This window comes from Carettochelys insculpta, chromosome 2 (assembly GCF_033958435.1).
Source record: "Carettochelys insculpta isolate YL-2023 chromosome 2, ASM3395843v1, whole genome shotgun sequence".
NCBI lineage: Eukaryota > Metazoa > Chordata > Testudines > Carettochelyidae > Carettochelys > Carettochelys insculpta.
This window is the reverse complement of record NC_134138.1, coordinates 97734500-98311215: the sequence shown is the minus strand read 5'-3', so window position 1 is coordinate 98311215 and position 576716 is coordinate 97734500. Positions and strand designations below refer to the sequence as shown.

The window sequence follows — 576716 nt, the reverse complement described above, 5'->3', positions numbered from 1 at the left end:
CCTTGGTCTCACTTCAGATGACCATATTCTGCATGTGGTCTGCTAAAATTGCTCCCTCTCACTGCCCACACAGATTCCATGTCAGTGCCTTTAAGTCTTCTGAAATGCCTTACTTTGTTGCCTATACCTATGATCCCTGCAGAAGAGCTGGTCTGGGGATGCTGGCTGCCTAGGAGCCCTGCAGGCCTAGGTTCAAGTTCTGCTCATCCCTACATCATGGACTTAGTGTAGTACATGAGTGAAACTGGATTGTGGAGTTTTAGAGGCTTCTCTTTTCCCGAAGGAAGTAGCAGTCCAAAGGTGACCCTGCTTGAAATACAGAATCAGGGATTTGCAAATGTCTATTTTTGTTGTTTGTACAACAAGTGAATTAGGCAGTAATATTTTGAACGTACTTTTATGGGACATCTAGTCTGAAAAAGAAGCACAGACATACGTAGCTTGAGGACTTACACTAAGCTTGAATGGCCTGGAGACTTTTGCACACAAGGAAAAGAATAGTATTTATATAGTTAGTCCCTGAGGACCTTTATATAGTTCCACACTCATTACCACACATTACCAATGACCTTTATCACAGCTAGATAATGAAGATTTCTAAAGGCTGAATAAGTTGTTTCAGCCATCTCAAAAAAAAAAAAAAGTACTCTTATAAGTCTCAAAATGTAACAAGTTTTCTGGGTTTTAGAAATGTGACCAGGGCAATCACCTTCTAGTCATTGTTTAGAAATGTGGTACATCTTGGAACAATGAAACAGCTACATACAAGACTTTCTTTCATCTAGCTAGTATGAGCTACATGTTATCAGACAATTATGAACACATTTACATCTTGGAATGCTGCTACTGAAATTGTAGCCGATGCAGTAGCAACAAAGTGAAGACAAGTAAAGAAAAGGAAACTTATTCTTTAGTGGAACAATGGAAAGCTTTATGAATCTGCTGTTTCTTTATAGCAGGTAGACCTTTTGTGGGATAGACGCCAGGAGCTATATGTGTGCCACATACCTGAACATTATCATTTTACTGCATATTCATCACAATTAACTCCACCCATGTTCTTGGTACCTTACTGTTGTTGTGCATGTATTTGGATCACCTAGGCTCATAGGCAGTGCCTGGAGGAACAGCTTCTCAGATGGAACATGTCTTCTGATCATTGCAAAGCACAGACTTGCAAAGGAGACTTGTTGATCTAAACCATATTGTTTTATACAAACTTCTCACAAGAAGTTGTATTTGCATTTGGGTTACATTTCTAATGTGTTTTAACTAAAACAAATTAATAGTATTTCTATTTCAATATGCATGTGTTTAATATCAGTTATTCATTAATATTAATGTGAAAGTGAATTAGCAAAATTGCAAGAATATTAGTTTAATTGGAATAGGAGAATCATAGATATGTAGGGCAGGGACAAGGTCATCAAGTCCAAAGTCCGGGGCGTACACAAGGCCAAGTGTACCTAGGCCATCTCTGACAGGTGTTTGTCTAAACTGTTCTTAAAACCTGCAGTGACAGGGATTCCACAATCTCCTTTGGAAGCCTGTGGAAGAGCTTAACTACTATTAATTTTTTCCTTAAATATCTAACCTAAATCTCCCTTTGCTGCATATTAAGGTATTTTTCTTGACCTACCTTCGATGGACAAAGAGCATATGATCACTGCCCTTTTTAACAGCCTGTACATATGTAGCAAACAATGTTCTTCTTTGAGTGGTCCCCAGGGGTGTTCCACATTTGGTGTTGGACTCTCTCTGGTGCTGCAATTTGGAGATTTTTACAGTCATGGTTGGCTGGACCATGCATGTGCAGCCAGTGTGAGGCTCCTTTCACGCTCTTTTAGTCCTGTGCATGGTCCAGCTGAAACCAATTCCTTATAACTGCCTGCAGCTGCAGTTGGAACTATGTTCTCTCTCCTCAGGCCTGTTGAATAACAGTTAAATACCTGTTAATTGTTCTTATTGTTCCTCATAGTTGTCAGACTTCCTAGTTAGTTGTTTACTTAGTAGTTTAGTAGTTCTTTACAGAAGAAGAAGAAGAAGAAAATTATTGTTGGAGTTAACTGTTTCTAATCATGCTGGGGTCAGCCAGTTATAAAAAATGTGATTTGTGCTGCAAGGCTATGCCTGCCTTGGATGGACACTCAAGGATGTTTGGGTGAGGGACATGTACCACAAAAGTGCTCCCACTGTTCCAAGCTCATGGTTAGAGCTTAAAGGGGTAGGGAGATGCACCTCAGAATGATTCTTTTTGATAAGGCGCTTCAGCCTCATGACCAAACAACACCTGTGCAGTCAGAGCCTACTTTAAAGTGCAGGCCTCCTCTCCTGGCATGGGGTCTTATAAAAGAGGCAAGATCTTCACCCACTTGATCCTTGCCTGTGTTACCTAGAGGCAGGATGAGTGGTGCAGAGAACTGCAGCACCTCTGCGGCCAGCTCCCTGCACAAGTGGCCAAAATCCAAAAAGCCTTTACCTGCAGTTCCATCTACAAAATCCAGGATGGAACCAAGACCTAGCCAGGCACTGCCAGCGCCAACTGTGCAGTCTATGACACCTCCCAAAACATCAGCGCTAATGAGACTGGTGGAACCAATAAAACCATCAGTACTGGTAGATCTGGCACCGACAACCCAACCACCTGCACCAGTACTCCTGGCACCAGCAGGAGACCTGTGAGCACTGCAACCCTTTGTACCACTGCAAGACCCTTCTCCCCAGCACCATGCAGGGCCGCTTCAAAATGATAGCACCATGGTCCTGTCTCTGAGCTGACCTTTTCTCCTGAGTGCTCTCCTTCTCCACCTCTAATATGTTCTCCTGCATTTCCTCAATGGCCTCCGTCCATGCCTTCTCCTTCCCACAGGCTACTCTCCGTGTTTCTGGATCAGCCTGGTCAAGTTTTTTGTCACTCACAGGCTACGTCTACACTAGCACACTACATCGAAGTAGCCTATTTTGAAGTAAGGACGTTGAAATAGGCTATTTTGATGTGTATCGTCTACACGTCCTCCAGGGCTGGTGCCGTCAACGTTCCACGTTGAAGTAGCGATGGGGAACATTGAAAGGAGCCGCCCCGGAAGGAAACGTAGAGCGTCCACACACACAAGCGCTCCCCATCGAAATAAGGGGCCAGCAAAGCTCCAAGCCACTCCCTTAAAGGGCCCCTCCCAGACACACTTGCCTTGCACAGCATGAGATCCACAGAGCCGACAACCAGTTGCAGACCCTGTGCATGCAGCATGGACCCCCAGCTGCAGCAGCAGCAGCAGCAGCAGCAGCCAGAAGCCCTGGGTTAAGGGCTGCTGCACACGGTGACCATAGAGCCCTGCAGGGGCTGACAGAGCGTCTCTCAACCCCTCAGCTGATGGCCGCCATGGAGGACCCCACTATTTTGAAGTAGCGCGACGTGGATCGTCTACACACGCCCTACTTTGACGTTGACCATTGAAGTAGGGTGCTATTTCCATCTTCAGATGGGAATAGCGATTTCAACATCTCACCACCTAACGAAGTAGCTGGTTAGTGTAGACGCACCCACAATGTATATCATTATCTCCGCCACCTTCCTTCAGATCATCGTGTGCTCTTTGGTCACCTCACAATCATGGTCAGTTTACCAATATACTGCTAGGTACTCATCACCTAGCAGGTATTATTACCACCACTTGCATTGTCACCGTTGTGACTGTCACTACTTTTGTGACTACCGGTGTTGTTCCGCTAGATCCCTTGAGTGGTCCTCTGTTGGGTGGTTCCCCCAGGCATTCCACCCATTCTATTCAGACAACCGCGGCTCAGCCACCATTCCCTCCATTTGAGCCAGAGAAGGGCCAGATTCCAGAACCCGAGGACAAGCCACCACGGGCCTCGCCCACTGATGTGTCATCCTCCTCGCCAGATGAGGTAGTGGTCCCGGGTGAACTTTCACCACCTGATGATTTAAAGCATTTCCAAGAGCTGTTTAAAAGGGTAGCAGCCAGCCAGCCAGGATATTCAGGTTGCAGAGGTGCAAAAAAGTCTTCACTGCCTTTTGAAAAATCTAAGGCCTGCCCTTCTTCAAAGATTGCAGTACCCTTGGATGATGCCATAACATAGGCTGCTGATGACATATGGCAGACCCCAGCTTCAGACCCACCCACCAATAAGAGGGTACTTCATCCCATCCAGGGGCATGGACTTTCTTTTCAACCACCCTCAACCAAACTCCTCAGAGGTAGAGACAGTTCAACAGAAGTCAAAAACACCTCAGTACAGAGCTTCCGGATTGGATAAAGGCACAAAGAGACTAGATTTGTTTAGCAGGAAAATGTATTCATCCTCCCCTCTTCTACTCAGAATGGCTAACTACACGGCCCATTTGTCAAACTACAATTTCAACAATTACAGTCATACCCCAAGATACGCCCATTTGGGCTACGAGAATTCAAGTTTACGAGCAGCTTGCTTAAGGACCACTACTTTGCCTTACGAGGCATTTACTCGAGTTTGAGTGCCTCAGCGGGATGCAGACACCCTGCAGCTGGAGAAAGTCAGCCCATCCTGGCCCCACCCCTGCTGCTCGCTCCTTGGGCGGCTTGGGGGCTGCCTCCACCTGCCCTACACAGCTGTGCCTTGGGCACCGCTCACTGCCTGGTGATGGTTTCCCAGAACCCCCAGCCCAGCCTTTACCTGGGGCTGGGCTGGTCTCTGCCTCAGCACTGCAGCAGTGGTGTGCCCCGGCCCAGCTGGCAGCCGCGGGCTCCCAAGCACTCCTGGGAGACGTGGCTGCTGGGTGCACAGTTCATCCTGGCCCTGCCCCTTCCACTTCCTCCCTGGGTGGCTAGGGGGCCATCGCTGCCCGCCATGCACAGCCGTGCCGTGGGTGCCGCTCACCATCTGGCGATGGTTTCCTGGAGCCCCCAGCCCAGCCTTTACCTGGGGCTGGTCTGGTGTCCGCCTCAGCGCTGCAGCAGCCGGTGGCCACTTCCAGGCTCTCCTGGGAGACGTGGCTGCTGGGCACACAGTCCATCCTGGCCCCGCCCCTGCTGCTCACTTCCCGGGTGACTAGGGGGCCATCTCCACCTGCTCTGCACAGCTGTGCCTTCTACCAGGTAAGCCTAAGTGGGTGTTAATGTTGGGGCCCAGGAACACATAAAATTTTTTCCCATTGAAATTAATGTTAATTACATTTTCGACTTACAAGAATTTGCCCTAAGAGGAGTTCTTCAGGAATGAATTACCCTCGTAAGGTGGGGGAAGACTGTACACAAAACTGATTGTGTTAATGGACTACCTCCCAGAGTCAAAGAAGCCAATATTAAAGTCCATTGTACAGGAGGGTTATGTTGCATCCAGAACTGGGGTCCACATCATGCTGGACATTGCTGGTACTGCAGTGCATTCCACGGCAACAGCAATTGTTATGGTTACAGCATTTGGGAGTGCCCAAAGAACTACAAAATAAAGTTGAAAATTTTCCCTTTGAAAATTCAAGCTCTTTGCCGTGACCACAGATGACATCCTCCTCCCAAGTAAGAACTCTCAACTGACTTTGCATACGTTGTGTATGTACACATCACTGTACTGCTGAAGGTGATATCATCCCTTCCAGAGGAGATATGATTACTCCTCCCATTGCCCACGATACCAACAGAAGGACTTTGATCACAGTTGCAATAGTCAGATACAACAATCATGTAACCAAATGACCCATAACGAGCCAGCCCAACCCACGAGACAGCAAGTTTGATGGCTTGGTTGAGGTCTGCCCAACCATTGCCATTGTCTCACCGCCTCCACACTCCAGTTCCATCGCCGTCTCTGCCTGGTTTACAACTGTTGGGCTGAGATCACATTGGATTGTTGGGTTCTGGATATAATTGCATCAGGATATATCACCCCCCTCGTCGCTGTTCCACCTACCACCCTTCCCACCCCATCCCTCTTTAGGGACCCCTCTCATGAGAGTGTTTTAAGAGAGGAGCTGGACTGTCTCCTTTCCATAGGAGCTGTGGAACAGATAGAGAAGTTCAGAGGGAGAGGATTTTATTCTTGTCATTTCCTGACTAAGAAGAAGAGCAGCATGTAGATACCAGTACTAGACTGATACCTTCACAAGCAATGGTTCAAGATGGCCACTACATCTCTATCATTCCTGCATTAGACAGGTGATTGGTTTGCAGCCTTCAACCTGCAAAATGCCTATTTTCACATCACCATTCATACTGCTCACAGGTGTTTTCTCCACTTTATAGTGGGCAGTGACCATTTTCAATATCAAGTCTTACCTTTCTGTCTTTTGACTGTCTCCAGAGTATTCTCTAAGACGCTTGCTGTGGTGGCAGGGTTCCTTCATCACTAGGGCATCATAATATTTCCCTGTTTGGATGATTGCCTCCTAAAAGGTCATTCATACATGGACACACTCAATATGATTCATGTCGCAAAGCGCACCCTTTTATCGCTCAGCAGCATCATAAATTAATAGAAGTCAGTTACCGAGCCGATGCAAACTATTGAATTCATAGGGCTCAGTTAGACTTGATCACAGCCAGGGCCTAACTACTGCTCCAGCATTTTCATTCCACACAGACTCTTATCGATGTCATGAGCCACAGCCCGCTGGTTCAAATCCATACTTGTCTATAATTGATGGGCCACATGTCTGACACCACATATGTGGTTCAACATGCCAGATTTCACTTTCACTGTTTACAGCATTGGATGGTAACTGTCTATACACCCAACAGAGACCATGTCCACAAGGTGGTATCACTACCAGATCATATCCTAAAATCATTACAATGGTGGAAGAACCGGGACAATCTCCTTTCACATGTGCCTTTCTATCTACTGCTGCTGACATTCCTAATAACAATGGATGCTTCCCTACTGGGGTGGTGAGCTCACATGGACAGAACCTCAATACAATTACCAAGGAGAGGCACAGAAGCAATTTGCCTCTGGAATTGGTGCATACGCAACAATCTAATATTAGTGGCCTCATACTTACCAGGGGTCAACAACAAACAATTTGCACCAGACCATGAGTGGAGACTCTGCACAGACATCTGCCAGCTAGTCTTCTGTCAGTGGGGCCATCCCCGCATCAACCTCTTTGCCATCTTCAAAACCAGAAAATGCCTTCATTATTGTTCCAGACTGGGACTGGGATTGGGCCAGGGCTCCCTGGGAGATGCTTCCTTACCAGTTGGAGGGGTCCTCTACTCTACACATTTCCCCCCCATGCCTCTCATACCTTGGGTCCTAGAGAAGGCTGATACGGGTGGAGCCATGCAGATCCTAACAGCCGCAGCATGGGCCCAGCAGCACTAGTTCCTGTTTGTAAGGTGCAAGTCTCCGTATTCTCCTTGCCTACTTCCTGACTTACCAGATCTCCTCAGTCAGAACCAGCAGTCATTGCTGCCCTGCTCCCCAACTCCCCACCAAGCCACACACTCTCTACCTCACAGCTTGGATCATAGTTGGATCAATACCTCCAAGCACTGCTGTTCTGAACAGGTCAAATGCATTAACAGGTAAGTTGTGAACAAGACATGAGAAGTCATTCTTCTGCTCTACTCTGCACTGGTTAGGCCTCAGTTGGAGTATTGTGTCCAGTTCTGGGCACCGCAGTTCAAGAAAGATGTGGAGAAATCGGAAAGGGTCCAGAAAAGAGCAACAAGAATGATCAAAGGGCTAGAGAACATGACCTATGAAGAAAGGCTGAAAGAATTGGGCTTGTTTAGTTTGGAGAAAAGAAGATTGAGGGGGGACGATAGTGGTTCTCAAGTATCTAAAAAGGTGTCATAAGGAGGAGGGAGAAAACTTGTTCTTCTTGGCCTCTGAGGATAGAACAAGAAGCAATGGGCTTAAACTGCAGCAAGGGAGGTTTAGGTTGGACGTTAGGAAAAAGTTCCTGTCAGGGTGGTCAAACACTGCAATAAATTGCCTAGGGAGGTTGTGGAATCTCCACCTGTAGAGATAGTTAAGAACAGGTTAGATAAATGTCTATCAGGGATGGTCTAGACAGTATTTGGTCCTGCCATTGGGGCAGGGGGCTGGACTCGATGACCTCTCAAGGTCCCTTCCAGTCCTAGTATTCTATGATTCTATGATTCTATGAAATAGGTACTAATGCATAGCAGAAGGCCTACAGCTCGCAATACGTACCTGTCCAAATGGAAGAGGTTCACATCTTGGTACTCCTCAAAGGGTCTGGCTCCCTCAGAGGTTCCCATACACGTCATCCTTGACTACCTCCTACACCTGAAACAAATGGGATTTGCATTAGCATCTTTAAAGGTGCACCTGGCAGCAATATCGGCATTCAAGCATGCCATCAATGGCATGTCGGTGTTCGCCCACAGGATCACCAAATGCTTTCTTAAAGGTTTGGACAACCTGTATCTTCCTTGTCAACCAATTCTTCTGCCTTGGAGCTTGGATTTGATCGTTCAGACTCTCACCATAACCCCATTTGAACTTGTAGCCACTGCCTCCCCTAAGTACCTGATTACGAAAACTGTGTTTCTCTTAGGTGTTACATCCGCTCACAGAGTCAGTGAGATGGCAGCTTTGATGGCTGTACCACCTTTCACCCTCTTCAGTCAGGAGGGTGTGGTACTCAGACTTCACCCAGCATTCATCCCCAAGGTCTTGTCTGACTTTCACGTCAATGAGCCTATAATCCTGCCCTCACTTTACCCAAAGCCTCATGCGTCAGCTCACAAGGCAAAGTTACACTCAGTGGATGTTTGAAGGGCTTTGGCATTTCACATTGACAGAAAGAAACCTTTCTGTGAGGTGGACAGGTTGATAGTATCAATCACTGATGGCTCCCAAGGGGAAGCCATGTCGTCTCAGAGGCTCTCCAACCCCATCACTTCTTGTATCACCACTTGCTACTCTATCAGTCATATGCCGTTACCTATCGAACTTAAAGCCCAGTCCATGAAAGCAATGGTAGCTTCCACGGCCTTCTTCAAAAGCAACCCATTAAAGGACATCTGTCATGAAGCGACATGCTCATTGCATGACACTTTCGTCAGACATTAAGCTATTTAGCGCCACCTGGCGGGGGATGCTTCACTCTCAACAGTTGTGCTTTTGGTGGCTGACAAGCACTAACTCCAGCACCCTCCTCTATGTTTTCTCTTTTTGGGGGGTACTGCTACTCATTCACCAGATGTGAACCACTCAAAGAAGAAAGAGAAGTTACTCACCTTTGTGCAGTAAGGATTGTACTTCGAGATGTGTCCCCAGAGGTGCTCCACAACTCACCCTTCCTCCCCACTCTGGAGTTTTTCACCTTTTGTATCTCTCAGATTCTGGGGCAGCTTCCAGGAACTGGTTTCATCCAGACCATGCACGTGACTAAAAGAGCACAAAAAGAGCTCATGTGCGGTCTGGCTGACCATGGCTGTCAAAATCTCCGAACTGCAGCACCGGAGCGAGTCCGACACCAGATGTGGAGCACCCAAGGGAACACATCTCGAACAATCATTACTGCACAAAGATGAGTAACTTCTTTTTCCCCCTCAGTCTTCTTTTGTCAAGACTAAACACTCCTATTTTTAAGCCAATCTTTATAGGTTATGTTTCCTAAAGCTTTTGTAATTTTCATAGCTCTCATTTGGATTCTTTCCAACTTGTCGATATCTTGAGCGCTAATCAACTGAAATCACTCTATGAATCAGGACATTTTGTATGAATCAAGCGGATGAGTTCTTATCTTTCTTTCTGCAACTTGATCATTTTAAACTTGTTCTATGGTAGATATCAGATCACTGAACAACACCTTGAAAACTGCCCTGTTATTCCAAAACCATAGTTGAAGACTGCTGCCAATAATCCTTAAGAACATCTAAGTAAAAACTCAGCTTCATTTAGAACAAAAATGTTATTTACTCATGCATCCGATAAGACTCCTTGGATGGGGGACAGTTTGGGCCATGACGTCCAGCCCCCGCACCTATCCCAGGTGGGGGGAAAGGAATCCAGGTCAGGCCCCAGCCCCAGCCTGAGATCCGGGGGAGGGTCTGGGCTGCTTTCCCTGGCCCCAGTATGAGCTCCAAGGGTGTGTGGGAGAACCATAGGGGTGGGGCTGAGCCATGCCAATGGGCCCAGCCTGAGTTCTAGGGCAGAGGGAGGGAAACAGAGGAGCTACGGGGGGCTCGGGCTGTGCTGCAGTGCTGGGCCTGGCCCTGGCCTGAGCTGTGGGGTGATTTGGAGGGAGCTGGGCCAGGCTGTGGCCTGAACTCCGGGGTGAGGTGTGTAGGGGAGGGCTAGACCAGACAGCACTGGGCCTAGCCCTGGGATGAGCTACAGGGGATAAGCTGGACTGTGGTTCTGGGCCCAGCCCTGGAGGAGCTGGCCCCAGCCCCAAATCTGGGGGGCTGTGGGGACTGGAGATGGGCATGGCCAGAGCTCTTGGGGTGGGGATGGGCAGGGGGCCATGGGGACTGAGGCCACACTAAAGCACGTGGCCCAGCCCTGCCCCTGGGCTGAACTGTGGGGTGAGCAGAGGGGTGGGGGGATGAGACCTGGCTCCAGCTCTGGACTGTCCGGGAGAGTCTGGCGCCATGGCTGCACTGCAGGTTTTGTGCCTGGCCCCAGCCAGAGCAGCAAGTGCGGCGGGAGGCTGGGGCTGTCGGTCTTCCACCCAGCCTTGGCCAGAGTGCCAGCAGGGGCCAGGGAGGGGAGGCCAGAGCAGTAGGTGGGTGATGGAGATGGAGCTGTTGTGTCCTGCCCTGGCAAGACCAGCAGGCGTGGGGCTGGGTTTGGCAACTTTCCACAGCCCCAGTGTAAGCTTGTGGAGGGGGACGGGGGGCAGAGCTGGGTTTCCTGGCCCTAGCATGTTGGGGGACTAACTGTGGTGGGGAGAATGCAGGGGGAGCAGCAGGGTTCTCCCTTTGGGACTCAGGGTGGGAACCTACCCATCTGAAGATAGGAAGGGTTGAGACCCCATCTCCACATGGCCACTCTTTTCCTGCTGTGGCTGCCTCCAGTGGTCTCCCTGCAGTATGTCTGTTCCCTGTGCTTGCTCCCCCTTGTGGTGAATCTGATGTATGTCATCCCTCTTATCAGAGCCCCTCCCTTTCCATGTTCTGGGAAATCCTGGGATTTCAGGCATTTCCCACTGTCCAGGCATGACCAAACTCCGACCTTGGTTTAAGTGAAGGTAAAGAGGAGGTTGCATACCACATTTCTTGGTCATAACTCTTATGATTTACGAAAAAGTTTTGAACAAACGTAGTACCTCAGACAGACACACTCTATCATATATAGTAGATACTTTCTTTTTAATAAATGGAAATAGTGTAAAAAGTCTATAGACTCCCAAGTAGGCTATCCAAAAATATTTAACCATCATAATGCAATAACATAGCATATGATACATTAAAGTGGTGTTTAATGGTACTGTAATTTAAAGCCACACTTCAATATACACAAGAAATGAAATATTGTAAGAAATATTTCTGCAAAGAACAGGAATAATGTATGGTGCAGGAAAATCAATACCAACCTGTCCAAGTAGGGCTTGAATCTGCAAGATAATGAGCAATTCATCTTGGACCAAGCCAAGTGCATCAATCTGTACCTGACTTAAAACACGTGAGTAGTGCCATTGAAGTCAATACAAGACATGGAAAGTGATAAGGAGTTTGCTGATTTCAGTGACCTTTGAAACAGGCCCTGTTTATTTTTTCTTACTTCCATGAGCTCCAGTGACTGGAAGTTTCGTGTGGTGAGTTATTGCCTCGCAGTGTAGTTAGGCTTATTGGAAAGCCAGGGAAGTAGACAGGTGCACGCCCCCCTGCCCACTGCTAAATACTCCTCCCCTGCCGACTGGGAGGGACCACTGGACCCAGGCACCAAATGATCCTGGTGGACAGCTAATGGAAAATAGGGCCGGGGTGCATATCAAAGTTTCAAAATGAGGAAGCCAGAGGGGGCCACCTTGCAGAGAACCCGGTCAGCACGTGCTGCTCCTTGAAGCTGTCTTGAGAGCCAGTGAATGCCACCCAGAAGAAGTCTGCCTGGAGGTATGAGATCAGAGAGGAGTGGAAATACGCCCCACACAGTGGAGTGAGGTGGAGTGGCTGTCCACTGACCCAGAGGGGGAGAAGCACCTCCCAGAGCTCTTGGGAGCTGCATACATGCTGTGAGATAATTTAGTGTCTGCCAGATTTTTTTTTTTGTAATAAAGCCTCCCTGGCAAAGGAGCTGATATGGTAACTCAGACCTAAAATGTGCTAGGTTGAAGATTGGCACAAAGATTCTCAGTCCTTGAGTCCTAGCATGCTGATGATTTTAAAATTGAGTAAGGTGAGTTAAGATGCTTTTCTGCCTTTGGGCCACCTTTATGCTCCTCATCTGACTCCTGTTCACCATTTGTATTTGGAAAGTGATTAAATTGTTCCAATCAAATTCAATGCACCATTTGTTCAAAAGGTTACTCGTCTATTGGAATATTTCGTATGTTGGAACTACATGACATAAGGATTTTGGATTACACTTCCTGTTCTGCAGACTGCATAGCACCTCCAGGAGGCATCAGAGGTATTTTATGTGGTGCAGTAAGAGGAACTTGTTTTAAAAATGAACTATCATAAAAGGCTGGAACAGTGGTGCTAAGCTGAAGTATGGAAGTCTGTCATGCTGTTGCTAAGTGCTGCGCTGCAAGGGCTCAGGTAAGGATGAGTGAGGGGAATGGGTTTATAAAACCAGTTCAATATACAGCTAAAACCTACCAATCCTGGGAGCTAGTAGAAGTGGTTGCTTGTAAGAGGTGGTCTCTCTCCAAAGTACTACCACCCTTGCTTTTGTGCTGTTGCCGGCCACAGCGCTGCCTTCAGAGAAAGTCCCCCAGGCAGCCCCGGCTCTCCAGGGAGAGTGGCAGCAGCTGAGTGGGTGCCTAGATCTAAAGGGAGTCAGGCAAGGTCACAAACACTTGGCTTCATATCTCATAAAAGCTGGAAGGGACCTCAAGAGACCATTGACTCCAGTCACCTGCATTTGCAGCAGGATCTATCACCATCCTTGGCAGGTTCTTTTAAGATCTATTTGCCCCAGTCCCCCTCAAGGGTTGAGCTCACAACCCTGAGTTTACAAGGCCCATGCTCGACCCACAGAGCTATCGCTGCTGAATGTGCTTTAGTTTCTTCACTGTTACATTATAGGGAAGCGTTCCATGGCCCCTGCAAGTAGTCTCTCGTGACAGGTGATCCCTCTTCAGGGACAGTTGCTAAGAGAGGCTTTACTATACCCAAAGGGAAATCCATTGTTCAATTTACTAATCAAAACCTGCCCTACTGTGACATTCCATCTCATACGACTGTGCCTCATTTCTTTTAATTTATTTCAGGGAGCTTATTATTTTTGAAAGCTGTCAGGCTGACAATCTCATGAAAACAATATAGACAGGCCAACGGAAGTCCAGGAAACCTAACATCCCCCTCATCAAAGTGGCTTAACCCTGATCTGGAAGTAGCACTTCTACAGGTCATTCAGTCTCTGTACGACTTCACCCCGGTCTACACCGTCAATTTGTTGGTATAACCCTACCCTAAGTGATGCAGTTATAGTGAGCTAACTCCTACTGTGCCCAGTGCTATGCCAAGGGAAGGCTCCTTTCATCAACATGGGCACAGCCTCTTGAGGAGGTTAAGTCACTGCAGTCCTGTCAATATAGGCATGTCCTCAGCCCCTGCCCTTATGTGTCCGAGTGTGAATACCCTCCTTCACTTTGATTTTCTGGGTTTTGTTATTTTGTCAAAACATCATTTCTTTACACAGAGAGGCTGAAATCCTGGGAAAACTCCTGCTGATTTCAGTATTTCAGCTAAAGATGAGGAAACCAGAATGTGGTACATTTAAAATACTCATAACTGACTAGCACTCTTTCATTTTCATTGGTTCACCTCAAGTGGCAATGGAGTCATAAGTTGGGTCTACACATGGCCCTTCCTTTCGAAAGGGGCATGTTAATGAGCGGGTTCGAAAGATGCTAATGAAGCGCTGCAATGAATATGCAGCACCTCATTAGCATAATGGCAGTTGCGGCAATTCGAAAGTGCAGCTTTTCAACTTGCGTGCCACCCATGGAGACGGGACCTTCCGAAAGGACCCCTCCAGGTTTCGAAAGCCCCTCTTCCTACCTGGTGATCGGAAGAAGGGCTTTTGAAAACTGGGGGTGGGTCCTTTTGGAAGGTCCCATCTCCACGGGCGGTGCGCGATTCGACAAGCTGCACTTTCGAATCACTGTGGCTGTTATTATGCTAATGAGGTGCTGCATATTCATTGCAGCGCCTCATTAGCATCTTTCGAACCCGCTCATTAACATGCTCCTTTCAAAAGGAAGGGGCATGTGTAGACCCAGGGATAGAGTTTAAGGTCAGAAGGACTCGTCAGATCACCTAATCTGGCCACCTGCATTTTACAGAACACCATCTTCACCCAGCACTTGCCTCCTAAACAAAACAACTGAAGTGAGCCCAAAGGATTACAGCTCACAGGATATCAGATGATGGGCTATAGGCATAGAATGGGAGAGTGGCAGGAAAATGATTAAATAAAGTATACCCAGATAATCCTATACCCACATGCTACAGAGGAGGGAGGAAAATCCCCAGGGTCACTGCCAGTTTGATCTGGGGGGATATCCCTTCCCAACCCCATATGTGGTGTTCAGAGCATGTGAGCAAGAACCAGCCAGCTGGGGAAGAGACTGGTCAGTGCCAACTCAGAAGCCCAGGCCCATGGGGCTCATCTTCAGTTATGGTTATCTGTGATGCTCCAGAGGAAGAAGATCAACCTTACCACCTCCTAGAATACTCAGGGCAGGCTTTCTGACCCATGAAGATGGTTGGCTGAAACCCTGAAGCATAAACTTTTAGGAGCGTAAGAAATAAATGGAAAGTGAGCCACAGGGAGCCTAAGCCCTGTCATCAAAAGGAACCGTGACATGCAATCTTACTAATAAATGTATCCAGCTCTCTCTGAAAACCAGTCAAGCTGTTTGGCCTCCTTGCTCCAATGGGAGGCTGTTGCAGAAGCTCACCATTCAGATGGTTAGAAACTTTCTGACTTCCACTCTGAATTTGTTCATGGCCAATTTACATCCATTTGTTGTTGTGCTGTGTAAAGAGTTAAAGAAGTCAAAGGTGTGGGGAGAGGGTGTGGCAGAGGTGGTGGGGATAGAGAGACCGCAAGGATTCTTTTAAAAAAACACAGAGTGGATGTTTGTTTATGTTTACGCTACTTCCTTTTCTTTTGCTGGCCAAGGTATCGCCACGCAGAAGCCAGCACTGACATAATTTCCTCTATTCTCATGAGGTACAATATTTGCTAAGTTTTTAATGGAAAAGAAAAGAAAAGAAAAAAACCACAATAAAGATATCTGAGTTCCTGACCCTTTGCTTCTTTCTCATTCATCCAGTTGTAGCAAGGGTAAAAACAATCAAAAACATAAGTAATCATCTCTCAGCTTCATTGGCAAGAGCCTGGCTTCCTGAACTTCGATTCTCTGGGAAGATCAGCGGGCTCTATATCTGCTGATGAACTAGAGTACCCCCACTGATTATCATGATGACCAGTATAGTCTTATTGTTTCCTTGTGCTCCCAGTTTGGTCTGCTTGTAGCCTTCTGATGTCTCTTGTTTTAAACTTAGATTATAAGCTCATTTAAGGAATGGGCCATTTTTCTGTTCAGTGTTTTAAACATGAAGCACAATAGGGCCCTAATCTATGGCTTAATCTACACTACTGAGGAAGATTGACCCACTCAATATTCTGGGGTTTGATTTCACACACGTGCAAAATCAAGCTCTCAGGGGTCAAAGATGACCCCTGTGCTCCTTGTGAAAGGCAAGGAATAAGGAAGGTCTAAGAGAGACTCTCGCATCGACCTTTCCCTGTTAAGAAAGAAAAATTAGCCAAGAGTAGATACATCAAGCTAAAATCGCATATCTGTGATTGACTTCCATGTCTAGTATAGACATAGCCTATGACAAGATCTCCAGTGTACTATGAAAATGTAAGTAAATAAGAAGAAGGGCAAGCAAACCCAGTTCCTTAACCCGAATTGGTCCAGTATACAAGTGAGTCAAACTTCAATGTTTCCATCAGCGATAACAAGGTCAGCAAAATGATAGCATGAAAATGGGCATTGTTTTCTAACATGAAATGTTTTGATTATGCATATGATTCTCTTTATTAAGCGGGCCGTCTCTGAGCCATGAAAGCCACTATGCATATAAAAAGTATTCAGACTAATTAACAAATCACAAATTAACCTCTTGCTTCTGATTAGACAGGCTTGGGTGAAAAACAAGGTTAACACTGCAAAAGGCAAGCTTTACATAGCAGTAAGACAAAAGATTATATAACTATAGTTATAGACATACAAGGTCATTTGAACAATGGTAATGAAAACAGCTTATGTAATATGCTCAGACTGAGTGGCTGTTGATAAAAATTATGGTAGCAATGGACATGAACTTTGAAGGAAAAATTGTAAGACAAATATAATATAAACATTTAACTGCCAACCATAAACTATTCTCCTAAGTCATTTTAAGAAAAACTATCATACCACATTTCTGAACTGGAGCACGCACCCTAGTTTTCATATTACAGTAAATGCTGTCATATCCAGCAGCCCCGGGAGGTTGCCAGATATCAAAATGTTCTGGATAATAGAGAGGTATACCTAGCAATGCATAAAACTAAAGAAAAACAAGATTAGATATTAAGAAACAAACAAAAATGTGTGCAGAGTACCTTATTTCCCAACAACAGTAGACTTATACACTGTAAACGTACAGGCTGGGTCTACACTATGGAGTTTTGTCAACAGAAGTTACTGTTGGGACATATTTCCCAGCAGAACCTCTGTTGACAGAATGCATCCACACCTAATAGAGGTGCTCAGTCCTCTATTGACAGAACAGCCAACTGGAAGGTCTGCAAACAGGGCTACCAGGTGAACTGGAAGCCCTCTCTGTGGACACAGGGCCCCCTGGAGCAGCTATACTATTTTTTTGTTGACTGAGTCTGTCAACAAAGGTGTTGTGCTTCATATGGGAGCGACTTAACTCTCCTGGGAGAACTGCTGCATTCTTTCAACAGTTTCTTGACAGAACACATTTGAAGTATGGATGCTCCACGAGTTTTGTCAAAACCCTGTAGTGTAGACACTGGCATACTGTATTTGCTGTGTTTATCTGTATTTACTTTCACTGTACTATATTTATGGAAAATGTAACTGAACTTTACCCATGGTTAAAATGCCAGTTATTTGATAGTTCTGGATAATAGAATGCTGGATATGAAAGAGTTTACTGTACTAAACATTTCTTTTAAAACTGTACTGTAAGTGTCATCACAAGCTATGATTGCCGTTGGTTTCCTTGATTTAAAGGTGCACAGAGGGATCAACAAATCATTACCATCTGCTTGCAAATGTGGGTTTCTAGGGATGAATCCACATAGCGGGCTGTGCCCTAGCTTCTTTCCTCCCCATAAAACCTGCACTACCCCAAAAATTTGCTCCTTGGTAAAGGGGAAGAATTCTCCCTGTTCCTGGGAATCTTCTGCACCATTTTGCACCCACCTGCCTGCTCTTCTCTCTTTCAGTGTGTGGGAGAGGGAGCACTTAAAACACTGTCCAATGAGCTCTTCACACAGTGGCTTCCTATACTTTACTGATCAAATACGGACGGTCCCTGTCTCATTTGGCAACATCTATGATTCAGCATGGTTTTAGATAGCCAGATGACCACTTATCATGGGTGTTGCCAAGCTTCTCACCATCCCATAAAGTTTGTTTCCAGCCACCAGTCCTGGCTGTCAGTGTTCTGTGCTGTTATTTAGCTGTAATTTACCCCTAAATGTCTTCTGAGAGCCCGGGAAGCAGTGGAAGTGGTGATAATGCTGCTAGACAAACTTGCTGTCCCGTGGTTTGGCAAATTTTCTTGTCTGGCACCTGTCAGGTCCCAAGGGTGCTGGACTGGAGAGGTTCAACCTGTATTTGGTATTTACAGTGATATCCAGTCATTTTCAAATAATTATTTCCAATGCATTATACACGCATTTCACTGCTCAGGCAGGTTGAGCACTATTATAAACTAAGGACAAAAGTGATTGGTGCACTTTTTATCTGTACACCTCTATATAAAATTGCTGAAGAAATGTTTACAATGCACAAATCAATTAAGTATTCATGAAAGTTCTTCCTGCAAACTTACTTTGTTGCTGAGAATCTCTACTTTCCAGTAAACATCCATATGAGTTGGCCACAAACAGGTCAGCCAACTGTGAGACCTGTATGACTGGGGCAAGAATAATTCAACTTATCTCTACACAAGTGAAATCTGAGCCAACAGAAACATTTTCCATTGCCAATTAATTTTCATATGGCTTATTGTACCATATTCATGACAGGCAAAATCACAGTGTGTTTGAGTGGATTTAATGATTATTGAAACAGGAAGAAAATTATTGATATTGGAACTGCTCTTGCTGTTTTTAGGACATGAGTTGAACTAGCTCTGAATCTGTCTGGCAGTGTTTGAAATCGGATCTGTTCATTCATATTCAAGGTTTATATACATTCATAGGAAATTTTCTTTTGACAAGAACAATGGAAAATGTTAGTGCTATTTCTAATCTCTGTTGACTCCCCACATGCCTTGAGATAGTAACTTGGCATTGCTGCTCTATATTTCTTTATGAAATATGTAATCCTTCTGCTCACTGGCTTCACTGTTATATAATAGCAGTACAATAGCCAGGTACAACTAGTGATATGGGAAGAAAGTGATTATTTTATGTTGCTTTTTAAGCCCAGACTAATGAGGTCACATCTATACTACCACTTATACTGGCCAAACTTACATCACTCAGGGATGTAAAAAGCCACACGTTTTGAGTTTTGCCTGCATAGGTACACAATGCTATAACTATTGCAGCTCATTTCTCATTGTTTAATTGTATTGACAGAGAGCAACTACATGAAACTCTTACAGCAATGTAGCTCCCCATCAGTACAGCTGTAAGTTCTCTAGTGTAGACCTAGTGCTTTTTAGTGTAGTGGCATCTTAAACTTCTGCCCACTGTCTCACCTGAGCACTTCCAACCCTGAGCTGGAAGGGTATTTCACTCTACATTTCACTTGCCTGTCACAGTACGAGCCACTGTCTGTCTGTCTTAGTTATTTAGGAGCTGGTCTGAGACAATTAGCTGATTTGTACAAGCCAATGACCAGCCATCAAGACGGCAATTACTTTGGTCCTGATCTTACAAATATTTGCATATGTGTAACTTTACTTGCACGAGTGGGCCAGTAGTGCTCCCTACATCAGCTGTAGGAAAGACCACTGTGCACGTTTGAAGAGTTTAATGCTAAATGTTGGGAGGTGTGATGTGGAACTGGCCATTTCTCCATAGCAGCTGGCTGTGCTGCTCTGGGAACAAGCTGCACTTTTGGGCGTGCTAGCTAGTCTGGGAGCTAACATGTCAGGGAATGCTTAAGTCAGTAGTGTATTTATTTGCCTCTCTTGCCTGCTCAAGGATAGACACAGACAGCCTTTTTCTTCAAATTTTTGGCAAATGAGTATTATTTGGTGTGGTTTTTTAAATTGCAGTAAGGTATTTTTGTGACAAATAAAAGGGAAAATAGTCTCTCTTTCAATTTGTTCCTTAATGCTTTTCTTCCTGTGTCCTAACTTGAAGCATCTAATATGCTGCTCATGCCAAGTGCAAGTCCCAGGTCAACAAATGTGGGTTTGGAAGTATTTACTTTCAGAAATTAGTATAACACCATACTCAAAATAGTGAATTAGTCATACTTTCAAAAAGCTAACAGTAACTTTTCAGCTGAACATCTCAAAAGTCTACTTATGTGCGCAGTGTTTAAACAAACACGTTTTTGTCGAGGGGAGGAATTTTTTAAAATACCAAAGAAAGTGAGGAACACAAATCCCATTGACTCCTGGTGGGGACTTGTACTCCTCTTTGGTGCTTTTGAAAAATGTACCCTAAAATAATATATAGACTATACAAGACTAGAATAAGCAAGGTGGAACAGCAGTTACATCAGCCATTTCTCTGCACTTTGTGCTTCTAGTGTCAGGTGCAGTTCAATTTGTAGTTTTGAGGCATTTTTTGTGGATAAATGGAAATATAAACCATTTACTCTAGCTGGAAATTATTACATGGTCCTTCCTTGTTTGATATTGTTGGGAGATCATCTGTGGGATCTGCACTGTCTTATAACGTTGTTATCCAAGTGTATTATTATTGCAGCAGAGATGGGCCTTTATTTAACTGCATAGAAAGGTTGAATAGATGTGGTCAGTGGAATTCTATAAACTGGCTCCTGATTGCCCTTAAGTTTATTTCAGATTTGCAGTTCAGAGACTAAAACACACAGTCCGTCCTCCTTTGTCAGCTGGCCAACGACTTTCTTTTGAAAAAATACTTGAACCTCCGTAGTCTGGGGTCCCTAATCTGGGAACACTCAGGGGATGGATCCTGACAGGGGGAGGAGGAAGGAGCTGATGTGCTGCTTCTCCTCATCCCCCACTTACCCTCTGCAGCTGAGGAAACAACAGGGCAGTTACACACTGCTCCTGAGGCTTTTTGCCACTGCTCCTGTAGCAGCAGAGGGTGGTGCCTGGGAGCAGCAGGGCACGCAAAGCCATGTGTGATCGCAGGAGTGGGATGCCAAGCATGTGCCCTATCCTCCTCATGCCTAGATCTGACTGTGCTCTCCATGGCCCAGAAAATTCTTTAGTCTGGCACACCCTGTTTCCCAGAGTTGCCATGTTGAAGAGATTCAAGTGTATTGTCTACTGAGTTTTATACATTTTTTTCTGTCAAAAATGTACAGGTTAATCCACTGGAACCAGTACTACCAGAAAGTATGACTTTATCACAGTAAATCCATGACATTTAGGAATTCAGTTTATTCACAGTAATATATGTAAAACTTGATAGAGTTTGAAGATCAAGGTTCTGATCTGAGTCTGCGAGTAAATCTAGAGCAAGTTTACCGATCTCAGCTGTGTTATTCAATATTTACATCAGTGCAGTTGAACACAAAGAGTGTTTTATTCAAATTACAGGTAATGTAAAGGTTCAGAATGTGAAATTTGCAAGAAAAGCAATAGAGGGCTGGTTCATTTAAAGAAAACCAAATCTGATTCAAATCTAGACGAAAGAGCAGAATGTTCTGGACAGAAGAACAAGACGGCAAAATCTGTTTTCTGTTAATCCAAGGTGCTGTCAATAGCTCACAAAACATTAAGAAAGCAAACACGGAACAGAGATTAATGCATATTGTCTAAATGCTTTATGAGTGCTTTTGGTCAGTGCATACAAATATAATGCTTTATCAGCCCCAAGGTCTGGACGAGATAGGGTTGGTGGCCAGCAAACCACTCTAACCCACACTTCTGTGGTTTGCCCATTAGGAAATTTAGCCAACAGCTTTTACAACCGAACTAAACAGGATGTCCAGGAACAGAGGTGATATAAAACAGTTCAAGCAAATCACAGGACTGATTGTTATCTAAAGCACAATGCAAGCCAGCAAGTCTCTGGCAGAGATATCAGATTGTTGGCTGTAAACTACTTGTAAACTAGGGTATCAGAATTTGGATTTTGAGAACTGATCCTGAATCCTTCCCAGCATGCCTCTCTTTCCTTCAGTCCTCCCTGGATGATATGGTGCTGTGAGGTGAAACAGTAATATACTTTTAAGGAAGCAGACCTGCCTAGGGTCAGTTTATTTTTCACTTTGATGGAAAAAATGCACAGCAAATCTACTCTCACACTTCAACCAAGGTCATTGGTTTTTTTACATATCAGATAATTGCTTGCTTTTATACTCTTCTTCCTTAGGCACTACTCAGTGGAATCAGTTTATATTTTTAAAGGTTTTCTACTATCTGCAATGTAGATATAGAACAGCATACAGATACGGTATTCTTAAATAAAAATAATAATAATGTTGTAAATGTTGCTAAGAAAAGTAGGGACATTCATAGGCAATCATTTTGTGTGTCAGTCTCCCAATTATGTCTAATTATTGCAGGGAGAAAATAACTTCTGATATATCATAGTCATGCCGTTTAAAGAGAAAGTTATAGTGAAATACTAACCTGCCCATTTATGATAGCCTTGAAAAAGTTCCTGTCTTGAATAGGACTACTAATGATTATGAGAGAGAGATGGCTGTGCACTGAGCAAATGCATTTTATACTGTCTTCTTTGTCCTTTTTTTTCTTGTGGAAATAAAGTTAAAAAAAGACAAAGAGCTTCAGTTTTTCAAATAGAGAAGAACTGCCATTCATTTTGCACAGTATGCCCTTATAAAAGTATAATGAGTACATATATTTCAGTGAAAAGCTCAGTCCTGTTCTCATGGGAGTCAATAAGAATTTACTTCTAGCTTCAAAAGGAGAAGAAGATAGGATGCTGAGCTAGACGGACATTTGGTCTGACCATTACAGCTGTTCTTATGTAAGCCTGATATCATTTTGTGTCACCAGAGGCAAAAGCGGCTTACATGGTAGTGCAGACTGTTCAGTAAGCTTTGTGATGAGACACAAGATATTTTGATTTATGATGAATCCGTAAATAGGCTTTCATATATTTTTGGAGGAGGAGTGATTTTTTTCATGCTGCTCTGCTACCAAAATAGCAAGAAGAGTCATTTTTTTTCAAATTCGGTAAAAAACTCAATAATTCAAGAGCCGCAGTGCATATGAATACGACTTTATTAGCAACACGATCAAAACACAGGCACAGTATCATGTCCCACAATGTAGTGCACATATTAAACGGGGAGTTGTCCAATGTTTTGAGATTACATATCATTTTCGATTTAGATATGATTTGTAAATTGTTGGGCTTTTAGATGTGCACTGTTTGTAGAAAACAATCAGGAGGGTTTTTTTTACTTTGCAGTTATAACATCGGGATCCACAAAGGAGTTCTTAAAGAGCTGCGTGCAGCTCTGGACCTACAGGTTGCAGACCCCTGTACTTGTGCATTGTTTGCACAGTAGTGACTACCACCCAGACAAACAGAAAACAAGTAAGTTAAAAGACTTCCCAAGTAAGGAAGCTGAGATCAACCTATTTCTTTATTTTTTAAAAATATAACCACCAGCCCCAAACATTCTTTCCCATTGAATTGGGCAGAAAAGTATACAATGATTAAACAAGCTCAGCAAATTCAACAATTGTGTCTCCAGGAGATGTGCTCTCTGGAACATATCTAGTCCTGAGGAATTCAGACAGCAGCTCCTCAGAGACAGAACATGAAATGGAGAAAACACTTTGCTAAGTGGCTTCTTTTCACACCTTGTCTCCCTGGTACAATAAAGGGTCAGTCTTCAAAAACTCTCAAGGCTGGTCTGACTGACCTCCAACCAACTAAATAGTCAAAGTCACGAATTATGTTTCACTTATATAATATGAGAGGTACAAGCATACTTCAGTATTCATGCTTGCAGGTCACAGCTGGATTTGTTGAATTTTATTTGTACAAGCTGCATATTGCCAATAGCTTTCCATAGTTCTTTGAAAGCAGTGTTGTCATCAGATAGGCCAGATCCTAAAGAGATTTTTACAAATCCAGTAGGATTAAATGTTGTGGGTTTTCTAGAGCCAGTATGAAAAAGCCCAAAGCTAATGGCTATCTTCTCTTCAAACATAGAAATGAGAAGAAACCATAAACCCATCACTTGGTCATAACACAACATATAAACTTTCGTCTTTATCACTGTGCTTCCTGTCTGTTTTCATTCTTTCTTCTCATACCTTCCCAAACTTGAACCCAAATCACTACTTTAAGTGCAAATTAACCTAATTGTACTCTTGTTGTTGTCATATACCTTGGTCACTATCTGCAGTTCTTTCAAATTTAGTGTCTATCTTTCTTTTAATTTTTTTAGGAAACAAAAATTTGAACTTAATGCCTATGAACTATGCCATTCTGATAGTGCTAGAAAGTAACATACTAGAAATTAAGATCTTTCTCTTTTAAGGTATACCTGTTCTTTCACAAACAGTGACAGTGCATATTTCCATGACATCACCATGCTAATGTGCCTCTGCCCTGTGCTGGAGAGATCATCTCTAAAATGACAGGGTAGTTCACATTCTGTGCATACTTAAGGTCTGATCCAAAGCCCTGTTACGTCTATTACTTTAATGGGCTTTTGATCAGGCCCTTCATCACTGGCCTCTCCACTGACATGGCCACCATTATAAGTGAAATTAAGCTCTTCGAACAAAAGATTTATCCCCCTTTCAACTCCCCAGAGCAGGTTTTCTGTAGATCAATGGGATATGGGATTATATATATGTTATATTGATTAATAAAGACTCCTATATTTAAAATAATGAGTAAGGTTTCAGAATCAGAAGTTAAGAAATGCCAGAATAAAGACTGCATATGTAACTTTAATATGTCCCCATTTGGCATATGTATTTTGGTGGCATTTGATTAATTGAGTACATAATACCTGCCTAATTCAGTACACAAGATGGGTGGTGCTCAGTGAAAGAACATACATTTGAATTTTTATTTCTCCTTGTTTAGAGTGTGGCCCCATGTCTTATTTTTAGACCCTGCCCTGAAGACAGAATTTTGAATTTCCTGTTGGTCTTTCTGTGACATTCATATCTATAGTATGTGAGGGTTTCACAGACATTTGTAAGTTGATCATCTCTACATGCTTATTAGGTAGGGGCGTTGTATTATCTTGATTTTAAAAATGTGGAATTGAGGTATGGAGAGAGTGAAGTCAAAAACAGCACCCAAGTTTAACGGGCACCACTAGGACCTGATCTTTTGGAACGCTTAGAATTACAGAGTGTTTTATACATTCAGAGACCAACTTCTGATTTCTGTGGCAGTAATGAGTGCTCAGCACTTCAGCAAATCCAGCCCCAGATGTCTCATACTGAGAAGCTAGCAAAGCAGGACCACACAATTAGTGATCCCTTGTGAAATGCCTGGTGCGTAGGATTTGCTTGATATCACACTGGCAATCTGTCACAAAGTGTACAGTTCTCCAGGAGGCTTTCAACTTTCTTATCAATGAGACACTCCTTTCTCTTATGCACTAACTTGTGCAACAAGTGACAGTTTTATTTTTTATTCCCAAATCCAGTGCTTTTAGTTAGGTACCTTTGGCCTGCTCAGTCTTTACAATCTAGCATGTCATTTCCTATATCTGGGTTCAGGTATTTGGCTGGAGGGGGTGAGCACACAGGGTAAAGAAAGAGAAGAGGCAGACAGTGGGAAGGGAGTGGAGCCGGGGTGCAGCAGGCGTGGAGTATGGGTCAATCCAGAGGCTGGGGAGTTTGTCTCCCCAAGCATCAGCTTCACCTGCTACCCTTTATCTAACTCTATCTAATATTAAGGTTTTCTACTATTGTTCATCACTGTAGTATTAGAGGGGCTTCGCATAACAAAGACTGGCAATAACAAGTATGTAGCAGATTTCATGGAGGCTCTGGTTCTTCATCCTTACTGCTTATAGAAAGCTCTGCTTGGGACGTGGGGGATTTTTGTTGGGGTGATGGCACAGAAAGAGGCTATTGATGTGAATATTCTTTTTAGGATGAAGCTTTATCAAATGCAATAGTGTCACCCCCACACATCCAAAAATCACAAGTCAAACCTCAAAAACCCATAGGATTTGATTAAAATGTTTCCTTTTTAAATGGTGGTCCTGCTATTAACCTTTTGGCTTTGATTCTTCAGAGTAACATTTTAAAACTTTTCTCTTTAGCAGTGTAGAGGGCTGGAACATATTTATTTTAAAATACAAGCAGATATTCTCATGCAATTGTATTATTCCAGGAGCTGGGAGTTGCACAAAAATACCAAATATCATAAACTGTTGCAAAATCGCGTTCACTCCAAGAACATTAAGCAGTGGCTCCTAAAGAGGATCAGATTTTGGATTTGTCTAATATCCTTTACTTAGATCCCCTAGCTGTGAATACTTCACTTCCAGCTTTCTGGTGCTTTTTTAATAGCCGTTACCAAGAAGAAGTGAAAAAGTCTAGTTTATAGAAGGAGATGCAGTTTCTGATGCTGCGGCCAGAGCCATTAATCGTTTTGAAGATTCAGAGCAAGACCTTAGCTTAGACTGGAAGTGGAAACAGACCCAAAGCCAGTGGAAAGCCTGGAGCATGGGCTTGATGTGCTCGTGATAACCTAAATCACAGATGACAAGGTTAAGTCCATTTTGGACTTACTGGAGTCTTTGTGTTTTCACATTCAGCTTTACATACAGATTTTTAAATTGCTGATGCTATTTGGTCAGCCAGGCTCAATGCTGAATCAAACGAGACCCAAAGGCTTCATATAATTTTAATATATAGGTTTACGTGGGTAGAAGAATATTATCTTTTTAATTCTTCAAAGTATTTTCTCCACTGTTGACCATCACTTAGGTCTGTCCCAGGTTAAGTTTGAGCCAAGTGCTAATCTCTTGTGGATAATGTGACACCTCAGCAATGCTCATGGGTGTGTCAGTGCATAATGAGATACATTTATGTACCATCAAATTATTGTTGGTAGCAGGGCCCTTGACATCTCACTATCTCTGTAAAAGGATATGTAGATAATAACATCAAACAGTTCACTAAGCAGATCATTATTCTGGAAAAATACGGCAATTGTCTGATGTGAGCCCAGACAAAATACAAAAAATATTCATGCATTTATTTTCCAGCAAGTCTACACCTTAGAAAGTTGTGTGTCTACTTCCAATACCAGTATAAATACTAGCAGTCCTGTAGCATCTTAAAGACTAACAATTTTATCTATTAGCTAATGAGTTTTCATGGGTAAGACCCACTTCTATTCACTGCTCTATTATTGCCTACAAAATAAAATGGTTAGTTCTTTTTATTTATTTTTTTTGGTGAAGCTGTAGACTAACATGGCTACCCCTCTGAATCTATAAATACTAGTAAATCTGTCATATAAGATATGTTTTTTTTCTGTTTGCATCAAGTCAAATGAATCATAAGGATGGTGTCTGACATATGTAGTGTATTTTTAAAAGACTCACCAGATGTCATTGGGTTGCTACAGAACTTTTGTACTAACCCATCTGTTTACAGACTTAAAGAAAACTGGATACTTAGTATTCCCTCTGTATGAGAAAAGGGAAATTAATCGCAGCTGGTGCTGCTTGCAACTGTCTGACTAATTGCTAGACTTTGGTCTCTGATCAAAAAACCTGATCATCCTGAAATAAATCCCTAGTAACAACACACTCTCTGTGACTCCTGCTCTAAAAAGTGCAGGAAGTCTCACACAACATGGTGCCTTTTAAAAAGTGTCTTGGGATACACACACACTGCTGTAATTTAGCACTCTGTGAAGCATTGTACAGTATTTCCTCTAAAGACACCGTGGGGAAAAAGTTTTCTGTGAATGATCATCAGTGAGCATTAATGGCTCTGTGACTGATTTGAGAACAAAGTGTGAGAACCCCTCCTCTGAAAAAAATCAGTGTAACATAATAAAATATCCAACATACACAAAGAGGGGAGAGCATGCCTGAAAAGGAACAAACTTGAATGTTGGCAGAAGTAGAGCAATTTTAGTTAAAATATCAAACTACCAAAAGAAATATCCTGTTGCAATTGAACAGATTGCAATGTGAACTTTTACAATGTGAATGTGGTCATCATATGGCACCTGAAAGTAGTTTGCTCTTCAAACTGGTATCAAACTAACAAAATATAACTTGAATGCTGTTCACTGAAATTCAACTGTGGAGCAAGTGAGCTTAACTTACACAAGCAGAGTCCCAAAACGTAGCAGCAGCATGGTAACAAGACCTACTGTCACTGTTACCCTGACTGGTAGGTGAATTGGCTGGTCTCTTTACACATCTGTTGCCTCTCTGTAAAGTCTCTGATGCCAGCTCATGCATGAGCTTTGCTTAAAAATGAATTGCAGAAAACTATCATTGATAACAATGAATCTAAAGGCCAAAAGACTGAGAGAAATAATGATAAGAAAAAGAAGAGGAAATTTATATTAGAGAGAGTTGGCGTGGGAAGAATCATGAGAAGGAGGTTATCATCACCTATGTCATAGGTGACACACATGGCAATGGGCTGTCATACCTTTGGGAGTCCCTATTGAATTAACCTTACATATCTTCAGGATATGTTGAATGAAATGAATAATTCATGTATTCTTGTAGCCTGAGAAGGAGATGGGATAATTATGAGAAATAGGTCAAAGGAAGGTAGTGAACAATATGCTGGATAAGAATGGAATTTCGAGACAACATGTGAAATGAATTCCCAGGGAATCTTGGAGAGAAGTCGATGCAAATTCCGTACGTTCAGTTCTATAAAAAGGGTCTTTTGAAACTAGGCCTTGAAGAGTGGGTCATTATGGGCTGATTAACTTTTCCTGGCAATTAGTGATCAAAGGCACAAATTGCGTAAAGAAACGACTTATCTGCCCCCATGGAATTCTCGTTCTGAATGTTATACCATTCTGCTCTTGTAACGAGGGGTATGTGGTTGTGCGTTTTGAAGTACTCATGCCCACCAAAGTGAAAGCTAGAGTTGGGGTGATCGCTAGTAAGGTTTGGGTTTTTTTAATACATTCTCTGATTGCTTTTAAGAATGCTTTCATCTTCAAAATAAATGTTCCCCAGGGCCTGGGGGGTTGGGTCTGATGGGTCTGGGAGGTAAAGCAGGGGCAGGGGCTGAGGGATTGGGGCCATGGTGATCCTAGGCATACGCAGTACAGGACACTACTAAATTTGGACCACTGCTGGTGCCCCAAATTTAGTGGTGTCTTAGGCAGCTGCATATGCTACGTATGCCTAAAACAGCACCACAGCCTGGATGAGAGTCACTGCCACTGCCTCAACAGGTTTGGAAACACATCTAGGGGTGTTAAAAATCTTGGGTTCTGGTTGGCACAGAAAGCTTCCGTTGTTATCATTGTCCTGGAGTGCTGAGCAATGGTTAGTGCAATGCCTTTTGGGACCACATTAGCATTCTAAGGTTCATATACACAGCAACAAAGTCACTGTGATGTCTTCTGTGAACAAGGACCATGTTTTTCAGCAGCCAATAAAGTCCTGGCATTTCTATATCCAGGAAAATATCATTCCCACAGCTACTCACTTCCCTGGGTTCCAGAATCATTTGTCAGGAATTTCTGTTAGAATCACCAATGGTTTCTGAAATCCCATGTACAGATGTTCATTTTTGCAGACTGGGTATTCTAATTATCAACCTGTTTGCAATGAAAGACAACAGGAAGTGCCATCAATTTAGCTTTCCAGTGGGTTGCAGTCCAGGCTTCTTATCTAATATCTTCTACCTGAATTGGGACTCTGTTCTGCTGTATGCCTTTCTCCAGTCACATCATCCCATGGGTCATTCTCAAGCTGAAGTTGGATCCTGCTAAACTGATTGTCATCACACTAGGTTGAATGGGACAATGTTGGTTCTTTGATCTACTTGGTCCATCAGTCTGACTCCCCATCTGTCTAGGTCTTTATCTGCAACTATTGATTCAGCACCATTGTCGAGTTTTGGGTGAAGCACTTGCCACTCTGCTACTCTTGGCATGGATGCTGCATGGTGAGGTGAGAGGGAGGAATGATGTTTGGAAGCTGCTTGACAGATGTTACTTAATAGTAGGAAGCCCTCTACTAGGTTGACTTATTTGCACACGTGGAAGCAATTTTCAGTTGGGTTGCAAGCTTGGGGAACTAAGCCAATGCTGGCTGGCTTTCAAGGCATTTTGGAAAACTTGTTACACCTTCGGTCTTCTGGTCTCTCTCTCTCAGCTCATTGGGAGTTCACCTAGCAGTGCTCTTGGCATTTCATCTGCCCATCTAAGGGAAGTTAGTTTTCTCTAGCTCCATGGCAGTGAGATTCCTAAGAGGAGTCATTCAAGTATGCCCACCTGTGAAAGAGCCCCTTCCTTTGTGGAATCCTAATGCTATTGAGCTGCCTTTATGGGACCACTGCTCTAGCCTCTGGCAACCTGTTGTACATCTCTCCTGTGCCAGAAGACTGCCTTCTTTGCAGCTATGACATCTGTAAGGACAGTATGTGAGCTGCAGGCGTTAATGGCAGAGGCCCTATACCTACAGTTGATCAAAGAAAAGGGGCCCTACTGCCACATCCAAGCCTTTTTTATTTAAAGTGGTTTCAACTTAACCAATTTATTTGCTCACCAGTGTTCTTTACTAAGTTGCACTCCAGTGCAGCGGGTAAGTGGTTTTATGTGTTGGATGTGAGATGACGCTTGGTCTCTCATCAAGACAGGTCCAAGTCTGTTTCCTTGTGTATTGAATGAAGAGTCAGCCATCTTCGGTGCAAAACATTAATGGGAAGTTACCTTTCTGTGTCACCTCAGCATACGGAGTAGCTCAGATCATGCCTCCAATGAGGGCCCAAGCAATGTTAATAACATTCTTCAGTGATGTATCAATATTGCACAGGGCTACTCGGTCTTCTCTACATACATTTACCAAGCACTACATCTAGGTCAGATGCAAACTTTGGCAAGGTAGACCTGCAGGCATTCCTTAAGCAGGCTCCAAGCACTACCTCCTATGAATACTGATTGTGACTCACCTGAGTGCAATATATATCTTCAACTAGTTGAGGGATAAGATGATTACTTACCTGTATTGTATCTATTATTCTCTAAGATGCAGATACCAGACATATATTCCATAACGCACCCTCCATCCTGCCTACATCAGAGTCTCTATTCTTTCCTTTCACTGCAAAGGATCTGAAGAAGGTTGGGGTGGCATTGCCCTTAAATAGCCAGGGGAGGGGCAAGGACCACAGGGTGTGAACATGACCCAATAGTTCTTCAGCTTTGGTGCATTGGGACTGTGCACACACCTGAGCAGAATACACTGCTGCACCAACATCTCAAATAATAGTAGCTGCAGGACGGGGAAGTAACATCTTTTCTATTTTAGGCTCTTGAGAGGAGTGTACTATAGTGGCCGTAAACACTTCAGATTCACCTCCTTCAACATATCTCTGTTCCAGTGTCCCAGTTCCATTCTCTTTGCCTACGCTGTCCTTGCCTCCTTTATTCCTTCCGTTTCCAAGTTATCCCCTGCCTAACTCCCAGTCACAGCTTCTTCTCCTTTTCTCAGTCGATTCCTCATCTACTCCTCCGTGTTCAATCATGCAGCTTCTTCCTCTAGGTCGCCTGGGTACCAGCAGCAGAATTGCTGAGAGCAAAGAAGAGAAGGGGTCCCTGCTGTCACTTCCAGCACCCTGTTCTGATCTGACCCAGAGCAGCAATTACAGGAAGGGGTCTTCTGAGCCCCTCCAGACTTGAAGTGCAACATCTTCCATTGTCTGTTAGGATGTTGTGAGACTCTTGAGCATTATTAGTATATACAGTATCTTTGGAGGTTTTAGCTGCTGAATTCTAAGAAGTCTTTACTAATTATATTCACAAACTATTTTTTCCCCCAGTGGTAAGTAACTTGGACAAATGTTAACTTGGGAGGATTATCATGGGAACAGCAAAAGACCTTCCCTAACACAAAGGTCACTCCCTATCAAATTTCAAATTCCTGCTCCAAAGCATGAACGGAATAGGTCTTCTAGATAGTTGCTAGAATTTTTGAACATTGCAAAACAATGCATTTTTCCCTAGACTCACTCTCAGGCACAGCTGAAACATTTTTATTTGAAGTTTTCCAAAAACATCAGTGTGAACCAGACACTAGCCCAAGCCTAAAATAAAAGAAAAATATACAGATGATAGTCCAGTGTTAAGTGATTTAGAGAATCTGAGAAAGGTGGACAACTTATTTAGAATTGAATTTGTTCATTAATCCAGCTTCGTTTTGCTGTTTTTTTCTCTACTAGCTCAAATGGGCTAACAAATTTAAGACTTAATACTGTTGTTCTTGTTTATGACTTCTGGAGGCTAAAGAGAAAAATAGCAGTGGGCAGCGAATGCAAAGGTGCAGATAAACAAATCTATACCTTAGGATTTTTAAGTTAAAAGAACTATGCTATAGTTAACTGCACATTTTTACTAGATAGCTAAATGTCCCAAGGTAGTTGTAAGCAAACTCCACTTCTTAGGGAAAATCCTGCACCAAAGGAGCAGTGGTCAATGTTTTGGTCCTTTTTATTTTTTATAAAGCTTCTTTAAATGCATTTTCTCCACTTGGTGTTTGAATGCCTATTTATAAACAGCTACAGAAGGGTACAAAAAGAAATGAGTGAGCTGGCATCCCTGAAGTGGCAGGGAGTGGTGGAATGAAGTGCTCTACATATCTGGGGTTGCAGCAATGAAGCTTCAAACGGTCCCCTTCTTGGGCAGGTTTACAAGAGAGTTGGGGAAAAAGAGACAGAAAACATTTGCTTGAAAGAGAGGCGGTACTGGATGAGACAAAGGAAAGATCATGAGAATAGGAGGGAAACCAGAAAGAGAAGCAGGAATCGTGGAGGCTTGAATGTGGAAGACAGGCAGAGAAGCATGAAGGTGAGAAAAAGAGATGTTGGGAGGCATCAGTGAAGGAAAAACTGGAGAATAGAGAAACTTGGGAGGCAAGGAGATATTCAGAGGGTTAGGTCATTTTTTTTTCTAAAACAAAACTCCCACCCCACATTTCCTATTTTTAACTTTACCTCCTGTCCCTGACCCTATTCTCTTATTCTCTCCCACCCCCACTGTTCCCAGGCTGTCTCCTTTTCCTGCCCTACTCTGTGCCCTGTCCCCTTACCCCTATTATTACTATTATTATTTTTTTCCAAAGAGTCTGGAGTGAATGTTTGTGCTCTAAGAAAGCACATTCACTCTGAATACTTTTTGTTCATGTACTTTTACATAGCACTTGGCATATGGCTCATAATATATGGGACCAGAGTATGTAAGAGTTGGGACCAGAATATATAAGAGTTTAGGCTGAAATTAATTCTACCATATGCCAGAATAGGGTCAGAACTTCAGACACCCAAAACACATGGGGAGTATGTACTATGCTTCTTGGAAACCAGCCAGTGCCAAAATATCTTTAAAAAACTCAGCCTTCCATGTGCATCTTTCTGTCATCATTTCTCTGTTGTGAAATTAGGACCATAATGAATCAGTTTCACACAGAAGGATCTGAAGAAGTGGGTCTGTGCCATGAAAGCTCGTCACCAAATAAATCATTTTGTTAGTCTTTAAAGTGCTACATTTCTGCTGCTTTGTTTTGTTGGAGTACAGACTAACACGACTACCTCTCTGCTACAGAAGGATTAAGTTAGTTAGTGTTGCCAGGGTCTGATATATATACTAAAATTCACCAGAATGCACATGAATCATCCAAGTGGCTGTGCTTTAGCAGTCAGGAATCCTATTATATGGCGCCATCTGTCCTTTTTAAACTTATCCTAAATATAGTCAATTGTGCATAGATCCATCTTGAACAGCTATGCTCTGTTCTTCAGCAGTAGGAAATGTGGGCCTAGGTTTTCCTACCAGCTCATCAAGAAAGGTGGAGTGGACACCCAATGAAATTGGGGAAAAACTACTGAAACACCCCTGATATCAGGGATGAAGGTTAGTGAGTTTGTACTTGGTTCTAGGGTCCAATGTGAGCTCTGTAGACCATTATTTTTTGGATTATTTGTTTATCCCAGAAGGGGTGGGATGATGTGTGAGTGGGCGGGATGACTAAGTCACAAGGAGCAGGTCACTTTAGGTCCAGAGATGCTGCCCAAAGGAACCACAAAAGAAAATGATCTTACTAGGCTATAATTCACCCCAGCAGAGCATGCCAGCCAGTGGGTCACACATATGCAAGGACTCATATATTATTATTCTCAGATTATATTTTACTCTATTTTGAAAATGAATTGACATACATGTTGAACCTCTGTAATCCAGCATCCTCAGGACTGACCAATGCCAAATGAGAGAATTTGCCAAACTATGGGAGGTCTATATTGTCTAGCAGCATTACCAACACTTCCACTGCTTACTGGGCTCTTAGAAGACGTTTAGTGGTAAATTACAGCTTAATTCTAGCACAGAACACTGAGATCCAGGACAGGTGGCTGTAAATAAACTTCAGGGGACTGTGGGAAACTTGGCCACACCCATGATAAATTAACTAAAATCATGCTGGATTATGGATGTTGCCAGACCAGTGTTCCAGATTAGAGAGGTTCAACTTGTATTTAAATTTAGAGTATGAACATTTTATAAACAGGTGCTAATAAATGATTCAAATGCTTTAAGGAATCCCTTTTTATTCTCACACCAAAACCTTTAAAACTCATCATTGCAAAACATCTCTTATTGTAAAATTAGGAGCACTTAAAAAGAGTAGGCAGTCTAAATCATTGAGGTTTGATCTTATTAACATCGAGAAACAAGTCAACAAATATCTCCTGATCTTAATCCAAAAATGTATAGCAAGCCAGCAAGTCATCTGATTTCCTTCTCCTCCAAAAATGCCTCCAGCTTCCTCTTTAATTGATTTATGCAGGGTGCTTCTATATGGCTGCCATCAGCACTTTATGCCATTAAAACATAAATAGATTTTGCTTAAATTACAGATATGCTGCTCTCCTTTAACCCACCATGACTTTCAATGATCGTGCTTACTATCTTGAGCAGCCTGCTGGCCTTCTGCTGAAGTTTCAGATCCGATGCAACCCTGTGATCTCCCTTTTGGCTTCATTTTCCCACTAAATGTTACATCCCAAGCCAAATATCTTTAGGCTTCTTATTACTCATAAGCTCATAAACCCAAAATCAGGGGGTTACAGCTGTGAGTTGTGCATCTATGCAGTGTCTTAATAAAAGGATTAAAACTGAGTAAAATGGCACAGGGACTATGTCCGGAGTTAGGGGTCTCCCAAGCATGGGGAGCAGGACCGGTGGCAACCCCTGCCACCTCTTCCCTGCTCCGCCTCATCCTACCCTCTTACCCATTCCCCCGCCCCACTCACCATGTGGGCAGCAGGAGCAACAGCCTGTTCAGCTCCGCCATGCCTCCTGCTGCTATCACTAAGCCAAGCACAGCAGGCCAGGAGGGCAGCAGAGTAGAGCAAGCTGCTGCTCCTGCTGCCCTCGTGGTGAGTGGGTGAGGGAGGCAGCCCCTGCTACTGTCGCTGACACACACAACCCCTGGCTTCAGGTAATCCCCCAGCCCTACACTGGCCCAGGGAATCCTGCCCCTCCTATCCACAGGGCGAGGTGGGGCAGCTGCCACAGGGCCCCCAAAAGTGCTGGGCATGGGGCAGCCACCCCACCTCACCCTATGGATGGGACAGCTCAGCCTGGAGTTAATGAAGAATGCCTTTGATGGTGGATACACTCGACTCTCACCAATCAATTGTAATGAATACGTTGGATGGTAGCAATACCTGTGTTTAACAGGCGGGAATCCAAATGGTGTACCAGTATTCTGTCATCCATAAACGAAGTGGCTCCTTGTGGCCAAATCCCATCTGTAACTGTGCTTTCAGGTTTTATTTTTCGAAAAGAGCCCAGTTTTGACCCAAAACATGCTTTCCTGGTAGGGTGACCAGGTGCCCTGTTTTCCATTGGAATACTTGGTTGCCGGGGGATTCTGGTGGCTCCAGTCAGCACTGCTGACTAGGCCGGTGACTGTCTGGTAGGCAGTGCCGTGCAGCAGCACTGTCAGGCTCTGTGCTCGCCACTATGCTGCACGGATCCTGGGAAGCAGCTGGTGTGTCTTCCCTCTGGTTCCTACACGTAGGGACAGACAGGGGGCTCTGCTGCTCCCAGTGGATGAGAAACAGGACCAGTGGGATCAGTGGACAGAGCCTCACCTTCATGAAGGAGCTGGAGGGGGAACACGCTGGCTGCTTGAGGTCAGCACCACCTGGAACCTGCACCCCTGACACTTTTCCCATCCCTTAACTCTGCTGTGATCCCCTTCCCTTCCTCCCTCCAGACACCTGTATTATCCCAAAGGTATCTCTACATCCCAAACTCCTCATCCCCAGTCCCACCCCAGAGCCTGCACCCCCAGACAGACCCTCACACCCAAACCCCTGCTCCGATACTCTCTGCACTCCAAACCCCTCATTCCCAGCCCCACCATTAGTCACTGCTCTCACCTCATCTGCACCCTTGGTCCCCGCCCCAGACTGGTGAAAATGAGCAAGGAAGGTTGAGGATAACAAGCAATGGAGGTGCAGGATGGAGTGGTGTTGGGGCCTGGGAGAAAGGAGGGGCATGGACAGGGCCTGGGAGAAGGACAGGGCATGGGCTGGGCAAGGGTGTTCAGTTTGGTGTGAGTAGAAAGCTGGGAGCCCTAGTTCCTAGTCCAAACTTTTCATGACACACCTCTCTCATTGGCCTCTCGGAATGTAAGTTACACCAAAGTCGTATCCATTTGGACTCAGGAGCTCAGGACTCAGAGGTGGTGTGTAAGGTGAGTGTGAGTCTAAGGCAGTGGTTCTTAAACTGTGTTCGGCAGAACACGGGTGCTCCATGAAGAACTTGCAGATGTGCCATAAGCGTTTGGAAAAATACACTGATGGTATCTATTTTCTGTTATCAAAACCAGATACAATGCATCATGTCCAATGTTACTTCTTCATTGCTATGATACCTAATTCAATGATGTCATTTGGTTTTTGCTGTAGATGTTGCTGTGTTGCTGTGTTTTTTTTTGTCTGTTTGTCTGTTTTTTTTTTTTGGTCTGACAACAATTTTTTAAAGAAAATTTTTGTAGGTGTTAGGCATAAGAACATTACACTCGTCCCTCACTACACAAGCACAATTGGTTCCCAACTTTCTGCTCATGGGTGAAAACTTGTAAGAGGGACACTAAATTGCCATTAAATACACATTAAAGTCTCTGATTGGTTCCTAGTGCTCCTAATTGGGCGAAGGAGTGGCAGCATGTGGAGCTGCTTTTGAAAATTAAGTGAACCTTGGGTGGTGAGGGTTGGACGGTTAAAGGCTGGGGGCAGTTTGGAGCCATGAGTGGGAGAGAGGTTTAAAACGTGGTGGCAGCTCCAGTGGAGGAGGTGGTGGCTGTTTCCTGGGGCTGTAGCAGCAGTACCTGTGCAGGAGGTGTGCGGTGGGCCAGGGGGTTGGGGACCAGGCCTGGGTGGGTGTTGAGAGTGGGCGGGGTTGAGGGTGCGTGGGGAGTTGCAGGTCAGGGGTGTGGGTTTCTAGTTGTGGGGCTGTGGGTCTCCCTGCCCTGCCCCCAGCCAGGGAGCCCGTGTCTGGCCCATATAAACCGAGTAAGTTCACTCTTTTAGTGAACAAAGATAGGTATGTATGTCCCTCATTTTAGCGAGTACTCATAAGTGAAGTACTTGTTAAATGAGGGATGAGTGTATTGTTTGGTGTTCTGTGATCTCAAAAAGTTTTAGAAACACTGGTTTAAGGCAAGATAACATTCAGCGGAGGCCGAAGGAGAGACACAATAGATCAGTTGAGACTTACCTCTGAGTTTGGTCCATAAAATTATTTTATAGAAAATTTGCAAGTATTGAACCAGCTCCATTTTGAAGTCAAAGGCAAAATTTCTTCTGTCTTCAATGGAAGTAAGATAAGGCCTTTATGTGATTTATCGATGAAGCAGTTTCTCTATAGAGATCAATGTATCACAGCTTTATCCAGAGTACCTCCAAGAATCAATAGAATTAATTCAAAATATCATTTTGGATTGATTATTTCTCTGAGTTGCTGGCAATACCCATTTATAAACCTGGGTCATTGACTTTGAAAGTCAGTGTAATAACAGTCTGAGGTACTAGTTCTAGTCTATCGTAACAGACCTTTTCCACATGCTTCCTTTGCTGACTATGCTCCTATTTGTTTCTTTTCCCTTTAAAAATAAAAAAACCCTGCTTTTAAGCATACTTGTTCAGCTGCCTATTTCATTGGGCTTTATCACTGTTCTATGACGTGTGAACTTACTCAGGCAGACAGCCACACCATCACATGCTCATCTCAGTGGCTACGTCTACACGTGAAGCCAACATCGAAATAGCTTATTTCGATGTAGCAACATCGAAATAGGCTATTTCGATGAATAACGTCTACACGTCCTCCAGGGCTGGCAACGTCGATGTTCAACTTCGACGTTGCGCGGCACCACATCGAAATAGGCGCTGCGAGGGAACGTCTACACGCCACAGTAGCACACATCGAAATAAGGGTGCCAGGCACAGCTGCAGACAGGGTCACAGGGCGGACTCAACAGCCAGCCGCTCCCTTAAAGGGCCCCTCCCAGACACAGTTGCACTAAACAACACAAGATACACAGAGCTGACAACTGGTTGCAGACCCTGTGCCTGCAGCATGGATCCCCAGCTGCCGCAGAAGCAGCCAGAAGCCCTGGGCTAAGGGCTGCTGCCCACAGTGACCATAGAACCCCGCAGGGGCTGGAGAGAGAGCATCTCTCAACCCCCCAGCTGATGGCCGCCATGGAGGACCCGGCAATTTCGACGTTGCGGGACACGGATCGTCTACACGGTCCCTACTTCGACGTTGAACGTCGAAGTAGGGCGCTATTCCGATCCCCTCATGAGGTTAGCGACTTCAACGTCTCGCCGCCTAACGTCGAAGTTAACTTCGAAATAGCGCCCGACGCGTGTAGCCGCAACGGGCGCTATTTCGAAGTTAGTGCCGCTACTTCAAAGTAGCGTGCACATGTAGACACAGCTAGTGTGTTTTAATTGATATAAGTATGTCATGAGCATAGCTCACACAGAACAAGGTGGCCTGCTCCGGTAATGATTTGAGCAGGGATGGGGAACACTTTTTCTATTAGAGGCCATTGGCCCACAGAAAAATCAGTTGGGGCCACACACAAGCTGAAAATAACACACCTCAGTCAACTCACTTGTAGCCAAGGCCAGATTAACTCGTCTCAGCACTGAGAGGGTTGTTAGGGATTTAGGATGCAGGAGGGGCAGAGGGGTGGGGCAGGGGATTGCAGTGCCAAGTCTGGGAAGGAGCTGGGATTCAGGAGGGGAATCAGGGCTGGGGTATGGGGCAGTTACCTGAAAGCTCCCCTTTGATGTGGAGGGGAAGCGGGTAGCTCAGCTTGGCCCATGCTGTCCTATGTTTGCCTGCAGGCACCAGCCCCCAGGGCTCCCATTGGCCTCAATTCCTGGCCGATGGGTGCTGTATTGGAGGAGTCTACATGTGAGGACAACATGGGCAACATGAAGCATCCCCTGGTGCTCATGGCACCAAGGTTGCCGACTAGTGGCAGGGATGGCAGCTCATGAAGCCACACGTCCTCTCCAGGCAGGACTGGATAACACTCAGGGGCTTTAGTGGCTGCAGACCAGGGTCCTAGGCTAAGGAATCCCCATAAAAAGATCTGCATTTTTGGCAGCTTGGAAATGTTTTTGTGGCTCTCTCACAGTCCCTGTTAGCCTGTGGCCCTGGGCTACAACCCCTATAGCCCCTTTCTTAATTTGAATATGCCTGTATGGGGAACGAGCTCAAGGCTCCAACCCTCATACTCCAGCTCCAAGCTGGGGAACCAAAACTTTGTGGCTTCTGGCGTGCAGCACAGACCCTTGCTGTGGGCCAGATCTAATTAAGCCCCTGAGCTGGAGGTTTCCCACCCTCTGGTTTGGGGCTTGGGAGCCAATCTGCACAGTTCATTAATTACATGCAACTTGGCGGGGGTGGGAGAGAGGAATGGGTGTTTCCCATAAAGGGAGAGGGAAAGGCTGGGGGAGGATTACTGGGAGCAGGCACAGGAAGATTGTCTCTTGCAGGAGCAAGAAGGGACACTTGTGACACTGCGCACCTCTGTATTCACACCCTGCTCACTGTTGTAGTAATCTGTGCAAAATATGTCTTGTGAGGTATCATTTAAAAACGAGTAATTCATGGATTTGTAACATTTTTTGCACAATGTACGCACAAGATGTGCACAAGAAGTTATGAATAGATGCGAGAATTATGACCAAGGTGTGGTTAAACCAAGCACGTATGGGGAGCTGCTAAACAGGTCTGACTTAGACAAAAAAATGCATACATGATTGTCCGACCTGCCCAGTTTTCAGGCAAAAATAACGTATGTCCTTTGTTGATGAAGTATAACGTATGTCCTATAATAGATCAAGAAACCTATTAAACTAACGAGGGACAAAAGAGCATGGAGCTTCCCTTATCACCTGTCTTGATGTTGCCTTCCTCTCAGCTTCAGTAAACTTTTATTTTGGGGGTAACCCTCAAAAGAATGCACTTCAGTCTTCAGGTCTACAAAGACAGGGGACCTGAACCTCAAGAGTTAAGCAATTTAATTAATTGATTGTATGTCATATTGTACAGTATAAGTAAATGGAGCCGCATCTTTTATGAAAGCTGCTGACCTAGTGGTGATTAATATTGTGAATGGTATTAACACTATATAAGGAATTATGGATACTCATTGTTATTAAATTTTCCAGTCTGTGACCAAACAAAGGGAGGGACAACTGTCTCCCAGACAGGAGGGAAGGTACCTGTTTCCAGTGAAATCAAGCTAGGTGTGGCCAGAAACAAAGAAAGATCCATTTACATAGAAATCAACAGGAGGCTGGGAAGTGGAAGAGAAAGGAAAGCAAAACAAGGTCATCCTGCCTCTTGAAACAAAGTCATTGATGTTTGAAAAGTATAAGCCAGGAGAGAAGCCATCTTTGGCACCCATCACTAGGCAGACATCAGGGACAGTGTTTTGACAAGCTGAGAAAGCTGGTTACTTCAAAGAAGTGTGGGCGCGGGGGAGGGGGTGCGGGGAGGCAGAGGTTTGAAGTCTCTGGGAACTGAATGTAGATGAGATACGGTCTTGAACAAAGCGTGGATCTTGTGATATTAAGTTTCAAATTGTAGATGCATGTTTTCATTTGTATTTGCTTCTTTTTGACTTTATTCCTTGTATTTAGCATCACTTAACCTATATCCCCTTGTGAATAACTTTGTTTTATTTTTATCATATACCAACTCAGCACTGTGTTGAAATGAAAGGCTGTGTTTGCACCTGTTAAGTCAATAAGTTAATAATAACAATGTGCTTTTGTGTCATCATAGAAATACGTTTTTTCCTTTAAACAGTCCAGGAGAGTGCTGGGCATAGCAGAGCACATAGTTCTGGGGAAACTTGGGCCTCGGCGTGTTTGGAGTCACCTTGGTTGTAAGCCAGACTGGGGGGAGCCAGAGTGGGGCTGCAGACAGGCTGCTCGGATCAGAATTGCTGAAGCATGGCTGACTAGCACTCTGACATGCAGGGTGTGACCTGCTTACTTGCAGGCTCCTTGTGAGCATCCCAGCAGCGATGCATTGTAAAGCACCCAGGATTGCAGGGCATGTTGGTAACCCCAAACTGCGGCCACAGAGACTGCGGTTGGGAAGCCCTGGGAAATGTGGCCAGATAGAAAGCTGGAAGTTTTGTTTTCCTTTTGTAAATCTGTGGTAGCTCGGACAAGAAATGGAGCTGGGAGACAAGGGCTAAAAGCTGCTCTGTGTATGGCTGATGGTCCCCCAGACTGCTGAGGAAGGTTGTAAGCATCATGCTCTCTTAAAATGTGTCAGCTGAAGTTTGGAATTGGCTTCTTCTGCCCAATGTGCAGGGGGGAGGAGAGAGGTATGATGAAATCGGAACCAGGACTTCATTTTTTCCACTGGGGACCCAAGGTTACACTACATTATAGTTGGACATCGCAGCTGGCCTGTGCCAGCTGACTTGGGCTCTTGGAGCTTGGGCTACAAGGCTCTTGAACTGTGGTGTAGAAATCAGGATGGAGCTGCAGATTAAGTTTGGGATCCTCCTACCTTGCAGGGTCTAAATCCCAGGCTTTAGCCTAAGCTGGAATGTCTACACAGCTCCGTAGCCTGAGTCAGCTAGCACGGGTCAGCTGCAGGTATCTAATTTCAGTGTAGACATACCCTAATGGGGACAATGCTGGGCTGGCTGCAGTGGGGTAATCATGCTGGCACACCTTCAGTACTTTGGGGAATGTTCACTGCATATTCAAAAAGGTGTGATTGCCGAGCTGCCTTTTTGCCTCAACACAGCATACAGTTTGCCTTTGGTGACTGATGCTTATTTGGAGCATTGTCTTGTTCCACCACTTCCATGGCTATCTTTTACTGACAAATAGCTTCAGATCAGCAGTTGGCAAAGTTTTCTTTAACATAGACCCCCTTTGAGATACAGTTTTGGTTACAACTGCCCAAAAGACAAATGCAAGACTGGGGTGAATCCATGGGTGGAGGTGGTGCTCCCTCCCAAAGCTCCACTGTTGCCATCTACCTTCCATTGAACAAAGACAATGAGACTGGTTGGTTGTTTTAGCCAAATTTTATATTATATATATATATATATATATAAAATATTATATATACAATATATAATATATATATATTATTTCAGTGCAAACTTCTGATCAACCTTTGCATTGATTTTGTACAGATGCATCACTATTGAATTAATTTGGGTTGCATCTGACGAAGATGGTCTTTGCCCATGAAAGCTTCTGCTCCAAATTATCTGTTAGTCTACAAGGTGCCACAGGACTTGTTGTTTTTGCAGATATGGACTAGTACAAACTAATACCCCTCTGATATTTGATTGCAGTGAAGCAGATTCACTGAAGAATCATGAGACTGATGAAAGGAATGCAAACAATGATTTTTAACGAAGGACTCAAGGTTGGGGTGATTTGATCACAGTCTACAAGTACTTACATGCAGAACAAATATTTGGTAGTGTGCTCTTCAGTCTAGAAGACAAAGTTCTAATTAGAGCAAATGGCTGGAAATTGAAATGAAACAAATTCAGACTGGAAATAAAATGCATATTTTAATAATGCTGATAATTATTCATTGGAACACCTTACCAATGTGTGTCATTGATTCTTCATTGCTAGTAATTTTAAAATCAAAGTTTTGATTTTTTTTAAAAAAGAGATGCTCTAATTCTAACAGGAATTAATTCAAGGCCACCCTTTGGCCTGTGTTATGCAGGAGTCAGGCCCATTGTGGTCATCTACCCTTTTATAATCTATTCTAATCTAGAAATACAGGAATGTTGAGAAGTTTGTGAAGTACATACTTAATCTACTGTATCACTGTCATTTGCAGTGCTTCCTATTTATTGTCTTTTTTACAATTGCCAACTACATTTTAATTCAATACCTCACAAACACTAATCGGCTTAGAATTACAACAATCTTATGAGAGGGAAAGTTACTCTTTATACCACAGGGTAAGTGAGACAGATGATTTCACCAGCATCATACAGCAAATATTTGCAAAAAGTCTAGATCTTCTGATTTCCAGTCTAGTCCTTTAACTTCAAAGCTGCTTTTTCCAGTCCATTTAAAGACCAGCCTGCCTGTCCTCTTCAGATGCACTAAATTCACAACTATTCCCCACACAGGTTGGCTTCCTAAAGTTCAACTGTTTTTTTCCCCCCCATCATGGCCTCTATTTCTGCTTTGATCTGGTCAACCTTTCTAGATGGATGTCCTTGCTTATCAGCAATCTTCAATCACAACCTCATATCCACGTTACCAAGTCTAGTGTGCTTTTGCTCCCTGTTGGTGGTTGCACATATTGAATTATAAAGCTATCACATACCATATACAAATGCATACCATCAGCTGTATTTCCTCTGTCTAATGGAACATTTTATGTCTCGATAATTGAAACTTCCAATTACCTGCACTTTAGCCTCCATACAGCTTTTTCCTTGTCAGTGCAGTATAATTCTTTCTGGTCAGCTGGCCCAAGACCTGCTGTTTCAATTTTAACTCTGGTAATGTCCCTAGCAATAATGCATGGTGACTTCACGTAGCTCATTGTTTCCTCATATCCTTCCTTCATTAATGTAATTAGGTTGTCCCCTTTAAATGTCTGCTGATATCTTATTAATCAACACTGAAATTACTTTATTCTTGTTCTATTTTATTTCTAGCTGTTCAGTCATCCTCATACCATTCATAGGCAAAAGGATGATACGTATTCTAGGTACAATTTGGATAGTAGTCTGGTATGTAAGAAGTACCAGCATTGATATTGGGCTATCAGATTCCACACTGAATTATCTGCAGAACGCAATCTTTTTCAGCCTTTCATCATGGGCAGGGGTCTGCAACCTGTGGCTCCAGGGCTGCATGTGGCTCTTTAAGGACTTCTTTGTGGCTCCCAACACTATAATTGCAAATAGGAAAAACCAAAAAAAAACCAAAAAAATCCCTTCTGATTACTTTTCATAAATTGTGAACATCCAAAAGCGAGACAGGATGTAAACAGTTATAGTGCTTGCCATGTTCCTCCACATATAGTTACAGGTGAGCAGAGGTGAGCAGAGGTGGAAAAAGTACCCAAAAAGTTACTTAAGTGAAAGCACAGCTACTTGGGAGGGCAGGTTGTACAAGTCACCAGTGTCCCTCTTGAAAACTACTTGTGTAGAACTACACACACCCACACACATCACATCTTTATTGTATTTAAGCATCCAGAAGTGAAAGCAGTTTTACTCAAGTAACTTTTAGGGGTACTTTTTCCACCTCTGCAGGTCGTTAGTCAGTAAAAGGTTCTAAAAGGGTGGACAGCAGCATTTAATTCTATAAAACGTGAGATTTACAAGATATGTTTTCTATAAATAGCTCCTTTCGAAAGAAGAAAACCAGTGTAGACACTGCTCTTTCAAAAGTAAACCCCATCTTCAAACGAATCCTTCTTCCCTTTTTCTATGGGAAGAAGGATTCTTTCAAACATGGGTTTACTTTTGAAACAGCAGTGTCTATTTCTTTCGAAAGAAGCTATTTTGAAAGAAGAGTATGCAAATGAAGTGCCAGATATGCAAATATGTGCCTCATTTGCATTTTGATTCACCTCATTTGCATACCTCTTTTGGAAGAGGAATACAAGTGTGGACACAGCCAAGGTGAGAAACTACTTTATAGGTAAATATTCTGCCCATATGTTGGTTTCTACATTTCTAAAGTGGTGGTGGGGCCGGGGGGGTTCGTTGTATTTTTCTTGTTTTGTTTTTTCATTTTCAGATGCTTTACCTACACTCTTAAGGTGATGAGCCACCGGATAAAATCTACTGTACACACACTCAGCCTCATCCAAAACAGAAAGAGGGAAAAATACTGTGAAGAATGTCAGCTTTGAACTCTCCTTTCAGGTATTTCAGACATCAACTAATTGCTCAGTCATCTGAACTAAATTCAGGTCTGCTTCTGTTCAGTTCAGGGTTTATTTTCTGTAAAAATATTTTCCCTACCGTCTAGCCACTGACTGGCTGTGTAACACAAGCATATTTCTTTATGGCTACTAATTTTCAGGGCAAACACAAAGATGGGGGACTGGATAGATCATTAGGATTTCATTTCTCCAGTTACCAGAGTGGTATTGACTACAACAATCATGGCCACTATATTAGATGGGTGTTTAGTGACGAATTGATGGTCGCACACCGGTTGTGTCCACAGCACCAAAAGAGCTGGTATAATTAACACCAGGGCTGCCAACAAAGGGGACAAAAGGAGCAGCTCTGGGCCCTTTAAATCACCATGGGAGCCCCACAGGGGCTTGCACCTTGAAGCCCTGGCAGTGCTGAAGGGTTGGCTGCAGAACACTAGCTCTCAGCCATTCTCCTTCCACGGGGTCTGGAGCTGGCTCCCCCCTAGGTCCTGGTGAAATCAATCATCAGACTTGGTTAACACTAATTGACACGTCTCTTCGGAGTCTCAGCAGAAAGGCTAAGAACTGCTGGAGCCTAAAAAGTGAGCTAATCTCTCATTGTTATAGCTGATCCCTTGATGACAGGTTGGAGTCACTTTGGCAGGGTAGCATCAGAAAGCTTTCACTGCCTTTTCTCAATCTAGAGCTGTTCTGTCCTGTCGCTTGATCGTGCACGTTAGCTGCTTGTGCTGTTCATCTGGAATCTTGCAGGGAATATTTCCACGGAGAAAGCCAAAGCAATAACACTCTGCCTGTGATTGCCTCTGAACTTTTGGGAAAGTTCAGGTCCAAATCTCGGCTTTTTGGCTTTGGACAGTCTCTAATAATTTCATTGTATTAAGCATTCTCAAAACCTCTCCAAAATGCTATTATTCTTCAGAGACTTTTCAGGCACTGTATTCAAAATATGGTATTATGTGTACAATTTGTATGGGTTTACACAGAAATAAACCTATAGCTACTTATTTGGTGTCTAAATACACATTTGAAGGTTTCCACAATTTTCTTAACTTCTGGTGTCTGTTTATTTAGTTATTTAACCTTAGATCACCTTGCTGCAAGCAACAGCCATGCACTCCATTAATGGAAGTTTTCATTATAGACGTCATTATACGTCCATTTCAGAATTCTTCAGGTTCATTTTGCTGAGGTAAATTACAGGATATGGATTCCTACTGAATCCAGTTAAACTAAACTTTTATCTTTTCAGTCTTGAAACTTCAGAGTTTAGCCTTTTAGTGTAACTTCTAGTCAATGTCAGAGACAACTTAAAATCCATTTGGTTCTTCTGGAATTCAAAAATATTATCAAATGAAAATTAAAAATTTGAAAATATTATCAGAACAAAATATTGTCCAAAATATTATCAAATCAAAACTGCCTATGTGCTAACTTACATCTGCCAATCTACATACACTGACTCAATCCTGAGGTCCTAATTCAGATGGCTAAAACCAAAATTATTGAAAGGAACAGAAGAAGTGAGGACATGGACAGTTACTTTATGTTTACAGTGAAAGCTGAGTGTGGTTTGTTTAACAAAACAGGAGCTTGACACAGAATCTGTACAGCTACACTGAATCTTTAGATTTAAGGGAATGAAATGTACCAGCTCTCCAGAGCTCAAGCTGAAGTGAAGCAAGGAGATACATTTGTTAACTTAAGGTTCCACTCTGACACTATGTGTATTTCATAGAATCATAAAAGATTAAAGTTGCAAGAGACCCTCAGAGATGATCTAATCCAACACCCTGCTCAAAGCAAGACTGCAAAATTTTACGTTTTGTCACCCTGACATTGAGAAGTAACTATTCTTTGAGACTAATCATAGAAGATTAAGGTTGGAAGAGTCATCAGGAGGTGATCCAGGTCAACCTCCTACTTATAGCAGGATCAACCCCAACTAAGTCAGTCCACCCAGGGCTTTGTCAAGCCAGGATTTAAAAGCCTCTAAGGATGGAGATTCCATTGCCTCCTTAGATAACCTATTTCAGTGCTTCACTGCTCTCCTCGAATGATGCAGTATCTTTCACAAGGTCTCACAGCAAATCTTTGAAAGAAACAGGAATTGAATCCAGCCTTCCTCTCACATCACATACTCTAACAGAATGCCACTCTAAGTCATCCAGTAAAGCCACTGAAAATTGAAATATAACTGACAAAACACACAGCTGTGTATGTGTTGACCATCCCCAACCCCAAGATATGACAATAACCTGCAAAAGCCACAGTACAGTAAACCCTCAAGTTATGTGGGGATTGTGTTCCCGCAACCCCCACATAACTCCAATTTTTGTGCAAGTCTTTGGGGAGATGGGAACTAGGCTGCTGCTTGGTTCCCAGCTCCACTCTGTTTGCAGAACCAGGAAACTGACCAGCCCACCAGGGCTGGTCAGTTTCCTGGCAGCTTCCCCCAGCCTTCCCCCAGTGGTGCAGCTGTCAGGCTGAAATCCGTGTGGCTGGGAGAAGTCAGGGAGAAGGGGCTGCAAAGCAGCATCAAGTTGTGCTTAACTTATGTTAAGGCAAGTTACATGCAACTGGAAGCTGCGTGTGTCAAGGGTTTATTGTGCACAAACTGTGTTCCATGCGTTATAGTTGATTCATCAGTAATGCCCCATTTCTGGCTTTGGTAAATAATCTGCTATATGAGGAATATTATTCTGCCATTTCTAGAGATAGGCCGGAGCATCCAAACCAAGAATCGTGACTTTCAAGAATCGTGAAATACTGTGTCACATCTCAAACTAGCATGTGAGCCATGTCTTCTTACTAGTGTTCTGAAGATTTTAGCTTACTTTGGGGCACTGTAAAACTGAAAAAGCAATATTGATGGTTGACTTTTATTGCTAATGCGTTTGCTAAAAATACTTTAATATAGGTTCTGTTTTCTCCCTATGATTACCCTAAATCATCAAGCCAGAAAAAAGAAAAAGTTATTTAGATTCAGCATGCAACTCTTTACTGCCTATGTGCTCTCCCTCTGCCTCCCCCTCCCCCAGCCTCCGGAGGGATTGCTAACTGAATGCAATGGTTCACTTTGTTGCCTTCTGCTGTCAATCAGGCCACAACAGTGACATAAGCTGTTTAATTATGGATTCTACTGAGCTAAAGAACAGGAAATGTCAGCAGTTGACAGTGGTTCAGTATGAAACATTTTGATAGCCTGCACCATTGGTTTTGAAATGTTCACTGTCAAACTTGACAAATTCACAAAATTTGGCTGGGAGTACAGGACACCACAGCTTACATGTTCTTTGGTGCTCTATGGTATGGTGCAGTAATTCTACATGATTGTAATTGTTGATGTCATTTTGCTGTTTTAAATGATAAATTAGCCCTATTTTGAAATCAGTGCAACATAATTTTACTTTCCTACATGTTGGACTGTTTTGTTGTCTTAATTTCTTCAGGCTCTTTGTAAGGGCAGTTAGTTACTATGTGTTCTATATTTTTTCCTGTTCAGGGCTGGTGTTAGAAAGGGCTAAATGGCTACTGAAACTGTCGGGGTAGAACCAGGACAATTTTATTAATATTTTAAACATACAGAGTTTTATTTATGAAGTGTATGAAATCTTTTAAAAAAAGACAGTCTCAACACTTTAATTTTTATTGCCACTTGTCTCCGGTCTGTGCCAATTTTTTTCAACACTGTACAAAAGTGCCTTTGTGGCCTAATGTGGTCTTAATCTAAACTTTAAAATTCTAGCAGTTAAAGCCAGTTTATACAAGACCTGCATGCATTTTCATTATATCCATTATTCCTGATTTCACACAAATGAGCACATTCTCCGTCTTTCAGATGAGATGTAAAATTGAGGTCCTGAACAATTTGTTATTAAAAGAAAATCCCAAGGCACTCTTCACAAGAGTAAGCACTTTCTTCTGCTTTGTTGGCTGTATTCCAGTTTGAGTAATTAGATTTTGCCTACTGAAAATACCACCTGTAGTTCCAACATGGTAATTTACCCTTTATGTCCTGTAGTGATGTGCACTGTTAAAGAGTTCTTGAGTTTCACCCCAGACATGGCTGTAGTTCAGTGATGCATGTCACAGTTCTGAAATAAGAGATGTAAATACGCTCACAAGGCTTGTGGCAAGCTCTTGGAGCCCTTCTGTATGAAACATCTCCAATTTAAGTCAACTGCAAAAATACCTTTGGCTGCAACTACACTAGAGTTCTTTCAGAAAATCTGTGCCTTTTTTGAAAGAACACGTGGAGCATCTACACGAAAAATGTGCTCTTTGATCTGAAGTTGAAAGAATGCACCTCTTCTTCTAGAAGCCCTCCTCCTCTCCTAGATTAGGAAGAGCGCCTTCTTTCAAAAGCTTCTTTTGAAAAATGCATGTGGATGCTCCATGGGCCCTTTTTTTGAAAGAGCCATCCTAATGGTGCTAGACTTTTCGATCCCTGACCTGTTCTTTTGAAAGAGCAGGGAATGTGTGGAGGCTTTATATCAAAAGAGTAGATTAATTTTTTTGATCTGCCTGTTTGTGTGTGGACATGCTTTTCCTAAAGGAGCTGTTTTATGAAGAGATCTTCCAGAAGAACTTCTTTCTAAGGATTGCAGTAGTGTAGATGTAGCCTTTGAGTCCAGTGGGGTGGCCCACCTCCTATGTTATTGCAGCCTGAAACATCAAATGAGTATGTAAAGCTGACCTATGACCTAATTCATTCCTTTCAAATTGATTGTAGTGTTATCTAAAAGAACACAGGAATTGCCTTGCTGTGTCAGAGCAGGAGTCCTAGTTAGCAGCCTGAATCTGTCAATGGCCTGTAGTACCACAAACACCATAATGGACAATTATGAATAACCTGCCTATAGGGGAAATTTTCTTCCTAACCTCATCAGTTATTAGTTGGCTTATACCCTGAAGCTTCACTGTTTGTACTGGCAATTGATTTCTGTTTAAAATCTCTTAATGATTAACTCACTTGATGGCATTGTGGCTGTTGTAAGTGAAGACCATTTCTCCGGTATTCCAGCTCTACTCCAGAGTGAGTTGTAATAGGGCCAATTTTAAATATTTCTGTTGAGCAACACATGAGTTACATGGTGCTCAACATTACAACTTAGGTAAAATCCAGGAATGCAACTGAAGTCTACAGTGCAATCTGTTCAAATGCATTTTCAGCAGATGTGAATTTGTCTGTTTTTCTTTTTCTGGGACCCCATTCTTTAAATACCCCACTGAAACCACCCCCCCACCATGCATCTGATGAAGCGGGTCTTTGCCCATGAAGCTTATGCTCCAAAATCTCTGTTAGTCTATAAGGCGCCACAGGACTTCTTGTTGTTCTTGAAGCTACAGACTAACGCGGCTACCTCTCAGATACTGTTTTTAATGGTTCACTCACCATTGCATTTCCAAATGATGACATTTGGGGCCAGGTGCTGTTGTAATCTCTTCTGATGTCTCTTCAGGGTTGTGGGCCTACCATGTTTTTGCATGATTTCCTTTCACAGTATGAACAAGGGTTCCAACCCCTGACTTAAACCGTCTTCTAGGGATTTACTAAGGTATAGCATAGAGAAGTGTGTGCATCCATAGTGGCTGCAGAAACTGCTAGCTACCATGTTTAAACACTGCTCTTGTTAGCATAGTTTCATCCTCAGGGTGATGATGTGGTCCTCAGCTCCACTCCACTGGCTGGAGCCTGGAAACTGACCAGGACTGGTGCCATAGTCAGTTTCCCAGCTCCCCGGCATTAAGTGGGAAATTTGGCTTACATTGGGGTTGCGAGAACACAACCCCCACGTCAGTTGGGGTCTACCGTAAAGATGTCATGCGGGAAGGAAACCAGTGTTTTTCAAACTGAGGGTCTTTACTCAAAACGCAGTTGCAGGGGAATCACATGGTTATTTTAGGAGGGTCATGGTTTTGCCACACTTACGCTGACCTGCTTCAGAGCTGGGGATCTGGAGAACAGCAGTTGCAATCAGTGTTCCCTGTAAGCTGTGTGCTTGTGCAGCCATTCAGGAGAAATTTAGACACCACCTAGCTGATTAGTAGAGCACCCACAGCTAGGTTTTGTGTTTGTTAGTGGCACACATTTACACATGCCTCGGGGCACATAAAGATTTATTCTGTACATGGATAGAAAAGATGAGAGGGAATATTGGTTGTAAGGTTGGCCAGCTGCCCAGGTCTGATGGTAGCACCCCACAGTAGCAGTGTAGAAGTAAAGATGGCAATGCAATACCCAACTTGTCCATAACTCTGTACTGGTACTTTTAGTACGGGGGACCCAGAGAGTGGCAGCTGCTGACTAAGGTCCCAGGTCTGCAGGCAGAAGTGCAGAAATAAGGCAGGCAATACCATTTCATATCACTCTTTCCTTACTTGCTTGCTGCTGGTGATGGTAGCTCCGCCTTCAGGGCTGTACTCCCACCAGCTGCCACCACACTTCAGCTGCTCAGCTCTGAAGGCAGTGCTGCTGCCAACAGCAGTGCAGAAAGGCAGCAGTGCTGCAACCCCCCAGTAAGCTCACATGACTCCTTTTTGGGTCACAACTCTACAATTGCAACACGGACATTTCAGATTTGAATATCTGAAATCATGACATTTACCATTGTCAAAATCCTATGACCGGGAAATAGCCCAAAATGGTGCGATGGGATTTACAAAGCCCACACTAAACCAGAGCCAGGCAAAGGGCAATACTGGGGCTAGAGAGGCCTTGTCCCTCAGCAGCTGAGGGGCATTCAACAAATGGAGAGACAGTTTAAAAGGGCATTGGCGGCCCAGAGGAAGGGTGGAAGGCGCTACAGGTTGCACCAGAAACCAGAAAGTGGGGGTGATGCCCATATTTAAGGGAAGTGTGACTGTGGCACTGGTAAGACCACTTCAGAAAGGGTGACCCAGAGTCCCTTCCCTACTTTTGGCCCCAAAGAGTGAGGTGTTAGCATCTGAACAGACTCAACTGCTACCACGGAAACTGTGGCGGTGTCCCAAAGGAGGGCGCTCCAGTCTTGTAGCAAGAGATGCATGGGGGCATGTAAGTTGAGGTGGACAGATGGATGTTCTGGATGCTGCAACACCTTTCTAGGCCCCAGCTCTCAGCATGGTGAAGTGGGAGGGCCCAGGTCCTCACTTACCTGATCCCATTCCCCTCTCTGACAACAGAGACTTGAGAGCAGAAGAAGAAACACATGGGCTGCGTCTACACTTGGCATTCCTCTTTTGAAAGAGGTATGCAAATGAGGTAAATAAAAATGTAAATGAAGTACAATTTTGCATATCTGACACTTCATTTGCATATCTTATTTCAAAAGAGCTTCTTTCGAAAGGAAAAAAACAGTGTAGACACTGCTCTTTCGAAAGTAAACCCCATCTTCGAAAGAATCTTTTTTCACATAAAAAAGGGAAGAAGGATTCTTTCAAAGATGGGGTTTACTTTCAAAAGAGCAGTGTCTACATTTATTTTCTTCTTTTCAAAGAAGCTCTTTCAAAATAAGAACATGCAAATGAGGTGTCAGATATGCAAATTAGTGCCTCATTTGCGTTTTTGTTTACCTCATTTGCATGCCTCTTTCAAAAGTGAAATGCAAGTGTAGACACAGCCGTGGTGTGTGCTGGAGAGGGGGAACGACTGAAGCCTGCAATAGAAGAAAGTGAACAGAGAAACTGAAAAGGGCTAGAGCCTTGGCCTGACCATGAGGTTGTCTTGCTTTTGGACTGTTCTACTAATACAGAACGTAAGACAGGAGACTAAAGGTCCATCTAGCACAGTATCCTGTCTTCCAACTATGGCCAATGCCAGGTGTCCCAGAGGGAATGAACAGAACAGGTAATCATCTAGTGATCCCTCCCTTATTAACCATTTCCAGCTTCTGACCTGAAGAGGTAACACATCTGCTGCTAGGTCCTTTCATATGGGTATAATTTATTCATTTGAAGGCTGGTCTTTAGAAAGAGACATAATCATGTCTCTGCATTCTTCCCCTTTAGGGTGTTGCATGACTCTGGCCAAAGGCACGAGTAATTCTGTGTAAAGGGAATGTGTGTACATATAAAACTAGTTTAAAGATATTATGTAGGTAGCTGGTGCTTAAGAAAGTGCTTCAGTGTTCCTGGAATGTGTTGGACAAATGGTATTTGTTGCTGTGCACTGTATATGGCTTTTCGTGTGCAGTTCTTTACCTAGATGTCTTAAAAATGGGGTCCTCACAGTGCAAGGAATATAACTTAAAGTTTGTCCTTACACAGGTCACACAATTGAGAAAGTTCCCTCCCTAATACCCCTCTGAAACCACTCCCCCCCTTTGCATCTGATGAAGCAGGTCTTTGCCCACGAAAGCTTATGCTCCAAAATATCTGTTAGTCTATAAGGTGTCACAAGACTTCTTGTTGTTCTCGAAACTACAGACTAACACAGCTACCTCTCTGATACTTCCCCCCCTAATGTTCACCTAAGGGCTAGTAGGCATCTAATCTTCATTTGTACAAAGTCCCTATTCATATCTACCTCCTATTGACTCCAATGCGCTGTCTGCCTCCATTGACATTAAGAAGGATTTTCCTTGAGCCGAGGATTTCAGGGTTCTGACTCTGGTAAAGAAATATTTTCTTTTGAAAAACAAGAGAGAATTTGTCAGAATGCGACCTGTGTTTCTAGATTTATATCAGTAATGCGATGCTTAATTTGTAAAATATGTATACAGAAGAACCTCTCTAATGAAGCATCAGTAAGATCCATTTTGCATTACTGACTTTTCTGAATTAGGGAACAAATAAATAAATGCAGTATAAAGGCAAAGATTATTTATCAGTACATGTCTTAATTTATTTTGACCATTATATTTCAGTTTTCATTATTTGATACTTTACGTACAAATAAATATTTGGAGGTATATTTTGTAAATAAGATGAAATATGAGCAATATTTCAACTTGCTTGATGCTCTTGCCTATTAAATCTTTACTGAAGGTTGAGGCAAGGCATCCGGTGTGTATACATATTAAAAAGTATGCACATTATCAAGTTTCAATGGTGTTCATTTTCTAGCTTTGAACTGAATTGTTACACAGTGTGGAAGAAGTAGCAGGAATTCTGCTGCACATACATTTGCAACTTCATTTCCTCTTAAAATAGCTGAAAACAGGACCAACTGTAGCCAGCAATTCATGGTTTTTGTTTCCATGTGACCTTTCACACAGATTCTTTACAGCATGCCTCCAGTTTCATGAAAATGTGAACTCTGAGAATAAACACTGCTCCGGAGAGAGCCGCAAAGTGATATTCATAGGTATCACTTACTGGACCACCTTCCATTCGCTTCAATGGGGGCAGAATTACACCCCAATTGCACAGGCCTGCTGATTCAGAGAATTAAGACTTCAGGGAAATTCGACTTGGATGCTTTTGTATCTCATGTGCTTTACTAAGATGAATTACCTAACTGAGCATTAATATCTGAGACTGACGGGCCTACAACTACCTGAATATGCCAAATGAACATGACCTAATCAATGCACACTCATATGTATGCAGTAAGATGTTTGTGTGGGACTTGACCCAAAGCCCACTAAAGGCAATAGAAAGATTCCTGTTGGTTTCAATAGGCTTTCGATTAAGCTCACACTACGCTCTGCCAGTAGGGTTGATGATGACTTCCTTTTAGTTTCAGCCCAACTTGTACTTTAGTACAATAACAGAGGTAATGTAATAGTATAGTGCAGTAGGAACCAAATTTTTACACCAATTTTACACCAGTGTAGTTCCATGAACTTAGGCAAATTTAGTCATGATTTATAGTGCTGTGAGTGATAGGAGAATCAGGCCTTATATATTGTATTTTTTTTTTATTTTGCACATCTTATATCCACACAAATTAGTCAAAAGTAAGATCCATGACAATTTAGGAGAATGAGGTGTGGCGAATGAAACTCCCATCTATTCCTTTTTTGTTCATCAGAAACCTTACTTTTTTTTCCCACTAAAGTTCTTTCCTTCTGTTCTGCTGTTTAAAAGAATTCTCCCCTTTTCACTGGTGCAGTAGATTATCTCCATTTGTTTGAGACAACAGTTCTCAGAAATATCCATTTCTCACCCTTCTTTGATAATTGCATAGCCGTTATTAATATTAGAAAATATACTGTCAATCAATTTTAGAGGGAACTATAATACACCAGACCTTGAATACCAAATTTATCTTTAGATGCACTCCTTTTTTTATTTGGTTTCTTAGCAGTGCATTAGCATTAATACTGCTGGCCATATACTGTAACCAATCTCTGCACGATGACAATGATATTGTATATACCAATATTCTCTAGCAATATTGGAGGAAAAAAGATATTGTAAAACAAAACAGAGGAGCCAGTACACAGCTGGCTCCCTGACCCCGCTTCCAGCCAATCCCATGGCTGGGCTGCCAAGGTGCTTAAGGCGTCTCATAGTCAAAGACCTTTGCCAAAAGGGAATTAAAAATGTGACTCAGTGACAGCATAAGGTCCTTAATGTGTGTCTATATGTATGCAGGCTTCTCAGTATGGGGTGACAGTGGGGAGGAAAAAGGGTAGACACGCTCACTCTGCTTCAAAGTACCAATGTGTGCATAGTTAGCAGCTTGCGTAAGCCAGCTGACTTCTGATCTAAAGAGTTGTGGGTGGGTGACTAGACCGAACAGCTGTCTTCTCTTCCCTCCTCCCATCCCCTGACCCTGATCAAGTGCTAGCAGCAAAGCAGCATGCTCCGTTAGGGGTAAGTCGAAACAGATTTGACAGAACAATTACCTCCCAAAATGTGAGTCCAAACAATGTGGACATATTGCACTTGAGCATGTACCCAACTGCAATGTAGTGATACCCTGAATGCCAATCTTTTTATTTTTACTTTTCTAGATTATTTCTTTTTCTTGGCTATGCTAATGTATTTCTCTACCCCACAAAGTAGTTTCAGTGGTGCCGTGCTCCATATAGTCTGCCTACTCCTTCTTCCATTATGTAGGTCACTCATCCTAATATACATCTGGTCTGATTTAATCTATTTTATTGTCAGCTTTGAATCTTCTTGCATTAACAGTGTTAAACCATAGCCAACTTTTTTTTTCACTCTGGCCGTGTCTACACGTGCAGGCTACTTCGAAGTAGCGGCGCCAACTTCGAAATAGCGCCCGTCACGGCTACACGTGTTGGGCGCTATTTCGAAGTTGAAATCGACGTTAGGTGGCGAGACGTCAAAGCCGCTAACCCCATGAGGGGATGGGAATAGCGCCCTACTTCGAAGTTGAACGTCGAAGTAGGGCACGTGTAGACGATCTGCGTCCCGCACCATCGAAATAGCGGGGTCTGCCATGGCGGCCATCAGCTGAGGGGTTGAGAGACGCTCTCTTTCCAGCCCCTGCGGGGCTCTATGGTCATCGTGTGCAGCAGCCCTTAGCCCAGGGCTTCTGGCTGCTGCTGCCGCAGCTGGGGATACATGCTGCATGCACAGGGTCTGCAACCAGTTGTCGGCTCTGTGGATCTTGTGTTGTTTAGTGCAACTGTGTCTGGGAGGGGCCCTTTAAGGGAGTGGCTTGCTGTTGAGTCTGCCCTGTGACCCTGTCTGCAGCTGTTCCTGGCACCCTTATTTCGATGTGTGCTACTTTGGCGTGTAGACGTTCCCTTGCAGCGCCTATTTCGATGTGGTGCTGCCCAACGTCGAAGTTGAACGTCGACGTTGCCAGCCCTGGAGGACGTGTAGACGTTATTCATCGAAAGACTATTTCGATGTAGTGTGCACGTGTAGATGTAGCCTCTGAAATGTTTTGGGGCTCTGTCATTTCATTTGACTTTTTTCCTCTGTGGAACGAATAGAGAATCTTCTGTATCCAAGCAGTTGATGTCGGACCACACATTTTTTTTTTTGGTGGAACATAATTGCTTTGTGCACTACATTTACTTATATTTAAAAATATATATATAAAAAATGTTAGGCCAGCTAAAGCCATTCTGAAGGGCTGTAGTGCTGTGTATGTTGCTGTGTTTAGTATTTACTACAAATTTTGGTATTCAACAAAGTAAAAGCTGCATTTTCCAGAAAGCCCAAACTGACAATATTGTAATGAGGTAAAGTTTTCTTTTTTTTCTCCCCTGTTAACCCCTCCCCCACTTAGAATTCAGAAGAAAGTCGATTTCTTTTATAGGCAAAATTTTTCCTAGAGTTTGGGAGATGAAGCTATGAGCAGCAACAAGAGAAGCTTTCAAAACAAATTAAATTGGTAAAGAGTGCAAGGATTTTCTCTCTCTTCATATTTTTTCAGAGATGTAGAAGAAGGGAACAGTGTGCCATATGCGCTGTGAAAAGATCCCAAATATGACAGGTGGGAAAATATGTGCAGCCAAGCAGTTACCTTTGATACCTTAGGAATCCATTTTAAATCTAGTCCAGTCTGACTGTGACTCAAGGATTTTAGCCTTAAACATTCCTAGTTAGTGAGCTCTTGGGGCAAGTAACTTCTCTTTCTGTTGTTTTTTTTTTAAATAGTGCCTGAAGAATGGGGTTCTGGCCCGGAGTAGGGCCTGCAGATGCTACTGCAGTACACTATTACCATACTACTGCTAATTATGTGATAGTTCAGTGTATATACTGCCAAAAGCAGAGAGAGCTGCTAACAATGCAGTAACTAACAGGATATCTTCTCACCATCAGAAGCATCATTGTCTTTTCCTGGCTTTTCCTTAGCCTGATTGTGCAAACCTTTCTGGGAGTACTCCTCTTGTTTGCAAGTTGTTCCACTGCAATCAATTAGCCTTCAAATAATTCTGTTGCCAAGTCTCAGATAAAATTATTTGAGGCTGCTTTTCCAGCTCCAGTAGGGTTTTCTTTATCAAAAGGTCACATGTAAAGAAATTAATTCTTTAAAACATAAAAAGCAGACGCAGAACCACATCTTGATTTCAGAACTACAAGAAGTTTTGAGAGAGAGATGATGATGATGGCAAAAATCAAGATAATTTGACATTATTTGAGAGTGTAGAGTTTAGTTATAGACATAAGGAGTTTCTAGGTCGGGAGAGATATGTTTGGAACGAATGGCCTCCAGAAAGATTTACTCTCTACCTCCCTTTCCCTGTCTACCTCACTCTTACCTCCTGAGAATGAGAAGGGAAAAAGTCTGCCTCAATATCACTTAAGCACATTTTGGCCAACCTCTTGTACAAGAAAGTATTTGGTACTGTTAATCTCCAACCTGAGTACAGAATGACAAGAGAACTAATGAAAACAAGGTGTTGGAGGTAATATTTCATGTTGATTCTGAATGAAATTTGTTCCAAACATGTATTTACAGAAGACCTAGTTGCAAAATGTTTTTTTGAAAATGCAATTTCCACAACATTATGATTTTCCAAGAAAAAATTTCCATTGGGGAAAAAAATGGCCATTTTTCCTTCAGGAAAATCTAAACAAAGTATTTCATTCTACAAAAAATATATATATTGACTTCTTCTGTTCCCAGTTACGGTGAATACCCATTTTGAAATGTAATAATTTTCAGTACAATGGAAATTCTGATTTTTGATCGGTTCGAATTTGCAGTGAACACTATAGTGATATTTTTTGGATGGCATGAAATTCATGATCTGTGTATTAATTACATAAGGGCTTGTATAAAATAAAATATCCCTACCCCTTTTATTGCTAATTTCCCAAACCAAATCCACTGTATATATAGAGATGTTCCATTCCATTGACCTGTCATCAGATTCCCTTCTTCCTTCCTTTTGATGTCTGTTTAGCTTCTTAGGGTTTGTCTACAGCTAACCAGAAATAATGCTCCAGAAATGGATTTCCTCCGGGGGCGGGGGGTGGCGATTTAGTGGGTTTAGTAGAGATGCATTAAATCAATGGCTCATCACTCTTCCATTGACCCTCGTACTCCATGTGGTCATGAGGCATAAGGGATCTTCTGCTGTGAGGACGACCCAGAAATTCAGCTTAAGGTACGTCAGCTCCAGCTACTATATTTGTATAGCTGGAGTTGTGTATCTTGTCAACTTTCTCCTAAAGTGTATACATGCCTTTATACTGTGTTCTTATCCTTGCAACTGCCCTTCCCACTGAACAATGGTTCAAGTCCATCTGTTTCAGTGGCAGTGGAGGGTGAGCAGCACCATTTTTCATAGGTACATATGGGACCCAGCATCTCTGGCAGCATTTTTGTTTGATGCCAGGCATCTCTTTAAGTTTTGCATGCTCTCCACACCAAGCCATCTTGGGAGCCTCTGAGCAAGGAAATGCCAGGGTGTGGGAAATTATACTAGTGTTTAAGATGGGGCCCACCTGCTGAACGCCTTTCCTCAAGAAGGAGGGAGACAGAGTTTGAGATACTGAGCAGGGAGATGATAGCTTTGGATATACCGAAGGACTCTGATAGAGTAGTTTGGATAAACTTTATCTGAACTTCTGAGTTCTTCTTCAAACTGAATCTTTTGAGATTAATCCATCATCATATAATGAAGAGGGTTTAAAAGAGCCAGAATGGAACAGCAAGCCCCAAAGACAGAAGAAAATAAAAACTCTACTTGTGTATAAAATACATTCTCCATGTCTTCCTTTTGGACAGCTGTAGTTTTACTTCAAACACTCTGATCACAGTTTGGAGATGAAACAAAAATCTGTTTTCCATTAAAATTATTGTTTGTATTTTAATATGAAGAAACTGGATGTCCTTCTGCATGGGGATGTAGGCACACGTCTCTCACATTTGCCATCTTCAACTCCAAGTGCAGATATTTGTCTTCAAACTTGCCTTCTCTAGCAAGCACATGGCAGCATGTATATGATAAAATAAATAAAGCAAAATTCTATACTACAGAAACAGCACTTCCTTGGTCAGAGGATGACAGACAAAATAACATATAACCATTGTTAGTCAAATCATTACTTGACAGTGCTGCGTTCTGTCAATTTATTGTCAACAGAACACCTTGGGAATCTGGATGCTCCCCAGGTTTTGATAACAAAATGCTAGTTGCGATGAGAAAACCTTCCAGTGTAGACATAGCCTAAAAGAAGAGTCTGCTAAAGGTACGCTATGATGGCATTTGCAAACCCTACAGTAATGCTGAGGCAGTGGAATGAGTAGGAGCAGCACTGGACAAGTGTAGATGTTAACATTTTGACTGCTGGATCAGGAATGGTAACATACAGAAACCAGTAGGAGAACACTTCAGTCTCCCTTGGTCCTCAGTAACAGATTTATACGTAGCCATCCTACAACAAAACAACTTCAAAAACAGACTCCAAGGAGAAACTGCAGAGCTGAAATTTATTTGCAAATTTGACACCATCAACCAAGGATTGAACAGAGACTGGGAGTGGTTGGCCAATTACAAAAGCAGTTTCTCCACTCTTGATGTTCACAACTCCACATTAACTGCTGATAATGGGCCACATCCTTTGTTACTGAACCAGTGTTGTCAACTCTGGCCCTCCCCTTGACTGAGACGCCCTCCTTTTTATAAGCCCATATATTTAAACTCTCCCCTGGGGCCCCCCACTCACACGTCTGATGAAGTGGGTCTTTGCCCACAAAAGTTTATGCTCCAAAATATCTATTTGTCCATAAGGTACCATAGGGCTTCTTGTTGTTCTTGAAGATACAGACTAACACGGCTACCCCTCTGATACTTGACCCCTTCTTCGTCATTATACTATTTTGCATCTTGCATTCTGATTCTTGTAGAAAAAGGGTCTGTCATATACTTCACCCAGGTGGATGTTGATTTCTGTACATGTAATGTTGTTAAAAGCATCCTGTAGCTTTATGAATCTATTCATTTCTTACCACTTAATGATTTCGTTTGAATTATCCATTCACCGTCCACTACTAAATGACTGGTTTAAGTACATGTGTTCAAAAGGCCTTGAATCTGCTTAGGATTTAATGTACTTGCACCATTGTGTATCAGTTTATTGACTAAAAAAGATAAGTCTGTATAAACATAGAGTCTTTAATAACTTGTGCTATTATGTCCAAAAGCCACATTACAAGTTGTCTAATTTGCAGTCCTGCAATGAGAGTCAAACTTACTCACCTCACTTATCTATGAGGAAAAGGACTGTAAAGTTGCTAAAGCCCTATGGCTTGACTATTCCCCAGGGTTAGTCACAGAAATGTGAACTAGGACCCTGGTGCATTCTAGAACTCTTCGTTCTGACAGCTGTTTGTTCCATGATATCCAGTTCTGTGTGTGTTTTGAGTTAGAGTGTCTCACTGTAAAACATTGTAGCTTCATTGACGTCAGTGAAGTTAGACCAATTTATACCAACTGCAAATTTTGCTCTAAAAGTTATTTTGTAACTTAATTTTTTTCTGCATTTTTAAGCAGCTGTAGACAAAAGGCTTAACACCATGTGTAGTCACTAAGAATCAACCTATGATACCCTAAGCATGGATCTGAAAGTTGCAGTATTAGTTAAGGGTAAGTTTATACTGGGGTAATAAGTCCATTTCAGATGAGCAATTCTAGCTACGGCATTTGCATTGCTCGAATTGATGTATCAGAACTGACTTACTTCCATAGTGAAGACTGAGCCTCTCTAGTCTCATGTTGATGTCCCTCACTCAATGTGATAACGTGGAGTACAGGGATCAACGGCCGAACCCAGAGAGGTCAATTTTGCTGTATTTTCACCAGATTCTGGAAGATCAACCACCAGTGCATCAATCTTCTGGTAAGTATAGATAAGCCCTAAGAAATATCCATCTCACCCATAAATTGTAATAGACTGTATCAGATATCCACTGAGATTAACAGCAAAATCTGAAATCCTTCATACACTGCCTCTTAAATTGTATTGTTAATATGTGGTCTCTGAGGTTGTTTTAGACAAAAGTACTCATCTTCAAGCAACATAATGAAATTTAAAATAGCTGGGTTATGAAAATACTAAGGGGCATCCATTGCAATAATGAATTGTTTTAATACATTTATCTACCAAAAATAAACACAACTCAAAAAAGTGAGAACCTTTGGTAACTCTGTTTCCTGCTGTTTGTGTGTGTATGTATGCATGTGTGTATCTATATATGTGTGAGTGTGCATACTCTAACAACTATAAACAAAAACAAAGAAACAACAACAATAAGTTAACAGGAAAGTAATCTACAGTAATTTATAACAAATTCCCATATAGCATGACAAATATACTTGTATGCAAATAGTCTAAGTATGCATGCAAGAAACACTTCAATATCACATTCAGTCTATGGCAAATAAATAAATAAGATCTAGTATTCCACGAGTGGCTCCAGCTAAATATGAATTGCTTATTTATAATTCTATCAGATTTCTCATTTATAATGTATATGAGGTCCAGCAGCTGGTCTAGCTCATAAAACATATGAATTTCAATTATGAAACAGCCTTGCATCAGAAGCAGTAGAAAGATTTGAGATCTCCATGCATACATTTGAGATCAAGAAATAGAGAAACTATTTTCTGTTATTAGAATTAAGTAAATGACACTCTTAAGAATGGCCATACTGGCTGGGCCCATGGTCCATCTAGCCCAGTATCCTGTTTTCCAACAATGGCCAACACCATGTGCCCCAGATGGGAGCAATAGAAAAAATTGTCATCAACTGATGCATCTTGTTGCCCATTCCAACTTCTGGCAGAGAGGCTAGGCACACTGTCCCTGCCTTTCCTTGATAATAGTTATTGATTTTTTAAGATCAAGCTGATGGAAATGTGTGGATGGTTTGTTTGTTTGTTTTTTTACTACAAAGTAGAGCTAATCCAAATATTAGAAATGAAGGGGTGTTCTGTGGAAAATTTCAACTAAATTAAAAATATTTTCATTTAATTTTCAGTGTAAATTTTTGACTTTTCATCATAAAGTGGAAATCACAGAGAACAAAAATGTTTATTTATAAGCAATCAAACATTTGAGGCTTTCATATGAATATACTTGTGGTGTTTGGATGGATTTTTGTTCAGATGGTAAAAAACAATCAGCAAATTTTACACAGGGAAGGCACTTTGTGAAAAGTTCACTTAGTCAATTTTCCATTGCAGGTTAATATTTTGAAAGAGTATTTTTGACCAGTCCAACTGTCCTCATGAAAATTTTTTTAATTCAACATCATGTTGACATTCACAGATCTCACTAATACTGCACAGGATTAACAGGAATTAGCAGAGCCAATACTGACCACAACCATTCTGTTTTATATGAATTTAGAGTCAGACATTTTGCTTTAGTAAGCATCTGATATTCTGAAAACTAAATCTTTTTTGTAGAAGACTGCAATAGTAGGTATATTTTGATAGCATTCAAACCACCTGGCATATGCTCTAAAATGCAGTAATATTTGGAAAAAGCGTGTAAAAAGGGCATCTTCTTCTTCACCATATCTGTTCTTATGGTATACTGAGAATCAGATCTGTTTATGCTATTGGAAAATATGTTTATTTTATAAGCTGCTTTTTATTCCTGTTAACCTTAGAGAGCCAAAAAAACTAAGAAGAAATTAATTGGATTCTATCTTTCTTGTCTATCATCCATAAAATTGCTGGGCCAAATAGGTACACATAAGGAAACCGGTTGAAGGCAATCTTTATTTCTGGTAAATATCTATGAGAAGATAAGAACCTGTTTGGTGCTTGGACATCTGAAAGACTGTTCCGAGCTCTTGGGGCAACATCAAACCCCATCATTTAAGTCATAAACTGAACACTTTTCATCAGAGTCAGTAATAAACATGGATTATCTCAATGGCGCTTTTCAGAGCAGAAGTCCATTTTTAAATTCACCTCTAATTTCGATCAAAGTCTTTTTCTGCTTTGTGGAAATACTTCATAGGTTATTAGTTTTTATTGCAGTTCTACTCCAGTATGTCCAATCTTTATACTGACACCACTGCACAAATGTAGACAAGCACATGGCAGAAGAACCATCTCCAAAAGTGTAGTTACGCTGAAACCTTTCATGTATATCAGATGCAATTTTTTAGGAGACTGAAGTGATAATTTGAAGTACTAAGTTCTTGGAGACAGACCTATTGGATGTGGTTCTTTGTTCTCACAGTAAATGGCTATTGGATAAGACTTCTTCAGTGTGTGTGTGCATGTGTGTGTGTGTGCGCGCGCGCGCGCATAAGAACCGGCATACGTGGTGTGACCAAAGGTCCCTCTGGCCCAGTATGCTGTCTTCCAACAGTCGCCAATGCCAGATGCCCCAGAGGGAGTGAACAGAACAGATAATCCTCAAGTGATCCCTCTCCTCTCATTCATTTACAGCTTCTGACAAGGGGTAGGGATGCCATTCCTACCCATCCTGGCTAATAGAAACCGATGGACCTATCGTCCATGAATTTATCTAGTACTTTTTTGAACCCCATTAAAGTACTGGTCTTCACAAGATCTTCTGGCAAGGAGTTCCACAGGCCTACTATGTGTTTTGTGAAGAAAAACTTCCTGTTAGTTTTAAACCTGCTACCTAATAATTTCATTTGGTGACCCCTAGTTCTTATGTTAAGGGAACAAATAAATAACTTTTCCTTATTCACTTTTTCCACACCAGTCATGATTTTACAGACCTCTGTCATGTCCCCCATACTCTCCGCTTTTCTAAGATGAAGAGTCCTAGTCTTTTTAATCTCTCTTCATATGGCACATGTTCCATATTACCCTCTTCTGAACCTTTTACAATGCCAAAATATCTTTTTTGAGATGAGGTGATCACATCTGTATGCAGTATTCAAGATGTGGGCATACCATGGATTTTTACAGAGGCAACAAGATATTCTTTGTCTTATTTGCTATCCCTTTTTAAATGGTTCCTAACATTCTGTTTGCTTTTTTTTTTACTCCTGTTTCACATGGAGCGGATGTTTTCAGAGAAATTTCCACAATGACTCCAAGATTGCTCTACTGAGTATTTATGGCTAAATTAGTCCCCATCATTTTGTATGTATAGTTGGGATTATTTTTTTCCAATGTGCAATAGTTTACATTTTTCAACATTAAATTTCATTTACCATTTTATGGTCCAAGGACTTAGTTTTGTGAAATCTTTTTGAAGCTCTTCACAGACTGTTATTTGCTTAACTATCTTGAGCAGTTTACTATCATCAGCAAATTTTGCCACTTCACTGTTTATGTCTTTCTCCAGATCATTTATAAATAGGTTGAATGGGATTGGTCTCCATAGGGACTCTTGGGAGATATCACTACTTACCTCTCTCCATTCTGAAAACTTACCATTTACTCCTTACCTTTGTTTCCTGTCTTTAAATCACATACCAGTCCACGAGAGGACAGTTCCTTCTTATCCCATGACAATGTACTTTATTTAAAAGCCTGTGGTGGGAGACTTTGTCAAAGGCTTTCTGGAAATCTAAGCATATTATATCCACTGGATCCACCTTGTCCATATGCTTATTGACCCCTTCAAAGAACTCTAATAGATTAGCAAGGCATGATTTCCTTTTACAGAAACCATGTTAACTTTTCCTCTATGGATTATGTTCATTTATGTGTCCAATAATTTTATTCACAACTATAGTTTCAAATAATTTGCCTGGTACGGACATTAGACTTACTGGTCTGTAATTGCCAGGAACACCTCTAGAGCTCGTTTTAAATGTTGACATCACATTAGCTACCTTCCAGTCATTGGGTACAGAAGTTGACTTAAAGGACAAGTTCCAAACCACAATTAATAGTTCCCCAATTTCACATTTGAATTCTTTCAGAACTCTTGGGCGAATGCCCTCTGGTCTAAGTGACTTGTTACATTAAATTTATCAATTTGTTCCAAAACCCCTTCTAATGACACCTCAATCTTGGACAATTCCTCAGATTTATCACTTAAAATGAATGGGTCAGGTCTGGGAATCTCCTTAACATCCTCAGCCGTGAAGACTGAAGCAAAGAATTCCTTTAGTTTCTTCTCAATGGCCTTATCGTCTTTGAGTGCTCCTTTGGAATCTCAATCATCCTATGGCTCCACTGGTTGTTCAGCAGGGGTATATATTTAAGTTGGGCCTCTATTGTGGTGTCTTTGAAAAGTTCCCATGCAGCTTGCAGGGATTTTTTTCACTGTACCTTTTAATTTCTGTTTCTCTAACCTCCTCATTTTTGTGTAGTTCCCCTTTCTGAAATTAAATGCCCTAGTATTGGGAAGCTGAGGTGTTTTCCCCACCACAAAGGATATTATATTTTATTACATTATGGTGACTATTTCCAAGCACTCCACTTATATTTACCTCTTGGACCAGATCCTGCTCTCCACTCAGGGCTAAATCAAAAATTGCCTCTCCCATTGTGGCTTCCAGAACCAACTGCTCCAAGAAGCAGGTATCAAGAAATTTTATCTCTGCATCTCATTCTGAGGTGAAGTGTATCTAGTCAATATGGGGATAATTGAAATTCCCCCCATTATTACTGAGTTTTTAATTTTGATAGCTTCTCTAATCTCTCTTAGTATTTCACAGTCACTATCACTGTCTTGGTCAGGTGGTGGATAATATACCCCTACATCTATATTCTTATTATTAGAACATGGAATTACTATCCATAGAGATTCAAGTGAACATTTTTACTTCATTTAATTCCACATTTTCTTTCATGTATAGTACCACACCGCCACCATCATGACCTGTTCTGTCTTTCTGATATACTTAGTATCTAGTATGTCTGTGTCCCATTGATTGTCTTCATTCCACCAAGTTTCTGGGATGCCTGTTATATCAATATCCTCCCTTAATAAGAGGCACCCTAAGTCACCCATTTTATATAGATTCCTAACATTTGTGTATAAGCACTTTAAACATGTAAAAAAATAAAAAATACTTTATAATAATTTCAAAATTAGTAATACGTTATATTGGAAAGCTTGCTTTACAGACTTTCAGTATGTCTTTGAATGTAAAATAATTCACTCATTTCCAGAATTCCAGAATAATTTCTAGTCCCCAAACTTGACGAAAACCAGAACTTTGATGGAGTTCAGATACAGATCTGAATTTTATGGCTCAGGCCAACTAGAGACTTTCCTGTCCTTTCCAGGCTGATGATACTTGTACTTTGCCTTTAAAACAAACAGGAAAACAGCCAACGTACTACATGAATATTACTAATAGACAGTGTTATTCTGACCCACAATAAAAGTTCACAGTGCCTAATGAATGAATATGTTGTTGTCAAAAAGATAATCTAGGATATAAATTGTTGTGTAAAATAAAAGTATAAGAGTTTGGAGTATTTGTGGGATTATCTGATTACATGCCTTTTTAGTTTAAACCACAGATTTTATGTACCGTTATGTGAAGAAGAAACAGTAGCTTTTGTGCCTCATAACTTTTTGCCACAGGAATTTTATTTTGTCATACTGCTGTTCAATATATTTAACGTACTCTGAGGTTTTTTTAACGAGGAAAATTAGAATGTAAAGAAAAGCTATGAAATTCTGTTGAAGTGCTTTACACCATATACTTTATGAGATAGCCTTCCCAACATTTCGTAATAAAGGACTGGATGTAGGAGGAGCTCAGCATTTTGCAGTAGTAAGAACTGAGGCAATGGCTACACTATAGTTGCTATTTTGGCATACAAATGTATCACGAAAGAGCAGCTCCACGGCTAAACACAGCCCTTGACATAGCGCTGCTATGTCAAGTGCGGTATTCCATTTCGTCATGTGAGGGGCAACAGAAACTTTGCAATAGACACTTATTTCGAACTTTGGTGCCATGTGTATGACACTAAGTTTGAAATAAATTAATTCAAATAATTTACACAATTTGCATTGTGCAAATTGCATAAGTTATTTAAAGTTATGGCTACAGTGTAGCTGTAACCTGACAGTTGAAAAGTGAACAGATGAGTTGTACAGCTAAGAGGCATGGCTTAAGAGTTATAATAGAGCTGCAGATTTCAGGCTATGAAGCCAGGAATTTTGTTACAGTTTCACAAACATGTTAGGATAGTTATTAGATTATAATAGGAAAGAATATTGGTTTTTTTGTATATGTTTTTGAAGGATTAGTTCTTTTTAGAGAAATACAAAAATGTATAACTGATGGAGAAAATAAACTATTCTCTTTTTTAAATAGATTTCAAAAAAGTAAAAAGTGTGAACTTTAGATTTTTGCATATTATCACTAGACTGAAAGGTAATTTTAATGGGCAAAAATTCACAGTTGTGCTTTGAGTCTGAAAGGCGTGACATTTTCTGTCCCTCCGAAGGCAGGAATACAGACACTGGAAACAAGTAGTCTTGAAGAGTTTTCATCCTGAATAATTTTTCCAAATCCATCCCAAAAAGAAATGTGTGCATGGCCTTCGTGACCTGCAAAGAGGTAAATACTTGAGATTAGTATTAGATTACCCTGAAGTAAGTGGGGCAGGAGTAGGGAACAACAAAGTAGGATTCCTGGGTGAAGAGGAGAAAGTGGGCCAACTAGCCGCTTCTCTAAGGTGATTGTACACAAATGCAAGAAGCCTGGGAAACAAAGAGGAAGAATTAGAGGCTTTGGCACAGTCAAAGAAGTGTGAGGTGATTGGAATAACGGAGACTTGATGGGATGATTCGTGTAACTGGAGCACAGTCATGGAAGGGTATAAACTGTTTAGGAAAGACAGGCAGGGAAGAAAAGGAGGGGGAGTGGCACTCTATGTGAGGGAGCAGTACGATTGCTCAGAGCTCCAGTGTAAGGAGGGAGAAAAGCCAGTTTGGGTTAGGCTCAGAGACGGAAGCAACAGAGGTGATGTTGTAGTTGGTGTCTGCTATAGAACGCCAGATCAGGGAGATGAGGTAGATGAAGATTTCTTCAGACAGCTAAGAGAAGCTTCCAAATCACAAGCTCTGGTTCTCATGGGAGACTTTAACCACCCAGACCAATACAGCTGCACACAGACAATCCAGGAAGTTTTTGGAGAATGTTGGGGATAACTTCTTGATACAAGTGCTGATGGAACCAACCAGGGGCCATGCACAACTTGACCTGCTGCTCACAAAGTCTGTGTCTACACGTGCCCCAAACTTCGAAATGGCCATGCAAATGGCCATTTCGAAGTTTACTAATGAAGCGCTGAAATGCATATTCAGCGCTTCATTAGCATGTGGGCGGCAGCCGTGCTTCGAAATTGACGCTCCTTGCCGCCGCGCGGCGCGTCCAGACAGGGCTCCTTTTCGAAAGGACCCCGCCTACTTCGAAGTCCCCTTATTCCAATGAGCTCATGGGAATCAGGGGACTTCGAAGTAGGCAGCATCCTTTCGAAAAGGAGCCCCGTCTGGACACGCCGCGCAGTGGCAAGGAGCGTCAATTTCGAAGCACGGCTGCCGCCCGCATGCTAATGAAGCGCTGAATATGCATTTCAGCGCTTCATTAGTAAACTTCGAAATGGCCATTTGCATGGCCATTTCGAAGTTTGGGGCACATGTAGACACAGCCAAACAGGGAAGGACTTGTAGGAGAAATAGAAGTGGGTGGAAACTTGGGCTGCAGCTATCATGATATGGTAAATTTCAGGATCCTGACAAAAGGAAGAAAGGTGAGCAGTAAAATACAGGCACTTGATTTCAAAAGAGCAGACTTCGACTCCCTGAGAGAACCGATAAGCAGGATCCCTTGGGAAACAAAGATGAAGGGGAAAAGAGTTCACAAGAACTGGCAGTGTTTTAAATGTCTTACCGAAGACACAGGAACAAACCAGTCCACTGCAAAGTAAGAAATGCAAATATGGTAGGCAATCAGCTTGGCTTAACAGAGAAATTGTTAGTCAGCTTAAACTCAAAAAGGATGCGTATAAGGAGTGGAAACCTGGACAGATGATTAAGGGGTGGGAATAAATATAAGGCTGGAAAATGCTGGGCAGTATTCAGGAAAGCTTAAGCACAACTGAAACTGCAGCTGGCAAGGGATATGAAGGGTAATGAAGGGTTTTTACAAGCATGTTAACAAGAAGAGGGTTATCAGGGAACATATGGGGGTGTTACTGGATGAGAGAAGTAAACTAGTGACAGATGAGGTAAAGAAAGCTGAAGTACTCAATGCTTTTTTTGCTTCAGTCTTCCTGGATAAGGACACCTCCCATACTATGGTGTTAGACAATGCAGTATGGGAAGGTGGAGGGCAGCCCTTGGTGGGGAAGGAATGGGTTAAGAGCTACTTAGAAAAATTAGATGTATGTAAATGCATGAGTCTGGATTTAATGCACCTAAGGGTACTGAGGGAATTGGCAGACGTCATTGCCAAGCATTTGGCCATTGTCTTTGAAGACTCTTGGAGATCGGGAGAGATCCCAGGTGACTGGAAAAAGGCAAATGTAGTGCCCATCTTTATAAAAGGAAAGAAGGACAATCCAGGGAACTATAGACTGGTCAGCCTTACCTCATCTCCTGGGAAAATAATGGAGGGGAGCCTCAAAGATGCCATTTTGTAGCAGTTGGAAGAGGGGAATGTAATCAAGAGTAGTCAATATGGATTCACCAAGGGCAAGTCCTGCCTGACCAGTCTGATTAGCTTCTATGATGAGGTAACAGGCTCTGTGTACATGGGAGAGACAGTGGATGTGATATACCTTGACTTTAGCAAAGCTTTGGATACAGTCTCCCACTGCATTTTTGCCCATAGGTTAAGGAAGTACGGATTGGATACATGGACTATGAGATGGATAGAAAGTGGGTTTGGTGGTTGGGCCCAATGGGTAGTGGTCAATGGCTCAATATCTGGATGGTGGTCAGTTTAAAGTGGAGTGCCCCAAATCTCAGTTCTGGGGCTGGTGTTGTTCAAAATATTTATTAATGACCTGGATGAGGGACTGGATTGCACCCTCAACAAGTTAGTGGATGACACCAACCTAGGGAGAGAGACAATCCAGAGTGACCTGGATAAATTGGAGGATTGGGCCAAAAGAAATGTGATGTGGTTCAGCAAGGAGAAGTGTAGAGTACTGCACTTGGAACAGAAGAATCCCAAGCACTGTTATAGGCTGGGGACTGACTGGCTAAGCAGCAGTACAGCAGAAAGGTACCTAGGGATTATGGTGGATGAAAGGCTGGATCTCGGTTAACAATGTGCCCTTTTAGTCAAGAAGGCTAACAGCATATTGGGGTGCATTAGGAGCATTTTGAGCAAATATAGAGAAGTTGTTGTTCCCCTCTATTTGGCACTGGTGAGGCCACATCTGGAGTATTGCTTCAAGTTTGGGGTCCCCCAGTACAAAAAGGATGTGGATGTGCTGGAGCAGGTTCAGTGGAGGGAAACAAAGATAATTAAGGGGCTGGAGCACATGATCTATGAAGAAAGGCTGAGAGATTTGGGTTTGTTTAGTTTGCAGAAGAGAAGACTGAGTGGTGATTTAATAGGACCCTTCAACTTCCTGAATGGGTGCTCTAAAGAGGATGGAGAGAAATTGTTCTCAGTGGTGACAGATGGCAGAACAAGGAGCAATTGTCTGAAATTACAGAAGGAAAGGAGCGGGTTGGACATTAGGAAAACTACTTCACTAGGAGGATGGTGAAGCACTGGAATGCATTGCCAAGAAAGGTGGTGGAATTGCCATCTCTAGAGGCTTTTTAAATCGTGGCTTGACAAAGTCCTGGCTGGGATGAATTATTTGAAGTTGATCCTGCTTGAAGCAGGGAGCTGGACTCAATGACCTCCTGAGGTCACTTCCAGCCCTAGCATTCTATGATTCTATGATTAGTGTCCAGAATCTTCCATCTATTAGGCACTTCTGTCTATACTTGCATTACTCTTTCGAAAGAGGAATGCAAATGAGGGAAATTGAAAATGCAAATTGGGAATAAGGGAATTTTGAGGTCTGGGGTTTATTTTGAAGCATCTATGTCCGCACCGCTAATTTGCGTTTTGAAAGCATCACTTCTGAAGTGCAACTGGCTGCTGTTATGCTAATGAGGTGCTGAATATTCATATCAGTGCCTCATTAACCAGTTCTGATCCATGTCATTTAAATACCCCTTCCAAAAGGGAAGGGTATGTAGACACAACCAGAGAGGAACTTTAGAAACACATCAGTACAACCAGAAAACAGATTTGGCTTCACATCTGAGAGGGATCAAAAATGTGAATAACTCCATCAAAAGTCTGCATTAATGTAGTGCCTGAATTTAAGCCCAGATTTGCTTGGAAGAGCGAGAGGAAAACAAAGAAAATAAAAGTTTTGCTAATTATGCCCACTTAAAAACACAGCTGTTTTTAGGAAATTGCTGATCAAAATTCAGAATGCGTGCCTTGTCAAATCCGATAGAAAGGGAGCACATGTACGTGGTCTAAACTCTTCACTCAAGTAAATTACTAACAGACTCGCCCAAAATGCAAACAAACAAAATTTAGGGCAGCCTTGAGGGCAAGTTTAACCCTTAGAAATGACATTATGAGTTCTTTTATTAGCATCCCTGTGGCTACTGTGCTATTTGGCATCTCTAGCTGCTCTCAATGGCTACGTCTACATGAGCCCCAAACTTCGAAATGGCCATGCAAATGGCCATTTTGAAGTTTACTAATGAAGTGCTGAAATGCATATTCAGCACTTCATTAGCATGCAGGCGGCCGTGGCACTTCGAAATTGACGTGGCTCGCCGCTGCGCGTCTCATCCCGATGGGGCTCCTTTTCGAAAGGACCCTGCCTACTTCGAAGTCCCCTTATTCCCATGAGCTGATGGGAATAAGGGGACTTCGAAGCAGGCAGCGTCCTTTCGAAAAAGAGCCCTGTCGGGATGAGATGTGCGGCGGCGAGCCGCGTCAATTTTGAAGCGCGGCTGCCGCCCGCATGCTAATGAAGCGCTGAATATGCATTTCAGCGCTTCTTTAGTAAACTTCGAAATGGCCATTTGCATGGCCATTTCGAAGTTTGGGGCTTGTGTAGACATGGCCAATGTGTCTAACATGCAGGAATTATTCTCTGCTTAGTCCCTGCTGTCCCAGAGTGGGCAAGAGAATGCTGTGTTGCCACATGTAGTTGAAGAGGTTTGGCAGTGATCTACTCAAACCATAGTACTTTAATATTGCCAGGTCTCTGGGTTATTTTTTTCCCTTAACTTTTAAATGCAATCGTGGGTTTTTCACATTACTTGTGGAAGTATTTTAAAGACCATAACCTCCCCTCCATTGGCAAACTTAATAGAGAAGCCAGTCAGGTGTTGATAGGGTGGAAGTGAATATTGCTGACCCAGTGACATGCTCCCACCATCCTTCAGCCCTTCAGAAGTCTCTTCAGGCTCTTTGTGCCAATCCTTTGCCTTCCCCTTCCTCACAGTCTCTGCAATGCTGCCCTTCCTTCTCACGGTATTTCCTTTGCTTTCCATTTAACTATATTCCACACTACACAAATCTTCACTACTTTACCACCTCCACCCCCTGAAAAAAAATAAAAGACTCTAAAGAAGACCTTTGCTGCCATCACATTAGTCATTCTCTGTTACAGTCCTTTCCCCACACTGTCTGTCTTCTCTCTTTAGATTGTAAGGTCTTTGAGGCATACTCTGTGTTTGATAGACTACAGACTAACACGGCTATCTCTCTGTCTCTGTGTTTGCAGTGTGCCTAGTGGCCTTGGTTAGCCTTTAGGCACTACCATAATAAACATGACTGATAATAATAATATAGGCTACATTTACACTGCAGCTGTGAATGAACCTCCCAGCCTAGGGAGATGGACTCACGCTAGTAGGCTTGAGCTACAACTCTAAAAAATGCCCACTCGCACTGGGAGAGGCTCAGGCTATCCACCCAGGCTCAGACCCACGTGACCTCCTAATAAGCACTTCACAAGTATTTCTGGGGAAGGCAAGGACCTCTTCATGGAATAAGTTCCATAGATGGATAAGGGGTAAGTTAATGCTGGTCTCAGCACCATTAATTGATGGTGGATCTCATCCTCACCTACAACAGTACAGCAACGAGGGGAGGTCCTTGGTAGCATTTTGGCTCTAGTACACTTTGTGCATTCTCAAGGGCTAGCCTTGGCAGCATAGGAAAGCACTGCTTCTCGTGTGCTATGCAATCTCATTGGATCTCATGACAGCTAATGGTTTAGGGCTTGGAGAAGCATGCACAGGGTGGAAGGCAAGCGGGAGCACATGTCTCTGGGAATTGGGATGGGGAAGCAAATGCCTCTGGCTCTGGGGCTGTGAGGATTCACCAGTTCCACTTGCCACAGTGGGGAAAACTAGGTCCTCTGACATTGGAGTGGAGAGATCCAGGTCCTCCAACTGCAGGGGTAAAAAGCACCCCTACTAAAGCATCCAGTTTTTATTCCTGTTAATCTCCCTCAAGTGGACCCTGGCTTGTTCTGAAGCCTATGGGTATGGATGAGTAGAATTATTCTCTTCTCTGCATGAGTGTATAAGCTGCTACTCCTTGAATTTCTTGCCTCTTTCTTGGTTTTCTCTCCAAATCAAGGTTAACTTAGTCCTGGCTGAGTAGGCCATTGCTCTTGATTGTTGTGACTCAGACAGTACACTTTTTGTGTTATGTGGTAGAGAGTGGGGGTGAAAGATAGTAAACCTACCATTATCTTTGAAATTTGACCTCTGGCATAATCTAAGGAGTCTGGGAATTTCCTATTGCCCATTTGATCACATCAGAGAACTGTCAGAAAGTCTGGTCTATATGTAGTTATTTATGCTAGGAGACATTCAGGACTATCTGTATTAATGGTAATTTCTTGGAGTAACTGGGCAAGGGGACCTAAGGATTTTATCTGCAAAATGTCCAGCCATTGTGTTATTCCTTCTCTTGCCCACCTATATAAAAATTCCCAAATTTCCCCTCCATTAAATTAATTGCCTTATATATTAATGAAATGTAACAGAATACAGTAGATGCAGACCTCATTAAACTTACTACTGTTACATTGTTTTTTAAAAAGATGGAACTGATTTTATGCAAAGAATTATTTCATGTTATCATGCTCACACTGGAAACAGATACAATACATAATCAAAAGATCATTATTTATTCTTGCATTGTAAATTTTGTGATCTGGGAGCCAGTGTCCAATCAGAAAGGAAAAAAAATTACTCAGCAACAGGCATGAGAATATTGGAAACTGCTGTACAATCCTTTTGTTGACTGTTCTCCTTTTCTCTCAAAATGTAGTTTAGTTTGCCTGAGCCTGAGCTCTTTGAAATGAATAATGTGTAAATATGTGTTTTAACATGATTGTCAGAAAAAGAAACAAAGTAAAATGAAATCAATACATTTAGGGACAGACTTATTGATGTAACAGTTTAATCTAAAAACAATCAGGAAATGACACAACTGCTCATGTCCTAAAGAGTTTTTATTATAGTAACTAGGGAATCAATTATTGCCTGTCCTCATTATTAAACATATGTCTCCCTGGTTTTCCCTTCATGGTCTTCCAGCTTTTACTTTTGCAACATACAAGAGACTAGACTAGAAAGGAGATCCACTGAAAGACATTAAACAAGCAGTACTGCACCAGCTCACTTTGTCTGTGTCTATTTCCCTTTTCTTTCTCTGTGTAGACTCTTGCAACCTGAAAACACTCAAGAAAATTCTCCATTTGTCAAGAAACAAAATTCCCTTCACCTAACTAGCTACTAGTGGTATTTCTGTTTGCATATTGTAACATCAAGCACTCTGTAGATTTAAGAATCTCCGATGCAGATTGTGTACGTGGAAGCAGCTTGGCAACACGAGGAGGTGATATGTGACTAGCTAGCTGAGTTTATAAGCACTGACAATTAGGTTTGTCAGGAAAACAAGAATGCCTTTTTTGTGGAAAATTGTGACATTTATTTCTTTTCTGATGCATAGCCACTAGCCCAACAATCAGGGCCTTCACCTTGGATATGAGCCCCATAGACCAGTGAGTGCTAAAGAGCTGGACCATTGCAGATGGGTGCTAAGCTATTGGTTAGTCATACTTGCACAACGTATGGCACAATCAACAATAGTTAATTTAATAATATTAGGGGTTTTATAAATACAAGAAAGCTGCACCTCATTATACAGCATTTTATTGATTCCCAAGAGAATAAAGGAATGTTTTCATGGCTGTGTCCACAAGGTCCTAAGTATGAACATGACTGCTCTCCAGTCTAAGACATGGCAGTGAGTTATCAGTTAAACACAACATTTTTAGTCATTGCATTGGGACTGTTTGGTTTATGCCTTTACTAGTGCCAATGGACAGAAGATAAGCACATACTTAAAGTCAGCATGTTTTGGTAGACTGGGCTGGGATATCAACTTTTAAGGTCTTTAAGGCTCAAAAGATGGCAAGTATAAAATATGGCAGTCCTTTACTGTGGCTAGTGTGATCAAAAGTTGTGCTAATGAAAATGAAGATAATACTTGTACTGTATGGAATAAACCTATATCTATTGTTCTAGAAGCCATCAGTTTCTTGGGCTTTGGGATCTAGAAATTGATAATAATTGCTACAGGCTTTTACTGCTACACTATGGCCATGTCTACACTAGCCCAAAATTTCGAAATGGCCATGCATATGGCCATTTCGAAGTTTACTAATGAAGCGCTGAAATACGTATTCAGCGCTTCATTAGCATGCGGGCGGCCGGGGCACTTCGAAATTGACGCGGCTCGCCGCCACGCAGCTCATCCCAATGGGGCTCCTTTTTGAAAAGATCCTGGCTACTTCAAAGTCCCCTTATTCCTATGAGCAGATGGGAATAAGGGGACTTCAAAGTAGGTGGGGTCCTTTCGAAAAGGAGCCCCATCTGGACGAGCCGCATGGCGGCGAGCCGCATCAATTTTGAAGTGCCCCGGCCGCCCGCATGCTAATGAAGCGCTGAATAGGTATTTCAGCGCTTCATTGGTAAACTTCGAAATGGCCATTTGCATGGCCATTTCAAAGTTTTGGGCTAGTGTAGATATGGCCTATGAGTGAGATTTACCATAAAGAAATAGAAGCATTAACAAATAATAAAGGAATGTTTTAACTGCACATCCTATTTGAAAATCTTACTTATATATGGGGTCCAATCATGTTCTTATGAAGCCAATGGAAGATTTTCTACTGTCCTCAAAGGAAGCAGAAGCAGGTCCATAATGTTCATGTCCAGATATAGAACAGGCAGTAAATGAAAGAAACCATGTCTTGTTGCCACATTTTCAAATTTGGCTGCATTGCAGACACATAAAAGCAAGAGATAAAGCTGTCAAACCACAGTTTAATGTGAAATTATTTCAACCGTCTGGTTTTCTTGACATTAGTGTATAATTACATTTCAGTTAAAGGCTACTTTAAGATTCATTTTCTTAAACCACAAGAATAATGCTTTTAACCTTCTCCATTAACCACAAGTGCTGTTCTAAAGGGCTGTGACACAGTGTGGTTCCCAGGCTGCCTAGAGCTTTTTATTTATGTTGAAAACTTCACCATACCAAATCAGACAAGCTTAAAACTACCACTTTCTTTCAGCCCATAGTTTGGTTTGAATTGTGTTTCTGTCCTTTGTATCCAGTGGCTCTTCAGGAAGGATCAGGCCTAAATGACCCTGTGGGACATTTCTGGAAGCAATTAGGTGCACCAAGCAGTGCCCTTTAGTACATGGAGCAGCTGAGCTAGAAAACTGCTGGAAAGGTGACAAGAGGAAGTTGCCTTGGGAGGAGGAAGCCCTCTGGTGGTGGAAGACTGTAGGCACCCACAGGAGATAGATGCCTCTGTATGACAAGATCTGAATGAGGGCTGAGCATTCACAGTAGAATCCCCACAATAGGTTTCAATCTGGGGAAGGGAGACAATGGGCAGTGCATGTCAGTAAACTCCTCGAAGAGAGTTGGTGTCTTGCCTGTAGACTAGAAAGACCTACAATTCGAACCAGGCTCCTGGGAAGAGGAAGATGCAGGGTGTGCTGTTGAAGACAGAGATACACACACTTACACATGCCCTGGAGAGGGTGCAAATAACCAAGAGATTAGATCGAACACTGAAGCTATGTGAAGAACAGAATTTTCCAGTTCTCTCAGCTTTGAAAAATCAGGAGAAGGGAAGAAACCTTAGTTTGGGCTGGACTTAAATCGAACTTTTCCAGAATTCTTGGCAAACCAAAAAAGTCAAATTTTGTTTGGGGGCCACACGAAATGCTTTGTTTAACCTGAAATTAAACACTTTATTTCTTTGCAGTTTAAATATATTTTTAATGCAAAAGAAATCAAGAGTTACTCAAGTCATGAAAGAGCAGCCCCTCCCTGTTATGCACAATAGTCCAGTAATTGGGATTGGTGGTAGTGGTAAGAGAACAGAATATCTGATTCCAGTCCTTGTTTCAGAGAGTATTTGTTTGAGTTAAATAGAACAGCTTCAGCAGAACCCAGCCCAGAGTATCTGGGGGTTAGGGTACTGCTCCAGATCAGGGATTTGAATATGAATCTTGCAGATAAGTGTCCCTAACCACTGGCATGTTGAGTAAAAGTAAGCACAGGTCCTCTTCTTCCTCTGCTTCTGGCTTTTTGAATCTATTCTGAAAAATCAAAGTATAGGTTGAACTTCTCTAATCCAGAACCCTCTGTAATCTGGCATGATTTTAGTTAGCAGGATGGCAACTTTCCTGTGGCTCCACAAAATTTGTTTACAGCTACCAGTCCTGGCCCTCAGTGTTTTGTGTTGTTATTTAGCAGTAATTTATCCCTAAATGTCTTCTAAGCGCCCAGTAAGCGGTGGAAGCGTCGGTAATGTGCTAGAAAGTGTTGACCTCCAATCCTCTAGCAAATTCTCTCATCCGGCACTGGTCAGGTCCCGAGGGTTCCAGACAAGAGACATTCAACCTGTATTTCATTTCGATAATCTCGAGCCAAACAGTTTCAACCTTGCCAATTTGTTAGTTTCAAGCAAAACAATTTCCTAAAATTAATACAGATTTTCAAATGTTTGAACAGTATCTCCATTTTTTTGAGCTGAATAAAAGTTTTGGACAACAAAATTTACTCAGATGTATACAGCATATGCTTTAGTAATTCAAACTTCCCCATGAAATGGACTATATTTCTTTCTGTTGCGTCTGTAGAATCCTGATGCACTGATACAACTGAAGAGAACTTTGAGTTATTGCAAGAAGGCAACTGGGTTTTGCTGAACCAATTATCATATATTTTAAATCTGGTAAGAACAAAATAGTTCAGTTGACTGACAAGATGAATTTTGTCAATTTATGTGGGAGGGAAGATGCTGCAGTGAAACTGGGGAGCAGTGGTCTACTGGGCCATTTTTCTGATTTTCAGTTTATTTCTTGCTTTTTTGTTAAGGCACCAAGTGCCTTTCAGGGGCAATAACCACACTCTTTGCACTATTTAAATCAAGACTTTGGCCCAGCTTTTTGAAAGGCATGCTGGATGCCTCAATTTTAGGTGAGTGTTAGAAAGCAGAGGGCTGATTTTTAGAAGGTTATGAGCACCTACTTCATAGAATCGTAGAATGCTAGGACTGGAAGGGACCTTGAGAGGTCATGGAGTCCAGCCCCCTGCCCTCATGGCAGGACCAAGTACTGTCTAGACCATCCCTGATAGACATTTATCTAACCTGTTCTTAAATATCTCCAGAGATGTACATTCCAGAACCTCCCTAGACAATTTATTCCACTGTCTGACCACCCTGACAGTTACGAACTTTTTCCTAATGTCTAATCTAAACCTCCCTTGCTGCAGTTTAAGCCCATTGCTCCTTGTTCTATCCTCAGAGGCCAAGAAGAACAAGTTTTCTCCCTCCTTATGACACCCTTTTAGATGCCTGAAATCTGCTATCGTATCCTGCTTAGTTCCTGAAAATCAAATGATTGTAATCTGTCTCAGATCTCATACTCAAAATTCAGGCATCTGAAATCACTAACTCCATTAAAATCTTTCCTGTATGGATTTTTTTAATTATATTTTTCACTCACCAGTTAAAGGGGATTAAAAGTCTATCCTCCCTGCCTCTTCCATCTCCACTCTACGCACTAACTAGGCCTGAAGGAGATAACACATTGGGTTCTTTGCATGGTAAATATCTGTCTGGATTAGATTTTCCTCCTTCAAGGGAACTGCACAACTCCCACAATAACATAAGATAGTACTGTCTCAGATCAAGAAAGACCTGGCCTTTGCTTTGGATGAATCAATTGGTACCTGATGCCAAATCCTGGGGCACCAAAAAGTTAGGAGAAAAATTTTAAAAGTGCTTAATTGACTTAGACTTTAAATTATTTAGACACTTTTGAAAATGTTGCCTTTTGGCTCATGCTCTCTTCTCTTGCATTTATTGACATTGATAATTCAGGATATGTGAACATTTGTAGTTGTGAAAGATAGCAAATTGGAATCTAATACAAAATAAACTGGAATTAGGTTAGACAAGGTGGGTGAGGTGATATCTTCTATTGGACCAACTTTGGTTGATGACAGACACAAACTTTCAGATGGCACAGAGCTATTCTTCAGTTGTCTCACTCCCACCAACAGACATTGGTTCAATAAATAATATTACCTCACCTACTTTGTCTCTCAAATACCCTAGGACTGTAACTACAACTACACTTGAACTAGGTTATGAAGTTTAACCCCTTCACCTAAAACCCCAATTATTCAAATGGCTTTTGCATAAAAAGTCACATACATGGTTTCTTGTCTGCAATGCATTAGAGGAAAAACAGCTAGGGTTAGGCCCACATCTAGTAGGGAAATGAAAAAACTTACACATTTGAAATATACCAAACTCAAACACAGTCCTTTTGGATTTTATTTCTGTTTCCTGCATAGAGCCCAATATGCTTTTCCTTCTAATTGCCTTTGTCTAGACAGAAATTGATTATAAGGCAATATCAATACTGCATATTGCCCTGGCATCAAAGAAGAACTTACAACATTTTAATGATGCTTTTTTGTAGCACAGTAATAGCTTATTTTAACATAGAAATGAACTGGTTGTGAAGATATTTTTATGATACATTTCCATATGATTTCTGCCAAATAAACAAAATATTCCTTAGCTAATAGGGCTGTGAAGCTGTCACATTCTGGGTATTTTTGCCTATCCTGAATTAAAGTCCTTATAAATTCTGAATTCTTTTACTTTGCTGACTTTGCAGATTTCTATAGTAAACGCACTGGTGCAGCATAAAAGTTCCTTATTGAATGAAGACAACATATTTATGTATTGACTCTTCCATAATTCAATTTACACTAAGTATCACAATGACCTCTCTAACTGCACCGTGAACTTTAAAAGCAAGTTTGCATTTTGTGGTAAACTCTTCCTTTTCCCTGCGGTTTTTAAAATGATGACCCAGCCTTTCAAAGATTGACCAATGTGCAGTATACATTCCTGTTGAGTAAAGAAAATGAAAGCATTCAAAATGTTGTGGGCAATAATTACCAATTCAACAGGGTGGAAAATTTTGTCAGTTAATTATTAAAATGATTTTTAAACTTTCTTTACACATTATATTGGGTGAAGTATAGAATAGCTGTTCTAATATTTACATAAAGATGTTTTGAACCCTTCACCAGAGTTTTCAAGACCTGTAGTTATAATTAAATCAGAGATAATTTGTCCATTTCTGTCACCCTAACTATTGATTTAAATTCTTTTACTGCACCCATATCTGTGGTTTCTGAGTGCTTTGCTACTTATGTGTACAAATAGTTCTGATTCATGGGAATTGTATACTATTGACCTGATTTAGAGTATTCCCGTAAATGTTACAGTGTCAGGTCCAGTGTTTGAATGAAAGGGCTAGTCTCTGTTGACAAACTCCCATTACTTACCTGGTCCATGTGGGGGTTAGGGAAGGCTGATCATGAGAAAAGGAGAATATATTTCTTACTGATTAACAGCAATGCTGTTAAAGTCAGATGTACGTATGCAGAATTCTCACATTGTATTTGAAAGGCTCAAATGATCCCCCATTAAGTGAATGATACAGGAGATATATGCCACACTGCCATAGAGATTGCTTCTTGAGGAAGAATCACCAGATTAATAATACTTTTTTGTATAGGACAGGCTGCTGGAACAATTTGTACAGTGACGGTCTGAGAGTCACTGAGCCACACTGTAAACCCTGTATACAATGGGAACCATTTCAAGCCAGGGAGTGTTGCAGCATGTCCCCCACACACAGAGGGACCAACATAATTGCTGGCCCCCTGGGCACAGAGTGGGGGCTGTCTCTGGGCTCTGGTAAAGGGCGGGACCATGGGTGGAGGGGGTGGGGCATGGGGCTGTGTTCCCCCCACCAGCCTTCAGCAGCACTCAGAATGATGGTGGCAATTTTAAAGGGCTTGGAACTTTGGCCACTGCCGCTACTACAGTAATAGCATGGTGCTTGGGAGCCACAGTCCCTTTTGAATTGCCAGGCCCCAGGGCAGCTGCCCCCTGCATCCCCTCCCCCATCGTCAGACCTGCTCTCCCTGCCACTTCTACTTCCAGCAGCTATAACCTGGGAAAGTCTTCAATCTATCCTATTGTAGCCTATAAATTGCATCCTGTAGTTATAGTTGTAGTTATAGTACAATAACTACTTACAAACATTTCCTGGCCTCTTTCTTTCAAATTCTTCTTTTTCATCCATCTCTCCTCTTCATTCTTTTCTCTCTCCTTTCTTCAAGTTGCTTTATTATGCTTACTTACCCTACGTGGCATTCATTAGACTACCTGAAAAATTAAAAGTGAATCCATTTGCATTCAATCTTTGTTACTATGCATGTATTCATTTGTCCCTAAAAAGCGTAACCCTCCTTCCTCAAATGTAAATCTTCTAAAGGGGAACTTTGTTGTATATAATTCCTGAAATGGGCCTATGGCTACAATCAGCTCTCTGTGCAATAACAAAGTTTTCTACAGTAGCACACTGTATGATTTACAGAAGGCAATTAAAGTCAGTTCCTGAAGAATGTATGGTACTAAAAACTGTAATGGCTTGACAAATGTGAGTACTGTGTGGCTGTTTTAATCTTGCCATAAGTACTTCATTAAACTGTAAAAAGGAGAACATAACTGCAATGTACAGCCAATATACTGCATTATAACCTAAAAATGTTTGAAGGGGGTTTTGTTAGTTTCAATTAAAAATGGCATGTTCAGAAGAAAAGTCAGTGCCAGGGCTTTTCTGCTTAGAGTCCTTTCCAGATGATGATTTAAAACTATTTATGGTTTTAGGGTCCAGGCCTTCACACACATATCACCAGGCATAGCACATACTACAGGCTGAACCTCTCTAGTCCAGCACCCTTGGGACATGACTGGTGCTGAATGCGAGTATTTGACAGACCATGGGAGGTCAGTATTGTCTAGTAGCATTACCAACACTTCCACTGCTTGCTGGGCTCTTAGAAGACATTTAGGGGTATAGTACAGCTAAATAACAGCACAGAGAAGTGAGATGCAGGATGGGTGGCTGTAAGGAATCTTGACCACATCCATAAGTGGTCACCTAGCTAACTAAAGCCATGAGGAATTATGGATGTTGCCAATGAGAGAGTGCCAGACTAGAGAGGTTCAACCTGTGTTATAAGTAATCTCATTTACTTCATACATGAAATGCATAATAATAAAAATCAGACCCTGTAGTCTTGGTAAGATCAAGCCCTTCCATGTAAATCAGAATGATGTAGGTTTGGATGAATGATCCTATCATGGTATAAGGCCCTGAGAAAGCACAGAGGCTGCTGCCACACTACTATTCTCCTGGAGGAGGTGCCATGGTAATGAGGCAATTCGCAGCAGGCTAATGAGGCGTTAACATGTATATTCAGCACCTCATTAGCATAATGGCAAACAGACTTTGAATTGCAGTTTGACAGTGAAGATGGGGGCAGCTTTGAAATAAGCACCCCACTTCAACATTCCCTTACTCTGATCTAGTTCTGTGGGAGTAAGGGAATGTCAAAGTTGGGGGATTATTTCAAAGCTGCCCCCATCTTCACTGTCAATGTGCAATTTGAAGTCTGATCGCATGGCCGCCAATATGCTAATGAGGTGCTGAATGCCCATTAGCACCTCATTAGGCTACTTCAAATTGCCTCATTATCATGGCACCTCTGATGGGAGAATGGTAATGTAGCAGCAGCCAGAAGCTGTACAAATATACTTTGTATGGGACGTGACATAAGGAAGGTTTTACTAGCAACACAAGATACGAGTTGGAGTTATTGTGGCTGGTTCCTTGAAAACATCCACTCAGTGTGCAGAGGCTGTCAAAAAGGCAAACAGGATGTTAGGTATTATTAAAAAAGGGATAGAAGATAATACAAGGAGTATCTTACTGCCCCTATATAAATCAATGGTACACCCACATCTTGAATACTGTGTACAGGTGTGGTCTCCTCACCTAAAAAAAAGATATCCAGGAACTGAAAAAGGTTCAGAAAAGGTCAACCAAAACGATTAGGGGCTTGGAACGGGTTCCGTATGAGGAGAGGCTAAAAAGATTGGGACTTTTCAGTTTAGAAAAGAGGAGACTGAAGGAGGACATGATAGAGATATATAAAATTATGACAGGTATAGAGAGGGTGAATAAGGAGAAGTTATTTACTTGTGCCCATAATACAAGAACTAGGGGACACCAAATGAAATTAATGGGTAGCAGGTTTAAAACTAATAAAAGAATGTTCTTCTTCACTCAGCGCATAGTTAACCTGTGGAACTCCTTGCCAGAGGAGACTGTGAATGCTAGAACTATAACAGAATTCAAGAAAGAGCTAGGTAAGTTCATGGAGGTTAGGTCCATAAAAGGCTATTAGCCAAGGGTAGGAATGGTGTCCCTGGCCTCTGATTGTCAGAGGCTGGAGATGGATGACAGGAGACAAATCGCTTGATCATTGTCTTTGGTCCACCCCCTGTGAGGCACCTGGCACTGGCCACTGTCGGTAGACAGGCTACTGGGCTGTATGGACCTTGGTCTGATCCAGTATGGTTGTTTGTATGTTCTTAAGAACAGGATCACAAGGATTCCATTTTTAATGGCCACAAATGACAGTATGATAAGTATGACTGGTGTAATGATATGGATAAAATACCTCAGGTGATAAAGTTCTAATTTTTTTTTTGGTGCATTTTTAATACCTGAAAGACACTGGGTTCACTTTTCATTTGCACACAGTCAAAATTTTGGAGAACACAAAAATCAGGGTACAGAATGATTCCTTGGGTGTTTTCACAATAGTAAATTACAGAGATGGTTTGTTTGAAGTAAGAGTGGTTACCTATAATATTAACTTCCTTTGCGATTAGGAGGATTCAGACTTTTTACATTAAATTAGATGTGAAATAGCTATGATTTTTCAGTGAGGGAAATAGCTCTAAGCACTCCAGGATTAAATAATTACATGTAGTATACACAAGAGCTTGATTCATCTATTTTCCCACCTCCTCCAAGAATTCAAATTACTCCAATTCAAGCTGATGGGAATTATTCTTATCCCGTGGGAGGAGTGGAAAATCACATTTTATGTTTTTTAAAGTGAATTCAAGAAAGTGAGTATTAAATTACTGAGCCTGATTATATTTAAAATAAACATCTAACGTGAAAATATGTTTATGATCAAATAATGAGTTCTATTGAGCTGATTTGTAAAGAAGAAAAGGTGAGCATGCATACTGCGACATAGACAGAGCTGTCTTTATGTCTCCTGGCTTCAAGGGTCTTTACATCCACTTCCACTCTCCTCCTCCTCCTATATCAAGAAGTATTAAAACCAAAACCTACAGACATTTTTGGGTTGCAAGAGCAGCAAGCTAGTTCAGTATTTCTCAACCTGTAGTTCACGGGCTCCTGGGGTATCCCCGGGCTATGTCTAAGATTTCCAAAGGGGTCTGTATCTCCCTTTGAATTTTTAGGGGTCTGCAAATAATTTAGCTGACACTCACCACAACAAGCAAGAAGCAATTGTTTGTTATGTTTCTCTCTTTAGTCCTGCAAAGAGCTAAAGAGCAGAAATTTTCCTTGAGACTCCCCTTGCAGAATTTTTCCCCATGTCATTCCATCAGTGGCCTGGAGTTTCTTTCCCACCCATTGGACTGGTCACCAAAGCCTAGAGAATGCCAGCATTCTGGCAGGATCATGTGACATCAGCGGAAAGCTTATGGACATAACCATGAAAGCTATTTGCCTCTGCAACATCTTAAGCCCCACGGTACATCAATGGCATTACAGTGACTGTTCCCAGTGACTCCCCCAGAAGACCCACTATAGAGCAGACTTATCATTCTTGGGGAAATCTTCATGAGGTTTTGATGAGATCATGTGACTATCCCTGGCATCCTCCACTTCTGTCCTGAATCACCCCCATATACAGACATACTTTCTGTGGGTCTGCAGGAATGGGATTTTTTGCCACAGAAGCAGTTGAGGCATTCTGTGTGGGTGGGGGACTGCAACATGCAGCTGGGGTCAACCACAGCTGAGTGCCCTGGTATTACCTCTCTGCCTCAGCAAGCATGAGCAATACTGGAGATTAGATAGTGCGTGTATGACAGCCAGTCTGTCTTCCTTTCTAGCAAAATCCTCATGATTCTCCCAGCCCAAACTTATATAGCAGGTAACAATCAGTGAATTTTAGCTCCTCAGCTCTTCAGAGATGTTTCTCTGCAATGTGCAGCCCCTACCACTGCACACTCACAGAAAACATTAACTTTTCTGCTCTTTAAAACAGCCAGTGCACTATGGCTTAATTTAAACAGGTGTTAACATACTCTTCCTCTCAAATACAGCATTGAGTTGCTTGATAGTAAAAATAAAACAAATGTAGTCACAAAAGGACATAGGTTATGTGATACCATGTAAAAGGAATAAAAGTAGAAAAGAACACAAGCAAATAAAAGTGAAAACACATTTCAAATACTAAAATTTATCTAGCAAGATAGTCTTTGTTTCTGATGGTTTCTTTCACCCATCCACACTGGCTTTTAGTGGCTAGTATCCATACCACAAATAAATCACTTGGTTCCTTTGTCTTCTAAGGTGAAGGATAAGCCAGGGCTTCTTTGCCTGACTTTCATAGTCCAGAAAACATTTGAAAAGCATTCTTCTGAAAGGTTCCCCTACATAAAGTCTTAGTTCCTGCTGGAAGAAGAAGCCATGAAGTCTAGCTGATGAGGATCCATGCTGGTTCCTCCCATATTGGTGATCGCTGCAATGCAAATTGAACTACAATTTCTGATACCCAAATGAATAACAAACTGTGATTGCACCTGGATGAGACACTGGACTTTCCCTTCTCTGGGGAAAACCTGTTTACCAAATTCTTGTTTGAACTCATTTTAGTCCCACTTTGTGAGTTTATTGTGTATAATCACTGTTACCACTTTTCTAGCTGTACCTTACACAACATCTTTTTGACATAAATTATGACAGTAGTGAGTTGGGCTGCACAGAACTGGTGTGATTAGCTGAAACTCCCTGCTAGATACCACGCAGCCTCTTGTACTATGGCATTAGGGTCACAGGAACATCTGCATGCAGCTCATTGGGGCACAATCAGGGTCTGTGTTTGCACTTGTCTGATATTTTCCAGCAGCCAACAGGGTGGTGGGATTAAAGTCATAGCAAGGAGAATGGGAGGAGAGGAAAGTTGAGTAGGTCTATTTTGTAAGTGCTTTTAATATCTGGCAATACAAGAGACAGATCTAAAGTTATGGAAGTAGTTGAACCCTTAGTTCCCTTTTCATTGTCCATGTGCAGGTCTATGAGTACTGAGAAGAGATGCTGAGTTAGCCCTGATGGTCTCTTAAGGATGGAACCAATATGGCTCCTCTTGATTATGCTGAAAGCCTCACATCTGTTACAACAGGTACTTCAGACTGCTTGCAGTTTGTGGGGCAGAAACAGACAAGTCACTGGCAGCAGGGAAGCACCCCACCTCCTGAAGTACCATCCAATTGTAGCTGTCTGTTCACCAGCTGATAGCTCAGTCAGGCTTCCTGGTTGCAGAGCTCTTTTTCAGGTTGATTTCAGTCTTTTGTTTCAATTTCTGACAAACAATTTGTCAGTGCAGAGCAGTTGTATCTGTGCTAGTCACTGGATATTAGAAAGACAAGGTGGGTGAAATATTATGCCAATAAAAGATATTACTTCATCCATCTTGTGTTTTTAACTTCTAATTCCCAGACACCTTGTAGAGCTGAATTTGGCTTTTGGGAAATTTTTCCTTCATCAATTCATGTCCTCCTGCTTTTGAGGCATTGCAGCCCCTTGAGAGATAAGGGGGGAAAAAAACAGAGGCAAAAGGAATAATCTTCACGGAGAGTACCAGTGGGAAGCTTATCAGGTTCTGTGGGCAGAGTGCAGTTTCCCTCATAGCCTATTCTGGATAGGTTCATCTCATGTCCCTCCTCTTAGCCTACCTCGGCAGAAAAAGAGGAAGGCAAGATTGGGGAAATGTGGCAGTTCCCCATTTCCCTGAGAAGATCCATTCTTCTGACCATGGAACTCAACCACTCCCTCCCTTTCTGCTTTTCTTGGTGCACTGCATATTGAGGGCCCCAAGCACAGCACAGATAATGTTAATGCTAGGAATGTGTGGAATGTAAACATGGCAGATCAAAGTAGAAGAGACTGGGCCATACCCATTACAATGATCTGTGACCCTTATTACTCGCAGGAAGGAAATTCTCAGGCAGCATATTTTCTGGCCCTAGAAACTTAAGAAAGTTTTGTAGAAATTACGTTGAAGTAAGATAATATGTAATAGACAATTTATTCCTTTCTAAAGGTTAATTGATTTTAGCTATTGATTAGAACTATAGCAATTTTTATTAAATAGATATTAATGAATAATTCTCTGGGATGATTTTAAAATGCCATAGAACGATTGTCACTTTCTATGAGATGCTGGAAGACTCTTACACATGGAATGTCTTTTTCCCCCACCACTGATATTAGGAACTCTTGTGCAATATGACTTTTTCACTTAGGTGGAAAACATATTTCTGATTTTGCAAGGTGTCTTATGGGACCAGCAAGACAGTGTCCTTCCCGGGTGGTCAGATTCACCTTTGTGGGTATGCAATAGTAAAGAGAAGACACCCTCCAGGTATTTCGGTTTGATGATTTCCTCTCTCTCCCTTGAATTTGACAGAGTAGAGGAAGAAGGAATGTATGTGGGGGAAGTGTTTTGATAGATTCCTTTCTTGTGTTTGGCGTTCAGATTACATCATACATAAAATAGATCTCAAAAGCTTGACCTTAGTTGTCAGCATTCCTGAAAATAGTTTGAAATGATTCTGATGCAAACCCAGTAGGAGTTCACATGCCAGTAAAAGGCATGGAGCGCAGATCTGCCCTTAGTCAGAGCTTCAGAAGGAAAAGTGAGCAAAGAACAACTTCAGTGAATAATAACTTTGAGAGAAACACCAAAAAGTTGAAAGCCAGCTGCCATAAACATTCATTTACAGGAAATGACAGGTTCTTAAAAATATTGAGTTTTCTTGATTGGAGGGTGTGCATTTTGGGGGTGGAAGAGAAGCTGCAGTTCCATGTCTCAATGAGACTGAGGTTTAGGATTCTTTCATGAACATGGGTAGATAGCAGGTATGTGGGTGGGATAGGAAAGGGTGGCTCCAGGAGTTAGTGGTTCTGAGTTAGAAAAGATAGATATGAACATGCGTCTCTGATTATGCATGTGTATATATACACATTATTCTAATCATCCACACATAAAATACATTAAACTAACAAGGCGGCTGTGAAGGCCAGGACTCTATTAGGGTTTAAAAAAGAGCTTGATAAATTTTTGCAGGTCAGGTCCATAAATGGCTATTAGCCAGGGATAAAGTATGGTGCCCTAGCCTTCATAACAAGGGCAGGAGATGGATGGCAGGAGATAAATCACTTGTCTTCTGTTCTCCTTCTCTGGGGCGCCTGGCATTGGCCACCGTCAGCAGATGGGATGCTGGGCTTGATGGACCTTTGGTCTGACCCAGTATGGCCATTCTTATGTTCTTATGTTCTTATGTTCTTATGTTTATGTTCTTATGTTCTTATGTTCTTATGTTCTTATGTTAACAAATATTTGACAAATTTCTTATTTAGCACACACATTATTTCTGTACTTATTTATTTTAGATGACTTCATGCACTACATTTAGAATGCCTTTAGGCGAGAATAATTATTTTAACAAAGTCATAATAGAGCAAGTGTCGCAATGTGCATTCTAATTCTTTTTCAATTTAATTGAAAAAATTAAAGAAAAATTATTGGTGGCAAATATAACCAGATATATTTTTCTCTGCATTCAAAGTTTGATGACGTATGGATTGCTGACTGTTTAAACTCTATGATAGTTCTGGGGAATGTATAAAAATGTAAAAGTCCTCTAAAAATGAGCCGAGTACTGACGCATACACAGCAAAAAGCTAGTCTGTTGTAGAGTCTAAAGAAAATGCTAAATGCTTTTTCTGTTCCCTACACTTAATAATGCTTCCAGAACTCATAGAAATGTCTGCTGTGATACACAAAGTGAAGTTAGCTATAAAATGTAACTTCTTTGCATGGACTTGTTTCTTGATTTCTATAAGGGAAGGACCATGCTAACTCACTTTCTTTGCATTGAGATAAAAAGTAAAATAAATAGAAGAATGAAAAACTTTCTCTTTGTTTTACTTAAAAACCTAGTAAATAGGTTGAGTCTGGCAAAGTTCTGTCAAATCATGTCATTAAAATGTTTTATTTACCTTCTTCTTGGTGATGAGAATTATAGAAAGCCCAAAGGGAGGGGAACTGGAATGTAAAGCAATATTGTGTTAATAACCCTGCTTGTACAGACAAAGGAAGTGTCTGTGAGCAAGGGCAGGGGGAATGCTGGAGAGCACTGCTTGCCGTCTTTGTATTTGCTAATAGTAACTTATGCAATATTGTACCTGCGTTCTGCAGAAACCCACAATCTGGCAAGACACAGTTTGCATCATTAATCAGCCTTGCGTGTGGTAGGTCAGCCCCAGCAGGTCACTGGCTGGTGCAGTGTACATTTGGTGCACTTTTAATGTTTCAGAAGTGCAGAATCTGAGTTTTGCAGTCGCTGGTTTGTCCATTTTGTGTCAGCTCCTTTTCCCCAGGGATATTATCTGCCATGGGATTGCCAAATGAATGACTTCAGGCTGTATTATCAAGTTACATGTGTTTTGACACTGAAAGCAGCTTAACCTCTTTTCCAGGTGGTGCATAAGTAATACCCAGCTTTCTTGCATTTGTAGTTATCTGAATATGTAAAGTGTTTAACTAATGAGGAATAGACATCCTAGGTCAGGAAAAAAATAATCACCTCTCAAAGCTGTGTTTATTTTTTAGAACCAGGTGTTTGGGAAGGCTCTCAAAGGTGGAGTTGAAAATGAATGAGAAGATAAATAGTTATTTTCCTCAATTTGTGCCCTCTCAAGCTTCAGGCCAGGCCAGGACTGGAACTAGAACAGCTGTACTATCACAGAAGTCCCAGTAATTCTGGCCCAAGTTAGAGCATTTTGTACTGGAAATGTCATGAGAGTCTGTTCTTTTGACATGTTTAGCTTAAGTTTGCATGGTTAAGGTAGATTGGAGCTTCAGGCATATATCCGAACTGAACACAAATCTGTAACCTTTTGAGGTTTGCCTTCTTTCACAGTGGGTCAAAAAGGGTAATAGTGCTGCGCTCAGGCAAAAGAAGCTCTAAACAGCACTATGTTGCAAAACTAAAAGGCAGCTAACATAATTGCACAGACAGGGCTCATTTTAAAATAAAAAACAAACTTCTAAGCTGTTTCAGTGCACAGTGGGACAGAGTAGATGAAGAAGGAGTGTGTGTGGGGGAAGTGTTTTGATAGATTCCTTTCTTGTGTTTGGCGTTCAGATTACATCATACATAAAATAGATCTCAAAAGCTTGACCTTAGTTGTCAGCATTCCTGAAAATAGTTTGAAATGATTCTGACGCAAACCCAGTAGGAGTTCACATGCCAGTAAAAGGCATGGAGTGCGGATCTGCCCTAAGTCAGAGCTTCAGAAGGCAAAGTGAGCAAAGAACAACTTCAGTGAATAATAGCTTTGAGAGAAACACCAAAAAGTTGAAAGCCAGCTGCCATAAACATTCATTTACAGGAAATGACAGGTTCTTAAAAATATTGAGAACAACACTGTAAGGGAGGAAAACCATTTTCCATGCCACAGTTACTAGTGATGTGCAGGAGAAATTGTTCTTATCCTGCCTGTGATCTTTACTAGCTGTTCTCAGAGTAGGAAATTGTTGCATGCATGTAAATGCAACTCTTCTACTGTAACATGGAATGTTTCAGCTATGAGTGTAGCTGACATTATAAGGCTGCAGAACATGTTAGCAGCTTGTGTCCCACATTAAAAGAATTAATCTCTAGTTGGCACAGCTATACCAAGCTGTTTCCCTGAAGTTTGAAATCTGGTTACAGCATTCCCTTAAGCCTCCTATTCAGATCTCCATGTTGGCTACAGTTACACTAGGGAGTTTTGTAGACAAAACTGGGGTTTTGTAGACAAAACTCATGGAGCACCTACACACGTGTTCTGTCAACACAAACTGACAACAAAAAAGCTCTGTAGACACTCCAAGGGGCCCTTTTGTCAACAGAGTGGATCAAAAGGTCAATCTGCTTTTATTTGTAGATGTGATCCGTTGACAGGAGTTTGGTCGGAACATCTCTTCCAACAGTAACTTCTGTAGACAGATGCTTCCAGTGTAGACATAGCCATAGAGTCATAGACTCATGCATTGAGAGAGACCAATGAGTCCAACCCCTGATGGAAGTGGGACCAATCCCAATTCTTGTTTGGTGGCTGTCAAATTATTAAAAATGTTTTGGGACAACTGAAAATATTTAAAAAAAATCTTTCAGTGAAATGAAAAAGACAATTTTTTCTTTGTTGTTCTGAGTGAAATCACGTTGCATTTCATTTGAGGGTTTTTAACCTTTTTAATATAAAAATATATATAACTGAAATAAAAATTGAAACTCTTTTTAAAAAATTGAATTTTAGCTAAATCATTTGAATTCTAAATAAATTTACCAAATGTTTCAGTAAACCTGAAGATGCATTTTTGGCATAAAAAGAAATTAAAAGTTTTTGCCCAGCTCTACTCAGAAAACAGTCCTTCCTGCTGTTTTTGTGTGTGCTTGGGAGAGCATGCACAATACCATCCCAAAGGATGAAATGATGTGCCCAGACCAGCAGGCTAATGCAGGGCCTCCATACCACACAGACACAAAGGGACTTCTGCTATGTATAGTGCCTTTGATATCTTCCAGAACACCTGAGTGACAGCTGTAGCTTTTCCCTTAAAAATAGTTTCTTCTGTTGAATTGCTGAAAATGTTCTAGGAATGCTTCATAAGACAGTGGATCATTCATATTCAGTACATGTTCTGCTATTTATTATGTGAATTTGGCAGGCTATGTTTCACTAACTATACTCTCCTGTTAACAAAAGTGCATAAAAGGCTGATCTGGCTTAGGCCTTTCAGTTCCCTTGGGGTAAGCCTGGCCATTGTCTAAGTTGGTGTTACTTACACTGTACTCTGGAATTACAGCCACTTACAGTAGGAGTGAACTTGAATCACTGACATTAGGCATTGAAAGTGTTCAGTACCTAACAACTGACCCTAAGTGACCCTAAGTGACATGCCCTTAGTATCAGAGAAGTAGCCGTGTTAGTCTGTATCTCCAAGGTGGCACAGGACTTCTTGATGTCCTTAATAATGAATGCAGTGTAGGATGTGCTGGAACACCATGCAGCCATTAATCCTTCCTCTCCACCAGCATACTAATTGAAATCTAGTTTTGTTTTGACCTTATAATTACCTGGCTATCCTATGTTCTTGCCTGTTTTTGTTCATATGAAATAGCTTGCCCCAGAATTAGCCTATTTTGTATCTTTCACAGTAGTTTGTTGTCCCCCTTGTACATTAAAGCCAATTTGACCTGGATATGTCACTTTGTCATCCTTCCAGTTCAACTAGTACTTCTTTTTGGAACAATACTCCCATGTCTATCAAATGGAATCTTACAAGCTGTTGAACATGCATTTCCATTTATACTTCGTAGAAGCAACATTGAGTTAAATTACTATGAGAACTGAATTTTTTTAGCGTGTTAAGGATACTTGTCTCTAGAAATGTGTGTTTTTTTTAATTTAGATGTTTGAGTAATAAGATGTTACTGAATTTCTTTGTTTCCCAGCCATCCAAGTGGAAGATTTGTAAAGCTTTATACAGAATTTTGTGGCTAGAAGCTGATTTATTAAGCTTAAAAAATTAAAATGGTGTCAGGGAAAATAAGATAATCAAAAACTTCTCAAAAGGAGCTCCTCTAGCAACATCTGGAGGCTTAGGGAGTTTCCCTTCACAGACCAGAAAGCACTGTGCAGAGAGAGAAAAAAATGCTAAATTAATGGAAGAGAAAAGTGAAGTTACAATGTTGATAGTTAGTTTATAATCTTCTCATTATTCAATGAACTTGTGAATCAAACACAAAATTGCAGCTTCAAGCATATCCTTTTATTCTAACTGGCAGATGTACCTGGCTTTGCTCAGGTCCTTAACTGAAGGTATTTTTTTCTGCTCCTGGGCCCACCTTACCTGTCCCCAGAGGAGGCTGGGGTGTGGGGTGCAGTGGAGGAAGGCAGGTCAGGCTGTGGATCCTGGCCCCCCCAAGCTTATCCTCAGAGGGTTGAGGGGGGCAGTCTGGGACATGGCTCCTGCCCCCCTGTCTGTCCTGGAGGAGGGACTGGTTTGGGCTGGGACTCCCAGCCCCCCTCACCTGTTCCTGGCTTGGGGGCACAGTCAGGCTACAGCTCCAGGTCCCCCTTGCCTGTCTCTGCATTGAGAAACTGGTTTGAACCATAGCTCCTGGCCCCCACTCCTCCCCTGGGGCGGACCGGTTTGGGTCACAGCTCCTGGTTCTCCCACCTGCCCCTGGGTTGGGGGACTGCTTAGGGTGTAGCTCCTACACCCCCACCTGTCCTCAAATGCGGGAGCTGGTCTGGGCAGCAGCTTCCAGACTTCCCGAGCCCACCCTTGTGCCTGTCCCAGGTGGGGGTTGGGCAGGTGAGGCTTCAGCTCCTGGCCTAGGTCTAAGATTGTGGGGGGAGGTAGGGATTTGTGCCGTGGTAGCCGCAGCATGAGCAGAGGGAGCTGACACTAAGCTACTTTCCCTGGCCCCAGTGTGAGCTCCATGGGGGTGAGGGGGCTGAGGCCCATGGGGGCTGTAGCTGGGCCATGGTGCTGGGTCAAGCCTCCATGGGGCAGGGTGGGAGGTGGACCTGGGTGTTATGGAGGCTGGGGCCATGCCACAGCACTGGGTCCAGCCCTGGCCCCAGCTCTGGAATGGCAGAGGGAGGCCAGGGCTGTGGCCCCTGCCACAGGTGTTGTCCCTGGCCCCAGCCAGAGTGGCATGGGGGGAAGCGGAGGCCACAGCTCTTTTCCCCAAGCCTTGGCCAGAGTGGCAGGGGGTCAGCGATGGATCCCTATGTTCTTGATGTCCCTAAACCTCTAACTGCCAAAACCTGGAACTGGGCAAAGGGGACCAGGGGAAACATTCAATAAATTCTCCTCTTCTGTTCATATACTGGGAAGCATCTGGCAGTGGCCATTATCAGAAGACAGAGTACAAGCCTAACTGGACCACTACTCTGACTCATTATGGACGTTCTTATGTTCTTATAATTACAGGGTGCCACACCATCCTATGAATTTAAGATGAACATCCTCTTTTTCTTTCTAATAGGGAATTTTGCTTTAAACTCATAGCATGATTTGGCTCCATACTTATATAGATATTTGCTATGTGAGAGGCATGTTACATTTCTTACTTTGCAATTATAGTGATCCAACACACAGACAGGACAGTATTTCAAATATTGTCTAGTTTATATGATTTTGAAATAAATATGACAAACTAACGTGTAACTGCTGAGATTGTAGTTTCAGTGAACAGGGATACCAATGAAATGAAATGTCACCAGTCTATGAAAAAAGTCTTTTCCTCATTGATGTCTTCTTCTATTGCATCTTTCACAAACGAGCCTCAAACCCCTTTACAATGTTTATTAATTATGCTTCACAATTATTGTCACTCATGTCAGTAAACTGAGGTGCAGAATGATAGTGGACTTGCTTAATTTCATTCAGCAACTGAGAGGTAAACTAGAACTACAGCCTGGCAGCGCTCACTGCTGTCCTCAGCACTCATCATAAGATCCCTCTATTTACCTGATTATTTTTTATTACAGTCCAATTCCTAACATTTGTGGGAGACAGTCCATGATTAATGACAGGGGGCAGGCCTGTCAGTTCCTAGTGACAGACAAAATGATGTGACATAAGATTACCTTTGGATTGTATACTTGGTTTATACTATACAAAATGTGCTTGAACTCTACTAGAATTGTTATCTGTATGACTGTGCACCATATCCTCCCCATCATATTTGAGACAGAGACATTTTTACATTGTTAGGTAAATATGTGGTAACTAACACAATTGTAAATTCTAGCATGGACAAGACATGTACATCTGTTGCTAGTTTAGAGTCTTAGTAATCCTAGCATGAATAGCAGCAGACAATTGTATCCTGGAACAAATGTTTGTATAACAGTGGTCAGCAACCTGCAGCCCACTGGCTGCATGTGGCCCTGAGGGTTCTATGTGTGGCCCGTAAGACATGTTGTTTACTGTTACCCATGCAGAGGGTTGTCGGGTTCCTTTGGTTTCCATCCGCGTAGGTCTTTTCTCAACCAGTATTAATAATAATAATAACAATAATAACAATAATAAAGTGGCATGCCTGTGAAGCCAGGGCTTGTGACTTGAGGTGTCTGTTGATTACACACAACATTGACTTTGAGAGCTGTGTGCTCCCTCTCATCCAATCAAAGTGCTGCTATGGTTCATTTGACACATCCTGCAAATTCTAGGCATGCAAATGAAGTTATCAAAACTACCCTATCCCAAGAGACTGTCTTAGTTACTACAATCTTGCAGCCCACTGAGATGGAGGACCACTCATGTGGCCTACTCAGTAGTCGAGGTTGCCTGTAATGTTGACACTGGAATTTATAATCATATTAGCTAACACATTAAAACACAACTAAAAAAAACAAGTTGGACCTGTGAAACAACCAACTTTCATTACTTTAACAGAGTAAGAAAACAAAAAAAAAGAAACCCAGCAACAAGTGACTAATGTACCTTCTTTTGAAAAGCCTCACACAAGCCATTTGTCAGCCACTGTCAGTTAAAATGTGCAGGCAATTATAATTGAACTAGTGTCATTAGGAAGTATGCAAGAAGGGTGGAGGGAACTTGGGGACTGACACTAACCATGCTACTCATCTAATCCCAAGAATTCTTGTCTAGTATAGCATGATTTTTCCACACGAGCAAGACAGATTTGTTATCTAGGGCAGTAAGATAGTCACAAACTGCATTTGCAGGTAAATGCAGATCACATGTGGTAGCCTTAGTAGTTGGTATTTCTGACCAGTGGGAGTCTCCCCTCCTTGTCCCAATCCCCTGCCCTAATTAGGTCTCAATGACTCATGTAAATCCTTGTGGCTTTCAGACAGCATACGTTGGATGAATTTAGGCCAATATGAGTATATTGGCAGTGGTGTTATTACCAAAAGGCAGAAGATGTTCGACTGTACACTGGATTTTTTAACAGTGTGGAGTATACAAAATCATCGTTTTTAATTTAACTTTTTTTTCCTTTAGAATCTACAATCACCTCTTAGCTTAAGTATTAGTATTGGTTTTAATTATAATACGGATATTGGAGGTCTGAGATCCTGGAAGATTAACAAGAAAGGAAATAAATTTTAATGGTAGGTCAGATCACTATGTACTGACCCACTGTGAGCACATTTACTAGACATAATATGATTCTTGCAGTCTTCCACTTTCCCCTAATCATTAGTTTGATATGCTGCTCCTAAACAGAGAGAGCGAGGAGAAATTCAGCGGTCCGTAAAGAACATGTAACTTCCATAAATCTTTTGAGAGAGTAGTGGTCCCCATTATTTTATATTAGATTTGCTTTTGATTTACTCACAGTACTGACATTACTTAAAAATAAATAAGCCTCCCAGCTATTTTCTGTTAAAAAGCTTTTGTGTCACCAGCAGCAGAAAAAAGGGAACAAAAATTCCTTTACTGATATAAAGTGTTATGTGTATTTCTTGCTTAAGATAAGTATTAATAAACATCATCCTAAAATGTCCCATTGTTCTATGGAGATTCTATGTAAATAAAACAAAAAAGCAGTCCTGTACCACTTTAAAGACTAACAAAATAATTTATTAAATGATGAGCTTTTGTGGGATAAATCCACTTCTGCAGTCTGTGGGTCTGTTCCACGAAAGCTCATCACTTAATAAATTATTTTGTTAGTCTTTAAAGTGCTACAGGGCTGCTTTTTTCGTTTTGTGAAGATATGGACTAACATGGCTACCTCTCTGTGCACAGGTAAATAGCTCATTTCTGGCAGCTAGCAAAAGAAATGTTGAATTTCTCTGCAAGACATTTCAACCGAAAGGTGGCGCTGCAGCTGCATGCATTCCACTTTAGTCTAGCTGTCTTGCATGAGCTATTAAGGCATTCACTGCATCTATTATAACTTCTGGTTTCCAACCCTGTGAATTATGAGTAAGCACTATAATTGAAGTAACAATGAGTTCATTATTTCCAAAACATAGGAGAATAACTGTCCATGAAACAAACAATATAAAAATGCACCATATTTTAGAAATAATATAGGTATTGTACTAATTTAAGTGATTCCAATCAACTGAATAAGCAAATAAACAAACTGAAATCTAATGCTGCCGGTATGCGAGGAATATATAAACAAAACTTTATTAGTTCATGAACAGCTAATTTTGTTTAGCAGCATCCAAAGCATAAACATGTTTTTGAGCCTGATTCCTCAGTGCTGAAAGTCAATAGGAGTTTGTTGGTGGCTGGATTGGGTATTTAAGTTAGATGTTTAACGTTATTAGTAAGTGTTGTTTAACTAGCCCACTAATGAAAAATGGCACTATTTGTATTTTGTAACTATATGCTTGCTTTGAACTGATAAAAGCCAGGAAATTAAGAACCAGACATCCAGGGTACGTTCACTACCAATGGAGAAATTTGGCTCTCTGTGGGGAAAAACAGCTAGTAGGGGAGGTCACAAAAGATCAGCGAGTGGTGCCAGAGGTTTGGCAATTGTATGCCGAGCCTAGAATGTTAGTGGCACTGACCTGAGAAGGAAAGTGTGACCAGGCCCAGAATGAGAACTGATTAGATGCATCCCCTAGGTGTCTTTTATTTGAAGGACTTCTCTTGGGCCATGCTTACACATGAAAGTCACTGTTCCTTGATGGAATCCCTAGAAGCATGCCACAGCCATCCTCTAGGGTCTGATGCCCGTTTCATGGGCACAGGTGATACAATTTACATCATTGTGTGCCAGTGGAGAGGAAAAACTCCCTGTTTGTAATCTGCATTGTCATGGTTAGTTACTGTTGGAACCCCTATATAAAGAATGAACTACAGGCATATTCTGAAATTTCTAGGCATAACATGACAGACTGAGAGAGTTTAATCAAATATGGATCATTGAAGAGTTGCATATTTAGAAATATGTGGGGAATATTTTCACAGTTACAAATAACTTCACTTTATTTCTTATTTACACCAAAAGAAAGACAAGGTTAAATATTAAAAAAGATACATTTTCTTCCATGTATTATTTGAGACATTTAAACAGTATCATTATGAATGTCTGACATGTTTCCATGGAGAGGAACATTACATTTAAAAGGTCAGCATCTGAACTTTTTTTCTACAGGAGATTAATCAAACAAGATAAACATGGTGATCATTTCCGGGGCTGGAGTTCAGAAGTCAGGAGCAAGTGATGTTGAATAACGGGCAAATTTAAGGCCCAGTTCTAACATAGGCAAAACTCTGTCGATTGTATTTGGAGTTTCTTTACATAAAGATCACAGTATCATGTACTATAGTGGCAAAACAGTCAACAAGATTAAAAACATATAAATATACAATGACAATGAAGAAGATTCTTCAGAACTGACTTTCCTTTATGTGCAGATTCTGAATGAATTTACCATATAGTTCTTTTCTTTTGAAATACATCATTTGTGGGCCAGCCTTTTTTGTGTGTGTGTGTGTGTGTGTGTGTGTGTACGCACATATCTGTTGTCCAGAAATCACAAGTGAATCCTCAAAAATTATGAGATTGGCTTAAAATAATGATGATTTTTATAGCAGTTCTTTGTATTTTCCTTAGGGTTTTGAATCTTATTGGGCTACATTTAGATTACTTTTGCAAGCTGTATTCTGCAGCCATGAAAGCTAGACATGTTTTTAAGTGAAACATTATATTCCAATTAGATTATAGGATTCCAGGAGCTAGGGCTTCGAGAACAGCACCAAAAACTGCAAAAGTTGACAACTCTGTGTGTGTGTTTGTGTTAGCTACTTTGTCTGGTGTTGCACGTGGACCAGATGTTTTCAGAGATTTATCTCTGAGAACTCTAACAACTCTCTCTTGAATAGTAACAGCTAATTTAAAATGCTTGTTTGTATGTATAGTTGTGGTTATGTTTTCCAGAATGCAATACTTTTCTTAACATTGAATTTCATCTGCCGTTTTGTTGTCCAGTCATCCAGTTCTGTGAGATCCCTTTGTAATTAGTTTCAGTCAGCTTCAACCTTAGTTATTCTGAGTAATTCTGTATCCTCTAAAACTTTGCCACTTCATTATTTACCTCTTTTACCAGATTATTTATTAACATGTATAACAGACCTAGTACCACCAGTACAGATCCTTAGGGGACCCCCACAATTTACCTCTCTTCACTTTGACCATTTATCCCTAACTTCTTTTTCCTTATCTTGTAATCCAGGAAAGGACCTTTCTTCTTGTCCCATAACAACTCACTTTACTTAAGAGCCTGTGGTGAGACCTTGTCAAAGGTTTCTGAAAGTCCAAGTACACTAGATCCACTGGATCACCTTTGTCTACCTGTTTGCTGACATCCTCCAAGAATTTTGTGAGGTGTGAGGCTTGATTTCTCTTCACAAAGGCCAGGTTGCCTGTTTTCCTAACATACTGTGTTTAGCTAATCTATCTGTCTGATAATTTGGTATGTTTATAGTCTCAGCCACTTTGCCTAGTAATGACATTAGGCTTACTAGCCAGAAATTGCAAGGATGGCCTCTGACTCTTCCTCCCACATCCCACTTTTTTTTTTAAATTCAGTGTTGCCTTGTATCTCTTCCAGACTTCTGGTACAGAGACTGATTTAAGTGATATGTTACATACCACACCTGGTAATTCTGCAATTTTATATATGAATTCCTTCCCTCCTTTAATTAATTTTAATATTATATGTAATTACTACATTTTAAAAAAAATGAAGATATTGTGATTTACACAAAACAGAGACAGTGCGATCAATTTCCCCCCCAAATAAGGTTAATAAAAGTAATTGTTTACAGATTTATGACAATTCAAAATGTCTCCACAAATAAGTTTTTGATTGTTTGTTTGTTTGTTTGAATGGTCGCCGCCTGCAAGCGTTGTCCTAGCGCCTGCGAGATTAACTAGAAACTGACTAGGAAGGCTTGAGTGCCCCGTTGAAGAGAAATAAAAAAGCTAATCACGCAGCCCCGTGAAAGGAACATTGATTTTTTTTTTAATATTTGTTTTTCAACCGAAGGTGCTGGGAAGGTGTTGAATGTAGAGGCAGAGAAATCTCTTACATTTGAGTGCATCCGGGTCTCCCTTTACATTAGTAAAACATACATTTATTGAGAACACCACCTCGCCTTCCTAACTCAAGGTTAACAGCTGCAGAAGTCGATATAGTTTTTTGCTTGAATAAAGAATGCTCTCTAGCCCCCGCATGGATGAACCAAACTATTGATGCCCGTGGCACTCGCGTACTTGGTTTTTGAAATGCCTCTTGCAGCTAATATGTCTTCCAGCGGCTCCCTCAAGGAATCTTGAATACACGTGAGTACGTGGCTGGGTCGGACGTGTATTATTAACGGGAATCGACACATCTATCGCGCCTGCCTCATCCCACTGGCGAGCAGGTGAGAGGAAGGGGGGGACGGCGGAGAGGAGCCCCGGCTTGCCGCTGGGACGCTCGCAGCAAGCTGCCTTCGCAGTTCCTCTAGCCCAGCCCCACGCGCCTCTTCCTATTGGAGGAGGTCTCCCCTGCAGCGCCGCCTGTTCGCCGGGCCGGCCTGGCCCCCACAGGGGCGGGGCCTCGCCAAGTTTTCATTGAGGTGGAGAAGTGTGGGCAAAGAGCACAGCTGCAGCCGTACGGGAGCGTCGCGGAGGGGCAGCAAGGCAGACAGCAGCCGCAGCCGGAACGGGAGAGGCGGTCTGTTCCCCCCCTCGCCTGGCTACCTCCCGCCGCCCCCGGGCAGGGGAGCATGCACGTCGTGGGAGAAGGATGCAAAATGCCAGCGACCTAGCGGCTCGGGATGGTTCTGCCCGGTTTGCCACAGGCTGGGTCCTCCGGGCCAGAAGCGGGAAGAAAGGGGCTGGAGTCTGCAGCGTGCCTCGGAAGCTGTGACTCGTGACTCTGGCGGCTCCTCGGATGCAGCCCTAGGGCACGCGGGAGCCCAGCTTTTGGTCACTACGGAACCGAGCGGGGGCGATTGAGGTTTAAAATGCGGCTCGGCCTTCCTTGAGGCGGGGCACGCCAAAATGGTTCTCCAGTAAGAGGAAGGGGGAAAGTTCCTCTAAGAAACCGGGCGTCTCGTCCTGGAGTCGCCCGGAATCCGGCTGCTGCGGGATTTATTGGGCTCTGCCAAAGGTGTTACGGGATCTGCAGCAGGTCGAGAAAATCCGGCGAAGGACCATGCCAAACGGCACTCGCTTTCTGGGCCAGGGGGGGCCTCCAGTTGCGGAGGGGCGCCTGCCGTAACCGCAGCCCACCGGTGTCCTCATTTATCTGAGCAAGACTCGAACTAGTCAGACCTTCCAGCAATGGCAACAGAAGTGGTGTGTGGCTTGATCTTCAGATTGCTACTGCCATTATGTCTAGTAGCTGGTACGTGCATTTTCCTGGGGGGGGGGGCGTTGACCTTAAAACGTTGTTTTTTATCCGTAGCTGCTCCAGAGACACATCGTTATAAAACTGCTTCGCTTTTGTGAACGGTTGGCCTTTAACCTGCAGCCCTGTTTCTCTGGCAGTCGTTGTTCGAGAGATGCAGCCATCCGTCTATCCCTTCCTCTTTTCTTTCTTAAGATGCTCCGTGCATGGGCGCCAGGAATCGTCTGTACCGTTTTCTGAGCGTTGTTGGTTATGGAATAACTTCATTCCCCCCCCCCCCCAAAGTTTCACGTTTGCACCTCATTGACACCTAATTCTACATTTTCCTACTGGGTGATCTAGAGCCAGTTTACAACGAAGTCAAGATACCGCACGTGTACTTGATTTCATGCAGTAGGCGAGGGTAATAATCGTGGCTGAATCGCTGGCACTGAACTGGTTAAGTGAATGCTGTGCAGTACTTTTTGATTTGTACAGCTCCTTACATAACCACGTGTCATTTAACTTGGGGAAAAAATCTATAGCGTATAAATATTCTGTTACCCCAACAGTCGTCGCAAGAAATAGCGCTCAGAACAAGTGAATATTATCCTGCTAGGATTTCCTTTTTGTTGAGTTCGATATCCTTGGACGAGAACAGGAATTGCTGTTTGGGATAGAGGCAGATGAAGTTGGTTCTGATAGGCTTCTACCTCAATGAATGATTTTTGGGATTTAGAACTGTAACGAACGGTCGTTGGTGGAAATGTTAATTAGTGTTAACCCGCGTCCTTCTCTTAACAATCGTGAGTTTATTGGACGAGGTCCGTGTTGTTACAGTGAGGATGGGTGTTCGGTTCTCTCTGGCAAGGAAGCAGAGCTTTCCGAAGACGAAAGGAAGCGCGAGTTAAAGAACGAGACGCATCTCGTGTTATTGATTTAACCTTGACCAATTCATTGGCCACCACTTGCCTAAAATGCCGCGATCAGTTGTATTACCCCGGCAAGGAGCGGGACTGAACTTAGTCCCCGAGGTCTGCGGCATTGCTACCACAGGGCGGTGAAGTAGGCGCAGGGCTCTCTTGCGTGCTTTCCCCCTGTTTGGCCGCTCGCAGAGGGGGGGATCCGCCGCTCTGGGCGGGGTAAGGGCGGGCGAGCTGGGAGCCGCAGGCTGGCCCAGGTGCTGTGCATGCTGTGGCAGGCGGCGGGAGCCGGCGCGCTGCAGTTGCACGCGGTGGCAAAGAGCGGCGGCTCCCTGCAGGGCGGGGACAGGTTTGCTAGAGTTCAGGGTGAGGCTGACCGGCCGGCGCCTGGTTGACCTTTCTGCTCGCGGGGCGCCCTGCCCTGCGGGCACGGGCGGAGCAGAGCCGGGCTGCCCTGCGGGGGGACGCGGGGTCCGGCTGCTGCTGCCCGCCGGGGACGCCCTGGACGCGCGTAGGCGCCTCTTCCCGAGCGAGGCGGGGGGAATCGCTGCTCCGCGGGCCACGCCCCCTCTGTGTGGCCAAGGGGCGCAGGGACCCGGCGCGGAGACTACACGCGCCTGTGAGACGCGCCCGCCCGCGGGAGAGACCCGGGTGCAGCGTCCCTGCCGGCCGCGCGCCGCTCCTGGGGGCGGGGCCGCCCCTCCTGCCGCCGAGTGCCTCGGGGCCGGTCCCGTGCGGGCAGGTTCGCCGCTTCACCCCCCGCCCCCCCCACTCTCTCGTCCGTCGGGAAGCACCTGCTAGTAACTAGTCCCCGGTCGCTCACACCCCCTCAGCAGCTTCGAGCCGGCCCCTGGCGCTGCTGGCGGGTGTGTGTGTTTGTGGGGGGCAGCACCTTTACTCAGTCAGCACTTCTCTGGCTGCCACCCCCCTCCAGTGGGCGCAGCCTCTGCTCCTGCAGGCGGTAGTGAGGGGTGCCAGGGGCTGACAGACTCCCTGCTCTGTGGGTGGAGGTGCTGTCTTCCCTGAGGTACTGTGTCAGTCCCAGGGTCCCAGCCACTGCCCCAGGGCCTAGCGAGTGAGCCCCAATAATCTCTCATGCCTCAGCCTGCTTCCTCAAGTGTTCAGGCCACTCCCCAGCTGGGCCCAGCAACCTCACGCCAGAGGAGATGGGCAAGATCAGTGGTGGCTTCCAGTGCCTTATTCTGTTCAACCAAATGTTCAGCCAGCGGTTCTGCTTCTCCTTGACATGGGTGTGCAGAGCTGCCTGCCAGCAGCGCCCCTTTCTTTTGTAACTCGCAAATGTGGTTTTACTAGCCATGAAGCAAAGCAAAAGAACAAGGGATGATTCCCCCCTTCCTTCCCCTCGCTAGTAGTGAAGTTTTCAACTTCTCCCACAAACTGCGCAACATTCACTTCTCACCCCAGTGCTGGGTAACCACATTTGTTTCATCTAATCTGTGAGCTATGGGAGCTTTAGGTCTCTAATTCCCTTGGAGAGATTAAAACGAATGGAAAACCTTACAGGTCTACTGTCCATTGAATTGGTGTTGGTCTTCAGACCTGTGAAAAGTTGGTGTAAACTGTAACCAAACTGGCTTTGGCATTCATTTCCTTTTGCATGTCTACATATGGCACAAGGCACTGGAGGAGCAGCTGCTTAATCTTCTGTTTCAGTGCTCATCGAGAGCCCATCCTGTTTTTTAGGTCTTGTTTAGTGGCAGTGGCCTCAGAGAGCTTTTTCTATGTATTGACTGTAGATAGTTAGAAATGCATATGTATGCATACCACAGAGTAATAAGACAGTCTTTAGAGATTGACTTTGAGATAGAGAGTGGGCGGAGGGGCTTGCTTAAGTAGTCTATATGTGATCCTTGGAGTATAAAAAATAACTTACAGAAAAAATTATAGTGAAAGTGTAGGCACAGATGGAAGAGAAATTAAATAAATTGATGTAATGGAGATTTGGTATATGCACAGAGCAGCCACTCTGACATTGGAACATGAACTGTAGCATTGAAATTATGACATTTGTCTTTCTGTCAGGTGCTTTTCTCATGTTTGTTTGTGTTAGTCTTTCTTCTGTCTCTCTGCATTGTGTGTTCTGAATAGATTTCTCTAGAATTATTTTGCCATCATGAATTTTGTTACCTATTGTGCAGAGGTCTCTTAGTATTGTATAAGCATCTCAGTGGATGTGAATTGACATTGCCTTAAGAAGTTCAGATAGTTACATATCTCTTCCAACTGCAAAGGGGAAAGCCCAAATAGAAAACATGACTTTTGGATTTCAGATTATTGGAAAGCTTTAGATCCCAGCTTTTTGGATCTGCTCGATCCTGATCTGTTGCAGATGAGGAAGTACATTAAACAGAATATCAGATTGGTGTGCTAACTAGAGCTATTATCTTATGTGCATGTTTTCAGGTTTATGAAGTATGACTGCAGTTCTTGTGAAGGTGAGAATCTGCAAGTTCAGCTCAACTTCATTTCATCCTCCTCCTGCTGTTCTAGTCCAGTGGTGTTCAGGAGCAAAGGCCCCAACCATGAGGAGGCTTATGGTGACTTCTAGACAACTGTCACTAGAATTCTAATGCCAATATGATATTTGCTTGTGTGACTTAAAACAGACATTTAAACCTGTGCTCCTGCAGTTGAAGGGCTATTGTGCTTTGACTTGCTGTGCCTGCTAGTCCCAGCAGAGCAGTACTTGCATCACAGTTAGGTGAAAAGAAGCAAAACAGTTTTTCCACTTAACCAATATTTAACTGTTGTATGGTTTAGTTAACAGTCTGGATTTATTGTATTTTACGATAGCAGAATAATATGTAACTTGTTTGATTACAAGCACTATCAAGAACACATTTCCTAATCTATTTAGAGTGTGCTAACAGAAGTGTATCAAATTGTTAGTGGTTATATTTTAAAGTAAACATTTGTATATTAAGTAGAACAATGTATGCTAAAATCATTGTATTGCAGTGTGCACCTAAGTCCAAATGTGTACTGAGGCAAAGCAGAACCTGTTTTTTTCTTTTAAAGTGTTATTTATATGTAGTAGTATTTAATTTCTATTTTTCTTTGATTTTTGTATCTAATAAATATTAAAAAAAACTCAAATATGAAAATGAAAGATGTTTCATCAGTGGAACCTCAGATGCAGTGGTCTGTGTCTCTGCTAATTTGCCATCCCATTCTTCAGGCCTATGAAATATTGCAACATTTCTGTGTAGCGATTTGAGATTTTTTTTTCCTCACAGTTATGTGCAGTATTCTTTAGACTGTATGCATATCCTACTTTATCGTATGTTACCAGTGTGTAATAATTGGAAAAAAGAAAACAAGAACCTGTTCCATTGGCTTAGAAGAGGCATAATTGTTAATTGCTGCCAACTCTTTTGGAATCAGCATAAAACTGTTCTATATTACACATGAACTTGTAACATACAGAATGTTTGTTTCTTTCTCCCTCTCTCTCTGCAGTAAGAGCTCAGAATTTTTGAGGGTAATTGCAAAATTAACCTTGTGATAATTAATTTCTCTCAAACATCCAAAAGTCTTAAACCCACAAAATGGATGCAGAGAGATAAAATTGTGGTTTACATCAGTTTCTGCTTCAATTATTTTTGCTTTGCACATAAATTTTATTTTCTACAAAATTAATTAGTCTGTTTTCCAGTGGGATCATGAAACAATCTTCCAGAAGAGATCAGCTTTCTTTGGGTTTAACTAATTCTGTGGCAAATAGTCACAGAAGGGTAGCCATGTTAATCTGGATCTTCACAAAACAAAAAAAGCAGTCAAGTAGCACTTCAAAGACTAATAAAATAAGTTATTAGGTGATAAGCTTTCATCAGGCAGACCAGATCTTCCAAATCTGAAGAACTGGGTTTGCTCCATGAAAGCTCATCACCTAATTATTTTGTTAGTCTTTAAAGTGCTACATGAATGCTTTTTTTTGTTCTGTGGTGGTAGGGATATTTTCTTGCTCACTGTTGCTCTCTCAGTGTTAGCTGTGTCTGAATAACTTTCAGTAAATTACAGTTCTAGACTTTAGGTTCTTTCCAGGATGACAAGTGTAAGTTTCCGAAAAGGTGCTAAAACGCCTTTTTTCTTTTTAACATTATTGGCATGACCAGAAGCAAGAATGGCTGGCTGTAAATCTTTGTAATTTCTCATAGACCCAAGAAGTTCACTCTTTTTTTTAAAATTAAAGTTAGGCATTTATTTTGGTTGCTTATCCAAACCTAAGCTCTGCATTTTTGAATTTCCTCTCTCTAATATTATTTTCCAAAATTTTGTTACATTTTTCAGTCTCCATAGCAACTCATCACATTGAACTTTTGAAGATGATCTCTTGATCAAGTAAAGATAACATCTAGGATAACCTTTTTTTCAAAAGTACTTAAATTCTGTATTCAGAAGTGGCTTAGAAATATTGAAATTGGCACTTAAGTCCTAAACCACCTGGTCAGACTTGAGGATTTCATCCCATGACATGAAAGCAAACTGAAGCTAAGGAAACCCCACAGAACAAGTCACTAATGGGCTATTGATATGGTTCTTGTAGTTGCTAAAATGGTTTAATAATCTGTATGTAAAAGTGCATCAGGATACAACAATCCCTTGTGAGACCATCTATTTATTACTTCTTTGGGTATCTAAATGAAGTAAGGAAAATAACAATCACTAGAAAACTGTGACACAATTGAGGCAAGTCATGCCATTGATTTATAAATTGTACTTCACGCTATTTTCTAGCTGTTCACTAGAGTACCATCCAATTTTCAACAGTGTTATGCTTTGAAGATAAAATTATTTAAATGCAAACCTTTGAAGATAATATTAAAAAGTCAAGATTAATGTAAAGCAGTTCTTATGCATTACTATTCATAGCATAATAGTTTTAATGTTAAGATATCAGTGATGATATAATCCGTGAAGATCAGGCTAGATATTGCAAAGCTACAGTGAACTTTAATTTGTGAAAAGGATAGCACTGCTGGTTATTCCAGAGCCACTGTTGTAAAGAAAAATTCAGTTGCTAAGAAAAGTATTTATTGTATTGCCATTACAGTGATACACAATGGTGGTAATATTATCTTTGATGTACCAAGGAATATCAGGGAGGAGAGAGACCTAAGTGTCATTCTTTTAATGTTGAAAATTGCTCACATAGTCTAATGGATACCAATACAAACACTCAGCTTGACCATGTACACACACCTTCCATGGAACCCCATCTTTAACATATCTTTCTTGTAACACTTTCATACATTTTTATGGGTGTGCTGGGGAAAACCCAAGAGTTAGTTTTAATTAGATAGCAAAATACATTTAGGAATACAGTAGACCCCTGACTTATGCTGAAGTTGTGTTACTTTCCAACACCGCGTAAGTCAAATTTCAGGTTACTCAGGGGAGCCAGGAAACTGACCAGTGCAGCAGATCTGGTCAGTTTCCTATGAGTGGTGGGCAGCTGATAGCCAGGCACCAGCTCCCCACCACCCTGAGTCACGTTAAACCATGATACATGCAACTTGAGTTTGCATATTTTGGGGTTCTGCTGTACAGTGATGATACTGAGAAGCTACTTCAGCCAAACTGTAAGCAAGATGCTAATTTTTTTTTTTTTTGGGTTTAAGCTTCAACACAATGAAGCTGTGGGAGTTTTGTCGTTGATTTCAGTCGGAGAAGGTTCAATCCTTGAATTAGGCTAGCAATGGGAAGAAAGGTATAAGTCCAAAGACTTGTTGGGGCACTATTTCTCAAACACTGCACAAAGAGGAAAATTTGCTTTAAATCTGCATTTAATTTTATTTTAGATTAATGAAAATCCAAATTTAAGAGAAAACTGACGAAATATTCATGCGAGGGAATATCGTATACCCTAGTGATGCATTCTTATTCTCTGTGTCTCAGGACAAGTATTTACGTATTTTGGTAATGGCTTTTCACTACTTTCTTGTGGTGAGTGATTTAATAGTGCCATTAATACAGTTGTAGTTAGACCCCTTGTGCTAGGGTCTATTTCTGTATATCATTTAAAGTGTCTGCTATAATTCCAAATGTCTGAGTCACTTTTTTATTTTATTTTTTATTGGGTGGGGTGGGGTACATTAACAGCTGGTGGATAGAGTTCAACTATCTGAACTTCAATAGCCCTAAAATCATCATAGGGCAGCCAGGCTGGATCATTTGTTGGAGCAGATGAATAGCAAATGCTGACAAAAGCAGACAAATATGGAACAAAATTTTGTAGTGCTAAAGACTATTAGTAGAGAGTATCAGTTAATTTGATCTTATCTGAGGGGGGATTTCAAAAAATATCCTCCTTCTTTGTGGCAAAAGTTGGATATTAAAATGTTTTTAGGCATAAAGTTGTGTATATTTGAGCTTCAGTTTCTCCTTTTGCCTTCGTTGATGGTAACAATATGTCTTTGTAAAACTGAAATGCCTGGCTTTCAACCTTTCATTGAGAAGGAACTAACCTCTGGCAAACTGTGTGCAGTAGTCTAGACTAGTAGTCTGCAGACTGGATTCAGAAGGACAGAGCTCCCAACATTTCAAGCGGGTAAAGGAGGGTTCAGTGCCACCCAGATTTGGTCTGTCTGCCCCTCAATAGTAGGAGGGTGGACAGGTCAAACCTGAGGGGTTGCAACCTAGTGTAAGAGTTTAGTTTGGGTTCTCACTGAAATGTGAGGTCCCAAAAGTTGTGGAAATAATTCACTTCAAGGATGGAGGACTCTGGGTCAAAGCATATCAGTCCCATGCAACCTAGGACTATTGGCAGGCTTGTAAGGGGTACTGACTTTTAAGTGCCCTGCTATCTAGGGGAGTTGGACAATTCTGAGTTATGTACCTACGCTCCCAATACAATATGGGATGAGTGGTGCCTTAGAAGGATGTATGGAAGCCAGCCTGCTAAGTGTGAAGCTGCCTGTGCTAGCTATTCAGGAATGCTGAGGTATGGGCTAAGCCTTATCACTTACAGGGAGCCAGGTGCCTAACTTTGGGCCAGACAGGGCCACTTCTTCCTGCCTAGCTCATACACACAAATCCTTTCTTGTGGAGTTAAGTGTCTGTTTCTTGACAGTCTCTTCTCAAGGAAAAAAAGTAGGGAAAAGTTGATGGTGGTGCCTCCTCCTATGCATTCCTTAAATCACTCATGGATGTAGAAGACTGAGATAAAAAGAAACCCTCTTCTGCCTGTGCCAGGGGAGAGAGATGAACTGAGGAATTCTACTTCCCAGATAGACGTGATAGGCTATTCACCAGCGGCTATCATGTTCTTTTGCTCAGTGATGTTTTTTAAGGATTTGATAAAGAGTGGAGCAGGTTCAACAGGACATATTGGCCATGTATAGATTCAAAGGTTTTGTCTTTTGATTGCCCTGTGGTCTCGACGCGATCTGTTGACAGAAGTTTTGTCTCAAGATATCTTCCAAAACAAACTTCTGCTGACAAATCCCTGTAGTCTAGACATAGCCCTGGAACACCCAGTTAATAGCCATGTGGTTAGGTGGGAGACTTGCATTCAAATGTCCGCTCTGAATTGGATAGTGGAGGGATTTGAACTCTGGACTTCCATGTCCTGAAATGCGCCTGAAACGCTAGGCCACCACCACTGTGTCTGTTAGGCAAGGTAGGTGTACTCTGAGAACTCCAATGGAGCTGGTGTCTGCTGGATAGTAAGGCAAGGGAGTGCCTACTTTGTGAATCCTGCCATGATTTAACCACCAAGCAGCTCAGGACTTAGGCAGCTTTTCATGTGCCCACCAACATAAATTTAGGTGACTAGGGCAGTTTACCAGTGGAAATGTAGGCACCTTCAGGGTCAGGTGGCAGCTCGAGTGATGGTTCTGTGAATGTCAATCCCAGGGTTGTCCTTCGCTTTAGATTAGGGGACTTAGGCACCTACGTACTACTTTAGATATTTAAGTATTTCATTGTTTGTGCTTGTTTTGTGGATAACTGTATTTCTACAACCCATATTTGTACAACTAAGGATGACATTAACCTTCTCCTTAACTAAAGGAAAAGGTTATCTAGGATATACATGTGGTTTATGTGATAAACCACTGACTTTAGGCATTTCTGTAAATTATGATTTCCTCAACCACTAAAATGTGCCTCTTCCCTGGTGCTACAGCAGGTGACTCAATATTTTATAATCTAACTTATCATCTGCTGCCAACTTACCCAGTTTTCTATAGCATTGACTCTTCTAGATTCTGCTTGGCAGATTTCAATTTTTATTTATTTTTTTTTTGTTATTTCAATGGCTAATGTTAAGCTTTTTTAAAATTTATCTATTTAAATTTTCATAGTTGTGAGTATTCCCCTCGGTATGGGGGCTCAGAAATTGGAGGTCAGATGATAACTTAATTACAGTAGATGGGGAGATTCAAAAAGTTAAAGCTATAACTTTTTAAAATATAAACTATCAAATTATGTCAAAACATCCAAGTAACTCAATATCAAAATCCAAGATCTGAAGCAGCATTTTTCTTTCCTGTAAATTTTATTACTGATTGGAACAATTTTGTGTTTAAGTGAAAAATCCCTCCTCTGCCTGAATCAGAGCAGAGATTTGAACTCAGAAGTTCTATCTCTTAGATGAATATCCTAGCTACTGGTCAATAGTCCTTGATCAATTGGTGAAATTGACACTTACTGATTTTAAAAAAGCCAACCTTCAAAGCCTAGCTATAACCATTTTGAATTGCAAAAGCTAAGCAGTGTCAAATCTGGACAGTACTTTGATAGAGGAAGCCTTTAAAGAGAACCAGGGTGCTGCTGACAATAGGGCTGGTGACATGGGAAGTTTTTTAATTTCTGCGTCAATGTTGAACTTGTTTCATTCTTGTGATAGGCATACACATGGTGCTTAGGATTGTTTTTTTTCATGTGAATCAGGTTATAACTTTGAGCATTCAAAAATTAGAAAAGAAGCTAAATGATAAGTGGTCACTTTGCATGGATGTAATTTCTATTTTTCATTTTGTTAAAGGTGTCTCAATGCATTACTGTTAAACACCTATCATAAAACATTCAAGATGTGTAGTGTGGCTGAATTAATGGGCTTTTTTTGAGGATCTTTCCTGTACATGTCCTTTCTTGAGCATTAAAAATCATAACCTTAAGGTTACAGTATAATTACTATTTTAGTATTAAATCAACATGTCTCAACAATATGTAGCATTGAATTCCATAGGCTAATTCTCTATCTTGTGTTAAAAATGGTGTACTTTCTAATCATTTAAAATTTGTTGATTCAGTCGGTACTTTCTTGGATGACAAGTATGTACAATCACTTTAAATCAACAGAGGAGTAATGTTTTCTTTAACTTGAGAGATTTGGAATAACTTTTGCAGGAGCCAAGTCAATCATTTAAAGTTTGAACGTAGAAACTAACAGCCATAAATTTTTGATCTGCTTATCTGACCAGTTCTGAGCAGCACAGTATGAGGTAGTATGCTTTTAATTTGTTTTTAAATAGACCCTTGTAGTATACGTGCAGTGTTCATTTGAAGAAATTAGAAAGCACAGCCTGTCTTGGAATTCATTCAGATATCATTAGTTTCTGTTGCAAATAAAATGAAAGTAAAAAATGCCTGAGAGAGGTACTGTAAACATTTCTTGGCAAATCATAAAACACAAGATTGTAGACGTTACCAATTGTTTCTCCTCTTTGTAAGTTGTTTGTTTTATGTAGTCTGACAGCGCAATGACTTTTCTTCTAAATTATGGATCAAATCCTGTCCTTTGCTTCAAAAGTGTTTCATGAGTGTATTTCACTGTGTAATCTGTTTTTTAAAGGGGGGAATTACTATGGATCTGGTGTAAATATACGCCTAAGTTTGTGCATCTCCTTCTGGCTGCCATTAAAAAGATGGTAAGCTGTTTTCTCTACGGTGCTATCTCTTGCTTCTCCAAGCCTATATTAACGCCAAAATTGCTGTTGCCCAGCTCTGTCAGTACCTCACTGACATCGTAAGAAGGCATTGTTGAGGAAGTGTATGCACAGTCTGGAAGCTGAACTCCTTTCAATAGCTCTTGTGTATAAAAGAACTTCAGGCTGTGCATTTGGATATCTTTTAAATACTTCTTTAGCTTTTGTTAAATGTAGAAGAGATTGCAAAAAGTGAGATGGGCAGCAATGAAAACTGTTAAAGAACTAATATACTTTCCTAGTAGTTCAGAATCAGTTTTATTTCCAGATTGATAAAATGTAAGTGCAGACTACAACAGTGATTACACCAACCTATAGTCCAGGGGGTCAGCAATGCCCAGCATGTGTGCCATGAGCGGCGTGTGAGCCAATTTTCATTGGTGTGCAAGATTGGAGTTCAGACCTGCCACTCCTCCCCCCAGGTAGCCAGGAGCTTGCTTAAAGCCATAGTGCCTGTGGATTAACAAAAGACCAACTAATGCTACCAGCCACCATCTACACGGTAAAGCTCTGCATCTTAATTTATTATGGAAGCTGTTGTAAGTAGGACTGTTAATGACTTAAAAAGTAGCATTGGCACTCAGACTGGACGTAGAGGTCAAAAGGTCAAATTTCAGCACTCTTCCTTAGAAAGGTTGTTGACCTCTGCTGTTAGTCTGTTCTTGTGTATCTGTAGCAAACAGGTATTCAGCAGCTTACTTCATTTTAACTCATATTTGGGAGCTCAGTAACCCTTTTGATATGAATTAATATACTCTGCAGAGCTAGCACTTGGCAAAAGCAGACCAAGCATTTGTCGGGGAGAGGGGGCACATTTGCTTTTTATTTTGGGGTGTGTGGGGAGGGGGCATGCTACTGCTTGGGGGCCCGCAGTGGGATGGCAGTGACCATTCAAAACACATTTTTAAATTATGGCTCCTACCTTTAGTAAGTTCTTTCCCCTTTCCACACTTATAAACTTTATGCACTCTTAGTGGTAAAGCTTACTATACACTGAAAATAGGGTGGCTTGTCACCCCAGGGCAAATGAGGGGATTATCTTGTATCATGGGATTGTTGTCACAGAAATTGGATGCAGCTTCTTGTCTTAATGAATGGCAGATAACTGTGGTGGGTTTTAGGTTCACGTTAGTCCAACTCAAGAGCTCCTTTAGTTAGCAATTAAATGACTGCTTCTTTGAGCAGCTGGTTCTGGAATCCATGAGGGGAGAGGAAATTCTTGATATGGTCCTAAGTGGAATACAGGATCTGGTCCAAGAAGTGACTGTAGCTGGACCTTTGGAAACAGTGACCATAATATAATTAAATGTAACATTCCTGGTCGGGGGGGGGGGAACCACAGCAGGCCACCACTGTGGCATTTAATTTCAGAAAGGGGAACACCACACAAATTAGGAGGGTAGTCAAATAAATTAAAAAGTACACTGACAAAAGCAAAATCCCTGCAAGCTACTTGGAAACTTTTCAAAGACACCATGATAAAGGCCCAATTTAAATGTATATCTGTGTTTAAAAAAAAGTGCCACCATGGCTTAGTAACCAAATAAAAAGTGAAAAATAGTCATTGTTTAAAAAATGGAAATTAAAGCATAGTCAGGAAAATAGAAAGGAGCACAAACTCTGTGAAATGAACTGTACAAATATAATTAAGAAGGCCAAAATGAATATGAAGACCAGATAACCAAAAAACTCAAAGTAAAAACAACTTTTTTAAAGTACATCATAAGCAGGAAGTCTGCTAAACAGCCAGCGAGGCCATTGGACAATCAAGATGCTAAAGGAGCACGCAAGGATGGTAACGTCATTGCAGAGAAACTAAATGAACTCTTTTAATTGGTCTTCACAGTTAAGAGTGTGAGGGAGATTCCCACTCTCTTTAGGTTGCAAATCTGAGGAATTATCCCAGACTGAGGTGTCATAAGAGATTTTAGAATAAACTGATAAACTAAGCAGTAATAAATTGTCAGGACAAGATGACATTCATCCAAGAGATGTGAAATTGAGGAGCTACTAGCTATGGTTTACAATCTATGCTTTAAATCATCTTCTGCACCAAATGACTGTAAAATAGCTAACGTGATGCTAATTTTTAAAAAGGGCTCTGAAGGTAATCCTGGTAATTAGACTGCTAAATCTAATGTCCGTAGCAGGCAAACTAGTTTAAACCATGGTAAAGAGAATTGTCAGACACATGGAAGCACGTAATTTTTGGGGGCAGGTCAAGATGGTTTCTGTAAAGGGAAATCATGCCACGCTAATCTACTAGAATTCTTTGTTGGGAGCTGAAAAGTAGTGGACACAGAGGATCCAGTGCATATAACATATTTCCAGAAAGCTTTTGACAAGGTCACTCACAAAAAGCTCTTAAGTGAACTAAGCTGTCATGGGATAAGTGGTAAGGTTCTCTTGTGGATTGATAGCTGGTTACAAGAAATTAACCAGAGTAGGAATAAATGCTCAGTTTTCAGACTGGAGAAGGGTAACTGATTGGTGTCCTGCAGGGGTCTTTACGGGGACCAATCCTATTCAACATAATTATAAATGGTCTGAAGAAAGGGGTAAAGAGTGAGGTGGCAAGATTTGAAGATAATGCTAAACTGCTCAGGAATGCTAAGTGCAAAGCAGGGCATGAAGACCTTCAAAAGGATCTCACAAAATTAGGTAACTGGGCAACAGAACGGCAGATGAATTTTAAGGTTGATAAATGGAAAGTAATTCATATAGGAAAATCTAATCCCAAATACACTTTCAGAATGATGGAGACTAAACTATCTATTACTGCTCAAGAGAATAATCCTGGAGTCTTTGTGGATAATTGTCTGAAAACATCCATTCAAAAAAACCACCCCCAATAGAATGTTAGGAATTATTTAAAAAGGGGGTAGAGAATGAGAGAATATCTTATTGTCTTTGTATAAATCCATAATATGCAACATACTTAATACTGCATATAGATATGGTCACCTCATCTCAAAACAGGTTTCTTGGAATTGGGGGGGAAGTTCAGAGTAGGGCAACAAAAGTGATTAGGGGTTTAGAACAGTTGCCATATAAGGAGAGAGATAAAGACTTTGAACTTCTCATCTTAGAAAAGGGGAGACTAAAGGGGCTATAGAACACATAGAGGACTCTAAAATCATGACTGGTGTGGAGAAAAGGAAAAGTCATTTGTTTATTTCCATAACACCAGGCGAAGAGTCACCAGGACTATGTCCACACTTATGGAAAAACTTTGAAATGGCCATGCTAATAGCCAAATTGAAGAATCTTAATGAGGTGCTGAAATGAATATTCAGTGCCTCATTAGCATGCTGCCAGCCATGGCACTTCAAAAGTGCCGTGTTTTGCTCGTGTGCAGCTCGCCTACAAGGGGATCCTTTTCGAAAGGACTCTGCAAATATCAAAATCCCCTTATTCCTATCAGCTGAAGTGCTGCAGCCTTTACAGCACCTCATTCGTATGCTTTGCTTTGGCCATTAACATGGCCATTTTGAAATTTTTCATAAGTGTAGACGTGGCTCAGATGAAATTGATAGATAGCAGGTTTAAAACAAGCAAAAGGAAGTATTTCATCATGCATCACACAGTCAGCCTTTGGAACTTCTGCCAGAAGATGTTGTGAGGACCAGGGCTTTAACAGGTTTCAAGAAAGACCTAGATAAATTTATGGAGGATAGGTCTGTCAATGTCTATTAGTCAAGATGGGTAGGAATGATGTCCCTAGCTTCTGTTTGTCAGAAGCTGGAAATGAGTGATAGCGGAGGTGTTGCTTGGTGATTACCTGTTCTGTTCATTCCCTCAGGGACACTTGCTGCTGTTGGAAGACAAGATAGAGGGCTAGGTGGACCTTTGGTCTGACCCATTATGGCTATTTTTATGCAATTTAATTTAGACCGCTCTTGGGAGGTGTTTCTGATCAATGTATGTGGATGTCAGTATATTTGACATGCAATTTGGCATATTTCAGTAACTTAAGGTATTGCCTACCATTCATTCAGCCCCTGTACTTGAACATAATTACATATTCTATACTGATTTCTGGGTAGCAACATATGACACATTCATGCTCTAAATTTTCCTAGGTGCCTCAACTCCTTTTCTGAGATGTGTGGATTGCAGTGCATCTTTTGGAAAGTGTGTGGTTTCCCTCCCCCCACCTACTCAGCTGGAGGATAGAATTTTAGTAGCTCAGATCTAAGCGTCTGCATGAGACATGCAGAATATTTAACTTTAAAGAAGTTCTGTAGTTTTGATCTGACTACTGTTTCTGGATTTGGATTTATAAAAATATATTTGTACCCACAATATTTGCCAGTTATTTGCATATGACATTTTTACTTAAAGTAGTGTACATATGAACACCTGAAAATGTAATTTACAGGTAATGGAGTATGCAAAACTAACCAAAGCACTTATAGGATATTAATAATAATCTTCTCCTTTCTCTTGTCTCAAACTTTAACACTTATCAAATTACTTAATTAAGAGACCAAAGTCTGAGGCAAGGCCTATTTTTCTTATTTGTTAGTTAAAAGTTAGCCATGCATATTTACTGTAAAGTGCAGTGTAAATAATAAATAACATTTCCATGGTTTTCCTCTAAACTGAAGAGAAATCAATGAAATAGCTTTCTTTAAAAAGTTTGGATGAAATGGCATTGCTTGGCTTTTAAATAGAAAATTGCAGGGTTTTTAAAGTTACTGTCTTGAAAAAAGTTAAAATCGATGTTAATGTTAAATCATATCTGCTCTTGACTTTGGGTAGACCTCTGATTTAACTGCAAAACGTTAATCTCTGAAATTCAGTCTTTCCACCCCATTCACACTACCAAAATCCATGTCTAGTCTTTGATCGCAGGCTTTTTCTGACCATCTTGATCTTCATCTCTTCTTTCTCCAAACTGAATCTCACCTATGAAAATTATCACATTTTTTCCAACCATGTTCAGTTCCTCTTAAAATTTCTTCATTGCCTCCTATAACAAATTCAAGCTCCTGTCTTTTGTCTTCAAAGTCCTCCAGAACTTCCTTGTGGTCTTCCTTCACTCACCCAAGCCCAGCTTGCTTAACTCACTTGCTCATCTGACTATTCCCTGCATCTCCTCCCAGCCCTACTTTTTTGTGGCCTGTGCTTTTTTTGAGATCCTTAAATGCAGTTCCTTCAAATTCTTTCCCCAAACACATTTCTTCAAGGAATCTTTTTAAATCCTAGTCATCTGTTCTTCTGTGGGAGGTTCAGTGTGTTAAATATAGGACATGCACATTCCTCACCTAGTCTATCATGCAACCTTATTGTCTTAACTCTTCTTGTGTCCAACATGCCTTTATTTTATTCTTTCCTTAATTTAGATTGGCCAGAGTCTGTCTTATTTGCCAAGTGATGTGCATGTTTATAGCACAGTATGAAGAGTGAGTGACTTGGGTCACAGGCTCTATGCAGTGATTTTGTATTGCATGGTAAGATGTTCCTTCCCTCTCACTAGATGCTAGGGTTGCACTTAAATGGCAAACACATTTTTATTGCAATTCCTGCTGTTTACTTCATATTGCCATCATTATAGAACCCTACAGGCTGGAGAGAAGAAGGAATTATTGGGCCATCTAAACCAGTCTCTGGGAGGATTCACTTGTAAATGTCCCTAAAAATGAAGTCTCCACCATTTATTGTGAGAAAACTACTTAATGACTTAATTGCTGTTCTTATCAGGTCTGCTTCGTCCTAACTGCCCATCCTGTGCTTGCAGGAGGATTGCAGTTCTTCCATTGCTTGTTCTTCATTGTTCTTCCACACCACACACTGAGAAAGCAGAGCCTGGGCTATATGATCCAAAGCCAGCTTGTCTGCTGGGTTCTGGCAGTAGTTTAGGTGTTCTAGATCCTTGCAGAACATCCTCCTTAACAGGAAGCTATTTGGCAGGCATAACAGAGGAAATGTTGATGAGCAAGGCACTGTATATGATCTTAGGCAGTGCGGTTGGCCACATTCTCCATAATCACCCTACCATGCTCACCTTAAACTTGCTATGCCTGTGCCTGACAAGGTGCTTCTTATGATCACCCCTTCCCTGCTGATTCTTCTATGCCCACGCTTTGGAGATTCTTCCTTAGCTCTGCTTCCAATCACTTTCTTGCTGGGGCTTCTCTTCTTATAATGATCCATTATTCTTGGTTGGTTTATCCCTTATTTTGACCAATATAATTTCTTTGATTTCACAGAGTCAAAGCACATTCAGGTCAGTATTCCTGCATTTAATACAATCAGTTGTTTGTTTTTAATTTATGGAGGAGCAGTAGACACTTTTTGTAAATAAGATCATAGCAGGAGTTCTGTTTGAAAGCCAGCAGGGAGCAGAGTAGGGGACCCCAATAGAACTGGGGGCAGGCATGGGGCTGGGAGCGGAACACTGGCTGGGAGCAGCTGGGATGCCTTCCTCCCCCCACCGCCCCTAAGCTCATGGATCATGAGGATCCATATTGGACAAGAATCTTTAGAAGTTTCAGGCATGGACAGCCAAATATGTCTTGCCTTTACTCCTGCCATGACTTGTGGCATAAGGTTGCTGACAGTCCCATATTATAATGGATGTTCCTTATTCAAATAAGCAATTGCCTGGCCGTAAGTTAGTATGGATAGCCAGTTGTTCTATATTTCAAACAGGTGCGTAGGGCTTCTGGAGTGTTGCTTCTGAGACCTACAGTCCAGGATGTAGAGGAGCTCCCACGCTTCATTTTGCAAAGTGTCACTGGTTGGAAGCTGGCCTTGGTACACGAGGTCTCTGTCACTCAAATTTGGCCTAGCCATCCCCAGCCATGGCAGATACAAGGCAGCCAGGCCAAATTTGAGTAGCACTGCTGATGGAGGGACGGTGACGTTGTGATTCTGTTCCAGTTATAATGCCCTTGAGATTTGTCTCAGCTGCCCTTCCAATGGAAGCCTGAAAAGGTGCCTTCCCTGGTTAGAGCAAGTTCTCCTCTTCCAGTTTCTGCTTTTCTCCAGGTCACACCTCTTACTTCAGCTCTCATCCCAACAGTGCATGGTGCTATAGCAGGCTCAGAGCATCAACAGCAGACTCCATCTCAGTCCCTGGTACCTGCACAGAACGTGAACAAGAGCTGACCCAGTTTCTGAGGCCCTGGGTTCTCTGCAGGACCCGAGGGTTGGGGGAGAAGATCTCCTAGGAAGGATGGGGGTGAAGGGACTCACTGACAGTAACTCAGTCAAGACTTGGTAACATCTGAAGTCTACCCTGTATTTCTGGAGTGGGGGTTGGGGGGGGAGGCGTTAGTAACTCTATCCTGGCCATACAGCCCCGAAGAAGCCATGTTGCCATTGGCAAGGTCCCTTAGAAATAAAGCAACAGCATAGAAACAGAATAAATTCAAAAACTGTACTTTCCATCTCTATTTAATATATAAATGGGAAATTAAGAAAGTATACAAAATAATCCAACTTATTTTCAAAAGACCATGTCTGAATAGTGAGCTTGTGGAACTTACTGCAGCCAGATGGCATTGAGACTACAAGCACAAGAGGGTTCTCAAAGAATTAGATGCTGATAGACTATGTAGTGTTACAGTAGGAAGGGTTATAAAAGATGTTTGGAATATATTTAAACCCACATTCTTCAGGACATAAACTCCAAACTGAAGGGGTTCAGGAAGTATTTGCAATGGGCAAGTTATTCAATAATTGGTCACTTTGGGGTTATTGCACCTTCTTTTAAAGTAGCTGATATTAGCCACTACCTTTAACTAGGAGTCTAGAATAGAGGGACCAGAAATGTGACTGAATCCTGTCAGTTCTTGTGTTCTTGGAAGCATATGTACCCATTGTTGAATTTCACATAGTAGACTTTGACATAAATCTTGTGTAAAATACTTCAAGTGTGAAAACAAAAAGCAGTCAAGTAGCACTTTAAAGACTAGCAAAATAGTTTATTAGGTGAGCTTTCGTGGGACAGACCCACTTCTTCAGACCATAGCCAGACCAGAACAGACTCAATATTTAAGGCACAGAGAACCAAAAACAGTAAGCAAGGAGGACAAATCAGAAAAAGATAATCAAGGTGAGCAAATCAGAGAGTGGAGGGGTGGGGAGGAAGATCAAGAATTAGATTGAGCCAAGTATGCAGACGAGCCCCTGTAGTGACTCAGAAAGTTCCCATCACGATTTAAACCATGTGTTAATGTGCCGAATTTGAATATAAAAGTCAGCTCGTCCACTTCTCTTTCTAAAACGGTGCAATAATTTCTCTTCAGTAACACACATACCTTGAGGTCATTGACAGAATGCCCCATTCCATTAAAATGTTGACTAACTGGTTTGTGGATCTGGAGTGTTTTGATGTCTGTTTTGTGCCCGTTGACCCTTTTGTCTAAGGGAGTTAGAAGTCTGTCCAATATACAAAGCATCTGGGCATTGTTGGCACATGATGGCATATATGATGTTAGCAGAGGAGCATGAGAAAGTGCCCGTGATTCTGAGAGTAACCTGGTTAGGTCCAGTGATGGTATTTCCAGAGAAGATATGTGGACAAAGCTGGCAGCGGGCTTTGTTGCAGGGAAAGGTTCCAGGACTGGTGTTCCTGGGGTATAGGCTGTGGCTGTTAGCAAGGATCCTCGTGAGGTTGGGAGACTGTCTGTAGGAGAGAACAGGCATGTCACCCAGGGCCTTCTGGAGTGTAGTATCCTGATTAAGAATAGGTTGTAGGTCTTTAATAATTTGTTGCAGTGGTCTGAGTTGGGGGCTGTAGGTGATGACCAGTGGTGTTCTGTTCTTGGCTTTTTTGAGCCAATCTTGGAGGAACTTTCTGAGTCATTATAGGGGCTCGTCTGCATACTTGGCTCAATCTAATTCTTGACCTTCCCCCCCCCCCCACCCCTCCACTCTCTGATTTGCTCACCTTGATTATCTTTTTCTGATTTGTCCTCCTTGCTTACTGTTTTTGGTTCTCTGTGCCTTAAATATTGAGTCTGTTCTGGTCTGGCTATGGTCTGAAGAAGTGGGTCTGTCCCACGAAAGCTCACCTAATAAACTATTTTGCTAGTCTTTTAAAGTGCTACTTGACTGCTTTTTGTTTTGATAGTGTATAGACTAGCACAGCTTCCTCTCTGTTACTATTCAACATTAAAGTGTGAGAACATGAACTTTTTAGGGTTGCTTAAAATTATCTTGGTCATTGTTTTAAAAACATATGATTCCAGATCAGAAGTGTTCAAAAAAAAAAAAAAAGATAATGATGTCTGAAGTCTGGTGAGTTTGGCCCTGCTTAGAGCAGGGTGCTGGACTCGATGGCTTTTTTAGGTCTCTTCCAGCTCTCTTGTTTTATGATTTAGTAACAGGGTCATACTTGAGTAGTGAAGTTTTGATCCAGATTTAGATCAAAATGTGTCCCAATTTCAGTGGTATTTGGGCCTAGGGGTTTTGTTCAGAGCGCTCCATAATAAATACATTATAATGGGAAATCTAAATCATTCAGCAAATGTTTGTTATTTTTAAGTTGTCCCATGGTGTGGAACAAGTTGGTTTAAATATGCATTTTAAAACATCCTAGTTATGGTTCCTATATTTGTGCCAGGTTGTATAGCAGTAGTTCTTGGGAACTTTACTGAGAAATGATTTCTAATCTTTTCCTAACCTTACTGATACCACAAATTTCATATGTTCTAATTCTCGATCCCCATTTTTTTTAAATTTTACAGCACTACTGTACCTTCTTTTTAGCACTCAGTGGTATATAGCCAAAGGCTCTGAAAAGGTTGAAATAATGTTTCTGAGCAGGATGTGTTGATTACTAATGGATGATGTTCTGGTACATTGGCACAGGCATCTGTCACTGACTTGTAACAGAATAATTAATTTATGGAGGAGGTTGAAGTCTAAGCCGTTACTTTTCAGTTTCAGGAAATATCAGAAGGCAGTGCTCTGAAAGGGCTAACTAGCTAGTAAATTGTAGGCATTATTTCATAGTAATCATGATCGCAGAATAGAATTATCTTAGATAGGCGTACTGTATTGAAAATCATTGTGAATGGCAGCTTTCTAAATAGTTAAAAGTAATCTTTTCAGGTCTGTTTTTTTTAAAGTGCCACCTTGTTGCATGCTTTCCCCCAAAATAGCGTGACCATTTTACTGTTAATTATTCTGATGGGGTGCTTGCAAAACAGTTAGTCAAAAAGGTTATTTTAATCTAAGGCTGCAGCTACAAATATCCAGGCCTTTGAAAAATCTGTATTTCAGTAACAACTGACATCAGTATTTTAGAGTATTATCTTCTGTGAGTCCAGTGAGAATTAACAATCCCAAAAATTTGCTATGAAAGACCAAACAGGTATACTTTAACCAAGTGCAGTGTGTCAAGCTTTATATCTGTCAGTCAGAAGGTCACTTTTTGAACCTCAGAAGATGTTTTTTCAAAAGTACATTTCTGAAAGAGTGATAGTTATAACTGATCAGCCACATAGTGTAGATTTGGTACGAGTAGCCATTTTCCGTTCATTTATATTCGCCTGCCCTGAGGTAATTAGTAATTTACGTATAGAAAACAGTAATGTACTTTGAGCAGCCCAGGTGATTCTCCTGACTTACATTTAAAAAAAAAAAAATACATTGGACGTCTGTCACACAAATCAGACTGAGCAGCTCCTTATTTGTGAGATCATTTTCATACTAATGGGAGTGTGGTTAGCAATAATATTTAAACCGACCGATGTAGGTCAGATAGGGTAGATCACACAAGGTTGCCTCAGAACTTGGTTATCTATATTGATAGCTCTGTTTTATAATGAGGTATAAAATGATATGAAAGGGACATTTTGCACTATTTCTGATACTCTGGTGCCAATTGATGCATTTGTCTTTATCCCGGATTTGAACAATAGAAAAATGCTGAACAATGTGGGTTTGATTCTTCCCTTCCCCCTCCCCCCAGAGGTGCTGAGCAAATGGCTGTCTCTGACTTCTGATGGAATTTTAGGAGCTCAGCCATTCTGCATATTAGACTTTTTGAATTGTGCTGGATGATAACTGACTTTTTTTTTTTTGTTTTTTTTTTTTGTGCCAAAAATATAGCTTCAGGTCAGGAGAAACATTTAGTAGATCCTCATCTCCTCAGTTTAGTGAATCTAAATCTTCATTTCCTTTTATTTTAATTGCCCTTGAAACATCTCTAAAATATGTTGTTCAATCCTAGCTTTTTTGATTTGCTGGAAATTATTAAAGAATTCAGTTCTGAGTTGATTCAATCTGGATTTGTCTTTTCAGAGTAGCCACCAAGCTTAAATCAGTTATTCACACAGCTCTGAGTCGTCTTTTGGGATATCGGTATCCTTGCGTACTGTCCAAATATGTAATCCAGAGAAGTGAAATCTTAGTGGGAAAGAGAAAATAACACAGGCAACACGACTTACGTGCTAAAAATATAGTAATCTGCTATGTAAAATAACCAGTTGTAACTTAAAATTGGTCAAAGCAATTAAAGTGAATCAAAGTCAACATTATGATCTTATGAACATCTTTTGAGTATATCTGTCCCTTGAAAGAGACTTATATTTAGAAATTTCCTTAAGGAATTCAACATAGTGGTGCAAAGTGTGTTGACTTGAGTTTATCAGGATTCAGTGGCCAACATGTTCATAATGGTGACTCAGATTAACGTACAAAGGAACGTTTTATTGTTTTTAAAGTGGCAGACTTCTTAATGTGGATGTGGTGTGTTGTAGATGGCATTCTTTAAGGAATGGCCCCATACACAGTGGTCCAAGCTTTGCCAGTTCCAAATGGGAATATGCTCCAGACCACTGGGTTTTCATTGTGTGAAATACATGGCATATAAGGCTTTTAATTTGTCACCTTAACCAAATTAAATTATTTCAATTAGGAGAAGGAAAGAAAATGGAAAAAGGAACTGCTCTAATACTCAGGGTTGCTCTGAAGGTGATGTTTTAATATTTTTTCATGATGGTTTTTTTAATACCTGTGTCCCTTCAGAAGGTTTTCAGTAAACTGTCTGATGCTGTCAATATGTGAAGAGCCCATTTTAAATGTAAATCCATGTAAGTAGATGGATGGAATGTGAATTTGGTATGTTATATGGTAAGCTATGTTCTCTGTAAGATGAGCGCTTTGGTAGCTGCTCCAGAGAGATTCAGATGCTGGCCAGCTAACTAGCAGAGTGCCCACAGCTGGCAGCATGTATTTCTATTGGTGGTGCACATCTGCACATGCCTTGGTGCCCATAACAAAATTTATTCCGCCCATGGAAAAAATGGCGGGAACTCTGGTGGCAAGCCCATGTTTTTGTGGGTAAATCCAATATCTACGACTGTGGGTGAGTGTTTTGTGTTTAAGCTAATAGTCTGACTAACAGCTTCTACTGATTTAGATACTCAGAGAATTCCATCCCTACTGTCATTCAAGAGGCAGCTTGCACTGGGTTATGTGAGGTTACATTTCATCATATGGCGCCAGATTTCTCCACTTCCATGCAAATGGGCTTGTTTCTCCCTTCCCCGGAGGATATGAGTAATTCCCATCAATTTCAGTGGGACTTACTCATGACCTATGAATTAAAAATCATGATCTCAAGGAAGAAAATGTACTCTAAAAATGATTCTAAAATTGAAAAGCTCATGAACATTCCTGTGCATTCCTAAGTAGTTTTTTTAAAAGCCAGCATCCAAGTTGATTTCAACAGATAGGTGCAGAGGCAGTAGAAGATGAGCAGATCCTGACAATGTAGTCATGTACAATCATATTATGGTAGTATAATTCCAGTAACTTCATTGTCATTACTTTGGTTTTAGATCAATATATCTGACATTAGAATTGGGCCCAGAAGTCAACTTTGGTTCAAACATTGCATGTAAACAGTGTACTAATAAGTGGTTTGTGTTTTTTTCCAGACTTAATTGGCTAACAAACACAATTTAATACAGAAGATCAATGGCATAATGTCTAGGGGTCAGTAATTGTCTGAAGAAGTTAGGATGATGTGCTGATAAGAACACTGGTTTCAACCAGTGTCTTAACCCCATTTTATAGGTGAGTTTAAAAGAGGGATAAGAAGGAATTGAGGCAGATAAAGACAGAGCTACTATCCTGAATATAGGAAGTAATGTGTGGAAAACTGAGAAAGGGTAGAGGAGGCAAATAGCGAGTGAAATAGCGAAAATAAGAGAGCAGGGGAGTAGGAATAATGGCAATAGGACAGAGGTGTAAAGAGAGACAAGAAGGTCCTTGAGGAGGAGGAACTTAAATTTGTTATAGAAAGAGACAGGAACACTGGAGGGATTTATAGAGAAGTGATGTGGTTTTGGAGATGTTGGGATAGTAAGGTAAGTGTATCAGTATTTGCAGCAAAACTGGAAGGTGGACAGGAGGTTGGCAGCCAAAGCAGGTATGAGAACAGTAGTACAGGCAAGAGATGATGACAGCTTCAGTGGCTTTAGGACTGCAGATTCTGCAGAATGTGTGGATTCTGGAGAAGTTAGAAGAAGAAATTATCATTCTTCAGTGAGAGATTGGATATGGTGAAAGGTAGAAGATGAGAGAAGCATTGTAAACTGCACTAAGATTAAAAGCCTAAGTGGCAGGAAAAGTAACCATTGTCAGCTCGGGAGAGAAGAGAGATCATGAGAAAAGATGTGTTTTTTGAGAGATTTAGCTTGAGATGGTGACTGGGCAACCAAGAAGTGGTTCCAGGGAGTCAGAGATGTTTGGTGGGGTGAATGGAGGGAATTGGGACAGTAAAATTGGGAATTATTGGGTTCAGCAATTTCTGGCTGTGAAAATACAGAAGCAAACCTTAAAATATTTATTTTCAAAGCCAGGCAGACTGCTCTTGTGGTGGTGATATTTCTGTGAGTTTACTTCTGTTGCAGCAAATGGCTGATGTGGATTTACTTATTTAATCTGGTGGTTGCTGAGGCGGTAAAATATTCTACTCCTTGTGACTATCCTTACATGGACTGATCTTAGACAAGGCCTGTTGTGAGCATTGACAAATCAGAGGTGAGCATATTTAATCAAAGGCCTTTCAGTTCCATTGAAAAGGAAGAGTGTTTTATGCTACAGTATTGAGACTGGTCTGTATGGACCTCAAAGTGGAAGAATTTACCTGCTTCCCGAGATGGCTGCTGCTTCCACCTCTGCTCTTCTTCTCTCAATCGCATGGTTCCTATCTCCTTACGGACTGACACCTTCTGTCCCATGCAGAAATCGAAGATGCTTAGAGTTCCAGTTTTCTGTTCCCTACTTACCTTTGTTAGGAGCAGACTCCATTTTCACTGCCTGTCGTGAATTGCCGAATATGCAGCTGCAAGTGGTAGGAGTTTGATCTTCTCCTTCAAAAGAGAACCATTACGTTGTAGGGGAAGGAGAGCAATGCTGAGAAAGGAACAATAAAGGGAGAAGGAACTTGCTCTTGTTGCCACATGTTCACGGATATTGGCAGGAACCTTGCTTCCTTGAGACTGACTGATATTGCAAACCCAAAGTAATGGGGCTATTGGCAGGTTTGATTGGCCTCTCCTCTCCATCTCAGTGGGCTGATATCTGTGTGAAAAGAGGCATCCAGGAATGCATACTGGCCCCACTATTAGAGCGTGAGGAGATTCTATAGGTGATGGTACTCAAGAGGGTGGGACACTGAATGTTGTGCTGAAGAGTAATTTTTACTGATTCTAGGGCCTTGGATTGCCTCAGTCCAGCTGCATGGTGTTCAGTCTGTTAAAGCACAGAGACGTTACCACCCCTTAGTACTCTGAGGATTGCTTTGAATTTTACAAACCTACATAACCTCCATCACTAGACGATTTCCCTTTTTCCTCCACCCCCAGCATACACATTTTTTGTTTTTTCCCTAGGCAGTGAGCAAAAAGCGAATCTAGTGGTTTTGGCTTCAAGTTATGTGCCCCACCAGTAGAGCTTAGAGGAGTACTACTGTTACTTGGTAACAGCACCAAGCTCTACTTCTGCATATGATTTAGCTACATCTCACATGGTTTACATCCCATTGAATACAATGTGGGAGTAGACTAGGCATTTATCGTGTGTTAAAATATAGTCTATTATAAATTTAGTTTCCAATTGGCTACCTCGATGAATGTTTAATAGCTTTTATCAACTAACGAGTAAGCCATTCAGCAATCAGCTTGTTTGGCAGACATTCTGTTTGATATCCCTGTTTTTGTGAATCTGGTAATATTTTATGTTTGCCGTGAGATACCTATTCTCTCATGGCTTATAACTACTTTTAAAAAGCATAAAATGCCATGTGCTGCTTAGAGACATCTTCATAAATTGCCTTTCTGCACTATTCAGGAAATTTTATTGTTCTGACTAATATATTATCTGTTAGTCATCTAACTTTTCATAAGGGTATGACCTGTTAGTATTAGTATGTCAGTGAGCTCTTTCATTTTCCCCTTCCAGAACATATTTTAAACTAATTAAGTGCTCCTGTATGTAACTGTATAGTGACTGAAGGAATACATGGAACTGTTATACTGCATTTTATATTGTGTCAGTGCATAAATGATAGGTCAGTAACAATTTCCTGTATATGTGATTAGGTCTATAAACCCCACATTGACAGGGTTTGGAAGACTCTCTGTGCTCAAGTAGCCTTGTCTGTCAGTCAAGTATAGCAAGGAAAAGAGCTTTAAAAAGAGAAAGTAGCAGTGCACACAGAAGAAATCATAAGGAGTGAGTGAGTAGGAGGGAGACGCTGCACACTGGAAACTTCCCAGCTCTGCAAGTATAGGAAATCTCAGTGTGGGTCTCACAAGGAGAGGCTGCTTGGCTGTCTAGCCATAAGGACTCCAACAAAACTGCTACCTAAGCACCCCTCTCCCCCATGATGTAAGGTGGTGCCTCATACTCTTCTCCACCCACCCCCCCCCAACCTGTTGATCACAGGAAGCTAAATCTGGCTTATGTTGACATGAAATTTGATTTTCTTCCCCATCCAGAAGTGACCATGGTGCTTGGAGAGACTGATCTGAGGGGCACAGAGGAACCCATGAGTAGCCATTACATGGCACCTGGGAAGATATGCTGCCTGCCAGGGACTCATGTCTGAGAAGTTGTTATGGGGGGGGGGCTTGTTAAGGATTATCCTACCCCCTGACTATTACTCTAAGCTACTTATTCAGTTGGGCAATAATGATAGTATGATGTTTGACCCTCAGCAGATCAGAAGTGGCTATAAGGCTTTGGGAGTACAGGTCAAGGGTTGGGTCCCAGGCAGAGACCAATGCATCTGGATGTGAATGTTTGGCTTTGAAGATGGGCTTTCTTTTCCTTCACCATGGGATGCTGTTCTGGGAAGAAGGACTGCTAAGTTGAGATGGGAACCGCCTGTTGAGGAGTAGGGAAGAGCTTATTTGGACTCAGACTGGTTAGCTTAGTGAGGAGGGCTTTAAACTAGATTTGACAGGGGCAGTGACCAAAGCCCACAGGTAAGTCAAAATATGGAGACATGGGGGAAGGGTCAGGAATTGCAGGGAGCATGGGCTGTAACATCAGAGATAAAAAAGAGACTAGAGAGACTTAATAGGGCACGTAGAAGCTAATTGGTAACTTAGTTGCTGTATACTAATGTGAGAAGTATGGGGAATAAGCAGAAATAACTGATAATGCTAGTAAGTAAGCACAGTTATGTCACAGCTGGCATCACAGAAACCTGGTGTGATAATATGCACGATTGGACTGTTGGGATACAAGGGTACAGCTTGTTCAGAAAGGATAGATGGGGCAAAAAGGGATGAGGTGTTGCTTTATACATTAAAAATGTGTAACTTGGCCCAAATTTGAGATGGAAATAGGATGCAGATATGTTGAGAATCTCTGGGTAAGGGTAAAAGGGCAAAACCCCCCCAGAATTATGTAATGGTAGGGAGTCTGCTATAGACAACCAAATGGGGAAGAAGAGGTGGATGAAGCTTTTTTGATGGGGGATTTCAACTGTTCAGACATCTGTTGAGAAGATAATTCATATTTCAAAAAGTTCTTGGAACGTATTACAGAATTTTTTTTATTTCAGATGGTGGGAAAAAAAGATACTGAGGGGATGGTTTCCTAGGTTTGACTTTTAACAAGTGGAAGGACTGTCTGAGAATTTGTAAGTGGAGGATAGTTTGGGTGAAAGTGATCATGAAATGATAGTTCATGATTCTAAGGAATGGTAGGAGTGAGAACCCCAAAATAAAGACCATGGATTTCAGGCAGGCCGACATTAGCAAACTCAGGGATTTGGAGGCTAAGATCCCATTAGGAAAAAATATTGAAGGCATTTGTGTGTGTGGTTTTTTTTTTTTCTTCCAAGAGAGGAAAATATTAAGAGCACAAAAACAAACAATTCTGCTCTATAGGAAGGACTGGAAGCATGGCACGAGATGTCCCTGGCTTAACCAGGATATCTTGAATGATGTAAAAAGCAAAAAGGAATCAGTTTTCCCATGGTTCCCTGCTCATCGCCACTCTGGGAGCCTGGAAACTGACCAGCCCAGTAGGGCTGAAACTCTGGTCAGTTTTCTGGCTCCTGCAAGCCCCGGGGAGCTGGGAACCAGGCGAGCCTGGTTCCTGGCTCCCCTCGACTTGCATGCAAATTTGTTAGGCAGGGGTTGCAAGAGTGCAACGCTTGTGTAACTCCAGGTTTTACTGTAATAGCATAGAGAGCGCGCTTATGAAGTTTTGCAGATGTCAAGGTGGGAAGGTTTGCAAACGCTTTGGATGATGGGATTACAATTCAAAATGATCAGGAGATATGGAAGAAATGGTCTGAGGCAAATAGGATGGAATTCAATAAAGACCAATACAAAACACTCTTTTGCACTCAAAAATGGGAAGTGACGATCAAGAAAGGAGTTCTTCAGAAAGAGATCGGGGGGTAATAGTGGACCACAGGCTAAATATCCATTCTGGAATGTTTTAATAGGAGTGTTGTAAGCAAGACCTGAGAAGTAATTCTTCTGCTCTCCTCTGCACTGATCAGGCTTCAACTGGACTACTGTGTCCAGTTCTGGGCACCACATTTCACTAAAGATGTAAAGAAATTGGAGAAGATCCAGAGAAGAGCGACAAAAATGAGTAAAGGTCTAGAAAACGTGACCTGAGAGGAAAGATTGGGTTTGTTTAATCTGGAAAAGAGGAGATGATGGGGGACATAACCTTTTAGATACTAGAAAATTGCTACAAGGAGAATGGAGAAAAAATATGTACCTTCTGATGCCTGGATAAGAAGCAGTAGGCTTAAATGGCAGCATGGGAGGGTTAGGTTGGGCATTAGGAGATGTTTCTGACTGTCATAGTCAGTGAGCACTGGAATAAATTGAGTAGGGAGGTTGTGGAATCTCCATAATTGGTGATTAAGAGCAGGTTTAAACAAACACCTGTCAGGGATGGTCTAGCTGGGAATTGGCCCTGCCCCAAGGAGAGGGAACTGAACTTAATGAGTTCTTGAGGCTCCTTCCAGCTCTCTTACTCTGTGATTTTATGAACCTGTGGTGGAAACGGTGCCAGCCCAGCATTGGAGGTGTCTCAGACTTTTTTTTACAATCTAACATTTACATCTCATTTCTTACAGTCACTTTTGTTAATTTCGTAAATGAATGGATTGATGTTGGCTTTTCTGCCTCTAAAACAGCAGTTGCAAATGTTTAGTTCTTGTATCCTGCGCTTCCCTTTTTGCTTCCATTAATTTTATTAGGATTCCCTAACAGTATAATCATTTTTTTAAAAGAAGTTATCATTGCAGAAGTATTCTAGTTACTAAGAAAATTACCAAGAAAAAAGATTAGTGAAAATGGGATGAAGTTAGAAAAATATTTCAGGACTTTAGGGATTAAAATTTGAACTGACAGAAATCTAGGTCTTCAGTGTGGCTTTGAAATAGCACACAGGTGGGCTTCTTAACCTTCCTGAACCAGATACCAAAACAAAAAAGCAGCCCAGTAGTACTTTTTAAAGACTAGCAAAATAATTTTATTAGGTGGTGAGCTTTCGTGGGATAGACCCACTTCTTCAGACCATTCTGAACCAGATATGAAGAGGTGGACGTGGGGAAGCTCAAAGTATGAGCTATATGAAATTGCAGCCTCAATGTTTGTGGCCATATTAGTTTGTTTATGCACAGCTTCACCTTTGTAAATGCCAGAGGTTTGTGGACCAAATGGCCAACTACTCTTGCAGATCAGCGGTTTTGTGCATAACTAATTTTGCTTGCAGAAATCTGGAACTGATATGGAAATACAAAAAATGGGAGGCGTGCATGAGAATGGAGGCCATCTAGAAATGTTGGCTCATGTAATCAGATCACATAGTGATCAGGAGAGAGTGTTTTTACCTTTTTGTCACATTGACTTGACTTGGTGGAAAAACTTACTTAAGTGACGCTGTTTCTCCTAAGTGGGGGAAACTGAGGAAACTACGGCCTTGTAAAATTTTCAGGAGGCCGTGTGTATTGTTGCTGCTTCTGTTATGCTTAAACTCATTTTGCAGTATACGGTTTACAACTAAGTGCATCACTTTTTGCAAGCTTTCCAAGGAGCACAATATGTATTAACAAGTAGCTATGAAAAATGCATGAAATGCCAGGAACTACTGCAAACCAGAGTATTGTGAACAGACTGTGTGATAATTTTGTACAAATAGAGTAAGAAACTATTTATTGTTTGGGTGCTGAAACATCAGACCCGTAACACATTTTACTGAAAGGACAAAAGGTATCTTTTTTTTTTTTTATTTAGCTGGCCACATGTATTGAATAATTTATATTGGTCTAAGTATCATTATATTGATGACACTATAGGCTCTCTCTCTTCTGGTGCCTTCATGTGCTTGTTGAACAGAATGGGATCATGTTACTCAATGCTTCTGAATTCTGTCCCTGAACTCTCAAGTGAAAATATGGTATTTTATATGGAACCTTGTTCTGAAGACTCCAGAATTGAGAACTGTAAAGCTAACAGATTTCAAATATTGCTCAAGTTGATCACCCACTGCTTTTCTGTAAACTGAAACCAGAGAGGTTTTTGGGCTTTCACTACAAACCCAGGACAGGATTGTAAACATTTTACATGCTAGAGTCCATTGAAATTGTTGCTGGTCTTTCATCAATGGCAATCTGTCTTCTGCATGTCTTAACTTTTGCACTACACGAAAAGTTTTCAAAAAATTGATCTGTCTGGAGGCCAGGAGACTAATGGCAGCAGCTAGAGGATTGTTGTGATGTATCCCCATAACATACTTACTCTCAGGCTATGCCTACATTAGAGAGTTTTGTCAGCAAAATGGCTGTTTTGCTAACAAAACCCATGGAGCATCCAAATTCCAAAGGTGTTCTGTTGACAGAACATGACACTTTTGTCAATGGCTGTACCTTGCTCTCTACGAGGAGTAATTCTTCTGATAGAAAGCTGATCTGGACATTCTGCAGGGCCCTCTGACAGACAGGGCTTCTGGGACATCAGGCAGCCCTGTCTGTTGTGCTTCTGGTCGGCTGTTTTGCCGATAGAGCAGCCTGGACGTGCTCTGACAGAGCAGATCACTAGTGTGGTTTTCTTGGTAGTTTGGTTGTGATCCATCCAGAGAAGTTTTTGTTAGCTTCAGATAAAAAAAAAAAATGACAAATCCAGGTAATGTAGACATAGCCTCTGAGACCTGAGAGTGAATCAACATTACAGATTCTTTTCTTTTTATTACAAGGCTAGAAAGGCCCCTGACTTGGTCAGGAGGAGATAATTAGGTTAAGGCAATTCTCACTGTATCACTTGCATAATAACTCGTCTCCAGTAAATACTTGACTTGGTATCCAGATTGAGACCCCAGTTCAGTTAACTAGTATGTCTTCTGATTGTGCCTGGAAACTTCCCAGATTTTAGAAACTTACTAAATGTTGTACAAAAATGTGATCCTGTAACTCGGCTAATTTTATGGAAGGAGCCTTTAGTATTCTTGTTATATACTAGGACTCATGTAATCCATGTACTTGAACTGCTATGTGAAGTGGGCTACTTCCTGCATATAGGGTCAGAAACATACATTTTTGCTTCACTTCCTTGTTTCAGTCGAGGCTCATATTTCAGCAACCAGCTGTTCAATGAGCCATATAAACACATGGTTATCTGGGTTGTCGAATTTAGGTGTCTGTGTGTACATCTGTGTTGCAGCTGGGAGTGGGCCTTGTAGCACAGGTAACAGACTTGGACTTGTAGGGCTTGTGCTAATGAACTAAAAATAGCTGTGTGAACGTTGTTATATTGGTAGTGGCTTGGGCCAGCTACCTGAGCTCAAGTTGACCCTGTTCCCTGGGTCTTTGCTTCAGTGGATACTTTTCACCTCTGATGTTGCCAGAATATTCACATAGCTATTTTTAGCTCGCCAGCAGCAGCCCCCGGCACAAGAGCTTTTCTGTGGAATACGGGTATATTGCTGCCAGCTGCAGTGTAGAAATACCCAGTGATATGAGCAAAGTCTAATGCTTCTATAGAGATGAGGTTGCGTATGCTTCTGGTTTTATGCTGGGTTGTTCCCCCCCCCGCTCCCCCAGTATTTTAGGACTTGAAGCAGAATTTTAGATAAGGCCTGATCCAGAGCCCTTTGAAGTCGATGGCAATTAACTGACTTTGGATCCAGCTTTAAACCTACCTTGCTATTTATTGTGGACTCCTCTGCCTGGTTATCACTGAGGTCTGCTTTCATTTACTTCTCATGCCCTGTAATCTCATATCCTTCACATCAGCACCAGCAAACTCTGTTTACTAAACTAAAACACTGTTCACTACAACTGAATTCCCTCCTTTGGGACCACTTCCAGTTTAGGAGTGATAGTCTGGAACTAGGAGTCAGAATGGGGCTATGCGTGTAAGGTGTTTAGCAACATGGACAATGGAGGCTTCGTTGTTTATAATTAATGGAGACTCAGCCAAAGGCAGGATATTTGTACAAGTTGCCTAAAATGAACGTTCTCTTTGTTATCATTAGCCAAAATGGGCAATAGGGGAAACATTTTCAGCAGATATAAGGTTTGGTTGCTTCGTTGTATTTGAAATGAAATAATTCTTTGCAAATATTTAGTAATATAACTTGTTTTTCCTTCCCAGGCTAAGTAAATGCTAATGTTCCCCAGAACTTTGACTTTTTAAAAATTGCATATTCATTTGGTAAGCTACAGCTAATTCAGTCCTGTCTCATGTTTTTTTTGGCCAGAGATACTTTCTTCTTACCTAATTATCATGCTGGTGATAAAATAGTAATAAAATACATTGCTCTGTGGCACTGAGGAGCAGTAACAATAATCGGAGTTATCAGGTGTGTAGTTTGTACATAATGCAGCCTGTTTACTCACTGTCATTACTAACCCATTGTGGTGTTTGACGTGTCATTTCCAAGGTGGCAAAAGAACTAAGGTGACACCTGCAGCTGTACGTGCTGATTTTGCTAACAGTGTGCTTATCCTATTAAGGAATAGGAGGTGCAGATAGGAGGCATGTGAAAAGCAGAAGGAAAATAACGTGTTCTGCTGACAGTTGTCTGTCTTCTCCTAGTTACGCTATCCATTTACCATGATTAAATTGTTCATCTCTGGTTTGATGTGGGGTTGTGTAATTTTATCCTTAAATTTCACCCTCATCTTAGCCAGTGTTAAATTTTCTCTTGGATGGGTTTCTCCTATAGAAATCAACTGTGTTGCTTCCAAGTCAACCTGTGGGGATGGCTAGAGGGCAACTCAAAATATTTGGTCTTCTGGGATTAAGCCCAGCACCTTTATAGTCTTCCTAGACCCAGGTTGATGGTTCAGCAGGTGTCCCTGGAGAAGGTTCATTGCAAGACCCATTCCAATGGAGAGAAGGAAGGAGGAGGTAGGTTCTCTTGAAGACTGGGAGGTTGAAGCAATACCTAGGAGTGCTCAGGGAGGGAAAGAAGAAGAAACAAAAGGTCAAAAGTTTATTGGCTTTTGGGAGCATTCAGCATGGGCTGGGTCCTGCGCCTGCAGGAAACTCAGGAAAGGAGACAGAGGTTTGGTATGTGGCAAAGCTTTCTAAAACAGGTAAATAGCCACTTTAATATTAAAATATCTAGAAAAGTCACATAGCTCAGCCACCAGATGTGCCACGGCATCATTGGGAATGGTGTTCCTGATAGCTTGTAGTCCATCCTCATGGAATATTATCTTCCACATTACAAGGGCAGTTTCCTCACCTTGGATATTTGCAGGAATGATGCCCATCCCACTTAACTTAATTCTTCCACTGCTCCTATTAGTGACAGGTGAACATCCCACTTCCTCCCTGCCCTTCTCCCCCCACCCCGTTATATTAACTCTGGGTTCTAATTGTCTACTCCAATCTGAAGATGTGGGTATTACCTGTGAAAATTCATTGTACTGAAGTATGTCATAGTGTAGTCAGGGTCTGAATAACTTTCCCAACGAGAGCTTTGTGTATTTGGGTAGATTTTCTTTCTTTTGCCAGCAGAAGTTGTTACAGTCAAAGCTCATCTCTCCTGCTTCATTTCTCAAATGGGAGAATTCAGTAAAATTGTATGAAATTGTGGCATCAGTGGTAATTTCACTAGGTAGAATACAGATTATTAGTTAATTTATGTACAGGTTGAACCTCTCTAGTCTGGAACCCTGAGAACCTGACCAGTGTCGAACGAGAGAATTTGCTGGAACATGGGAGGGCAATAATGTCCAGCTGTGTTACGAACACTTCCAGTGCTTACTGGGCTCTTAAATGTTTAGGGGTAAATTAGAGCTGAACACAGAGCCAGGACTGTTGGCTGTAGACAAACTTTATGGGACCATGGGAAATTTGGCCACACCCATAATAAGTGACCAGCCAGCTAACTAAAATCATGCCAAATTATGAATGTTGTGGAACAAGTGTTTGGACTAGAGAGGTTCAACCTGTACTACAATTTTAATGCTTAAGACTCAGTCCATGGTAATGACATGACAGTCATGAAGTACAGCTTACTGCTAATGTCACATTACAGTTCAGATCCTGCATTTGATAGCACGTGGGTGGAAATACTGCAACTTCTGCTGGAATAGTATGTCAAGCTCTCTCACTTACAGTTCATATTGATACATTGGAGGAGATTCAGAGAAGAGTCCCCAGAAAGAATAATTTTTTTTTTAAATGCCTTTTAGCGTTAAACTCCAGGAGCTCAATTTACTTAGCTTAACAAATGAAAGGGAAGAACTAATTAGTTTTATAAGTACCTGCATGGGAAACAGATATTGATAACAAGTTCTTCAGCCTAGTAGGGAAATGTTTAATGATCCAATAGCTGGCAGTTGAGATTAGACACATTCAGACTGGAAATAAGGCATAATTTTTTAACAATGCATGAAATTAACCATTGGAACAGTTTGTTTGCATTATACTGGATTCACCATCACTTGGCTATTTTAAAATCAAGATTGGAAACTTTTTTCTAAAATACGTGTTTCAGGAATTATTCTGGGGAAAATAGGTGCCCTTTGTTTATACGTGAGATCAGACTAGATGATCACAGTAGTTCCTTATGGTCTTGGAATCAGTGAACAACTATCTTTCTTTGTCACTAGCTGGTAGTGGCTTATTGTCCATACATTTTTATTTTGTTTTGTCACTGATACCCAGATAACTGTTGAAGCCAATTGTAGTGTTACCAGTGTGATGTCATGTCTTAAGGCCATAAAATACGTGTAATTATATCCAAAACAATTCACTATGTTGATAGACCTATTAAGGTTGTGTAATCAAGCAGTCCACAGTTAGGGAAATGCCAGAATTACGGTTGTCTGTGGAATCTTGATTCAACTCTTTCTGTATCTGCATTGTGATGCAATTGTGTTCATCCCCAGAATGCCATCTAGCCTATGTGTCAAATGAGATGGATCTATGGTAAGAATAGTATGTGATCCTGTAATTAGAGATGGTATGGTTACACCCAAACAGCATGCAGGTTTAACAGCACCCTGCTTTTGCAAGCTTGGACCCCTGGATGTATCTATCACCACACTTATTGAATACCTCACAAATTAAAGATGAACAAAGAGTCCATTTACTTAACAGACAAATGGTAATCAAGCAAAACCTCCAGTTGTCAAAACTTATAACTACTTTCAGGTAAGTAGAGTCATCCCTCCCTCCCAGATCACACCCTACTGCAGTCCTGGAGCGAGCTGCAATCACCAGGTAAGTTGGACTGCTGTGTTGGGGAGGAGGCTGTTGGAGCTGCCTCTCAGGAATGCCGCTCTCAGGATCATGACCAGATGGAAACCCTCATCGCCTTTCTTCCGTTCTTCCCTGCTTGCCTCACCATTCTGCGTGGAGAAATGCCTGGAGAAAATGGTAGTGTGTGCGCGAGTGGATCAGTCCCCTGTCCAGTCTTGTCAGCTAAAAGCAAACAAAACTCCTGGCCTACTAAGCCTCCACACTGTGCTGACTGATTACCCTAGCCCTCAGGTTGCTGACCAATGAAGCCTCACAGTGCAGCACCTCACACACTGGCATTGCCCTTGCTACTGGACACCTGGCCTGTAAAGTCTCACAGAGTAGCAGCAGTGCTTTGCTCTAGCCACCTGGGGCCTCCTCTAATCCTGCCTGCCTGACAGATGGGTCAGAGTGTGGAAGCCAGGAGTGGAGTGTTCCACCTCCTTATACAACTTCCTGTCTCAGGGCAGATCTCCGATCACATGACCTATTTTTCCTGTCTTGGGATTCATGCCCTTTTCTCTGAGGGGACAATGACTCTCTGCAATTTCTGGACTTTATATTAAAATGGATTCTAGCAGGGACTCCATTTTGGGTAACCGTGGAGCTCCTGTTTGTAGTTAACCTTGGGGACAATGCTGGGGTTTTGTTTAATTAACACTATCATAATTGAAATAATACAATTATACAAATTAATTTTTTTACTTTAAATTGCACATGAAAATGTGTGCAATAATTAACAAAACTGATTTGCTTGCACACATTTTGCTAATTTCAAGTGGATGTGGATGAATTTCAATTTCAATGTGGATACATTTTTGCAAGTTTCATGTACAAACTTTAAAATGTAACTTTTGGTCACATACATTTGAAGAATACTTGAAAATGTGAACCTTTTTTAAAATTTTGGGTTTGTTTCCAACCCAATTATAATTAAACAAAAATAAAACCTACATCCGGTGTTTTAAATCTTGTTATTCATTCAAATTTTTAAAAATAAATTATCAGGCCTAGTTTTTGAATTTCGAGACAATTTTCCCCAATAGTTGTGGTTTGTTTATAAAGCTAAATCATCTTGTGTTCACATTCATCATACAACTTTGCTGGAATTTGCGGATGCAAATAATACAGTAACTTTTTTTCCTAATATGCTTTCATATGTTCGTATAGTATTTCTGAGAATAATCTTGAGACTATATGACATATTGAGAACTTAACCTCCCATCATGTAGAGAGAGAAGCAATGACTTTTACTGATATTTTCTTTTTCCAAAGGGTGAATAAGGATTGTTCCTTTCCTGAATAACTAACTTTTTACTTTGTGTGTTTATTTGTATTTAGTTATCTTTCTCACTAGCAATAGCAAAAAAAACCTAGTATCTTGTACTGTTTTATTTCAGAGTTGTGTGGTGACAATGTTTCTGACTGGACTTCTGATTACTGTATGGTTTTTAGGGCTTCTACCAATGTAGAAGACTAATTTTAAAATAAGACTGCGCGGCACATGCTGCAGCAAACGAACATGCCACCAATAATGTGATTCTGCATCTGCATTTCTTTCTCTTTCTGCACAAATACGAAATGGTGACATTGTTACCTTAAGGGTGACCATATTTCCCTCTGCTGAATATTGGACACTTGCTTAAATTACTTGTATTCAAGCAATTTCAATGGCTCTCAGTCAGAATTATGCAGTACAATGTTCAGATTAACATCACATTGGCTGAGCCCCTGTGAAAGAGAGACTGCATAGCAGGAGCCTTTTTATTTAACTCCTTTGTGGTTTGCACAATGATAGGTGACTCCCACCTTTTCCACATGGGGATGGGAGTTACTGACCAACCTGTCCCAACCCTCTGTACCAAGTGCTCTTCATCCTCTGTGCCCCTGCGATGGAGCAGCCTCTCCTGGTACCAAGTGCAGAATCTTCTGAAGGCAGCATGTTGGAGGTATGCAGGGTCACAGTACCCCCTCCCCAGATTTTTGTTAGGGTTCACAGCAGTGTGTAGCAAACAGCAACCTTCTGAGACTTTGCAGGAGAGAAGAGATGGGAGCTGCTTCCAGTGGAGGGGTTCGGCGGGATGGAGGTAGGAATGACTTGCCCTGTGTTTTCCAGAAGTCCTCTCTTCCCTCCTCCTTTGTCTCCCTCACCCATTCCTCTGCAGCTAGAAGCAGTGTGTCTCTGCCTGTCTGTCCAATGTAGAAATGCAGGTAACTTCTCCAAGCTGCTGAAGGCCACTGTCATAACCCAGACACCTCCTGTCCTCTGGCTACAGTACGGGCAGGAAGGGGTTAAGGAAGAGGTCCAAGGATGGGCTGTTTCCTCCCCAGCTTGGCTAGGTCTTAGACAAGAATGTTTTAAGAGGCCGTAGCTGAATTCTGCCACTGCACTCTTTTGTTGTTGCTGGATCTGTGCACCTTTTATTGCTTATTAGCTTCTACATGCTCCAGCATTTAGGATATGTCTATATACAGTGATCTGTCAACAGAAGTTTGGCAGAAGAGCTCTTCTGACAAAATTTCTCTTGACAGATCGTGGCCAGACTGCCAAATGGATTGCAATAGCAGTCTGCTCCATCGACAGAGAGGCTGGACTGCCTGGCCACTCTTTAGACAAAATGGCCAACCAGAAGCACAGCAGACAGGGCTGCCCAGGGTCCCGGAACCAGTGTCCGTTGACAGAAGGCCCCTGTAATGTCCAGACCAGCTTTCTGTTGACAGATCTCCATTGACAGAGGTGTTATGCCTCCTGGTGAAAAGGAACTAGAATAGCTTAAGGATTTATCTGCTTGTAACAAGCCACTTATGGTGCACATATCCAGAACGTTTCTTTCTGTCAAGGCTCTGAATGGTGAGTTCAAATGAATGAAGAGCTATATATGCAGGAACATCAGAAATGAACAGAAGGACGGGGTTGGTTTATTTGCTTTGCCCCCACAATAAATAAGGGTATTGACATTTTTTACAGTGACCTCTATTTAGGTTCCTGTGACATCTGTCTAGGTTCTCGTACTTTAGAGGCTGAAAAAAGGCACTCTGTTTCTGTGCTAGTATTCACCACCATCGTGTCTGAGTACCTGATCTTTCCTCAGAATAAGTCAGGCTGTTGTGTAGGAAAAACATACAATGTTTGGAGTGTTGTGTGGATTTCTGAGGCATATTTGTAGCTGGATTAGATGCTGAAAAAAGACCCTAGAGATTTTCTGCTTGTATCACTTTTTTTCTTAAAATTTCCTGTATTTATAGGTTTAATTTTTTAAGGCATGAGGTCTTACTCATTTCTTTAATTTACATTTTTACATTACAAATACGTAGAATTAATTTACAACACTCAACTGATTTTTTTTTTTCCAGACTGTTTTGGCTCATGTAGTATTACTGTTTTTGCATCTGTTGTCAAACATGATGCATACAGAGACAAGTAAAACAGATACCAAAAGTGCAACATACATACTTGTATATGCATGTGGTATAAGAACAAATGTTCACAGGGGGCCTTTTCAGAGTCCAAATGTAAGTTTAATTTATTGTAATAGAAGAACACAGAGACTTGTGCTACATTTATTTCTCAATTCAGAGAGCCAAGAGATTTGTGAATGAGTTTCTCACTTCTCCACTTAGGTTGTGTACTAAGATTCTAATGGGGAAAAACAGGCCAGTAAAAATCTCTAACTGCTTAGTCAGATCACGCAGTTGACATTGGAGCTGATGAGTGAGTAGTTTGAAGGATCATAAAAGGATCTGTGCCTGGGAATGAACATTTGAACTCCGATTAGGTGGGTTTGCTTGAGCAAGAGTGGTGGCTAGATGGCTCCTGCCTGCCACCAGTGGTAGCTAGAAAAGGCTAGGTCTTTTTTTTTTTTTTTTTTTTTGTGATATCTCTTTATTTAATTGTTAGCCAGACTGTCTTTCTCCATAGCTAGACATCCTTGCATCTTATCCTAGAGAGGAGCCTGTCGATAACAACATAAAAATTGGTGGACTGATAGAAAATTAAGAGGATACGTTACTGATTGAGAGATGTTAGCTTGCACTCAACTTACGAAGCAATTCACAATGTACATCTTAAGATGGCTAAAGGTAAAAGCATATCTCTAGGGGCAAAGGCTGTAAGCCAGGGCTGGGAAAAATATGGCCTTGGGGCTGGATCCGGCCCACCAAACCACCAGATCCAGCCTGTGCAACACTCAGAAAAGTGGCTTCAGGGCCTAGTCTTTCAACAGCTGTGAGCCCAGGGAAGTGGAGAGAGGCTTCATGCACTGCCCTCACCCCCAGCACAGTCACTTTGGCTGGCTTCTGGCCAGTGGAGTTGCCTGTTTGATACAGATGCAGTGCAGGAAGCACCCCTTGCCCTCCCCTCAGGCTTGTAGCTATTCACAGATGCACATGGTCGGGCAGACAGGGAGCTGCTTGAGAAACTTGCTGGCCAGGAGTCACCCAGGTAATTCTTCTGTCCAAAGCCTGCCTCTGGCACACCAGCCCTTCCATCCTCACTCCAGCACACCCTACCCCACATACCTCAACCCTTTTACACACCAGTCCCTTACCCCCCAGTCACAACTAACTCATTCACCCAAACTCCCTCCCAGACCCCATGCCTGCTTCTGCACCTTGCTCCCCTTCCCCCCAGCTCCCTTCTGAATCCAACCTCCATTGCCCAGACTCCGTGTCTCCTCCATTTATATCATGGAGGAGTGGGGCCTGTGACTACTTAACAAATCTTTGAAGTGGCTCCCCATCAAAAATTATTGACCACCCCTGCTGGAGGGGAACTCAGTCTTGGAAAGCAATGCCTCTGTAAAAGATTTCTGGGCTGTGGTGGAAACTCAGTTAAACATGAGCTCCCAGTGTGAGGTTATGTCAAAAAACCAATGTGATCCCAGAATAAATAAGTAGGGAAATCCTTGAAGAGGTGTGCAGAAATTACAGTAAACCCCCAAAAACGCACGATTTCAAGTTGTGCTTTACTTGTGTTAATGCAACCTAAGTGCAACTTGAAGCTGCGCTGTGGCTGCCTGCCTGGTGCAGCTTCTCCCACTGGAGGAAGCTGGGCAGGGAAGCCAGGGAGAATCTCTGTGCCTGGCTTGCTCAGTGGCAGGGAGCAGGCCGTCTGGTTCCTGGCTCCCCATTGCTGGCAGGAGCCAGAAAACTGATGAGCCACGTGCTGGTTAGTTTCCCAGCTCCCGCCAGTGGAGGGGAGCCAGGCTGCCACCTGATCTCCAGCTCCCCTCCATTTGCTGGAGCCAGGCAACTGACCAGGACTGATGCCCTGAGTTGCATAAGAAATTTGACTTATGCAGGGATTGTGAGAATGCAACCCCCCACATAAGTCAGGGGTCTGTTGTATTTTTACTTCCAGAATTTGCACTGGCATGACTGCTGCTAGAATACTGTGTCCAGTTCCAGTGCCCAGAATTCAAGAAGAATGCAATAAATTTGGTGATGGTTTAGATCACAGAGAGAGAGAACACAATCCAATGACTGAATGTTGGAGACAAATTCAGATTGGAGCTAGGGCAAGAAAATGTAATGAGTAATTAGCCGTTGGAACAATGACGTGGGTGGTGGTGGTGTCTCCATTACATTTGGTTAATTTTGAATCAAAATTGGATAGTTTTTATTTTGGTGAAGTCCTCTGGCCTGTGACATGTTGCAAAGAAGGTCAGAAAAGATAATCACAGTGGTCCCTTCTGGCCTATGAATAACTCAGTTCCTAGGCTTGGAGCACAGCAGAATGACTTGGGAATTCCAGTCCTATAAAGACTTCAGTGCACATGTTTAGTGTCATGGTTGTGAGAAGTCCCTCCAGTGTTAGCAGAATCTAGTCCTATTTCAACATTTTGCAACTTTTAGACAGGGGTTACTTCTGTCTGACTATGAACTGGTCTCTGTTAGTGGCTGTGCTCAGAGATTGTAGACCTCATTCCCTTACCATAAAAAGCAATGTGGGAAGGTGACATCACACACCCACAACCAGAAGAGTCTAGGAAAAAAGGTCTTTGTCTTCCCTCTGCACTACACAGACATTGCCAACACGGGGAATGGCAGTGAAATCTCATCCTCTTTCTTCAAGCTTTTAATGGTCCCTGTGTTTTCAGGGATTGGCTGCAATCATGGGAGGGGCGAGATGGCCACTTGAGAATTCAGTTATCTAAAGGAATTCTGTTAACTTTTTTGCTAGCTCTGTGGATTGTCCTACTTTTTCCTTCTTTGCAACATGAAAAAAGGACCTTTGCATAGCATGGGAGGGGAATGAGGAAAATGTAGTGTGGGAAGATGTCAGACTAGCAAGCATACCCAGAATGATACGGCAATGAGGGAACTGTGGGATACGTTCTCCACAGTGCACTACTGCAACATCTGACAAAGCGGGTCTTTGCCCACGAAAGCTTATGCTCCAAAATATCTGTTAGTCTATAAAGTGCCACAAGACTTTTTGTTATACTACAACAGTTGATGTTTGTCAATTGACAGTGGCAGCAATAAGTCGACTCTGAGAAGCAGGTGGGAAGGTGAGGAGAGTCAAAATTGAATTTATAAATTCCAGAGTTACAAAATTGATGATGAATTCTATTTTTATCTCCTAGTGTATATGCAGCCCAAGTCCAACTTGCCTGAGTATCAAGAGAGACTGGAATGGCCAAGAGGACTTGTGTGTGACTCCATGCTAAGGCTGAGCTAATGCTTTAGGAGTTCAGGCTGGTTATTGTTTGGTGAAATTTAATTATAGAACATACTATCTGGTTGGGGTGTCTGCCCTGCTTTTTAACAACCTGCCCTGAGGCTGGTAGTTATGGTTGTGAAGCACTCCAGACAGCATCAGAGAAATCTGGCTCAGTGGGGTTCAGGTTTAAAAGGTACATTGGCCAATCGTAGGGAACCCGTTTATTCCAATGAAGTCAGTCAATATTGCATGTCTAGAGTTGCTGGATAATGGGATTTCTTGACATTAAATCTAGAGTTACTTAGACTTCTTTGGGAAATTTTTGACCAAATGTCTTGGAGATAAAAGGTGCTGATTATTGAAACCAAAACTTTTCAAGGGAAAAAGTTAGTTTCAATAATCTTGTCCGCTTAACAAATTGCAACCTTACTTTTGCTTAATGTTGTTTTTAACATATCAAGTGGGTGTGCCTATGAAATGGCTCAGACTAATAAAACTAGTTTTTCACTTGATGTTGTTTTACATGTATTACAAGTAAATGAGCCCAACTGACTTTAAAAATACCTGCAAGTCCAAACTTTGTGGTTATTGCCATGTCTTCTAATGACCTCTCCAGAAAATTGTACTTCAGGAAAATGTCCTGCTGCAGTAATGTAGTGCACTTATCACTAAATGATTAACTTCACTTAGCACTGTCTGATTCCATGTCTATAGTGCTGTGATCCACTGTGCCCATCAGTGTATATATGTTTTTTTTTTTAAAGGAGGAAATCGAAAGGTTAAGGAATGGGGTGTGTGTGTGTGTGTTTTGCTTTTTTATTTTAATACCGAGATGATATGAAGAGCTGAATTTTGCATGATCTTCTCTTCAGTTATTTTTCTTTAAAGAAAGAAAAATTAAATGCCTTCCAGAAAATTGATTTGTGCATAGTTCACACTGTTCTGTTCACTTATGCCTACATGAGTAGCAAGTAATGTTAGTTTGAGCTCAAGTCATATGTGAGTTTCCTGTTTATTTTAGCATATGCTATTCAGTCTAATTTGTAAAACATAGATAGGGTGACCATCCGTCCCGTATCAGTGCCGTAGGGGCTTTATCAGAGTGCAGACGCTCCCTTAGTGGACTTTTGTGGGTGTTTCTAGTGTACATCTTTCTTTTTCTCAGGATAAAAATCTCAGCTTGAAGTGGGTATTTTTGGGGTAGAGTCGTTGTTTTGATTTGTTCCGGTGTTTCTCCTTGAGCCATTGGTGGCTGGGAATCTCCCAGTGCTGATATTCTCCGTATCCACATCAGGCATAGATTTTTAACTGCATTGCAAAGCAGGATTGCAAGCTTGTGTGCCCTCCCAATTACACAGGTTGCCCATGGCCCTTTTGCAGGAAGAATGGAAGGAAAGGGGAATGTGGAAGAGCTGCTTTCTCTGTGCATCCTGGGGTATGGAACATCACATCAGTGGAGGAGAGCAGACTGTGCCATCACCCTTACGTGCTGCAGAGCTAGGTGCTGGGGTTGTCTGTCTGTCTGTCTGTCTGTCTGTCTGTCTGTCTGTCTGTCTGTCTGTCTGTCTCTCTCTCTCAGGATAGAGTTGGAAGGTGGGATTGCAGTGGTGTAGGCACACCTGAGCTAGCTCTGATAGACCCAGCCCACTGAAAATGGGAGTGTGGCCACTCAAGTATATACCCAGTTCCTATGTGTGTAGCTAGCTGGAGCTGTACCTTCTGATTTTTAGTGTAGAGGCAAAAAGCCTCCCATCCCTGTACTTAGGGCTGTGAATGTTTGAAAGCCCGCAGCCTAGCCCATAATGAATACTTCTGCTTCACAGAGCTGGTGCAGTTGTAACCAGAGGGTTAGGAGAAGTGGCCAAGCTTAATTAGTGGTGTGCCTGAAACGGCTGAAAAGAACGGATGGGCTGAAAATACTGAGATCCTCATTCTCTTCAGATTCTTGACTTGCAATCTTGATAATGAGCCCACCTTTTTTATGGGAAAGGCAGTATGAAGGAAAGTCCATGTTTCCAAGACTATAACCTAAGTGACACCATGTGTAATTTTTAGGCTTCCTTTACCCCCAGTTGAGTTACTTTTGTTCTGGGTTTTCTTTAAAAGCTATTCTTTCTCATTGTGTTAGACAGGAAAGCACTCAGCTCAATGGAATCCTGTGGAGTCTTGCTCCTTTCAAAGCACCCCTTTCTTCCAGGTCTCTCTCTCTCTCTCCCTCTCCCACTTTTTAATTCCTAATCATTGCTGTTCGCATTTTGTATTTACATTGTAGCATCCAGTCTCCTTCCCTGGGAAGATGGAGCCCTTCCACACACGCCTTAATGGCATCATAGGCAGACCTTTAGAAGACACTAAGTGAGATCCACACTCCATTCTGAATTTACAAATATGAGAACAGCTTGTCTTCAAAACCTCTTGTGGGCCTTGACTTTGGGTCTGTCACATGGCAGCACAAAGCTCATCCCAGATGTAAATAGGTATTTTGCACTTTTTGGGAAACTTGAAATTTGGAATGAATATCTGGCAAAATGATCTGGGAGTCCTTGAGGCCAATCTGAAGTTGATCTTTGAGTTTCATTATCTGTATCTTTAATCAAGTAAAATACCTTGTGGCAAAATTTAGCCTATAAGAAGGGGAGGAATTCCCCTACCTGTCCAAAAAATCTGATTTATGAAATTGGCAAACTAGCAACTCAGTCTTGCACATTTTAATATTTACTGGGATTGTTCAAAACTTGTTTTTAAATCTGTTTCTTACAGGTTGTTTCTATAATTTAACAAATTAAAATGGTTTTTGAAGATATTGGATTTAGTTGGGAAATGTTCTGTTCTGCTTATTCTTGACCTCTGTTTCACATTAGCTTACAAGAGCATGATGGTTGAAATTCTTGGTATTTCCTGTCTAGCTTATGCCTTCAACTTTAAAATAGTTGAATCAAATTGGGAATCTTGTAAATAAGTGTATGACTTTCTCTTTTAATCAGTAGAGTGTTGCATTTTAGTAATATCTTGGCTATCCATTTTTTTCTGTTAGTATTCCAGGTCTAGAATGCACATCTGTTGAGGCACAGATGCTCAAGTCTTTGGATTTCTGAGACTTCTCAAGAAAAGTATCCTGCATTTTGGAACATCATAAAATGAACATATGCAGAATGTCATTAACAAAATGTCTTTGAAATAATATTTTAAAAAAACAGCTGATAAATGTTGAAGATTTTATTGTAATGTGTATGCAGGTTAGAGTGGATTCAAACTTTGAGTTAGGCAATAATGGATTTTCTTGATTTTTTTTTTTTTTTTTTTTTTTTTTAATATAAATCATCACACTTAAAATGAGTCCTTGTTTCATCTTTGACTACACTCTGCTATTCCAGCATATTTACCAGATAGTTGTGTTCACATTACCTTGTTTCAAACTAACTTCAACGTTATTGTTAACAAATGCAACTTTATATTGCATGTAAATGATATAAAATGAAGTCAGTTGAAACATTCAATTTAGGCCACACTTTAGGAAAAGTGGCACAACCATTATTCAAAAGTATGCAAATAAGTAGTAAACACTAACCCTGCACATCTTAGGAGGCAGTCCATTGCCTCAGTTTCTCACCTTGTTGTTTGAAAGTCCCAACTTTCCCCTTTCTCTCCAGAGCACCCATTCACAGTTGGGTGTTTGAAGTCAGTGAAGCCCAAGAATTCAGGGTGGTGATCATGTGGGTTCACCTTCTGTATCCGAACGTGTAGAATTGGGCAATGTCTCTGCTGCTGCCCTTGCTCATCTCTGCTTACTGTCGCCACTGCTTCAGCTGCAATGCCATGTTCTGAGGTTCCACAACTTAGCTCAGCTCTTGGTCACTTGACTGGGTAGTAGGGAACCTCACTGCAGCAGTACTATGTGTTTCGTTCACTGAATCACTGTCCCTCTCCCCCCTGCTCCGCAGTCAAAGGTTCAGCCCCCTGAACCAACTTACCTGTAGTGATCGGTAGTAGAAACAAGGACACTGAATTGAGTCTGATCAGTTGTGTCTTTAAGCATCAAAGGAAGTTTGTCAGATTGTATCTGAGGCTTTTTTTAAGTGTCCAGAATGCCTATCCACCCTCCAACTTCTTTGATTTGGTGTCACGGCTGTGAGAATGAAGTTATAGGTAGGGTGATACCCCCTGCCCCGCCCCCCCATTAAGGTGTACTAAGTGAAGTTCTGTCCTTTAGTCATAGACTAAAGATGACAACATTTCATTTCCCCTGCATCCAGGATTAAAGTGAATTTTAACCTCAAACAGTCAAAGTTGGTCGCCTTAGCAGAACAGATTATTCTGCTGAACATCTGTCTTGGCAAAGTAGGTGTGTCTGAGCAAGTACAGTCTGCTCCTGAAGTCTTCCCCCAGTTCATCAACAGATGGCAGGAGAGCTCATTCATTGTGGAGTAATGATGGAGGCTATTAATCTTGCTTGTAAAACTCTTTAAAAATGCTTAAATTCATGTTTTTCTTCATTTAATGGTGTACACAACAAACCGAGCCAAATGGATCATAAAAACTGTATGACTTGAAGCTGTGTTATTTTGCAATTGTGACTTCATTGGCTGCAGGGATTACCCCATTCATCATTAAATGACACACTGGCATGCATCACTATAAATCATTGTAAGATTTCGTAGCTGTGGAGGCAGACATAGAAAAGCCTTTTAGGTCATCCAGGCCACCTTCCTGCCAATGCAATATTGTTCTCTACAGTAGTTCTTTGTCCAGTCTAATTTTAAGGTCCTCAAGGGATACAGCTTCCACTAGTAATATGTCTCACTTTTAGCAATCCTTTCTCTGTTGCTCAGTCAATTTTTCCCTTTCTTAACCTCACTCTATTTCTTTTGGTTATGCCCACATGTATTGCACTAAATTCCTTTCACTGCTTGGTGTTTATGCTCTCCAAATATCTTAATAGATACACTCTTTATCTTTGCCTTAGTGGTTGCTTAGCCAAACGATACAGTTCTTGCCACCCCAATCGTCCATCCCTGCCAATTTTTCTGGCTCTCCTCTGCACTGTCTTCATCTTTTCATTAGCTTTCTGTCACCTTAATGCCAACAGCTGAATTCTGTATTCCTGAGGCAGTTGCACATGAACCTCATATATTAAAATGCTACATTTCTCCTGCTTTGTTTTGTTGGTGTACAGACTAACATGGCTACCTCTCTGTTACTGTATATATTAGGATTATTGAACTCTTTCTAAAGGAATGTTGGTGCAAACAGAAATGACCTGAATCTGAATAATATGATTTTAAAAAAGTATGTTGTTCTTACTAGGTCACATGTATATCCTCTAGTACTGGAGAATGCATGGAGTGTAAATTCCACAACACAGTATTTTATGGATTGATTCTTAACATGCATGTTTTTGTGTGATGATTGAGTGGTGTGTAGCTCATACTGTGAAGAAAAAAGTCTGTTTTATCAGGTGCCAAATCAAAGGCTCCAGTAATTGTGATAGCCAGGAAAATAGTGCCTATATAGTGAAGAAAAGAGGTAAACAATGACTGATTAGTTTTTGCTAAAAATGTGCAGAAGTTAGCTTTAAGGGCTGTCACAGTTTTCTAAAATTATTACCACATAACACAAGAAAAGCTCCCTTGCTTTAGGGAGGATGAAGTCAGTTGACATTCCTGAACTGTTGCACTGCAAAATTTCTATCCACCTGCTGCTCAGAAAAAAAATGACATTTTTGTTATTTAGGGAATAAGTTCAGTTTGAAATATGTTAGAAGCTCAAGCAATTCTAGCTGTTGATTAAACTTGATTCATCCTGGTGTGGTATTTAAGTACGTTTTCTGAGTATTTGTAACATTCATGTGGTATGCAAGATACAGTTTATCCTACGGTTTACCACTGTGTATGTGTGTGAGGAAATTCATTATTTTAAATCTTTATTCAAGGCAAATTCTATAGTGTGGAAAGATTTCTTTTTTCTTTTTCATAACCAGCCATACTTTATTCCTGGATTTTTTTTCTAAAGTGCAGGACTGATTTCTGCCTAATTTAACATTGTTCTGCATTCTTTTAATACTTAAGAAACCAGAACTCTTAATGTTTTTAGTTTTAAATTCTTCTTCATAAACTAGATAAATGCTTATACACAAGGTCCAGGAGATCCATCAGTAGTAAAGCTCTGGGGTCTAAACTTCCTTCAGGTCCTTGGACTCATCTCCATTTCCAGTGCTTATTTACATAGTAGCTGAGTTTGCAAGATATTGTTTGTGGCAATGTGGAGCATGTGCCCATGTCTGAGGGCAGGAGAAAGTCCAGAGTTTGAACTGAGTGAAGTGCACTGCATATTGAACATACACATCAAAAAAAGTAAAAGTAGACCCATAGGAGCTATATTCTGTGATCATTCTATGAACATAGGTAAGTTTGTGTGATTACAGTGAGCCAGTTTTGGCCCAAAATTATGTTAGATTCCATCCAAGAGATTTTCACACTTGAAGAGTGTGTTTGACCACGTATCCCAGAATGACTTGCAGTGTCCTGAGTCACTTCATCATTTACCCCAGACTGACCTGGAACAATACTTCACATCACAGGAAATAGCAACTAGACTTATCGAGTTCAAAACACAGTCTCAGGAACAGGTGGTGTTTTCTACAATGTCCTGAAAAAGGAGACCCCACCTGCTTGGTGTTAACTGCCATTTTCATCAATTGCAAACAGTTCTTCTGGACTCCCGGCACCAGGGAGAACACCATGATGGTGCTCATCTACAAGAAAGACTAAGGAGAGGATGCCAGCAAATGGAGACTCATCTGCCTGTTTCACCATATACAAATTGTATGTCAATTGTTTCAGAGCTAGGATTACAGATTCGATGACCAGAGGTGCCATCAGGTCCATGCAGAAGGGCTTTATGTTGTGCAAAGGTGCTACAAACACAATTTCATCCTTGTGCCCTCCTGGCCATATGGACGATGGACTGGAGGCAGTGTGCTATAGTGTGGCTTGACTTGGCTAATGCTTTTGTATCAATGCTCCACTGGCATGCTTTCAAAATGCTGCAAGAATTCAGGATGCCTGAAAACTTTTTCTCAAGTAGCTCCAGGAGCTTTATGAAGGCTGTACCACCACCATCAGCTCCATGGAAGGAGAGATGCCTGAATGCTAAGGCTTCCCGTAGTTCCACCGTTTTCAACCTAGCCATGGAGCCGTTCATTTGAGCAGTATCTAGTGATCTAGGCAGTTTTGACCTGTATGACCACAAAAGTAATATCCTAGCCTACGTGGACAGTCTGATCTTTCCTGCAGACAATCCTGAGATACTCCATCAAATGCTCAATGTCACCAGCTAAGCTTCCAGTTGGATGGGACTCTGCTTCAACACTAGGAAGTGTGTGTACCTGAATATCGTTGGTGATAAAAAGGACTCGGTCCAAATGGTGTGGTTTCAGATCCAGGGTGAATCCATGATCATCTTTGAGGACAGGCAAGCTTACCAACATCTTGGCATTCCCATAGTCTTCACATCCAGCAGACACCTAAGAATACCATTATGGAGATCCTACACGATGATGTGGCAAGGGTTGATTTCCTCCCGTGTGGCACCCTGGCAAAAGATCAATGCCTTGGACACTTTCCAGATCCCCTGTATGTATTTGCCTTGAAAGGATCTGCCATGGCAAAGGTACCTTTCAACCAGGTGGACAACATCCTCAGGCAGCTGATGAGGGAATGGATGTTTCTTCCCCAGCAGGCCAGCAATGAACTGGTGTACATCCACCCCAGGCAAGGGGCACCAACATACCTTGAATTGGCAAGCTGTGCATATTGCCAGAATCATTCAAGCCTTCCAGTTTCTGACCATGGTGGGCAATGTTAACGAGAGGGGTCTGCAGGATGCTGTTCAGAAAAATTCCTTGAGAAGTGAATCACCAGGGTCTACTCCAACCAAGATGTCGCCAACTACTTGAGTTACTCCCTGGAAGGCAAATTTCAAAGGTGGGGTGTGTGTGTGTGCGTGTGTGTGTGTGTGCGTGCGCGCTGTTCATTGGACTCATGCCCAAAATGCTATGCAATTTCTGGAGAAGTGTATTGATTGCTACTGGATATGATGTGAGGAACACCAGGAGCTGGGAATTCTTGTGCCCCAAACAGGCCCACTAATGGGGACTGGGGAAAAGGGGAAAGCGGCCTTGGGGCCCAGTAATTCAAAGGGGCCCAGAACTCCGAGCTGCTGTGCTACTGTGGCAGAGATGGTGGCTGGAGACGTGGGCCCCTGTGAATTGTTCCCTGAATGCTGCCCTATGTGGCGTTGAGGGGGAGGGGGTTCACCGTGGTCTGTGTGGCACTAAGGGCTGATTGTCCTCGACATGAGCCATCTGACATGAGAATTGGGATGAGCATTGGAGGAAGTGTGGCTCTGGCCAGGAGAGGCTACCCCATATCTTGTGTAGCTGGAGAACTTGAAGCTGTGATACAAAGCCATCAAAGATGGGCTAGTCAGAGCCTTCCTGCCACCATGGGGGAAGGTTGTCATGAACTCAGCCATCCTTGGAATGGTCAGCCAGCTGCAATTGGACATCATTGTTGCCAGTGAGGACCAAAGAGAGATGTGCCCTTCAAGAGTAGGTTTTCCACAGTACCCAGTATGGGAGGCCTGAGAAATCCCCTCTTCTGGCTGGTGTCTTGAGAGCTACAGATTTCAAACTCATGCTGGTTGTCAAAGCCCTATGTGCACAGGATCCCAGTAACTAACAAGTGAATGGTGAGAGAATGTGGAATTGATCAATGTTATGCTCAGCTGATGTGGCAACACACAGTATCAAGGGACATTTATCTGGAACACATCGCTGGACATCAGCAATATCAGGAGGTATGAACTGGTGTGCCAGTGAGAAGACCAGCTGGGAAGGTAACTGAAATACTTTCCCAATGGACTACATTTTCCTAATGGACAAATCTGCCCTAAGTTCTCCAATCACTCAGCAACAGTCTTTGCTCATTGATTAACTTTCTTTCCACAACAAACTCTCTATGTAACATATTTTTTTCATGAGTGATGTACCACCATACATAACTAATATTTAAAATGTATTGTTAAATGTATTCATCTAAATGTGGTTTGATGACTTATATACTAAGTGTCTTTTGCCTTTTAAAACGAACTTTGTATTTATGAAAACAAAAAAGCAGTCCAGTAGCACTTCAAAGACGAACAAAATAATTAGGTGATGAGCTTTCATGGGACAGACTCAATTCTTCAGATCATAGCCATACCAGAACAGAGGCTCAATCTATAAAGCACAGAGGTCCAAAAATGGCTATGATCTGAGGAAGTGATTCTGTCCCACAGAAACTCATCACCTAATAAATGATTGTTAGTCTTTTAAAGTGCTACATGACCACTTTTTTTTGTTTTGATAGACTACAGACTAACACAGGTATCTCTGTCACTATTCAACATGTATTTGTGGATAATCTAAGCATTATGTTCAGATGTGCAGATGCTCCTTTTCCTTAACCTGTGCATTATATACATTTTTAACATTAATACATTTTTAAAATCTGTCCTTTTTAGTATTTCCTTAGCACTTCTCTGTCTTGGCATTATTTTAAAACACAAACTTTCCTTTTTTTCAGTGCTACTCTGAAATGGAAGCGTAGTGGGAGTGAATGAAATAGATTGATTCAAGAACAACACAGGAGTGTTATCTAACATGTTTATTTTCCTCTTTTGTTGTTAGTATAATACAGTCTCAACTGATCCAGCATTTGTTATTAAAATTATTTTTGCAATAGGTCCCTATCCCAGATTTCCTGAGAAACAAATTTGGCTCTGGTGTAAAGTTGTAAATGTAGATAAAATTGATAGACTTACATTACTTCAGATTTATACTGGTATATGTTAAATAGTAACAGAGAGTCTTTAAAGTGCTACTTGACTGCTTTTTGTTTTGATGGTATATGTTAATTTGGCTCTCAGTCCTTATTTGAGTCAATGGACACTTGCTTGAGTAGAGGCATTATGCTTCAGGTGAGGATTTTTAATTTCAAATAAAATATTCCAAATTTCCTGGGCATAAGTCAGTCTAATGGAAGTGTCCAGATATTTGCAAATCCACTACAATTGTATTTTTGTGTGCTCTGGACATACTTGCACTGGAAAGTGGCAGACATCTGGACCACAATGCCTCCTTTTCCTGAGGTGAAAATGTTCCCACATTGAAGGCACTCCTTGTGTTCCAGCCTTGTTGAACGCTGCTCTGACATTAATGTATGGCAGCATTGAAACTGGTCTAGAAAGCACAAACGGTAGCCAACATATTTTTGCACCTCTCTAAGTCAGCTACTGGTTATCAAATTCAAGTTGCAGCTGCAAAGGCAGGAAGTGGCAGGAAGAGTTCTTTTGGCAACCGATGCAATTAGTCTGGAAGCATTTAAGATTTTTAGCATTTTTTTTAAATCCTTGTGCTTTGGGATTTTCTACTTTTTTCACATTTTCTGAGTCACTAGCCTCTAGTGTGTCATCTTACATGATTTAAGAAGCCCAGGAAGTTGGATATAGTAGAATGACAGATTCCAAGCTTGACTGAGGTAAGGGTTCCTTTGTGAATCCAGAGCCTCTAGATCTTGACAGGAAGATTTATTGATTGAAAATTCAGTTGTTTAGTTCCTTGCTTATAAAATCCTTCTAATAATCATAAAAACAAGAACAACTCTTAAATGGTGTTGAATTTGGAAGAAGGTGATTTCTGCCTCACTTACAGCATCTGAATCTAATTTGGAGTCTTCTGAATCTGCTGCCTGCAAGTAAACTGAAATTCTGGGCAGAGTATTTTTGGAAACCATGAGGACCATTGAATGAAGGAATGGAGGACCCATTTTTACTCTCTCTCTAAACGAGGCTTTAAAGCTTTTTGAGGAGAATGGGAGCTTTCTTCTAAATGCTAGATTTATTATGCAAGAGTCATACAAAATAGGGTGGGGGTGGGGTTCAGATCAGTATTGCCAACTTTATTTGACCACAAAACAGGATGTGCTCCCCATACTGGAACACCAAAAAAATCAACTCATTCATACTCACTTCAATCATCATTTTAACTTTTTTTTTTTAAAAGGGCTCTTAGGCTCTTTCTCTGCTAAAGGATAAGAAATGGCTTTTGCTCTTTAAAGGGTTAACATTAAGTAAGAAGATGAATTGGGGAATTTGGTAGGAAGGGTACGCCAAGCTGTTTTGATATAATGCAAGTATTGTAAATGTGTGGATCTTTGTAACTATATATGGCATACATAAAAGCCAATTAATTATCTATGTTCCATATCACTTTGAACAAAGGAACCCTTGTTGATAGGTACAATGCAGGATGTAGCTCTCATGTGAAGGAGTTCTGATGTGACTGTTTTTAACAAGCACCAGTTAAACTCACTTCTGGGCATGCAAATACAAATCGCCATGAGCTGGTGGTTAAATTTTGAAGAGCAATACAGCAGTACTTGAGCGCACACAACTCCAGATGAAGTCAGTGTGAGTGGTGAAATCGGATAATTGCCCCATAACTTTGACTTCCTCATTGTTCCTATTATTTCCTCACAGTCCAGACGAGCCAAGAGGGGAGCCTCTGTGTGTCTTAACCAGTAACTTTTGTGTAGGTTGTCACAGTTCTTTGCTCATAATTTCCTGGCTACAGATTCTTTTGAATGGAAGTTTACATGTCAATCTGTGGGACTTTCTCTGTGATCAGCAAGAGTTATTTTGCTGTAGGATCTTGAATAAGATAAGGGACAAGATCAGTAAAGCCCCTTAGAAAAGCTGGTTCAAAGAGAAGAAATGAACCTCTGGTTTTGGGAAGGGCTTAAGAATCCTTTTTGTACTGCTGTTACAGACTCCTTGTTTACCCTAAATGTTAGCCAAACATATAAGATTGAGATTATAATGAATCTTTTAGTTTAATATCTATGACTGTCCTGAAAAGGAAGAGACCTATTTTCCCTAGTGAGTGAGACCACATGGTGTTTGCTTCTGGTGCAGCCAGCGCAAGGGATTTTAATCGTTATTACAGAAATCAACACTTGATTTAAAAACATTACACGTTTAGGGTAAATGAGAGAAGAGATTTGGGTATCAGTATTAGGTTCATTGTATGGTATCTTCAAAAATACATAGTGTTAGTAAATACGTTTTCTGTGAACATTTTTTCAATTTTAATAAAATATTTATTAGGGGGTAAGATATGCTTTTAGGCCAGTGGGTTTTGCTACCTTCATCCCTCTGGGTAGAACATGGTCCTTCCATTTGGGAAGTGAGTCTCTGGGGTATAGCCCCTAGTTACCAAGCATGTTAACACAACTGATCCAGGTGGGTTAAAGTAACCCAGAACTAGCGTCCTCAAAACAAAGTATTATTTATTCTCTGAAAGGTGTTATAGCATAAAAAGCATTCAAGGACTATATACCGCCCCCCACAACCCCGCCCTGGCCTAAACCTTTATCTTTTCTGTCAGCATCTCTCACACATCTGATGAAGCGGGTCTTTGCCGACGAAAGCTTATTCTCCAAAATGTCTATTAGTCTGTATCTTCGAGAACAAGAAGTCATCGTGTGGCACCTTATAGACTAACACAGCTGCCTGTTATCGGAGGGATAGCCGTGTTAGTCTGGATCTGTAACAGCAACGAAATGTCCTGTGGCACCTTATAGACTAACAGAAAAGTTTTGAGCATGAGCTTTCGTGAGCACAGACTCACTTCATCAGATGATTCTAGGCAGCTGTTAACAATCTCCCCCTGCCCCAAATCTCTATTTTCTACCCTAGGCCCAGAATCCTTAATTGCTTAGCTTTCCCTTTGTTCCTAGGTTGATGCTGGGAGGAAGAATGAACTTTTACAGATTTATACTTTTGTCATTCAGTTGGCAGAGCAGACAAAACTTTTGCCATTTACAGCTGCTTAAATCTCTTCATCCCTGAAAGACAGAAGTTTTGCCATTCAAGTGACCGTGTAAATGGCTTGTTACTTGCAGGGGTGCTGTCCTGCTGACAACATGAACCCCTGGTGTAGGGGGAGCGAACTATTTTGTTGGTAAAAGAATGTTTACACAACCCAACTTCTAGCAACATGGCTGTGTTGCTAAAAGGTGTATATTGTAGACCAAGCCTAACACAATATCACGCAATTAATAGCTTCCTAGTTGTTCCCTTACTCATCCTCTCAGATTCACTCTCTGTGTGAGCTCTATTTTCACCATTGTTTAATTTCCAGGTGGTTATTTCTGTAATAGTCTCTTTAAATTTAAGGTGTGTCTGCGCCAGAGTTTCTCAACCAGGGTATGTGTACCCTTGAGGGTACACTGAGGGGGTACATCAGTTCATCTAGATATTTGCCTGTGTTTACAACAGTGCTTTTTTATGTAGCCTGTACAATCTAAAAGTTCATTCAGATGCTTCATATGACTTACGATGAAATGTAAATACAATATTTCTATTACAATTCATTTATTTGATAAGATGGTAGAAAGGCAACAAGTGTACAGTAGTCATCTTCTGTGATATTTTTGCATGTTTTTGTAAGTTGGTGGTACGCAAAACAAATCTGACTCCTTAAAAGGGTCCAATAATCTGGAAAGGTTGAATGGCACTTGTTTCAAGACCTCAGGACCATGTTTCTCAATGGGTGGTGCATGTACCCTTAGGGCTATGTGAGAAAAGTCTGAGGGCACTTATAATCTTTTTCAAAAGGGGTACTTTATTTAAAAAAAAATTGTAGAATAGACCAGTGTTTCTCAAAGTTTTATCAATTAAACTGACGAGCAAAAAGCTGAAGTGTATTTATACTTGCTCCTCTGACAGGTCATGTCCACATTGGTAGCGCCATCATTGACGGTGTGAGAGATGCATTGTTGGGTATGTATCCCACAGTGCTTGGCAACACCCTCTATCACTAGTTGCTGTATGGTATAGAATGAAGCTTAGTAAGGTTCCCCACCTATGATGTAAAATGAGGCAGACCTAAGATGGGTAACTTTGGGAAAAATGGGGAACTGAGACCCAAAGGGACTTAAGTGCCTTGCCTGAGCTTGCATGGAAAGCTTTCAGCATAGCATGGAATTGTAAGTCTAGAGTTTTAACCAGAAGACAATCTTTTTTGCTTGCAAAAGAAGGCATTCTAGAGGCACAGGGGATATAAGGGAGAGCAGAGTCTCACTCTCATTTCATCCAGTTTCCCTGGAAATTAACTGTTTTTTACTACAGTTATTAGAGATGCCAGACGTGATAAAACTATACTCCTAGGTAAACTTAAACTCTAAATTTTTTTTTAAGAATGCTCCTCAAGTAAACAAGTAGATATTACTGTTTTTTGCATAGCTTTCAGCATGAAGAATATAACTTATTTCTTCATGCAGAGGAGAATGAGTCTGCATTTCTACATTCCATTCTGCTCAGGCTTTTCTATCCTATTCACTATCACTCTCTGAGCACCTTTCAGAATTAAGAATTATTGTTTAGCATGTGAAATCACCTTTTCATTCTCCCTGTCCCTCTTCCCTACCCTCTAACCCTCCATTTCTCAGGTAAAAGAACTGAAAGAGAGAGGACCTGCTAAGTTAGTTACTGGCATGTAGTCTGGGGTCTGTAACAGCGAGTGAGAGAGGGGTTGTATGAGACTTCTTCTCTTACTTTCCATATTTTTTTTTTCCTTTCTTTCCCTTCCATCCCCACTCCCACCTCTGCCGTTCTGCTTTACGTGATAAAGCCTACAGGCAATTATCTTTCTAGAGCATATTTTGTAATCCAGATGGACTGCTACAGAACCCTCTGGTGGTTGAGGGAGGGAACTTCCCTTATGTAAAGAAACACTAATACATTTACATTAAAACAAAAAAGCAGTCACGTAGCACTTTAAAGACTAACAAAATAATTTATTAGGTGAGCTTTTGTGGGACAGACCCACTTCTTCAGACCATAGCCATACCAGAACAGACTCAATATTTAAGGGTTATATATTTACATATATTTTTACATTATATTTTACATGATTTTATTTATTTTAATTATATATAAAATATATAATTTTTTTACATTAACTGCACCTTTCCTGTAGTTGCAGATATCACCCTGGGTTATATTTTCCCCACTTTATGGGTGAAGACTTTGGAGTTGATGGACTAGGGCCTCAATGGGCAAGGACTGTTGCAGTTGCATTGACATAAATAAAACTAGGTTGATACCAAATGAAAGTTTAGTTCTCTGGGACTGCTAACATGAGTAAAATAAGCAGGGGGCGGGGAGTTGTATATCTTTACTTCTAAAGTGTCCATGAGGGATTAGTGGCTTCTCTATTAAGGTCACTGAGGAAAGAACAGTTTTTGTTTGGAAAATGGTTGGATGTTTATCTTTTTTTATAAAATCTCCAAGTCAAGTTTAATGCACTCTTCACTTAATTTTAATCCTTCAGGATGTATATTTTGGCTCTTTCTCAAGCAAGAGGTCTTCTGAAATTCTTGGTAGAGTCATTTCTCCAGAAATGAGTTTCTAATTACAGAGGGATAGTTTGTTTTAATTGCACAGATGCACTGTTTCATTTGAAGAAGGAAATTTCACAATGTGATGTTAGAACTGTGTTTTTGGTCATTTTCCCCTTAACTTTACTTTTACCAGCCTTCACATACTCAATATTTGTCTAATGAAAAAAGTTCATTCTTTTTCCTATGATAAGCAAGAAATCTGTCGCCTTTAGATAACTGCGTCAGATGCAAACCTTTATGTACTGAGAATCAAATCTTATTTTCCGCGAACCAATTAAAATTCTATTGTATCAATGCTACAGAGATTCATAGAGCATTTTCACTACAATGGCTTAGCTCCAAAGTAATACGTAATCAGATTTTATATTGAGGCTAGATGTAAACAGATTAGAATTAACAACTGCGTGGGAAGTTTTTTTTCCAAATTAGACTTTCTTTAAATTCCCACATTCTAATACTCTTGGACAAGAACACAATGGTTTGTTATGTAAACATAGAGGAGGCATTAAATCATTTTGGATGTCCAGTCTTGCTGTTAAAATTTGAAGTTTCAAAGAAAACAGAGCATTCTTAAAGATGCTATAGAATGAAGAATTAGTATGTGGAAGAAAGCATCTTCAGAGCACAAAATAGTTGCCAATTTAAAGCCAGCACAAGGCATAGATTGTCATCTTTGAGGAACAGAATATGTGATGTCTTGATCAGATTACGTAAAAGGCTACATAAATTCAGCAACTGTTGGTAGCTTGTGCTCAAAGATAAAGGTGCTTAGGAGGTCACCTAAAAATGGGGCAGTAGCCCTTTTATTAAGAGGGGTTCTCAGGAGCGGTTTTGTGAAAGCATGGGAGGGAAGGGAGGAAAGATGACAGGGACTAGATGAGAAGTCCTGTGCATAAGAACGGAGGGGAAAGGAAGATACTAGCAAACACCACATTCTGTTTACCTGTGGTAGTTTTTACCAGGTAAACTCATTTGTATGTCTCTCCCCACCCCCCCCAGGACTGTTAGTCTCAGCTCAGGGCATTTTCTGTTTTACAAGCTGTTTCATTAGTGCACCAACCACATCTATGGCTTTACCTATGTGCTCAATATGTGGCTACGTAAGACTATTCAGAGATTAGTCCAAGATTGTACAAATACAGTTCAAATTGCAGTCTGTCTGGAGGGTCTGGCTTTCACTACTGCATGCCCCTCAAAAGATAAACTGTAAATGAAAAGGTTCACACCTTGGTATAATCCTGAGGAAAAAGCACAGCTTCTTGGAGAACACGAGAGTTTCAGGCTCTAGGCCAGTGGTTCTTAACCTTCACTGCAGCCTGCACCCCTTTAGTTCTCAAAATACGTTCCTGCACTCCTTATCAAAATCAGAAATGGAGAGGCCGATACACTTTTTTTAAATGCATATTAAATACATGAAAATAGTTTTGGTATTACTCACCACAAATAACAGTCCAGTTGGCATACAAAAATATGCAAGTACTACCCAGAGATGTTAGGGGGTTTTACTGCGGAAGGAAACTGTAACCGTCACACTGACAGTTAGCAGCTAACTGAATTCAAACAAAGCTCCTGCGCTGCCACATCACCTGCACGTGCATCAAGATATACCCTGCAACGTGGTGGTATGCTGTTTTTGTAGCAAGATAATTTCACCACAACTAGCTTAAAAATTTGAAAATAAATGTTTTGTTTGTATATTACTGTGATAGTTAAAGTATAATGTTGTTAAATACATAGGTGATGAAACCAAGTAGTTGTACTTACATGCCTGTGCTTAATTTGTGTTTTTTGATGACTTACCTTCTAAAAAAAAAATCTGGCATATCTTGCACCCCCAGGGAGTGTGTGCACCCCGGGTTAAGAACCACTGCTCTAGGCAATTGGATCAAAGGGGTCTCTCCACTGTTAAGAGAGTTGTCGGATATGAGGTCTGCATCTGGAGAGCTTGCCAGGACTGGGAAGAGGTGTGCTATAGAAAAAGTCCTCCTGGAAACATAGACATGAGATATCCTGGATGCTATTCAAGCTGTCTGTGTTTCCTGTCTTCTTTCTTGGGCCTGAAACAAGTCCAGGACAGGGTTACGGCAGGCTGCAGCTATACAAAAGCTTTTATAATTTTTTTTTTTACCTCATCTCTGTAAGTAGTTTTGTTTCATGATAAGATACTACTTAAGATACTGTGTTTGAATCCATTTACAGCTGTTAGGTGCGTGTCCAAAAGTTAGATCTGTGATGTCTTCACTACTTTGGGGTCTAGGGTGGGGATGTAGAAATCTTGCTCTTTTTTCTTGACTTGTCTGCTTCATCTATCGAAAGCTGCCAGTGTACGTTGTAAATATGGTGTTATACTTAGTGATGTGTTTTACTGGCACCCTTCATAGAACAGATGTATCATATTTATGTGCCTTTTTTTCCATGAAACTTTTAAGGAATAAAAGTCCCCATTTGGACAGACAGCATAATAGCAAAAGAGAAACTGTTTTGCAATAAATTAATAATTCACTATATTTTAAGCAGGTATGAATAATTACTATTTCTCCTGTTTATCCTTTCATATAAAATGAATTATTTATTACTGTTTGTACAACAACGATCATCTCAGAATGGGGATAATACTGGAGTATGAGAATTAAAGACCACCATCTCTTATAGACAGAGAAATTACCTGGCAATCACTGTGATTCTTTGCTTTAATCAGTTTTCTTTTTTCTAACAGTCTTTGTAATATTGTTTAGCTTGCCATTTCACCAATCATTTGCAGGTTTGCACATTCTGGGCTTGTTTTAGCTCTAATGTGCCCAGAGATGAAACTGGCCCTTTGTTTCTTTTCTATAACTGAAATAATGGTGGGAGATTTAAAGTTGTAGTTGTATTAATATTTATAACCTTGATAAGAAGAAAGTAAACACTCTATTTTTTTTATGGGCCCCAATTTAAAGGACTGTGGAAACGATGGAGAACCCCATTGTTCCTGAAGCCCACTGGGGTCTGTAAATTCCTATTCACCAATTTCCCCCTCCCCGTCAAAAAGAAGTTAAGGGACTTACCACTGCTGCCTGGAGGCCTGAAGGGACCTCACTGTGTGCACCTGGAGGTGCCCCTCCATGCACTCCTCCCACCACTCTGCCCCTGTATGTGCCCCACCCCTAGTGAGAAGAGCGTGTGGCAGCTCGTGCGTTGATGGCGGCTCCAGCAGTTCCGGCTCCAGCGGCCACAGTCTGGTGAGTCCCTGTTTTTGTTGGTGGGGGTGAGGGGGCGCAGTTTGTTAGGGAAGAGCACTGGGTCTGGAGGGAGCCCCTGGCAGTGGATGGGTAGTAAATCCTCAGCTTTAACGGACTTTTGGGATTAACGGACAACCCTCCCCCCATTAGTCCACTAAATGGAAAGTTTACTGTGTTCATATTTCTTCGTGTTAGTGTATGACAGGCATTTGTACTTGTATTTCATCAAAAATATTTTTTCTAGATTAATTTTTGCCACATTCTTCAGTTGACTTTTAGGAATACTTTTTTACCATAATGACCACCACCACAAACAAATGACGGTTTCTTGTTCCTTTCCAAATCTTATATGAAATGATTATTGAAAACGTGATTAGCCATGGAGTGTTTGGATGGCTGAGTGGGTTAGTAATGGATATAGGATCCTTCACATCTAGGCTACATAAACTCACTAAAAATTGCAGCCATCTGATGGCTGCTTAGTGGCTAAATGTGGTGAGTTGATTGTCGTAGCCCGTTTCCCTGTGATAGTATCCACATCACAAAATCACCACACCTTGTCACCAGTTGGCATCCTAATTAGCAGTAGCCCTGTGTAGAATCTTCTGGTTTGGGTTGTATGAAACTCATGTGAACTAAACCCAGAATGTTAAATTTGCAATGATATACATTGTTTTAGGTTTGTTTGACCACTTACATTCATACAACTGGACCCTTCGATGCCCAAAGACAGCCAGAAATCCAGGTTTTTTTACTCTGTTATTCCCAGTAACTGGTTCAAGGAACAGGCTGACTACTTTAGCGGCAATTGTATGTACAAGAACTACAGCATCAGATGGCGTTGTCTAAACATGGAAGTATTCTGGAATAGTTAATACTGTCTGACTGCCCATTTGGAGTGCCACATTATACCACACTGAACTAAGTGTGTCCGCATATGAAGTTTATCAGGAATAGTTAATCCACTTAAAATTCACCTCTTACCTTAATCCAAATTAACGTAAATATGTAGACGAGCTGTTAGATCCTCACCAAATATAGGGTCTGTGATTATAAACTAGAGATGATGACGTCTGGGGACAAAAGATACAGGAGAGAAGCTTGCTTTTTTTTTTTTAAACTCCTTCAGTCAGTGAGAAGGAACAAAAGGTAGTTTGGTTCCTGAAACTTACTGGCATGGTCAGAGATCTCCAATAAAAAATATGCCGCAAAACTCTGGGACAAATAAAGGAGATAGCAAAAATAGTCTCACGATACGTGGCATCCTGCCATTGAATTGGAAATGAGCAATAATGCTAAATGGTCCATTACTACTGTGAATCCCATCATAAGTATTCTTAATTGTACTGCATTTAACTCTGGAAATGCTTGTGTAGCATGTCAAGCCAACAGAATTTACTGATGTTGGATTTCATGCAAAGCTGAAGGAGGGGGTTCTGAACCCTGTTACAGGGAAGAGAGCCAGCAAACTTCCCCTAGCAGTGCACATAAATCTCTGCCTGAGAATCCAAAACTTAATGCATTGGTTTGTACTGCCTGTATCATAATTAGCTGTCTTCTGACCTGAGGAGGTGGATTCAGGTGTTAGCCCGATGAACACCTGGGGCTCCAAAAATAGCTGAGAGGCTCAGGGAAAGGTTGGGGAACTGCAGGAAGCTGGTTGGGTTTCTCTGGGAGGCCCAGAGATAGGAAGCAGGTAGGCAATTGAACCGGGAGGGAACCTGCTGAGGAAAAGGGCCTTCAGGGCAAGTGCCCTGGAAAGCAGTGCTTTGCTAAAAGAATACTTGTAAACCTTGCCAACGTAGGACTGAAAGCAGGGAGCTTGAGTGAATGGTAGATTGCAAGAGGAATTCCAGGGAAGACAACCTGGGAGTCAGTGCTGTAGAAAAGAGCAAGGAAGGAGTTAAAATTAGCCTGGAAGTTGCCATGAACTGAGCCTGGAAAGGTAGACCAAAGAGTAGCCCAGAATAACCTGATGTTTGTTCAGATTTTTAGATAAGACTTTTTTTGACCATTATGTCTGATAACAAACTCACCTACCTTTTACCATTGACTTGAATGCAGTTCTGAACTGGAATTCAGTTCTCGACGTTCACAGTATGTCATTTCAAAAGGGCAAAGCCCTCTTTTTCCCCAGAAGACAGTTCTGAACACAATATATTTACAGCACATTTACCATCCATTATATAGCACAGTTTATCTCTCTGCCGTAGGAAGCCTCAGGGGAGTAGTTCCTTGTGACAAAAACAAAAGGTTTAAAAACATGGGAGAAGGGAGAATTGTAAAATAATATACTGGGATAATGATTTAGCATAGCACGCCCAGTTATTTTTTGCATAAAAGTTTACTTTCTGGTTATCTGGTGTTTTATATTGAAAAATAGCAGGAACTGGTAATGAAAGGGGAAGGTCATGCTGAAAGGTAACTTTGCCCTAACATTTGGCTATTCTGATGAGGGCCATTCCTGCTCTCTTACCTAGACAGCCTCAATACCCTTTTTAGGGCTGTACTAGTGTAACAGAACACAAATTCTATCAAAACAAAAAAGCAGTCATGTAGCACTTTAAAGGCTAACAAAATAAGTTTTATAAGGTGATGAGCTTTCATAGGACAGATCCATTTCTTCAGATCTGAAGAAGGGGGTCTGTCCCCCAAAAGCTTATCGGCTAATAAATTAGTTCTACATGCCTGCTTTTTTGTTTTGATAGAATACAGACTAACACTGCTATCTCTGTCACTGTTGAACAGAAATTGATCCTGTGTGGCTTAACAAGTAGAATTTGACCCAGGGTGCTACAGACTAGTGGAGTTTTTAAACTCTTTTATCTGAAGAGTTCCCCCTCCCCCCAACTAAATGGATTGTATTCTCCCAGCAGTGACAAGGAAGACTTGATTTTTCACTCCCTGGACCAGCATATCTACATCAACCGAACCCCCTGTACAGGTGCAGCTATGTTGACACAAGAGTACAACTGTTAATACAGCTGTCATAGAATGGGGAGATGATGTTAATCCATTGATGGAGAAACGCTTATGCTAGTGTAGGCTGAATCTCCACTATGGAGGTATGCCTACGTAGTTCCTGTAATGATAGAATACTGGAATTGGAAGGAACCTCGAGAAGTCATAAAGTCCAGTCCCCTGCACTCAGGTCAGGACCAAATACCATCTAGATTATCCCTAAGAGAGAGATGACTAGCTTATTCTTTAAAATATCCAGTTATGGAGATTCCACAACCTTCCTAGATTATTTTACTTACTCACCCAACTTACTCACCCAACAGTTAGGAAGTTTTTCTTAAAGTCCAAAGTAATGTAGACAAACCCTTTTGTTTTCCTTGCTATTTTATTATGCTTTAGTCAACATAAGACTCCTCAAACTGAGGAGCAAATAGTATAGAATGGTAGGCAATGTTCCTTTCCATTGCATACCTGTAGCATGTCATGAAAGGCAATGGAAGCTATAGGCAAGCATCAGAACGCAAAATTTGCCTAATGGGTTAGGTATTTTTAAAAGGGATAATGAAGTGCACATGTATATGGAGGAAAGGTCTGCATTTTTATTCTCATTCACTCTTGAAACTTAGCGTTAAACAGGAATGTTACTTGCAAAGTATGTACTACGATCATTTACACATCACTGCTAGAGCTCTGGATTAACTGAATTTTCACCAAAAAGTGAAAAAAAGCTCAAATGTTTGTTTCAGGTCACCCTGAAATGAAATGTGGTTAAATTTGTGCCTTAATCTAAAAGCTTACATTATAATAGCAGTAAAAATGGTTTAATATTTGGGGTATTTTGTCTTTAAAAATGAAGTTGAAGCAAAATTGGAAGTCCTTTTAAAAATGAAAATCAAAACATTTCGTTTTGAAAAAGTTGAAACAAAATGCTTTGACTTTCTGAAACTGTTTTCAGCCAAGAAAATTTGACAAATTTTGATACAAAATCACAATATATTGATCAACCCAAGTATGCATTTTTGGTGGGAAAAGTGTAATAAATGTAACCATGTCTAAACACTGCAAAATATGTTTGCTTCAGCAGTCTTTGTGTCCTGTTCCTGTTGAAAATGCACATTGGCTGCTTGGTATTTAAGAAAAAAAATTCAACAGGATGACTTGATGACATATTAGATATCATATGTACTACAAGGTTTTCTCACCTAAAACTGCCTTTGGATGACAAAACAGCGAGAGTGTACACAGTGCAATGTGAGTGTTCTTGTGGAAAATACCCACATTCAGTGACAAAAAACTTCCATTCCAAGAGATTTTTTTTTCTGTCCCTTTATTGTCAACCAACATACAGTGTAGATGTCATGAGCCATTTTTCACTTTTATTAGCCTTTAGAAAGTGTATCACAATCCCCATGTTGCCACTCTGGTCAGCACCTTCAACTCTGCTGCCCTGCCTCCTGGTAAACAGCAATCCAAATCTCCTGCTTGCAAGCCCAGAGAATTTTAAATTCAATTTCCTGCTTTCTGGCTCAGCATGGCGAGGTCACATAGCATCTTGCTGGGTCACCATGGCTGGCTGTCTCTCCAAATGTTCTCCCACTTGGACCACTGCGGAGCTGTTGGATCCGATCAGTATATGGGGAGATAAGTGTGTTCAGTCCCATCTGTGAGCAACCTGTAGGAACTGGAACACATATGGGCAGATTTGTTGAGGCTTGTGTGAAAGGGTTCTGACCCAGACACACTGCAGTGCAGAGCAAAGACAAGAGAGTGTGAGGCAGGAATACCATAAGCTAAGGGAGGCATATCATTGCTCTGGTGCTGCACCTAAGAGCTGACGTTTCTATAAGGAGCCTCATGCTGTCCTAGGTGGTCACTCTGCCTCCACTGCCACAAGCCCCATGGATACTTCAGAAGGCCTGGAGACTGCAGACTGAGGACCTAACCTGGAAGATGGAAATAATAGAGGTTGAGCTAGATGAGTATGTGAAGCTCCATGAGGTGTGTTCATAGCAACTGCTCGCCAGGCAGCAGGAAGTAAGAGACGAGATGTGGAGTAAGTGGCTGTGATTGGTGGAGCGCACTGTGTGTGTGGAGGCGGGGTAAGGGGGCCCTCTAGCTGTGTTTCTGGGAGCTGCCCATTGTCCTGCACGGCAATGGTACGTACTAACACCCTGCTAAGATATTAATGAAATCCTTCAGGGGGATGTCTTCCACGGGTGCCTGTTGATCCTCTGCTGCAGGTTCTGTGAAAGTGCCACTGTTTCCTCCCTCATTGTAGGACATTGTCCAGTGTCATTCTGCAATAATTTGAGAAGGGATCAAAGTGACTCATAGGTGGGCTACATATGGAGCAGGGAGAAAGCCTCATTCATGCAGTAGGTGCACCATAGTTGCCCTGTTTATCCCCAGCTTCTTCCAGAATGATACTTGGTGGTGGAAAAGTGTGGTATAATTTTAAAATGAGTTCCCCGCGAAGCTGCTCTACAAGGCATGCAAAAACTGTGTTTTTCTTTTGTCTGTATGCACACCCAGTCAGCTCCCTAACTCACTGTGCCTAAGGGGTTTTCAGGGATGTATACCTGCTCAGTGACACAGTGATTAGATATGTGAAAGGTGCTGGTCGGTGAACTGTTGGTTATATTCCAGCTGAACATTTAATCTCCTTAGTGCATTGTGCTCTACAGCAGAGATCTTGAGCCAAAAGGCTCAAGAAGAGGTCAAGGTGATTCAGAAAGTATATGGTTGGGAGTAGTGTGGTGGTGGTGGGTTGCAGGGGGGATGAGACAATCCTCCAAAGGATCAAGAAGAGGAGAGGCTCGCTGAGAAATGAAAAGACAGGACAGAAAGGAAAATTAAGCATTTCCTCAGGCCATCACTGACCAGGTGATAAAAAAAAGTGGAAGAGCAAACCAAGATGCTCATCTTTAGTAATGCTGCACAGTGAGCAGATTCAGGCTCAACCTTACATGCAGCACATGGACAATTTTTTGTCCAGAAAACCCACTGCCCCTTGGCCAGACATTCCTTTTCACTGTGTGGGACTCCTCAGTTTCCTCTACACTGCATCCCCCTCTCGCAACTCTGACAATGATAGCAGACTTACACACAGTTGTGAGGTTTTACCCTTTCCAAACCCCTCCTTCACCAGCAAATGTGTGCTTTGGTGGGTTTCACTATACTTTTATCTTGATCAATAAAGGCAAAGTTTTATAAAGGTATGTTTTTATTTTGTGTTCCATCAATTCACATACTGATCACTTTGGTTCAGAGGTAGGCCTCCTGTTAGTGCCCCTCTTCATCAAACTGTTTCCTCTAAGCCTGTGTTTGGGCTCCCTGAGAGCCCTAATGTCTGCCTGCTCAGTCTCTGCAATCAAGTGCTGTGCCTCAGTGCTCCACCTCCGAGCAAACATTTCACTCAGATCCATGCAGATTAAATCCATGCAGAGTACAGAACATGGCTATAACCAGGGGAATATTATCCTCAAAGTCTAGCCTGCCACAGAGATACCTCTATCTCATCTTCAGTCTGCCAAAGGCACATTGCACTACCATGTGGCACCTGCTCAGCTTGTTGTTAAAAGACTCCTTATTGCCATTTAGGCACCCTGTATAAGGCTTCATGAATGAGGGCTGCAGTGGGTAAGCCGAGTCTCCCAAGATGACAAAAGGCATTTCTATATCCATCACTGCAATATTGTGGTCTGGAAAGAGAGTCCCTGCCTTCAGCTTCTTGTACAGGCTCATGTTCCTAAAGATTCATGCATGTTTCTAGACCACCGTTGCACTGATGTATATGAAATGCCCACAGTGATCCCCAAATGCTTGCAACACCATAGAGAAGTATCCCTTCCTGTTGATATGCCCTGTTGCAAGGTGGCCTGGCACTAAAATTGGAATACATGTTCCATCTGTTGCTGCTCCAGGGCAGGGAAGCCTATCTCTCTGCAAAGCCATTCACTGTGTTTACACACATTTCCCAAAGTCATGGCTCTACCTAGCAGAATGGGATTTATTGCTCTGTACATTTTGCAGTGAAACTGCCCTGTTGGTAGACTTTTCCATTCCAAATTGAATTTGAAGCTGGCCATTAGCAATCTGGAATTGCCAGCATCCAGACAGCAATTGCCACATGCTTCTCTAGTGAGAGGGCAACTTTCATTCTGCAGCTCTGGATTGCAAATCCAGTGCTGGCTCAGCACTCGGCCCCAGGAAGGTCGCTTTGCACTTTCTAGAGTGCTGTAGCAACTGCTCTTTGTCCGACATCTGCATGTTGATGTGATTCCCTCCAATCACTGCTGCTTTACCCACCCCAAAAATGGCCATAGTATTCAGAACATTGCAGAGTTGCAAGTCTTGCTCTGTCAGTAACTTCAAGATCAATGGGGCTGCCATGTGTAATGTCCTCACGACACTTAACAGAATACGGGCAAGAAGGGCGGGATTCACCCCGATCTCACTGCAGATGCTGGAGTGCACAGCCAAAAATGACAGTTGGCAAAATGGCTTGAGTGGAGGCTGGAAACTGCTACTGGGCTGGGGCACAAAGCAGCACCTGGTGGGGTATTTTTGCATGGTTCTGGGATGCGTTGTGCACCACCATTCTGTGTTCCCACGACACCAAGTGAGAGTGTTGCCAGACAATTGGGATACTTACCCACAATGCATTGGTCATGCTGTTGGTCATGGATTTCCCAATACGGACATGATGCGTGAAAAGAGGGGACAACTGTGAATGTGTCTTTGTGACTTTGCTTTTGTCAGTTTTTTTTTATTGATTTAGTTTTATCAAAAGAATTTTGTAGTGTCTTTCTCTGCAGCTGCTAAACACAACCACTCCCATTTTGTTTTTAAACTGCCATGGTTTTGAGTTCTTACATTCCTCTAACAGTGCATTTGACCATGGCAATGATTCAGCTATGGAAGATATAAGCAGTGTTTCAAGCCATCTTATTAACACTTGGTCATAATTAAAAGATATGCTGTATTTGCAGTGTTTAATAACAAAAACAAAAAAAAACCCTAAGAAGTAGATTATCCGGCTCTGCATGGTGCCAGGCTTCAGTAGCCCTTTCTTCACCCAATGGGTAAATCCTAGTCCAGTGTCCTACAAGTTCTTTTCTTATATGGATCTACGCTGACTTCAATGGGGACCATATGGGTACAGGTCTCCATGTATCACACCTGCAATATTGCAACATTAGTTCTTGTACAACAAAGCCTCAGTCCAGAAAAGTGTTAAATGTGTATTTAACTTTAAGCATGTGAATGGCACCTTTATCACTGTTCCCATTGTCACTTGTTCATAAATGCAGTAGATTTCAGTACAATCAACTGAAACCTGAAATTTCTGTTCTAGGAAAATTTTATTTGTTTCAATTCTTCAGAGGTTTGCTCATTTTTCCCTTCTGCTGTATAAATGGAAAGTCTTTAGTTTCATGCTTTTGCATATATTATTTAATGGTGCTATAGGTATGAAATTGACTTTGTAGATGCACTGTGGATTGGTACACAAAGATACTAGCTACAATATTCGTCGAATCTAGGCAACATTTTGCACTAGCCTACTACAGGCAGATTTTTCATTCCATCCAACTGACCTGTCTTCTCTAATTTTCCACAAGTATTGTAAGATTTTCAAACACACAGTATAACCTCCCATGGATTTCAACCAGGCATGAATTAGGCCAATGGTGAGTAGTTTTGGAAAATCTGGTAGTTTCTTAGCTGTGCTTTGTCCTCTGGGGACTGCCGTGATAGAACGGAACTGACCCCTTTCTAAGTTTCCTAGTGTAGGAAACCTTGAGATGTTAAGTAGTCACATTGCTTCCAGGAATTTTGCAGCTGGTTTAGAAACATGCCATTCTCATCCATGTAATCCTGTGTTTTTGGACATAACTTAACTTAAATATTTATTTTTCACTTCTTTGCTTAGTTTCTATTGGCTTCTGTACCTGCCTTTGAAACTGAATTCCTGTGTGACTCTGGGGAAGAATTTTAAACCAAATGGTCACAAATTAAGTGTTTCTCCTTTTCTGGATGCCCTGATAAAAGATCCTGGGAGTTGATTTGCAGAAAGGCTGAGCGCTTACAGCTGTGACTGGAATTGGTGTGCTTAAATATATTAAATACTCTAGTTGCGTTCTAGTTACCTCAAATCGGACATCCGAAGTTAGAGGAGACATCTAAGCTTAATCTCTGTCTCACTTCCCCATCTGTGAAAAGGGCCTAAGACTACTTCCTCACCACACAGTAGTGTAAACATAAAATAATGAGTGCTATAGAAAAGCAAACAAATAATTGTCTTCAGAACATGTTTTGATAGAGTACAGTAAATAAGATGAGGGCCACACATCAAACAATAGGGACACAATGAAATCTTGAGTAGCTGCTTGTTTGGTTACCATCATCCATCCTGTCATTGTGGGTAATTTGCCTTGAGCCTGCAAGAATGGATCTTATCTGGCTTTCCTTGCACAATTAGCTGTGAATGCTCTTTTCACTATGAAGTAACTTCACACTGTTGTAATAACACATTCAAGTTCCTCCCAACATAGTTAGAACATGTGGTACACAAGTTACGTGTTCTCGATTAAGTGTCACATATGTCTCTTTTCGCTCCAACTCTAGTTTATGTATGCTAGGCTGGATTTTAAAGAATTGCAAATGTGGAATAGTTAGAACATCTGAGTTTCATGTTTTCTAGGGAGTTTGTTTTGCACAGCTGGTTGTCATTTTTGAGTAACTTTCTTTTTTTGGGGTAACAATGAAAAGAGTGTAGCTATAGACTGGGATTTTGACTAGAGGTAGGTGCCTAATTCCTCTAGCTTTTGGTGAGAGTTGGGCAACCTCACTCCTTTAAGTTCTTGTGGAAATCCTAGCTCAATGTTTGGTTCTTTTTTAAAAAAAAAAAACCAAAAAGTCTTTGGGATTGGTTGAGTGTTTTAAGGTGTGAACAGCCTCAAATTTGTCTTTCAGCCAAAAAAATCGTTTTGCTGCATGTTAAACATTTTGCCAGCAGCACTTCCTCAAGTGAAGATTTTTATCCAATGTCTGTGTGTTGCTGGCAAAATAGCATAAAAATTGAACCAAAAATGAAGTCAACAGGTAACAAACTTCCTTGAAGAATATCTTTGCTGAGTCTTCGTAATAAACTTTGAACTGTAAAGTTGTTAAACAAGGTGCAAGCGCTATGCAATATCCTGCTGCAGATGGAAGAAATATGACTTCATTATAGTTGGCTGGATCAGTTCCTCTTCATGATAATGCACACATCAGCCTAGAGAGGATGTTGCCAAGAATAATACATAATCTACTGAGCCTACAGTAAAAGCTTACAAAAAATCTATTTTTACATAGTTCTTGAAAAGAAGGAAGCAATAGCAGGCAGTAAATTAATTCCATTATTAAAAAGCCACTGCTGTTAAGGTAATGTAAATATGAAAACAATTTGAGTAGACAGCTAATTTCGTATTATGCTGTCTATGTCCTTCACCGTTTTTTTTTTCTCTCGCTACCATCTTAGTTTTTGCCACACATTGTGATAAATAGGGATGTAGTAAACATCTGGAGTGCCAAAGTACACTTTGAATTTCAAGTATTTTAGCGGTGAGGAGGAGCTCAGGTTGTGAAGGTTATCAACCTTTTTCGACAAATCAGATTAGAAGTATAATATTTTTCTTGCTTAAGTGATGGTATTATTTCAAAAGACCAAGGAGTTATGCATTCATTACCATTTCTCCCACTCTGCTATATAAATCTTGTTTGTCGTCCAGATTTTCTTAATTTAGCTGGTGAAGGCACTAGACTTGTCCAGAAAGACTGCTGTGTGATGTCTCAAGATTAAAGAATGCACAAATCTTCAGATCAGAAGTTCTACCTGCTTTCAGTATTGTCCTAATGCTTGTGAAAAAGGTGAACTGATTTTGTATTCCAAATCCAAAGGTTCCTGCAAAGAAGCAACAGAAAACATTTTAAATTGCAGAACAAATTCCTTAAATATAGCTACCTTTATAGTGTTTGAAGAATTGTTTTGAACATTAAAGGTGAATCTACACGAGAGCACTACTTCGAAGTACCAGGCACAACTTTGAAATAATGCGTGCCACGTCTACACACGCTGCACGCTACCTTGAAGTTGAGGTCGACGGTAGGCGTGGAGACATTGAAACCACTATTCCTGCCAGAAGATGGGAATAGCACCCTACATTGACGTCTAACATCGATTTGTAGAACATGTGTTCATGTGCTGCGTCCCACGACTTTGAAATAGTGGAGACGGCCATATCAGCAATCAGCTGTTAGGCGGAGACATGCTGTCCAGCCCCTATGAGGATCTAAGATCTGTGTGCCCACCAGCTCTTAAAGCTGCATGGACCCGGAAACCACGTAGCAGGAAGCTGAGACCATGCAAGCAGCAGCCGTGCCACTGCATGGCTCAGAGACACAAGATGGCAGCCAGCCAGCCCCCTGAGCACCATCAGGGAACCCCCCTCTGGGTCATCCCAGGGCTCCCAGGTCTCCAGCCAGTGGGACAGGAGGTGGGGGTTCTTCCTGGTCTGACTCTGAGCTCTGCAACCTGCTGGGGCTCTGGGGTGAGGAGGAGGTGCTCCGCATAATGGGGAGCAAGTGGCAGAATGCAGAAGCATTTGCCCAGCTGGCCGAAGGCCTGACGCCCGGGGTCACCCGGCCCGCGCTCCTGAACATGTCAGGAGTAAAATCAAGGAGTTGTGGCAGGGTTATGCCTGACTGTGGGACTTGGCCAGCCAGTCTGGGGCCGCCCCTGCTGCTTGCTCCTATGACTGGGAGCTCAGGGCCATCCTGGGCCCCCAGGACACCTCAACCTGGACGTCCTCAACACCATGACCAAGGAACCCCAGCAGGACATGGAGCCGGAGTCGGGACCGGGAGCCAGCCCCATGCCCCCAGGGCCAGAGCCGGGACCGTCCTCCCCGCCGTCGGAGTGGCCCAGTGAGGAGGGGGAGCTGGTGCTGGATGTCCCCTCTCACAGCTCTAGCCAGCCATCTGCCTGACGGACCTCCCCTGACTATGGTGACGGATTGTCAGGTACGTACCCCACAGGACACACCCCCCTAGGGCATGGGGCTGGGGCACCATGTGACCAGGGCCCCCCATGTCCTCTAGCAGACCCCAGCCCTCTAGGACTCAGGCAGACCATGGCCCTGGGACAGCGCCATAGTCACCAGTACCCGTCAGCATTCGCGCCCTCCGACAGTGTCATGCCCAGTCCCTGGGAGGAGCGGGGGTGGACCACATAAAGGGGCTGCCCACAGGGCCACCACCCACACTGATGGGGGATGGGATGGTGGCCAGACAACCATGGGGGGATGGGGGACATGGGCCACAGGGCAGATCTGGGTACTCACAGCCTCCCTCTCTTTTCCCCCATTTCCGCAGCCATGCCATCAGAGGGCCAGGACCTCCCCCGACCCCCCGGATCCCTGGACCATGACCGCCGTGGGGGCACCATCGGTGCTGGGATGCGCTTCCCCCTGCTGGGGCCAGAGGCATGCCTCCCTGAACTGCGAGGTGGCCTCCGCCCTCCAGCACCAGGTGGACATAATGGAGTGGAGGCTCCACTTTGAGGAGCAGTAGGCCTCCTGTTGCCGGGAGGCCTGGAGGAATTTTATGGCCGCCTTCAACAGGGTGGCTGCCTCCTTTTGAGGGGCTGGTGGCCGCCTGCCCTTCCTGATGCCCTGCCTGCCAGCGCCCCAAGGGCAGGAGCCCACTGGAGCTGATGACTGGGCTGAAGACCCACCCCGGCCATACCTCCCCATCCTCCTGGCCCCCAGCCAGCCTCTCCAGGGACTCTGGACAAGGGGGGGCCAGCGACTTAGATGCGGTGGGGGTCGCGCCTGTCCACCCCGTGCTGGAATTATGGACCGGCAGCCGGCCGGTCCATGTGCTCCTCTCGTGTATATTAGTTATCCCCCCATGTACGTAGTTTTGATATTTATTTATTGTTCCAAGATCATAGGTAAGCGTTTCAATTACTTAACAAGAATTCAGTTTTATTTTTCCCAAACTCCTGTGGTACGTGTGCTTTTGGTGGGGTTAGGGTGTGGGTAGTGGGGGCAGGGTGCAGGGGGCCTGGGCCCAGGGTGCAGCGTTCACTGGGCCCCCCCCAATTAAAGTGCTCCCTCATGGCCTCCCAGACCTGGACTCCCTCCTGGTGGGCTTGGGGGCTAGAGGTGGCAGCTAGCTGGGGATAGCCCATTCTGGCCTTGACCTCCCACTGCTGCACGAAGGCCTCCCCCTTGTTTTTCACCAGGTTGTGGAGCATGCAGTAGGCACCCACAACCTGAGGGATGTTTGGGAGACCCACATCCAGGTGGGCCACGAGGCAGTGCCACTGGCCCTTCAGGCGTCCAAAGGCTCGCTCGACTACCTGCCGGGCGTGGGTCAACCGGGTGTTGTAGTGCTCCTGACTGGTGTTGAGGTGGCCTGTGTACGGCCGCATAAGCCAGAACTGGGGAGGGTAGGCTGCATCTGCCAAGAGGTAGAGGAGCACGGAGCTGTCCCCCCCAATGGGATCTCCCTCTGGGGGATGTAGGTCCCAGCCTCCAGCCAGTGGTGCAGGCCTGAATTGCAGAACATTCAGGTGTCATGGGTGCAGCTGGGCCAGCGTTCTGGAAGTGGCCCCGGCTGTCCACCATGGCCTGCAGGAGCACCAAGTGGTAGCCTGTTGGAATAAAGTCTGGATACTGTATGTGAAGCAACAAAAGTTTATTACAACCAGCTGGCGGAGTGATTCTGAACTTGGTCGAGTTTCAGAATACACTGACAGGTGCCAAGTTGTGATTGGTTATATAGAGAGCTGATAGTCAGAGGCAAGAATAGAAGCAGACAGTAAGGAAATGAGCATAATCAATGAGCAATCAATGCGTGATCCAGATGAATTAGCGAACAATCTGGGAGTTACAAAGTGTTTCCATGTGCAGTTTACAGAACATGTTGTCTATAAACACTCTTCCTGTCCACAACTATGGTCCGGGGTGTAGATGGGGTATGCTGGTCCCATCGAGGGCCCCGAAGCAATTCAGGAACCCCACGGTGGCGAATCCCATGACGGCCGCATCCAGGTCTCTGACTCGGATGACCTTCTGGAGCAGCAGGGTGTTGAGCTCATGCACCATCTGTGGGGATGGGACATGAACACGTGCAGGGTGTGTCCTGCCCCCCACTTGGGCCCCTCCTTCCCCAGCCCCTGACCCTCAGGGGTGCATGCCCAGTTCTCCTTACCTCCATCATGATGGCCCCAACTGTGGCCTTGCCCATGCCAAACTGATGGCCCATGGAACGATAGCTGTCTGGAGTGGCCAGCTTCCAGATGGCAATCACAACCCTTTTCTTGACGGTGAGTGTGCACCATATGCAGGTGTCCTGGTGCCTCAGGTTGGGAGTGAGCCACTGGCAGAGCTCCAGGAAGGTCTGCTGCTGCATGCAGAAGTTCCACAGCCACTGGTCGTCATCCCACTCCCCCATAATCAGGTGATTTCCCCCCCTCCCCACTTGGAGCTGGTGGAGCACCCAGCTGGTGGGGGGAGGGGGAGCAGGTGGGCCTGATAGTCTGGGGCATTCCCTTCTTCTGCCAGGGAAGGGTCCCCTGCCAGGAGGTGCTGGGCTGTGGCTTGGAGGGCTTCCAGCTGCTGCTGCTGGGTGTCCATATCTGCGGGCACGGAGTGTGCAAGGCTTGTGTTGCCAATGCAGGACTCATGCTGTGCAGGCTGAGTGCGTTTGGGAAGGGCCTTTGAAGGAGCGGCTTGCTCTTATCCTGGAAGGGCTAGTTCACCCTGTGACCCCATCCACGGTCTTTCCTGGCCCCTTGCTTTATAAGAGGCTGCTTGTGTGTGTGGATGCTCCCTTCTGCATCTGGGGTAGCCCCTTTTGATGTAGCACATTGCTACTTCAAAGTTGAACGTCAGTGGCGCCTGGCCTGGAGGGTGCGTAGACGCTACACGTCAATGTCGTTACTTCAAAATATGCTGCTACTTTGTAGTGCTCTAGTGTAGACATAGACTGAAAATGAAGTAATGACTGAAGGATATGGAGATGCAATTTTGCTTGGCTTTCCTGTTTAGTTGTAAATCAATTATGTGTGGAATGTCTCTCTCTTCTGACTGATGCTGTATAATGCACTCCTCTTTCTAGCTATTAAGCCCTGGTCTACATGTGAAAATTAGTTAGGTTTAAATGTGTTGGTCACAGGGTGTGAAAAATCCTCACCCCCTCAATGGCTTAGTTACGCCACCCTAACCCCTGGTACAGACATGGAATGAAAGTTCTTGCATTGACCTATTTACTGCCTCTTAGGGAGGTGCATTATCTATGCCAACAGGAAAATCCCTACCACCAGTTTTCAGAGAGGTAGCCATGTTAGTCTGAGAAAATACATGAAGGAGTCCAGTGATACCTCAGAGACTAACAAATTTATTAGGACATGTTTTCACAAGATACAACTCTCTCTGCTTCAGATGCTTCAAGTGAAAGGGGGGGAATTACAAAAGCTTTTCTTTCACTTTAAGCATCTGGGACTGCGACTTGTATCTCATGAAAGCTAATATCCTAATAAACTTGTTAGACTCTAAGGTGCCACTGGACAGATCTTTGTTGTTAGTGTAGTTGATGTCTAAGCTGACATGGTACAGTGGTGCTGCAGTAGTGTTAAGTTTAGACAAGCGTGAAATTAAATGTTGGTTTTAGAAATGTTTGTACAAAAATCTTGCTAGTGGCTATTAATATTTCATATAAAAATAAATTTTTGTTAATGGGACGTGGCAGTAAATTGCAACCATTAGAACAGCCTCCATTTTCTACAGTGCACATTTCCTCATGCCTTGCTGTCAAACTGTCATTTATTTGCAGGCAGGTCTTGTCATCTTGTGTATATAAAGCACCTGGCACAAGCAGCCTTGGGCCTCTCTTGTTAGGGCCTCTTGGCACTTTTTCCATTACACACTATTAAATATATCCAATATTTAATATTTAAAATATGAAGCAAGAGTGTACCACAAGCTAACATCCCAAAATGTGTTTTGTTTTAAAATGTCTTTGTAAAATTCTGTATAACATATGTATGCTTTCTGGTAAAGAAATTGAAGTACTTTTTAAAAAGTAATTAGATGGGGAAAAAAGTTCAGAATTTAACTTCTTACAATGAATTGCAGTAGCTGTCCTAAAATGATATCAAAATAACGTGAGAAGTGTTAATCTTTAAGAGCCTAAGTAGGGCTGTCACTTACACTTAACTTGTGATAAACTTTTAGTCGTATTTAATTCTTTTGAGTTAATCACTCTGGTAAATAGAATACCAACTGAAATTTAATATTTGAGGATGGGTTTTTCCACATTTTCAATATTGATTTAAATTACAACACAGAATACCAAGTGTACACACTCACTTTATTATTTTTGATTACAAATATATGCACCGTAAAAATGTGAGAAAGAAAAATAGTATATTTCACCTCCTACAAGTGCTGAGGTGCAATCTCTTTACTGTTAAAGTGTAATGTACAAATGTAGGTTGTTTTTTGGCTACATAACTGCACTCCAAAGTTTAAAAAAAAAATCTAAAACTTTAGAACAGGAGTCAGCAACCTTTTTGGAGGCAGAGTGCTGAAATTTGACCTTTTGATCTCTATGTACAGTTCAAGTACTGGCGAGACCTTTTAAAGTCATTAATAATCTTTCTTACGACAGCTTTGTTAATACTGTGTAGGTGGTGGTTGGTAGCATTAGCTGGTGTTTTGCTAATCCACAAGCAGCATGGCTTTGATCAAGAGGAGGAGGAGTGAGGCTGAACTCCCACCTTGTGTGCCAATGAAAGTCAGCTGATATGCTACCCTTGGCATCCATGCTGGGGGTTGCTGACCCCCACTTTGGAACCTGTACGTCATTCCTATTTCCTATTCTGCCAGTCACTAAGACAAACAATTTTGTGTACACTGATGGGAGATCCTGCTTCTTATTTACAATGTCAGCTGAAGAAGTGGGTCTGTCCCACGAAAACTCACCTAATAAACTGTTTTGCTAGTCTTTAAAGTGCTACTTGACTGCTTTTTGTTTTGATAGTGTATAGACTAGCACAGCTCCCTCTCTGTTACTATTCAGCAGAAAGTGAAAACAGGTATTTACATGGCACTTTTGTTGCTGGAATTGGAAGATAGTAACCAAACTTGACTGTGTGAACAAGAAGTAGGTTTGAATGGACTTGTAAGCTCTGAAGTTTTATATGGTTTTATTTTTGAAAGCACTTTTTTTGTGCAGAATTATGTTAGTAAGTTCAACTTTCATGATAGTGTTTTCACTACAGTAGGTGTATGAGGTAATCAAAAAATAAAAATTTTCAATTTACAAATACTTGCACTGCAAAAAAATGAATATGGTACACTTTATCTTCTAAATCAAAGTATTAGAAAATGTAGAAAGCATCCAAAAATAAAATGAGCTACTATTTTATAATGATTTTTTTAACTGCTTGATGGCCCTAATCCTAAACATAATTTTAGTCACTGCCCTTAATTTAACAAAAAAGGTACTGTAAAAAGGCTCCTGCCTGTGCAAAGAGATCTAGAGAGAATTGTTCTTAGACAGTAGCCAGAATATAATAGTTTGTTGCAACCGAAGCATAATGTACATGTCCTACTGCTATGCTAAAAGCGTTATTCACTCTCATATTACTGCTGGGTTTTGCTTATTTTTTTAATTTAATTTCAGATCATAAATATTTGTTACGGTGATTATGAATATTGAAAACTTGAGATTTGTGGTGTGGTCTCACACTGAAACTAGTCTCTAATCTGGTGGTGGATGTGTGGCCCACAGGACGTTTTGCAACATGGAATGCCAGATTACTCTGGTTTCTATTCCTACCAGTATTATTAAAGTGACACACTTGTGAAGCAAGGGCATGTGAAGTGGGTGCCTGCTGGTTGTATACAACATTCTGAGGGCGCTGGGCACTCTCTCTGCAGCCGGACAAAGCGGTCCTACAGTTCAGTCAGCATATCCTGTAAATTCTAGATACATGAGTACAGCCATTAAAACAAACATATCTAGGGAGATCATTCTGGTTAGGACAATCTTGTGGCCCGCTCACCAGTCTAGGTTGCCATATTATAGATAATTTTTATATGCAGTAAAAGCCTGGTTATCTGGCACCCGAATAATTAGCACATTCAGTTAACCCGCATGCTGTAGGGTCAGCTGCCTGGCTGGGGGTGTAGAATGGGGCTGCTTATCTGTCCCCAACCCAAATAACCAGCACATTTTATCATCTGGTATCTTAGTTCCCAGGGAAACTGGGGATGTCAGATGATAATGCTTGTACTGTAGGTAGTCAAATATTATCTATGCAATCATTTTGTGTTAACTTTTAATAAAATCTCAGTTATAAACTATTTTAAAAAGGTATGTTTGTGCTGCACATTTTAGATTTTCTGTCCAAATTCTGCACTGTTACTTCACTGAAACTCAGCTGATAACAAATGGGCTCAGAGCAGAATGTGTATCATTCTTTCAGTGTACATAGACAGCAGTGCTCAGCCAGTTCAGTATAAGGCTAAATCTCATTTCTTCTTAACTATAGTTCTTCAGCTTGTTTTTTATAAAACTGAAATATCCTACATATCTAATTTTGGTTGTATTGTGCATTTTAGCAGGATGGTGTAAAATATTACGCAGCTCATGTTATGTTCCAGCAATAGGTTGCTTCTGATTGCTCTGGGATAAAGGTGTGAAATTGTTAATTGATTTGTTGGGAATAAGTGTCTGTGCTGCTTCTGGTAACCGGCACAGCATTTCTCACCTTTGGGTCTAAAAAGAAAAGTGTTTTGAAATTGTTTTGTACAGATGAGCAGTTCAGTGAAGGGCTTGTTTTTTTTGATTATAGCAGATGTATTTGGTGTTGGTCAGATTCTTAACTGAAGGATTTCTTTAATTAAAAGGAAAATATACATGCTTTATTTAAATGGTGGGGCTCAGGGAAGGGAGTGGAAAGTGCAGGGCAGGAGGTTGGGTGGGAGGCCTCAGAGCACGGAGTGTAAGGTGCAGGAGTCACAGCAAGGAGGTTGCTTATTGGGGGAGGGAGCGCAGGAGAGGGGGCTAGGAGTGTGTGGGGCTGTGGCCAGGGAGTAGGGGTACAGGAGTGAAAGCAGTAGCTAGGAGAGGGTGGGGCGGGGGGCTGAGGTCAGATGGTGGAGGGTGCAAGATTGAGGGCGGAGGGTGGGGAAGCTGGTAGGGCTATGTATGTGATGGTGCAGAAGTAGGGGAGCTGGCCACATGGCTGGGAGTTATAGGGGAGCTTGCTAGGGACTCCCATGGTAGCAAAGGTGTCATTGGTCTGTGGGGGAGAGCCTGGACTGTTGTTTTTGGTGGCAAGAAGATGCCAGGGCCCTCATGTCTCCTTCGGGGTAGGGCCAATGGGGATACGCCGTGGCTTGATTTCTGGCTCTGACATCTTCTCCAGGAGGGATGAGTTGACAGTTCCTGGCACTGGGATTGTCTTGGGTAGGGCAATGGTTGGTTGGGCCTTGGATTCTGTCCCTCTGCCTTTCACATATCCTCTGGGAGTGGGAGGGGGGATGTTTCAGGCCTCAGCTTCCAGCCCCTCACCTGTCCTAAGGGCGGAAGAGCAGTTTAGGCTGCAACTCCCAGCCTCTCGTGTGCCTTCAAGGGGCATTTGTGTGGGGGGCAGGGGTGAGGCTGCTACCCCCAGCCCCCTGCCTGTCACGGAGAGTGGGGGCTGTGTCAGACCATGGCTCCTGACCTCCCTGCCTGCTCTGAGGGAGTGGGGCCAGGTCAGGCCACAGCTCCCAGCTGGGAGGGCCTGGTCAGAACTTTCCCGGAGGGTAGGGGGTAGCAGGTCATGCCATGGCTTCTGTCACCAGAGGGGCAGGTCAGCCTGTGACACTCCAGGTTCCCCACCTGAAGGAATATTTTCCCATTCCAAAATACATCATCATTCTTTTCACAAGCTGTTTTGTGTACACACATGCGTATACGATTCTAGCAGATGTACCTGGCATTGCTTGGGTTCTCGTAGGGGCACAGGATAAGAAGCAGGGGGTACAGAAGTCAGGGTAGGCAAATGGGATTTGGGTGTGTGTGTGTGTGGGGGGGGTAAACTGGAGCACAGAGGAGGATGAACCAAGTCAGGCATTTTGAACTGGATCCTCGCATGCGGGCAGGGCAGTGGCGGCTTTAAACTGCGGGGAGACGAGGTTGAACTGGAGACAGGCATGGGGCTGTACCGGCAGCAGGGTTGAACTGGGGCCGGGGAGGTTGAGCCAGAGTTGCACCTAAGGGGTGGTGAACTAGAGCCAGAGGCAGGGAAGTGGGGTGAGCAGGATCTATGCGCAGGTGGTGATCAGAGCTGAGGGGCAGTAAGGGGCTGGACTGGGGCTCTGCAGAGCTGGTGGGGTTGAATCAGGGCTGGGGGGAGGGAGAGAGTTAAGCGCAAGTGGAAATCGTGCATTTCCAGGGTTTACTGTGGGAATCGGGGTCAGCTGCGTAAGAACGGGTTCACGTACTCTGGGTTCGTGTACTTGGATACCTTTCTGTATATGTAGACTTTAGTAAGACATTGGCTAAGTCTCTCATGGTTTTGTTTTTTTTTTTTTTGTTTGTTTGTTAACAAACTAGGGAAATACAACTTACATGGAGGTACTATAAGGTGGATGAATAACTAGTTACACAGCCATGCCCAGAGAGTAATCATCAATAGTTCACAGTCATGCTGGAAGAGCATAACGAATACGGTTTCACAGGGATCAGTTTTGGGACTGATTCTGTTTGATATCTCCATAAATAATTTAGTTAATGGTCTAGAGAGTTCACTTTTAAACCTTGCAGGTGATACCAAGCTGGAATGGTTTGCATGTGATTTGTAGGATGGGGTTATAATTCAAAATGACCTGGACAAACAGGAGAAATGGTCTGAGATAAACAGGATGAAATTCAATAAGGACTAGTGCAACAAGTACTCAACAAGGTAGAAAAAAAATCAGTTGCACAAAGGCAAAATGGGAGGCAGGTCTGGGAAGGAATACTGTAGAAAGCGACGATCTGGGAGGTCATAGTGGACCACGAGCTAAATACAACTCAAAAAAAAGAAAGGGTGGGGGGAACCTCCATCATCCTAGGTTTTATTAGCAGGAGTGTTGTGACCAGTTGGAATATCGTGTCTGGTTGTGGGCACCACATTTCAGGAGAGATGTGGACAAACTGGAGAAAGTCCAGAGAAGAGCAATGAAAATAATTAAGTATCTAAATAAATATATGACCCATGAGAGAAGAGTGAAATAATTAGATTTGTTTAATCTGTAAACAGAGAAGGCCAAGATGGGACATAAGAGCTTTCAGTTACTTAGAAATTTGTTAAAAGGAGGATAGAAATTGTGTGGGGTTTTTTTCCCCTGTAGTGGGGCCTCTCATGGTCCTGGACCCCAGGCCCCTGCTCATTCCACAGATGAAAGAGAGTCTAATGCTGTTCCAGGCACCTCTGCTTTTATGATGTGTGGAAGTCTCACAACCATAGTTGCTAAGTAACAGAGAGAAAGCCGTGCTAGTCTGTATACGCCTAATGAATTATTTTGTTAGTCTTTAAAGTGCTACTTGACTGCTTTTTTGTTTTGATAGTTGATGATAGTAACCCCGCTGGTTACCTAGCTACAGGGGAGCAGAGCCCTCCAGGCCCTTGCTCCGCCCCTTCCTCTCTCTAGCATTCCTGAACTTCCCCTTTGTACGCTCCACCAGCTGTCTTCTATAGCCTTTTGCTCCAGGGGCTCACAGCTGCCAGCCATCAGGACCATGGTTTGCTCAGCCAGCTCCCCTTACCTCCTCAGGTCAGGGTGGCATAAGAGAGCTCTGGTTCAGGCTTTGTGGCCAGTAGTCTGTCACACTTCTTAACCTCTGATCATGGGAGAAGAAGCAATTGCTTAAATTGTAGCAAGGGAGCATTAGGCTGGCCATTAGGGAAAACTTGTCAACTGTCGGGGTGTGTTAACTGCTGGAGTAAACGGCCTAGGGAGGCTGTGGAATCCTGTCAGGGATGGGATAGATGGTGTTTGGCCCTGCCATGAGTACAGGGGACTGGACTTGAGGACCTTTTGAAGTTCCATCCAGTTCTGTGATTCTAAACAGGTGGATCACGTCCTGCTGTGGTTCTTTTAATAAAGGAGTTCACATACTTGATTTGCAACATAGTCTGCTTTTACAACTCTGACGGAGCAAACGCTGTTTTTCATGGTGTTGCTTCTTAAACAAATATTTCCTGAAAGGATCTTTTTCAGTTGAAAATACAGTAATTCTGAACATATGAATAAAAACAGTTAATAAACTATTTGCCTCCTTTGCAGAATTCCTGGTACTAATTCTGTCAGTATGAAATTTGAAAATACCACTGGCATGGAGAATTGATATGGGGACTCTGTTTTCTCACTACAGGGTCTTTTGTTCAGCTTTACCCTTGGGAGTTTACCTTGGGTCTTAATAAGAGTCCTGGAATGAGCACAGGATAAAAGCTAGCTGTGAAGTATTGATTCCAGAATTTTTGTGGTTAAAAATAAAATATGAATGTTACATTCTGCATAACCACAAATAACAGGGGAACATGGAGAGAGAGGTTTTAATTTCACTACAGATTGGACCTCTCTGATCTGGCACCCTTGGGAGCCAAGTGGTCCCAAGGGAGGGATTTTGCCAGACCAGGGGAGGTCAGGACACTCTGGGCTGGCCCTGCTTTGGCTGAAAGGGCTCCTAGTCCCTGAGACATACTGCCAGACCACAGCTATTGCCAGACCAGAGACTCCCAGAGCAGAGAGGTTTAATCTGGAGATTGAATAACTTTATGAATTTAGTCTGTCTTCCCCAGTAGTAATAATTTTTAGTGCCTTCTACCTGAGAATCTCAGATATTAATTTAAGTATTGCTGTATTCCTTTGGGGTAGGTAACATTATCCTAATTTTACAGATGAGGAAAATGAGGGCACGCAAGTAACTCTCATGCAAGGTCAAATAGGAAGTCTGTGGTGCAGCTGGAAGAACAACCCAGGTCTTCTGACTCTGTCTTCTGCCTTAACCACAAGACCACCCTTCCTCTAGAATGAAATATGTGATACTGCAGGCATGTTTTGAATCACTATATTGCTTTCTTTAATTGATCCTTTACTAATTCTGTAAAACATATACCATGAATGATGATACCATTAACTTTCTTCTGTAGTAGTTGTAAGTATTTGTCAAATACACAGCTCATGACAAATGCAATTTGTCTTTTAAGCTTGAGTATTCCCAGAGAGGTTGGCCAGATTAATAAACATACACTCTTTTTTTCTTTTTCCTTTGCAGCATGTGTGTTCCGTTACAATGGGCTCTCTTTTGTCTACCTCATCTACCTTTTGCTCATTCCTCTGTTTTCAGAACCCACAAAAACAACAATGCAAGGTAAGAGTTCCTCAGAAGTTTTTTGGTTCTTTTTTTAAAGTACATAATGTAATATGTACAAAAATCATTTAGGTGGTATAAGATGGAGTCTTAAAAATATTTATTCTTTCATTGGCTTGAACTTTTTCCTCCAGTAAGTGAACTGGTTTTGTCATGCTATTTAAACTCCCTGAATTTGGTTTCGGATGCATATTCCCTATTAACTGAGCAAATTAAATTCAATTATGGAGTATTCCTTTAAACAATGTGTATGTTAGACCAATGTATACAATGTATATGTACCCCATGTACATTGGCACTACACTGATCTCCCCGTCACCATAAATTTTGTAAAGTTTTTTCTATTCAGTTTTACAGTTACAGAATAAATAACTGCATCACTGGTTAAAATTATCTGCATGTCATGTAACAATCACACTTTTTAATATTAAAATGTTAAAAATAGAATTTTAGACGTGAAAAGATAGAAGCCATTTCAGAATTAGGATGTTTGTTATTCCCATGGGATATGTTGCTGAAACAAATAGGTTAATCTATAAAAGTCAATTCTCAGAAGTTGTGGGGGAATGGTATTGTAACTTCAGGGTCATTGAACAGTCAATGGAAATATGCTGCAGTAATGTAATATTTCTTTTTTGTGTTTTATTGGTGATATCTATGGTCTGTCAGTAGCTTATGGGAGCTGATTTAAGTGGCAGATCTCTGTTGAACTGATCCTTGCAGTTCAGGACTCTGCATCATATAGCTTGAATGAAACTCTTATGTTAAAGCAGTTATTGTACTTCCAGTTCACCTTGACTATTACTTAATGTAGTATTTCTCTTCAAGAAACATTTTACTTTTACTCAGGCGGGTGGTAGAGCGAATAATGAAAAGTAAGCCTCTTCCACACCGGGGTGACTGAAAAGGAGCCTAGCTGAGGCTGACAAGCGTAACTTGAAAATGTGACCTAAATCACTGGATTTGATTTGAATGAAAGCAGTGTCATGTTCATGGAGTACACTTCCCTACAGGAGCTCTCGAACAACGCTGCACAATTCTGATTAGTTAATGGACAATTGCACTATTTTACTGAATGAACATATCTGAGAAGAATAGTAGAAAACTAGACTTCAGGCATAAAAAAAGTCTAAAATTACTAGGCTTCTAGGGAGGCTTTACCTGAATCGGTGGCGTCATGCCCATATGAAGGACGTATAACATCTCTCTGATTTGTGGGGCTTCTATTACTCATCAGTCAACCCAAAGGGTCTCCCACATTGCATCTGGAGCTGCCCCTTTCCATTTGCACTGGCCGCTCTCTGTCCACGAAGGTAGTTCTGTTTATACTCTCCTGGCAACATCTGTCTGGTACATTTTGGAATGGGGTTATTGTGGCTCCTCTTCCTCCTCCTTGAGCAACAGAAGTTTTCGCCTTCTCTTGCAATAGCTTTTGGTCTGGTGGTCTTGTATGTGACCTCACTAGCTTCTAATATTTATATAGCTATTGTAGACTCTCAAGTCACATTGCATATTTGTTTTTTAAAGTGTGTGTGTGTGTGTGTGAGAGAGAGAGACCGAGACCGAGACCTGTGTTTTTTGGTAAATAGCTTACGTGTGATCCAGTGTTCTCCTGTGCTATGTTTGAGCTTCTGAAACCAGAGAAGAGAGAACCTGAGAGGGAAGGAGAGCCACATTCTAGTCAACTGCCAGTTTGAAAGACTCCAGCCTCTTACCTTTATAGACTAGAGGATTGTATGCATATGGTTGAGTAGCAAGTTCTCACTAAATGCCTACACTTGGCACGTTAACCGGCAAGTAACCCACTTACAAAGGTTTTAATAATAAATCATATGTTTTGTAAAAAGCAATTCTTGCAGTGTCTTGCATATGCAAATTCATTTGCCAGTTACTCCATTTACTTTCCTCTCCCCTAACAACTCCCAGTCAGTTGAATCAAACATTTTTCTTAAATTCACTGAGAGCATTCCTTGAGGAATCTTTAATTTTCTCCAAGTGCAGCCTCCCATTCTCAGGGTATCCTCCCTTTTTCTCATTACTAAGGAGAGGAGACAAGAAATGGAAACTTTCACTAACTTACAATATTCTTGTTTAATTTATGACACATGTAGAAATAATGTAACTCCAAGTGCTTGTTTTTACCAAGTTAAAGTACTGTGTTCTGTTCTATGTCACATTGAATTAATGCACAAAACTAGTTTGAGTAAAAAAGGAAATTAAACTCCAAATATGTTTCATCTTCTTTTCTTATTTATGTTGCTTCTATTACAATAAGGTAGTGCTTGAGCAACTACCTACACAATACATTGTGGGGGAAAAGAGGTCCCCCAGTGCCCCCCATCAAGTTCCATTGGAGGAGAAGGAGATAGAACCTAGTCTTGCACTCTTGAAAATATGTCCTTACCTTAACCATTAATTATAACTTTCACTATATTTTGTTTTTGCCGCTGGAAATAATGCTTTTTTGAAACCATGAAAGTAATTTTCAAAATATCATGCCATATTAAGTTCCATATCTTAGATAAATATGTTAGAAGATGCATTTAGTTAATCTATTTTACAGTAAATATGTCCTTGTAATTTATATTTATTTTGATTGCAGTAGCTCCTGAAGAATCCATCTCAGAATAGGGCCCTACTGTACTAGGTCCTGTGCATATAGATAACAAGGGACAAAGCTTACAGTCAAAATAGACAAGGTATCCAAAGAATAGCAGAAAAAGTATTATTAACCCTGTGTACTGACAGAGAACTGAGGTATGCCAAAATATGTGTAGTCTTCTGTTGACTTTAATGGGAACAGTTAGGTCAATGCTTTTGAATTTTCACCTTACGTGGCTTGGACAAAGTAATGTACATCTAGGGAGTGCATGGCAGGAATTGAATTCAGGGGACTTGGTGCTCAGTAACTTAATTTGCAAACTGTCATTGCTTTACTTTTAATCTAATGTCATCTTTCTAGTATATTATGGAATAAAAAGGAGCATTCATCTTTCCCCCTTGGTAACATTCATTAATTCATTACTACCACTATGGGTCCTCTTCTCCTTCCTAAAACCTCTGTAGTTTTAACCTGTGAGTCTCCCCCAAAAACTTAACATTAATACGGTGCTGTGGCAGGGGCCACTGGGTGGGATTAGTTTATACTTGGATGCATAAGTGTCCAGTGGAGCCAGCAAGAACAAAATTGAAAAATAAAATAAAATCAAGCATGGAAGGCAAACCCTCAGAATGTTAGGAAATCCCAGTTTAAGTAGAACTGTGCTGTCATTTTTACTGCGGAAAATTACAAGGACAGTGAGAAAATTAAACATTAGTAAATGCCCAGTTGTGGATTAAAATTTCTCTTAAAAGCACTGAGACAGAAGCAGCAAACCTAGAAAGGGAATATGGGTGCAGCTTCCGAGGTAATATCCAGTTACCATGTTGATTTTGTTTTGCTTTTTCTGTCCTTTTCAAGCCAACAAGAAAGCTTGATAACTTAAACAGACACATTTTTTAATGACTAAGTGTGATGTTTTTGATGGTCATTCCCATCCTTTCATTTTATTTTGTTTTATTTTTAATGTAGTTGGTTTAAAACAAGTTCTGAATTGGTTTGATGGATTCACTTTAAAACAATCCAATTATGTGCCATTTTCAGCAGAGCTTTTTTTTTTAGGGCGACCATCTCTCACTGTCCCAAATATGGGATGGGAAGATAAGTGGGGAGGTGTGGCTCCACCAAGCCCCAGGGAGTTGGGAAGGAGGCGGCAGCTGTCAGCCCTCCTTGGGAGCCTGGGGAAGCAGCAGCAGCCCATATTGCTCCCTGGGAGCCCTACAGAAGTAGCAGCTGCTGCCCCCACTCCCAGCCCTGGGGAAGCAGTAGCTGCTGGTGCTCCCCAAGACCCAGGAAAGCAGCAGCTGCTGCTGCCACAACCCCCCAGCCATGGGGAAGCTGCAGCTGCCCACACTCCCTGAACCTTGGGAAAGCAGCAGCAGCAGCTGCTGCTACTGCCCCCACCCCAGCTCTGGGGAACTGGGAGCCCCAGGGAAGCTGCAGCTTCTGGCATCCCACCCTCCCCCCTGCAGCACTGGGGGAGCTGCAGCTGAAAATTCCTGGTGAACTCTTTGAGAACTCCCACCAGCAGTGCTGGTGGAAAAGGTCAGCTGGTGGGAGGGTCCAAATAGGGGACAATCAGTCCCACTTAAAAAAAAAAAAAAAAGTCAGGGTGCTTTTTTGGCATCCCAAATATGGGACCGTTCCACCCAATACGGGAGGGATGGTCAGCCTAGCCCTTTTCAGTGGGGGGGAGTGCTTTCAAAAACATTTCAAATGGTCTCATAACATTTTACATCATAGTTCATTACACTGTTAATACACAGGCTATAGTGTGATGTCTTGGTGCTTGTTGCATTGAGTAAATTTAATTTAAAATCCAAACTTAATGTATTAGACAGACAGAGGAATATTTCTGTTAACTTTAAATGTGTAGAATGTGGAGGGTTAAATACCTTTGCTTGGTGACTTTGAAATGGTGTATGTCTACCTTTCTCTACCATGTGTATGTCTCCACAGAATATAGAAAGGCAAATTTATAGCTGTTTTTACTAGAAACAGCCAAACCACCATTAAATCGTAGAATCAATATGTAAAATAAAGTAAACTTTCTGTAAAATAAACATCTCAGTTTGTCTCCATAATTTTCTTTCCTTGTTCTATCTGTACTTGATTTTTAGTCTATAGAGTGTCTTCTGACCCAATTAATTGTTTGTTAGTTGGCGTTCCCTCCAATATTTTTTTTCACTGAACTCTGTACTCTTTCATGTGTGATTTTTTTTTTTTGTTTTTGTTTTTCCTGTCTCTTGTCCCTTCTACCTCACTTTTAACTTTTGTGTTTTCTTTTTGTCCATTTTTCTACTCTGACTTATTGCACTCATTGACTTACCACTTACTCATCAATCACCATTCTCATGCCTCTGGGTCCCCCCATCAATCTTTCTCTTTCCCTTGGTTCTTTTATTTCTTCCCTGTCTCCCTTAGTTCTTTTTCCTTTGGTAGTCTTTCCTCCAACTTTCAAAGAGACGCACAAGAAATGACTGTAGCCTGTTAGGTTGGCATGGACAAAATCAGTATAGCTGAAATTTTCTTTTAAAAGTTTTGGGGAGTAAAATACTGTATTGTATGTGAAATCCCTTTGAACTTCTTTCTCTCTTTATTCTGCAATGTTTATCTTCTAGAAAAAATGTGATCACTAAAATAAATAAATTCTTATCTCCTGTTTTGATGCGCACACATTCTTTCTCCTCAAGTTATGTTCTTACCCCTTGATCTGAGATCACATCCATTTCGCAGATGCTGTGTCTTCTCCAGCTTAAGCTGAAAAACAAAGATATTAAATTGACTGAAAAAATGTGGAATGTTACTTGCAGAAATACTGTTCAACCTTAATAGAGCTGGTTGAATAATAGAAAATATAATCACAAATAACCTATGCATTTAAAATTCATTGGGTTCGTTGCTCATCTTGTGAGGGAGGCGGGAAATCTGTCCACTCTGGGGGTGGTGGTGCTGTTGCTCAGCATTGGGGGAGGGATTGTGGGGTTGGGCTCCACTTGAGAGGGATGGAGGGGAGCTCCCTGCCCATGCCTTGCTCTGCAGCAACCCCAGGGTGCATGGACTGACCAGGAGCACTCAGGCTGTCTGGCTGCTGAGGAAAGGCACTGAGCACCTGCATTCCCTACCCTGCTGGCTGCTCAGTGCTGGAAGGGACTGGGAGCATGTGTTGGGGAGGGCGGTGAGCCAGGGCTAATCTCCAGTTTGCAGGTGGGGAGGGGGTGGCTGCGGGGAGAGAACAACAGGGCACAAGAGGCAGGCAAAAAGATAAGGATAGGTTGTTCTGCAGGGAGCTGTCTGCCTGCTGGCCCCTCTCGCTTCATTCCACAGAGTGAGATGGAGCTCTTCTCTTGGCCAAGGCATTAGGGGAGCGACAGATTCACATTGGTGGGTTGGTCACACCCCTAACCCCAGCCCCTACCTAGGTACTCCGTCTGGCCAGTGCATTGAGCTCCACTCCCTGGCTCCACCTTGTTACCTCCATGCTGGGAGTGCTTGGAATGCTGTCCCTTCCTGGCCAGCTGCCACCTGTGTGGTAACCCCAAATGCCCCGTGGCCCCACACAGCTGTGTAGCTTGCTTATTGGTAGGGCTGGCTCTACCCATACCCTTCACTGCATCCCTCCCCCATTACATCCTGTCCTTCCTCCCACTCCTGCTTGTCCCAACCGTGTGCCCCTTTTACCCATTTCCCACCCATCTTCTCCACCTCCCAGAGCCGTATCCCCATATCCTTTTCCCCTACGTTCTTGCACCCCATTTACTTCCACCCACTGCTGTACTCCTGCTCCCCACCTCCTCATACAGCTGTAGCTGTAATCTACCCTCTGCATTCCCATCCATCCTCCATGCGTCATCCACTCTCACTCCCATCCTGCTTGTGTTCTTGGCCTCCTCTACTCCGTATCCTCCCCACACCCCAATGATCCATCTTTTCCTCTCCAGCCCACCCTCATTCGGATTGGGTGATTTAGGCATACCTTAGAAAAGTGTGCGTGCATGTGTGCATTGTATATGTGTAAGAGACTGTCTTACTGTATGGAGGTGAGTGTATTGTCACGTGTATCTGTGTGACTAAAAGTTGCAGCTACCTCTTTTTGACTTTTACTCATTTTGCTAGCTTGTGCACAAAAAAAATGAGGTAAAATACAAATGTACTCATTTTACAGCAGGTTTTTGAAAGTGGGGGGATCTCTAAAAGGCTCTGTCTACAGTACCTCCCTGCTTCAAAATTTTGAGGAGTAAAGGGCCTTCAAAGTTGCCCTGGCACTTCAAAGAAACCGGCAGGTGAGCTGCGGCTACACGCAAGTCAGCATTTCGAAGTTTAAAACTTCGGAGTTGCTGTGGGGAGGAATTTACTTAATGAAGTGCTTCATATGCAGTGCAGCACTTCGTTAATAAACATCCAACACCCTGTTTACCATCCTCCCTTTGAAGTAGGGAGGTAGTGTAGACAAGCCCTAAAAGAAATGTATTAGTTCTTAAAAAGCAAAAGCAGTTAATTAAGAATTGCTGAAGATCCATAAGAACATAAGAATGGCCGTACTGGGTCAGACCAAAGGTCCATCCAGCCCAGTATCCCGTCTGCGGACAGTGGCCAATGCCAGGTGCCCCAGAGAAGGAGAACAGAAGACAATGATCAAGTGATTTATCTCCTGCCATCCATCTCCTGCCCTTGTACTGAAGGCTAGGGCACCATACTTTACCCCTGGCTAATAGCCATTTATGGACCTAACCTGCAAAAATTTATCGAGCTCTTTTTTAAACCCTAATAGAGTGCTGGCCTTCACAGCCTCCTCTGGCAAGGAGTTCCACAGGTTGACTGTGCACTGTGTGAAGAAAAATTTCCTTTTATTAGTTTTGAACCTACTGCTCATCAATTTCATTTGGTGTCCCCTAGTTCTTGTATTATGGGAAAAGGTAAATAATTTTTTTTATGTTCACTTTCTCCACACCCATTCATGATTTTATATACCTCTGTCATATCACCCCTCAATCGCCTCTTTTCCAGACTGAAAAGTCCCAGTCTCTCTAGCCTCTCCCCATATGGGACCCGTTCCAAACCCCTAATCATCTTAGTCGCCCTTTTCTGAACCTTTTCTAATGCCAGTATATCTTTTTTGAGGTGAGGAGACCACATCTGCACACAGTACTCAAGATGTGGGCGTACCATAGTTTTATATAGGGGAAGTATGATATCTTTTGTCTTATTATCTATCCCTTTTTTAATAATTCCTAACATCCTATTTGCTTTACTAACTGCTGCTGCACACTGCGTGGATGTCTTCAGAGAACTATCCACTATAACTCCAAGATCCCTTTCCTGATCTGTCGTAGCTAAATTTGACCCCATCATGTTGTACGTGTAATTTGGGTTATTTTTTCCAATGTGCATTACCTTACACTTACCCACATTAAATTTCATTTGCCATTTTGCTGCCCAATCACTCAGTTTGCTGAGATCTTTTTGTAGTTCTTCACAATCCCTTTTGGTTTTGACTGTCCTGAACAACTTGGTGTCATCTGCAAACTTTGCCACCTCACTGCTTACCTCATTTTCTAGATCATTGATGAACAAGTTGAACAGGATCGGTCCCAGGACTGACCCCTGGGGAACACCACTAGTTACCCTCCTCCATTGTGAAAATTTACCATTTATTCCCACCCTTTGTTTTCTGTCTTTTAACCAATTCCCGATCCATGAAAGGATCTTTCCTCCTATCCCGTGACCGCCTAATTTACATAAAAGCCTTTGGTGTGGGACCGTGTCAAAGGCTTTCTGGAAATCTAGGTATATTATGTCCACTGGGTGCCCCTTGTCCGCATGTTTATTAACCCCTTCAAAGAATTCTAATAGATTAGTTAGACACAACTTCCCTCTGCAGAAACCATGCTGACTTTTGCCCAACAATTCGTGCTCTTCTATGTGTCTTGCAATTTTATTCTTTACTATTGTTTCTACTAATTTGCCTGGTACTGATGTTAGACTTATCGGTCTATAATTGCCAGGGTCTCCTCTAGAGCCTTTTTTAAATATTGGCGTTATATTGGCCGTCTTCCAGTCATTGGGTATCGAAGCGGATTTAAAGGATAGGTTACAAACCACTGTTAATAACTCCGCAATTTCACATTTGAGTTCTTTCAGAACCCTTGGGTGAATACCGTCTGGTCCTGGAGACTTGTTACTATTCAGCTTATCAATTAACTCCAAAACCTCCTCTAATGTCACTTCCATCTGGGAGAGTTCCTCAGATTTGTCACCTAAAAAGGCTGGCTCAGATTTAGGAACCTCTGTAACATCTTCAGCCGTGAAGACTGAAGCAAAGAAATCATTTAATCACTCCGCAATGACACTGTCTTGCTTGATCGCTCCTTTTATATCTTTATCGTCCAAGGGCCCCACTGCTTCTTTAGCGGGCTTCCTGCTTCTGATGTATTTAAAAAACATTTTACTATCATTTTTTGAATTTTTGGCTAGCTGTTCCTCAAAATCTTTTTTGGCTTTTCTTACTACGTTATGACACTTAATTTGGGAGTGTTTATGTTCCTTCCTATTTTCCTCACTAGGATTGGACTTCCACTTTTTAAAAGCTGCCCTTTTCTCTCTCTCTGCCTTTTTAACATGGCTGTTAAGCCGTGGTGGTTCTTTGTTAGGTCTCTTACTGTGTTTTTTTTATTTGGGGTATACATTTCAGTTGGGCCTCTAGTATGGTGTCTTTAAACAGTTAATCCAAAGTATTAGACATTTCTTGGCACTTTTTTTTCCTAGCTATATCATAAACTCTTTGCTGCGGACTTGTTGTTGTTTTTATGTGTATGTTTGGCATCTACTACCCTGCAACCCTGATCTTAGTTGGAGTGTGTAGGTGCTAAACAGATAATCTGAAAGTCCATGTCTTAGTGCATGCTGGATATTGACACTTGAATATACATATGGATCTGCTTGTAGGCATGGGAATCAGGATCTGCAGATTTAATTACATAGGTATCTGAACAGAAGCTTTTCATGGTTGTACTCTGTGGACTGGTATTTACGATTCAGGAGCAGGCCTTTAAGGGACCCACTACAGCTGTGAAAATGTGTGGTACTTAGTCCCGAAACAAAGTTGCAGTATGTTTAGTGAACAAAAAACATTGACCGTGAAAAATGGGAAAAAGGAGGGAAAGACTCATGGTTACTAGCTGTAGTGCCCTGTAGCAAATAAAACCTGAACTTCAGCACAAATTATCTGTCCAAACAATAAATGTCTGGACTTTGCAGTGAAAATGAGCACATGACCAAGCTTGTGAAACAGCAAGCCAATGGGGGGGTGAAGGGGCAGGGTCTCAGGGAGGGGACAGACAGTGGGCAGGGTGTTTGGTTTTCTGGCATTACAAAGTTGGCACTGTAAGGGATGTGACATTTGGCCTTGCCACTAGTAACCATGAGTCCCCAGTATGTCTTCAGACAGAGGCAGAAATCGAGAATCTTGATGCCCTGCATTCCCCTGCTGTCTCACAAATACTGTTATCCACATGTTATGTATGTTGAGTCTCCCTTATGGACTGATCAGTCTAGGAGGAGAGAAACTGCTTTCCCTCCACCCGCTACTTATTTAGATGATATGGAAGAGGTCTGTTGTGTGGACCTATAGGTTTTCGGTTCACTTTTGGGGACTGAATACCTCAAGATTTGGTTAATGCTGTGAACAGACTTTCACTTGTTTTAGTAAATGTTCATCATTTTATATCTTTCCCAATTCTACAAGGGTTAAAAATTGCTCCCATCCAACAGATATTTAGTGACCCTTATGTGAAATGAGTTTGAATCCCCATTGAAGCACTCCCCTATATTTTGCATAACACTATAAGCCTTTCAGGACAGGGACTTTCTTTTACTAAGTGTTCGTAAGGTGCCTACCATCATACATCCTGATGGTATTGTTTGGATTGTCACCTTGTAGTGTTGAGTGGGCTTGTGTGTTCAAATGAACCCAATAGTGATGCTGCAGGGAGTCTTGTGGCCCCAGCAGGGTCACCTATGGCAGCAAGATCAAGTGGGAGGATCCAAACAAAGAAATACCTTAAAAGTCTGCAATGGCAGAACAGGCAGAGGTTAGTAAAGGTAATGCTACAATGGCTGTGAAGGCAGATGAAGGCTGCAGCAGACAGACTCCCAGTTGTCGTGGATTCCATGCTGTGGGACCTGAGTTTTCTATCCATCAAGAGCTGTGTGTTGTCTGCAGTGCAACCATCCTTCCCATGTTAAAAGAAGTCAGTGCACAGGTGTCTTCCTCTGTGTACTACAATCCTAGACTTAAACCCTACAGTTACTGGTGAACGATGATGGGAGCAGGATTGTGAAATCTGGAAGCTTTTAGTCAGGAACCAGCATGTTGGTGGTAGATGTATGAATTGTTCGTTCTGTTTTGAGGACTGAAGTGATGGAACGGAGTGGCTGTTGCATCCACGACTGAGCAGCCCTACTGAGGATCCACTCTGCTCACCCCACATGGAGGGCAGTAGAAAAGGTGCCCTAGACATATTCTACCTGACTGGGTAGCTACATCCATTGGGTTCACCTCCATGCAGTCAAAATTGAACAGTAAACTTTGCAACATGGAATATTTGGACTCTAATGAACAACTCAGACAGTGAGAAACCTGAAAGACACACAGCAATTATCGCCCTTGAGCTGCAATGATTCAACATCGATATCTCTGCCCTGGCAGAAACTCATACACCAGGAGGAGGGCAGCAAAGAGAAGACAGTGGAGGGTACACATTTTTCTGGAAAGGAATACCGAAGGAATTAAAACTAATCCACAGTGTAGGATTTGCCATAAAAAAATGAACCGGCAAAGATCCCGTCTGAAGTCCCTTTTCGGCATCAGTGAGCGCCTCATAAATCTCCACTTGAAGCTTGTTGAAAAGTCATCAGTGCTTACATACCAACTCCGGATGCTGAAGATGATGCGAAGAAATTCTACACCCAGCTGGACGTGGTCCTGAAAGACGTAGCTAAGAAGCCAAAATTATCCTCTTGGAGGATTTTAGGGTCGAAAGAGACCTGGCGCTCTGGCAGAGCACCATTGGGAAAGAAGGATTCAGCAAAAGCAACTCCAGTGGAGTGCTCCTCCTTACAAAATGTGCGGAACACGAGGTAGTTGTCATGAACACCTTCCACCAGAAAAACAAATTTAAGACCTCATGGCAACATCATTGACCAAAGCACTGGCACCTTTATAGACTGTCATTGTCAGCATGGTGGTATTCTTCTCCCATGTGCAATGACTAGTGCTGATGACTGCTGGACTGATCACCACCTTATTCAATTCCTAATGGCAATTACTATCGTCACTAAACAGAGAAGTCAGAGAAAACAGATCCTACAAAAGGTCAATGTACAAGGCTTGAAGGACCCCATCAGATGAAGTAACTTCCAGACAGCGCTCCAAAGGAAGCTGTTGACAGTGCACCCTGAAGATGTGGAAGAACAATGGTGTCTATTGAAAAATGCCGTCATTTGAGCTTGTGGAGAAACCACTGGCGACCAAACCAGGAAGCATCAGGACTGGTTTGATGAGAATGATGTGGAAAAGAATGCTTGATTGAGGCAAAAAGGATGTCACTTTTCCAGGCCTTTAAAGCCTTTCAGTTGCACAACAAAGAGAGATGCGCATGCCAAGGCAGAAGTGCAATGTAAAATAATGACACTGGGAAAAACCAATTGCGGATTGAGAAGGTGTGAGAATTCCAGGATCTCACTGACATCCAACAATGCAGGAGGTTTCTTCAATGGTACCAAAGCTGTTTATGGACTGAGAAACCATGGAATCATTCCCCTGAGATCAAAGGATTGTACCCAACTCTTGAAAGACAATGAAGCCGTTTGCTTCTTGCTGGAGGGAGCACTATAAGGAGCACTTGAACTGCTCCTCCACCATGGTCCTAGAACCCCTTGACCAAGTACCTCAGCAACCACCTAGAGATGATCTTTCAATACTTCCTATGCTGAGTGAGGTCCAAGCCGCCATCAAAGTGATGAATTACAACAAGGTAACCGGAGTAGATGGAATCCCCACCAAAATCCTCAAAGAAGGTGGACCATAGCTCCATAAACAGCTCTGCCTCCTGATTCTCAAGATCTGGGATAGGGAGAAGATGCCACAACATTTCAGAGACACTGATTGTCGTCATCTTCAAGAAGGGAGACGGGTCAAATTGTGGAAACTATTGTGGTATCTGCCTCCTGGCAACAGCAGGAAAAATCTTAGCTTGAATCCTTGCAGACTGATTCCTGCCACTCTCAGAAGAAATTCTCCCAGAATCCCAGTGCAGCTTCCAACCATTCTGAGGAACAGCGGACATGATCACCATTGCGTGGCAACTACAAGAAAGATGTCATAAACACAACCAAATTTTATATCAGAGTTTCATCTACTGGACCAAAGCCTTCAACTCAGTCAATTGTAGCACCCTGTGGACCATCCTCTAAGATTGGCTGCCCCCAAAAATTCATTAGCATTTTAACGCTGCTTCATGACAGCATGACTGCCACAGCACTGAGCAACAACAGATCCCAAAGAGACCCTTTTGAGGTCAAAACGGGAGTCAAGCAAGGCTGCATCATTGCCCCATCGCTGTTCTGCATCTTTATCACCATGATCTTTCACCTCACCGATGGCAAACTTCCAGATGGTGGGAAGATTATCTATAGAATGAATGGGAAGCTTTTCAATCTTAGGAGACTGGAGGCTAAAAGCAAGACTTCTACAACCTCAATCATGCAGCTCTAATATGCAGATGACATGGTTGTTGCTCTTTCTCCCACAGCCCTTCAGACCAGCTTAAGTGCCTTTGCTGAAGCATACGAGAATCTCTGCCTCACACTGAACATCAAAAATACCAAGGAGCTTCATCAACTTTCGCTGACTGGACAGTCTCACACACCTGCTGTTGAAGTCAATGGAGAACTCGTGGAAAATGTGGAGCACTTCTCATACAGTGGACGTCATCTTTCTGCTAAAGTCAACATTTAATACAGCAATCCAGCCTCATCTGAGCCATGCAAGCTCTGCTTTTGCTTGCCTGAGACAAGGGGTTTTTGAGAGCCAAGATATCTATCCCAAGACAAAGCTCTTTGTATGCCATGCAGTGGTTATTCCAGCGCTACTATATGCATGTGAAATCTGGACAATATATAAGCATCATTTGAAAGCACTTGGACAATATCATCAAGGCTGCCTCAAGACTCCTAAATATCTCTTGGGAGGATAGACTCATGAATACTCGTGTCCTGGAAGAGTTGAACATGACCAGCATTGAAGCCATTGTTATTCAACAACAACTTCGTTGGACTGGTAATGTGAGGTGATTGTGTTTTAAAGTGGAGGAAGGTTATAGAAGCGTTGAGGGCCAGCAGAAGTGATAAGGACATGCTGAAGGCACACATGAAAGTGAAGCATCAGTGTCAACACTTGGGAGAACCTTGCCCGAGAACGGTAATCCACGAGGGGGTGGCACAATTTGAAAGTTCCTGCTGCAGTGCAGATGAGGACAGGCAGAGAAGAAAAGAGAGTCAAAAATGGCCATGCACACGTGCAACAGCTGCTAATACCTGCCTCTCTTGTGGTAGGACTTGTGGCTCCAGAATTGGGCTGATCAGCCATCAACAGATTCTCAAATAAGAGGTTGACATGAAGACATCCTACTATTCATCGAGTGACTGCCAAGATGACCCTGATTGTAAAAGCACTCAATGAAAATCCAAATAAATCTAAGGCTGTACTTAGTCACTGTGGATATGTGAAAGTTGGAATTTCTGTAATTGTCATATACATTGAGGAAGAAGAGTGGGAGTTGGTTTTTTCTGATACTTTATTTACAAATGTCACGGGGGAGTGTCTGATACCTGCAATATTTGGCTTGGCAATACTGTATGTTAGATGTTTCAGAAAGGCTCTATCCATACTCTAATTTTGTAACCACAGAGATAATTTCTCCCATGTTGGCAAAGATTTTGTTTCCCATGGTCTTTTCAGTGTCAATTAGAAAGTGTGCTAAGGAATAACTGGGTTGCTGACTAGAGAGAGAGCTGTCTGAGTTCCCAAAGCTACTTGAATGTCTTTGTATAATCTTGAGGTATCGGAGAGAGTTATTTATAGTTCAGAAATGCATTTGAGCAATTAAAAATGTGACTTTTACTGGATTGGGCATATGTCTGTTTATGGAGCTATGCCAATCTGCTATATAAACATCCTTTGGCTCAGAATACTGCATTTTAGCTAGGTTTTTTCATTTTTAGCATCATTCAAATTCCCAGAGGGTAAACAATGGAGTTCATTATAACAGGCCAGATCCAGGAGTACTTACTCATTCCTTTCTTTGGCAGACCTTTGTTAAAAATGAAAGCGATTTTAAGTTCTAGCCCACGATTAGAAATCTTGCTTTTCATAAGTGAAGTTTTCTGCTAATTTCTAGTATCCTATATTGTTCTCACCACTTACATGCCACCCTTTTTTGGTGGGGGAATAAACCTTCTGAAAATTAATTTTAAGTGAATTTACTTCTTTTAAAATAAATCAAACTGACTGCCTTGGAAATGGAAATCCTACATTCATGGTCTGAGCATTTTATGCTACAGCAACTGTGCCCTTAGGTTTGTCTCAAGCTTTGCAAGATGGCATACTCTGATGTGAGAAGACAGAGCTCTGATTCTGTGCCTATTTAGCCGTGGTGCCTCTCAATCTGTATCAGCAGAGATTCCAAGAGAATGGCTGATTTTTACGCTGTGGACACTGTTTTTCATCTGCATCATCATTTGAGTGCCAGATGTGGTTTTGGAGCTTAAGAAGACATAAAATACAAACAGCATCTGACCCTAACCTTTATTACAGAAGTAAAACAGTTATGGTAGACAGAGTGAAGTAGGAAGCCAAAAGGAGGAAATAACTAGGATGTTTTACTTTAGTTTATTAAATCATTGGTACTTTTTGTGTTATCATAGAAAATGCACATCTTCAGCAGTGTTCTGAATGAAAAGAGGAGCAGTATCTTGGCTGACTGGAGTTGGAAAAGAGCCCCCTAGACAGAGGACAGGATTGAAGAAGTCCTGGAGTTAGTTGCAATTGTGTGAAAATAGGGCATGAATGCAGGTGCCAGAAGCACTGCTGGGCTACCAGGGCATGGGCTAAGACACTAGTTTATTTCATGTATAGGCCACCAAACTGCTGTCTTGGTAATGTAATGAGCATTAGCCATGTCTGTCATGGGAAGGACCTGGTAGTGAAGGTCTCCTTTTTCCTTTTATCCATCAAACTATTCATGAACAGAAACTTAGAGTGCCAAGCTTTAGAGGGGAAACCATGTTAGTCTGTTTCAGGGAAGGAAAAAAAAAAAAAGAGGAGCCCTGTGAGACCTTCACCACTAGCTAGATTATTTAGGCACCAGCTTTCCTGGGTTGGAACTCACTTCATCAGAATGGTAACATTCAGAATCCAGTAGGAGAGCACTTCAAGCTCCATGAACACTCAGTAACAAGATTTTGAAAGTTGCTTTACATGAACATGTAAAAAACTTCAGACTGCACAGCTGAAATTCATATGAAAATGTGTTGCTGTCAGATTAGATCTGTATAGAGACTGGTAGTGGCCAGCACACTATAAAAAGTAATTTTTCCACCTTGTGGTATTTAACTTTCTTATCAACTGTTGTGAGTGGGCCACATTCACCCTGATTGAACTGGTCTTGTTAGCACTGTGCCTGTGCATATTAATGTAACACTCCCGTCTTTGTGTGTGTGTATATATCTGTGCCAGACTGAGGTTTCCATTTCATGCATCTGATAGTGGGCTCCAGCCCACAAAAGCTTATTCCTAAATGTTAGCCTTTAAAGTGCCACATGACTTCTTATTTTACTTTAGGATGGTGTGTGGGTGGGTGGTAAATAATGAATTAATGGTTGAATCTCATTGTAACAAGCAGTTTTGTATCAATTAAATGTATCTACATGTAAGATCATGAGATTGTGGTGGAGCCAATTCACATTCTTGTCTGGAAGGAATTAGAGCACTTCTGGGCACTGTCGGCCTCAGTGTCCCAGGTCTCTAGTAGCTGGGAATATGGACTTGGTATTTCCAAGCCCATTTTGAGCTTCCAAACTGCATTGTGAATTTGCTTACAGTTGCTGGACCTTGGTCTCACAGCCATGCTAACGTGTTCATACTGCACAATGCAGACTTTCTGATCCAGGCAGGGATGGCTCTAGACCAAATGGTGCCCAGTGAGGAGTGACTGTGGCTCCTCCCCCTTTTGTGGAACTTCCGAATATCTTATTTTTATTGGATTTATAGCCCATTTCATGACTTTCATGCATAGTTTGCCTGCATGATTTGTCCCTCTCGTATAAGATGATACATTTGCATGCTCGGATCTGTAAATCTGTATTTATTCCTTTTGTATATAAGCAAGTAAAAATAATTTCCTCTAAGGCTGTTGAAACTTCTTTAATTTTGAAGAATAACTGAATTGTTCTAACATCACGAAGTTGAACTGTGACCATTCAGGGCATGAAGTCCATATGTCCTTCAAACTCTTTCAAACTTGCACTTGTTCTGGATTCAGTCATCTCAATTATTTCATTTGTGGCAATTGTCCAAAAACAAACAAACAAATTTGCATGCAGAAAGGAAGCTGCATATGGAAAACTTAATTCAGAATAATTTTAAAATAAATTTTGCAATCAAATATACTTCTTAAAAGTTGATTGTTTATATAGGTCTATTTGGGGGCATTGTAATTTTACGTCTCCTCTTGCCTTCCTGACATCACTGGAAGTCTATAGTGGATCAATTCCTGTATTTGACATTAGGGCCAGATTCTACTGAGCTACACCAGAAGGAGCTATATTGAAATAGCAATGCTGGCATAATTCTGTGGTTTAGATGAAGACTACACTAATGGAAGTGGTTTTTCAGTGATATACATGATCATCACCTCCCCAAATCACCTTAGATATGTTAATGGAACCATTTTTCCTTTGACATAGCTGCATTTAAACTGGGGGTAAGATCAGCATAACTGATTCGGGGTGTGGTTTTTTCACACTGCTGACCAACACAGCTATGTCAATCTAATATTTTAGCGTGGATGAAGCCCTTGTGATGTCTTAAACCAGTGGAACTAATAACACAGTTTGGTCTGTAAGGAGTGAATAAAATCAGAACACTTTAAGAAAGGAATTTGTCCTATTTCAGTAAGTTGATTGTATTAATTACATTGGTGTGGTAGAAGCTGGCTTCCTGTTAGCTGTATTTTAAATGTGCTCTAGATTTGGGGCTATAACAGCAACAAAAGGGGGAATCCTGCTTCATGTTTCTCTGTGGGACATGAGGACACTAAATGTAATATTGCCATTGTACATCTGCTGCACCATAGGTAGAGGATAGTGGCATCCATGTCCTTTGCAGGGAGCAGAGCATTGCCTGGACTCCAGCAAATAGCAGGATCTGGACAAAGTATATATGGATCTGCAGGCTGATATGTTTCTGCTAGCCACTTACCATTTCTCACAGGAGGAGTCTAATGGCTGTGACAACTTGTAATGTTCGAGGGACACTGTGGCAGCATGGACAGCTTTCTTATGCTTGTTAGCAATGAAGAACTGCCACTCCTAACTCATTTACTTGAACAGTTGGATTGAGGATTTGCTCAGTAGTGAGAAGAAAAAGAACCCTGAGTTTGACTAGAGGGGGTATGTGGTACCCTATAATTGTATGTTTAAATATTGGATATTAAATAGTAGCAGACCTATAATGCTACCTGCATCTGTTTTTATTAAAACAATTTTCTTAACCCCCTTTTTAATAAATTATACTTTTTAAAAATTGTTTGTTATAAATGCAGAGGGAAGAAAATCCAGTAAATCATTAAGTATGTGTTTTTTATTATAGCGATCAACCTAAAGATGAGAGTAATTCCTATAAAAGCAGCCTATGGTATTGGCTTAAAAAAAGCAATTTCATCTGTTTTCCATTACTTTGCTGTTGATAATGCCCTGTCCAAGGTCGTAAAATCCTACTACAGTGCTTCAAGGCCTGCCCCAAATCCACATGTACAGTATTGCTGGCAACCAGAGGATCCCTGAAGGAGCACATAAAATGAGCTGCAGACAGAATTAGCCAGCAGGCTGGACTGTGACAATGGCATCATTTGTTGTTGCTTTGATTGCAGCATGGGCTGTTCATTGTAAATCTCTTCTCTTTTTTTTTTTTTTTTTTTTTAAAAAAAACAAAAAACAAAAGAGTCTTAAATAACCTGCCTTACTTGTACTACTTAAAATTTGTCTGCTGGGGTACACTTCCTTCCTCTCAACTAAACAAATGGTATTTATTTGTGGTTTGTTTCTCTTGCATGAAGGACTTTTATTCCCTCCTTAACTCCCCCCCAAAGTCTCTTCAGACAGTATATACCTTGTTTAACATGCAATCAGGAGAGTGGGGAATGGTTAGCATAGTGCCAATGTATTCCCTGAATTAGGCACCCTGGAATGACTAGCTGTTTCCTGTTTCATTTATCAAACCACTTCTCACAATTTAGTAGAAGGCAGTAGAATGTAATGAAAAGGCTGATCAAAACTGGCAGTAGAATGTGATTTCACATAAGTGTGTGTTATAAGGACAGGCTTGGACTGACCCTCACCTGAACTGTGTGGCTGGCCTTGCCTCAGTGGCAAACTGAAATCTTGAATTCAGACACCCTGGAATTTGCAAAAAGTTCAGATGTAGGTGCAGATTTTGCATCTTGGTCCCATTTGAGGTATATATTTTAAATTAAAATAAAGCCCATATGGTGGGAATTAGGTGGGGTGGCTCAACTCTTCATAGTCTGGGGTAGACCCTGAAAACTGAACCTCAGGAGAGAGTTCCTCTCTAGAGAGCATGAACAGTTGATGTGCTACATACATCTTCCCTTTCAGTGATCTGATGTAGCTTTGCTTTTCAGTGATATATGATCACCACCTTCCCAAAGCACATTAGATATGTTAATGGAACTATTTTTCTGTTGTCATAGCTGCATTTAAAGTAGGGGTTAGATCAGCATAACTGTGATCAGGAGTGTAATTTTTTCACACTGCTGACCAGCACAGCTATGTCAACTTAACATTTTAGTGTGGATGAAGCCCTCTGTCACTCAACTTTTGTCCCAGATTTGTTTCAGATTTCTGTAAAAAGTACTTTCAGTAGAGGTTGGACCTTCCTGGTCTGGCATCCTCGGGACCTGATGAGTACTGAATGAGGGAGTTTGCCAAACCAGGGATTGTCAGTTCCAGCCCCTCTGCTCCCAGCTTCTGGGGCTGCTGGGCTATCTTCATGATCGCTGATCCTGGCCTCCGGGCTCTTCTGCTGGACCTCACCAGGACCCAACTGCAGGAGCATGGTTTTTGCTGGATGAGAGGGTCCTGGACTAGGAAGGTTCAACCTGTACCATAGCTCAAGAAGAAATTGTGAGGTCAGGTGGTGACAAGGATTTGTACCTAGCATATCTATAACAAGAGTGTGTTGAACATTTATGTGAAGATTATCTTTTTGTGTGTCTTCTGGCCTGCTGCCTCAGTCCTGCACCACTAACTGGTACATGGTATTAGGACTTCCTAATTTTAATGAAAATGACACGACAGCTTTTCCAGATTGCTGAGAGTATTTAGAAACCAGAAAAATTGAGACAACTGGGAGAGGAAGAGGTAAAAAAAAAAATTAAGTCCCTGCCACTCCTGCTGGTATTTCGTGTAGCTATTGTCTGGATCTTCATATGTAGCACATTGTTCAAATCATAGGTGCTGAATTTGGGTAGAAAACTGTTCGTTTACAAGCAAAGCAACTTAGTAATAAATTTGGATTAAATTATTTTTATATTCATGATAAATGTGTGTTTATATCCTGTTATGACATTACTTGGGCTATATGAGTTAGTAAAATAAATAGTGTTCAGCAGGCTGGTCTGTTTTGTTTATGGGTGTTAGCTGAGCTGAAAACAATAATGTGCTGATTCACTTGTCTTTACCTTTGAATAGTAGTAACTGATTCTGTCATTAAGCCAGATGTCGTCCATCAAATATTTATCATGTAGCCATTCCAAAGGCTTTTAAGGGTTCATGCAAATAGTGCAGCTAAGTTAGAGAACAGAGCTTTTTGAGTATTTTTTTTAATAAAGCGTGTTTTTACTTCCAAGATTTTGTGTTGCTATCTCATGTAAAGTATCAGAGAGGTAGCTGTATTAGTCTGTATCTTTGACAACAACAAGAAGTCCTGTGGCACCTTATAGACTAACAGATATTTTGGAGCATGAGCTTTCATGGGCAAAGACCTGCTTCATCAGCTGCAACTTATGCTCCAACATATGTCATGTAAAGTTAATTCCCAAGGAGTATGGGAAATAGGAAGAACTGGAAATATTAATGCATAAGATAAATTATTGTCATCATGTGGCTGGTGGGGTAAATAGTGTCTGGAATATTGGTATAGGTGGTGATAGTTTGTTCAGGAAGAACAGGTGGTGGGGAGAGGGCGGGCAAAAGGAGGTATTGTATTATATGACAAGAACATAACACTTATTCTGAGATCCAGGCAGAGCTGAGAGGAGGAATAGTTGAAAATTTCTAACGTGAAGGTAAAAGGGGAAGGAGTAGTGGTGACATAATGGTAAGGGATATTTTGGCAACACCAAGTCAGGAAGAGAAAGGGATAAATCATTTTTAGAACAAATAACAGAATTATCCAAAACACAAGACCTGTTAGTAATGCAGGACTTCAACTACGTAGACATCTGTTGGAAAAGTTATACAGCAAAACAATATTTTCAGTAAGTTCTTGGAACATATTGGGGACAAGTATTTGTTTTAGAAAGTGAAGGAAGTAACCAGGGGAACAGCTATTTGGACTTGATTTTGACTACAGGGGGGAATTGATTGTAAATTTGAAGGCAGGAGGGTAAAAGTGATCAAGACTCATGTTCCTAAGTAAAGGAAGGAGTCAGAGCAATAGGATAAGCACAACAAACTTCGAAAAAGCAGACTTTAACTCAGAAAACTGGTATGTAAGATACCATGGGAAGAAAATCTGAGGGAAGAAAGAATTCAGGAGTGCTAGCAACTGTTAAGGATACAGTTTGAGTAAGTGTCTTTAACATTATCCCAATGCAAAGGAAAGAGTGGAAGAACAGTAAGAGGCAATAGGACTGTGCTAGAATTCTTTAACTTGAAAGTCAAAAAGGAACACTACAAAAAGTAAAAACATACTCCAACTGCAAAAAGTACAAAAGAATATCACAAACCTGTTGGGATAAAATCAGAAAGGCTAAAGCACAAACTGAGGCTATGTCTAAATTGCCAAAAACTATTGGCAAAAGACGCAAATTGTACAATGCATTTGCCCACCTCCCATCGACAGTTCTGGTGGGAGAGGCTTTCCCGATGTTTGGCCCATCCACATAGGGCCAGATGTTGGGGAAACCCCTTCTGCCGACACAGTCTAGACGTAGCCCAAGTTACATCTAGCAAAGAACATAAGGCAATGTGAAGACATTCTTGAAATACATTAGGAGTAAGAGAAAGATGAAAGAAAGCATGTCTTCTAATTAGTAGGGAAGGAGAAATTTCTGAGGACAGCAAGAGCATTGAAGTGTTTAATATCCATTTTTCTTCAATTTTCATTAAAAAGATTACTGGCAACCAAATACTTAACACATTTAATATTGACCATGAGGAAGGATCACATGCCAAAATAGGGAAAGATCAGGTTAAATAATATCTAGATAAGTTAGATGTATTCAGCTGAGCAGGGCCTGCTGATATGCATCCCTCAGGAACTATCAGAAATAATTACCTTTGAGAACTCATGGAGGTTGGGTTAGGCCCTAAAGGATGGGGAGAAGGCCAAAAATAGCATATATCTTGAAAAAGAAGAGCAAAGAAGAATGGCAGAAATACAGCCCAGCCAGTCTAACTTCGATACTTGGAAAATTAATTACATTATTTAATAAGCATTTTGACAGCTCTGAAATTTCTTATTGGGAGTTATCTTCAGGCACCCAAGTTTAAAATTTCTTATATTTTTTTCCCAAAAGGAATGGCTTTGTGGTTGTAACGTGTACTTTCTTGCCAAATATACATTCAGATGCCCGTGCAAACATATTAATTCTATAATACCACCATCATATAGGCAAGTGAACTAACTTGTTTTTTTTAATTAGAAGAGATCAAGAATCATTTGCTTTGAATGTAAAACATAGCTTTTAGGAGTTCAGTTTTCTCTTTTGTAGGTGCATGTTTATAAGATGGTATTTGTTACTGATTTGTAATTGTTGACTGGTGCTAAATAATATGGAAAGGAAAAACTAGAAGGGGCATTTTAATGCTGTGTGTTAATAAATGTTAAGACTTGAAACCAATCTTAAAATGCTTCCAGCAAGCTGACTTCAGGACCAGATCAATCTACATTGCCTTCATTTAACCTGACCTAAGGAAATGTACGAAATTCCATTCCCAAGAGCCTTTTGCAGGGAAGCCCAATGAGACTTCTGCAGAACAAAAGAAGGAAATGAGCTTCTAAGCATCCTTGTGTGATGCACATTATGGAGTGCAGTGCATTGTATCAATATGTGTATGGTGTGCCAGAATTAGCTGTAGGCAAAATCATTTGGTAAAGTGAGAATTCACTTTGACCTCCACCCCAAAGCTGAACAAAATCACTTCAGGATTTGAAGTTTGCATAATGTCCACCTTACCACATCCCTTTATTAAGACAATGACACAAGTGGGCTTCAGGAAGCTGTTCCAGATCGCAAAAGCTGTGATATGGTTGTGTGGAGAGAGAGGGGTAGGGAGTGGGTAAACTCTGAGTGGGGCATGAAATAGAGTTATAGGAAAGCCTTATGATACTGTAGGACTTTTGTGAGAAATGGAAAAGTCTGTAATTTTCATTGATGGACATGTTTTATTAGTACCTTTAGTGCATACAGGAATATAACAGAAATTGCTTGGCAGTGTAGGCTTGCTTGTGTGCTTCCATTCCTCCATCCAGCATCAAAAATGATGTGGCTTTAAGGTAATAAAATAAAATTCAACTCAAACATCAAATGACCACAGCTACATATAGACAAAGTTGAAACCCAGATACAATATTACTTCATTGCTATGATACCTGAATAAAGTACTCTTTTTTTTTTTTTTACACTGTATATGTTACTGTTTTGGTTTTGGGGTTTTTGTTTTTTTTTGTTTTGTTTAACAGTTTTTAAAGAGAACTTTCATCGGTGTTCTGCACAAAAAATATTATTGTTTGGTGTCTCATGGTCACAAAAAGTTTAAGAAACACTAGCTAACAGCAAGCAATCGTTTGGGTCAAGAGATTAATTTAAAAAGAAAAAAAAATCCTTCCTGATCGGGGGAGAACCAAAGGGGCTGGGAGGAAACAAGGTAAAATTAATCTTGTCTCTTAAATCTTTTCTTTGTTCATTCATAAAACGTCATACTGAAGGTGGAGAGGCTGCTGAGATAGTCATCCTCTGTCTCATGCCGGTTTCTCACAAATTCTGGGCTCTGTCTTTAATTGCTCTTTCTGGGTGCACAATAATTAAATTCTGGGAAATTGCTTAACAGTGAATCACCTCATAAAACCCAGTTAATGCTTGGTTGACACTTTGTATGCCAGCTCAAACCTTCAAGTTTTGATTTGAGTTCCATGTCACTAAATGCTGCCTAATGGCTGGAGCTGATTTTTGTAGAATAATGTTCTACAATGTCCAAGAAGTTTGGTTGTGGATATTGCTGTGATCAGAGCAGTTTCTCTTACAGCTTTTGGCAATTCTCTGTTTTACAACTTCTACTGAATACTTAAGTGTTGAGAGAAGGTGGGAAATACGTGTTTTTAAAAAAGCATATTTAAAAATGCATCTGTCAAAGTTTCATAAAAATGGGTATTTCCCTTTAGTTTGTTTTTGGAAACAGTTCTCAAAGAGACTGACAGTAATTTCTGCCAGGGGGTGCTGTTGTGTCTTTCCTTTCTCACTCCATATCAGCTATTTTCCCGGCGTTCGGGATGGAAACATGCTTTTCAACTTGCCTACATCTCAGTGAATAAGACAAGCAGAAAAATAGTACACGTGCCCTTTCTGGAATCTCTGAGCTTTTAAAAATTTCAGGTATAAAGGGGATTCCAAAAGGAGACACTTTGACTGGAAAAATCTTCTGTGACTTTCTGATTGTTGGGATAAGTTGGAATGCCAGGAGGCTGGAGCTGATCTGTTGAGATGAAATGTGGTGTTTGTGAACTGACAAATTCTCTATTGATAATGTAATTGCTGCAGCAGAGAATCTGTCCTGAAGAATTTTTATAATGTGGATCTCTTTTAAGATACAGGTTAATTATGTGAATGACAGCAAAAATAGTACAGAAAAAACGTTTTTCATAGGTGAACATTCATGAGCTTAAATAATCATCCACTGATAGTTTCACAGAGCTGAAATAGAAGAGTCCACCAAAATTTCTTCAGTGGCATCTCTGGAAGAAGGACAAAAAGGGGGATTTTGAACTGGGGGTTACTGCATATACTTGTCCATAATGAATTTCTTTGATTTTTTAAAAAAAAAAGTGAATCATCAAACAGGGGTCAGTTTATCCATGTATTGGCAAATAATTTCCCAAGCTTGTTGGGGTAAGCTCCTGGTGCTCTGGGACCATTGTTTACCTGGAGCAGTGGCAGGCAGGGAGCCCCTCAACTGTCAGTGACTGCAATTCACTGTTCCTAGCCCATGGAAGCTGCAGGAAGGGGTGCGGACTGAGGGGCTTGCTGGCTGTCACTTCTTGCTGCTCCTGCCAGTGAATTGCAGACACTGGGAGACGCATGGTTTCAAGCCTGCAGACGCTCCAGGTTCACAAAATATCTGTGTCTCAGCAGTTTATCCTGACAGGCTGGAAAACTAAGTTTGCCAATCCCTGAAATACGCTGGAGAGATGGGCAGTAGCTCAGTGAGTTTGAGTGTTGGCTTGCTAAACCCAGGGTTGTGAGTTCAATCCTTGAAGAGGCCATTGAGGGATCTGGGGCAAATAGATTTAAGGAAAAAAAAATCCATTGGGGTGGTGATAGGTCCTGCTGTGAGTGCAGGGGACTGGATTCAATGACCCCTGACAGTCCCTTCCAGTTCTAGGAGCTAGGGTTGGCTTATGAAAGAAAAATAACACTTTGTGTATCCATCTGTGGGGACAGTGTCTGCTCATAAAGGAATGGGCTAATGAATAAGTAACTTGCTAGTTTTTATGCACAGTGAAATGCACATACCTGTGTTTAATATTTTATTAAAAAATGCCCTCAGGCAGGGTTCAGTGGAACCTCAGCCTTTTAAGACCGTTTACAAATTATTTTTGGAACTAAGTCCATGAGTGTGCATGCCATCATGAACTGTCATGACTATTGGAAATACACAACTGACCGTATTTCATTTCATGTCTGAGATTATAGCACAAAACAAACATTTCTTATACAAATGCCTGTGTTTGGAAGCAACTTGCTAAAATACTGGTTTTGTTATTCATCAACAGCATTAGGCTTTATGTTTTAAAGAATAATTGCTGTCAGAGAAAAGCAAACAATCCATTGTCTGTTTTGTTTTTGTAGTTTCTTTATAATAGAAAGTGGTAACAAATCTGCAGCATTAAGTCACTAGATTGGGAATGGAGGCATTTGTTTTTATGATTGATCTCCCTTAAACTAAGGTTTGGGTTTTTTTATATAAAATGCTATAATGCATGCCGTACATAAACATTAAGCAGACAACAGACAAATGCCTGGAAATGTAGAAAGGTACAATTTTAATGCCAATTTCTCTGAATTTATCCCATTATTACTGAGGTTATACAGTACAATAATACCTTTATACAATAAACTACAATTTGTAGTTCTCAGACAGTTGCGCTCCCTGCACCACATACATCCTTTTATCCAGTACATTCAAAATGTTGTTTTAATAATTAAATATTCTCAAAATAGCCTAACAAGGTAGAAAATTATTAATTTTGAGAGCTATTTTACAGTGGCACTGAGAGGTTATGTGACTTGCCCAAAAGGAAGGCATTAGCCAAACCAGTAACAGACTCCCTATCTCTTATTCCCTTGCTCTAAAGTTCTGTACTTACTGTACTAGACTACCATTCCCCTTATGGTATCAGTAGTAACATCTGCTCACAGCAAAGGACAACATAGTAGGTTATTTCTGAATTACCTTGCTTTTCTGTCTTTAAATTTGCCTATAATATGTTCTGTTGTAGCTCTTTCAAGTGTTCTTATCCATAACATATTACAACTTCAGATAACATCTCGTATCAATCCCTACAGTTATTGTTCCATTCAGTCGCTCCTCCTTTCTTAGTACAGCACAAAGGTTTAGACTGGAATAAAGCTACAAGCTGTTTGTTACTGTAGCTCAACAATGTGCCTGGTATTATGCAGACTACAAACTTGTTTCCCACCAGGAATAATTTACTGACTAAAAATTGATGATTTAAATTATATATTTTATCTATTTATTTATCGATTAATTTCAGCTTAGCCCAAGAAGATATTTAAAGATGATGCACAAAAATAGTTTGTGCTGTGAGGCTGCCACAAACTGAAGGCATAAGCCACATATCAGCATGTTCTCAGTATTCTATCAAAGCAAAAAAAGCAGTCAAGTAGCACTTTAAAGACTAACAAAATAATTTATTTGGTGAGCTTTCGTGGGACAGACCCACTTCTTCAGCCCATAGCCATACCAGAACAGACTCAATATTTAAGGCACAGAGAACCAAAAACAGTAATCAAGGAGGACAAATCAGGGAAAAAAATGATCATGGTGAGCAAATCAGAGCGTAGAGGGGCGGAAGGGTGGGGAGGGGGAGTCAAGAATTAGATTAAGCCAAGTATGCAAATGAGCCCCTATAGTGACTCAGAAAATTCCCATCCTGGTTCAAACCACGTGTTAATGTGTCGAATTTGAATATAAAAGAGAGTTCAGCAGCCTCTCTTTCCAAAGTAGTGTGAAAATTCCTCTTCAGTAAAATGCAAACTCTTAAGTCTTTAACAGAATGGCCCACTCCATTAGAATGCTGGCTAATAGGTTTGTGGATCAGGAGTGTTTTTATGTCTGTTTTGTGCCCATTAACTCTTTGTCTAAGAGAGTTTGAAGTCTGTCCAATATACAAAGCATCTGGGCATTGTTGGCACATGATGGCATATATGATGTTAGTTGAGGAACATGAGAATGTGCCCATGATTCTGTGAGTAACCTGGTTAGGTCCAGTGATGGTATCCCCAGAATAGATACGTGGACACAGCTGGCAGAGGGCTTTGTTACAAGGAAAAGTCGCAGGAGTGGTGTTCCTGCAGTATAGACTGTAGCTGTTGGTGAGAATGCTCATAAGTTTGGGAGGTTGTCTGTAGGAGAGAACAGGCCTGTCACGTAGGGCCTTCTGGAGTGAGGCATCCTGATAAAGGAATATTCTAGTACATCAGATCAGTTTCTCTTTGTTGCAGGCCCATTGCACTTAGCAGGGCACAAAGATCACTCACTCAAACTTGAGTTTCCAGATTCTTGGAGGAGGGGTGTGAGAGAGAGATCTTTACCTGGAAAAATGAAGGGGCGCCAATTTTATGCAACAGTAACTTTAAGATGACCTTCCAAATGAGAGCTATGTAAAGAACTACTCCAATGTGCATGCTAGGAGGATCCCACATAGTTAGGCCTTGCGATGACTGCACAGATGCTTTAATGAGATTTTTGAAGTGGGGTGTGTGTATATTATATAGATATAGATATAGATATAGTGGGGTAGTGGAAAAACTGCTTGTCTCCCAATGGATAAACTCAGACCCAAGTTTACCTTTGATTAACTATTGGCTATATACACTGAGGCTGTGGCCTCAAGAGAGGACTTCCAAAGGTGCAACTGCATTAGAGCTGCGCTGCTGTAAACTCCCTAGTGGAGGTGCTACTCCAAGTGGAAGAGTTTTCCCCTCATCTTAATTTCTCCAGTCCCTGTGAGCAGTGGTAGTTATGTCAGTAGAGAAGCTTTCCTGCCAACATAGATCTGTCCACACCAGCACTTAAATCAGCATAAGTTATGCTCAAGCAAGTGGCTTGTTTACATCCCTCGGTGATATAATTTATGTCAACTTAAGCTGTAGTGTAGCCATAGTCTCCATAGTGAAATAAATAAGACACCCTCCTTCGCTGGTGACAAAGAAGTCATTAAAATTCCAATTTGCTTAAGTGCTTTGAAGACTGATGGCCTCCTGATTCAAGCTGGAAATGGAAGCATGACAGTGAGCAGTGTGGAATCTAACAGGAAAGTATAGTGTATTGTTTGAGACATTACTCTTTTGTCACAGAAGTCACTGAGCCATGTCCAACTTTATTAGGCTGGACTAGCTCTTTCTCTTCCTCAGTTTTGTTCTAGCAGCATAAATTTTATGTAAAGTTATCCCACTAGCACCTGCTCTTTACATTTTAGAATCACAAAGTCTTGGTTGCATGTTAAGAGCATGCAGAACAGCTGAACTCTTGATTGCAGAAGCCTTCTCTGTGTATTTTAAGATCCCTGGGCTTGTATAGAATCATAGAACACTAGGACCGGAAGGGGCCTCGAGAGGCCATCGAGTCCAGTCCCCTGCCCCGACGGCAGGACCAACCACTATCTACACCATCCCTGATAGACATCTATCTAATCTGTTCTTAAATATCTCCAGCGAGGGAGATTCCACAACCTCCCTTGGCAACTTATTCCAGTACTTGACCACCCTGACAGTTAGGAACTTTTTCCTAATGTCCAACCTAAACTTCCCTTGCTGCAGCTTAAGTCCATTGCCTCTTGTTCTCTCCTCAGAGGCCAAGAAGAACAAGTTTTCTCCCTCCTCCTTATGACACCCTTTAAGATATCTGAAAACCGCTATCATGTCCCCCCCTCAATCTTCTCTTTTCCAAGATAAACAAGCCCAATTCTTTCAGCCTTTCTTCATAAGTCATGTTCTCCAGACCTTTTATCATTCTAGTTGCTCTTCTCTGGACCTTCTCTAATTTCTCCACATCTTTCTTGAATTGGGGTGCCCAGAACTGGACACAATATTCCAGTTGAGGCCTAACCAGCGCAGAGTAGAGCAGAAGAATGATTTCTCGTGTCTTGTTCACAACACACCTGCTAATGCATCCTAGAATCATGTTTGCTTTTTTTTGCAACAGCATCACACTGTTGACTCATATTTTAACTTGTGATCTACTAGAACCCCTAGATCCCTTTCTGCTGTACTCCTTCCTAGACAGTCTTTTCCCATTCTGTATGTGTGAAACAGATTATTCCTTTCTAAGTGCAACACCTTACATTTATCTTTATTAAACTTCATCCTGTTTACTTCAGACCATTTCTCCAATTTATCTAGATCATTCTGAATTATGACCGTATCCTCCAAGGTAGTTGCAACCCCTCCCAGCTTGGTATCATCTGCAAACTTAATAAGCGTACTTTCTATGCCAACATCCAAATCATTAATGAAGATATTGAACAGAACTGGTCCCAAAACAGACCCCTGCGGAACCCCACTTGTTATGCTTTTCCAGCAGGATTGAGCACCATTAACAACTACTCTCTGGGTACAATTAGCCAGCCAGTTATGCACCCACCTTATTGCAGCCCCATTTAAGTTGGACTTGCCTAGTTTGTCAATAAGAATATTATGCGAGACCGTATCAAATGGTTTACTAAAGTCTAGGTATACCACATCCACTGCTTCTCCCTTATCTACGAGTCTCGTTATCATGTCAAAAAATGCTATCAGGTTGGTTTGGCGTGATTTGTTTTTTACAAAACCATGCTGGCTGTTCCCTATCACTTTACTACCTTCCAAGTGCTTGCAGATGACTTCCTTAACTACCTGCTCCATTACCTTTCCTGGCACAGAAGTTAAGCTGACTGGCCTGTAATTTCCTGGGTTGTTTTTATTCCCCTTTTTGTAGATGGGCACTATATTTGCCCTCTTCCAGTCTTCTGGAATCTCTCCTGTCTCCCATGACTTTCCAAAAATGAGAGCTAATGGCTCAGCTACCTCTTCTATCAGCTCCTTGAGGATTCTAGGATGCATTTCATCAGGCCCTGGTGACTTGCAGACATCTAATTTTTCCAAATGGTTTTTAACTTATTCTTTTTTTATTTCAAAAACTAACTCTACCCCTTTTCCACCAGCATTGACTATGTCAGGCATTCCTTCAGACTTCTCTGTGAAGACCGAAACAAAGAAGTCATTAAACATCTCTGCCATTTCCAAGTTCCCTGTTACTGTTTCTCCCTCCTCACTGAGCAGTGGCCCTACCCTGTCCTTGGTCTTCCTCTTGTTTCTAATATATTTGTAAAAGGCCTTCTTGTTACCCTTTATGCCTGTAGCTAGTTGGATCTCATTTTGTGCCTTAGCCTTTCTAATTTTACTCCTGCATTCCTGTGTTGTTTGCCTATGTTCATTCTTTGTAATTTGTCCTAGTTTCCATTTTTTATAGGATTCCTTTTTTAGTTTGAGATCATGCAGGATCTCCTTGTTAAGCCAAGGCGGTCTTTGCCCATATTTACTATCTTTCCTACATAGGGGAATAGCTTGTTTTTGGGCCCTTAATAATGTCTCTCTGAAAAACTGCCAACTCTCCTCAGTTGTTTTTCCCCTCAGTTTTTCCTCCCATGGGATCTTACCTACCAGCTCTCTGAGTTTACCAAAATCTGCCTTCCTGAAATCCATCATCTCTATTTACTTTGCTGTTTTCCCTCCTACCAGTCCTTAGAATTGTGAATTTTATGATTTCATGATCACTTTCACCCAAGCAGCCTCCCACATTCAAATTCTCGACCAAGTCCTCCTTATTTGTTAAAATCAAATCCAGAACAGTTTCTCCCCTGGTGGCTTTTTCAACTTTTTGGAATAAAAAATTGTCTCCAATGCAGTCTAAGAACTTATTGGATAGTCTGTGCCCCGCTGTATTAAAGTCCCCCATCACCACCAAATCCTGGGCTCTGGATGATTTTGTTAGTTGCTTAAAAAAAGCATCATCAACCTCTTCCACCTGATTAGGTGGCCTGTAGTAGACTCCTAACAGGACATCACCCTTGTTTTTTACCCCTCTTAAACTAACCCACAGACTCTCAACACGTCCATCTCCACCTCAGTCCAAGTGTGTACATTTTTTATATATAAGGCAACACCTCCCCCCTTTTTTCCTTGTCTGTCTTTCCTAACCAGGCTGTAGCCTTCAATACCAACATTCCAATCATGTGTATTATCCCACCAAGTTTCTGTGATGCCAATGATATCATAGTTGCATTTATTTATTAGCACTTCCAGTTCTTTCTGCTTATTACCCATACTTCTTGCATTTGTATATAGGCATCTTAGATATTGATTTGAACTTTCCCCCCAGTTTTTTCCTGGCCCTCTTTTTACTCTGACATTGTTGCGCATGCTCCCTCCTACTTCCGACCCATCTCCCAGGTTTCCATGTTCTCCACTAACCTGCGGGCTTTGCTCCCCTGTCCCTGGCAAACCTAGTTTAAAGCCCTCCTCACCAGGTTAGCAAGTCTGTATCCGAATATGGTCTTTCCCCTCCTCGAAAGGTGAACGCCATCTCTGCCTAGCAGTCCTTCCTGAAATAGCATCCCGTGGTCGAAGAAACTGAAGCCTTCCCAGCGACACCATCCACGCAGCCAGGCATTCACCTCTAGGATGCACCTGTCTCTGCCTGGGCCCCTACCCGCAACAGGAAGGACTGAAGAGAATACCACCTGCGCCCCAAACCCCTTCACCCGTGCCCCCAGAGCCCTGTAGTCACTCTTTACCTGCTCAGCATTACACCTCACAGTATCATTAGTGCCCACATGGATGAGAAGCATGGGATAGTAGTCTGAGGATCAGACAATCCTCGACAATGCCTCTGTAACATCTTGGATACGGGCCCCAGGCAGGCAGCAGACCTCCCTAGCCAAAATGTCAGGGCGACAGATGGGTGCCTCCGTCCCCCTCAAAAGAGAGTCTCCGACCACCACTGCTCTGCGTTTCCTTCTTGCAGTGGTGGCAGGAGACTTCTCAGCCTTGGGGGTACAAGGCTTCTCCTCTTCTGTACTGGGCGACTCATCTCCTGTAGCAAGTACAGCATAACGGTTTTCCAGTACCACAGTGGGAGGGTTCTGTGCAGGGGTGGAACACTGCCCGCTGCCAGAAGTAACCAGCTGCCAGTGCCCACCCTGGTCTACCTCTTTCTCCATCAGTGCTATACTTGTATAGCTCTCACATAAATGCTGAGAAGCAGACTTTTGTAAACAGTACACTTTACCATCAGACAAGAGTGCATTAATCTATGTAGAAACTTTAACAGCACTGAAACCATAGTCTGGTGAGAATAGTTAGATCAGTAGCAAAAGTTGGTGGAGACTGAAGCTCATTTATATTTGGAGCCAATGTTTTTGCTGGTAGTACACCAAGGTCTGCAAGCTTGTCTTGGTTCTTGAGATGCTTCTGACTTCTTTTTTAATCTCTTTAGAAGAGGCTGTACTCATTTTTAATATTAATTGCCCTTTGAAATAGATGGAAATATTCTGACTTTTTTCAGGAAAAACTGAAGAGAGCACTGAAAGCCTCCAAACTTCCCTGGGGACTTCCAACCAGCCGTATTTACTTCCAAAATATTTTTGAAGAGTACTACCCTTAGCAACTTGTCAGAAAACGATTTCTGCAGTTATTTAGGTATTTCTGGTGTTCTTGTGAAACAGAGGTAGGTATTTTTTAATGGGGGCACCACACCAAGATTTTGTTGAGTGGCCAAGGACCACACTTTTTCCTAAGGAGGAGGTGCAGAGTCTGGACTGGAGGTTGCGTGTGGAAGGGAGCTCAGGGTAGGGAACTGGGGTGCAGGAGAGGGTGTGGGATCTGAGAGGGAGTTTGGTTGAAGAAAGGGGGTTCTGACCTGGAGCAAGGGACTGGGGTGCAAAGTCTGAGGGGGATATGGGTGCAGGAGACGATTCTGGCTTAGGCTAGGGATGCAGGAGTGGATCCAGAGTGGGGAGGGAGAGGGCATAGGGTGCTGGAGGCAGCTCCTGGCCAGCAGCCCCTCCTAGGAAGGCTTCCCTGCCTGCCAGCAGTCCCAGCCCATTGGTTGTTCCATGTAGGTGTCTGTGCCAGAGTGGGGGAAACAGGGTGGAGGAGGGGGCGGGCTTTGTCGTGCCTCCACACCCAGCAAACTTTCTCTGCTTCCATTGGCTGGGTCCATGGCACTGCCTGTGCCTCCGGCAAAATCTCTCAGCTCCTGTTGGCCAGAATTTTGCTGGGGTGGGGACAGCACTCAAGCTCTGCCCCCTCCATAGCCATGGGGACTGCTGTGGGCTGGATTAGAAAGCTTGGCAGGCTGTATCTGGCTCACCCCTGTTGTAAAACACGGGCCATAAGATTCAAGGGTGAATAATGCAACTTCTTTTCTGAAGTTTGTTATGCACTCCGTGCTGTTCAGTTAGGGCTCAGAGGCCCTGGTGTGTAGCGAGGAAGGGGTCTCCAGGGTTCCAGAGGAGAGAAGGATGTGGTAAGAAGTTGGTCCTGTTACACCTTTGGAAGAAGTGTAACTTGTCTCACTGCATGCAGGCCTACCAGAACTCTTTAAACATGTGGCACGGCTAATGACAATGGAGTTCAGGCCTACCTGGACCCTCACCTCTTGAGTTACATTCAGAAACCAGATCATAGAATACTAGGACTAGAAGGGACCTCGAGAGGCCATCGAGTCCAGCCCCCTGCCCCAATGGCAGGACCAAGTACTGTCTAAACTATCCCTGATAGTTCTTAAATATCTCCAGTGATGGAGATTCCACATCCTCCCTTGGCAATTTATTCCACTGTTCGATCACCCTGACAGTTAGGAACTTTTTCCTAATGTCCAGCCTAAACCTCCCCTGCTGCAGTTTAAGTCCATTGCCTCTTGCTCTATCCTCAGAGGCCAAAAAGAACAAGTTTTCTCCCTCCTCGTGATACTCTTTTAGATGCCTGAAAACTGCTATCATTTCCCCCCTCAATCTTCGCTTTTCCAAACTAAACAACCCCAGTTCTTTCAGCCTTTTTTCATAGGTCACATTCTCTAGACCTTTAATCATTCTTGTTGCTCTTTTCTGGACCCTCTAATTTCTCCACATCTTTCTTGAACTGCAGTGCCCAGAGCTGGACACAGTACTCCAACTGAGGCCTAACCAGCGCAGAGTAGAGCGGAAGAATGACTTCTCGTCTTGTTCACAACACACCTGTTAATGCATCCCAGAATCATGTTTCCTTTTTTTGCAACAGCATCACAGTGTTGACTCATATTTAGCTTGTGGTCCACTATAACCCCTAGATTCCTTTCTGCTGTAGTCGTTCTTAGGCAGTCTCTCCCCATTCTGTATGTATGAAACTGAGTGTTCCTTTCCAAGTGGAGCACTTTGCATTTGTCCTTATTAAACTTGATCCTGTTTACCTCAGACCATTTCTCCAATTTATCCAGATCATTTTGAATTATGACCCTATCCTCCAAAGTAATTGCAACCCCTCCCAGCTTGGTATCAGCTGCAAACATAATAAGCATACTTTCTATGCCAATATCCAAATTCCCACCCCAAGTTCTCTTTCTAAGCAGAATAACCTTAATGTTTTTTTTTCTCCTAATATGGAAACTGTTCCATAAATGTTACCCATGTCTGCCATTTTCTGATTCCAATGTATTGACCAGAACTGGATACTGTATTCAAGGTATGGGTATACCAGGGGATTTCTACAGTGGCATTATATCTTCCATCTTATCTATCCCTTTCCTAATAGTCCTTAATATGGTTGGACTTTTTCACCTAGTTGTGTATTAAGCTGACGTTCTCAAACAATGGTCTATAATCAAGTCAAGATCCCTTTTCCTTAACAACTAGTTGGGATAATTTTTTCTAGTGTGCACTAGTTTGTACTTGTTGAATTTTTTTTTTTTGACTGCCATTTTATTGAGGTCACCATGTTTTGTGAGATCCTACTGTAATTTTTCAGTCATCTTTGGACTTAACTATTTTGAATATTTTATATCATCTGTAAATGTCACTGTCCACACTCTTTTCCAGATCATTATGTTCAGCGCAGATAACCAGTTCAGATCTTTGCAGAACCCCTTGCTTATCTTTCCATTGTGAAAACTTACCATTTGTTCCTATCTTTTGTTTCCTGTCTTTTAACCACTTACTGATCCATGAGGCAACCTTCCCTCTTATCCCAGGACTACTTTAAGAAAACTTTGGTGAGGGACCATTAAAAGCTTTTTTTACATTGCACACGATGCATTACATAGCTATACATCCACATATACTATATTGACTTAATCACTCTTATCCACATGCTTGTCTGTTAAGGAATTTTTATAGATTGGTGAGGCATGACTTCAATTGACAAAAGCTGATTTGTCTGTCCCCTGATGATTTTTATTTTCAATATTTTCCTGCAGTTTGCATGGTACTGAAGTTAAGCCTACTGGCCAGCATGGATTTGGTTCCAATCTAGGTTAAACTTTACTAGCAAGTTAACAGATCTCAGAAAATGAACATATGCAAGCAATACAATAATTTGAAATTACTTAAAATCGCACATAATTGTAGCTTGCTGATCTTTAACTAAAGATTAGAATTGTCTGAGATCTCCCTTGTCTCTGCATAGCAGGGAGATTTTAATAGCGCAAAAGAAAGCGTAAGGTGCACCAGAGTAGCATCTTATTTGCACATTGTGAAGATAAATTTTGAGGCTCAGGTTGACTTAGAGATGCCGAAAGTGCTAGCTTTGGCCAAGCTCAGCCAAGAAGAAATGTTTTTACTGGAAATCATTTTTGTGAAGACTGTTGCATCAGTTGTGCTAAAATATTAACAGTAGAAGGGCTAGAGCAAAAGATTTAAATTCAGGTGTAAGAAGTATTAAATACCATTTTAAAAAGTCTGAGATAGAGGATAGATCAAAGATTGACTGACTCATTAATGAATTTTGAAACTGTACTTCCAAAGTTTTAGGACTATCTTATTATAATATATTAATAATCTTCTGAAGAAAGGTAATCTTTGTGGAAATCTCTAATGAATACAATACATTGGGTACCGTGGGAAAAAGAGATTATTAAAACAGGGTTCTAGTTTTTCTTGATTTTGTGGAATCTATCATTGTGTGCATCTGGTTCTGAGTGGTCATGGTATTCAGCATAGCACTGAGGGACTAGAACTTACTACAGTGACAGGGTAGTGTTTTTTGGACGGTGGAAGTGGAGGGTGGGGTAGTGCAGCAGTGAACTTTCACTCGTTCATAAATGAAGCAGAGAGGGTGCTTGATGTCTCTGCTAGTGCTCCAGTAGTACTGGTATGGAATGTGGAACAGTCCCATCACGTTTCTTACACCTATTTTACCTATGGGGTGTCGTAGTATCCGTGTAGTTTCATGCCATCAGACAGCTAGGGGGATAGGCAAGTGGTGAGGGAACTTGCAGCCAATCTCTCCTTGTACAAGGTGTCACTGAAGGTCACCTTGCACTGTTTGCTTTTATTTAAGGTGTTTCTGACTTGATAGAACTCACTCACTGGTTAAGGACACGTAGTAGAGTCTAGATACATTGTTCTTCCTAGAAAATCCTTTGGCCATTCTAGACAAATTATAACTACATCCAGGTGCATAAAACACACAATTTAGAAAATATGTGCCTACAAGTAGAACCTCCATCTTGTAAGGACTGAGAAAGTTGGGCTGGGTATTTGGCTTTGTGGCTGTGCTAACCAGGCAGAGGCTCTCAGGGACTGGTTGGGGCAGTGGGAGCCACCAGGTATGGAAGCTGGCACGTCCAGCAACAGCGAGAGCTGTGCACCCAGCTGGCCACTGTATTCCAAGTGCAGCCACTCACGTGTGGTTATTTGATAGAATGACTGTTCCTGCTAGCAGACCCCTCCCTTTCCAGTTTTAGAAACAGTCAAAGCCTACCCACTTCGTATAGTCCTGGAACAACCAAACTGTGACCTTGCTTTAAGTAATGGTAAGAAGAAGCTGCATACCAAATTTGCTGGTCCTTGCTCTTATTGTCTAGGAGGAGTTCCTGAACAAATGGACACATGGACAGATATAGTAAGATAAATTATATTATCTTTATTTAATATGTTGTCTACCTGTGTATATGTATATTTTGTAGTTGAGGGCTGTTGGTGCTCAGTAAGAGTTCTTTCATTTTAAAATGCAACAGTATGCAGATAAATATGTAATTGCTTTCTGTTTGAAGAGAACACTCCTCTTGAAATCTATGTAGTTGTTTATGAAGTAAGTGCATGCACACATTACCCATCTGAGATGTTGTTGTGAGTAGATCCCGCATTTATCCAAGAAACAATAACGGACTGTTTGAGGAAGCCAAAAAAGATGCTGACAGTAATTTGATTTTTGAAGGATGTTCCTTTATATCTGTACTAATTTTGCACATGCTTGGGAAACTAGTTTGTTGTGAGAGCAGGGTATTTTTCTACTTACACTGAACATTGAGTATATTTAGTGATATAGTGAAGTTGTATATACAGGTCATCTAGATGTGCTACAGAAATAATTCAAAGCATAAAATATCCTGTTAATCTTATCAAGATAACAAGTATTCTTCTCAGGAAATTGGGTCAAAGCATTGGATCAGCTCTAGTGGATACGGGGCTTGTTGGTAAACTAATTGAATTACTGTATGTGCACCCATGGCTGCATCTGAGTATCATTTAACTACTGGGCAGGGTGGCCATGGCACAGCTGCGGCCTTTCTGTGTGAATTCTGTTCGTAAAGGGGAGCTTCAGAACGTGACCATGAGACACAGCAGGGGAAACTTGGCTTTTGCCCTGAATGCTTGATTCTCTAGTGCAAGCCACTAGTTTCATTCCAGCAGAAAAAATTTCCATTTAACAAAATACACTTTTAATCAGTGCTCTTTAATTACTCTAGTTTTTTTAAAAAACTTATCTCTGAATCTGCAGAGCAGAAATGGCCTAAGAGGGCAGCAATGTATTGATTATAAAAAAAATGTATTTGGTGGAGGTTTGGCAATAAAGTAGCCTAGTTAGTGCCCACCTCTCCTACATAGTTAGGGGGAGCACATTGCCCTATGGCAAATAAGGGACATCAGCCTCTGGGAGTTGGAGGGCTGCGATCATGTCAGGGCTCCTTGGTGATGGGGGCTGATGCCCAATGGTGAGGCACCAAGGATGTGGGGGGAGGAGGGTTCTGCAGCCTCCTGATGCAGGGAAGCAGAGGATGGGGGCTCCACAACAGTGGGTGCTGGCTCCTGGGGGGCTCCTGGCAGGGGATGTTGAGAATAGGGTCTTTGCAGCCTCCCAGCAGGTGGGCCCAAGGAATGTGGCAGCTGCCATGGCAGGGGTCCCTGGCAGCAGAGGCTGCTGCACCAGGGAACGGAGTAGCCTCCCCTGCAGCAGGAGCTACGTCCCTGAGGTTCGGAATGCAGGAGAATGAAGCAGCCACCTGGTGGAGAGGCTCCCTGGGAGTGAGAGGTATCTCCTCCAGATGTGGGGTGTCAGGAAATGAGGCAGTCTCCCCATGGTGGTGCTTGCCAGCAGTGGGGGCTGCCACCACGGGGTGCTGAGTAATGGGGCTGCTGCCCCAAGGATGAGCTCCCTGGCAGTTGGGGCTGCTGCCCCAAGACACGAGGTGCTGGGGAACAGGAGCCCCACACAATGAAAGACATTTGCCCATTTACTGTGCGAGAGCTTAAATAAGGGACTGTCCTGGTAAAAACAGGATGGGTGGTCATCCTTTTCAGAGGACAAGCTACAAAAAAAGATGAGGCTGGTGCTTATAAAAGGAGCAAGAATACAAACAATAAAGCAGCGTAGAACATAGCCTCTCTTTTTGGCAGTCACTCGATAACAAGTAGGACATCTTCGTGTCAGCCTCCTATTTGAGAGTCTATTGATGGCTGATCAGCCCAATTCTGGAGCTGCAGATCTTATTACAGAAGAGGCAGGTGTTGGTAGCTGTTGGAGGGGCATGGGGCAGTTTTTAAGGCTCTTTTCTTCTTCTTGGCCTGTCCTCATCTGCACTGCAGCAGAACCTCTCAAACTGCACCACCCCCTCACAGATTTCCATTCTCCAATGGGAACAGTCTTGGGCAAGGTTCTCCTAAGTGTCGACCCCGATGCTGCACTTTTTCATGTGTGCCTTCAGCATGTCACTTCTTCTGCTGGCCCCCAGTGCTCCTCTGTCCTTCTTCCAGTTCAGAAAACAATCTGTTTTGGGAGGTGATGATCAGACATCTGAACCACATGACTAGTCCAACAAAGTTGTTGTTGTATGATAATGGCTTCAGTGTGGGTCATGCTGGACTCTACTAGGATGCTAGTATTTGTGTGTCTATCCTCCCAAGAGATATTTAGGATACTCTTGAGACAGCATTGGTATTGTTCAAGTGCTTTCAAATGACACTTGTATGTTGTCCAAGTTTCACATGCATATAGTAGCATTGGAACAACTGCTGCATGGTATCCAAAGAGCCTTATCTTGGGATAAATGTCCCAGTTCTCAAAGACCCTTTGTTTCAGGCAGGCAAAAGCAGAGCTTGCATGGCTCAGATGATGCTGAATTGCTGCATCAATGTTGACTTTAGCAGAAAGATGACTTCCAAGGTATGAGAAGTGATCACTTTTTCAGCAGTTCTCCATTGACTTCAATAGTAGGTGCGTGAAATTTTCCTGTTCGTGAAATTGGTGGAGCACCTTGGTCTTTTTGGTATTCAGTGTGAGGCTGAGATTCTTGTATGCTTCAGTGAAGGCACTTAAGATGGTCTGAAGGGCTGTGGGAGAAGGAGCAACAACCATGTTCTCATCTGCATGCTGGAGCTCCGTGATCGAGGTTTTAGAGGTCTTGCTTTTAGCCTCTGGTTTTTGAGATTGAAAAGCTTCCTGTTCATTCCATAGACAATCTTTACACCATCTGACAGCTGGCCATCAGTGAGGTGAAGGGGCATGCCAATGAAGATGCAGAACAGCGATGGGGCAATGATGTAGCCTTGCTTGACTCCTGTTTTGGCCTCAAAGGGATGTCTTTGGGATCTGCTGTTGCTCAATACTGTGGCAGTCATGTTGTTGTGAAGCAGCCTTAAAATGCTAATGAATTTTTTGGGGCAGCTGATCTTTGAGAGGATGTTCCACGGGTGCTACAATTGACTGAGTCGAAGGCTTTGGTCCAGTAGATGAAACTCATATATAAGTCTTGGTTGCATTCATGAGCCTCTTTAGCATTTCTATAAATTGCAGAAGTCAAGAAAAACTGTGCTTGCCGTATGGTAAAGTCTCTGGGACATCATTCATTTCAAAAGAATTGCGTGTGTTACTAGAAACAATGTAAGGACTCAAGATCTTACTATGCGTAAGATCTAGCAATGCAAGTCACATTATTGACCTAAGGGAGAGGAGGAAAACAACATTCCCCCACCCTCTTTCCCAAAGTATCTGCTGGGAAGATGGTAGAGCTGGCGTCGGTAACCTGTGGCTCCAGAGCTGCATGCACCTCTTTTAAGAAGTCACTTGTAGCTCCGAGTGCTGCTGCTGCTGAATTCTCTTGCAGCTGTGCAGGCTGCCACTGCTTAAACAAAAATACTGGATTCAGATTCAGTTACCTGCCATTAAACCAACTGAATTCAGTTTTTTTTGTTTAAGCGGCAGCAGCCTCTGGAGCCACTGCGCAGTCAGCTGTGGCATGGCAGGGAGCCACCCTACATGGGGAAAGTCTCTAAGCCAGAAGGAGAGGTGGGTTGGAGCGGTGGTTGAGCCTGCCCCTGCTGGAGCCTCGCAGCTGCGCTGAGGCAGCAAGGAGTGGAGGGTGGGGAGGCGGTGATGGCCACAAAGGAGCTGCGTATGCTGAGGCAAGTTAATTCTGGGGATGGGAGGCAGGGTGGGGCTCAGGGGTTTAAGCCTGGGGATGGGGACAGGTTTGAGGCACAGAAGATTTAATTCTGGGGATGGAGGGGAGGCTGGGGTGGGCTCAGCAGGGTTAAACCTGGGGATGGTGGGGTGGTTTGGGGCGGAGAGGGGTTAAGCCTGGGGGTGTGGCTGTGTTTGCAGGATGGGGTAAAGCTTGGGGATAGGGGGAGGATTTGGGGGCTGAGGCAGCTAAAGTCTGGAGAGGGGGAATAACTTAACTTTCTATGTGGTACAAATGATTGTGTTTGCGCTGTTCTTACAACAGGGGTGACAGTTTGACATTATTTATTAAGGGCCATCTCCATTCACGTGCATTGCAGCTCCTGAAGTATTCCAGGCTCCTGGGATGGGGAGGAAGGTTAGTTCCACTGGTGTCCACTGAAACAGGAGAATAAGCAGCTTGGAAACACATAATCAAACATGTGACAACCTAACAGTAAGATAAGGGACAACTGTGGCTAGCATCTCAGACTGGAGGCAGGAGTTGCTGTCTGTAAAGAGTAGGTCCCTGCTGTTTGAAGAGCCTGTCCTACCACCTTTCCCAGCCCTCCCAGGCTGTTCTTTAAACAGCTTCTTCACACTGCTTAAAGAGCCCACCCAACTCCTTGTCCAGCAGTCTCAGGCAGGTCTTTTATCCCGCTGTTTCAAGAGCCTATTCTCCACCTATTCTCCAGCTGTCTCAGACAGCTGAGTAAGGGCCCACCTGCTCTTCAGCCCTCCCAGGAAGCCCGTTAAACAGCAGATCAACATGGGACAATTTGCCAACCCCCCGCTTCGTTTTTATTTAAAAAAAAAAAAAAAAGTCTGGGCTCTCTCTAGGAAGCTAAAGGGACTGTCCCAGGAAAAACTGAACTATACTGCACCCAGGAACATATTTAGAATCATGGAAATATAGGGCTGGGGTTGCCAGGTGTCTGGTTTCTGACTGGGGTGCTCACTGCTGACCAGGCCACTAAGAGTCTGGTCAGTGGCAAAGCATGGCTGAGGCCGACTCCCTGTGTAGTCCAGGACTGGCTGGTATGTCTAGCTGTTAAGAGAAGTGGCCCTGAGTGCCAGAACCATGGTTAATGGGACCTGTGCGCATGGGGAGTATGCAGAACACCTCATCCTTCTGCCTAGGAGCTGGATGTGCCAGCAGCTTCCAGGAGCTGCCAGAGGTAAGCCCTGACTGGCTGGAGCTTGCATCCCATCCCCTTCCCCAGTCCAGAGCCCTTGCTGCACCCCAAATCCCTCATCCCTGGCCCTAGCTGGAGGCTGCATCCATTTCCACACCCTAAGCCAAACCAGCATCCCTTTCTGAACCCCAGCCTGAATCCCTTCCCACACTCTGAAACCATCAGCCCCATCTGGAGCCCCTCCTGTACCCCACACCCCACATCCCTGGCCCCATCCAAGAGCTAGCACCTTCAGCTGGAGCTTTCATTCCCTCTTGTATCCCCAACCACTTGACCACATCCAGAGCCTCTCCTGTACCCTCCATTTCTTGCCCTACTCTGGAATTTCCATCCCTAGTGGGGGTCCCTCACCCACTTCCACACCCCAACCCTCTGCCTCAGACCAGTGAAAGTGAGGGAGGGGAGGGGAGAGTGACAGAGGGAGGGTAGACTGAGTGCAGGGGCAAGGCCTTGGCCAAGCAGGCAGTATAGAGTGTTTGGTTTTGTGTGGTTAGAAAGTTGGTAACCCTGTGTAGGGCTGGGTGGGATCTCAAGAGGTTGTCGCATGCATGCACCAAGCAAGGGCTTAAGTATACCTAGATAACTCCTGACACCTTTGTTTGACCTGAGGTTAAAAATCTCCGTTGTTGAGGACTTTACTGCTTCTCTGGGAAAAACATTTCAATGCTTAACCATCCCTAAAGTTACCCAAATGTTCCTAAAACAGAGTTTGAATTTTCCATGATGCAGATTAAGCTGGATGTTACTTATCTTTCCTTCAGGAAATATGAAGAACAATAGATCACCATCCTTTTTATAAGAGACTTTTCTGTATTTGATAACTATCAGGTTCCCCCTCCCTCTCATCTTTTCTCAAGACTAAACAAATGGAGCTTGACAAATTTGACCAATGAGGAAAGATTTTATTATTGTTGCTTTCCTTTTGTCTTTCTCCAGTTTGTCCAAACCTTTCTTAAAGTGTGGTGTTTACAAATGGACAGGTGAGGCCTCATTCTGGCTGAGTAGAGCAGGGGAATTGTCTCCCTTATCTTACAAATGAAATGTACTCCCAAATGATAGTAACTATTTTTGCTACTGCATCGCATTTTTGGCTCATATTGAATGGGATTCACTATAAGCCCCAGATGCTTTTCTTTACTATTATGGTTTAGATAGTTCATCCCTGTTTTGTAGTTGTGCATTTGATTTTTTTTCTGCCTTCCTAAATGAAATACTTTGCACTCACCATCATTGAATTACATCTTGTTGATTTCAGACATGTGTTCCTATTGATCAAGGTAATTTTGAATTCTAATTTTGTCCTCCAAAGTGTTTGCAACCCCTCCCAGCTTGGTGTCATCTTCAGACTTTATTCACATACTCTTCACTGCATGAGTCATTGATGAACATGTTGAAGAGTACTGGGGTCAAGTCAAGACATGTGCCACTAGCTAAGCTACCTCCTCTTGAGGCGAGAGAGAACCTTGATAACTACTCTTTTAATATGGTCTTTCAACCAGTTATGCAAGAGAAATTTAACCTAGACCACATTTCCCTAGTTTTCTTATGAAAGTGTCACCAGCCTTACTAAAATCAATATATATTGTATGTACTGCTTTTACCCTTCCTTTCCATCCATTAGGACAGGAATACTGTGAGGGTATTTGTGAGGAACAGAGAAAGGGAGGAAGGAGAAGACACCAGATTCACTATTTAGTATGGAGATGAGCCTACCTTTAACATCTTCTGGTACTACGCTACTCCTTTCTTCCCAGTGAAATGCATTCTTTTGGCTCATAAATTATGAATAAAATAAATGAGTTTTCTGTCTGGCAAGTTCTCCAAACTAAATTGTGGTACCTTCATATAACACACCACATCACATTATCCTGTTGGTAATAGACAGGGCACTTAATGTCTGTATAGTAACTTTGAAGCACGATTTGGATTATAGTTAATTTATCTCTCAACATCTTCTTGTTTCCTTTTGGTAGTTTTACATGCTTCATTCCTGGAGATGGTGAAATCAAAGACAGTGAGCTGATGGCAGATTTTCTCAGCACCTTTAATAATTTGATCCAACGGGGGATTTGCTTGAGTAAAGAATTTGGAAGTTAGTTCTTAGTGAACTCTGGGATATAAAGAAAATGCTGTGTTCACACTGAAGCACAATGAAAAGATTATTACATTGAATGTGAAAATTATAGGAGGAGTAGAGAATCTTGAGTGGGTGGGACTATCTTGTGAGAATATTACTTCTGAGAAAGCTGAGAAGGATGCTTTGTCTTTATCAAACTGAAGAAAGTGAATTACAGATAAAATTTGAAACAAGGGACCATATTAAGGAAAAAATGCTTTCTCATATCAAACTGCAATTCCAGTGTTTTACTGTTCTGTTTTATGCTTGGTCTGACCACTGATAAAAATGGGAGTTCTGCACATGCAGGATGAGAATATCAAACTCAACCTTTGTGTTGCAGGGACCACTTTTTGCTGTTGTCCGCTAAAAGGTTGTGCGTGCTGCTTTCTAACCATTTCAGTGTATATGAACAGAAAACAAATGATAGCAACATTAGGCTGTTGCAAAACTGAAGATATTTCCATCAACATTTGATGTTTGTCCAGAATATAGTCTATGTAATTTCAGTGTCAGAGAAGGAAACATTTAACTTTGCAAGTTGCAGTAAATAACTATTTTTGTTTGCCTTATGCAATGAAGAATCCTTGAAAACAACTTTGTTTTTATTTAGGTGTTACAGTGACAGTACATCAATATGTTTCGTACTACCAGAAATAAATTCAGCCTTTGCAAACGTTGGAAAAATTAACCAATTGTATGATGATGATAAAACCCCACTATTTTGAAGATTTGTGACTTTAATACTGTATGCTCTTAGCTTCTGGCTACAGGCTAGCTCTGAGTTGTTGAGGCCTTTCTCTGTAACTTGTGCAACAGAAGGAAAATCTTACAGGACAGGGTATGGATGGATAGGAAGCAGCTGTGGAAAAATGGAGTGGGAAGGATGGACAATCACCTTTTCTGCTGATGAAAAGAACTTGTGCGTGAGGGATGTTTACAACCCTTTGCAGCCTGGAGATGCCCTTTTACCCGTTAGACTGACAGCTCCTTGTTATGGAAGGGATACATTTGATAAATTGGATTGGAAAATAATTTGAAGGAAAACATCCCTTACAGGAGCTGACGAAGGGTGTGGTTGGAACTCCAACACCTACTCTCCTTAAGTCTCTCATAAGAGGGTGGCCACAGGGTTTCAACAGTGTGGTGGTTTGGGGAAAATTTTGGATTATGTGGAAATGATCAAGGCAAGCGTGACAACCCTCAGTGTAGAAATTTTTGTTGACGACTTCCAGATATTTTAAATGGGTAATGTGATCAAACCCTATCATATCCATTGCAGTATGGAGATAGGAGGACCGAGAGTGAGAGGCTATTCATGCCCGACTATAATACTGTGTGCAAAGTAAATTTGTATTTCAGCATGCAGAGTGAGGCGCGTGGGGGCACTTTCACCTCCAGACTCCATGTTGCCTTCTTTGTTGTTTTAATACACTTTGCTTTGAGAGGTGCTAAGCTACAAAAGGGAAACTGGACTATAAAAGTAAAGGGGTAAAACATCCCAAGATCACCTCCACACACGTGCATGCTTTGTTTTTCCTCTTTCACTAAGATGCTAAAGTAACCTTTGGATCTTTGGACATTGAGGGGAAATTCTGGTTTGATAATTTGGTAAGCCAGGGTGCTGGAAACCTATGGTCAGGATTTTATCTTGAACCAAGTCTAACTTCATGAGGTTTTAGTTACTACCTATCACTGTTTCTCCCTTAAACATTTCTGACTTTTGTGCCTTACACTTCGTATTCACTTCAAACCTGTTTCTTTGCAGTTTAAAAATGATCAAAGCTAATCTATTGTTTGTGTTTTAAACTGAATCATTTGTAAATCCAGTTAGGGTAGCATACTGTAGTATATTGATCCCTTACAGGTGCAATTGACCTGAATTCTGAACTGACCAAAAGAGGGCTAGAAAGTGTAAAACAGGTTTCAGGGGAAAATCCAGCACTCAGAGTGTGTTGGGATCACCCTGCAAGCCATAATGAAAGGTGGTAAAAGCAGAGTACTAATTGTAGTATTGCTGGCAGACTTCAGCTATTCACAGACACTTAGGGTATCACCTGTGTGCTGTTCGTCTGTTTTGTGGGGGTGGTGGTTGAGAGCAAGTTGGGAACTACAGCAGAAGAGCATTGTGAGGCACCCAAGGTTGTAAGGCAAGTGGTGGCACAGTCCCTAACTGGTCTGGATTGTAGAGACAAATTACTTAGAAAACACATTTTGAGTCAGACAAAAAAAGGGATTTTTTTATAACGTTATTTTAGATACAAAGCCATTTATGGCATTTAATGTCAGTACCAGCAGACCTCAGGTAAATATTTTGTATTTTTTTTAATTATTTGCAAATATTTTGCCTTGGAATGTCAGTAAGTTTGTGTTGAAATGGCAAACAATGACATAGAGGAGGTGTTTTCAGAAGACTCATATTTAAAACCAATATTTATTGTTCAGGGTAGATAATACTCAATAGTTTAAGTTTGCATCTGGGCTCAATTATAAGTCCCATGGATAGCCAAATATAACACTGGCTAGCCAACTTGCTCTAGCCTAAAAATTAATATATTTAATTTATTTTACAGCTCTGTTCATAAGAGACAATATGATCTTTGAGAGATTTTGACTATTTGCTGGTCCTAAACTTTTATTTTCGGTGCCTTTTTTACATGTTGCATTTTTTCTAAAAAACTTTTATATTCTCGGCTTACAATCTTCTGAAAGTTAGCATTTATTTTATAGCAAAAAAATTGTATTTGGAAGATAGGCATTGTAGTTCCAATTATAATTGATATCACATATTCAAGCTACACAGCATCTGAAATCTTTTCTTCATTAGTCTATAATAGAATGATGACAAGTAGACTTCTTTCTCAACTTTCACCTTATTCCTCAGTCATTCTTTTGTTGCTTTTGCATTGATACGTGGTGTGGATTTACTACTTAACCCAGGTTTTTGGCTCTCATGTTTGTGTAATATGGTTAAAGGAGCAATGCAAGCTTCTCCATGCTGCTTTGCCAGTGCCTTCAGTTTTGGATAGAGAAGAATTTTCTGGTTGCGAAAGTTTCTGTCCATGCAATTTTTGATCTGTCTTGAGCCAAGCAATGAGAGTACCAATCATGTTACTTATTGGTATCCAAATGTTTTTATTGTATTTCATTTATTTGCTTTGAAGAGGATACAATATTGATTTTTGTCCAGTTCTTGGTTTTTTAGTCTTAACACTCTTGTCCTTTTTGCATATCCCTTCATTAATCAAAGAGTTTTGAGTCTGTGGGTAGAGTGGAGCTGAGGCATCAGGAAGTAGAATGTTCCACTCCAGAGTGCTCCGGTTCTACTGTCCATGGAGAAGTGAGGCACAGAGGGCCAGAGAGGGTGATGCAGTGGCACGGAGCAGGCCTGTTGAGCCACTCCAGCTCCCGACGTCTGTGTGGTAAGTGGGGCATGGACAAACCCTGCTCCCACTGCACCAGACCCTGATTATGCACTCACCTTATAGTAAGTGCGTCTACATTGTATTTCCCTAGTTTATTGAGAAGAAGGCCATTCAAGATGGTATTAGATGCTTTACTGAAGTCTAGGTATACCACATTTATCACTTCACCTTGTTATACTGTCAAAGAAAGCTATCGGGTTGGCTTAACATGAGTTGTTCTTCACAAATCCATACCGTTACTTATTACCTTGTTATCCCAGGTGTTTGCAAATGGATTCCTTAATTATTTGCTCCATTATCTTTCCTGACATAGAAGTTAAGCTGCCTGGTCTGTAGTTTCCTGGGTTGTCCTTATTTCCATTTTTTATAGATGGGCACTATATCGGCCCTTTCCCAGTCTTCCAGAATCTCTCCCCTCTACCATGACTTTTCAAAGATTATAGCTAATGGCTCATGTACCTCTTCAATCAGCTCCTTCAGTATCCTAGGATCTGTTTCATCAGGCACTGGTGAGTTGAAGACCTCTAACTGTTCTAAATAATTTTTTTACTTGTTCTTGTCTTACTTTAACTTCTGAACCAACCTCCCTTTCTCCAGCATTCACTATTGCAGGAATCCAATCACCAATAGCCTTCTTGGTGAAAACTGAAACACAGAAGTTAAGCTTCTCTGCCACTTTCACATTTTCTGTTGTTTTTCCCTCTTCATTGAGCAATGGGCCTACTCTATCCCTGGTCTTCCTCTTGTTTCTAATAAATGTGTGGAAAGTTTTCTTATTACCCTTTATGTATTTAGCCAGATTGAGCTCATTTTGTGCCTTCACTTTTCTAATTTCGTACCTTGTAGACTTTTGCTATTTGTTTGTATTCATCTTAGTATTTTGACTTAGTTTGCACTTTTTATAGATCTCCTTTTTGGTTTTTAGGTTATTCAGGATCTCCTCATTGAGACAGGATAGTCTTTTGCCACACTTCCTATCATTCCTATGTAGTGGAATTGCCTTTCTAAATTACACAACCTTTGCCATTTTCCTAGTTGAGGGCAGAAGTTAGTCTTCGAGCTCTTGAAATTAGCTCAGGTGGTGAATGCACGAAGTGGCCTCAATATCAGTTGGAGCTTTTGGTTGTTAGAGTTATTTAGTATGGAGATGAGCCTACCTTTAACATCTTCTGGTACTACACTACTCCTTTCTTCCCAGTGAAATGCATTCTTTTGGCTCATAAATTATGAATAAAATAAATGAATTTTCTGTCTGGCAAGTTCTCCAAACTAAATTGTGGTACCTTCATATAACACACCACATCACATTATCCTATTGGTAATAGACAGGGCACTTAATGTCTGTATAGTAACTTTGAAGCACGATTTGGATTATAGTTAATTTATATCTCAACATCTTCTTGTTTCCTTTTGGTAGTTTTACATGCTTCATTCCTGGAGATGGTGAAATCAAAGACAGTGAGCTGATGGCAGAGTTATCCTTCTGAGAAATGTAACTGAAACAGTTTGGCTAAAGTCAAAACAGCATTAAAAGCAGATAATTAACACAGAAGAAGATAGTTTCCCTCCTAAGTAACGGCATGCTAATGAGGTGTTGAATATTCATTTCAGCACCTCATTAGCGTTCTCTGATTTGTCGATTAGCATGGCCATTTTGATGTTTTGCCCAAGTGTAGACATAGCTGAAATCTGACCCCAAATCTGACCCCAAACTACTGGACCCAACTCGAGAAACTTCTGGATGGACTGGTAAATCTGACCAGCAACAGTAAAACTCTTACCTCCCCCCATAGAGGTCTCCTAAACAGAGAGCTCCCTATTAGGGGCATGAGTTACATTTGCATCATCCTCTAACTGATTTTGCCGTGTTTGAAAAGGTGGGACTGAAGTATATTTAGAGGTCTGGTACAGTGTGGCATTTGCTGTTCTTTGGGGAAAGGGGATTCTGCTTTAAATCACTGACAGCATGGATTCCATTCTTGGTGCATATACGCCCAATGTAGTACAAGGGAGGATTTTTTTTTTTTTTGCAAGCAATATCAATTGGGCCATGCCTCCCTACCCAAGGGCATAAAAGATGGAGTAAATGCCTTAGTTTCTTTTTACTGTCTTTGGGAATGAGACAGAGTCCCCAACAGCAGCCACAGTCTTCCCTCTGCGCACTGCATTGTTAATTGTCACAGAAGTATTTATTGACTACAGACTATAAATAAAGTAAATATGTAGATGCTTTTCTTACATACCTTTCAGGCTGAGACCAAGATCCCCACCCCAGTCATACAGGAATGCCTGCAGCATGATAGAAAGTATATCCCCAGGGTTCAAAACGTGCCCCTTGTGTGAAGCTTCATTGCCAACAAACAGATACCTAAGATGTTTACATTGGACTTTTTGGCAAAAATAGTGTTCGTGTTCTCGCCAAAACAAGCTAAGCAGTCACTTCACTTAGATTTGTGACTAAGAGATGGGAAATGCAGCCTGACTCCATGTAAGAGGTTCAGCTGTAAATTTGGGGTATGTTTGCCTAATAGTTGTTTTATGCTGTCAAAATCAACACAGGCGATCAGATCTGTAGCTGCTATAAATTGACATAATTACTTTTTCTTCAGAGGCACTGTACTGATTTACAGCATCTGAGATGCTCTTCTTTTTTCTTCAAAAGTTACCTATTATAGCTCAGATGTAATAATTCCCGCTTCACTGTAGAGTTGCTGATCTCCTAATCCTTGCCCTTTGTTTTCCGTTTACGATGGGTAGATTTACAGACAGTGAAAAATGAGAGGTTTTCTGTTGCAAATTCGAGTAGTGTATATATATTATCAGAAAGTGTTTTATGATAGGTACAAAACTGTTTGGTATTCTTCAATAACTTCTCATGGTCAAGGAAGTGATATTTAGTTGTATGAGTCATAAACTCTAAATTAGTGAAAATAATCTGTCATCTATAACAATTGTTTTGGATATTAGGCAATAACCTGATCTGTGTTTTATGTTTTAAGAATATTTCAAATTCCAGAATGTTTCCCTACTCCTTCATTTGGTAACTTGTAAAAAGGATCTTTTTAACATCTGCTTTCTATTGTTTAGTTCGGATGCGTCCTTTTCTTTTAAATGAGACACTTTTTGTAAACTTTCAGACCTATGTGGGGGGTGGGGGTGGTTGTTGTTGTTCCTAGTAGTTAATTCAATGGCTACAGTGTAGTTCAGAAATCTCAGCTAGTACTCCTTGTTTACCTTTTCTAGTGCCTTGGTTCTGTGCTTAAGACTGTGTGCGTGCGTGCGTGTGCAGTGTATATTTGCCTGCCCATGCCCATTTCATTCTTACACTCCTGAGCCAGAAATGTAATTCTGCAGTAGACATGCTGTTGTCTTTTGACCTTTTCACTTCCTGGTTCTACTGCTGACAGTTCAAACTTGAAACATTACAAAATCTGCATCAGTGTCATGCACTCCTCATAGGAGTTTGTATGCTCTCCTCATATATCTGGAAATCTGTTTGCATCATTACTGCAGGCTGAGATAGATAGTTTTCACTCTTATGCCTTCATGGGCTATGGAGTTGGAATCATTTTAAAACACATCAGTTCCCTATGGTCGTGTATGGAAATAGACCAGCAATGATAACAGCATTTACACTTCACTGAGCAAATTATTGGTGTCTACAGACATGCATTCAAGAGCTACTTTGCCTTTCCTCTTTTGCTGAGAAATTAGCATTATTCTTTAAGACACTAGGATGATTTTTAAAAAAAATCCCTCAGTTTAATAGCCAAATGTTCCATTAAACCTGGGCTTAAGCAAACGGCTTTTCTAGTCTTACCAAAAGTACAGTTCTCACTAAACGTTTTCTGCTTTATCCACTGATTGTGAACAGTTACCTATCTAGCAATCGACAACATCTGTTTGCGGCTGGATAAGTTCAACCTTCATGATGATTATAAACTGTTACTTGAGTAGTACAGAGCACCATAGGTGGCCCTGGGAAATCAGAGCTAAGGAATTTGAACACCTGTAGTAGCATCCGTGTGAGGCATTTGTGGAGCTTGTGCATGTTAATTTTGTGAATTACTAGACTTTAATGAACATTTTTGCTGAATGTATGGGAGATGTGGATGAATCCTGCTTAATAATCTATGAGATAAATCCTGATCTCAGAGGGGTGTGTATGTAGCTCATTTTGATGTGTCTGGAAATTCACAAACCTCAAAGACCAGAAGTGGTTTAAGAAGCAGTAATTCATTTGTCTGACCTTTTGTGACAATTGGTCGTATATCACACAGCATCTTTTCTGTTCCCTTACTGGACCAGGAGAAACAATAGTTTAGGAGTCACTGAATTCTTAAGGGGCACAGAGCAACTTAAGGGAAAAAAATAGATAAATGTGAGTAGAGAATTTTAGCAAATACTAAATATTTTCCTCTCTTGACCCTGCAGGCCTCTCCTCAGGCATAATTTGTAGAAGGATTAAGCTGTTGTCAAACTTAAGCTTTTTTCCAAGTTAATCCTTATATTTTTCCCAAGGTGCACACAAGAAATAGATCTAGTTACGGAAGATGTGATCTGGGTAATTGTCTCCATCAGGGCTTTTCTGAGGGCTTAAGGAGCCCAATACATTTGCTGTCAAATAGTTTCCCAAAAATTCCACTCCTGTTGCAAATACTCATGCATATGAGTTGAAAACTGATTCTCCACTAGCATGTTTTGCCCAAGAGCTTTTGCACAAATAAACTTGCTCACTTGAATATTTACAAAAGGTTAATATGAAAAGTGTGAATGTGACTGAACAGACTTCATAGGGGCCTGGTCCATGACTTGAGCTATTAGATGCTCTGGTAATGCAAATAATGAATATTTATATGAGCAAACAATCTCAGCTATTTTAGTCTTTATCCTTCTCTCATTACAAATGAGGTCACAATTGCATGTTTAAGGGAATCAATGCTTCATTTAGCACATACAACAAATCTCATGTGTCAGTCCCATCTGCAGGATTCCCTAGGTAATCATGGTAATATTGATAATCTTGAGGAAAGAAAATGCAGATTAAATCCAGAGACAGGGTTCAGTAGGTAAAAGACACAGTCTAGATCTATGCCAGATATTAATCATTAGTACATAGACAAATGACTGTACTGTAGTTTGATCCATGCCAACCTTCATTATGATTACTTAAATTTGTGGAATGCTTATGACATGTTCTCAACAATTTCCTTATGAAATGGCCAGAGACAACTAATATGAAGTGCTGATGCAGAAACAGTCACATGTGACCAGACAGGACTATGGATTGTAAGTATAATGCTAATTCTTCACGTTAGAGGAGGCTGTGAAGGCCAGGACTCTATTAGGGTTTAAAAAAGAGCTTGATAAATTTTTGCAGGTTAGGTCCATAAATGGCTATTAGCCAGGGATAAAGTATGGTGCCCCTAGCCTTCAGAACAAGGGCAAGAGATGGATGGCAGGAGATAAATCACTTGATCATTGTCTTCTGTTCTCCTTCTCTGGGGCACCTGGCATTGGCCACCGTCGGCAGATGGGATGCTGGGCTGGATGGACCTTTGGTCTGACCCAGTATGGCCATTCTTATGTTCTTAGATGGGATTTATAATGCTTTTTAAAATAAAATGTATTAAGTGTTTTCCAGAAATTCATTGCACTTGTCTGGAACAGATGAGTACATGAAGCATCTGTTCTACAACTCCTGTGAGACACCACAGGCAGATGCAGTTTAATATTTTACTGACTTGAAATTAAACATTTCAGTTCAACAAACCAAAATATTTCAGTTGAACCACTTCCAAGCTAAATATTTTCTTTGGACTTTCTTGATGGAAAATTGGGGAAGAATTTTTTTTCAAAATCATCTGTGGAAAAATTTTGATAGATTTTTGTGAAAACTTCTTTTATCAAAAATGATTTGAATGGAAAGTTCTTGACCAGCTCGATCACTTAAGTAACATTTTTCGAGTAAAAACAAAAAGCAGTCAAGTAGCACTTTAAGGACTAGCAAAATGGTTTATTAGGTGAGCTTTCGTGGGACAGACCCACTTCTTCAGACCATAGCCAGACCAGAACAGACTCAATTTTTAAGGCACAGAGAACCAAAAACAGTAAGCAAGGAGGACAAATCAGAAAAAGATAATCAAGGTGAGCAAATCAGAGAGTGGAGGGGTGGTGGGGAAGGTCAAGAATTAGATTGAGCCAAGTATGCAGACAAGCCCCTATAGTGACTCAGAAGGTTCCCATCACGATTTAAACCATGTGTTAATGTGCCGAATTTGAATATAAAAGCCAGCTCAGATGTTTCTCTTTCCAAAACGGTGCGATAATTCCTTTTCTGTAACACACATACCTTGGGGCCATTGACAGAATGCCCCATTCCATTAAAATGTTGACTAACTGGTTTGTGGATCTGGAGTGTGTTGATGTCTGTTTTGTGCCCGTTGACCCTTTGTCTAAGGGAGTTAGAAGTCTGTGCAATATACAAAGCATCTGGGCGTTGTTGGCACATGATGGCATATATGATGTTAGTAGAGGAGCATGAGAAAGTGCCCGTGATTCTGTGAGTAACCTGGTTAGGTCCAGTGATGGTATTTCCAGAGAAGATATGTGGACCAAGCTGGCAGCGGGCTTTGTTGCAGGGAAAGGTTCCAGGACTGGCATTCCTGGGGTATAGACTGTGGCTGTTTAGTGAGGATCCTCATGAGGTTGGGAGGTTGTCTGTAGGAGAGAACAGGCATGTCACCCAGGGCCTTCTGGAGTGTGGCATCCTGATTAAGGATAGGTTGTAGGTCTTTAATAATTCATTGCAGTGGTCTGAGTTGGGGGCTGTAGGTGATGACCAGTGGTGTTTTGTTCTTGGCTTTTTTGGGCCAATCTTGGAGTAGCTGGTCTCTGGGTAGCCGTCTGGCCCTGTCGATTTTGTTTTTTTTACTTCTCCTGGTGGGTAATTCAGGTTTATGAATATTTGGTAAAATTCTTGTAGTTTTTGGTCTCTGTCAGTTGGATCAGAGCAAATGTGATTGTACCTAAGAGCTTGACTGTAAACAATGGATCTAGTCACGTGTGCAGGATGGAAACTATAGTGTATAGACTAGCACGGCTTCCTCTGTTACTTTTCAAGTAAAGATATGGAATTCAGTGAAGGGAGAGGGTGAAGTAGGGGGAAAAATGGTGTGCGACAAAAGTAGGCATCCCCTGAAGGGCTAAAACTACTTTAAATGCTACTCAAGTGGTTATTTTTGCTGAATGTGCTACATATGCATAGCACATGTTGAGGTGTGGTGTAAGGATTAAAGTTTCACTTGCTTGGGATATCCTGTAGAACTCATACATAGCTCTTACAGCCATCCCAAACGTGTGCCAATATAGCCACATTTTATGTTTACCACCCCATGGTAATTTTTAATTGGTTCTGTACAGTGGTCTCCCCTGAACCAGCCAACGGGTGCATCATGAGTCTTGTGATTGCTGTTTCATCATGGGAGATGTGATCTGGCCATAAGTTGCATAGACAAGCAAAGCCAACCATTTGAAAGTTAGCAAATGCCAGAATTAATGTTACCTGGTCAGTTAACAGACAGCTAAACAAAGAGTGCAAACATTTTTCAAAGGTTTATAACCTGCCTAACTTTTAGTGTGTTTTTACAGGGAGTGGCAAAAGCCACTTCTCTTGTTCTAAGACCCCATCCATGCCAAACTTTAAGGCCTTGATCCAAAATAGAGAGGTTTTGGTGTTTCTTGGTGAAATTGTTGGGGCCAGTGTGTGTTTCTGTGCAGTACACACCCCTTGTGGGGAGTATCTGTGCCTGGCCTCTGCCCTCAGCACACTCCTTGCAGCCTCCCATTGGCCAAAAACCAACCAATGAGAGCTGCAGTGGCAGTGCTTGAGGGTGCATGCAGAGACCTACTGCCTCCTCCACCTTGAGAATTTGTGTCACACAGACATGCATGCTGGCCCCACCAGTGGGCCTCTGAATGGTGTGTCTCTGTGGCGGGCATGGAGCCTGCATGAGGGTCCTGCTGGGCTGCCAGTTGGGAGCTGCCTATGCTAACTGCCTCCCCATCAGAGCCTGCACCTAGCACCACAGTCCATGTCCCAGGTCACAACTCTCTTCTGCATCGCAACCCCCCTCACCGACCCTGTCCTTCCCTCTTTGCACCCATGTCCTTAGCCAGAATCACTTTCTGAACTCAAACATCCTTATAAAACCTACATCCTCTCCTGCAAGCAAGTCAGTTTCCCAGAGCTCCCTCTTGTACTCAAACTGTCCCATATCTTGCTCCCCTCTCCATTAATATCATAAAAAGTGCAGACCCTGCCCACTTACTAAATTCCTGGGAGCAGATCCCATCAAAAATTATTGCCCACCCCTGACATCAATCAATCCAGCTGCAAGCATATCCTCAAGTGTCAGTGTGGACTCCTTTCGGGATTCTAGGACACATGGTTTCCTGCACCTGTGTAACTTGTTGTGCAGCACAGCACCTTCGTTGCATGCAAGAGTGGCTGTTATATTGATTTCAAAACAATCTGTTATCACCTGTGCAGTCTCTGTCACCTTTAAATTGGTGGAAGAATTCTGAGGGAGTCCACAGAGACAAGCCCTTCTCTTCAGTATTAGCAGGCACGACTGTCTGTCTGTCTGTTCTGTGTGCCCTGTGTGGGTACAAAATTGGTATCAGTGATGTTTCCAGTGTGTGACAGACTTCGGACTGCTCAAGAGGCCTGATTGTACATAAACATTCTGGAGTTGAGAGCAAATTGTTGTACTTGTTCAGCACGTCTTCCACTTCTGCTGTTCAGCAGCCTTTCTGAGGCAGAGGGCTGAAATTTGACCTTTTGGCCTCATCTACACTCCGAGCGCTGTTGATGCTTTAAAATAAGTGGTAGTCCTACTTATAAGAGCTTCGTTAATAAATAAAGACACAGAGCTTTACCGTGCAGGTGGTGGTTGGTAGCATTAGGTGCTCTTTTGTTAATTCACAGGTGACATGGCATTGAGCAAGCTCCCAGCTGCACGGTGCAGGACAGGTGGAGCTCAGATCCCGCCTCTCATGCCAATGAAAATTGTTATGTGATGCTCTTGGCACCCGTGCCGGGGATTGCTGACCTCTGGCTTAGATATGGACAGACAATACCTCAGCAATGTTTTACATAGACATGGAAGAGTAAGGTTCACCCCTCTTCGCAGGGAAGTTGGTGTATCAGTCACAAGCTCAGTTATCTTATAGCCTACCAAGTTTACACTGTGTCCTGGCTGGTAGCTTGAAAATTGCCAACTGAAGAAATCATAAATGGTCAACATATTGTCTTAGACAACATCTACGCTGCCACTTATGTCAGCAAACTCGGCAGTGTGAAAAAACACCCCTGAACCAGCATAAGTGGTAGTGCGCACAGCTCTGTGTTGGTGGGACAGTTTCTCCCAATGACCCAACTGCTGCCTTTTGTTGAGATGGTTTTATTAGCTCAGCAGGAACACTCTCTTATTCTGTGCTGTGCCCCAAGAGGATAGTCATAGAATCATAGAAGAGTAGGACTTGAAGGGACCTCGAGAGGCCATCGAGTCCAGCCCCCTGCCCTCATGGCAGGACCAAGCACTTTCTAGACCATCCCTGAAAGCCATCTATCTAACCTCTTCTTAAATAGCTCCAGTGATGGAGATTCTACCACCTCCCTTGGCAATTCGTTCCAGTGTTTGATCACCCTGACAGTTAGGAACTTTTTCCTAATGTCCAACCTGAACCTCCCTTGCTGCAGTTTAAGTCCATTGCCTCTTGTTCTACCCTCAGAGGCAAGGAAGAACAAGTTCCCTCCCTCTGCCTTATGACACCCTTTTAAATATCTGAAAACTGCTATCATGTCCCCCCTCAATCTTCTCTTTTCCAAACTAAACAAGCCCAATTCTTTCAGCCTTTCTTCATAGCTCATGTTCTGTAGACCTTTGATCATTCTCGTTGCTCTCCTCTGGACCCTCTCCAATTTCTCCACATCCTTCCTGAACTGCGGTGCCCAGAACTGGACACAATACTCCAGCTGAGGCCTAACCAGAGCAGAGTAGAGTGGGAGAATGACTTCTCGTGTCTTGTTCTCGTGTTCTTGTTCTGTCCTTGTGAAATTCCTCTCATTGGACATGTGGACTCTAATTGCATACACTTTGCCTTTGTGACATTTATTCAAATTGGTTTGCTTTTTGGCACTTCAGGCACATCATCCTTAGTGCTTTGCTTTCCTCCAGCTTCGAATGATGCCATCCACATCTGTTGTAAACCTCCTGTGTCTGTGCCTTTACCACATGCTTTTCTTTAATGCTCCAGGGGGCTGGGGCTCTTTTCTTGTCTCTGGGAGCCAATGGAGGTCTGCTGATAGCACCTCCCTGTTTTATCCTTATACATCATGTCCGGTGTTAGTACTTTTCATTTATTCTTTGAAAGTGCTAACACTCCACATGATGTATAAGGATAAAACAGAGAGGTGCTATTTTTGGCAATTTTAATGGCTTTTTCTTCTAGTAAACTGTGCTTTGTTTGTAATTTTTTTTTTGTTTTGAGTTTCTATCCTTCCACATGTCATCCCTATCTGGAAAAAAAAGGGGGTGAGGAGGGTTGCAAAAGCAGGTCTCAGAGAACTGCTCCACTGACTTGGGTTAACAGTAAAGCCCTGTGTGGATACAAAATTGGTATCTGCATCTGCAAAAATGATCTGTGGAGGTGGATACCTGGGGATATACAACAGATTTCTGCAAATTTGAAGGGTTCTATATACAATATTTGTATTTGCATCTGTATCCCCAAAGGTGATCCGCACGTATCCACAGACATGGTTACCTAGTTAACAGGTCTCATGCTAAGAGGCTGCAAATAACAGTACCGTATAACATTCAGGCTCGGTTAGCAGGCCAGGATTCTGAGACCTCTAAGGTTTGAGGACAATAGTTCTAGCTTGAATGTCTACATTACTGTTTATAGCCCCATAGCAAGTTGGCTGACCTGGTTTCTGAGACTCACTGCTGCAGGGCAATCTGACTTTGCTGTGTTGATGTTTCTTATGGGTCCTCTTAGCAGCCATTTCAGTTAATCACCCTCTAATTCAGGGAAAGTCATCCCAGGTGAGCTAGAGTCCTGATTTAACTTGTTAGTCTGACTATAGGTGCTGGAACTACAGATGCAGCACTCCCTGGTTTGAAATGGTTTCCATTATATACAAGATTTACTGTTTGGTTAAATTGTCAGCACCCCCTTATAAAAATTATTCCAGCACCCTGAGTCTGACCCCAGTCAGGTAACCTGTTCCCTCTTAGGATCTGAACATGGCTGTAATGGAGTTGGGATCACTCTTTGAGTCTGTGGAGCCACATGATCACATTTTCACTTGCCCAGTAAAACAGCAGTTTTGGTAGCAGTAATATCTGCTAGACAGGTGGAAGAGATTTATGTCCTTGAGGCCATTCAGCCTTGGAGAGTGGTCTGAAAGCCTTTAGAATTCAAGTGTTCTTTCCAAAATAGTTCAATTTCTATCTTATTCACATGGGCCACATCCCTGTTTCCTTCCCTCAGCTGCACCCTAATAAAGGGGAAGCTAAGCTACACTGCACATGCATAGGGTCCTCGCGTTCTATCTAGGGAATGCTACATAGTTCAGAATATCTGATGGTCTTAAGAGAGTAACCCATTTAGACCCAAAGGCTTTCTAATTGAATTAACAGTTGCCTTGCACTATGGTGTGAACTAACTAATATGGACCCCTGGAATGAGTCCGAGCAGACTCTGTCAACCTCTATTTATCTTTGGGAACTTTTCCCATAGACAGTGGTGTCCAAAAGAAATTTAATTACCACAGGCGTCCCATCCCCAGCCAGGCACCTCCCTTCCTCAGAGCCAGAGATGACTCCCCTCTTGCAAAGTGCCAGCGACTCTCCAGTGCTGGGGCTGGAGCTATGCTGTTGTGCGAGCTGCCCCACATGAGCCTCCCCACGGCTGAAGCTGCAGCCACAGGAGGAACAGTCTCTGCTGCTGCCACAGGCTTGTCTCGCCACATGGTGGGGCATGTGTGTGGAGCGGGCAGAGAGCACACTGCATGTGTGGCTCTAAGCAGCTGCATTTTGCGTCAAGGCGGTGTCCAGTTTGCCACATGTGGCAAACGGAAAGCATGTTGGACACTGCAGCCATAGTAGAAATGTATTGGCAGCTACTTGGCGTGCAATGCATAGGTTTATATAGAACTACCCCTTTGTAGAAGTACATGACCAAGTTTCACTCTGTATGGCCCCTTGTCGCTCATAAGATCATAGATCTCAGCTAGTAAGTTGCTATCTTTTTTGAGGTCTGATATAAGAATACTTCAGCCCGCTGGGCAAGGCACAATTCAGTTACACCGCACCTGAGATGTTAAGATCTCAAAGAAAACAGGAATAAAACCGTTTAGTGAGACCAATATTTCTATTCATGGCTTGACTCCAAACAATCTGTTCTCAGTCAGTCCAATCTCCCTGTTTTTGTCCTTTCTAGCAGAGGGTTTGTCCAACAAGCAAGCTTTTTGTCTCTGGACTGCAACTGAGTTCTCTCAAATCAGGAGAAGCTGAATGGTGATCTCCTTCCAAGGCAACTCGGAACTGGCCCAGTTTAAACTCTTTAAATTACATAGCTTGATATAAAATTGTACAATATTTGTGTATACTAGTGTACAAGATAGCATCTATTTCCTGTATTTGGCTTGGTAAATCTCACCTGTAAAACTGAAGGGTGGCAAGCAGCTGTTTGACACTGTGGAAGTCTACTATAATCCCCTGGGAAAATGATGAGAGGTTAAGTTCCAGCACTTGTCTGGCAAAGTATTTTGTTAGCAAAATGGGTAACTTGCCTCTGTAAACTTGCCAGTCAAAGATTATAACTGGCTTAAAAGGTAGCATTGTCTATTGATGCAGAGAATGCAGCTCTGTTCTAATAGCATTCTAGGCATGAAAACATCTGGAAAAAACAAGAGATCTTGCAAGAAGCAAGAGTAAGCAGATATTTATTTTTTCTTTAGGTCTTTTTTTGTTTTCACATGTAAATCAGATTACTTTAAATTACACAATACTTTTGACTGTCAGGATTACTCAAGTCCCTTTTGCATTTCTGTAAACTTAATCAGATATGTCAATACTTTTATTCATTTTGTGTGTACTGAAATTTGATAGTATAATTAAAATGAGGTGGGGAGAAAGGAGGAGGGCAGGATATTCAGGCAGGTAATCATCTGTGTCTTACTTAGAAGTAAATGATAATGAGTTTGTTTATAGAAGGTAAACTTAAAAATTTTGTTTATTTTAATTATGTATGAGCTATTACAAATTCTTGGGGTTTTGTGATGTCATTAAGAAACAGTGCTACTCAGGATAGACAGCATTTTATTAAGTGTACTATTTTTCTTAACATTTTATCAAAATGGGACTTATACATTGTTTCAACATTTCTTCAGTCAATGTTTCTTTTATATGATGGTACAGTAGTTATCCGAGTTCATGATTTGGGCCATTAGCTCTCATTGTGGATGGATATGAACCAGAAAATCACATTCAAATTCCTCAAACTTGGGAAGTTTGGAGTGGCAGTACTGCGTTTCTCCCCTTGCAGTAGTAGGAAAGAGAGGATGTAGGTTTTACCTTCACACTTTGTATCCCTCTCTCTGATCGAACCTTGAACTCTGGAGCTAATGAATATAGATGGAAATTTTATGATCTGATTCCTTGCAAGTTGCTCTGGACAGTGGCGTTCATTAATTTTAATTCATTTCTGGATGAGACTCCTAGTAAGTTAGTCAGTTCGTGTCTTTTATGATGCTTAGAGCTATTATCAATGGGGTTACCATGTCTTGTTTTGGCCATGACAGTCCCTTTTTTTAAGCCCTGTCCCAACCATTCCAACTTCTTTATTTATTTGTTTATTTTTCCCCAAAAGTGAGCATTTGTCCCCTTTGTCTTGAGTAGATGGCAAGAGTGATTAGGAGAGGTGCCCACTTTTGTCAAAGTGGGGTGCAGCAGACCACAAGGTAGATGAGTGGCAATGCCAGTCCTGGCCTTTCACGAATCTGGTCACTCTATCTGGTACATGCATCAGTGCTTGCACAAACACTGCCTAACCACCCTGCTCCCTTGATAGTGGGGCCAAGGCAGCAGTGGAGAAGAAGCAGGCCAGCCCCACACAGTGTCCCATTTTCCCTTTGGGAAATATGGTCACCTTAGTCATGTAACCTGCCTGTTCTAGAACCAGATTCTATGGGTAGATGGTAGTAATGAAGTGCAAAGTAGTCTTTAAAATATATTTAAATAGATTTTATATATATTATTAGCATTAGTCTAAATTTAGACAGAATGCTTGCAACATAACAAAAAAAGATACCATTTGCAAGAAAGGAAGAAGTTAATTTTTTCTTCTTTGAGGGGCAATATAAACAACCACTACAACAGCAGCTATAGAATGATGTAAGCATTTTAGTTGCCTAAGTCCTGTTTTGGATGCATATTTAAGGCTCACTGAACGGAAGCAATTTTTTTCAGTTTCAATATATGATAATCCATGAATTAATACTTTGTCATTATGTAGGTATACTGTATAGAAAGCATGCCACTGTCAAATATCATTCCAAGTAAAATCCTTCCAAAGAGTTGTTCCCTATTTCTTTATTCAGGGCCTTTGCCTTGTTGTACTTCACCACTTGAAAGATGACCCAGCCTGCATTAAGTACTCTTAAAGTTGTATTTGTATCTCTGTTTATTCAAAACCTACCAAATGCTGAACAAATTACACCGTGGTTAAACAATCCTGCAGAGGAAGGAAAGCCTCCAGAGAGTCACTTAATGTCAAATACATCGAGTCTCTTGTCCCTAAAAGTTCCCAATGAAGTGTTCAAAACTATCATGCACACACAGTTAACACTTTCCTCAGAAATTCCCTTGGGGTGGGATATAGATGTTTAAAGTTGAAAATTATTACAAGACGGCAGCTCCATATCGGTATAAATGTACATGCTTAATTGATAAGTAGGTGGTGCTCAAGCATAGTGACTAGGTTTTGAAGCACTAATAAAATTTGTTGTTTGGAAGTGCAAATTGCTTCCTTCCTGAAGCCCTTTACATGGGTAAAGACTACACGACCACTTATAACACAGTAATGAAGAGCGCTAGGGTTTTCAAAGGATTTCTGCAGGAATTGGGTGTCTTAACTTCCTCAGTAAATGATCCTGCAAAGTGCTATACAGGCTCATACAATACAAGAAAAGGTTTAGATGTACTTTACTACTGTTCGGTAGGACTTCTCTTAAAGTGTGCATGTAAATTCTTTGCTGGATTGGGCTCGAATGCTCAGCATCTTACAAAAATTGATCTTAGTCTTGTTGAAACCCATGTTTAGAACTGATATCCGATTAGTTCCTGCTTCTCCGAGGACCACCAGAATATGGAGTGAAGATCATAACAGCAGAAAGTACTGGTGAATTCAAGATAAGAACTGGAATAAACTTTGTAACCAATAGTATTGTAATTTATACCTTCTGAAATACATGGTTCTCCAGTCAGGCAGAAGGTAGATAAGCTAAGTGGGTAAAAGACTGTCCTGTATTTAACATCTTGTATGAATATTTGTGTCTCTAATTTTAGTAGTTGTCATGAAAATAGTAAATTTTTCATGAAAAATTCAGTAACATATTTTGTTTGAACTTGCAATTGGCCCGAACCAAACTTCTAGTTTATAGCATGGCTGAAATTTGAAGGTAAACTCCCAGTTCAAACATTGTGGTGGTGGACTGTTTCTCTTAATTTTGCTTTTGTTATTGCTTTTCATTAAGGTTAAATACAATACTGAGGCACTGTGAGTATCACTGGCAGCTGACGTGTCATATCTGAAAAATCTATTTAGAAGTTAGCCTAAAAACATTTTGCTTTCAGGAAAGGATTTTTTTTTTTTAAATTTCTGTGCGCACATTAAGTATGAAAATACAAGATGGGATTTTCAAAAACACTCATCTTTTGCCTAATCTTGCTCCCTTTTGAGGTCAATGGCCAAATTCCCTTTGATTTCAGTGGGAGTATTGGTAACCTAAGCACTTTAGAAAATTCTATCTGTATTTTACAGGACAGTTCTAAACAATTAATTAGAAATCATTTCAGGAGATAATTATACAAGGAATATTAGCAGCACATATTTTATATACTTCTATATATTAGGAAGGATTGTGGAAACAAGAACTTGAATATTGATATTTCTGCTGTAACCAGGTAAAATAATGTTCTGTAAACATAAATGTCAGAGAATTCCCACACAAAAACATTGTAAACATAGGAACTAAAGATGAGGGGCTGTATCAGTAAAATAGAGAGCAAAATACAATAAAGTAGAACCCCCAGATATGTGCACTCAGGTTGCCCGAATCTTGGGTTAATGCAACTCTGAGTGGCGGGGAGCTGGCTCCTGACTCTAGGCTGCCCTGCCCTTCGTGGGAGCCAGGAAACTGACCAGTACTGCAGCCTTAACACCCTTAACTCTGCCCTGTGATGATGACATGCAATAATTGCATCATGATTACAGAATTTTACTGTTTGTTGGTTGAAGACTAGATTAAACTAATTTAATATTTAAAAACTTTGTTTCCTTCATTTCCCTCCAAAGTGTCATTACAGCTCACTGTGCAGATAAATTATTTTGCTTTGCCATCTTATGAATACCAGCTCTTAGCAGTTCTATATGACATTTTTCAACATTAAAAGTTCAACCTAATTGTTGCTATCCAACAAGTCACTAAAAGAAAAGTTTGTAGATTGCATTTTTTCCCTACCCAAGGAGCATGAAAAATTTCCAGTATATCAAGTCAGATCAAGATAATGGTCTGCACTGTTCAGCTTATTCGTGAGAGGCTGTGGTTTACAGATTTGTGAGGAATACCTGTACAATGGCATGGCTAGTAAATGAAATTTCTCAAAACAGCCCTTGTACACTGTTGATCATATGACCGTTCTCTGTTTCCTCTGCAGTTTTTTTTATGAAAAAGGCTTTGCTGGGTCATACATATGCTAAAAATTGTGATGTATTTAATAGTACTGTCACTCAGGTGCCACGGTCACTATCTCATAGAGGACCATCGGAAGAGAATGCTTTGGTACAATGCTTATAGCCCTTTCAATATAGCACCAATTTCCTCTTTTTTTTTTTTTTCTCCAGTAAGTGTTCTAAGCACAAGACGCATGAACACATTCCACCTTTGCAGATACTTATGATGTAGATAGTCAACAGATGCATTTATTTGTTGAGGGCGTAAGTCCTAGTTGGGCACATTCAAATGGATATGAGTACTAAAGTCACCTTCAGGGGACATGCCATCAACAGCTGGCTTACCTTTGCAGGGAAAAAAAAATGGGCACATGTGGAGGCAAGTTTTTTACTCTATTTAATTCAGTTTAGTTTTGCACTGGATTGGGGGCGATTCCAGTGCAGTGTCTGCATTGTGATCAGCTTTCTGCTGAATTGATCAGTGGGAAAAAGAACTGTTCTAGAAGTCTGCTAAACTCTAGAATCCTAAAAGTTTGAAGCAACTTAATAATGTGGAGCCTAGGCATATTGGTAAATTTCCAATGATGTGTGTCAGGATTTCGTCCCTCTGGCTCCTATTTGTATAAATTTATCTCTAGTAAAATATTTGAACATTGATATAAATATCTAGCTCTAAAGCTACAAATAAGTGTATTTTGTGTGGTTTCATTTTTTGAATGATTCCAGTTTGCCTTATGTTTTGTTTAATGTACAGTTATTAGTAGATTTTTTTTCAGTCTACTGTTTGCTGTTTCCTTTATAAACAAGTGTATGCAGGTCACTAAAAAAATCTAGTTAACAGTTTTCTATTTAATTTTCAACATGGACTCTGGAATCATTCTCTTTTATATAAACAATCACCGTTACTTTCTAGTGTTTTTATATCCCTTTTATGGGGCATACAACTCCTATTAAGGTGAATTGAGTTTTATACAGGAGTTTCATGGATAATTAGATGGTTAAATTGAAGTTTAAATTAGAGATTTTCATTTTAAAAGTGGATATTTATGGTACAACAAATATAAGGAGAAGAAAAACCTTTCCTATCTTCCCTATTAAAAATGCTCTGTATTACATCAGAATTTTAACTCCATGTTTCTTTTCATGGCAATTCCATCCTACACACATACTAACACGGCTCCTTCTCTGTTAATATACTATTAATTTTTTGTTCCAAGTTTTTCATTAGAAATAAAAAATTTCAGTAAAACTTGTTTATCCAACCCTTCAGAAAGGGAAATTCATCCTTTATTCAAATCTATGATTTGCTCATTGGCATAATTAAAGTATTCAGTAATCTCCCAGTTATCAGAAGCCCTGATTCTCCAAATATTCCAATCTCTCTAACTTTCTGAATAAATGGGGTAATAGTCATTTTTAATTGTGGAAGACTCATAGGGTCAGATTACTAAATGTGTCTGGTTTCTGATGGCCGAACTTAGGAGGGGCTTCTAAGGAAGTGGCTGACGTGTTACACGTTCCAGTGTTGTAGCTATTCTATCATTTGCAAATATTAGTGCACCTTCTTGGGGCTGCTCCAATCAACACTAGCTGGCTGGGGTCCATGAGGTGTCCCCCACCATTGTGGTATATTAGTGCTTCCTGCCTCCCACATAACGCCCAGGAAGGTTGTCCAACCTTGAAGCATGTTGAAGCTTAATGCATTATCAATAATATTTGTAAAGCACTTTGAAAACCTGTCATGAAAGGGTCTGTAGAATTATAAAATATAAAAATAACAATACCACCAACTCCAGGCATTCAGTAAGCAGAAAACTAGCTTTAATTCATGAGATTTCAGCACATAAGTATTGTGGGTTTTTTATTTATCTCCTGCTTTTAGAGATGATAGTGTTTGTTTTCAAGCATTTCTGTGCTTGAAAAGAAATTTCCAATTCTCACATAGTGGCATGAATATAGGAATTTGTGATGTAAAATAACGCCAAATATTATGAGGTTCACAGTAAAATCAAGTGACTTGGCAACACACTGGCTGTGGCCTCACTACCCGCTTCCTTTTGGAACGGACAGGTTAATGAGGCAGTTGGGAAAATGCTAATGAGGTGCTGACATAGATATGCAACACCTCATTAGCATAATGGCGGCCGTGTGCAATTCGAAAATGCCACTTTCGGAATGCATGCTGCCTGTGTAGCTGGAGGCCTTTTGAAAGTCAAAATCAAATAGGAAGAAGGGGCTTTTGAAGTCAAGGGGGCCTTTTGAAAGGCTGCCAGCTACACAAGGAGCATGTGTTCCAAAAGCAGCACTTTCAAATCACGTGTGAAGCTGCTATTGTGCCAGTGAGGTCCTGCATGTTCATATCAACGCCTCATTAGCATCTTCACAGCTGCCTCATTAACATGCCACTTCTGAAAGGGAGGGGTAGTGTGGCCACAGCTTTAATGTGCTATTCAATGTTTCTCATTTAAAAATGAGCAATATGTATTTCTAAATATTTCATCCATCATTTCAGTGTTCCTATATTTTGTATTCTGTTTGTTTGATCTAACATTCTGTAATCTCAAGATGTCTGACTTCTCTGCAGGCTTGATGGCTAGCCAGGAGAGCTGAGCCAATAATTCACAGAAAATGTATCTGCTTGATTTAGCCTCCTTTCCAGCTACAGGCAATCCTTGAGCAGATTGTAAGTTTTTCACTGTTTGATGTTATTTTTGTACATTTGAACTTCAAGGGGAAAAAAAGACTTTGGGTCTGATGTGTGCTTGGTACTCAAAATTCAAAATTAGAGCTGCTTAGTTAGTTGAGAAGTCACATTATGTTCTATATTTTCTGTCCTGATAGGATGAGAGTAACTTCTTGACTCTTTCTCAGTAAAGTGTCAGTTTAACAAGGAAAAAAAGTAGATACACCAGACTAGAACATTGGAAAATGTTAAACCTTTTACGATCGTAGCTGTGGAGGCCTTATAGGAGCTGTAATTAATGTGGAGAAAATAGGCTGATTTATTGTCTGGACTCGGAGTTTAAACTTTGTGTACGAATCACTGGGCTATAGAGTCACTCTCTCTCTTCTGACCTAAACGTGACCCACCTCCAGCAATGTGGTGAGGAAACTTGATGGGTTCAGGGGTGAGAGGATCAGTCACAGTAGCAAGGGATGGAGGCACTTCCTAAGAGACAAAAGATTGTTCATCCCTCTGCGAGTCTCTGGCAGCAATTAGGCAGGTGAGGGAGAAGGGTGCTGATGGGCCAGCTTTTCACACTGTACTGGGTTTTACCTAGCATAAGGGTCATGCAGAGCTTCTTGGATCTGTTCCAGCATCCAACCCTACCTTCCTGAATTAGGATTAGGAGCCTGACATGTTTTGGGTTTAACAGTTTACCTGTTGGGAGAGGAGGGTCAAGAAGGAATTCAAGTAGATGACCATGGAGATTTTCACCTTCCTTGCAACATCTTTAAGGCACAGTGGATTAAGTGAGAACGTGCTTAATACCTAACTGAGGAACTGGAGTAGCATTCTTTATTCGTAGCAACTTGTGGCTCATTGCTAGTGCATTTAAGAGAATAAAAGTACTGGGATTTTGGTGTTGGGCTCATGTGATAGAGTGAGAACTTAGTCTTCGGAGGTTGAGCTCCTGTCTGCACTCTACTCTCAGTCCCACTGGTGGGTGGGAAGGATTCTGGGACTCAAAGTGCTGAGTCCTGGAGGGTAGGTTTAGGAGTAGCATACTCTCCAATAAGAGTTGTATGGTAAGGAATCTTCTAACTCCCACTCTGGGACTCGCTAAAAGCCTGGCATAGGAGAGTATGGGACGATGCTCCTCTCTGGTGTAAAAGTTTAATAAAGGTTGCAGCCTGCTGCCTAATTATGTGCATGTGTCTGCTCTCATTTTGCTGTTGTGTCCATTAATGTATCCACTACACAAGCATTTCATGTGAAGTGGAACAATGTCAGCATCAGAGTTTAGGAGACCTGTTCCCAGACCCCCTGTACCAAGAGGCACAGGCCGCGCTTCTGCTGTGCTGGAGACCAGTGTGCAAAACCCTCCTCTGCATCATGAATCTTCCACATTCAAGCCTGGGCCCAATATTATCAGGGAAATGGACATTAATGCTGTTTTGCAAACAGTACCTGAAGTTCACAACAAACTATTTCTAGTTACGTAGTCTTAGGTTGCTTCTACACTCACCCTCGCCCATAGGAGGTGGCGTGGTAATGAGGCAGTCGGAAGCAATCTAATGACATGCTAGTGTGCACATTCCACACCTTATGAGCATAATGGCAGCTGTGCGAATTTCAAAGTGCAGACTTCGAATTGCAGATTCACAGTGTAGATGGGGACAGCTTCGGAATAAGCCCCCCCCCACCTTCAATGTTCCCTTACTCCCACCTAGCTTTGTGGGAGTAAGGGAATGTCAAAGTGGGGTGCATATTTTGAACAGGGCGCTGAATATGCATGTCTGTGCCTCATTAGCCTGCTTCAAATTGCCTCGTTACGATGCCCCCTCTGATGGCAGAGAGCGAGTGTAGAAGCAGCCTTAGAGGGGTAGCCATGGTAGTTTGTAGTTTCAAAAAAAAAAAAAAAAGCTGTCCTGTAGCACCCTAAAGACTAAGGTAAGAATCACTTCATCTGATTTTTCTCACCCTAATAAATAATAATAAATAAAATTGTTAGTCTTTAAGGTGCTATAGGACTGCTCTTTATTTCTAGTTATAGCTATTTGGGGAATTGAAGTCAAATTCACAATAGTTTTGGGCCAACCAAAACTATATTTTTTAGCAAATAAGCAGTCTGAAATTGTTTGCCTTGCTCTAACACAAAGGCCTTGTATGTGGATGTAAAGATCAAACTGCACTATTGACAACTAGGCCTGTATCTAGACTATTGATTTGCTTCTGCACTAATGCTGTGGTAAGGAGTGTTAGGAATCTTTCCTTCTCCATCCAACATCCTGTTAGACCATTCCCTCTCATAAAATAAACTGAGAGCCTGATCACAAACTCATTGAGGGCTGTGGAAAGACTCCTGTGGCTTCAGTGGAGTTTGAATTAGATCCCAAATATGTTGCCTTTACTGGCCTGTATCTTTCTGTTGTCATAACACACATTGGTAGAAAATCGGTGAATGTACTCTTGTGGTGCAAAAGTAGTGATTGGAAGCTTTTTTGACTTGTTTAATTGCCTTTGTGTCATAGTTTGGTGAGGGCAATTAGAAGCCATGTGCCCTGCTGTGTCAAGTAGTGTTTGACACCCCCCCACCCCTCCCCCCCCCAAAAAAAGCCATTTCCACTGTGGATAGTTGTGCCTTTTGAGTTCTTGTTACTTGTTCATAGCAAACTTTAGAATTTGCCTTCGTGGAGCATTCCTGCAAGTATGACTTGATTGCTTGGTTACACATAAGAAAATACAAAAGACAATACTTCTCCTCATCATCGTCATCAACAACAACGACCATGGGCTCAGCACCTGTTGGTGTCTGATGCCTTTCCCACTATTTCCTTTCTTCTTTCCCTGTCCTGTGTGGAGTGTCTTAATTTCTGTAGACTAGCTCCACTATATCATTTACTCATTGTCTGTGAGGTGTGCCTCTCCTGTTCGAACCATCCATTATGCCAAATACCAGGGTCTTGATTTTTTTTGTTCGTTGTTCATTCTGCAAATATGCCCCAATATCTGTAACCTGCATTATATAACCTTCTGCAGTAGCTTCTCTTTTGGCTGTATCTTTCTATAGGATTCCTCTTCGGTGATCTTCTGCATCTATCCTAATCTCAAGATCTTTCTATAACAATTCCTCCCAAATGCCAATATCCTTCTCTTTGAATCTTTTGTTATTACCTTTATCTCACATCCGTACAATGTGCTGCTGAAGACACACGTTTGCAAGATGCTCAGCTTCGTTCTAACGGCTTGTTCTATTTATAAAAAGAAAGATCATTTTAAGTAATAAAATAAATGTGGTGATTTTGTCCCTGTATTCATATTAATAACAGCATTTGAAGTATTTAAAAATTTACAGTTTTTTGGTTACCTACTAAACTGTCTGTTAGGTCTGAATGAGATTTTTTTAAACTGATGGCCTGACGCTAGGCCTTTAAGTTCCTTATTCAAACACAAAAGTGAAATGGTGAGGTGTGGCCATGGTAAAATTATCAAGTCATGGAGGGTAATTACTTCAACATATGCATCAATCAAAATAAATTCATGCCATTTTTCCAGCTGTGCAATCAACCTGTATCAAAAGAATCTGTCATAGTACCCATATTAGAAAGTAGTGTCTGATAATAACTAGCCACTTTAAACTTGGCCTTTTTGTATTTAGTACTTATAGCTGTACTAGCACAGGAATGCCCAGAGGCTCCGACTGAAATCAGGGTGCAGTTGTAGAAGGTATTTGTGCATATTCATATGAGACACTCCATGCCTGACATAGCTCACAGTTAAGTAGAGAAATTGGTCAAAGGGTGAAGTGGAAAAGAGAGGTACAGATGTGTGAAGTTACTTGTAGAAAATCACATAGCAAGGCAGTGGCAAAGCTGGGAGCGGAATTTGCATTTTCTGAATCGCAGTGCTGCCTTGTATATCTGTATTCCCATATCTTTGTCCATAATATAAATGGTTACATGGTCCCTGTCCATATTTCAAATGGACTTCAAGGAAAAATAACTTTAATACACTACACCCCCTATTTTTGGTTTGTTCCGGTCTCCCGGGTTGTTGGAGCAACTTCCTTCATAAGCCATTGGATGCTTGTTGGAGTAGGACTTTTTTCATCACAAATTTGGGAGTTGTTGGGATTGGAGGATCCTTTGTCCCCATAAGTTCTGTCACAGGCTTTGGTCAAGATCTCAGTGACACTTTTTTAAAAACTATATAAAATGTGGCTAGTAAGGCTAATAATACTTACCAACTTCATAGATTTGATCTGATAGTAAATTTATGGAAACTTGGGTGTAAGGTACCAGGGAAATGTAACACTTGATCACAAATGCATAGTTCTTGCCCATATTTAGTGGCAATACAATTGAGATTTTAAGAACAATCTTGTTTTCTGAAGAAATTTGGTGATGTAAAAATTTCCATCTCTTCTCAATTCACTCTTTTCTTTCATTAGTTTTGATGGGAAAGTCTAGACATGGTTGGGGATGTGTGAGGACATTTTCAAAATCTATTTCAAACATTTTTTTTAGTTGTTGTCTGCTGTGAATCTCCAACAAGTGTTAGAGAATCGACAGCTACCTGACCGTGAGAAAGTAGTCACCCAATATATGTTGAAAATTATTTCCAAAAAAAGCTATCAAAGGAGATTGATTTGTCTTTCAACCCAGTTTATACAACGAAAAGGATCCATTTTAAGAATATCTATGTTCCTTCTGACGATTACAGAAATTTCCATTTTCTAACCTTTCTCTGGCTGTGTCGTATGTAATTAAAAGAGTAACAGATTATCAGCTCTTTCTCTCGCCTTTAGAAATGTTGCTCATTTACCGTATCTATGTCAGATGATTTGGGTAATAGAAATATTGAAAATTTTGTTTATGAAATTGACTGATATTTTGAAGTTCTAAATAATTTAATGAAAAAGTTTTAGGAAAACAGTAAGAGCAATAATCAAGGTTTTTAATATTGAAATGCCAGTTTGAACGTTTGTTATAATTATACAGTATACTGTGGTATGAGTGTGAGGAAAAACCCTTGAGGTGACACTGATGAAGTAGTGGGTAACTTGTTAGATTTAGAAACTTTTTCCATTTCCCAGATTTTTACAAAATTTCTATGCTTGAATATTTTTAAATATTGTTTTGACTTTTTGGAACTTCTCCAACTTTATACATCTCAATATTGTGTCTTTTAGGACATACGGGACGGTTATTAAAATCCTTGTGTTTCATCAGTCTGTCATTCCTGCTGCTGCACGTTATCTTCCAAATCACAATAAACAGCCTTGAAGCTGGTAACAGTATCGAGCCCGGTTTTAACTGTGAGTATTTTTTCTATCTTTGGTGTATTATCTTAAAGGATGTAGAATGTTTCAGTGATATAAAAAGGAGAGGGCTAATGGCTAGATTTTTGCCACTGTCTCTACCAAACTTTGTTAATTATTGACACACTGCAAGGCACCTCTTCTCCTTGTGGTCCAAAGGGAGGAGGGAAGAGTGTATTATTAAAGGTTTGTAATACTTTTGTTGTTGTCAGGATTGTGTTCTCAGTAGGTATCATATATGGTGCTACAGGTACAGTTTTTTGAGGTTACCCACAACTGGCCTCTTTTATCTAGTGAATATGTATCTTGTTACATTAAAATTGAACTGTTCTATATTGAAGCAAATCAGTCTACACCAGTGATGGGCAACCACAAAGTATGTGTGAGCCACATGGGAGGCCCTCCTTCATCTCAGTCAGCTGCAGCAGCCTGCAGCCCACTGAGGTCCACCTACAGCCCCATGACCACTGTATCCCCAGCTGCCCCTCGCACATCAGGGCAGCGGAACCCCACTCTTCCTTTCCCTCCTTCCCCAGCACTTCTGGAGCCCTGTGAATTGCCTGATTGGCTCCCTGTCCTCTCATGTCCATCTCCCTCCCAGAGCTTGAACAGTTGCAAACAGCTGCTTTGTGGCATTCCAGCTGTGGGAGGGAGAGGGAGGAGCATGGATTGAGCACCAGACAAGCAATTCAGTGCTCCAAAAGCTCTGGGAGGGAGGAGGAGCAGGAAAATATAACGCCAGTGCCCCGGTGCATGAATGGCACCTCATGGTGGGGGGCAACCAGGGGGCCTGCAGTCCACAAGCTACTCACCACTGATCTCGACTGATGGCCCCTCTCATGTTACGCCTCCTATGATACGTTGTGTTTTCTAATTTAAGTTGCTTTAAACCTTGACTGTAAACCTTGGATTCAAGGTTTAAAACTCTAAACATGCTGCTGCTACTTCTTCTCTTGTGTTATTAAAATGCTATTTTCTATGTTTTCTTTTTACCCATAACAGTAATTTAAAAATAAATCCTGGACTCTACTGTATCTTGTAAGAAAATGATTCTTCAAAAACTCGTGTGAATTCTGTTGCACATCTGTTGATATCCAAAAACGTGAAATAAAAGTAAAATCCAGATAACCGTATACATGTTGTTTCCCGCTCCCTGCCACCCTTAATATTTTCCCTATGGCTATGTCTACATTACCGAGAACTGTTGGCAAAAAATACACAAATTGCGCAATACATGTGCTTATCTCCTGCTCACAGTTCTGTTGGGAGAGGGTTTCCTGACATTTGGTCCCTCCACACGGGGCTAAGTGTCAGGAGACCCCCCTCTGCTGAGACATCCCTTCTTCTGTGTGGAAAAAGGATGACTGGGATGTTGGCAGAACTCTCCCAAAGCAGCAGACCTCAGATAGGAGACCTCCAGGCTCCTTACCAAAGTCTGCAGTTTAAAGGAGCTGTAATGTGTTTTGGTTTTCTTTTAACTCTGAATTTCTTGGACTTGTAATTATTTGTATAACTATATAGCTACCTATAACTATTTATATAAATATAATCTGAAATATTTTTAGTCTTACATTACTAGTACATACACTCGTCCTTAGTTTTCTTGTAACACAGCTTTTTAGTATAGGTCCATAAAACCTTTAAGTAGTGACAGTTGGGCTGAGTTATCTACCCATGGGAGTGCATGACACATGAATTCATTCAAAATTCTGATACCCCTGACTTGTTAAAATCAGTAGTTCTGTCACAGAATCAAATAAAAAGAATTAGCTGCTTCCGTTTGCTGCAGTGGTGAGGTATTGGTTGGTTGTTGCCTCTGATGCCACAGTAGCTGGGGTTGAGAGTGACCTGAGCTGATGAACGCTAAATATTTTAGTACAGTAATAACACTGAGAAATGAAAAAGATGATAAATTAGTATACTTACAACTAAATTTCTTCAAATGTGGTGTATACCTGAAGTGTCAAGGAGGTTATTCTACATGGATATTTTTTTAAGAATTTGTCTAGGTCTGTTGCTGAGATCATTCAGGACAAGGGCCACGTCTACACAAGCAGCTTTTCCTGGCAAAACTGGGCTTTTGCTGGAAAAAAAATGTAGAGCGTTTACACGGCAAATGCGCTTTGCTGACAGTTCAGGTGTAACTCCTCTCTTGATGGTATTCTGACAACAAAACAGCTGTGTAGGTGCTCCGGGGCCCTTTTGTCAACAAACAGGGCTTCCAGTTCACCAGAAAACCCTGTTTGTAGAGCTTCTGGTTAGCCATTCTGTTGAGAGAGGACCAGGGAGTCTGGCTGCTCTCTGACAGAGTGAATTGCTCTTTTGATCTGCTTCTATGTGTAGATGCGATCTGAGCTAGAGCTCTGTGGGGGTGCTGAGCCAGGCTGTGGGGGAAGGGGTTTGAACCAGGGCTGGTGGCTGAGCTGGAATCACGCGCAGGGGTTTGAACCGGGGCCGGAGGGCAGTTGAGCTGGAGCCGCACACAGGGTTGAACTGAGGCTAGTGGCGGGGAGGGAGGTTGAATTGGAGCCGTGTGTGGGTGTGGTGAGCCAGAGCTGCATGCAGGGGGTTTGAACCAGGGCGGTGTGTGTGGGGGGGGGGGGAGCGGTGTTGAACTGCAGCCATATGTAGAAGGGGAGTTGAGCCAGAGACGTGAGCAGGGGTGGTGAGCTGGTGGCGCGTTTGAACTCGGGCTGGGGGAGGGTTGAGGTGGGGTGGGGTGAGCAGGAGTCCAGCATGGGGGGTGAATGGGGCTGGTGGGGGGTGGGAGGGGAGTTGAACCAGGGCTGTGTGGGGGGGAGGGGAGGGGGGTTGAACTGGACCTGCTCATGGGGATGAGGGGGGTTGAGCTGGGGATGGGGGCAGAGGGATTTTGACTTGTGCTTAATTTGGGGTTAAGTTTGAGGGTTTATTGTGTTGTCATTTTGGGGAGGATGCAATATAGTCTTCATCTTTAACAAAGGGGTTGAATTGCTGCTTTACGTGCAAAACTCAACTCTATTTTCATTGTTTCCTTAACTGGTATTTCCATAATATAAGGCCTGCAGTTTGGTACTGCTTCAAGTTACAAGAGCATAGGTGATCTTTGAGTATGTTATTGCAAATTATTGCCTACACAGGCCTTCTGGCTCAGGGGAAGTGGTAGGATTATTCAACCCTGCTTTAATTTAGCCTGAAAGAGCCTGTTTACTCTGGCTTTGAGCTGCTAGGAAGTCTGAATTTCACTCAGTTTGAATATTAGAACAGATGCTGCCCTCATTTAAATGAAGAGACTATAAGTTATTGAGATTATTTATTAACTGTTTAAGGTGCAGCGTGACCAGGAGTTTAAGGAGATCATTCTCCTTCAGCCTGAAAAAAATCACACGAGGGAGTGAGAGCAGAAGAAAGCCAAGAATGATAACATTGAATTATTTCAGTACATAGTTCATTCGGCTATTTTGAAGTATTCACGTGTTTCTCCAAAGTGTTTAAATATGTAATTCCTTTCCTGCACTAAGAGAGTGAAAACTAGGCCCCAGAATTCAGTAGTTTGTACATCAGAAATGGGCCTGAAGGCTTGATAGAATTCTCCAGGCCTCTTGCATAATATTCAAAGCTAATGCCACCTGGACTGGGTTTGAGAGATGGGTAAACAGGTTTCATTTCAAACTTTGTAAATCAGTTTGATATAGGGCCAGTGTAGGTCAAGTTGTTAGCCCAGAGAATTTTGCAAATACTTTCAGGGTTGGTAGTAGAAACCCTTGAGAATCTTTTAAAAAATGGGGATAGTGCCAGATGTAATTTCTTAGAGTTACAGTGTTACAGTAGCAATTTAAACAGTAAACTAAAACCCATCTCTTCAATCTTTTAAGCCTAGAAGTGTATGTAGACTTGGCCCCTGCAGAAGTTAAGTAGCAAATGTAAACTGAAAAGTAAAAATTGCCTAGACACAGAACTTTTCTTAAAAATTCTGCTTTATATCAAAGATATTTGTAAATCAAAATTAAATAGTCCAGATATCTTTCACATATTTTTGCAGGAATTGATATTATTCTATTTCAAGACCACCAAATATCAATATATGTACAGTATCTTCCCTTTGTTATTTTATCTGCCTCACTCCCGTTCCAAGCTCATACACCTTCTCTTTCAGCGCAGCCACAAAAATGTGCAGCATCTTTTAGAGTCTTTTGGTCATGTTGTTGTAGCAACATTAGCATTCAGAAATATTGAATTGTTGGAGGGCTCTTATTTCCCTTGAATCCAGTGATCTATACATGGCACAAGTAAATTTTTGCTTTAAAAAACAACTGATTTACCTTCATACCAGATTTCTGGTTTGTTAAAGGCCGCATTGTGTAGATTGGACATTAAATACCTCCATTATTTAAAAAAAAATAGAGCTCCTATAGGTGAGAGAGGAAATAGATATGGCAGGATTAAGCTCTGTAAAACTTCCCAAAATATCTGGGTTGCTGCCTATTACAATATTTTCATTCTGACAAAATATAATCTTAAATATCAGCTAGGTCTTAATTATGCCATTACAAATAACATAGAATCTGGTTTTGAGGTAGTGGTAGCATAGGCGCAGTAGTACAATTACTTTATAAATCACAAATTTGTCAATTTGTAATTGGTGGAACTGAACAATTGTCTGATCAGTGGAACAATGTCTTGCCAAATAATCCATGATATTAGAAAATAAAAAGACATACTGCTCTAGGTCTTAAATTACATGCTCCTGACTGGACAGGATTTCGTTCCTACAGTATATTTTTCTGGTGCTTTCACAAGTCCAGTTTTAAATAACTTCATAGATGAGGCTTCTTCCATTTCCTGCAGCAGGCTGTTTACATGATCTAAAATGATATCGCACAAGAGTTTTCCTGGAATTCATTCTAAGTTTTCTTTTTTTAATGTAATCCCATTACCCACACTCTCTAATGCCCCTAAACAATTCACGTCTTGGTGGTTGCACACTTTTAACACTTACAGATAATTTCTACTGCAGTTCTCTTGTCTTTATTATATGTTGGTCAATGCCATACTTCAGAGTGCTCTAAGTACTACTGTACTCTGGTAAGTCTTGATGACATCTTTACTCAAACCTTATCTTATACTGTGAGACTTTCTGCTGTGAGCAATGAGACTACTCACAGAGGGAAGGTTCTGCTCACTGTGAGTTCTCTACCTAACAACTCTATTATAGACCTTTTTGCATATCTCTAAAGATTATACAAGTGACTGTTCAGTTTCATTCTGTGTTCTTCAGATATTATTTGCAGAGTGGGGAGTAAAATGAAGAAGGAGGGGTTTGTAGGTAAACCTAGGATCTAAGGTCAGATCCTGTCCTGGTTTTGGATTTCCCTTGGGATCCTGGCCATGTCACTACATCAGGCCTCAATTTCCCTACCAGGAAAACATAATATTGTAAGACTGGACAGGACCTCAAGAGATCATCTAGTTCTGTCTTCTGAACTCATTGCTGGACTAAGTGTTATCTAGATAATCCCTGTTGCAATTGTATAATATACTTTTAAAAATGTGCCAACCTCCCGAGTTAGTTTATTTCAGTGCTTAACCACCCTGTCTGGAAGTCTGTACTGTTGCTCAACCTAAACTGCCTGTGCTACAATTTAAGTCCACTGCTTATTGTCCTATTCTCTGAGGCTAAGAACAATTTTTTCTCCTTCCTCTTTGTGACAACCTTTCATATACAGTAGCCCCTGACTTACATTATTTCGACTTATGCATTTCTTGCACTAACGCTAGTCAAAATCATGAGTGGCAGGGAGCTGGGAAGGCTGCTGTGCTGGTCAGTTTCCTGGCTCCCCGCCAAATGTGAGAACAGGGAAACTGACCAGCTTGATGCGCTGGTTAGTTTCCTGGCCCAGTGAGTGGTGGGGAGCTGGGAACCGCTGGTCAGTTTTCTAGCTCCCAGGAGTGGTGGGGAGCTGGCAACCAGGCAGCAGTGCTGGTCATTTTCCCGGCCGCTCTTGGGAGCAGGGAGCCAGGTGCAGCCAGGACCAGGGGATCCAATGGCAGCAGGGTCCCTCCCCCACCCAGTCCTGACTTTGCAAAATTTTACTTATACGTGGTGCTTGGGAACACAATCTATGCGTAAGTCAGGGGGTCTACTGTATTTGAAAATGGTTGTCCCTTCTGTCTTCTTTTTCCAGATGGAACAAGCCCAATTTTTTCATATTCTGTGTCATATTTTCTAGACTGTTAACCACTTTTTGTTTCTCTTCTTTGGAGTTGCTCCAATATGTCCACATCTTTCCAGAAGTGTGGGTGGTGCCCACAAAGGGATGCAATGCTCCAGATGAGTCCTAAGCAGTGTAGAATAGAGCGACAGAATTACTTCTCATGTCTTGCTTCCAATCCTCCTGTGCATACATACACAATTTTTTTTTTTTTTTTTGCTTTTTGCAGTAACAGTTAGCTTTTGGTCTACCATGAGCTCTGCATCCCTTTTTGGAATACTCCTTCCTAGGCCATCATTTTCAGTTTTGTGTGCATACAAGTGACTGATCCTTTTCATGTGTCTTTATTTAATTCCTGTTTACCTGAGGCCATATTTCTAGTTTGCACAGATCATTTAAAAAATGTTATCCTGTCCCCCAAAGCACTTGTAACCCCTTCCACATTGGTATTGCCCACAAACTTTATAAGTATACTTTCAGTGCCCTTATCTAAATGATTGATTAAGATATAGATCAGAATCAGACTCCAAACTGATAACTGTGGGACACCACCCTACTAGCTTTACTGCAAGCCAATGATAATTGCTCTCTGGGAAAGGTTTTCCAACCAGTCGTGCAGCCACCTTTTAATAACTCTGTCTAGGCTGCAGTGATCTAGTTGGTTTATAAGAAAGTCGGTCAAAAACATGGAGACCTGAGAGAGAGCTCATAATCTGAGGGGAAGCATTGGGTGATACAGCAGGGAAAAGGGAGAGTTGAGAGACAGAGCAAGGGAAGGAAATCAAGTAGTATCTTATATTTCTGTAAAATAATGCAAGACGTGTGGGGAATGAGCTTGAAGAACATGAAATGCTAATTAATAAATACATCTCTGACGTCGTTGGCATCTAAGAGACTTTGTGGGATAATACACATGACGGGAATATTGGTATAATGGGGTTCAGCTTGCTCAGGAAGGACAAATGAAAAAGTGAGTTGCTGTACATATTAAAAATGTATACACTTGGGTTAAGGTGGAGCTAGGTTCACACTTGCTTATGGTCTCTGGTTAAAGATGGAAGAGTTGAAAAATGTGGGTGATGTCATGGTGGGGGTCTGTTGCTGACCACCTACACCAGAAGAAGGGGTGGATTAGGATTTTTTTTTTTTTTCAAACTACTAATGAAACACAGGAGTTGTTGAAGTTCCCTTATCACCAGCTACCCAGATGTTGTGGAAATAAGACCATAAACTCTAAATTTAATGGACCCCGATGTAACAGACTCTCCCCCACCCACCCAAATAGATGCCAGAGACTCGCCAGAGCCACTGCTGTGGCTGGAGGAGCTGACAGAAAGGCTTGGGCTTCTGGGGCTGGAGGGCCACTGGGACCAGAGGAGCTGGGGTGTGGGGGGCTGCGGCAGGGTGCAGGAGCTCTCCTCCCACAGCCCTGTGTTCATGGAGCATGTTGGCATCTGGACGCCATTCCCTGCAATGGCGCTGAGCAGCAGCCATGGTGCTGGAGGCTGCAGCCCACTGGCAGGCTGGGAAAGGCTTTGCTCTACCTTTGCGTATGTGGCTGCAGGAGGTGGAAGGAGCCAGGCTGTCATTCAGCTCCTCTCCTGGTAATTGGGAGAGGGAGACGGAGGTGTGAGGGGAAGAATGGAGCAGAGGACAGGAGTGAGTGATGGCCTGGGCAGGTCCATCCATCATCATACAGTATAACCATTTGGCTATAACAGGCTTTTGGCATTAATGGACACCCCTCCCCCCCATTAGTCCATTAAATCAAGGGTTTACTGTATAGCAGGGCACAGATTATCTAGCAAGGTTTTGGAGATATATTTTTATTTCAGAAGATGGGGACAACTGCCATGGGAGAGGCTGTTCTGGATTTAATTTTGACAAATATGGATTAACTGCTTGAGAATTTGAAGCAGGAGGCAGTTTAGGTGAATGTGATCATGAAATGGCAGTGGTTATGATTCTAAGGATGATAGGAGAGAGAACAGCACAATAAAGACAATGGATCTCCAAAAGGCAGACTTTAGCAAACTCATGTCTCCCCTCAGTCTTCTCTTTTCCATACTGAACAAACCATCTCCTCTGGCAGGTCATGTTTTCTAGGGTTAATCATTTTTGTTGCTCTTTCTTGAACCTTTTCCTATTTGTCCACATCTTTCCTGAAATGTGGTACTCACAACTGAATGCAGTGCTCCAGTTGAGGCCCAATGAGTGTGGAATAGTGCAGAAGAATTAATTCTTGTGTCTAGCTTACAACACTTCTCAGAAACATGTTTGCTTTTTTTCTCCTCAACAGCGTCACATGGACTCATTGAGCTTGTGGTCCACAATGACTCCTAGATCTCTTTCTGCAATACTCCTTCCTAGACAGTCCTTTTTCATTTTGTATGTGTGATACTGATCAGTCCTTCCTAAATGGAGTACTTTGTGCTTTTCTTTTTGAATTCCATCCTATTTAGTTCACACCAGCGTCAGTTCAACTTACCCATGTGCTTAAAGGAGAAACGAAGATTTCTTCATGAGACTACTTTAATCAAAGTGGTCCCAGTTTATTTGTTATGGTGTTTCACAAGGCAGCGTGGGTAGTCGTTGGATTTGCAAGTCTTAGGTTGCAACTCTGCTAAGGTATCCAGAACTACTTACTGAGTGAAGAACTTTTGAAGTGCAGGCAGGCTGTTTGGCGCACACAGATGGAATGAATTGCTGCTGTTTGAGAAGGCTTCCAAATATTTGTGACCTTGTCAGCAAATTAGAATGATAGTTCTTCACAGCAGTTGGTGCTCAGTTTGGTTGTAGATTATTGCCTCTCAGGACATATTAAGCAATTTGGAATGGGATTTGACACCTTCAGTGAAGTCTGGTGAGAAGTTGCACATGACCTGTAATCTAGTATTAGCATAATCTTTGAAAAATTTCCCATGTTTCATCCTGTCTATATCAGCTTTTGAGTTTCAGCATTAGCACTTGTTTCATAGGTTTCTCTTTCATTTCCCTCCTGCTGCTGATTGACATAAAATATTTTAATCTGTATAGCCTGTTAAGAATCTTCTTGTAGAGTTGAGTTGGAAAAAGAAAAGAATGGTGTAAACTTTGGGGCAATGCTACTGAAATGTTATGACCTTAAGGGGCCAGATTTTATCCTGATTCTGTATGTATAAATTGCATGGAAAGTGACTCTGCTCTTTCACAAAGGCTCTGGGTAAAATATAGTCTGTAAATTTGTATAAACTTTGTTCCAAACAGTCACCAAAAAGTTACTAATTTTTAAACACACACTTTTTTCTGTCAAACTTGTAAAGTTTATCTGTAACATTCTTTTGGAACTAAATTCTTGTTCCCCAGGGACAGGAACTGGATTTTCCATTCCATGGGATTACCACTTGCATTTGCTTTTAGCTCTCCACTACCATATAAATTCCAAGTCACTTTCTATAGTTAGATTGTGAGTTCTGGCAGACAAGAACCATCTTTTTGTTCTATGTAGTGCTGATCAAGTTGGGTCCCATTCCCTTACTACTGCAGTACAAATGAATAACAATAACATGAGGATCTTGTACTGCTTATTTTCATCAAGGAAAGTGCATATATTACTACGATAACAGCCCAGATTGTTGAGGAATAGAAACCATATTGTGTTATCTATGAGAGCAAGAATATACTGTGTGAAGCTGGCAAAACAAATTCAGACTTAATTTCTCTGTAAGGAGTTCATAGTTAGATATGAAGATGTATTTCATTAACTGGCAAGAACTGAATGAGGGCTGAAGACCCAACATGAAGGACTAAAGAACTATCAGAAGTACAGGATGGTTCAAACAACGTAGGACTCTTTTTTTTTATGTAAATAACTTTTCTTCTTCAAGTAGAGTCCCCATGGGTGCTCCATTCTGGTGTCGGGGCATCCTTATGCCAGCGCTTGGAGATTCTTCCATAGCCATGGTTTCCTGTGATGTGTGTGTGCAGAACCACCTTCTGGCGTTCTCTAGCAGGTTTGCAGTGTGGGCTGTTCAGTTCCTTCTCTACTGTCCTTGCTGCAGATGGGAGCCTCCTGGCTCTCTGCAAAGAGACTGGGCGATCTCGTTCAAGCAGCATGCCTCTCCCCTACCACTACTGTACACTCCTGCCTAGCACTACTTGGCCACATGGCCATTACCACTCACGTAGTCAAGCTAGCCAGGCTTCACATGTGCTGCCTTTCAACATGGTTGGCCTCATGCTATACCCTGACCAGGGACCTGCTCTTCAAGGCAGTGGCAGTCCCTCCACAGGTTCACTTCTTTCCAATGATGGACATGTCTAGCCAATGTTCTTCCATTCTGCCCTTTCACCATCTGCCACCATCGGTCACTCTCTGCACAGATGCCTCTCTGCTTGGTTGAAGAGCACACTTTGATTGTCACATGGTGCAGGGCAGGTGGTCTTTCTCCTAACAGATGCTTCACATTAATCTGTTGGAACTTCGAGCGATCCGCTATGCCTGCCACCACTTCCAGTGCCTTCTAGCCAGCAAATCAGTCAATATTCTTACAGACAACACCACATGCATGTATTACATCAACAGCCACGGGACGGGGTCTGTTCACCTTCCCTCAATGTGGAAGACATAACACTTTGGATATGGTGTATCTGAAACCAGATCAATCCTGTGGCTACATACCTCCCTGGAGTTCTCAACATCGTGGCTGATGCTGTCAGCCATACATTCATGGACCATCATGAATGGGAGATTGACACAGCAGCCTTCAATTGGGTATTTCAACTGTGGGGTTATCCTCACATAGACCTATTCACCACCAGACACAATGGGAAGTATTACTGATACTGATACTGTTCCAAAGCAGGGCTTGGCAGACATTCCCTTGGGGACACTTTCACCATCCTGTGGATCACTCCCCTCCTGTATGCATATACTCACGCTCCACTGCTCCACAGGGTGCTACTCAAGATCAGACAAGACTAAGCTCTTGTTATTCCAGTAGCCACAGCCTAGCAGAGACAGACCTGGTACCCCTACCTCTTTAGGGTATCAGTAGTGTCTCCCTATCCATTTCCTTCTTCCCACGATCTTCTGTCTTGCGACTTTGGCCAAATTCAGCATCTCGATCAGCAGGTGGGAATCGACACGTAAATCTTACCTTTATAAGTGGCAGCATTTTTCCTGTTGGGTGGATTCCCACCACGCTGTGCCTCCTCATACCTCACTCTTGCTGGTCCTTCTCAACTATCTCCTGCACCTGTGTGAATCATGCTTTAGCCTCAGCATGGTTCAGGTGCCCACTGCAGCCATAGCAACTTTTCACAAATCTGAAGAGGGGCCTTCATTCCTCGCTCATTCTATTACCAAGCATTTCCTAACAGGCCTTCAGAACGCTTTCCCTTTGGTTCGCTCCCCAGTACACATATGGGACCTTAATCATGTGCTTCACAGCCTTATGAAACTGCCCTTTGAGCTCCTGGTGACATGTTCCTGGCTTCACCTATGAAGGTTTCTTTCCTTGTGGTGATCACATCGGCCAGGTGTGTCAGGGAGTTGACTGCCCTAATGGCAGATCCCCATATGCTGTTTTTGCCAAAGATAGGGTCACCTTGTGACCTCATCCTCAGTTCTTACCCAAGATTCCCTCACTGTTCTACATCAACAAGCTGATCCACTTATCTGTGTTTTCCCAAAAACCGCATTCTGACCCTACACATGCAGTGTGGCATATGTTGAATGTCCATTTGGGCATTAGCCTTCTATATTGACTGCACAAAGCCGTGGCACAAGTCCCTGTGGCTCTTCCTGTCCTTTGCAGAGCAGTCCAAAGGCCTACTGGTCTCATCCCCAAGACTCTTGAAGTGGTTTCTTTCTGCATCCATGCTTGTTATGCCCTTCATCATGGAGAGTTACCGGGTACTGTTACAGCTCACTCCACCCAGGCTGTGTCTTCCACTACTGCCTTTCGCAAGAATGTACCTCCCACAGACATTTGTAAGGTGGCCGCATGGTCTTCCAGAAACACGTTTGCCTGTCACTATGCTCTCTCGTCTAACATCGCTTCTTCTATCCAAGTGGGCCAAGCTGTATTGTCTACTGTGGTAGTGACAGAGCTCCAAACCCACCTCCATTCTGCAACTTCTGCTTGCCTGGTCATCCAGAAGGAGCACCCATGGGGACACTACTTGAAGAAGAGGAGGAAGTTACTCGCTTTGTGCAGTAAGGCTGGTTCTTGGAGATGTATCCCCCTGTGGGTGCCCCATTTCCCTCCCTCCTTCCCCTGCTTTGGAGTGTCCTGCTCTGTTTGTCAGGTAGTGAAGGAATGGAGGAGCCCACACTCACCAGAGAGCATGCGGAGGCACTTCTGCACGTGTAGCACAGGCAAACACAGCTATGAAAGAATTGAGTTCCAGTGCAAGGACACACCGACACCCAGAATGGAGCACCCATGGGGACACACCTCTTGAAGAACATTTGTTACTGCATAAAGTGAGGAGTTTCCTCTTTGTATAAATCCAGATCCATAGTGTAGCACTTTGGATCCAAGTAATATACAGTACTATGAAAGAAAGAAAAGTAAGTATTTGGGAGATGGAGGCAAAGTTAGGCCTAAAAGAGATGGCCATTCTTTTGTAAGGGATAGTTGTGAAGCATGGGTCTCTGGTAGTCAAGTATATAAGATAATGGAAGAGTGTATTATATAATAGAATCATCTGCCACATCTAAGTATAATCAGTATTTCCAAATGTCTGTGGTTTATAATTTAACTCTACTGATTAAGCAGACCTTATACTGTATAAGCCTTCAACTATACTGTGGTGTTGGGAGTGTATTTGTGAAGCCAGAAGAGAGAGCTTCACTTGTAAATATTATTTGCTCTCTAAACAGAAGTTAATTGTGTTCTGAATTAAGGGAGAATTTTCTTCAACATTACTTCATCCATTATAAACACCTTTAAAGGGTTAGGAAATTTATGACTGGGGAAACAGACGCTTCTAACATTGGTTTTTAAGCATATAGAATAGATTCTGTTTAATATCTTTCTGACTATTACTGTGTAATGGCTCAGAAAGTGAGCATTCATTGTATTTTTAGTGTTCTAGTAATGGCCTGCTCATTTGATACGAGTCATGTGCTACCACATGTACATCAAGTAGTAGTTTTAAATATTCATTTTCAGCTATTATATACTCTAAACACTAGAAAATGTATCTAATTCTTCCGTAATGCCTTTAGTATTCTAGTTTGCATTTCTCCATTTCAAACACTCTTCGTTTCTCATAGGTTTACTCTTTGCAGTGAGCAGAGGGATTTTTTTAACGTGCAAAGGCATACCTTTTGCTGACAGCAAAATGTTCACCACTCCATACGTGGCAAAATACCCATTGCTTATTGGAATTTGACATCTGCCTATGTCCATAAAATTGCAAATAATTTCTTTGTATTTATAATACAAAGTTATTGTGAAGGTGGTGGGGGTTACACTGCATAATATCAGTTTCTGTTGCATCAAAACTCATTGTTTTAACCAAATTTACCTACAGTGCCCTATATCTGATAGGGTTCTTTGTCTAAAATCTGTGACAAAGAACATGGATTTATAGGGCAGCAATAATTATGAAATCATCCAATAATCCTCAGTTGAAAGAATTCTAAAAATGAAAAGAGCCTGTAGAACACTTGAATCTCCCTGAATAGTCAGTAAGGCTACGTCTACACGTGCAGCCAACATCGAAATAGTCTATTTCGATGAATAACGTCTACACGTCCTCCAGGGCCGGCAACGTCGATGTTCAACTTCGACGTTGCTCAGCCCAACATCGAAATAGGCGGAGCGAGGGAACGTCTACACGTCAAAGTAGCACACATCGAAATAGGGATGCCAGGCACAGCTGCAGACAGGGTCACAGGGCGGACTCAACAGCCAGCCGCTCCCTTAAAGGGCCCCTCCCAGACACACTTGCACTAAACAACACAAGATACACAGAGCTGACAACTGGTTGCAGACCCTGTGCCTGCAGCACAGATCCCCAGCTGCCGCAGAAGCAGCCAGAAGCCCTGGGCTAAGGGCTGCTGCCCACGGTGACCATAGAGCCCCGCAGGGGCTGGAGAGAGAGCATCTCTCAACCCCCCAGCTGATGGCTGCCATGGAGGACCCAGCAATTTCGACGTTGCGGGACGCGGATCGTCTACACGGTCCCTACTTCGACGTTGAACGTCGAAGTAGGGCGCTATTCCTATCTCCTCATGAGGTTAGCGACTTCGACGTCTCGCCGCCTAACGTCGAAGTTAACTTCGAAATAGCGCCCGACGCGTGTAGACGCAACGGGCGCTATTTCGAAGTTGGTGCCGCTACTTCGAAGTAGCGTGCACGTGTAGACGCAGCTTAAAAGATTTAAAAGTAGCCACCTTGCAACAAAAAAACTTAAAAAAACAACTCCAAAGAGAAACTGTAGAACTACAATTAATTTGCAGATTTGACTCTCTCTCTACCAAGGATTGAACTGGGAATAGCTGGCCAGCTACAAAAGCAGTTTCTCCTCCCTGGAGCTGTCTACGCTTGCATTCCTCTTTCGAAATAGGCATGCAAATGAAGGAATCGAAAATGTGAATGAGGCACTGATTTACATATCTGGCACCTCATTTGCATACTCTCCTTTCAAAAGAGCTTCTTTTGAAAGAAAAAAAGCATGTAAATGGGGTTCTTTCAAAAGTAAAGCCCATCTTTGAAAGAACCCTTCTTCCTGAAACAAAATAGGAAGAAGGGTTCTTTCGAAGATGGAGTTTACTTTCAAAAGAGCCATGTCTACAGTGTTTTTTTTTCTTTCAAAAGAAGCTCTTTTGAAAGGAGAACATGCAAATGAGGCACCTAATTTGCATTTTTGATTCCCTTCATTAGCATGCCTCTTTCGAAAGAGGAATGCAAGTGTAGACACAGCTTTGGTTTTCACATTTCCACATTAGCTGCTGGAAGTGGGCCACATCTTCCCTGCCTGAATTGACCTTGTCAGCTCTGGCCTTCCTCTTGATTGGGACTCATTCCCTTCCATCAGGCTTTATAATTAGACCTGCCTCTGGGATCTGGAATCTGGGTCTGATGACGTGGGTCTTTTGCCATGAAAGTTTATGCTCCAAAATATGTTAGTCTATAAGGTGCCATAGGACTTCCCATTGTTTTTTCTAAAAATGAATCAAGTAAAATTCTGTAACTAAACTTGTATTATTTACTTGCACTGAAGGATAAAATAACACTTGACTGGTGCTATCCTTCGAAAAATCCTTAATATGAATCAGAGAATATAAAGCTGAGGCTAGGGTCTTGCAAAGATTGTGACCTGAGTAAATGCATCTGCCATCTTTGGAACTCTGTCAGTTATTTTTCTAAAATATACATTTTTAATGCACGTTGAATTGTTGGTCACCTAGTTTGAAATTAAGATTTTTGTGGAAAATTGAACTCTTTCCTGGCTCAGGTTTTAGTATTGCTTCAGTAATCTTTTGGGATCAAACAATTTACCTCATTCAGAAATTCATAACCTATTTCACTGTCTGGAAGCACATCTTTTTGTTCAATTTCTGTGTTTTTCCTATACATTTCTCTTGGAGCTCTTTACAATTTTTTGTAACACAGAAAGACAGGAACTCTATTCCTCTTCACAGTCATTATTATTGTCATCTTCCTCAAACTTTTCCATGCCTTGGCATATATCTCAGATTATCACACCCAAGGGAAAACTGAACCACATCCCACCTTCGTTTTACAGTTATCTTCAAACTCTGTGATGTAATCTTGGGCAGCTACGTACAGGCTTGCACAGTTATGCTTAGAAGTAAAGTTCATTACAAATCGGTTGGACTGTTGGCTGGTATTCATTCTTTCATCTTGCATTGGGACTGCACCCTTGGGTTAAACAGCAAGTATATTGTCTGCTTCTCACTCTGCCTTCTTAAGTACAATAATGCATTAGCAAGCATAATGAACAAAACAATATCGCAGTTGTGATGGGGAGAACGCTCATAAAGCTGAATATCAAAGAGGAAGATGGAAAGGCAAAATGGTAAACAGAATCAAAACAAATGTACTTGTCAATTTATAAGGAGGCACCATCAATGATTTTTTATGGCTGTTTTGAAAAATTATATAATGTGAACAGCAATCAGAACCCATGTTTCCTGATTATATATTCAGTCTTGTGATCATCAGATTAAAACAGAGCATGTATTGTGCATTACCTGCTGCTTTGAAAACCAATTCAGTTGTTAATAGTTCACTTTCCATATTATGAAACCCTCTTCAAGACAGCAAAAACTGAAAAACAAGACTTCCATACTAAAGGACATTAAACATATTCAGACACATAACTGCTTGCAGCTATAGATAGTGTGTGAGTCAAAATATATCTGCTGTGTTTCCCAATATATGAAACATGTCATGAGTGGTCCCTTTGGTTTTCAGTTAGAATTTCCTTCTGGAAAATAAGTTGTATTTTCAAATCTTAATTGGATGGTGCTTAGTTATTTTCCCCAAGTACAGTAGACCCCCGAGCTTATGTGGGGGTTGAGTTCTTGTGCAGCCCCACAAAAATAAAATTTTGCTCAACTTGCAGAGAGCTAGCGCTGGTCAGTTTCTTGTCTCCTGTGACTGGTGGGCAGCTGAGAGCCTAGCTCTCAGGATAATGCTGCTGTAGCTAAGGAATGATGAGAGTTGCTGCTGTGATGTCATGTTAATCACTTTAATTTTAAGTGAAATGGTAGCTGTTTAGATTGGGGATTTCAAAGGAGCCTAACAAAATTAGGTGCCCAAATCCACTGAAAAATCAGTAAGTTTGGTATGAGTTGGGTGTCCCTCTGCCTTTTGGCCCTTATGGAAAGCCTAGTGAAATTAGGCTTAAACGGCTCATATTGCACAGTAACACCTTGCTTCAAGTCATTCTGGTTAACATTGTTTCATTATTAGGCTGCTAATCTCTTAGAGAACATTCCAACAGGGGAGCAGGGATGGGATGCATGGGCTTACCTCCCACCTTACCTCAGGAGCACAGGGTGGATGCAGTGGGACAGACCCCCAACTTCACTGCCCAAGCAATGTTCAGCCCTGTGTCTCAACCCTGCTGTGCTCCTGCCCCAAGCAATCTTCACAGTCATTGTTGGTGAATACAGTCTGTAAGTGTTTAAAATTATTTAATGTTTATACTGTGTATGTCTACAAAGTCTTTGAGCTGATGAAAAAAAATTACCTAGAGCCCAACCCTCTCCATTTCCATTAATTCTTACGGGGAAATTGGACTCACATAACACTGTGTCATTTTAATTAAAATATTCAGGAGCATAACTACAACATTAAGCAAGGAGTTACTGTATTACTGAGAGACCGCTAAAATTAACTGTCATTTGTAATGTGAGTACTTTAAACTTTTCTATGACTCAATTAAATTTAATTAAATTTATTACTGTTGATTTTTAGTGAGGTATTTACTCACTCACACATTGAAAGTTAATATGTAGCTTCTGATGAATTTGTCACCTACCAATGTAAGACAATAGATTTTGTCAGTTCCTGCAGCTGCTGTTTCATTCTTTGCTTTAGTTTAAAAAAAATGTACATCAACACCTAAGTGACAGGAACAGACAGGAAATATGAAGCGGAAATATGATATCATGTTCTCATTGTTATCTAGCATGACACAGAAGAGTTGCGGAAACCCATCTTTGACTTTTCCCAGATGTCTGTGGAACAGGACCAGCATTCTGGCTTTGTTTTTGGTTCAAGTGTATTTGCTGAACTTCCTTGCTTAGATATTTTTCATACATTAAAGACCCTGGCCAATATTTCAGTCAGTGTAGGAAGATTAGTGAAAGGTTGTTCAACACCCTCACCCGCATGAAAAACAGCACAGGAAACTGATTGATTGTAGATGTTCTCTAATCTAACTTGTAGGAATATGAGTGAGAGAAAGTTGTGGCAATGAATGTATTGTTTTATTCTCAAGCCTTTGAAGTTTAACAAACTAGAATGTAAGAGCATCACACAAGAAAAATGTATTTTAGTTGAGTCATTTATTGAGACTCCTAGAATACAGTAGCCAAAACCTACATGGGACTCCCAGTCCTGCAGCACTTACTCAGTGCTGGCTCAGGACGTATTCCATTTTCTTCTGTATAACAAGGCAGGTGTGGATGTGCACCACCAGTAGAAACGCATGCTACGGGCACTCTGCTGATCAGCATGGTAGCACGTGAATCTCTCCTGGGTGGCTGCCCACGGCTCAGCGTACAGGGGACACTGGCTGACGCTCTTGGTAACAGTAGCAGAGGTCTCTACACCAAACTAAAGGTCAGATTATATTACAAGTTTCTACCAAGTATGCTACTGTATAGAGCAGAGATGACCAATGTTCCGAATGACTAACAAAAAGAGATTGGCAGCCGCCCATCACAGAGAGCTGAGAATGCTAATAGATGTTTAATAGAAAGATGATAAAATAATGGGTGTGAGAATAGGAGAGCTGACACAGGCTAGATAATAAAAAAGTGTGTGACATGTACATTGCATGGAAGATGGGAGACATGATAATCCAGCGTTGAAATGGATATCAAGGGTGGAAAGACAAAGCCAGGATGAACTGGCTGAGTTGAATGGACTCACATCACCTGGGAAAGAAGCACAACTAGAAAGTGGTTGCAATCAGTGGCAGAACTGGACTGCCTAATATATGAGTGGCACAGGAGGAAGTAAGATCTAAGGTAATATAGCTGGGAATTGCAGCTCTCCCATATGGCAACCATTCTCCCAAAGATATTCAGAACAGGAAAAGGAAATATATTTTAAATATATGACAACAGTTCAAAGTCCATAATGCATTACTCCAAGAATTGTCATGTGTGATTGTTTCACATTTAGCTGCTACTTTATATTTAGCTGTTAGAAATATTTATGTACATCTATATCTAAAGGGGTAAAAAGAGAAAAATATAAGAAAAGGTTCTAGAGTGATCTGGTGAGGATGGAAAAGAACACCTCTTAAAAGGCTACCCAGGTGCGTGCATGCATGCATGCTAACTCTCTCTCCCCCTCTCTCCTCCTGCTACAGTATCCCTGCTTTCGGTGATTAATAAGCTTTTATACTGAACACTAACCTGTGCTATTTCAAGTACCATGCAGATCAAGTTACCTTTCTTGCTTAACTACTCAATTGGTATTTCAACACTGAGCCCTCTTTAACAAGTAGATTGAAAGAAGAAATAATTTCAGATGGGAATATGGTTTTTAACTACGCAATAGACATTTAGCTCATTCAACTGTACAGGTACGATTGGAAAGAGTTGGAAAGATAAGGGAAATGGATGAGATTACAGGCACTATAAAAGATGAGGCTAAAAGGTGGAATTAAGAAAACAAGCTTTTAAATTGAAGAGGGAATAACTTTAAATGGCTACTTACTGACCTGTCTTAAGTGTACTCATCCACAATACTTAAATCCTTTGTTATCATATCCCTCTGGTCAGCAATTCCAAAATGGAGTTATAAACCATGGCAAAAACATCGACTGAGCAAAAGATTCCTCTAATCACCGTGGATTTTGATAGCCAGAGTGGTAAATTATAAGGTGTTGGTAGGAGAAGGTACACACTCACTCTCATTGACTGATCACCAGACCCCAACCCCCAACAAATAGGCAGAAAAGTGGGGTTCCATCTCTGACACACTTTTCCCCTATGAGGAGTAAATTTCAGATAGTATACATCATTAGATATACAGTAAACTTAATTAAACTGGAGTCAAACCTAAATAAAGCTGGAAAGGGCGAGAAAATGGGTTAAGATTTGGTAAGAATTTCATATTGGATACAGCAGATATTTACATAAACCCTGTACCCTATTACACCACACCCAATTGTCAAGAACAGTAAGTCTTCTCTGCCCTTGTTCACACATTGAGCTTTGCCCTCCTTTGAAGAGGGCATGTGCACAAGATGGATCAGTGACTAACAATAAGGTTCTGTGCTGCATATGCAGCACCTCATTAGTATAATTCTCGCCACGTGACCTTCGAAGTCGCTAACTTTGAAGCACCGGTAAGCAATGTGGCGGCGGGCACTTTGAAGTACCTGTGCAAGTTCAAAGTTCCCTTACTCCCAAAGATAGAGGGACCTATAAGGAAAGGATCTGGACTGTGGATAAGATTCAGCTAGGAGGAAAGGGGCCTGATCCTTTTTGTCCCCTGCCTTCTGCCTGACAAAGAGAAACAACTAGGCACTGAAAAAGGGTTGCTGGAGAGTCCGAACTGATTTACCTGAAGTTGGATGGGGTGGAGTTGGGGGTAAACAATGCTGTGTTGGGAAGGAAGCTGAGGGTGGTGACCATACCCAACCCTGAAGAGAGTACAGTGGTGGTAGAAGGATGCTGGTCTCCTGTGTCAGCTAAACAGAGACTCTCTTTACTCCTTGTCATGCTGTGGGCAATGTACGCCCAACTTCTAAATGAAAGAACCCAGGGAACATCAGGGAAGCCATGGTCTGCTGGCTCCCAAGTGAAGCCTGTTACAGAGATCCGCACCAGTTATTCTGGAGAGCATCACAGTGAAGACCGTGCTGTCTTGTGAGCCAGTGAATGACAGAATAATAGCCAAGCTGAAAAGAAGACATCTAACCTTATAAAATTGGCTTTGTCACTTTATATATAAAACCTCTTTTTCATATAAATGCAGAGAGAAGCCCAGATGTCGAAATAATACAGAAGAGTAGGTCTTGTATTCGCACAACTGTTATATTGTGTGTAATTAGTAATGCTAGGCCTCCACACCCTATAGGTGGATATAAGAATATAAGGGACATTAAAAGAAGTGTGACATATAAACTTACATCTGTATTTCTAAAAAGGATGGTAAGTCATTGATTCTATGACTGACTCTATTTTTGGTGTAACTTAAATCCCTAAATCCTTTACATTTCTGCAGACTGTAACATGGATAATTTCTATGAAATGTTACATTACTTATAAATTACCAATCTGTGAGGTCTTCAAAAGCAGTAATATTCTCCAGTAAGTGTTGGAACTTGCTACTTGCTGACAACAAACCACAAGGATGTGGTGATGGAGTCAAAACGTGCTTTTATGATGTGATAAGACTGTTCTGTATCCATAGTAGATTCATCCCAAAGTGCTCCTGGACAGGTGTTTTTCATAATAATAGTCTTAGTGATTGTTTTAATATGTACCAGAAACACCCTGAGAGAACATGGGTGTGATTACATGAAACCTCATGAGCATAGTGGATTAATGGGTAAGACATTCCAGTGGTCAAAGAAAAATGTAAGCTAAAAATGAATCAAGACCTTTAGAAAAATGAAAATAGTAATTCTTACTTCACTAATATTTTCTTTCACTAGCAGTTTCTCTCCTCTTGAAGTGAATCTCTGCATTCATATCCTAAACATATTTATAAATATTCAGTTTACATTAGCACAGTGCTTTTCAGTCTTTTTCTGGGTTTGGACCTCTAAAACATTTCAAATAGAGATAGTTTGTGGACCTCCAGTGGTATGCAGACCAGAGGTTGAAAAACAATATATTAGTTTAAACTATCAGACCTCTCATTCTGCATATCAGAATTAATAATTTCATTTCCATTGGTATTTCTCCCAAAACCCAATTGTTGAGTTCTAAATTGGATTTGCCTTCGTTCACTGTGACCCTTCTTTTTGTTGCCAACTTTTGATGTAAATTTACAGCACTGTCAGGCCCAAAACCTTATAAAGGTAAATCAAAACCTCACTTGTGCTCTGAAGAAGAGCTGTGTGTGTCTTGAAAGCTTGTCTGTCTCACTCACAGAAGATGGTTCACCTTGCGTCTTTCATTTGTTTGATGTCATTAACCACTGTCCAGAGTGAAATCCTGCTGCTTGCCATTATTCAGTGCTTTCATTTTTTAAAATGGTGTGTAGTAGCAGGGCTGGTTGTTTTTGTTTTGGCCCCCCCCGCCACTTCTTTTTGAGACTCCTGACATCCGGAAATCAAGTGCAACCACTAGATCTTGGATGTTAAATAGTAAAAATTTTTAATAACCATATTTTGGTAGGACTTAATAGATGTAGTAGTGTTTTTTTATTAAGTATGTTTTTCATGAAATCTTGGATTTTTCTGACTATGTTTACTGATGCTGTTGAAAACCTTTGTTTCAGTCTAAACTATTATAACTCCTCTGATTCCATTAGACAAGTCCCCCAACAAATGTAGTCTGTGTATATGGACTGTCGGCAGACAATGCTGTGATACAAATTTAGTCTTCATGAAAAGGTTATCATTGTGCTTAGACAAAAGGAGGAAGTTAAATGCTTTACTATCAATTCCATTAAATTGGATTCTTCTATTTCACAGGTTCAGGGATTTTTCTTTTGCAAAATTTAAGGAAATATTTTTATGCTGGGTATGAAAACAGACGATGACAGATGTGCTGCATTGTTTATGCAACGAGCAAACATAAAATACATTCTCATCTCATATCCTGCCTTAGTATTGATTCAGACTTTTACATCTGGCAGGAACTGGAAGTAATTTTATTCCTTTTTTAAGCCAACTTTTTAAGTGTGTAATAAGTTTCCTGGAAAATATGTATAGCTGAGGTAAAACCTTCATCCTTATTATCTACTGAAAAATAAACTTTTTACTTAAATGTAAATAATTATTTTCCTGTACTTAGCAATAAAATACTGTATATTAATGCAAGTACACTCATCTCTTGTTTAACGAGTACTGTACGTACGAGTATTCTCTAAAATGAGGGACACATACTTACCATTGTTCACTATGTGAGTGAACTTCTCCTGCTCATATGAGCCAGCCGCAAGGTCCCTGGCTGGGGCGCGGGGAGACCCACTGCCCCACCTGGCTCGCTCCCAACACTCCCCCCTGTGGCAACTCCCCTGGCACCCTCCCCGCCTCGTCCTGCCCAGTCCCAACATTCCCCTAGCCCACAGCTCCCCACACAACCCCCCCAGCCTGCTCCCAACACCCACCCCATCCCCTTCTGTTACAAACCCCCCAGTCTACCACCCCCACCCCCAGGTACTTCTGCTTCAGCCAGGAGGAACAAGCCTCCACCTCTTGCACTGGAGCCATAGACCACAAACCCCAGGTTCACTTACCTTTCAAAAGCAGCGCCACCTGCTGGCACTTCAAGCACTTGAAACCAGTTAGAGACTTTTACATGTATTTTAATGGTAATTTAATGTCTCTCTTATAAGTTTTCACCTACAAGCAGAAAGCTGGGAACCAATTGTGCTCGTATAGCGAGGGATGAGTGTACATTAGAATATATTATCATATATATGTCAATTAAACATATAGTAAAAGCTGTGTTATCTAGCATGTTGGGGAAATGGAGGGTGCAGGTTAATTGAATATTTGGGCTGTGCTGTTTTTACCAATGGAATGCAACTCTTCAAAGAATTGAGTACACTGAAATGAACAAAGTAAAAAACAGTATACGCTTACCAATCCAATAATAGTAGTGCACTGCAGAGTGGTTGGTTTCTTGAAGGCCATAGGTGAGTACAGGTAAAGTTTTCTAAGCAGTTGGTTATTTTAGTACACTGGATATCACTATGGGCAGTTCCTGGCATTCACCCGGATCTCTAAAATTCTAACACTAAACCTGTACTGATTACAGTCTGTGTCTGGACTAGCTCCCAACTTTGAAAGGGGCATGGTAATTAGGGTTTTGGGAGATTACTAATGAAGAGCTGTGGTGCATATCTAGCACTTCGTTAGGCTAAATCTCCCATGCGGAGACTTCAAAGTGCCGGCTTGCGTGTAGTGCCACGGGTCAGCCACGGGTACTTTGAAGTGCCTGTACTCCTTCAAAGTCCCTTTATTCCTCACAATTTTGAGGAGTAAAGGGACTTTGAAGTAGCACAGCACTTCAGAGTACCTGTGGCTACATGCAAGCCGGCACTTCGAAGTTTCACACTTCGAAGTCGCCACACAGGAGATTTAGCCTAATGAAGGGCTACATATGCACCGCAGCTCTTCATTAGTGATTTCCCAACACCCAAATTACCATGCCCCCTTTGAAATTGGGGGGCTAGTCTAGACACAGCCATAATTTAATTTTCCTTTGATTCAGAAGGTACTTGAGGATCTTAGTGCCTCAGATCATAATTATCAACATCAATTATCACGGTAGATGTAGAAAGTGCAGAAAATGGGGCTGAATCTATAATGACCCTCTGACATGCCCTGGGAAGCTGCCTTTTTTTAAAATAAATCCCTGATTTCAGTTTATTTACTTGTCTTCTGCCTCTTTTGCATTGCAGAATTTGCAACTGCATAATATGCTGGGCAGTATGCTAGTCCTAGTTGCAAGATTTAAGGTTTGTATTGGAAGATATCAGAAATGCTAGTTAATTGCTCAGTACAGTAAAAGCTCTTACCTGGCACTCAATTAACCTGAAAGTTCAATCTGTCAAATAGAATCTAATTTTGAGGAAGTAGTGTGATGAGCGAGTCTTTATTAAATCCAGATTAAATTAAGATTAAATTAAGATAACAAGCTTCACTCATATAAGGAGTCAAATAGGCCAGGATTTACTTTGGTTTCTGAGAGACGTATCAGAAACTGTCTGAAGCTTTGGTTATATTAATTGGAAAATTCTGAGTGAAAACAAACTGATGAAATTCAATTAAGGTCTCTTATCCTTTTGATAGTTTTTATTCTCATGTTGTTTACCTTTGCCGGGTTGTTGATGTAATTAAAATGATTTAATTGTTAAACACTTTCTCATTTATCAGTGGGTCAGCTGCCCTGAAAGTAATAGGAGATGCATTGGGGATGATATTTCCATTGTTTTTCCTTTTATTAGGCCTATGCTTACACTGTAACTAGATGATAATTTTGTGAGTACGAAAAGTGAGCTACCTATTATATGTGGCTTGCTGTACTAAAAGTTCAGTACACTCCAAAATGTACGTAACATTATTTATCTGTTTTTAGAACCATTACAGTGATGGCCATCTTTTAAGTAGCATTTTCCACTGTTAAATTTCAGTGTGCTTTACAAATATGGGTGATCACTAATATCCGCATTTTACAGATGAGGAAAATGAGGCACAAATGGCCCAAGGTAATGTAGCAAATGAATGGCAGAGTTGGAAAAAGAACTAAGACTGATGTGAGACTGTGGTAATTGTATTAATATATGCGAAGATAATTTCAATATTTTGATTATAAAATATAACAAGGGAAGATGGGGAAAGTATTTCTCCCTTGTTTCATTTTCTCGACTGTAATTCTTCTGTTGTGAGGTGCATTATGTACTGCTTCCCTGTGGAACAGGACTTCATTTACCTTTAGTCTTTGCCCTGAAACTGTGAACTTGAAAACTCACTGCCATGCTGACTTTTTCCTCTAGTTGGATTTGTATTGCCATGAGTGTGTGTTTGTGGCATAGATAGCTGCTTGTGGCTGGGTCTACAGTAGCACCCCCCCTGCCTTTTGAAAGGGGGATGCTAATAAGACACTTGAATTCCTATAACCAAATAGGAATAAGGGGATTATGAAGTGTGTGGGGTCCTTTCGAAAAGGACCCCGTGTAGACGAGCCATGTGGGATTGAAAGCGGCACTATCAAAGTACCACGGCCACCATTATGCTAATGAGGCACTGCATATTCATTGTAGAATCTCATTAGCATCCCCCTTTTGAAAGGGAGGTGCTGGTGTAGACCCAGCCTGTATGTTGGAAACAGTCAACCTTTTTTGTTGTTTTAGTCCTTCAGGAGGAATGTGTGTTTAACTCTCAGAAGTGCACTATTGAGCTACATCTACACTGGCAGCATTTGTCTACAGACGTTACTGTCAGAAGAGATGTTCTAACAAAACTTCTGTCAACAGATCACGTCTACGCATAAAAACGGATCGATCTTTTGGTGCCCTCTGTTGACAAAAGGGGCCCCCCAGAGCACCTACACAGCTTTTTTTGTCGACAGTTTTTTCGTTTCTAGTGTAGACATAGCTTTAATGTTCAGAGGCTGGCTTCTATAGGCTTTTAACATGTACAAAAGTCATCCCCAGGGTGTGGGACAGAGGATAGAGTAGACATTTGAAAGTGTGTTCTCCTGTTATGAAGCTTTATGACCTGAAAAGTTTGGTACTCCTGTAATTTCCAGTCCCTGTTGCTAAATCCAGTCAAGGAAATCAGACAAACCTGTCAGGAGTACTCTAGTACTGTAGAGAGTTTTACCCATTGATGTAGAGAGTTTTACCCATTGATGATTGCATATATCGTTCATTGCTGAATAGTGGATGCATACTAAGAACTGGTGAAGTGAGTAGTTTAAATGAGTTAACTACCATACAGTCAAAATACTTAAAAAGGGCAAAGCACAGTAATGGGCTAGATTTAAAATAGCAATCCTGAAGAGTAAGTGGATTACATTGCAAGCTACTTGGTAACAGAGGTCATTTTTCCCCCAGGCTTTGCCTCACGTTTTTTTTCCTGAATTACCACCTTAGATTGTTGTGTGCAGTGGTGGTGCACAATGTTGGTTAGAGAGGATGGGTGGGGTGATATCCTTTCTTGATTCAACTTCTCTGCGTGAGAGACAAGCTTTCAAGCTTCACTTGAAGCATGCTGTGCAAGGCCTGGTTAAATTGAAACAAGGTAGCTTATTGCAACCTTACTTTGTAAGCATCTATGCTAATATTTTTCTCCTGCCAGTGTAAGTCACCTGCTACAGTAACTTAACTCCACCTGTACGAGTGACATAGTGCTTAAGTCAACTTAGGATGAGACAGTGTCAGAGTAGACTTGTTGATTTAATAGCCTCTAGGAGGTGTCCCATAATGCCCCACCACTGCCAGTCTGGTCACTATTTTGAACTCTTCTGCCCGGCAGGCAGTTACACAGGTACATGCCTTTCCTCTTTTAAAGCCCCATACATTTTTGAAATTCCACTTTCTATATCCCAGGTGTGGATTGTTCACTTAGCAGCTGCCCAGCTGACCATGCCAGCTCCACAGAGCTGATGCGCTTCTGCTTGGAGTAGACAGGAGGCAGTAGATCTCCTGGGTCTCTGGAAATAAGACTGTGCACGCACAGCTCTGATCCAGCCTTAGAAACCTTAATACCTATGAGCAGATCGCTTGGTGTATGGAGGAGACGGGCTGCAAGAGAGACCCACAGGAGCATCACATGACTTTCAAGAAGTTGTGGCCAGTGAACCAGAAAGTGTACTGGAAGTGAACAGTCACTCTGGTGCAGAGCCACGGACATGCTGCTTTTACAAAGAGCTGCATGCCATCCTTGGCTGTGACCCCCTTGTCCCCATCCCCAACAATATTTCAGGGGAGTCAGAGCTACAAGTCTCTAGTGTGAACTCTGTGAATGAGGTATTGGATGGCAAAAATGAGAAGAACAGGGACAAGTGACTGGGGATCCAGTGATGCAGTGAGCCTGCGTAGATTTGTTTATTCCAGAGCAGCTGAGCCAATCTATGCAGTCCAGCATGGTTGAGACCTCGGATAAGTAGGTAGTTGGCATTGATATTACAGAGACATACATGTCTGTTCATTTTTTACTCCTTTTTAACTCATGCTGCAGGAAATAGCAGCTCTGCTTCTATTGGTTATTTCACTGTCTACTGGAGAACTGAAGAACGGTTCATGTGCACTGGGGCATCCCCAGAATCTTTCATGGAGATCATGAGGAGGCTTTCCTGGAGGAGCTCTGCAGTCCTCTGCTGAAGGTTTCTGGGGAGCTCTGCCTTATTTTGTCTGCTGCAGTAGGACACTTTCCCATACCAGCAGAGGTGGAAGTGGCCCAGTACAGAGTACTAGTAAGAAGTGTTTGATAGTACTGGCCCTTACACAGTCCACATTGCATTGGTGATATAGCAGCACTTTACCACACTGTCCCTTTTACATTCTCCCTACCCCCATCAGCAGTCCTGCCTCTAGGTCTGGCAGTGCTGCAGCAGCAGTAGTTTAATGTTGTTGGACCTTTTGCATCCCCTTCCCACCCCAAGGACAACTGACCTTAAAGGGTGCGTCTACACTTGAATTCCTCTTTCAAAAGAGGTATGTAAATGAGATAAATCGAAAACGCAAATGAGGCACATATTTGGTACCTCAATTGCATATTTCAAAAGAGCTTCTTTCGAAAGAAGAAAATCAGTGTAGACGCTGCTCTTTTGAAAGTAAACCCCATCTTCGAAAGAACCCTTCTTCCCTATATTTAATGGGAAGAAAGATTCTTTCGAAGATGGGGTTTACTTTAGAAAGAGCAGCATCTACACTAGTTTTTGTCTTTGGAAAGAAGCTACTTTGAAATAATATGCAAATGAGGTGCCAAATATGCATTCCATTTGCATTTTCAATTTCCCTCATTTTCATACCTCTTTCAAAAGAGGAATGCAAGTGTGGACGCATCCAAAGAGACATTAAAGTGCTGTTGCAGCTGTGCTGCCAGACCCTAATGGCAGAGCCGCCACTGGGGGTAGGCAGGAGGGACAGCTGCCTCAGGGTGCAGTGATTTAAAAGGGCCCAGCAGGCTCCCAGTGGCCACTACCCCAATGTTAACTGCTAAAGTCCTGGGTCTTTTAAAATGCCACCAGATCCCCAGGCACCATGTGCTGTGGAGCACTGAAGGGTTGGCTAGAGGAGGTTGGCCCCAGCCCTGCCCCTTCAGCCTAAGGCTCTGCCCCTTCCAGGGGTCCAGAGCCAGGCCCCCATTACCTGGAACATTTCTAAATTACTTTCAGCTCTCTCTATCAGCCAGCAATTACTTCAGCAAGCGTAATATCTGCACACAGGCTGGCGGCATATGGACCCAGTCTGCAGGCAAATGTGTGCGGGAGCTGTTCCCTTTTAGCCTGTGTTACCCTCAGGAGGAAGAGATCTGCTAAAGTCTCCACTGCCTGTGGGAAAACCATAACAGAATTGAGTTCAGTTGCCCTGTCTACATCTATTCGTGCCTTGGAGTTCTGCCCCACTTGTGCCAGTTTGTTCACTGCCCCCCACCGCTTCCCAGCCATTCTCACCATGGCTTGGGACTGCCTCCATGCTCTGAGACTCCCAAGCGAAATCGAGAATCTCATGCTTGAATCTTGTATGACTCAAGGGGAGTGAACATGCCCACAATACTACTACTGTGCGCTGCATTTTTTGCAGCTGGCAATATGACCCTTGAAGGTCTCCCCGTCAGCACAGCAGAGGGGCTCAGGCAGATGAGAAAGAAGAGGATATGGAAGGACATGGTCTAAGAGACCCACAAGCCTCTGGTGCTGCAGATACAGATCAGAAGGCGTGGTGAACCAGGCTTGTGCAGAAAAGGGGCAGAGATTGTGAGGAGGGGAGAAAAGTGGAGGAGGAGGAGAGAGATGTGCAGTAGGAGATGATCGTGCTCCTGAGGCAAGAGGTGGACATGCTGGGGGATCTTGCTCAGCGGATCTGTTTGCCTCCCTTGGTGCCCCTAGAGAACTGCCCCTATTCTACATGGCATCCAAGGCCGCTGCACTACACCTGCCCCTCTACCCTGGGGGAGAACTACAGACCATCACAGGTGCGCATACGCTGACCTGTGAAAGGCAGTTTGTATATGGCAATGTGAAAAGAAAATAACTGTTCTTTCCTTTGCAAAGGTTCTTTACTGTGTATTTATAAAGGGGTTTTTTTCGGTTATACATGTGTTGGCTTGCTTGGGTTTGGCATAAAAGCCTATTTATGGAAATGTAATTAATCGTTTAGTTCATAACATGTGGTGACTGGGGTGACATCATCCACAAATAATAGCAATAGGTGCATTTACAATGTAAATTTACCACCCACAACAATCACTACAAGACTTTTATACCAGAACGTGCCCAAAAAAAAAAAGTGAGGCACACCACGTAACAGCAATATATATTACTGTGGCTTATTATTCAAATGATCTTTCAAAGCCTCCTGCGGCCATGTAGTTCCCCTTGGGCTGCTCTTATAGCTCTGGTGTGTGATGTGACTGCTCCAAATCAGCAGACAGCTATGACACCTCCATTGCAAAGGAAATTCTCCCCCTTTGTAAGCAGGATTTGCTTAGTGACCCAGCATACGTCCACCACAGCAACCCAACCTGTGGATTTCCCTTCCCCAAACGGATTTCCAACTGATTGGTGGTAATATGGCCATGCAAGCTTCCACACAGCCATCACCACTCACTTTCTATGACTGAGGGCCGGGATGAGTACTGTACACAGTATCGGGAATGGGATCCAAAAATTCTGCGCCCACTGCTTGTCATCTCTTATTGGTAATAACTATGTGATCTCACCTGTCAGTGGCTGTTTCTCTGGCTCTGAAGCAGTGCAGCACCATCATAGCTGCTTTAACAGCCCGTTGTTTCTTTCCATGGCATACAGCAAGCCAGCCTGCAAGTATTCCTCATGACTCCTCTTCCAGTTCCAGAAGCATTGCAGGATCAGTTGCATTGTCTTCGCAGCACTCATCATAATAGGGCAGAGCTGGGCAAGATCCATGTTTCTCAATAAACAGCAGATGCTTTTTGTTTGGTGGGGCTTTTGAAAGGAGGGTACAAAATATTCTAGGAAATAAATTAAATTATGGAATGGAGAAAACTGTATCATGTGATACTGTGAAACCATATTCCCAGTCAACTCTGCCTGCCTCGTTTACCCCCGCATCCCATGAGGCAACGCAAAACTTTCCAAAAATACCCTGTGCTAAATGGTGGCCAGTTGCACACTGCGATAGTTGCATTGACGCTAGCACTACTGGTGAGGTTACGCACCACCACCATCAGGAGTGTTCTATGGACAAGCAACGTGATTTATTTGCTGTGGTGCCTGTATGCTGATGTAATTTAGGTCAACTTAATTTTGTGCTGTAGGCTTGCCCTAACCACAATAGCCTCTCTCTCACCCACAGATATTGATAAAAAAAAAAAAAAAAGTGTCAAAAAGCTCATGTCACACCTTAAAGTTGTGTTAATAAGTGATGTCAGAGTTTCTTTATTGGCAATTCAGTGTTACTAAGTTTGGGATAATGGTAATTTTGGGAATCTTGGTAGCTCTCTATACTCGGTAGACATTCTAAATGAAACTGAGGACATTGGCATCTCTTATTTAATCACTTGATCTTAAAAGCATGGCAACATTATAGTAGATGGCAGGCAAGAAGTAAGGAAAGTGAAGCAGGCAAACAGACAGGTGTAGTTTCCATCATTTTGTTGCAAGCTTTAATAATACGTTGTTTCCAAAAATATGTAATGAAAGTTTCTCCCCCATATTTTAGTTCATTTTACAATGGTTTTACGTCATAAAAGAATGCAAACAACCATGTAAAAAGGGTGCTGCCTTGAAGGATAGTGACAGCTGTAGAAAATCACGTTTCTGGAACAGGATTGCATAAACTCTCTTCCACCTTCACACAATTCTTCTCCTGGTAGATGCTGAGCATCCTCAGCTAATCCCGAAAGTTAGGCATGTCCAGCACTTTTCATGATTTGGCCTTTTGTAAATGGAGATGGATCCAAATCAAAACCTTGCAGTCAGACTACTCCTAATTTGGGGGGGAAGTTCAGACCTTGACTCAAACATAACACTATGCCTCTTGTTAAATGGACTAAACTAAACCTGAATATCGGGGCAGCTGAATTCAGATCCTGATACATGTCTTTTGTGCTATTTATCTTTATATAGGTGCAAACTATTACATGTAATTTAGGTGTAAGGCCAACAGACCTGGGTCATCAGCAGGAGGGAATGAACCTGTGACCTTAGCTGAGAACCCGCCTTAGCTCCTAAGGATGTAGAACAGAGACTTCACGCTCCCTTGTCAGTGGTCTCAGTGCCTCTGGGGGTTACCTATTTTCCCTTTGCTAAGGAAGCCTGTCTGGAGATTGAGATCTTCCAGAAATTAATCCTGGATGAGCCTCCACTTCTAAGGCCAATGGACCCACCTCATTGGCAGGAGGGAATAACCTCTTGTGACCTGAAGGGCTAAAGCCATGTGCTGTACCGCATGAGCTGAAAGCCAGCTGGCTCCTGGCTGAGGCTGTAGAACAGAGAGACTTTACTCTCCCTTGTCAGTGGTCTCTGTGCCTGAGAACTACATGTGATTAAATGTATGGATTTATTTGCCTTGCTATAGAAAAGGTGCAGTTACTACTTAATGTCAGAAGTTTAACAGACTGAGCTAAATTCAGCGCTAATTAGTATTCTGTGTAACCCTGTTGATGTTATCTTTGTTCAATGAATTAGACTCTGGTCCTGTGATTTGTAGCAAGTGGCACAACTCCAGCGCTTGCAGAGAGCCCACCCAGGGGTTGTATTGGAGGGTTGGAGCTATAATTTTGAGAAGTCATACCTAATGCTCCACATGGAAGTTATAAGTTGGGAAACAGTTTGCCCCAATGTTTTCAGCATGATTCATATCCAGTAGATAATTACAACCCCACCGCACACTGCTATCATGTACCTTGTAAAATGAGCTATTGGTTTGTTTTAGTTATATAATTACAGGAGTAGTAAATGTTACTAATTCTACAATTACTTTATTATGAGGCACCAGTAAAAACATTTACTTGAAGTCTAAAATATATCTCTTCCATTATTGCTTAATTCAATACATAGTTTTGATTTGAGCAGTTAATTACATAAAGCTGGAATTTTCTGGGAAACCTCAAGTAACGTGTTATTAATTACCCGTGATAATATAATTGTGGGATAAGTAAGGAATTATCTACAGGAGTGAATTTGCCTGATGTGTATATTTCATTCTTCTGTAGATTAGAACATTCTTGATTTAACCCATTTGGCAACCTGATAGCCACCCTCCCTGGGGCCTCTCCTGCTTGTACTTTGAAATGTAGAAGTCAAGAATGGTTTAGCAGCAGTACAGGAGTGGAGTGTTGTCCATTATATTATAGCTTAAAGTGATGATAGTGCTGTTGGTGGGAATAATGATTTTTTTCTTTAAATAAAGAGATAGCAGTAGATGATTGTCACCTCATTAAAAATGTATGTCAACTTTTTTTCTTTGAACACTCAGATGGTTGGTTTTCTTTAGGACTTCTCGGGCGCATTGGGGTGTCTTTTTTTATATTGTGAGCTTTTGGTTAGTAAAAACTGCACTGAAAAACTTAATTTGGCACAGGGCACCAAAAAGCTGTCATACAGCAGGTGCCTTTGGTGACTAGTTTGGGGGGCTCAGTGTGAAGTAGGCCTTCCAAATGAAAAACTTTGTATCTTCTGACAAATTTCTGAACAAGCTTTTCTCCTTTACGTAAACTTTTGAGGTTGATTCATATTAGCTATGAGAGAGCTCACTATGCAAACAGTAACATTGTTTCAGAAGTTATGAAAAACTGGTTGGCCCATGTTATAGCTACTACTTTCTGAATGGTTCAGGAGGTCCAGAATTTACTTAGGGATATTCACATTCACATTGTTTCCATATTCTTACCACCTTTTTATCCATTTTTGCTTGTACAGTTCTCTGTGCCAACAGTGTAGATGCTGAAGTTAACATCAATGAGAGCATTCTATGGATGTAATCTATGCAACACAGCAGTGGTTAATACTCACTGTTTTATATAAAAACTGAAGCGTAGACACACATTCCTGATGAGATGGGAGATTGCAGTCAGCCAGAAACTCTAGTGAAGTACTCTAAATTTGTGTAGCTACGTACTGAGGTAGAACCTAAAAATCTTTTTTGTCACATTATCGAATCAATATGAAACTATTATGCAAGGATGATGGGGACATGGTTTTTTTAAAATCCAGGCAGAACAGCAGAGATTAACAGTAATGGACCCTAGCCAATGTGTATATTTTAAATTATAGTTTTCTATGTGTTTTAGAGTTTTGTATTTCACACAGGATCAGATTGTACAACTGTGCAGGGAAGGTCAGATGAATAAAGTATCTTCTTTACCGTCTGAATTAGATAAGCACACTGTGGATAGTTTCAGAAAAGATGGGGGACAGCACTCTTCGTGGAATGGCAACATTCACCCTGCCTCAGACTGTGTTCAGAAAAGGGCGAGGAATGGGTAGATTTGTGCCTCCACTTCCCCTCCCAATGAGCTTGCCGGCACAGCTGCACCAAAACACCAGGAGACCTATTCTGTGCCAGATATGGGGTAGATGAAGGGTATGTCCCAGCTCCATGAAATAGGGAGGGAACTGGGACCCCAGTTGTGACGTGCTGAGTCACAACCTTCAGTCTCCTTGTGTGATAATGCTCTTTTCACTGCATGGGACTCATAGAACATAAGAGTGGCCCTTACTGGGTCAGACCAAAGGTCCACGTAGCCAGATATTCCGTCATCTGACAGAGACCAAAGTCATATGCCCCAGAGTGAACGAACAGAACAGGTAATCATCAGTGATCCGCCTCCAGATCAGAGTAAGGGAATGTCAAAGTGGGGCATTTATTTGGAGGCTGGGATTTGTTGGCAGAAGTTTTGTTGGAAGATATTTTGTGACAAAACTTCTGTTGACAGATCAAGTCCAGACCGCAGCGCGGATCACAAGAGCAATGCACTCTGTCAACAGAGAGCGGATGGACTGCCCAGCCGTTCAACTAGCAAAACAGCCACCTGGAAACACAGTGGACAGGGTTGTGTGGTGTGGTGTCCTGGAAGTCTCTTGTGTTAACAAAGTACCCCCCCCAGAACATACAGACTGGCATTTTGTCCCCAGATCTCTGTCGACAGAGGCATTCTTCCTAGTGGTGAGCGGGGTACAGCTGTTGACAAAAGTGCTGCCTTCTGGCAACTTAATGTCGACAGAATACCTTTGAGAATCTGGACAAGCCATGGATTTTGTTGGCAAAACAGCTGTTTTTGCCAGCAAATCCCTCCAGTTTAGACATAGCCATGTAGAGGCAATAAGATAGTCTATCTTATTCTCTGTCTCTTAGAAATGGTACAGCCCCATAAGGACATCAGAAATTTTATATACCCTGTTCTTAAGTACTGAGATCATTTAAAAGTTTTTTGAGTGGATATTTATTTTTGAGTTCACAACATTTACTATATCAAAATAATTTCTTCCTGAAAAGCTTATACAAAATCTATAAATTCCCTGGCACGGTTTCAAAGAGAGAGAACTGGGTGTGAAATATATGTCAATTAGTGTTAGGCTATCAAACTTTTGATCTCTATTTTTATTTTAAGAAATCAGGATAATTATTACAGGGTTTTTCCCCCCTATATTATGGTAGATTATCACTAGAATGGCATTTTGTACATTAAAAATACTGATTTTCTTAGCCATCTTGATGAATTTACTACAGTCTAGGACTGATCTGAAGTCAATGAGAGTCTTAACAGGCTTTAGCTCATGTTCTCTGTCACTTCAATCTATGCCAGGAAAATAAATTCAGTGACCACCTTCTGCTCATGCTCTTTCTCAGTACCACCATCACTGTAAAGGTAAAAGTCAGGGCTTTACTTATTCAACACACAGTTTCATTCAGTCTTCTAGCTACCCTCAGTGTTTGTGTGCAAACAATTGCCTATTCACATTCTTTTGCCTGCCCTTTGTGGGTACAAACAACTTAGAATATTAACCCTGGCATGAGCGTTAACTCTAACACCTATTATGTGTACAAGTGTTAGGGTTGTTAAATTATAAAGTGCAGGTGCAAGCATGTGTGTGCTCCAAATAGAGGCTGAAAGTAATACAGGTTGAACCTTCCTCGTCTGGCACCCTTGGGACCTGACTGGTGCCAAATGAGAAAATTTGCTGGACCACTGGGGGACAGTATTGTCTAGCATAATTGGCAACAGTTCTACTGCTTACTGGGCCCTGAGGAGACTTTTAGAGGTAAATTAGAGCTAAATAACAGCACAGAACACTATGGCTACATGTACACTACAGCACGATTTCAAAAGGCAAACTTTTGAAAACCACTGTTTGAAAGATCGTCTTTCAAAATCTCACCTCTATGCACCTCTAAGCAGGCCACCCTGGACAGCCACCACTGAGTTAGCCACCAGTTCAGGGTGGATAAAGCCACCATCGGGGCCATTCCCATGCAGGTAAGCCATGCTCAAGTCACAAACCCACAATGGGGAGAGGGAAGGGGGCCCCCAGGCAAGGGGGACCAGTGGGGATTGGGGGGGGTACCCTGGAGGGGACAGGGGGGCATAGAGGGGACAGGGGTCCTCAGGAGCAGATGCAGGTGGGCCTGGAGCACCCTGCCATACACTCATGAGCGTGTTCTCCCTCCACCCCATGCAGCTCGTCAGGGCCATAAACAGTGTCTTCCTTTGCCGGGTTGGCGTTGTCATTGACCTTGACATCACCCACACAGGGTTCAAGGAGCTGGGCTTCTCCAACTGCTTTGGGGCTCTGAATGGGGCCCATGTTGCCATCTGGGCCCTGGATCACAGTGTGGGCACATTCATCAGCCGCAAGGGGTACCACTCCAGCGTGCTCTAGCCCCTTGTGGACGCCTAGGGGCAGCTTAGGGATACTTCTGTGGGCTGATCTGGGCAAGCCCACAATGCCCAGGTATTCAGAAACTCCTGGCTCAGCTGCAGGAGGGGACATACATCCCCTACCCCCTTGCAGGACTTCCTAGTCAGGGCACCACCATCCCCCTGGCATTGTGGCTGATGCAGCCCCCTACAGGACATTCCGACTCCAGCCAGGACACTTCGAATGACCACCAGAACCAAGCACTGAACATGATGGAGTGGACCTTTGGGTGCCTGAAGGAGTGCTTTCGGTGCCTCGTCATGGGGCTGGAGGTCAGCCTCCCCAGTGTGCTACTCGAGGTGCGGGCCTGCTGCCCTCTCCACAATAATGTGGAGAGCAGGCATGAGGATTCATGCAGGGTTGGGCTGCAGAGGCTGGGACCAGCTACGAGCAGCTGGCCCCCACTCCTTGCTGCCAGGCATGCCAAGCTGGGGTGTGAGTCAGGGAGGCACTTAGGGAGGTCTTCACCCAGGGGCCACATTGACCCTCCCCCATGCTCACACCCCTTACCACCACTACCCATGCTCACACCCCTCATGGCCAGCCCCATGATGAAGTGGTGGGGACAGAGGGACAAACCATCAGTCCTGTGCCCTGTCCTTGGGAGCCGTGGCCCCCACCCTCTGGGGACCTCTCCATCCCCTGTCTGCTGGCTCGGGGGCCCTAGGGGATCACGTTCCCTGGGGGCCCCCATATGGGTAGCATGCACACGCAGGCTTCAGCCAGGATTCCTCCATGGGTGTGCGGCCTGTGGTGCTGTTCATGGTGGCAGGTGCTGAGGCCCATGTGTGGTCTCCTCTAGGGCTCAGGGAGCATGGCCATCCGGGGTGGGGCTGGCAGCCGTATGAGCCCACATTGGCACCTCCTCCCCACACTCTGCAGTGTCTGAAAAGCTTGGGACCTACTTGAGGATCCCTCCAGGAGCCTGGGGGGAGGCCCAGGTGGAGAGCGCCTGGCTGGATGACCAGGCAGGGATGGCGATGATGAGGGCCCCAGTGCTGGAGCCCTCATCGTTGCTGGTGGCCTCAGTTTCCTTGCCCGCCTGCTGGGGGATGCTGCCACCCGCGGGTCCCTCCAGGTCTTCGGCCTCAGTCTCAGCCTTGGGCTCCAGCCCAGCAGTGTTCAGGATGACAGCTGGGGGGGGCTTCCTCCTTTTCCCTAAAGAGGAGATCCAGCTCATCAAAGTGGGGGCAGCTGGTGGGCGCTGCCCCTGATTGGCTGGCCACATTCCAGGCCCAGCGCTAGGTCTGCTGCAGCTCCTTCGCATGTGAGTGGACCTGGTCAGGAGTGCAGGTGCGGTGGCCCTGGGAGGTCAGGCTGGTGAAGAATGGTGGAATGCTGCTGTGTTTCGGCACCAGCCAGTGGTATGGAGGAGGATCTGCTCCTCCCCACCCCTCAGAGTCTGAGCAGGTCCCTCACCTTGGCCTTGCTCCAGGAAGGGTCCTTCTTCTTTGGCTCCTGGCTGGGGTCCTGGGAGTCTTCAGAGGCCTGGGAGGCATGGGGCTCCTGGATGCTGGCCATGATGCTGGTGTGGTTGCAGCTGTTGCTCTGGTGTCACTAGGAGGGTGTGCTGCTGGAGGCTTGTGCTTTCCCTGCAGCTAGCATGCTCTCAGCTTCCTGCCATGGGGTTTCTGGGTCCCTGCATCTTTAAACATGGCTGGATGCAGAGACCACAGAGCCCTGCTTGTGCTGCCAGGGGTGTCTCCGCTCTCCAGCTCTATGGTGCAACAGAGGACGCCCCCTTTCAAAAGAGCGGCCCGTGGTGCACGTATGTACGTTCCCTTTCGGAAAGGGCGCTTTTCCTGATAGAGGAAGGGAGGAGTGATTTCAAAAGGCGGGCCGCGTTCTTTCAAAATTCCTTTCAAAAGAACGCATTTTGTGTGTAGGCGCACCACACGATCTTTTGAAAGAGGCGCTCCTGTCGAAAATTATTTTGAAAGTGCCTGCTAGTGTAGACGTGGCCTGGGAACCAGGATTGGTGGCTGTAAACAAACTTTATGGGATCACGTGAAACTTGGCCACACCTATGTGATGACACCTAGTGGTAATCCAGCTAACTAAAATCATACCAGACTATGGATGTTGCCAGATGAGAGTTCTAGATTAGAGAGGTTCAACCTGTGATAACTGAACAAAGCCACAAATCAGGTACATTAAAACAGAGTTGGTCTTTAGCCACGGAGATGAGTTCTGAACCTAAAATTTCCCAAATCTCTGGTGTGTTAGGAATCAAGGTTTTGCTTTCAGATCCATATGCCATTCAAAATAATACTCTTGGCGTTGGCATCCAAAAGACCTATGAAACACTCTAGTAAGGTAATGAATTAAATGCTTCTCTCTGTACCTGACTGAAGTACTGCCACAAGACAGACACATCTTCATATAGCGCTCTGCTAGAGAGCCCTTTACTTCCAAAGGCATGGTCAGTGATACTTGGTTGCCTCCTCCCATATGTTCCGTGGGCACTAAACTGAACTTGTAAAGACTTCAGTAAATCCATTCAAACTGTCATTGTCATTAGGAAAAAACTTCCTAACTGTGAGCATAGTTCAGCACAGGAACAAATTGCTTAGGGAGGTTGTGGAATCTTCATCACTGGAGATATTTAAGAGCAAGTTAGGCAGACATCTATTGGGGTGGTCTAGACAGTTGGTTCTGCCATGAGGGCAGGGAACTGGACTCTAACTTCTCGAGGTCCCTTCCAGTCTAATGTTCTGTGATTCTATGCTAGTTTTGGTTAACAGGTAACATACCGAAATAACCCTGGAGAGTCTGGATATATCTACACAGCAGTCTCTATTTCAGAATAACTTTGAGTATCTAGACAATGCAACCTCTGTTTTTAAATACTTAGAAAGAGCAGAAGCCTTATTTCAAAATAGGTAAACCTTGTTGAATGAGGAGTATCGCCTATTTAGAAATAGCTATTTTGAGATAGGTGGTATAGACAAGGAATAGAATCTCTTTTGAAATGAGCCATAGTTTGTCCAATGTCTCTATTGTGACATAGGCTCTATTGCACATAGACACTCTATTTTGAAATGCATTTTGTGTGTAGCTGCTGTCTTTTGGTATCTGCTATATCTGAATATCTCTTCTGGAATAGTTCAGGAATAATGCTGCTTGTAGAAATATCCTTTGTTTCAGTTTTACTTCTTTACATCCACAGACTTCAAAAAAATTGCAGTATCTGAGTCTACCTCATCTTCTTGTTTCACATACCTCATGGTGAGGAAACAAGACATAATCACTGTTTAGTGATATATGGATAATTGAGTTATTTCCACACTAAAGCTGTCACCCTCATAACAATAGAAAAGAAAGGGTGTTGTGAAACTTTTAGGTTCAGATGTTGGAATTGAAAGTTTTTGTTTTTTTTTATATATTCATATTTTAGTTTTAATAAGGTAGTAGTGTAAGGTAATATTTTAAAATTTTATTAAGTTCTTTAATTGAATAAAGTCTCTTTGTTTTAAAGTTTAGTGAGTTTAGTAAGTAAAGACACAGTTTTGGTATTGTGTCTATTTTAATGAGATTATAGGAATGTTGGAGGCTGAAGTGTTTATTTGATTTACAATGCCTTTTGCCTTGCCCAATATAAGATACTGTGGTACAATGCTTTTCTTTTGAAAATCCCTGTAGTAATTGTGTTTACGTGTGGAAGTAGTATGTCTGTGCTAAGATAAAAGTGTGAAGGTGATCCTCAGACCGAGATGGCCAAGAAAGGTGGGGTGAAGTGTTGGGTGAAGACAAACTTAACAACGTCAAAAAAGCACCATCAGTGCATACCTGTGGTCAAGAAGTGATCAGATTGGCAGATTGACAACTCTAAAGCATGGAGCAGGCACCCCCTAAAGACGATTGGTTACAGGTTGAGCCTTTCAGAGATGTTTTGGGAATGATTGATGCCAAAAAGGCAACACACCAGTCATAGACTGACGCAGCAGAATCCATAGACTTCAACAGAGGAAAGGATTATAAAAGCAGAGTGCTTTGCCATGGCACTTTGTGTTTGTCTTGCCACCAGCTCCAGGAGCGCATCGGATCGCTACCAACAAGGCCCTGCTACCCCTCTGGGATCGATCTAGCTGGCCACTAGATTGATCTAGACTCTGGACTGGTAAATATAACCATCATTTGGTAGGGCTTCATATGTATGGGGTGTGTGTGTGTGTGTGTGACTGAAAAGCACATGCTACTGTTAGTAAATGCAGCGTACTGCCTTTTCCTCTATAAAAGACCCTGTGTGCTTTGTTTAAGCATAACACAGAGACGAATTCTGCTCTCATTCCTAATGGTTGAAATCCGGACAGGCCTGCTGATGGGCGCAGGGATAAGGGCAAAGGGGGCAGTTGTTGAGGGTTCCATTGCAGTGCCACAGCGGTGCTGATCCAGCAGTGCATGGCGGTGAGGGAGTGGTGGAGGCCCAGCACTGTGGTCTGGGTGGCACTGAGAGTTGACGGCTCATGTCCCTGCTCCTTCCACTCCTGGGCCCCATCCCTCCTAGGGTGCAGAGCCAGGCACCCCGAGCACCTTGCCCCATGGCCTGCAGTGTCTGTCAGTGCAACTGAACCTGGAGCAAAGTCACTGAATGATTAAAAGGAGATAAACATGGGTAAATCATCAACTAACACACTGGGCACAATCCTGCAATCTTTATCCAGGCTTTATTTTATACAAAACTCTCATTGACTTCAATGGGAGCCTTGATGGAAGGCCAAGACATTCTGTCCGAGTGAGCCAGGCATCTGGGTTTCAAATGGAACACCAGGTTGAAAATTATGAAAGCTACCAAATTGCTGCATTTCAGAAAACATTGCCAAGATGACATGATTTGTGTAAGCAGTCTATGTATTGTAAAACTGCATCAGCATTAAGAAAAGTTTAGCACAGAATATAAAGTATATCCAATCGCTTCTTGTTGAAATATAAGATTCCTTGTCCTCATCTTTTCCCCATCTGGGATGTCTCATTTTTGAATAACACTGGGAACATTCCTTGTTATCTTTGAACATATTGAGAAAAAAACTTTATACTCTCAAGAGCTACTGATTACACCCATAAATCATCATTCTTTATACTAATCCCATTGTGAGGCCTTCCAGTTCTTCATATATACTCCGTATTGGTAAGTGAGCCAGATTGCACCACTTTTGAATCAATGCTACTGTTGGCCCTGGGTCTGTGGAAGAAACTAAACAGTGCAAAGGAAAGACAATGTGCTGTTTGTCCATTGTGTTTGCTAGGACTTGATGACCTCTTGAGGTCCCTTCCAGCCCTTGGATTCTGTGATTATATGAAATGGCTTATAAACGAGAAGTCCACCTAGATTTAAAAGCAAATTTGTGAGTTATGCTTGGAATTACCTGTAAATTGTACACCATACAAATCCCTATCATGCAGCAATTTGGTAGCTTTCATAATTATGTTTCAATTTTTGCTTAAAATACTTTAAAAAGATTTAAGACTCTGGAGAGTTGTAACGTATTTTAGGGACTATAAATGATCATCATCAGAAGATGGACAGAGCACTCTTACCATCCAATAGCTTCAGACACGTTCTTAAGATAGCTATTAGACAAGTTACTAAAATTAGAGGAATCTAACGTCTTTGATTAAGTATATAACTGGAGAACAAACAGACCAGAAATTCCAGATGCTTTTTTAAAAGTTTTGGTAATTCAGAATATCTAGTTAAAGCTAATTAGGACATTCCTGTAAGTTTTTGACAGTGCTGTTACTTGTGGCTCTATAATTAAAAGGAGATAAACATGGGTAAATCATCAACTAACACACTGGGCACAATCCTGCAATCTTTATCCAGGCTTTATTTTATACAAAACTCTCATTGACTTCAATGGGAGCCTTGATGGAAGGCCAAGACATTCTGTCCGAGTGAGCCTAAGACAAGAGCGGGAACAGTTACAAGTACTGGGCCAGAAGCGACTGGTACGTACAGAAAGGAGTATGACAAATTCAGAAGTGTTTCTTCCCCCTGAAGTCCGAAATGCCACCTCCATTACTGGTAGAGTCGCCAGGCATCTGGGTTTCAAATGGAACACCAGGTTGAAAAGAGACGCAGGTGGTTCTGGTTGTCACCATTCATTGGGCAGTTATAAGTCCAGTTGATTGAGTGGCAGAACTGAAGCAAAGCTCCTTGAAGTGGTGGCATGTCGCATCTCCAGCTCTGAGGCGTAGGGGTAGCCAGCAGGTTTCATGGGCTGCCTCACCTCGAGTGTCAGCTCCCCAGCTCTCATGAAGCCATGACCAATGGGAGCTGAGGGGTCGGTACCTGGGAAGGAGGCAGCAAGCAGAGCTGGACCTGGAAGGGAGTCTTGTCACTGTTACTGGGAGTCCCCTGAGGTAGGTGTCCCCCAGAACTTGCTTCCCTGACCCTTCCTGTGCTCCAACCCTCTACCCCAGCTCTGATCTCCCTCTTGTACTACAAACCTCTCAGCCCTAGCCTGGAGCACTTGGCTGCACCTCAGACCCCTCATCCTCAGGCCCATGTGAGAGTCAGAGCCCTTAGCCCCTCCATGTCCCAGTCTGGACCCCTCAGCTGCACCCTGACTCCTCATTTGCAGCCCCACCCCAGACTGTGCACCCCCAGACCAGAGCCCACACCTCCTACTGCAGTCCAATCTCCTGCCTCAGCCCCGAGCTCCCTCCTATACTCCAAACCCCCTAGTTCCATCCTCTGTCTGGAGTGTTCTCCTGCACTTCAATCCCTTCATCCACAGCCCCACCCCAGAACCTGCACTCCCAACCCAGAGCTCATACCCCTCCCACCCGATTGCCTCAGCCCAGACTCCAACACCAAGCCATTAACTCCTTGTTTCTGGACTGCCCCCACCGCCCACACACTCAGCCTGGAGCCCCCTCCCATACACCAAGACCCTTGGCTTCATGCCCTTAGCCATGAGCCTCCTCCTGCACCCTCAGGTGGAGCTCTCACCTCCTCCTACACCCCAGCTCCCTGCCTCAGCCCAGAGCCCCCTCCCACAGCCTGAGTCCTTCATTTCTGGCCCCACCTCAGAATCTGCACCTCCAGCCAGGGTCCTCATCCCCTTCTGCCCTCTAACCCTCTGAGTGGGTTTAACTCAGTGAAGATGATGAAAACCAGGGGATGGAGTAAGCAGGGGACTTGGCCTTGGACGTGGCAGGACCACATAGGGAGGGAGGGCAGAACAGTGCAAAGGTGTTCAGCTTTGCGCAAGTACAAAGTTGACAACCCTATTTGCTGTCAGTCTCTTGTTTTGCAGGGGCTGCACCAAATCAGGAGTACTTATCCAGGCCTTGATCCTGCTGTTTATTGCCTGTTGGTGGATACCTGTGTGTTGAAGTAACTGGGACTTTGTGTAGGAGCAGTGCTCTCTTTTCCCAATCCTATGGGAGCCCCTCAGGGTGACCAGTCACCTTGCATTGCGAGTGAGTGAGCCATAAGTAAAAGACTGGCCGTTCTTGATGGCATCAGTCTACCACTGCTGCAACCCCTTCCCTGTGGTGATGCTTGTTGTCCTGCTGGTGTTATCAACCTTAACTTACACAAGTTCCCCACCTTTCCTTTCCGAGTAGTAACTCCTGAGGCATGAAATTTCGTTAACTCTGCATAGCATGCCTAAAATGGTGGTGTACTTTCCATATGATGAGCTTATGACCTGTACCCCTCCAAATATCTTTGGCTCCTCTTGTGTTTGCCCACAGTAGTCTAATGGCTATGTTATTAGGGATAGGTCATAGCTGTCTGTGCCTCTGGACAGAAATTGGGTGATTGTAGGTTCTGGAAACTCTTTACCCTCCCCTGCCTCGTCTTAGAGCTTTCAGGGCTGGGAATGTATGAGTAATATCACACAGACAACAGTAATGTTAGCCCAAAAACAGTTAAACTGTTCAACATGCCCAGAGTTTCACATCTCATCAGCTAAACTAGATATGGCCCTTTCAGCCTATTTAACAAAGAAACCATACATCTCTTGCAGACTGTTCCCTCTCTCTGGCCACTTGGGTCTGCCTCTCAGCCTCGAGCTGTTGTCTAGAGAGAGATTTCTTACTGTGCTTGGCAATCTCTTTTGAAGCCTGCATGGCCTGGTCAGCTTTCATTATCCACAAACTCCCTGAATGGCTGGTAACCACACTCTTGCCAGACCAGTTTTCTCCAGTTATCTACATACGCAACAGGGTTTTGACTAGTTATGTTCTACAGTAAAGAAAGCAACACTGTTAAAGTTCTGAACACTCTTTAACAATGATTATAGCAATTTAGCTCTGATATTGCCCTATGCAGACCACCTTTGGCAGGCTCTACCTAGTTACAGTGATGACTTCTGGTAATCTTCCTTAATCAATTTTTCTTTTATAATGAAATCTGAATTTGTCAGATCCATATACCCTCTGTCCCAGAGCTGTTCTGTTCAGATTACCATATGTAAGAGAACAAAATGATTTTTAAGACACAGCTTGTGATGAAAGTTCAAGTAAAAGATGTGGTCAGCGCTGATAAGTCATCTTTTTGTCTTTAATTCTATATACAAAACCCACAAGTTATGTCTGTAAGTAACAAAATGTTATAACAGTGATAGACATGGCCATGGGATGTATGGGCTTTCTCTCCTTGTTAATGTTCCCATCAGAGCTACCTGCAGACCTTCTAAATTCCTATCCTTTTTGTCCCCCTTCTTGCATGTTGTTGCATTTCTGAAGGCCATCTTTTCTGACCTTTCCCCTGTTTATGTTACACTCATTTTTTGCATGAAATTTATTTCACCATAAGTGTGTGCTGATGAGGTGGTAAGAAGGAATGAAACTTCAAGAGGCACATTCTTTATGCAATGCTCAGTGCATACATCCATCGCTGCAGGAAACTAAGTCAACACTATTATTCATAACCAGATATTGTGTTACTATATAACTATACAAAGGGTAGTAATAGAAGTTTGGAGAGAGGCCAGTTAAATTGCACTCTGAAGTTTAAACTTTTCCTTTGCCTTTAAGATGCTTAGCAGGCAGCGATTAGGTAGAGAGAGGGAAGAATTTCCAACTGCCAGCTAAAATGAAGAAACAACATGTTTTCTTTAGATATATGAAAAACAAAACACACTGCAATTTTTCTTCAGACTCTCTTGCTTTTACTGTGAAAAACCAAAGCTATCTGAGCCAGACATAGCAAGCCTCATCAATTCACAGGAGTCCCCTTTTATTTTCACGTGGTCATTATTTTTTTTTCCAGTGGATGTGTAGCAGAACTTGGATAGTCTTGAGCCAACTGGCCAGTCTGAACAGCTGCTTATGGGTGCTGAACAGCTGCTTATGGAGCTTGGAGGGGCGGAGGGTGGTGGGGGTGGGGAATCTCACCATGGCAAGGTATTGTTCTGTGTGTGATTTTTACAATCTGATTTTAATGCCCCCTTTTATAGTGGTAAGGACGGGAGGATCCTTACGCCAGTCACTCCTCTTGTCCTTCCCAGACTTGCCCTGCTGTACTTGCATGCAGGTGTCTCCTGTAGTGCTCTGTACTGCATACAGGATGTGTAACCAATTGGCATTAGAATTCTTATCCTATCTCCATGCAACAGTTCTGTTGGCAGGAGGCCTCTGAAAAGGTGGAGGTAGGATTTGCCACAGAACTTGTAAGCATTTACTGAAAAAATTTGAAGCGCCTCCAAATTTCCATTTTACCCCCCGCCCCAAGAGGTAAGTATGAAACTTCCCACTAATCAGATGTTTCAAATTTTATGTCAGAAATTTCTCAAAGGGACCAGTCACTCCTATGTAATTAGTGGGAGTTTTGACACTGAATGAGTCAGGACTCTCGTTTTTTTTATTGACTATGATTTTATGCACATGTAACATAAAAAGCAATACATAAAATGTTTGCCCATAATGTTTAACATTACACAGTCATCTCTGATTTCTAGAAAGAAAGGTGTGACTCTAAAAATTAAAAAAATCTGAATTATATTAAAAATATACCAATAAATATTCCTGCATATCAAGCATAAGCATAGAATAAATTCAGTCTTCTGTAACTTTGTATAGGATGAACCTTTGTAATCCTGAACTCCGTCATCTGGCAACCTCCATAATCTGGCATGATTTTAGTTAGCTGGACAAACACTTATGGGTGTGATCAAGTTTCCTTTAGTCCCATAAAGTTTGTTTACAGCCACCAGTCCTGGTACTTAGTGTTCTGAGCTGTCATTTTAGCTGTAAGTTACCTGTAAATGTCTTCTAAGGGCCCAGTAAGTACTGAAAGTGTCGGTAATGCTGCTAGACAATATTGACCTCCCCGATCTAGCAAATTCTCTTGATTGGTACAGATCAGGTCCTAAGTGTGCTGGATAAAAGAGGTTCAACCTGTATTAATCTTGATTGTTCTTTTAAGATTTTAAATTCCATCCCCACAGACTCCCTTCCCTCACATGAATTATGCAGAGCAGAGCTGGAAAGAATAATATTTTATTCTAACATACCCATTCATGTTAATAATCTTTGGGACAAGCACTGTCTTTTTGCTCTTCTACAGCACCTGGTACGAGGGGGTCCTGATCCGTGAGACTGCCTTCTGATAATACCATGACAGTAACTATGAATATGTTTAATAATAGAAAATACATTTTTTATTCCTTATCAGCATAATTACAAATGAATATTTTTTCCATTTAAACCAACCACTGAACTCAGTGAGACTCTTATCATTTAAATAAGATGACCTTGAATCAGATTATTATGATTTTGAATCAGACCTAGAAGCTGCCCTTATCTATCTGTAGATTCGGTTAAACAAATACAAAAACCTCACTTGGGACTCAAATCTTGCAAGCAGCTAAATTTCTGTTTGACTTCAGTGGAGTCCAGGTGCTCATCATAATGTAACCACTTTATGTAGTTTAATTTGATGAGAAATTGGCTTAACACACTTGGATATAGATTCCAAGGCCATAAGAGACTGTTGTGACCATATAGTCTGACCTGCTGTATTACATAAGCCATTGAACATTGCCAGAATAATTTCTAGCGAGTGTCTCTTAGAAAAAATCCAATCTTGATTTAAAAATCATCTGTGTTAAAGAATCCACCAACATCCTTGTTAAATTGTTCCAATGGTTAATTCCCTGACTGTTAAATTTACACTTTCTTTTCGTAGTATGAATTTATCTTGCTTTAACTTCCAACCACTGGATCCTGTTATACCTTTCTCCACTAGATAGAGGCATTATTAAATGTTAAGGCTCCATGTATATACAGACTATAATCAAGTCACCCCTTAATCTTTTCTTTGTTCAAATACTAGATTGACTTTCTTGAGTCTGTCATTATAAGGCTATGTCTACACTAGCCCCAAACTTCAAAATGGCCATGTAAATGGCCATTTCAAAGTTTACTAACGAAGCGCTGAAATACATATTCAGCGCCTCATTAGCATGCGGGCGGCTGCGGCACTTTGCAATTGACGTGGCTCATCCTGACGGGGCTCCTTTTCGAAAGGACCCCGCCTACTTTGAAGTCCCCTTATTCCTGTGAGCAGATGGGAATAAAGGGACTTCGAAGCAGGTGGGGTCCTTTCGAAAAGGAGCCCGGTCGGGATGAGCCGTGTGGCGGCAAACTGCGTTAATTTCGAGTGCCGTGGCCACCCGCATGCTAATGAGGCACTGAATATGTATTTCAGCGCTTCATTAGTAAACTTTGAAATGGCCATTTACATGGCCATTTCAAAGTTTGGGGCTAGTGTAGACACGGCCTAAGGCAGATTTTCTAATCTTTCAGTGTTCTCATGGCTCATCTCTGAGCTCTTTCCAACTTTTCACTTCCTTATTGCATTTTGTGGACACCAGAACTAGAAATATCATTTCAGCAATGGTTATGTCACTGACAAATATAGAAGTATTATAACCCTTTCAGCTGTGGCCACACTTGGCCAAAATTTTGAGATGGGTATGCTAATGGCCAAATAGAAGAATACTAATGAGGCGCTGAAATAAATATTCAGCACCTCATTAGCATGCTGCCAGCCATGGCACTTCGAAAGCTGATAGGAGTAAGGGGACTTCAAAGTCTGTGTGGGGTCCTTTTGAAAAGGACCCCTGTGTAGCCGAACCACGCGTGAGTGAAATGCGGCACTGGTATTTAATTTGGCCATTAGCATGAGCATTTCGAAATTTTGGCCAAGTGCGGCCACATCCTTCTACTCCTATTTGAAATTACCCTGTTTGTGTATCCAAGGTTGTATTAATCCTTTTGCCCATTGGGAGCTTACATTCAGCAGGTTATCCACCTTAACTCCCAAATAATATCTTTTGGAATCCTTGTTTCTTAGGATATAGTCCCCCACTTTGTTCCTAGACATCTTCCTTATTTACCATTCGCCCAATATAGCATCAACTGCAAACTTTATCAGTGATGCTTTTGTTTTCTTACAGGTCATTGATAAAAATAGGTTCAAGGATTTCTGCAAGATGCCCTCTATAAATATTCCTTCTTGATGACAATTCCCCGTTTACAACTGCATTTTGAAACCCATCACTTAGCATCCTTTAATCTATTAATTTTATATCATTCAATTTTTTGTCAGTGTTGTACCATGTGTCTTAGATCATTACTATTACCTTTCTCAACAAAGCTTTCAGTCTCATCAAAAATGTTAGTTTGACAGATTTATTTTCATAAACCCATTTTGATTGGCATTAATCATATTACATTCCTTTAATTCTCTATTCATTGAGTCCTGCTATTAGCCACTCCATTATCTTGCTTGGAATCAATGTCAGGCTGTCAGGCCTATATTTACTCATTTCATCATGTTTACCCTTTTAAAATACTGGCACAACATTAGCTTTCTTCTAGTCTTCTGGAACTTCCCCAGTGTTTCATGCATGTGGGGAGAAAATTAGCAAATTAAACTAGCTATGGGTAAAAAGAAAATATTTTACAAATGTATTAAAAAGCAAGCAGATGACCAAGATAGGATCATCATAGAATTCTAGGGCTGGAAGGGACCTCAGGAGGTCATTTAGTCCAGCCCCCTGCCTAAGTCAGGATCAACCCCAACTAAATTATCCCAGCCAGGACCATGTTGTGATTTAATGAGAGAAGGGCAAGAACAAAATTCAGTGAAGATTCAATGAGAGAATGGAAAATACAGTAGTGGTTGACATGTTAAACGTTTTTTGTTCCACCAAAAATCTGTGTAGGAATTGGGGAAAGAACATAGTGAATAGCAGTGTAAATGGGCTAGAATGTGAGAATGAAATAAGAAAAGGACAAGTTAAGAACTACTTAGACAGGTTAGATGTCTACAGGTTGGCAGGGCCTGATGAAATACATCCTAGAATACTCAAGGAACTGGCTGAAGCGATATGTAAGTCATTAGTGATTATCTTTGAGAAGGCATGGAAGCGGCAGAGGTCCCAGAGTCCTGAAAAAGGACAAATATCATACCTATCTTTTAAAAATAAATAAATAAAAAAATGAGAAACCTAGGGAATTATAGACTGATCAGCTCAACTTTGGTATCCTGTGAGGTAATGGAGCAAATACACAACTAATTTGTAAGACCCTAGAAGGAGGTAAGATGAAGTGAGAGTCATCAGTAATTTATCAAAAACAAATCTTGTCAAAACAGCCTCACATCCTCCTTCAAAAGGGTAACAAGCCATGAGTGTGTGTGTGTGTGTGTGTGTGTGTGCACGCGTGCATGCGCAGGGGGTGCAGTTGATGTGATTTACCTCAACTTTAGTAAGGCTTTTCATACAGTCTTATATGACATTCTCATACACCAAGTAAAGAAATGTAGCCTTGATGAACCTATTCTGTGATGGGCGAACAACTAGTCAAAACACATACAAAGTTACCAGTGAGTTATAATCGATCTGAAAGAGTATGTTACCTGACATCCCTATCTATGCCATGTCTTCATAAATGGCTTAGTTAATGGCACAGAGAATACATTTTTAAAGTTTGTGGATGTTACGAAGCTGGGATGGGTTGGGAGGAGTAGTGGATGGTATTAGAACTGAAAATGATTTTAGCAACCTGGAGAATGGCCTGAAATAAATAGGGTGAGATTCAATAAGGAGGAGTGCTAAGTACGACTATTACAAAATAGCAATCAGCTGCACAAATATGAAATGGGAAATGTCTGCCTAGGAAGGTGTATTGCTGAAAAATATCTGAGGTTGTAATGCAGGGGTCAGCAACCTCCAGCATGCCTGGAGTGACCCATGAGCTGATTTTCTTTGGCATTCAGGCAGGAGCTCAGCTCTGCCTCTTTGTCCCCCATGCAGCTTCCTGTGGTAGCTCTATGCCCCTGGTTGCTGCCCCCCCGAGGGTGGCAGAGGTACCCTTCCAGGGGTCAGTAGCGGCTCTGCGCTGCTGACCTCTGGGGCTTGGCTCCCCGACTGGCACTGCCAGTGGCACCACTCCCAGTCAGTGGATCTGCCTGACAGACCGGCTGAGCCTCCAGCTTCTAGCTGGGGCTCACGGTTGGGACATGTGCCGGACCACAGAATCCAGGATAAGAGGGGTTCAACCTGTATTAAAATCCCAGACATTTTTAGATATTTTAAAATGGATATGGGCAGAAGCAGTCATGTAAACCCCCAACCAATGGGATAGCCTTGTGGTCACAACTTCACCACAGTTTCGGATCTGAACAAGCACACTTTTAACATGTGTAGTCTTCACGGGTCTCTGATCTGGGGTTTCCAGGGCTAGCTAACAAGCAGACTATGGAGTGTGCCCCAGGGTCCAGTTTCAAAAGACTGGCTCCAGAGGTGAGCATCTGCATTTGCTAGAAAGCACTTGGAAGGAGGGAAATTCACTTTACCTGTGTTGTTCCAAGAAGGCCTTCGAAGTACCATACCACCCGGATGAGTGCATACCTCCTTAAATTTTTAATTTTAACTTTTAATTGTTTTAAGAACTCCAAAACCTGAATTCAATAAGATTTAATTTCAGTAAGGTTTGTCGAAGATAATATCAGTCTGTTTTAATTAGTCACATGCACACACATATAACAAGCCTTGATCATACAGCTATTTGTAATACATTAATATGTCCTGTCCTAGTTATAAGTATATGGTCCCTCTCATTAATTTTTTTTGAAAAAATAATCTTTTTTGTTTCCTTGTAACCCCCCTATACAGTTCATGACAACAATTTTATGGTTACTTAGGTTAGAGGAATAAATGCACATAATGCTTTCCCATGCCATTGTCTGATTCAGGGCTGAACAGTACACACAGTATTCAGCTGGAAATATTGAAGGCACGAATATACCGAGATAGTCAGGAACCCCACTCATGATTGCAGTATACCTAAATTAGCAGAAGGCAAAGGAACAGATAATATACATGTAATCTGCTTTGGTGGTGGTGGTGGTATTTTTTTTTTTTTTTTCCCCTGAGTAGAGGTGCTTCCAGCATTAGATGCCAGGCAGATTCAGTTAGTGTGACTATTTGGAGCAGAAGAATGGGATTTACAGAGGAAGGTAAAGAGAGCCTTGGAGAATCTTCCCACGGTGGAAGAGCTGTTCTCCAGTTTCATGAAGCTAGGGGTAAACCACACAACAGACACAGTTTGAGTGAGGCGCTCTTGGCCCACGTTGCGTGCACTCCTAAATGAAGTATTGTACTATGACAGATGTTGATACAAGGAAGGTTTACTAGTAAGCCTTACTTTGACACAGCCAGCAAAAGTATACATGTCTGAGAAGGTCTGTGCTTTCCAGCTGGCAGAAGAACTCCAGAAGGCTAACAGATTTGACTTCACAGATCATGCTTACAGGCTGAAGATCAGCAAAGGCAGAATTTTGATTGTGAAGCCAAAAAATAATTCATTGTGGTTTTGTTTGAATTCTGATTGTTATATTTTTTGGAAAGGGTCAGTGCATCCCACCCGGATCACATAGAAGTCAATAGCTCTTATAATCATTTTCTTCATGTAATTTTAAAACAATACAGTCCATTTTGTAAGAATGCACTTTCCATTTTGACAAAGGATACAGTTGTTAAGAAAACGTAATTATGTTCTAGCTTCAGTTTTTTCGGAAAACAGTCTTTTCCAACTTCCATTGAAATAATTGTGTGTATGGCTAAAGCTATACATGGCTGTTGACTACAGTGAAAGCAGATGAATAACCTAAATAACAAGCTTTCAGGGTAGATAGTAGATTAAAAAATATCTATCTTAGTGCCCTGTGATCTCTCATCCATGGCCACATCCATGGGCATGAAGTTAGTCTATTTTTGGTGGTTTCCAGAATGTATCCAAGCAGCGCCATCCCATCGATAGGCTGGATGGAGCAACCCCTCTGAGCCCCACTGTTTGAGGGACCCTGTACTTCAGGGCATCATGGGGTTTGAGGCAGCCTGGGATATTAGCATGGCTCCTGGTGCCAGCAACAGCAAGCAACCCAGCCCAGCCTGTCCCCTACCCCGCCCCCCCCGCACACACACACTGGCTCTTGGCATCACTCGGGGAAATGGGCGGAAGCTGGAAGGAGGCAGGGTGGGAGCAGAAGCTGGAAAAGGTTGTCCTGAGACACGCATGCCCCTAGGGATGCCCTTGCCCACCAGCAACCCCCTTCCGTTTCCCTGAGTGCCCCCTGCTCCTCTGCCCTGCTGGGGCTATCTCCTACAGGGCTGTCGAGCTTTGTTATGCTTTAAACGAAGCACGTGAGATCTTTTATAGTGGCCAGCTGCATTGATCACAGAGAGGGAGCAGGGCCTTGTCGGTCGCGACCCAATGCTCTCCTGGAGTTGGCGGCAAGACGAACCCAAAGTCCCGTGGCAGAGCACTTTGCTTTCATAATCCTTTTCTCCATTGAGGTTTGCTGTGTCAGTCTGTGACTGGTGTGTGATCTTTCGATGCCAGTCATTCTCAAAACACCTCCGAAAGGCTCTTTCTGTGATCGGTTGCCCTTAGGGGTGCCTGCTCTGTGCTTTAGAGTCATCAATCTGCCAATCCAATCACTTCTTGACTGGGGCCATGCATATAATACCAAAACTGTCTCTTTCTTACTTACAAAATTAATTAACTCTAAAACAGGAGACATATATTCAATTAAAGAACTCCAATAAATGTTACCTGTGTTAATATGTTCCCTTACATTGCTACCTTGTTAAACTTTAAAATTCAAAATTTAAAAGAATAAAACTTTCAACTCAACAGCTTGGGACACCCCCCTCTGCCCCAGGCCAGGCCCCTACTTCACCTCTTCTCCCAAGCTCTTGCCCAATTCTTCCCATGCCTGTTCTGCCCCCTTCTCTGTCCCCATCCTACCTTTTCCCCCAAGCCCCCATTTCTTTCTTTTGGGCTTTCAGTCTGGCTGTAGTGGGGCATGCTGGAGCCAGGTTGCCCTCTGTGTTCAGTGACTGGCCTGCTGCCTACCCATCGGGATACCCTGGACCCTGCATCCTCCTGAAGGATGGGGCCTACCGTAGCACAGGACCGAGAAAGGATGTTCCAGTCCATCCTATAGACAGAGCAGCTCTGAAAATATGAGACCAAACATTGGTGGAGCCAGGTGCATGTGGTTGACTATTGATCAAGCCTGGGTACCATGGGGTTGTATGCCTCCATATAACTCGCTGCCTCTGCTCACAGACACTTTAGTTCCATGGACCCTTGTAGCGCAGCTATTGTGGGTGTACTTCCTGGTCCCCTCTGCTATCTTACTTGGGAGATGGAGTTGAGAAGTGGCAGTGGCAGTTGGAATAAAGCTATCAAATTGATAATCTGCAGGAAACTAAAGAAAATCGTTTTCTACAACTTTTAATCTGTAAAAATGGCATTTTACACAGTTTGTCATGAGTAATTTCAAAGCACAAAGTTCCAGCATTCAGTTTTCTCTGGGTTGACATGATTTCCCTAGTATGTATCCATCTATACAAAATCTGTATACAACAATAAGGCTACACAGTGTGATTGACTTTGTACAAACTGGTGGACTCTTCAGTGAGGATTCCTTATAAAATGGAAACTATCTTTGGATCTTCCCTTAATTTGTACTTGCCTTCACCTCTGTTGCAAGGTAGCTCAAACCATGGTTTGCTGTGGTGAATTGCGATAGGGACAAATAGTGCCTGGCCGTTCCATGAGGCTCTCAGTGGGAGAGACTCGAGAAGCATTCTCCTGGCTAACGCCTTCCAAACAGGGCCAGTCACAGCTGCAGTTCCTATTTCTCTTTACCCCAACACTTTAAAAAGGAGACAAGCCACATCTAAGTGAGCGGGGAGGAGGTGAGGCCATCATAGTCCACATGCTGTCAGATGTGTGGGGTAATTTGTGCATAAGAGGTGTGCTTCCTTTCTGGGCTTGCACAATGAACCACAGACATCCTTCTTGGAAGTGCAGACTTGTTCTGCTCTGGCACAATCTGTCCCCAAACTAATAGTTATGCTGTATCTGTGTAATATATACCTCTACATGTCTGTCATTGCACTACAAGATCTAGGCAGCATAGGCATCATGTGGGGGACATGAGGGAGCACATGCCCCCCCCCACACTATAGGCAGGTGGGGAAAGAGGTGAGCTAGCAGGGCCAGAGTCTTTAGGTGACCTGGGGACTAACCATAGTGCAAGGAGTCTGGTGCTCAAGCAGAGTCAGGCACCCCTGCACTCGTCACAGTGGTGAGGCAGGTGGAATGACACAGTCCCGGCTCACTCTGCTCTCCTGGCACATCCCTCAGGGAAGAGCCATTTCTGCATTCACTGGTGGGAAGTGGAGCGACGCAGCGGGGGGAGCGGAGCGAACTGGGGTCATGATAATCTACTTCCTCCATTGCTGATGGTGAGTGTTGGGGGCTGGATCTCAGCTTCTGGCCCCACATTGTTCAGTGAAGGAGGGAGAGGCAGGGTTGAAGCAGAGCAAAGATGGGTAAAAAGAGGCAAGGGGGTGAGCAGGGGTGGGGAGTGGTGGGGACTAGGACTGAAGGGGATTGTCCTGGATCTTCCTTGGGCCAGGAAGTGAGGTGTCTGTCACGTGGCCAGTAGCCCACCATGGCCCCCTTCACCAGTCATCGTGGCTAGGCACCATGAGTCAGGTATCTAGCAGTGGCTTGTCTTCCTCCGTGGCTTCCCAGTTAACAGAAAGAAAGTAGTAGCAGTAGTAATAACAAAACCCAAAAGAAACCAAACAAAATTGCGCGCTCTCAGTTCACAAAGAAGTGAAAAGCAAGTTTTTCATTTTATCCTCACTAGTTTGATTTCACCTTACTTTCCTGTAATATTGTCTCACTAAGCACACGTGTGAGCATAGTGAGCATTTTCCCTTTGTTCTTGTTGAATGCAGACACTAATTCTACAAGTATTTTATGCTTCATCTTTTGAAGAGCATTAATGTTAGTGTACGTAATGTAAACCAGAATCATAGAAACAGATGGGGATTGTTTATGGTCAGTCAATGTGGAGAAAGTACCTGGAATAAAAGTCTTAAGTATTAAGAGTAACAATTTAAATGATACAATTCTTTTTAATATGAAGTAGTAAAAGAACGAAAGGGAGGAACATTCTGAAACTTTAGGGGTGAATGCGTTCCACAACTAAACTGGGGATTTAAGACTTGCCAGATCTCCCACTGAAGATTATAGCCAAATTCTTGTTGACTGTGGGAGTAGGATCAGTGTAATTCACAAAAGTGCCTCATTTTTAATGAGTTATGTGAATTAAATTTTGTTTAAACTTTGGAAACATTTGGGGCAAATTTAAAAAAAAATATTTTTTTTTCATGAATAGTCCCATTCTCCAGCTTGTTTCTGCCTCTGCATTAGTGTGTTTACCCTTGACTATTAGTGCCCTCAATGGTTTCCAGTATTGAGAATGAAATAGGCAAGGGTTTGTTCTAAACATTGCAAAATTGGGCTGCATAAAGGTGCACCTTTTTTTAAAAAGGCAAAATGGTAGTTTCATACTTGGCAGCATTTGTTTCAGACTGGTAGCATGCAGGTGAAAAAGCACTTTTTCAGGCAGCTGCAGGCAAAGGGGGATTCAGATCAATGGGAACTCAGTTGCCTTATCTCCCCTTGTCTCTCTGCTGTGGGCGGTGAATGTGACACATAACTGAATTGCATCTGGGTGAAAGTAAACACACAATCAGTGCACAGCACACAGCACAACCATAGAAGGAATAGAAATATTGACCAAAGACACCAAGGCTAATCTCTTACAAAAGGTGTTTTGGATCTTGAATGTCAAAGCAGATAGTTTCCAATATACCACAACAAAGCACAGCAGGGAGCCAAATGATTGAATTCCATACAGCATGTTGCCCTGGATTTGAGGTCAAATTCTATAGTGTAGTCGCAGTAGAATATATGTATGGATTGGCCGAACAAGTTACCAGTCTAATCATGCAGTCTTGTCCAAGTCTCTGCCCAGTCCTTTGGATGCAACCGAGTGTGGCATGCAGCAAAGAGTTAAAATGTAGTGGTCAAGAAACCAGAGTTTTCCAGTATGTCCTAGTGAAACAAATAAAAATGAAAACAGAATAGTTGTGTTACAAGAAATATCTTTTGTCTTTGATCTCCATTTGAATCTTGTGTGCCTCTCTCGACTCCTATATGTTGCCTCTGGCATAATGGTAAATATGCCATTGTTTGAAAGGACCCCTGCAGGTGTAAAGTTGTTCAGGCTCAGTATCTACTCATACCTTGATGTTTCTGCTGAGACTGTTTATCAGGGTGGTTATGATTATTTTGTGGCCACTTTAAACTGAGTGGAAATAACACAGCTGTGACATTTTGCATATGTTTGGTTAATCCCGGGGTATTCAATGCAACAGATTGTTTAGCATGAGTAGACTATGCCTATGTTAAACAGTCTGTTCCATCTCCTATTTAGCTGTGACACTCTAAGTTTCTCTCAAAACTTGGTGTAAGCTTGGTAATGACCAGTCATTTCATGCTGATTATCAATATGCCCTCAGTTAATAGCTGTCAGACAAGAGCAGAAAGGGGTTCTGTGCGAGGCCCTAAGCATTTACTGCACTGTAGAAGTAGTTTTAAGCATTTCCAAAAAGATATGTAAACCAAATCTGCAGGGTTGGGCAACGAAGAGATGGATGGATGGATATAGCTATATGAGATTTCCAGAAACTTTTAAGGGAGCGTGTCAGTGACCAAACCAGTCCTGTGTAAACCAAAATACTTCAAGATGAAGTTAAATATCAAACATTAATTGATTTCAGGCAGAAGGACCTTATATTGCTTTCTCTTTAGGAGTGGGAGAAAGGGGGTCCTTCAAAACATAATGTCTTTACAAAATAAACCTCATTTTTTACTAGATTAGTTTTAAAGGTTATAATTTCTAATTTAGGAAACAAAAAAGGCATTATAGTATTAGATCATTTGGGGATTTAACTACTTCCTTGCTGGTGCATTCTGCACAGTTTCACAAATAAGATAGAAACCATCTCAATGTCAACACTTCAGTGAAATTTATATTTTTTATGTATATATAATATAAAGATCCTAAATCCTAAAGTAAGTGGCCTGATTTTTCAAAAGTGCTGAGCCTCCAACACCTCTCAGTAACGTCACTTGAATGTCAGTGGCAGGCAGAGCAGATAGTTGATACTCTCTGGTTTTGGACAAATCCCTTTAAAAGACTAGAAGGGGACTGACTGTAAATGGTTACTGTATATGTAGTGGGATTTTTTCCCACACTGATCACAAAATGTCATCACCTGCTCCACACACGTTCATCAGGCAGGAGTTTGATCTGCTACTGAAAGAGAGATTCTCCATTTTTTTCCCCTTCCCCATAAGAGGTGGGTCCGAGTTGCAGAGTTCAAATTTGGATTTGAATTTGAAATTCTCCAAATCCAGCTGTTTGAATCTGGCCATTTCTGTTTTTGTCTCTCCACCTCTCTGTTCTCTATAGAGCAAAATCCAGCATAGCTTTTTTCATTTTGATTGTTCAGCTTCCCTCAACATAATTGAAGAGGAGTCATTTATGATGGCAAAAGCCTGGTTAAAAGTGTTTTCATTTTTTTATTCCTTTCTGTTTTGGATTATTGTCACTGTAGCTGCAAAACAATAATATTTAGGGGCATTGTCTCTCTTACAGTTTCTGTAGTTATATTTATTGTATGGTATAAAAATATTGGTTGAATGTTGAAACTTGGCTTTGTGATTGATCCCTTTAAATACATTGGGCTCAATCACACACAATTTACAAGAACAGGACTCAATGCCACAAAATTAGTTGGACTATGCACATGGCTAAGAATAACTCTGATGTATAATGCTGATGGGATCAAGTCCTTGGTTTACCAAAAAATAAGTGTTTATTAATTAAAGATACATTCTGGAATTTCCAAAAATTCTGTTTAATGTTCAACAAGACTCTAAAGGAATATTAAAAGGGGACATTTTGAGAGCATAGTGTGTGAATAAGTTGATTCAGCAATTTTACCGGTAGTGGGAGGATCATATAGGAGTGAGCTAGCCACATCTGAGTTTAAAGACAACTGGGGTGGTGATCATTCCCTTTACAATAGGAAAGGGAGAATGTAAGATGACACCTTAATGCAGTCCGTCATTAAATGGCAGTTCTGGCAGGTCTCCATTATGTGATGACATCATTTAAAGGTGTTTTCAGTTGTGTAGGGAAAAAACAAAAACAAAATACATATTCAAGCAAAGAGAAGAAATAGAAGAATAAGGAAAATAAAAAATTACAAGTTATTTATTCAATTTTTTATAGGTTCCACATGGGAGAAAACATTACGACAGATTGGTTTTGAAAGGTAAGCAGTGGATTTATCTTCTATGTATGGTACAGCTTAAAATACAATCCAGTCAGTTAGCAAAGTTATTGATGTTAACTGCTCTACATCAGTGTTTCTTAAATTATGTTCTGTGGAACACTGGTGTTGCATGAACAACTTACAGGTGTGCGGCGAGCATTCAGGGAAAAATACACTGATGGTATATATTTTCTGTTATTAAAAACAGATACATTACTTCTTTGCTATGATACTTGTTTAAATTACTTCATTTTGTTTTTACTGTATACGTTGTTCTTTGTTTTGTTTTGTTTTTTGTTTGAGCTGACAGCAATTTTTTAACAACATTTTCATACATGTTCCATATAAAAAATATACTATTGTTTGGAGTTCCGTGGTCTCAAAAAGTTTAAGAAACACTAATCTATGTTATTTGGGTGTCAAAGTTAGAGAGAGGGTTTTGCAGAGTTTGCATGCTTGTGTTCTCAACTTAATTGTATCTTTGATCAAAAGAATCTTGTGCTCCATGATGTAAATCTGACCAACAATAATTTCAACTGGAAGCAACATATTAGGTTTAAATAGACATCACACTAGTGTGTTTTGAAGACTTACCTCTGAATGAAGATATTGCTGCCCACCCATATTTTTCATAAGGCTTCCGAACTATGGCATATTAACTAACAAAAATTAACTAATGTGGAAAAGGACCGTGATTAGCAAAGGACTATTTCACATCAGAGAAGATTCCCGAATTCAGCATTCCTGAAAGGCAAAGACTTCTTGCAGCCAAACTTGACCGCAAGGTTGTCATACCAGAAACATATGTCTCTCTTGGAACATAAACTATGACAGGCCTTGCTAAAGAGTAATCTGTTCTCAGGGCTGGAAATATTAAGTACTAATATGTTTATCTACAAACATGAAGCAGAGTAATCTGTTTCCAATCCATAGATAGCTTCAATCTTCTGTCTAAACCAAATACTTCTAGATTCCAAGAGGGTGCCCTAGGGCAAAGCGTGGTGTCACTGTGAACTGAATTGGATATATATGGCTATGGGATCGCAGGCTTCAGTTGGGAGCATTTTGCTGACAAACCGGTCATCCTCCTTCCACGAGGAAAAAAGGATGCCTCGGCAGAGGGGGTTTTTCCAAAATTTTGTCCCATGTAGATGGGCAAAATGTTGGAAGAGCCTCTCCTGGCAGAACTGTCATCAGGAGAGACGCAAATCCATTATGCAATTTTTGTATCTTTTGTTCTCTGCAGTCTAGGCATAGCCTATGAGAGAAGGCAAAGTTTGTCTTTCATTGTTAAGGGTAGGCTGCCTATTGCCAAAAACAAAGATGGCTTCTTCAAACCCAGAAAGATGTTGAGGAAAGGATAGCCTTTCCTTTTCATTGCCTGCACCTGGTATTCTCTTTCCAGCTACTCTCACTTTTATTGCCTTGTTGGTTAATTTAAACAACTTGCCTTTATTTAAGTTAATGGCTTGTTCATTGAACCAGAATGAAACTGTTTTGCACAAGGCATAAAATGTCTTAGAGCTTTTCTATTGTAATCAAATTTATATTTAAATTTAAATCTCTCCCTTGATTAAAATCCTCAGACATTAATAACAATAAATCAGAATAAATGTCACTGTTATCTGAAAGCATTTCACATCACTACTTTTTTTCTGAGGAGATACATTGAGCGAAAAATGAAGCACGGTAGTTATCAACAAATGTAAGGAGACGATCAATCCTATCATTAAACAACTTGCTCTTGGAACTTCAAGGACAGTGTCCTGCAGTGATTCCCCAGATGTATACATTTATTCTTAATGGATAGTATCAAAGTTATTTAAAAAGTCATTGAATGTTGTCCACTTATTTCTCTACAGCATCATTCTTCTTGAAGCTTACAAAAAGATGATACCATATTTATCTATTTTTGAAAGCATCTTCATTGTATGAATTTAACAAAGTGTAGGTCAGTTGTGTTTATTCTGTTGCGGATTTAATTACATTTGATTTCAGTGGTACACTTACATCCCTAAAGACTGAGAAATCATGCACAAGGTGTTTGTGCTATTTTTATGAGGGGATAATGTAGGGAAATGATTAATTCATTTTTACTTTAATGCCTCAGAGTAATAACTGTTTGCAGTGAATATATTGGAACATTGTTTCTGAGATATTAACCGGAAAAATTAAATTTGCAGCAGTAAAAGTCACCTTTTGATTGCCTTTTTAGTTTCACAAGCTGTTGAGACTTTGAATGGAAAGCTGCATTTAACCACAACAGAGCTGCTTAAGCTTCTTACAATGTATATAAGTGGTATTGCTGAAAAATAGCATAGGTCCTGGATGAAGCAATATGATTGAATGTTCACTGAAGAAATAGGGATTCATGGCAATATACAGGTTGAACCTTTCTAATTTAGCACCCTTGTGACATGACCAATGCTGGGCAAGAGAATTTGCCAGACCATGGGAGGTCAATATTTTCTAGAACATTACCAACACTTCCACTACATACTGGTGCTCTTAGAAGACTTTTTAGTGGTAAATTACAGCTAAATCACATCACAGAATAATGAGAGCAGGGCTGGTTGCTGAAAACAAACTTTATGGGACCACGGGAAACTTAGAGTAAAACAGGAAATGCTGGAGATCAGATGGTCTACTAATGTAGTAGGTTGCTAATCCTTCCAGATCAGATGAACTGGACTCCATTACTGCAAATGGCCTCTGGTCCAGGAGAGTTGACAACCTTACCTCCCAAGGCTGGGACCGCAGCTGGAAGCAGCAGCAGAACCCTGGGTCAGTAACAGGACTAGTGAGGCCAGTAGGCTGTGGAGCCTCTGGTATGACCAGTGGGTGGCAGGAGCCCAAGACCAGGCAGGTTGCGAGACCCTTGCTTGGGGCTGCGGACTGGTGGAGCCTGTAACAGGGCTGGTGTGACCTGGGGACACAGTGGCAGGACCCACGATGGCTAGCAGAGTCCACGGCAAGACCCCAGCTGGGGAGGGGTGGCTGCCCAGAGGCCCATCTGGCAGTGGGACTAGCCACACCCGCTACTTCCATTTCTTATATGGAAGAACAAAACTATCTTTTCCCTGGCTCTTAAATGAGTTGAACATTTAAGCCAGTTTGGTTCAACAGAATCTCTGTACTACTTGTCTTATCAAAACAAAAAGCAGTCAAGTAGCACTTTAAAGACTAGCAAAATAGTTTATTTTGGGTGAGCTTTCGTGGGACAGACCCACTTCTTCAGACTGGGTCTGTCCCACGAAAGCTCACCCAATAAACTATTTTGCTAGTCTTTAAAGTGCTACTTGACTGCTTTTTGTTTTGATAATGTATAGACTAGCACGGCTTCTTCTCTGTTACTATTCTACTTGTCTTATGTTTTTACACAGCCTTATTTATAGGATTTACCTAACTTTGTGAACATTGTCAGGTGCTCTCACAGTGAACTAGCTCATTCTATTACAGCATCTGTCAGGCATACTCCTGGAGGTGCAGTGTTTTGGTTTTGGCTTTGAAACATTTCATTCTTTACAACAGCTGTACTCCCCTGTGAGCAATACTTCCCAAAGCATGGAAAGGGAGAGGAAGGTACTGAGCTACATCACACTCCAAAAAATCTTTTGATGCTGTTGTACTTATCACTTCAATTGTAATAGGAAAGAGAGATGAATATGAAGAGAATGGGCCTTCATTGCTTGCAAGCACATCCCTTGCAAGGCATTGACTAAGGTGTAGAGCTGTGCAGGTGCACTACTGTAAAGGAAGGATTTTCATACGCCAGAATGAAGCCAGGTGTATGGGGGAAGGCCAGTTCTCCAGATAATGGCTTTAAGAGGACTAAACTTTTATGAAAAGAATAATGTAGATCCCTTCCTTACTGTGACATTTCAGATTAGCTTCGTTGACAGAAGGAAATGAGGACACTAAGTATAAATTTCAGGAAATTAAGCCCTGATAATATACAGTGTCTGTCATCATTACATTGTGATTACATGAAGTTTACTTTGCAGTTCAATATTTACATTGTTGTTGTATTTGTATCCTGCAAAACAAAGAGACTCCAAGAGATCTGGTTGTCTGAGCCCTTATGTAAGCACTCATTGCGAGTCCAACATGCTGCTTTTAAGCGTGAGATAAATTAAAAATGCTGGAGCTTAAGTAAAGTAGGTTTATATCCAGGAAATGACTAGCATTAAGAGCCTTTCAATTAAATGGAGTGTATCTGGGTTTGACAGATTTAAATGAAGCTCTTATTTTTATTGATCGAGTATTTTGTTTGAGACGTTAGAAGCAAGATAATTGCAACGTACTACAGTAGCCATCATCCTTACCCCAATCTATACAAACTACAAACAGTGCAATTGGTCAAGTTACGTGTGAAAAAAATTTAGTGTATATAGCTCCATCAGGAGGAAGGTCAAAGTCCTCCTATTCCTTTAGTGCTAATTATTAATGAGAAGAAGAAAAATAAAAAAAATTGTAAATATGTTTGTGAATACTTACTCTGACTTTGCTTCACTACTGTTTGTGGGGTTGTGTTGTTCGTAATTTGTGAATGCTCAGATTACCACCAAATATTTTGAAAATGTCCACTAAGCAGGAAAGTCTGGTGAATTTAACCAGAGCTTTGACCAAAAACTCATACTAGAGGGTACAAGGCTTGTTTAAAGGGTTTTTTTTAATCCTGCAATTAGCAAAGACAAAAATACCACATGACTGAAGTGATCCATCATGCAAGACGAATGAAAATCAGATGGTGAAACAAAAAAATTGGCAAAACAATTATGAATAATTGAACATAATCCTTGTTAGTTTGTATAGGTTGTACCTTCCTGGTCCGGCACCCTTAGGAGTTGTCGTGCAGAATGAGGGAATATGCTGGCTGTGGGGCTGCTGCCAAGGATCCCCTACTAGGTTCTCCGCTCCATGGGGATGCTACTAGGGATCTTCAGGCCAGATGCAGCTCCCTGCAGGATTCTCAACCCTGGACATCTTCCTGCTCCCACGAGGCTGCTGCTAGGAATCCCCAGCCCCCAGCAGGGAGCTGCACAGGGGGTCCCTGGCCCCAGGACAGCTCCCTACTCCTGCAGGGCTGCTGCCGGGTATCTCTGGCCCCGGCCAGACGCCCTGCTGCCACAGGGCTGCTGGCAGTTATCCATGATCTCAGCCAGACTCTCTGCAGTGAGGCTGGGCTCCCTATGGGCTCCCCACTACCACAGCACTGGTGGGGCTCACCCACAGCAGGGGTAGATACTTTGCCAACAAGAAAAAAGGAAGAATTCACAGGCACTGTTATAGTTCTTAGATTTTTACAGCCATAGGGAATCTGTATAATCACCTCATGTGGTCACCCTGTGTCATAACCCACTGAACCAGTTTTCCTCTCTACTCTGTTTGGAAAGGTGTCTGGTCTTGATTTGAAGATTGATGGAGATGGAAAATTCACCATATCCCCAGGCAAATTGTTCTAATGCTCAGATAGGCTCATGGTTAAAAAGTTGCACCTTGTAACTTGTGAATTTGTCTAGTTTCAGCTTCCAATCACCGGCTCACAGTACATCATCTTCTATTATATTAAAGGGCTGCCAAATGGCAGGAGCTGTCTACTGTTATATCTTGACCATGATGAAGTTAAATCAAGTTTTCAATATGCTATATATATTCTGCTCACCACACACATGAGCAGAATATATATAGCCCACAGGACAGATGAACAGAAGTCATTGTCCTCCCAATGGTTCCATCTGCAACGGGGGAAGGGAAAGTTTATATGGCTAGAACAAGGAGGAACAGGTAGTGGCCTGACCAGTTGTGGGAGGAACTGTCCTTTCAGGTGACCAAAGAGGCGGGGAGAGGAAGTTATTTTCCAGTAGGGCCACTGACATGTTGCGGGGGGCAGTTTCCCTAGAACCAACCAATTTAAAATGGCCACCATCCCAACCCATTTGGCTCACTGGTTCACCACAGCCTTGGTGGCCAGGCAACTCTCAGTTGGCATGAGTTGGGGGTGCTCTACAGGGAGCAAGGGAATTGACCAAGGAAGGACATGATTTGGGATCAGTTAATGCCTCTTGTACTCCCTGTGGTGGGTGGCCCAGGAGCAGCTATTTGAGTGTGACAAGAAGTCCTGTGGCACCTTATAGACTAAGAGATATTTTGGAGCATAAGCTTTAATGGGCAAAGACCTGCTTCATCAGATGCATAAGTTTATGCTCCAAAAGTTTATGCAAAAAGCTTACGCTCCAAAATATCTCATAATCTATAAGGTGCTGCAAGACGACTTGTTGTTCTCGAAGATACAGACTAACACGGCTACCTCTCTGATATTTGAGTGTGATTATTTTTCACCTGAATGTGAAAGATTTAGGAAAGTGTAAGGGGATCAACTTGATGATTTGGGTGAGCAGGGACTTGGGGCAGATGCAGGATTCTTTCACCCCTAGGGTGACAATTCTTTGACCTGAAATGCTGGAAGATGGAAGGTGTGGCAGGTGTCATAAAGCCTCTCGGGACTGGTCGGGCCAAGGGGTCTGTGAGGTATTTACATTCGTATGTGGCCAGGGAAAATTGTTACGTACTCGTTTGCACATATCTTCTTGTCAGCTACCTGACTTTTTCAGGGATACACCCATCTCACTGGGGGGCAGATATGTATTTGACCCTCATTAAGGAAGTAAGTAGTAAGTATCTGGAAACCTGGTGTATGCATGGAATTAGTTGTTTAAAGCCTGTTATACCTGCTGGCGTGTAGGGCAGCAATGGGTGTCCTCCACTTCTGTCTATCTTGGGCCATTTTCTCCAGTGTGTCCCAGTTGTAGTTCATTCTCTTCATGCTGGTAATTGTTATGCTGCATAACAAGGAAGCAGCTCAAATCAAAGGCACAAGACTGTTCACTTGTTAGAACAGAACACCCCCCTTTGCTCCATGCATTCACATTTCCTGTACATGGCATAAGCCTTCCAATTGCATTTATCCTAAATGCCTGAAAACTAATGGAATACTAAGGCTGTTGTCTGAAACTTGTTGATTTACTTTGTACTTAGCCCTAAATCAAAAGAGCTGTGTCTACACATGCACGCTACTTCAAAGTAGCGGCACTAACTTTGAAATAGCGCCCGTCACGGCTACACGTGTCGGGCGCTATTTCGAAGTTAACATCTACGTAAGGCGGCAAGACGTCGAAGCTGCTAACCCCATGAGGGGATGGGAATAGTGCCCTACTTCGACGTTCAATGTCGAAGTAGGGACCATGTAGTCGTTGCGCGTCCCGCAACATCGAAATTGCGGGGTCCTCCATGGCGGCCATCAGCTGAGGGGTTGAGAGACACTCTCTCCAGCCCCTCAGCTCAATGGTGGCCGCGTGGAGCGGCCCCTTAAAGGTCCCCTCCCTTCCTGTGCAGGAAGCTGAGGGAACATGCAGGCGGCAGCCCAGACACGCAGCCAGCCTGCACGTCCCTCAGCCACCCAGAACAGGGCCACCACCTGCTATGGCTGCCCGGCAGCGCCCTCAGGGGACCCCCCCCAAAGGGGAGCCAGAGCAGCCAGGTGGGCAGCCAGGTTGGGAAGCGGCAGCAGGGCCCCTTCTGGACGGAGGCTGAGCTGTGGGACCTGCTGGGGCTCTGGAGCGAGGAGGAGGTGCTCCAGGTAATGGGGAGCAAGAGGCAGAACGCGGATGCGTTCGCTCGGCTGGCCGAGGGCCTGGCCGCCCGGGGTCACCCTGCCCGCACTCCTGACCACGTCAGGAGTAAGATTAAGGAGCTGCGGCAGGGTTACGCCCGGGCCCAGGATGCGGCCGGCCGATCTGGGGCCGCCCCCGTCACTTGCCCCTTGTACAGGAAGCTCAGGGACATCCTGGGCCCCCGGCACACCTCCTCCCCTCCGGCCACCCTTGATACCTCGGCCGACGAGCCCCAGCAGGCCCTGCAGCCGGAGTCCGTCCTGGAGGTAAGCCCTGCACTCTGGGGGCCCCCCCTGGAGCCCACCCCCGGGCCATCGCGGCAGGAGGAGGAGGAGGAGGAGGGGGGCTCCTCCTCTGCAGAGTCTGGGCTGCAGATCCTCCTCCTGCCCTCCCGGAGCAGCAGCCGGGCCTCCGCCCCCCTGGGATCTCCGGACCGTGGGAGTGGACCGACAGGTATGTACCCCCCTCTGGTGTACACCCCCGGGGTTGAGGGGCGGGGGTAATGGATATGTGCTCAGGGCCCCCCACATGGCCATGGCCCCAAGGACAGCAGGGCCATGTCCCTCACGGGAGTGCATCAGCCCCTGCCCCCCCCCGCCAGCACGACAGTGCCATGCCCCATCCCCGGGGCAGGGGGGAGCGGAACCTCGAGGGTCCACCGGGAGGAGGGGGTGGGATGCAGCAGCAGCATGTGATGGAGTGGGGGGAGTGCAAAAGGGAGACTCAGGCTAGATATGAGCAACAAGCTGAATAGCTCCCAGGGGCAAAGGATGATCCTGGGGCTACAGCTGGCAGGTGACACCTCTGCCCTGAACAAAGAGGAGGGAGGAGCCGAGCTGGCTTTGAATCGGGGCGGGGGCCGCAGGTAGAGGCTAGGGGAAGGGAGAGCTGGAAGGCAGCCAACCTGAGGAGGGGGAAAGCTACACCCCAGAGGGGCACCCCTTGGGGTCTTCTCCCCAGGATGGGTTGGAAGGACTGCTGTGCTGTCACTCCTGGGAGAAACTGGGCATCTGTGGCCTAAGAAACATCTCCTGTCAGACCCTGCTGAGTGAAGTGAGAGTCACTCCCGCCAGGGGACGGGGTGCAGTGCAGGGGGACCCCTGAACCCCATCACAGCAGCATCTCCTGGGGACGGGGATAGGGAACCTGCAGCAGAGGGGTGGGGGGACAAGGGCCACGGCTCGGGGCCCACACTAACGCCTGTCTCCACTCTTCTTCCCCCCTCCTGTGTTCCGCAGCTGCACCATCGGAAGGACCGGAGAGCGCCGGCGAGGCTTCAGTGGTCCCGGAATCCCCTCCGGGGCCATCGCTCCAGGTGGGGCCATCGCTCCAGGCCAGCCCCTCGGCGGAGGACCGACCGGCCCCACGGCGGGCAAGACGGCGGACCCCGCAACACCACACGGCGGCGACGGACCCCCGTCTGCTGGCCATCCATCGCCGGCAGCTGGAGGTCGCGGAGCAGCGTCTGCGGGTGGAGCAACGCTGCCTCCACCTGCAGGAGCGGGCGCTGGCCTGGCGCCAAGAGGCATGGGGGGCCTACATGGAGACATTCAACCATCTCGTGGATTACCTGGCCCCCTGTGCCGCGCCAGCCGCCGCAGTGCCTGCCCTGCCCGCTCCACCCGCTGCGCCACCTGCTGCTCCGCTCGTCGCTGCGCCGTCCGCCGTCGCCCCACCACCGAGGGCTGGACTGCCGAGGGACACCTGGGGCCAGCTGAGACTCGCCGGACGTATTTTCCGGTCCACCCGGCCCCCAGCCAGCCCCGGACAGGGCTGCGGCCGAGGCGGGGCTCCCGGCCGCCCATCCCCAGTGCCGGACTATAGGGGCTTGGGGCCCAGGATATGGCCCCCCCCCTTGTATATAGTTGGACTTATGTATTTGTGCCCCCCGTTTGCCCGGCCCCCCCCATGTAAATAGTTCTCCCCGTCCTTGCAATCCCTGGTTTTCTCTTTTTTGTTACATGTAAATATATGGAAACTTTTTTATTATTCACTCTTATGTTATGGTTTAGTTAGTAGGTCTTGTACATAGTTTTGTCGTTATTAGTGCAAAAACCAGTTAAGAAAAGAGAACCAGTTTCATTTTACCAACGAGTGCATGCTTTTATTTGTCCAGGAGAAGTGGGGCGGGGGGGTGCTGTTGGGAGCTCCGTAGTGTGGGCATAGGGGCAGGGAGTGTTGTGGAGGAAGAGGGGGGGCGCAGTGGGGGGCCTGGCAGAGTTCACTCTGCGGCCTCCTCGAAGTGGGCCCGCAGGGCCTCCCGGACCCGGGTCCCTTTGGGGTCCACCTGGCAACTGGGGGCAGCGGGTGGCTGCACGTCGCCCCTGCCGGCTTCCACAGCCCAGCCCTGAAAAAAGGCCTCCCCCTTGCTCTCCACCAAATTGTGCAGGGCGCAGCAGGCACCCACAATCTGGGGGATGTTGTTGGGGCCTGCATCCAGGTGGGTCAGGAGACATCTCCAGCGCCCTTTGAGGCGGCCAAATGAGCGCTCCACCACCTGGTGCACGTGGTTCAGGCGCTGGTTGAAGCACTCCTGGCTGGCAGAGAGATGGCCCGTGTACGGGGCATGAGCCAGGGCCGGAGGGGGTATGCTGCATCTGCGATGACGCAGAGGGGCATGGTGGTGTCCCCCACAGGGATCTCCCGCTGGGGGATGTAGGTCCCCCCCTCCAGCCGGCGGCACAGGCCCGAGTTCCGGAAAGCCCGGGCGTCGTGGGTGCTGCCAGGCCAGCCCACATAAACGTCCTGGAAACGGCCCCGACTGTCCACCAAGGCCTGGAGGACCACTGAGTGGTAGCCCTTGTGGTTGATGTACCGTCCTCCACTGTGTTGCGGGGCGCAGATGGGGATGTGAGTCCCATCCAGAGCCCCAAAGCAATTGGGGAAGCCCAGCGTGGCAAAGCCCGCGATGGTGGCATCTGGGTCCCCCAGCTTCACAAGCCTGTGCAGGAGCATGGCGTTGATGGCACCCACGACCTGCAGGGAAAGCACATGGGAGAGCACCAATGAGGGGTGAGCAGGGTGTGCGTGGCCCTGCCCTGCCCTGCCCTGCCTTGCCCTGCCAGGGCCCACCTGCCCCCCACCCCACCCCGCGTGGGTCCTCTTACCTCCATAAGGACAGCCCCGACGGTGGCCTTGCCGACGCCAAACTGCTGTCCCACGGATCAGTAGCTGTTTGGAGTGGCCAGCTTCCAGACAGCGATGCCGACCCGTTCCTCTACTGGGAGGGCACGCTGCATGGCAGTGTCCTGGTGCCTGAGTGCAGGGGTGAGCCACTGGCACAGCTCCATAAATGTGTGCCGGCTCATCCTGAAGTTCCTGAGCCCGCGGTTGTCGTCCTACTCCTCAAGCACCAGCCGCTCCCACCAGTCGGTGCTGGTGGGGTAGCTCCACAGGCGGCGGCGTGTGAGGTGGGGGGGGTTCGGGGTGCTGCAGGGTTGGGGGTTGAGCCCTGCTCCCCTGGGGGCCGCTCCTCCTCCCGTGTGGCAAGGAGGTGCTCAGCTGCCTCCCGCATGGCATGGATCAGGGCGAGCCCTGCTCCTGCCGGGAGGGCTGGGTGGATCTCTGGCGGCGGCTGCTGCTGCTGCTGCTGCTGCTGCTGCTGGGGGTCCATGACTGCGTTGCCCGAGGTCTGTGTGCCTATGACTCTTCAGACTGCGTGCTGTGCAGGCTGAGTGTGTCTGGGAGGGGCCCTTTAAGGGAGCGGCTAGCTGTTGCCCCGGAAGTGCTAGTCCGCCCTGTGACCCTGTCTGCAGCTGTGCCTTGCACCCCTATTTTGATGTGTGCTACTTTGGCATGTAGACGTTCCCTCGCTGCGCCTATTTCGATGTGGTGCTGCGCAACATCGAAGTTGAACGTCGACGTTGCCAGCCCTGGAGGACGTGTAGATGTCGCTACATCGAAATAAGCTACTTCGAAGTAGGCTTCACGTGTAGACGTAGCTAAGGTGTGTTATCATTAAGTTGAAAATTGATGTAACGTAAAATTACATGAAAACTATTGAGGGGTTATCTAGAGAAATTGGCTGTCAGTGTTGTTTATGGTGTGAGATCTGGAGTGTGGTGAATGACTGATTCTTTGAGGTTGGAAGAATGTAATGTGAGGGGTGTCTTGATTTTAATAACCTTTCCTTGTAAAGTCTAATTTGGATAGCAAAGAGGGGCTGGAGAAGTGAAGGTCACTGTCTGTGGCTCCATGCTAAAGCTAACATCATGGTCCAGATGTGCATATTTGTTACTGACTTGGTGAAATCTAGTTATAGGTTATACCACCAATTTGGGATGTCTGCCCAGTTCTCTGTCAATTTGGCCTCAGAGACTGTCCCTCTCAGCTGTAAAGCATAACACACATCATGAAAATATTAACCCAGATTGTAAATCTTTCAGTGCCACTGTTTTCCAGTGTCAGCTTCACAAAGATTTTCAGCCTTTGGTGGAGGAGCTAGCAAAGTTGGGGGGTATCTCTCTATCAGTCCATCATCCTCTCTTTCCCTACAGCCCCTCACTCCAGGTGCTACTGCTGCTTTGTGCTTGGCCTTTTAGCCATAGTCCTTCTCTTCCATGTTGTTGAAGACTTCCAGGTGAACTATCCTGGGCACTCCTCTCTCTGCCATCTGGTCCATGCCACTTCCACACTGGCTGGTAGGGGATCCCAGGTCTACCCTCCAATCTGGGATCGACCTTGGGTCTTCTCATGAGTAGCCAAAGGCTGCCACTTTCTGCTTTCCCCCTGAGTCTTTCCTACCTTTCTGACTCTTCCACTTCCATAGGCTTGCAGCCCAAACTCCCTTCTCCAAGGGTACCTATCTCGATAGCCCCATTTCCTTTTTTCCAGAGTGTGATCATAGACTATTGCCCTGCAGTCCCAGTCTGTTCTCAGTTTTGGGACAGTATATAAGCCTTCCTGTTCTTGTCCAGCTGAGCTTCATTTTAGCAAGCCCTGCTCCCTGGCTGCCCCTCCAGGTGCAACCTGAGGAGTTTTTGGCCTACAGGGCAACCTTGACCTCTCAAGCTGTGTGAGAGTAGTACATCACATCATGGCTTCTCTTACATTCCTTCTTCCCTGATGTAACCATTCATGGCCAGCTGTTATTTGGCCAAGAGTGCAATTTACTTTTACATTAGTAACACAATTCAAAATGTGATTTATGTGGGTCAAAGTCAACTGAAAGTTTTAGAAAGTTTTTCACCTCAAAAGGTATGTCCTTTTGCATCAAGAACAATGGTTGACAGCCGTCCTTAGTTATGTTAGTTTTTGTCAGTGGATGGCTTGAGTGTGACACATCTTGATTTATGGGGCCTCCTGGAGATTCCTTGGCATATCATTGTCTAATCCAGGCATTGCCACAGTGGGGGTTGTGACCTCTCTGAATTTGCAAGGTTATTACATGGTGGATCACAAATTGTCAGCCTCAACCACCAAACCCTAGTTTGCTTCCGTCCTTTTTAAATGTTACATATTAAAAAAGTGTGCTTTAATTTACAAAGGAGGGTTCGCGTACACAGGTTTGCTTTGTAGAAGGGGTCACCAGTACAAAAGTTTGAGAACCATTAGTCTAATCTGTGAAGTCTATGTTTCTCTTGTTTTGGAATTCATGATTATGAATTTATCCTTCAGTGGTAACAATTACACGTTATTTAGCTATTTCAGCAGCTGAGTTCAATACATATGTACAGTATAGGAAGAGGCCAAAGAGCTGAAAAGAAATGGAGTTGATTCTCCTTCCTCCCTTCAGAGACTAGGAATGAGATCAGGAAAGCCTCTTTTTTTTCTCCCCCCAACCTCCACATCTGCTTATGATAAAATTGTCTTCCAGATGCTATCCCACTCCATTTATTTTACTGTACGGCTGTTATCTAGTTGGTCGATAATTGGATTTAGAATAGAAAACCACATCACAATAACCTGTTTATATCATTGAAACTAAAACACTCCAGTTGTTCTGTTTCCTCGGATTAGCTTGCAATTAAGCAGTAAAGTACAAGGGTTTGGCTGACTACCCAGACTACAACTATACAATGAAATAAATTCAACTTTATGAAAATAATTTTTTTTAACACTGAGTTTTTATAATTTTGAATTTGAGCATTCTCACTTCACACAGGCTCCCCACAAATTCGATTTATTGCTGTCGCACACAAGTCACCAAACATTGACTGTTGCAGCAATGTATTACGGGAGCCTATCCCACAGTTCCCTGAGCTCTGAAGCATTCTGGGTATTTTCACTGCTGCAGCGTGAAAAAAATGCCCTGCAAGTGGCTGTGCGTGTCTGATGACCTCTTCCTACATTTCATTTCTATCATTCCCCTGTTGTGCTAAGCAAATGTCCCTTTTTCCAGGCAGGATCTTGCTTGTATAAGTGATTTTACTTTCTAGAAGTGAGGGGAGAGGGGTAACAAAGCGGTTAGAGAATTTGCCTGCTGAACCCAGGGCTCAGTGTTTTTCATAAGAGGGTCTTCCCACTCCAGACCAGTGATCTGGAACGGATTAACCCATAACTCTGAAAAGAAATTGTCACTTAAGGCCTGAGCCAAAGCCCATTGAAATCAGTGGGCTTCTCTTCATTGACTTCAGTGGCATTTGGACCAAGCCCATACTGAGTTAATTCTAGAGCTAATACATTGACTTCAATGACCTATGGATCAAGGCCATACCAAGGTATTCCTCTGTCATGTTTATTTCTTGATGCTCCATAATCTACAAATGTGTTATACTGAATGTCTGCCCTCTCAACTTTCAGTGGCACTTCCTGTGCCTACCATGGTGCAAACCCCCGAATATCTTAGGCACCGGGGGAGATAAAAATCATTCCCACCCTTGGAGTTGTAACTGCACACAGTCCAGGCCTGGCAGCACCAAACAGCAGACACATCCTTTTATTGGGTCGGGGGCCACCCGTGTGATGTGGCTGAGGGTGGGAAAGACCCCAACTGCGTGGCACCTGTGGTGGTAGGAGGGGGGTTCGCACACAAGTGTAAACCTCTGAGAAGAAGTTTCTCTGCCTCTTATTAAGCACAACTTCCACAACAGCCTTGCTGCCATGTGGGGCAGTGGCTGGCACCAGGCAGCACAGAAAAAATTACCAAGTGTAGAGGAAGAACCACAGACTCTGTGCCGGGGCTATTTGCAATGCATAGATGAGCTCACAGCGCTAATAGCAAAGAAAAGCTGCGTCTACATGAGCCGGCTACTTTGAAGTAGCCGTGCCAAGTTTGAAATAGCGCCTGCCACGTCTACACGTGGCGAGCGCTATTTCGAAGTTGAAATCGATGTAAGGCGGTGAGATGTCGAAGTCGCTATCCCCAACAGGAGATGGGAATAGCGCCCTAGGGCACGTGTAGACGATCCGCGTCCTGCAACATCAAAATAGCGGGGTCTGCCATGGCGCCCATCAGCTGAGGGGTTGAGAGACGCTCTCTCCAGCCCCTGCGGGGCTCTATGGTCACCGTGTGCAGCAGCCCTTAGCCCAGGGCTTCTGGCTACTGCTGCTGCTGCAGCTGGGGATCCATGCTGCATGCACAGGGTCTGCAACCAGTTGTCGGCTCTGTGGATCTTGTGCTGTTTAGTGCAAGTGTGTCTGGGAGGGGCCCTTTAAGGGAGCGGCTTGCTGTTGCCCCGGAGGTGCTAGTCCGCCCTGTGACCCTGTTTGCAGCTGTTCCTGGCACCCTTATTTCGATGTGGGCAGCTTTGGCATGTAGACGCTCCCCTGCAGCGCCTACTTCGATGTAGTGCTGCCTAACGTCGACGGCACCAGCCCTGGAGGACGTGTAGACGCTATTCATCGAAATAGCTTATTTCGATTTTGCTACATCGAAATAAGCTATTTTGATGTAGCACCCCGTGTAGACGTAGCTAAAGAGAGACATTTTTTGGCCTTTCATACAAACATGACCCCACAGCCACAGGCTTCTTGGTCCCAATGTGATATTCATGGTCTTCCTGTTACCTAATTCCTGCCCATCCAAGAGCATCAGCCAGAGCAGAGCACTGCAGGGCATTGTGGGTTACATATAGGGCACTTCTGGAGGGTAATAAATTCGATTTTGAGAAGTGGCGCTTCCCCACTGGCCTTTAATTGAACTTCTGAATTTAAGCTTGATGCTATAACCCATCAGGTACTGACAATATTGTGATATCAATATTAGTGCTCCCTAAATCAAGCTAATGATATTTCAAGTGAAGACAGTCATGTGGTAATATCGATCTAACTGCTTTAAATGAGAATTTCTCGTAGTGTAGATGCAGCCCCATAGTTGTATGTGCTTACTGTAGGGTGCTGGGTATCACAGATAGAATCCCTTTCTTTTTTAAGCGGTGTGACTTCCAAGCCTGTCTTTGTCTCATAATTTAATTGTAGCCACATATGTAGAACTCATGGTTTAAAATGTGTGTTTTGCATCTGGTTCGATATGTACTACAGGCCTAATTTATTTTATCTTGAATCAACTTTAATTTGTTTCTTGTGCATTAAATAAAACTTCTATAAAGATAAGTGGGGAAAATTCTGATAAAAATAAGTTTTATATTTAAAAAACAACCAAAAGAACGTTTAAAGAGATCTGAGCAGCTTACTTTTATTTCTAATGTTTTAAGTCATCTACAGTCTATGGCTCAGCATTAAATACCAAATGAGTCAAAAATTAATCTAGATTTACATTAGTTTAATTCTGTACATCAGTGGAATGACTAGTTTTGCATCTCCATACAAGAAAGCAGACTGATCCCTTGTGTTCAGAGAGGAGTGATACTCTGGCTAAGACGAGGTTAGCCTACCTGGTAACAGACAAGACCCTATGTCCAATATGGTATGATAGATCATAATTCTGCGGGATTTCTTTTTCTTTCATTCTGAGGGAAGGACTATATAAGGCATTTTGGCTAGCCAGAATAAACTGAAATTTGGTCTCTACTGGTAATTCCTCTTAACTAGTGCAGCATGTGAGTAAGCATTTGTATTCCATGAGGTGCTAAAGGGCCTTGAGATATTAGTAATGCAGCTTAAGCTGTTGTGAAATGATTTTTTCTTGGAAAAGAGCAAGGAAGGAGACAAAGGCTGCATCTACACTATGAGAAATTCGAATTAATATCCGTTTTGTAATTCTGGAATTTATAAGTTTGGATTTGACCATCCTCTCTCCCCACATGCTCCTCACAAAGTCATCTCATTGCTGCCACACTCAAATTGGCAAACATCGACTGTTGAAGTAGGGCATTGTGGAAACCTATCGCACATTTTCCTCACCCCTGTATCATTCTGGGTATGCTTGCTGGTCTTTGAATCTTCCCACATTGCATTTTCCTTATTCGACTCCCGTGCTAAACAACCATCTATTTTTCCGATTGAAAGGAAGGGAAATTAGGGTATCTACACAGACTACAAAAAAGTTTACACAAATGTCTTTCTTCTGTAGTTGAATTCTCAGCTGGCCATCCCATGATTGCATCCGAACCCTGAAAATAATACAGGGACCCTGACGGTGTTCTCAAAGTTAGAAAAAGGATAGGAAAGTCTAGAAAAAAAAGATTTTTGACTTTATTGAAAATAATACGGAGACCCTGAAAAGCATGAACAAAGAGAAGATAAGAAAATTTTTCAGAAAATGGAGTTGCTGATGAGGCGAGTCTTTGGCTTTCCAGTGCACTATTATGCTTCTCTGCAATGACTGTATTCTCAACTGGCCATCCACTAAGTGTCCTACTTCCCATCATTGCATGTGATCCCTGAAAAATAATACAGGGAGGCTGGACTGTATCTCCTTCCTTCCCTCCTCACCGCTACCCACTGTATCAACCCTGGATTCTATTTGTCTGCTCAAGGCATCTGAGGAAAGTCTTACCTATGAAACTCATGACATTTGGTAGTCTCTAATGTGCTACACAACTGCTTGTTATTTGTGATGCTACAGATTAACACTGCTACCCTTCTGAGACTACAAAGATCGTAAATATCCGCTAGAGAACATAACTGCAATACACCGATAAATTTGCTTCCCTTCTGTTAACTGCGCTTTCTTTGAATGCTGCTATGAAAGCATCAACATGAAATTCCTAGGGAGCTGTCTCTGCAGTCCTTAATCATGTAAGTTGTGTGCTGACATTAAGAATTGAACGCATATGAGTAAATGTGGTATATGCTCTGTGTCATTATCTAAATTGTTGATGAACATACTGAACAGAATGGATTGCAAAATTGATTCCTTTGGAACCCTGCTTCTTATGCCCTTTCAGTATGATTGTGAACCACTGATACTGTGACAAGGTCCCTATCAGTCCTCTAGGGGTTTCTGCGCTTCTTGGTGGTTTCATGTGTGCATCAGAGACTCACAATGGCCTCTTAGTTGCCTAGGTCCTCCCAAGTCAAGGGCCTCTGCTTACCAAGTCATTCCCATCACAGCAAGCCCGCAGTGAGGGGGAAGCAGACCCCCCGTTACAGGGTTCATACTCCCCATTTACCCAGCATGGCAGCCTCCATGGAAAGGGTGTGGGGAGTCCAGGCCCACCCACTAACCTGGAGGACTCTGCCCTAACTTAGCAACCTGTCCCTGGGCCACTTCACTCACTGCTTCCATCTGGTACCTGGTCGTACTGCTCTGCTCTGAAACCTCCAGCCTTTTCCTCCTTGTGCACATCTCAACTCCTTCCCCTTCCTGCCTGGAGGGGAAACCTTTTACAGTGAGCCAGCGGGCTGTCCCAGCAGCAGGTGCCTGATAGGCCCAGTACTGCAGGCTGGTCCTTAATGAGCCCCAGCTGTGAGCCTAGTTAGAGAGTAGGAAGGCATTGACCCAGTTCCTAGCATACCTGCCTTCTGTTAGGCTCTTGCACTGCCCACATTCTCAGTCCTTAGTAGGCTCCTGGTCTGCCACAATGCCCGTTTTCTCTGAGAATGGCTATTTAACCAGTTATGCACCCACTGGATAGTAGTCCCAATAGTTCATTGTATTTCCTTAGTTGGATAAGAAGATCTTGTGAGACTGTTATCAAATGTTTTACAAATGTCTAGGTTTACCCTATCTATCCCTTCCCCCTTATCCACAAGGCTTGTTATCCCATCAAAGAAAGCCATCAGGTTGGTTGATTTGCTTTGTTCTTGACAAATCCATTGTAACTGTTCCTTATCACCTTACCTTGCAGATGTTTGCAGAAATTAGTTACTAGTGATCATCATGCCAATGAACACCTTAATATTTTCTGTAAAAATAATTGTTAGGTTGCGAAACAGCCAAATTAACATCTGGGAGACCAAACTCCATTATAATCTACACTACATCAGCACCAGCCATGGTACTGTAAACTTACTAAACTCTCCCACAAATATTTATTTTCTCTGAGAAGGGAGGGGAATTTTCATGGTCATTTTCCTCCTTTGACTAATCTTCTGAGGCTGCCAATATGGGTGTTAATTTGTACTAATTGTAAAGGATCGTTTTTTGTTGGCATACATAGTTCTTTGGTCATTGGTTCATGAAAAATCAAAATATGTTATAACCCAACACACTCTTCCTGTAGTAGAATGGTACATCATCTTAATACAATTTTCAAAAGTGTCTTAAGCCTGAAGTTTCTAGTGTCTAGGTTGCTTTCAAAATTGGATTTAGGCTGAGAAATCACTTAAACTTTTGCAAGTTGAACTTGTAATCTTTGTTCTAATGAAGTATCCAGACTGATTGCATCAACTTTTATTTACCAGTAAAGTATCCTAAGAGGTTGGAGACTGGTTGGATCAGCTCTGCTTTACTACTTCTCTAAACAAAAGAAACAAATAAATCCTTGTCTCTTAAGCAATGTTCCTAAGTCAAATGCCGCTAACCGCTTTTTTTTAAAATGTGACCACAGAAGCCCTTGTTTTGGTCAATGACTCCCAGTAACTTTGCATTAATCCAACGATTAATATACAATGTGCTAATAAAACAGTTTCATTGCATTTTGCATTGTTCATTTTATTTGCACCATAAATTTCCTGAGTAGTGAAAAGTACTGGGGAGGAGAGACACACAAAACAGCTTCTATTGGACTACTGTAGTTAACCCTGTGGAATGTTGTAAGGATTTCCCTCTCCCCCACCCCTGTTTTCTCTCTCTTGATACGGCAACATTCTACAAGACTTCGTATTTTCCTTTTATACCTATTGGGTCTGCCATTTGTGAATAAAAGCCAGCCACACATGGAGAAATCTTTCAAATAAGTCTGACGTTATTCTTCAGCTAGTGGAAATGTTTTCTTTTTTCTGTTTCTGTAACAGCAGAGAGTGTGTCTAACAACCTTATTGAACAGTTTCAACATGGCTATGTTCCATTCAATTAAATTTAAGAATGAATATTTCATAGCTAGTGATAACTAGACTGGGTTAGATGGATTTAGACAAAAGGTGGGAAGAATTTAGAAGGGTCATGTGAGCTGGTGGAGTGATTCAGCAGAAAAATTCCAGATGCAATCAGAGGTCTTTTCCTCAGCACGTTATGATTACGCCAAAGTAAATTAAAATAATGCAGTCACAAAAAGGAAGAAAAATCTTCAACAATAAACTTTACCCTAAAATCCATACCAATTTTTGGAACAATTACTAGATCCAAGTTCCTCCACATCTTCTCAGTTACTTTTTCTTTTTTGCTGTATGTTGTCACACCTGCCTTCGTTTGCATGCCCTCTGTGGAGGGCTGGATTATAGCCCTGTGTTGAGGAAGGTGAAGTGCTCCACCATGAGCTGCAGTAGACAAACTGCTCATTACAGGGCACCGCATCTACTGCGGCTTGTGTAGCTGGCTAGCTCTGTTTGTCAGGAAACGAAGATGCAAACACTTGCTTCCATTTATTCCCTGACCCTTCCCTCCTTTCTGGGGCGCACACAACCTACATTTCTGTGGCAACCCTGAGGTAATCCTCCACAGGTAGGGGAAGCAATTCTGACCATCCCTTGCATAGAATACATGAGGGGTCAGAGATGCTTCTTACTTCGTTCTCATTCTCCACCCCTGTTCCCCATATGCCCACATAAGGAGTGACCAGAACCTAGCCTTTTCCTAGTCTATTCATGGCAGAAATCTTGGTGTAATGCCTTTCTATAAATCATCAGGCACGCAACTGATTTTAGGAGAAAAATAATGAGGCGCTCTAAATAGCATTTTAAACCAGGTAACAGTAGAAGGGAATTGTCTGAGCCTGGGATATTCTTTCCACATCATATGGACAAGAAAAAGAACAGCCCAGTTTTCAAGAATCAGTTTAGGGATAGGGCTTTGGTGCAGAATTTTTTTAAAATTCTAGTTTGGACATTTAAAGATTGGTGCTGTTCAATGAATACACCACCTATACGTATTCTGACATAAGCCAGTTAAAATATTTTTACTATTAGCAGTTCAAATGAGCTCTGCAGATAAAGTGCCAAGTGAAACAGAGTTAGCAGCTTTTTAGAAACTCTGACTTAACAGTCCAAATCATGAAGCACCATTTTAAATGACATAAAGGAAAACATTGTCAGGAAAGCTGAAAGCTCTCTGAGAACAAAAATCTTGGCATACTACATATGTCACTGTTCTATATGTGTCACTGCCTGTGAACGTTCAGAAACCGTCCTCGACTTTCTCTTCTGACAATGCAAACTTTTTATTGAAGTGCAGATTCAAAGTGAGGGTAGACCTATGCTCTGAGATACCAGTTGAAAACAAAATATCAGCCCAGTGTCCGATTGTGCTTAAGTCATGGGCTGTTGGTAAGGACATGTAACACAAATGCGTGCTCCACAGAAAATGCCCCTGCAAAGGAAATTTGTTGTCCTTTATAAACAAAGCTAAGCATAAGTCACATGCATGAACAGTGAAATAAGTATGTCCTTGCAAATATGCAGGTACTAAAATGCCTGTTACTTGTGGGACCAAGTACATGCTTCTTCTAATTAGGCTATGTGTACCCTATCACTGATGTCCATATAACTTATGTCACTCAAGAGCGTGAATAAGCCACTCCAAGTGAGATAAGTTACACTGACTTAAACATTGGTGTGGATAGTTCTATATTGACAGGAGAGTTGCTCCTGCTTGTTGGGGTGGATTGATTGAGTCAACAGGAGAGCTGACTCTCACATGGCTTAGAGTGGCTACTCTAGAAGGCTTACAGTGGTGCATCTGTAAACTCTCTAGTGTAGCCACAGCCCTGGAGAAATGGACAGCTGTGCTGTTAATATGTGTGACTAAATCAGGATAATCTGAATAATGGCAAATTCAGAGGATGATGATGTGTAAGGTCTCTTGACAGAAGTATTAATTTGTTTTTTATATTTGGAATCCAAGAACAAAAAAAAGAACATTTCTTCTATTTTATAAACATACCCTCTTCAACCTGCCCCCCAGATGGCGTTTGAACTTTTCTTCATAAATTATGTACATTTCTTCTCTCACAAACTATTAGACCGAAGTGAGAAACAAAGCATTAAACCAAAATGAGAGGGAGAAAAAACACTTTCCACAGTGCAGAGCTTTATTCCCAATCCTGAATTACATAGACTCTGAGACCCATATAATACAAGCAATCCCTGGAGGAGAGGGGAATAATTGGTTGACATAACCTTAGGATTAACCACATAATATTGGTCTAGAAAAGTACAGATAGTCATCACATCAGGGTTAATTGCACTTGTGAGATTGCACCTCATCCCAGGGTTGCTCAGTCACCCTCTACTTTGGATTTAAGCTTGCGAGCGGCCATCTCTGTAAGGCACAGATGGATGTTTTTCATCCCTTCAGACCAGAACTTCAGGTTTGCAATCCCTCTGCACCTCACTCCAATTTCCCCAGCAGGTCTGATAGGATCCAGGACATGTGGTTAATCTATTCTCCAGCAGCTGACCCATACATACCAGGTAACCAAATTTCACAAAGCAAAATACAAATTCAAACAGGCCCACAGCAACACATACTGACACTAGGAGATTCAATACTGACTCCAAAATGAAGGAAGATTTACTAATGGGAAGAGAGGAAGACTAAAACCAGATACATTGTTTGCTAACATAGGTACCACTGGTTGTTTACTTGTGTGATACGACATTTATCAATTATACCAGAGAGAATATGGAGCTCTGGGAAGCATGTTAGGAGGAGAAATGGGACTGCCCAAGAAAGAGCATTCTGTCAGACATGGATCTCCAGGCATGTCTCTGTTAGCCTTCTGTCCATCTCTGATGTTTCTTCACTGAAGGAGGAGGGTTTACCCAGAGCTTACTACCCTGGATTTGTATCAACAACTGTTTTCCCCCTCACTACCTGTTTCCCCTCTATGGCAGTTGTAAGTCCTTTTTTTGTGCCACCTAAGTGGTACAAAGCAATTTCACCTGTGCTGTGGATCAGACACTGGGCATGTTCAACTTTGAGGACACAAATGAGTAATTATGTGATAGGCATAAAAGAGTGAGTAAGTTAGAACAATGGCTCTCAACTTTCCCAGACTACTGTACCCCTTTCTGGAGTTTGATTTGTCTCACATACCCCCGGGTTACACCTCACTTAAAAACTACTTGTTTACATGCTCATACACACAAATACAAAATGTCACAACACAGTTATTGAAAAATAGCTCACTTTTGCACTTTTACCATATACTTATAAAATAATTCAATTGGAGTGCAGATATTGTACTTACATTTCAGTGTGTGGAGCAGTATAAACCAGTCATTGTTTGAAATTGTAGTTTGTACTGGCCTCCCCATTGCTTTTTATGCAGCCTGTTGTAAAACTAGGCAGTTATCTAGATGAGCTGATGTATACCCCCTGAAGATGTCTGCATATCCCAGGGGTATGTGTACCTTTGTTTGAGAACTTCTTGTTTAGAAAAGTTAAATCAGGAGTTCTCTCATAATAACAGAACACCCCTGTACCCCCGCATCATCACCACCACCATGAAACTATAAGAAAACAAATTTAGAGCTGTGGAAACAACTTTTTGAAACAGTGAGTTATTAATATACACCCCAGGCTACTGAGATCAAGAGGTTAACTACTCTCAAATTTGGAGAATTTGATTTCATTTCTAGCAGCACACAAAGGTGCACTGAGCACCTTGAAAAACAGAAGAGACATTGTCCCTGCATGAGGCTGTTACAAAGGTATAAGATCTGTGACAAATCTCTCATCAGCTCTTTAGGGGTTCTGTGCCTCCAGGCAGCTCCTTGTGTGCCTCAGAGACTCAAAGAGGCCCCTTTGTTGCACTGGGTCTTCCTGAAGGCAAGGGTCTCCTTTTACTGAGCCATTTTCATCACAGGCCACTCCTAATTGGAGGTAGAGTAAGTCTCTGTCCACGGGTCTCGAGCTGCTATGGTCTTGCCCTATTTGGGTAACTCTCCAGGGGAAACGGTGAGTGGAATCCAGTCCCACCCATTGCCCAGGACTCCGGCCCAGGGACCTTAGGGAAGGAGGGAGCTGGTGGGCTTTTGCCCCTGCCCCATGGCAGCAATATTTCCCTGGGCCTCTTCACTCCCAACTTCCCTTGGCATCTTCCACCCCTGTGCCTTGTTGCTGGTGTGGCTCGGCTCGGCTCTTTTCTGTTCTGTTTTGCTCTCAAAACCTCCAGCCTCCTCATCTCTGGGTATCACTCCACACCTGCCTGCTGCCTGGGGAAAGCCCTTTATAGGGAGCCTGGAGGCCTTACCTGGTCGCAGATACTTGATTACATCCTGTTGCTGGCTGACTCCTGATGAGCCCCAACTGCCTATCCACCCTGCAGGACTGCACCCTCTGGGAACTTGGGAGGGGAACAAAAAGGAGTTCATCCAGCACCCTCCATCAGGCACTTGTCAGCTGCAGTATGTGATCCGCCAGACATCCTGCGCAAAAATATGTGACAAGGCCATGAGGCAAGGCAGTAATGGTGAGTAATCTCTGTAACACCATAGAGTTACACAGCAAAGGCACAAGCACTGTGAAGTTGTAAAAGGCATTTGTCCTCTAAAAGAATATCTACTGCATGTAGCAGATAGCATAAAGCTATACTGAGGATAAAAGCTCTCTCACTTACTAAATGACTGGAATTAGAAAGAAGCTTACCCAGGTTATTTCAGAATTGTCCATTTGAGTTTTTTGTTTGTGTTTTTGTTTTGTTTTTTGTTTTTTGCAGCTGTGACATATCGGGTACAGGCCAGTGTTGGAGGGCCTGAGATGAGCTAGCAGGGCTGTTCATGTCCTCTGGTGTGTCAATTCCTATCTGATAGAAATAGTTTATATCAGCAAACATCGCCACTCTGCACCTAATAATAGACCCAATATTAGTGCAAGATTTAAGAAGTTACTCCGTTCCTGCCACGCTGTGTGCTTCTTATTTTCTTTACACTTAAATTAATTTCAGTTAACTTTTCTCATGCCATTTTAATGCAGGGACTCATATGGAAATGAACATCTGATATATGGTATTTATGGCCAGTTTTGTGTGAGCACTGAATTGTTAAAATGTTGTCAGTGTTTTTCTTGGCATAACTTCACCTCCTGCAGACCACAGTAGCTGGGTGAGGTACAGTTGTTAATTTACCAGCTGTAGAATGTGAGCCAGTCTTTGTTTTAATCTGGACAGCAAATGCATTGCTGTTAGTATCCCCTCAGATACATGTATAGCCATTTGGCTCTGAGTTTTATTTTGTTTTTTTAATTAATAAATCATGGGAGAACTCCAGATAGTAAATGTCATAGAAAGGATAATGATACTCATGGCTAGAGATACTGACTGTTACATAATGTGCATAAGGATTCTGAAAAGAATGCTGGGGAGCTATTGCCAAAGAGTGTTTCTCACAGGTAAAACTGGGAGGTGTTCATGCAAATCATTTTCCGCATGTTTAAAGCTAAAAACCACTGTTTTCCTGAGTGCTTTGCCGAGATTCTAGTCTATTGTTTCAGAAAGACAAGATGGGTGAGAGTTTTTCTGGGACCGACTTCTTCTGGTGACAGAGAAGATTCTGAGCCACACAGAGCTCTTCTTTACATTGGCAACATGCTGCCGATCTTTCCTTAAGCTACCTCACCTGAGGCAACAGCCATGTTGCAGACCGTTACTTCTCAGTGTCTTTTCGGTTTGCAGCCAAGCCTCTTCGGACCAACATTTGCATGCAGTTACGACACGTCTACCTCCCACTGGTTAACATTTTGTGCATTTATGTGCATTTGTGCTAAATGAAATAGCTCTGGGGACTTGGGTAACACCAGTCTTTTGTACTGGTACTTGCCGGTACTGAGTACTGGCATCTAAGCAGCCCCAGCCATGGTATTTCCAGAAAACGTTTTTTAAGATAGCTGTTGTGAGAAAGTGAAATATACTTTTGGTTATAGAATCCATACAGACAACATTTGTAAGTAAGGATTAAGCTTTTACAGGTACTTCATGAACCCTTTAAACTTGTGTGTTGGCTAGTACAACATGTGCCAGATATTATCTTAAGAGCTTTCTGTGCATTTTTACTTCTCTCTTTCTCCCACTGTTTTACTTTAAGTGACCAAAATCCTCCCAAATTGCAGCTTCAGCTATTTTTGTAAAAACATAGCCATGCAGTGATTGTTGGTATTCTGGCCATAGTTCAAGATTTGATCATCAGGTAAAGAGAAGATCGGCTACCAACTCAAAAGAGAGCAATGATAGCTGTACATACCTTGTGCTCCTTACCTCCCCAACCCCATTATCAGAGATGCGGCAGAACTATCTGTCATAGACCATTGGGGGAATCCTTGTAGGGTGGATTAAATTGACTTTGTTCTTGTTTTATGCTGGTGACAAGGAAAAATAAGTCTTCACCAGATATCAACATCTGGTCCCTTTTTTTAAAAAAAAATTAAATCTTGTTTCTTATTGAATAAATCTGTTCTTGATATGTGCTCAGAAATTCATTTGGGTACTCCCTGGGAAATTTTCTGTTGCCACAGTGAGTCATATGTTACATAAAATTATATGCGGGTGGGGGGCGGGTCGGAGAGAACAGGACAAAATGCCTAACTATGGGAAGTACCTTCAGATCAGCTTCAGCAAAGATAGTCATGAGTATTCTTGGATCTAATGGATAAGTTTTATCCTGTCTCTTAAAAAATACCGTATAGACGGTTGGTAGTAGTGTTTACTGTTTTTTGTATACATTCCTAATATTTCTGTATATTTACACACTTCCATTGAATATTTTAAACCATTAGTTTTAGAATTGTACTTCAAACATTGCACTTAGTTAGATTATTTTGTTTTGCTATACAAATATATTCTGAATTTTCCACTCCACTTCATTCTTCCCTCCCAGTTCCACCCAATCCTGTGAGGCTGCTCCCTCATCCATTCAGAGTCCCAGGCATGCCACAGAACAGATGATTGTGGCAGGTGGGAGGTGCAGGAAGAGAATTGGAGGCGCTGATCAGCGATGCCCCCCAGCAGCTGCTAGCTGCTGGGGGAAGCTGATACGGGGCTGATAGCATGTGCTCAACACCCACCGTTTTCCCTTACTGGTGCTCCAGACCCCAAGCACCCGTGGAGCTGGCATCTCTACTTTATTCCATTCCTTATTTCTGATCCTCGCCAGTGGCAGTTTCCTTCTCAAGCCCGTCTGAGTTTCCCTCTTCCCTTCCCTGCCAGCATCCCATCCCAGTTTTTGCCTTCTGTACCTGCCTTCTCCTCCACACTTCTTTCTCCAATCCCCCCTCTCTCTACAGATGTGGCTCTTATTTTCTCTGCATTCCTGTCAGACAGCTTCCACCTTCACTCTGTATGGGATCAGCATAGAGGTGTCACTCAATGCTCAGGACAGACCATTTGCTTTCTCTGTCTCAACCCTGTCTGTAGTTGCAGGGAAAGTCCTGCTTAACCCTGGGATGAAGCATGCCCAAAGTTCTTGAAATCATCTGTGAACTTTGCTGCTAACCTCTAAGAAATCTCTGATGAGCAAATTCAAAGTGCAATAACTTGTTTAAACTCTGGCAGATTTAATTGGGCGGTGGGTCTGTGAATAAATAAATAGATAGTATAAGGCAGACACCCAGCATGGAAAATTTCATATCAAATGGTTAAAGCATGGCACAGTTCTAAGTCAGTTCAGTGCCTTATTGTGGAAAGTGTCTGGCAACCTTTTTAACAGATTGTGCAATGTTTATCTTGCTTCGCTTATTTCAAGCAAGAAGTAATGTATTTCAGTCTGAGAGAATGAACTGTCCCAGAAAGGTAAACTTGTAATTTTATTGCCAGTGATTTGTAACTCATAAAGTAAATATAACCAGTAGAAACCTTCTGATTTAGTTTCTTGTGGGTATTTCATTTGTGTTAAATGATAGGGAGTACATTGCCAATAAGTGAGCTAATGCCCAGATCCACCCATTTAATTTCACACACTGGAATTCTACTACATTGATCTGAGTTAATCTGTTTATGCTGCTTGTTACAAATGCCTTTACTGAACACTCACTTCCTTTTTTTTATATAACTACCAAAGCCAAATGTGCAGGCATGCACCTGTCTTAAATACTCTCTTTTGAAGTTTGAAATATATTTTAAATTGAAATGGTATGGTATAGCTTCAAAACCCTTCCAGACACACGCGCACTATCTGCTTGCTTTTAAATGGCACACATTTGATCTTATGAAAGGTACATCTATGCAGAATCTAGGAACTAGCCTCCAAACTGGGACCCACACTAGTTGGGCTTGTGCCCCACTATCATTCTAACCATGGCAGTTGTGGCTTTAGCTGTGAGGCTTGTGGGAGAACGAGGGCCAAATAAGGGTCAAATTCCCACTTTTGTGAGGCAAATGCAGCACACGCATCCCCAGCTGCAGCACACTCTCATCCACAGCTGCCCCACACCTCAGTGCATAGGAAGTGATGCAGTTTCACTGCATGGGCCAAGGGACAAAAGCATGGAGGGTTTTTCTATTCTCCAGCTACATAAGCACTGTATTAGGGCCCCACACCTCTGCAGTTGCACCTCAGCTTGGGAAATGATTTCTCACTCATGCATCTCTCCAGGGTCTTCCTGACTTTTCTTACTGGCTCTGGGTTTTTGGCTTAAATGTTCAGTCCTGTTCCTCCAAAGTTGACAGGAGCTCTGTAGGATTGTGTCCTAGAAGCAGTATTTCTGAGGTAAATTACAGGTCACCTGAAATAGCTAATATAATTTTGCTATTATCTTTGTCGTTTGTGTTCTAGTCACATCTGGGAGCTTCGTAAACCAGGAGCTTGTATTGTTAGACATTTATACAAATGCAGAAAAATAAAGATGATCAGTTTGTAATCCAAGTATGAGAGACAACAGGTGGATTCAGACAGATGGACGAGGAAAACTTTGTTCTGGGATTATGTTGGTATGACATTGACATCATAGCTTCGCCTATGGATGTGAAATTCAGAGCATTTTTTTTAATCCCACAGTCTAAGGAGCTATCGCAACCCTCATGTAGTTATTTTTGTCTTGCAAATTGTGAATTCAATTCTATTTGGTCTATTAATGTATCAAATCCTTAACTTATTTCTCGATACGCCTATGGAATATCCTTTTAAGTGGCCCAGTTCATTTTTCTTAATTCAGGGTGATGTTTCATCCCAGAACATGTTTACATCTTTATCAATTCCTGGCAATAAGTGTGTGTTAATAAAAAAAACTTCTTCAATAAAGCTCTTTATGGAATGAAGAAAACAACGCACAAACTGTTAGAAAAATATGGCCCTGTGTGAACAAAGTCCTTAATGAGCGTAGAAGAACTGCAGTCAATCTATAAATACTTTCTATTCTTTTTGTTGGGCAGGTGACCCCAACTATTACAATCTTAACTCCTCTTTTAAATCCCATTTCTCACATTGTCATATTTCATTATGTATTTTGTAAAATACTATTGGCACTTAGTTTAGTTTAACCAAAGCAACTGCGAATAACACCACAAAACTTTATCACAACAGATTTTCATGTTTGTTTTCTGGGCTGTGATTTGCAGAGGAGATAGGGCCAGGTATATACTTCTGGGAATTACTGGTTTGTTGAAATCACCTTTTTAATTTATCCTAGTTTAATTGATTGGATCCAGTGGAACTGAATTTTAAGCCTCAATAAGACACATTGTGCATTTTGTAATGGTTTTATTTCTAGAAGACTTTCACTAAGTGTGCATTCAAATAGTCCATTCACAGAATTGTTTCATGGGAACAGAGAAAGTGTGCATTGAAACAGTCCATTCAGAGAATTATTTCATGGGAAAAGAGAGTCCATTTTAACTGTGAAGCTTGCAAATCCAATGTTATATTAACTAGAGTAAATAGTTGTGTGATCTTTCTGCTAAATTGGTGTATTGGCACTTTTGAATCAAAATGAGCATGCAGAATCTACAGCAACAATTCAAGATTGTGCACATTTAGAGAAACTATAGAATGTAATCCTTAACCTAACTTATCCAGATAATTGAAGCTGTTTTCTGGTTATCATCATCATCATGAATACATTGACTGTGTCTACACTAGAGAGTTTTGTCGACTAAAGGGGCCTTCTGTTGATGTAATTCAGGGAGCATCTACACCCACAAAGCGTTCTGTCAACAGAGTCTCAACAGAACTCTGCATTTGTCTCAACAGTGTTTTCCCTGGAAAATTTGAGGAATAACACTTCTGTCAACAGAGAGGGCTTCCAGTTCACCCAGCAGCCCTGTTTGCAGAGCTTCTGGTCAGTCATTCTGTTGACGGAGGGCAGGGCAGTCTGGCTGCTTTCTGTCAACTGAACAGACTGCTGTGGCACCTGCTTTTGTGTGTAGATGCACTCTGTCAACAGAGTTTCTGTCAGCGCAACTCTGTTGACAGACGTTACTGTTGACAGATGCTTCTAGTGTGGACGAAGCCTAAGGTATTAATTACACTTGTCAAGTGGATAATTTTTCATTGCCTTTTACCAAAGCAGAAAGTGCTGTCTTAGAGGTTTGTCCAGTTAATCTCTCTTTATAAAGGATAGCACTTGTAATAGAATTTATTTCTTGATATCTATCAAGCGTTTATTTCCAGTGGCGCTGAATGTATTGTCTTACAGCCTGATATGCCATTCAATTCTGTAGCATTTTCTATTTGAAGCAGTAGCACAAGAAATGCCCCAGTGCTCTGGTAATAAGGAAAGTTAGCACAATCTGTCTTGAAAGCATTTCCTGTGCGCTTTTTTTTCTCTGCTATAGTATGACTTTAAAACACGGACCAAAACATTTCACGTTACTCAGTTGTAACTGAATGCATGTATGCAGCATTGCTGTAGCCATGTTGGTCCCAGGATACAGGAGAGACAAAATGGGTGAGATGATCTCTTACTGAACTAACTTCTCTTGGTCTTAAGAGACAAACTTTCAGCTTCATGGAGAAACAGCTGATCTATTTCACCAACAGAAGTTGGTCCAGTAAAAGACTATCTCACCCACTCTGTGTCTCTGAGACAGTGCATGGTTATTGTAGTTTAGTAATGCAAGAATGTAAGAGCTGGAGAGTCACATGTCAGGAAGATAGAAATAATATGTTGTTCTATTTTCTTTTCTCCTTTAGCAACAAAGCCTTTAAGTGTTCATTAACTTTCTTCTGGAAGGATCATCATAATTTGGGTTCAAATCTATTTGAATCTAGAGGTAAAGAGGATTAAGGTTTGAGGGATGAGTACACTGCAGCTGGGAGGTGTGACTCACAGCCTGTGACTCATGCTAGCCCAAGCCACCACCAGAGGCACAATATCCACACTGCTACTCATAGGCACAGGAAGCAGAGGTACAGCGGGTGATGCAGCACCCCCAGTTTTGCACCCAGCTCTCCTGCACCTGAGGGTTGGTTGTATTTCTTTTATTATAGACAGTATTTTTTTTTTCTTTTAGCAGTGATGTTAGAGGTATTTTGGTGACTCCAAAAGTACTGGAATGATACCCCAATTCGCAAAGATTTCTTCTGTAAATTTCACTGCTGCTAGGATATAGACACAGATAGACAGACAGATGCCATTTTAAATAGAGTCCAAGAGATAGAGGAAAACCCCAGCTTACACTCAGGTTGCATTCTCACGCAACCGTGCGTAAGTCAAATTTTGTGCTGATTGAGGTCTGCATGGGTACAGGGGATAGGCAAAGAGCTAGCCCAGGGAGTGTGGGTGCCCTGCCGCCTTCAGGTCCCCCTGGGCTGGGGCTGTGAGTGACAGAGGGGCTTGGCAGACGCAGCAAAAATGGTGATGGCTCTGTGCATCTGCCAGCTGGTACAATGGTGCTGCTTGCAGCCCTCACCCTGCTTCTTGGTTCCCGAATCCCCCCAGTTTGGGAGCAGGAGCTGGGAAATTGACTAGTGCCGCTGTGATTGGTTCCAGGGTCCCATGAGTGGTGGGGAGCTGGGACACCGACTGGCATGGCAGCACCTGGCTCCCATGGCAGCAGGGAGCCAGGTGCAGCAGTGCTGGTCAGTTTCCCAACTCCCACAAGCATAGGGGAGCCGGGAGCCAGGAGCCAGGCACAGATGCTAGGAGCAGGGAGCTCAAGGACCTGGCTGCCACCTGGTTCCCAGCTCCCCACCCCTTGAGGGAGCCAGGAAACTGACTGGTGCTGCTGCACCTGGCTCCCAGCTGTGGCTGGCTCCCAGCTCCCGCCAGCAGCAGAGACCCCAGAGCCAGGTGCAGCAGCGCTCGTCAATTTTCCAGCTCCCCCAGGCTGGGGAACCCAGGAACCAGGCAGCAGGGTGAATGCCTTGAGCAGTGCTGCTGCACCAGCCAGTGGGTGCATGGAGCTGCTGCTGTCTTTGCCATGGCTGCTAAGCCCCTGAAGTTTTCAGATGGGCAGCAGTGAGTGGAGGGGGGCCGGGGAGGCAGCAGGGCCTGGTGGGAGGGTGCAGCAGCCGGGCAGTAATGGTTGATTTTGACTCGCATTATTCCAGGAAACATGCAAGTTGAAATAATGTAAGTCGGGGGTCTACTGTACGTCAGGTTGTTCTTTTTAACTTGTACAGTTCAGGCACTGAGCTGCTAAGTTAGTCTCCTCATCTGTTCCCTGTGCGTTCCCAGAATCCTTTGCAGTCTTTAAACATGAAAACAGTTCTAGAATGTTAAAAATCACTTCATGTCAAAACTCTTCTTTAAAAATGTGCTAACTTCATGCTTGGCAGCCTTACACTGTACACTTTGAAATAATTAAGCTCATATCCTGTTAGTAGTAAAGTCAATGTGCCAGTTTAAACACTTGTCATTGTGTCAGCTCAATGCAAGTCTATACTCTGTTAACCAAAGGAATCAAATTCAGATGACGCATCCAAAGCCAGAGGTAACAGTCCCCAGAGAAAACAACTGAAATCTACTTCCTATAGTGTGCTGTGTACTTTCCATTAAACTAACTGAGCTATTCAGGGATCTAGAAGGAGGAGGTGGAGAGGTATGGCACTTTCTCTTTAATTCTTAAAGAGCAAACTGTTGCTTCTGTGAAAAATAGTAAAAGGAAAAATGACATACAGCTTGTATATATTCCCAAATAGTGTATGCATCATGGGATGTCCAATAGTTATGTAATTTCACCGCTCATTAAAGTTGCACAAATAGAAGGCAAAAAAAAAAAATGGATTAAGTGGTATTTAAAGGATCTGGTTAAAGAAAACATTACATATTTTAGTAAAATATATTTTCTTTTTCTTTTAAAGTAAATGCAGACTACAGCAGTCCTGAAAGGTGACAAAATACAGAGAGAATAAAATTTGCTCTTCATAGTACTGGTGTATCCTTGGGCTGCAGACTTTTCTGTACTGCCCATCCATGTCTGTTGTGATTATGGGAGAGCTGGAATATAATTCTACTTCCATGACTCTGTGGTAGGTTTTCTCCCTGCTAAAAATACCACGCAGCATGTAGATTGAGATAGCGTTTGTACATCTGTCCTCTTGGAATTGGAGTGAGAGCCACCAGATTTAAATTTTGGTTCTATTACAGTTTACTCTCCCCACTAAATAAATTTAGCGTTTGCTAACTGATTTTTTTGATCAACCAAACAATGTTCTGAAATATTTATGCAAGAACATGCTGCTAGGATTGAGTCACTTATACTGTAATTACATGGCAGCAAGATTTTTGGTCACAGCTGTACACATCACTTACACATTCCTTCTTGAAGTTGTGCTCTCCAATGCCTTGCAAAGAATGGTGTCCAGATCAGTTAATATGTTAAGTCAAAGCAGAATTAGAACTAACTATGTCTTTTTGTTTTGTTTTGTTTTTTTTCAATCCACACAGTGTGAAGGGAGCTGATGCTGGCAACGTGATCAGAGTATTTGTACCAGATATCGGGATGTTCATTGCTAGCTTGACCATCTGGCTTGTCTGCAGAAACCTTGTGCTGAAGCCAGTGACAGAAGATGCAGCTCAATACAACATGCAATTTGAAAATGAAGAAATGGTATTAGATGCACATTTATAACTGTATAATGTTTATTATATGTTTATATTATCATAGTGCCGAAAAGCCCTAATTGCTAATCCTATTGTGCCACATGCTATACTAACACAAAACAAGAAGGCAGTTACCATTCCAAAGAGTGTGTATTCGAAGGGTCAGACTAGAGTGAGAGATGCATATAGAGGTAGACAGGAGACTATAAGGAAATAACTAAACAGTAGTGGTTAGTGTGACTTTAGTAGTGTGTTTTAGGGGCTTTGTCCGAGCTGAATTTGGAATGTATCTCATGAGTATATTTAAAAGTGACCTTAGGGTTCAGAAAGCTTTTAAGGAGAAAAGCATACACATCATTGTCCCAAAGAAGGAAAATGGGATGTTAAAAATTGGATAATTAGAGATTGAGCAAAGGTGCAAACTTTTGCATAAGGGTCTGAATTTATCAAATGTTGAGTATTCTGATCCAGGATTTTGATTGGTCCCATTATGGTGACAAACCAGCCGTGTCATTTGGATATGTTTCTTTTCCAAAGTTTGAGGGTATTCATACTGAGGGTTTTGTTCAGACTCACTATTAAGTATTTTGCAGAATTGCTCGAGATTGTTGCTTTTGTCCGTATTTGCCAATGCCTAATATCTAGGAACCGTGACATATGAAAGGGAAAATGCTTTGTGCACCTTGGTTTTCATAAAGAAATTTAAGTATAATTTTGTTGTCTTTGTCTACTCTGGGTTCATACTGGCTTTATGGGCACAGAGGTTGGCAGACAAGACAAGATTCAAGTAGAAGATTCCCTAAAGCTAGAGAAACACATTAACCGAGAAATAAAGTAGCCTATTTGGTCACAATAAGGATTGGCTCAAACCACATAAGTGTCCTATGTAAATCTCAAAGGCTATGTCTACACTAGCCCCAAAATTCGAAATGGCCACGCAAATGGCCGTTTTGAAGTTTACTAATAGAGCGCTGAAATGCATATTCAGCGCTTCATTAGCATGCGGGCGGCCGCGGCACTTCGAAATTGACGCGCCTTGCCGCTGCACGGCTCGTCCCGACGGGGCTCCTTTTCGAAAGGACCCCGCCTACTTCAAAGTCCCCTTATTCCCATGAGCTGATGGGAATAAGGGGACTTTGAAGTAGGCGGAGTCCTTTCGAAAAGGAGCCCCGTTGGGACGAGCCGTGCGGCGGCGAGGCGCGTCAATTTCGAAGTGCCGCGGCCGCCCGCATGCTAATGAAGTGCTGAATATGCATTTCAGCGCTTCATTAGTAAACTTTGAAATGGCCATTTGCGTGGCCATTTCGAAGTCCCCTTATTCCCATGAGCTGATGGGAATAAGGGGACTTTGAAGTAGGCGGGGTCCTTTCGAAAAGGAGCTCCGTCGGGACGAGCCGCGCGGTGGCGAGGCACATCAATTTCGAAGGGCCACGGCTGCCCGCATGCTAATGAAGCGCTAAATATGCATTTCAGCGCTTCATTAGTAAACTTCGAAATGGCCATTTGTGTGGCCATTTTGAAGTTTGGGGCTAGTGTAGATGCGGCCAAAGAGATGTTTTTTAAAGGACAGCATGTCAATCTGGTTAAGTACCTTGAATCTCATTTTCCTGGCCTTTTATGGATTTAAGTAAGAGCCCTAACATCACTTTGACTTTGACTTTGTTCTGTATAGTTGATTGTAAAGATATCTTTCAGACACGATTATTGCACCTCAGTAATTTCATCTAGAAAATGTACTTGGAGGCATGCTATCTGTGAGTTAAAGATTGGAGATCTGCGACGCACTCTGATGTAAGATTACTACAGGTCATGTTTGCCTTGCTATATTTTGGGGTTTCCAAAAACCATTCCAGTTCCTGGTGTATGTTAGATCAGCTACTTTAGGACTACTGCCTGTGGCTCTCATAGGCAGTTTTGGCAGCCAGAGGTCAACTAAAGGTTGCAGTTCCTGGCTGCGCATTCTTCTTCAGGCTGTCTCCTGATATCTGAGCCACATTAGAGCAGCTCTTCTGAGTCACTCTGGGATTTGGATTTCTGCTAGAGCGGTGCAAAAATGTCTTAGCAGAGGCTGAAATCTGCTGCTGACTCTGCAATGGGAGATGTTCCAAATGTTGTGAAGTTTCATGAATGTGACTGAGAAGAAAGCTGTGTTCTGTCCGTCTCTGCTAAAAGAAAGTTGTATGAAGCAGGCTCTAGCCATCCTCTTTAGAGCTGTCCATCTTCTGTGCAGAAAATGATCATCCAGGCATAAAATGTGAGAAATCTGACTACATAAGCCCCCTGGAAGAAGAAAAATGCACGTTCAGGTTCATCGGTATCTGAATGGTGGTTTTACAAGACTTTGCTAGAGATGGGCCCCAGCCTGAAGTCTGGATGAAGAGCAGGTGATAGAGGTAGAGAGTGCTGAAGAGCACATGGAGCTGACCTCTGGCAAGCAGAGGTTATGTAGTAATTTGCTTTGAATGCAAAGTAAAGCTTCACTCATATATGCTCTTTAAATAGAAAAGGAGGTTCCATACCTCAAGGAAATCTGCAAACCAATTATATGTTAGGATTTTCTTCAGAGGGGGAGAGAGAGAACTTATTTGGCTACTTTTATGTCATTACAGCAAAACACAGCAAAGATTCATTAGTAATTTTATTTAAATTATAGATATACATATTATAATAAAGCAAAGTAGCTGTATTTTTATGTATAAGTCAAAAATTAACCATACAAATATTTTAAGGTAGGGGGAAAATTATAGCTTAATACTTTACACATCACTGATTTCTTTTCATCATCAACTTGTGTTCAGCTGAATAACCAATATATTCTTTAACGTGAATGATAAGTTAAACATTTTTTTAAAAAGTCAAGTTCAATTGTCTGTTGGCGTTGTGCAGAAAATATTGTGTAATTGTTCACAAAATGCAGCAGAAGCAATTATAAATATTGAGGGTCTTTACATAATTGTGCTGGCTGCAGGGAGTGGCCAAGATGGCAGGGATTCATAATTTTTTGCATATTTGCCCTATTTGTATGGATTTTAATCAATATTTTGGATTTATGCTTTGGATGAGTGTGTTGAAACAAAAACCTAAATAAATACCAGTTCTTCAACACTGCACTGGCTTACAGATTACCATGTTTTAGGGAAGATGGTAGATGAGACCTTTCCTTGGTCTACAATGTTATATCTTATCCTTCAAATAAAAGCCTATAAAATAAGCCTGGCGCTGTGCCACAGAAAACTGTCTAGGGGAGGGTCAGCAACCGTTCCAAGGCAGACTGCTGAAATTTGACCTTTTGACCTCTGTCTGGTCCCAGTGCTAATGATACTTTTAAAAGTCACTAATAGTCCTACTTACAACAGCTTCATTAACAAATAAATTAAGATGCAGAGCTTTACTGTTTAGGTGATGTTTAACATTAGCTGGTCCTTTGTTAATCCACAGGTGGCATGGCTTTGAGCAAGCTCCCAGCTGCATAGGGGAGTTGGGGTGGGGCTTAGCTCCCATCTCACGGAGCAATGAAAATCAGCTCACATGACAGTCTTAGCACAGAGCCTGGGGTTGCTGACCCCTGCTCTCGGGTTTTATTGTACACTAATCCCTCATTTAACAAGTACTTGACTTACAAGTATTCGTTAAAATGAGGGAAACACATACTTACCAATGTTCACGAGATGAGTGAACTTCCCCCGCTAATACGAGCCAGCTGCTGGCAGGGGCTGCAAGACTAGCAACCTTGCAGCTGGCTCTGCTCCAGCTTCAGGGTCCCTGGCTGGGGCACAAGAAGACCCGCAGCACCCTTGCCCAGTCCCAACATTCCCTCAGCCTGCTCCCAACACCTACCCCATTCAATTCCAAGCCCCGCCCCTGGCTCCCCGCACCCCTCTCAAGTACTCTGCTGCAGCCAGGAGGAACAAGCCACCACCACCTCCACCTGAGCAATCTAAACGTTTTAAACCTCCCCCCCCCCCGCCCCGCTCATGGCCCCAAACTGCCCCCAGCCTTTAACCCCCTCCCAGCCCCAGGCTCACTTACCTTTCTAAAGCAGCATCACCTGCTGCCACTCCGAGCACTTGGAACCAATCAGAGACTTTTACATGTATTTTTCATAGGAATTTAGTGTCCCTCTTACGAGTTTTCACCTACAAGCAAAAAGTTAGGAATCAGTTGTGCTTGTATAGTGAGGGATGAGTGTACTAGAAATTTAAGCAAATTCTAGAGTTGAGGAACTTATGCAATGAATCTCTGCCACCTGTCTCCAGACATCACATCAAGGGTTCATCAGCTATTTTCCCCAACTGCACAGTGCTTGAGGAAATAGAAAGCCTTTAAGATCACTAGTTCCCAAGCCAATAGAGGTCTTTATAACTCAAAAAGTCAGTATTTTGTCTGCACCTAGAAGCAAGCAGTACGTCCTGCAGCATTACTAGTTTAGCTCAGGGGGTTGTTTCCCCATGTGCTCTCAGTGCTCCATTTTCAGGTCATGAAATTACATAATGGTAAGCACTCTAAAAACAAAGAGAACACATGTACCCTCTGAAAGAGAATGTGCATTGGATATTTTTTTCCTAATCAGATATTGTAAAGGTCACACATCACCCTATTGCTTCTTAAGTAAGTTAAATATACCATATAAGAAATTCTTAAGGTTACCAAGCACCAAATTCTGACATCTTTCCTTGTGTTGAGAAAGCAGTAAATTGGTAAAATAAAATCAGTGAGACTGACCACAGAGTAAGATCCAATTCAGTGTGTGAAAGTGTAGTGAAATCTAACCCTAAGGGATTAAGGATAGTAAGGATCAGTGAAAATATGGAAATCCAGATTCATGATATTGCATCCAATTTCAAGACAAACGGAACTGCACTAGAACAAAAAAAAATAGTTTTGTGAGGAGCTGGAAAGGGGGTGGCAGACACTCAATTATTTGTAAGTAATGCTGTCCCAGTTATAAGCACAGAGTGTGGTTTTAATTAGCAGTGAGTCATGAATTAGAAAGGTTTTCCAGCATCTAGTCTGAAGTCCAACTCATTACCACCCCTAAATGGTTGCACACTTGGAGCAAATGTGTCTACAGGCCTTTTTTATTAGGACTGAGAAAATATAAAGCAGGTGAATTCAGCTGGAGAAGGGCCCAGATTGCAAATGCAGAGAAGCACAATGGCAGTTAAAAAGTATAAAAGATTTGGGGGAAGGGAGAAAAGAAAAGAGAAATGTTAACTTCCCGGCTGTGTCTGAAAGTGTAACAGTCACTGAAGCAGATGGTGATTTCATGTGCCAAAATACAGAGAGTATATGCAGTTTTCAAAACATATTTTTTAAAAAGTTGTTTTTCTTGAGACTATGGAGGACTATGCCAGTCAGCATGGGTTTATGGGAAATAGATCCCATCAAACTAACCTACTTGTTTTGGATGAGATGGAAAGTTTAGGGGATAACTGTAAAACTGCTAATGTAACATGCGTAGACTTCTGTAAGGCATTTGGTTTAATAACATGGCATTTTGACTGCAAGATTTAGGTACAAAATTAACATGGTACACACCAAGCTAATAAAAACTAGCTGACTGACAGGTCTCAAAATGTGTAAGTGGGGTGTGTTTCTAGCGGGTCCCACAGGGATCAGTTCATGGCCTTGTGAATTTAATATTTTTATCAATATCTGGAAGAAAACATAAAATGCTTACTGATAATTTTGCAGATTCACAAGGATTTGGGCAGTGGTAAATAATGAATAGGACAGGGTGCTAAACTGTAGTCAGCTGGATGGAAGCAGACAATATATGTGTTAATACAACCAAATATAAAGTAATACATCTGGATGCTGTAGCGGGAAAAAACAGAACAGGACAATTTAAGTGCCATTTTCAGTCTGTTTGGCTTCACGAAGAGAAGGTTAAAGGGTGATTTGATTAGTCTGTAAACACCAGCCTGGTGGGCTGCCAGACACTGTGTTTACCTGTGTGTCCACAGGTATGGCCACAGGCAGCTTTCACTGGCCACAGTTCACTAGTTCCAGCCAATGGGAACTGTGGGAAGTAGCATGGTATTCAACAACTTATTGCCCACTCCCTGGACTAGATGAATAGTTGGAGCCTTCTGATTTTATCATCTCTGACTCTACAGATTGTCTACTCTTGTACGTGACTGAAAAAAGTTCCTGTAAGACTGCATAACTTAACCTTTACCAGATGTCCCAGAAGGGTAGTCGTGTTAGTCTGTAGCTTCACAAATAGCAAGAAGTCTTGTGGCACCTAAAGACTAACAAATTAATTAGGTCATGAGCTTTCGTGGGTAAAACACATTTCGTTAGATGGAAATGGAGTGGCGACACATGGTGGCCCCAGCAGTGGGCTGCTTTGAGTGGTGTGTGGGGCCACAGCAGCCATGGAGCCTGCCAGAAGGCCTCACCGGGCAAGTGGCCAGACATCTTGTTTAGTAAGCAAGTTGCTCCTGAGGAGAGCCTGCATCTGGCCCCTCACCCCTGTTGGATCCCAACCTTCTACCCCAGGTCACACCCGTCTCCTACACTCCTGTATCAGGTCACCAGCCTCTCCTGCATCCAAACTCCTTCGCTGGCCCTGTACCCGTGGCATGGTCAGAACCTTCTGCTGAACCCAAACTTCATCCCAGACTCCATACCTTTTCCATTAACATTGTAGAACAGTGCAGTCCCTGACCCACTAACAAATTCTTGGAGTAGCCCATCACTGAAAATTAGTGTCCACACCTGCCTAAGTTAAACAATCACACTCTTCAAGTGAGGGTATTATGGGTCCTTAATCATGTCTGTTGTTTATCTCTGAACCCCTTCTAGTTCTGTAATATCCTTTTGTGATGGGGTGAGCAGTAGTGCACATAATAATCCAGATGAGGCCACACCATTGGTTTTGTATTAAGACAATATTTTTTTAATTATTCTCTGTACTATTCCTTAGGTACTACTCTAACATATTCTTACCTTTCTTAACTACAGCTGCACGTTGAAGAATTTTCATTAACGACTACAGCAATAATCAGATTCCTTTGTGTAGGTGATATAATTAATTTAGAATTTTGTAGGTTGAATGGGTGATTAGAAGTCTGTGGAGTTCCTGGGTCTTCTGTTGCCTTGAATAATATCCTAAATAATTTTGTGTCTTCAAATATTGCAACCTCACTGCTCACCACATCTGCCCCCACATCATTAGTTGTTATATCAAGCAGCATGAAAACTTGAAACATACCAGTGTTTACCAGAAAACAGAGATTAAAATGCCTACTCTAGAACTCCAATTTTCTTTTCCACTTTATTTTGTATGTCAACAATTCGTCCGAGCCTTCACAGGTTGCAAATATTATTGCACAACTCGTTTTTGCATATGCTCTGGGGAGCATAGCTTTCTCAGTTAAGTGTTCTGCAGTAGGTTCCTGTTCATTGCCTTTGCCTATAGAGCTAGTTCAAAAACTAATATCTTTCTTTCACAGCCTTTTAAGTTCCCCCCAGTTTTCAAGAATTGACCATCTGTTAAATATCACTGTAATCTCTGGTTCATATTGTCCTTTCCCACTGGTGTAATTCCACTGAGTTCAGTGAAGTTGCTCACAATTTACACCCATGTAAATGAAAGCAGAATAACACTTTCTGGAATCACAAGAACAGGGATGAACCTGTTATTTCTCTTCAATATGGAAGTCAGCGATCTCATGGTGCTTTTAACTTATACAGGAGTTTTCACACTGGTCCAGGGCTGAAAGTATTGTGTATACTGTGTTTAAGTCAACACAAGGAAGAGTATTTAATTCATTGTAAAGGGGGTTTCTAACACAGTTTAACTTTTAAAACCTCTTCATTATCAATATTAAGACTCAGTTTTGAAACATGGTACAAATACAAACTGACCCTGTGCACAGTGACCAGTTGAGCTGTGTTATACACACGTTAAAAATTTGGTTTTGCCCACTCTGTGCTGGTCAGCTGTTGATCTATTTCACTAAAATGGCTATATTTTTGAGGTGTTATACTTATGTTCTTAAAACAACTGCAGCCTTTTTGGAAGAAGGAACTTGAGTTTTTGAAAGATGATGACATGCATGACTCTTGTCTCACATTTATATTTCTGTGAGTATTATCATAATATTCTAACCTTTTTTTCATCAGCACTGTTGTCTTACCCCTATTTTGATTCTATGACTATCAGGCTATATAGTAGATTCAAACTCTTTGCAGCAGCTAACCAATGCACAGTTTACCAGTACTCTGAGCTAAGTATTCAGTACTGTACATCACTTATTGCAAGGAAAACATTGACCACTATATAGCGTCAAGAAGGAGCATTTTGACATTAAGAATTGGACATATTCAATACAATCCTCTTAAGTTGCAAGCCCCATCGTGCAAACTCTCTACCACATGAGTAACCCCATATATCTCAAAGACGCTATTTGTATGAGAAATGATTCTTTACGTGAATAGGGGGTTATAGTGTGTGTCAGCAGGATGGTGTTACTTTTCTCCCTCACATGCCATGGCTACACTAGCACCCCACTTTTGAAAGGAGAATGCTAATGAGCCACTTCAGCAGATATTAATGGTGGCCATGCATGTTTCAAAACCAAATGGGAAGAAGGGGCTTTTGAAATCTGGGGGTCTTTTCGAAAGGACCCCATCTACACCGGCGGTGTGCATTTTGAAACATGCGTGGCCGCTATTATGCTAATGAGGCACTGCATATGCATGTCACCAGCTCATTAGCATATGCCAAAGTGGCTCATTAGCATCCCCCTTTCAAAAGCGGGGTGCTAGTATAGCCACGGCCTTAGAGTGAAATTGTGGGTTTTTTAAATTCAAGGTGGGGGTTGTGGTTGATATTAAGACGGCCAAGATTTTACCCCTGATTTCCTTGTAAATATTGAAGACCCAATTGTGTCAGGTAGCTGTAGGTCTGTTCTAGGTCCATTGTGCTTGTGCATCATGCTTAGGGAGCTTTAGAAGACAGGGTACATCAAGGAGCCTGCCCGCAGCTCTGCTCTTTGGATGTGACAGGCCAGTTCAGTACCCAGTTTTATCCAGTGGGAAATGCCATTCCCTGTCCTCCCTGCCTCATTTTGGAGGAAGGAGCAAGCCACAGTTTCTTCAGAGCAGTTACTCAATTACATTTCAGTATAGGTGGGTAAATAATGGACATGACATACCATCCACTGTTACTGCCAAAAATCACCAAGCAGAACATCCAGGGAATGTAAAGTACTTGAAAGCTCATTACAAAAATTCCATTCATAATCCAGCATATTAAGAAGAAAACATATTAACAAGAGCATTATGATTTGTTTGGTTTGTGTTTAGCCTTCACAGAGGCTGTCTACACTAGAGAGTTTTGTAGACAAAACTCATGGAGCATCTATGTACAAAATGCGTTTTGTGAACAGAAGCTGTCAACAAAAAAGCCACTTGGATGCTCTAGGGAACCCTTTTGTCAACAGAGCAGGTCAGAAGATTGATCTGCTTTTGTGTGGAGATGTGGTCTATCAACAGAAGTTTTGTTGGACCATCTTTTCCGACAGTGACTTCTGTAGACAGATACTTCAAGTGAAGATGCAGCCAGAGTGTCTACGATTTCATTGAAGAAAGGGGTAAAACTGACAAACACCGCATTTAATCTGGCACTGATATGGGTACTGAATCCTACTGTCATCAGTCACTGATTTCAGTTATAGAATGAGCAAACATTAGATTTCCTAATGCCAAAAGTGGAATTTGGGAGGGCCTAATATGTAACCTGCAAAATGTTATCACAAGTTACGCTGAGAATTGAACTAAGAGTTTTCAATAAAGAAAGAGAAAAATGAATCAAAATACTGAGCTACTATATGGCTATTTTCATAGTCCATCTGAAACCAAAGTGTTGGAAGAAGAGTTTTTTGCATACAAACCTGGCATTTAAGATTTCCATCCCAGTTTCCAATCCAGACTAAACAGTTTATTCAAATATAACTTTCTGAAGTATTCCAATTCCTAGTTACTATATCCACAATGGTCTGTATCAGTTATACCTAGCAATTGTGCAGGGCTATACAGGTTTTGGTACAGTAATCCTCACAATGAGGGAGGTAGGTACTGCAGATAAATATCTACTCTATTTTACAGGTAGAGAAACAGACACAAGAAGTAACAGGGCAGTTGTAGTCTGATAAATGTCACTAAAAAAATGGCATTGTGGGGCTCTCCATATGTTGCTCCTTTACTTCAGGTAAAATATGCACATGATGTCTTTTCTGCGAAGGGATCAGAGATCTCAGGCTTAGGCTGTGTCTACACTAGCTCCCTACTTCGAAGGGAGCATAGTAAGTAAGGTGTCGTGTTTTTGAGGAGTAAAGGGACTTCGAAGTGGCCCCGGCACTTCGAAATACCCGTGGGTTAGCTGTGGCTACATGCAAGTCGACATTTCAAAGTTTAGCACTTTAGAGTTGCTGAGGAAGAGAATTAGCTTAATGAAGTGCTGCATATGCACCACAGCACTTTGTTAATAATCTCTTGACACCCTACTTACCATGTTCCCTTCAAAGTAGGGAGCTAGTGTAGAGACAGTCTTAAATTGCTTGAAGAATGTGTCAGGAATCATCACGGGAAATAACGGTTTTACAGGTCAAATACTGCCCTCCATGACATTTATACAACTCATGTATATTTTGCACTTCTGTACTGCCTACAATCCAAATATTCTGAAACATGAACACTTTCATCCAAAAAATTATAATAGTCTTTCTGCCTTTACCTTTGTGTTTGTCTACAAGCATCATGTACAGCTCGATACACATAAACTGATGTGCAGTCTTTGGCCATCACATTTAGCATTAAAATTGATTGACACAGATGTTCAAAACTCAAAATAAACTTTGAGGTTTGTGTAAATTCAGATAACATTTTTTCACAATTGACATTTTCTTATTCCTCTGTTTCCTGGTTTTGGCTGGGAGGATGCATCAAAATACAGCAGAAGAGGCTATTTGTGCGGCCTTTCTGATCTAACTTGGAGGAGGAAGCACCTGAACCTGAATGAGACCATTCTTGTGGGTTGTCCAGTACCAAAAGGTCAGATAGTGTAACACATTTAGCAAACTTCAGAGGCTTCTTTCCCATTCTGAGCCATGGAACCTTCTGAGCTCCCTCTATATTTAGCAATAACATCTCTAGTTAGTAAAAACTACAATGATGACAACCATGTGATATTTAAAGTGTTAGATTCCTGTCCTTTCTAGTGTTCAAAAGTCACTGAATGACTGTTCTTTGTATATAGCTATACAGTGTCTTTCATTGTAGGTAAATGCAAAAAAAAGGTTTTCTGGTACAAGAATGCATTTAAATTGAGATTAAGGTTGCCTATTACCCTAAATCTCATTTAAGTATTTACTATCTCAGTGCATTAGTGTTTATACAGTACCAGATGCAACATGTAAAAGCTAGATGTAATTAAGCAGCCCCAAAAGTAGCTAATGGATATTCTGGCCCTCGTTGTGATAGTTCCTGCCACAACTGCCACAGAAGCAAAACGGTTTCTCTGTCAGTGCTTTATCTCTGGCAGTTTTTAACAGTGTTGTACAATGAACTTTTCTGGGACGTGCTCAAAGTTGAAAAACCTAAATGACAGTAAGTCTGTCTGCTTATAAAAAAAGTTATGGGACCCTGTTCTACATAGAAAAGGTCACAGAAACACACTTTTAGTATTTAAAAATGTTATATACTAGTTGAATAGAGAGGTTTATTTGATTTACTCAGCAGCCACAGGGATTCTGTAGTTGCATAAGAAATTTATTGTGGAAGTAAAAGTATCTTACTATGTGCTGACCCATGTGGGATGAAGTCTCTGCAGAACAATTTGCCTAGAACAATGCTGTTTTATATCCATATCCTGCAACATATGCATCAAAACTTGTTAGAACAACAAAGGCATTATCAGCATGGAAGTAAAAATCCTTAGTCCATTCATGGTATGCTCAGACTTTCCCATTCCCAGCAATTAGTTCCATTTTTATCTGAGAAAACAATAATTCACAGCTGTTTATAAGTAATTTGTTAGATGTAAATCGGACTATTAAGTAGGGACTGGAAAGTCCAAAAAGACTCGTTAGTGCTTCTCCCCTTGTACGCTGACAAACAGCCCAACATCAGACTAAAGGCAAGTAAGACAGAATGTGGATCAGATTAATTTGAACTATGGGTTGCCAAACTAGGGTGACCTGACTCTCAAAATGGAAAAAATCAGGAAACCAAACAGCCATTTTTGGCAGGAGTGAGGAAGTTATGCACAGGATGAGTTTAGCAGCTGAGATGAGTTGGAAGAGGGAAGAAGGAAAAAGAGTTTCTGCTCCACCATCTATGCAACAAAGCAACTTCCCTTCTTTTCCTCACTTGTCACACTTGGGTTTTTTTTTTCCCTCTCTCATGTCTTTATTTTCTTTCCTCCTTTTCATTTTTCCCTATCTTACATATTTCTTCCAGTTTACTTAATATTTTGAAATCTTCATTTTCCCCGCTCCCATGCCAAGACCAGATTTAAAGGTTTATTCCAAACACCCCCCCCCCCCCCCCGGCTGCCTTCATAAGGGTTTTATTTTTTGCTTTTGTATGTTTTTTCAGTCTTCAGTTTTTTTATTTCTTGCTCAAGGACATACGTGAATGTTCTGATTCAGGCTATAAAATCATTATTTTTTAAAAGAGCTCTCTTTTCCCCTTCCAACGAAATTCAGCTTTTCCTGTTTAATGTAGACATCTATGCATAGCATTTATGTAACGATTTCTGTATTCAAGATATTTTATGCATATTCATTTGCACAGCTCTATCTATGCCAACTTCTTATAGCAGAAGAAAATGGCAGTCATTCTGGTTCTACTGGAAGAGTTCAGTGCTGCTCGGGTACTGATTTTGCCAGCATGGCCAAGGGATGTGGTGATTCAGCTCGAAACTTCTTTGAAAAGCTAGCCTGCTTGTGTGGTAGCTAAATACTATCAATATTTACATATGAGGTAACTAAGGACGATAAATTAAAAACATTAAGGACATAAATTAAGTCCACCAAGGGAGTCACTCTCCAGTCTGGGACTGGAATTTGGAGTTCTTAGCCTAAAGGTCCATGCTCAGATTACTAGACATGCCACTCTCATAATTTGTATATATACAAATACAATCTCTTTTCACATGTTTCCACTTGAGCTCATTGTTTTAATCCTCATTGTCATTCATATCGAATGTCTGCCAGTCTCTCTTGTAACATCAGTTACTTTGAAATTATATTTCTATTTTTGTTGTAAATAGTGTCTCCATAGATACAGATAAACACATGGAAGAGCTGAAGGTATCTTCCTTTATGTAGGTCTGTGCACATTGGCAGCTCAATCCCACATCCTGAAACATCCAGAATTTCCACTATTTGCTTTTGGTTTTTTGCATGCACATAATAGTTAGCTGATTTATGATCAAGTTAAAAAGAGAGAAATATTGTTGGAACTACAGTTGGCTTGGAGTGGGACTAAAGAGTTCTAGTAATTGAAGTGTGTAGGAAGTTGTCACTGTACCCTTTTCTTTGTCTTTCCCATTGAGATAACAGTAGTAGAAGGGAGAATATTATGCAACATTTAGCAGAGCTGCAGCATTGTTTTGTGGTTAATTATTTAAGCAGAATGGCATCACCTAGAGAGCTTTCTAGACATGAGATCCAGCAAGGGCAGCAGACAGTAGTAATTCCTCTCCACGCTAACTTCTCCCACATCCACCCACATCCCCAGGTGCTCACTGAGTATGCACACGGTAGCATCTTAATGATTTGCCTTGCTCCTAGAGCTATTAACCTTGTTTGTTGAAAGCTATGGAAATGAACTGTGATGATGGCAAAGTGGTTATGACGCCAGCACACTCTGCTTGTAATGGACATAATTAGTGAAACAGCCGGATGTGTCTGGGGGAGAGGATTTCCCAGATCAGCTCTACAGTGTTTAATACATATTTAATTGTCTGCAAAATAGAAACTCTAGATGGAGCAGGCTTGTTTCTGGGCAGTGCTGGACAACGTTAATGGGAAGAGAAAGTTGGCACAAAGTTTAAAGGTGAAACTGAATAAAAGGTAGTTTCTTTTCCTTGGGGAATCCACCTAACACAATTGTAATGAAGTATCTTGTACAGTTAAATACTCAGGATAACAGTTCTGCAATTTCCACAGGAAGCCTCCTAGTTAATGTTGTCTAATTTGTCATTTCCAGTGGCCAAAATAAATAAGAAAATCCTGTTCTCTTGAAACCATTACAGATATAATACTCACACATGCCCCTAACTGTGAAAAAGAAAGTAATGGGCTCCGCTGCTCAGCTGGTTTAATTTTAGTCACTCCAGTGAAACAAATGGCACTATGCAAGGTGAAGATCTGACCCATTTATTATTAGTTTATTTTAAAATACATCCATTATGCTGTGTGTTTGGATTAATATATTTTCCTTTAGTTGTATTCATGGCTGTTCCTACTGGTAATGCAGACGCCCCCTCCTCTACCCTCTGTGAGGCTAGCTAAGGTGGCTCACTCCTTCACTTGATGCATATCTTTCTGTTTTTCAGAAAGTTTAATATCTTTCCTGGGCCACAATGATATCCTGTCAAATTACTTACTTATTATATGAGTCTTTTCTGGCTTTCTTCTTCTCTTCACTTTAATTATTTGATTCGCCTTTCCCTCCTTTATCTTTGTTTCATTTCTACTTAGGTATTTTCAAATTTGTCTGCCTCTTCTCCCACTCTATTGTATAATTTGGTTTTTCACTTTTTCTTTCTTTCTTGCATTCTCTTCCTTTCTCTCATCCTTCCAGGCTTCCCTCCCTCTCTCTCTAAGCTTCTACAGAACATCCCTTTCCCTCTCAGTCCTTCCATACATCCCCACTTAATTACCATTCTCCTCCCAGCCCTCTCATTCTATCCCCCAGTCCCAAAATACAAGCACTCTTTGCTTGCTTCTCTTTCCCTGTTGCTGGGATTCTCTCCATCTATTTCGCTTCTCTGTTGGGGGAGACCCATAATTTGAATACCAGCCCCACATGCTGGGCCTCCTCTGTAGCTGCATAAATTAATAGTGTAACATTACAGACACAGAGCAGAAGATGGGTGTTGGGACCAATTCAAACATCTTTTGATGAATCTGACACAGTCACATTTCCGTAACACAGTGCAATCAGTGGGTATATTGAAGAAATTGGGAAAACTTGCTTCTTGTAATGTTTATGTATGTGATTTTTTTTTTTGCATTCATACTAGTAGCTTACTAGTATAGTCTATTTATACATTCTTATTTAAAGCCACATCCATACTAGAATCACATGTATAGAATTCTCTTTCTCTGCTATATCATCTCGCTTTGATAGAAGCACTTCAAGGTAATGAAGAAAATTTATGCTTGGAAGAAGGTTTAGATTTTTTATTTCTGGAGTCCAGGCATATTAGTTATTGTTGTCATGACTGCTTACTGTGCCAGTGTCTCTTGCTAACTAGTCCAGGGAAAGATCAAGGAAAAGGCTACTAACCTATCCTTGCATCTAATGGATAAACTCTGGGTTCATAAGAACGTTGGGAGGAAAGAAGCTGCTATAGGGAATGGCAGTGGTCACAAGAAGGCGGTTTCTCTGACAAAGATAATCTAGGGAGCCACCTTTGATCAGGGCCCAGAAATAATACTAATTATCTATGCCCAAAAGAGACTGATCAAAGTATAATAAATACACATGACAGTATGTTGACTAGCGATATATAGAACTGGAATTACCTGCCAGAGGAATCAGCTCAGTTGCATTTTCCAGGGAAGAATCTCACTCTCAAACATATTTTCCCTTCTTTTTTCTTAAGATATGTCTAAGGTGGTAGCCTTAAGGATACAAGTGGGCTTCCAATATACCTTTTGCAAGTCTGTCTTTGGATTATTTTGTGATGATAGTCACTATAAAAATGACCTGTCTCTAACCTGCATAGGAAACATAGGTCCCATGTTTCATATAATATTTTTCCCCCTCTCTCTTTCTAAGGCTGGAAGAGAAAAGTTAGAGCCGGACGATGCACTGATATATGAAGAAGATTTGGATGGGGGAGAATACAGCGAAGAGGAATTTGAGGAAACCACAAAATTAAAACTATTGCGAAGAATTGCCTCACTGGCTTCCAAACTGAAAGAGTTTATTGGAAACATTATAACCACAGCTGGAAAAGTTGTCGTTACAATTTTACTTGGTTCAACAGGTTGGTGCTTTGAAAAAGTTAATCAAAAGTCCCTTAGATTATGCACTGTACAAATGAGTTTTCAGCACTTTGGCCCACTGGAGAATAAAATGGAAATTATTGCTGTTAATTTGTATTTAAATTAGCTTTTTGGCAGGCATAGAAAACAAATGAGTCACTAAATTTTTTATTTATGTGTTTAGGTAGTAGTGCTAAGTGGCCCACTTACTGCATATATCAATTTTAAAGTTGTTGTCATGACGAAACCATGAAAGGCTACATGATGTAGCTAAGAAATGTTTATTTGGAATGTGATTTAATAGACAAGGTGCTGGCTACTTCTTCTGACACTCTCTCTTTCTTGTGCACACACACGTCACACAGTATTAAACAAACAAAACATTATTACTCTTTGTTCACTGGTTTGTTTTACATTCTTTATTACAAGTGTTCAGATTTGGCATTGATATTTATGAAATTACAAAATTGGTTGATAAAGGTAACTGACTTCTGTAAGGCATACAGCGTGATTCTACATGACATGCTGATTCAAATTAAAATCATACACAATTAAAATTGTATTAAATGGATTAAAAACTGGTTATTGATGGATAATGAAAAGTTATTGCAACTAAGGAAACATTAGCCTAGCAAAATTTTTCTAGTGGAGTCCAGCAGGAGTCTGTTCTCTCACCGCCATTCACTGAATAAAACAGAGGAAATTATAAAATTTCTCCTGTAATGTACGGCAGATTGTCCCAAATATTGATGAAATTGTTAATAGTGCTGAAGACAGGTGAGCCATGCAAAGCAATATGGATCATTTGGTTAAGTGGGCTTTGACAACATACATTTTAATGGAGCCATATCTAGGAACATAGAATTTGGTCACACCTCAAAAATGGAAGACTTTATCCAGGATTGCAGTGATATGGAAAAGTACTTAAAGCTCCTGGTCGATGGATGACCAAATGAACATACATTTCCAGTGTGATGCTTCATCTAAGAGGGCAAATGCATTCTATAGATATAAACAAAGTACATAAAAGAGTTAGAGGAGATATTTCTTCTGTTTTGTAATTAGCGAGAACTTTAATGTACTACTTTGTCCAGTTCTGGTGTCTGCCCTTTGAAAAGGATGTTGAAAAATTGGAGAGGGCTCACAAAAGTGGTCTGCAAAAAGATGTCTTATAATGTGACATTTGAGAAGGTTGACCTGTTCAGATGGGGAGGGAGGTTGAAAAAGTGAATTGATCTCAGTCTGAAAGTTACTGCCAATGGAAAAGGTGTTTGATTTTGTTTGTTTGTTTGTTTGTTTTTCATGATTGTAGACTTTTTATTATTCTAGCAGTAAAACATATAATGACATCCAGTGGTTGCAAGCTAAAACTAAAGTACTTTTGGCTGGAAAATGGTGCATTTTTTAATAGAAAGGGTAATGAATGATTGGAATAACTACCTATGTAAGTGGTAGATTCTCCATCACTGAGGACTTTTTAAATCAAGACTGGAAACCTATTTAAAAGAATATTATAGACTTAAAGCTGATTTACTGGATGAGTTTCTGTGGCCTGTATTATGCAGGAGAATCAGAGTAGGTAGTCAAAAGGGAACCTTCTGACCTTTAAATATATGATTAATGAAAATGGTACCTGCACACTTGTAGATTATCTATTGTAGGAGAGACAGTAGATCAGCTAAAGTACAACATGCACACCTGTGATGCTGATAGAACACAGGCCAATTTCCTGTTTGTGGAAGGTTCTTTGACTACAGATGTATAGAGGTAGCTTTCGTGTGCATGGTACTGTTTCCTACACTTCATCATTGAAGGGATATTGCAGACACCTCTGGCTTATGCCAGCTTCTGCTTACATGAACCAGTATGAAGGATAACAGACTGCTGAAACACAATATGAAGTGGGGATTTTCATCAATATAAAGAGTTCACAAACTTACTCTGCTGGGGAACTGAAAGGGAGACATAATCACCCAAAAAGTACATAGAGATGATCAGAAAAGTGCACTGCAAGGAGAATGCACTGATTCATCCTGTCAAAGGGGTGTCTTCTGCCTGATGGAAGGGTTCCAAACACAGGTTAAAGAAGCATCCACCAAGCCATGCGTCGTCCTGAGGCACAGCAGGCCACTCTGCTGAAGGATAACTATCCTATAGTCAAATGAATGAGCTCCTGGACCTCATGGAATGTATCCAGCTTCCATTCAAGTGCTCAATTGCCAAGATTTTCGAAGCAAAATGGCCCAGATTCATCACCCGTGTCATTCCATTAACTGCAGTGGAGTTGCTTTAGTGCTGCTTGCAGGTTCTCCCTTAGGTCATTTCCTCTAGTTTTCTGCTATCTTAGATGGGAGCATCTTTCCACCTCCGGCCTCAGATCCCCTTCGTATGGGATACACAAAGCTGGGCTCAGGCTGGAGAGCTGGGCAGTCACCTGGGGCCACCCCTTTCAAGGGGCCACCAAAAAGCTGGTCCAGTGTGTTGGGCCCGGCTGCCATCTTGGCAGCCACGCTTACCCCTATGCTGTGCACTCGTGCATGGGCACTCCACTCCTGAGTGGCCCCTGCCACATAGCCAGCACTCTGCTCCCAGCCAGTCCCCCACCATGCTGCATGAGCTCCCAGGTGGGTGCTCTGCTCCTGGGCAGCCCCCACCATGCTGTGCGCTCCAGGATTGGGCCAGCTGATGGGTGCAGAACTGGGGCAGAGCTCTGGGCTCTGGGGCCATTTTCAAGAGGGCGCTGAAATTTGCCTGGGGCCACCAGTTGGCTAGGAATGGCCCTGGGGATACAATAGAAGTTTACTGGGATGCGCTTCAGATGAGAAGCGTGAAAGTGGCAATTTCACAAATGAAATGTTGTGTCCAAAAGAAAATCTACATGAGATATAAGTGAGTCCTTGGTATACATTAAGTGTTACAAGAGTTAAGCAGAAAATATTGAAATTCACTGTATATAGATGTGGCAGAATTTCATTTTGTAACACTTTAATACAGTAGATGTTGAGATTCAAAAACATAAAACTTTATAACCATTAAAACACAAATAGTCAACATCATATGTCAAATGCATGAAACTCTAAAAAGTTCTCAAGCAGCATTTTTCTTACTCTGCCTGTCTTCCTACTCTGCTATTTATCGACATTTGCTGATATAAATCTAATTCTCCCAACTACAAAGAAAGTGTTGGATTTTTGTAGAGTAAACAAAATAAAAAAAATGTTTTCTGGCATGTTTCAGTTAATAGCAGTTTTAGCAGTTACCTATAGTAACATGTAAAAAAATATCAAAAGAAGACTGTGGTTTTAAAATTCAATAATCCTAAAATATGATGTACAGTTTAATACATGTTTTATAATGTTAGTATTCTCAAAGTATACTCAATATTTGTTTTGCAGGTATGATGTTACCATCATTGACATCAGCTGTGTATTTCTTTGTGTTTTTGGGGCTGTGTACCTGGTGGTCCTGTTGCCTAGCATTTGATCCGCTGATATTCAGCTGTCTGTGTGTATTAATGGCTATATTCAGTGCGGGGCACCTGATTGGACTTTATCTGTACCAGTTACAATTCTTTCAGGAAGTTGTTCCACCAAAGGACTTCTATGCCCGGTAAGAGACCTACCTGCTTTGTTTCACTATAGCTAAGTGGTGGGCTTTTCTGATGACATATGGTGTTGCAATTGCTCTTCTGCATTAAAAATTATTTAACATAATTATAGGAAAATGCGTAATGCCAGGGAAATCCATGTTCAGCCTTTGAGCGTCAAAGCATGAAAGAGACTGGATTTGCCCTAGAGGTTGTCTGTAAGAGACTGGATTTGCGTTTGAGGTTGTGTGTGTGTGAGATGATGATGATAATGTGCTTTGTTAGGCAGGAGTAATCCTCATTGGAAAAGAGGACTTTGTTTTCAGGCTAAACAAGATAAGACAGAGAAACCGGATGGGATGACTGGTGGGTCTGACGGAATGACAGAACATCAGCCAGAACGTACATACACATGACAGAGGGGACAAGAATATATAAATTGCCACTTCTTGAACAACACTATTCTGTACATTATTGCCATTGTCAGTGCACTTATTTTGAACTGAGGGTTACTTTTGGCAACTTGCTAGGAGGTTGAGGTTCAGATCTACTTTGCATAGAATTAGGCAGATTCAATAAGCACTTCCTTAACTTCAATAATATAATGGGTGTATGTGTTTCTCGTATACCACCCACCCGTTCTGTGTTCATACAAGCATCATGGCCACTTAAATCAAGATATAACAGGCTGGTGCCTGAAGTTTTCCAATAGCATCTCTGTGCACTAAGTATCTATAGGATGTAAAATGTACAAGGGAAGATCTTTTTAAAAAAAATATAAATAAATAGAAGTCATGGAAGTATTTTATTGGGTACTACACATTCCATGGTGCATAGTGAAGTGTGACCTCATATTGACTTTATGATCAACAATACTTAGGATGCCTGTATTTAAATGAATTAAATTAAATCTAAATCTCTAATTTTTATGTTGTTGGTAGGTTTCAGCTATTTCAAATTGAAAAAGAAAACATATTTGATGCACCGGCAGTCATCATTTTTTGCCTTAAAGCCATTTGTTAAAGCAAATGAAAAATAGTCTCACTGTTTTCATACAGTAGTTGTCATGTTAAGTACGTTGATATATTACATTCAGTTTTTGGCACTTGTGGGTTTTTTTTTTTTATGTTGCTGACTTATGGTGGATGATCTAAATGGACATATGGTGCAGGGAATACAAGTCTTCACATGTACATCAGCAAAGGGATTCCTAGATTTAGGTTCTTTTGTACCATCTAGAGGCCAGTGTAGGTAATTGTATGAATTCTCATGCTTAAAAGAGAGAAGTACTTTTAAAGCAGATTCTTAAGCAGCCCTGAAACCCATCTTTTTCATAGGTTATAGATTCCAAGGCCAGAAGGGACCTTTGGGATCAAGTCTGACCTTCTGTATAACACAGGTTGTAGAACTTACTTTTTAATATGTTTAGAGAAAATAGCCAAAATCCCTTTAACACAGGATATGGCCTTTCGTTTTATTGTTATACACCAATACATTCTTTCTATGATAGAAAAGCTTCTCTAATTTACTTAGTAGTGTGCTGCATAAAGATTCCTCTTCATTCTACTTATTTCAAACCAACGCATGCAAACAGCTAAAAGTTTGCAGTTAATGTACTTTAAGTCTTAATTTTTGGAAGACATTTCTTTATAGCTAGTGCAATTGTGCTGCTTCTTAATTGAATTTTGCTTAAACAGAGGTAAGGTACAAGACAGCAAAAAAGTGAAAAATTCATATAAGATATTACATGATTAGGGGTATGCTTTGTTTACATTTCTCTAATGACATTTCTCGTTATCCTAAGCTCTTTACAAACTTAACATACCAAGTTGAATTAACCACTTCTTAGTGAAAGTTTTAGAATAATAATAATATGCACAAATAAAACATCCTAGAAAAGGTTCAAAGCAACTTGACAGTATAGGCAGAAAAGTTTACTCATGGGTTTTAGAAACTTAATTGGCCTAATAAGTGAGTGATGTGATTTAAAAAGCGTATGTTCTAAATTGCACTAACAATAATGTTTAGATGCATAGTGTACCAAAAACAAGTGAGTGGTATATGGTCTAATCTCTTCGCAGTACATGTATCTTTTTGTAATCAGACTTCTTGATCTGATGAATTGATGGGCTTTGTGGAAGAAATGAAGTAAGGAGAGAGCTGAAGAAAGAGCAGTAGTGATATTAGTTGGCCATTAGAAAATGTACAGCTCTGAGTGGGAGAAAGCCACAAATATGCTTTTGAAAAGAGCTACAGGGGTGGTGTCCTATGCAGAGGAGAGACGAAGAGAAGAAAATTAGGTACAGATGTATTTGGGGTGGTACAAGAAAAAATATTTTAGCATTTCCCATCTTACAAGAACTTTGATGTATTGATATTTCACTCCTAATAATGCTCAGTTTGGAGCACAAGTTTGACCCATTCATATGAGTGGCTGGCTCACCCACATAAATTTCAAAAGCTCATTGATGTAAGAATCATATTCCTAATATATTTCCAGTTTTTATTCTATATTCCACTTCTCTTTTTGTTACCCAGAGGACATTATTTAATACTTGCTCACAAGAGGAAGGAGTAACAGTTCTCAGCTTTGATAATTTAAGAGAAATTCACATCACCTCCTTATGCTAAAATGATTGCTATGGAAGTCAATATCAAACATATGCTATTGTAAAAAGAGAGCATCCATATATCAAACAGGGCTTTTATTTCTTTGTAACATGTAAAGACTCAATTCCCAGGTTACATCCCTTCCCTATGTTGCTTCGTGCAGATGCAAGGACAGACATTAAAATAAATTGTGTTGAGCAAATATTTATCTCAAAGGAGCAGAAGCCTGGACTTTTAAAAGCTGTTAACGTTGACGTTTCTGGATTCACAAGTAATGTATGAGTTGTTTTTGGTCAGAATATCATGTCTGCTTTGGATAGCAAAACACATCAGTTTGCCAGCTTGTCACTTCACGTCAGACCTGATTAAGTTAAACTACATCCGAACAAGTGGGGAAGTGCTGTGCTAACTGTCTTGATCTAGTGATGTTTTTCCCCTCCACTGTACCTTTAAGAAACTCCCACTTCAAAATCCAGCACTAGTGATAAAAATAAAAGCATCAATTGAATGCTTGTATGAGATGAGGCATAACCTAAAATAACAGTCGGGTGCCCATTTGGTGAACTTGAATGTTTTTATCTGAATCCTTCTGGAAAACTGCAGCAATAAATACATTAAAACCTAAAGGGGATATGGAAAAAAAATGGAGCACTGTATCTTTACCATACTGTTTCATCTAGGATAAATGTATGGAGCCTCTTTAAAATAGCAGTCATGCCACGCAGCCTGCTTACATTTGTGCCTCTACTACATGCAGATGCAATTTTCATGCAACATTCCATAAAGCACAAAATGTGCACCAAGCATATCAGCCTGTATTGAAAATTGACCAATAGAAAATGGGTGGTGTCGGCAGAGAGGAAATAGAGCCCATGAACACTTTGTATTCCTTTAGCATGCTGCAATGGCTGGGCTCCTCTTGGAACTGCATCTTCAGTTTAAAAATATCTTTACCTAGACTAACCTTAGGCAGGGGAAGGGAGGCAAATGGTAGGAGCAGTGACTCTCTTCCTGCGGGAGGGTGCAGTTTGTGAGACCTATGCCACAGAGGAGGAATCAAACCTTTAGGTAGGATTTACTTAGTGCTGCAAAGGTTCAGGGTGCTGAACAAATGTTAACTGACCTCTTACCACCTAACCCACACTACTTCTATCGCTTTCTTTTAAACAGATGTTCTGCAAATTCTTAACAGATTTCTTCTTAATTCACCAATTGCCTTATTAGTAAATTGGTGAATTATGGAAACTGAAACACTGCACCAATTTAAGATACGATTTTTAAAATTAATTTTAAGAATTTCATTTCTGCCATATCCATATATATGAGAGTTATATAATTTAGGTTGACTAATGAACAACATGACAGATTAAAACTATTTTATGGACTCTATACAAAATGTGACTTCTTCAGAAAAATATGCAACAATAGGCTGGCACTTGCATACAGTGTTTTTTCAAGTGTGGCTTGCCAAAATGAAGACCTGGGATTGAGTCAGTAAGTCATTTCCAAAACTCCTTTGCAAAATTATTAGTAACATAGCTAATGTTTTAGCCATTAGGTGTGTAACTAACTAGTTAGCATGCTTTCCTTCCAGGGAATGCCAGATTTACTGTTGATAACTTTAATTAATAATGGTACATTTATTATCTTTATATTGTCTGTATGGAGATCACTAATTGCTGGTGATATTGAAAGCCTTGCCCTGTGGTCTCAATCCCTTGAAAGAAACAACCTCAAATCTGGTTGAAATGAATGGGGTTGAGAGTACCCTTTGTGTTGCAGTATTACAGCCTGAATTTTCAGGTCAAATCTGAGACCTCGTTCTAAGCAAAAGGGAGCTGCCTTCTGATTATCATCTATTTCTCTTTTACAGAGTTTGCATTTTATAGCAGCCATTGCATTAGAATCTAAGCACTGTGTCACATGTTTAGTCTAAGGTCATCTTTAACTCTGATTATACAAAATACTGGTAGAGTCTTAATGGCTGAAGTAGCTGCATATTTACAAAAGAGAGGACATTTTCTCCCCTTTGACTTGGGCCCACCCAAAATTCTTCACTTAAACATCCCCAAGATCTGGGATCTGGGTTCAAGGTTTCCAGCCTAATCTCTTCCCTACTACATAAGCCCATGAGTAAGTCTTAGAACACGTGGAACATTTTTCTCATACCAGAAACCCACTGGAGATGGGCCTGCATTGGAAGCCCATGCTGATGACAAGTATGGCTAAGGATGTCCAATTAGGAGGATAACCAGCAATCCATTTCTACATTCTGTATGAAGCCACTAAATTGATGGAGTAGACTCTGTGCTCCTTTGTGTCCGTCCCCTTTCTAGTCTTTCTAGGCGTTATTATCGCACTTGACATCGTTGTGCGGGAGTGCCTTCATAGTGGAGGAAAATGAGTGGATTCATATTATATGGATCCTCTTTGCTGCTCTTGACTTTTATCATCCTCTACCAGTGAAAGCACATTGAGCATTCATAGAGCAGTGTTCCATGTCATGCAAGGGGCGACCCTTTTGTTGCAACACCTTGCTTTTCACTCCAGAAATGCAAGAGTAATTTTGTTAGGGAACCACTTTAACATGATTTAAAGGGAGGATGTACCCCTAAAAGAGCAATAGATGTAGCTAATTGTCATTGTTTTCGTACTAATTTCCAAAGAGAGAAGTCCTGTGGCACCTTATAGACTACTAGATTTTTGGAGCATAAGCTTTTGTGGGCAAAGACCCACTTTGTCAGATGCATGACATGATGTGTAATGCATCTGGCGAAGCGGATCTTTGCCCACGAAAGCTTATGCTTGAAAACAATCTGTTAGTCTATAAGATGCCACAGGACTTCTCATTGTTTTTGCAGATACAGGCTAACATGGCTACCCCACTGCTAAAAAGAGAGAAGCATATGAATAAATATCCTAGAACTTGGAACACTCCTGATAATATTTAGAAAGAGTACCTATGCAACCCCCTTAAATTTTTAGGTCTTTTTTGCAACAAGCGCAGCTGGTTATGTTAGCAGCTTAGAAAGGCAAGTTCAGGCTCTTGTAGGTAAAAGGCAATACTTATCCTTGCAATTATACTAATTTCTTGCCTGTTTTATCTGAGCTATAAGGTAGCCCAAGGCATTCACTCTTCTGGAAAACATCTTCCTTTGCAGGTGTTTTGTCCCGAGTTTTCATCCAAACAAGCCACGGCATGATGAGCCTCACTACATACACCAAACTCCTACTTAGGAGCTCTCTATTTATTGCTGGTTAGCAAGGTGAATCATGTATTTTCTAAATGTTTTATTGACAGTCAATATTCTCTGCAAATATCCCATCTCTACAGAGGGCAGGCCAAACATGGGCTTTTTTTTTTTTATTTTATGCTAAGTAATATTTGGCGTGTAGTGGAGACCAATGTATAGTAGGAAATTTGCAGTTGACCCCAGCAACTCACCGTCTAACATGACAAGCCACATGCAAAGGGTTGTGAGGAGAGAGCAAAAAATATTGAATCAGATTCTTAGACCTGCTCTAATTGCATTATAGCACTCATGTTATACAAAGGTAGCAGAAACTGCTTCCTTCTTGCCCACTGATGATGCCCCTGGTGTGTGGGAATGCCATAAGATGTAAAGGTGGCATAGTTGATTTCCGTACCACTTTCCTGCAGCCTCAAGTATAGAAAGCAGTGAGAAGTATGGCTGACAGTGACCTGTTGTCCAGCTATCCCAAACAAAGAACGATCTCTTCTGTCAGATAGTGTAAAGCAGCTCATTTGGCAAATTACTTTGCCGAGGGTTAGGGCTGAGATGAAACTGGACAGAGAATCAATTAAATATTCAGAATCTGTTGTCTGACAAATGTCCTTGCCCTGCTGTGTCAAACAGATGTTATCGTAGGTGCGAATCTGGCCTTAGGATTTTGTTTGTTTGTTTTCATTTGGCATTAATTCTTCAGCATTGCTGGAAAACTTAAACATTGTTAATTATAATGTTTGTGGTAGAAGTAAGTTTAAAGGAAGGGATATGGAGAAGAATAAAATAAGATCCTTTGTAGACTAATTCAGAAGGTATTTCATGCAAAAATCTGGAGTAGAAAGACAGCCAGGTGCTGCTGTGGAAGAGGCTGACGGAGAGTCAAGGCTAGCACCTTTGCTGGAGCAGAATTTGAGAGGGCAACGTAAGGAATGAGTTGCAAGGCAGGGAGGAACAGAGTTTTGAAAGAGCTCAAGGGTGACAGAAAGAAGTTTGAATTCAGTGCATTATAGAACCACCATTTTCAGATTATAAAATGTCCAGTTGTAAAGATGTATTTAAGGAAAGTGAAACCCGCATATCTGTAAATACCGATTGCACCTTCCTTATCCAGCACCTTCGGTACCTAACTGGTCCCTAAGGAGGGGATTTGCTGGGTGAAAGGAGACCTCCCTGCTCCCAGCTTGCTGCTCCTCCCTACTGCTGGTTCTGTACTCCACTGGCACCCCTGCCTCCACTCTCCCCACACCTCAAGCCCCTACAGCCCCCTTACCTCCATCCTGGCCTGCGCCTGCACCAATCCTGCATGGCCAGGCTGCAAAGCCCAGCCCAAGCCCCTGGTCAGGGCTGCTGGCCTTAGCCCTAGCCCTGATGACACCAGCTCCACCCCTTGCTGGGATGTTGGCCAGGGCCCAATCCTGTGGGTGTTGGCCCCAGTAAAGGAGCTCTGCAAGGCTCCTGTCCTAACAGCTTCACAGACCTGGGCTCTCTGGTCCGGTAACACCTGTGCCAGACTAGAGAATCCCAGTTTGGGGAGCTGGAACCTGTAACTATTTTTATATCATGCAGTCTTTTGCAAGGAGAGGTAATTCTTATTGAGACAATGGACTGTTGTATCATTAGTTATGTATTATTTCTGTAAAATGTTATTTGTACATATGTACTATATCTGCTCAATCTATGCACAGGATAATAATTACGGAAAAATACTGACAAATTCAGAATGTCAAGATACAAAACATTTTTTTATCTTGAATTATTTGAATCTAGATTTATTCTATTGGTGGCCAAGGTCTCCATAATACAGCAAAGTTCATGGTGTAAGATGTTGGGCCTGTGATCCATATTTCATGTCTGAGCCTATTTTCTTATTTCCTAGGCCAGTAGGGACTTTGGTGTCAGGGTTTCCAGTTTTGGATGGATTCCTAGAGGTTTCATCACGTACTATCCATCACCTTCAAATAAATTTTAATCTTCATTTCCTGGAGACTCCAGGGCAATCCTGGAGGGATGGCAGTCCTATTTCAAGGACAGCAGTGCTTTGTGTCCTTTTGCATTGATCCATACTGCCATGCCAGGAGTGGCATGGAGGGGCAGTGAAGAAGTCTCAGTTGGCCCTATTAGCTGTCTTAACACAAACAAGGAAAGCTGAAAAACTTTGCCTCACTTCAGGCCACATCCCAATAGCTAGATCTGTCTGTTCCCAGTAAGGCAATAATCCTTACACATTGGTTTTCACTTACTGTTGTTAATCCCTAAATAGCCAGTAAAGTTTCAGAAAGTTCTACTAAAATCTGCACAGCAGGTGTTGTGTAATCGGACTCCCATGGCCTCACTTCTATATCCAAAATATATGTAGTAATTAGATACTTAAAAGGACTAGAAATACAATATTCTGTTAATCTGACAAGGTGTTAAGAGGCAAAAAGCAATATTTAAAAGAAATGGGACTAACAAGAAGATATACTGATGCTGGAAAAAGTTGCCTTGGCTATTTCATTAGCTACACAAAAGCACTATATTTCTCCTGATGCTTCTGTTGCTTAGAAAGTCTACAATGTGGTTCTCTCAGAAGTCATAAAAAATTGAGTCATTCTACCATGATCAGGAATAGAGTGATTGAAAACAATATGCTGTGTTTCTTGGCCTGCTGCCCAAATAAAAAGTAGGAAAGTGCCACCCATGTTCACAGGTGTTTCATAACTAAAAACTATGTATTTTGTAATGCTGAAACTGTAATACCACATATACTTTTTATGAACCCACATTGACTCCTGATGAGTCTTTGCAATTGGACTTAGATTTACGTTCCCTTTAAAGTGCTGACTTTACCAGGCTGGTGTCTTCTGTGTGCTACCCTTTTCAAAGGGGACTTAGTCCTGTCTACATGAGTCCCCACACTATAAAGATTGGGGCACAGTGACTGCTCCACCTCTATTTTCTGAGTCAGGGTGGAAGCTGCTTGGAGCTACTTCTAGGTATGGATGGTGTGCTTCAGACCTCCCCCAACCCCAAGCTATACCTTTAAGGTACAATGAAATCCATACACTTTATGGGATTTTTGCCATTGTCTTCTGTTCTTAAATGTAACAACACTGCAAGTCCAGATACAGTTTTAAAATGTAAACTGTTCATATCCTTTTTGTTTTTAAAAACCACTTTATCCCCACCTCTGACTTACCCCTCCACACACAATGCTCTCTGGTCTCCGCCATGGGCTGGCTGTCAATGGACCACAATGCTGCAAGAGGTCCGACCTGTCCCATGTTCAGAAAGACAAGACGAGAGCCTAGACACAGTCAAACCCCTCAGTGCAAGGATCCCCACAGGAAGATCTTGGCCAAAAAGTGTTTAAAAATGGATCATCATAATGACAATCAACATTTTCAAACTGTAAAGTTAGGAGCCTACCTCCATATTTAGATATCTAAAATGTGACCTAATTTTCAGGGGGTTGGTTATTAGTTTTAGGGCCCTTCATTTGAAAAGTATTTGTAACATAATACATAAATCCTTTCCTGTACTACAAGCATTTTGGGTTTTACAACATTCTTTCATTTTCCTTAATGTAACTGATGTTTCTCTGTGCTTTTGGTTTACTTTTTGCCTTTCAGTCCTCATGAACAGTGTAGCTCAAACTTGTTAGTTTCAATTTCTGAGTCAAAGTTACGTGTGGTCACCCCGCATCTGTGTAGCCATCTTGCGTCTCTGCCTGTTGGCAATCTCCTCTGACCTGAGAACCTGCACCTAGCCCCTCTTGCCATTAAGATAATATTTATATGTATCATAATTTATTGTCGTGCCATGAGCACTGCTACAGAACCTCTGTTGGAGATTAAAGATTCCCTCACAGGGGTCTGGAATACATACGAAGTTACACTGAGATAACTTGGCGTGATCATTTATAATGCATTTCCCTCATGGTGTTCTATGTTTCATGGCTTTAGTAATAAGTTGAATAATTTAATTAATTAAAATTGTGGTCCATTAATATTCAGAGAAAGTTTGTCACCCTTAACTCTTTTAAATATATCCTTAATTTTGTGTCAACAAATCCTTGATGGTGCATCTCTATAAAAATGAACTCTACAGAGAAATAAGTCAGAGTTACACAACCAAGTGAATACTAAGCTTCCATTACTGTGACAGGAAGTCCTAATACTCCACACATTGATGGCACACCACTTTTAAGTGATGCAATCATAGTGTAACTAGTTGACAACTAATATTAAATATAACAGGCTACAGTGGAGTCTATAGAAATGTTGACATCCTCAATGAAAACCACCAAAAAAAAAGTTTTGGATGTGTGGGCACAGTAGTGAGAGTTAATAATACTGGTGCAGAAGACCTGATGATGTCGTCAGGGTGGGTGGGGACTGTGGAAGCTTTGTGATGAATCTACCAGGTATGCTTGATCTGAGGTTTTCACAGATGCCCATGCATGTGTAGAACCACCTCTGACCTTATGATTCCTATCCCTCTCCCTGTCCCCCATGCTCATATTTTTCTTGTTGTTTTGCTGCTTGTATGATGAATATTTCCATAGAAGAGGAACATCAGGGTCATAGTTATTACACCAGACATTGTCAAACACAATTTTATGGGCCGAGGAAAGGACAGGTGGGGTGAGTCCGACTCAGGCTTTCACCACAAACAGAACCTTTCAAAGACTAAAAATGTTTGGTTAACATTTGTTGCTGTTTTGTTTTTGTTTTATTTTTGATGTGGCTTTCAACATTCTGATTTTGATAGATTCCAAAGCTTGAAGTATGAAAATGTAGAAAGAGACCCTTTGGCAGGGTTCCCAACCAGCTGTAGCAAGAAAGTACCAGAAATTTCACAAGCTTGTTCTTGTGAGATTTCCAGCTTAATCACCTTATTAAAGGCAATCAGATTCATCCAAATCCTAGAATGATTATCCAAGAGGATTTATGTGAAGTTCATTCATACGACTAAGAGTTTAGTATCAGAGGGGCGCCTGTGTTAGTCTGTGTCTGCAAAAACAACAAGAAGTCCTGTGGCACCTTATAGACTAACAGATGTTTTGGAGTGTAAGCTTTCATGGGCAAAGACCCGCTTCATCAGATGCATATGTATCTGTTGAAGAGTTTAGTAATAGTGTACTCCTGGAAGATCAGATGTATTTTTTTCATCTAAGACTATCAATAAGTTTAATGATTTTCTGAGGAAGACAATGGTGTGAAAGTTAGCTGGTTAATGATCTCCTCTTGAATACGCATCTTCCTCTTCTGTTTGTCTTTGTATATAAGTCAGACATGGTGTATCTTGATTAATTTGATCCAGCAATCAAAGTTGCTCTTTCGTGGTAGCTGCTGAGCTATATGTGATAATTTCAGTCCTGGCAGAAGCAGGCACAACTTTATTCATGTTTTTGGAGTTGCACCAGGGATGAATTGGCCTATGTATCTTCCCCTTAACTTGAAACCAGTATAAACAAATTGATGTGCTATGACCTTTTTAGAACAGCTTTCTTCTGTACCCAGGGTAGGTTTACACAGCTGTTATTTTGAAATAATTATCCTAGTGTCTACACAACACAACTGCTATTTTGAAGTAAAGTCAAAATAGCAGTTAACTTATTTCTAAATTGGTGAACCTCATTTCATGAGGAGTAGAACCTAATTCGAAATAGGTGCTGTTAAGACAGGGAATAGTGCCTATTTCCAAATAAGCCATAATGCATCCAATGGTTTTATTTTGAAATGGTTTCTGTGTGTTTAGACAAGGTATCTTGAAATAGCTAAGTGGTATTTTGAAGTGCATTTTGTGTGTAGGAGGGTTATTTCCAAATAAGTTATTTTGGAATAGCTATTCTGGAAAAGCTGATTTTGGAACAAGGCTGCTGTGTAGACATATCTCCAGTAAACACCAGTTTCCAAGCTATATTTTGCTACAATGGCGGGTGTGTATGCAACTGGTGACGTTTTTTTTGGCATACCTGGTTGTCAGTTGGCCTACGGTACAGGTGGCTCTCATTAATTTGGGAGGAAAGTCTTGGCTGTCAAAATGATGCATAAACTGTATCCGGAAACCAGGTTTGTATTGCAAACATAAAATCATTCTCCATTGCATAACATAACTTTGGCTGCGTGCCATCTCTTGATTCTGCCAAATTGGTACATATTACCAGTGCTGGAATACATCTTTCTTTGAGTTTATTGTTAAGATTTTGGGGCCAGATTTTCAAACTTTTAATTAACTTTTTTGAGGTAATGTCTGATGTGCTTGAAAAAAAAAATCAGATATATGCACACTCACAGCCGATATTTAGACATTCATATGGTCAGTAGGCTTCTAATTCACCATGAATCCAGTCTTCCTGCCCATGAAAGTAATGTAAAAAACTCCAGTTACAGTCAAATGCAACATAAATAAAGGCACAATTTATTCATTGAGACTTGAGTATGTACAGCCATAGGTTACATATGAACATTGTATGCATGAGGATAACTTTGCAAATCTGTCCATTTTATTTAAAATCAATGAGTTAGCATAACATATAACTACAGAGATTCTGTTTGGGCAAAGATACACTGGTGCAAACCTCTTTCACACTCTTCTTGTAAAGCTTGCCAATGAACAGTACATTCCAGTTGGAACAGCATGCCAAGAAAAGTCAGGAAATGTGGTCTAGATTAAATTATTTTAAGGTGGGTACAAAACTGGTTGAAAAAAACCTACTCAAGAAGTAGGTTCGCTGCCTGACTGAGAGGACATATCTAGTGGAGTGTCAATGGGTTTGTTCTGTGCCTATTACTAGTCAATATTTGCATTAATGATGTGGATAATAGAATAGAGAGTAGGCTTGTAAAAACTGCAGATGACACCAATGTAGGAGGGGGTTTCAGGCACTTTGAAGAACAGGATTAGAATTAAAAATCACTTTGGAAACCTGTACAATTGGTCTGACATCAACAAGCTGAAATTAAATGAAGACAGGCTTAAAGTACTACACTCAATAAAAATCAATTGCCCAATTTAAAATAAAGAATAATTAGCCAAGCAGTACTGCTGCAGAAAAGGATCTGGGCATTATAGTGGATCACAAATTGAATAGAATCAACAGTGTGGTGCAGTTGCATAAAAAGTCTCAAATTATTCTGGGGTGTGTTAATAGGAAAGTCATATGTAAGAAATGGGAGGTTATTAACCCACTATATTCAGTCCCAGTGGAGTATTTTGTCCAGTTCTAGGCACCGCACTTTGAGATATATGAACAAATTGGAGAGAATCCAGAGAACAGCAACAAAAATGATTAACAGTTCAGAATGAGAAGTTTTAAAAAGGACATTTTTAGTCTTGAGGAAAAATAGACTGAGGGGGGACTTGCTAACAGTCTTTAAATATTTTAAAAGCTGTTATATAGAGGATTCTCAGATCAATTGTTCTTCAGGTCCACTGAAAGGAGGACAAGAAGTAAACAACTTAATTTGGAGCACGGGTGGTTTAGATTAGATATTAGGTAATGGCCTCAGTGATTGTGGCTGGGATAGTCTTTTCCTGTCCTTCATTTCTCTGATTCCATCTGGGAGCGAGAAAATCCTGAATAAGATGCCACCATCATGTAATTAATTTAGAAAAATAGTTAATTATAGCTTTATATATGCCCGTATCCAAATATATGGTGTTTAGCCTTTAAAGCAGGAATAGAAAACCAGGAATAGTGGGTGGGCTGGATGAGTGACCCTCCTTCACCTCAGTGGGCCACAGAAACCCGCGGCCCTTTGGTGTTCCACCTGTGGCCACGCCTTCCTCTCCCCAACGCATCTCACGCACAGGAGCCTCACATTTACCTGTTCCTCTCTCTCTCTCACACAGCACTTTCAGTGCACACAAATCATCTGTTATGTGTTCTGTCCCCACTCCTTTTCCTCCCTCTCAGAGGTGGAACTCGGTGAACAGTTGATCTGCGGCATTCCAGCTTTGGGAGGCTGGAGGAGCAGAGTTGGTTCATGCTGCTCTGAAACCCATCTAAAAAGGCAAAGGAAGTGAAGGGCTCCAGTGTGCAAGAGGCATGAGGGAGGACAGCTGGGGGTCCCCCGGGCTGCAGGTGGAGCCCCGGAGGGCTACATGAAGGCCACAGGTTATCCATCACTGCTTTAAAGTATTTGATAAACCTGGAAGGTCAGCCAAGTGTGACTATTTTAAATCTGCGTAAAATCTAAGGGAAGGGCTTGGCCCTGATCTTGCATAATGGACCGATTTTAATGGGAATTAAAGGACAGAGCCCTCATTTTGGTAGCCAAAAGCTAGTTGCCCTTTGTTTTGTATAAGAAGTTATTTGTTAGTGTTTTGAAAAGGATATGCCTCAAACTGGAGAGCAAGGTCTGTGACTTTTGCCTCTGTGCAGTTACTCATCCTAAGCGGTCCCCCATCCACAAGCTCAGGAGCTGGTGTTAAGCTGTCACAACATACCTAGAAGATATTACCAAATGAATGCACAACAGTATTCATGGATTTCTGAAGAAGGCCACAGGTTGCCCATTCCCAGAAGGCACACGTGTACTTGTATAAAACCACATAATCCTACCAGTTTCTGATCTCTGCAGCATTATGGTATTACTAGAAAAGAATTATAATTAGCAATTTCTTTTGGCAAGATGCACCTCTCCTTATTTTTCTGAACATCTGCTGCCACCTTTTCTTTTCACATTCTGTAGTACCCAGCATCGATGATTATGATAATTAGCATTTATATAGTTCTTTATACTTTCAAATTACCGTAAAAAACATTAACTGATGAATCATCCTGGTGTGCTTATGAGCCCCAGTCTCAGCACAGGAGATGCACATCCTTGTCTGTACTAGAAAAGTATAATTTTAAAAATCAGTCTAGAGTAAATATTAAAAAGGTAACTATTGATGTAGGTAAACCACGTTAACCCTTGTTTATGTCCATTTAGCTTAAGTTGGTAACTTATGGACACAAATTGAACTGATTTAGTCCGTGTTTACAACCATTTAAGTGCATTTACATATTTGCAGACATACAACTATCCAGACTCCGTACTTTTAGTTATTGCAAGGTCTTTGTGTCCATAAAGCCCTGCATTCGTAGTGCCTTTTTTCATGTTTTCCTTTATTCTCAATTTAAGATCAACAAACATAAACTTTAGCTAACATTTTGTCCTGAGTTAACTTTTGGAGGTTTTCCCTGAAAGAGCTTAGCCACTCTTTTGTCTTAACTCACTGTCTTTCATCCACTTGAGTAGAAGCTAGTGAAGTGAGTCAACAGAATAGGCCTATGTCTCCATGCACACTTCTGAACCTCTCTCAGGTACGCGGATAAACATAATTATCCCCCTTTTAACAGATCAGAAGTGAACACAGGAAAATTAAATCACTTGCCCAAGGCCCACACTGCCTCACAAAGCTCTAATTAGTGTTCTTGGCTCAAGGTGCTGAACTTAGTTCCATAGATCTTGCTGCAAACTTTCTCCATCTGGTGTATGAAATCAATATGTTGCCATGCTTTGTCAAGGCAAATGCTGCTCTTGTCAACTTAATTTATCCACTGGTCTGCAATAAAATATTGACAGCACATCTCCATGGGCCAATAAAAATTTATTGTCCTAACAGACAATCACGTGTTCAGTTATGGTGCCTGAATCACTAATGTTTTATTCAGATAATTCCAGTCTACTAAATGTTTGTGCCCACCAGCATTAGTTTTGCATGTGTTCCCTTTCTATTGAAGACATGGTCACAAAACACATGTGGTGGGTTAGCTACACAAGTAAGTTTTTAATTCCAGTAGCATCTGAGCTGAAGGCAACAGGGAGGTTGATAGCCTGAGATACCTGTTGGCTCAGAACTGGCTCATTCTGCCCTTTGGTAGTATTCACCCTTCTATGTACATGTATGCAAAACTTTTGAAGTGGAATTTTGGCTGCTGTTCCTTCAGTCACTCTTCCCACTCATTTTGAACCTCGTTTACTAACCGGCAAAGCAAAATAGCATTAAACCCTGCTGTCTGTGCCATGCAGAGCTATCCAAATTCACCCTCAGGCAAGGAAAATGTTTTTTGTGTACTATGCAGTATTTCTGAGCATTTTCTGAACATAAATTCATGGAGGGCAAATCCATTTCGCCACTACGTTCCTTCCCCACTGGTTCTAGAAACCTGGGCCTACTTGCTCATTGCTTTCTCATCTGTATATAACAAAGGAAGTTATAAGTTTGCAGGCAATGCCAAGCTTGGAGGGGTCGCAAGTGCTTTGGAGGCTAGGATTTAAATTCAAAATGATCCAGACAAACTGAAGAAATAGTCTGAAGTAAGTAGTATGAAATTATAAGGAACACATGATAGCCACTAATGGACCTATCTTTCATGAACCTATCAGGCAGTGATGCAAAAACATGCTTAAAAGTGTCCCTAGCTTTTCTTAGCCAGAAGCTGGAACAGGGTGACAGGGGATGTATCTCTCCATTTTATCTTCTCTGTTTATTCCCTCGAAAGTACCTGGCCTGGGTCACTTTCAGAAGACAGGATACTGGGCTGGATGGATCATTGGTCTGCTGCAATATGGTGGTTTTTCTGTTCTGATGACAAACAATGTCTGATGATGATACTCCACTTAGGAAGGCATAAGTTGCATACATACAAAATAGGAAAGGACTGCCTAGGAAGGAGTTCTGCAAAGGGGACCTGGGGCTCTTAGTGGCTCACAAAATAAATATAGTCAACAGTGTAATGTTGATGAAGAAGAAAGACAGACCAGTACACTACCAAGTACTTCTGGAAAATCAGGCCCTCTTCTGAAAGAACAAGTGGAGCATCCACACGTGAAGTGTGCTTTTTCAAATTCCTTTTGAAAGAGTGTAGTGCTGCTTCCAGAGGCCCTCTTCTTCTCACAAATGAGGAAGAGCACCTTATTCCCAAAGAATCTTTCAGAAAAAAAGTGTATATAGACACTCCGTGGGCCCATCTTTTGAAAAAGCAGTCCTCGTGGCGCTGGATTTTTCAGTCACTGGTCCATTCCTTCTAAAGAGCAGGGGCTTTGTGGACACTGTCTTTCAAAGAGCAGATTGTTCTTTTGATCCATGTTTTTGTATGTGGATGTGCTCTTTCAAAAGAAGATCTTCTGGAGAAGATCTTCCTGAAGATCATCTTTGAAACGATCACTGTAGTGTAGATGATGCGGCCAGGAAGGAAGGGAGGGTTCTGGGTCACATGAGCAGGAACATCATAAGCAAGACATGAGAAGTAATTCTTCCAGTCTGCTCCACACTGATTAGGCCTCAGCTGGAGTATGTGTTCTGTTCTGGATGCCACATTTCAGGGAAGAGAACAATAAATTGGACACAGGCAAGAGAAGAGCAACAAAAATGATTGAAGGTCTAGAAAACGTGACCTATAAGGAAAGATAGGGGGCAAAAATGTTTGAGTCTGGAGAAGAGAAGACTGAGAGGGGACATAGTGACAAATTTCAAGTACCTGAAAGGTTATAACAAAGGAGAAGGGAGAAAAATTGACCTCCTTAACCTCTTGGTGGTAGGACAAGAAGCACTGGGTTTAAATTGCAGGAGAGATGGTTTAAGATGGAAATTAGAAAAAAAAAATTCTGAACTGTCAGGGTGGTTAAGCCCTGGAATAAATTACCCAGGGAGGTTGTGGAATTACCATCATAGGTTATTTCTGAGAGCAGGTTTTACAAACACCTATCAGGGATGGTCTAGATCAGGGGTCTGCATCCTGCAGCTCTGGAGCTACATGCAGCTCTTTAAGGACTTCTTTGTGGCTCCTGACACCATAAATGCAAAGTTTTTAAACACACACACACACACACACACACACACACACACAAAACCACCCCCCTGATAATTTTTGATATTTCAGTGAACATCTAAAAGCCCCATAATGAACAGCTCCTATCTAAGTTGCAAATATGTGATCTTGAAACACTGGATAACTCCCACTTTAATGTGTGTAGTTCATTGTGGGAAGTGTGTGTGTGTGTGTGTGTGCTGTTCTCAAAATAGGGGGTTTAAAAAGTATGGTTTGATGTTGTTTATTAAGGACTGTCTCATATTCCCATGCATTGCGGCTCTTGAATTATTGAGTTCTAGTTGCCGATTCCTGATCTAGATGATACATGAGTGCAAGTGTCTGGACTATGATTTCTATGAAATTAACAAACAATTTTTAAGAACAAGTGAAATAATCCTGGTGCATGACAACTAGCAAAAAAGTTGTCTAGGACAATTTTAAAAAGAGCCAGCCAGTGACCACCCCAGAGACGAGCCGGTGTGGTCCCTATGCAGGTGGATAGAGTGCACATCGGCTGATCCAGGCCTGCCGCAAGGGCCAGCTTTTACAACTTTGGTATAGTTCATTGATCTGCCATAAAACAAGTGTTATATTAATGCCCATCAGACAGTTATTCCTGATAGAAGTCTGTGCTTCTACCCCAAAAGCCGATTCAGTGTGTCTGTTCCTACGTGCCTGGAGCAGCCTCAAAGTGTGGGGGGGAAGGGCTGGCTGGGGTGGGCTTATTCATATGTGTGCCAAAAAGAGAGGAGAGACTCAGTCCCTCTGGCTTGTTACTTCAGCTCCCTGGCATGGAAGCCTCGGGCTTTATATTATTCAAGAAGCAGACCATGTCCAGGAGGTAGAAATGAAGCAGCTTGTCTGCTAGTTAACTGATCTCATTCTGTGAGGCAGAAAGGTAGCAGCCTGCCTGCATAGTAACGTTGTTAATGTTCCTCTTTTTAGCTAACTGTTCCCATTCTTAGTCAATTCCCCCAGGACTTGAACATAAAACCCTGTAAAAGTCTTCAAGCCCTTAGATTACCAAAGTCATGTAAAGGAGCTTTAGTATAACTAACAGTAAGGGATTCCTCATCCATGAAGATCTTCCACACTTCTTTCTTGTGTCAGCCTGGGACCCTTGGGCACTGGTGACTGGTGAGGGGGGATCAGGTCATATGCCCTCCTTAGCCTCCATTGTCCCAAGCCCCTCACCTGTCCACCCTTGTTCCACCCTGCCCCTATCCCTGCTACCCCTAGGCCCGGCCGCACCCCTACTCTGACCCCCCTCCTGCCTCATCTTCTGGAAGTGCCATGCAGCTTCCAGCAAGTGCAGGGGTGATCCCATCCTTTCCTGGAGTGGTGTGGCTTAAGGGAGGTTCTGGGCGCATGTGGCCCTGGTGTTACTCCCCCACACACATTGCTCCTGCAGTGTGGTTAGGTGACAGATCGGGATGTATTTTACTTATGCTATGAAAATAAAAAAAAAATAAATTTGAAGGCAAATAAAACACACTTGCCAAGCAACCAATAAAATGTCAGGACAGTCAGAATCAAGCACTTCCTAAAGTATCAAGCCTGGTCCAAAACAATGACTAGCAAAACTTCTATGATGTTCATGTGTGAAACGCTGAGCGATTTAAAACAGCATCCTGCATATGTGTGTGTGTGTGTGTGTATGTATTTGGTGTTCTGTAATATAATTTTAATGAAAATTCAGGATTATAACTGGAATGCAGGATATTTGTTACTGGTGTTTGTAACTTAACTTTCAGGTGTTTGGTAAATGCTGAATAGTTATTGTGACTTCCTTTTTTCTAGTTGAACTTAAATAAATTACCGAAACAATTGAAACTGGTGTGATTATATTGCACTATTTTAACAGATAAAATAAGCAAAATTTTGCAGAACTCTAAGGTTTTGGCACAGAATTTTGAAATTTTTCTTCCCCTACCAGCACAGGAGTAGAGCATTCACAGTAATACATGGTTGCTGCATGGATGAAGAAACAACATAAAAACCTTGGGGAAAAAGTTTGCAGATGGATGTTAACTTTTTCATGCTGTGCTTCAGAAAGTAGCCTCCAACCAAGTTGCAAAGGGCTTTGCTTGTATCCAGAACATGAGTAAAACCTTTGGGATATTATTCCTCTAAAGTCAAGATATTGGCATTTCTACCACTGCAGAGAGTAATTCCAAATTGTTAATGTTGTATGAAACAAGGTGCAACACACAAATCTTTCTAGTCACACTTAAGTCTCCAGAAGACAGCTGCATTATTTCACGTATTAATATAGTATTTGAATGTCTGAGATCCATTTGTTTTTAATGGCTTTCAAAGCCTAACAACTTCCAGTTACATAGCTGCAGAAAATATTCCGTTATTTGGTTGCTTTACAAAAATAGGTTTTGTAGCAAATAATATTTAACATCCTTTTTTAATGTTGTTAATACACTTGAGAGCAAAATGAATTTTTATGGGCGCCTGTAAGATTTTTTTTTTTCAATTATGAGCGATGTTGTAGTTAGAGAATTTTTGCTAACTTTCATATAATGCTCAAACCTCAGGGTGTAATCCTTTCTTCTCTGCATTTATTTGTGTATTAATGGCTCGTAATTTCACCCTTTACTTACATTACACAGATGATATTTGCCTCTAAGCTTTAAATTCTGTATTTTTGGGTGCGGTTTCACACATAAGAGCTCTGCATTTGAGGTTAACTTTCCCTTAAAGGAAAAGCCATGGGATAAAAGAAAAGGGTGGAAGCTATATTGGTGGTGATGGTTTTGTCATTGCCAGAAACACTCTGATCCAATCGGAGCTATGGAAACCAGGTCTCAGTAGAAAAAAAGTACAAACAGACATCTGCTAAAGAACTATAAAAACATGAGGATATTCAAACAAAAGTTACAATGATCTGCTTAACCATAACCCCTCACGCTCAATGTGCATATTATAGCATTGTGATAGCAACACTGTAGTTATGACTGAGGGGACAGCACTTACATTCTAAGTCAGATGCTTAAAACAACCTCTTGGAGCTAAAAATTACTCCTCCTCAACCCAAACAATAAATTGCTGCTGTAGTAAGCATGGGAAAAATTCCATTAAGACCATTTTGAATTATCCAGGTATGAATACAAACGTTTTTTCACGTTATAGACTGGTTACCACAGATGTTTTGTACATTTTTGAGTCACTCAAAACCAGCCTAAATTAAAAGTTTAAACCTGGCTGTGGATTAGGACCAGATTCCACAAGCCCACTGTACGTAGGAGTCCCATTGAATTGTGTGAAGTGAAACTTGCAGAATCAAGCCATTAGTGGAGGTAAGTGGTTCTGGAATTTTCAAGTAAATTTGGGGTGGCAAAAGGCTGATTTTTCCACTGCTGAAGGCAGACTTGATCATCTTAACCTTAATCCTTCTAGACCCTCAATATACTCTGGACACCTTTTCCTCCTCTTTAGGTCCCATCATCCAATGCCTCTTTTAAAACATAAGGTTCATTAAAATTTAATGTATTTTGGAGGCTTGTTCCCCTAAGTGTGCAACATATATCAATCTGTAATAATCTTCTGGGTAGAGTTAAGGTCTGGATGGGGCTGTCAGATCTGCTGGATTATTTACTTTTTCACTGTGTTTATTTCAGTGTGTGTTGTGAGACTCAGGCAATATTATGTTTGTATGGGAGTTTATCTGGATAACAGAACTCAGAATGTGTTGTAAGGGTGTGATTTTTTTGACAAGCCATTACTTATGTGAGTAGCTTTTGTCATTGTTAATCTCCTTAAAATCAGTGAGCGTCCTTATGAGAGTAAGGGCTACTGACGTTGTTGAAGAAAAGAATATGTTATAAAGGTGTTTGTTCTTTTCCATACAGTGACTTTATTTCAAAAAACATTTTTTATTCTAGCCAATTTCTGGTTTGACAAAACTTGTATCTATCACTGAGGGCTAAATCAAAGTTAAGTCTGTGGTTTTAAAAAAAGATGCCTCCCTTTTAAGGGATTTGAGGAAAAAAGCATCTGAACAACTTTTGTAAAGTGTGAAAACATCTTTTCCCCCCTCTTAAGCAGATTTTAAGATAGCGTATGAAAATTATACCAACCTTTTTACAAATATTCACCTCTGGACTATCTTTGTGTTTGTAAAGAAATTGAAAAGGAATCTGTTCATTTTGATTAATTTCAGATTTTGCTAACTTCCTTTTCCTAGGATAACTACATTTTGGTCTGGAACAAATTGGAAAAAAATTCCCTAAATGTTTCGTATATTAAACAAGTTTAAACAAGGTGGAAAGTGGTATTACCTTCTAATATTGTATCTTAGTCTAGGGAAAGAGGTCATTCTTTTAATTTGTAACAAAGTGCTTTAAGGTTATTAAAAAAAAAAAAAAAAAAAAAAAAAAAAAAAAAAAGCTGTTAACCTTGCTGTTATTTTAAGTAATGACGTTATAAGTATCAAGCACTGTGAAAAAGGTTTCCGTAATAACAAAAAGTAAATAAAAAAAGAGTAAATGTTGCTCCTATAGGAATTGGCTATACACCTTTGCTTCAGCAGTATGATGCTTGTCTTTACCTTGATACAGACACACACATCTCATAGAACTGAAAGGGACCTCAGGAAGTCATGGAGTCCAGTCCCCTGCCCTCTTGGCAGGACCAAGCACCTTCCCCCCACTTTTTTTTTTCTTTTTTTAAATTACTCTATTTGTCCCAGATCCCTAAATGGTGCCTTCAAGGGCTGAGCTCACAACCCTGGGTTTAGCAGGCCAACGCTTAAACCACTGAACTATTCCCCGCCCCCGCCGCCCTCCACATCCTGTTCTCTGGTCACCTCCCATTTTACATCATCAATTGACTTTGTAATACATTTACTCATACTTGTCTTTCACCTTTTATACATCTATGGTGTTTTATGCTAGAGAGGAGGTCCAGTGTGAACAATAAGGAATTCTTTCCATGTAGATGAAACTGCTTTTATAATATGGAGCTAGCATTAATATTGTTGAGTGATTAAATGCTAACATTTGTATCATCAATAATAAGAATGTTTTTGTGTAAATTTAAGTTTGACTATGATGAAACTTTATTTTAAAAAACTTTGTATGATATGAATGCTTTTGATTGGAAAAAAATATATTTATTCAGTAAACCTCTAAGGGAGAGTCTACACCAGCCAGCTACTTCGAAGTAGCTGACACAACGTCGAAATAGACGTGTCGCGTCTACACGTGCCATGTGCTATTTCAACGTTGAAATCGACGTTAGGCAGCGAGACATCGAAATCACTATTCCTATCCAAAGATGGGAATAGCGCCCTACTTCGACGTTGAATGTCAAACTAGGGTGTGTGTAGACGATCCACGTCCCACTACTACGAAATAGCGGAGTCCTCCATGGCGGCCATCAGCTGAGGGGTTGAGAGACGCTCTGTCCAGCCCCTGCAGGGCTCTATGGTCACTGCGTGCAGCAGCCCTTAGCCCAGGGCTTCTGGCTGTTGCTGCTGCAGCTGCAGCTGGGGGTCCATGCTGCGTGCATAGGGTCTGCAACCGGTTGTCAGCTCTGTGGATCTCTTGCTGTGCAGGCCAAGTGTGTCTGGGAGGGGCCCTTTAAGGGAGCGGCTTGGGGCTTTGCTGGCCCCTTATTTCAACGGGGAGCACTTGTGTGTGTGGACGCTCCCCATTTCCTTCCGGGGTGGCTCCTTTTGATGTTCTCTGTCGCTACTTTGATGTTGAATGTTGATGGCAACAGCCCTGGAGGATGTGTAGACGCTACGCATCGAAGTAGCCTATTTCAATGTTCTTATGTCGAAATAGGCTACTTCGATGGAGTGTGCTAGTGTAGACGTAGCCTCAATGTTTTGCAAAGCCACAATTTCAATTTCCCTAATCACATTTTCATTTTCCTCTGTTACACTATAGCGCTGCGTTGATCAGTTCAGTACACGTTGAACCTCTCTAGGCTGGCACACCCTTGTCTGACAACATCTGTAATCCAGCATGATTTTAGTTAGCTGGACAACCACATATCATGGGTGTGGCCAAGTTTCTCAGCGTCTTATAAGGTTTATTTACAACCACCAATCCTGGCTCTTAATGTTCTGTGCTGTTATTTAGCTGTAATTTACCCCTAAATGTCTTCTAAGAGCCCAGTAAGCAGTGGAAGTGTTGGTAATGTTCTAGAAAACATTGACTTCCTGAGGTCTAGCAAATTCTCTTGTTCAGCACCGGTCAGGTCCCGAGTGTTGCCAGACTAGAGAGGTTCATCCTGTACCAGTTACATAAGACAGAAAGGAAAAAGATGTCCTTGCAGGCCAGTGTCTGGATCCATGTGTGAAGAGCTGATTGCAGGGATGGTCCCATTATTTCCACATACTCTCAGGTATAGTGGAGTAACTGTCCACAAAAATTAACAGGAGTTGCAGCTCCGCAGGAGAGTAGGGGATGTGACCCCACAGGGTACAGAATATCTGAAAAAGAGATATATAAAAAGTAGTATCGGAAAATTATTTAGTCGTGTATTTTAAATTGCTTTAATACAGTGTATAAATTAGAAACAAGGAGAGCCAGCACAGCACCAACTGAAAGCATTTTGCATTACTGTCTCTAAAATTAGACGGCATTGTTACTTCTATTACAACGGTTCCAAAAAGGGCCCAAGAGCTTCTGCTACCTTTACAAAAATTGCTTTTTACCCTATAAACAAATGTGCAAGTACTGATGCTTTTTATTATTTCCCAAGCTCAAATGACAATACAATCACACTTGTTCTGGGAATTTATGCTTCCTTTTATCTTTACATCCCACGGAAGCAGTGGCTTCTGACTTCTGCCAGATGAGCTAACATCACATGCAATAGCTGTACAGATTTTTTGGGGTGGGTGGGGAGGGGGAATATTGGCTAGTTGGTCTTAATCTCTTTCTTTCTTTTTTTTTGGCCCTGTCAGCTTAGAAAAAAAATGAAATTTCAGCTATTTTCAGAGAACCATTTAGGTCCTCCCACGTTTCAATAACTGTTAGGATGTGACCTATTTCACTGCTTCACTTTGTCATTTCTAGATGGGGTGGAGCACTAAAAAGCTATGGTATACATTAACATGTTATTTGCTTGAGCTTGTGTGTCTGGCCTGAAAAATCAGTGGCCGATGTTCAGAGAGAATTTGGACAATATTGGAAAAGAGGGTTAGTTTTTATTAATCTGCCAACCAATACAATTAAAGTGGAACAAAAGCTGTCATTTCTCAATCACCAGACTTTGAAATCCTGCAACAATGCCTGAGAACCCAAACCAAAACAGTGTGCAGAGCTTACGATTATCTGTGATTCAGCCAGTGAGAGGCTCACTAGAACTTGAGCCAACGCGAGAGTCAGTCCCGCTTGAAGCCCCTTCAGAAGAAGCCTAATCAATAGTAAATCATAAGAGATGTTTTCCTGCCATTATGAATCACTTGCTGTCCTCTTCGATCCAGAGCACTGAATGAATTTTTTATGCATAGTTACATGAATAAACTGTGGACTGCTCATTGCTGCACATCAGTGTGTGCTCGTGAGAAAAGCTGCTGTGTGTTTTACTTCCATCTAGTGAATCAGGATGCAAATCCCCATTACCGTGTGAAAAGTTATTCACTTGCAAGCTTTCTGCAGCAAACTGTGGTTTTTAGGGGCCTTAATTACTAAACAACTGTTCCTAACCATTAATGCAAACTGGTGGTTTCTGGCATTGAGTGATCAAAAATAGCATTTTCTAGCATATTGTTTCCTGACTTTAAACACTAGAATTAAATTTGATTAAATCAGAACTTCATTAATGAAATCACATATGCTGTTAGTTCCAAAATGAACAAGTCTGAATTAGAAGTACCATGCATATGTATTTTAACTGCATTTTCTTTATATTTTTTTTAAAAAAGTGTAGTTAATTAAGAAAAGCTTTCCTGTCAGAGGAGATATTTGGTTTGCCTTGCAGTATGTGAAAAACTTGCTACGACATATCTACTACTATCACAACAATGCAGCTATCTCGTATTTCGTAAGGCTATGTATGGGCTTCTTTAACCAATGTTCTTATTTATGACATGGAAGTATTAAGTTTAAAAGGTTTCCTCTTGCTGGTCGTATGTTGTATTGTTATGTAGTGCAACAATTAGTACCCATATCACTCTTGTTCAGTGAAGCATGAAATTGGGTCTTGTAGGGAGTGGTTCTTGGTTTGATGTTGCTTAATATCTTTTCTGTTTAAGTTTGGAGGTGATATAAAAGTTTGTGGGGTGGTAAATAATGATGAAAGGTTTACTTTCACAGTGGCTTGGCAGAGTTTGATTTTTATTTTTGATCATTTCAATGAATAATATTTGTTGATTTTTCTAAAGTGTTTTGTCACTTTAAATGTTCACGGTTGGTGGAAATTGTGTGGCAATAACTGATGAGAGAAGATGTTGAGATTCAAAAGTTAAGTCTTCATAGCTGTTAAAAGGCGAATTGTCAACATCACATGTCAAAAAGATCCAAAGTAAATATCCTTAATTCAAACACTAATAATTTCTCACAGTTTATTTGCTTACTTACCATATCTGTAAATAGTCATAGTTTTTGAAGTGTTTTTTTTTGTGTACAGAGAAATCCATACTTATCAACACTGACTGATAAAAATCTAATCCTTTCACACCTGCTTACAGTATGTTAGGGATCTCTTGTAAGATGGGAGAAAACAAATACTGTTTGTTTTGACGCAGCAAAATTTGAGGTCATATAGCTGGGAACAATCTGGACTTTCGATACAAGATAGGACTGTATCCTGGAAAGCAGTGCTTTTGCAAAGAGCTTGATTATCCTGGTAGATAAGCAAATGAACGTAATGTTCCAATGTGAAACTGTGCATAAAAAGGCTACCGTAATCTTTGGCTGTAGAAATGGGAAAACTGAGTCAAAGTAGGGAGGTGGCATTTCCTCTGCATATGGCACAGCCGGGACTATTATTGGAATTTAGTTCCTGTGTCCATCATCCACCACTAGACCCTTCCCTGCCAACAGTAAGCAGCTAGCAAACAGGGGTCTGGCCATTAGCAGGACCTGCCAGGACTGGTGAAGTGGGAGACAGAAAATTAAGGAAAAATTTGCCCATTTTTAAGGAGAGGTCAGGGCACCTGCAGGGGAGCTTAGATACGGGACTGTCCCTTTAAAAACTGGACATTGGATCATGTTACCAATAGATTATTGTAAATTAGATGAGTGTGAACTGAGTGCTGTATCTGTGTGACACTTCAGCTCCATAATTCAGAATATCATGAGAGAGAATTTTTTCTTGGTTTTCAATTAAAAACATTTCCACCGTGTCAATATCATTTTGATTCCAAATTATTAAAATAGATTTACCTGACATGGTTTGTGTCCTTCTGGGGGCTCAGGACAGGGATTGGGATACAGGCGAGCAGGCAGGGGGTTGGGAGTTCTGTGGGAGGAGGGCTCAGAGTAGGAAATGTGGAATGCAGGAGTCACAGCCGGAGGCTGGAGGAGGGGTGCTGCCTGGCCACCATCTGCTTCTGGGGGTCCATGTTGCCCAGCAGGTCTCTGCTCCACAGCTCTCTGGGGTGTTGGGATTGCGGGCTTGCTGGCCCCCTCTCGTCTTTGTAGATTATAAGAATCCCTGCTATTAGACCCCTCTCTGTTTGCTCATCAAACAGAATCATATTGCATGCACATCCCATTCTCCTGCCACAACCAAACCGTGATGGTGCTTTAAGGTAGGATTAGAGGAAGCTGCATACTGAATGTGGTGGTCCTTGCTCTTACCATTGAGATGGCATTCTTCAACAGACAGGCTCACAGAGGCACACATTCTCTCAAATATATATTAGATATTTATCAGAGTCAGAGCCTGCAACTTTGTCCGAAAGAGTTCTGGAAGTTCAGAGTACATCCACCAAATGGATAATTCACAGATTCATTGGATAGCTTTTTGCTGGGAAAATGGTCTTGAAAAACAGCAGTGGGACAACCACCTGTTACTTTTGTTTATAAAAGCTATTTTTAAGTGAGCTGTTCCTTAATGTTCCTCAGCAGAGTAGTAAAGGTCCTTCTGGCCTTTGCAAATTAAAACCTTTTTTGGATCATTTTCTCTGTGAATTCACTGATTTCGATAAAATATGTTTTTTGAAATACCAAGTTGTACTTTGAAAGAAACAACTCCTGCCTCATGCAAAAACAGAATGGTTTTCTGCATTGTACCTGGAAAATCATTTTTTTTGGAAGAAGCTGTATATGACTTTTCTAAATAAAAAACTATACAGTAATAGTTGGTTTCTCCAGATATTCTCGCAGTGTACACACTGAACAAACTATAAGAACATAAGAATGGTCATACTGGTCCATCCAGCCCAGTATCCTTTCTGCTGACAGTGGCCAGTGCCAGGGGTCCCAGAGGGAGTGGACCAAACAGGTAATGATCAAGCAATCTCTCCTGCCATTCATCTCCAGCCTCTGACAAACAGGCTAGGGACACCACTCCTTACCCATCCTGGCTAATAGCCATTAATGGACCTGACCTCCGTGAATTTATGTATCTCTTTTTCAAACCCTGTTATAGTCCTAGCCTTCGCAGCCTCCTCTGGCAAAGAGTTCCACAGGTTGACTGTGCGCTGCATGACGAACTTCCTTTTATTTGTTTTAAACCTACTGCCCATTAACTACATGCTTGTCAAGTTTTGCATTTCATTTCTTTTCCACATTTATGGTATATGTTATATATGTTGGAAAATAAATCCATTAAGGTTAGAACCAAGCTCAAACCATAACCAACCCTAAGTTGGGCTTATTTTCTGACATGTTTCTGATATTAAAATATCTACATTGAAACATGGTATTTCATATATCACCTGTTCTCCAACATTGTGTTCTGGAAGTTATCCCAGAATATTTGCTATGGATTTAAAAGCTTTGAAAAACTAAATGGTTTTAGGATCTGAGCTTGATTGGTGCCGTGCACCCAGAATTTGTGCTGGAGTTAATGGCTGGGCACAAATGCTGCATGTCAGGCAGTTTGTGACAGTCCACAAAGCCCATTAAATGAATGGAAATATTTCGTTTGGATGTCAGTATTCTTTGGATAAGTCAAATAACGAATGTTATGTTGAGTACCACTCAGAAGGATGCAGAAATACTCCAGGTATGTCTGCCCAGCAAAGTTATTTCAAAATAGCTGTACAAAGCAGTGGGAAATATACTGTAGGAATCATTTCTATGCTAGCAGAGAGATAAAGTAGATGACATACTACGGTAGGAGTTCTTTCTTTTGCTGATATTAGTGTACACTAAAGATTTCTACAGAGTTGAGCAAGAGTTGGATCTTGTCCTGGCACAATCAAACAGCTGTGAAACAGAGCTTGTGAGATTCAATGCCATACTTATAAAGAAAATTTTACAGTATTAAAGAGAAGAATGTAATATGAAATAAAGGATTAAAATAGAATGGTGCGAGCTCGATGTATCTAATCAGTAAAAGAGATGGGAGTTGGTTTGAGAGAGAGGACAAAAGGCAACAGATGATATGCTAGAGAGCATGATAGTAAAATATTAACATAATACAGTTTAGCATATGTTGCAGTTAGGCAGACTTGGACCAAAGCACTAGGTCCAAATGTGCTTGAACTCTGGGGAAGTTTGAGCCTGAGCCATTTCCAAACCTGGCTGCTCAAACTTCTCTGTAGTTACAGCACTTCATTTTATATGTGGAATTCTCTTTTACTTTTATAAGCAGTGGATCCACCCAAAAGCTGCAAGATGTCTTAAAGTTTATAGCCTCTGGCTCATATTGACGATCAGGACGAGGAGTGACCACTAAGGAGATGGTTTAATAGAATGTGTTAGAACGCTAACTTCAGAGATTTCTGAATTCTGTTACACCCAAGTAGATAATTCCTGATGAATGAGAAGATGTGGAGTCTCCCTTTTTAATTCTTTTCCTTTCATAACCCCCCCATAGTACAAACACCCAGTAGTACATTTAATGGAAATACTGTATTTGTTGGTTGGTTGAAGTGATTCTGTAGTGTTTCAGAAGGTAAGGCATGCAGTAATCCTGCAGAAAGGATTTAGCATATCTTGCTGCCTAATTAAAATTGAAGAATATAGCATACTTAAGTGACTAGAGATCCCTGCTTAATTCTTCCAAAGAAATTATAGCTCTGGCATTCTTAGTTAATCATAAATAGTTCTATCAAATATAGCCCATCTTAAATTAATATTTTCTATTCCAAACCTAATCCATTTGGAATATGAACATGCAAGCTGAACCTCTCTCATCCATCACCCTCGGGACGTGACCAGTGCCGAACAATAGAATTTGCTGGACTGGGGAGGTCAGTATTATCTAGCACATTGCCAACACTTCTACTGCTTATTCAGTTTCTTAGAAGACATTTAGGGTTAAATTAGAGCTAAATAACAGCACAGAACAGTGAGAGCCAGGACTGGTGCTTGTAAACAAACCTTATGGGAAAATGGGAATCTTGGCCACGCCATCATAAATGTATGTCCAGCTAACTAAAATCATGCTGGTTTAGGGAAGTTGCTGGATGAGAGAATTCCAAGTTAGAGAGGTTCAACCTGTACTCAGACACGTTGCGGTTGGGAGAGTTTCAATTAAGACACACACAAAGCAATAAAACTTTAATTAGATCAAACTGCATTTAAAGTAAATTCTATAAAGTGGAAAAAATAAACAAAATTAAGGATAATAAGGGGTGAGTTAATTGCATTTTTAAACATCTTAAAATTTAATATTCATCCTCTAATTTTTTCTTGCTCTCTTTGAACAGGTTATTTGGCATAACGTCAATAATTCAAACCAATTGCTCAAGCACGTGGAAGATTATAGCAAACCAAGACCTAGTCTGGTATCACCACGCCAATCCCATATTACTGCTGGTGATGTACTACACCTTGGCCACTCTTATTCGCCTTTGGCTACAGGAGCCCATTGTAACGGTAATATATTTTTCTTCTTTCCACTTTATGAAGACAAAGAACTGCCAGAGTAGAATTTTGCTAGTGCTTCCCAGTGACTGTAAGCGTAGATGCTGACTTTCTTTCCAGCTGCGGGGTTCTTAGCTCTCCTCCTCCACTCTAGGCTTTGCCCTAATTCCACCCCTTTCCCAAGCCCCTGCCCCCCGTCTCTTCCCACCCCAGCTCTGCCCCCCGATTCCATCCCTTCTCCCAAGTTCCCACCCCTGCTTGATCTTGCCCCACCTCCATTCCACTCCTTCTCCATAGTCCCTGTCTCTTCCCACCCTGTCTCTTCCAGTGCCAAGCGTGCCCCATCTCCCACCCTCTGGAACTTCCTGAACACTGCGAAACAGCTGTGTGCGGTATTCCGAAAGGGTGGGGAGGAACTGGTTAACAGCGTCATAAGAGTCATAGAGGGAAAGGGAACAGAAGAGGGGAGCTTGGTGCCAGTGGATGTTCTGCACCCACTAAATTTTGTCTGTGTGTTCCACCCCCAGAGCACCCCCACAGTGGCATTTTTGTCAGTAACAATCTGAGAATCTTACAGTAGAATATTTTTTTCTGTGAGATGGTCATGTCCACATTGCTGTCTTAAATACATTTTCTCAAAAGTCCCTTCAGCTCATACGTGGGCACATCACAGTTTTGCTTAATCGTATGACTTTAACATGAGTCTAGCAATATTTGGTGTTTTTCTTAAAGCCTCAAGTCCAGGATCCATGTGATTACGTGCAAAACTCAGCTTCCGGTTTTTAAAAAAAGTAGTTTATAGCTCTCACGGGGTCTGTAGAAAAGCAGGGAAACGCTTCCACAAGGGCACCCTGAAGACTCAAAAAGTAAAAGGCAAATGCAATGAGCCCTTATTTTATTATTTTTAAAAATACCATGGTTTGTAGCTGTCTGACTCATGACTTTGGAGGCTGAGTTTGGTAATGCTGTGCATGGTAGTATACGTACACAGCATTAGAGCTGTGAACAGTCTAAATTTTATTTGTATCCTTGTGGAATATTAATATTTTCATCATCAGAGCCAACAGCCTCACCGGGCCCCTGGATGAGGTGGGGGCGGGGGGCGGCTGATTCATACCCCCAGAAGGGGCGGAGCCTCAGGCAGAAGGGGTGGTGCCAATGTAACCAGACCTCAGCACCACTCAGACTCCCCCCTCCCCCACCCTCAGTGCTTCCTGGAGCATGCTTCCCGGTGCTCCGGTAGCAATTTAAAGGGCCTGGTGCTCTGGGCACCGCTACTGCTGCAGTAGCAGCAGTGGTGGTCAGGAGTTCTAGGCCATTTTGTATAACCAGGTCCTGCAATAATTGCCCCCCCCTTATTCCCTGTCTCTAATTGGTAGGCCTGATATTCCTTCATTTATTACCTTGCTTACCTTGTCTTTTTCTTAAGAGACAGATGCTTTTAGGAGAATAGGAAGCTGACAGAGATCTGAGGTCTTAAAAAGTTTACTTTTTATAAGGGGAGAATATTAAAACATGAAAATATTGTAAGATAAATGCTCTTCCATATCCAGCAGTCCCAGAACCATGAGGTTACTGGCTATTCAAATATTCTGGACAATAGAGAGGTATACCTAGCATGCATAACACAAAGGAAAAACAAAATTAGATATTCAGGAACAAACAAGAGCGTATATAGAGTACTTTATTTACCAACAACAGTAGTTTTGTACACTGTAAGCTCATACTGTATTTGCTGTATTTATGTGTATTTACTTTCACTGTACTCTACTTATGGAAAACATACTGAAATTTCCTTTCAGTAAAAATGCTGGTTAGTTGTAAGTTCCGGATACTATAATGCCAGATATGAAAGAGTTTACTGTATTGCTTCTTTTTTGGTGTAAAAGGTACGCTGTCAACATCTGTCCATAAAATGGTATGTTGTGGTTTATAAATCCTTGCAGATTTATAGAAACTACTTTGCTATGGATAGTTTTCCCCTTTGATTGTGCCATGGATCAGGGATTGATCTTTCTTTCTACTAGTTGTGCCTTGAGATCTTAGACAAAATTCTCTTCTCAGTTACATAAGCCTGAATCTACTGTAATTCCATTTCAGTCAATAGAATTACTCTGGATTTATGCTACATTAATAAAGACTTGAATTTGTTTTTCATTGTAGCTGTGTATGCCTTCTGTTTTTACCATCTGAAATGATTTGAAAGCAACACAGCAGTGAGAAACTCATCTTTAAGATACTGTATCTCCTCTCTATTATTAAACAGGTTCAGAAGATGATGATAAATTTGCTGAATGGTTCAGTCTGAAGGCAGATGCCATATTTTCTATTCTGAAAAATGCAGCTGCAGAATAATGGAAAGGGAATTATGCCCACATTTGAGTCCTGAGTTTTCAGCTGAGATTAATCTATATGCTCAAAAAGTAGCAGATTTTTAATGGTGCATGAGTGCACTGCTTTTACACAGAGGTAAATTTCACCGTTAGTCCCTATTCTAAAAAAATCCCCATTAAAGTGGTTTGGAATTTTGCTTGAGTCAAGGGCTTCGTGTTTGGGCACTTCAGTCCTGCAAAAATCTAATAATTTGATAAGAGCCAATGTATTGCATTGGAATTGCCTCAGGAATCAGTTTGCCCAGAGGTTCACTGGATAGTATTTAACTAAAATACTTTGGTGTAAACCAGGGATAACTTCCCTGTGAAACTCACTTAAGAAGAGAACCAGGTCACAACTATCTGCAGTGTTGTTTGAGTCAGTGTTGTGCAGAAGGTGGAGGCTGGGAGAACATTCTTAGTGCTGCTCTGAAACTTTCCTGGCTGGTGGCCACTGAGCTGTGCACTCAACCATCATAGTTGCTTGTGTGGTGGGAGGACTGGAAGTGTTGGATAAGTCAAAGCTTATAATTATTAGAATGTCTGTTGGATAATGCTTCTCTTTACCTCTTTTTCCTGATCCTCAAAACACACAAAAAACAAAACAGCATTTCCTACCCTCATGACCAGAAATTTGTACAGGTATCCTTTGTTACTAAAATTATCTCAGTACCTCCGGACTTTATGGTTACATCTACACGATAGCGCTCTTTCAAAGGAACCCTGGGGCTTCCTCTATGTCTGGCTGCCAGACATCATTTACCCTCAGTTTAAGAAGGAGTTTTAAAAGTGGCTGAGAGGGTGGTCAGCTGGAGCCTTAATGCCTTACTGCTTCCTCTCTCTCAGCTTCCTGCCAGAAGGGTTGGTGGGTTGCTACTGCTGTAAACGCAGCAGGACACAGTCACCTTAGAGCTCTGCAGGGGTTTGCCAGGGAGCATCCATACTCCTGTCTGGGCAGTGCAATGGAGGACTGCTCTTTTGAAAGAGCAGCCCGCAGAATGTCTACGCACATTTTCTTTCGAAATTATCTTTTGAAATGAGACACTCTTCCTGAAATGGGAATGGAAGAGCGTTTCCGAAAGTGGGTCTGTGTTATTTTGAAAATAATTTTGAAAGAATGGTTTTTTTTTGTGTAGACACGCCATGTGAAATTTTGAAAGAGAGGCTACCTATTGAAATGTCTTTTGAAAGAGCATGCTAGTGTAGGCGCAGCCTTAGTGTGTGTTTGGTCAAATCAATGTCAACATCATTGTTTTATTGTAGGCTACTTTTATAGGAAAACTTTCAATACATGAAAGTGACAAGATGAATTTAAGCCTCAAAATTAGTTTATTTTTCATTTTGTTAAAACCTGATTTGGCGTCTCTTCCATTTGAAAAATATGTGAAATGTGCTATTATGCTTTTGAGAAGTAAAAATAAATGAATAACTCCGGTTTATTTAAAATGAGCTTTTTAAAAAGAGGAGCATAGTACTAGATTTGTAGAGTGAAATTTTCAAATAATCCTGAATTGTGTTGGGGCAGCTTATTTTCTGTGTTTAAACCCCAAAAGTGAGCTGCTATAGAAAAGGACCAGGAACCCCAGTGTCCCCATTAAAGCTTAACTTCAGAACTCAGGTTTTGAAAATCTTAGCCTTAGGAAGAAGACAATAATAAAATTTTGTGTTATCTTTCCATAGAATCAACAGGTGATACTCAAGTAAACAGACAGACATCATTCCTAGAGCTGAGTGGAAATTGCTTATGGTGCTGTCCTCTAAAAAAGGGGAGTAAACCCAAAGCCAATTTGATTCAGGCTTCATTTCAAACAGAGAAATGAAATTTGTCCACCAAATGGAAAGAATAAAATTATTAGAAAAATTTATTTCAACCCAGTACAAGACTATTGAGTGAAACAAAATAAAAATTACTTGACCCAAATGTGTTCTAGTTTACATTACTGTTAATTCTGAGTAACACCACTGAACTCCATAAATACTCTGTATTTTGGATACAATTTAGTAAAGCATTTGAACAGATGTTGAAGTCCAATTAATGTTACTGGGACCCTAGCATGTATTCTGAAGATAAGTTTGTGCTTAACTACTTTGTTAAATAGGGATTTGTTTTCTGAATTAGGGTCTTACAGCAGTATAAATTGCATCAGAATTTGGCTCCATACTTTTGTGCAGTCAAATGTTCAGCCAAATGCTGATCAAACTTAAATACAGGTGAACTACAGTTTAAGAAACTACAACATTAATGCATAGCAATGAGGAATGAGACTGTAATTGTTACACTCAAGTGGTGTTCATCAGGGTAACCCACTTTATAGTATGTACCCTGTATCCTAAAAAAAACTTAATTTTGGCTATTCATAGTGGGATTAAAACCTAACCATTAAGAGAGGGGGGGATTGGAAGAAACTTCCCACTGAGTATGTTACTCTGTAATTGTCCACTATTAGGCTTTGAGATGTTTTGGTTCAGTTCACTGTTCTGATCCACTACCATGTGTGATGGGGGTATGTCCACAGAAAACTCCTTGGGATGTTCCCCAGTGTGCTGATTAGGCCACTGACACCCACCTTCTTGCTTTCTGGCGTTCTCCCACTCCCCTGTTCTGCTGTGCTGGATCCTTTTGTGTCTCCTACCCAGAGCTGGGGTACCTGCCCCGCTGCAAAGCAATGCAGACCTGGTTTAACCACAGCTCTGGGTGGATTAAGTTCTAGGGAACAGCACCCAGGAAGTCAACCCCCATAAGGGATCAAAACCCCAATTAAATTTGTGTCTCTCTGCACAAAAGATGTGCACAGGGAGGACCCATTAGGTAAATCCCCTTTATCAATGGAAGAGAATTAAGTGCAATGGTAGCCCTCCCCAGGTAATAACAATTTACACTTGGCTTGAGTATAAACAAAAGGGTTTTTGTTAAGCAAAACAGTAGGATTTAAGTTGTTAAGAACAAACAGATCAAAGTGAGTTACCAAATCAAATAAAAGAGAAAACACAACCTGTTCTGTTCCCCTAAAAATCTAGCTACTTGTGAGCTCTAATCCTATACAGCTGCCTTTACATTAGCTGAAATATTCAGGTCAGGCATGATCTTATTCTGACCTGGCCCGCCAGTGAAACTCTCTCTGTCTTCTTGTATTTCGGGCAATTTCCAAGGCAGGCTGAAGGCAAAGGAACTGAAAGATTCTTATTGCTTAAGTAGAGTGGGGGGATGTGTGTGCGGCTGTGTCCACACACACAGAACCTGTAAAAAAAAACCCGAGTTCCCAAAATGGAGGCCTGTCCCAGGTGGCATGGTCATATGACTTTCTAGATCAGTCATATCCTAGAGCCTATAGGGCAAATAAAGCTATCTACAAGTCATCAGGTGGATTGCTCAATCATTAGGGAAGTCACCAGATCTGAAGAAGTGGGTCTCCCCCACAAAAGCTCATCACCTAATACACTATTTTGTTAGTCTTTAAAATGCTACATGACTGCTTTAGTGTTTCATTAGGGAAGATAACCCTATCCTTTGGGTTGTTCCCTGCAGCTCCAGTAATGATTGTCATTAGTGCCTTTAAAACTATAAACAGACATACACTTCATATTTCGAACTGCACAGGGACAAATGATACATGCAGAAAAATATGATATACAGCTTCAGCAGTTTGTAACATTAAAAATGACAGATTACATGACACATTTCATCCAAAGCATCTCTGAGTTATACATATTTATATTCATAACCTATTTTCCATAAAACGGGGAGAGAAGGTCCATCACGCCATGAATCAGTAACAAGATTAGTGTTGTTCAATAGTTTTTGAATATATATTTTTTCATTTAATTTACTTCTCAATATAGCAATACAGTGCTGTCCCCACATTCAAATCAGCAAGGAGCAGGGGTCTGTGAGCTTAAATTTCAGCAAATCTAGCTTTACAATGATTACCTATCTGTAGTATACTCTCTGGTTTGATTTATACTATAAAGCAGGAGGTGGAAGTCTGGTTACTTATGGTGCCCTATGGGAACCAGGAAACATCTTGATGGGTTTTGCAATTACAAAATAGCCCTGTCACCATTTTCTGAAAATGTCATACTAATAAAATGCATCCATTAAACAGTACATTAAACACTAGAAGATATTTCAAGGCATATCGTTTAGAGGAAGTACAACGTCTAAGCACCACAGTGCTACCCTTAGTTAAAGTTCCTAAAATGATTTTCTCTCCATCATTCACATTGTTTAGGAGATGGATGAGGAAGGGAATTCTGACAGCACGGAAGAAGGCAAAGAAACAGACTGCAATCCACCTTCAAGGAGACGAAGTCTGTGGTATGCAAGCCATTACACAGCTGATGAGACAAAAGTAAGGCCTGGCTGTGTCAAAAATGTTTCAAACGTGCAATTCATTTTATTGTGGTAAATTTGTAAAGGAATCTGTTACTACTTGGGGGCATAGTGGTATAAAGTCCAAGTAAAAATGTGTGAGTTGTTTATGTAATTGGCATGACACAGAGATTTTGAGGTGGGGGCAGGATGAGAACATTGTTATTCTGTAAAACTTTGTAGAGAAAAAACCTGGGACAGTGTAAGGAAATGAAAGAAGACTGTTTCCTGTGTTTCTGGCTTCCAAAACAAAAAGATTAAGGTTTAGAGTCTTTCTCATGTTGACCAGCTCTGTGGACCAGAGATCAGGGGGGGTTACCAGAGAGCCATATATCTGCTATAAGTGCTGATTTACCTTATTCAGCTTACTAGGGTCCCTAATGGGCAAGGCGGAGCTGTCTTTGCACACCTGCAACACAACCCAGGCTGCCTCTGACATGTTCCCTTTCTTCCCTGTACACCCGTATGCCAGGATGGGGATGCTGGTTGGAGTAGGAGCCATCTTCACAGCAATGAAGAGTCCCCTTCTCCCCACATGCTTGGGAAACTCTCATATGGCAACTGCCCCCAGGTTTTGGCTCCAAAGATATTAGGGTGAACCTTAAATTCACATATCCAGTCCCCAAGAGTTTTGTGATGGAAGTAGTAATACCAGTAGTAGTAGTAGTAGTAGTAGTAAAAACAGTTCTGAGTGAACTGAACTATAACAACAGACTTCTATATTCCCATATCCAGTAATTGTAGTAGTAACTTTAGTACTCCTGCAGCCTCAGCTGACATTCTAGAAATGCCAGAGAAGACATAAGTTGGAAGTATCCCCAATTAAATATTGTTGATCTGGAACAGCAATATCACAAGCCAACACCAGCCAGTTAAAAGATGTGGTGTGGCATCTCTAGCATCGCAACTTTCATAAAGTTTGTGTTCCAGAGTGCAGAGTTGCAGTTGTGTATATACACAAAGTGAAATGATAGCAGCAGGAAAGAGCATTTAAATAACAAAGGAGGACATGGTCTGCTAGATATGAACAGTTTGATGTAGGATTTATAAACAAGGAACACAGGTTTGAGCCTCATCCTGAAAGGAAACTGATCTAGTGGAGTTGTTTGAGGATGTTTGCATGTTTTTAAAGAGGGGTAGCATTCTATGCTCCCTCAATTCTAGTAATCTGCCAGTTGGGAAAGCGATAAAAAGGGAGATGCCGTATTATAGGCTAAAGGCGTGGCCAAGGGTTTCAGGAAAAGTGATGCCGAGTCAAATGTAATATGTGGGCAGTAGGTGATAGAGACATTTGCCTACACAGGAATAGAAGGAGCTAGAATAGATGGACCTGAATCTGTTGACAGATCTATGACCCAAGAAGAGTGCTAATGATTTGGGTGCAGAAAGAGGCTGCCCCTGTTACAGCTGTTTTTAATAAAAGCTATAAAAACATATAATCTTATGATACAGATATAACTTTTGCTCTGTGCTATGGTAAGACCATGGTTCTTGACCAAGTTTCATGTAGACTTAAAAGTCTAAGGCAGAAAAAGTGGATTAATTTGATGGGGTCAATGTAGTTCACATCCTACTTTTATGTCACAAAGAAAGGTTCCATCCCTGTCAGGCTTACTCAAGGGGGTCACATTCATAAATAAAAACTGAAAAAATGGGCTCCAAAGCTTTGTTTCTTTTTTTAAAACGAGCTTTGATCCCACCAAATATAAGCCTTCTGTTGTATTCTGGTTTTTACTTCATGTGGTGCTCATTACTTTTAGGGAAGTGTGTTCCCTTGTTCAAAAGAAAAATCTTCTATAAGCCAAATGTAATCTTGGCAAAACCAATATGGACGATGCAGAAAGATGAGCCTGAGTATTGTTAACAAATTTCAGCATACTGTAGTCGGAAGAAGAAAATATTGTATCATTCAAATCTTGCAAGCCTTCCTTATGTAAAATTCCCACTGATTTCAAGTGTCAGTTTTGCCTGAGAAAAGACTGCATTCTTTAGTCTTATGTAATTACCATCCATCAAATTTTCAGTGATTAGGAATTACTAGAGTGGGTTCTGATGATCTCTGTAACTCTTCATCTGCTACTTCATATTATATCAGTAATTTTGCTGAATGATGGAGGCAATAATTAGGTCCTCGTGCTAAAAATGTGGTGCTCCTCCATAATTTTAAAGGATATTACTAATACTTCAAAATATAGGCATAAAATTGGTACCCTAGTGTAGTAATTCTACTGACAGTGGTTTTATACTTAGAGAAATTCTAATGATTATGTTAAAAACCTTAATTTTAAGTGTCTCATTAGAAAGTCATCTGATATTGACTTTGATAACATTGATGAATTTCCATGACCATCACATATAATTTCTATATAACATCTTCAGCTGTGATTTGGAATGAGGATACTTACGTTATGTTAATAATTATGCTACAATGAATGTTATTTTATTGGGCATAATGTACAATTCTGCTGACCTTTTAAAAATTCTTACTGAATTTTTATTTCAGATCTGTTGAAAGGGTCAGCAAATGTGCATGCATCTGTGAAATAATTTGCTGCTTGAACTATGCTTCTTCGTTAATAATCTGTCCTTGCGTTGCTTTTTACAGCTTCTGTCAATGACTCCAGATGAATACAAGCCATCTGATGTTAGTATTCTATCAGTCTTTGCAGTTTATTTGTCCTTATGTAGATGGTGTAAATATGCATTATGCCATATACAAGTGTACAAACACAATTTTACATGAAATTTAAAAATATTCTGCTCTTTTTATTAGCCTAGCCATTCTGTTACACCTTCAATTCTCCACCCTGCCCCCTATTTAAAATAGGGTTGTCTTCCCTTTTGTCTGTTAATTACATTGCAAAGTCCTGTGATGTGCCAAAATCTTGATTATTTAAACTTACTAAGGATCTCACATAACATTAGAGTATTTGGTTTTGTACTAAATGGCAAAAAATCTTTCTTTCTTCATTGTATTTTAAACAAAATATGAAACTGTTTTTCTAACACAAGCTATCCTAAAATTTGGTTTAATTCCTTCCTTGTGATGTGTTTTTGAAATGTTCGAGTTGAATTGCTGAGGTCCTGCAAAAATGACTCTGCGACCATGCTCAATATTAAAATGCTTGAAAGTATGAAACTTTTTGAACAGTCAACAAACAATTAATTAGTTTAAAGGCAGGAAATCCTAGCAGATCTCATCCCCCATGCAGCCTGAAATCAATAAGAAGAAAACCACACATTTTGCAGTGACATTTGCTCTGTGGAACGGGCTGATCTTCAGGGGTCCACGGTGTCTCAATACATACCTCTGTCTCACCTTCAGCAGTGTTGACTCATCAACTCTCTGGTACCATCGCTGCTAGCCAAATGGATTTCCAGCACTCTGGGAGTTGTTTTAAAAGCAGCTGCTAGAAACACTTGCCAAACAAGGACAATGCACAACAGCAAATTGCAGAAAGGAAAGTTCAAACAGTGGCATAAATATTGAGAAATAAACAATTGTAACAAAGGCAATTAATTTTACTAATTGTAACAAAATTGAGATCACCCTACTGACTTAAAATGCAAATCATTTATACCCATCATCTTTGTCAGTACTGGATAGTATTAGGCTGCCTCATAAAGGAGGATCAGCCTCATGGTTATGGCATAGAACTAGTCAGAAGATAAGGGTTCTTTCCTAGCTTGGCCAGAGGTTGCCTGTATCACCTGACAGAAGACACAACCTCAGTGCCTCAGCTGGCCTACCTTTAAAATAGATGTAATGCCTATCTCACAGTCATGGTTTGAGGTTCCAGTAATGTTAGTAAAGAGCACTGAGATTTATTGGTGGGAGAAACTATAGAAATGCAAAACACTATCATCCTTACTGTTACTCTTTCTTAAATTTAATGAAATCAGTATCATTCTTCTGTTTAGCATTAAATGATCTGCTAAAATATTCTTAGGACAATTGTGTTAACATTGTATTCAGTATAGAGGGAAACCTGCTGAAATTATTGCATTGTTTTTTTCACATTTTAAAAACAATAGCTAATAGAAGTTAGTAAGTAACGGTTTCAATCACACAGGAGCTTTTCTAAAAGGAATGCCTTTCTCCAAACCTCCTCTGCCAGGTTCTGCTGGTAACAGTGAATGGGACTCCTGTAGACTATCACACCATGCACCCCACACTTCTCTTGGAGAATGGCCCTGCCAAAGCTGACATGTACTCAACACCACAGTACAAATGGGAGCCATCAGATGATACATCAGGTAGTAACATGAAGTATTTGGGAATGAACCTGTGTGTTCTGTATTGTATTATTTACTCTCTAGTTAGTATTTTTGTTAAGCAGCTGAGCATACTGAGATCTGAGAAACAATTAAAACAAATTCATAAATTGAACAGCAATAAGTCTCCAGGACTACATGGTATTCACCCAAGAATTCTGCAAGAACTCAAATAGGAAACTGCAGACCTACTATGGTCTGAAGAAGTGGGTCTGTCCCATGAAAGCTCACCTAATAAATTATTTTGTTAGTCTTTAAAGTGCTACTTGACTGCTTTTTTGTTTTGATGCTAACTGTAGTGTGTAACATATTGCTTCAACAAGCATTGGTATCAAAATGACTGTCAAGTAGCTATAATGAAACTCATTTTTAAAAGGTATTCAGGGAATTCTGTTAATTACAGGCCGGTAAGCCTAACTTCAGTAAATTGGTAGACAGTATTATAAAGATGAAAATTATCAGACACATGGATGGACATGATTTGTTGGGAAAGAGGCAACATGGCATTCATAAATGGAAGTCATGCCTCACTAATCAATTTCAATTTTTGAGAGTCTCAGCAAGCATGTTCATAAAGGTGATCCAGTCAATACAGTGTACTTTGATTTTCAGAAAGTAATTGACAAGGTTCCTCACCAAAGGTTCTTAAGGAGTCTTAATTGTCATTGGGGTAACATGTAAGGTTCCTCTTGGGGATCAGTAATTGGTTAAAAATATGAAACAAGGGATAGGAATAAAATATCCATTTTCAGAATGGGGAGAGGTAAATAGTGGGGTCCCCTAGCGAATTGTACTAGGACCAGTGCAGTTCCAGATTCTTCTTAGTAATCTGGAAAATGAATGAACCGTGAAGTGGCATTGTTTGCAGATGACACAACATTATTAAAGATAGTTAAGTCCAAAGCTGACTTCAGAGTGTTACAGAGGCATCTCACAAGAGTGGACAACCAACTGACATGGAATTCAATGTTAATAAGGGCAAAATAATTAATTCACATGGGAAAAATAATCCCAAATATGAATGTATAATAATGGGTTCTAAACTAGCAACTAACACTCAGGTAAAAGATCTTGATGTCCTCATGGATAGTTCTTGGAAAACTTTAGTTGAAAGGCTCAGTTAAGGTAAAAAATGCTAACAGAATATTAGGAACTGTAATCACATGGCACACCCACACCTGGAATACTGTGTCCAATTTTAGAGACTCCCTCTAGGAAAAGACTAACTGAAAAAAGCTCAGAGAAGGGTGACAAAGATGATTCAGGGTGTGGCATGACTTACACATGAAAAGAGACTAAAAAGAACAGGCGTGTTTCTCTTAGAAATGAAGTGATTGGGGCGGGGTGGCAGGGTATGATATAGGTCTATAAAATCATGAATGGTATAGAAAAAGTGAATAGAGAAGTGTTGTTTACCTTTTCTTACAATGCAAAACCTGGTCTGACCCAATGAAATTAATAGGCAGCAGATTTAATGGAAATAAAAGAAAATACTTTTTCACAGAATTCACATAATATCCAATTAGCCTGTGGAACTCATTCCTGGGGAACATTGTAATGGTTCACAGAGGTTAAGTCCAGCAATGACTATTAGCCAGGATGGCAAGTCTATAACTCCATGTTGAGGGCACCTATAAACCTCCATCAGAAGCTGGAATGGAAGGACAAGTCTGGATTTCTTAAATATTGCCTGTTTTTGCACATTCCTGAAGCTCTGACAATGGCCATTGACAGACAGAATATTGGGCTACATGTCCCATTGGTCTGATCCTGTATAATAGTTCTTTTATTATTCTTATGCTACCAAAGTAATGACTTCTAATAAGCTTGCAGATCTGTGAATCAAGTTGCAGGTGCAGGTGCATGTTATCCAAAATACCGTACTTTTTTGTCTACCAACATATTTGTTTTATGCCCTTTCATGACTGTCTGAACTGTGCTTCTGTGGATTTATCCTAAGTCTCTCCACTCTGTCAAGATATCAAAATTGTTAATATCTGGTATGTCTGAATGCTATAGGGGTAGCACATGTTCTTGCCACATGGAGAGCATCTGAGTTCATGGAGTTCAGAAAACAGGAGTCTTCATCTTGCAAGATTTACTCCATTTGTCCAAGGATTGTAGGTTTGGAACTGTGTGTACATAGGCTGCCACAAGACTTATTTGAATTGCATTGTAAAAATCTTTTTCTACTTAGAAAAGAAAGAAGAGGAAGAGGAGGAGGAAGTGGAGGAAGAGGAGGAGGAGGAAGATATTCAGGAGAAAAAAGAAAATGTTAAAATGCATGCTATGGTCTCCGTCTTCCATTTTATCATGAAACAAAGTTACATTTGTGCTCTGATTGCAATGATGGTATGTATGAATGACAAAAACAATTGAGTTGGGGTAGCAGACATAATCATCTAACTATAGATATGGTCTAACTCTGGAAAGGAGCTTCTGCCACATTTTTGACAACTTAAATATATTTATCTCCAAATGTCTGGTGGAAGGGTGATTTGCTGAGCTGATTTTCATTGGTGTTTACTTTAATATTGTAAAATCTGGACCTAAGATCTGAATCTGAGTGCATGTGGTTTATGAAAACATTATCCCCCAAAGTATGCCTTGAGCATACCACTGACTTCTTATGGTACAGGCCACAGAATTCTGCTCTCACAGAGGTTTTGTTACAAAACTGAGGCTTCAAATTCTAGTTTTAGATTATATGGCATTTTGTTATCTGTGGTAGAAAACGCTTACCATGTTAATTTTTCTAGTGGTTCAAAAGTTTTTTAGTAGTTAGTAATGCTTTTTACTCAATTCAATAATTGTCTGCTAACATAAAGCACTTCATAATCAAAAATCTAAACTTGCAGTTTTTTTTCAAAACTCTGTATGAAAATAAACCTGTAAACAATAATTTCTTTCCTCAACACAAAGATATCTAGGAAAATACAATTTTGTGCCAAAAATAGTTTTCTTCTTAATGAAATTATACCACCCGTTCCATAAAAGTATATTCATTTTTTGTGAATTAGGCTTGGGTTAGACTAAATCTAAAGCATGCTTTTCTGTCTAAACAAACAAAAAAATTAAGATGCCATTGACTTCAGCTAAGTCACTGTAGATTTATACTGGTGCATTGCCAATGCCAGAATCTGGACCAAAATCAGAAACAGTGTTTAACAAAAAGACAGTTCTTCCCCTCATGATATAATAGTGTTTTGTCCAGAACTATTTTAAGTAACCTTGTATGATAGCTGTAAAATAAACAGAGCATCTGAATATGCTGTGAGGAACATAGCTATGCTGCAGGTGTATCAGTCTGTCTCTCCATCTCTGATATGTAGAGGTCAACAGAGAGTGAAATCTAAAGCATGCTTTATAGTCACTGCTGAACTCTGGGGGGCTAAACTAACATTTCTGCTGAAGTACCAAGATGCAAGATACTGACAAGAAAAAAACAAAAGGTTTATTCTGAACTCTGAATTTCCTAGGAATCAGTTATCCAATTATACTGTAACTTACTGTAACCTATTTCCCTCCTTCCCAAGGCTTGGAGTATCACTTACCACAGTTGGCTGACTTTTGTGTTGTTGATCTGGTCCTGCACGCTTTGGATGATTCGTGACCGAAGGAAATATGCTATGATCACTTCACCTTTCATGGTTGTTTATGGAAATTTGCTGTTAACGTTACAATATATATGGAGTATTGACCTCAATAATGATGAGCTTCCTAAAGTGTCAGGATTTTTAGAAAAGAAAGATCCTGGGGAATTAGCATCCAAGGTAAGTATAGTTTGCTTATAAACATCTGTAGGTGTTCTTTTTAAAGAAATAAGCAATATACACTGGCCATCATTAAAAAACTTTGGGTCTTTTGGTGTTTTGGGTGTTTGGGTCTTTTCTGTTCAGTATGCGACTTACATTACAGGATAAGTAGTTACAAAAATACAATCGCAAAAAATTCCTTCATGCTGGTAAATTAAATACTATAAAGTCAAATAGTGTCTAAGTTTATTTAGGTACTTTTATAAAATATTTCTTACAAGGAAGAAAATAACATTAGAATTTGGCCTTATAAAAATGGAAGGAAAAGAAAAGAAGTGTGCGTACGCATGCACGCACACACCCTAAAAGTGTATTTGTACTTTGTCATTAACATCAGGTAGTACATGTGGAAGTTCAGTGCTATAGTTTTATACAGGATGAACCTCTCTAGTCTGGCACCCTTGGGACCTGATCAGTACCAAACAAGAGAATATGCTGACTTACTAGAGCTCAGCATTGTCTAGCAGCATCATCAACACTTAAACTGCTTACCAGGCTCTTAGAAGACATTTAGGGGTAAATTACAGCTAAATAACAGCACAGAACGCTGAAAGCCATGTCTGGTGGTTGTAAACAAACTTTAAGGGTCCGCGGGAAACTTGGCCAGACCCATAATAAGTGGTTGTCCAGATAACTAAAATCATTTCAGATTTTGGATGTTGACAGTGGGGAAAGTTCTGGACTAGAGAGGTTCAACGTATACTTAAATATAAGATTATATTACCTTCTCTTTTTTCTGAATGAAGACTAATATAGCAAACCTCTGTATAATGATTCTTCTCCCTTTTCTCCCTTTCATTGTTAGTTAACTTGTTGGCAGAATTTGTATTTTATTACCACACCTTACACCACAACTCATGACATGAACATTTTTGTTATGAATACATGCTACAAGTGGAGTCTGGAACAATTAAAAATTGCAAATCCAGACCTCTCTAAGTCTATGGTAAAATCAGTTGAGTTTAATGGGAGCAGGGTTAGTTCAGCATTTTGAAAATCTCATGCTTAGGGTTTTATTTTCCTTTGCACGTTGTCCACAGATACTTAGAACAACTAGATAATTGTACCTTGTGAAGAATAAAAATATCAGTCTGAGGACACTTACAATACAGACACTTTAAGGAATATTTTTCTGTGCTATTATTCATGACACTATGAATGGTTACTGTCCATAAACATGCTTATGAAAAAAAATCAACTGAATGCTTCCAAACAAGGGAATAAAAAGGCTTGTAAATTTTAGTGAGTGGAACCACTTGTTTTTATTCATCAGAATGTGTATTTAGGAACACCTGAGATACCATGCGAGTTTAAGTATTGGTGCTTCATCGTAAGAGCCATGGAAAAAGATAATTCAACCCGCAATGTTAAATATGTTTTGATTTCTGAAAATTAACTGATTTCATTGACTATATAGAAACACATCAAAATTGTCTCTAGGACTCAGCAAGATTTTTTTCAGCAAGTACCAAACTTTAAGCATGCAAATAGTCTCATTAAAGTTAATAGGATGACTGTGCATAAAATCAGGCACATGCTCAAATGGAATATTAATAAAATATTCTTGGCCATAAGTTAATCAAGTATGGATTGGATAAATGGACTGTAAGGTGGCTAGAAAGCTGGCTAGGTGGTCAGGCCCAATGGGTAGTGATCAATGGCTCAATGTCTGGCTGGCTGTCGGTTTCAAGTGGGGTGCCCCAAGGATCAGTTATAAGAGCCAGTGTAGTTCAATTCTTTATTAATAACCTGGATGAAGGGCTGGATTGCACACTCAGCAAATCTGTAGATGACACTAAGGTAGGGGGACAGATAGATACATTGGAGGATAGGGATAGGGTCCAGAGTGACCTAAATAAATCGGGGGATTAGGCCAAAAGAAATCTGATGAGGTTCAACAAGGAGAAGCACAGAGTCCTGCACTTGGGACAGAAGAATCCCAAGCATGTTACAGGCTGGGACCAACTGGTTAGGAAGCAGTACAGCAGAAAAGGACCTGGGGATTACAGTGGATGAGAGGCTGGATATAAATCAACTGTGTGTCCTTGTAGCCAAGAAGGCTAACAGCTTATCGGGATGCATTAGGAGGAGCATTTCCAGCAGATCTGGAGAAGTTATTGTTCCCCACTGTTTGGCACAGGTGAGGCCACATCTGTAGTATTGTGTCCACTTCTGCCCCCCCCCCACCTCCTCCCCCACCCCCAGCATAGAAAGTATGTGGATGCATTGGAGCAGGTCCAGTGGAGGGCAATGAAAATGATTAGGGAGCTGGAACACATGACCTGTGAGGAGATGCTGAGGGATCTGGGCTTATTTAGTTTGCAGAAGAGAAGAGTGAGGATTAGTTTGATAGTAGGCTTCAGCTTCCTGAAGGGGGGCTCTAAAGAGGGTGGAGAGAGGCTGTTCTCAGTAGTGACTGATCACAGAACAAGAAGCAAAGGTCTCAAATTACAGAAGGAGGGGAGTAGGTTGGATATTAGGAAAAACTATTTCACCAAGAGAGTGGTGAAGCACTGGAATGCATAACCTAGAAAGGTGGTGGAATCTCCATCCCTAGAGGTTTTTAAGTCCTTGCTTGACAAAGTCCTGGCTGGGACGATTTAGTTAGGGTTGATCCTGCTTTGGGCAGGTGCTGGACTTGATGACCTCCTGAGGTCCCTTCCAGACTTAGGATTCTATTATTCTAATTAATTGTTTAGTCTTTCAGTTGAAGAATATGAATTAGAATCACCTGAGATCAAAAATGAAAGAGCTCCCTGGTCTCAGTTAATAAGGTTTTGTCCACCCAGATTTTCCCCCATCTTGAAAACATTTTATTTGTCAGATTATCTTTGGGACGGAGTATGTGTGGAAATTAAGCACACAGTGGAAGCTGCATCACAGACCATTCAGAATGCAGATAGCTGGCACCATTTCCTCATAAGTGAGAGAACTCCTTTCATTATGATATGCCTGACTTCCACTTGAAGAGATTCAGTATCTGTATTTCCTGCTTAGCAATGTCCCTTGCCAAGCCATGTCTAGATTTATAATGTGTTTGAAAGCTAGTGAGCCTAATCTTATTTCTCCTATGGAAGGTAGTATTATTCTTGATAAGAGTGATAAAATAGTTGAGAGGTTAGTTCTGCAATTTCTCTTTATTGTCTTTGTAAATCTCTCACAAGCTACTTTGATATATTGCCAACAACTTTTCAATAATTTCAACATTTAGTTGCAGCACAGAACGCCATATCTAAAACTAACTCCTGTCTGCAAAGTGAAATTATTGTGTATATGGGATGATTTTAGTTACACTTCTAAGACTGACCAACAGATGTTGGTTAGATTTGTTAAACTGGATAATGTGCACTCTGGTGCTAGGTAAAGATTCAGTGGAATAAAAGAGAAGTGAATGTACCATAATTTTCCCTGCATATATTTGTATGGGCTTTGAAGGGTGTGTACTGACTTGAAAGATAGAGATCTGCACTGCACAGAGGCCATCTGTCAGAGACAATATGAAACCCCTTCTATATTCCATAGCTCTAAAAGCTAGTTTAATGCTGGCAAGGACTCCGAGTTCCAAAGAAGGCAGCAAGTGAATTATGTCCATGAAATAAAGCTCAGTCAATGAGGGACAAATATATTTTATACAGTGCCATTCAACCTTTCCAGATTACTTTACCCTTTTCAGGAGTCAGATCTGTTTTGCATACCACCAAGTTGTACCTCTCTTAAAAACTACTTAGTTTTGCATGTTTTTGTAAGTATCACAGAAGACTACTGCTGAAAACTTGCTGGCTTTCTACCATCATATTATCAAACGAATTAGAATAGAAATGTTGTATTTACATTTCAGCATAAACATATGAAGCAGTAAAAACAAGTCATTGGCTGAATGAATGTTTAGATTTTACTGACTTTGTTAGTGTTTTTGTATAGCCTGCTGTAAAACTAAACAAATATCTAGGTGAGTTGATATACGTCCTTGATGTGCCCCCAAAGGCACATGTACCACTGGTTGAGAAACACAGATGTAGTGGTGGCAACTTCTGTATGAGTAGGACAGATCCTCAGCTGGTATAAATTGATCATTAATTTAGGTGGACCATGACAATTTACTCCCACTGAGGATCTGAATCCATGTGCCTGAGTTGGCACAATGCCTTTGAAGGTCATTTCTGCTGAAGTGGGGCCTCCTGTTGCTACCCACTTAAACAGCTATAAAATGGCCCTTAATGTTTTTCAGTGTGAGACTGAGATTTTTGTATGCTTCAGCAAAGGCACATAAGATGGTCTGAAGGCCTGTGGGAGAAAGAGCAGCAACCATGTTGTCATCCTCATACTGGAGCTCTGTGATCGAGGTCATGGCCGTCTTGCTTTTAGCCTTCAGTTTTCTGAGATTGCGAAGATTCCTGTTCAATCTATAGACAATCTTCAGTCCATCTGGGAGCTTGCCATCGATGAGGTGAAGGGTCATGCTAATGAAGATACAGAACAGCGACAGGGCAATGATGAAGTCTTGTTTGAGTCCTGTTTTGACCTCAAAGGGGTCCCTGTAGGATCCGTTGTTGCTCAATGCTGTGGCAGTCTTATCATCATAAAGCAGCCTCAAGATGCTAATGAATTTTGTGGGGCAGCCAATCTTTGAGAGGAGTTGAATTGATTGGTCAGGTTGATGACACTCATGTATTGGGTTTGGTTTTGTTCATGTCATTTTTCTTGCAGTTGCCAGGCAGTGAAGATCATGTGTGCTGTTCCCTGGAATGGACTGAAGCCACACTAGGATTCTGGGATGAATTCTTCTGAGAATGGCATGAGTTGGTTTGCAAGGATTCGAGCTAAGATTTTCTCTGACGTTCCCGGGAGGGAGATGCCACATCAGTTTCCACAGTCTGACTCCTCACCCTTCTTGAAGAGACTGATGAACAGTGTGTATCTGAAATCTCACAACATCTGCTCCCTATCCTAGATCTTGAGAATCAGGAGGTGGAGTTATTTGTGGAGTTCTGACCTGCCTTCTTTGAAGACTCCAGTGGGGATTCCATCTAGTCCAGTTGCCTTGTTGCACTTCATCACTTTGATGGCAGCTTGGACTTCACTCAGGGTAGGAAGTGCTGCAAGATCATCCCTTGGTTGTTGTTGCTAAGGGATTTGGTCAAGAAATTCTAAAACCACAGTGGAGAGGCAGTTCGAGTTCATTATAGTGCTCCCTCCAGTGAGAAGCAACGGCTTCATTATCTTTCAAGAGTTGGGTACCATCCTTTTATCTCAGGGGATTGATTCCGTGGTTTTTCAGTCCATAGACAGCTTTGGTAGCATTGAAGAAACCTCTTGTACCATTGATGTCGGCGAGATGCTGGAGTTCTCGTGCCTTCTCAGTCTGCCACTGATTTTCCAGAGTCCTTATTTTACATTGAACTTCTGCTGTGACATGCCCGTCCCTCTTCATTGTGCAGCTGATGTCACTTGGCCAGGCCCTAAAGGCTTTCCTTTTTAGCTCAATCAAGTGTTCAATTTCCATATAGTTCTCATCAAACCAGTCGTGATGCTTCCTGGACTGGTAGCCAGTAGCTTCTACATAAGCTCCAATGATTGCATTTTTCAATGAACACCAGTGTTCTTCCACATCTTCAGGGTATACTGTTGGCCAGCTTCTTTTGGAGTGCTGTCTGGAAGTCCCTTCATCTGATGGAGTCCTTTAAGCCTCGTATGTTGATCTTTTGTCAGATATGTTTCCTCTGACTTCTCCATTTGGTGACAATCCTAATTGTCCCTGTGGATCAAATAAGGCAGTGATTGGTCCAGCAGTCATCAGCACTAGTCATTACACATGAGAAAAGGGCATCATGCTGATCGAGAGCGCAGATGATGATGTAGCGTATGAGGTGCCAGTGCGTTGGTTGAGGATGTTGCCATGAGGTCTTAAATTTATTTTTCTGGCAGAAGAGGGTGTTTGTGATGACGAGCTCATGTTCTGCACATTTCATAAAGAGGAGCATTCCACTGGAGTTAGTATTACCATCTCCTTCGTTCCCAAAGGAGTCTGCCAGAGGTCCACAGCCCTTCTGACCCTGGCATTGAAATCCCCCAAGAGAGTAGTCTTGTCGTCTTTGAGGATGTCTTTCAGGACTGTGTCCAATTGGGTGTGGAACTTCCAAGCAATGATGCTGTCTCGCTCAGCTTCTGGCCATTCAATATGTTTGGAACAAACTTGCTTCCTGAATCAGTTCCCCCACTTCTGGCATGTATCATGTGGAAGCAAGTGAGAATACTGTGATCAGAATGTACGTTACAACTGAATGGACAAACAAGAAGTAAATATGATTAAAAATTCTTTGAAAGGAACATTGTCATTTTTGGTCAGTGTGCAGAACCATTATCAGTAGCAGAAAAACCCAACAGAAAAATGTTGTTTTACTAGTTGCTGTCAGTTTAAATGAAAAACCAATCATTTTTATATTGCATCATCAGCCTGATTAACAACAGCACCACAACAGTATAGTGTACCAAATATTTGGTTACTTGTATGTCTTATATTTGAAATTTTATTCTTGTTTTATGTATGAACAAATGAAACAATGCTTGACTCTGAACCACTACAATGCATGGAAACTTTGACTTCACCGGATATCATTCTGTTTTCTGCATTCTGTCTGGCTTTCTGTGTTGATGCTTGTTGAATCTGGCAGTATACAAAACACAGAAGTAAATATTTTTCAGAGTGTGTACTTATTTATATACCCTGGTATAGAACAATAGACTACCTCTACTACTGCAAGGATCAAAAGAGAGATCTATTAACAAAGCCCACAGAATGAAAAGTCAGTTTCCTACTAAAACTGGATGACAACTGGAAGTAAAACTTGTTTTTAAGGGAATAGGTGGACTAAATGACCTAGCTTCCAGAGATGGATTTATTAGCAGTGATGATATTGTTGCCAAATGTTTGTATAGAGAAAAACAAAGATGTGAAAAACTTTCACAATATCTGTTAACATTAGCAGGATGTGGGATGTACGTTAGTCTGTGTCTCTTGTTATTGTTTTGATTTTTTGCCTGCAGATCCTTTTCACGATTACTTTCTGGCTACTGCTTAGGCAACACCTCACAGAGCGGAAAGTGCTTCAGCTAAAAGATGCTACTTTAGCTGAGGTCAAAGTTGGAGATGAAGAAAATGAAGAAAAAGGTAAAAGTATTTCAAATTTCGCTGCTTCTGTCAAAATAGGATGTTTTGGTTACTTCTCCCAGAATAGGAAAGGTAATCAGGGGTTGCATCTGTTATTAACTAAAGGCTAAACCACATGGTGGTAAATCCATGCACTACAAATGGTATCGGAGGACATAATAAAATAACTTTGAACTTGATAAAACAAACAAAATGCATAAATTCTCTTTACAGTTAAACGACAGTAAATGACACAACAAAAATAACATGAATAGGAAATATAGGAAAAAACTTTCATACGTCCACCACTATACTTGCTCCCCACCAACACAAAAACAGATCAGAAGCAAACTTTGTGCACCACAAAATGCAGCCATAAAAGGAGAAGGATTGACATGGAAAAAGTCCATCCATGATTTCAATAGGAGCTGCACCTGTGTAACCAAGAGCAGAATTTGGCCTAAGGGCTTTAGTGTGGAATAGTTACTCTTATTTTAAACTCATTTAAATTAGATCAGTATCAGGCCTAGAATGTGATGGTAGGAGCAGTGTGTCACCCCCCTGAAATTGCTAGTCAGTGGCATTTATGTGTGCAGATGCTTTTTGATGGCCCCCACTTCACACATGTATAACAAGAGTAGGAGTAGGGATTTCTCCTTACTGCTCCCATTGTGGAGCAGCAGTAACTTGCCTATTCAATGTTTTGGTCACAGTAAAGCAAGAAGGAAGGACTGTCGTCATTTTTAAATTCAGTATTTAGTTCCCAGCTGGTATCTCACATCTGTATATTTTTAAGGTTTGTGGTTAGATTTGTTTTAAACGGGAACCTCTGCTCCAAATTTCAAAGCATTCTAATGTTTGTGGTTTTGGTGGAAACCACTGTAACCCCATAAGAATTTGTCTCTTGAAGTCAGTGGTCAGTGTTTCTCCTATTTAATAATGTTCCTTACCTGCAAGTATAGGCATTACAGCAGATATTGCTTTGACCCCCCTCCCCCCCAAAAAAAATACATGTTCTCCACTATGTCTGAGTGCAGCTTGGGCAAAGTAGAGAGCAGTGATCAGAGGGAATAGGTGTGAATTCCTTTTCTTTTTTTTGGCCATCCTGCCCTAGTGGAAGTTCAAGCAAATTGAGAATCATGGAGCTCGGCCCTGCCTCACCTTCCAGAATGCTCCAGAAAAGTCTCTTGTCCTTATGGTAGTGGTAGGTGCTAGTAATTTACAAGGCACCTATGTGGCCCTCAGATTTTTGCAAGGGTGATAAAAGTCAGTATATTTACCAACTAGGAAACTTGGATTAGGAGTATGGTCTTGGTGACACTGCCGTCAATTTATAGAGGAGAAGATAACTGGAAATGCCTAGCCAATATTCTCTGGAGTCTTTTGGTGAATCTTGTCCCTCAATCAGAAACAAAGTTTATAAACTGAATTCAGTCATACATCTAAATGTACCCTTGCTAAATTTCTATATAAGCTTCCATGTCTTTTATAAGGTGCTTTACCTCAGTGTGATTACAATTGCAAAGAAAGATGCAATACAATAAATTGGGGGACAATTGAATTTAATTTGTCTTTGCAGTAGAGGAATTGCAAGGGGAAGTGACAGAGGAAGCAAAGGAGAAGGAGGAAGAGGAGGAGGAGGAGGAGGAAGATGAACAAGACATTATGAAAGTCCTGGGAAACTTGGTGATGGCTATGTTCATTAAGTACTGGATTTATGTCTGTGGCGGAATGTTCTTCTTCGTCAGTTTTGAGGGAAGAATTGTCATGTACAAAATCATTTATATGATGCTCTTCCTCTTCTGTGTGGCCCTGTACCAGGTAAATGAAAACAATACTAAGTGAAATTCTTGCGTTGGTTGCACTGGTGCCTCCTTTTAACTTAGCACTAATGTAACTGAGAGCAAAATTTAATGATGTAATTCATGATGTATTTTGATTTCTGCTAGTTCCCAACAGTGTAGACCATTTGAAGAGCCTGGTTTCTGTGGCTACGTCTACACTAGCCCCAAACTTCGAAATGGCCATGCCAATGGCCATTTTGAAGTTTACTAATGAAGCGCTGAAATGCGTATTCAGCGCTTCATTAGCATGTGGGCAGCCGCAGCACTTCGAAATTGACGCACCTCGCCGCCGCACGGCTCGTCCCGACAGGGCTCCTTTTCGAAAGGACCCTGCCTACTTCGAAGTCCCCTTATTCCCATCAGCTCATGGGAATAAGGGGACTTCAAAGTAGGCAGGGTCCTTTCGAAAAGGAGCCCCGTCGGGACGAGCCGTGTCAATTTCGAAGTGCCGCGGCTGCCCGCATGCTAATGAAGCGCTAAATATGCATTTCAGCGCTTCATTAGTAAACTTCAAAATGGCCATTTGTGTGGCCATTTCGAAGTTTGGGGCTAGTGTAGACACGGCCTATAAGTGCTCAGTATATTGGCTGATGGCAGAGACAGCAATGTTTTACCAAGCTGTAGTTTGTATAAGTCCCCTATGAATCCTTGGCTGGATGAGAACTCTGATTCTATGGTGATGGATGCCCAAGAAATAAATTATTTGAAAAATACTAATAATAACTACTCAGTCCTTCTTGGATCTACAGCACTGATCTGGATATCTCATGAGATCAAGCTGTTCCATGAGATTGCTGACGACTGTTTCTTCTGATCCTGGCTGGAACCTGGAAGAATAGAGTTTACATAAACATGAGGAGAAAAAATGGAAAAAGTTAGCTGAAAAGTAGATAACTTTGGGTTTGTTTGGAATTTTAGACTACAATTCAGCAGGATTGTTTTCTCCAGGCCAATTTTACCACCCTTAATTGAATTTACAAATACTGATTATCTTTAAGTTAGAACTGTGTGACTTCATATTTCATTGCTGGTGGTGACCACCTTTCCATTACAGGTTGCACCTCCCTGGTCGGGACCTGACTTGTCCTGAACAAAAAAATGTGCTGGACCAGGGAAGGTTCTTTGCCACCAGCCTCTAAGCTACCAAACGCCTGCTCCCCCGCCCTGGTGGCTGCTCCCTTACCTGGTGCTATTGCCCGGGGCCCCAGCCCTCTGGGCTGCCAGGGGAAGCTGGCTCCTTGCCCATGCTGGGGATGCAGTTTCAGCCCTGCACAGCTGCCTCCAGCCCTGCAGGGCTGCTGGAGGAAGCTGGACCCAGCCCCGCAGGGCTGCCAGAGTGTGCCAGCCCCAGTCCTGCGTGCCTGCCCCTCCCAGGGTTGCTGGGTGGATGTAGACTCTGATGGAGCCCTCCCCACAAGAATTACGGAGGACATGGGCTCCACCCTCCTGCCCTGCACTCTGGTCCAGTGACATCTCTTGTCCTGCCAGACAAGGGATGTTGCCAGACCAAAGAGTGCCAAATGTAGGAGTTCCAACCAGTGCTCAGCTGTAGACCACAAATCAAACCCCACTATACTACTACAAAGGGTGATTCCCTCTTTGATCCATCTGCCTGTAGTATAGTTTGGTGGATTCTTTTGCTTTGTTTCTGTTTGCCTTACCATCTGTAATGGCTGGTCCCCAGGTGCACTATGAATGGTGGAGGCGAATCCTAAAATATTTTTGGATGTCAGTGGTTGTCTACACTATGCTGGTGCTTATTTTCATCTATACATACCAGTTTGAATCCTTTCCTGGCTTGTGGATGAATATGACTGGGCTAGATGAAAAAAAGTAAGTATTTGCCTTTTATTTGGACTCATTGTGCTCACGCAGATTGCTGGTGATTTTTTCTTTCGTACAGTTAAAGTCTTGCTCTAGATCTGCATGAAGCACCCTGATTTTGCGTGGCCGGTTGGCATAATAAAAAAGCTGAAATTGTCACCACTATTTGTATACAACTTGCAAACCTGAAGCTCACATTAATTTTCACACAATAGAACTGGTGATGTTTTGCACCTTTTGGCCTCCTTCCTCCACTTCCTTATTATAATGGAAAAAATGTCATTGCATGTTTTGCTATTCCTGCTCTTTGGTTGCCCAGGATAACGGCCCTTTCCCCCACTAATGCCAGTCCTAATTCTGACTCCACAGTGGACTAGTGGATATGTCCTGCATTTTTGCTTTCTGCTAATCATTCCTTTGAAATATCACCTATACTGATCTCTTTCATTAGAAGAATACGCCAAACTCAGTGGCAAATTCTGAACCCTTTTTTATCAGAGATCAAAGTAATATATATTAAAAAGCCTTCACAATTAGAAAAGTTCAGAGCCTCTATTACAGAGAAAGCATAAGCCTACCTTAAAAATAGACTTAAAGACTGTGACAAAAACAGGACAAAAATGAAAAAGAAAAACACAAAACCCAAACCACAGATATATCCCAAAGCTGACATCTTATATAGGATCCCAGTAAACTATTTCGTAAAATATTAAATCCTCAAATGTTGTCCTTGATGTTGATTTATTTAATAGTGCTCATTTACTATAAAGGTATGAGATGAGATAATTATCAGATACTCTACATTTGCATTGTTCTTCTATTCATGAAAAAGATACATACAGACAATCATCTTACTGTACCATTTTGTGACTATCCATCTCTTGTGATATGGGAGAAATGTTGCAAAATTAATTTTGAACAGGCAACTTAGTGACTAATTTTGTTTTTTCAGACTAGAAGATCTTGGTTTAAAACGGTTTTCTGTGGCTGAGCTGTTCACACGTATCTTTATCCCAACCTCTTTCTTATTGGTGTGTATATTACACCTTCATTACTTCCATGATCGTTTCCTCCAGCTCACTGACTTAAAAGCTGTAACCAGCAAACAGGACAACACTATTTACAGGTAAACAAGCATAAAAAAAAAACACAACAACAAAAAAAACCCAAGGCTATTAGTTGTTCATAAAATAGTACTGTTTTCTACTGTTCTCTAACAATTTACTTTGCAGGAAATGTTATTTGTCATCTTTTCTGACTCTCAGACATGTGTTACACATATTTAGACTTTGGGTAGATTTTCAAAGGCACAAAAGACACTTGTGACACCTAATACACATTGACTTTCAATGGACGTTAGGTGCCTTAATGCCACATATGCTTTTTTTTTTTAAATTCTACAATAAGAGGGAAGATTTTCAAAGCAACTGTTGATTTTGAGTACCCAGGATTTGAATGCCCGACATGCGATACATTCAAGTGGTCTGAATTTTAGTAGGGTTGGGCATCTGCCTGTGATAATCATGCCCCTTTATTAAGGTGCTTCAAAGTGAGCCCTCAAAAATTAAGGCACCAAAATATTAAGTTACTAGTCACTTTTGAAAATTAGGAAATAAAGGAATAGATTGTTTTTGTTCATATTCAGCATCACATTTGGACTAAGTTCTGCTTTTTTAATTTGTGTGAGCAAAATTGGCATGTATATTTGAAATTAATGGTAAATTAATTGTTGATAAATTCTTAATCTTTTCTTTATTTGCTTTTCCAACTATCTTCGTGTTTTTCGTTTTTTTTTTATGTTAGCAAAATAGTAACTCATATGGCAAACTCAAGGATCCCGTGACATAATCTGTGTGCGTGGATCATCTTTTGTGCTACAAGTCCTTTGTGCAGCGAAAGGTGCCTGATACTCAATCAAAAGAACTTCTCTGTAACATGCAGCTGTGCATTGGAGTCTGAAACCAGTTTGATGTTGCATTTGAATAGCTGTATTACCTGAGCGGAGGGATTGTCACTTGAGGGGTCTGGTACAGCATGTGGGAACTTCAAGCATTTTACTGTAGATTGAGCACTTTGTACAATGTACAGTAACAGAGCAGCAGCTTCCAATGTGCACTCCAGAGGCACAGTATCAGAGAACGATCTGACGCAGACCCAGCCCTGCTGATGCACTCATTCTGCAATATTTTGCTGCCTGAAAAGCAGCTGCTTTTGCATTCTCACCATATATATGGGGAGAAGGGATAGAAAATACTGCCCACCTTCAAATGCTGACATGAAGGAAATCAGTGTAATTGCCCCTGATGAGGGGCCAGTGGTACAAACTGATGCTATGTACTGCCAGGGTCTTGCTGAAAGCAGATCAGTCAACATAAGAGAGCACCAATATCAGAAAAAGAATTCAGGAAGGTGACTGTGTGCAGATTTTCATTTTGAACCAAAAAAATATCCTTGTGCCCTAGGGTCAAAGGACCCGGAGAGTAGAAGTTTATTCAGTCGTTTAAAGTCAACATTTTAGGAACTGGTTTTATTAACATAGTAAAAAGGTGTGTCTATTGTTATATTACATTTTGTTCTTTGCTAACCTAACCCAGTTTTTATGTCATACATCTAGTTGTGGGACTGGATTGTAAGCAACAGTCAAGTTAGTAGCTATCGATTTTAAAAACTCTTTTCTAAAAGTAATAACACATTTTTACAGAATTTTGAAATCCGAAATTGTCACATTTCACATTTGTTCTTCGTCAGTGCCTTTCATAGCAAGCCCTGTTCTATTAGTAAATCAAAGGCTGTTTCTACACATGCCACTTTCTTCTGAAAGGGGCATGCTAATGAACATCCTGAAATATGTTAATAAGGTGCAGATGCAAATTCCCAGTGCCTCATTAGCATAAGGTCATGCGATTTGGAGCCCAGGAGATGTTCTTCTGGACTCCAAAACAACATGTAGAAGCACGGCCCCCGGGGGGGGGGGGTCTTCCAGAAGGAAGTCCTCCTTCCAGAAGCTCCTTCTTCCCAAAAAATCACATGACCTTATGCTAATGAGACACTGGGAATTAGTGTCTGCGCCTCATTAACATGCCACTTTGGGAGGAAAGTGGCATGTGTAGAAACAGCCAAAATGTTTTCTCTTTTTACTACCTTAATTGATGCAAACACAACCTGACATTTGACAATCTAGCTGCTTTCCTCCCACTTGATGTGCTGTATTGTCAGTGGGAGGAGCTGACTCCCTTAGCCCTTGGCACAGCAACTCTTCTCCCTGGGCCACGTCCCCAGACAATTCCCCTGCTACCTTCTCCAGGCCATAGCAGTCACGGGTCCTCACTCTTGATCTTGTCAAAGCTCCCACTCTCCCTCTGTGATCTCCAGAGTTCCTGCTGCTCTCCTCTGCTCCTCTCAAACCTGTGCACTCTCACTACTCCTGTCCCTTTGTGTCTCTCTGCTCACCACCCTTCTCTCTCCCTACCCTTCCCCACTGTGAAGGGTTTTAAAGGCCTCTTATTGGCCCAGTCATTGGGGCCAGCTGGCTTTAATTAGACTGAGCCATCTCCCACCCAACTGCCTGTGATTGCCCTGGAGGCCCTTCTGCTTGTTTGGGCTCCCTTTGAGGGGCCCTCCACCCTGGCTCTGCCACACTATGCTTTCCTGAATTGAAGCGTTAATCTGCACCTCAGAGTAATTGAAACCACTGTGACTATTTGTGGAGCAAGGTACTGCTCAGCATAACTAAAAATAACACAATAAATGTCAAAGGAAGTTTCTACTGAAAGGAAGGGGATGCCAGAACCTGGCACTTTGGAATTAACTCATGGATATGTTCCAAGGGGGCAGAATGGCAGAACTGAGCTATTGAATATATTGAGTATATTCAAGTGAAAGAAAGTGTGATCTAGTGATTGCCTCACTTGTTGGATCCAGGTTCCCAAATTCACTGCTCAGTCAAAGACTATCTTTGTGACCTTGGGCAAGCTACTTAATCTTTCTCTGCCAAAATTTCTCATGTATAAAATGGAGCAAATGGTACTTTCCTAATGTATAGGGGTATTGTGAGGTTACGTACCCTAAAGATTGTGACTGACTTAGATTCTCTAATAAAAGGGAATGTATAAATGGACATATGTCCATCTCAAGATGAGATAATAAAACATGCAATAAATATGATAAGCTAAAGAATAACAACTCTTCTGATATTTTTGCAGTCCCTGAGATTTAGCTACAGTCCTCCTCACTAAAGTTGCTTGCCATATAGGTTTTATATAGGTCTCCAAACTTTTTTCTCTGCAGTATTAGTAATAAGTTTTTAGAGTTAGTGTTTTCTTCTGACATTGCTTGCCTCAGATAGCTAAGTATATTCATCCCTGTTTAACAATTTCCTTTCTTCTCTCTCTTTAACTCATTTCTCCACTGGCATCACATGCATTCTTATGCTTTCATCTCTTACCTCGTAGCCATGCTAAAGTCAATGGTCGTGTATATCTAATAATAAATAGGTGGGTATACTTCTACATTTCCCTTACTTTTCTTAAAAAATGTACTTTAAGTTGTTTGCTACTTTTTCAGTTCCTAAAATAAAATTCACTCATGCTGTGCAGTATTCAGAAATAAGCAAAGATGATGTTTAGTCTTCTAAATGTTGCCAGAGGATTATAGTAGTTAACACATCTGCCACATGGATTTAGAGTTTGTGAATTCTCTCCCCAGTTCAGATTCTTCTCTTAAGCTTCATTAAAGCTTGATAAAGGCATAACTAATGCTATTTCCAATTGGCTGCAGTTAACAGAATTGGTTCAGGAGACTGGTATGTGTATGCATATATACACATCCATATACATACCTAAGATGTATTTTAGATAATGCATTTCACAGTCAAAGAAATTATATGTATGAGCATTTTCCTGGGGGGTAAAAAAAGTCTGTGACTTTTGATCAGTTTTCTCGTGTACAAAGTAATAGAAGAGAAAACAAAAATACAACATCCATGCATTATTTCAGAATGTTGAAACTAGTGAGTGGCTGCTCCTTCTATGCCAGTAAAACTGGATGCTACGGGAGCTGAACAACATGAACAATATTTCTTTCATTTTTTTCAAGTGTGATGGGTTGTTTTTTTATAATTAGGGTAAGAATAAGAGCGGTCTGGGTGTTTTGCTACTTTAGAACATACACACAAAAACTACAAATTCCTCAAGAATTTTCTGTGATGGCTCAAATGAAAAATTAAAGCTCTTATGCAGTGTTTATGCCCCATTTTGTGCACTTGCTATCGATATTTTAGGCTTAGCTTTCCAAAGGAGAATGGACTTTGAACACCTGGACTGTTAAAAATCCCAGCTGTAGTGAATGAGTTCGCTGGCAGGAATGATCACAGAAATGGCAAATTTTAAGTAATATTGGGTATTAGCCACAAAAAATACGTATTGAACTTGTAAACTTGAGCATCTATGCCAGAAACTCAATTGTAACAGTTACATACATGCAATTGGGCAAAAAAAAAAAAGCCATGTGAGCTCTGTCCCCATTCAAACCCCATAGCTTGAATCTCAGATACTGAATACACCTGATGCATATCTCAGGAATATTCTACAGACAGAGCATTATTAACAAATTATTTGGCAAATCATTCTGAACAAGGGAATTTTAAGAAAAACATAAATTGTTGGCAGAAAATTCACAAAGCGCAGAGAGGCATGCAACAACCAGTTACTCACTATTAATTATTCAGTTAACTCTAGTAAATATATTAAGCTTAGTTTAATGTGGCCTTGGTTTGGGAAGCTATTTGGGCATATAAGTTTAGGCGCCTGAGTAGTCCCATTGAGCTCAGCATTCTGTGGGACGTATTCAGGTGCCTAAATCTTGGCCCTGCTTAAATACCGTTGCTGAACTGGAGTCTATATGGGTATATCTACACTCCAGCTGAGAGCAAGCAGCCTTAATATCTCTGTCTGTGCTTGCTTGTTGCTGAAATAAAATATCTCAAGATGGTATCTACTTTCAGTACACAGTGCAAATGTAATAGAGTTATTGTTAAGGATTTAGTCATAAGGAGATTAATGGTAATCAGATTCAGATCATATTCTGAAGTGCTTTTCTTAGAAATTGTTTTCGTAAGTATAGTTTGTAAGGTTATATATGATTGGAAATGACTGTCGTATTAAAGTAATAACATGATAAAAATATTATGCACTGTACCTTTTCTTTGTCTTTCAGTAATTAGCATGCAATTAATTTACTACTTGGGCATCAATTAGCCAGTTTGCTGTAACTTTTCCCTTATTTGCTACTTGAATATGCAATGTGAAGAAATTGCAAATCCCAGTTACTTGAAAGATGCTTTTGCTTGTTTGACTGTTGCATTGGCAGCGCATGCTGTGCTGTCATGTTTTGTAACTGATATTTTGAAATACATTGTGTCAAATAAATAGGCCTTTCACATTTTCTAAACTATATAAGTGCTAGTTAAATTGTCAGGGGCTCTCCAAATCTAATAACATTGAATAATATACTAGCACTAAATAAAGTTTATTTTAGCATGTTAAAATGAATTACCTGAATCAACAATAAAACAGTAGAGCTATGTCTACATTAAAAGCATCTGTCGACAGAGAAATCTCAATGAAACCTCTGTTGTCAGATTGCTGCTACGCAACTTGCTCTGTTGACAGAGAACTGCCAGGCTGCACTGCCCTCTGGTGACAGAAAGCTGGATGGCAGCTCTGCAAACAGCTACGCAACAACCGGAAGCCTCTCTGTTGACAAAAGTGTTTACACAGCCAGAATGGTGTTCCTCGCATTTTTGAGGGATAGCACTGTCAAGGCAAATGCGGAGTTCTCTCGAGATGCTGTTTACAGAAGGCTTTAAGTGCGTCGATGGTCCCTGCGTTATGTCGACAGAAGGCCCGTTTGGTCAACAAAACTGTCTAGTGTAGAACAGCCTAGATGTTTTATAAAATCTCTGATTATACTGTATTAGTACAGTGTAATGGTTATGGACCTGATCATACATACGCTTACTGCCAAACAGGAATAGTTGCATTCAAAAGAAACTATGCATGATCACAAACACTATGTTAAAAGGTGTTTGGATCTAAGCACAATGAATGTGCACAGCTCTGGCAGACTGGAAGGAAAGGAGTACTATGGTAATGTCAGACAGAGGAGTCTGAGCCACATGATTCTGATCTAGATACAAAATTTCCCAGATTTTGAGGTAGGTTGACTCCAGGTTGGAATCCAATAGAGAGAGATGGGCTAGCAGCGTGCTGCCAATCCAGGCCCTGATCTAGACATCTAGGCTACGTCTACACGAGCCCCTTCCTTTCAGAAGGGGCATGGTAACGAGCTACATCGGCAGATGCTAATGAGGCACTGCCATGAATATGCAGCACCTCATTAGCATAATGGGAGCTGCACGTGGTTCTAAAGTGCCGCCTTCGAATCGTGCGCCACCCACCTAGATAGGGGCCTTTTGAAAGGACCCCCACCCCGGACTTCAAAAGCCCCTTCTTCCCATTTGGTTTTAGTCTGGGGGGTCCTTTCGAAAGGCCCCTGTCTACATGGGTGGCACACGATTCGAAAGCGGCACTTTAGAACCACGTGCAGCTGCCATTACGCTAATGAGGTGCTGCATATTCATGGAAGTGCCTCATTAGCATCTGCTGATGTGGCTCGTTACCGTGCCCCTTTTGAAAGGAAGGGGCTAGTGTAGACACAGCCCTACAGTGTTCAGAAGTATTAGGGTCGAAGGTTCTGAATACAGTCAGTCTTAAATTTGTATATTGTGTGAAGACATGTGAAAAGCAGAAATGAATTGGTGGGTTTCATATTAGGCTGAAACTTTTCATACCATAGAAGATAATCAAGTGCTTTTTTACAGACAGGAGATAAAGTAAAGATAACAAAAGAGTTTTAATATCAGAATAATTCTCAAAAGATGCATCAACATTATTGTTGCCATGTTACAAAAAATAATTTGCATGGTGTGTATTCCAGCTTGTTTTCTTTACTCTTGACTTTTCTAAGTGATTCATTCACACATGATTCAGGATTTGAGGTGTGACCTCTAAGTTTTAGAAAAGAGAGAAAATGTTCAGGCCCTCCCAAAATTAGGTATCAGATTTATTGAAGCAGTGACACTGGAGTGTTTTCTATGCTGTTTATGAATCTGGAGTTGGGAAAAACACTTCTGAAACAGACATGTTTCTTTGCTACGTATTTGCATCTTTCCACATCAAAAAGTTCAACATGTATTCAAAATATGAATTGTCTAGTTTATCTGTGACAATGCAGTTGCATTACGAAAAGCATGGGGGAATATGCAACCTTTTCAGCATTTTAGTTAGCACATAATATAGCATATTTTCCATTTGTGCTTCAATTCTGTGATTCTTTGCAGAATTGCTTTATTAATGCCATGATGCATGCTCTTGACATCAGAAGGCTGCTGATGGAATAGGAGAATGCTTTGGTAGTTATGTAGCATGATGTACGTATTCTCTCTAATCTTCTTTTATAACCCCTCTGTTCTCATTTCCCTCTTTCTTTCTGTTTCAATTACTTTGAGCAGCCTCAAGAAAAAAATACCAAACCACCACAATGAGTAAGTCCCCATGAAGTCATGAAATGCTCGCTCTCTCATAGTGTCATTTCATGCTTCTGCATCTTAAACTCTGACCATTTTCGCCAATGGGGAAAATGTCAAGTTTAGGTGTCAAAACCACTCATTATGAACTAATCACTAGCATCCGAGTGAGAAGTAATTATTAATACATTCTGACTCAGTTGGCACAAAGTACCAGAATCATTAACATTTCCAGTTCAATGGCATTTATACATGCATTGTTTATTTTTAAACTTATACTGCTTGAAAAAAATGTTCCTGATACCAATATGTCTGTTTGCTGACACCTCATTATTTACCAACAGACTGGTGCACCAAGATGGAAGTCTACCTGACATAACCATGATGAGTTTAAGTGCCAGTAATGAAAAGGTAGAGGATAAAAAGCTGGATGAAAATGGTGATGGAAGAATGGGAGAAAGAGATGGGGAGGGAGAGAAAGGTGGGGATGAAAAAGAGAAAGAGGAGGAAGAAGAGGAGGAAGAGGAGGATGAATCTGATGTAGAAGAAACTTCAGGTAGGTATGAGGTTGTAACACTGGCCCTTGTTAACTTCTATTGTGGATGGTTCATCTTTGATGAGCTCATTTGACATTAGGTAACATTGATTTCCTTTTAATTTTGACTAGAGTCTATCAAAATAATGTGGATTGAGGAGATAGTTCTTGTTAATTTTTCAACATGGTACAATCTGTTAGGAGGAGAACAGCCAGTGTTACCTTCAGTAAGCTTACAAAACAAACCAAAAAATTCTTCCAATTTCTCCTAAAGGAAAATCGTTTATGAAGGTGGTGATGAATGCAGAGTTCCTGAAGCTTAAGGAAATAAAGCTTTATTATTATTATTATTTTGTGTGCTTTTAAGATTGTTTTAGTAAGTTTCTTGCTTTGTTGTTCATGGACAGTGGTAGTGTCATATTTTGCATTTGTGAATGTGGAATATCTGATTCTCAGCCCTGCTGAGAGTTACCATGGGCCCTGGGGCAAGGTTGGAAGACATCTTTATTCCATGCCCAGAAAGAGCAGGGCTGTTGGTAGAAGGGGTGGAGCCTCGAGCATTCAGCCCTCAGTGCCACCAGGAGCATGGTGCTGAGCCCCACTTCTACCACCAGCTCCCTCCCAGCCATGCACAGCCAGGGCTGCATTGCCACAGCAATTCAAAAGAGCCCAGAGCTTCAGGTGCCACTGGGCAGTAGTGGCCACTTTGAAAGGCTGGGCCTGGGAGTAACTTCCCCCTCTGGCCTCCTCCCATCAGCAGGCCTGCTGATTTTAAATGAATATAAAAATGCTTAAGTTTGGTGAGGAGTGAGATTAAGGTTGTTATCCTGGATATCCTTGGCTCAGACATAAACAGTTTCTGTCATGAAATTATGAACATGAATTCTGCATAACTTAGATTAGCCAGAGAAATAACACATCAGACACAGGAAGCTGATAAAAGAGTGTTTACATCAGAGGAAGATCAGGCTGTCTGGAAATGCCTTACATTAATTTGGACAACCCTGGAACAGCAATAGAGATTTGCAACGGGACCAGCTCAAAAAAAATGTCAGTTTATATTCACTAAGAAATCTTCGCTTTGCTCATCCGGCTCTAAGGGATCAGCGACTGCTCAGAGGTCCCTGCATGGGGCATTCCATCTGCATAGAGGACTCCCCAGTGCATATCACCCTGATGTACCCAGCTCCTGTGCTGTTTCTGTGCAGGCGTGAATGGAATACACTGTGCTCTGGCTTATCCCCAGCTGCTAGAAGTTCTCTTGAGCCAGCTGTTGAAAGTTAAGCTACACTGGCGCAGAGCCAAGTATCAGGGAGCGGTAACAGACTCCCTGGAGACCTCTGCTCTGTGCTGTGCTGGATGGATCTTGGCAGCAGCACAGAAAATGTCTGTGTGCGGATATGAGGTATCTGTAAGTTATGTACACACACACATAATGTGTATACCAAAAAGCTGTATCGCAAAACTGCACTACCAAATGCTGAAGCTTCTGGAATTGCCAGCATTATTTTAGTAGAGAAATGCATACCGTCTTTGTTGCATCATTATATGCCATTTTTCAACTACTGTAATATTCCTTTTCATTTTTAATGTGTAGTATCTTGTGTCATATATTACTCTGGCTATGCCAGATAGAGCGGATGATGATCATTTGCACACCCTGCTTCATTTACCTTGCACTTTCAAAGCGGCGTTTTCGAGTATTATAAAAATATGCACAATATCACATACTGTTTCTCAGAGAATAAAATGTTATGTCACTGAAGACTATCTTAATACATACACATACATACAGGGACAGGCTTGTAAAGGTTTTTAAGGAAAATAGAAAAAAATAAAATAGAGAGATTTGACATGGAATCGTGTGGCTGGACTCCCAATGGCTAGAAGTGGTAGCTGAAATATTTCTGGAAATAAGACAGTTTTTAATGGTGAAGGTAATTAACAACTGGAACAATTTAACAAGGGTTGTGGTGGATTCTCTCACTGATAATTTTTAAAGTAAGATTGGCTATTTCTCTAAAACATATGCCCTAGAAATTGGTGACCTGACAAGATGATCACAGTGGTCCCTTCTCCTTCTGGTCTTGGATTTTATGAATTACAGTAGGGCATTATCAAGGATCAGCAGATCTAGAGACCAACTTGTATGGGTCCCACTGTGCTAGGTACTGAGCAACCTTAGAATAAGAGAGAATCCTTGTCCCAAAGGTCTTACAGACTAAGTTGGCAAGACAGTTAAAAATCAGGTAAAAGGGATAGAACACACAGGCAGAGAGATGTTTGGGAAACATCATGTTAGTGCCATGATTTTTTTTTCCATTTTTTTTTTGTTGTTGTTAGTTGTGGTGGTGGTATTGAACTCCTTGGTGTGAGGGGGTTGGTTAGGAGAGTCTTTGCTCAATGGAAAAACAAAGGAAAGGAGAGAAGACATGGAAGGGAAGGGGAAGTGTGAGGGGGACAGAACGGAAGTAGGAAGGAAAAAAAAAGAAAATGGGCAGCCTGAAGGGCAAATGGAGTGAAGTTGAAGTGAAGAGACAAAGAGGGAGACAGGAACAGTTTCGAGCAAACAGCCAATCAATACAGGGCAGGGGACATTCAGAGTGGGCAGCAGTGCACCTATCCCTCAGTTTACAAACTTTCAATTTATGAATCTTCAGTACAACAAACGATGTAAATTTATCCCAGTTTTTCAATTTACAAACATATTTTCACTCCTAAGAACCACCAACCTTTGTTTGAGTGTCTGCTTTGTGAGCAACAAACGTGGAGGAATATAGCAGAACACGGTGCGAGGCTGACTCATTTCCCTCAGCTGCCCAGCTCTTCCCAGTTTGTGTCATCTTGACTGAGTGATATTGATCTTCACATCTCTTTATTTGTAATCATCAAGGGTCCTAGACGTGAAAAAGTTTCTTCAGGAGCCGTAACTAAGGCCAAGAAAGCAAAATCTGTGGCTACCAAATGTGAAGTTATTAAATGACTTAAAGAGGGCCAGCAATCAAAAGACTTAGCAATGACCTTGGCAGCATCGACAATGTGATGATTTCCATGCAGAAAGAAAGGATGAAAATAATGACAGAAACTTATGTTGGGGGAGCTAAAGGTTGCATTGAATAACAAAGGCCAAGAATGCAATAATGTGTAAACTTGAAAGACTTCTAATACATTGGATCAACAGCCCTACGGAGCACAAGATGTCTTTGAGGTCCTTTATCACATGGGAGAAAGCCCTGTCTTTGTTTGAGGACCTGAAGAAGAAAGCCGAGGAAGAGAGGCAAGTTGGGGCTGCCAAAGTAACATCCAAGCAAGTCATGGTTGGTTTGAGTGCTTTAAAGTATGTTCACATTATCATGGTCTGCATGTAACAGGTGAAGTAGCATCTGCTAATATTCAGGCAGTTAACGTTTTCCCAGCCGTATTGCAACAAATAATCGATGAAGGTAGATACTCTCCAAAACAAATCTTTAACGTTGATGAAATGGGGCTTTTCTGGAAAATAATGCCTTCTCAAATCTTTATTTCAATGGATAAAACAAAAGCAACAGGTTTCAAAGCCTCAGTGGATCGACTGACATTACTTCTTGGTGGAAATTTGGAAAGAGACATGAAACTGAAGCCTCTCCTTGTTTAGCATTTGGAAAATCTGAGGGCACTTAAAGGCTTAAACAAGGCATCATTAGCAGTGGTCTGTCATTCTAATTGAAAGACATGGGTGACAAAGCAGGTTTTTGCTGATTACATAACAAGCTACCTTTCATCATTCATCTGTAACTATTGTGCTGAAAACAATCTGGATAATAAAAGTCTGCCAATCCTTGATAATTCTCCCAGTTACCTTATCAATGGTGGTAATATTTGAGTGGGTTTTTTGCCCCCAAATACCATTTCCGTTTTTCAGCCAAGGCATCACTGCTACATTTAAAGCTTACTATCTGTAACTGGGTATGAGGTATCTCATATCTACATCAGAGGGGGAAGACAAGCCTACAATTAAGCAGTTGTGGCAGAACTACAACATAAAGATGACTTTAGAAAATATCACAACTGCATGGTATAAAATTACTCAAAGTAACCTGAAAGATGTTTGGAAAAAGTTGTTGCCAAAATATGTTCATGATTTCCATGGTTTTGAGGGTGAAGTCAGAGACATTCAAATTCTGTCGTGCAGCTGGCAACTCAAGCAGGATTCAGTGAGGTAGACACAGGTGTGATGGTCAAGACCTGTTATTGTCACACAGTGAAGAATTCACTAATGAAGAATTAATTCAGCTGAATGAAGAAGAGTTATCAGAAAAGGAGGAGGAAGCATTGGATGAACCACAAGAAATGCTGGGCACTAAAACACTCTGAAAATTCTTCAGTGCATTGGAGGCAGCTACACAAATCCTTGATGGCAACAACCCAAACTTAGAATGGAGTTCAGCATGCAAGCAACAAATTCAAGAAGCCATTCGGTGCTATCAGGAGCTGTACAACAGGAAAAAGAGGGCTGCAGCACAGACTTCAATTCTATCATTTTTTTTCAACCCTGAGCCTCATCACCTCCTCTTAAACCCTCATCACCGTCAGCTGATCCTCAACCTCAAAAGCTAAAGATAAAACTTCCGTTAAGGAGGTTGAAGTCACTACAGAGCTGTTTCTGATGATGACGCGATGATCCTGTGGAACTTGCATCAACACCATCTTCGTCATCACTATCTAAAGACTGACTCGTGGTAATAAGTGTCATAAAAAACCAATAAAGTAGCTCTGTTCTTTTTTTTATGACTGTATAGTAGTGTAACATATGTGGGGAAAAATATTGGGTGTTTTTTTTTGGGGAGTCAGGAACCAGTCAGAATTGTTTACGTTCAAATTAATGGGAATTTCATTTTCAACTTATGAATTTTCACATTACAAATTTTTCATGGAACAAATTACGTTTGTAAATGAAGGGATAGGTGTACTGCTGGGTTGTTGTATGCCTGGCCCTGTTTAAACTGCTTCTGTAGCCTTCTGTCTCTGTCTGGCTCTTCCCTTAATTTTTTTTCTTCTCTTCTCCAAGGGCATGGAAGCTAATGCTGTCCAGTTGGGGGTCACCCCTACATAATGCTGGGCCACAGGAACACTGGAGGCTTACTTCTGACTGGCTCAGCCTTTCCCCTTCCATTTCCTAGATGCCATGCTACCTGCTTAAACTGCTTCTCTATCCATTCCTACTAGTTTACATGTCTGACTGCCTCCTCTGTATAAATTATGTTTGTCAAAATAAATGAACTAAGTGAATCTGTTGTGCTACCTCTGTGTTTGTTTTAATCAGGCCCTTCTTTAACTGGTTAGCAAAAGACAGTATTCTGTGATGCAGTATGTTATGAGTATAAATGAGAGCAGTTTTCTTATAATACAAATGCTGAGACTACAAAGAAGGTAGCTAAAACATTGTATTTAAAGCAAAACCCCACAGGGAGGATTTACAAATCTATAAAATACTTCAGGAAGTTCTATTACAGTATATTGCTCTTCCCAGAGGCCTATGTAAATATCTGTGAGACTTGTGAGTATGTTTTAACTATCTCAGTGGCATATTCAGCTTTTAGAAAGCAGTGTTCAGCCATATGCTAGCACCAGGCAATTTTTTCTGTCTCCGCATTGTCACTCCCAGAAATATCATTTTCAGTGTTGGAATGTGGTTCTGTTCAATCCTGCCATAAAGGTTTGCTTGGAAGAAATAGCCTTGGTGAATTATTTTCATGGTTATACTTTTCTGAATAGACTGGGACTATATCTACTAAATATAATCAAACAAAAGAGATATTAGGCTACAAGATCAACAGGGGTGGATTAAGGCAGGGGTCCTTGGATTCACAGATCCAGCCCCTGAGTTTGTAGGGGCCAAATGATGCACAGTCAATGCCACAAATAGTTTTGTAGTGGCCTGTGATTTGTTGTTGGGAGGGACCCCATTTAGCCTTAATCCACCACTGAAAATCAGAGTTGATTGTATTGTTTTGCAGCTGAGTGGGGAAAAACCCTACTTCACAATTTTCTACTGATGAGGAAACTAACAAAGGCAAAGGCAGTTCTTCCATGCCTCTATTGGGTTTCTCTTTGCAGATTTAAGGAACAAGTGGCATTTGGTGATCGACCGCCTCACCGTTTTATTCTTGAAATTCTTGGAATATTTTCATAAACTGCAAGTTTTTGTGTGGTGGATCTTGGAGCTGCACATTATCAAAATTGTTTCTTCGTACATCATCTGGGTTACCGTGAAAGAGGCGAGTAAAACCCATGCTGATAAAATCTCTTCCTTCGACTGATGTTTTTTGGTGTTGGCTTTGACAGAATATCCAAGCTTGGGGCCAACCTTGTTCCAGCCCACTACCTATGTGCAGGCTTAGCTGTGGTTCCATGGTCCTGCTGGGCTCCCTAGATGCTGGTGCCTGGTTAAACTCTGAAGTCCTGTCTCCACTTACGGTTACCAGTTGGGAGCAGGGACCCCTGTGGCCCAGAAAATGTCCAGCCCTCTCCACCTATTAAGAGACGGGGAGTTTGTTTAATTTTTTGGGAGCTAAAGTCACGTCTTTCTCCTTGCCACCTAAAGGGAAAACTCTGCTTGGTGGACAGAAAATGATTTATGAGAGTCCCCCACCACAAAAATTAGCCTTTCTGCCATCCCCTGCCCCCAGTCCATTGTGTATACCTTGTTGCTCCAAGCAGGGTTTGGCCCTTTGTACTTAAGACCATACTTGTAGAGTGGGCACCACCCAGAGTGTGGATTAGTGATGGTAGTAATTTGCAGTTAAAATTGTTTCCAAGGTAATTGATTACTAAGTTCCCCCTTCTCCTAGCCGCTAACTGCTGTTGAGTTTGTTACATCCATGTCTAGCACCATGCTGAGAGCTGTTTTAAATTTTTATTTCATTACTTTTCTTATATCGTGTTTTCAGCCCTTTGTTTTGAAGGGTTTTTAAATGACTGTTGTATGAGAGATATTCTAGGTATAAAAGGGCACATGAAGGTGCCTGGTCATCTGGCTGTTCTGTGTAATTTCTGTTTTGTGTTTTCAGGTGTCTCTGTTTAACTTTGTGTTTTTGATTGCCTGGGCTCTTGCTTTGCCATATGCTCAATTCCGCCCAATGGCATCAAGTGTCTGCACTGTTTGGACATGTGTGATTATCGTCTGCAAAATGTTATATCAGCTCACATCTATTGACCCTAGCACGTTTTCCAGTAATTGTACAATGGTGAGTAATAGTGCATATTAAGAGTTTAATGGCTAGGTACTACAGTGAAAGGACAGGGTCAAAGGAAGCATGTAAGGTTTTCGAAGCTGCCATTCAGCTACTATGTTTCTGCTGAGCCATGGTGATTCCTGCCTTCAGTGGCTCCAAAGAGATTCTAACTGAAGAACTTATCATTGCTTACTTTTTAGCCTACAGAAAATGAAACTAATGTAGGCAGTGAAGAACTGAAGACATCGCTCCTCTACAGCGCGCCCATTGATCCTACTGAGTGGGTTGGATTAAGGAAGTCTTATCCACTGCTTGTATACTTAAGGGTAACTGCTCTACTCTTTTTGTGTTTATACTGACTGTCTCTTACTCCTGGTAAACTTTTCAAAGCCCTTGAAATAGATCATGTGCCACATACAAAATGCACCATTCCACGAATTGCCAACAACAAGCAAAGAAGAGAAAGAGTGGTGTATAGGTGGGGGCATGGTTCCCAGAGTTCCAACTCAGAAAATTCCATGCACTAATTAAGATAAGATGCACAGAGAAGCAGAGCTCTCTTCCTGTACTGTGGATTTAAAGGCTATCAAGAAATCTGACTTACAAGATTTGTAAGAATAACATACATCCATTTCAGATATTCTCTCAGAAACAACTTAAAAAGTATCCTGGGCTCTTTTTTTTTTTTTTTTTAATTGGGTGGGGGTTGTTAGGTGAGAGGATTACACATTTTGGCAAGTAAATGTATGTTAGTGCCCAAAGGCAATCCTGCATGACACCCCACCCCCACCCCCCAGGATCAGAGGGTCCCTTAAGTCCTTTACTTTATGATTTAGGATGAGAAATTCCTCATGGAAAATGACTGAAAAAATCATGTTTGTGGCACGGCAAATGTAGATTAAATTACAGGTTTAATCATCATTTGTCACTCTTCGTAAATTTAAAAAAAAAAAAAATCAGTGACTTCATCTACCTGTCAGGGAGAGAGTGAGTCTCACTTACATAGTCTGCAAATTTAAGTTCTGCTAGAACATTTGAACACAGTGATCAAATTTATTGAAATTAGAATTATACTCAAGTCTAGAGCAGTGGTTTCCAAAGTTTTCAGCATCACACCCCCATTTTGATTTTTGAGAAACCCTCACACCCCCCACCTCTCCTTTACCATCATCCAGCCCCCCTTTTAACTGAAAATTCAATTCATAATTTTAAATAAACACGAAAACTTGATAATAAAAATGTTATTTAAAATAATTACAAATAGTTTTTCTTGTCCCTTTGCGGGTGTCAAGTGCAGCATCAGCCGCCTGAGCCCTCTGCCAGCTGCCACCACTGCCAGAGCTGCCCGTCCAAGCTGCCCGAGCCTTGTGCTACTGGGGTCAGCTGCATGCCCAGCCACCCACCCACCCACCAGCCACCAGGGCCCTGCACTTCTGGGGCCAGCTGCCCACCTGCCAGCCCAAGCCTCCTGAGCCCTGTGATGCCAGGGCCAGCTGCCCAAGTTCCACAAGCCTCCACTTCCTAGCCCCCTCCCATCCTCCAAAGCCAGGCACCACCAGCCCCCCCATCTCTCTCCCCTCAGCCAGGAGCCCTCAACCCCCCATCTAACCCCATCCTCCTCCTCCCCCTTCTCTCTTCAGCCCACTCACTCCCCTTTGCAGGAGTCAGCTAGCTTGCCATGGATCTTCGCCGGCTGCCTGCTTTTTATAGCAGCTGTGCTGGGTCACCCCACATAGAATGGCAGGGGCTGAGAGCCAGAAGCAAAGGCCATATTTTTCTTTGGGTGGTGGGGGCTGGATCACCTCATGCCCTCCCCCACCCTGGAATTTCTTCATGCCCCCAAGTTCGGGAAACCATGGTCTAGAGGGTAAATTTCTCAGTAGTGACGCAGCCCATTTCAAGATCAGTGTTACTTATCTTCATGTGATTCCAGCAAGACAAGACCAAAATATGGGAGAGGTGCACAAGTTCTAGTGTTTTATGACATACAAACGCTGTACAGCAGCACCTTTAACAGTGCTGCTGTTCTTGGGTACCCAGGACTGGTCAATAGAACACCACGTGTATAACAGAGTTATGAAAAAAACAGTTCATTTAAAGTTCACAGGAAGACTCTTATGAGCTATGTCTACACTAGCCCCAAACTTCGAGATGGCCAAGCAAATGGCCATTTCGAAGTTCACTAATGAAGCGCTGAAATACATATTCAGTGCGTCATTAGCATGCAGGTGGCCGAGGCGCTTCGAAATTGACGTGGCTCACCACCGCGCGGCTCATCCAGATGGGGCTCCTTTTCTAAAGGACCCCGCCTACTTCGAAGTCCCCTTATTCCCATCTGCTCATTTGCATGGCCATTTCGAAGTTTGGGGCTAATGTAGACATGGCTATGAAAAAAAACAGTTCAGTTACAGTTCACAGGGAGATTCTATCTAGTACTTCTATTGTTCTGCTGGTGAGAACAGGAATCCGTGACATTGCAGGTTTAGAGTCTGAATTCAGAGTGTCAGTGGTCTTGACACCTGCAGTGAGTCTGTCTACTTCTACTTAAAGGGAGGGACAAAGATTGTGGAATTTGTAAACCCTTGATGCATTTTACAGCACAAGTAAGCTTGTCATTTAATTTAAATTCCAGGATATTGTGCAATTGCAGGAATATTAAACAGTAACATTCACTACACTATTCATTGGCTATGCTTTTCACAAACATTTCCAACTCCTCATATTTCACTGTTGATTTTATCTTATTTGTATTGCTTCTTCTGTAGAATAACTTACTGATGCTGGCACTTCTGGCGTTTGAAGTCACGATTTATCGACATCAGGAATACTACAGATGTCGAAATAATCTTACTGCGCCTGTGACTAAAACGATTTTCCATGACATTACAAGATTACACTTGGATGATGGACTTGTAAACTGTGCCAAGTATTTCATAAACTACTTCTTCTATAAGTTTGGGTTAGAGGTAAATAACATATTCATGTGATTAAGACAGTGATTCTCAACCCCGTGTTGTTTTCTTGGTCCCAGTTAGAGATGTACTGCTTCCTCATCCGCTACTCACACCAGGGCCAGAGTTGTCTAGGCACAGTTACTTTCCCTCCCTTCCTCTTCCCCTCCATGCCTTTTCTCTTGCTTTTCCTTTCTTTTCAGCGTACTTGTTTCCTATCGCTCTTCCTGCTTTTTTTTAACTAATCAGAAGATTGTGAGCTCTACAGAAAGTATTGGCAAGGGATACGTGCTGATGTCACCCACAATTGAGCTGAGTACCCTGGGTGCAGAGGAGAAAAGCTGCAGCTGGCAGGCTGCTGTCTATGAAAAAATGTAGATTAGCAGTTCTTGCACTTAGGTGCACCCAGGTTGCAGGAGCTGGGATTAAAAAAGAAGCCACACCTGTTTTTAGTAAAACAAAGCAGCAGAAATGTAGCACTTTAAAGACTAACAGAATGATGTATTTGATGATGAGCTTTCGTGGAACAGACCCACTTCATCTGATCTGATGAAGCGGACCTGTCCCATGAAATAAATCATCACCGAATTAACCATTTTGTTAGTCTTTAAAGTGCTACATTTTTGCTCCTTTGTTTTGTTGGAGTACAGACTAACACAGCTGCCTTCCTGTTTTTAGTGTTACTTATATTGCTACAGTAGATCCAAGAAGCTTGATCCCCAGAGTGATTCTTGGCTTCAGGAGCTTGCCACTTTAATAGAGGAGATAAACAAAGCATGGACAGGGAAGGATAGAGACGGGGGAAGTGATTTTCCCAAGGTCATGTGGGAGGTCAGGAAGTAGATCCTGAACTCCAGAGTCCCAAGCCACAAAAATTGAGACCCTCACTCTTTGGCCTGGTCTACATTACTAAGTTATGTGTCCAAAAGCTGCCTTTATGGAGACATAACCGTGAGAGTATACGCACTGCAGTGCGGCTTTTGTTGGGAAGAACACCCAGTTTCAGCAACAAAAAAACTTTCCCACCCTCCTGGGAGTGATGTTTTTCCTTTCCCCTCCCTGTATTGTCAACAAGGAGCCAGTGGGGATTTTGCTGTTTCTGTCAAAAGAACTGACTTCTGTCAGTATCCCACAATGCCTGCCCACTGCGTTGTGCTTTGATCTCTGCTGCCCTGCAGCCTTGGGCCTCAGAGGCAGAAAGTGTGAGCACCTTGTGGTGGTTTTTGTTTTGTTAATTTTTGGGTGTTGGCAAAAAGCTATGGTAATGTAGACCAGGCCTTCGTGAACAGTTCCTAGAGAGAGGAATGATGAAATTCATTGACCAAATGATTCACTGTGAATTATTTATTGGGTTCTAAAACCAACTATCAATCACATCATAGCATTGCCTGAAGGCACTGTTGAAAGTGCAGCCAGAGAATAGACCCTACCCTGGGGAAAAAAAGCTTTCTATACAGTGGGAGAAAAAAGCTACTTCAGAACAATTGTTGTCTATAGTAAACAAAAGTTACGTTGTCTGAACACTTGTTCTTTTTATGTGGCTCCCACCTGAGAAAGCACTCCAGTTATTATTCTTCTGTATTGATTCATTCTTTTAATATCTGTAAGAAGTATCAAAATATATGCCTGTATAACATTACTTTTTTGCTTGGCAACAATTAAGCATTTCCAGTCCAGATTATGATAACAATGTTCTGGCCGTTTTACATTTTTTAGTACCGTGAAATGTCAGTTTGTTTGACAGTTGTATTGAGATAGTGTTGCTAGAAAATTACACGAAGTGCAAGGTGCTGGAGGATTGCTAACCGTATCAGTATGTTAGTATATGAAGAGTTACACTCTGCTACATCGTTTCCAAGAATCAGCTTTGTAAATGTTTCATATTTATTTTTACTCGTTCCACAGACCTGTTTCCTAATGTCTGTTAATGTAATTGGTCAACGAATGGATTTCTATGCCATGATTCATGCCTTATGGTTAATTGCTGTGTTATATCGACGAAGAAGAAAAGCTATTGCAGAGATCTGGCCAAAGTACTGCTGTTTTCTGGCATGCATCATTATTTTTCAGTACTTCATTTGTATTGGCTTTCCACCTGCTCCTTGTAAAGGTAAGGTCACTTACCTTTTATGGCCATTTGCTCTTACAGGAAACTGCTGGAAAATTGACAGATACTTTTAAAAATGAAGTAATTGTTATAAAGTATTGATTATATCTTGCATGCTTCCTCTGATTGTAGATTATCCATGGAGAAGCGCTAATGCCAACTTCAACTCCAACATCATAAAGTGGTTATACTTTCCAGACTTCATTGAAAGACCAAATCCCCTTTTTCTTGTCTGTAAGTATTATAGCACAGAGCTGTGAAAGTTTCTCTTTTGTATTATACTTTTGCACGATATAAAACCAATCTTTTATTTGTTTCTAAGGAAAAACTTGGCTTATTTTACAGGGCATTTATTATTATGATTGACTGTTACTGTAGCACACAGAGGCCCTATTCATGGCTCAGGACCCTGTTGTGCTAGACCAGGGGTGCACAAAGTAGGGGGCGGACATGACATTTCGTAAGGGCAGCGAAGCATGATCAGCTGCTGTGTCTCAGGCCTGTCCATCTCGTTAAAAATGCTGGAATATGTTAGTGTTTTTACGTTTGTGTATTCACATGTATATAGCAATGAATAACATTTTGTATTCGACAGAATAATGTTCTTACATGTGCCAAGAGTTTTTTGGGTTTTTGTCATATGATCGTAATCAAAGTTTCCATGAGTTTGGATTACATTAGACATGTTGCGGGGGACGGTTGCTAATTGCAGGGACAAGAAGCAAAGTCCAATGTAAAAAGTTTGCTCGCCTTTATGCTAGGCAGTATCCGAACACAGTACATTGAACAGCAGTTGTGTTTTTATAAAAGCACTGCATTCAAATGTTCAATAATTTCTGCCTGTGATTTTCAACTGGTGTTAGGTACCGGTGTACTGTGAGAACTGCCCAAGTATGCTGTGAAATTTCATCAATTTCCAGCCCCCACCCTCCACAGTGGCTTTTTGCCCAGCAAACGAGAGGGGAAATGCTGACCCTGCAGGACTCCGTTTGTACCAGGAGGCAGCTGAAATGCTGCTTCCCGGACTGAATGAGCTGGCAGGGAGCCCACTGCGACTCCTTGCTGTGGCAAGAGGGAGGGCAGGAAACTGTTGGAACTGGGACACAGTTCAAATGCTGCATCCTGGTTCCCATAGGCTGGCAGGGAGGGGAGCCTGTTTTCAGTAGTTACTCATTTACTCAACATCCCTAGCATGGCGTTGAGCAGATTTTAAAAATACACCTGCATCTGCTGTATGATGGTGTTTTCTGTGGTAGAGTGGAAACATTAATACATTTGGTCCTTGTTTAGCTTGTTGTGTGCACTGCTGTGTGGCAAACCTCTCTAGTAAGACTGTAACCGTAGGAAATGTGATGTTTATCAGCCATTGATTCAGCTGAAAAAAGTAGGTGTTCTGTGCAATTGTTTATCTCACTGAAGTGTGCCGTGTTCCTGAAAAGGTTGGGAACCACTGATTGATGCGTGAGGTGACCATCCGTCCCATATTAAGCGGGACAGTCCCATGTTTGGGATGCCAAAAAGGCGTCCCGACTTATTTTTTAAAAAGTACAAATAGTCCTGTATGTAGGCCTGCTGGGGCTGGGGGTGGGAGCTCCTGGGGCTGGGAGCGCCCATGGCTGTCGCTTCTCCAGGGGTCCAAGCAGGGAGCGCCTGTGGCTGCCACTTCCCTGGGGCTCCGTATGGGGAGTTCCCATGGCCGCCACTTCCCCGGCGCTGGCGGGAGGGTAGTTGTGAGATCTCCCGGGGCTTGGTGCAGCCAGGAGGAGCCACCCCTCCCCCCATATCTCCCTGTTCCCTATTTGGGACAGTGAGATATGGTTGCCCTATTTATGCAATTGACATGCTCTTGGTTTTGTTTAATAAACCTGGATAAAAGGTGATAAATTCTGTTTTCTTCCTTTAATCTCCTCAGGAAAAAAGTCACAGAAGTGAAATAATCAGAAGTGTCAAATTTGCAGGGCAGTGCATTATAGATAATGCAGTGTTATACTATCATTGTGAGCATTACTAGGCAGTGATTAAATTGTGTACACAGCGTTCCCCACCAGAGATTTGAATTAGTGTCTGAAGTTCTCACTGTGATATCTTCCTTTTGCCAGATGATTTCATGTTGCTGCTCTGTGCATCCTTACAAAGGCAAATGTTCGAGGATGAAAATAAGGCTGCTGTACGAATCATGGCTGGAGACAATGTGGAAATTTGCATGAATCTTGACGCAGCGTCTTTTAGCCAGCACAACCCTGTTCCTGACTTCATTCATTGCCGGTAATGTTGGATCTGGAATATGTTGAAATGACAATGTGTCTTGTCCATTTTGAAGTAGCTGTAATGTAAGAATGTTTGAATTTTCACTTCCAACTCTATTTAGGTCTGACTTAAGTTTTCCCATTTTACAACATACAACTTGTGCAGCAGTAAGTTATTGCTCTTCCATAAGAAATAGCTGGAAAGGTGATATGGTACTACCAAGAAGGATCTTTTCAAGGCAGGCGAGCATTTTTCTGAGCACCTCAGTGTGGCTGGCCTGTTAACTGTGATCTCAGTGGCACCATGCGGAAAGTACAGATCAGCAACATCTATGATGAGGTAACAAGCTCTGTGGACATGGGGAAGTCAGTGGATGTGATATACCTTGACTTCAGCAAGGCTTTTGATACGGTCTCCCACAGCATTCTTGCCTATAAGTTAAGGAAATATGGATTGGATCCTTGGACTATAAGATGGATAGAAAGCTGGATTGACGGTCGGGCCCAACGGGTAGTGATCAATGGCTCAATATCTGGATGGCGGTCTGTTTCAAGCAGAGTTCTGCAAGGCTCGGTTCTGGGGCCGGTGGTGTTCAACATCTTTGTTAATGACCTGGATGAGGGACTGGATTGCACCCTCAGCAAGTTTGCGGATAACACAAAACTAGGGGGAGAGGTACATTCATTAGAGGGTAGAGAGAGAATCCAGAGGGACCTGGATAAATTGGAGGACTGGGCCAAAAGAAGTCTGATGCAGTTCAATAAGGAAAAGTGTAGAGTCCTGCACCTGGGGCGGAAGAATTCCAAGCATTGTTATAGGCTGGGGACTGACTGGCTCAGCAGCAGTACAATGGAAAGGGACCTAGGGGTTATGGTGGATGAAAGGCTGGTATGAGTAAACAGTGTGCCCTTGTAGCCAAGAAGGCTAACGGCACACTAGGGTGCATTAGGAGGAGCATTTTGAGCAGATCTAGGGAAGTAGTTATTCCTCTTTATTCGGCACTGGTGAGGCCACATCTGGAATATTGTGTCCAGTTTTGGGCCCCCCAGTATAAAAAAAGATGTGGATTTGCTGGAGCAGGTTCAGCGAAGGGCAACAAAAATGATTAAGGGTCTGGAGCACAAGACCTATGAGGACAGGCTGAGGGATTTGGGCTTCTTTAGTTTATAGAAGAGAAGACTTAGGGGTGATTTAGCAGCCTTCAACTTCCTGAAGGGGAGCTCTAAAGAGGAGGGTGAGAAACTGTTCTCAGTGGTGACAGATGGCAGAACAAGGAGTAATGGTCTGAAGTTGAAGAGGGAGAGGTGTAGGTTAGATATTAGGAAAAACTGCTTCACCAGGCGGGTGGTGAAGCATTGGAATGTGTTGCCTAGAGAGGTGGTGGATTCTCCATCCCTTGAAGTTTTTGAGTCCCGGCTGGACAAGGTGCTGGCTGGGGTGACTTAGTGGGGGTTGATCCTGCTTGAAGCAGGGGGCTGGACTAGATGACCTCCTGAGGTCCCTTCCAGCCCTGTGATTCTCTGATTCTGTGACATTGTAGGTGGAATTCAAGGAGGAATTGTCCCTGACAGAGTAAAATCCTTCTCTGAGTTTCCTGATGAGTACGTAGTGGTGCACCTGACCTATTTCTTGTCTTCTCTGCCCCATGTGCTCATGCGAGACTGAGTCAGTCTGCCCTGTCTGTGTCTCTTTAATGCCACAAAAGTATTTATCAGTTAATTACATCTTCTTGCTTTGCTCCAGATTGTCATGTGCTATTTAAACAGGCACCTTCTCTGGGAGAGTTGAGTCTACCTCTCACCCAAATAAGAGAAAAGGGCACAAAAAGCTGTCTCATAGGCACATCTGAGGATCTCCTATGCATATCTACTCCCGCTTCCTGCCCACAAACTTTGGAGATCTGTTCATGTGGTGTAGAGTTTATGTAACTACTTCAGCTTTGGGCCCTAATTCTGAAGCCATCTTTTCTGTGCTCCTCAGCTGCCATGTATGTGTGAACTCAGTACAGTTGGACATCTAGCCTGGCACATTTCTGCATTATTTGCAAGAATAAGTTTGAGGGAAACTTATTTGCTTCTGAATAGGAATTCATTTGCAAGTTTTGTCACATGTAACCTCAGGCTTAACAGAGATCTCAATTATCTTACGCATTACAAGGGCAATTTCCACTGACCCTATTAATGACAGATGATCCCCACACACACTTTTTCCCCTCCTTTACCCCTCCCTCCACTATATAAACCCTATATTCTTATTATCTGCTCAAATCTGAAGAAGTAGGTCTCACCATATAACTAAGAATAAATAAATGTGTTAGTCTTTAAGGTGCTACGGCACTTCTTGGTTTTTTGTATAGCTTCTGTGTTGTGCCAGGTAGATGTTTGCTGTAACTTTGGAAGCATGTTATCAGTAGATGGCTGAGAGGCAGCAGAATCAAAACCCATCTTTCGCTGAGAAACAATAAAAGCCGTGTCTACACGTGCACAAAACATCAAAATATGTGGCCCTCTTTCCAAAGAACGGGAGGCGCATTTACTCATACAACACCTTCTTTCAAAAAAAATCAAAAGAACGAGGTGCAGACATCAAAATCTGAACTCTGATCAAGTATCAGGAAGATCGTCCCCTTTTGAAAAACTAAATCAAAAGAATACACCTGTAGACGCACCACATCCCGCTTTTTCGAAAGACGGGTCCGTCATGGCGCTGGTCAGCTGGAGCACGGGGCCAGTTCTGCCAGCAGCACCGGGGCTCAATGATCCCTGCATCCAGCCACCTTAAACCAGCACATACGCAGGAGCCCTGTGGCAGGAAGCTGAGAGTGTGCTAGGAGTAACCCCAGCACAAGCTCCAGCTGCACACTCAGAGTGATGCCCGGGGGCAGCAGCAGGCTACATGAGGACTCCCACAGGGCTCCCAGGGTTCTGGCAGGGGAAGGTAAAAAAGGTTCCCCTCCTGGACAGAGCAGGAGTTGTGGGACCTCCTGGGCCTCTGGAAAGAGGGAGGAGGTCATCCATGAGAGGGGCGTCAAGCAGCAAAATGCCACAGCATTCGCCCGCCTGGCTCAGGGCCTCCTCACAAGGGGCCACCCTGAGCATAAAGCAGAACAGTTATGCAGTGAAGTGAAGGAACTGTGGCAGGGCTATGCCCGGGCCCTGGACCAGGTTGGCCACTTCGGGGCAGCCCCAGCTGCCTGCCCCTACTCTGGGAGTTCTGGGGCATCCTAGGGGCCCAGGGCAGCTCCCCATCCCCAGCGCTCCTGGACACATTGGTGGATGAGCCACAGCCAGAGGTGGAGGAGCAGCCCAGACCGGGGACCCGGGAGGCCGACGTGACCACCAAGTGCTTGAGTGAGGAGGGAGACCTTGTGATCTACATTCCCTCCTGCTCATGGACCCACGTGACCCGAAACCAGGTATCCCCACATGTCGCTGAGGGACCCTCTGGTATGTATGTGGTGGGGCACACACCCCAGTCTGTGGGATGTGGGGTGACGCACTAGTCAGCCAGCTGCACATAGGACCAGTGGTCCCAGGCCACACACGTGCCGGCCCTCTGTGATACACGGCACCCATGGTGGCCCACTGGCGATGGCCAGCACCTGCCCCTAATGGACAGGACCACGAGCCGCATACAGAGCGGCAGCTGGTTGGTGCTGGACAGCACTCGGGGCCCATGCACCACGTGCTGGGAAGGGCCACCCATCTGAGAATACCCCCCAGCTGTCACACCATCACATGGGATGCCCAGTCCATGCCCGTGGTCCCTGCCCCTCCCTACCCCGCCAGGGACCCCGCACCTGGGGAGGCAGGGGATCCTGGGGCTAACAGGGCTGGTGGCCCACCACCCTGACCCTGGAATGAGCTCCCCCTCCTGGTTAGGAGCCCCACCCGTCCCCCTCCACACCATGTCCCCCCACCTGTACATAGTTGCACACGCCATATAGTTGTGGATAAAAGTGTATTTACCATACATCCCCTCATGCTGGGCTCCTCTGGGAAGGATGGTGGGGGTTGAAGGGGCCCTTTAAGGATGCAGCTGGCTGCGGCCCCAGAAAGGCTTGTCGGCTAGGGGACCCCGGCCAGGGGACCCCGTCCGCTGCGTTTCCTGCCTCCTTTTTTTCTTTTTTTTGTAAGGAGAGCTTGGAGCCCTGTGGATGCTCCCTTTCAAAAGACCGCGGCTGCCCTTTGAAAGGTCAGATTGACCCATCGATCTGCTCTTAGCGTGCGGTCACTCCCTTTCGGTGGCCACTATTTTGACCTCCACATGTCAATTGTCACCCTTTCGAAAGGGTGCTTATGTGTATACCCAGCTTGCACTGTTTCACCCAGAGAAGCATTGTACTTCCAATCCACTTTTAAAGGGACCCTGTTGCTTCCACTGGAGTTTGTGGCCAAAGTCAAGAATAGCTTTGAAGAGAAACTTCCTGAAGTGCATTCAGCTGACATGCTTATTTGGAGATGAAGGCACTTCATGCTCCTGTTGGAGAATGTGTACTCTGCTGCCCCTGAGAACAGGCAGCTGCCGACAGCAGGATGAGGCCTTTTGCCTCCTTCTCCCTACCAGATATTGTACCAAGTGGAGGTGATTTCCTAGAGTCTTACCAGCAACCAGAAACACCTTCAGAAAATATCTGCAATAGTGGGATTTAACTGGGAGGACTGAAACGAAGCAAATGGAATTCACTAGAGGAAGAACATTATATGCCATGGGTTGCCACAGCTGCTACATCCACTTTAGCTCTGAGCTAATACTTGAGGAGAAAATGAAGAGGAGTCCAATCTGCCCTTGAGTTAGGGTTTCTGGGCAAGAGTGCCACTGGGGAAAATAATCAGGGGACTGTGAGAACACGTTGTGATTTTCCTGATTTAACTCTGAAAAATCACTGTGACAAACGTCCGTGAGTCTCCTTTCAAAAGTGCTGAAGACTCGCTTTGCTTTCTAAGTGAACTCACTTGGCATCTTTTTTCTGAAGTTCGCAAGAGTCTGATGGACCTTCCTATCTCTGCTCTTCTGGTCACAAAAACAACCCTGTACACTGCAGCTTATCAAACCCTTTCAAATCAATGTCATTTGAAGTGTTTTAGGATAAGCTGCTTCAGCAGATTTTCAAAAAGTAATGATCAATTTATTTTATCTAAATCTATAATGACTTGCTAGAATCCTCAGAAATATGGGAGAAATTGTCTGGTCGCCTGAAGCACAAAGAATGTACTCTGAAGATTTTTGGACCGGAAGTAAAATCAGGCTTTTATGGGAAAGTAAAGCTCAGCCTTAGTTGGTTTGCTGCCTCACCTCAGAAACTTTAAAACCAAAATTCTCCCTTTCGGTTCTTGTGTTAAATTCCTTAAATTTGTAGATCATTTTATGTGTATTCAGAGGCGGTGTTTGGCATGTGATGAGAAAGTAGACTCTCATATAGGTGATTAATTATAAAAACCTTTTCATAAAAGGCTTGCTGCTCACATTTATGGGTTGGCAATGTCAGTGGAAAGGAGAGGATATGAAAAACAGAAAATGCAAACAATCAGTCTGATCCATAGTGGCAGGCTGAACACACAAGTTTGTGACGATACTTGTCCTGGTTAAGCATGAAAATTTATCTGCCTTGTCTGTGGAATGCACTTGTGTTGTGTAGATCTGGTGTGTAGAGATGTGTTATGTAGAAAGTAATGTTAAAAATAAAGTAGATAAAGGCACAAGAAAAGGAAACTTCTGTTAGAAAACTCAAGGACCAAATAAGCAATAGCAATCTCATACCTTTCACACTGACAACCTTAGTTTACCAAAGTATAGATTACATGGAGACTCTGGAACTAAAATATCGATGGTTTTAACCACATTTAGGGATATTCTTGGTATTAAGTTATTCATTGTTCATAGACTGGGATAAGAGCATGTTCGCTGGACTGAGAAAACTCTCATATATAGTAACAATCATCAGAGAGGTAGCCGTGTGAGTCTGTATCTTCGAGAACAACAAGAAGTCCTGTGGCACCTTATAGACTAACGGATATTTTGGAGCATAAGCTTTCGTGGGCAAAGACCCGCTTCATCAGATGCATGAGTGGGGAGGGGGGCTTCAGAGGAGTATTTAAAGAGGGGGGTCCCAGTGAAAGGGAGGGCCAGAGCTGACAAGATCTATCCAGTCAGGGTGGAAATGGCCCGTTATCAGTAGTACACATCAAGAGAGAAGAAAAAACAAGTCAGATCAGTCAGGGGGGATGTGACCCATTGTCGGAGTCTAATGTGGAGGTGTGAACTTCCATGGCAGAGAAACTGCTTTTGTAAGGAGCCAGCACTAGGAATTGAACAGAGGCTTGCAGTGGCTGGCCCCTTACAAAAGTAGTTTCTCTGGAATGAAAGTTCACACCTCCACATTAGAATCTGACAATGGGCCACATCCCCCTGACTGTTCTGGTGTGATGTGTTCTCCAGATAATGGGCCATTTCCACCCTGACTGGATAGACCTTGTCAGCTCTGGCCCCCCTTTTACTGGGACCCCACTCTTTAAATACTCCTCTGACCTTTCGCCACCCTCCACTCGTGCATCTGACGAAGCAGGTCTTTGCCCACAAAAGCTTATGTATATAGTAAGAGTTCCTACCTTTTGAGCCAATCAAGCAGCAAATATTTTCCACAGAGTGGGCAGAGTCAGGGACAGCAGTCCTCAGTGTTACCCAGACCATGGTGCCCCCTCCTCTTCCTTCCCCTCTTCCCCCTGCCTGTCCCCAGCAGTCCTCAGAGCCGCCACGCTCAAACACTCGGGAAGTGATTCAAAGGTGCACAGGACTCCTGGCCATTGCTTCAATAGCAGCAGTGGTGGCTGAGAGCCCCAGTCTCCTTTGAATTCTTGGGTCCCAAGGAAACTGCTTCTTTGCTCCCTCCATTCCTGTTGTCAGGCCTGGCTGCGTTGCACCTGCTATGCTAATAGAAGGCCTCAAAACTTTTCTCAAGCCTCCTGATTGACTTCCTAGGTTAAGTTTCTCCTTCCTTCTTTCTGGGTAAGTTTGCCTCTAACGGAAAGAGAATACCATGGTGGTTTGGTTCAGCGTGACTTATATGGTAATAACAAGAATAGTTATAGTTCCTGACAAGAGGATCTGGGACCTCCATGTGTTTCAGGACAAGTATTATAATTTTGGGATACCTATTTGAATAGTTTAATTCCAATCTGTCAGCACAAATGTCTCCTTCCTGCTCATTATCATGAGAGTCTAAAAATCTGGGTATATGATACGTTTTCATAGATCCTATCTGATTATTAGAGAAAAGAACATTCATGACAGAGTGTAAGACCCTGTGGTCCAACCATACTTGGTTTTAGAACCTGTGATAGAAGTGCATTCCTAGAAATGCCCTATGTGGTTTCCTTTGAAGGTTTGATCGTCTTCTTCAGCCAGGAATGCTTACACTGACTGTGTGAAGATTGAGCAAGGCAGATACACTGCTAAAGGTTTTTCCAAAGAGTTTAATGACTGGGTCATGCTGAGGGGCAGTCAACTTCTGTTCCTGCAGTCTAGATTTGAAATGCTTTCCCCCATTCATGTCCCAAAAGAGGGTGAATGTGAATTTATATTCCTGTGTCCTTGTAATGGGCCTATGATTAAATTTTCACACGCTCACTGGTCCAGTTCAAACCTGGGGAGGGGCAGCGTTATGTTAATTAGCCTTCTGTTTTGCTGTGCTGTGATCCGGTCCTTTTTAGCTGTACTAGAGAAAGCATTTTCTCTGTGCAAAACAAGTTCTGGAGTGGTACTGATCTCTCTCTGAGGTTTGTAAAAGTTAAATATTTCTACCTTTCTGAAGGTTGTAGCACAGACAGAAAGCCTTTTAGGGTTCAGCGTCTTGTTGGATTAAAAACTGCATTCCATTAATCAAATGGCTACATGCAAAATTATTAAATTACGTTCTGCCGTTACTAGTGATTCAAAGTGCAGAAGCATCAGCTTCTGAACAGTATAAGGTTTACCTGTTCATTGCCTCACAACTTCCTCTTGCACCACCACTTGGAAGTATAGTTATTTATTACTGTTTCTTTCATAGAATCATAGAATTCTACATCTGGAAGGGACCTCAGGAGGTCATCTAGTCCAGCCCCCTGCCCAAAGCAGGATCAACCCTAACTAAATGGTCCCAGCCAGGACTATGTCAAGCTGGGACTTAAAAACCTTCAGGGATGGAGATTCCACCACCTCTCTCAGTAAGACATTCCAGTGCTTCACCACCCACCTGGTGAAATAGTTTTTCTTAATATCCAACCTACACCTCTCCCTCTGTAACTTCAGAACATTGCTCCTTGTCCTGCCATATGTCACCACTGAGAACAGTCTCTCTCCACCCTCGTTAGAGCCCCCTTTTCAGGAACTTGAAGGCTGCTATCAAACCACCCCTCAGTCTTCTGCAGACTAAATAAGCCCAAATCCCTCAGCCTCTCATAGGTCATGTGCTCTATCCCCTTAATCATTTTTTATGCCTTTTGCTGAACCTGCTCCAATGCATCCACATGCTTTCTATGCTGGGGGTAGGGGGCAGAGCTAGACTCAATACTCCAAATATGGCCTCACCAGTGCCAAGTAAAGGGGAATAATAACTTCTCTAGAGCTACGTCTACACGTGATGCCTACATCGAAGTAGCTTATTTCGATGTAGCGACATCGAAATAGGATAACGTCTACACGTCCTCCAGGGCTGGCAACGTCGACGTTCAACATCGACGTTGCGCAGCACCACATCGAAATAGGCGCTGCGAGGGAACGTCTACATGCCAAAGTAGCACACATCGAAATAAGGGTGCCAGGCACAGCTGCAGACAGGGTCACAGGGCGGACTCAACAGCAAGCTGCTCCCTTAAAGGGCCCCTCCCAGACACAGTTGCACTAAACAACACAAGATCCACGGAGCCGACAACTGGTTGCAGACCCTGTGCATGCAGCATGGATCCCCAGCTGCCGCAGCAGCAGCCAGAAGCCCTCGGCTAAGGGCTGCTGCACATGGTGACCATAGAGCCCCGCAGGGGCTGGAGAGAGCGTCTCTCAACCCCTCAGCTGATGGCCACCATGGCGGACCCCGCTATTTCGATGTTGCGGGACGCAGATCGTCTACACGTGCCCTACTTCGACGTTCAACTTCGAAGTAGGACGCTATTCCCATCCCCTCATGGGGTTAGCGGCTTCGACGTCTCGCCGCCTAACGTCGATGTTAACATCAAAATAGCACCCAACACATGTAGCCGTGACAGGCGCTATTTTGACGTTAGTGCTGCTACTTCGAAGTAGCGTGCACGTGTAGACACGGCTTAGATCTGCTGGAAATGCTTTTCCTAAAGCACACCAATATGCCGTTAGTCTTCTTGGCTACAAGGGCACACAGTTGACTCATAGTAAAGGCACTTTTGGATCCTTTCCCTTTGGATTCTCCAAGAATAGTTTTATATAATAAGGGCCAACTCCTCTCCCACAGAGGCTCTCTTGAGTAATTGTTGCTGGGTAGAACGGGAGGAGGACATACAACAAGAGAAGATTACTCACCATGAATTCTGTTTAGTGTAGTTGTCTTTTTCTGTTATGTGCAGTGTGTCAGACTAGATGATCATGATGATTGCTTCTTGCCTCAATCTATGATGCACCAGCCAGCCACTTCTGCACCCGCTGAAAATGGCTACATCTCTTTTGCTCACCTTAGAAAGTGCTGCTTGGAGTAATTTTCTTTAATTTAATTATATTATATATTTCTTTGTCCTGAAAGTCTTTTGGATATGACTGATCTTTTGTCTTCTTACTTCTGGTTGGTAGAACCACTGACTTCCTATTATTAGATTTGGTTGTTAGGGTGGAAGACGAGAACTGCTGTTAAGTAATTTCCTCTTAATTCCCTTATTTTGTAAGTTTATTATGCCCAATCTATTATTACTTTCTTGACCCAGAATATATTATTATTTCCTTGACCCCAGAAATGTATTAGTTGCCCTAAATAAAAAAATAGCAGCTTCCAGCCACAAAGAATTTGCACTCCAAATTTCATTATCAACTGGAATGCCTAGATAAACTAGGGGCTCACGCCCACATAACACCAGGGTTGAATATGACCCAGGTCCTCTCTGTTGAGGCACTTTACATTTCTGAAGCATTGTAAGAGGTTTTAGTCAAACATTTCTCATTGCTGTCCATGAGGTGCCAAATAGCTAAAATCCTATGTCACATTCTGAAGATTTCCTTCTGATTTTTCAACCCCCCGAGGAGACATTTGATAGTAACTGTTCCAGAAGACATGCCTGAAAGGGTTTTCACTATATTATGAAGAATTGGAAAAAGCAACTTGCAACCAAACTGATCATTTAACTTTCTCTTTCTGGAAAAATACTTGAGATCAACAGTGACAAATGAACCTGAAGGAGGAGATTTCCTGAAAGTCCACTTTGCGCTCCACCCCCGGATTTCTCAGCAAGTGCATAACTAAGCCTGCACGAAATCTAAAGTGAAGAAATTTTTTTTTGAAAAAAGACCAAGAATAGTAAATAAAAGATTTTTAGAGGCAAAGCCAAAGTGTGTTCAGTGGGGGAGGGTCTCTGTTCCTACTACGTCTTATGTAGAACAGCCCCAATTTAGAAGAACTCATGCAGGAATCTAGAAATGGACAGACAAAAATTATGAACACATCAAAATATTTTAGCCCCTACCAACAAGACCTAGTACCAGCATCTTACACCAAGCTTGTCCCAGTAGTGGCTGCGACCCAGGAGACAACAGCAAGTGAAGCACCAGGCCACTTTCAGAGTCCAGTATAATGTGTTCTTTGGAACTACACATATTCTGACAGATTAATGAGAGAGGATCTGCCAATCATCATGGCAAACATCAGCTCAGACTTCCATGAAATAAACACATGGTTGTTAATAAAAAGGATCTTAACAACCAAGGCAGCTTTGGATTTATAGCCTAAAGCAGGTGGAGGCAAGGCAAAAAACGCTTTCTGGTAAAGAAAATGATCTTGAACAACAGGAAAAGAAAAAATGCCATTAAATATAGGAAAGGCCCGGAAGAGATCTTGTGAACTAGATCCAGTTAAGTGTCTGGCATATTCTGGCAGAAAACAAAGATAACCTAATAAAAGTAAAGCTTATTTTCGGAAGAGTTAATATAGCTAAAGGGAGATAGCAATAAATCAGCATTCAGCAACGTGAAGTAAAAGAAGGAGAACGTGGGGTTCAGGAAGAAGACTCAGGGAAAGAGCAATATGGAGGCTGGAAAAGGAGATGGAGTGGAATGTAGAGAAACACTACAGTGTATAAGAATATGGCCAAATAGAGAAGATGTGAGGGACAGAAGACTCGGAAGGGAAAGAAAAGATAATATGGTGAGTAGTTAAATGTAAGGGTGTGGCTATGGAATAAGAGACTGGTCATGAAACATAAAGGCTGTGTCTATGCTACCTCCCTACTCCAAAGAGAGGGTGGTAGGTAGGGTGTCGGGAGATTACTAATGAACTGCTGCACTGCATATGTGGCACTTCATTAAACTAATTCTCCCCATGGCAACTTCAAAGTGTTAAACTTCAAAGTGCCACCTCGCATGTAGCCGCAGCTCACCCACCCGTACTTCGAAGTCCCTTTACTCATCAAAATCTAAGACTTCGGAGTTCCCGCGAGGGAGAATTTAGCTTAATGAAGTGATGCGTATGCACCGCAGCACTTCATTAGTAATCTCCCAACACCCTACTTACCATGCTCCCTTTGAAGTAGGGAGCTAGTGTAGACAAGCCCAAAGAGATAGTATGGGAAGAGAGGAGTGATGACCTGCCTGAGGGGCAGCAAGGAGGATGGGGAGGGCAGAACTGAGACAATGCAGAGGAAAGCGGGAGATTGATATGGGAAAGGGATCAAGAGAGATTTAAAAAGCAACTCCACTAGCCTGAAGAAACATTGAGATACTGATCTCTGACACCAATAGCTTCCCCCTCCTTAGGGGATGCAGAAGAGTCTAGCTGCTGTTTCATAGATACAGGCCAGAAAGGACCATCATGATTATGTCATCTGACCCCCTGCACATCACAGGCCATAGAACTTCACACACCTCCTCCTATCATAGACACACAATCTTTGTATTATTGACAGAGCTGGTATCCTTGCTTGACACTCCTAACAGTTAATTGGGCAATAGCATCTGTGTTTGAAAGGGGTTAATGCTGTAACATGGATGTTGACTGGTGTCATTATGCTGATAAGTTATGGTAACAGGATGCTAGCAGCCAAACACCAGCAGCGTGTAACCATTCTGACTCTCTGGAGCAGATTTGAATGCACAACAATTTTTTTTGCAACTTACTGTTTTTCATCCCACAACCAATTTGACAGTATTGGACCCTCTTGTTAAACATTGATAAGCATTAATAATAATCCCCTGTAGTGCAGAATATTGTGTGTGTGTGATGATGAGGCTACGGATAGGTATTTTGAGACACAGTATTTAAAACTTCAAATCTGCTTACAGTAAACTCTCGAGTTATGCAGGGGTTGCATTTCTGCAGCCCCTGCATAACTTGAATTTTCATGCAAGTTGAGGGGAGACGGGAACCAGGCTGAAGCCTGGTTCCTGGCTCCCCTGGGCTTGAGAAGCCAGGAAACTGACCGTCCGAGCAGGACTGGTCAGTTTCCTGGCTCCCAGAGTGGCAGGGAGCCGGGAACCAGGGGGCAGCCTGGTTCCCATCTCCCTGCTGCTTGTGGGACCCATGAAACTGACCAACTGACAGGATCAGCTGATCAGTTTTCTGGGTTCCATAATTGATGGGGAGCTGAGAACTGGGCAGCAGACTGGCTCCCAGGTCCCTTCCACTCCTTGGAGTCAGGAAACTAACCAGGGCTGCTGCCCTGCTCAGTTTCCTGGCTCTGTAAGCGGAGGGGAGCTGGGAGCCAGGCTGCCAACTGGTTCCCAGTTCTCTGCCACTCTAGGCACCATGAAACCAGTCCTGTCAGGGGTGGCAGCTGACTCATGGCTGCCATGCCTGACAGGAGTGGTTTGATTGAGTGTATATTGAGGGTTTACTGTATAATGTTACAGTAACTTTGACCACTGGGGTGGATGACCTTCACACTCCATGGTCATAACCTAGTTTGGTCTAAACAAAGTGATGTGCAGAATGGAAATGGATTGCCAGATTTTTTTCTTCCCATTTTTGAACTCCTTTTGAGTGGGTCCCTTCTGTATGTATTTGACATTTGAAGGTTCTTAGAGTTTTGCTTGCAGCAAGTTGAAGTCTTTAAGATGTCCATTTGACACTTTATCATTTTTGTCGCGAATTCCAAGGATAGTGATGCCACTAATGAGATATCTCTCAGGATAGACGCCTGGCAGAACATTGTTAAAATCTTTCTGGATTACAGCTAGAGTCAATACAGTATTATAGTTCATACTATTCATGGCTATACAGCTTCTCTTGCAAGACCAAAATGTTCTCAACCCTAGATTCAGGATCTTCATTACATATGTTTATCACATTTTGTGTTGGTTCTGCTTGGCTTTTAAGGATTCTTTCTACTTCAGTAGGAAATTAGGACCTGTATCTCATTGCTGGTTTCTGAAGTAAGGGAGCCTAAACTCTCCTACTCCTAATTTTTGTGTGTTTGGCCAGTCTTTGAGTAGACTTTTTATGCATGAGACCCCCTTCCACAGAGCCTTTCAGATTTGTGTGCTATTCCTCTGGATGCCTATTACTCCTATTTAAAAGGAGAGAGAGAGAGTGAGAGTCTCCATACTTCATGGGTGAGTAGGAACATACCATTGTCATTCCTGCCAGCAACACTATTGTTTGGAGTCATAGCTCAAGTTAATTCCTCACCAGAAATAAGGCTCCTGCAGAGACAGTATCTCTTTTAAAGAGGGGAAAATTCCTTACAGTTCTGCTGCTCTGACCGTTTTATATCAAGAGATGACCACTAAGCCACCTTCTATTGGGATTTGTTTAGACATGTTGGGAATTCGTCCCTTAGACATCTGTGGTTTTGTTATCTATTCCTGGGCTTGGAGTAGTTGACCCTGCTGTATTGTTTTTAATGAGCAAATGGAATATGTTAATACAGGCCACTGAGACAGCCTCAGAAAGTTCTGGTGAGACCTGGAAATGTTGTGCAGGAGTTCTTTTACATGGCAAGCTACAGTACTGTTGGCTCATTTATTCCTTCAGTAGTTTGGAGTAGAAGGTGTGACTGTTCATGTTATGCCCTCCCTTCATGGTCTTTTAAAACAGCAGTAGATGAGAGCTGGTCCAAAATATGTACATGTGGAAGCAAAATATGACAGTATGGTTTGGAAATGGTTATCTATCCCTAGTACTGCCTACTGTCTTTTGCACATTTCCTAGCACATAGTCTCTGTTCGCTCTGTAAGTCAATATTAAATCAAGGGTTTTGAAGAATCAGAAAAGGCTGAATTTTCCTCTTTTCCCACAATGAGGACTGATTACAAATGGTCCTGGCTGAGACCTCTTAAAGGTTTCAGTAGATTATAACACTCTGGCATTTTGCAGAAAATACCTCTCCAATCAAACCTCTTACACTTGATCTGCATTGAAGAGAGGTATTTTTAACAGCTGTCTTTGGAAATGGGGCCTCCCACCAGACTGAATTCCCTAGAAGTCATCAATAAGTAATGAATTATTTGCAATAAGGTAATGCAGGTAGATTTTAGAAATGTATTTACTGTGCAGTTATCCAAACTTCTTCAGAGATGGGTTTAAACAGTCTTTTACATGCATGCAACTCTGAGGAAATCACTGAATGGTGAAGTTTGTGGAGAATGTATTTTCCATCCTTTAATGATAAAGGGTATGGTCCTGTCAGGTGCCAAGCCCTCTGCCATTGCTGCATCAAACTGTTAAGCTTGAATCAAGGACATGATGGGAGTAGTTGCATTGGCTTTAGAACTGAAATTAAGGAGGTGCAAAAGTCAAGGTCAGAGTTCATGCCAGTAGTGGGCAAAAATGTGTACAGTAATGATCAGAAAAAGTTGTGTGATTTTTCTTCTTCTTTTCTGTGTTCTTGTTACAGATCCTACTTAGATATGTATAAAGTGATAATATTTAGTTACCTCTTCTGGTTTGTGCTTACTATCATCTTTATCACGGGAACTACAAGAATCAGCATATTTTGTATGGGTTACTTGGTGGCCTGTTTCTATTTCCTGCTCTTTGGTGGTGATCTATTATTGAAACCTATCAGAAGCATTCTACGTTACTGGGACTGGTTGATTGCATACAATGTCTTTGTGATTACAATGAAAAATATACTGTCGGTAAGTGTCTAAGAGATCTATTGTTTCAGTGCTGAACACTTTTGTGGTTTAACTGCAAAAGAGTGCAATCATTAAGCAAAAATAAAAAGTTCCTTTTGGTATCACAAAATTGTACTAATGCCTGCAAGAGTTTTCTCTGTTCCATTCAAAAAATGCGAATGTTCTATGTCAAATTACTGTGCGCTTATTTATTATAAGAAAATGTCTGTCTATTTTGCTCAACCCAACTGTCTGAAAGTTTACCAGGTAAGAAGCGATTCACAAAGAGCCAAATCTTGAATTCTTTATTTGGAAAGGCTCTTCTTAGAAGTTCGTAGAGCAGTGATGAGCAATCTAGGTGAGTGAGTTGGCTGCGTGAGTGGCCTTCCTTCATCTCAATGAGCCACAAGATTATTGTAAACAGTCTCCTGGGGTAGAATCGTTTTGCTAACAGTACCTGCATACCTGGAATTCGCAGAGCATGCCACTTGAACCATTGCACCTCTTTGGTTGGGTGCAGAGGGAGCTGTTATACACATCTCTGACAGTCAATTTTGTGTGCAGTCAGCATACACCTTACTTTACTTTAGTAATAGCAGTGGCGGGGGGGGAAACCTATGCAGACAGAAACCAGGGAAATCTGGCAAAGGTAAACAAATGTCTTTTGGGTCACACATAGAACCTTGATGTGCCACATGCAGGTTGCAGGTTTCCCAACACTGCTGTAGAAGCTCTGTGTGAGTAAACAGTAAGGACTAGCAAGGTAAAGTCTACAATGAATAGAGAGTTTGTGTCATTTTAGTCTTTAATTATAAAGAACATTTTGGAGTCATCATCCTAAAATGTTCTGTAGTTTCTGACAAAGAGAATATGGGAGCCTGATACAAGATATGTCAAACAAACTTCTAGTTTCCTTTAAAGCTGGTTGAACTTCCACTTGAAAACATCAATATTTAATTTTTAAAGGTTTTATTTAAATATTACAGTTCTTTATATAAATGCTAAAACATTAGAGAAGACTCCTACGATGCCTCTGCTAGGCTGAAAAAAGCTAATCATTTAAAATGTTATAAAAGAAAACTATAAATGTATTTTTGGCAGTTGTTGCTGTCTTTTGAACATTTTTACTGCTGGACTGAGCAAAAAACAGGCAATTTTCATTTTAAATGTATATAAATTAGCATGTTGAAATGACTGGTTTGTTGATCGCCTGATTTTACAAATACTCTAAATGCTTCCATTCGTACTTAATTTTATGCAGGTGAATTCAAGGGGGCTGAACATGTGTAGTGTTAAGCAGATTCATAAATGCTTGCAGAATCAGGTCACCCATCTATAAACGTTGTTTAAAATGTCACCTTGTGTCACACTGCAAATGTATCAGTAAAGTTTCAGACCATAACCAAAAAAATGAAAACCCAATCTACAAAAGGCAGAAATATTTGTTTTATTTTAAAAGAAAATATGTTCTCTATTTAGCCTCTTTCATTTTATTCATAATGCAGGCATGTAACTCTTAGCAGTCGCATTTTTATATAACCATGACAGATGTTGCAACATCCTGCAATATCTTTGGGGACTATTGTATTAAACCTATGAATAACTTCTATAAGATTTGTGTTCTATTCCAGGAGGGCAGGTTACCACAGCTATTCCAAGCACTAAAAATGATGGATGTTATTGTGGTGAATCACTGAGGTTACATCCACACTTACTGGAGATCGACCCTGGTGAGGGTCGATCTTCCGGTTTTGATTTTGCTTTTCTGGTGGGAACACATGAAATCAACAGTCAATCTTGTACTCCTCATTATCATGAGGAGTCAGAGAGGTCGACAGAAGAGTTTCTCCTGTCAACTTCCCTGATTGATGATGGCTAGATAAGTCGATTCCAGCTTCACAGTTGTCATAGCTGGAGTTGTGTAAATAGGATCAACTTTCAGGTCAAATGTAGACCTGGGCTGAGTCTAAATAAGGTGAGACAAATCACTGCCCAAAGTGGTTCCCATGTACAGGCTCATGCTGGGTTTCCAGAGACCATACCTTCTTTCTGATCCAGCAGATAGATGAGACCTTCTGTCCCATGACAGCCTCAAACTTGCATCAAATTTGAATAGAATTTGAATAGATTTGGTATGTTTTTCATGTAGAAAGGGAAAACAGAAAGGAGCATAAAGATACGGCTGCCCTAAAACTGTGACAATAATAATCAGATGTGTCAATATTCTTGTTTCTAGGCTTCATATGTCTGTCTTTATTGATTTTCAGATAGGAGCATGTGGCTACATTGAGTCATTAATTAAAAACAGTTGCTGGTTGATTCAAGCATTTAGCCTGGCTTGTACAGTTAAAGGATACCGTTATCGTAAGTACAGCAAGACTTTTTTTCCCCCCAATGCTTTTCTTATAAAGAAAGGTTTTAGGTGCCTTTCAAAATCACAGACAATGTTTTTCTTTTCATGACTTGGTATCTTGATATCATATTATATAATTCAAACTAAATAGGTATGGTCGAGAATATTAGTAGACCAACATAATATACAATATAAAACTGAGTGGTATCTGTGGTATACACCATGATGATAATTAAAAATAAACAAACAGTATTTAACAAAAGATTACATACACCGATATGTTTTAACCTATCCATGTAATGTCTGTGCCCAGAAATTTACAAATGTTGGGGGGTTTTAAAGGTTGGGTTTTTTTTGGTTTTTTTTTACCGTAAAAGAGAACATAAAATTCAGTGAGATTTTAATAGCTGAATCTTTGTCCTACCTAGCAATTCTGCTCCACAGTTGTTTTCAGTTTCAAATTTTTTTTTTCCTGATCAAAATAGGATGAGTTGGAGAAAAGGAAGATAAAGGATATACAGAGGCAGGTCACCAAATAAAATTCAATACAGTATAGTCATGATTATGCAAAAGTTGAGTGACAGCAGAAACTTCTCAGGGGCTTGTAAAAATTAAGAGCATTCATGTTGCCAGTTTTGAAACTCCAACTTGGAGCACAGATTTCAAGGGCTGCTAGGCAGGTTTCCCTGATTTTAGAGCGAGCCAGCCTTAATACACAAGCCGCTTTACCCAGCCTCTCATTCCAGAGTACTGTCCAGATTCCCCAAAGCTAGCTAGCTTTGCAGGTGGCGTCGATGCTTTGGGCACACAAAGCCCAGATTTACTTCTGTGATATCCAAAAATAACTTCTGTGATACAGCAGGGCTAGGGGATAGCACAAGAGTGGTCACATTGGATTCTGGGAAGTGGATGAGTATGAGCTCACTACAGGACCCTCCCCCAGCCTTTGGGGAAGGATCCACAAGTCCTAGGGCTCAAAAAATTACGGGGGACAATGAGGAAGAATAACAAGGGCAGGTATGAGGGACAAAGAGACAAAAGTAAGGACCCAAGCAGAAAACCCCAGACAGCCCCCACTGCTCCTCAAAGGAGCCGGAAGATGCTGCCAGAAAAACTCTGCCTATATAGCAAAGTCAGAAATAGGCCCCACAGTCGCAGGAAACCCCCTCAGCCAAATTTCTGCCCTGGTCTCAGGGGAATGGAAGATGGGGAGGTATATGAGTCCCAGGATGATCAGAGCCTTATTCCCTGTGGACTAGGAAAAAATAACTACAGGTTAATTCGTGCACCTGGAGCCAAATTAAAGCCCTGCCAGAGACCTAATTAAAAGCCCCTACTTTGGTCACACCCGAGAAGGAAAGAAGAGCTGACTGTAGATTGGAGTAGTATTCCTGTTGCCCAGGAGAAGGGACCAGTAGCAGAGCCAAAGGACTCTCCAGAGGACCAAGAGAAAGCCAGCCCAACAGGCGAGGGGGCAGGAAGCCTGAGAAGCTAAAGTGGCTATCCTTGGGAAGGAATCACAGCTTCAAGCATACTACAGATTTAAAAAAAAAAATGTAACTGTATACCCCAAATTACTACGACATAGAAAACCAAAAAAGTACCACCATGGCTAAACAGCAAAGTCAAGGAAGCAATGAGTGGCAAAAGACATTGTTCATAAAGTGAGGAAATAATCCTAGCGAGGAAAATAATAACAAACTCTGGCAAGTGAGATGTAAAAATATAGGAAGGCCAAAAAAGAGTTTGAAGAACAGCCATCTAAAAACTCAAAATGTAATAGTAAAGTAAGCCTGATTTCAGTACCAGGCAAACTGGTTGTAGCTATAGAAAAGAAAAATATTGTCAGAATTATAGATGAGCACTCATCAATTAGAATTGAGGTCAACATATGGGCAAGGGGGATCCAGTGGATATAGTGTGCTTAGATTTTCAGAAAGCCTTTGGCAAGGTATAGTCAGTCAGTTTTCAGAATGGAGAGAGGTAAATGGTAGTGTCTCCCAGTGGTCTGTTCTGGGACCAGTTCCATTTAACATATTTGTAAGTGATCTGGAGAAAGGTATAAACAGAGAGGTGACAAAATTTGCTGAAGATACAAAGCTATTCAAGGTAAGTCCCAGGCATAGTGCAAAGAGCTATAAAATGATCTCTCCAAACTAAAACATGAGAGACTGGGCAACAAAATGGCAGATAAAATGTAATGTTGATAAATGCAGAAAAATGTACATGGGAAAACATAATTCTAACTATACATAAAAAATAACAGGATCTAAATTAGCAGTTACAACTCGAGAGAGATCTTGGAGTTATTGTGAATAGTTTTCTGAAAACATCCACTCAATTTGCAGTGTCGGTCAAAAAACCAAACAGAATGTTTGGAATCATTAAGAAAGGGCTAGATAATAAGACAAAAAATCATATTGCCTCTATATAAACCCATGGTACGCCCACTTCCTTGAATACTGCATACAGATGTGGTCGTTCCATCTCAAAAAAAAGATATTTTGGAACTGGAAAAAGCTCAGAAGAGGATTAAAAAATAAATAAAGATTAGGGGGTATATGGAATAGTTTCTATGTGAACAGAGATTAATAAGAATGGGACTATTCCCCTTGGAAAACAATCAACTATGAGGGGGGTATGATTGATGTCTATAAAATCATGACTGGATTGATGTCTACAAAATCATGGCTGTAGATACTGGAACTGGGACTGGATAAAAGGATAGATCACTTGATGATTACTTGTTCTGTTCATTCCTTCTGGGGCACCTGGCATTAGCCACTGTGTGAAGACAGGATACTAGGCTAGATAGACCTTTGGTCTGACACAGTATGGCCATTCTTACATTAAGCATTTAGCCACTGTCCTTAGGGCCCCTGGGCTGGAACCCAAGAGTAGAGAATGGGTCCAGGTCTCTTCCTTGCTCTGCTTCCCTTACCCACCCAGACGCCAGCAAAACTGTCAATGACCAAAAATAGAGGCAAGACCCATCACAGGAAGGAAAATGAGTGAGTCACAATAATAGCATCAGCTACTTGCCACATGCCCTATATGAAAAATAAAATTCAGCATACATCAGATGGAATTGAATCTTTCAGTTATTTAAAAGAAACAAAAAAACTTTGAGGCCCAAAAATCTTTTCAGAGGGCTGGTTATTTCCATTGGACAGAATACTTCATGGAGCTATGATTACATATTTAAGAAGATGAAGTCCTTATACTAGTGATTTCTGTTTTGTTTTTATAAGCTAAAGAAACTGGAGACTGTAAATTGCCTAGCGGTGAGGCAGGAATCATTTGGGACAGTATATGCTTTGCTTTTCTGCTGCTGCAAAGAAGAGTCTTCATGAGCTACTATTTCCTACATGTGGTTGCTGACATAAAAGCTTCACAAATTTTGGCATCCAGGTAATATTCAGTGTAAAAACTGAAACTGATTCAATTCAGATGCTTCATTACTGGCTTATTTTCTTCTTATTATTTATACTGAGGATTGCTAAAAAAGCCTCTGATGAACCCAAGCTCCAGACACATTGGTGTAAGTCTGACTACTCCACAATCCATAGCAAATAAAAATTGCAAACATATTTCTTTTTTTAAAAGGGGATTCTGTTGGGCTGCTCATATTGTCCACCTCTGAAGCAGACCCTCAACTCTCTGCACTTTGTTGGATTTCACCAAATACGCCCAAGGCTGCTCATGCTTCATTTTGGAACTGTCTCTGTGGTCTTTTCCTTTTCTTATACAACTCAGACAATTCAGGATGTAATGATGTGTTCATTGCCATTGTATGTTTAGAGTAAAGCTAGCTCAAACCAAAATCTTGGATAATAACAAGTGTCCTCCCCTGCCCCACTCTGCCAAGTTGCAAATGTTTACATGGAGAATAAAAGGATGATCTAGTGGAATGGGAGATCTTGATTTAGTTCCTGCTTCTGGCTGTGTGGGGTTGGGCATGTCACTTAAACTACCTACTTGTTTAATTCCTCAACTGTAAAAATGAGGATACTACTTCCTCATGTCTCAGTTATGTTACTGGGATAAGGCACTGAGATAGTCTGATAGGTGCCATGTACTTGCCCGGTACAGCTGAGCTTCATACTTAAGCCCTGGCCTCACAAAAATCTGAGGTCTAAACGTTCTTGAGCTTGGGGGAAAGTTTAGATTTGGATCCAAACTTGGTGACCTGAGCCAATCTTCATTCCACAGTTAACATTATGAAGTACGCAGTCCAGACCAGAGAAGATTAAATTGTCAGTAGGACAATTGCAATATGTCTCCAAAGCCAGATGGTATTCATCCAAGAGTCTGTAGGAATTTAAGAATGAAGTGGTTAAGTTGCTATGAACAATATACACATCCTATTAACATCATCTGCTACACAACATGCCAGCATTGTATCTCTTTTTTTTTAAGTGCATGTGGTTATCCTGAGAATTACACATATGAGAGGCTCATTTTGATTCCTGATAAACTGGTTGAAAATTTAATTTAAAAAATATGGTAAGACTACAACTACTCTAGAAGTATCTGTCTACAGATGTTACTGTCAGAAGCAATGTCTGGACAAAACTTCTGTCAACAGATCACTTCTACACATAAAAGCAGGTCGATCTTTTGATCTGCTCTGTTGACAAAAGGGCCCCTGGAGCATCTACGCAGCTTTTTTGTTGACATTTCTGTTGACAAAACACATTTTGTGTATAGACCCTCTGTGAATTTTGTCTACAGAACCCCCATTTTGTCTGCAAAACTCTCTAATGTAGACGTAGCCTCAGTGTCTGCACATTGAAATGTTGACAAACAAGTATGGCCTTTGTAAAGGCCTCTAATGCACTAAAACTCTGAGAGTCAGCAGCAACTGAAAGAGGTACAATAAACATAATTTATTTTGACTTTCAAACTACCCTTGAAAAAGTTCCTCATAAGAGACTTTTGATGGAAAAACTAAGGCTACATCTACACTGAGATAAATTCGTATTTATTAAAATCAACTTTGTAACACTGTGTTTTATAAATTCAAATTGGAGTATCCTCACCTCTCCACAGGCTCCCCACAAAGTTGAATTATCGCTACTACACTCAATTACCAAACATCAACTGCTGCAGCACTGCATTGTGGGAACATATCCCACAGTTCTCTCAATCCCGTAGTGTTCTGGGTATTTTTTGCTGGTGCAGCATGGGAAAAAAAAGCCCCACAAGTGGTTGTGGGTATGTGATGTCATCTTCCCACATTGCATTGCCTTTATTCCCCTCCCATGGAAAGCAAATGGCCATTTTTCCAGCAGGAAGGAAAGAAAAGTAGGGCATTAACAAAGATCACCAATTTAACTGAAATCTCTTGCTTCTATAACTGAATTGGTTTTTATAACTGTAGCTGTAACTGAATTATCAAAGATTTTACCAAAAAACAACTGGTGGTTGAGTCTTCTCAACTGACCCTCCAGCCACTGTCCCAACTTCCTTGAAGAAAGAGTGCGATAGTAAAGGTTTTGAAAGGAGAAATTTTTTGAGTCAGGGTTTTTGGCTTTCCAGTCCATTACACAACTTGTCTGCCCTGGGATCACTCAGCACTCTGTGTCTTCTCAGCTGGCCCTGCACCCCTTCTTCCCTGTGTTAAGGGGTTAGGAAAAAGATTTTGAGCTTCCAAAACAGGGTGAGTCTGAAATCTCTATAATTTATAAATGAAATATCAAAAATGTTACAAAAAGAAACAGGTGCCTGCAATGATCTTAAAGTGCAGCAAGGTGTCTGTGTCCTCTTAACTGGCCCTCCACACACTTTTTCCTGCATTAAGGGGGCCAAAGCTTGAAGAAAGAGAAGGATAGAAAAGATTAGGAAAAAGATTTTTGACTTCCCACTTCACTACACAGAGTTGTCCAACAAGGGTGATGGGGCTTGCCAAATTTCAACAAGCGGTGGTACTCAGGTTGGGGGGCAGCACCAACTGACTGTCAGGATGTCAGACCCCATCATCCCATGGGTGGGGGGTTTGGGTGGATTGGAGGATGATGGGCCAGTTGAAATTTTACCTGAAAGTCTGTTTGGGCGGGGGTGGACGGTGTCTGCAGGGCCAGTTGAAATGATCTCCACAGCAGCTGTAAGCCCCTCAAAATATTTTTCAGTGTGGGGATGTGGGGTTTGTGGCTGCAGAGCCAGTTGAAATGGTCCCCCTGGCAGCAAGCCCCAGAAAATCTTTCCCACCCTTGGAGCCCTCCCCATGCACAAGCCAGGATGTGGTGCTGCCTGGCAGCATGGTCTGCACTGAATAGCAGGTAGGCCCTTTTACTGGGTTGGGGGCTAGCCACGTGATGTGGGTGGGTGCAGGAAAGACCTTGACTGCATAATGCCTGTGGAGGAGGGAAGAGAGGCTTCTGCACAAATGTAAATCACAGAAAAGAACTTTCTCGGCTTCTTATGCAAGCACAACCCCCACAGCTTAGCTGCCATGTGGTGCAGTAGGGTACAGGTTGGCACCAGCGCTGGAAGAAGAAAATCCCAGTGCTCAGCTAGCAACGAAGGGTCCTGTGGCACCTTATAGACTAACAGAAAAGTTTAGAGCATGAGCTTTCGTGAGTTAATTCACTTCTTCAGACCTCAGTGCTCAGCTAGCGGAGGTAGAGACAGAACCATGAAATCTGCGTTGGGGCTATTTTGAATGGGAAGATGCTCTCACAGTGCTGAGAAAAAAGGTGTTTCTCAGCCTCTCATACGAGCATGACCCCACAGCCATAGGCTTCCTGGTGCCGAATTCAAATTCGCAGGTTTCCTGTTACCTAATATCTGCACACCAGGAGAGCAGTGGAGGTGGAGGTGGCCAGAGCAGAACACTGTGGGGTGTTGTGGGATACATAAGAGATACCAGTGGAGGCTAATGAATTCGATTTTAAGATGTGGTGCTTCCACACTGGCCTTCATTCAGACTTTTAAATTCAGATTAGACTCAGACAGTTTCCATGGTGTTATGATATCGATATTGGTGCTCCCTAAACTGAGCTAATGGCATTTACAGTGAAGACAGCGATGATGTAATATCAAGCTAACTGCCTTAAATTCGAATTTATCTCAGAGAGTAGACGTAGCCTCAGTAGTCATGGAGTGAGCAGTAAAGCTTTGTCATGGATCAAAACCTGGTTGATAAACAGAAAACAGAGCAGGAACCAACATGGAAGTTGGCTAAGTGCAGCAGGCTTTGAAAGGACTTGGCACAGCTAAGCAACTGGGCAACACGATGGCCAATAAAATTTAGTGTAGGCACGTGAAAAATACTGGTGATACACAAGATATGTATCAAGGAATAGTTTAAACTGGTACATGCTGCTGGCTTGTAAAATAACTTTAATCATTTTGTTATCCCTAACTAACAAAGGCTTAGTTATGCCTCCAGATTGGACTTGGAACATGTACTCATTGAGGAGCTATATGTATTTGTATCATGGTGTTTTATGTTCTGAGCACGGAGCACATGCTGTGCTCACTGAGGCCTAGACAGGCATAACTCAACACGTGCTCTGTCCATGCTAGACAAGAGAATTTAATGCAAGCCATAGGGTCATGTCTGTAAGTGTCAAATTCTGCAGTTGTGCAAGAAGTTCTTATTCAGGCTTTGATTCTGAGTCTTTGATTATGTGAATCCAGGCACCTGGGTAATGGCTGCTGTAACTCAATGGTTAAGTAGCGACTGCAGGATTTGGCCTAAGGTCTGGCAATGGTTGCCAGAAAACAAACTAATTATTATGCTATGATTGTTCATTATTTCTGTAGTGGCTTTCTGATGGTAGTTTTTTGTCTTAGACTAGTTAAGTAGTTTATGCAATAAGCTTCACTGTGTGTTTTAATTTTCCATCAAGGAAATCTAGAAACATAGTAGTGTTATGTTTTCCCCTGTTTCCTCCATAGAGGTGCTGAACTGTTCCAGGCCACAATTGTCAAGGCAGTAAAGGCAAGAATTGAAGAAGAGAAAAAATCAATGGATCAGTTGAAGAGACAGTATGGTTTATTATTTATCTCACTTCTTATTTCTATTCTACACCATATTAACCCTTTTCTGTGAGTCTGTAGGGGATTTTTTCTGCATTTTCTAGTCTTCCGTTTTCAAAGTCTCTGCATATCATTACACACAACTAAACAAGAGCTTCAATGGCTTGGTTTTTTAAATATAATTTCTTGATTATAGAAAATCTATTCTGTAAATTGAGAGCTTTCATGTATTCTACCTGTCTGTGAATGCAGAAGCCACCCTTTGCTACACAATTAGGCCAAAGGATCTAAGTTTTCATTTTAAAAATTAAATCTCTCTTTCTATTACTAATGGTTGTTCAGATGACCTTAAAAATGTGATCATGGTGCAAATCAGTGCTATATTAACTTCCTTAGTCTGTAGAAAGCCTGAAAGTATACTATAAATAGCCCTTTTCTGTAAATAAAAACAAAAACTGTCACTAGTTTCAAGGTGGGTTTTTTACCTTGGAAATATGAGTATGGTTATTTAAATTCCCACCTTGTTAATTATTTCATTGCTTATCAATTTAGCTATGTGGCAGCATGGTCTCTGTCTTTAGGAGACTACCTCACTAAAATATAATTTTGTTTTTCCATTTGAAAATACTAATAACGGGGATGGTCAGAGGAATCAAATCTTCTTGTAAGTGGGGACCTTGAGAGACAGGATATGGTTAAAAACAAAAGTACAACAGCAGCTGGGGCTAGTCAGCAAAGCTGTGGTTCTGAGCTGGCTAAGGAATTACAACTCTTACCCCACAGCCTTTAGCAATTTGATCAGGATTTCACCTCCTGAGTCTTTATTCATAGTAACTTTTGTTGTGTGTAGATTCTTTTGTTCCATTTGTGCTTCTTTTGCCTAGGATGAGAATCTATTTTGTCTTGACTGAAAATATTTTCTTTCATACCACTGTGTGTGGAAAATCCTCTCTTCTATAAAGCCAACCCGCCACTCAGTTTCTATAACATCTAGCTTATGTTCTCCTCTCACAATCCCTGTCTCCCTGCAGTGTTTCCCAAAACGCAAAAAGTGCTATCTGTTCTAACATGCCAAAACATTCACTTCCATTTCTCCTAACCCACTACCGTTAGGTCCACATCTGCCTGACTGAGGTCATCACAGAGTTTTCCTCTGTGGCCAGTCCCCTCAAGGAAATCTTTTCTTTTGGGTAAAGTGCTGCAGATGTTGTAGCTGCGTTTGGGGGAATATCAACTGTAAAGAAAGAAATGTCTGGGTGGAAAGTGTGCATTGTTTTAACTCTACATAGACATGTTTGATGTCACAGTGCTCATGTTACATAAAAACAAACAAAAATCCAATATACCGTATTTAAAAATCATTGGATTGGGTTTGTAATAAGTCTGAGCTCACCCAAAACAAAGCCAAGGATGTTTTGTTAGATTTTATTTGATTATACACATCAATACCTAAGTGTTGTATAGTCTGGATAGAAAGTAGAAAACTGCCTACACTGCAGGAAAAGAAAAACAACTGTGCTAGTGTGATTGACTCAGAGAAATTTCAGCAGCAGTTAAAACAGAGGAAGAGCCATCTGATCATCTATTGCACTATATAACTGAAGATGTACTATACTGCAGCAGAAGACTGAAAAGAATTGGTTTCTAGCAAATGGTCAGATCCATCAAATGAAGTTTTTCAATGCTTTTGGGCACTAGAATTTTTGAGCCTGTTGATTCTCAATGAGTTGTTTCAGTTATTTATTTATTGTAAAATTTGGATCTGTAAAGGTCTGATGCAAAACCTAGTGAAATGAGTCAAAAAACTGCCACTGGTTTCTGTGGCCTTTGGATCAGTGCCTTACTGAGGATCAATTAGTGGAGACAGCTGCACAAGCTCATAGGAACAAGGACATAATAAACCCCCGACACAACCAATAGCCTTAGGCCCTACACCTCATGCTCTCCAGTTCAACAAAATGGATGTCCCTGCACTCATAAAGGAGCTGGATCCATGGGGGGGGGGGGCATTGAGAGACTACGCTGCACCCCTTGAAGGTGGTAGCACCACACACACGTCTCCTGAGTTGTTGAAGTTGTCAAGAGAAATTCTGCATAGTTCTGAGCCAGATTTTCCCTTAGATCTCCTTCTACAGCATTGTGGCCCGTGCTGGGCCTCGTACAGGACAGAGCCTGAATAGCAGGACCAAGCCTGGATTTTTATACTGTAAACATAGAGTAAAGTGGGTGTTTGCTTGTACTAAGGAAGATTTGAATATCAACATTCTGTGTTGTGACCTACTGTTAGACGTTTTCCCCCTGAAAAAAAGTGACCACTTAAGGCAGGTCTACACTACAAAAGAAATTGGACCTAAGATACACAACACCAGCTACGAGAACTGCATAGCTGGAGTCAACCCACCTTAAATCAAATTTCCAGCACAGCTGCACTGCAATAGGTCACCAGGAGAAGCTCTCCTGTCAACTTCCCTTACTCCTGGCAACAGTGACAGCGAGGGGTATCCGGTTGAGTTGTTGAGTCCCTACTAGATGCACTAAATCAAACTCCTGCAGGTGGAACTCAGTGTAGCCATCGTCACATAATTATAGGTTTGACCTGAAAGTGAATCTGCTAGAGCAGCTACATCACACAAACCGCTCCAAGTCTGCATGCTGTGTAATCTCTCTGCACAGCGCACTGAAACCCTGCCAGTCTAAGGAGTGAGACTCCAGGGACCAGATTCAATTCTGGTCTATCTCACAGGGCCGTGTAGAGCTCATCTCCAGGGCTCCTTCTCTACCTTTTTAATGAGAGATTAATGAATGTCTGTGGAGAGTAGATACTCTTATATGGAGACAGCAGAGGCAGATCAAAATCTATTAAAATCCTGTCTGGAATTTCCTGTTTGGACACCCATGCACACATGGCTGAAATGACATGTTGAAAGCGAGAGAGTATGCATATGACTAATATACGCTTTAAAGTTTGTGTTTCTTTGTGAGTCCAAAGAGGTGAAGGTCTGAATATGGTATCCTGTTTGCTAGGATGGACCGCATCAAAGCTAGGCAACAAAAATACAAAAAGGGTAAAGAAAGAATGCTGAGCATGAACCAAGAATCAATAGAAGGGCAAGACATTCAAAAGGCTTCTGAAGAAGATGATGAAGGTACCTTTAACATGTTACCATGCTATAAATTGGAGCCGAATGTTAGGAGCTCTGCGTGCTTAATGTTTACGGACTGGAGGGGGGATGGGGAATATTGCTGTCATGGCCATTATTACTGGAATACCATTTTAAAGGTTATCGATTTCCACTTCCACTTTTTGCTGAAACTGACTAACATGGCTACTACCCCTTTGAAATTTTAAAGCTTGGTTCATCCAGATAAATATCTGAGGTTTATACATCCATTTGGAGAAAATGATTAGCTTAGAAGTAAACAGACAATTCTGAAGTTAAATTTCTCTCTTTCAGCCAGGCGCTGAATAACAGATCTTTTTTTGAGCAATAGATTTAATTATCAGAATTTGTGGTATTTCAGAAAGAGACCTATGATTTTTTCAAGCACCCTTTTCTTAGCTATTGAGTGATTTGAAACAATTGAAATACACAAGTATCTTTTGTTTTTGTTTGATAAACAATTGATTAAAATAACATACAGTATCATTGTTTCCAGTCCTACCTAAGTGGGGCTGAACTTTTTAGATAAAAAGTTATTAGGCTTGAAATGTGCATTTACAGTTTTGTTTTTATGAATTCATTTTTATTTTGCAGCGTGTTAACAAATAATGGATTAACAAATAACAAATGAAGAGTATTAACAAATTATTATTTTTCCAAACCTTAATGTCATCAATGATTAATAGAAACTGTGTTTCCAAATCAAGTTTATAGCATTTGCAAGCAAGTTTTATGCGTTTTTGGATGATAAAATTTTATATATAAACTTTTGTTTTCTGGAAAATCAATTGAATCTATCAGTGTGTAATGCATGTCTGCATAGTGATAATTTCTTTCTACTATAAGTAAACCATACGTCTGGTTTCAAAGAAAAATATATACATACACACAGGCATATAGTTAAAACGTGTAAATTTTGTTATTGTACTTGGAGTTTGTATTTTCAATTTCTGTGTAAGATCATTAGCATTCTGTGCTACCTCTTAAAACACGAATATTATTCTTTCAGAGTATTTTTAGTAGAGGTGAAATCTGATGTGTTTATGCAGTTTAGATCTATTGAAAAAGGTGATTAAACAAAATGTACAAATGTGTTTCTCATTTTGTAAAATTAATATTTGGCCATATTTTATTTTAGGAGAAGCAGACAAAGAGAAAACCAAGGGCAAAAAAAAGCTGTGGTGGCGGCCTTGGGTTGATCATGCTTCCAGTAGGTTTTCTCAATCATCTTACAAATACATGGATTTACCCCTTATATCCTTGACCAGAATGAAGGCATTGCCACAACTTGTTTGTTTTATGCATGGTTTTTTGACTGTGACTTGATAGAGTGCTTAATTTATGTAAACCAGTGATTTTACATTAAACCTCAAGGGGCCAAATAAGCAACATTCTCCATTTGTACATAACATGCATCCTAGGTATTTCATTTTGCAGTGATATCAAGTCAAAGAAAAACATGAACCCAAGGAATCTATCTCACACACACACAGAAGGGGAAGCCTCCAAAAAGATAATTAAATGGTTTTAAATTTGAGAGGGAAGCTTTGTCAATGCTGATTAATGATGCATCCATTGTTGGAGCTTACTAGTTTCATTTTTCAAAAATACTGTAGACGGTTCACAAATTGTCATCTCATGCCTGGATCACTATGGCCTTCACCTAGAAATGGGATCTTGCCAAATGCATGGAAATATCCTCACAAATCATACTAATCAATTATATTCATGAGAAGTTAGCCTGAATAAGAGCTGTAGGATGGGACCCTCTGTAATCCTCTGAACATTGATGGTGGTATGTGTTGAAAATTTGCCTAACTCTGTCAGTTCCCACTTAAGTCAACTGGAGATTTACTGCTGGCTTCACTGGGCACAGAGTTAGACTGAAGTCTCATGACAACCGCACCTTGTACGAGTAAAAACATTTAAATGTGAGGCATAGAAATGTGTTCATGCTTCTTAGATATGAACAAATACTGCCAGTGAAGCTTGTCTTCCAAAGTGTCTGACCTTGTTGGTGAGAGAACCATTCAAGCAAAATGTTTACAATAATAATAATACTAATAATAATACTAATGCTGGTGAAAAGTTCTACTCTTTTCAGTTTCTTCCTCACATTACATCTTTCCACAGAGCCCTCCTCACCAAAAAATTACATTCATTATTTCATTGAAGTAGGCGCAAAAATGCCTCTATTCTGTGCATCTGAGAAAACTTCAGGTTACACCTCTTTAAAATCTAAAGACTCCCCTATTTAAATATTATTTTAAAAATATCAAAACTGTATAATAAATAAGTGTTGAACTTCTCTCATCTGGCACCCTTGGGACCTGACTGGTGCTGAACAAGAAAATTTGCTAATTAGACTAGACTAGAAAATTTGCTAGTGCATAGGCAGCAATTCAGTAAGCAAATTCCCCACTCCCCCTGCCTCCCTCCGTGCCCCTCCCCCCCTTGGTGGCAACTTCGAAGTTTAAAACTTTGGAGTACTGGCACGCGTCTAGCCATGGCTCACCCGCCGGTACTTCAAAGTGCTGGGGCAACTTCAAAGCCCCCTTACTCCTCAAAAACTAAATGCAGCTGACATGATAATCCACAGACAGTTTTACTCTAATTTACACCCCTTATAAGTCAGAAGATCACAATGTCTGACAATTAATTGCCTAGAATCATTTGTCCAATTCTGAGATAACTGATGTCATGTATGTCATAACGGTCAGTACTGGCTAGGTCACAAGGGTATGGTATTAATGAGAGTGCAAATAAACTGAAACATTTCATTTTTTACTTTCAGTCTTGCACCAAGAGTTGCTTGTTTTTTCCCTTCCTGACATCTGTTATACTCTCTTGAGTCCAATTCTCTATTTTGTGTGTCCATTTTCTTGACAACAGTATTTTATATTACATGCCCATTTCTGTCAAGTCACAAGTAAACTGTGCCGATGTCTTTGTTTCTAAAAAGCATAATATTTGAGAGACCTATCCTTTTTCAAAAGCTTACTTTTTGTCATCTCGGTATGATTTAAAGCAACAACAAAAACAAGCTGCAATTAGCAGCTGTTTTTTTCTTACTGTTTTAAACTACAATATGTTTTGGAAGGAATTGGATATGGTCTGTCTTAAGCCACACATTGGTTTTGTAGTAAATGGAGAACTACCCAAAGGAGGTCTTGATTTCAGCAATTTCTGATTCATTTCACCCTCATTATACATAGAGAACAACGTGCCTTGAGCATTATTTATTATTTAAATTATTTATTGCAATGATGCAGAAACTTTTGGAAAGCATTATGTAGCTTGACAGTTGTTGCTTGCCTGCCACATCCACTGAAACAGAGGACAACACAGGACTTACCGCAGTAAGGGTTTGCAGGGTTAATATCACAATTAGGATGTGACTGCTGAATAAAATGAAGATCTTATCCGTGGGCCACTATTTGTATATACTTTGCAGTATTTCTGTGACCCTTTCCATAAAGAGCGAAAGACATTTCCTTTTTGGTGTGGCTTGTGGCATCAGGTGTATTTACTTCTGTTGGGGAACCTGGACTATTGGAGTTCGATGTTTGTTCCAGTCTAGTTAGACTATGGCCATGTCTATGCTGGAACAAAACTTGGAAATGGCCATCCAAATGGCCATTTCGAAGATTACTAGTGAGGTGCTGAAATGCATGTTCAGGGCCTCATTAGCATGCCGCCAGCCACAGCTCTTCGAAATTGTCACGTTTCGCTCCCGCATGGCTCGTCCAGACAGGGGTCCTTTTCGAAAGGACCCTGCCAACTTTGAAATCCTCCTATTCCTATCAGCAGAAGAGCTGTGGCCGGCAGCATGCTAATGAGGGGCTGAACATGCATTTCAGCATCTCATTAGTAGTCTTTGAAATGGCCATTTGCATGGCTATTTCAAGGTTTCGTTCCACTGTAGATGTAGCCTATGTTTCCTTTTCATTCAGTGTGTATTGGTATGCGCTCAGCTACCTTCTGGTCACACACTGAGAAGTAGATGAGAAACATCTGTGACATTTCCCTCATGGAAATGTCTCCCTCGTTGTTCCACGGAGGGAGGCAGTGTTCCTCCAGACCTCCTGACCCCGAATCGACAGGTGCCACAGCCCACTGCAGAGAGATCGCTTATCTGTTAACTCTAAATCCCCGTGCTTAAGGCATGATGCTGACAGAGCTCCCAGCTATCCTGGTAACTCTCAACTGGAGATTCTCACTATTGCATGTGGGTGGGGAAAAGCAAATAGTACAGTTGCCACAACCCCAGTGCCACTTCTGTCTTGACCTGACCCGTCCTCCCTTGCAAATCCTCACATGTGTGCGGAGCTCTCCGTGTGCATGGGAAAAAGAGGAAAGCTGTCACAAAATCCCCTTCCTCAATGGGAAGGAGAGAGGTGTGAGTAGATTCGTGGGACACATCTGCCTATCCTTTATTTTATTTTATAAATGTTTTAAAAATCCTCTTATTGAGTGAATGTTCTCTCTGTTCCCCAGAAGTGTACCTGTCAGTGTGTGGGAGTCGTGTTTGGTCATACTTTCTTTTTTCATTTAATCCATTCCTTATTAGCTGTTAGAGGAATGCTTTGTTATGTTAGCATATCTTCAGATATGCTTGGTGCACACAGCTGTGAGAGAGAATTTGCACAATACTGCAGCACAATAGGGAGGTGCTTGTACTACTTACTGCATGGCAGTTCATGCCAAGCAATATATTAAGCCTTAAATATCACACAGACTGTAGATCTCATCTTGCTGACCTGTCTGTGGGAACAATTTCCATTATCCGCAAATGGAATTTTCCTGGTCAAAGAACTCCAGGTTAGGGGCCTTAAGTGATGAACATCTCTGTAAGCTTCTATTGTTAATGTCATAGAGGCCTGTGTGACATGTTGTAACTTGTTTCAACATTTTTCTATTACTCTGTGTTTGTGACCCCAATTCTGAAGACAATGCAGATAGATTCAGGTGGATTCTTAAGCCCAGAGTCTCACTGATGTAAATGGAGAGCTGCACAGGTACAGAGGTACACCTCAACAGAGATGACTGCCTCTTTTTATAATGGCAGTTTACGTGATGTATATGTTTGAATAGAGAACTGGAAAATTTTATCTCCAGTTTCAGATTTAATATGATGTATTAGCATTCATCTGAACACAGATTGTCAGGTCTGATTGAGAAGCATTGAAGTTACTTTTATTTTTCTAGAGTTTTATAATGAGGGTTAAATGTACAGTTTTTATATACTGTAAATGTACTTTGTTCCATATGTCTTGAGTGACTGTGATATTTAGTCTAAATAACTATTCCTTTAAAGTCTTTCCATTTATGTGCAGGTATTATTTTTCCATTACTCACTGCCAAATGTAATACTGTGACTTTGTTTATTTCTCTTGCTCATCATTTTATTTTTTATTTCTTTTGTTTCCCTTGCTCAGGCCTATTATCTTATTACATACCAAAATAATGTTTCTGTTCAAGGATATAAGGCCCACTTGATTCACTCTGCATCTTTAATGTATGAATGTTTCAGAGTCTTTCTCAATCCATGGGCAAAACCTCATTTGTGATCCTGTTTAATAATATTAAAGTGATTCATTTTAAACAAGCCACGGTTTTCCTTTACCTCATCAAAGTTTCAATGTCTGAAGAAAACAATAGCTCAGCTCTACCTATCATGTAGTTTAAGAGATGCCTCAGCATTTAAAAAAAAAGCAGTTCTGTGCTTTTTGTCCAGTTATACAATTTATGTAAAATCATTATCTTACCTGCTAAGATGATTTTGCTCTCTATCAAAATGAAAACAACCATCAGTCCTGGATACATTTAGATTCAATTATTTATCAAGTTCCTGTCAAATTTTTAACATAGTAACTTGGTCTACCTCAAGCTTTTTTCTTTACATTTTACCAGCCCTGTTCTCTTTGCAGTGATGTTTACTTAGCTTATTTTTATTGCTGTCATGCCCAAAGTCTCTCATATTCTAACACCAAATAATCCGTCTGACACTGAGTCCTATTCATCTCTAGTTTCTTTTCTATTTCCACTTCTGCTTTGGAGTCCGTTAATGACTGGCTGGTTATTTATACATCTTTGGCTCAACTCAGACGAGAGCTCTTTTTTTTTCTCCCCCCTCCCCTTTTTGTTTTAACCAAAAGTAAGCAAATATTTCATGTTTCATTTAGTGGTCAGAAGTGGAGATTATTATTTATTTGAGACTGATAGTGAAGAAGAGGAGGAGGATGAAAAAAAGGATGATGAAGAACCTCGGAGAAGATCTGCATTCCAGGTACTTCATAGTAATGTTCTTGTCTGATGAAGTTCTGAGAGAGCTAGAGTCAAGACATAGCTATCGCATAGCATAATCTCTCATGGATAAAGTAAACACAGCTTTAATGTTTGAAGCTGATGTAAGGCGTGTTCAATAATGAGTGTTCTTGTCTATTTAAAATGCAATGTTGCCTGAAGGATTGCCAAATTCCTGTAATTCAAGAAAGGACTGTACTTAGTCAAATCTTTATTCACTTGTACATGAAGAGTGTGTGTGTTTTAATTACAGGGGAAGTTTGTACTCCTTTTCTTTCTGCATTATGAAATGTAATTAGTTTTAATCTATTTAATATTACATGGCACCAAATGTTTAGCTTTTAAAAAAAGAAAGCCTACATTTAAATTCTCAAAAATTTGACATTGTTCTTTGTTTTTCCTTCTGTCAAGACCAAAATCCTTATTTTCTATAGTACAGGCTCCTACCTTTAGCTAGGAACTGTGACCATGTAAGGCCTTTGGTCCATGCACACATCTCCAGTTGTGCACAGGAGACCTAAAGACGGATTATGGCTCTTAATACTGTGTATTTTTGTCAGAGAGTTGGGTTGAGGCAGAAAAGTACATTAGCTTTTGAGGAGCTTGTCAGCTGTTTGGTCAGCTTTCCACATTCTGTACAACTTCCATCACTATTTATGTGTGTAACCTTAGCATGATTACTAACAGTAGATTTGCTGTTTTAGACCTTGCTAAATAATAAATTTTAATTGCCATAAAATGTCTTATATTTGCCGTAAGGCCTTACATTTGCCATAAAATGCCTCCAACTATCATCTGTTACGGGATTATACTGTTACCCTTATTAACTTGCTCATTCACTAGTGCACCCATTTATGAATTTAGAAATAATGTTTTCTATACTCATTTTAGTTATTAGGCTAATACAAAAGCTCAGTTGTCTAACTGAAAGTTTACAGCGAAGGGCACACATTGTCTTTTTGTCACATTGTTTTCTATTAATGTAAACTCTTTAATAAAAATTATATAATTACAGTCATATGAAAGATAACTTTTTAATTAATATTTTTCCTTTTTTTCCCTACTAATTACTCTTCCTTTATCCTTCTTTGTAGAGAGCTATTGGGAAATTTGCTTCAGCCATTTTAGCCTTGCCAAAGTCTATCATTAAACTGCCAAAAACTATTCTTCAGTATTTAATTAGAGCAGCAAAGGTACTTGCCATTTCACTAGTGTGCAGCATGTGGCCTCATTACATCATAATCTGGCATAATGAACTCAACGGCCCTTGTCTGCATTTTCCCTCTTGTATGAACTGTCTGAGGAGGTTTTTAGGTGTTAAATGTTACCATGAGAACTATTTAAAGTGCGCAAACGACAATTAGATGTCTGTCTTGTTTTAACTATGATGTCAGAGAGAAAATGCAGATCCAAATTTTGGTTTTCTTTTTATATTAATGCCTAAGGCATAGTAAGAGGGTCACATCCAGTTGCATGCATCTATAACTGTGTGTTTGTCTCTCAGAAAGCTGGTAAGACTTTTAAAGTAAGCTAACAAAACATACATTCTGTTGCAAATTTCTTGTTCTAGCACTTGATTTTCCTGCTCTAAATCATCATAAATTAGATCTGTGCATCCTTAGCATTTTCTTTTGTCTTCCTCGAATATATTTAGCACATTGCAGCCTTTTATAGCACTCCTGGTAATGCACTTCATATACATGACATGATAAAATACTTTAGAATCAGCACTAGATGCGTTATTAATTAACTAGCCCAGCCCAGCCCAGCCCAGCCCATAAGGCTAAAAGTTCTTGCATGTTAAGTGTAGTTGAGTACTTTCAATTCTAAAATAAGATACATATTTACCTGACAGAAGCTGAAATACCGTCATTTAATGTAATTAGAATTATAGTCAATTTATTCATTTCATTTCTTTTCGTCATTCTTCCTTTCCCATACTATCACAGTCCATTCCATCACCTCTGTGCTCTTCTCTGTTTACAGTATGATTGCAAGCTATTCAATGGCAGACTTTGACAGCGCCTTATCTATGGGTACCAAGGTGATATATTAGAACAAATCCTTATTAAAATTGGATAAACATACCTCTAGCTTGTCCTCCATTAGCACACTCTGCTTAAAAAGCAGAGAATCCTCTTTGGTTTTTTTTTTTCGTTTTGTTTTGTTTTGTTTTTTTTTTATGCCAAGACATTTTTCACACTCTCTGCATTGGACAAAGCAGCCTCGTAAAAACAGTGGAGCTTAAGAGATGAGGAAGGAGATCAGCTTCCCTACTGTACCAGATTGGTTCCCCCTTCCAGTTAGTAATTAACTAAGTGAAAGTTTTCCGCGAATAGCACATTGTCTTTTTATCACACATCAGAACCAGTCTGAAGATTTCTTTTTCTGTAAATTCAGTGGCAAGCCCATTTTGTGAAAGTTCTTAAATTGCATTTGGAATATCTAAGCGATTCTGTTCATAAAATAGAAAAAAGCAAAAAAGGGAGCTGATATAATGTCATCTCCTCTAGTGTATGATTCCAGCTTCCCTGAGATTCAGGTGTGTTCATGTTGTGTGCATGCTCGCATTGATCAGCTTTATTGTTCTCCTTGTGCATGAAACCCTGTGCTCCCTGCTTAACAATTTCTGTTGACTAGAAATGATGAATTCCAGTTTCAAATTATTTTAATTTCTAATGAAAATCATAAAAAATAAACACACATCTTTTTTTCTCAAATTGCTATGAAAGTGTATTTAATGTCTTTAGTTCCTGTCTCATGTTGTGTTAGGGTTAAAAAATGACTGCCTTCTTCAGTAATCTTCCCCTACACCCTCGGTAGAGCTATCCAAACTACTGCAACACGGTAATACTACTTAATAAATACTGGACAAACTCCTGCTCACTCACTCAGGGAAATCAGATTAATTTGAATAGGGTGAGCAGGGTTTGGACTGTTAGCTAATTGATCCATGTGAGATCCCATGGACACAGGTAAGTATTATTATTACCATTTTACAGATAGAGACTCTTGAGGCAAAAAGCTCAAGTGACTTACCCAAGCCAACACAAGAAGTTTATTGTCAAAATGAGGATTCAAAACCTGAGGAGTTCCTGGCTCTTAGTTGTAGAATGTTCCTAGACTATTAAACTTCTGTCTGAAATTGTCAGATGAAAAGACAGTCCCATAAAATATATGAAATTTGCCACCATAAGTACTAGTACTAAAATATTAATGGGAATTTTTGCTATTTTAGATTCCTGACCATAACACCTGCTGTTGAAGTTTCTCTTTCAACTGCATCTTACTTTAGTGCTGATAAAATAAAATATAAATTAGAGAGAATTAGGAGAAGTGAGGCATAGTACTGTGTTAAATCCCAAATTTAATTCTCATGACATTAATTTTTGTGGGTTCTTGTGCAACTTGGTTCACCCTCAAGCTTTTGCATATTTGGTTTCACGCTAACAAAATTAGCGCAAGAAGACTCAGCACATTTTCAGGGAAGATGTTTGGACTTTGGTTCAAAATGTTTGCCTAGCCTGGGGATGTAAATGTGATTACGCTAAACAGGGATTTCTGTATGTGGCTCACTTCTCTGTTTACTTTCAAAACATGAAGAACTTTGAAATAAATAAGTGTGTTCCCTCCAGTTCGTTTATCAGGCCTGGATTACTGATCCTAAAACTGCACTTCGACAGAGGCGCAAGGAAAAGAAAAAGTTTGGGAAGCAAGACAAACGAAAGCGAAAAGGATCCGGGGATGGTGTGTATGCTTTTAAATGGTCTTTGGGGGTCCCCTTTAAACAAACATAGCCAAAACTCATTTTCTTTCTGTCCCTGGAGTAGCAGGTAACCATACCATTACAGAGTGGTCTCAGTTCTTTCAGGGAAGTGGCAAGTGTGCTTTGTGGTGTTTCTAATGGTTGGCCACAGAGAGAATTTGTGACCTGAAATGAGTTTACCTTGTGTCTGTACATGGATACACTGTTTACTGTGCTCACCTCTTACAAAGGACAGCTGTAGTGGAGGTCAGAACACAGTGATCCATACTAGAAGAGATTACAAGGGAAAGGGGAATCGTGACTTCCATGGAGCTGTCAGATTAAAGGCTAGGATTCAGATTCAAAGAGCTAGTAGGTAACGAGAAGTTCCAAAAAAAAATATTCAGACACTACAGAGAATGTAGGTCTTCTACTTCGCGGGACAGGATAGCTAATTATTTTATGCCATCAAGAGTGCAGTTGTGTTTAAAGTCTCTTTTGCTTCAGTCTCCACTAAAAAGATTCATCACGACCAGGTTAATGTAACAGCAAGGAGGGAGGATCTCATGCCAAAATAAGGACAGAACAGGTTAAAGAATATTTAGATACCTTGGATGTATGCAGATTAGCTGAGCCTGACAAAATTCATCTTAATGGACTTAAAGAACTAGCTGAAGAATGGGTGAAGTCCCAGAGGACTGGAGAATGACAAACCTAGTACATATCTTTACAATGAGGCACAAAGGGAACCCAGTGAATTATAGATTTGGTTAGCCAAATTTTGACACCTGGGAAGATACTGAAACAAATTAGTAAGCAAGTGATTTGTAAACTGGAGGATAATAAGATTTTTAAGGAAAAGTCAGCATGGATTTGTCAGAAACAAACTGTATCAAGCCAACTTAATGTTCTTCCTTGACGTGGTTATTGGCCTCGTGAATGATTGGGAAGGTGTGGATTTGTAATTTATTTTTATTTTAGTAAGACGTTTGTTAGATAAATTAGGGAAATGTGGTCTAGATGAATTTACTTTAAAATGGGTGCACAATTGGTTGAAAACCCATACTTACCAATTGTTCACTGTGAAACTGGGAGGATATATCCAGTAAGATCTCAGCAGGTCAGTCCTTAGTCCAGTAATAGTCAATATATTTTTTAGTGACTTGGGTTAATTGAGTTTAGAGTACGATTAATAAAATTAGCAAAAATTATAGTGGCTCACAAATTAAATACAAGCAAGTAATGTGATACATTGTCAAACATGACACGTCTACCTCGGAGGTGTATTAACAGGAATGTCCAATGTAAGGTGTGGGGAATTCTTGTTCTACTCTGCTTATGTGACCCCAGCTGGAATAGTATGTCCATTTTTGAGTACCATCCTCTAAAAAAGATATGGGCAAATTTGAGAGGAGAGCAGCAAAAAAGATAAAAGATTTAGAAAACATGACACTCGAAAACAGGATAGGGTTAGGCTTTAAAAAAAAAAAAAAGACTGAAGAGTGACCTGGTAAGTCTAGAAGTATGTTAAGCTCTGTTATAATGTGGATGGGGATCATCTGTTCTGTGTCCACTGAAAGGACAAGAAATAATGGATTTAATCTTCAGGAAGAAAGATTTAGGTTAGGTATTTGGAAAACTTTTTAAGTGTAGTTAAACTCTGGAATAGGGATGTGAAATCCTTGTCGTTGGCTGTTTCTAAGATCTAGTTGGAAAAAACACCTGACAGGGATGATCTAGGTTTACCTGTGCCTACCTCAGTGTTTTGGGCTGTGCTTGATGACCACTGAAGATCCTTTCTAGCCCTGCATTTCCATGACTAACCATCAGACCTCCCAACAGAGGGGGAGGGGAGGGTAAAGGGGGCAATTGCCCAGCCTTTCAAAGGGCCTGGAGCTCCAGCTGCTGTCACTGCTGTTTTGGCACAGAAGGATGAAAGGTCAAGAATTATTTCTCAGTTTTTGTGAAATATATGTTATTGAAGCAGAGTCACATATTTTTGGCAGTAGTTGAAATCACAGTGCATTTGGGAGGCAGGAAAGAAAAAACATTCAAATGTAACATTCTTTTCTTAGCAACACAAAATTGTTTATGTACTCTGGGGTGTTTAGTTTGCAAGTGATTTGCAACTGTTGAGCTTTTGCTGCATTAAAAAAAAAGAAAGAAATACTCGTCAGAAATATTTTTACCAGTGTGTATTAGAAAGAAACATTAATTCTGAAGCAGTTACAGTAGAATTCCCTCTCTCCAGTACCACCTTAATTTCTCTTTTGTCACTGAAGGTACAACAGGTATGAATCACTTCTTTGACACCTCATAAGTATGTACAGTACAAGCTTTATTATACAACATCCCTGGGGAACCAGGGATGCCAGATAATAAAATGTGTTGGTTGTTCAAGCTAGTGGCGGATTGCCCTGCTCTGCTACCTGGCCAGGCAACCAGCCCTGCTCTGCCAGCCCTGGCTGGATAACCGACCCAGGCCAAGTAGCTGGCCTGTGGCATGTCAGTTAACAGGATGTGCTGGTTATCCGGGTGCTAGATAACTGAGTTTTTACTGTATATGATTTTTAATGGCAAGTATCTGAACTATGATGACTGTTCCACTTACACTTAAATGAAACGGCACAAGATGGATTCAAAACAACACTTTTGCTTTGTTTCAGCCAGTTAGGTCCAACTTCATGCTGATTTAATTTGTTTGCTCTCACTCAGCATGGAAGAATTGGAACTTAATGAATTAGAGGCAAAAATACCTTTTTTAAAAAAGCATGTTAGCTGGTTAGAGTTTCTAGAAGATTAACAAGCCCGCTTTTAACACTAGATCTTCAGCAAATGCAAACAGGTATAACTCAGTTGAAATCTATGCTACTGTACTGAATTACAGTAAGCCCTCAATTTCATGGATTAATAGGGGGAATGGGTTGTCTCTTAATGTCAAAAGTTTGTTAAATACAAAGCTGTAAGACTGGAGGCACCTTGAAAGGCGCAACAGGGAGTGCTTCTTCCAAGACCTGCGAGGAATTCAGTGGTCTCGGGAGAGAGCTTGGCAGTGAGCTCTTTGCGCTGTTTACACATGAACTGCTCATCACCTACCCAAGGGTCGGCACTCCCACAAAAACTAAATTTCCCCTGACTGGGTGTGCCTCTTCCCAGGGCTCTGGCTGGCAGGATGCCCTCCTCCAGCCCCAGCGGTCCCAGACGCTCCTCCAGACCAGTGGCCCGAGCTGCTCCAGTGGCTCCTTCAGCCCCAGTAGCTTCTACAGCCCCAGCCACGGTGGCAGCTCCTCTGGCCCTTGTAGCTCCAGCAGCTCTGGTGAGTCACCAGTATTTATTTCCAGGTGAAGGTGATGGGCAGTGTCCGTTATATCCGAAGTCTGTTAAATCAGGGTCCATTAAAATGGAGGATTTACTGTACACCGTCTAAGGATCTGGCTGTTAAAGGTAATTGATCATCAAAATGTCCTCACAAAAAATAAAACAACATCATTCATGGACCAGCTCCAACTGTGTTGTTAGAAGGTTTCCCCCACTTAGATCCCATGGTATCTGGAGAAACCTGTTCTGCAAAAACAGGATGGATGAAAGCATTTTTTTAATAATCATGAAACCTTTTTGTTCTAGTGGGATTTACATGTAAACTTTGGTGGGAAAGGCTTTTACTCATAGCTTAAATTTTAATTTGGCAGGAGCTATTGATGTAGAACATGAAGAGAGAGAAGAGGAACCTGTCAAAAAGAAATCAGATGGACCAGGTATGCTGGCAGAAGAAAGGCTGCACTAGCGTTGTACTGTAGTTGTGATTGTGGGGATAAAGGGCATTACGGCATGGTCAGTGCGTTAAGTGACCCAAAGACATCACACAAGCAATGAGATTCTCTCATGCTTTTGTCTGTTTAATCAGAATCATAATTGACTCTAGTCTAGCAAAATACAGCTCTATTCCTTCATGGACTCACAGAAGCTAGAAATAATGATACTAAATCATTCAGTCCACCTCCCTGACAGTTCAAAAGTGTTCTCACTTTCATGTGTTTTATCCAGAAGTTTTAAAAATCCCAACAGAGGTCTTTCATGATAGAAACAAATGCAGGTTGAACCTCTCTCATCCAGCTCCACTGTGTCAGTATGAGAGCTCATGCTGAGAAGCTTTGTAACAGTCTCACTATCCAGTATCACTGGACTATGACTATGACTGGTGCCAGGCGAGAGAATTTGCTGGACAACAGGTCGGTATTTTATAGCAGCATTACCAACACTTCCACTGCTTACCGGGCTCTTAGGGGTAAATTACAGGTAAATAACAGCACAGAACACTGACAGCCAGGACTGGTGGCTGGAAACAAACTTTATGGGACCATGGGAAACTTGGGAAGTGGTCACTCAAATGATGCCACACTATGAAGGTTGCTGGATGAGAGAGTTCCAGATTAGAGCAGTTCAACTTGTAGCGTCATGCTCTTTCCCAGCATATGTACACAGAATCAATCTTTGTGTAGTCAGCTGGCCATGAATATACATGCATTATAAATTTGTGTACTGTATTATGTCTGTCCAGCTTCCATTCAAGTCAGTGCCAAACTTCTGTTGACTTTCATGGTGCGGTATCAGGCCTTCAAACTTTAAGGCCGAGAGAGCCAAGACCATGTATTTTATTATGCATCGTGTGCTACTGAGCACACAATTCTGTCTCATTTAGGAGCTAGTTCTGCAAAATGTTGACTGTCTCCTGTAAATCCCAATGATTTTAATTCCCAGTGAAACTTGAGAGCACTCAGCACCTCACAAGTGTCAGTCAACATCTTGGAGGATTCTGCCGAGTAATGACAAGCTCTGGTGAGGGGCTTTCCCACTTAGGAAATTAATACAGCTATGCCAAAGCCTAAAACTAACGATATGTGGGTCAGATCCTCAAGATTGGCTCTTTGGTTTCAGGGGGAGTGAGTAGAAGAAACCTTGCTTCTTCAGGCTAGCCTTGGCCTGTTCTCACCTACTGTAGTATGGCTTTCTCTTTTAGGGCTATTTATCCTCTGTATTTATAACTGAAAGGGCTCTCTGCTCTCCAGCAAAATTCGTACCACAAGTAGGACCATAAAGTTGCAGAGGTCACAATCATGAAATACCTTGTTCCTTTTCCACAATATCAGCGCTTCTCAAAAGAAGGAACATTTCTTACTTTCTTCAGTCTTTTACTTTCTAATGGTGTAACTGCTTCAGCTAGCATACGGAGATGATTTTCAGTGGGTGTGGATGGCCTAATGAGGATTGAGAAAAGCAAAAAATGGTGCTATTTGGATTATTATTCTGTTTGATTGGAACAAGCATGTAGCATCTTTCATGTTTTATTTTAAATATTTCATCCACCCCTAGATAAAAGTAATTGGATAAAGTGTTACAAAACCTGGAGGAAGAATTATTTGAAAGGTGTATTCTATTTAACAACTTTGGACTAAACTGGCAGGCACCCTGCTACCCCCACTGAAGTCTGCAGGGGCAGCAAACGTTCATTCTGTCTCAGTATTTGACCTTTTGACATAAGAGTCACTCAAGAAAATAAATCGATTGGTTTTTTTTCAGAAGTGACAGAACAACCACAGAGTCATTAAAAATTCATACTAAATCACCTCCAACCCGAGAAGAAAATGACCTTCTAGATTAGATTGGAAGTCATTGGCCAAGCATCTCAGTGATACTGTAAGATATCTATAATGGCTGAACAGTAAAATAAACGTGTTTGTAGGTAAGCAGAGATTTGCAACCCAATTAATTTCAACAGTGCAAATGGAACCCCATCAAATGGGTGGGTCATCTGTACAATATACACCTGCATATATGTTCTTTGTGTGTTTCTGAGAGAAAGAGAGAGACATTTTCTTTTAAACTGTGCCTGAGTTCATCTGAAGTCATAGGTGCTGTCCTGGAGTTGCCTGTAGGTGCTTGACACCAGCTCCACTCCAGGCCCTGCCTCTGCTCCACCCCTTCCTCCAAACCCTGCGCCTGCTCCACTAGTTCCACCTCCTCCCCCGAGCATACACCAGCCTTGCTGCTCCGCCTCCCTCTCTCCTCAGCACCCTCTTGATGCCTCTGTACAGCTGACCCATCATAAGTGGGAGGCACTGGGGGAGGTGGGAAGAAGCTGATTGGAAGAGCAGCCACTGGGTTTTTTTCCTCCAGCTCTGGAGCACTCACAGAGCTGACATCTGTGTCTGAAGTTTAGAGAAACTATAGTGTTTGTTGGAACAAAAGATAAACTTTAACTTTCGTGACAAGATTTTTAGTCAGCCCAATGAGTACCTGAAAGTCCGTAGGAATAGCGTGTCAGTTAAGGGATTATACAATCCCTTAAATAATACAGAAAAGCACTAGAGTGAAAAGAGCAATTGGATGATGATAATACAAAAAATGCTGGGGGGACAGGACTGGGGGTGTGTCAATGTAATCATTCAACTTTAGGGTGGCTCTTCTGGTTTTAATATTGCTAGATATCTACTACATATTGCTTTGTTAATGTAAAACTTTTGCATGCCTTGTAAAACACAAGCGATTCACACCCCATAAGAGCCAAGCAGCATAGTTCAGTGATACTGGATAGTGAGACCGTTACGAAGCTTCTCAACATCAGAGCTCTAATGCTGACATGGGTCCACTCCAAAATACATGACACAACCATTTTTGCTGCATATTGCAGATTCATCCACTAAGTCAGCACTGGATACATATTTCTTGTTCTTTCAGATTTGGAAACCATAAGATTAAGGGCTAGATGTTGGTTTGAAAAGGGGATTTCAGCAATTTTGTGTAGCACATAATGCACTGTCAGACTATGAGAGGGAGGGATGGAGATGGCTTACAAATGGTGGCATGATTTTATAAACCCCTAAATACCAAGAGGAGAAACTACTCGTATGAGAAGTACAGTTGGGATTTGGTAACGCCAACAGTACTATTTAGCTCAGTAAGTACTCCTCAGTCTGAGTTTGATGAATTGAACCCTCAAAAAGAAATCTAAGTGAAACAACTGTTGTGTATTTAGATACAGTGATTGTTACGCACCACTCCTTGCAAAATTATCCTTGCAAGTTAAATATATATGTAAGCTTTCAGCTCAGGTAGCAACTTGAGGAGAAATCAACTAACCACACAGTAAGGGACTATGTGAGCAAGGGTGGGATCAAAAATAACAGCTCAGGCCAGTGAGGTACAGGGATGAAAGGAGAACTTGCTAAGAGAAATTCCCTTTGGACAAAAAAAAATCGGTGTGCTGAATGGACAAATAAATCACCCAGTTCTACAAGGTGCTGAGTGCCAACAACTTCCACTGATCTCCTGGAGCTGTGTGTGTCTGCACATCCCAGGAGAAATTTAGCCCTTAGGACTTTTCTTTGCAAAAACCCTTACATACTTGAAGAGGTCCTTTGAAGCTGATTCATGTGACTAGCAGGGTCAACCTTTTAGAGAGTGAAAGGCATGCCCACAGATGGGGAAACAGGCAAAGAGGGCAGTTGAGTTCAAAAGATTGGGGGAATTCCTGACCACTGCTACCACTCCCACAGTAGTGGGGATGGTCAGAGCCCTGGGTCCTTTAAATTACTGTTTGAGCACTGCGCAGCCCACTCCGGGCAGCTCTGAGTGATTGGGGGCTCTGGCGCTATGTTCCAGGTAGCGCTGAGGCCTGGCTGTCCCAGCGTTGCCCTTTCTGCCCCAGGCCATGCCCCTTTGGGGAGCACCATACCAGCTCCCCCACACTTTAGCCAGGGGCCAGCATGTTTGTGGGCCCCCCTCCTGGAAAAGGGCATTCCAAGATTACATACACTAGCCATCTAGGCAGGCCATGTCTACACGGAACACTCAGGAAAGGTCAGGCGAATTGACTGATGCGAATGTACATAAATGTAAATAGTGTTAAACCCTTCAGATTAAATTACAGCAAACTAAAGCCATGTTACTCCTGTATGAGAGCAGCCATACTGGGAGGGTTGGGGAAGTTATCGGGGTGTTAATACATATTAATATATGCACATTAACTTCACACCTTTCATAAATTCGCTTTGTTTCCTGAACATCCACATGTAATCATGACCATAGACAGATAAGAAAATAACACCAACAAACCCTGTGGCTTCCAGCCATTTCCAGACATTCCCCTAGCTGATACAGAAAAGTCTTGAAACCTGGATTATAAGATTTAAAAATTGAACAAGCTCTTGCAAAGGGTCAGACCAGAATCATAATTTGAACAGCAGAAGTCTGTCTGTATTAACTCTATAACTTTTCCTCTCTTTCAGATAATATCATCAAAAGAATATTTAATATTTTGAAATTCACCTGGGTCCTTTTCCTGGCAACACTAGATAGTTTTACAGCTTGGCTCAATTCCATTTCAAGAGAACACATTGATATCTCTACCGTGCTGAGAATTGAGAGATGTATGCTGACCAGGGAAATTAAAAAGGTAACATGCTTTGTACTTTACTTTTGCTCATGCCATATGCATCATAGTGATAAATGAGAAGTTTATCTTTTCAATTTAATTAGAGGCAGTGTCCTAGAGATGGAAATTTGTAAACTTCTCACTTAAACATGCTTTAGAACTACAGTAAACGCTTTCATTTTTGGCATTCTATCATCCGGAACTCTCAAATAACTGACATTTTAACCATAAGTAAATTTTAGTTCCATTTTCCATAAGTAGAGTATGTTAAAGCAAATACAAATAAATGCAGTAGAAGTTTACAGTGTACAATACTATTGTTGTTGGTAAGTAAAGTACTCAGCATACATTTTTGTTTGTTTCTTAATGTGTAATCTTGTTTCTTTTTTTAGTGGTATGCATTGCTACGTATATTTTTCTATTGTCCAGAATATTTGAATATCCAGCAGCATGGGGTCCTGGGGCTGCTGGATATAAGAGTTTACTGTAGTATGAATTCTGTATCCCTCTGTTGTGTTCTACTCAAAACAAAAACAGATCTATCTCTAGAACTGTGGCTCTGAGCAGATGTGTTGGAACTAGGGTGCTGCAGCACCCCGACTGGAAGCAGTTTCCATCGTATACAGGATCTACATTTTGATTCAATGGGTGTCAAAACCCCACTCTGTGTAAATAGTTCCATCAGTCGGTCTGTGAACCGAAAGCAAAACCAAATGTGCTCAGGAATTTCATGCTGAAACTCTGGTTTTTAGCAGACATTCAGAAATAACATCAGGAGAGAAGAGGGCATAGCACTGTTCATAATTGCTCAAGAATTCAGCTCAGTCTGGATATAATATAATGTATGGAGATACACCTATCTCACAGAACAGGGTGGGACCTCGAGAGGTTGTCCAGTCCAGTCCCTACACTCACAGCAGGACCTAAGACCTCTAGATGGCCCCTCAAGGACTGAGCTCACAACCTTGGGTTTAGCAAGCCAATGCTTTAACCATTGAACTACCTCTCCCCGCTTTTGTAGTCCCCTGCACTCACAGCAGGACCTATTACCCATCTCTGATGTTTTTTTTTTTAAATCTAACCTGTCCCAGAGCCTCAAAAGGCCCCTTCAAAGATTGAACTCAGAAGACTATGTTTACAAGGCCAATGCACTAACCACTGAGCTATCCCTCCCCCCATCTGCTCAGACCCTTAGAAATGCAGCTCCCATCAGGCATGTGTTAGTGATCATATAAATTTATTATAGTCACTCTTCTATGTACATTTAAAACATATAGGCTATGCCAACACTAGAAGCATCTGTTGACAGAAGTTACTGTTGACAGGGAAATCTTGACAGAAACTCTGTCAACAGATTGCATCTACGCACAACTTGCTCTGTCGACAGAGAACTGCCAGACTGCACTGCCCTCGGGTGCCAGAAAGTGGAATGGCGGCTCTCAAAAGAGGGCTGCCTGGCAACCGGAAGCCCTCTCTGGTGACAGAAGTGTCTACATTGCACTTCTGCTGTAGACAGTATTCTGTCAACAGATTGTTATGCCTCAAAATTTTGAGGGATAATATTGTTGAGGCAAATAAGAACATAAGAACGGCCATACTGGGTCAGACCAAAGGTCCATCCAGCCCAGCATCCCATCTGCCAACGGTGGCCAATGCCAGGTGCCCCAGAGAAGGAGAACAGAAAACAATGATCAAGTGATTTATCTCCTGCCATCCATCTCCTGCCCTTGTTCAGAAGGCTAGGGCACCATACTTTATCCCTGGCTAATAGCCATTTATGGACCTAACCTGCAAAAATTTATCAAGCTCTTTTTTAAACCCTAATAGAGTCCTGGCCTTCACAGCCTCCTTGGGCAAGGAGTTCCACAGGTTGACTGTGCGCTGTGTGAAGAAAAATTTCCTTTTATTAGTTTTGAACCTACTACCCATCAATTTCATTTGGTGTCCCCTAGTTCTTGTATTATGGGAAAAGGTAAATAATTTTTCTATATTCACTTTCTCCACACCATTCATGATTTTATATACCTCTATCATATCGCCCCTCAATCGCCTCTTTTCCAGACTGAAAAGTCCCAGTCTCTCTAGCCTCTCCCCATATGGGACCCGTTCCAAGCCCCTAATCATCTTAGTCGCCCTTTTCTGAACCTTTTCTAATGCCAATATATCTTTTTTGAGGTGAGGAGAGGGTTTTGAGGTGAGGAGTTCTGTCGAGACTCTGTCAACAGAATGCGTTACTTTTGAAGATGCTCCCTGAGTTATGTTGACAAAGGCCCCTTCTGTCAACAAAACTCTCTAGCATAGACCCAACCATAATGCTTTTTCTGTCACAGACATTCATCTTTATTATGGTCCTATGAAAAAGATACAATGCTGATTTTATGCCTTTATACATATTTAAAAGGAAAGGGTTTAACCTCACAGACACTGGATTATAATTTCACTGCAGAAGCACTGATGAATTTAAAAAATTAACTTCACAAAAACTTTTGGTTAAAGTGTGTTTCTTTATTATCAAAATTTCAAGTTTAGGAAGGTTTTTTAATTAATTTATTTATTTTTATAATTTAGAGGGAGAGGACTGACATTTGAGCAAGTAAGAATTAGAGGAGCAGGCCAACATATTTTCATATAGTTTATAATCAATTGCATTACTGAAGTAAGAAAATCTGCGCATAAAGTCTTAATAAATCTCAGAAAAATGACTATGCAATATAGTCAACTTCGTATTCAAGGTGAGAGGGATAGCTGCGTTAGTGTGTATCTGCAAAAACAACAAGAAGTCCTGCGGCATCTGCTGATAGGAATAAGGGGATTTTGAAGTTGGCGGGGTCCTTTTGAAAAGGACCCCCATATGGACAAGTCACTCGGCAGTGAAACGCGGCAATTTTGAAGAGCAGACGGCGGCAGCATGCTAATGAGGCACTGAATGTTTTTCAGTGCCTCATTAGTAATCTTCAAAATGTCCATTAGCATGGCCATGTCAAAGATTTGTGCTAATATAGACGTAGCCTCTATGGGGACAGTTTTATGAACAATTCTTACCTCATTTACAACTTTGCAAATCTGGGGTAACGCCAGTATTTACTCCATATTATGCCTTGGCAAATGAGATCAGAATCCACTTGTCTGAAATAGGCTTGAGGAAATTGTGGTTCTTCCCAGTTTGTTGTTTGCAAAGACTCGTGCTGCAGCCAAATAAATGAAGAAACTCAATCTCATACAACATAATTGCCTTAGAGTATAGTTCTTCTCTCTCTCTTAGGGGAATGTTCCAACTCGGGAGAGCATCCATATGTATTACCAGAATCATATGATGAAGCTTTCTAGGGAATCAGGACTGGACACAATTGATGAAAATCCTGGTCAAGCTTCCAGTTTACAGGCATCTGACAGGATGGACAGTCTGGATTCAGCTGCTTCTCGTGACAGTATTTCCAGGTATTTTGCTGTAAAAGCTAAACACTTGTTTTAGAATATATTGGAAAACCACATGGTAGAAATTATTTTAGGAAATTTTTGCATAATGTTAGGTTTCACATCTGAAGCTGAAGGACCCTTTGATTTGTCAGGTGTATGCATCTCTACACATCAAATAAAAGATTATCAGTTTGACAGACCCATGTTTCCCTCTGTGCAAAAGTGTACAAAGCGAGCACATTAATTCTCATTCTTCCAACTCCCACAACAGCCCCACTACCTTGGCTAGTCTTCAGGACCTCAGTGGAGTGGAAAATGGGCAAAGACTGTAGAGCAGAACTGCAGGAAGGTAGACAAAGCCAGGAATCTGAACTGATCCCGGTCCCTAATCTCACGGGGCAGCTACATGGAAGATTCCTGTCCATACACTACTGTAGGAGCAGTTGCTGTGCTGTCTTTGGCTTAGTGCTCTCAGTTGTGGTCTGTGACTCTGTGGAGGGAGTCACTGAATCTCGTTCATGTTAGTGCTGCCTCAAGCACCATTCTCTTTCCATTTTGTCTAGAGGGGGTCAGGGGAGCATACTCCTTAGTGCAGCTCCCATCTTACCCTTGTTCTCAGTCTTTTTCCTGCACAGCCAAGGGGTTGCCTGGATATTTTGCACAGGCAACATGACGACCAAGCTCTGTGAGGAGCATCTGCCTGAGCTAATTTTTGTCTATATGTTAATGCCAAATGACAACCTTCTATTGGGGTTTTTGAACTATCTTATAAAAAGTGAATAACCAGAGGACAACTTACGGTGTTTTACTTTGATTGGGAGAAAAGGCACTGATAAAGGAATTCCATTACTAATTACAAGTATTTTGTTCTGGATGGCAAAATTACCGTTTCCTGTGTATAGGCTGAATAAAAGGACTTCATACTGGGAAACTACTTGTGTCTGAGGAAATATAATTTTCCCTCACAAGACAAAGGCAGGGCAGGGTGCTCTGGGAGTGCCACTCTGCTGCTTTCCTCCATCCCTCTTGCAGTGTGCCCCTAGATAAGTGCAGTTTGGGGGCCCCTATCTATGTCCCCACCATTTACTTGACTGACCCACCTTCCCTTGCCACACTTCCCCAGAGAGAGATGCTGCACAGTTCAGAGCGTTAGATCATCCTTGCTGTTTCACACCTGCACAGACTCACCTCTCCACTTCCCCATTGTTGCAAGAACATCTTGTTTTCTTTGTGTCCAGTGGTTTTGTTTACCTTTTGCAGCCTGCAGAAGTTGTTAAATAGCGTCTTAAGGGGAGGGGAAAACCTCTCGACAATCAGATAGTTGCTTTCCACGGTTTCTTCTCTGAAGCGTGCCAGTAGCTTCTCACTCTTGAAAGCCCCCGCCACCCCCACCCTGCAAACTCAGTTGCTTGTACGTACAGTAACTCTGCTCAGCTTTTACTGATGACATATGGTAAGAGGTTAACCAGCTTTCAGAGTTTATTCAAACATAAGTGTAACTGGATTCTGAACGCTTATCTGAAATAAAAATGTGTAAGCAATGTGCATAAACAAAACACCTTTACAGTGCCCTAGCGTTTTTCCCCAGGCAGTTTTTTTTTTTTGGGTGGGGGGGGAGGCAACACCACCCAGGGTCAATGCTGGCACTTGGAAGACATTCATAGTTTACTGCAGTTTAATTGTCAAAATTCATTATTTCATGGAATAATAAAGCCAGCACACATTTCCTCATGACTAACTACCAGCAAAAGTGGCACCTGGCTGTGTTGTCTGAAAAATCTCTGAAGTCAAACTGTATCGGGAAAACATCATTCAGCCAAATGCTGCTCTCACCTAAATGCAAGATCCATTCTCTTCTCTTTGAGTCTCACTTGGATAGCTGAGAAGTAGAATTTGGCTCTCAGGATTTATCTGCTCATTGAAAGAGACAATATTTATAGGTACAAGGTCATTTTAATTAAATAATATTTCAGTCGCATTACCTAATATGTACTGAACTGGCCTATGGTAAAAATTGAAATCAGCTGTTGAGCAGTGTTTACTGGCAATGTGGCCGTACTAGATGGAGTGCTGACAACTATGAAAGTCAAATGTTGGGGAGGTTAATTGTGTTTTATAAAAGGAAGTCATTTGCCAAACTCAATTACAAAAAATTATATAAATCTTGTAAATTCAATACTTGAGTTCAGTCTCTTGTTAAATTGTATCCACTGTTGAGATCCAGTCCATTGTTGATAGAATAATCTCTTTTCCTCTTGCCTGCACCACCCCACTTTTGAGTGACACCTCGCTTGCTCCTTTCAAACCTTTAGACTTTGGTGGTGATCCTGAACCAAAGCTGAGCAAAAAGATAAGCCATAATACTTGTTTTTACAGTTGTTATGTACACACTAATATAATCTTTGGAAAGAAGCACTGTGTTCTCCCAAATAAGATGCACAAGGTCACATTAACAAATGAGCGATACTGTTGTCACAATTGATCCTCTGATCTCAAATGCTTTCCTGGAAATAGATATTTGCATGGTTTTGTACCAGTAGTGTTTGTGGAGTGTGGGCATCTGCTATCTCACTAATGACCTCTAAATGGAGGAAGCAATAACCAGCTACTTAGATGTAATGACAAATCTTCTGTCTGTTTATAAAAGCACCCTTGCCTGTCTCTTCCTGGGATTACGAAGAGGCCTCATGAGCTGTTTTAGCACTACAAAGTGCTACAGACCACAAATGAATGGTACTTTGCATTGCCCAAACAGTGAGGGAACTTCATCTCAAAAATCTCTTTCAAAGTCTTGTCAGAGTTTGCATCAATCCCTGCTCGTCCCAGGCCTGTCAGCTGGGGGAGAGAAGACAAAAAGGGCATTTGCCCTGAGGCCTGGCAATTCAAAGGGGCCTGGGGCTCCCCACTGCTGTTGCAACAGAAGCAGTGGCTGGAGCCATGGAGCGCTGGAGTGCTACGACAGGCGCTTTGGGTGGCTCTGAGGGCTCAGGAGTAGAGGCCAGTGATGTGGTCTGGGCAGGCTGAGGGCCTCACTGGTATTTCCAGCCCCACACCTTTCAACCCAAGGTCCTGACCCACTTCTGAGGTCACGGAGTTGGGCCCCACACATACCTTGCCTGGGGGCCCATGAAAGCTGTCACATGGGACCCCAGCTAGTCCTGTCAACAAGATTGCTTCTTAAAACGTGTCCATATTGCCTAATTGTAGGGTCAGTTCTGTTCCATTTGAAGTGAATGGCAAAATACCAATTGACATCTTTAAGAATTAATTTGGGCCTTATACTTAATGTCCTGTTATACATAAATCCATGATTTTTGTGAAACCCACTGTTACGTGTATATTATTTCCCTATTAGCCAACAAACTTTCTTTCCTACTGGACCTTTTCACTTCTGTTGAATCTGATTTGAATTATATTTTTAACTGTTATGTCAGTTCATTTCCAAGCCTCAGAATGACTGCAAGTAATCCCTGTTTACTTGCTTGAAGATTAAGCAGTATCTCAATACTTTGAGGGAGCTTTTCCTCTATAATTAAGCTGTTGTTTTGGTTTTTGTTGGTCTAAGAACAAAAATTCTCATTCTAGGTAGTCAGAGGACCTCATGTTCATGGATGTTGTTCATCATATATTTGATTGGTCTATACTAAGGTGCTTAGTGGTGGAAAAAAACCTGTGTGTTTAGTTCTGAATCAAAAGCTTTAAATCTTAACCCAGTTTATACTCAGGCAAAAGTCCGTTGAATTCTACAGAAGTTTGCCTGACTATTTTCTTAAAAAAACGTACCCAGCACTTATACGGCAGAAAGTCTGGCTGGCTTGTCGGAGGGTCCTATCAGTAAAATTATTATTTTTTTATTAATTTTTAATTTTTAAAAGAAAAAATATTTTCTCTGGTCAACATTGGAAGTCCTCTGGATCTTGGTTGTATTTTTGGTGCTCTTTTAGGCAGAGTTTCCATCTGATGGCACTTGAAGTCCTATACACAAGAAGCATCTATCTGCAGAAGTTACTGACGGAAGAGATGTTCTGATAAAACCTCTGTTAACAGATTCTGTCTATACATAAAAGTGGATTGATCTTTTGACCCACTTTGTCGACAGAATGCCCCCCCCGAGTGTCTCCACAGCTTTTTTGTTTATAGTTTCTGTTGACAAAATGCATTCTGTACGTACATGCTCTGCAAGTTTTGTCTACAAAGCACTCTCTAGTATAGATGCACCCCAAGTGAGGCCATTGTAGGCAATGGAGTTTAACACAGAACTAAGGGGATGATTTTCAAAGTATCCAGAGATGTCAGTTTGAAAAATAACCTGGAAGTTTATGTCTGGATAAATTTATGTACTGGTTAGTGACTGTGTAAATACAAACTTTTATACTTTGCAGTATAGATCATGCATGTCTTCCTTGCCAACTCTTTGTTGTTATAGCAGAGGTGGCCAACGGCAGCTTTTGAGCTTCATGCAGCTCTTTGAGCAATTAAATGTGGCTCCTGCTCGGAGCTGCATACCAGGAGTGCCGTCCGCCACTCTGCACACATGCCCCAGCGCTTGGGAAGAGCACCTGGCAGCATCCATAGCAAAAACAACTCCAGTGAGTCACCAGCATCAAGTCTGAATGGGGGACTGGCAGTGCCTGGCTCTGGGGGTGGGCATGGGATTAGAATGGGAGGGACTGTGGGTGCCTTGTGCTGGAGGAGGGGAGGGGGATTTGGGTAGAGTGGAAGGCTGGGGATGCCTGGCTCTGGAGGAAGGGGAGGGGATGGGATTAGAGTGGGGGCTGGAGTGCCTGACTCTGGGGGTGGGGGAGGGCATTGAGCTATGTATGATATATTTATTTTTATCTATCTATCTAAAGATCTCTATCTCTAGATAGATAAATATATAATTATGTGGCTTTTTTGCACTCTATCCATGGCTCTTGGGTCCTGACGGGTTGGCCATCCCTATATTATAGGTTCCTGCACATTCTGAACCAAATTTACCGTGCTATGAGTATGAGCTTGTGCAGCTATCAAACCCCGGAGGGTTCTGATCAGCTGCTCAGTAGTGATAGATTTTTCCTTCTCATCACTGGGCTGATATTTCCTTAAAAATGTATGTAATTAAAACCATTGCAAAAACTAATTCTGGGCCTAATCCTAACAGCCAGTTAAACCAGTAGTTATTTTGTCCTTGACTTCAAAAGGAGCTGGAGCATGTCCTCAAGGTGGGGAACAGTTGAGGGAAGCTAATACATTTTTTCAATAGAAATTGAAATCAGGGGTACTGATGGTATAAGGGTCTTATTTTGTGCATGGCACAGGAGCCAAAGCTACTTAGTTTCCCTTCTCTTTATATCTCCACTGTTACTTAAAGATATACACACTTAGAGAGGACCTTGTAACTGTACAAGGTAGTCACTGTATTGTGGGCTAACTAAACACCAATGTGGAAAAAAAGCACCAGGCCTTATTTTCAAAAGTACGTGATTTGAGTGGTTGTTAGAGGGCTAATCTGCTTTTGGGACATTTAAAAAAAAAAATCTCACAAGGTTCTTATTGCCTCTTTGTGGGGCCAGAATCCCTTGGCAAGCCTCACCTGACCCATGTATGGTGAGATGCAGTTTGGGTTTAAAAAGGACACTAAAATATCATTTAAAAAAACTACACAGTCTGCTGCCAGTTCTATAGAACTCAATATCAAGCACCTCGTTTAAATAATTAGAGCGAGATTATGCCCCATAGATCCATGTGTAGTGTGCATCTTTGTGGTGCTCAGTACTGTATCCTCTGAAGTCAATGGGAAAATTCCCCCCAACTTTAGTGGTGCATGGTCAGATTCTAAGTGGTGACCTCCCCTTATTGTTTGGGTGCTTTGTTTTCTCACTTCTAAAGCTTAGCTACTCAGAGAGGTGATTGCATGGATTCAGACTCCAGACAGTTCCTTCCCCTGACTAAATTCATGCACATCTGCGTACTTCAGCCAAAATTACAGCAACATACCTTGTGGTGTCCTACCATATGTCATTAATGTATTTGCTTCTTTCCCTTTGCTAATGTTTGTATTTATATCAGCATTGTCTTTTTCATAACTCATCTCCACTTCTCATTTTATCCAGTAGCATCCTGAATGTATAGTATATGCCTCTGTTGTCCCATTGTAGTGATAAGTGAAAGGAGATAAGGGTTTACCCGAAAATGTCCTTTCTTTAATAGTATGCTTTACAAATTCTGAAAAATGTTTTCCTCATTATTTAAAATGACTTAAATTAAATTAAATCTTCTTAAAATGATTATCAGTCACCATAGTATATTAGATACAAAATCAAAAGCAATGGTAATTATATTTGGCATGGATCAAATAATACTGATTTGTTTTTCCATACCGAAAGAGGATTGGCTAGTACACGAAAGCTGGTTTGTTTTTGCTTTTGTTTTTGTTTTCTGTAAGTAGAACATGTGGGGGATTTTTAATGTTGAAAGTGCTTCATTTTGGAATCTGGCCTGCATCTATATGTAAAAATTCAACAGAATCTATTTTTAATTATATAAAAGTTGTACATGGGAGATCAGCTTTCAAATTTTTGTTTGAATTTTGAAAATTTCTATTCAAACCAAACAAAAGTGAAAACTCTCACTTATACAAAGTTGTCTCTAAGCACTGTGGGATCTGTGAGACTATATTGATTCCCATATCTATATGAGTAGTGGTTACATTTGATGACTAGCAGTTGTGGCTTCTATATTTTTATAGTAACAAACTGGCTGTACATAAGAATTTGGTTTTGTGGTGACTCTAATCAGGTCCTTATCTTCTCTCTGAACCTTTTTTCTGTGTCTGTGTTTTGCTGCATGGCGAGCACATTCATTACTTGAACTTATGTATGAAGTAATGTCATTGGTATTTAACATTGTCTTTATAACTGTTTGCGCTGCTAGCTGCTACACTGAAGCAACCATGCTGTTCTCAAGGCAGTCAACCCTTGATGATTTAGATGGACCAGACACTGTTCCTAAAACAAGTGAGCGCGCTCGACCTAGGCTTCGTAAAATGTACAGCATGGATATGTCCTCCTCATCAGCTGACAGTGGCAGTATAGTGTCAAGGTGCTTAACTCATGCATGCTTTGTTCACTCATTTACCCCGGCCATTCTACATGTGGCATTGTATATGTGTGCAGGTGTCTGTGTTTAAAACAGTTTGCATGCTTATTGGAAGCTTTATTCCCTTGTACATTGTGACAAGACTTTGAGGTACAGGACAGTATCATAAATCACATGTTTTGCTTTTCTTTAAAAAGTCATTTTTTTATTCATTATGACTTGATACATAACTTTGACCTCTGAAAGTTCACACCTACACCTATATATAGTAACCTGAATAAAAAGGGCCTGATGTTCAAAGTTGCTGAGTCCCCAGCAGCTTCCATTAATTTCAGTAAACTGTATGGGGGCTCAGCGCTTAAAATAATCAAGTACCTAAGTATGAAGTTAGAAATCTAATTTTAGACACCTGGTATAAACTTTTTGGCCATACTCCTTTAATTTTTAGTTACTTTCTTCATAGGAAAGAAATGTTAAATATATTTTTAGTTCTCTTCCAATGATTTACAGACACTTAAATTTTGGAATTAAGATAGGGGAAATTAAGAAAAAATAACGAGCAATATAAATAAACAGAGAAAGGCAGAACTGTCCCAGAGTTGTTCGTTCTGTTTTGCAAATCAAAACTAAAATGGCCTGTATTTTATATGGCTTCAGTTTATAAAATGAATTTTTCAAATATCATTACAAAAATAAAAAGTTATGGCACATGAGATCTTTCTGCTTCTATATGACACACTGTTTTACCAACTTCTTGGCGCTGATTTATATTGAAATTCAGCATTTTACATTCTCACTCCATTACTCATCTTTAAAGGAATTATTACTATTAAGAATCATCAAAATGAACATTCAAGCAACAGCTACCATCATGGTTTTCTTTTGAAAACTCTCACTAGAAGTAAGTAGGTGACCTAACATATCTATCATAGGTGTGAAAGTGGTTTCAAAGGATAAGGGTCTGGAAATCTGTATTGAATTTTGGCAGGCAGTAGTATTGTCCACCAACTCTTACAATAACAAGTTTATTATATACATATATGGGGTAAAATCCGAAAGAAGTTCAGAGGAGCTTCAGTATGGCCAGTATTTCAACTTATGTCTCTTTGGTGAGCTGTAATATTATGTAATGCCATAAAACCCATGGTGGTGTTCCTTTATATTATCTGACTGTTGGAGCTGGGAAGTGGGTTGAGCAGAGAAAGAGGTAAAAAGAGCAATCAGAGATGAGTGGGGCATAACCAAAAGAAGACAAGAAGCAAAGCAAGGACAGCAAAACAGCTGAAGGGGGATGGCCAGATTCTCAGTTAAGCCAATGCAGCTGCATTGAGAAGCAAACACATAGTGGTGGCAGGACTTAGTCAAACAGGGTGGAGAAGCAGAAAGGTAGATGAGCTCATAATACTGAAAAAGAACAATGACCCGAAATCCACATAGAAGAGGAAGGAGGCAGGGAAGCTAAAGAAGTGAAGAAAAGGAAGACTGTAGAGTGAGCCAAAGGTAAGATACCATAATAGATAATAGCCTGCTACTCTAACGGTTAGTTACTCTGGATGGCACTACTCCATGCGTGCAATTGACCTATCCTTTCATAAAGATATGGCATGAAATGTGAGGGTATGGATTATGTGTGTCCAACTGACTTTTGCTTGCAAGCTGCAATTTTGAAATGATAAAGCTGCGATCGTTAGAAATGTTACATGTGCAGTGAAATATATGCATTCCTATATGGTACTGTAGCATCATGCAGCACACTTGGAACAAATGTAGAAATGTGCTCTAACTGTGTTTAGAATTTGTTTGTTCTCAGAAACCTGTGTGCAGATTCCCTCTTTGTCAACGTTATTTTGTCCTGTCTTGGCTTGCAACTGCAAGCTCAACAAACCATCATGCAGCACACACATGGATCAGAATGTTCTGGATATGTAAGGGAAAGGTGACAGCAGTACATTTTCTTCCAATTTCAGTGCCTTTTCAAAGTTTGGGAGCAGAGTGGGGGCATGCCAATACGTCAGCCTCAAAGCAGAGTTAGTGCAGTTTTCTGAGTAACTGTTAAGCAAGAAATCCTTTCTTCCTCCTGTTCCTGACAGTGAACCTACCCAGGTCACCCTGCTGTACTCACGTCAGGGGACAACAGAAACCATTGAAGAAGTAGAAGGGGAGCATGAAGAAGAAGGGGCGGGCTCTACATCAAGGCAAGAGAATGAGGTGGAAGATTATGGCTTGGATTCAGAAGGAGCTGTGTACACTCCTGATACTGATGTGCCATCATACTCTGCTGTGGATGGCAATGCTGAAGTTCCACCTTCCTACAGCAAAGCTGTCAGCTTTGAGCATCTTTCCTTCAGTTCCCAAGATGACTCTGCTGGCAAGAGCCTCATGATGGTGAGCCCAGATGACAGTCGAATTGACAAGCTAAATGATACAATCCTCCCTCCATTGACACACGACCTGACTGCCAGTGAGCTGCTTCTAAACAAGTAAGACATGATAGAGAAGAAAAAACTTAGTCTTTGAAGTTTTTCCTAAATACTGTGTTTCCTGTTCTGGCATGTGTTTTCTCTCTAACTGCTGCTGAGGGAGATTGTTAAAATGGTTAAACATATTAATAGTTATTAAAGATTTTTGTTTCACAAATTAGTTTTAATTATTGAGATGGGACTGTTTATATTTGCTTTAATTGTATTTGGGAAAGAGCCTTCCTTCTAAAGTTATCCCAAGTCTGCAAGGAGAAAATCTCCATTTCTCCCTCGTTACATGCTTAGTTAATTGCCCTCATTTCCACTGCATTTCTGCAATTGAAATTGCTCTAATTGTCCTGGATTTGGGGGCCTTTCTAAAATTAACCCGATTACTTTTGGAAGGAGATTTTCTTTGTCATTGTTCTGGTTGCTAGTTGTAAGGAAAGGGGCTCTTCCCCAAAATTGCTCCCACTCTAGTTGGGTACGATTTTTCTTTTTGATTTTGCTTTAAGCGCTTCAAGGGGGACTTGAATTGATGGAGTAGATTTCCTTTTAACCTTTGGAGATGCTCCTTGGCATGCAGGGCGGGAGCACAAAATCTGCTGCCCTCCTTACCATGCAGCCAACAAGTTCTGCTGGCCGGTGCTTCGGGGCTAGAGCCATAGCTTTTTTCTTAATCTTCCTCTGTGACATCCTTCTCCCCAAAGATGGGAAGGAGGAATTCTACCAAGCCCTTATGTGGGCCACAGGAGATGGGAAAGGTCTCTTTACTCCTTCCTTTCAGCACACTTGACTTCCATGGAAAATCTCAAAGCTCAGAAATGACCTGCTCGCCTCAGTTACACCTAGACAGAAAGGCACCACGTGGGCATGGCAAATCAAGTCCTTTTTCTTCTATGCTACCATTTCACTTTGCTTTTCCAGTATTTAACTAAACCTTTCCACAGGCCTCAACAAAGCATTGACAAAACAAAAAAGCTCTTCTTTTAAGCTGTTATTGTGCAGTGCCTCGCACAGTGGAGTCCTGGCTCTGGACTGGAGCTCCTAGGCACCACAGTAATACAAATAATGATAAATTAATGACACTTCTGAAAACAGAGAGATTTAAATTTATGTGAGTTCATGTTATAATTTTGCACCTGTCATAATGTTATTACTTTTTTGACATCAAATTGTTTTGTTTTCTCTCTTTTGATATATCCTAACAGTCAAAAGAGACAAAATGCATCTGGTGGCCAAAATAGAAGTCAGTCATTCTGATCTCACTTACACTAATTGCATATGAGTGTAACTCTACTGACTTTTATTCCTGATTCCTGGTATTAGTAGACCAGAACTGGATCCAAAGTTTCATTAGCAGAACATGATTTGCAAGTGATGCGCAATGAGTTGGTATTAATAGCAAGCTAATAGTTTGGTATTTAAGACATGAATACTTGCACTTCCTAATGGTTTACATTAAATTGTCACGTAAATTGTTAATGTTACGTGAATTTATTTAACATAAGGCTATATTACATATATTTGTTAGAATACCAGATTCCATTCCTGTTTACAGATTTTCCAACAGAATCTGGAACCCTCATAAAGGAAGAAAACAGTAATATTAAAAATCAGCTCTCATGAATTTCATATTGATGTTGTTTGCGGAACTCTTTTTCTCACAGAATGTTTCACGATGAAGAGCTGGAGGAATCAGAGAAATTCTACAGTGGTCAGCCTCGGCTGTTGCTTCTCGTTTATGCCCTGTACAATACACTGGTGGCCCGGTCAGAAATGGTGTGTTATTTTGTGATAATCCTTAATCACATGATCTCTGCCTCCATGATTACTCTTGTGCTTCCCATCCTTATATTCCTTTGGGCCATGCTGTCTGTCCCCAGGCCTAGCAAACGCTTCTGGATGACAGCCATTGTCTACACTGAGGTATGCCATTATTCCTACATCCTTCTTTGTCAAACCCGTTGGGAAGAATTAGTGTTATACGAAATTAAAAGTGAATAATAAGCCACTCAAGTCAGAAATTGTCTCTTTTCTGTGTTTGTACGTCTTTCCTTTGGGCATTATAATACAAATATATAGTAAAAATAACATTCTTGGACATTGGAGTGATATGTGAGAGGCTATTGTTTGCTTTTCCTGTGCTGCACTGGGCTGACCTTCTCATTATACAGGGCACTATCTACTAACAGCTACTATCTAGTGAAATTAAAAATACTGCCCTTACTGCCTTTTGTATTTATAGGAAGTTAACTGTGCAGTAATGCAGTAATTAATCCCATTTTAAAAAACCCTGAAATAGTCACATGGTATTTAATGTTAGTAATGTGAGGCTGCTTGTTCTGTCAGTTGAATGGTGTTTGGATAATTGTTCTCAACACACTGTTTCTGTACAGGTGACCATTGTTATCAAGTACTTCTTTCAGTTTGGCTTCTTTCCCTGGAATAAACATGTGGATTACACCAAAGATAAACCTTACCATCCACCCAATATTATTGGTATTGAAAAGAAAGAGGGTTATGTGCACTATGACCTTGTTCAGCTCCTGGCTTTGTTCTTCCATCGATCCATTTTAAAGGTAAATGGAAATAAAACACCCATCCTTATTTTATTCCCTGTCATAGTCTTTCCTGTAATGACTCAGCACAATGAATTAATGTAAACAGTACTAAGTAAAATGTTACTATGCCCATTATATGGATGGGTATACCCAAGAACAGAAAGTATTTAATTTGTCCAGTATCATTCATGTATCAGAGGGGTAGCTGTGTTAGTCTGGATCTGTAACAGCAGCGAAGGGTCCTGTGGCACCTTATAGACGAACAGAAAAGTTTTGAGCGTGAGCTTTCCTGAGCACAGACTCACTTCATCAGATGCTGGTCCAGCATCTGATGAAGTGAGTCTGTGCTCAGGAAAGCTCACGCTCAAAACTTTTCTGTTCGTCTATAAGGTGCCACAGGACCCTTCGTTGCTGTTACAGATCCAGACTAACACGGCTACCCCTCCGATACTTGATGTCTACTCTGTGTCTATTCGTTCTTTGGCAAAGTGTTTGCCGGTTTGTCCAGTGTACATTGTGGAGGGTCATTGCTGGCACATAATGGCATATATAACATTGGTCAAGGAACATGAGAATGAGTCCCCGATCTTGTAATGAACATGGCTAGGACCAGTGATGGTATCTCCAGAGTAAATACGTGGACAAATTAGGCATTGAGGTTTGTTGCAAGGAAATGTTCTGGGATTAGTATTACTGTGGTGTAGCCTGTGATTGGTGTCTCTATAGCAATGAGTGATACCTATATTAGTCCTTTAGAATTTTCCCACTTAATTGTCTATCACCAACCAACTAAAATTCTTATATGTGAACAATATCTATGACATCTGAAGTTTAACTTCAGCGATTGCCTTTTTGTGCTCAGAAAGTATTGTCTTCTTTTTTTATGCTGAAATACTTGGATGACATTTGCATGGATAGACATTGTCACTTTTCTAATGGAAGTGGCACGAACATGGAGGAGAGAATTGAGGTATAGGGGTGAACTGAAGCAAGGAAAGTAGCATGGAAGATGTATGTTTTCATGAAATCCCTGATTTTATCAAAATATGTTGTGGCTCATCCATAACTTTTTCTCAGAAACCAAAGAAAGGTACTGCCCAATACATACATTGCAGAATTCCAAACTGGTACCGTCTGCAGCACAACTATAATAGCTCTAATTAGATTTTTTCCCATAAAATGGATATCAGCTTTCTATTTAGGAGTCCCCTTTGTCTCCTTATTATCCCAGAAAACCTACTAATTGCTATGTAACTTCCAGAGATTTATTATATCCCTCTAGCCAAACAAACTTCGATGGCCTCAAATAAAAAAGGGGATCTGCGCCTTATAAATATCAAAATAGAAGTTAGTCATAGAATCTGAAATACAAGAGTGACAAGCTTTTCCTCCTTTCCCTGCTAGTGTCATGGATTATGGGATGAAGATGATGAAGGAGAAAGCTGCAGTAGTAAAGAGGATTATGATGATGAGCTCTCACTGACAGCAGGCAGGAGAGATTCTGCTGACTCTTTAAAGTCAGTGAACTTGGCAGCTTCTGTGGAGTCCATACATGTCCACTTCCCAGAGCAGCAGACTGCCATCAGGAGGAAAAGTTCCAGCAGTGGGTCACAACTTTCACACAGATCCAGTTTTTCCTCACATAGGTCAAAGAGAGGTATGTGCTGCAGTACTCCTGTTCTTTGAAAAACACACTTCCTCGGTTGATTGTTTTGAGACCTTGGGTGCATTTCTGTGGAGAGCTCAGAAAACACTTAATACAACAACTGTTTTAACATCTGAATTTATGTGGTACCTGAAATGACAAAGGTATTGATATTGTGACAGACTACCTTCTCTGCCTCCTGAAGAGGAAAACTCTATTATACAGGTTGGAACACCTAAAGCCAGCACACTCTGGTCGGGCAACTGGACCAGCGAGCCAGGCAGGAGGATTCAGCCCATGTCCTCCACTGACAGCCCTGGGAGAGGCTGCAACAGAGCTTGTGTCCCCCCAGCAATCCCATGGAGGGGGGCAGCCACACAGGGCTGGGGCTGGCATCCCCCTACAACCCTTCAGGGCCAGGGGCAGCCACGCAGGGCTTGAGCTGTGTCCCCAGCACTCGGCTGGAGCCAGCTTCCCACGACAGCCTCCTGGGGCTGGAGCCAGAGCTGGCTTCCCTTGGCAGGGCTAGAGCTGTATCCCCAGCATGGGCTGAAACCAGCTTCCCCTGGCAGCCTGGGGTGTGAGGGAAGCAGCATGGACAGCTTCAGGCTGGGGCCCCAGCCCAGGATCACATAGGGGAGCCAGCCCAGTGGCAGTGGGGAAGGGACGGGGTGGGTGGCTTGGGAGCCAGTGACAGGGAAGCTTCCCTGGTCCAGCAAACTTTTTTTATGGGACCGGTCAGGGCCCAAGCATGCAGGACCAAGGAAATGCAACCTATAGTTTGGAGATATATAGATGTAAATATTTACCATCCTGACAACTGAAGCAGGCCAGTCCATATCAGTTTTGGTACCAACCTGCTGTTTTTTATAGTCATATTAAATCAAGATTTGATTCATCCTGTTGTCAATTCTGTGGAAAAACTTAAGACTTTACTATATGTATGTATTTTTAAAATGTGTAAGGGTTCATTTTAAAACCTCCTAAATGTGCAACATAATTACCTGACTATGTACTGTGATTTTATTCTTTCTTTATTTTTAGCTAAATTTTTATTTTAATTGGATGCTTTTTTCTATGTTGTTCCCCCATCCTCATTCCCAGGAAGCACCAGTACACGAAACAGCAGTCAGAAGGGAAGCAGCGTATTAAGCATCAAGCAAAAATCTAGAAAAGAGCTTCTTATGGAAAAGTTTCGAGAGCAAATGATCAAAGCAAAGGCATTTACAATTAAAAAGTGAGCAAGTTTTCACTAGGGGACTTGGAATAGATAGTTATGTCACCATAATTTTACATTTTCCTAATGAAAGAAAATATGTTACTCCTGAGTAAAAATAAGTTATAGAAGTACAGCTGTATCAGAGGCCTGAATGCTTCAGTAGACGGTTGATAAGATACAAGTGCTTTCACTCTGGGTCGCCAATTCACATCTAAACATGGCAACCCTGGCTCTCAAAGTCCATTTGAAAGCTAACTTGTTCTGTGTGAATGAGTTGGTAAACCAAGTGAATTTCCTTGTGGGTGTGTTTGCACAACATTACAAAAACGGCCCACACAATAAGTAATGATTGGCTTCTATAAAGTACCCTGAACCAAAAATGAAGTACATAATTAAGCAAAGTAATAATATTCACTCCTTCCTTTTTTAAGCATAGGAACTTGACTTCAATGTACTTATCTTAATTCAGCTTGTGGTGTATGTTGTTTCAGGACTCTTCAAATATATGTGCCCATCAGACAGTTTTTCTACAATCTCATTCACCCGGAATACAGTGCTGTGACTGATGTTTATGTGCTGATGTTCCTCGCTGATACTGTGGACTTCATCATCATTGTGTTTGGGTTTTGGGCTTTTGGGGTATGTTGTTAGAGGCTTGTTCCATAAATCTTTCAGAATCTTGTCCACAAGATGACGAAATACAATGTGGAATTTGTTATGCTGAAGTTATTGTAATGTTTTTTTTTTTTTCCCAGAAACATTCTGCTGCAGCAGATATCACCTCATCATTATCAGAGGACCAGGTACCAGAGGCATTCTTAGTGATGGTGCTTATTCAGTTTGGCACCATGGTTGTAGATCGAGCACTGTATCTCAGAAAGACTGTCATGGGAAAAGTTATCTTCCAAGTCATTCTCGTTTTTGGGATACACTTTTGGATGTTCTTTATCCTGCCTGGAGTGACGGAAAGGTAAACTCATTAAAAATAAAGCAATAAGAGTTGAATAACAATTTTTCAAGTTTATTTCTGATTTAATTAGAGTGCATTGCAGCTAAAGGCTGAACCACAAACAAGTTTCTTCTTGATCTCATTAATAAGTGGATTGGTTTAGTATCTTTTCAAAATTGTGCCACAAATTCAGAACTGCTTGAATGGGAAAAGATTGAACTATATAAAAACATACTGAATTGGAACTGTCTTTATGACATTAATTTTGTAGTTTAATTTATCTCAACACAGAGCACTAAATTTAGTGTTTTCCTTAAAGGTCATCAGAGCTGATATAATGCAAACTGAGGCCACCCAGCTTTAATGAATACCCTCTTGTTTCTTGCACTAGCTCTTTTTTTCAACACCCTCAACATTAAATATGCAACCTTTTTACAGATGACAGCTATTGAATATTACGTCATATGTCTCAGCAACTCATGGAAAAAGTGCAAACTTTAAATTCCAAGAGAGTTGAGTTGTATCTTGAAAATCATGATGGACTAGTTCACTGGGGGTAAATAGTTTATCCTAGGTGAAGAATACAAACAAATGTAATTAGAAAAGACAAAAAAAATACCTCCTTGCTCTTAAAATGCCGAGTCCTTGAATATGTTTACTAATGGTCTTGGGAAATATGACAATTACAGCTATACATTTTGAATAAAGCTGCAACGATCGCTTATCTCAGTAATTATTGAGTTTAGAAAAGTAGGAGAAAAATAATCTTTGGGTTTGTTAGTGTAATTTGTTGCTTATAAGAGAAATCAATAAAATCCATCTTGGTATTTATCCTGCTGTTAAGAAATATGCATCTCATCATCCTGATCTTGAATCTGCATTTGTATTGGCATAGTCAATTGAAATTAAACTGATTTCTATGCAACTATGAAAGTTCTTTATCTACAATCATTTACTGAAATAGCCAATTGAGAGCATTGAGTCAGATTTCGATCCCCAAGCACCGTTTTTAGTGCTGAGTTCACAGCAGGCTGCTAAGCTGTAATCAGTCTTAAGCACATTCCAAGAGAGATTACTCCACTTTTGAGATGCACACCTAAAAAGTTCCTTCCCAATTGATTAACAGTTTATGGGATCTAATTAGTGCTAATCAGGCCTCAAGTGTAGTGCTGTGTCCGGTTGTAGGTGCAACATTTCTAGAAAGATTTGGACAAATTGGAGAGAGCCCAGAGAAGAACAACAAACGTGGTGCACAATGTAGAAAGCATGACCTATAAGGGAAGATCGAAAGAATTGGGTTTGTTTAGCTTGGAAAAGAGAAGACTAAGAGGGAACATAAGGGTTTTCAAGTATCTAAAAGAGTGTTACAAGGAGGAGGGAGAAAAAATATTTTTCTTAGCCTCTGATGAGAGGACAAGAAACAGTGGGCTTAAATTGCAGCAGAGGACATTAGGTTGGACATTAGGAAAAAATTCCTAACTGTCAGGGTGGTTAAGCGCTGGAATGAGTTGCCTAGGGTGGTTATGGAATCTCCATTACTGGAAATTTTTAAGAGCAGGTTAGGTAAACACCTGTCAGGGATCATCATGTAAATGGTGCTTGGTCATGCAGTGAGGTCAGGGGACTGGACTTGATGACCTCTTGAGGTTCCTTGTAGTTCTAGTGTTCTATGATTATATTAATTTTGTGATTAAATATCTACTCTTTCTAGTGTAGTTTTTCTCTAGAATTGGGTTACAGCCACGGAGCCACCTGAAAGGAAAGACTGATTACATGTTTTAAAAATGAGAAGCAGAGCAGTTTTGGATGAATTCCATGGAACATAGATATAAAGCCCATCAATTTATTTATCTTATCTTTTCATTGTAGGAAATTTAGCCAAAACACAGTTGCCCAGCTCTGGTATTTTGTGAAATGTGTTTATTTTGGGTTATCAGCATATCAGATTCGTTGTGGTTACCCAACCCGTGTTCTTGGCAACTTCCTCACCAAGAGTTACAACTATGTAAATCTCTTCTTATTTCAGGGGTAAGTCAATTCCCACTCTCTCTCATCCACTCTTGTGGATACATGGAGTGAAGGTTTAATTGTCACTCAGAAAACTTCAGTATTCATGACTTTGTTCTGAGGGTCATTGCAAGTGAGTCCCAGTAAAATCTTTTATTGCTTATCATACCACTCCAATATATGCTGTGCATACTAAAGACAAAGATGATTTCAGAACCGTTATCTGCCCTTCAAATCCATGAACCTTCCTTGTCAAGGTCCCAACTGTACAGACCTCTGAGGGAGAGTAAAAAATGTAATTCATTTTTAGAAATTCTAAGAATTACCTTGCAAAGGTTACGCACAAATCACTGTAGTGTCCTATGTGTCTAGACCTTTCATGTCCAGAAGCAAGTGCTTTGTGTCATATTGGAAAATTTGGACTCGCCACTTTTATGAAGGTTTAAAATTCTCTTTCTAACCCTGAAAAGTAATAAGCTATGTGATTGTAAGCCTGTCACTGGAGTTGCACATCATGCCAAGATTCTCATGAGTGGGGAATGACACATAGGAGGGTTAAGGAAATATTTGTTGTAGTAAAAAGGATATTTTTAAACAATAGTTTGTCTCTACCTGCTCAGCGATTTGAAATAGTAGTAGTTATCCTTGGAGAAATGGATCAGTGGGCAGAAGTCAGGTGAGAAAATGAAAGCACATGTTACTCCAAGCGCAGTGCATAAATATTACCATCACGTGTATACTATGAAATAGCTATAACATGAGCCACAAATGATTGTCACGTAAAAGTAGGGAGCATTTTTTTTTAAATGTCAAAAATTTGGTGAGATGAAACATGCACATCAAAGTTACATGCAGACTTCAGCCTATTGAAGTGGGACTTTCATGTTGGAGAGATTCAAATTTAAACTTGACTAAATTGGTCACATTTTAGTTATCTTTTATATTTTGTTTACAATTCATGCTAATTGTTAATGACCGTGAGTCTAAAAAGTCTTGCAGTTCTGTGCTTGCCAGCTAAACAGTTCACAGCGTAATCCCTTTGTTCTAATAATCCAGGCTCTCTTCCAAGATTTTTAGTATGTCTCGGTTACAGTCCAGCTAGAAATATTACAGAAATAGCTTTCTTCATGCTATATCAGTGTTTCTGGTTTGAATGGGACTAAAAAGGAGAAGGTGGTAAGGTGGCTCAATAATCACTTCAATTAAAATATTTTAAAAGGTAACTAAATAATTTCTAATCCTCAGAGAGTATTCAAATGTGCAAGAGCTACTTTGCATACTCATAGCTCAGCTGCTCCTGTCTGATCCTGCAGTAAAGTCATAAGGACAAATCTCTACATGGTTAAACCTCCTGAGTCAGTCTGGCAGTGCAAAAGCACCATAAAGCAAATGTCCAGCAGAGAATTCCCTTCCAAATGAACTGCAGTCTGCTCTTATATCTTCCTCTACCATCCTGTCCCAGTTTAGGAGATATCACAGGCAAGAAGAATGTGAGGCTTTGACCCAAGAGAGAATCTATCCCATAAATTTGCATCTGTGCACTTCCATCACTTCCATAAGGCTTGATCAAAAGTGACATAAGTGCACGTTTAAATTCACTATGGGGTCATTAAAATATGATGAATGTCAATAGTACCGACACAGGCCCAGAAAATGACTAAGTGCAATTGTTTGCACATTTGTGTTTTCTATTTTCAAGTCTGAAACCCTCCATTAAGCTTTTTTGATGTTTTAATGTTTGTGTAATTTTATTACACAATGGCTGTGGCCACACTTGGCCAAAACTTCAAAATAGCCAAGAAAACGGCCATTTCGAAGATTACTAGTGAGGCGCTGATTTGAATGTTCAGCACCTCCTTAGCATTAGGACGCTTCCAGCCGCGGCACTTTGAAAGTGCTGCTTTCGAACGCACGTGGCTCGGCACGACTACATGAGGATCCTTTTCAAACGGACCCCAGACATTTTGAAATCACCTTATTCCTCTCAGCGGAGGGAAATAAGAGGATTTCAAAATGTGTGGGGACCTTTCGAAAAGGACCCCATGTAGCTGCACCGAGCAGCACGAGTTCGAAAGTGACACTTTCGAAGTGCTGCAGCTGGAAGTGTCCTAATGCTAAGGAGGCACTGAATATTCAATTCAGCGCCTCACTAGTAATCTTCGAAATGGCTGTTTGCATGGCATTTCAAAGTTTTGGCCAAGTGTGGCCACAGCCATTGTGTAATAACAAGAATCGCTAAAAGTTATTTGTATACAGTATATCTGTATATCTTAATTGGATACAGTTCTATACCCCACCCTAAGATTGTTTCTGTACTGTATTGTCTCTCCTTTCAGATTCCGCCTGGTTCCATTTTTGACTGAGTTGAGAGCAGTGATGGACTGGGTTTGGACTGATACCACTCTGAGCCTTTCCAGCTGGATCTGTGTGGAGGACATTTATGCTCATATATTTATCTTGAAGTGTTGGCGAGAATCTGAAAAGGTACAAAAACTAAGCAAGTGCTTTAAGCCTTTTGTTTAATCCAAAGTTAATTATGGCAGTAATGAAGGAAAGCTGCCAATCTGTGAATTCCTAAATGAAAAAAATGTATCTCAGAGGGTCACATTTCTTTCATAGAGGCCTAAGATTCATGTGCAAAAATGTTCATGCTCTTATCAGCAGGTAGTGCAGATGGGAAGGTGAATGGCTTTCCAGCAAGTAACTTTTTGTTTGTGCCTAATTTTCCTTTCATCCTTATGAGTTCTACGTGAGAATCGTGGTAATTTGTTCCTGCAAAAAGTACATACTCAGTTTTCAGACACAGATTTCAGGGATGGATTTAAGAATAAGACATGGTAGGCAAACGAACTCTGGTTGTCCAGAGTTGGTAGAGGAGTAGCCAAAGGACTGGGGGCATATTTACATTACAAATTTTGTTGGAATACGGCCTCCTCAGGTTGTGTATTATTCATGTACATGTGTAGTTGTCTGTGTGCATTAGTTCCATGGATACTCACTGAGGGTACTTGTGGCAGTGGTGTCACGGCAGTGGTGACTTTTTTCTGATATCTTACTCCGGAGGGTAGCAAAGGCACAAAGAATACACTGCTGCTAGTATCCTTAAGTTGCCCAGGCCCTTATGCTTCTGGTCTGTTTACTGCAATGCTAAATTCATGCCAGAGGGTCATGGTGGAAATAAAGCTGCCTTTCCTAGAAACCATCAAGAGAGGATTGTTCAGTATTTCCATGAAAGTTTATTCACGATCTCTTAGGATGATACAAGGGACATTCCTATATGTACATAAGCGAACTACTACTACCAGCACCACCTCTGGGAAATGAAGAACAGATACTATCTATGCCTCTGTTTGTTCTAACTCTACTTCTCATAGGAATAAAACCATGAATAGTAGGTACTTGTGTCTTGGTAACTTAGGGGTGGGGTGGCCACCAACTTCCCCTTTAAACATTGCAAGGGAAGATGCACGTGTGCATCCACTCAAAGTTCCTACAGTTCATCTCACTCATCTGTGCGCGACTGTGGTGGACTCTGGGGGAAAAAAAAATCTCAGGTTGTGGCATAACTGGACCTCACTCCACCTCCCCAGGTCTCCCATCCTCCACTTTTCCTCCTCCTTGTTGTTCACAGCGAGGATCTTTGGCTAATGTCTACGCTACAAGATAAATTTGAATCTAAGACAGTTAACTCGACTACCAGGGAAGGGCACAGAATGTGGGGCTGTGGGAACTGGTGGGATAGGTTCCCACAATGCACTTCTGCAACAGTTGATGTTTGGCCACTCTCATGTGGCAGCACTAACTCGACTTTGTTTGGATTTTGTGGGAAGTAAGAATATTCAAAATCAATTTTATAAAACCCAACATTATAAAATCAAATTTAATAATATCAAGTTTATCTGGTAGTATAGATGCGGCCTTTGTCTCCTAACTCAGACCCCTTGTATCTTCCATGCTCCATATCCACCCCCTACAGCCATACAGCCGCCATCTTATTCCTCCATACCATCCACCGTATAATCACTGCACCACCCCCCCACACACACAGACACACCCTGCCCAGTACAACCTCATATCACTTTTCCTCACTTCCTCCATACTATCTCAAACCACACAGAACCATGTAGCCACCAACCATTGCATATACTCAAAGACCCATTTCCCATCAGTCACACAAGGCTCTTCTCTTCTGGCTCTCACAGCAAGCACTTACCCATCCTCAAGTGCACAGAACTGCCCCTATACCTCTGCTTTTATGACTTTGTGACTGCCATTTTTTAGGAAACTGGACTCAGCTGGTTTCAATGAGTTAAGGTTCAGTTAACGTAAAAATCAGGAATCCTAGACTCAGTGTTACCCATGTAAAAACAGCATCCAGATGTTGAGTTGTTTTGCCAATTTTAAAACAAAATTAAGTGTTATTTTAGGCATAGGAAATAACCCAACCATTCAGAAAATAATAAAATGGCTATATATTTGAGTGTTACTGACATATTTCTAGTTTTATTACAATCCTACCTCTTGACTGTACTTGATTTCAAGGTATGCCACCTAATTACAAGTAAATTAACCTGATATCCACACAAACCTGACATTTAGAGTTTTTTATGCTAGTTACATTCCTACCATGAATTGATTTGCATGACGTTTCAGAAATTAATAGAGAAAGGTATAGGAAGTAATCCACTTCCAATTTTGTTCTGTGTGTTGTTTTTAGTATAATAGTAACAGTTTATGCTGTGCTATGGAATAATTTGAGAATATACAAGTTTCCACATCTAAGTCATGATGTGTATCTGAATGACACACATTGCCACACCTGGTGATGGATTTTGCATATCTCTAAAAATTGTATGTTAAGAGAAAAATAACTAGTAATATCTGAGAGTAGTTTAAGGTACCTCCCCCCCCTCCCCCGACGGATATTTCTGAGTATTTTGGCTATTATGAACTCTCTGAGCTGCTCTGTAATAGTGTTAAAGGTGCCTGAAATGACCTTGTACAGATAAATGATACAGTCCTTCTGAGTGCAATAAGATATTAATGAAAACAGTGTCCTGGAGTGTGAGACAAATGGTTTAACACAATACTTTTAAAATGTAACTGATTTATTTTAAATACAGAATTGCATTACAAATATAATATTCTCTTAGGGCCTTATGCATTCAACTTGTAAAACAAGTACAATTTCCTGAAAGGCAGCTTTCTGGCAAGCGTATGTGGGCGATACAACTTTAGTCGGTAGATGCCATCTTTCCTACACATTCTATTTCAAAACGCTCTTTAGAGTTTCCACCCTTCTTGTTGTGTTGGTCCCAGGATAATCTGTAACAAACACACTAGCCCTCTGTTTTTATCCTGTTACTGTACAGGCATTACCTGGCAACTTCACCTGGAAGAGTTAGACTATGTGTTAACTAAGCAAAGTAAGCAGTCCTATAGCACCTTAAAGACAAACATTTTTATTTATTAAGTAATGAGCTTTAGTGGGTAAGACTCACTAGTTATGCTAAACAATCTGTTTCACATTCTATTTAGCTGTGACGCTCTACCTTTATTAGACCCAAAGAGCTCTGTTAGCTCAAAAGCATGTCTCTCATCAACAGAAGCAGGTCCAATAAAAGCTATTCTCCCACCCCCCTCACCATACCTCTGTACAGTCTACATCTTGTACGCACGCAAAATAAATCATAGTGAGGCAAAGACTGTGCAGTCTGGTGAATCCATTAAAGCATTCAATCATGAGGTCAGAAGCAGAGGGGGAGAGAAATCATAGATGGGGAAGGGAGATGTGTTTTGTGACATGATAGGAAAAGAGAAGGAAAGATCAAGAAGATTGTTCTAAACCCCAGAAATAGCAGAAAAGAAGGTTCTGTCTCCAATGGTGGACATATTGAGGAAAGGGAGAGCAAAGATCTTGGTGCTGGGCAAGATAAAGAGCAGGCGTGGAGATTAAAGACAAGAGACATGAGCTGAGAAGCAGAGTGAGGCAAGCCAAAAGAGAGCTTTAGCACAAAGAGAACGAGAAGTCCTGTGGCACCTTATAGACTAACAGATTTTTTGGAGCTTAAGTTTTCTTGGGAAAGACCTGCTTCATCAGATGCATGCAGGACTTCTTGTTTTTACAGCTACAGACTAACACAGCTACCCTCCCCTCCCCGACATTAAGCACAAATAGGACAGCTTTGAATATATCTGATGTTAAAATTTTGTTTGAAGTACAGCTTGGTGAAAGGTGATGGCTTCAGTTAGCAAGGAATTAAGCAAACTTTTTTTTTTTTTGTGTTTTGGTTCATAAGGCTTCGTGCCGTCTGTTGCAGATCAGTCAAATGAACCTGCCCAGTGATGCCCCATTTGGGATTGGGAATTTATACAACCCCATAGAATTATGCATGTTTTTTTTACCCCAAACCTTAAAACCATGCAGGTTCACTTGAAAACTCACCTCTGTGTTTGCTGAAACTCAACCCAGTTTCAATCAAACACCTGCCCAATTTCTGAGTTAAAAAAGTTCCAGAACCTAGGCTTGAACAGGGGTTTCTCATGAACCATGAAAGGGGTAATTATGTATTCTTCATGAGTTCATATTAAAACTGTCCAACTGATGAACACAGGGCCTGTTTTACCATATGACTTTTTTTTTTCCAGAGATACCCCCAGCCAAGAGGCCAGAAGAAAAAGAAAGTTGTGAAATATGGAATGGGAGGCATGATTGTCATCTTGCTGATTTGTATTGTCTGGTTCCCCCTGCTCTTCATGTCTTTGATCAAGTCTGTTGCGGGAGTCACCAACAAGCCTCTGGATGTATCAATCACAATAACCCTAGGAGGCTATCAGGTAAATGACACAAAGACAAGTCAATTACTCTGTATGTCTTTGTATTATATTATTCTGTACGTTCGACTTACTGTAGTTTGTAGGGATGTCTTGTGTCACTGAAAGTTGCAGGAATTTAGAAACCTGAGTTACCTGGATCACTTTTGAAAATGTGACTTGGGGTCAAATTTGTAAAGAAATTAAGACACCTAATAAAATTAGTGAGAGTTAGGTGCCTAAATATCCTTACAAACCTAGCCCCCATGGCTCGTAAATCAATTGGGTGTTACAATAATATACATAATATATATAGGACATAATATACCTAGATTTCCAGAAAGCCTTTGACACGGTCCCACACCAAAGGCTTTTATGTAAATTAGGTGGTCATGGGATAGGAGGAAAGGTCCTTTCATGGATCGGGAATTGGTTAAAAGACAGAAAACAAAGGGTGGGAATAAATGGTAAATTTTCACAATGGAGGAGGGTAACTAGTGGTGTTCCCCAGGGGTCAGTCCTGGGACCGATCCTGTTCAACTTGTTCATCAATGATCTAGAAAATGAGGTAAGCAGTGAGGTGGCAAAGTTTGCAGATGACACCAAGTTGTTCAGGACAGTCAAAAGCAAAAGGGATTGTGAAGAACTACAAAAAGATCTCAGCAAACTGAGTGATTGGGCAGCAAAATGGCAAATTAAATTTAATGTGGGTAAGTGTAAGGTAATGCATGTTGGAAAAAATAACCCAAATTACACGTACTACATGATGGGGTCAAATTTAGCTACGACAGATCAGGAAAGGGATCTTGGAGTTATAGTGGATAGTTCTCTGAAGACATCCACGCAGTGTGCAGCGGCAGTTAGTAAGGCAAATAGGATGTTAGGAATTATTAAAAAAGGGATCGATAATAAGACAAAAGATATCATACTTCCCCTATATAAAACTATGGTACGCCCACATCTTGAGTACTGCGTGCAGATGTGGTCTCCTCACCTCCAAAAAGATATATTGGCATTAGAAAAGGTTCAGAAAAGGGCGACTAAGATGATTAGGGGTTTGGAACGGGTCCCATATGAGGAGACGCTAGAGAGACTGGGACTTTTCGGTTTGGAAAAGAGGCGATTGAGGGGCGATATGATAGAGGTATATAAAATCATGAATGGTGTGGAGAAAGTGAATATAGAAAAATTATTTACCTTTTCCCATAATACAAGAACTAGGGGACACCAAATGAAATTGATGGGTAGTAGGTTCAAAACTAATAAAAGGAAATTTTTCTTCACACAGCGCACAGTCAACCTGTGGAACTCCTTGCCCGAGGAGGCTGTGAAGGCCAGGACTCTATTAGGGTTTAAAAAAGAGCTTGATAAATTTTTGCAGGTTAGGTCCATAAATGGCTATTAGCCAGGGATAAAGTATGGTGCCCTAGCCTTCATAACAAGGGCAGGAGATGGATGGCAGGAGATAAATCACTTGATCATTGTCTTCTGTTCTCCTTCTCTGGGGCACCTGGCATTGGCCACCGTCGGCAGATGGGATGCTGGGCTGGATGGACCTTTGGTCTGACCCAGTATGGCCATTCTTATGTTCTTATGTTCTTAATGCTAAGCAAAGCAATGCCAAAATACCTTTTTAAAAATCTGGACTTAAGTGACCATTGAAAATGGGACATAGACTCCTAATTAACTTCAGTACTAAGATTTTATCCTAAATTTTTAATAGGACCCCAGGAAAGGATCTACAGGGGAAAGGAATGTTTAGATAGGCTGTTCTGGGCTTTGCCTTTCTTATGAGCTAGTCTCCATGGCCATTTGTGAAGTTTTAAAAATGTTATTTTCAGATTAAAAGCTGCTGAGGGGCACTTGTAGCATTTAGAGAAATGAACACACAAGGTTTCCAAAGTGAAAACTAGCTTGAGAACTTCATATACAGCCATGGGAATACACTTCTCTGAGAAGTGAATTGAAATTGACAGCTGTAAGAAGCGCGATAGTGCCTACAGAATAGCTTCCATTTATTTTCTTTCATAGTTGCTCAGACCAATCCAAATAGATGTTGGCCTGAAAGAAATTTCAAATAATGGACTTTCTACACGTTGTCGGGTGGGGTTGCTTAAAATTAGGACCAATTTGGAACAAAACTTGGTGAAATGTTTTCATTTGGGAGTGGTTTGTTTTCCTACAAAATTGGACCATTTAAGAAAATTTGACAAGAAATTCAGAGCTTCACTTCTACAAGATTTTAGATCTCATGCATGAGCTTTTCTCCCATCCTTCAGAATATCTACTTATGGCACTGAGAACTGACAGTCTTTAAACTGAAATTCATAGAATGGTTCAATTTTAACACAGAAAGACAATGAAGTACATTTGGCATGGATGTGTTCTTTTATCTTCCAGCCTATTTTTACAATGAGTGCTCAGCAGAACCAGCTCAAGGATTTGAATCAAACTGAGTTCGATTCATTTCAAAGAGAATATTCGGGTAATACTGTAAGTAAAATGTAAAATGTTTTCCCCTTTTAAGAATCTGTGCATCTACATCCAGTGTATCCAGACCAGCCAAAGTTACTGTTTAAATTTGCTTGAGTGACAATAAGAGATCTATAGCACTGCAGGCAGCTAGGCAGGCTTGAAGCCACAGAGCAGCTTCAAGATGTGCTTAACTCATGTTAAAAAGAGTTACGTGCAACTTGAAGCCATGTATTCTGAGGGTTTACCATACCTAAAGCTAGCCTGGGAACGCAGACTTGGGCTCCTGGGGCTGGGGCTATGGGACTATACAGTTGCTGTATATACATTTGGGCTGGGGACCTCCCTATGACAATCCCCAAGTGTCACTACTCATTTAAGTGAATAGTGTCCGCAAAGCTATGTTCAGTTCCCTTGGTACGAGAAAAGCATTCAAAGGCAGGCCTGAATGAAAGGCTGAATGGCAGCCAGTTTTTCACTAAAACTATTTCCAGGATGTGAAATAGTCTGTTCTGGTATGTTCTGGAGTCTGTTCTGGGATGGCTATGATCTGAAGAGGTGGGTCTGTCCCCCAAAAGCTCATCACCTAATAAATTATTTTGTTAGTTTTTAAAGTGCTACTGGAGTGCTTTTTTGTTTTGGTAGTATATAGACTAGCACAGCTAACTCTCTGTTAGTATTCAAATTACTGTGTGGGCCAATGGAATGTCTGGTAATCTACCTAGCATAGAATTTGTCAGACAAATTGCATAGAATGGTAGCCACTTGTGCTGTGGGGAGCTTCCATGAACTTGCTTAAAGTAAGGTTGAGACACCACACAAAATAGGTTGGGACTAGAACATATATTACCTCAAATTAAAATGTGTTCTGGGTAATCAATTAGCTATACTTGCTTAAACCTTAGAAACAAAAGCATAGAACGTGTATGTTTAAGTTTATTCAGGACCATGTGGGCATACGTTTTCCACCAAGTTAGGTAGTTGTATTGTTTCGCTAGCAATGCAGTTTTTTCACATCGTTAACTTTTGGTCTGGGCTGTTAAACCTCTTTCCTCTTATGCCTTACCCAGTGTCTGGGGAAAACCATCAATGCAAATCACTGAACTCATAATTTGTACTACACCTATGGTTTTGGCTGACCCAGAGAATACTTATGTGTTTCATATAGATGAAATTTTCCTTTCCCTTTTTGTATTTACAGGGTGCTTTGCAGTTTCTAGAAGGCTATGGAAGAGAAGATATAACTGTAGCAGAACTAGAAGGGAATTCAAATTCATTGTGGACCATCAGCCCTCCCAGTAGAGAGAAAATGATTCAAGGTCTCCGGGATTTTTCTGCTGAGTTCACTCTGGTTCTTTCGTGGACTATTCAAAGGTAATTAGTGTGATGATCTTGACTGATTTTTGAGCTAGTGCACCTGGTTAATGGAAGTATTTTGCTGTGTGTGTGTGAGAGAGAGAGAGAGATTGAGAGAGAGAGAGAGAGATGTCTATTTTCCCACCCAGTTCACTGGGTCAGAAAGGCTGAGTGGATGGCTGGGGAGGAGGTGGTGAGGGGAATGATCTTTGTCAGGCAAAAATGAACCCTTCTGGCTGCAACAAATTGCATCCCTTCTTTTTAAAAAGAGGAGCTTGCTGTAGAACTCTTCATGAAGAATGCCATTGGCCATGCACTAGCTGAGCACCTCCAACGCAAAAACTATAAAAGCGGGAGCAAACAGGTCTGAGGTTCAGCATGGAAGAACATAAGGGACAAGCAGTTTCAAGAGTAGGACTATGGTATTTGAGCTTTTCTAGCAATGAAATATTTTTACAAGGTCTACAGCAGATCTCATTTTAACATGCAGTACATAAAGACTGCTTCATTTGTGACTGTGTTCACACTGGAGCTTCGATGACCAAAAGACCCTTTTAAAACAAGTACACATAATTTTGGCCAAGATTGTCTAAAGTGATTAGAGATCTTGGCTTCCTCAGGTTGTGAGGGCCCAACCTGCAACATTTTTGGAGAAGCCTGATTTACAAACAATACAGAGCTTTTGTCCTTTGAAAATCCAGTAACCTTAAGGGGCCTCAGGTTGGGCACCAAGAAACTGAAATCCCAATGTAAAATTTTAAAAAAACAAAAACAAAAAAACATGAAAATCCCAACCAAAACCAGTGATTTAACTGCAATAGGAAATCTGCTTCAGACAACATGCTCATTAATATTTATGTAAATGTAACACGTTCAAGGGTCAAGCATTTGCTATAAGCAGATAACTAATAGGAAAATTCAATTAAGATACAAAAAAAAAAAAGCAATCAGTCCTCTTACTCAGGCTTTATAGACTCAAGCTATTGGTCATACCTTCTTTGCTGTCAGGAATTAAATAGAAAGATATAAGATGAAAAGCAGCATTATTAATGACCTGAAATTCTAGAGCTACATGAAAGGTGACACGGTGTCCATTTCCTTCATTGAGGCTTGCGCCCATTTACTCTCGGGGTATATCTACACAGCAGTGCTATTCAGAATAAGCTATTCCAGAAGAGATTTTGAAATAGCACTTCCACATGCAATAGAGCCTATTTCAAAATGGGCTCTATTCCCTGTCTAAAGCCCCTTTTTTGAAATAGCGATTTTGAAATAGGCACTATCCACTATTTTGAAATAGCAGTTGCATTGTGTAGATGCTAGCAAAGTTATTTAGAAATAACAGCTGTTACTTTGAAGTAACTTTACTGTGTAGATGTACCCTATGACTTACTTGCCCCCCACAAGTTTATAGTTGGGGGTTTTCCCAGCATCGAGGAGTCCCCATCAGCCAGAGAGCTGACATGGCCAGCTCCTACTCCCTCCCTGTGGCCCCTGGCAGAAAGGGCCTGTGAGACGTGGAGGGAAAGGAGAGGCTATGACTGAGTCACAGTACATTCCAGCTGTCTATGGCTGTCAGGTGGGCTAGTGGGGATTGTTGCCAGCTGATGGAGGTTAGAAAAGGCTTTGGGCCGCTCTGATTTGGGCTGGGAGCAAGAATCGGGGAGCTGTGTTGTAATTGGCTGTTGATGTTTCTGCTTATAATCTCCTCCCTCTCCTGCGCCACCCTCAGTGACCGGGTGGGTGTTGGGGTGGAACGGCGGGGAGATGGTGAGGGTGGCCTGCCTTTGCTATATGCTACCCTAGGCTCAGGCAGATTCAGTCCAGCTCTTACACTGCTCTCCCTGGAGCTCCCACAGCCCAACAAGGAAGCAGGCAATGAAGCAGCCAGAACTACTCTCCTCTGTGTCATTGGAGGCAGTCGGACAGACTCTGATTGGCTCGTCCCATTGGCATGCAAGGGGCTGCAGAGAAAGTGGTGGGAGAGAGCTAGGTAAGCAGTGTCCCCATTCACCTCTCCCTGGTGACAGGGCTGATTCAGCCACTTCCATTGAAAGAATCACCAGGGGAACATTTTCTCTTAATAATCAAATATACATTTTCATCTTGTTTCAAGGGCCCTAGGAACCCTCAGCTTAGATATCCTGATTTATAAGTGGTGTCTGAGGGAGGGGATGAATACTAGGTTCTTATTTCAGTTTTACACAAGCTAACCGATTATAAAAGTCTTTAGAAACACCCAGAGAGGTTTCTAGATGTAGCTGTGATTAGTCAAGTAAGGAGGTGTCACGTGCCAGCTGCCACGGCCAAATTCCGGCCTCTGTGTTCAAAAACAATCCACCACTGAGGTTCCTATGTAAGGCTTCTATTTTGACTTTGACACAGTAAGTAAAATTATAGTCACGTTGTCTTATCAAAAACCATCATCAGTAATAACAGGAGGGGTTTAAGCCACTATACATCAACCAGAGGATCCGGTATTGGTAGGCTGGTACTTGACAGGATATCATGGAAGGGGCATCAACACCATGTGGGTACTGGATATGTGTATATGTGTTTCTAGTCTAAAGACAGCTTGGAGGACTGGATGTTGCTTGGTAATTGAGCTTCACTATTGAGCTTTCTTCTTCATTTCTCATTATAGAAACCTCTCTCTTGGTGCAAAAGCAGAACTCGCATCGGATAAGCTGTCTTGTAACCTACCAAACAAAACTAGAGAAAATATTGCTACAATGATGTCTGGGAATAACTCAGACATGAATGTGTAAGTTATGTTCTTGACTTGTTCCTACAGATGTCTCTCTTAAAGCATGTTAAGTTGCACAGTTGTTACCTATAATGGAATTTACTAGCATAGCATATACCACTCAACTGAAACCTGCGAAGTATAGTTCCTTTGCTGAGTATACAGCAAATCGGACAGATGCCACCCAAGTGAGCGCATTTCTCAAACTCTGAGTGAAGGCTACACCCTGCACCAGCCCTGGCACAACTAGGAAAGGAACTGTGCTCTTTAGCATGCAGGGGGAGTGTGTATGGAAGGTACAGCATACCGTGTCCTCCCTGGCAGCAAGGACTGATAGAGCCCCCGGCCTTTGTACAATGGCTACAAAGAGATGACTATTCCTAGCACCCACACAAAGGTCAAGGATATTCTAGCCCTACATTAATAAATGTTACTTCAAAGATAATATGCAGTGGTGTTGCAGTTCTGTCAATCCCAAGACATTACAGGAACAAAAGCAGTGAGGTGAGGGGACATCTTTTATTGCACCAGCTTGTGTTGCTGAGGGAGACAGCTTTCCAGCCACACACAGCTCTTCTTCAGGTCTGGGAAACAGACCTCTGGAAAATGAGTGTCATGCGTGCAAGGTGGAACTGCTTATTTAGCATAAGTAGTTCACACACATTTCAACAGAATATTCAAGGTGACGTCTCTCGTCATAAGGAGGAGAGGAAAGTGGGTGGGAAGTGGCTGAGATATTAATGTGTAATAGCAGGGGCAGGCAAAAAAAGGCCCACAGGCTGCATCCAGCCTGCCAAATGGCCGGATCTGTCCTGCCACTGTCCTACAGCCCAGTAGGAGCCTCCAGCGGCTCCCTGTCTTCTGCATCACCCCACACCACTCCAAATGGTGGACCCCGGGAGGCCCTGTGCACTCTACATGCTGTGTGCGCATGGGGGGGCGGCATTCGCTCACTGACCCCTACCCCCAGCATAATCTCACAGCTCCCATTGGCTGGTTTCCATCCAATTGGAGCTGCCTGGGCCATGGTTGCAGCTCAGGCGGTGCACAGAGGGCCCTCTCCCCTACCCCCCCCCCAGGAGTGTACAGCATGCGCACACATATATGACTTCCACAGCCAGCTGCTTTGAGTGGCATGTGAGGGTGCAGTAGGCAGGGAGTCTGAGGCCTCCACTGGGCTGCTGGCTGGGAGCCCCCTAGGTAAGTGCCTTATGGACATAGCCTGCAGCTCCTCCATCCCCCACCCCTTTGCTTCCCCTCTTACACCCCTGCCCCTGCCCAACTCAAACCTTCTGCACCCCCATCCTGCACCTGTACACCGTCCCAGACACTGCACCCCCCCATCCCCTGGTCACAACCCAAATCCTTGCATCTTCTCCTTTACCCCTGCCCTGGGTCACGGCCCCTTCCCAGACCCTGCACGCTCTCCTGTACTCCTACTCCAGATCAGAATCCTGCCCTGCAACCCAGCCCCTCACCTCAGGTCACAACCCCCTCCTTCACCCACGCCCCCTCCAATTAGAGTGCAGCTCTTGACCACTTACCAAATTCTTGGCATGTCCCCACCCCTGTGTTATAAATTGTGGTGATAAGCCATAAATCCAGTGTATCAGTTCAGGCCATGATTTTTAGCATTTAGCAACGTTATGAATTTAAATTCCAAGCTTGTCTTTTGAAAGTGCCACCCAGGTTTCTTCTGAGGATGAGAACTGACAGGTCAAGATGCCCAGTCATCACTGAATCCCCCACAGTGAAGCCAGAGTTGCTATGCTCTTGAATGATCTCATACCAAAAAATAAAAGACAAAATACCCACCTCCTGCGGGGAGGAATTCTTTTCACAGAGTGATCATTCTGTAGCTGTGCAGCGTTTTTAATGTAGGTCTGCCCTAAGATTCCAGGAGCATCACACTGATGCCTAAAATGGCTGCTGCTGAGTCAGTGCAAAGCAACAGCTAAATGCCTGGTTGAGAGCTGGTTTTGTTCAGGCTGTACATAGGTCTGTTGCACAGATATGTGGCTGCATATACGTTTGTATTGTGTGGCTGCAGGTTTTTCAATCATTTTTTTCTCGTATTTTTTAAAGTAAAGGCATTTCCGGGAGTGTCTAGGACTGCAGATCTGTTTGAGGCAAGAAATAAATGGTGTGCTTAGAATTCCTGTTCTCAGAAGGCAGGAATTTTATAAAATATACACCCACTCCCTCATGTTCTACCCTGAGCTTAGCACTAGCTGAACACTGTGCTATGGGGAAATAAAAACATTTGCATCAGATGCACTTCATTTAGGTTTATTTAGCAAGAGGTGATGTGTTGCTTCTCTTCGTGCCAGTAGCAAGAGTGTTTTTGTTACAGTGAGAAACAAAGGAATGTGTTCCCCAGCCCCTCCTTGTGTGCGCACATGCCTGGCATTCAGGGCGACTGACATGCCAGGGGGAAATTCTGAATGAAATACTTTGTTAAAACATGGATGGTACGTCACTGGCAAGTCCATCAAACCCAACAGAGTGACACTGGTTCGAGGTGATGTGAAATGAGAATTCAGTCAAAAAATCATAGCAAAATACTTTCCTTCAAACTAGAACAGGGACGGGCAAAACACGGCTCATGGGCTGCACCTGGCCTGCCAGCATTTCTGTCTGGCCCATCCAGCTGGTGAGCAGAGTGCACACGCGTACCTGCCCCTCCTGCTAGCTGTACAAGGGAGGCAGGGGAGAGGCCATGTCAGGGTGTTCCCCTTCCCCATACCCCATCTCTGTAGGCAGGCAGCAGGGAAAGGGACACAGGAGAACAGCTCCAGCTTGAGGTGTGAATGAAGACCCAGATGAGTGCATGCTTCCTAAAGGGGCAGTGCACTCTTCCTAAGAGTTCTCCAACAGCCAGCATGAGCTCGCGCGCCCTCTCTCTCCCTCTCTCTCTCTCTCTCACACACACGTCACACCTAGTCTCTGTGCCACACAGTCACTGTATATATACGCGCACACACTCACTCACTGTGACATACACAGTGTCACACACTGTCTGCTTCACATGCGCACAGGTACTCCACACAGACATGCACACTCAGTCTCTGTTGCATGCACAGTCACACAAACACAATTTCTGTCACATATGCTCACAGTCTCTCTCTCTCTCTAGCTCCCACCACAACTCATATGCCTAAGGACGTGCCCCTTCTAGGGGCTGAGAGCCAGCCCCTGACAACTTCCCAAACCTTGTGGAGTGCCCCACCCCCAACAAAAATTATTGCCCACCCCTGAACTAGAGGAATGTCTAAGTGAATTTGTAGCCATACAAAACTATGGAATTACATCCAGTCTCATTTTTCTTGTAGGAACCTAGAAATGATATTTCCATACTACATCAAGGCACCTAGTGATTCTCTGGCAAAACCTATAAAGCAGCTATGGAAAGGTATGTTCGTTGTTAAACACACACAGCTGTTTAGGTAATAATAGCAAGGAAAGTTGTCCTGCTATTCTGCTATACCTATTGTGTGGGTAAGAAGAGGGTATTGGGCTCTAGGACTATCGCCTCAGCACATCTCAGAGGAGAAAAACCCTCAAAGCTTTATTTAAACACTTAGCATTTATTTAGAGTGTTTAACTAAGGGTCTGAAGGGGTCCATCCTTAGGATTTATGAGGCCCTATGGAGTACAATTAAACTGCTGTCCCTGTGCATATTGGCAGCCTGGCGGGAGGGGTGGATGACAATTATTTTTGAGATGTGATTTTATAATCTTCAAGACACTAACGAAATATTTTAAAGAAAATGTTAAACAGGCCCTGTTGACGGACACAGTAAATTCAGAAACTGACAGTATGTGCCTGGGCTTGGCAAATAGCTTCATTGCTACTCGAATGGCTCTTTCGCAGATTCAGTGTTCTGATAATAGCTCTGGCAGGCTTTTTCACTTTTTACATCAACTTGAGCCTCTCTGGAGGAAGCAGAGCCACACAACAGGGATAAGAGGCAGATGGGTGGACATTAAGACCCAGTGGTGCCCCCGATTTTCAGGTGCTCTACACAGCTGCCTATTCTGCATATGGGTAAGGAGAGCCCTGGCTCTGAAAGCACTTTGCTAGAGTTGTGTAAGCATTGTTTATACCCACTTTTTCAGTGGAGAACATGGAGGCACCAAAAATTTTAATAGCAATGTTTTTTAAACTTTCGTGCCTGAAGTGAGTGATCAAAATTCATACTGTGAGGCATCCACATGGTCTTTCATGCATTATGATTGTAATAATTAGTATTAGCACTAAGGTAATTCCAAAGGGCCCCCTTGTACACACAAGTCAGAAAACCCTTTGTTAATGCAGTTAAACTTTGGTAAGGTTGCCTTATACTCTTCCATAGGGCTGAGTGCACCTCTACCGAAACTGCTTAAAACTGGAAAATATGCAGTTAAGGTACAAACTAGCCCCAGCCTGTAACCTTAACTCTGCCTTCTTTGATTGGTGCCTCGACACACCCTGGTGAACACTGCAGTACTCTAGCCTTCCAGATGTTGTGAAATGCTGCAAAGAGACAATATTTGGGCACAGTAGAAGAAACTGTTAAACCATGATAGGTTTGGGAGCTATTCCTGGCCTGTATTCAACCACTACTGTGCTTTCCACGCTACCCTAGAATCACCATACGTTATGATCCTTTCTGATCCCTTGGCCTTTGAACTAAGGCCTCTTTCTTGATGACTGCCTCTGTCCTGTAATGCACTGTCATGTTTTCTTCTAGACCTCAACAAATCCCAGGGGCAAGAATAGAAAATTGTGCTCCCTTGTTTCTGCAACCAACATTTGTTCGGGCCCCCAGAAACCAGGGGATTGTGAGCCCTTGGGTTGCATTTGTTCCTCTCCTCATGTCAGGTGAATTGTGGCAATCTGCTGCAAGTAATCTCTGCACCGGTCAGTACAGTGTCTCTAAGATAGTGAAAGGGAGATCATGTGCATGCAGACAAATGAGAGGCTATGATATTCATGACACAACACGCATGAAAATGGCACATTTTGCTGTGGAAGTTGTGAGGCAGGGCTGATGTGTACTCTGCTTTGTAATTCCTGTTTTTCAGAGGTTTTAAGTACAGGTGCACTCCACATTCTGGAAGGCCATGAGGCTGCTCTGTCATAACTCTGTACAGACTTAAGTTTTCAGATAGCGAATCTCCCTTCTTTCTTTGGGAGGTGATGATAATGAGGGGGCATGACTAGAGTGTGCCTGAGGGGAGGCACAAGGAGACATGGCCGCCACTCAGGTCTGTCCTCCTTCTGGCCTATGTCCCCAGCAGGGCTTGAGGGAGGAAGCTGGGCTGTGAGGAGCACTTCTACCAGTGGGAGATAGCAAGTGTAATGAAAGGGATGCCCAGGCTCTACATTTTCCTTCAGTTTTGAAGAAAAGGGCCTAACACTCTGTAGAGTAGGAAGTGTGGAGTAGCCCACTCATCTCAGTGGGAAATTTTCAGATGAAGCAGAACTCTCAATGGAGGTGAAGTCAGCCTTACCTAATGGTTCTGAGAGGTGTGAACTAACTCGTTCCTCTTAATGAATTTTCTCCTCTTCCTTTCTCAAGGTCTAGCTCACAATGTAGGACACTGGAACTTGCGAAGATACAAGCATAGTGTAGTCCCATTGAATTCAACAGGACTAAAGACTAGAGAACCATTTTAGTGCTGTTCTATAAACCATTTAAAACTGTTTAAAAGTCTGTTTCAATTGACTTATTCTTAGGTAGCACTGTCGCTTTGTCACACTAATAAGCAACTGATGTAACGAGTCTGACTGATAATATGCTTGTTTTGTGTTAATGTTTTCTCTTTCAATAGATGGAAGGATGGAAAACATCACTGTTTCTCTTGTCAAAACTCAGTCTAAAGAAGGGGTTCGTGAGTGGTGGGTTCTAAATCAGCTTGGGAAAAGATATAGTCAAGAAAAAAGTCTTGAACTCTTTGTATTCAGTGACAAAGTTAGCCCTCCTAGTCTTGGATTCTTGGCGGGCTATGGGTAAGAGAGAATCTTGTACTTCAAACCACAGTACTGTCTTATCACAAATAATGAACAGTGAACTGAGACACTGATCTCTTGCAGACCAGTGTTTTGTGTTTCTATTGTAACAGGGGAGAACATCACAAATATCTAAATCGTAGAGGAGCAGTACTGTCCCTGTCCCTAGCCCCAGTCACACAAGAAAAACTGCATTTAGAAGGGAGCAAATTTCATGATTTTGTAAACCTCTTCTGTTTTAGTGGCCCTCATCACTGTAGCATCAGGTTATTGGAAGCACAGTATTCCTTAGTTTAGGCAGAATAAGAATCATGTACTCAGGTTTTAGCAGTTTGGTCAAGAAGAAGTTGGTTTTAAACTAGTTTGTTTTAAAATAGGATTGTCATTCTCAATTATTCATAAAGACCAAATTCTGGACCCTGGGGTTCTTCTATCTATTTTCTCATAGAGATTTGTGCACCCCACATAAAATCCATGCAGAAAGGGATCTACACCATGCTGGTTATTTGTTTCTGCTCACCATCCTGCCATACACCTTTCAAAAGAACACTCTGCAGGCAGGAACCCACAATTGGGAACGCGAGGGAGACAAGACCAAAAATTAAAATGTGCATTATTTTTTGCCCCAAGTCTTCAGGGAAATTAGCTCAGTCTGAGGTGTTTCTCTTTGTTAAGGTCGTGGTACATTCCTTCCTGGAGGGTCCAAAGGGAGGAGGCATTGGCAGTTCAGCTCCACTGGCCCCAGAGAGAAGTCAGGGGGTCCCAGACGTTGTAGAGTTAGTTAATCCTAGCCTCCAGCCTATCTCTGTGTTTTGCAAGTTCTAGTAGAGAAACCTGAGCAGAAAGGCAAACCTGCTGGAAGTGCTCTCTGATTTGGTGGAACCTGTAGTAAGGGAACATCAGGAAGATTTCTCTTCACATGTTTTCCATCGGGGTGGGGTCTTTGACACTTTTAATTGTATGTCATTTTAAAATGGTTTTATGTGAAATGTTTACATTTGGAATTCCACAGACTTGATCCTTTTTTACCTTGTTAGTCCTGATGTGTGTAACAAAGTTCACTTAATAGAACTGGTTATGTTTCATAAACCCAGCACCTCTTTAGTTTTATCGGAATTTGCCTGCGTTGCGGCTTAGATCCAGATTAGGAAAAAATCTTTGAACTCTTTCCTCTCTTGCTTTGCAGTATCATGGGACTTTATGCCTCAGTTGTCCTGGTAATAGGGAAGTTTGTCCGTGAGTTCTTCAGTGGGATCTCTCACTCCATCATGTTCGAAGAGCTACCAAATGTGGACCGTATCTTGAAGTTGTGTACTGACATTTTCTTAGTAAGAGAGACTGGAGAACTGGAACTAGAGGAAGACTTGTATGCCAAATTAATATTCCTGTACCGCTCACCAGAGACTATGATCAAATGGACTAGGGAAAAAACTAATTGATCTCTTTGGAGTCACGCAGCAAATCAAGTTGACTTCATCTGAATTTTAAAAAAAGCACAATATTCTCATAAGAGCTAAGCTTTTTATAGTTAGGTAGCAACGATTTTTCACTGATTGAGTCCTGGAAGCAACTTTCTTAGGAATCCGTGCTGCCTTTCAAATTAAGGATCAATTGTGAAGAAGGTTCGTTTGTCTTTTTAAGTGCCCATTCCTTGAAAATCAGGGGATCTTTGCTTTGTAATTTAAATCAACCAAATGTTCTGCAGCTTTGTCTGGATAAGTTAATCTTCCAGACATTAAAGAAAAAAAGGGGAAAAAAAAGGAAGATCCCTCAGATGACTTCACTGGACCTCTTCTGGAGTGTTACAGTTTGTGCAATATGCTGTTATATGTGACGGACTATTGAGATCTAATAAGAGGAATCTGATCAGTCTTCAGGACGACCAAGCCCGAAGCCTACAGTGAGAGCTGAAGAAATGCTAGCCATATCCATTTTTAGAAGAGCAGAAGTTTTCATGCACCAAAGACTCTGTGGTCAACCCTCTAAGCAAAAAGAAAAACACTTCTATAAAATGACACTCTCTTTAATTGCCTTATTTTATTTGTACAATCCCAGGAGACATTTCCATGAAACATCAATGACTTTTCTCAGGAAAAAAAAAAATAAAAACAAAACCTTGGTTTTAGCCCTTAGTTAAACCTTAATAATTATGGTGAAATATTGGGATGTTCTGCTGGGCCAGCTTCCCACACATACTGCTTTCCATTAGACAGACAGACAAGCCAACTGAATGACTAAGGAACTGATTCATTTCTTACATCCCTTTGAAGACTGAATAATGTGTGTGCTACTCTGTGCTTTCCCATACATGCTTTTCCCCCCATTTTGATGATTTAAGGCAATGATTTTGCTGTTAACTGATATTCTCCTTCCAGTGTTTCAGGTATACAAAAATGTTTACATATTCCAATTCACATTTTTACATCCGAGACGGGTTTTTTAAGTTCCCAAATGTAGAGTACATATGAGCTTGAAAAATGGCCTTTTCTTAAATTACTCTTGTTGGTAATACAAATGGTTCATTAGAGGACATTGTAGCATGAAAATTTGATTGCAATGTAGGTTTAATTCCATGTTTTAAAAAAAAATGCCATTTCTGAAAATCAGAATCATTGAGTGGGTAGAGTATGTTAAAAAGGCTATAATGTGTAGTTTTGATTCAGTAATGACTTAAAATAAAGCACATGATGCAAAGTCATTTTAGAAGTATTTGTTCTTCCTCTTTACATGATATGGAGAAAGTCTTCAGATGGTTAAAATATTCACAGCAGAGTTAAAATCACTGACAAATGAATCACCATTAGCTGCTATTTATGATGATATTGTCAGTCACCAGAAAGCAAAAAAAAAATGGCAAGGTAACTTTCAGCACACTCGAAATTACAACACACTTACCTTCTATTGAGCACTTCTGTGAACATGTTGTCCACTACATACTACGCACTCCCAGCGCTTTTGGATGCTATGAAATACACAGCAAGATAAGCTGTTTGGTTATACTGTAACAATAAAATCAACTAGTGACTGGAATTCATCGCTATTTGATTTCTTCTTATACCCTAAAGAAAAGGTGGCAGTTGTTCTATAGGCTGGCAGGATTTCTCATTGTGCTGAACATTCCTTGGAGCAATTTACTTTGCAGCTTTTAATTCTAGTTCTGCCTCACCTCAAGGCCAGCAGGTGAGTCTATAGTCTTAGAGTATACGTGGGTCCTACGTATTTCCTGTTTCTAAATTGAAGAAAAAGGTGCTGTGGGTGAGATGTGGCTGCTGTTTAACATTTCCCTAATGGACCGACCAACCAACCACTATTGTGTCTCTTTCCTTGTTGACGGGCACTTATTTACCAGTGAGATGCTTGACTGCAGAATGAACTTGACAGCCTTTTAGACATGCAGAACAGCCACTGCTTTTTCATAAATGAGCTAAACAAGCTTTCTACCTGATCGGTTATGAACTGAAGTCCAGCCATGGCAGTCGTACCTCCAGCTCACGCTACAAAGGCTGTCATTGAGCACTTTAGCTGTACCATAGTTTTGTGAAAGAGTTCATGCCCGCCACCAGTTTGGGGAAAGTGAGTCCAGTCTTGAGGGGGTGAGCTGGGAGCTGTAAACAGCTTCCCCTGTAATCAAGTATTGTGTTAGCCCTTTACTATCATGAATCACGTTCAAACAGGATCCCAGATATAATGGACTGTAATGGTAAGCTGTCATGAATGAATGCCTGTAAAGGTTAAACCCAGAGATAGTGGGTTCTCTGCTGTCAAGCAGCCAGATGAGCCCACGGGAAGCGAGGGTGGGGGTGGGAGGTGATTTTTGAATTGAAGCAGCTACTTGCTGAGACAGTCTCTTTTGTAGGGCCAAAGCAGAATGAGACAGAGATGGTTTAAGTCTGAACCTGGCTTGGAGGATTCAGTAAATATCCAGGTCTCAAAGGATATCTGGGCATACAGATATGTAAGTAGAAAAGAAATGTTTAGTTAGATGCCATCTGGCTTTCTAGTACACCCCCCGCCCCCACCCCTGTCCCTGGGTTTGGTGCAGGACCACTTAGGCTGGCTGATATACCTCCCTATACATGGTAACTTTTAAACTGAATTCCTGGGAAGTAATTTTCTGTGCTTTAATCTACCCTTTTTTAGTTGCTCCTAACATCCGGCAACCAGGTCTTCTTTATCACATCACATGTATTTTTCTGTTTTGTTAATAAATCACCTTAAAGTCATTGATTGACTTCTGTGTCCAGCAGAAAGGTCTTGTTTACATGTGTGCCTAAGACTGAAAGGTCAGCTATCAGAGACTGCACTTTAATTTCTTCATTTTGGTTTTGAAGCACCCTCCTAAGGGAGGGTTAAGAGCTTGGGATTACCCCATAGGGAGACATTCTGAGTGTGCCTTCCTGGGTTCTAAACAGGAGTTTTGTCACTTGGGTGGTGGCAGCTACCTCCCAGGGTCAGGCAATCTGTGACCTTGGGAAGCTTTTAAGCAGAAGCCTGTTAAGCCAAGATCATTTTAAGGTCTCTTGTAGGCCCCAACCTTCTGCACTCGGAGTATCAGAGTGGGGAACAGCCTTGACAAAGGCCTTTACCTAAACAACTGTATACAAATCTAGGGACCTAGCCTGTGAAAGAGCAGAATCAGCCATGTGCATTAAAGTCAAATAGCCCAGCTTTACCAGATAAGGCACAGTAGGTTTTTCTACTTTCTCTAGGCTTTTAAGGCACCTTTCCTTAAGCTTTCTTGTTCAATTCAAGTCTCAAACAGATGTATGCAAACTAAAAAAATAAGCAAAACTGACAAGTTGTCTCTTATGAAGTTTCATACTTGCAGCTTACCTGTGGGACTCCATGTGATTCTAATGGATTCCTAAGCAGCCAGCTGCTTTAATCAAATTTTTTCACAGGCATGTTTAGCTATACATATTTCATAAAAGTACTCATGTTTCACTCTCTGTGGTGGTGACGACTTTTTGGACAACAAACAGAACCACACGTGACATGCAGCACGGTTCTGTGGATGGCTTTCTGTGACCCAACCTGTGCAGTCATTTGCACCTGTGCAAAGGAAGTGACAAACGCTACCGCCACTTGGAGAAGACTGCTGATAAGGTGGCATGTTACCTGAGTATTGTGCATATAAGTGACTGAATGAGAATCAGGCCCATTAGTTCTGAATCAGTGGCACCAATGATTTAAATATGCAGGTGGCTGTTTTGTGGTATTTCTCAAGAAAATATTTTTTACCTTCAGAAAAGTATCATGTTCTCCAGTGCAAGATTTTAAGGCCAGTCTGCACAGCTGAAGAAGCATGAGGGAGATGTAGGCAACTGGTACAGTCCCTGTGCTTCTCTGGCACTAAATAGTGCTGCTGGAGGCACTAGTCCCTAAAAAAAGAGTGGAACCGTAGCCATGGCCTCTCTCCACCCTGCCCAGAGAAACAAACCAGCCGTAGCCCCTGTAACCTTATGCTAGGACTCTCATTAGGGTAGCTGGTCCATAGCAGGTCAACGAGTCCTTCCCATTGTGTCATTGTGGATAGTTCTCTGAAGACATCCATTCAGTGTGAGCGGCTGTCAAAACGGCGAACACGATGTTGGGAATGATTAAGAAAGGAATAGATAAGAAGACAGAATGTCATATTATCATGTTATAAAGCCATGGTACGTCCACATCTGGAATACTGTGTACAGATGTGGTTGCCCCATCTCAAAAAAGATATATTGGAATTGGAAAAGGGTCAGAAAAAGGCAACAAAAGCGATTAGGGGTATGGAGCATCTGCCATATGAGGAGAGATTAATGAGATGGACTTTTTAGTTTGGAAAAAAGATGATTGGGGGGGGGGATATGATAGAGGTATGTAAAATCATGACTAGTGCAGAGAAAATAGATAAGGAATTATTTACTCCTTCTCACAACACAAGAATTAGAGGTCACCAAATGAATTAAGAGGCAGCAGGTTTAAAACAAACAATAGGAAATATTTTTTCACCCAACACACAGTTAACCTGTGGAACTCCTTGCCGGAGAATGTTGTGAAGGCCAAGACTATAGTGAAGTTTAAAAAAGAACTAGATACATTCACGGGGGATAGGTCCATCAATGGCTATTAGCCGGGATGGGCATGGACAGTGTCCATAGCCTGTTTCCAAGGGGCTGAAAATAGGTGACAGGGAATTGATCACTTGATGATCACCTGTTCTGTTCATTCTCTCTGGGGCACCTGGCATTGGCCACTGTTGGAAGACAGGATACTGGGCTTGATGGGCCTATGGTCCGATCCAGTATGGCTGTTCTTATGTTCCCACTCTATTTCTGCCAGTTTCAGTTCTTGTACCTTTAAGCAGTTGGGCACTGAATTTGTCCACAGTGTAGGAAATGCTCGCTGCAGGAAGTCCCCAGCACTGCACAACTACCTTCAGCTTGATGCCTGGGAAAGTGCGTGTTGCGTGCTATGGAAGGCCATTGTCATGTTTGCATTGCAAAGCTAAACTCCACCCACAGATGTGTGCATGGCACAATTTGAGGCTAGCCACTGCACAGTGGATTCGCCTAATCCTGTTGGTGCCGCAGTCTCTTCAGTGCTATATTTAGCACGCTAGCTCGCAGCTGCCTAGTGCAAGTCTGTCCAGCTGGGCCAGGAGAGGGGTGCGCCCAGCTGCATGACAGACATACAGTGAAGTTGATCAACTAACCGCTGGCTTTGTACGGTACGAGGAGCTGACCATAAAGTCAATATGTTTCTATTATTGCAACCCACCATATTTTGACAGATTAGGTGAGGAAAGATGGGTAAGCGGCATGCTGCCAAATGCCCATATAACTTTCCATCCTTTTACAATGTTGGCATTTTACACACTCCCTTTTTAGAATTGTATGCCACCAGCGAGCCCAATGGAGTAAATCAGCGAATGCACAGTCATTTGGAGACAGTCCAAGGAGAGCCACTTCCCCGCAGCTCACGGAGGCATTTCCTCCTCCCTGCCAGGCAGAGCCTGCAGGCCAAATGTGGCCCAAGGTGCGCCTTAGTCCTGCGCCTTCAGCCTGCAGCCACCCTACCTCCCAGCCCCCGCATCCTGTTCAGATCTGGGGCAAGGCATTCTCTATGTGCCTTTTAGTTTTTCAGTTTCTACTAACGGAATTTTTATGTAGTCCTTTCACAGTTATTGAGTGAGACACTTTACCTCCCAAGTGCCTTTCACCTGGAAAACATCTGAAAAAAGCTTTAAAAACCATTAAGAACTTCACAGACAGACTGTTGGGTAGATGAGCATTATTATATAGGGTGTGTGTGACGGGGTGCTATGTGACTTGTAAGGGGACAGGAAATAAGGTGATGAGAGCTGCAAGTCAGGAAATTACTTGGGTAAGAAAGTTAAGGAAGTTTCTGCTATGCTTGAAATTACTTCTCACGCTGTTAGAAATATTAACCTGAAATAGAGGTTTTGGAAAGTCTGACCAGGATAAGGTAACTGCATGGTATTGGGTTCAGCTAGTCAACCAAAGGCATTTATCTAGCAGTACTGCAACTCTCTCTCCTTCTTGCATCTCTTGATAGACCCTTTATCATGTGCAGCTGTTATTACAAGTTTTAAGAGCTGAATTCACAGGTGGGCAGCTGTGTGCAGAGAACCTGCAAAAACAAATGGAATTTTAAAACTAACATGCCAGGCTGACAGCAGCCATTTGTAAAAACACTCACATGTCCCAGGCTAAAAGCATCAAAATTTTTCACCTATGAACATGCAATTGAGATGGGCACATAAATTCTTGTAACCAAGAGAGCATTGGAAACCTCAAGCAGACAGTCCAAGTTTGCCATACACTAAACCAGCACATCTGGATGCATAGCTCTAACCCAGCCTTTGTCTAACCATCTCTTATTGCCTTCTCCCTGCCAGGAAATGCCAGACTTGAGGCCTCTCATTTCTTTCTCCTACTCTGGTCTTGGTGCCTTCCTCCTTGTAACCCTCTACATAGTGGGCATGTCCTTCCAAGTCACCATCACCCTCTCCAGTCAAAGCCTTCTGAAAGGACCCACAAGTAACACCAGACTATGAGAAGTTATCTAACCCAGGATCTTCCTCTGGGTCTCCCACTGCATCCTGCTTTCCTCCAGCTTTCTTCTAGCCCAGGGCCTCATCCTCAGCTGGCTGAGTCTTGGTAGGTCCAGCCAGTGAGACTTAGAGATACCTTTACACAACACAAAGTTATGCAGATTTGTAACAGCTCCTTAGGGGGTCATTATACAAGCTAACTTGACACCTTTGAAGAGCAGCGATGCGTACGCCTCATTGATGCTCATGAGCAGAAGAAAGCAACAGCAGCAGCCGCACCAACAGAGCCAGGACAATTCCCTTGGCCCCACTGTGAACGCCCATGCTGTTCAAAGCTTGGACTCCTCAGCCACGTCCACAACCGATGAGCCTGTGCAAGCTCAAGACATCATCGTCAGACACGACAGACGACCTACATCCAAGCTAACTGCAGTGTAGTCCAGCTGTGTTTTCATATAAAACGTGGGTTGCATGGTATACATCCTGCATTAATGGATTTAGCTCAAGTGGTGGAGGCCTGGATTTTGAAAGAAGATGGGTCTAGCAGAGGCAATGCATTGGGGGCGGCGAAGCGTCAAATCCCTTCTTCCCCTCCCCGCCACAACAATTGGATGGGTCATGATGAGCTGCTTCTCTTGCTGGCTGCTCCCTGCACAGTGGCAGCCACCAGAGAGCACCTGCCTGAGGAGACAGCAGTCTGTCCCCCCTGCCCTTCCAGCTGCCAAGACTCTGTGAGGTAAATTTCACTACCCTCACCCTGGGCGTTTCCAGCTTACTCAAACCTTGTCTCTGTCAGCCGGGCCTGGGTGGGAAGTGGGCTGCTAGCCAGGCCTCTGCTATACTGCCCAGAGCAGTCAGCTTCAGCCCCCTGAAAAGTGTCCCCTTTCGACTCCCCACCCAACCCAGCTGCTAGGGTGAGTGGCTGCAGGGCCAGGCAGGGGTGGGGAGAGGCACAGAAAAACCTCAGTTTCCCACTGGTAATGGGTCAGGGAGAAGCATAACAGCCCCATGCTGGGTGCAGAACAAGGGAGAGGGGCACCAGGCAGAGGAGACAGGTGGGGCAATCCTATCTTCCGTCCCCTTTATGTTGTGCCTCGCCTCACACACACTACATGCTGGGCCTTCACCTTGCACTGTAAGTTCAATATAATAGTCTCAGTTGTAGCACATGACTTTGCTTCAACATACACACCTTCCTACCTCTATTGGCTCATTTATTTTTCAGACAACCACCTCATCTTCAGGAGGGAACAGACACTGTAACCCAATGGAGGAAAGGGCCAGCACCCATGTGGGGTATTCACAATGACACGGTCTTCACCCTCTTGTACCAAGACACCTGGGGAAAGCGCCCTGGTAACATTGGATAATGAATTCTGCTGCTTTGTGCCTACAAGAGTGATGTAGCTCAGTGAATTATTGACGACCCTTTTCAGATGACTGGTTCTAAATCTGTTGTAGAGCCTAGACGTTGGAGGCCTGACCTGCCCAGTTGCAGCAGCACAACGTTCCACTGCAGAGAAATAATCACTTGCCATGGCTGCTCTTGAGAAACCAAACACATTCAGCTTGAAAATGGAGCAGGTTTGGGCATGAAGGGCTCAGAGCTAGATCAGGACAAAGGTGACCTTGGTTACCACCCTTTTTTCCAGACATAAAGGGGACCTGCTCTGAGAGACTAGTTTCTCACTCCAGCTACCTCCTTGCTGTTTAAATTCTTTTCAAAAGGATGCAGGAAAAGGGGGGCATGGAAGGGACATTAGTGGCACAGAATCAAAGTATAACACATAGGTCCTTCACAAGCCAGCTGCATGCTGAGGGACTTTTGTGGGGTGGGAACAGTAGAGGTTTAAGGTTGAACTGCAAAGCAAAAAGGAAAGAAAAAAAAAAGCAAAGTACAGACTTTACTGCTAATTGTTTTTAAATGAGAACATTGTGGTATTTCCTGGTTTATTGAGATTATCCCCGGAATAATATCATCACAAAACACATGACCTGAACTCTGTAAATCCGTCAAATTTGGAATGTGATGGAATGATGTAAGCAGATAGCAGCAGTGACCAAGGAAAACAGGGGTCACCATTAAGAATTCAATCTCTGCCAAAAGAAGTCATATTCCCTCTGAACTCGCCTCACAAGATGTAAGCACAGGCAGTTTTAGTGCTGATGTGAGATATTGCATGCTAGACGTAACACTGCCCTCTAGAGCTCAACATCGCATACGTGATTCCCCCCAATTTTGCAAACGGCAAAGTGCTGGCACTTGATATTTACTGTAACAGCAGAACTCAAAAAGTTTTGCCTAGGTGGCTTCCATGTCTCTTCCTTTCATCTCTGGCTATGAAGAAACAAGGACTTAATAGCCTACATCATCACATTAAGCAGGACCAATGTCAGCCCATCTACAATGCCATTAGTGCACAAGGAGGTCTTTTTATATCAGCTGGGTTTATCCGGTTACTTGCTTTAAGATTGCAGTGCAACACAATACTTAGGGAAAATATTTTTTTTAAAAAAAATCAGTGATCAACAGAAAATTGCTTCTAAAAGTATCTTAACACTAGCACTATAAGAAAAAGAATCATACTAGGAATTAAAATTGAGACAGTAACAACCAAGGCAAGAAACTTTATATTGAATGTTGAGTCTGGTGTGTAAAACCAAAATCACCATCCCCCTTAAGGAGGGGTGAGAAGCGCACTCCCTTTGTGGTAAGAAAAAAACCCAGTGCTTCCTGCTTCTGTCAGTTATTTGTATATTGTCAAGTAACCTAAACGTGAGCTAGCAATCACCAAACTCCATTGCCCAATGTATCTGAATAAGCAAGTCGGCTATGAGCACTGAAACATGTTTCTGCCTGTGAACGACCGTGCATAAGGCAACATTATTTGTCTTTTTGATTCACTAGTAATTATCAAAAGGATGTCTCACCAAAAAAGCAAATGCCCATTATTTGTTCCAGATGGGATGATGTTGCCCAACGCTGGTAGTGCATTATCAACTACTTCTTTGCCCACAGACACACCATTGCCACAACTATTGTATTCAGAGATCACACACCACAACCATAACGCTGCACAAAGGAATATTAGTCTTCTAGCTTCTCCTTACCAGACTATCCCCTACAAAGACAGCAGACTAACCTTTCAGTGTTGCCTTCTTCACATAGACTTCTCGCTCAACTATGTGTTGTAAATGTTTGGTGAGCTGGCTGTTAACATTTTCATTGTCAAGGCAACACAACATATGGTTTTACTAAAGTTATGTAGAGGCCATTAAAATGATAAATGGGTGAATGGCCTCAGAGCTTAACATAACGAAGATCATCAGTGCCAGTTTTATGTGGGAATTTGTATCCATGCACAGCACAATATGTTGCGGCACATTATTGTTGGTGTTAATTTTCCTAGTCAACAGTTAGGAACATATTAAGCCAGCTGGAGGACACTTTAAACTCATTTTGTATATAATTCAGCTGCACTTTATAGAGATTTATTCTTAAAACTTTAGTCAAACTGGAGGGTTGGCTCAGGCTTTCTGAAATGCTTTCATCTGTGCCAAAGATGAATGCAACCAACTGGCAAAGGCTAGTTACATTTGCTGCAGCTTCCAGGCTTGCTTTGAAAGATATTCAGAATTGACCAAGAGCACAACCCTTGCAGATAGCTCTGGAACCCTTCCAGCTTGGCCAACACATGGACAGTTTTCAGAAGAAGAATATGTTGTCCGTTGGCCTGGAAGTTAAATGTAATATGTCATCAAAATGTGCAGATGAAAATAAAAATAATTCTTGGCACTCCACAGCAGTTCCTCTTTCATTTTTTTGGTACTGTATTTGAATCCTACTTGCATTCAAAGCTTGTCAAGGAATTGTTCGTGCATGTGGTTGGATTGCAAGATGGTGGGTGGGGAAGACAGAGAGAGAGATCTGATCCTTTGCATAATTTAAAAAGCATCATGTATTTGTACATTGTGTAAATAATTGTAAACAGGCTTTTCCCCCCCCCACAGTTGTTTATCATTAAATGGGTTAATCAAAAATTGAAAAATTAATTGGCAAAAGGCCAGAAACTTCAGAATCATGGATTCCCAAAGCAACCCTAACTCAGTTCCCTTGTACATACACAATGGAAGAGAGTGTATTCAGATGCCAACAAGGTTCTAATTCATGGTTTAATTTTTTATCTGAATTTACAGCTAGTATCTGACCCAAAATTGCTGGAGTCTCAGTATAACACATTATCCCTCTTGGGATGCCAGCTGAGCCCACCTGTTCTGCCAGCCGGGCCCCCTTTTCTTCCTGTTTGAACCAAGCTTATCAAGCACACATGTGCAGAAGGACAATGATGTCTGCTCTGGGAAGATTCCCTTTAAGGAACTTGCCACAGGCTCAGGTGACGAGCTCACATAGCATGTAAAGTTATGTGAAATGTGCCTCCTCCCTCAATGTGGAGGAAGGTGCACACAGCCTCTTGCCACTCCCCCGCCACCGTTGTGAGTTGTACAAACAGGCTGTATTATAAATAAACGTATTTCTTAACTACAAAAGGTGGATTTTGAAGGGGTTAAAGAGATAGCAAACATTAAAGCAAATTACAAAACACAAATTTCTCAAGTCACTAAAGAAACTGGTTACAAAGAAATTGTAATTCCTCACCCTATATATTGTTACAGCAGATTACAGATTCTTGAAAGGCAGCTGCACTGGCCTAGACCTTAAGACCTCACATAGTATTAGTTATGAGCTGAATGCCATGCCAATCTGTGCTCAACCCTTCTCTACCCCAACTTTGCTGCTTATTTCCAGGTGTTTTTCAGTGTCCCTTTAGGTAGGGAGGCAGAGAAGAACACTGATGTCACTCCCCTGCTTTAAACAGCTCTTATGTAAGGTGGGAACCCTTTATCGTCCACTAGAAACACCATGGCTTTCCACTAAGGGAAGAGCATTTCTGGTATCAAGGGACTTAGACCCCTGCCTCCGACGGAGGAGGGCAGCGATTGCTCATAGGCCGAATGGAGTTGCCACAGGAAAACTATGCTCTGTCACAGTCTATTGTTTGGGCTAGTGGGCCGTCGGCCCTGTCTAGTTTTTCCAATGTTATATCTGAAGGCCTAGTTGTGGGCAACACCCAAAGTAGAAAATTTGAAATACAAACAGGGTCAATATTCCTAACTTCAGCTATAGAAAGGCTACAGGCTTACAAATTGGATTAGTACATTCACTAACCTATAACCATTCTAATGCTATCATACACGAGCCATCTTGTATAAAGTGTATCAGTTATAGCTCTTGGCCATATAAGCATATTTTCATAAAGCACATGGGGTATAACATCACATACACCACTTCGCTCTTCTGTAAGGAACAAGGCTGACTATCCACCAGCGAAGGAGGTCAGTCAGACCAAGGACCCTACCAGTTACACAGACTTCTCTCTTTCTCCCCTGTATTGGAGTACCTGTGTGGGCTCCTTTGGAACCAGGGCACCGAGCTCCAACGGTGACAGGGAGTTTGTCTGTACGAGCATACTGTCCCCTTTTAGGGCACCATAGGTTGATTCCTCAATCATCTTCTACCTTTCCGGTGGATCAGCAAGGAGCTCCCCCTCTGCAGAGTTGTGTGTTCCGTCAAGAAGCCTAGGAGACAGGAGCACATTGTTCACACCAAGAAGTCAATGGAGTACAGCAGTTGCCAATCAGGCAAAAGTCCCATGAACCTCACTGGGAACATTACCTGGCTAAAGAGTTGAAAATTAGGCATGTTGTAGGCCAGAACAGGGGAGGGTAGTGAGGGAGCCACTGTACTAGCTTGTTACCCGTAATCCTTCACTGGCTTCTTCAGGCTACTGGGCAATGTCCAAAATTGGCCTTTTGGTATAGATTAAAAAAAAAAAATTTATCAGGTACATCTAGTGTCTGGTCACCTGAAAAACACCACTGTTGCTCTATGATAGCCAAAGTGATTATTGTAGGCCAGCCAATTTACCTGCACCCTGTGTAAATGACTCAGCTTGAGGCGTTCAGATGCCACTGCCCAGGCTGCAAGCTGCTGTGCCTGTTAAAAATGGTATAAACAAAATGCTTTCATGGCAGAGGGTCTCAAAATTATGGTGGGAGGTGTGTAGCACCTTGCAAAAAATTTTCTTTTTTTTCACCCCCCTGAAGCAAATACTTTGTGAATGCAACAGTAATATGTAATGTTACTATAGGAGGGTTCCGCCAGCACGTCTTGTACCTCAACAGGATGAACATTAAAAAGTAGCGCCTTGCTAAAGCTAATCAGCTTAGCACATTACCTTGCCTGCCCATTTAGCACCTAAGGTGCTTAAGGGTATAAATATTATGTTTTGCAGCAGTATTCAAAACAGAGTGATGGCCCGTTAGGCTACCTTTACATGTGCTCCAGTCATGAACGGCAAGCAGCTGAGTCCATTAAGCAGGGTCACCAGCTACACAGTGGAAAAATTCAAGAAAACAGCATATGCCATTATGTGAGTAACACAGAGCAAGTGCCCTTTGCACCAATTCTTACAGTAGCATACCACAGACATTTGACATCAGCTTTGCTATATTACGAGCAAAGCAACCCTGTGAAGCAAATTCTTCTTAGTCATGTGCCAGTAAGGGCGGGGAGGGGGGTGGGGAGAGGGGGAAATGTAGTCTCAAGTACTCATACAGACCCACCCTTTATGTTAACAGATGCTCTGCATGACTCCCAGGCAGCCTTTGCTGATTGCACACTATTCAAAGATGTGGCGGGCATAGTGTTGGTGGAGAACTCAAGGCTATAACTTAGGATACTTTCAGAGGGAAAGGCCCTCTTCTTTTCAGCACGTTTGAGACAAAGGGGAGGAACAAAAAAATGGTCTATTAATGAAAGAAGCAAGCTGCTTGCTCACAGTGCCAACAAGTTCCTTTTGAATAAGGCAACAAGCAGTGAGGTTGTGCAGTGTTTAATTGGGGGACAGCTAGCACATAAATATTAGCCAGTTGATTAGGGATTAGCAGAAATGGTGCTAGGTCAGAGACGAGAGGGTTATTGGGGCGGGGGGTGCCAGGAATTTTTCAACTAGGCATTCAAAAGAGGGACACCCACACTTGGATCTGTGAATGGAAATTCATAATTCCAATGCATGAGAAAGTAGATAAAGGGGGCCCTCGCTTCCTGGGTGGGCGGGGGGGAGGGTAAAGAGAGCTGCTGGGTCCAGCTTGCTGCACCCTGCTTTACCTGCAACCAATGCCAGGCCTGGAAGAAGGAGGAAAGAAAGGAGCCTGGCTCATTTTGGTGTTGACTAGCAAGGAGGCTGGGTCAGCAGGCTGACACGAGCCAAAGCCTGTCTGCCCCTCTGGGAAAAGGCAACGGGGGCGGGGGGGAAACCTACTGTGAAGCCCCAGAAAAGGCAGGGTGGTGGAAATCTGAACACTTAGGGCCATGCCCCAAACTTAAGGATTTGACTAAAGAGTGGTTCTGAATTTCTGGTCCAGGAGCACAGGGAGCTAGTGCCTTCCTTGTCCAGACCGCTTACACACAGTGACCCAGCTACAAGGCTACGCAGCTGCCAGAGACCTGGTCATACAATGTGTATTACGCTACTCCTGTAACCCAGCCTCTTTGCTGTCATCATTGGCATGTACCTAATTTATTTACGGATTGCATAGGCAGAGCAAGCTAAGCTTCTTAATGATCTGATTTATGTGAACACTGACCAGTCGCACTAACTGGAGCCAATACCACTTGACTAAATCATCTACATGGACCCCCCTCATGCTGGCTGGAAGCATTCTGTAATGAAAGTATGGAGTGGAGCTAGACTTAGTTTGAATGCACACACCTGCCAACTCCTTCGCTCTCAGCCACACAAGGAAAGCTGCACACTGAGCATGGAGCAAAGGGGGAAAAAGCAGACAGGTCACACAGCTAGGCTCAGCCCTTTGGCAAGTATTAAAATAGCTTCACAAAAAAAGGGAGCACACCAAGAATGGAGTCTATAGCTTAGCTAGAAGGAGAGGCGCAAGAAGGCTTTATGCTGCACTAGCATTAGAGACAGTGGGCTTATCTCCACTAGATTTAAAAAATACAAAAATTAACACAAAGAAAAAAAAAACCCAAGAACTTTTTGTCAAAAGCCTCTACCCAAAGTATTCATACAGTGCAGCAGGATAAGTTGGCATAGGACGACTTTTCCTTTGCAATGCCCACACTCCAGCGCTGTAGACCACGTTGCCCTCAGCTTTCAAGGTCAAAAAGTGTGTGTGTGTGTGTGAGTGTGTGTGTGTGAGTGTGTGTGTGTGTGTGAGAGAGAGAGAGAGACAGACACCAAGCCACATCTCCTATTGGTTCACATGCGGCTCCTTTTGCAATGCCGTGGCTGTGAACTGTGGCTGCAAACGAGACCGCTTTGTTTCTCACCACTGTGGCTGTGTGAATGTGATTTTTTTTCCCCCAACATTGCTTATTTAGCCATTAGAAGGCTGAAATAAGTAACCTTGAAGGGAAAAAAAACTAAACCTTGCAGTGTAGCCATAGCTGTGATGCTAGAGGAATGTCAAGCACTGCTCATGGGAATCTTTGTGGCATCAGGCAGCGTCCAATGTCAGCTTTAGCACATTGGCATAACACCACATTCAGTTAGCACCAGCATTGGTGGTGACTGAGCGCACGTATGGTCAGGGATTTGCAACATTTTCCAAGAGCAGAAGAACCTCCAGGGATGCATCTGACTATGGGCCAAATCTTGTTCCTTTCTGTGCATGTGAAAGGTCCAAAGAACAGTGCAAAAAAAGGAGGTTGGAAAGAAGAGACTCCACGCAAGAGACTGCATCTTTCCCAACACTGTAAAAAATCAGGGACATTCTGGGTACAGCAGAAGGATGGCGCAGAAGCAGCATGGAGCCATAAGCCCAAAATTACCCCAGGAACTGGGAAGCTACACGCACCACATCGCCTTCCAGCTTGCACCACATTCATTTCCTCATCCTTTGGCGGCACTTCCACCACACCAATTCTAGTTTTTACAGAGGAGAATCAAAGCACTGCAGGAATTAAAGTAGAGGAAAACAGAGTCTGAATGTGACAAGACATTTATGGTCAGGAAAAAAATGCAGGGCCGCGAGGAAAAATTGAGAAAAAATAAGAAATTCTGCTCTTCATCTTAAAGAATAATATTTCAGGGCCCAATACGGTCTACAAAACCAACATCTGTAATGTTACAGGTGGGAGAATTGTGGAGAAAAATAAATATATCAAGTGGTCTTTGACCTATCCTACATCCATACAGCTCAGCAAATTGTGATCTGATGGGGTGTGTGTGTGTGTGTGTGTGTTCACTTCATTTTTTAATTCAAACTACTGTCAATATTTCTTCCCATGTAGTTGAAACTCAGTTTTATTACTTTAATACAGAATTGGAAATTCATCTGGGTGGAGCATAATGTAAAGTAATGCACATTGGAATATACAACCCCAAGTATACACTCAATGGCCATTTCTACACAGGCCCCTTCCTTCAGAAGCGGCATGCTAACACACGGCGTGAAATATGCTAATGAGACTTAGACTTAAGTCCACCTGTGCATCTGGGCACATTGGGCAACAAGTGCTCGCCAGCAATTTCGGTTGGCTGCAAATAATTCTGCCTCCTCCCATGATATACCAATGTTTAATAAGTCTTCCTTCCAAAAATTGGGAAGAAGTTGCCTCCAGAAGAAGGACTTCCTTCTAGAAGCCCTCCCAGGGGGCCACGCTTCTACACGGCGTTTTGGAGTCCGGAAGAACAGTCTTCCCGACTCCAAATCATGTGACATTATGCTAATGAGGCATGGGGAATTTGCATCCATGCCTCATTAGCATATTTCACTCCGTATATTAACAGGCCACTTCTGAAGGAAGTGGCCTGTGTATGTAGGAACGGCCAATATGTGCAGCGGCTGTCAAAAAAGCAATTAGGATGTTAGGAATTATTAAAAAAGGGCTAGAAAATAAGACAAAGAATACTTTACTGCCCCTTTATAAAACTATGGTATGCCCACATCTTGAATGCTGCATACAGATGTGATCTCCTCACCTCAAAAGGTTCAGAAAAGGGCAACTAAAATGACTAGGGCTTTGGAATGGGTCTCATATGAGGTGAGATAAAAGAGACTGGGACTTTTCAGTTTAGAAAAGAGGAGACCGAGGGAGATATGGTAGTGGTATATAAAATCATGAGCGGTGTGGAGAGGGTGAATAAAGAAAAGTTATTTACTTGTTCCCATAATATAAGAACTAGAGGACACCAAATGAAATTAATGGGCAGCAGGTTTAAAACTAAAGAAAGAAAGTTCTTTTTCACACAGTGCACACTCAACTCCTTGCCGGAGGAGGCTGTGAAGTCTAGGGCAATAAGAGAATTCAGAAAAGGGCAACAAAAATGACGAGGGGCTTGGATCGGGTTCCATATGAGGGGAGGTTAAAGAAACTGGAACTTTTCAGTTTAGAAAAGAGGAGACTGAGCAGGGTTTAAAACTAATAAAAGAAAATTCTTTTTCACACAACACACAGTCAACCTGGGGAACTCCGTGCCAGAGGGGGCTGTGAAGGCTAAGACTATAACAGAGTTCAAAGAGGAGCTAGATAAATTCATGAAGGTTAGGTACAAAAAAGGCTATTAGCCAAGGGTAGGAATGGTGTCCTCGGCCTCTGCTTGTCAGAGGCTGGAGATGGATGGCAGGAAACAAAGTGCTAGATCGTTGTCTTTGTTCCACCCCCTCTAGGGCACCTGGCACTGGTCACTGCCTGCAGATGGGATGCTGGGCTAGATGGACCTTTGCTCTGACCCAGTAATGGCCATTCTTATGTTCCTATGTTCTTATAATACTAAGCATAATATGGTTTGTTGCCTTCCAAGTTAAAATTGTTGTTGAAATACAGGAGTTTGTCATATATTACTAGTTCTTAAAGAAACATGAGCTTGAAGGAACACTTGCTCCCCCTCTGTTTAGTCTGATAGGAGTTTTTCCATGAGTAACTACCACCAGTTTTTATGTTGACCTTATGACAGGAGATAAACATTTTAACATAAAGTTGCCGTGAGGGAAACCAACTGTTCTGGAGAATACAATTTAGCCAGCCATGTTCTGTCGGTAGTAAGGACGCTTTATATATGGTGTAATCAATTGGTTAACTTATGTGCACTGCTGCTCTCCAATGGTCATAAAGAGAACTGTGCCTTCATGAGTTACAGTGCCATATAGGCATAGTCAGTCAGACTGCTCTTTAAAAGCAGGAATGCATGCTCTGTGAGCAGGAGTCAAGTCTCTCTCACCTTACGTAGATTCAAGATGCTGAATTCCTTGGACATTTACACGTTGTGCTGCCACAAAGAGTGTGGCAAAGGACAGCAGTGAGGGTGTTAAAATATCTACATTTACTATAAATGCCTGGAATTATTGAAAAAACAACCCAACCTCATCTCAGGACATACTAAATGGGAGAGTCAATTTAGAAGTAATTGAGTCAACAGAATCTGTTTAACATACTCAAGAGTTAGGGGTGAGAAGAAGATTGCAAGGAAGCTGTGGCTAATGACTTTTTTCAAAGCCACTGAATACAAAACAGACAAGCAAGAACAAATGGTCTAGGACCTTTCACTGTGACAACAGGCTGTTCCAAGAGCTGGCCATGTGCGTAGTACAAAAAACGGCAGAGAAATTCACCGCCTTTCAGAGGAGAACAAGCCATGGAGAATAAAGATTTCATGAATGTTGATGTCCTAACGAACAGCCATCCTATGGCAGAGATCAGATGCAGAATATGTGGGAGAGGAGAGGAAATACAAATAATAATAGAACATATGATGCAAATGCACATGAAGACGAGATATTAAACACTACAAGCAGGTCAGCCAGGCAAACAAGATATATGGGTGCCCAGCAGTTATCAAAACACATTTACTCCAAATGCCATGAAGGAGAATGAAGGAGGCCTGACAGAGCAGAGAGGAGGCCTGCTGTGCTCCCCAGGAGTGCCAGCTGCAAGGCATTACACAGCAACAGAAGCAGATCTGAAAAGAGTGAGCAGGCCCACACTGAAGGTGTAGTACTGAACTGCCTAGAGTCACAAAGGGTTTGATCTTGTGCCTGCTGAAATCAGGGACCCTTTTGCTTCTGGCCTCAGTACAGTCAGGCCTCAAATTCTTCCGGTTCAGCCCTGGACTTTATAAGAGCACAGGCTAGGAACATGGAACATTTAAGTTCATTGCAGACCTACTGAGTATTTTAGAGCTCTGTATTATAGCACCTCACGCAGTTCTGAGGTGAAGTTAGTCCATCATTCCAGTTAACCTCTCAACAGCACAAAAATCCACTCAATTTGAAAGATGGATAAATCACATTTGGAGTGTCCAGACCAAGCGCTGACACTGAGATGACATTCAAAAAGAAACTTTAAACACACTTCTCAAAGAGAGAACACGTGCATTTTTCCAATTTCTTATGTCCAGATCTCTGTCGGGGTGACTGCAACATCACACTTACAAAAAAAATTCCCCTCTAATAGAAAAGATTTCAGGCAGAAATTAAAGAGGGGGTGAAACTGATTATATAAAAAGAAAATGAGTTACAACCTGAGAGCCAGTCAGAGTGGGTAATCCTTAGCACCTATATGGGAAAATTCCTTTTGGCTGTAATAATAGCAGAGCTCGATCTTTAAATGCTGAGTCACTACTACAATTCTGGAACATTAGTGGTAAATATTAGGAACACGATAGGGACTTTGATAACATTTACACACACATGCACACACACCATCTCTTCATGGGCTCCTCAAACCTTCAGTGTAGGATGGTGAACAGAGGAAAGCAAACTCCTGAGTGCATGCTGGAGCAGGTAATGGCAGAGCCAAGGTTTGATTATCCAACATAACCAGGATGCAGAAACATGGTATGAGATGAGGGGAGGGGGAGGCTGTAATTTCCTGTTGCTACAGCCCAGCAAGAAGTTACCTACCTCTCCAAGGACCAAGGCGAGGAGGGTCAGAGATGTGCAGAGAGATGTCTCTGCACCACTTGCAGATCATGAAGGTGTCTAAGGTCACAGTCCTGACCTAGGTGAACAGAGCCCACAGAGAACAAAGATTTATAAAATCTCAGACAAGCTTTTTACCAGTGGCTGTGGCTGCTCTCCAGTCAGCGAAGCAATGTTAACAATGTCTGCTCTGAGGACAAAGTTGTCATATTCAGCCCTGCCAAAAATTAGATGAACCCGAGCACCTGCATTTGCCATCTCTACTATCCATTAAAAAGACAGACAGAAAACATGTGTTTCATATTTTGTGAATCTCAGTTATGTATATTAAGGAAGTAAAACTGGAGCAACTGCTGCCATTAGACTGTTAAACATTAATTTACTAATCAATTACTATCACATGCTAGAATTCTTCAGTTATTTCCACAGCTTCTCACGATAGTCTGTAATGGCGTGTCTCCTTGGAGGGTAAAGGGCAGCAACATCAAGCATGTATGGGATAATGGCACAATAAGAACAAGGGGCATCTAAATGTCATATCATTTGAAGTACAATGAGAAGGCACAGCAAGAGAAACTGGAGTCACCTAAACACTCTCTCCATTGACTTTTCTGCTAATTTGGTAGAGTAGACTTTGCATTCATAACCTGTGAAAATGGCTTGACTGATTTTAGAAGACTCCTTACATGTAAGGGTTTCCCATGAGAACGATAGTTTAGATGTGAAAGACACACAAACCTGAAAAAGTTCTGCACAAGAGCCTGTGGATTGTAGGATCCTTGTAGTTCCAGATAGGTTAGAGACAGACATTAAAAATGCATATGTTTAAATATATACATAATTTTACCCAACGTTACCACCATCTGGCTTGATAAATTGGCTGATCTTTTTCTTTGTCCAGACACAAAGCAAAGCTACTCCAAAGGAAATGTGAGAGGGTCAATGCCAAATATTCCAACAATGCTATTTTCCTACCTTAGTGCCTGGAAGAAGAGTTACATGCACTGTTCTTAGCTGTAAGACCACAAGATCATCAGTGGAGGAGTCACAGCAACACATAGGACCCTCAAGCTCAGTCTTTGCTCGGAATGCACAGTTAGCTCTGCTCTTGGAGCACCGAGTGTATTTGTGTAAGTAATGGTGACTGTCAAAGTGACATTGGAAGAATTCTGAGTTCCCATCCCAGTGCTCTGTCACATCTTAGCAGATGATGATCTGGCCTCAGTTTTCACTCACTGTTACTTTTTGGCTGGATTATAGCCCTGTGATCTATAAGGGCTGGAAGCCTCAGTGTCTAGGAAACTCCAACTAGTACAGAACACTGCAGTGCATCCTCTTAGCAACACAGTCTCCTGAGAGCACATCAAATCTGTCCTCTGTGCTCATCTCTGGCTTCTGACAGACTATCAAAATCAAGTTCAAGGTCTCAGTCTCTCTCTTCAAGATGCACCCATAGCCTGGGCCTAGGATATCAAGAAAGCCACCTGAACATCTAGGGTGAGGACAATGGTTGACAATTACATCAGGTATTTCTGGCTGCCACAATAGTTGGTAAGTTCTCTTTAGGGAATCAGCAGTAGTCTGACACCACAACGGGAAGGTGTAAGAAGGCAACCCAGTTCTACCTCCAGCTGGAGCAAATCCAGGGCTCTACAGCACCAGAGAAAGAGCTGCTGTGCTGCTCCATCAGAATTATTGCTTGGTGGTAAAGTTGCTTATTAACTTAAAAGGAAGGAACACAGCCTTCAGAAAGCCTTTGACATGGTCCTTCACCAAAGATGCTTAGGAAAAGTAGTCAGGAGATGAGAGGAAGATCCCCTCATGTATCACTAACTGGTTAAAAGACAGGAAATAAAGATTAGAAGAATATTTTCAGAAAGACAAGCAAGAGTCCTCCAGCCATTGGTACTGCTGTTCAATATATTCATAAATAATCTGAGAACCAGAGGTGACCCAGTGAAATTAATAGGCAGCAGGTTGAAAAACAAACCCAATGAAAACAGCCTTTTTTTCCACAGAATGTGTAGTCTGGCTGGGGAATTCATTGCCAGGGGATGTTGTTTAGCTCAAAATTAGCAAGGTTAAAAAAAACAGATTAAGTTAACTGAGGATATGTTTATAACTGGCTATCAACCAGTGTAGTTAGGGATGCAACTCCATGCTCTGAGGTTGAGCTTCTGCTTACCAAATGCTGGGACTGGATGACACAGGATGGATCACTTGGTGGTTGCCCCTTTTGGGGCATCTGGCTTTGACCAGGAATCCCTGCAAAAATATACGATTCTGATCCAAACCGAAGTAGGACCTAGGCCCAGGCCCACCACACTACTCACTCTGCCATCCCAAAATAGCACACCAGCATATAACTGGTTTCCCTTTGAGGAAAAGATAGTACACTGGGGAGTGTATAATTTCTGCATCTTTCGAAAAAGTTGTGGGGAAAAAAATTAACCAGTTTAAAAAAGTATATAGTGGGTTATTGGCAGAACAGTTCTGTCTATATCTTACCACTAGAGCTTTCATAGTATTGAATTATAGTGTGAATGCTATTGCCCAATGGTGACATCAGCAATGTAAACCACCATATTTATTTTAACTCATTTAACAAAAATAAAAAGTAAGAAGAAAAGAACCTGAACTAATATTATTTGGGGTCGGGGGAAGCAGAGTTTCACAGTAGCACACTCTCAGTAATTTGGTGAAGGATAACCAGCAATATTATTCTTGGATAAGATTTTAGAAGATCACATTTCTCTGCCTATGAGAAGTTGAATGGATTCATCACTCAACTGAACTCTTCAGTACAGTGTTTAGATCTGGTATCTTTTGTGAGTTGAATATTTCCAGGAATACTTTTAATCCAAATTCTAGGAATTAGATGTGCATAAATGGGGCAGGGGAGGCAGCAGGAGGAGGGGGTGTCAACAGATGTGCTGGACCCCTGGGCAAAGTGTATGTGGGAGGGTGGGGGTAGGTGGTTCTGACTTCCCAGAAGGGGCATGGCCTCAGGTGGAAGAGATGGGCTGGCTTCCCCCAGTCCCAGAGAGCCACCTGGACAGCACTACATAGGGTCTCCCCCGCCAGAGCATGCCATGCACCGCTCCAGATGCAATTTAAAGGGCCAGGCCTTGCAAATTAGCTTGATGAATGTTAGAAATGTGTTTGATCTTAGTCATATCTTCAGATATTTTTCCTAAAGATAGTCTGCTTTCTTGAGGGTTTGCTTCCTTTTTTAAAAAACCCATAGTTTCTATCTAATCTCAGAGGGGCAAGTTCTCCCTGATCAGCAATCTGGGTTGCAGGAGAGCTGTCTGACTACCCCTTAGAACTCTGTGGGAAGTCAGCTGAAGAAGAAACATCCCTAACGGCATCAAATGAGGAGAAAAGAATTCTAGTCACATCTGAGCATGACCTGTGGGACGGCAACGTACAAGAAACAGACGAGAGGCCCCAGTTGCCAACCTGCTCAATGTGGAGAATAGGGTACAATAGGAATGTCCAGTGACTAATGTAGCTATCTGGGAGAAACAATAGGAAAAACAAACTAAATACCAACCTACATTGTGTCTGTCATCAGAGATAATCTGATGACACTCATCTAATGTCTGCAAATCCATCAAACTAATCACCTGTCAGTACTTTAAAATCAAAGGCAATATTAAGTGTGTTGAGGAGAAATTAAAACCAAGACTGCCCTTGGAGCTGTGCTAAACAGGCAACAGAACCTCAGAGTTACGAGCACCAGAATTATGAACTGACCAGTCAACCACGCCCCTCATTCGGAACCAGAAGTAAGCAATCTGGCAGCAGCAGAGACTAAAGGGGAGTGGGGGGGAAGAAGCAAACACACTGCAGTATCGTGTTCATGTAAGATACTAAACAGAGGAGGGGTAGGGGAAAGCCAGCATTTTTCTCCTTCATAGCAAAGTTTCAAAGCTATATCAAGTAAATGTTCGGTTGTAGACTTTTGAAAGAATCACCATAATGTTTTGTACAGAGTTATGCACCACCTCCCTTCCAAACTCAGTACAGCCACAGAAGACAGAATTCCAGTTCAAGTAAATGAGAAAGGCCTACAAATCCTTGCAAGCATAGTGTAGCGTGCATTAAAGGCCATTGCTATTCAACTGGGACTAATTGATAGCATTCAAGGGGTAGCCAAGTTTGTCTGTATCTGCAAAAACAACAAGAAGTCCTGTGGCACTTTGTCAGATGCATCTTTGCCCACAAAAGCTTATGCTCCAATAAATCTGTTAGTCTATAAGGTGTCACAGGACTTCTCATTGTCTTTAAATTGATGGTGTTATCGGACTAATGAAGCAATTCCAGGTCTTCAAACTGCTTCTTCCGGAAAGGCCGGCATACTGCCAGCAGTGATAAAATGGATTATGTATTCTGCAGCATATCTTAACTCTTATCAGAGACCATTTTAAGCATGTCTTAAAAACTGAGTTGTGGGCTAGATTGAGCATTCTGAAAAGGACTTTAATCTACATAAAAACCGTTTTCACCTGCTACTAACACACCTCTCCCCATGGTCATAACTTCCACTGGGTTTCTCATGATTATTAATTTCTGTTCGTATTTTCAAAAACTGTTAGACTGCTAAGTTCTGATTGAGGCTCCTCCTAAATAAGAAACCTGATTTTCAAAGGTGCCAAACACCTGGCAATCTCTTGCTGAAGGCAAGGGGATCGCAATGCTTTGGAATATCATTTCACTTAATTACGACTTTATGATTTTCAAAGGTGCTTACAGTGGTTGAGACCCCATTTTATATTGGAATTCAATGGGCTATAGTAGTATTCCCTCAATTTTAATATCCATGTAGTAGAATAAGTTTTGTTACAGGTATGAAGGCATGTGCCAATATGAACCACCAAAAAATGTGTGCTGCCAGATGTGGGTGCTGTGTTGAACAGCTGGGAGGTACCAGATGGTCAGTTCCCAGTCTTTCTTGTCAATTCCAACTCAGGTTTCTACATACATATGTATGAGCCTGACGTGGTCACTTTTGAAACTCTTCACGTTAAACATGAAAAATCATAATCCTTTTTTCACTCTCTTTTTCACTTGGAAGGTCCCCTTGTTGCCATTGTCCCTGGTACTTGAGGTAGAGACACGCAAATTATTTTTTCTCTTAAACTTCGGCTAAAAGAACACAGCTGGTGTGGCTGCAAGAGTAAACCAGCATGATGGCTCTCTTTGGTGCAGGTTCCCAGCACCTGACACAACTCATTTCTGAAAGGGGTTTTGAGGAAATCATAATACATGTGCACACACAATTTGTTAGTGCATTTCAAATCCAGATTCAGCATTTCAAATCCACAGTCTACCTAAAGTGATATTTTTTCCTTACAGCAACGAAGGGTCCTGTGGCACCTTATAGACTAACAGAAAAGTTTAGAGCATGAGCTTTCGTGAGTTAACTCACTTCTTCAGATGCTGGTCTGAAGCATCTGAAGAAGTGAGTTAACTCACGAAAGCTCATGCTCTAAACTTTTCTGTTAGTCTATAAGGTGCCACAGGACCCTTCGTTGCTCTACAGATCCAGACTAACACGGCTACCCCTCTGATTTTTTCCTTACAGTATCCTTACTTCTATTTATTTTTTCACAACCAACCAATGTTGCCAAGGCAATAATTTTGTAAAAAAAAGAAATAACCCAAACAGTCTTCGGAAACATTACTGACAAAACATGTTGTTCTGGGACCTTCTACAGTTTCAGTTCCCTTTTGAAATCATACAGAAATCTACAGAAAAGCTAGGTCAAATATCCACTGGGATTCTTAAATAAGTTACTGATATTTTGATATAAATGAGAAGCACAATACCTCAAAAAAATTAGGCATTTTAGTTGTAAGTGAACACTTAACAGTCCTTGCTCCAAGGAGCTATTATTTTGTTCTGTTTGTACAGCACCTAGCACAGAGTCATGATCAAGGCTGGAGTTCCTAAATATTACGACAAATAAGTCACTGAGAAGCTGCTGGCTGCTGAAGGAGGAGATGCAGCACAACGAACACACAAGCTTTGATAGGACTATTCCTATTTGGCACTATGGGGACAGAATATAGAGGTTTTTTGAATGTATTCCTTGCTGCCACCATTCTTGGTGACTACCTGCAATTGATTTGGGCACCAGCCAACAGTGGTATAAAATACTGTTCAATCTAATTTTAAATGTCTCTGACAGCATTCCATTACTTATTTATTTTAGCCCTGGGAAACATTTTTTTTTACCAGAAAATGTGTGGGTTACCCACTCCACCTAATAGGAGCAGCTACAGAAGCAGACAAAAGAGGTAACTTTGGACATTCTGGGAACTTTCTATAGTTTTGATTGGCCTTTCCCAGGCCTGTGTTGATTGGCCATTTGCGTCAATCCTCCTGCTCCCTCACATTCTCTTCACCTCAGTGCCACTCTACTCTCCATCTGCATACCTTCTCCTTTGCTCTGCCCCCTTTTTCTTTCTATTCTGCACATCCTCCCCAAACTACACCCACCCAAAATAAATAATTGAAATTCTGGAATTACCATGATGTTTGCTGCCATCCCATAGTTCACTTTGCTTGTGCATTGTTCACTGAGTCGTGGGCTAAGATTGAACATTCTGGAAAGGACTTTAATCTACATCAAAGCTGTTCTCACCTGCTACTAACACACCTCTCCCCATCGTCATAACTTCCACAGGGTTTCTCGTGATTATTAATTTCTGGTTGTATTTGTCTTGTCCACATCCTGTAAGCTCCCAGTGTGTTTGTGTAGTGCAGTGGGGCCCCCAGTCTTTGTTTTTTCTATCAGCACAAACAACAAACGCGCTGATGTTGAAGCGCAGATTTCGGTGGCCACAACAAATGGGAAGACATGGCCTAACTATGCCACAAATATGCTGTAAACCTATCAGAGAAAGTGGCAAAGGAAAACCAACAGCTCATCCAGAGACCGTCACTGACCTGGAAATAATGACTGTACTTTCGCACCAGGCTGGTAATCACAATCCAGGGTGTGCCATCAGCCAAATGCTGCTGCAATGGATGGGACCAGGCTAGTAATACAAGGTTTTAAAGACATGGAAAAAATCACCAGAAATACCTTTGAACTTCACTTATCTTTTTTTTTTTTAAACACTTCAAGTGTCTCAGCTGCAAATGTGAACAGACAAAATTCGTAAGGCTATAACAGGACCTCTGGGATCCAGCCCCTTGCAGAGCACTGCCCATAGAACTGTTCTCTCATTAATTCTCATGTGAGCTAGGACGTGTCTATTTTCAATACGCCCAAATATCAAGAAAAAGATCCAATTTAAGTGTGTCAAGTTTTCCTCCCCATGTGAAAAAAAAAAAGTTAACAAACAATCAACCAGGAGATTAATTCTCTTCGGCTTTGTTGACATCTAAGAGACACCCATCTCCCCCTGAATTACAAGTGTCTCCTTTGAAATTGCCAGCCTAAACCAGAGCTTGTACAGACCTGTCCATTGCCAATGACTGCATAGGAGAAGATGAAAACTCCATAACATTTTTCAAAATGAAACAGGGATGTTCCAGGAACACTTTAGTTTTCATAAAATGGGAATTCGACATCAAATCCCTCAAACAGCTTTGAAAATCTCTGCCACAATTACTCACAACAGTAATTAGACTACTGGGATAGTAGCACTCTATGAGCGAGCTATTCTTTGGCACACACGGTCTCACCGCCTTCTATAGAGGGTGTGAATGGCTCAGCACCTTGTAGGGAGCCAGTAAACTACAGAGGAAGGAATGGGATTATGCCCCTGCAGAATGAGCTAACTCACTCACCCAGACCAGGAGCTGTCCCAGCGATCCACGGTAGACCCCGCCTCTGCAGGCCCCAGGGCAAAGTGGGAGGGGAGCCTGGCTCTGTGCCCCCGAATGTGCATGGCCAAGGGCAGAAGGGGTGGGGTCTAACACATTTGGCCCTCAGCACCACCAGGACCACACACACCCCTCTCACAGCAGAGCAGCACTGCTGCGGCAGTTCACAGGAGCCCAGAGCTCCAGCCACCACCGCCAAAGTAGCGGTAGTAATAGCCAGAGCTCTGTGTCCCTTTAAAACACCCGGCCCAGGAACAATTGCCCCCTTTGCATCTCCCATCAGCAGCGTGGGGAGACCAGAGCCATCTGGTCAGAAATTACATTCCCTTTCTAGGGCTACGTTAACACTACAGCAATCTGCCGACAGAAGTCACTGTCGGACGAGACCTTCTGACAACCTCTGTCAACAGATCACATCCACACACAAAAGTGGATCGAAAAAGTGATCTGCTCTGTCGACAGAAAGCGTCCACATAGCCTGGCCACTTTCTTGGCAGAAAGGGCCCTGGAACTCTGACGGAGAGGGTTGCATGGACAGCAAGCACCTGCAGGAACACCAGCCAGGCGTGCCCTTAAAGGACCCTTCCCCACTGACCTGTGTTCCCAGTCCATGCTGACGGCTTGCCTACCTCCTTGAGGGACAGAAAAGCTATTGCAGGGCTCCCATGCTCTCTGAGAGAGAGCTTCATCCTTCCAGGTAGCCACGATGCCAGAGCAGCCCCCTGGCTTGGCGCTGGACCCACTTCCAGCTGCTCAAGCTGCTGCTCACCCTGATTGCAGTCATTCTCCTCCTCCTCCAGTGGGACAGCCCTGCCACCAGGCTCAGGAGCACATACTCAGTGCCCCAGGGCCCCACCCGTACTGCCGTCCCCCCCAGGTGAGCAGGCAGGTCTGGAGTTACCCCACCAGTGCCAATAGGTGGGGCCAGGAGAGGGGAGGGGAGGGGGGAAAAGGAGGCTCCTGTCCAAAGGGTACCTTCATAGAGTGGGATCGGGGGTGTGAGGCTTCAGGATGGTGAGGGCAGACTTGCTGCCAAAGGGGGTGGCCTCTCAAACAGGGCACCCTGACAGCCTGGGGAGGGGGAAAGAAGGATTGGAGAGGGCAGGGAAGCCCACCAGGGCCCAAGGACACCCCCCATAACTCCATCACATGTCTGTTTGGTCTCTGCCCCATGCAGGTAGTGGCAGCCATCAACACCATTTTGCTCTGTCAAAACAAAGAACAGTCAAGTAGCACTTTAAAGACTAGCAAAATAGTTTATTAGGTGAGCTTTCGTGGGACAGACCCACTTCTTCAGACCATAGCCAGACCAGAACAGACTCAATATTTAAGGCACAGAGAACGAAAAACAGTAAGCAAGGAGGACAAATCAGAAAAAGATAATCAAGGTGAGCAAATCAGAGAGTGGAGGGGTGGGGGGTAAGGTCAAGAATTAGATTGAGCCAAGTATGCAGACGAGCCCCTATAATGACTCAGAAAGTTCCCATCATGATTTAAACTATGTGTTAATGTGCCGAATTTGAATATAAAAGCCAGCTCGGCCGTTTCTCTTTCCAAAATGTTGCGATAATTCCTTTTCAGTAACACACATACCTTGAGGTTATTGACAGAATGGCCCATTCCATTAAAATGTTGACTAACTGGTTTGTGGATCTGGAGTGCTTTGATGTCTGTTTTGTGCCCATTAACCCTTCGTCTAAGGGAGTTAGAAGTCTGTCCAATATACAAAGCATCTGGGCATTGTTGGCACATGACGGCGTATATGATGTTAGTAGAGGAGCATGAGAAAGTGCCCGTGATTCTGAGAGTAACCTGGTTAGGTCCAGTGATGGTATTTCCAGAGAAGATATCTGGAGTGTCATCTGCCTTGCAGACTTGGACACAGTTATGGCCGGCTTCGCTGCCCTGGGGTTCCCCAACCGCTTCGGCACCATCGACAGGACCCATATCCCCACAGAGTGGCCCAGTACATCAACCGCAAGGAGTACAGCTCTGTCATGCTGCAGGCCCTAGTCAACCACCCAGGATGGCTCCTGGACACGTACATAGGGTGGTTGGGCTGGGTACATGACATCCATGTGTTCCACAACTCCAGCCTATGCCAGGTGCCCGCCCGCATCCTCTATATCCCCTGCTGGGAGCCAGCATTCAAAGACGTGCAAATGCTACTCTGAATCATGGGGGATGCTGCCTACCCACTTGTGCCCTGGCTCATGAGGTCCTACACCAGCCACCTGGACCCCACCCAGGACCTCTTCAACAACTGCCTCAACTGGGAACAGAACCAGGTCGACCGTGCCTTTGGCCGTCTACGGCATGGTTCAGGTGCTTCCTCACTCAGCTTTAAATTGACAGTTTTATTGAACTAATAAGTAATTCCAGGTCTTCAAACTGCCCCTCTGTGGCCTGTCACCTAGATGCATGCATATGACAGGTATATAGGGTTATGACTACATTACTTGCAGAAAACTAAGATGAAAGGTTAGAACTAAGTTACCTCCAGAACAAGACCAGCTCAGCTCTACCCTTTCCCACTATACATTCTCTCAGTCTCTTGGAAAGCTGAGCAACTATGGCATGTTCTGGGAACCCAGTGCACAACAAATTTGCCTTCTCAGACAGCCAGTTCAGACACCATCAAATCCACATGTAATGGAGGTTGTGACAGGAAGAAAATGAGACAATAGCCAACTGCTCCTTCAAAGGAAGAAGAGACCTCAAAGCAAGGAATGAAATTCAAACACCCACCATGGAGCAAAAATAGACCAGTCTCAGGACATCAACTTGGTGCTGTTCAGTGCATGATCAAAAGTCAACAAACCACCCATGGAAGCAATAAGTGTACAAACTCATTTTGTTTTCTCTTTGTGGGTTATCTTGAAATATAGCAGGCACTACCTGGTGTCTGCTACCAGACCCAAAAAGTTTTTGCAGAGGAGACCCAGACTGATTACTTGGCCTCTATAAATGGATATAACAAGCAGCATCAATAGCAGAATGATTCCTAGACTGCTGCTCTAACAACTAGACCACAGTGTGGTATCAGAGAGAAAGCCGTGTTAGTCTATATACTATCAAAACAAAAAAGCAGTCCAGTAGCACTTTAAAGACTAACAAAATATTTTATTAGGTGGTGAGCTTTTGTGGGATAGACCCACTTCTGGTAAGGCTATGATCTGCAGAAGTGGGTCTATCCCACGAAAACTCACCACCTAATAAAATATTTTGTTAGTCTTTAAAGTGCTACTGGGCTGCTTTTTTTGTTTCGACAGTCTGGTATCAATATTTAGTCAGAGCTGGCTGAGCTGGAGAACATGCGAATGCAATGATATTGAGATTTGCTTTATTGTTTTGGCTCACAGTTGAAATCCAGTATATCTTTTATACACAATCAAGTACAGAGGAGAAAGAAGATCAAAGGAGTGATGGAACTGAACAAAAATGTTACAGCTCTCTAGCTGATCAACATTGGCTTGACAAGATAATTCCTGCTAGGAGACAGATTAGTTGGATGCTAGAAAATAGCTGTATTCAAGTACTTCTCAGAGAAAGGGTGCTTAGGAATACTTGGCAGGGAGAAGCCAAAATGTGTTTCATTTTAGGAATAGAGAAGACAAAAACACTATGTTAAAATGAATTAAAGGACTGATAAAAGCCATCAAATTCATTCTTAAAGCAATTAATTCTCCTTTAATCGAGCCTTGCCCAAACCTATGCATTGCATGTCTCTCAGTGTATTGTACTATAAGTACTGTGTTAAACATGTCACAGTAAGCAGGGTTGGTTTTTTCCCCCTCTGGTGGAACAGCATTCCGACATCTTTTTTGATGGTGCAGCCATTTTTAAAATGCACGTGGGCAGCTCGGAGCTGCATGTGGCTCTTTAAGGAGAGCTGCTGCTGCTGCTGCTCTCTTCCAGCTGCCGGTGCCCTGCTGTGCTGAAGGAAGGACCCAGCATAATGTTAAACCAATTAAACTGAGTCCTTCCTTCAGCACAGCAAGGCAGGGGGAGTTGCTCCTGCCATTTTACGTGGATGTATTGGAGGGAGCCACACATCCACTATAAAGAGTGAGCAGATGGCAAAGAAGCACCAGCACGTGGAGTCAGTGTTTGGGGGGAAGGAGGTTTGAGGTTGCGGGTGGAGGGGGGGTTAAGTCACCTGGGGGGGGCAGTGAGAGACTGAGTTTAGGGACAAAGGGAGGTGCAGATTGGAACTGGTGGGGTTTAAACTACCTGGGCGTGAGAGGGTGCGGTTTGGGGCTGCAGTGGGGGGTGGGTTAAGCCTGAGGAGTGGAGGGGAATTTTGGGGCTTGAGTTCTAGCACCATTTTTTCTAGGAATCAAAAGCACTGACAGTAAGTAAACAATTAATATGAACGTGTTACTCAGTAAAGGCATGATTTAACTTATCCTTAAGACTCATTTCATATGCAATTCTTACCCAAAGCCAGTCAATAATGCAAGCTGAGAGTTTTTGCACAAACTAATCAATGCAAAACATGCTAATTTTGCCACTAATTTGCCTCCACCCTTTTCCCTCTCTCATTGTATTTGATGTCCTTTACTAGTAACAAGATTGCTTGCTCTTCTGCTGACATCTTACCAGTCCTACCACTTATTGGAACCAATTAGACTTAAAAACACTCATGAGGGTGTGTTCTGGGGCAGGGAGGGGGAGAGTAGAACAAGTATCTTTATGGAGACATCCAATGACTAGGAAATCAAATCTGGAAAATTAGCCATTAAAAAGAGCAATGATTTCAGCAAAAACAATTTCAAGAAAAATTAAAGGAAAAGACTTACTGGGGAATCCTTTTTCCAACAGAACTAAAGTTTGGTTTTCCCTAGAAGAAGGGAGAAGGAAATGGATTCCACTGTAAAACACATACTTCCCCTGCCCTCCCCCAGTTTTTTAAAATTTCTCTAAAACAGATATTTCTTAAACTACTACAAGTAAATACCATTTTTGCAAGTAGAAATACTGCTAGAAGTATTGAAAACAAACACTCCACCTATACCCACCCCAACAGCCATGAGAGATCAGGAACAAAGTAGAGCCTCTGGGGGATATTTTTACTTGCTGTCCAATTTTTGTATGGCCTGCCGATAAGACACTTTACATAGTTGTATATTTGACAAACCAAGGGGATGCTATGGAGCACAGAATAAGGACAGTGAGGAAAAAAAAGATGCAGTTTTCCCTATTATATTTCACAACAAATACACCTTTTGCATGCAATTCACCACAAATGTC

At 41.8% G+C, this 576716-nt stretch overlaps 1 protein-coding gene across 3 annotated transcripts; it reads left to right on the top strand.

The window, feature by feature from the left end:
• Window positions 1-102532: 102532 nt before the first annotated feature.
• Window positions 102533-545575, top strand: PIEZO2 (piezo type mechanosensitive ion channel component 2). 3 transcript variants are annotated; one of them, XM_074987460.1, is made up of 54 exons: window positions 102533-103248; window positions 188031-188126; window positions 261337-261462; window positions 320822-320864; window positions 354738-354900; window positions 370920-371130; window positions 374524-374737; window positions 405157-405325; window positions 411915-412034; window positions 414660-414698; window positions 416173-416311; window positions 418527-418681; window positions 419866-420102; window positions 427189-427312; window positions 428871-429112; window positions 430820-430968; window positions 431912-432085; window positions 439888-440099; window positions 446175-446335; window positions 447128-447304; window positions 447493-447618; window positions 450058-450258; window positions 452149-452353; window positions 452483-452584; window positions 454450-454615; window positions 469639-469882; window positions 472129-472225; window positions 475466-475625; window positions 480120-480209; window positions 483225-483346; window positions 484500-484571; window positions 489547-489650; window positions 490762-490860; window positions 493303-493414; window positions 497102-497167; window positions 501698-501864; window positions 505106-505281; window positions 512176-512343; window positions 514431-514820; window positions 516470-516728; window positions 517199-517381; window positions 518768-519020; window positions 520113-520245; window positions 520719-520866; window positions 520983-521197; window positions 523046-523204; window positions 525520-525667; window positions 529832-530020; window positions 532397-532489; window positions 533670-533842; window positions 536469-536588; window positions 539903-539982; window positions 542388-542565; window positions 543752-545575. In XM_074987460.1, the coding sequence occupies exons 1-54, from the start codon at window positions 103185-103187 to the stop codon at window positions 544002-544004; spliced, it is 8466 nt and encodes a 2821-aa protein (XP_074843561.1). In that variant the 5' UTR covers window positions 102533-103184; the 3' UTR covers window positions 544005-545575. The 3 variants fall into 3 exon arrangements, with proteins under 3 accessions (XP_074843561.1, XP_074843559.1, XP_074843560.1); XM_074987458.1 differs by lacking the exons at window positions 490762-490860; window positions 512176-512343; XM_074987459.1 differs by lacking the exons at window positions 490762-490860; window positions 512176-512343; window positions 542388-542565 and having other exon boundaries at window positions 543752-543934.
• The last annotated feature ends 31141 nt before the right edge of the window (window positions 545576-576716 follow it).

Excerpts from the sequence above, each read along its gene's own strand:
- PIEZO2 (XM_074987460.1), top strand. The coding sequence starts at position 103,185 with ATGGCAACAGAAGTGGTGTGTGGCTTGATCTTCAGATTGCTACTGCCA. Across the intron at positions 430,969-431,911 it reads ACTGGGCTAGATGAAAAAAA|ACTAGAAGATCTTGGTTTAA; the intron begins GTAAGTATTTGC and ends TTGTTTTTTCAG. Across the intron at positions 490,861-493,302 it reads ATTTAATTAGAGCAGCAAAG|TTCGTTTATCAGGCCTGGAT; the intron begins GTACTTGCCATT and ends TGTTCCCTCCAG.